Raw genomic sequence first — 481,005 nt, 5'->3', positions numbered from 1 at the left:
CCTGCCTCCCTCCCAGGGCTGCTGAGAGGGTGGGAGATGCCTTCTATTGAGAACTCCCCACCCCCATCTCCAACCACTTTGCATTCTGGGGCAGGGGAGTGGGAGCCACTTGTCATTGTTCCTGTACACTGGCTGGCAGGAGGCCCAGGGAGGGGGCTCCCCAATAGAAAATCTGCAGCTGCCTGTCTTTAAGGTAAAATTACCGTAATTACCCCAATTACTAAATCCATCAAGAGCTTTGGACCGGAGGCCTGGAGAACAATTGGGCCCTGATGGATCTGAGGAGTATGAGTCACGGGGGTGGGGGTACAAAGCACTTGGGATGAAGGCGAGTGGGGGCGGCAGCTGATGTTAAACCAGGGGTGGGGATGGGGAAATGCAAAGAGATTATGATTAGCCAAGACCCCACTTTCTTCATTCAGTGAGATTTTTCTTCTCTATTGGAAAGAAAAAAATACCCCAAATTCTGTCTGCCTTTTCCTTTCACAGAAGCCTGCACCCTGGGTGAGTGTCGTGACTCACGCCAGTAATCCCGGCACTTTGGGAAGCCGAGATGGAAGGACGGCTTGAGGCCAGGAGTTTGAGACCACCCTGGGCAACAGAGGGAGACCCCGCCTCTACAAGAAATTTAAAAATCAGCCAGGCATGGTGGTGCATACCTGTAGTCCCAGCTACGCCGGAGGCTGAGGTGGGGGGATCACTAGAGCCCAGGAGTTCAAAGCTGCAGTGAGCTATGATCGCACCACTGCACTCCAGCCTGGGTGACAGAACAGGACTCTGTCTCTAAAAAAAACCACAAAAACAAAAGAACCTTATACTCTGCGGCCACCTGACTTAGACCCGCTTTGACCTCTTAGGAGAGCTAAAATTTAAAGAGTTGAGAGCAATGGCTAGCATCTCCTGGGTCTCAGCATGGACCAGGAACTGTGGGAAGAGCTTTTCAGCCTTCCTCCCTTTCAACCCCATGAAGTGGGTTTCCTCCTGCTTCACAGACCTGGGTGCCCACATTTCCTCTTGGCCTGGGTTCTAAGCAAACCAGCCCCTGGGCCTGGTTGGCTTCTGTACTCCTCACCATGCTTGGTAAAGGAAGTGAAGGACAAGGCTGGCAGATTAGGTGGGTTACTGGGAAAAGCACCTTTCAGGACATGTCCCCTCTTTTCATTTCTATTAGAACTTCACTACATTCAAAGAGTAGTTAAAACATTCAGATTCTTCCTCTCAGTCGATCTGGATTTGTAGCCTAAGGAAATAATCTCTAATTGTGGAAAGGCTATATCATGAAGCTAATTCTTTCAGCATTGTTTATGCTGGCTGCACAATTTAAGAGAAGATCCAGGCTGCTGACGCCTCTGTACTCCATTGCCAGGAGGAGTTATGTCTGCACGACCCCAGGCATAGAAGAAAGAGATCCCCTTGGCTGAAGTAGACTTAGACCAGAATTGGAAGGCAGATCTGGGTTTCCACAGAAGACATTGGGACCAAAGCCCCCGCAAATTATAAAATTTAAGTATGACCTGGCTTGTCCTTGGTGCCTGTATCTCCAAGGTGACTTTGCAGGGCTTGTAGGTGTTGCTCCAGGATTTAGGATGTCAGGGTCCAGGCCAAATAGCTTCCTAACTCATCATAACTAATATGGTTAACATGGAAAATTGTGAAACAATTTAATGTCAAAACATTAAGGGCCAGCGTGGTGGCTCATGCCTGTAATCCTAGCACTTTGGGAGGCTAGCAGGGAGAATGGCTTGAGCTCAGGAGTTTGAGACCAGCCTGGGCAACATAGTGAGACCTCATCTCATCCAAAAATCAAAAAGTTAGTCTGGCATGGTGGTGTGCACTCAGGAGGTAGAAGGAGGATCACTTGAATCCATGAGTTTGAGGATACAGTGAACTATAATTGTGCCACTGCACTTCAGCCTGGGTGACAGAACAAAACCCTACCTCAAAAAAGAAAAGAAAAGAAAAGACTAGAAAAGAAAAGAAAAGAAAAGAAACGAAACTAAACATAGGGAGACTGGCTGATTAGATGAAGTTTTGTGCAGGCTTTTAAAATAATGAGTAAAAAGATTCTTTGAAATCTAGGAAATTACAATAGAATGTTTATTGTCACGCTGGTTTTTTGTTTTTTGTTTTTTGAGACAGAGTCTTGCTCTGTTGCCCAGGCTGGAGTACAGTGGAGTCTAGAGAAGGGCAGCAGAGCCCTTGACCATCACCCAGGCTGGTGCCAATCCTCAGGGGCTGAGCCACTGCCTCTAGAAGGCCTGGGCTCAGGGAATGCCTCTGAGTCAGAAACACTGTGGGACAATATTCCCTGACGTTTTCCCAGCAAAGGGCCCTAAGGGAAGAGGAAAGTGCAGGTGAGCTTGGAGCAAACATGAACTCTACCCATTGGCTCATTCAATTATTTATTCATCCATTCAAAACACTATTCTTGCTATAATCCTAAACAAATTAACCCAGGAACAGAAGACCAAATACCGCATGTTCTCACTTATAAGTGGGAGCTAAGCGTTGAGCACACATGGACATAAATATGGGAACAGTAGACACTGCAGCCTACTATGGGGGAGGGGGAGGGTAGGTTAAAAACTACGTATTGGGTACTATGCTCACTACCAGGGTGACAGGATCCATACTCCAAACCTCAGCATCACATAATACTCCCGTATAACAAACCTTCACATGTACTCCCTGAATGTATCTGAAATTAAAGTTGAAGGCTGGATGCCGTGGCTCATGCCTATAATCTCAGCACTTTGGGAGGCCGAGGTGAGAGGATTGCTTGAACCCAGGAGTTTGAGACCAGCCTGGGCAACAGGACGAGACCCTGTCTCTACTAAAAATAAAAAATAAAAAATAATTAGCCAGGCGTGGCAGCATGTGCCAGTAGTCCCAGCTGCTTGGGAAGCTGATGTGGGAGGATCACTTGAGCCAGGAGGTTGAGGCTGCAGTGAGCTATGATCGCGCTACTGCACTCCGGCCTGGGCTATAGAGCAAGACCTTGCCTCAAAAATTAATTAATTAACTAATTAAAATACGAGTTGACATTTAAAATCAAATGTTCTCATGGTGTCCTCTGTCTACAGCCCTGTGATGGGACCTGGGGATACTACCATGAACCAGACAGAAATAGCTGCCCTTCAGAGCTTCCAAGGCAGCCACACAAGTTGCTCTTTTGTGAAATTTTATGATTTCCTCTCAAATATTCACATGAATTTTACATTTTATTTCGTAATGTAGCCGTGCTTGTTTTTGTAATTTTAAAATGATGTTTTCACAACAATATGAATGGACTTAATGCCACTACTGGATTGCACAGTCGAAAGGGCTAAAACAGCAAATGTTATGATATGTATATATATGTGTATATATGTAGGTATTTTAGACGGAGTTTCGCTCTTGTTGCCCAGGCTGGAGTTCAATGGTGTGATCTCGGCTCACCGCAACCTGCGCTTCCCGGGTTCAAGCGATTCTCCTGCCTCAGCCTCCGAGTAGCTGGGATTACAGGCAGGTGCCACCATGCCCGGCTAATTTTGTATTTTCAGTAGAGACGGAATTTCGCCATGTTGGTCAGGCTGGTCTCGAACTCCCAACCTCAGGTGATCCGTCTGCCTGGGCCTCTCAAAGTGCTGAGTTACAGGCATGAGCCACTGTGCCTGGCTAGTATGTATATTTTTATTGTGGTAAAATAGACATACAAAAATCTTACAATTTTAACCATTTTCAAGTGCACAATTAGTGGCATTAAGTCCATTCACATTGTTGTGCAACCGTGACCACCTCCAAAACTTTTTCATCTTCCCAAACAGAAATTCTGTACCCATTAAACACGAATTCTGCATCCCTCCCTACACCCACCCCGGGAGCCATCATTGTACTTTGTTTCTCTATTTTTATTTTTTATTTTTTTGAGTCAGGGTCTTGCTCCATTGCCCAAGCTGGAGTGCAGTGGTGCAGTCTCGGCTCACTGCAACCTCTGCCTCCCGGGTTGAAGCAATTCTCCTGCCTCAGCCTCCCGAGTAGCTGGAATTACAGGCGTGTGCCACCACATCCGGCTAATTTTCTGTATTTTTAGTATGGCTACCATTCATTCATTCCACAAATATTGGCTGGGTATCTGCCATGTGCCAGGAACTCTACTAGATGATATGAAGATGAACAAAACTGGACAGAACCCCTGCCTTCATGCCCTTCCTGCCCATAGGGGAGGCAGGCATTGATCATGGCATCTCTGTCCTGTGGTACTAAAGGTCCAGCAGCCCATGCTGGGAGGCAGCATTTCAATCAGCAGTGGGGATGCTGCTTGGTGGGCTGGCCCAGATCCCAGTGTCCCATCACTTTTCTGAGCCTCAGTTTTCTCGTCTGTGAAATGGGAGTGATCACTCTCCCCATCCAACCTCTTGGTGTGGCAGGATGAGGTTCTCTGTTCCTCACACCCTCTTCTTTCCTCCCTCCTCTGTGAGATCAGCAAAGGCAAATTCTCATCCCCGTTTTGCAGATGAGTAGACTGAGGATCAGGGAGGCAGGGCAGAGCATTTACCAGAATCTTTCCCAGGATGGTCCCTGTCCCTCACTAAGTCACTGGATCTGCTCTCCCCAGCCTGGGGGCACTGCCACCCCTCCAGCTGGGCTCCTACCGAGTGCCAGCCAATGTGTCCTGGTGTCTGAGGGTAAAGACTAGAGGCCTGGCAGGACCCTCCCAGGGTACCTCCTTTTTACCTGTGTCCTCCCACCAGGCAGGGCTCCCTGGGCTCCAGCAGGGGCAGGCAGGACCCCCCCAGGGCACTTTACTTCCCCAGCCTTCAAATGAGTTCCCTGCCCATGTTGTTTTCTGTCCAGTTGGAGCACAGATCCCACAGTCACACAGACTGGGGCTTAGTTCTTATCTGATCTGTGGGACCTTAGCTGGGGGTCTCTAAGTCTCATTGTCCTCATCTATAAAACCACTCCTTCTGGTGGATAAGGAAACTGTGCTCACCTGGTGGGACACTGCTGCATTCACCAACTCAGGCTGCCATAACAAAACACCATAGCCTGAGTGGCTTATGCAACAGAAATGCATTTCCTCCCAGTTGTGGAGGCTGGAAGTCCAAGGTCAAGGTGCCGGCAGGGCTGGTTTCTCCTGAGACCTCTCACCTGGGCTTGCAGATGTGTCTTCACATGGCTTTTTCTCTGTGTGCGTGCATTCCTGGCATCATCCTCCTCTTCTTATAAGGAAACCCATCCCATGAACCAGGGCCCAGACCTTATGATGTTCCTTTTACCTAATTACCTCCTTAAAGGCCCTATCTCTAAATGTACTCACCTTGGGGGTTAGGGCTTCAACCTACAAATTCTGAGGGGTTGAGGAAGACACAATTCAGTCCATAACTACTCAGCAATTAAAAGGAACAAGCCACTGATGAGCAAGAGAAGCCAGACATGAAATGTAGACATGTATGATTCCATTTATATGAAATGCTGGAAAATTCAGAACGAATCTGTAGTGACAGAAAGCACAGCTGTGGTTGCCTGGGGCTGGGGGAGGGGAGAATTCTTGGGACAACCCGTGGGAGCACTGACTCCAAAGGGTTCCAAGGGGGCTTTCTGGGGTTGATGAAAATGTTGCCTCTTGATTGTGGTGACGGTTGCACGGAAATATACATTTGTCGAAACTCATTGAACTGGATGCCGAAAATGAGTGTGTAAATTGTATGCATGTAAACCATACCTTGCTAAAATAAAATTTAAAACCCTACCTCAAAGGGTTAAAAAATAAGACTCAAGTTAGATAGTTGTTAGGAGTAAATGAGTTAATGCCTGCAAAGTGCTTAGCTTGGAGCCCGGCATGGTGTAAGTGTGCAAGTAAATGGTAACCATGGTAACCTGAAAACAAGACTTTTGCCCAGTAAGTGGGGCAAGAAAGAAATAAACACAGAAGGCAAGGGGTGGGGAGCGATGCTTCTCCCACGCCCACAGCAGACAGGCAGGGGCTGTGATCTCAGCCTCCTGGAGTCATCAGGTCAGTCTTCCGGCCCAGGCGAGGATTCCTATAATGCCTGTCAGAATCTTTTGGGCCCTGGGGGCAGCCAACTGCAACTTAGCCCCGTTCAGCCCTGATCCTGTTTTTTTTTTTTTCATTCATTCATTCACTGACCATGCACATTGGACTACCTAGCACAACAAAAGACAATAATAGCTGCTTCTGTTTACTGAATGATCTTATGTGCTCAGTGCTTGACATTTTAGGCTGAACCAAATGAAAGAGCTGAGATTCCACCAGTTTTTACCCACAAAATGCCAGTTTACTGTGGTTCAACCTGATACATGATCTCCTTCATCATTATGACAAATCTGTAGAGTAGATATGATTATTCCCATTTTGTGGCTGAGAAGATGGAAGTTCACAGAGATGAAGTGCCTGGCCCAAGGTCACACAGCTGTGAGTGGCTGAATTTGAACACAGGTCTGACTCTGAATCCCATATGTTACATGTTCCTTGCCCTTAAGGAGTACCAGTCTAGTGTAGGGATGAATACATTCAATATGGCCCCCTGGGTCTCGCCCACTCACCCCCTGAATCCTCCCAACAGGCTGCCCTCAGCTTTTCAGACCCTGGACATGAGTGTCCTTGGTCTTCCAATGATGCCAAAGTCCTGCCGCCCTGCAAACAGCTCCCCTGCCCACCAGGACATCTTGCCTTCTCTGGACCTGCTTCTCCCCGGACTTCGGGGGTTGCGTGGTCAGTGCTGGCTGGTCCCTGGTGAAGCTGTACTTGTGTGTCTCCGTTGCCCGAGGAGTTGGCCTCATTCTGTCCATCTTGTGCTCACTCCAAGCCCACCCCTTCTTCAAGACTCCCTCTGAGTTCAGGTTTGTCTTTAATTCACAGCTCATTAGTAGATCAAAGAAGACAGAGACACCCTGAGTCTAAGGGACCCTCAGGCAGCCCCATCCTCACACTGTAACAAGGTGCCCCCTTGGCAGGAGACAAGGGGATCCCCCCGGCTCCTCTTTGTGAAGCAAGGAGAAGGGGCTGGGACCTAGCTCCAGGCTCCCCCGTTTATAACAGGGCCAGAGGTTCAGCTGGCAGGGCTGAGGCAGAGGCACTGGAAAGCCGTCAGCCCCTCCTCCAGAGCCTGAGCAGGACAAGGACAGTTAATTCCACTGGTGTTATCAGCTGGGCACAGGCTCTGGTTGCATAGCAACCCAGATTGCTCTCTGCCTCTAGTGTTCCAAAAAAAAAAAAAAAAAAGCATTTTCTCCAACTCCGTGAAATGGAAATGGGCCTGGGGCAGCCCAGGCTCCCTGCCCCCAAGTGTGGCTCATTTGTAGGAAGCCCCAACACATGCTCTGCTGTGGGATCCCCACTCTTAAGGCCTTCATCCCCCTCTTGCCTCACCCATGCCAGGCTGGGGGTAGGAATTCACCCACCACCCTACTGCTGCAATGTGAAGCTGGGTCAGAAGTGAAGTCTCAGTTTGTCCAAGGGGATGCTGGACAGGCCTGGGATCTGGGTGACAAGGCATGAACTGGGGGAGCCCAGCCAGTTCTGGCAATGCAGTTTACTTATTCATTCATTAAGAAATATTTATTGGGCAACTACTGGGTCCCATACCCGTAAACTTCCCAGACTCGGTGAGTTAAAGATGGCTGCCAACTATTTGCCACTCCTTCCATGAAGAAGTGGAATCCATTTCCCTTCCTCTTAAATTGGGGCTGGCTCTGTGGCTGGTCTGGCCAGTGGAATGTGACAGTAGTGACACTGTATAACTCTGAGACTGAGCCCTAAGAAGTTAGCAGATTCTACCTTTGTGGCTTGAAATGCTCCTTCTTGGAACCCTATCACCATGATGTGAGGAAGCCCAAGCAGCCACGTGGAGCGGCCCTCTTTAAGTCTGTATCATTTACCAGTTGCATGAGTAAAGCCATATAATACCATGTGAAGCAGAAGAATCCTCCAGCTGAACCCTGACCAGGTCCTTGACCCACAGAATCATGAGCAAATAAAACTATTCTCCCTTTGAGCTAGTAAGCTTTGAAGTAGCTTGTTATGAAATAATAGATAACCAAAACACCAGGAGAGCTCAGCTTTTCATTCATAGATTCTCAAATACCAACACACATGGTTTAAGTACCTGATGTATGCTAGGCCCTGTGCCCAGCTCCAAAGCAAAATACCACTCACGCTGGGGAGCTGGAGGCATCAGGAGATGGCACATAGGCAGACAGCAGAACCAAGAGCCCAGGGATAAGAGCAGACAATTAAATAGAAACCATCCACAATTAAAGGAGTCACAAAAGAAGGTGGGGAAGGCAATTTTCGTTGCTGCTCAGACCACACAGTGTTGAATTCAAGTATCAACTCTGCATATTTGGAAATAGGTGCCTGGGCCACATGGGAGGGATTCTGAGGTGAAGTCTGGGCTCCAGGGTGATGGATTCATGGTGTCTACAGTGGCTGGGGAGAGGAGAATGCAGGTACCTGTCTCATGCCTGTGCTTCTTGAGCACATGCTGTCTCCTGGCCTCTGCGACTAACTCTTCTGCACCTACTTAGACAAGGAGAGAGGCTGGAAAACAGGTTGTTCAGGCAGGCTTCGTGGGGGCTGGAGCAGAGAGGACCCCAGGCATGCATTCATACTTTTCAAACTGGAGTTACAGACCTCCTTATAAACCAGCAGGACAGCTTCAGAGGGTTAGTTTTTAGTTTAGTTTAGTTTTGTTTTAAAATGTCTTCTAGTCAATTTAGTTCAAAATTCCATCGTCTTGTTCTGTATTCTTGGGTCAGACTTTCACCTGGCTCTTTTTTTTTTTTTTTTTTTTTGAGATGGAGTTTTGCTCTTGTCGCTCAGGCTGGAGTGCAATGGTGTGGTCTCAGCTCACTGCAACCTCCGCCTTCTGGGTTCAAGTGATTCTCCTGCCTCAGCCTACCAAGTAGCTGGAATTATAGGCACTCACCACCATGCCCAGCTAATTTTTGTATTTTTAGTAGAGACGGGGTTTCATCATGTTGGCCAGGCTTGTCTCGAACTCTTGATCTCAGGTGATCCGCCCACCTCGGCCTCCCAAAGTGCTGGGATTACAGGCATGAGCCACGGCACCCGGCCTCTTTTTAATACTGATGTCTGGGCTCTACCCACCCACCCCCTTCATGCTTGGGAGTCACTGTTTTACAGCTCCTCAGGTGATTCTAACATGCAGCCAGAGTTGAGAAAATAGCCGCCTAACCCTTGGAGACACACAGCTGATAAAAGGAAAGTCTTGGTTCTCAAGAAACATCTAGGTTTGGGGTGGGGAGTCGGGGGTAAGTAGGAGGCAGTTGTGTGCTGATAAATGTTTCTGTGTTCCAGGGAAAAGAGGCTTGATTTTTAGCATTTGCTGATTTTTGTGATATAGATACTTTCACTATGGCCGATTTCAAGCCACCAGCATGATGTAACTGAATGCTGGGTTGGGATGAGAGGCACAATGGGCACACCACATACTAGAGGCAGGCACATCCATAGCTCATGACAACTCTGGGTGAGAAGGGCTCTAGTTACTTTGCACTGGACCAGCATCAGACCAGCAGCCTTGGCACCACACGGGCGCTGGTGAGAGAGGCAGAAGCTCAGGTTCACCCCAAATCAACTGAATCAGCATTTGTGCTTTAACTGGATCTCCAGGCGATTCATGAGCACATTCAAGTTTGAGAAACTCTGCTCCAATAAATGAATCTGTAAAAACCTTTTCTGGGGCCCGGCATGGCATGGTGGCTCACGTCTGTAATTCCAGCACTCTGGGAGGCCAAGGTGGGAGGATCACATGAGGCCAAGAGTTGAAGACCAGCCTGGGCAACAACATACTGAGACACTTGTATCTACAATAAAATAAAATAAAAATTAGCTGGGCATGGTGGTGAGTGCCTATAGTCCCAGCTACTCAGGAGGCTAAGGTGGGAGGATCCCTTGAGCCCAGGAGTTTGAGGCTGTGACGATCAATGATTGTGGCAGTGTACCCCAGTGTGGGCAACAGAGTGAGACCCTGTAGAAAGAAAGAAAGAAAGAAAGAAAGAAAGAAAGAAAGAAAGAAAGAGAAAGAAAGAAAGAAAGAAAGAAAGAAAGAAGAGAAAGGAAGGAAGGAAGGAAGGAAGGAAGGAAGGAAGGAAGGAAGGAAGGAGAAGGAAAGAAAAAGCAAGCAAGCAGATGGAAATAACCATATCTAGAAGGGTCAGAGAAGCCTTCCCAGGAAGAGTGGCATAAGAATTGGGTTTCAAAGGATGAGTAGGAGTTTTCCATACAGATAAGAGGTAAGAATGGGGAAAGGAATTGTTGAGAGGGATGAGTATGGACAAAGGTATAGAGTGGGGAAAAGGTGGTGTGGAGAGGGCATGGGGTGCAGTGGGAGGAGATGAGGCTAGAGAAGTGGGTTCCCAAAGTGTCACCTGACCAGCAGCATCTGCGTGCTGGAAACTCTTGTGAAATGCAAATTATGAGGCTCCCCTCCTAAATCTACTGAATCAGAAATTCTGGGGGTGGGACTAGAATCTGTATTTTTTCATTTTTTATTTTTATTTTTTGAGACGGAGTCTCACTCTGTCGCCCAGGCTGGAGTGCAGTGGTGCAATCTCAGCTCACTGCAACCTCTGCCTCCCAGGTTCAAGCGATTCTCCTGCCTGAGCCACCTGAGTAGCTGGCACTACAGGAGAGTGCCACCATGTCCAGCTAATGTTTGTATTTTTAGTAGAGACGGGGTTTCACCATGTTGGCCAGGATGGTCTCGAACTCCTAACCTCAACTGAGTCCTGATTTCTGAGAGACAGACAACGGCATATGTGTGACTGACCAGTGGGCTCTGCTGAGCACCGATGGGTTTGCTGATGGGACAGTTATGGAGAAGAAATCTCCTGAAAGCCTCCTCCACCTTGAACTCATACTCACTAGCGACCTTGGCTGAAATGTCACTTCCTCTGTAAAGCCCTCTCCCTGCCAGCCACTCGCCATCACTGTGACTCCACTGCCTCCTCAGCCCTCCCCATTACCTCTCAAGCTGTTCTCTAATGGCTTAGCTGTCCTTCCAGCACAAGGCCAGGACCTTGTACATCTTGGCATGACATCCCCAGCACACTGCCCCACGTTACCCCCATTCCAGCAGCTCACTCTTGATTGAGCACTTACTGTGTGTGAGCACCATGCCATGGGCTTTCCCGGAGCTGTGTCATTTAAACCTGAGAACTGCCCCTATGAAATGGGTACTAGGTTGTCAACCCCATTTTACAGATGAGGAGACCAAGGCACAGGAAATAAAATACACTGCTCAAAGCCACATGGCTGGTGAGCCACAGGCAGCCTGCCTCCAATAGACAAACACATTTTGTTGTTGTTATTGTTGTTTTTGTGCTTGTTGCAGGAAGGGAGGGAAAGGGGAAGGGAAAAGTGGGATTTCCTGAGCATCTTTATCACCCATGAGGTCCACAGTGCCCTCCCAGACTCCTGGCTATTCTCCCTTCACTCTGAGGGACACTGTGGAAGGACCTGGAAGAGCTGAGCCTTGTCCAGGACCAGTGGCTGCTTTATTTAGGGCACAATGAGCCAGTGTCTCTGCTGTGACTCAGCCACGGCCCAGGGGTCTCCAGGGAGAGGGGACTGTCTGCAGGCCCTGGCTAGCAACTCTCTGCTAACAGCACCTTTCAGCTCCCCCTCTCTCAGCTGCTGTGGCCATTAGCGCTGAAATTAGCATCGCAATTGCCTTTTAACTATTCTTAGCTGTGAAAGAGACCAGGCTGCCCCGCCTCTCTCTCCCTGCCTAGAGAGCAGCGTTGGCTTCCCTTCCTGGATCTAAGGACCATCCCCTGTCCACACTCCCGAGCCTCAGTTTCTTCAACCTCCAAGTGAGGGTGATAATCCAAGCTTCGAAGGCTTATTGTGATGCATATAAAATGCTTGTCATAGTTCCTAGCACACTGTGAGCAATGATGCCAGTTGTGTTTGGAGACCCAGGAGTGCAAGGATATGTATGCAAGTCCACGCCATAGCCAGCGTTAGTGCTCAGGTCCTCTTGACTCTGAGCTTAGGGCTCTTCCTGTCCCACCATGTCAATCCTTAAAATGTGCCTTTCCCTGCCAACAATGGCTTGTTTGTAGGCTGGGCAATCACGCTTGTAATCCCAGCATTTTGGGAGGCCAAAGGGGAAGAATCACTTGAGGCCAGGAGTTGGAGGCCAGCCTGGGCAATGTATCGAGATCTCATCTCTACAAAAAATTTTAAAAATTAGATGGGCGTAGTGGAGTGCTCCTATGGTCCCAGCTACTCAGGAGGCTAAGGTGGGAAGATCACTTGAGCCTGGGAGGTAGAGGTTGCAGTGAGCCAAGGTCACACCTCTGTACTCTAGGCTGGACAGCAGAGTGAGATCCTGTCTCAAAACAAAACAAAACAAAAAACACAATCATATGAGATGACAGTAAACAAGACCTCGCCTAAAAACATTCAGCTTTGTCATCATAATTAGAAGATTTTTACTATAAAATAATCAGGCCTCAGTGAAGAGAGGGGACTTAACCCAAAGGAGTTGCAACCACTGGGTCATCTAGTTTGCCTCTTAAAAATGTGAACACTAACTTTTGGTATGCAGCAAAAGGTTGAAGGGACTGATGATGAAGCCCAGCTGCCTGGTTCCAGTCCAGTTCTGCCACTCCCCCCAGGGTGACCTTAGGCCAATTACTTAACCTCTCTGTGCTTTGGCTTCCTATTCTGCAAAATGAGGATAATAATGCCTTTCCGGCAAGTGTGTTCTGAGGTATGAATCAGTCAATGTACCTGAAGCACCTGGCACAGCAGTAAGACACAGTGAGAATCAGGTGAGTGTTTGCTCTTGTTACTCATTAGGCGTCTTTACTTACTTGCTTGTGTGGCTTCCAAACTGCAATTTGGGGAGGGGGTTCTGCAATCATCAGCAGTAAATTGTTTTTAGGCCAGTCACCGTCACATGGACCATGCTTTCTTACCCTTGGTTTCGACTTGAATCCCAGTCAGGCCAGGAGGGGAGAGCCCCAGGCTGACCCCGTTTAAGGTGCAAAAACTGAGGCTTGAGAAAGTTAAGTGACTTTTCCAAGATACACAGATTATAAAAAGAGGAGCCTGGCCTTGAATTCAGTCAAGTCTCCAATGCTGGGCACCAAGTAGCAGGCCCCTCAGCCGGCCCTGCATCTTCTTGGGCCTCCCCATAACCCCTGTCAGCAATCCTGATTTAATGCAAACACCATATCCTTCCCTCCAGGCGGAGGCATATCTGGCAGTGCTTAAAAGCACAAATAAGCTGAGATTGATATGAGGATGAATTGAACTAACATTTATACGACCAGTACAGGGCGTGGCACATGATGAGTGCTAAGTTAGTAATATTTATGATGATGATGACTATTACTATTATTATTTTGAGACAGGGTCTCACTGTTGCCCAAGCTAGAGTGGAGTGGTGCAATTAAGGCTCACTGCAGCCTCCACCTTCAGGGCTCAGGCGATCCTCCCTCCTAAGCTTCCTGGGTAGCTTAGACTACAGGCACGTGCCACCACGCCCAGCTAATTTATTTATTTATTTTGTAGAGAAGAGGTCTCACTGTGCTGCCCAGGCTGCTCTCAAGCTCCTGGGCTCAAGCGATCCTCCTGCCTCGGCCTCCCAAAGTGTTGGGATTACAGATGTGAGTCACTGCACCTGGCCTATTATTATTTAGCTCAGAAAAATCAACCCTAATGACCTCAGCAGATACACCACTTTCAGGCTTTGATTTTAGGTTCCCTACACAATTTAGGGCTGTGTCCTGCTTTAAATATGTAAATGCTGCTGTGAGAAACACATGCTCGGGAGGGAGAAGGGGTGGGCTCCGAACCTAAGACTTGCCAGGAACTCAGATGGGGACTTGGGAAAGCTGTAAAGAAGAGGTCCCTGATCTTATGAAGTTTATGGAAAACTACCTAATTACAAAATTACTTCACGCCTTGAAAAAGAACGGAATGAACAGGACGCTATTATACAGAATAACGGAGGGGTGGGGCTCCACTTCTGATCAGAGGGTTAGGGAGGACCTCTTGGAGGCGGTGATAGTTAAGCTGACACCTGAAGGAGCCAGTCATGCAAAGAGTGGGTCGACAGCTTTCCAAGGCAGAGGGAATCAGGAAAGCGATGGGCTTGTCTGAGGAACAGAAAAGACAACGAACGTGTGAGTCACACTAAGGGGTGCCGTGGTGCGGCATGAGGCTGGAGCCTGATCACTCCGGGTCTTATTGGCCACGGTGAGGAGTCAGGGTTTCATGCGCCCCTGCAGTCAGAAAGGATGGCCCAACCCCAGTGCCCTAAGTCCGGAAACATTCAAAGCTGCACCCAGGGTAGCGGGATCCCGGGCCTCTGGGGGCCGAGAGGGGCGTTAAGTTCAGGGCTTCAGGGTGCAGCCCTGGGGCCCGTACCCCCAGCCTCCAGCACACAGCTGGCAGCGCTCGCCCCTTCTCCGCGCGGGCCCTCAGCTCAGCTCCCTCTTCGCTCCCTGTGCCCCCGCGAGCGGGAGGGAGGGGATGCTAGGACGCCCTGTCGGCGTCATCGCCGCTTTCCGCCATTGTTTAGTCGTGGTGCTCTCATTTTCTCTGAGTCAACAATTTTCTGCTCGGCTCCGCGCCGACCGGCGAACGCGGGGCTTTTCCTCGCCCGCCTGATGACAGCAGAGCGGCGCCGAGCAGCGGGCCCGGAAGGAAGCTCCGGGCGCCTGCCGGGTCCCAGGCGTCCGCTGCCGCCCACCCACACCAGACCCCGCCCCCGCGCGGCAAGCCCCGCCCATCCACGCCAAGCCCCGCCCCCACACCCGGACCCACACAGCAGGCCGTCCCCACCCCGCCCCCAGAGCTCCGGGGCGCCCCGCCCGCTGGCCGCACAGGCGCAGTGAGCACGGCGACCGCCGGTGGTTGGGTGTCTCCGCGGGCCGAACCGGCTGCTCGCCCAGCTGCGGATCATTACCGCCCTTTTGTTCTCCGTCGCGCGCTCGCCCCCCGCTAGGAATGCAAACTGTAGGCGCCGCCAGTCCCCCTTTCCTGTTTCCCTGGGTGGGGGTGGGAAGGGAGTTTTAAATTGAATTGTGCTCAGTCAGACTCCCAGCCCAGTCTTCCCGGCGCCATCCGTTCCTTCATCCACTGCGGACACCCATATCTAAGGTTCGGGCAGGATTTCCGGGGCACCCTCAAACCCAGCCCGTGGGATCCGGGAAGGCCTCCTGGAGGAGAGTCCACGAGGCCCGGAGCCGAGGATGGGGTTGGGGTTAGGTCTTGGAGGGCTTCGAATTTCCGGCAAAGGGTCTGGGATGGTTCTTGAGGACAGCAGGGATTTGTAGGGAGGCTGGTGATGGAGGTGGGCAGAGGTCTTGGTCACATTTGTGTTCTACAAAGGTCCCTTTGGCTTTTGGGAGGCGGAGACTGAGACTGGAGTCCAGAGGACCAGGGAGGACGAGGTTACTGCCGTGGTCCAGGTGGGAGAAAATGTCGGTGAGGTCTTGGGGGACAGAACGCAAAAGAAGATTAGGGAGTAAAATTTACAGAACCAGTAGCTAGTTAAGTTTAGGGGTGAGGGAGAAAATGAGGGCACCCGTAAGATTCTGACTTCTGTGACCGTATGGGCGGGGGGACGTCTCTCTGAGAAACTGGGAAGGAATGAGGGTTGCTGGGCTGAGCAGATGAGGGAGACCTCGTTCTCCCACCCCCTCCCTAACCTTGTACTTTCCACACTTACGTAAGTAGGCCGTCGTTTCACACAGGCCTCTTTTCAGCGTCGCCTCCCCGAGAGGCCTTTGCTGACCACCTTTTGTAAGACCCTCCCCATCCTCATACCCTACCCACTGTTTCTTCACAGCGCTGACCACCTAAAGTTGTATTTGGATATGTCTGTTGGTTTCTTTTCTGTCTCCCCCACAAAACTGTGAGCTCCTTGAGGACAGGGGCTTTGCTCGGTTCTTTGCAGTATTTCCAGGACCTGGGACACTATTGCCTAGTCTCTGCGGAAAGAATGCATGAATGAATGAATGAGGCAGTGCAGGATCCAGGCCTTGCTGGTTCATCACTGCATTCTGAGCTGAGCACTAAATAGCAATTTGCTCAATAAATGCATGAATGGATGGATAGTTGCTTGACAGCCTAGTAGATAAAATCTAGGCCGGATGTAGTGGCTCACGCCTATAATCCCAGCACTTTGGGAGGCCGAGGTGGGTGGATCACTTGAGGCCAGGTGTTCAAGACCAGCCTGGCCAACATGGTGAAACCCCGTCTCTACTAAAAATACAAAAATTAGCCAGGCGTGGTGGCGTGCACCTTTAGTCCCAGCTACTTGGGAGGCTGAGGCAGGAGAATCACCTGAACCCCAGAGTCAGAGGTTACAGCGAACTGAGATCACACCACTGCACTCCAGCCTGGGTGACAGAGTGAGACTCCATCTCAAAACGAAACAGCCTCGTAGATAAAACTTAGAGTCAGAATGTGAGGAGCAGTACGTGAGATACCAACAGGATAATGGATTAATAATAGCCCATGTTTATTGAGTGCCTCCTTCACACCAGGGCTGTGTTGCCTGCTGCAGATGGGTTATCTCAGTTAGTCCTCATGTCAACCCTATGAAGTAAGGATTCTTGGTGGCTCCATTTACATACATGAGGAAAATGAGGCCCAGAGAGTTTGAATGATATGCCCAAATTCACACAGCTAGTAAACGGCAGGGCCAGGATCTGAACCTAAGTTGGTTGCACTATTACCAAGTCACAGCACAGTACATGGATGCTATGGCTTGGTGGAAAGGGTCAAAAGCATCCTCACACCCAGCCCAAGGCTCCTCCTAACTTAGATGATTTCTTCTCAAAGAGTCAGAGGCTCCATGTTGCCCCAGCCAGGCCCAGAACAGCAGCAGAGGTCTGGCTGAGTAGACAGATGCTGATACTAAGTCCACCTGGTCAGTCCTTGACTGTGGGACCAGCACTTCACTTCATGTGTGTGTTACAACATTCGATCTTCACAGCAAACTTGGTGAGGCCCTCGCTGTAATCATTCCCATTTTCCAGATGGAGAAACTGGGGCATAGTGAGATAAACCAGCTTACCTAGGGCCACACTGCTATTGTGTGGGACAGCTGGTGTCCAAACCCAGGCAGGCTGATTCCAGATCCCACCTCTGTGCTTAGCTGACAACAGCAGGAGGCTGGATGTGGCCAGGCCAGCTCAGGCTGGCCTTTCTCTGTGCCAGGTGGTGGCTGCCAGGCATGGCTGGAACAGTGTTTACCCTGTGGCCATCCTGCCTCTGCCCATTGAGAGGGCAGCCCTCTCAATCATCATAAACCGAGGCTAAACCGAGATAGTAAATCCCCATCCTCCATCCCCTGCCACTGGACATCCTGTATTCAATCACCCACATATTCATTTCTTCTAATCTTTCTCTCTTGACTGTGATAAAGTCATTTTTATAGTGCTGAGAACGTGCAATTCATTTGAATTAAGTCTGCTGGAGTAGATCAGTTTGTGTGGGAGAATCAGGGTTATAAAAGAAGGCATATTTCAATGGTTCTTTTAACTGATTATGCTCTAGGAACTTATTGTAAAAATCTCATTTGGGGTGTAGGGGGTGTATGTGTGTGTGTGTGAGAGAGAGAGAATTGCACACCCACTTCTAGAACCCTGGGGTGCTCAGGAAGGCCACCTAGAAGCCTCCCTATAGGAAGGGTCTGGGCCTCCCTTAGAGAAATGATGAAGGGAACTCTGCTATTATCTCCATCAGGTGGTGGCTGCCCAGCCTCTGGGGAATGGGGCAGATAATTCACTCTCATGTAGGATGGCCCTAAAAGACTTGGGTGCAGCTGAAGATGATCAGCTCATGCCCAACAGAGTGCAATGGCAAAGAAAAGTGGACTGATTTGAATGCCTCCAGCCTCCCCATCTGGGAGGAGAGGGTAGGCAGACATTGCCAATCTGAGGGTTATTATGCAGTTACTGTCTGCCTTTCCTGGGAGCTCTTTGAAGATAGTCCTGTTCATCACTGTCTGCCCAGTGCCTGACCCTTTGGAGGCCCTCAGTAAACATTTGGTGAATGAAAGGATGGAGAGAGTGAGGAGAGCTGGCCATCAACACCAGCTCTCTACCTGGGCCAATAGAGAAGTTGCCCCTAGGAAGGGTAGACCCAGCAAAGGTCCAGGGCATCAGGGTTTCCAGACCCAGCAGGGGCCCCTGTGCTCATGCTTGACATTCAAGCCTCAGAAGCAACTGTCTTCTAGGGACTATGTAAGTTTGGACAATGGGCATTTCAGCAGTGGCCAGTGGAAATGGAAGAAAAGAGGATTCTCCCCACATGACCTGCTCTGGATAAACCCTTGTGACGTTTCTTCCACTGGCAGGGGTAGGGGTGTGGTAAAGAAGCTTCATTAGGACAAATTAATTTCCTTCTTGGCCAGGTGGATGGGGATTTAAAACTGATCACATTTGATTCAAAGAAATAAGTGATGGGATGATTCTGGCTCCTAAAATTATGGGGTTAATTCAACTTATTTCAGGAATGTTAAATGGGGTTGTACAAGTGCCCCTGGTCCTAGGAGAACCTCTTTTAAGTTCCTCCACCAGTCAAGATAACTACTTTGTTAGAAGAGCTAGAATCTACAAGAGGCCAGGTCTGCTAGGGCCTCTCAACTGATGGTACAACAGACAACCTGTGGCTGAAGGGAGAGACGTTCTAAAACAGCCAGCCTAGGCCAGAGCTGTCATGTCGAAGGACAGCATGTCACTAGTTCCCCCAGGACCCTCTGCCTCAGCACCCCTCTCCTCTCCAGTTACCTCCTACTCTCTCCCTCCAGAGAGGAATTGCAGCATGGGGTGATTGATGGCTATCAGGTATGTGATTATGCATGTATGTCCAAACCCACCTATGTGGGCATGCTCTGTGCATTTGTATGTTTGCACTCTGTATATGAGAATATGTGTGTACATGAACTTGCATGCTCTGTTAGGGATGCGCTTGTGTGTGTGTGCACATAGAGTCTAGGTTCTGTTTACATGTGTGCATGTGTCTCTGTGCATGTATGGACTATCACATATAGTCACACTGTATGTGTGACTGTGTGACCACAGGACACAGGGCACTTTGATGGTAGAGGGAACTCCCCCACCACTTCCCCTGCACCCAGAGCAAGAGGGCTTGTGTGTTGGCAATGGACTGGCCTTTAGGAAAGGTCTACCCACTGAGGGGCCTAGGTAGACCTAGTCACAGCCTCGCATTAGCTGCTTCCCTGCCTCAGAATTCTCCTGAGTGATCAAGCCACAGAGAAGCAAGTGGCTCCCATAGCAGGAAGAAACAGTGACAATCTCAGGTACCCTGTCTGAAGGGACAATGTGGTCCTGGCCTGTGGTTGTTCAGGCTTCTAGTGTGTAGATGGGCTGGTAACTTCCAAGCCATCCACCACTTTTCTCTCTTCCACCAATGCAGGGGTAACGTCCATCAGGCAAGGTGCTGGCAGTTTTCATCCTGGCTCTAAGTCCTTAGGAAATTCATGTCACCTCTCTGAGACTTACTTTTCTCATGAGATAGAAAACCTCACAAGATTGTTGAGAATTACATAAAAATTAAATCCTGTGTAAAATGAGAAAATACCTTCTGACTAGCCACTTCCTGAGGGCATGGGCATGTCAACTTATCTCCATGTCCTTGTGCTTTGTCTGGGATCTGGTATATGGCAAGCTCCCATCTCATATTTCTATAAACAATTTTGAAATATGGAGGCCCTTGCAGCTTCCCAACATAAATTCATTCACTCATTTATTAATTCAGTACACTTTTATGGAGCATCTACTATATATTTGACACTATTTGGGGTATTGGGAATAGAGTTGTCAATAAAAGGGCTTACTTTCTAGTACACATTAGCATACTAAAGGCTCTGAGAAGTCCAGCAGTATCAGGTTTCTGATAAACTTTGTTTAACCCAATAGTCTCTGTGTTTATTTAATTATGGAATTCTCTACACCTCTTTCAACCCTTTTTTTGCTAATATGCAAATTTAATCCTGTTCCGTTCCTCATTACCTGTTACACTCCCAACTCTAAGCCCCTTCAGAAGGGCTATGGAATATAATAATTAAAACAACTACTCTGGAGCCAGACACCTGTGTGTGTGATCCTGGGTAAGCCTCAATTTATTCATATGTAAAATGGTGATAATGGCTAGGATTAAGTGAGATAATGTTGCATCTCCAATGCTCAGCATTGTGCCTGGTATGTAGTATAATTCATTTAAATAACACCTATCACTCCAGGTCTCCTCAACACCTATGAGATAAGGCCAATTGTCCTACATGATACCCAATGCCCTAATTGGCTCCCCAGAGTTATCTGAAATTATTCTCCTCCAACTCTGTCTTATGAGCTGGTCATTCGGAACCACTTGCCAGTTCCCATGGCTCTCAAACAGCTGCCTGTTGTTTCATACTTTGCTCTCATGTTGCTTCCTCTTCTTAAAATTTTCTGCTCAGTCTTTCCTACCTGGAGAACATACATTCATCTCCCAGAGTCATCCCCTAATCACCTCTTGCATTAAACACGTACTCACTGCCTGATCCTTCAGCCCCAACTGATCCACCAGCCAACTGTATTTTCATGAGTTATCCAGGCAAGAATAGTAGAGGAATCACCCAGTTCATCTACAGAATCATGAGAAAATAATATGTCATTATTGTTTTAAGCCTTTAAGTTTTGGAGGTAGTTTGTTATGCAGCAATAGACAACTAATGCAAGCTCCTTGAGGCCAATAATGACTAACTTCATCTCGCCCCTTGTCATTCAGAGGAGTACATGGGGACCCCTAGGACCATTGGTGAAGCCAGGAGAGAGTGACTGCCCTTGGTTATCTCCATTACAGACTAGAGTGGGGATAAATGAGGGACCTCCACTAAAACATCAGTGGAAGGACCCTAGGAAGAATGAACTGTCTGAGAACCGACCGACAGATCCTCAGCGGACACTGTGAGCTGTCCAGGGTCCTGAGTCTTCTCTTCTAGGGCCCTGAACACAGTGCCATGCTCTGATCTGCCCACTCCTGTGCCAGGGTCACCCTACTCAAGACCCGCCCTAGTGACTGTTATGCTGACATCTAAGAGAACCAGCCTTATAGTGGGAATAGAGGATTTGACATCTGCTCAAATGGAATTGAAGTTGATTCTTACACCTTCACCCTTCCTTCTCCCTTCCACCCTCCCTCTCAGGAACGATTTGACCATTATAATAAAAATCCAGCTTTATGTAAATACCCTATCCTCCAAGTAATAAATGCCATTAGCTGAGCCTGACTGAGCAATCGCATGCTTTTAAACATCCATTTGAAGATCTTTGAAAGCTCTCTCGAGGCTCTTGCTCATAATTCACTAAGTGGGAGTTGGTAATAACTGTGTTAAATGGCCAGGCCCTGCAATTCGCAGGAGGTGTGTCTGTTTGTGTGTTGGTGGTGGTAGTGGCAGGGGGTGCTGGAAAGAGGATGCCCTTCCTTCCATGCTGATCGGTTACTTATTTTTAAGAGTCCCACTGGGGGCTCACAGTCCTTTGATGAGCTACTAATGAAAGAGCCAGATCTAACAATTAATTTCCCCAGAGTTATTATGTATTGTTTTGGCAACACTTCTCTGAAAAGCCTTAATACTCACCTGGCTTCCTGATGGTTGAGGAGAACCATGGGTTGAGAAGAGAAATTAGTTTTACCTGTTTATTCAGCAATCATGAATTGAGCACCTGTGTGTGCCTGGCACAGCACTGGAGCAAGATACACCCTGCCTTCAGAGAGTCCCCAGTCTGGTGGGGGGCAAGATAGGGAAGGGAGCAGGCAATAACAATACAGTCTAATACCTATGATAGAGGGGCCAATGTAGAGGGCTGTGGGAGCCAGGGGTGGCACATAGCCAAGATTGAAGGAATCAGGGAAGGCTACAAGAGGAAGAGTCCTTAATGATGACCTAGAGCTAACAAGATAAATAAAAAATAGGGAAAGGAAATACTGTGGGAAGAAGGACCAGCATCTTCAAAGACTCTTAGAAGAGAAAGAGCATCCATAAAATTCTGGTGAGATAGTGTAGTACTGAGAACTTTGTCACTGCTGGTGGGAGTGTAAATTTATATAGCCATTTGGGTAAACAGTTGGACACTATCTAGTAAATTTGGAGGTATGCAAGCCCTGTAACCCAGGAATTCCATTTATGTCTAGAGATACTTCTGTATGTATACAACATTAGGAGATATATACATAATAACCAGAGCAGCATGATCTGTAATGACTGGAAACAACCAAAAACCTATCAAAGGCAGAATGAGTAATTGTGGTGTAATCATACAACAGAATACTATACGGTAGTGAAAATGAATGAACCACAGTACACTTCACAACATGGATAATTTTTATATTGACACAAATACATACAACATGACTTCATTTATATTAAATTCAAAGCGGACAAAGCTGAAATATTGTCCTGGGATATTTACTAAGGTGGTAGATATATAAAAGAAAGCAACAAAATGGTTGACCACAGTGTTTTATTTCAGGGGGAGGAAGGGGCATGATTGGGGTGGATCACATAGGGAGTCTCAGGCAACATGTATGTCTTGATTTGAGTGGTACTCACATAGATGTTTAGAATTTTTAAACAAATTGTGCACATTTATATCTTTTATATGTTTCTGAGCTTGTGATATATTTCAATATTTTTGTTAAAAGAGGCGAAAAAGCGTCATTGTAGCCTGAGTCACTGGGTCCTTCTCTGAACATAACTGTGAGAAGCCTGGCACACCAATGGGAGGGCTGAGGGTGTCTCTCGGGGACCCTCTGGTGCCAGCATCCTTCTTGGCTGTGTTTCTGTGTGGTGAATAGGCAACTCCACAATGGCAATACCAAGGGCCACATAGGACCTGAAGTCTTTTGGATGCTTCTTAGATTATCTCCATGAGATATGGCGTGGCTTTGTCATCCAGAAAATCACCAGATGGCTAAATAGTAAAAAAGAACTTTATGGGTAATATCAGTTTGTAAGCTGGGAAGAGAAAGTCTCCAGCATGGATTAAAGCTGCTCTCTCTTTGAAGAGAGAAAGGACAGGTTGGATTTTCTGCCTCACAGCATCCATGTTACACAATAGAGTCATACGTAGTCAGCAGGTTTAGGGGAAAAGGTATATACATTCATGAGGGGAGCTGAGCACATACATGCACACTAGGTAAATACATATGTAACATGCATCCCATCTTCACTTTGGGGTGGGGTTTTAGCATTAAAATGAGGTAGAATTTGGCCCTTTACATCAAAAGGTGAACTATAGGACAGAAAGACAGTTTGCACACAGCCTCTATAAGCTAGCTGAAAATGGCTTAAGGTCTGCAATTGCTTATGAGAAAATAATGCAAAGTCAGTCCTCTGTCTAGTCAGAGCCATAGTGGTCTGGGTTGTAAATAAGAGCTAGGAGGGGTCTGATAGCTCCTATTGTTAGGGAGCTGAGAGCTATAGGAATTTAGAAATGTGCCAGGCCAGTCAGGACCTGAACCCTTAACCAATAGGTAACTTTGTTTCCTTAACCTTTGAGTTCATCTTAGTTGATAAAGGGGCATCTATTTTGGCCTCTCAGATCTCTCCTTAGTCCCAGAGAACCCCACATGGGCCTGGGTGTGAGTTTCACAGGGTAAAATGGAGTCAGGTGATGCTCTGGGAGAACCTGAGGAGAGAGAGAGGGCATTGCTTTGTCTTTCCACTTGCAAGTCCCCAGGATGGGTTAGGATTGTGAGGTGCTATCTGGCCCCAAAATCCAACTTCAGGGGCCAGGGTCTCTCCTAGATGGACTCTGCAGTGGGCACACTAGAATGAATGTTGCCATGAGGATCTTGCCTGGTTCCAGGTGACTCTGAATCTTTAACATAAATGGACCTTGATCCCAATCTGGGGAAGAAGATGGGTGTTCCCAGGTTGCAGCAGCTGGGAAGGATCTCAGTGGTCCCTTGTATCCAGCCCTTAGGACATTTTGGCTTTTGATTAGCTCTCAAGTCAACTTTATAATTGTTCATTTATAAGAGTAATATATTCTTTCAGAACAATTATACAATATGGAAATGAATATGGAAAGTATTATGGTTTCCCTTGTAATCTCATGTTGCAAACAAAAAAACAAACAAAATAAACAAACAAAGAACAATATTAAGGCTGAGCTTGGTGGCTCATTCCTGTAATCCTAGTACTTTGGGAGGCCGAGGTGGGAGGACTGCCTGAGCCCAGGAGTTTAATTAAGGCCAGCCTGGGCAACGTAGAGAGACCTTGTCTCTAAGAAAAATAGAAAAATTAGCCAGATGTGGTGGCGTGCACCTGCCATCCCAGCTACTGGGAGGCTGATGTGGGAGGATCATTTAAGCCCAGGAGGTTGAGGCTGTGGTAAGCCATCACACACAAAAAATAAATAAAAATAAGAAAAAAGAAATCAGTATTAATAGTCTGGTATATTTTCTTCCACACATTATTGCCAAGCTCATACACATATATACAAACACAGTCAGGAGCTTTCTTCTTTTTTGTTTCAAAAAATGGGATCATACTATGCTCATTACTCTGTGATTTGACATTTCACATTATAATAGATCATGGATATCATTCAAGATCAGCCCTCCCAGATCTAATAGACTTTTTAAAATAGATGTATAATATTCCCCAGTTTGGATGTAGCAGAATTTACTCAACCTGTCCCCTGTTGATAGACTTTTAAGTAATTTCCATTTTTTGCCACTACAAATAATGTTCAGTAAACATCCATTGCTTATATCTACATGTCCTAATGCATTTCTTTGTGTAGGATAAATCCCCAAAGCTAAACTGCGAGTGAAAGAATGCACTTTTCTATTTTAATAAGTCCTGACAGATTACTTTCTCAAGATGTTGTAGTCTTTCACACTTCCACCAATGACATAGGACATTTTCATTTCTCTACACCCTACACTGGCTGCTATCAACTCACAAGGTTCTCTTCCCTCAATATGATGAGCAAATGAGCAAAGCATAAAAACAGCAGAAATAAAAACAACACCAAAAAAGGTTATTTTATTCTAATTTGCACTTATCTGATTACTATTAAGGTTGGTTATCTTCTCAAATGTGTGTTCATTGTTTGTATTTTCTTCTCCAAGAAATGCTTATTCATATCACTTATCCATCTTTATATCAGACGGTTTCTTTTTTTATTACTGATTTGCTGAAGATCTTTGCATATTAAGTGATTAAATGTATCTCTTGCATGATCCTTCATTTATAAAGATAGAAAATGATAAATGATAACAGAGGGGAAGTGAATTGTCCAAGGATATGAGAATGCAAGTGTCAGTGCTAGAGAGGGTCATGCAAGTGTCAGTGCTAGAGAGGGTCATGCCTCTAGATTCCCTGCCCAGGGTTTAATCCCTGGCCCACTCCATAGCTCAGACCCTTGTGGACAACTTTCTGGGAATTACCAGAACACATTTTCTCAGAGTACGAGCTAAAGACTTCCTTCATCAGAATTATCTGGTGCTTCATTAAAATTCAGATTCTGGGACCGCATCCCAAACCTATTTATTGAGTCAGAATCTCTAGAAGTGGGGCCAAGGAATCTAGATTTTAAGAGAGCTTTTTAGGTTGTTCTTGTATCCACCAAAATTAGAGAACAATTACCCCAGAAACTCAAAGTCCTTGCAGAGGCACTGAGTGGGAAGAGAGGGGTAGGAAAGCTAATGGGAACGTTGTGTAGCAACTCCCACCACCACCACCACCATCACCACCAGCTGAAGAAAGAGCCCTCAAGGTTGAAGCATCAAAACGGAGCTATCACTGGGGACCTTTTGGCCTAATTCTGCCCTTAAGCCACAATCAAGCCTTTGTGGCAATAGGGGTGAATCTAATATATCACTTTCTTGTCAGTATAAAGGTGTAAATGTCAATTTCTCCTCCTTTTTGTGAAGATTTGACAAAGCACTTAGAGCGACACCCATTTTAATCAACAAAGCAGCCAGAAAGATCACAGGGCATCAAGTGTGCCATATCCTATCTGAGCTTTGGGTGGATTTGAAAATTGCACTTTTAATTAAAATTGGCATTTCCGCAGCTCAGATTGGAGCTGGCCGTTTTGCTAGGGAATTGCAAACTGCGAGGCAAACAATCTGAGAGGGAGGTTTAAGAACACGAAGAAGAAGGCTTGTGTATGAACAGGAGGCGCTTGTTTAAATAATGAAGCGGAGAAAAGATAATGTAAAAATGCCTTTGTCTATGTTTAGTTAGGTTTCCTCAGAGACCCGGGTAATTGCGGCTGAGCTGTCCGAGGTGCTGACGGCTGGGCGAGAGGAGCGATTGAATGTATGCACAACGCCCAGAGGTAAATGCCTGGTCCACAGTTCTCAGCCCAATCAAGTTTGCCCTGCTTTATGGGTTTCTTCTTAGCCAATGACAAACAAACTTCCAGGCAGGTGATTAGTAACTTTTGTGGATTGAACGAATGAATGATTACTGACCACCTACTATGTATAGTGTATGGTGCTCTGAAAAATGGGAAAAATGTCAACCAGAATTATTGGATCATTTTCTTGTGATGTTGCAGTCAACCTCACAATTGATCTTGTTGTGAGATTTCAGGATTTTGTGAACCAGAAAAATTGTAAGTCATCAAGGACAATGCCAAGTGAAGACATTTAAGAGTAACAACTATCACCTGTTCTCTCCAATGCTTGATAAAAACAAAGGGCATTTTAAAACGTAATAAGTAGGAAAGCCATAATCTCAGAATAAGAAACAGTTATTTAGAATGGTTTTATAAAAACTTCCTTGTTTGCCCTTTTTTTCTAATTTCATTGAGAAACACAGGAAACATCACCATGCGTTGTCATCAGCTTCAAAACTGGCGTTTGGGAGTCACTGATCTGGATCCTCAGGAAAGAAATAGAATCTCTCAAAAACATGTTAATCAGAGGCCCTCTGACTTCTGGCTGCACATCTGATCTCCAGAGTTAGCCTGTTTTACAGTTTTATTAGAAAGTTCTTTCCATAGTTACAGTGCCTTAAATATGTGTGGGAGAGGGTCTGGGGGGTAGGTGGAAGGAATAAAATTGACACTTGTTGAGAACGCACTGTGTGCAAAAACTTAAACTGTCTTAAGATGCTACACTTACTTTATCACACATAATCTGGTTTTTACCCTCATTTGTTAGATAGGCATCACTAATAACCCAATTTAAGGATGGGAAAGTTGTTACACATAAGAATTTAATTTATAATAAAAGAACTTTCAAAGATCAACTTAGAAGGGAACAATTTGTCAATAACGGCGTAAAGATAATTGAAGAGAAAAAATTATTTTGACCTTCACACCAGAGCAGTCATTAAATACATTCCAACTGAATTAAATGCCTAGGTGTAAATAATATAAACATATATTTTTGTGCTTCTTTTTTTTCTTTGTTTCTTCTAAAAAAAAGGGATACATTTGCAGAACGTGCAGATTGGTTACATAGGTACACATGTGCCATGATGGTTTGCTGCACCTACTGACCTGTCCTCTAAGTTCCCTCCCCTCACCCCCTACCACCCAACAGGCCCTGGTGTTTGTTGTTCCCCTCTCTGTGTTCATGTGTTCTCAATGTTCAACTTCCACTTATGAGTGAGAACATGCAGTGTTTGGTTTTCTGTTCCTGTGTTAGTTTGCTGAGGATGATGGCTTCCAGCTTCATCCACGTCCCTACAAAGTATATGATCTCATTCCTTTTTATGGCTGCAGTAAAATATTTTTTAAACATAGATAAAACCCAGAAAACATAAATTTGGGTAGTCATCAGATCTCATAAGGTAAAAGGGCTTTTCAAAGCTTAGCAACAACTGAAAAAAAAAAAAGGAACAATGAACAATGTTAATTGCTGAGATGAAAGGATTCTATTAGACTTAAATCTCCTTTTGTAAAAGTTGATATTTTATAAAAATGAACATTTCAAATTAAAACAGTGAAATCCATAGTGGTTACTTCTGGGGTGGAGAAGTTAAATAGGAACCTTATGGGGAAAATGTTCTCTATTTCCATCTGGGTGAAAATTAATTGAACTAGATATATATTTGAAATAAGCACACTTCACTGTATACTTATACCTTGATTAAAAAGTAAAAACAGAAAACAAAGTGAAAACCATTCTAAATGCAATATCTCTGTTTTGAACTACCAAGGGGAAGGATATCAGTTTCCCAGGGCAGTAAAACCTCTTGAAACCCTTGTGTATTGTGTGAATACAGTCCACTGATTTAACCCTAGTCCACATGAAAAAGATTTGAAGATTCTAGTTGACCACAAACTCTAGAATGTCAATCATGCAACTCAGTTAGTATCAAGAGAGCACACAACCCAAGGTTTTATTGGTAAAGGCATAGTGCTCCCAACAAAGGAAGTAAGAGACACCTAGCTTAGGACCATTTCTCTGACAGACTGGCTAATTTTTGAATAAATTAATGAAACTGATTGTCTTTCAAGACAATATGTAAGGACAGAGGCAATACAGCCTAGACTTTGGAGTAATATTGGCCTGGATTTCAATTCCAGATCTGCCAACTACATGTTGTGAGACCTTAAGAAAATAATGTCATTTCTATGGGCTCAGTCTCCTCGTCTGTAAAATGGGGATAATAATAATATAATCACTGAAAGGCTGTTGTAAGGACTAAATGAGGTACTATATATAAAACTCTTGGTGTAGCGCTTGACATATTCTAACTCTCCCACTTCAGTGACAGTTTTTACTAGAGGTATTAACAATGAGTTTCAGCGTGGTACCTTCCTTGTATGTCATCTCCATGTGATTCCTAAGGAAGTTTGTTTTCTGGGAAGCTGGGGAAGTTGTGCAATCTTTGCTAAGAAAGCCAAGTTGCCTCCTGCCACCCACATCTCACCACTGCCCTAGAGATACCCCAGATCTCTTGTGGTCTTGTTTCCCAGTGTGAACTGCTACAATCAGTGGCCAAGGCTGCAAGCCAGGCAGGGAAGGGGACTGTGCAGGAGACAGAAGATGAAGAAATCGGGAATCCGGCACAGCAGCGACAGGAGCTCATTGACTCCTTCTCCCCAAGGGCCAGCTCAGGCAGCTGGAGAGGTCTGTCATTAACTCTCTTTATTATCTACATTTTCTGCCTCACTGGCTCATCTGAGGCTGCAAATGGGACTCACTCCTTGCACGAACCTTGCTTCATTGGCTTCTGGAACTGGGAGGAACTGAATCACGGAAAACATTTATCAACTTGGGGGTTAAATGTGGGAGATAGGGAACTGGGTGTGCTCATAATATGGAGTTTGTCCTTGGAACTTATCCTAAAAGGATCATGGTAGTTTCTACCCTACCATGGCTTCTTCTGAACCCAGAGTCTCCTACCACTGCCATTAGAAGGATCAGCCTTTTCCTTTCTAGCCAGATTCATATAGCTCACCTCTTGCATTTTAAGAAATGTGTCTATATGGTATTCTCCTACAAGAACAGGAGCAGTGTGGCATGGGCTTATAGATAGTGATGTGCTGCTTACAAGTCATGAGACCTTAGACTCTCTGAGCTTCAGTCTCTTTCTCTGTAAAATGGGGATGATTACATGAGCCTTGAAGTGCTGGGTAAGGATTAATAATATCATCCTTCTTTATTAAGCATTTACCAGACTGTAAGTGCTTGAACATGAGCTATCTAAATCCAATTATCAGAATAATGAGGTAAATACTGTTATCATTCCCATTCTGCGGATGAGGAAGCTGAAACACAGGTTAAATAACTTTCCCAAGATAACACATCTCTCTCCCAGCCTTCCTGCAGGCAACTCATCTACTCCCATGACTTACAAGATCATCCATAGACAACAGCTCCTATGCTTATTTTTCCAGTCCTATTCTCTCTTCGGAGGCCCAGTCTACTTCACTTGTCAACTTGGAGGTTTAATAGATCTCTCAAACCTATTTCTCCCAAGCAGATGAAGACACGGAAGCAACTTGCTCAAGGTCAAACAACTAGAGTCATCAAGTCCGAATTTGAACCTGGGTCTCAATTTATCTGCAAAGGTTACACTCCTGAGCACATTCTGTCTCTCTATGAGTTGGTACTCTCTTCAAAATACCCCTGTCAGTCAGACATAGTGGTGCATGCCTGTATTCCCAGTTATTTAAGGGGCTGAAGCAGGAGAATCTCTTGGGCCCAGGAATTCAAGGTTGCAGCAAGCTATGATTGTGCCCGTGAATAGGCATTGCACTCTAGCCTGAGCAACATAGCAAGATGCCATCTTTATTTTTATTTTAAAAATAAAAATAAATTTAAAAATAAAGAAATAAAAGAAGACCCCTTTCCATTCTCTAGCTCATACCCTAAGTCATATCTACCGGACTGCTCACTAAACCATGCCAACTGCTGTCTCCCCCAAGCTAAAGAGGACCTGAGCACCAGCCTCAGTATGTGCCGAGAAAGAAGCTATCCATAAGCACAGAGGGAAGCCCCAAAGAGGGATCATCAGAGAAAGTCATGGGGAAGAAGAGCTGTGAAGCCATCTTATCTCCTTCCATCAAAAGCCCCTGTTCTGGCTGGGCGTGGTGGCTCATGCCTGTAATCCTAGCACTTTGGGAGGCTGAGGCAGGCAGATCACGAGGTCAGGAGATCAAGACCATCCTGGCTAACACGGTGAAACCCTGCTAACACGGTGAAACCCTGGCTCTACTAAAAATACAAAAAAGTAGCCAGGTGTGGTGGCACGTGCCTGTCATCCCAGCTACTCGGGAGGCTGAGGCAGGAGAATTGCTTGAACCTGGGAGACAGAGGTTGCGGTCAGCTGAGATCACGCCACTGGACTCCAGCCTAGGTGACAGAGCGAGACTCCATTTAAAAAAAAAAAAAAGCCCCTGTTCTGTAGCTCAGGAATTATGTCCTTGAGGGTTTAAATGTGTGTGTGTTGGGGGGCGGGAGAAGGGTGCCTTAGGGAGGATCTCTGAGTTTCCCCCAAAGAGTTACAGTGTATGGCAACTCTCATTTATCAAGGCTGTGTAAGCCTTCCTCCATCTGCCAATCATCTACCTTCTTCCCATCCAGTGTTAATCTCCCTGGTAGCACATGCTCTGTCATCTCCTTGTACACTGAGTGTTATCTTCAGTGTGGAACACAGGCTCAGGCACTCAGATCAGGCTATGCTACAAAGTGATGAAGCCCTTCTTATTTCCAAAGAAAAATATAGATGGAGAAAACTCATCCTTAATTAGTAACATGCGGCAAGTATCTGCCCTGTGTGACCACATGGGGCCTCCATGAGTTCCCTGTATGGTCTAGAGAGGAAAGGGAATTTTCCCAAGGTCATTAAAAGTTGACAGCAAAGCTGGAGCTTGACTTTGGGGGCTTTCTGATTATTCTCTTTACCTCAGATCAGCCAAACACACAAGGAGCTTTCCTGAGATAACCTTGCATGTGACAATCTCAGAGGTCCATATTCAAGCATTCAAGTCTTGCCTCCTCCTCAGGAATCAGCCACAGTATGACTATGGGCAGCAAGTCAGACCTCAGGTCTTCCCCAAATATCCCCTTTTCTGCCTCATGGAAGCAAACCATGCCCTAGCTGGAAAATCCAAAAAAGTGTTTTAAGCTAAAAAATGAAACCCAGGACTCTCCTTTTGCAAACATAGGGGCATGTAAACCAGTAAGTTTAAGAAGCCAACTCGTGCTAAAAATTCAAAAAGATACTGGATACTCAAGGTGAAAGGAGAAGATCAGAAAGGAGTGAAATGGAAGGAAAGTTAAGCTGGGATCTACTTCCTCCCAAGGTTACAGGCATTGCTATCAGCTGGCAGTGCAACTTCAGGCTAGTTATTACACCTCATTCATACTCTGTTTCCTCATTTGTAATATGGGGGATCTGATAGCAACTATGTCATAAGGGTGGTGGGTGGGCTAAATGAGTTGAGTTCTGGCACATAAGTAACTTAGCATGGAGCACAACAAATGCTTACTTTGTGTTTGTTGTCATTTCTTCCAAGTTCCTTCTTTGGTCTCTATTGGTGTGGAGTATCTCATTGCTTTTTTTTTTTTTTTTTTTTTCACAGATTTTCATTCTGTCACTCAGGCTGGATTGCAGTGGCTCAATCATAGCTCACTGCAGCCTTGAATTTCTGGGCTCAAGAGATCCTCCTTCCTCAGCCTGCCAAGTATCTAAGACCACAGGTATGCACCACTATGCCCAGCTAAGTTTAAAAATTTTTAAATTTATTTTTATGTAATTTTATGTATTGTGTAGACAGGGTCTTGCCCTGTCACCCTAGGCTGGAGTGCAGTGGCAGGATCTTGGCTCACTGCAGCCTCAATCTCCCAGGCTCAAGTGATCCTCCTGCCTCAGCTCCCCAGTAGCTGAGACTACAGGCATGCACTACCATGCCCCGCTAATTTTTGTACTTTTTGTAGGGATGGGGTTTTTGTCATGTTGCCCAGGCTGGTCTCATCTGCCTGAACTCAAGCACTCCTTCTGCCTCAGCCTCTCAAAATGCTGGGATTACCCTTGTGAGCCATCATGCCTGACCACATATCCTTCTTTATCTAAGGTCAGAAGAACCTTTAATCTCAATTAACCTTCCTTGGTCAAATAGTCTTTTCTTCAACCACTGGCCAAGCTGAAAGTAGAGACTAAAAAATACCACACCATTATTTGGCCTGCAAAGAAACTCTCCCTCCCCTACCATCACCATTTCCTCTGCTTTTCCTTTTGCCTCTTCCCCCTTTCCCTCCCTTTCTCCTCCCTCCCTCACCTTCTCCTTTCCTCCTGTCTTCCCTGCTTTCTTTCGCTTAATGAAAGGCCTCACAGGACGCTGTCCGTGGTGCTGACTTGTTTTTCTCTCTTGTTTCGAACTTTGTATGCAAATGAAAAGACCACACAGCTATTGAATGTTGAAGCTGGGGACATTCCCCAAGCTAATCTCTGTGCCTGTGGTGTGGCCAGGGTTCTGGCCATTATCTCTGGCCACGGTGCTCCAGAGATGATGATGCTGACCTGGACCAGAGGTGCCAGCCTGGGCACTGCCAGTCCCCGCAGCCATTGACTAGAGCCCCAGGGCACAGGCAGCTGGCAATTTATCTGGGTGCCCCAGGGACTGCTATTGGCAAAGTGATGGCCCCACAGAGACCAAATGTGAAGCTAAAGCAGGATATACAGGCCGGAGATAAGGCCAAGAACAGATTCCCTTTAGCGCTCAAATGCTGTTTGTCAGAAATCGACAGCCCCACGGCCCTGGCCGGTGACAGGCACAGGGTGATAACAATGCCATATGATCAGCATCATTGGAGGACAGGCTGTCACTGGCTCCCAGAGATAACGAAACAATGGGCGACCCCTCCGCCTAGGGAAAGGCTTGCATGGAGCCCCCAGGGCAAAGCAGCAAGATCTAAAGTGTGTCTCTGACCCCTGGCACCTCACCAGCACCCCCTCCTCCCAGCAGGCCCCCAGAGCTCCTTCCTGTCACCCAGGGACCCCTCACCTCCATTGTGCACCCACTATTCTGACCCCTGTTCTCTGGAGTTAATCATGTTATCTCTAGAGCACAGGTGTTAGTGGATGATAACAGACAAGCAGTTCCCTCCCCAGCTCCCTGTGCCACAGATGCTGCTAAGGGAGTGGAGTGGGAGAGCAGAGCTTTCTCCAGGTGGTTTATGCAGGCCACGGACTCAGCACTAACAGCCTCTCTCCAGCACTGGACTCTTGAGAAATCAAAAGGTTGGGTGTGGAGGGGCTCCCACATTTTCTGGTGTCTTCCCATTCCACGCCACTGGAGCAAAGCTGTTGACCTTACACTTGGGGACATATTTTGGGATGGGTTCCACTGCCCTGGCTTGGCTATATCCCTTCCCCCACTGCTACACACCCTTTCCCTACCATAGCCCCAATAGCCATGAAATGGGGACTCAGCACACCTAGGTCCTAGTTCTTTCCCTGGCCCCAGCTTGATGAATGATTTAGGGATCATAGTCAAGTCACTTCACTCCCTGGCCTCAGTTTCTTCAACTGTAAGTTGGGGCTACTCATCTATAACTATCAGATCTGCCAGGTGGTATGAAGTTCCAGTGAGACAAATATATGTGAGGAGTCGGTGGTGGGAGATCTGAGATTTACCCCCCACTAACCAGGCCCACTGAGTACAGTGTGGAGCACTGCTGGGTCTCAGCTTGGAGGTCTGCTCTGCCTGACTCCCCAGGTGGCAAGATCATCCCCCTGTTCCCCTCCTCTTCTATGCCTAGGCTGTGATTTCTCATGGGCTCACCTCTCATACCCTCCTGTTTTCTTTCTCTCATGTCTCTCTCAACTGGTTCTTGTTCTTGCCTTTCTTTCTGATCTTTTACGTATATCTGCAAACCTCACTCTGCTTCCTCATTTGTTGCTGATGCAGAAAGAATGCAAGGATTATTTATTTAGCTTATATCTTGGCACCATTATGGATGACTTTGATGTTGCTTTGGACAACCATCCAGCACCCTGGCTTCATAGGTTTTTTTGACCCTCTCAACTCCAATGACCTCCACCCTCTTACCCCTTCAGTTCATGCCTGCGGACACATTCTAGACTTTGTCATCACCCACAACTTACCCGTCTCGAAAATATTAAACTTTCTGGTGACAGCTCCTGTGTTCTTCCTTTTCTAATTCCACTCTGCCTTCTCTTTATTATCACTAGGATCTCTAGTTCTTTCTGTCTCCATTTCCTACCAAAATGCTTGCCCTTTGCTTGGTCTGTTTCTTTTCTAACTGGCCAAGATCCCCTGACTCATCATGTCAAATATGTCCCTGCCCATGTGTCCTTTGTCCCTCTGCTGCCCTCATTTATTTACTTCTTTCATTCACTCATTCATTCATTCATCCAATACATTTTTAGGGCTGGTCAAGGGGATGGGTGGTACTTATACAATGTATTTTTTTTTTTGAGACAGAGTTGCTGTATCACCCAGGCTAGAATGCAGTGATGCGATCATGGCTCACTGCAGCCTCGACCTCCTGAGCTCAAGCTATCCTCCCACCTCAGCCTCCTGAGTAGCTGGGACTGTAGGCATGCACCACCATGTCCAGCTAATTAAAAAAAATTCTTTTGGTAGAGACAGGGTCTCACTGTGTTGCCCAGGCTAATCTCAAACTCCTAGCCTCAAGTGATCCTCCCACCTCAGCCTCCCAAAGTGCTGGGATTACAGGCATGAGCCATTGTGCCCAGCCCCAGCACATTTTTTATTGTGCATCTACTATGTGTCAGGCACAGTGCTAGGATCTAGAGAGCCTATGGTAAGCAAAATAGATAATAGTTCTCCCCTTGAACTCTAGAATTCAATCCAATTGAATTCACTCTTGGCTATTATATTTCGGGTGCTGATGGTTCCCTATGAATTTTTGGTTTCTAACATTCTCTGGACCCTCATTGTTACTGTCCAATCTTTTATTTTTTTATTTGTTTGTTTTTGTTTTTTGCTGTCCAGTCTTTTAAATGGGTGCTACATTGGGTCAGTAGTTCTAGACATTTTAGTGTCCTGACACATTTACAATCCCCCCTTTATTTTTGAGACAGGGTCTTGCTTTGTTGTGATCCTCTCACCTCGGGGCCTCCCAGAGTGCTGGGATTACAGACATGAGCTACTGTACCTGGCCTACAAATCTTACTGAAGTTACAGGCCTCTCTCCAGAAGAGTGCCCTTGCATATACATTCCACTGACAATTTTAGAAGTCCATGTACTCCATAAGCCCAGTCAAGAGCCTGTAGATTAGACAAACTCTGCAAACATATTCAACTTTTTGGCCTAAGAATTACTCATCTTATCTTGCCTTCAACCCATACACCAACATTTTTCACATCAGGGGCACAGAGGGTAAGGGGCAGAGTTCGGGAGCTCAATTGTGGAAACAGAGATATGAATGAAGATGAGGCAGGTCTTGTTCATTCTCTCTAAGGTGTATAATAGCATTAAAAATTTTTTCTTCCTTAGTCACTTCCCAAGAGTGTTGAATTGGAAAATGTGGGTGTATTATCTTCTGCTGGGCAAAAACAAAAACAAAAACAAAAAACAAAAGAAAAAACACTCAAAACCTAGTGGCTTAAAACAACAATAAATATTTATTACCTCTCACAGTTTCTGTAAGTTGAGAGTTCAGGAGTGGCTTAGCTGTATGGTTCTGCTTTGGGTCTCTCATAAGTTTGCAGTCAAGATGTCAGCTGTCTTCTGAAGGCCTGCCTGGGACTGAGGGTCTGCTTCGAAGGTGGCTTACTCACTTGGATAGCAAATTGGTTCTGGATGTTGTCAAAAGGCCTCAATCCCTCCTCACATGGATTTCACTCTAGGGCACCTGAGTGTCCTCACAACATGGTGACTGGCTTCCCTCAAAGCAAGCGATCCAAGAGAGAGCAAAGTAGAAACTGCAATATCATTTATGAGATAGCTTTGGGAGTCACATCTTATTATTTCTACAATGTCTCATAAGCTTTTTTTTTTTCTTCTTAAGCGGCAGGATATTGCTCTGTTGCCCCTACTGGACAGCAGTGGCTCCATCATAGTTCATTGTAACCTCAAGCTCCTGGCCTCAAGTGATCCTCCTGTCTCAGCCTTCTTAGTAGCTGGGACTACAGGTGCACACCACCATGCCTGGATAATTTTTTCTTTCTTTCTTTTTTATTGTTGGTAGAGATGGGGGTCTTGCTATGTTGCATAGGTGGGTCTTGAACTCCTGGCCTCAAGCAATCCTCTTGCCTCAGCCTCCCAAAGTGCAGGGATTACAGGCATGAGTCACTGTACTCAGCCATATCCTGTTGCTTACACAGGTCAGTCCTGGTCAGTGTGAAAGGGGACTACCCAGAGGCATAGATACCAGGAGAGGAGAATCACTGGGGCCACCTTGGACACCAGCTATAACTATGGGAGATATTCCCAGTGGGGAAACCGTGATGTTTGTGTATAAGTTGTTCATAAGTTGAGACTTTCTCAGTCATCTCTGCCTATGCTTTTGAGGGCATCTATTAGTCTTCAATTGTTCATTTTACTTTGCATTCCAACACACGAGGTTAGCTAGCAAAGCATATTTTTCTTCTGTTACAAGTGCAGGTGTGTAAGTTATCACTACATTGGGAGTAATGAAAACAGCCACCCTTTATGTAGCAGTTACTAAGTGCCAGGCACTCTCATAAGCACTTTATATGTATATTAATTCATTTAGCCATTAAAGAACCCTATGAGGTAGAAGTTATTCTTGCCCCCATTTTACAGATGAGAAAATGGAGGCACACAAACGCAAAGTAACTTCTGCAATGCCCCACAGCTAGCAAGTACCAAAGGAGGGATTGAACCATAGCAGTCTAGAGAGTCTGTGCTCTTAATCACCACTCTTGACCACCAGCAGAAGGGGTTGTAGATGGTGTGGAATGTAGACGTACCCAAGTTCTCCTGGGGGCATTCAGAGAGAGTCAGTGACTGAGAGCCGGAGAGTGTCGACATCAAGGGCAGAGCATGGGAAGGAGATGAGAAGAGGCAAACTAAGAGGTAGGAAGAGAAGCAAGAGATGGGTGTGTGCTGGAAGTCAGATGTGAGAGGAGCAAATGTGGGCAAGAGTGAGCGGCCCAGGCCACAGAGTCGGTGAGCAGAATGAGGATGACATCGGAGGTCCTGGATGAAGCAGTTTGGTGGAGTGACGTGTGGCAGCCAGATTAAAGTGGGTTGGAAGTGGATGGGAGGTGAGGCGGCAGGTGGACCACTCTTGGGACAGCCCAGCTGTGAACGATGGGGGAGGCATGGGGCAAGTAGAGGGAGAGAGAAAGGGCTCCCCCGCCAGCAGGAGATGGGGATCCAGGACAGATCCCAGCCTGAACCCAGGCCTCTCACCTAGGCCAAGCCCAGCAGAATCTGCTGGGCAGAGGCTTATTCTTCCCAGAAGGAAGCTCCCATCACAGTAAGTGCCAAATGAGGCCTGAAGACACAAATATTTGTTCGGCTTCTGCCCTTCTTATTCAAATAGGGCATTCTCTTTGGGGATGGAGGTTGGCTGCTGCAGCGAAGAAGTGAGAAGTCAGTGAGGGTGGGAGGGTGTAAAGGAGGCGCAAGTGCTCTGGGGGCCACTAATGAATTCCCCAGGCTCCCGAGCTAGTGGAATCCATTAGCTCATGAAAGCAGCTAAATAATACCCCGGCTGCTTTATGAGACATCTGTTCAAATAAAGCCAACCTTTCTCCTCAAGATCCGACTTCATCCCACTCCCTGGTGCCCATCCTGCTCTGTCTGACTGCGGCTGAATCAGGGGTTGTATGATACTGCCTCTCTGCACCCCCGCTACAAGACTGTGTGTTATTGTGTGAAGGTGTGTGGTTATGCCATGACCATATATTACTCTGGAGCTATCCTCTGTGTGGGTTTCTTTTTGCCAGTATGTAGGAGTCCACTCATCGACTGAATTACTCTGTGTTTGTGTGTGTGTACACATATGTGTTTGTGACACTGTCTCGCTGTGCAGCTGTATTATGTGGTTTGTGACTGTGTTACCCTAACGCTACATGTCTGGGACCATGTGTTGCTCTAAGAGTTTCTTTCTGTGCTGTGACCATTTGTGCCTGTGTGTTATCGTGATATAGCACATTACTGTATGTAATTTGGTGGTCCACTGTGAGACGCCGCCTCTGTGTGTGTGTGTGTGTGTGTGTGTGTGTGTGTTCATGTGCACATGTTACCAGGGGGGTCCTTGTTTTTAGAGCTCCCAAGATGGTGGTGGGCTGCTTCCAAGATGGCGGCAAGCCTCCTGTTCTCTGACCTGGGGTTCTTGGCCTCCCGGATTCCAAGGAATGGAATCTTGGGCCATGCGGTGAATGTTATAGCTCTGTTAGAAGCTCTGGGTCACGGAAGAGAACCGTGGAACCCAGCGACTAGTGTTCAGCTCGATTAGGACGAACCCGGGCACTTAGCCATGCAGGAACAATGGCGAGCCTCTAGCCCGATCAGGAGCTCTGTTTTCCCTCTGTTAAATCTTGCAACTGCACACTCGTTCTGGTCCGTGTTTGTTACGGCTCAAGCTGAGCTTTTGCTCTCCATCCACCACTGCTGTTTGCCGCCCTCGCAGACCCGCCGCTGACTTCCACCCCTCTGGATCAGGCAGGGTGTCCGCTGTAGTTCTGTCCGCTGCACTTCACAGTCACCTTCCCCAGCTAGGCTTAGGAATTCTCAGCCCACCTAAGAAATCCAGCTAGTCCTGTCTCTCACACACACGCTGTAAATTTATCAGTGACTTCACACGTGGCTATATTACGCTGTCTGGTGTACAAAGGTACACGTAAATGATGTGCCTGTGTGTTATTCTGCAAATTGGGTATTGTGCTACACACAGTGAAGTCATGGGACACTGTGTTTTAGTGGGACACTTTGTTGTGACTGCTTGTGTGCACAGAAGGACCTAAATCTCTGACTTCCCCTCCCAGTGGACCAGGACCACTCTGAGGAGCACCTGGACAGATGCGGCGAATGTGAATGATGGTAGGTGGGATGGGCACCACTTCTCAACTGATGGATAAAGGTCTAAGCCTTAAATCTCAGAAAGGATCAGTCCAGGGCAGAGGCAACACCCAAGAGGCAGCCAGTCCAGTAGCTGGGCAAAAGAAGGAGCCTAGGCTGGGCGCGGTGGCTCACGCCTGTAATCCTAGCACTTTGGGAGGCCGAGGCGGGTAGATCACGAGGTCAGGCGTTCGAGATCAGCCTGGCCAACATAGTGAAACCCCATCTCTACTAAAAACACAAAAAATTAGCTGGGCGTGGTGGTGGGTGCCTGTAATCCCAGCTACTCAGGAGGCTGAGGCAGGAGAATTGCTTGAACCTGGGAGGCGGAGGTTGCAGTGAGCCGAAATGGCGCCACTGCACTCCAGCCTAGGTGACAGTGCGAGACTCTGTCTCAAAAAAAAAAAAAAAAAAGAAGGAGAAGGAGAAAGAGAAGGAGAAGAAGCCTTCAGGGAAGCAAGGTGGTCAGCTGGTGGCATCCAAGCCCAAGGAGGCAGGTGTACAGGTGGGGGCAAGGGCAGAACCTGGGGATTCCAGAACCTGCAAATCCCTGCTGTGGCCATGATGCAGGGGGGTTAGACTAGCAACATCCACATGCATCACATGCAGCACTGGGGAATTTTATCTAAATGGACCATAACCAAAGATTCTGATTTACTAGGGCTGGAGCAGAGTCCTGGGGTTTACGTTTATACCAAGATTCCTGGCTAGTCAGGGGACCTCACCTTAAGAAACACTGGATCCCAGGATCCACAAGGAAAAGGTGAGAAACATGAGGCACAATAAGAATCTAGAGGGGGAAAGAAAGAAAACAAGAGAGGAAAAAAAGGAGAAAGGGAAGAGGAGATGGAGAAAGTGATGTAGCGGGCATCATTGGTGCCCTGCCCGTATCTCCTGAGCACTGGTCACTCTAGTTTGCACCCTGAGTCCTATGGGTTCTTCACTTGAGGACTCTTGGATTCTCTCTCTCTCCCCATCCCCCCACTGGAATCATCTGCAAAATCAGCTATTAGCATTCACATTCTTGTCTCAGTGTTGGCTTTTTGGGAATCTTAACCTAAGACAGGCGAGGGAAGAAATCCAAAAACTCCTTAGCCTGAAGCCTCCAGCTGACCAGCAGGAGCAACAACAAGGGTGTGGGGTGGGGCTGCCAGGCTGCTCCTCCCATTGGCTGTTTGAGCTTCTTCCCCACTTTGGGAGGTTGCAGCTACTTACTCAGGTGATGGCTCTCTCAATAGACCTGCTTCCTCTCTGGTCTTTTGGATGCCTGATCATTTTAATTGATTGTCAGAAGTCTCCACTTCCAAAGCATTGTTCTTGAGGCCACAGGCTGTTGCCGCCATGCCTGGCAGCCAGCAGTTCCACTCAAAGGCCCCTTAGCCCCGGCTGGGGGAGGTAACAGCTGGCCTGGGCAGGATCTGCCGAAACCCCTGCCCGGCAACTCCAGTTCTGGAGGCCTCATTCCAGTGCCATCTGGATGGAATTCCTCTGCTCAGACTGTGTTTGGAGCAATGTCTGCATGGTCAGATGTTGCTGCTCTTTGATAAACCCAGCCTGTCTCCCTTGGGCAGCCCCACCATCTGCTTTGGCTATGTCCTGCAGGAATGTACTGCATGAATAAAGACCCCTCTGTGGTGGGACCCAGCTGCCCGAAGGTCAGCTCCTGTGAATAGAGAGCCTGGGCTTTGTTCGCGGGTCAGTTTGATGACAGCCTCTGACAAGTGCCCAGCACTTCCCAGTGTATAAAGCACCATTCCAGCCTTTCCCCCAGTGCTGGAAGGTGGGGATTTTGGGTCTGACCCATGGGTCCATGGATCTTCACTAGAATAGCAAATGAATTTCATTTCTAATGGCGACCCGATGATGGGTGGCTCCCCAGGGCCCCACAGTGAGGATTCTGAAGCTGTCTGGACCTAAAAGAAAAGATTGTGAAGTGACTTGACGCAATGTCCTGGAGCCTGGAGTGGGGAATGGTAGCAGACTGCTGATGCCCTCAGCCACCTGCAAGTTCTTCTCAGGCCTGAGTGGACAGTCCCAGGGACTGCTGGCAGCTGCCCATCTTGGATCCTCACTTCACCCTTCTCAGCCTGAGGTCTTCCTCTGGTGCCATGAGAGCTAGTGCAGTCCACTCACAGGGCAACCTGGAAGTGCCAGAGATTTAACAACCCCCCAGGTTGAGGGCAACCTCAACCTATGAGGGATGGTGGGTCAGTGGATAAAGGATCCAGGTTCTCTGCCCCTTGCTGGGCCAATTCTGAGGCACATTCTACACGATTGCTCAGAGTCTCCAATGTGATTGAGCCCCAGTTGCCCACAGCAGTGACTCGCTCATTAGTGCACCTTGACTGGCTATATTCCCCCTCCCCTGCCCGGTCTCCCTTTCCTACTCCCTCACCATTCTTTCTGCAGTCACCTCAGAAACAAATCACCTCCACTCAAGTCCTGGCTTTGCGGGGAACCCAAACTAGAGCAAGAGTGATGGCGAATATGTCCACCTCCCACCCCATAGTGGGCAGTGACAGTATTTAGTAGCATTGACCTTTTGCCAGCATTAGGAACTGAGGTTGGGAAACAGGGAAATGAGGCCAATGGGTCGGGACCATGGCCTTTGTTTTTTTGTTGTTGTTGCTTGTTTGTTTGTTTGAGATGGAGTCTCGCTCTGTCACCCAGGCTGGAGTGCAGTGGTGGATCTTGGCTCACTGAAACCTCTGCCTCCTGGGTTAAGTGATTATCCTGCCTCAGCCTCCCGAGTAGCTGGAATTACAGGCACCTGCAACCACACCTGGCTAATCTTTGTATTTTTAGTAGAGATGGGGTTTCACCATGTTGGTCAGGCTGGTCTCAAACTTCTGGCCTCAAGTGATCCGCCCACCCCGGCCTCCCAAAGTGCTGGGATTATAGGCGTGAGCCACCATACTGGGACAGGGCCATAGCCTTTGAAAGACCCCGTCTGCTGGGTCTGGTGGACACCCACATCGGTAGCATCAGGAATGTGCTGAGTAGTACAGAGCAGAGGGCCGTGGAGAAGGATGCATGTGCCTCCATATGGAGAGGCCAGGGGAGGCTTTCTGAAGGGGATCACGTGGGCTGAGACTCACTTTGGATGGGAATCAGTCCTTGGCCTTTGTGTCCGTGAAGTGTCAGCTCTTCTTCCAGGAGGGCTGTCATCACCTCCTACTTCCTGGACTGGGTGGCTTTCCCCTTGCATTGGCTGGTACAGCACCTGAACCTCTCTTTTGTGGCACCTCATAGCCAAGGGGCTATTTGTTGGATTATTTGACCAAATGTCTAGCTCCCTGACTAGATTACAAGCTTCCTGTGGGCAGGGACTAGGCCTGGTTTTATTGACTTGTCAGTTCCCAACACCAAGTGCACCTCCTTCCTGTGTCCCCTCTGTCATTGCTCTAGCCCCAACTTCATTGCCTGTCATTTGGATAATTGTACTAGTCTCCTCACTGGTTTCCTTGCCGCTAAAAGCCACCCTGAAGGGACTGCTGTGTCAGTCCTGCTTTCCTAACCCCTAGCAGCTATGGTCAGTCCCCCTCCTCTGTGCAGAAGGGCCAATTCTGACCCAGATCAAAAGGGCTGGGTACTCCGCTTCCACTCACGGGACCAGAATGTAAGAAATGGGATTATTTCAACTGCATGAATTATTCCCAGACACCCCGTAAGTCCTGACACCTTCATCACCCACTGAGCCACAGCCTTGCCGAGTAGTGTCCCAGTGTACAAGTTGGGAAGCTGAGTCAGAGCTGCCTCCTTTTGAGTTTCCTTCTCCTTGGATTTCTCCTCCTCCAGGAAGCTGTGTTAGATGCCTCCTTGGCTGCACCAAGAAGGTGGTATTTGAGTAAAAACTGAAGGGGTGAGGGAGTGAGCCATGTGGATGCTGGAGGAGAGGGTTCTAGGCAGGGAGATAGTCAGTGCCAATTCCTGAAGCAGGAAGAGAGCCAGAATGACAAGTAGCAGCAAGCTGGGTATGAAAAGAAAGATAAGAGATGAGGTCATAGTAGGGGAGGCAGATCCCACAAGGCCTGTTGGGCCACCCTGAAGGTCTTTGGCCATTGCTTTGAATGAGATGGGAGCCACTGAAGGTCTTTCAGCAGGGGAGGCCAGGATCTGACCTATGTTATAACAGCCTCACTCCAGATTCTGTGTTGTGTGGAGATGGCAGGAGGGGCTGGGGCAAAAGCAGGGAGTCCAGACGGGAGACATTGGCCAGAATTCAGCTAAGAGATGCTAGTGTTAGTAACATGATGGGGGTGATAATGACATGAACTGACCAAACTCTAGATCACAGATTCATGGAGTAGGAAAGGCTGACTTTCCCAATTTGTCCTCCAGGCCCCTCTTTTCCTGGGGGCAGTCTCCCTTTGGCCCGATGCCCTGGCCCACCCTATATGGTGGGTTGATGACACTGTCACTCCTGTAAGCCCTGCTCCTGTCCTCACTCCACCACCCTGCTGCAGGCCCTGGAGGAGACTTCTGGGACACTGAGCCCCTGCCCATCAGGCCCTTCCAGATCTGAAGTGTCTGGCCCTGCAGCAGCCCAGCTCCCAAATTCTCACCCCTCCTCTTCTTCAACCCTAGCTGCCTGACCTCCTTATGGACAGGAGGCCCTGCTCCCCTCTCTGGCCTGCCCCAGGCTCCAGCCACATCAAAAGGCTTGCAGCTGCAGTTGCCCAAATGCACCAGGTCTTTCCCATCTCTGGACCTTGCTAGAATGCCCCTCCTTCACCCTTTTTATCTAAACAACTCCTTCTATTTCCTCAAGACTCAACCCAAGTGTCATCCCTTCCAAGAACTCTTCTGAGGCCCCTTCAAACTAGGACATCCCTTTCCCCTATTCTCTTGGCCATAACACTTTCTCTGGGGGACTATATCTCCCTCACATAACTCTACACCTAACTACCTAAAGTGAGCCCACCTCCATGAACTTGCTGCAGTCAGTGGCTCCCTATGCCTGATGTTTAGAACACTATGCGACTTTATCTTACCTTCCAGCTCTATCTTCCACACATGCTTTCTGCCTTCTCCAGCTCCTGCCACACTTGACATCCCCCATTCCTTCGCCATGAGTTTTCCCCTTTCAGTGGATGAGAAGTGGCTCAGAATGTTCCCAGTGACACATTAGCATGTGCCCTATGCAGAGGAGCGAGAGGGACTTTCAGATGCCTGGGGGATGAGAACTGAGGCACATGCCTGGGAGTGAGATGAGGCTGCAGTGCCCTCGAGCTCCTAGTCAGACAGGCTTGGGGTTGAAACTCGGTGGTGCCACCTACTAGCTATGTGACCTTGGGCAAGCCATTTCAACTCTGTGAGCCTTGGTTTTCTCCTTTGTTTTGTTGTTGTTTTGTTTTGTTTTGTTTTTGTTTTGAGGCAGAATCTCACTCTGTCACCCAGGCTGGAGTGCAGTGGCATGACCTCAGCTCACTGCAACCTCCGCCTGCTGGGTTCAAGCGATTCTCCTGCTTCAGCCTCCCTAGTAGCTGGGATTACAGGCACACACCACTGCGCCCAACTAATTTTTGTATTTTTAGTAGAGATGGGGGTCTTACCATGTTGGTCAGACTGGTCTCGAACTCCTGACCTCAAATGATCCACCCACTTCAGCCTCCCAAAGTGCTGGGATTACAGGAGTGAGCCACCACACCCGGCCAGTTTTCTCCTTTGTAAAATGGAATATGAATACCTGCATGGCAGGGGTGTCATGAGAGTCCAGTGAAATAATGAACACAAAACGGTGAGCACGTGACTGACATTTCATGAAAGCATCACCAAATTGCCATAATCATTGTCATGAAACAGATCAATCAGAAAACCTCTGCCATTTTTCTAACCATAGCAGTGACAGAGGAATGTACTTTTTGCTCAGAGATGACAGTGCCTGGCTTGTCAGGATAATTCAGGATCCTCCAAGACCCAGCTCTGGGTGGTTCATGACTAGTCAGTTGCAGTTTGACAATTTTGTGTTGAGGACCTGAGTCATAGAGCTCCAGGGCTGATGAGACTGTTGTTCTCTGTGGCCCAAGACAGGGCCATGGGAGACCCTGGCCTTAGGGTTGCAGAGGAAAAGCCTCCAACTTCAGGCTTTCTCTCAGGTGTCCTCATCAGAGCAATTCTCAGTGGCAGAATTTTCAGGACATCAGCCTTGTCCAGAATGCAAGTTCCAAGGTGATGGAGGATGTGAGTCCAGGCATCCCTCAACCAGCAATGGCAGAGCAGATGGGGGTGCCACACAGGCAAGGGGGCTCAACTGCAGACCTCTGGGGCCAGATATATCCCATTGTCCCCTTTGAGCTCCCTGCCAGTTCTGCTCAGGACCTCTCCAGGTCTTAAGTACGTAGCAGCTTCTTGGGGTCCTTTAATTCCCCTCTCAAGTCCAGGCCAATCTTCCAACTTTTGGTGCAGGAAAGACTCTGTAAGCTCTGGTTTTGATTGGGTAAATTTACACCTGTATCCTATAGGTCCTTGTAAGTCTCTAGTTTGAGATTCCGTATTTGCTTCCAACACCAGAGGTGTCAATTAACCCTGAGCATTCATCTCCAACCCAGGAGGAGTGAAGACAGCATGACCAGTTCATGGCGCTCTGTCCTCCTGTGTCCAGGGGAGACGTCACTAAGTAATCATGATATTCCCTCCCACTAAGGATACACTTATCATCAGAATCCAAGGCTCCTGCAAGCCACTGCCAAATGATTGGGAGCCCTATTTGCATTTGAGCAAATGTTTTTGGGCCCAGATGATAGCAATGATGATGGTAATGGTGGTGACACTAATGATGGTGACAGTGATGATGATCCTATTTGCAGATGAACTTTGTGGTTTGAGGCTTGCAAAGTCCTGCCAGCTATATGCCTCCACAACTCATTCCTACAACTGTCAAAGACAGGTAATTGTATTATTCAGTATTCAGGCCTCTTTAGGTTTTAAGTAACAGAGTATTTTTTATCTCAATCATGTCTACACATGGGTCACCTCTCAGGGTCGGGTGGGGGAGGGGGCAGATGATTCTCCAAAATAATGAATTCTAGGGGTACAAAGAGCACAAATCCACAAGAGTATAATTGCCCCCACCTCACCATTTTATAGAAGAGAAAAGTGGTTGTTCAGAGATGCCAGGTGCCCTGCCCAAAGTCACATAGCCAGTGAGTGGAAAAGCCAGGACTAACACCCAGGGTTCTGAAGCTTTGAGTTCAGGATGCTTTTCTCATCCCTAGCACTGCTTCTCAGAGGCTAAAGCAAAGTGACCCTCACTACCTCCAAGACAGCCCCCGCGGCAGAGCGTTCTGAGGGGGTCTTTAGTAACGCTGGTGAGGACCTCATTGTGGACAGATGGGGCTCCTACTGCTGCCAGTTCCGTCCCAAACTGGCCTGGGTACAGATTCAGAGGGGACAGTGGGGGCAGGGCAAGCAGGGACTCTCCTATCCCAGTCATCAGCCGGCCCAGGCCCAGGCGCAAGCTGTCCTGCGTCCTCCCAGCTAGGCGACAGCAGGAGTCCAAATAGGCAATTAATTACGGCCTGGCAGCTGCTGGCTCTCCTCCTCCCTTGCTCAGCCGAGTGTGTAATGGAAATGGAACCAAAACAGACTCCCCTGCCCAGAGGGACCCTGGCATGCCCAACAGAGGATGAGCTCCAGGGAAGCAAGGAAGGTGCCTGAGACGCAGAGGTGAGTTTATTAACACAATGAGCTTCCCTGACCCCTTCTCCCTCAACTTTCCCTGCCTTTTGGCTGCAAAAGCAGTCTTTACAGACAGGACTGTGATCCCAAGTGATCCCTCCCTGGTGGCCTGAGTATAGTGGTACTATTGGTATTAATCTTATAGTATTAATAACAGTGAAGTAGTCAGTGTCCTACATACTGTACAGGCATTACCTCTTTTTTTTTTTTGAAATGGAGTCTTGCTCTGTTGCCCGGGCTGGAGTGCAGTGGCGTGATCTTGGCTCACTGCAACCTCCACATCCCAGGTTCAAGCGATTTTCCTGCCTCAGCCTCCTGAGTAGCTGGGATTATAGGCGCACACCACCATGCCTGGCTAATTTTTGTATTTTTAGTACACACGGGGTTTTGCCATATTGGCCAAGCTGGTCTTGAACTCCTGACTTCGTGATCCCCCCGCCTTGGCCTTTCAAAGTGCTGAGATTACAGGCGTGAGCCACCACGCCCGGCCGGCATTATCTCTTCAAATCCTCAAATCAGGCTTTGATGTACTTTTTATGCCTATGTTACCAATGAGAAAGGCGGAGACACAGAGAGGTGGAATGGGCCCTAAGGGGGTGATGTAATGTAGTGGTCAGAGCACAGGCTCTGGAACCAGACAGAACCATTTAGGTCACTTACTAGCCATTTGGCCTAGGCAAGTTACTTAACTTCCCTGTGACTCAGTTTCCTCCTCTGCAAAGTGGTGCTGACGGTCGTATCTACCTTGTAAGGTCACTAGGACAGTGTTTGATGTGAAGCCCGATCCATGGTAGCTCTGTGGCTTCAGAGGGTAGGTGCTGTTATCCTTGTTCTACTATTTTACATTAAAATAGTAAATGATTCATTGCATAAAGTACACCCTATGCACATGACAAACATCACAAGTGACTAAGAAACTTTTCATCCACAAAATTTCAGGCCCATTCTGAATCCTCTCACTCTGGCTTCTGCATGCCTCGCCAGGCAGCAAGCTCAGCTGGGCATCATCTTCTGTTCTTTGTGTTAAGGATGTAATGGGAGTTTTTGTTTGTTCCTGGAAGAGCCATGGACATTCTGATGATGAATATTCTTTTATAAAACTTAGACACACTTCCCTGCAAGAGATCCTTAGGTGTTCCCCAACCTAGTTCCAAAAAATCACCGCCCCTAGGGCCGGGTGGGGTGGCTCACCCCTGTAATCCCAGCACTTTGAGAGGCTGAGGCGGGTGAGAAACCAGGAGTTTGAGACCAGCCTGACCAACATGCTGAAATCCTGCCTCTACTAAAAATATAAAAATTAGCTGGGTGTGGTGGTAGGCACCTGTAATCCCAGCTACTCGGGAGACTGAAGCAAGAGAATTGCTTGAACCTGGGAGGTGGAAGTTGCCAGTGAGCTGAGATCGTGCCACTGCACTCCAGCCTGGGTGACAGAGTAAGACTCTGTCTCTAAATAAATAAATAAGTAAAATAAATAAAATAAAATAAAATAAAAATCACTGCCCCAGACCGGGGGAAATTGATCCTCCCTAGACATCCAGATGGGCAGGCTGGCCAGTGTGTGGCCAAAGGGAAGAAAAAATCCAACTGAGACTAATGGCATCGAAAAGGCAAGGTACAGACCTAAAATGAGTCAGGAACTGCCCCCTCACTCATTCATGCCCCCTGTCTCCCCACAGCCTCTGAGCCCTAGGGAAGGGGGAGCTGGGTTAATTTATTTCTGTAGCCCCAGCACCTGGCAAGGGGCCCAGCACAAAGCAGGAGATTGGTGAACGCTGAATAAAGGAACCAGCAAATGAATGAATGAATGAATGAATGGCATTGCTATTTGGGGAAAGATATAGAGTATAAAGCTAAAGAGAAAAGAAGAAAGGAGAAATACAGTGCTCTCCATTCCCAGCTCCTTACAAATGCTGTATAATCTCTACATTCTGCTGTGAAAGACCTAGAAAGACATATTGCTAAGTGAAAAGAAGAGCTAAGTACACAACAGGTGTAGAAACCTTTATCTTTGTGTTAAAAAAGAGAACAATAAGAATATACATGTGTATTTGCTTATATATTAATAGTTGTACCTGTGGTATAGGCGGATGAGAGGCTACTTAAGAAACCAGTCACTGGCCTGTAATCCCAGCACTTTGGGAGGCTGAGGTGGGTGGACCACCTGAGGTCAGGAGTTCAAGACCAGCCTGGCCAACATGATGAAACCCCATCTCTACTAAAAATAGAAAAAATTAGCCAGGCATGGTGGCATGCAGCTGTAATCTCAGCTAGTCGGGAGGCTGAGGCAGGAGAATCCTTGAACCCAGGAGACGCAGGTTGCAGTGAGCCAAGATCATGCCCTGCACTCCAGCCTGGGTGACAAGAGTGAAACTCTGTCTCAACAATAACAACAACAACAACAACAAAAACCAGTCACTGTGGTTAGGGACAATCAGAACATGGGTGGATGGGAAAAAGGAGTTACAGGGAGACTTTACCCTATATGCACTTTACATATTTTGTAAATTTCTAAATCATGTGAAGTTAAAAAATAAGAAAAGGAAAACAAAATAATAGAAAATTTCTGCTCCAAGAAAATGTTCAGTAAGATCCACCTGGCTTAATGGCTGGGAGGGAAGGAAGCGTGCAGTGAATACCTAGTTACAGCCCATCTTCTCAAGGAGTCAGTATAATTAAGGGCTTGGAGTTCTCCAAACTATTGATCTTGGGCCAGAAAACATTAGATGAATTCCCAGGGGTCTTGAGCTTTCCGAAGTTGTTTCTCTAAATTCCACATCTCTCTTGTTGATAGCCGGTAGCCTCTGCACGCTCCCACGATGGCTGAGGGATACAGTTGGTGTGGGCTACTGGGACTAGAGACATTAGGAAAGACCTCATAGAGGGGCTGGAGACCACCCTTGGGTGGAAGGGGAAGAGAAGCCCAAAGGCCTGGATACGAAAGGCAAAGGAGGCAACAACAACAATGACAACAAACAAAAAAAAGAAAAAGAAAAAGCAATATTGTCCCTGCTTTCTCCTTGTCACCTCTCTCCAAGACCCACCTCCTGAGAAATATCACAATATCCAATATCTTGTAGAGAGACTTCTATAAGCCATGACATTGGGGTAGGAGTAATCACTCTGACATCAGGATTACATTTGTAATTGACAAATGCGGGCTGGGTGCGGTGGCTCACGCCTGTATTCCCAGCACTTTGGGAGGCCAAGGCTGGCGGATCACTTGAGGTCAGGAGTTCGAGACCAGCCTGGCCAACATGGTGAAACCCCGTCTCTACTAAAAAACTAAAAAAAAAAAAAAAAAAAAAATTAGCTGGGCATAGTGGTGCTTGCCTATAATCCCAGCTACTTGGGAGGCCGAGGCAGGAGAATCACTTGAACCCGGGAAGTGGAGGTGGCAGTGAGCCCAGATAATGCCACTGCACTCCAGCCTGGGTGACAGAGCGAGACTCCATCTCAAAAATAGATAAATAAACAAACAAATAAATAAAGACAAATGCGGAAATAGCACAGATGCTGTCAGGGAGCACTGGACACTGAGAGCCCCAGCACAATGGGCTGGGAGGACCGGGGTAAGGGCAAGTCTACAGAACTGCACCTAGGGTCAGAGTTGATTCTGGAACCAAAGGAAGGAGCCAGCAGCTGGATGTGGCTGGCCCAACTCTGAGGAGCTGTCCAGGCACAAGAATCTCTCCTTGTCTTTTGGATCTAGACTCGGAGATCCCACAGTAGGAGGCCTGTGTCCTGTAGAGGGACATCCTCTATAGGAAGTCTTTGGTGAGCACATTCATTTGGCTTTTACACCTGAAAGGCCTCCTAACCCTTTGATGACCTTCTTGTTGATAGACAAAGCAGCCCAGGCTGTGAGTCCCCAAGAAGAAAACCCCAGCCCTGGTCTGCAGCTGCAAAGATCAAGGGCAGAGGGGGGTCTCCAGCAGGCTGTACAAAGCTCAAATAACTTTGAGCACTGCCCTGGAGCCTGGTGACAGGCTGGTCCAGGCCATGGCCTCCTGTGCCATCAAATGCCCTTTTCTTAACAAGGTTTGCTCATGCTAGGAACAGACACTTTTCTTTGGCCTGACCTCTCTCAGGGGCTCCTGCTTTGTATACCCACCTGCGAGTACCACCATCCTTTTAGGCTGAATATGGTCAATGTTGATAATAATAAGTATACCAACAGCAATAACAATATTATCAAAGCTGCCATTTACTGTGTTTTCTAAAAGGCACAGGACTTTACCTACATTATCTCATTTAATCCTCACAACAACCCTATGAGGAATGTACTATTATTGACCCGTTTTAGAGATTGAGAAAAGGGCACAGAGAGGTAAAATAACTTCTCCTGGGTCTCACAGCCAGCAGAGGTCGTGCTGGGATTCAAATCAAAGCAGTCTGACCCTAGGATGGGTTCCATTAACGGCGACGTGACACCAAGCTCTTGTTGGCTTTCTTCCCCAGTCAGCCTTTCCTCCCAAACTCCCTGCATCAGATGTGGCTTCTCTGGGATCCCTGTCATTGGCTGTGGAACCTCAGAATCACCTCTGATAAGTAGTTTGGCTTTGGTGACAGACAGCTATGGGTTTGAGTCTTGACTCTGGCTCTTGTTACTGTGTGGCCTGGAGGAAGGTGATCCTGCTCTCTGTTTCTTGGTCTCCAGGTGTGTGAAATGATCTGGCAATATCTTCTGGGCTTCTGTCATTGCCTGTCCAGTGCCTGTCCTTACTCTGAGAACTCTCTTCCCATCCCCATCCACAGGGCCATCGTTGGATTACCACAGTCTTATATGACATTGACACTGACATTGACTCTGACTGTAAGACTGTGGCAACCCAGCGATTGCACGGCTTTTTGTTTTTGTTTTTGAGATGGAGTCTCACTCTATTGCCCAGGCTGGAGTGCAGTGGTGGGTGCGATCTCAGCTCACTGCAACCTCCATCCCCTAGGTTCAAGCAATTCTCCTGCCTCAGCCTTCTGAGTAGCTGAGATTACAGGCATGTGCCAGCATACCCGGTGAATTTTTTGTGTTTTTAGTAGAGATGGGGTTTCACCATATTGGCCAGGCTGGTCTCGAACTCCTGACCTCAGGTGATCTGTCCACCTCAGCCTCCCAAAGTGCTGGGATTACAGGTGTGAGCCACTGCGACCAGCCAATGATTCCATATTTATTGGAGTTGGTGGGGGGTGGGGTGCAGTGCTTGATTTGAGCTGGCCAAAGTCCTTTCCCAGGACTTTTCAAGCCAAGCTTATGACAAACAGCTAGTTCCACTCCAGCGGTAATAACTATGAGATGGGAGGCTTGGGGATGGTTAGCGTCATGTTTACTTCAATATGGAAGAAGTTCACAGCAGAAGAAACGATGACATGCTGAGAGCACAGAAATGAGAAGAGAGGGGTCTCTGGTGCTGGCTGTCCTGAGTCCATGCTCCTGAGGTCTGCCCCTCCCATAATTACCTGAGACCACAGCATTCTTCCAGTAATGCCCTGTTGGACGTGAGCTAGTGGCTGAGGTTGAGAATACATGAGGGGCACTTAGCACATTAAATGGAAAAAGTAAGTCCTCAACAAGGGGTAACTATTATGACTATTTTTTTTTTTGAGGCAGAGTCTCTCTCTGTTGCCCAGGCTAGAGTGCAGTGGTGCTATCTCAGCTCACTGCAACCTCCACCTCCCGGGTTCAAGCGATTCTCCTGTCTCGCCCTCCCATGTAGCTGGGACTATAGGCGCCCACCACCATGCCCAACTAATTTTGTATTTTTAGTGGAGACAGGGTTTCGCCATGTTGGCCAGGCTAGTCTCAAGCTCCTGACCTCAGGTGATCCACCCACCTCGGCCTCCCAAAGTGCTGGGATTACAGGCATGAGCCACCATGCCTGGCCTATGATGACTATTATTAAGACAGCACATGCCTGGGCAACATGGCGAGACACCCACCTCTACAAAAAATGTTTTAAAAATTAGCCAGGTGTGGTGGTGGACGCCTGTGGTCTCAGCTACTTGAGAGGTTGAGGTGAGAGGATCGCTTGAGCCCAGGAGGTTGAAGCTGCAGTGAGCTGTGATTGTGCCACTGCACTCCAGCCTAGGTGACAGAGCGAGACCCTGTCTCAAAAGAACAGAAGAGCACAGACTCAGCTCAAATTCACACCTTTGGAAGCAGTCGATGGAAGGAGAGAAGGTTAAATTCTATTTTCTGTATACACCACTGTGAGCTGTGGGGAGTCCAGGAAGCCTCCTTGGGAGGAGCTTGAGAGGAGGGTGGAAGACATCTTGGCAGGGGCTGGAATGAGGAGACAGGTCTTGCTGAAGCAAAGAGCTGGACAGTTTGAAGACTCAGCCCCACCTCCCCTGGTCAAGGCTCTTAGAGGCATCTCTATCTCTTCCTCGCTGTCAGCAGTGGTTTGTCCACAGGCCTGTGGATAGCCTCCTTTATAGAAGCCTCTTGCTGAGCACCAGGATAGAAGGATGAGAAAGACGTCGGCCACACCCGCATGGATGTGCAACATGCCAGGGCAAAGCACAGAGGGTGGCAGGAAGACTTAGGAGGGGCATACCCAAAACTTGGGGAATCAAAGAGGGCTTTCTAGAGGGAATGAATCTAAGCAGTGACCTAGGAATGAATGATGATACTAGCTAATATCCATGAAGGATAGATTGCGTGTGAGGTGTTTTAGATGTGTTATCACCTTGAATGTAATCCTCTCCGCCACCTTGAGAGGGAGGACTGATTATGCCCACTGAGCAGATTAGGTAACTGAGGCTCTGCTAGGTGAAGTGTTTCCTGGTCACACAGCTACAAAGCGGTGGAGCTTGGACTTGAGTTCAGCTCCGTCTGCTTTAAAGTGTGTTCTGGGGCCGGGCACGGTGGCTCACGCCTGTAATCCCAGCACTTTGGGAGGCCGAGGCAGGCAGATCACGAGGTCAGGAGATCGAGACCATCCTGGCTAACATGGTGAAACCCCGTCTCTACTAAAAATACAAAAAAATTAGCCGGGTGTGGTGGCAGGCGCCTGTAGTCCCAGCTACTTGGGAGGCTGAGGCAGGAGAATGGCGTGAACCCGGGAGCAGTGAGCTGAGATGGTGCCACTGCACTCCAGCCTGGGTGACAGAGCAAGACTCTGTCTCAAAATAAATAAATAAATAAATAAATAAATACGTAAATAAAGCGTGTTCTGAACCACAGAAATGAGAGTAAATGAGAGTCAGGATGGGAAGCAGATCAACCTCTTCAGCTGGAACTAAGGAGATCCAGTTGAGTTGCTGGATAGGAGGCTGCTGAAGCAGGCAGGGGCTGGGACACAGCAGGCCTTGCAGGCTGGGGGTGGGGGGAGTTTGTGCTTCATCTTGGGGGCAGCTGGTTGATGGAAAAGGCCAGGGCTGGCTCTAGAACTCTGCAAGGTAAGCATCCTGCCCACAGATGCAGACTGAAATCCTAGTGCACGAGCCTGTGGCCCATCTGCCCTGGGTGACAGGCTGCCTCCTGTGACTCACCTGCCTGTTGCAGCCCCCCTCTTGGCCAGGCACTGGAGAGAAGGAGCCCAAGGACTCAGGCCCTCTTCATCTGGAGCAAGGAGCGAGCTGGGGATTCTCAGCCAATCACCAAGCTGTCCCTAAATGAGCCATAATCACCCCTGATTGCTCCTTTGTCGGGCTGGCTCTCAGAGCCACTTCCTCTGAGGCTGTGGGGAGGGGCCCTTCAGACCAACGTGCACTGCTGGTTTCCTATTTTAGAATAAACACGTGTGGTGGGGGGCTGGGCACCTCCTGAGCTCTCAGAGATCCAAAAGGCAGGCACAGATGAATGTGGGGGTGAACAGAACCAGTCCCCACGGTGGGCAGGAGTTTACACCTGGTGAGCCACTTCTCTGGCCCTTGGGGCCAGATCATATCCCTATTTGATGAATGAATAACAGGCTCAGAGAGGGGTTAGTGTATTCGATCACAGAGTTCAGACAATGGAGCCAAGGGACGTTTCATTCATTCATTCATTCATTCACTCACCAAATATGTATTGAGCACCTGCTATGTGTCAGGCACTGTGCTAGGTGTTTAATACAAACCCAGACCTTTTCAGATCATGACAACAATAACAATAGCCAGAGTTTATTGAGCACTTACTAAGTGCCAGGTGCTTCACTACCTACATTCCACATGATGTTTCATCAATCCTCCCACCAGCACTGTGAAGTGGAGTGAGGCAGGCATGCCGATGGGGCAGGAAGGGTTTCTCTGTCTCCATCGCAAAGGTTGGCATATGCCAAAGGTGACTCACAAATAGTGGCATTTGAAGGAGACAGGAACTGAAGAGCTGAGGGGATGAAAGAAAGGGTCCAAAGAGGAGGGGTGGCCTCAAGGTGGTGACCACATGGTGACTACAGGGGATCAGATCAAAGAACTCACCCTGCAGAGGGCGGGAAGCCCAGGGAGCTGATTAGGTACAGCCACAGATTGCACCGTATTGACAGATCCTACTTAATGTGAGTAAAACCCTTCTCTACACCTTCCTTTGAAAGCTGCGTGCAGCTCCCAGCTCTGACCAGTTTAACAATGAATGACCCACCCCTTCTTCCCCCTGCTGGGGCACAGTTCTAGGGTGATCATTTTTATCCCCATTTAATAGATGAGTAAACTGAAGCAGAGAGGCCGTGAGTCACCTGCCGAGGGTCACTCAACCAGCAATGGCAGAGTTGACTCCAGAGCTGAACCCTGAAGCAACGTCCGCCTCAGGCTGGTCCTGGACCCAGTGGTCACGAGTCTAGCCTGGGGACCCCTCAGTACTTGGCAGGCAGTGGATAAAACAACCTCAGCCCCTCACTAAGCAACAGCAAGCCCCTCCCCCTCCTGCATCTCACCCTCCCCACGGCCCAGCTCCTCTCAGAGCTATTAACCAGGTCACGCTGGCTTGTCCCAGTCCAATAGTTCCCTTAATTGCCTTTTTATAGCACGTCGTACAACTGTTCATTACGCTGTCATATTTCCCCTCGAAGGCAGCAGTGGGGGAGCCAAACTGAGGACGGGGACCCATCCAGGTGGCAGGGGCTGTGTGTAGGGCACCAATGTGTGAAGCTTATTTTCTACTTGGTCAGAATGAATTAAATGCGTGCTTCTCACGCGTGAGTAATACAGGAACCACGTTTAAAGGGGAAAGAAGTCACAGCCCCCCCGTCAACAATTGACAAATTATCTTTATTACAATTTTATGAAAATATGTACAGACAGAAAGGTAGCTCTACACAATTGGAAAAGCAGAGACAATATACCAATGCAACAAAAATAAAGCCTCAATATCAGACATTTCAAAAAAATACCAATAATTTAACGTGATGGATAGTGTGTGGCTGAAATGAAATCGCACTTGCACAGTGAATATGGTTCAGCATTTAGCCCCCCTCTGTTCTTTTGTCATAAGGCCCATGACAATTAAAGCAGTATTTGGTCATCCAGGAGACCTAGAATCTGCTGGTAGGTTTTTTAGATATAAAATAATATAATATAAAATTGGCCAGGCGCGGTGGCTCACGCCTGTAATTCCAGCACTTTGGGAGGCTGAGGCGGGTGGATCACTGCAGGTCAGGAGTTTGAGACCAGCCTGGCCAATGTGGTGAAACCCCGTCTGTACTAAAAATACAAAAATTAGCTGAGTATGGCAGTGGGTGCCTGCAATCCCAACTACTCAGGAGGCTGAGGCAGGAGAATCGCTTGAACCCAGAAAGTGGAGGTTACAGTGAGCCAAGATTACGCCACTGCACTCCAGCCTGGGCAACAGAGTGACTCCGTCTCAAAAAAATAAATAAATATAAAATAATATAATGTAAAATTAACCAATTCTGAGAGAAAGCTCTCACAGCCTACGTTGAGAAACAATAAATGTGTCCCAGGAGCCTCTTTTTTGAGACGTAGTCTTGCTCTGTTGCCCAAGCTGGAGTGCAGTGGCACAATCTCGGCTCACTGCAAAGTCCATCTCCTGGGTTCAAGTGATTCTTATCCCTCAGCCTCCTGAGTGGCTGGGACCACAGGCACACACCACCAATTTTTGTATTTTTAGTAGAGACGGGCTTTTGCCATGTTGGCCAGGCTGGTCTCGAACTCCTAACCTCAGGTGATCCGCCTGCCTTGGCCTCCCAAAGAGCTGGAATTATAGGTGTGACCCACTGCACCAGACCAAGCCTTTATCAGCTGTGCAGATCTAAGCCATCCTGTGGGGAAGAGCCGTGTGTTCTTGGGGCTGGAAAGCCAGGACACAGGGCCCAGACCACTGAGGCCAGATCTCACCCAGACTTTAATGAAATCCACAAGGTCTTCTGAGAGCACCTACTATGTACCTGGCCCTATGCCTCCCACCTCCCTGTCCCAGGAGTTGCCTCAGTAGTCGAGAGGGAGACAGGGGTGCCCCAGAATAGATGTATATACCAGTCAGTGTGGGGAGAATGCCTGGGAACTGACACAAAGAGATGTTTGGCCACGGGGAGCCAGATCTGGATTGCAGTCCTTCCCTGGAGCCCAGAGACCCAAGCCCTGCCCTGCAGACTCACCTAGAGTGCTGAGGTTATAAGGACAGCTCTGATCCTGGGTTCGACTCCTGAATCCGCCGCTACCTAGCTGTGAGACCATGGGCAAGTCACTTAACCCCTTTGCATTCCAGGGTCCTCACCTATAAACTAAACATAAAACCAACCCATGCTCATGGAGATAGTGTGAGGCTCGTCCACGCTGTTGTGACACAGGGAAAGGAAGCAGTTAGCTTAGAACCCAGCAGAGAATAAGCATTTGGTAAATATTAGTGTTGATATCTTTCCCGATTCCAGCTCTCAACAGAATTTGAAGAGAATAAAAATGTCTAGATTGGGCTTTTAGGCTGGAGGCCATGGACTCACCACGGGTGGGCTTAGGGATATGAAACGTTGTGCAATATTGTGTGTGTGTTTCTAGAAGGATCTGCAGCCTCACCAGATGTCCACGGGGGCTGTGACCTAGAAAAATCTTTGGTCGCTGAGCTAGGTCAGGGCTGGCAGAAGCACTCAGTCTTAGCTCAGGCTGCCATGATAAAGTGACAAAGCCTGAGTGGCTGAAGCAACAGAAACACATTTTCTAACAGTTCTGGAGGCTGGAAGTCCCAGATCACGGTCCAGCAGGATTGGTTTCTGGGGAGGGCTCACTTCCTGGCTTGTAGACAGCTGCCTTCTCCCTGTATCCTCACATGGCAGAGAGAGAGAACGAGAGTAAAAGAGACAGAGAGAGAGAGAAGACAAGAGAAAGGACACTCTAGTGTCTCTTCTTATAAGGACACTGATCCTATCAGATTGGCATCCCACCATTTTTACCTCATTTAACTTTAATCACTTCTATAGAGGCATCTCCAAATACAGTCACATTGAGGGGGAGGGCTTCAACATATGGATTTGGGGGTCATAATTCAGTCCATAGCACTCAGTGAGACAGATTATTCTGATCTGGGTGGAGGCAGGTTTTGACCATCAAAGGCTGACCCTTGAGGCTTCTACCTAAAGCAAGGACCACCTGCAGCTCGCCTGGCCCAGGTGATCATCACTCCTCCCAACTGTCCTCTTCCCTGCTTATGCCCATCCAATTATCCATTTCCCCAAGTCCATTCCTGCAGGCCCTGCCTGCAGCCCCCTAAGATGACAGTGGGCTAGTCTCAGGATTGTGAGAATTTAAGGAAACAATCCTGAGAGTGTACTTTCAGCAGTGCCTGGCACACAGAGAGCACTCAGTAAAGGCGAGCTCTGCACCTGGAGAGTGTAGGTCAGACACACAGGCCGTTTGCACTGCTAGAGCCCAAGATCCCTGTCCCAGGGTTTGCTGGAATCAGAGCCCCCAATACAGCTGTCTCTCCCAGTTATAACCAGTGACCCACAGATTCCTAGAGACCTAGAATCTGCTGGTAGGTGCTGAGTGTTCTTGCAAGGAATCCTTGAATCTGGGTGTGCACCCCAAGGCTTAGATGAACAAAAATCACATCTCACACACCTATGTAGGGCTGACTTTCAATTACATAAAAGATGATGTGAGCATAAAAGACAAATCCATTCAGAAGAGCTACAGTATTCATAATTCAGAGCTGGATTCTGGCTGTTGTGTGTTTCTTGGGAGGGGGGAAATGGCTTTGTAACATTGACTTAATTCATCTCCATGAATAAGCCTCTACTGTGTGCTGGGGACACAGTGGCAAATACGGATGACATGCCTGTGCTTCCCAGCATAGCTGAAGCTATGTTCTCAGGAAAGGGCAGGAACCATTGGTCTAACCCACCAAGTCAGGTCCAGGGCCCTCCTTCAGTTCCAGGCAGCTTCTGGTTTTAAAGGCTGCTGAGGGCAAGACCTGGGTCCTCATGTCTCCTGCTCTCTGACCCCTTCTCAGAGCTGTCAGCCCAGAAAGCATGAACCTTGAACCCCAGAAGTCATGAAATGCAGCCTCCCTTACCCTGAGGCAGGACTTCTCTAGACATTGTCTCTGATAGGACATCCAACCTCTGCCTGGACACCTCTGGAGATGGGATGCTCACTATGTGTGCAAGGAAAACTGCTACTACATACAGAGTCATGAATGTATTTTAATATGTCTTACCCTGAGTTCACAGGGGCAGCACCTACATGGTCAATGGCCCCACCTGATTTGTCCCATTGAAGGGAGAAGAATCAGGGTCTTTGTTCCATGCGTGGGCTCCCACCTGGCTCCTCAGCCTTGCTGCCCCTCTCCTCCCTTGTGCCCAGGGACACAGCATCAGGAAATTGGGTTTGATTTGGGGAAAGGTGAACATGGCTCCCTCCAGCTATAGGAAAACCTCACCAATGTCCCAGCCCCAGGATACTTGGGGGTGGGAGTGGTTTATGAAGCCAGTGCCTGTCCCCTCAGCAGGAAAAGACTTGCAAGGCAGACTTTGCTCTGGAAAAGGAGGGCTCTGAGCTACAGCGGAGGGGGAGGGGGCTATCTGTGATCATTCAGCCCCGAAATGATGCTCATGATGTTGGCTTTCCAGGCCATTAATTCAAGGGCTCCATGCCTCCCCTTCCCCCATGGTGCTGTCTGCTCTGGGAGATAAGCCTAGTTCTATTTAACCCTATTTATTCCCCTAAAGTGACTCCCATCTCTGTTAGCCAGGCATTTAACCCCCTGGGTACTGAAGGCATCAAAGGCAGAGAGATTGAGCTCATGTGTCAGGAGGGGTTGCGTGCATTTCACCTGGGCCCTGGCTTCAGGGAATCTGATCCAGGTCGTTCCTAATCCAAACTCCTCATCCAGAAGTCCTTGCTTCACAAGGCTTGGTGGAAGTCCTGAGAGAAGGTAGGAACCTGTGTGGCCCTGGCAGGAGAGACCCTCTGACACCCCCAGGTTGGGTAGTGACAGCTCCTGCTCTCTCCCCACATACCCTCCCAGTCCCTAGTTTCTTAGTCACAAGATCTGGGTTCTGGCATCAGCAACAGAGGAAGGCTGTGGCATCTCTGCCTCTTTTGTGTCCCACTGGCTGGTGGCTGCGTCCAGCAAGCCCTGCTTCCATCTCCATCTCCCTGCTTGGTCCTTTTTATGTCTCCCCTGCCCCTTTCTGCCCTTTGTTCTCTCCTCTTTTCTCCTTCAGTGATCACACAAGAGTAGTCCTGAACTACTGGTCTCAGTGTGACTGCGTGTGTGTGATTTCTTGTGTCTGGGGGCTTGTCAGTGTGTGTGTGTGTTTACCTCTTCTTGCACTGCTGTGTGTCTCAGCCTGTTATCCTGGTGCCTCTGCCCATGCAGAGGGACCCACCAGTGTCTGTCCTGATTTCTTTGTGTGGTAGGCAGTCTTGGTACAAATCTTGCATGTGTCTGTCTGTGTGCTGGCCTGTTCATGACCTGTGTGTTGCTCTGTCAATGTACTAGAATGCTCTGTTCAATCTACTAGAATCTCTGTGTTGTCCTCATGTTTTTGTACATCTATCCATTGGTTTGTCATACTCTGTGTGAATGTATGTGTGTGTTGTGCTTCAACTCAGGGGACCAGCCTACTGCAAAATCCTCTCCTAGGGGACCCCTCTAGAGGAGCTATTTGGGAGAATTTGGAGGTTGATGGCTTTGCCAGGGCAGAGCCCAGCTCACTACCAGCAAGGGAAGTCATCCTGTTGGTCTCCTGGGCTCTTCCCTCTCCCTGCTCCTGACCTCCATCCCCTTCTCTCCAGGTCAGCTTGGGACTGTGAGGAGCAGGGACAGAGAGCTTCAAAGACAGAAGAGCGTACATTCCAACTCCCTCAACCCCCAGATCCAATCGCAGGCTTTTTCTTGTGCACTCCCATTTCCACCCCCCGCCCCACAATGAGAAATGGCTGTTGAGTATAGTAACTACAACAATCACAAAATAATTGCTATCATGTATTGGGCATGCAGCACCTGTTAAGCATTTCATATACAAGATCTCGTTGAATTTTCTCAATAATTCTATGAGGCTGTTATTCTTATTTTCACATTTTAGAGATGAGGAAATGGAAGCTAGGAGAAGTCAAGGAAATAGTCAATGTCATAGAATTAGTATGTGATGGGGTAGAATTATTCAATAAACTGTGGGTTGTTTGAGAGCTTGCCACACCTGCCTTCAGCCTGGGAAGAGGCATTTATTACTAACAGCAGGAAAGGAGGGAAATATGGGAGTTCCTTTCCCAACTGCTGGCATCTAATTATAGCCAGGGGGACTAGAATCTGATTTTGAATTTCATCTCTTTGGACAATGAGGTGGTCAAATACCAAATGACAACCAGGGAGAAAGGATTTAAGGACAAGACGAGGTAGTGCAGGGCAAGGCATACTGGAAAGAGCCTTAGGATTCCTGGGGGTTCTAGCCTGGCTTTAACTTGGATTCTCTGTGACCTTGGGCAGGACACTTCCTTGCTCAGGCCTGAGTTTGCTTGTCTGTAAAACTAGGATAAATGTGAGGTTCTGTTGGGATGTTTGGGGGAGGTTTAAACATTGCAGAAAGGAAAATTGGACTCAGGGCTTTCTAAGGTCCCTCCTAGACCCAAATTGGAGTGGGTAGTATAGGAAGAGACTATGCTTGTGTCATCTTGACAATCCCTGGAATAGCCAGAACAGAATCACATGCACAGGAAGGGCTGTGAAAAGGTTCACTGAATGAAGGAATAAATGACCCCATCTCTCACTGATGAAAAAACATCACAGCCCACTTTAGACTCACTTGTCAGAGAAGGCTTCAGTGGCCATCCTAAGGTCTGGGTATAATGGTGTGGAGGAGGCACTGGGGAATCCTACAAAGACCCAGCCTCTGCCCAGATCATCTCATGTGGGCCAAAGAATTTCACCAGAAACAGAAGGGGAGAGGATGGCAATTAGGATGTGGAGATCTTTGTCTATAGGAATCTGTAGGGAAAATTCTGTCTCTCTTTCCCGTATCTGAGAATTGGGGTGGGCCGAGGGTCTCTGCATAGGGCAAACTTCGGATGGGGGATCGCTTCTGTTTAGAAGCCTCCTTGGAGGAGAGGATCTCTGTGTTTGGAGGAAGAATCTCTTTCCTGTCTTTGTTCTGGGTCCTGTCATGACTTGGAGTGTCTGTATTTGGAGGATGGTTCTATGGAGGGGTCTTTTTTTGTTTTGTTTTTTTGTTTTGCCTTGTTTTGTTTTGTTTTTTTGGTTTTAGTAGCTGGAGGCTAAGAAGAGGATTTCTGTCTTGGTTTCCACCACGCAGGAGCTAGGGGCTTTCCAGAGCTTCTGGGGAAATTAAGGGGGTACCTGGGGAAAGGTTAGGAGCATCTCTGTCCAATGTGGTGGAGGTTCCCTATCTGGAGAGAAGCCTCCTCCGGGAGACCGGGAGGTGCTTGGGCTGGGAGGAGGTGGCAGGAGGCGGGAGGGTGTAGAGAGGGAAGCCTGTCTTGTCCTGGCAGCTCCAACTCTCTGGCCAAAGCCCTCGGGCCGCCCTACTTGTGCGCTGACGTGAGCTAATCTAGAAATACTGCAGAGAAGAGTGGACTGGGGTTCCCAGGGAGAAAGGGCCTCGGGAGAAGGGAGATGGGGAGCTGCTTCCTTTTTTGTTTCCTTCGGTTTTTCCGTCCGCCCCCGCCCCCACTTCCAGTCACAGCCGCTACTTCTCCATTCAGGCTGGGACTGCCAGGTGGAGCCCTGAGGTTTACTGCTCAGGAGGAGTCCGGCCAGGACCTCAGCTGGGGACTTACGCTGGGACCCATTCAGAGCAGCGGACCCTCACGGAGACTACTACAAAGGGACTCACACAGGCACGAACGCAGACAACCCCATTCGGGAACACATACGCAATCCAACACACTAGCTCTGGCACACACACTCGAATGCGCACAAAACCACTCAGACACAGAACACACGCGGTTACCAAACCTCATTCTCAGAGGCCACACTGATCCAACCTCAAGCAGAGTCTGATACAGCATCGGTCTTTGTCTCTGGGTCTCTCCCTTATTCGCGCTTACACACCCGTACCCCAATCAACACAAACAGCCCAGGCTCTCACCGCCTGGAGGCGGCCGTCGGAGCAGGGCCCCAGCGCACCGCGAGCCTCTGCTTCCTCGGCCTTGCAGCGCCGCGAGCCCTTCTTTCCTCCGCGCCTGGCCCCGTCTGCACCCCTCTCGGCGTGGGCATTCGCAGACCCGCTAGGAGGCTGCCGAGAGGTGTCCTCATAGAGTCCTGCCTTCTTCCAGACCCCCCAAACGAAAAGAAAGAGAAAAGCCAACCTTTCGCCTCCATTCTGCACGCATTTGGAGAGCGGCTGGTGGCAAGCGATCCGCACAATCGCTTCCCTCGCGGCGTCCCTGGACGGGCGGAGAGAACCCGGGTGACTGAGCCTGAGGCTGAGCTTCCTTGGGAGCGTTCCATGCCAGCCACTTCTACCTTCAAGAGGGACTCGCGGCCGGGTTTACGCGCGAAGGATGGGTGCCAGGGAAACAGACTGACTTCTGGACGACCCGCTCCGCGAGAGACTGACAACTCAGTCCTGCGGGCTTTCGGGGCGCCCAGACCAGTCCTTAGCCAGAGGATCTGGGGCTGCACAGCTCCCGGACTCTGGAGGGGGTGGTCCAGGGGCGGGAGACTGCGAGCATCAGCCCACGCCGGCCCCCTCCCACCCTGCGGCGGCGAGGTGGGAAGGGCCAGGATGCGAGCTTAGCACCTCCCCTAGAAATGCAGCACTTCGCCCCCCCACCTCCCCTGCCCTCGGCGCTCCCTCTTTCACGCGCTCCCTCCCTCCTCCTTCCCAAGGGCGCCCTTCTTCTGCCTCCAGCTCACGTCTGAATCCCTCGGCGCCCCCTTTCTCTTCTCCTAGCCCCTTCCTCACGTCCCCTGCCTCCGGGTATTTCCTCTCTCCAGCCCCCCACCCCCGCACCGCCTGATTCCGAGGGGCGGGAGCGCATTGGGCCGCGCACGGGTGGGGGCGCCGCGCCAGCTTCGCGTAGCTGCTCTGACGCCGCTGCCGCCGCCGCCGCCACCGCCGCCGCCGCCCTCCGCAGCCCAGCCCGCGCCCCGCGGCAGCTCCGCAGTGCACTAGCCACCACCGCCGCCGCCGCCGCTCCGCCAGACCTGCTGCCAGCTTGCCCGGTCCAGCCCTGAGAGAGCCTCGAACGCCAGCTGCGAGGGTCATGAGCCAGAGAGCCCCGGGGCGCCGCGCGGAGAGCAAGCGGAGATAGCGACTTTGCGCCCCCCAGACCTCTCCGTCTTGCATCGCGTTCCCCGCATCCTCGGGTCCTTCTGTCCTTTCCGCTGTCCCTACCGCCGCCATGGCCACCTTGCTCCGCAGCAAGCTGTCCAACGTGGCCACGTCCGTGTCCAACAAGTCCCAGGCCAAGATGAGCGGCATGTTCGCCAGGATGGGTTTTCAGGCGGCCACGGATGAGGAGGCGGTGGGCTTCGCGCATTGCGACGACCTCGACTTTGAGCACCGCCAGGGCCTGCAGATGGACATCCTGAAAGCCGAGGGAGAGCCCTGCGGGGACGAGGGCGCTGAAGCGCCCGTCGAGGGAGACATCCATTATCAGCGAGGCAGCGGAGCTCCTCTGCCGCCCTCGGGCTCCAAGGACCAGGTGGGAGGTGGTGGCGAGTTCGGGGGCCACGACAAGCCCAAAATCACGGCGTGGGAGGCAGGCTGGAACGTGACCAACGCCATCCAGGTGAGCGCGGGATTCCCAGTTCTGCCTGCCCTCCCCCTGCCCAGCTCAGCGTGCCGGGCTCTGCCACCGACAGTCACCCGGTGATCTCGGCCTCGAGACCCCCTCCTGTACCCAGGAATCTCCCTTTCTCCATCCCTCCCAGCCCTGCGCGGGGACCTACGCCCCCAGGCGGTGTCTCCCGCCCTAACCCACGCTCCCTCCCACGGCACCAGCTGCAAGACCGCTAGGCTGAGGTTCGGTCTGAGACACCTGTCCGGAGACACTGCAAAAGTGAAGGAAATGGGGGGAGGGAGCGGAGAGGGATGAGAAAGAAAGAAAATCAGGATTGGAGGGCACGGTTTGGTCTTGGACTCTGGAAGGGATTCACAGCTGCATTTTTGGGAGGAAAGAAGAAGGGGAAATCGCTGAGGTCGGAGTCTCCTCCCCCCGCACACAGGCATAGACACGCACACGTACATAGGCAGGCACACCACATGCCCACAGCCCCCCTTCCCACGAACAAACGCGCAGGCACAGGCGCACACGACATGCATCTATATATAGACCACAGTACTATCCCCAAATGCACCTGCGTACACCCCTACATCTCCACACACAAAAGCATATACCTGCACATACCAAACACACGAATACTCGTTTGCACATATGCACACACACATGCACAGACGCATGCAGACAGGAACCAGCCTGCTCCCTCAGGTGCGGCCCTATTGGAGACATACAGGTATACACACACGAACGCACACACGTGCTCCCACACAAGCACATTTAGTCCGCAATAATCCGGCATTACCTGTGCACAGACTGGCCCCTCTCGCCCGAAATCCCGGCTGCACCGCAAAGAGGCGGCCATCTCCTCCCCGTGTGACCCTGGCAAAGCCCTCTCCAGAGGCTAAGAATGGCCCCTGCTCTCTAGGCCCTCTCCCCTTATTCCCAACCCCCCACTCCCCACCAGGCGGCGCAGGACTCCTCCATAGGGAGCAGGTTTGGAGTCTTGGCAACCACCTCTGAGCTAGCAGGGGCTGGCAGGCCGCGGATTTCTGGGCCGAAGGAGACTTCAGCTCTAGGCACCCCCGGACCCTTACAGCTTGGCCCCGCGGCGTCCCTGGAGCGCACTATCACTGGGGCCACGGAAGGCAGGTTTTCTGGGAGCAGAGGCCTCCCAGGGGTTGCTCCATGTCTCGGGGTCAGCAGGACTCCACCGGGCCCTGCACACCAGATGGCCCGACTCAAGGGGCTTTCCTCTCCGGGGCCCGGCGAGAGGGCCTTGCTGGATCACGAACCCGGGGCTGCTCCCACCTTCGCTGTGCCCCCACGACTTCCCGGGGCATCTTTCAAGGCTCCGTTTGATAGGCCTCAAGGGAGGCCAGGGCAGGAGGCTGGAGGCTCGTAGGCCTCCGGGACCCTGGATTTCGTTAGCTCTTAGTCCCCATGTGGATTCTAAACCCTATAGCCCTGTCCGCCCGACCCTGAAGCTTCTGGTTCTAGACTCTTTTCGGTTTGGCTTTCTAGCCTCCCTGGCGCCTTCCCGCCAAGCTCCTCCTCCTGCTTGCCTCCGCATCCTCCACTTAGTCCCCTTACTTAGGTCTCGCCCTCGCCTCATTCTAACTCCAGCCTTGTCCTAAGACTCTCAATTTCCAGCCCTGCTTCCTCCTCCCCCCTGAGCGTCTTCACATTGTCTCTGTTCTTGCCTCCCAGGGGCTTTGCCCCACCTTCAGCCCCTCTCCCTCTCTACCCTATCTCCTTTTCGCCCCACAACTGCCGCCTTTAACGTTTCCTCCTCTGGTTTGAGCCCGAGACGCCCAAGTTTCCCTCTTTAGCTCCCGTGCCCCATTCCAGCCCCACCACAAATCCCGTGCCCACTCTTTCCAGTGGCCCAGGCCCAGCTCGCTACCTTTCTTAGCGCCCCTTTTCGACCACTCTCCCTCCTGTCCCTTCTCATCTCCTCCCCCAACTCCTCATTCTGGTCCTTTCCCCAGGAACCATCCCGAAGTATCTCCCTTCCCTCCTGTGGCTTCTCCCTATTATCAGCCCTCTCCCATCCTAGCCCTCTCGCTATCTCCAGCCATTAGCGCACCTTTCCTTCTCAGATCCGTCCATACATCCCTCCCTCTCCATCTCTGGCTCGACACCCGGGCTCACTATTAGCTCCCTCCCCTACATCCACCCCGCAGCCTGCTCTTAACCTCTTCTCCCCGGCGGCTCAGACCCAATTCTCAGTGTTCTTAGCGCCCCCTTCGGGCCACAGCGTTAAGCCACGCCCCCCGGGCCCCCTCATCTGTTGCCAAGTTCGCTGAGCGTCCGCGTCTGGTTGCCTCTCCGCCCCACAGGGCATGTTCGTGCTGGGCCTACCCTACGCCATCCTGCACGGCGGCTACCTGGGGTTGTTTCTCATCATCTTCGCCGCTGTTGTGTGCTGCTACACCGGCAAGATCCTCATCGCGTGCCTGTACGAGGAGAATGAAGACGGCGAGGTGGTGCGCGTGCGGGACTCTTACGTGGCCATAGCTAACGCCTGCTGCGCCCCGCGCTTCCCAACGCTGGGCGGCCGAGTGGTGAACGTAGCGCAGATCATCGAGCTGGTGATGACATGCATCCTTTACGTGGTGGTGAGTGGCAACCTCATGTACAACAGCTTCCCGGGGCTGCCCGTGTCGCAGAAGTCCTGGTCCATTATCGCCACGGCCGTGCTGCTGCCTTGCGCCTTCCTTAAGAACCTCAAGGCCGTGTCCAAGTTCAGTCTGCTGTGCACTCTGGCCCACTTCGTCATCAATATCCTGGTTATAGCCTACTGTCTATCGCGGGCGCGCGACTGGGCCTGGGAGAAGGTCAAGTTCTACATCGACGTCAAGAAGTTCCCCATCTCCATTGGCATCATCGTGTTCAGCTACACGTCGCAGATCTTCCTGCCTTCGCTGGAGGGCAATATGCAGCAGCCCAGCGAGTTCCACTGCATGATGAACTGGACGCACATCGCAGCCTGCGTGCTCAAGGGCCTCTTCGCGCTCGTCGCCTACCTCACCTGGGCCGACGAGACCAAGGAGGTCATCACGGATAACCTGCCCGGCTCCATCCGCGCCGTGGTCAACATCTTTCTGGTGGCCAAGGCGCTGTTGTCCTATCCTCTGCCATTCTTTGCCGCTGTCGAGGTGCTGGAGAAGTCGCTCTTCCAGGAGGGCAGCCGCGCCTTTTTCCCGGCCTGCTACGGCGGCGACGGGCGCCTGAAGTCCTGGGGGTTGACGCTGCGCTGCGCGCTCGTCGTCTTCACGCTGCTCATGGCCATTTATGTGCCGCACTTCGCGCTGCTCATGGGCCTCACAGGCAGCCTCACGGGCGCCGGCCTCTGTTTCTTGCTGCCCAGCCTCTTTCACCTGCGTCTGCTCTGGCGCAAGCTGCTGTGGCACCAAGTCTTCTTCGACGTCGCCATCTTCGTCATCGGCGGCATCTGCAGCGTGTCCGGCTTCGTGCACTCCCTCGAGGGCCTCATCGAGGCCTACCGAACCAACGCGGAGGACTAGGGCGCAAGGGCGAGCCCCCGCCACGCGTCTGCGCTCTCTCCCTTCTCCCCTCACCCCGCCCCCATCAGCCCAGTGCGCCCTGCCGCCGCGCTTGGGAAGCCAAGCTTTAAACATCTCTGGTTCCTAGTTTCTGATTATTCGGGGATGGGGGAGGGGTGGGAGGGGATAGGGATTCACGATCCATCGCGTCTGCGTTTCTGTTGTCCTTTCTTTTCCACAACACCCTGGTTTTGGGGGGAGGCGGGGTGCATTTGCGGGCAGGCTTCTCTGTCCTTCCAAGTGGGGCCCCGACACTTTGGTTCCAGTCATCGAGGGGGTTGGGAAGGGAGGGAGAGGGGGCGCAGCTCGCAGGCGTGGCAACTTGACCTTGGGGGGACATTTCACATCCATCCAGTGCTCGGAATCTACAGCGTCCAGCCATTTCCAGCAAGAGCGCTTCCCATTCCGGAGACGTTTCAACTCTGCAGCGGGAAAGGCTGACTGGGAAATCCATTTTGGGTGGGCGATTTCCTTCAACGAAGCCGGGAGGCGAGAAGCCGCAGCGGGGCCAGCTTGCCTGCCGGTTTTCAGGAATCTAAACTCTCATCTTGTGCAATTTATCAGGTGTGGAACTGTTCTACTGTACGTGTGGTGTGCTCGTGGTGAATAAGATGAAATGTATATCAGAAAAAAATCTATCTCTAATTTAGAGTGCGGTACATAATTATATCCGCAAATAAAGAAGAGACAAAGGCTTGCGCGGCCCGGTGTCGGGTTTGTGTGTTCGTACCAGCCGGGATCCCCTGGCGCTGGGAGGCGTGGGAACTGGCTCCCGCCGGCTGAAACCGGAGATGGTGAGCAGCTGAGGTTAAAGGGTTCCGGGGAGGGCTCTAGGGAGCACAAAGATTAGTTGGCGGCGAGGAGGCTCCTCAGGTGTGAGGAGGAAGCTGAAGACCGAGAGTGCTGTAGCGGCCCCCTCAGCTGCCAGGTCGAGGTTTGTTCGAATCTCTCCCTCGGGGGCGGGTCCATCTGAGAATTTGGTGGAAGCTCTCAACTTCCAACCTCAAAACAGAGAGGGACAGGGGGAGCTTTTATGTACCAGAGCTTTATAAATTTGTTCAACAAATATTTATAAACAGCCAGTCAGGGCTGGGGCAGTGTTGGAAACCTGGAGAAAGAAACTCAGCCTTGCCCTCCTGGAGCTTACAGTCTAGTGAGGTGGAGACAGGCAATAAACAAGGACAGGCAGGAATCCATACCGTGACTTCAGATTGTGAAGAGGGCTATAAAGGAAGTCAGAAGTGGGCTGGGCCTTTCACCAGGTCCCCAGAGCCACGAGCCAATCTGGCCTGGCAGGAGGCATCTCCCACCCAGGAGAACCCTGCCCTGCAATCCAAGGTGGGGTTTGCACAGCCACAGCAAAGAGATCTGACTCTAGAATCAACAGCCTCAAGCTGTAGGGTCCCAGTCTACCCCTATCTTGCGCAGCCTGTCTGATAAAGTGTTTGCCTGAATTACCCGAAAGATCTAGTCTTTTTTGTGCTGATCCCACTCCAGGCGCAGCACCTGTACTGCCTCCAGAAGGGCCAGTCCAGGGACTGTTGGGAAAGGTCAGAGTCAGACTTTCTGGGTGGGAGCCGGGAGTGCAAGTCGGCTGGGTGGATTCTGGGGTCCGCTCTCACCACGGAGGCAGAGGCTTCGTTAGGAATGACGTCTCCAGGTGCGAATGGTGCACGGGAAAGAAGCCAGGGAGAATGCCTAAGTAGGGTGTGTGTTGCTCCCCGCCCGCTTGTAAGGGGCGTGTGAGAGGCTAGTTGATATGCGTGTGGGGTGGGGCAGGCTGCATCGTGTGTTGTGAGAACCTTGGTAAGTGTGTGTGCGTGTGTGCAGAGCATCCGGGTGGGCGTGCTCCCTAAAGCGCCTGCGACAGAGATGACCTCGCATCACCCTGGTTCTGCGGCCACAGAACTGGAGTGGGAAGGGAGGAGGGATAGGACCCGGTGTCTTCAGCCACCACTGTGGCTCTAATGCTTTAAACGGGCCATCTGAGAGGTCCGCTACCTTCGGCCTAATTCCCCGGTGTCACTATTGTCGCGCGTTCAGGATCCGGGACTGGCTGAAGGGTCCTCAGTTTCTCGTCTTCCCATGACCACTGACGTCTCCCAGGCCTGGGGCGGAGGGGTGGGGTGGGGAGCTGATTGTTCATCCCCCGCCCCAACTCCCAAGGCTTCTCAGCGAGTCCACGGACCCTGGGGTGCGCTCCGAGACAGTGTGTCGCCTTCAGAAAAATCCTGGACTTCTATGGTGGAAGGGAATGTGGGAGCGTCACGCTGCACCATCTCTGTCCTTCCCGTCTTTAAAAGGTCGAAGGAGAAACTAGGCAGGCTCCGGATAGCGGCGCCAACTCTGCGGGCTCGCCTGGATCCGCTCCACTGATCCTGGCTCCAGGTTTTGTGCTCAGCTTGCAGCGTCTCTTGTCCTAGGGGGCGAATGCTGAGGGTAGCCGGGGAGGGAGAACCAGCACCCTAGATGCGCAGGAGTAACCCGAAACCCTGGTCGGTAGGACACCGATCTCCGGACTCGCATCCAGGCTACTGAGAGAAATGAGGAGGAGGAGTGGATGGGACCCGTCTCTGCACCTCTCATCTCCCCAACCCGTCTACCCCCACCTCCACCATCACTAAAGCGGAAAGGTAGACGTTGAAAGGAAGAAGTCCCAGCTTCTCTCGCAGTGGGCTCGCTGTGCAAGTCCAAGAGAGCAGATAGTTCTTCGAAGGCTCATTCTGGGATCGGACTGAGAAGGAGAGGAGGAATCCGCGTCAGCACCACAGGGCTCCCATCAGTTCTTATGGGGCACCCTAGCTAGACTTGCTGCAGACCCTGTAAGCTGTCCCCACCTGGGTCCGCAGCATAAGTGTGTAGGTGTACCTGGCCCCTTGCCTTGGGGCCAGGACCTGGAACCACCAAGACCCACGTGCGCCGGAGGAACCCAGGTTCGCGATCGCAGGGTCTCAAGACCGCCCTGCCTCCCCCTGGAGCAGTGAGAGCGCAAACTGCCAGCCCGCAAGGAGGGTTCTCCACCCTAGTCCTAAATGCTTCTTGTCTCCCCCTACCCCACCTCCTGCTTAGTTGATAAGTATTGCTTCTTTCTAGTGCTTTATTTCAGGTCCTCAACATTACAAGTTTTTAGTCATTTTTCCCCAAACATGGATGGATGCTTATTATTGAACATGTTTTGTTATATGACACGGTCTTATCCCAGGGACTGAGTGTTCCTCACTTAAAGACCTGGTAGGGAGGGAGCCAAACAGGCTCCATGGGGGCCATCCAGGAAGTGGAGAGGATCCAAGCCTTGCTATTCTAGAGGGGACTTCAGGGACAAGAGCCAGAGAGAGGCTTTTGTCAAGGAGGGGACAGGCCCCTAGGTGGGCTCCATCCTCGCCATGAATGAGGGTGTGGTGGGGAACTCAGTCCTGGACAGCCAAGGATTCATGCGTTGCACTTGTTTGACCTCAGAGAGCCAGCCTTGGGTGTCCTTCTCATAGCTCTTTCGTTTTTTCCTTTTCAAGATTATGAAGAATTTCTAATGTATAGAAAAGGTGAAAGAATTCCACACTGAACATACATACGCCCACACCCACTGCCGCCTAGACTGGATGATTAACAGTTTACAACACTGTATCTACCCCATACCTATCCATCTATCCATCCAACAGTCTACCTTTAAAAAAAAAAAAAACAACATTCAAAAGTTGCAGACATCAGTATATTTCCCTCCCAAATAATTATTATCATTTTTGAGACAGGGTCTCGGTCTGTCATCCAGGCTGGAGTGCAGTGGTGAGAACACAGCTCACTGCAGCCTTGACCTCCTGGGCTCAAGTGATCCTCCCACCTCAGCCCCCTGAGCAACTGGCACCACAGGCAAGACATGCGCTACCATTTTCAGCTAATTTTTAAATTTTTTGTAGAGACAGAGTCTTATCATGTTCCCCAGGCTGGTCTCAAACTCTGGGCTCAAGCAATCCCCCTGCCTTAGCCTCCCAAGGTGCTGGGATTATAGGCATGAACCCCTGTGCCCAGCCACCCCTCCCAAATTTTTAAGCGTTCAGGACAAGTAACAGTGACATTCAGATAGCACAGCATCAGCACAGCACTAATCTGAGCCACACTGGAGACCAAGGCAAAAAAAGCAACACCCATCCTTTCTTTACCTCAGCTATTGTTATTTTGCTCACATTATTTTGAACATTATGGTTCACTTTTGCATTAATTTTGATTTTTTGAAAATATTGCATTAAGATATTATTTATATTGCTTTCTGGATTTTTTGCACCCTCTTAAATTTTGCTACCAAAGGAAATGCCTCACTTGCCTCATGCTAATCCTGGTCCTGGATGTGAGGCCAGGCCTGGGAGATGAGCTCTGCCCCCCCGGAGATTTGGATTGAGTTCTTTCAAGAGTCTGACTATAGCTGGTTCCACAGTGATGCTTTGGGCACCATCTCTGCCAGTTGTGGAGTCCAGGAAGGCACAGTGAGGGCAGAGCCTCTGGCCAGGGACACCCAGCAGCATGGTCCAGCAGAGCCACACAGCGGGTGGAGTGGAGGGAGCTTTATGATTCCAGAAGCTTCCAGCAACCCTCTTGGGGCTGGGATGGAAACGGGGTGAAAAGACTGAGGATGCTATAGAGGGGTTGGTGCTGTCTAGAAGGGAAGGAGGTGCAGCTAGAAGGGAGAGCACAATTAAAGGAATTATTAGTGTGATTCAGTTCCTGTTTCAAGGTCTGGTAGTCAAACAAGATGTATTTATCAAATATTTGTTAAGCACCCACTCTAGGCCACACACTAGGCTAAGGTCTAATGTGTGGGAATGCAACAGGAAACAAGACAGACATGGCCTCTCTGGTAGTTGTCAGTGCCCACCCTATGTTCCCTAGATGCGCCTAAGTTTACCTGAAGCTGTGGAACATGAACCACTGCCAGTGCCTCCATCTCTCCTCATCTCCCTGAGGGCTTTCTAGGCTACCTTGGGAGCGTGACTTGGAATCATCGGGGAGCTAACAGCCCATAGTGCTCAATCAATTGGCAATAAATGCCTGTCTTCTATCCTGTGATGGCATCATTTTAGGTCTATTCCACAAGGTATCTTGGAGGGTCCCTAACAGGATTGAACCTCAGGTGTCCACAAGCTCATCAAAGCAATCTTTATTTGGCCTTTCCCCCTCCTTTTCTTCCTTTCCCTACTTTCAAGGTTCACCTCTCACATAAATTGACTGCATCTGAATCTTTGTCTTAGGGTCTACTTTTAGGGAAAGCTAAACGAAGCTCCTGTATTCCCAGTGCTTCTAATGTTTTAGTGGTCCCCAAATTTCTTTCTATAGGCGGGTGCCAGTCTGGGTGAATCAGAATCAAATGGGGAGCTTTCTAGAGATTCCTGCTCCCCATAAAACCCCTAGATTCAGATTCAGAAAGACCTTTCCCCTCCTCCTCTTCTTCCTCCTCAACCCCCTCCTCCTCTTCTTCCTCCTTCTTTCAAGTTCCCGATGTGCCACTGGCTTGGGACCACTAATATTGAGAAGGTTTGGCCAATTGGAGGGTGGGTGGATGGATGGATGAATAGATGGATGGATTAGTAAATGCTTTGAGGTCAAGGGTTGGATGGTTGAGCCAATGAATAGACGAATCAGTGAGTGAAGGAAAAAATGGATTATAGATGAATGGTGGATCAATAAACGGTCCACGGATGAAAGGAAGGAAAGAAGGAAACATAAATAGGTCCATAGCAATAATCTTTAAATATAGTAAACTCCACAAGGGCAGAGATATTCTCTGTTTGGCACCCTACTGCATCTCCACTATTTAACACAGACATGATATACAGAATGTTCTTAATAAATTGTGTTCAATAAATAAATAAACGGATTAATGTATTTTCAAAAAACTATCAACACATTAACAGTACTAAAGTCACAGAAAGTATGAGGTCAACCAGGAGAGTGGATGAACATTTAAAAAGCACTGGGCCAGACTTCGGATAACAGTAATATTTAAAGGTCAGGCAGGCCAGGTGTGGAGGCTCATGCCTGTAATCCCAGCACTTTGGGAGGCCAAGGAGAGCGGATCACCTGAAGTCATGAGTTTGAGACCAGCCTGGCCAACATGGTGTAACCCCATCTCTACTAAAACTACAAAAATTAGCCGAGCATGGTGGCATGCACCTGTAGTCCCAGCTACTTGGGAGGCTGAGGCAGGAGAATCGCTTGAACCCAGGAGGCGGAGGTTGCAGTGAGCCGAGATTGCACCACTGCATTCCAGCCTAGGGGACAAGAGCGAGACTATGTCTAAAAAAAAAAAAAAGTCAAGCAAATGAAGAGGAGGAGGAAAAGAATGAGAAGTCAAGATTGATAAAACATAGTCTGACAGGGAGGGGAAGAATATAAAGAGAATGATATCCTGGAATTGAGGAAGGACAGGTTGCAAGATGGAGAAAATGATAATTTATTTTCTTTCTCTGGACACACATCATCTTGATTTGGGGCAGGCATGGAGATGTGACGATATAGTTTGGATGTTTGTTCCCTCTAAACCTCATGTTGAAATGTGATTCCCAATGTTGGAGGTGGGGCCTGGTGAGAGGTGATTGGATCATGGGGAAGGATCCCTCATGAATGGTTTAGCACCATCCCCTTAGCGATAAGTGAGTTCTCGCTTTGAGTTCACGTGAGATCTGACTGTTTTGTTTAAAAGAGCATGGCACCCCACCGCCCCCCCCCACCCCGTCCCTCACTCTTGCTCTCACCATGTGATGTACTTGCTCCCGCCTCGCCTTCTGCCATGATTGAAAGCTTCCTGAGGCCCCATCAGAAGTGGATGCTGGCACTGTGCTTCCTGTACAGCCTGAAGAACTGTAAGCCAATTAAATCGCTTTTCTTTATAAATTACCCAGCCTCAGGTATTCTTTTATAGTAACGCAAATAGACTAATACATGTGGGTACTCTTTGTTTCCAAATTTTGGAGTAGAAGAAACACACCTAGAAGCTTCTCAAAGAAGAGTGAGATCAGACTTGGAAACAATTCTCACTGAGCCTTTATTCTGAAGAGCTGTTCAAAGTGGGAGAGTTGATGAATACAAGTAAGTAAGGCAGACCAAGAGAAGCTGAAGAGAGAGGAAGCTGACGAACAAAGATGAGGACTTAAAGGAGGCTGCCTTCGGTTAGATTCCCCCAGCAACAGACCTTGACACTAGAGACATATTTGACTGAAGTAGTTCACATGGGAAGTGATACCACGAAGTCCAGTAGCCCAGTGGAGAAGTGAGATGGGGAAGGAAAGGAAGAATGTCAATTCAGAAAACCTTATGGGCAGGGAAGCACCTGTCAATAATGGGAGCTTAATCCATCAGAGATGTCTGGGAGGTGAGAGTTTGCCACCAACAGCCTCTCATTGAAATAACTATCAAAGGATAGACTTCAGGAAGAAAGAAACTCAACCCACAAGGAAGGACTATGTAGGAAGCAAATCTGTGCCCGAGCAAGTACTGCCCATAGAAAACAATATTAACAACAATCAATTCTTGGGATCTAAGGTGGAACTAAAATTTTGGTAAATAACCTCTAAGACGGGAGGGAATGATTGAAGTCTTATCTTCTATGGCTTTCTAATTCAAATACAGGGAGAAATACCAATTAACTTTAGGCTTAATGATAAGCAAGATTGTTACTCATACACCACCACCATCACAACCATCAATGACAAGAACGACAACAAATGGACGGAGAATGTGTAACTTCCAACCTAGTAGAAGGAAAAGAGCAAATAAAGAAAACTTGCACGGGGCTGGGTGCAGTGGCTCATGCCTATAATCCCAGCACTTTGGGAGGCTGAGGTGGGCGGATCATGAGGTCAGGAGTTCGAGACCAGCTTGGCCAACATGGTGAAACCGCGTCTCTACTAAAAATACAAAAATTAGCTGGGTGTGGGGCGTGGTGGCTTACGCTTGTAATCCTAGCACTTTGGGAGGCCGAGGTGGGCGGATCACGAGGTCATGAGATCGAGACCATCCTGGCTAACACAGTGAAACCCCGTCTCTACTAAAAATACAAAAAATTAGCCGAGCATGGTGGTGAGCGCCTGTAGTCCCAGCTACTCGGGAGGCTGAGGCAGGAGAATGACGTGAACGTGGGAGGTGGAGCTTGCATCACGCCACTGCACTCTAGCCTGGGTGACAGAGTGAGACTCCGTCTCAAAAAAAAAAAAAAAAAAAAAAAAAAAAAAAGCCGGGTGTGGTGGCGCTTGCCGGTTGTTCCAGCTGCTTGGGAGGCCGAGGCAGAAGAATCGCTTGAACCTGGGAGGCAGAGGCTGCAGTGAGCCGAGATCGTGCCACTGCACTCCAGTCTGGGTGACAGAGTGATACTCTGTCTCAAAAAAGAGAGGAAGGAAGGAAGGAAGGAAGAAAGAAAGAAAGAAAGAGAGAGAGAGAAAGAGGAAGGAAGGAATGAAGGAAGGAAGGAAGGAAGGGAGAGAGAAAGAGAAAGAGAGAGAGAAAGAGAGAAAGAAAGAAAAGAGAAAGAAAGAGAGAGAGAGAGAAAAAGAAAGAAAGAAAGAAAGAGAAAGAAAGAAAGAAAGAAAAATGTGATCAATGTAGAAGTCAGGGAAAAAGAAATGAAAGAAAAGGAAAAGAAAGAAAAGGAGCAAAATAAAGGCCCTTCCAGTCAATACAGGGTAGTAAAAATAAATGATTCAGTAATAAAGATAAGTGGACTAAACTAGCCAGTCAGAAGACAATGATTCTCAGATTGAAATTTGAAAGTCCATCTATACACTATTTGCAAGGTATGCATCTAAAACAAAAGATGGAGAAAGATTAAAATAAAAAGATGGAAACATTTGCCAGGCTAATACTAATCAAAAGAAAGCTGCCGGCCGGGCACAGTGGCTCACGCCTGTAATCCCAGCACTTTGGGAGGCTGAGGTGGGCGGATCACCTAAGCTCGGGAGTTCGAGACCAGCCTGACCAACATAGAGAAAACCCATCTCTACTGAAAATACAAAGTTAGCAGGGCGTGGTGGCGCATGCCTGTAATCCCAGCTACTCAGGAGGCTGAGGCCAAAGAATCGCTTGAACCCGGGAGGTGGAGGTTGCAGTGAGCCGAGATTGCACCATTGCACTCCAGCCTGGGCAACAAGAGTGAAACTCCATCTCAAAACAAACAAACAAACAAAGGACAAAATATGCCAGGATGATTATTCTAAACTTGGTGTTTTTAATAACACAGATTCCAAATATAGAATGTAGAGAAATGGACTAATTTACAAACATAGTAGGAGAGTTTACTTATTTTTTATTAAAAACAGTTTTTTTGAGATAGTGTCTCACTCTGTTGCCCAGGGTGGAATGCAGTGGTGTGATCATAGCTCATTGCAACCTCAAATTCCTGGACTCAAGTGATCCTCCTGCCTCAGTCTCCTGAGGCTAGGACTGCAGGTGTGCACTGCCGTGCCTGGCTAATTTTTTTATTCTTATTTTTGTGGAAATGAGGTCTCACTATGTTGCTCAGGCTGGTCTTAAACTCCTGGCCTCAGGCGATCCTTGCACCTCAACCTCCCAAAGTATGGGATTACAGGTGTGAGCCACCACGCCCAACCAAGGAGAGTTTAACATACTTTCTCTGATATTCAAATTAAATTGCCTTTTTTTCCCCTTTTGTTTGCTTTTGTTTAATATGTCTTTGCCCATACTTCAATTTTTTAATTTTTATTTTTATTATTTTTTTTTATTTTTGAGACATAGTCTCGCCCTGTCACCCAAGCTGGAGTGCAGTGGCACAATCTCAGCTCACTGCAGCCTCCACCTCCCAGATTCAAGCTATTCTCCTGCCTCAGCCTCCCAAGTAGCTGGGATTACAGGCATGTGCCAAAACACCCAGCTAATTTTTGTACTTTAATAGAGATGGGGTTTCACCATGTTGGCCAGGCTGATTTTGAACTCCTGACCTCAGGTGATCCTATCTTCGATTCCCAAAGTGCTGGGATTACAGCCACTGTACCTGGCCATACTTCAATTTTTTAAGTTTTATTTTTTGCATTACATATACACATAATTTAAAGAATCAATGAATTCTACAAGTTAACACAAACAGCACTCTGTAGCCCCTTCCTCCAATTTCTCTTTCCCCAGAGGCAACTACTTTCAATTCTTACACTTGATCCTTTTATTTTTTTTTTTTTTTGAGACTGAGTTTCACTCTTGTTGCCCAGGCTGGAGTCCAATGGCGAGATCTTGACTCATCGCAACCTCTACTTCCCGGGTTTAAGCGGTTCTCCTGCCTCAGCCTCCCGAGTAGCTGGGATTACAGGCATGTGCCACCACGCCCGGCTAATTTTGTATTTTTAGTAGAGACGGGATTCTCCATGTTGGTCAGGCTGGTCTTGGACTCCTGGCCTCAGATGATCCACCTGCCTTGGCCTCCCAAAGCGCTGGGATTACAGACGTGAGCCACTGCACCCGGCACTTGATCCTTTTAATATTTATCTCCACATCTCCAAATAACATGCTGATATTGGGCCAGGTGTGGTGGCTCACGCCTGTAATCTCAGCACTTTGGGAGGCCGAGGCAAGCAGATCACTTGAGGTCAGGAGTTCAATACCAGCCTGGCCAACATGGCGAAACTCCGTCTTTACTAACAGTACAAAAAATTAGCTTGGCGTCGTGGCGGGCACCTGTAGTCCCAGCTACTCAAGAGGCTGAAGCATAAGAATTGCTTGAACCTGGGAGGTGGAGGTTGCAGTGAGCTGAGAGCTCACCACTGTACTCCAACCTTGGCAACAGAACAAGACTCTGTCCTCCCCCACCCTCTGCCCCCACAAAAAAATGCTTTTATTGCAATTTCTTTATTTTTCATTTTGGACCTTAATTATTGACTCCCACTCAGGAAGGTGAGGTTTTAGTCCTTTTCCTAATTCTTCTCCAGTCTACATCCCCGCCCCTTCAGTTTCCCAGTATAGTTACATGATCATTTTAGTTAGCTTAGTACTCAAGATTTACATTGTATGATATGTGTACTAATTAGAGCTGGGGCATGTAATAAACTATGATTACACTTTCTTTCCTGTACAACTTTTTTTTGTATAAGAAGTTGCCTTTTTGTTTGTTTCAAATTCCTTTTTTTTTTTTTTTTTTGGAGACAGGATCTCACTTTGTCTCCCAGGGTTGGAGTGCGGTGGCGTGATCGTAGCTCACTATAGCCTCAACCTCCTGGGCTCAAGCGATCCTCCCACCTCAGCTTCCTGTGTAGCTGGGACCATAGGCATGCATACACCACCATGCCCAGCTAATTTTTTGATTTTTTTTTTTTTTTTGAGACAAGCTGTTGCCCAGACTGGAGTGCAGTGGTGAGATCACAGCTCACTACAGTCTTGACTTCCCAGGCTCAAGTGACCCTCCCAGCTCAGCCTCTTGAGTAGGTGGGACCACAGGCACACACCAGCATGCTTAGATTATTTTTTTTTCATAGATGAGGTCTCGCTATGTTGCCCAGCCTAGTCTCAAACTCCTGGGCTCAAGTGATCCTTGGCCTCCAGGTGTGAGCCACTGCTCCCAGCCTCAAATACTTTTTAATAACTGAACCCCAAACTCTCCTCCAATTGTCTAAACACCCCTCAATTGTTTCATTCACACAAAACATGGTATCAGTTTCCCTTTCCTGAAGAAGTCTCTCCCAAAGCAGACCCACTCCAACCTGGCCAGCACCCCATGTGCTTGCAGCACAGCCGTCCTCCTGGGATCCAGCTTTTCAATCACCTCGGGGTTCTCTTACTTCACTTGTATGTTGCAGCTCCTGTCTCCTGTCTCACGTGATTTGTCTTTCTTGGTTTACTCCCTTGTTTTGAAGCAGATCCCACAATAGCTGCTGGAATATAAGGGAGGTTATGGAAGGTACATTTTTGAGGCCTTGAATATCTTTAAATGTCTTTATTCTACCCCAGTTCTTGATTGAGGGTTTGGCTGAATTCTAGTTTGGAAACCATTTTTCTTTAGACTTGAAAGCACTTCCCATTTGTTTTCTAGTTTTCGATGTTGCCAAGGAGAAGTTTGAAATTGATCTTTGTTCTTTTGTACGCAAACATTTTCTTTCTCTTTGGAAACTACTGGATGTTCTCTTTGTTTCCAGGGAATCGAAATTTCATGATGTGTGTTCATGTAGATCTCTTTCCTTTCATTGTGGCTCCTTCCCAACACAGCAACTCAAGTGCTTCAATTCTAGGAAGTTGCCTTGAATTGGGATGGCCCTCCGTAAGTTTTCTGCTCTGTCTTTGGAACTTCTATTATTTGTAGATTAGAACTGCTCCTCTAAATTTCTTATTTTTCTTTCCTCTTTCCCTCTTTCTCTACACACACATACTTTATTGGAGATTTTCTCAACTTTATCTTCCATCTACGAAGTTTTTCATTTCTGCTATCTTGTCCCTCACCCCAAGCCCCCGAAACCTTCTTTTGGTTCTCTTAACCTCCCTGTTCTATAGCAAACTTTTCTTGTTTCATGGATACAATATCTTCTTCTATCTCTTTGAAGATACTGTAGTAATAATGAGTATTTTAAGGTTTCTCTTTTTCACGTAGTCTCTATTGCCTCCTAGTTGATTTTCTTCCCTCTTTGTATGCTTTAACCTCTGGCTTTCATGTTAGAAGCATTCCTCATTTTAAAGGCTGGGGTAGTACAGGCTGATTGGGCTAATAGAGGCTGATTGGAGGTGCAGAGTCCATGGGAGAGTCCTACTGACTGTGAGTTTCATCGTAAAATGATCGCGATGGGCTGTTTGAAGGGAGAACATCCAAGACCAATTCACTTAGAGTTTTCCTCTCAGGTTGGATAAGAATCTCAGGGAAGATTCTTCCATTCTTTTGCTGAAGGGTAAAAACTTGGGTACCTATATAGTATCAAGAACCAAGTAGGGGAAGAGACTGGGATCTTAGCATTCATTATGTATATTGACTTCATCATTTTGTTCTCAGTTGATATCCTTGTTTAGAGACTATTTGTTTTACTCTTTGCAAAGAGTCAAACCTCCAGTCTTTTGGGGGAATTCTGGAGGCAGTTAGAAAGAAGAGCACCCAAAGACTTCGGCAGGCTTCTTCATAAAACAGTTTTAACAAGTTCTCCTTATTTTGGCCATTCCACTTTTACTCTCTTTTCTAGAAGAACCTTGTGCCACTAATTCCTGAGACTTTTGAGCATTGTACAGTGTGAAATAGATTAGCGTTCAGCTTTTCCCAGAGCATCTGGGAAATCAGGTTTTCTTAACTAGATACTACTTGCGTGTATACTTTCCAGTTCTTGAAATCTCTCTCTCCCATTCTCCTATTCTTGTAGGGTTTTGCCTTTTAAAAAAATCCCCTTATTGAGGTGTGAACTGTCAGTCCCCTGCCCCCCCTGCTCCATCTATTTATCCTGAGGGCTTAGAGGAGGACATAGCACTAACTTACCTAACATATTCTCACCAACCAAGGCTCTCATCACCTGTGATAAAGGGAACCCGCCGCATAGTAAGCACCTTATGGGACACTCTGCTCTATTCCCCAGGGAAGGAAGACCAAAGTGACATCTGAGCTGGCCCTTAATGAGGATTCTAGAGGCAAATGATGTAGGGCAGAGCATCTCGGTCTGCATCAACAATACATATGTGCAAAGGTACAGGCTACTAAAAGGCCACAGCATGCCCTATATCTGATGATTCCAACCAGTGGGTTAGTAGGATCTGGGATGAAGTTGGAGACCCTGTGTTAAATCACCTGCCCCCAGTCCTAGTCTGCCACCTGTCTCCTCAGTTACATGGATATCCTTTCTCTTTCCCAGGCAGTTGGCCCAACAAGCCCTGAACCAAGCCCAGCACAAGGCCTTGGTCAGCCATGATGAATTAAGGTTCAACAGCCTAATTTGATACCTGTTCTCATCACATCCTCCCCACCAAGCTGCAGGCAGAATGCATGGCACATGGTTTCCTTGGAACAGTTTTCTGAAAGTTTTACCGTCTGAGTCCTGTCATGAAGGCTCTCTAAGGAACAAGACTAGATACATCATATGATCACCTGTGTGTGTGTGTTACTTAGGACAGGAGCCAACATCGCCATAACTTAAGCCAAATAGAAGGTGTATTTAATGTGGGTTCTGATTCACTACACCTGTGAATGTGCCCTCATTTAGAAATATAGTTGTTGCAGATACATAGTACAGATGTAATCAGTGAAGCTCATACTGAAGTAGGGTGGGGCCCTAATCCAATAAGACTGGTGCTCTTAGAAGAAGGGGAAAAGTGGGCTGGGCAAGGTGGCTCACACCTGTAATCCCAAAACTGTGGGAGGTCGAGGCAGGTGGATCACGAGTCAGGAGTTCGAGACCTGCCTGGCCAATATGGTGAAACCCTATCTTTACTAAAAATGCAAAAAAATAGCTGGGCGTGGTGGCGCATGCTTATAATCCCAGCTACTTGGGAGGCAGAGGTTGCAGTGAGCCAAGATGGTGCCACTGCACTCCAGCCTGGGCAACAGAGCAAGACTCCATCTCAAAAAAAATAAAAATAAAAAAATAAAAAGAAGAGGAAAAGAGACAGATACACCCAACGGAAGCACCACATGATGACGGCAGCAGAGACTGGAGAGGCCAAGCAATGCTGAGGATTGCAGGTGTGTTCGTCACTGAGGATTGCAGGTGTGTTCGTCAGGATTCCCCAGAGAAAGAGAACTAATACTATATATGTATACACACTTACACACATTACATGGAATTGGTTTACTCAGTTACAGAGGTAAGCAAGTTCTAAGATCTGCAGGGTGAGTTGGAAAGCTGGAGGCCCAGGAGAGCCAATGGTTTAGTTCTAGTCTGAGTCTGTATTAGTCCGTTCTCACACTGCTATAAAGAACTTCCTGAGACTGTGTAACTTACAAAGAAAAGAGATTTAATTGGCTCATGGTTCTGCGGGTTATACAAGCTTCACTTCTGGGGTGGCCTCAGGAAACTTACAATCATGGTGGAAGGCAAAGGGGAAGCAAGTACTATCCTCACATGGTGGAGCAGGAGAGAGCAAGCGAAGGGAGAAACAACCAGATCTTGTGAGAACTCTACCACAAGACCAGCCAGGGTCATGGTGCTAAACCATTAGAAACCACCCTACGATCCAATCACCTCCCAGCAGGCCCCACCTCCAGCACTGGGAATTATAATTCAACATGAGATCTCCGTGGGGACACAAAGCCAAACCATATCAGAGTCCAAGTCCGAAGGCCTGAGAACTGGCATTGGTAGTGTAGTGCCAGTCTGAAGGTCAGCAGTCTTGAGACCAAGGAAGAGCCTATGTCTCAGTTCAAGTCTAAAGGCAGGAAAGGCAGGGCGGTGGCTCATGCCTGTAATTCCAGCACTTTGGGAGGCCAAGGCGGGTGGATCACCTGAGATCGGGAGTTCAAGACCAGTCTGACCAACATGGAGAAACCCTGTCTGTACTAAAAATACAAAATTAGCAGGGCATGGTGGCACATGCCTGTAACCCCAGCTACGTGGGAGGCCGAGGCAGGAGAACTGCTTGAACCCGGGAGGTAGAGGTTTCTGTGAGCCGAGATCGTGTCATTGCGCTTCAGCCTGGGCAACAAGACTGAAGCTCTGCCTCAAAAAAAAAAAAAGGAAAAAAGCTGATGTCCCAGTCCAAAGCCATTCAGGCAGGGAGAGTCAGCCTGTTTGTTCTATTGAACTGATTGGATGAGGCCCACCCACATTAGGAAGGGAAATCTGCTTTACTCAGTCTACTGATTGAAATGTTCATCTCATCCTAAAGCACTTCATAGAAAACACCCAGAAAAATGTTTGACCAAATATCTGGGCAGCCAGAAAGGCTGACATAAAACCAATCATCATAGCTGACAGCACCAGGAAGCTAAGAGAAAGCTGTGGAACAAATACTACCCTGGAGCCTTCAAGAAGAGCATGGCCATGCCAACACCTTAATTTTTAGCCTTCTGCCTCCAGAAGTGGAAGAAAATAAATTTCTCTGCTTTCAAGTCATCCTAGTTTGTGGTACTATGTTACAGCAGCTAGGAAAATAATACAGCAGGCTTCTAAAGCATTTTTTTTTTTTTGAGACAGAGTCTTGCTCTGTTGCCCAGGCTGGAGTGCAGTGGCACAATCTCAGCTCACTGCAACCTCCACCTTCCAGGTTCAAGTGATCCTTGTGCCTCAGCCTCCTGAGTAGCTGGGACTAAAGGTGTGTACCACCACGCCCAGCTACTTTTTTTTATTTTTAGTAAAGACAGGCTTTCACCATGTTGGCCAGGCTGGTCTCCAACTCCTGACCTCAAGTGATCTGCCCCTCGGCCTCCTAAAGTGCTGGGATTACAGGTGTGAACTGCTGCACCCAGCCTAATGTATTTTTTTCTAGTCATTTCCATGGGTAAATCATTACAGCCCTAGATTTTGTCTAGTGCTACAGTGTGCAATAGAGTAGCCACTAGCTACATGACTATTTAAATTTAAACTAAAATTAAGGCTGGGTGCAATGGCTCACACCTGTAATCCCAGCATTTTAGGAGGCCGAGGTGGGCAGATCACTTGAGGTCAGGAATTCACAACCAGCCTGGCCAACATGGTGCAACCCTGTCTCTAATGAAAATACAAAAATTATTGGGGTGTGGTGGTGCATGCCTATAATCCCAGCTACTCGGGAGGCTGAGGCAGGAGAATCGCTTGAACCTGGGAGGCAGAGGTTACAGTGAGCCGAGATTGTGCCACTTCACTCCAGCCTGGGTGACAAGAGCGAAACTCCATCAACAAAAAAAGAAAGAAAGAAAGAAAGAAAAATTTAAATTAAGAACATTTTAAAAATTCAGTTCTTCAGTTACACTACTCACATTTCAAGTGCTCAACAGCCACATGTGGTTACTGGCCACTGTGTTAGACACAACAGATACTAGATCATCTCCATCAATTTGCACATTTCCAATATACAAAGTTCTGTTGGACAGCATTGGTCTAGTGTATTAGTCGTTTTTCTCCTGCAATAATACTGCATAGCAACTCCAGAATTTCAGTGGTTTATAAGAATAAACATCTTTCTTGTTCAGAGGTCCATGGGGCAGCTCAACTTTAGGTTGCAGGTTGGCTGGACTTGGCTTCAGACTGCAGTTTAGGTTCAGATCTGCTCCATGTATCTCTTATCCTCTTTGGACTCAGGTATGTTCCCCTCATGACTAAAAGCAGGAGTGCAAGAAGGCAGTCTAAACCAATCATATTCAGTTAACAGTCCATTGGCTAAAGCAAATCACATGACCAAGCCTAATATCAGTGTCTGCAAGGAGAGGCTCTACAAAGTTACAAGGCAAATGGTATGGATGTATCATCCTACTATAAAGGAGTGAAGGAAAAAAAAAGTAAAGGAGTGAAGAACTGGGAATAATAATCCAATCTACCTCATGTGCCAAATCCTTACAAAGATCAGCCTGGGCAACGTGGCAAAACTCTGTCTCTATGTGGTGGTGTGCACTTGTAGTCCCAACTACCAGTGAGGTTGAGGCTGGTCTTGAACTTCTGGGCTCAAGCAGTTCTCCCACCTCAGCCTCCCGAAGTGCTGGGCTTATAGGCATGAGCCACCACACTGGCCATCCCCGTTGGAGTTGATATATTATATATATTATATATTTATAAATATATATATTTATATATAAATATATATTATAAATTTTATATTACCTTGGTTCTCAGCCTCCCGAGTAGCTGGGATTACAGACACCTGCCACCACGCCCAGCTAATTTTTGTATTTTTACTAGAGACAGGGTTTCACCATGTTGGCCAGGCTGGTCTCGAACTCCCGACCTCAGGCGATCCGCCAGCCCCGGCCTCCCAAAGTGCTGGGATTACAGGTGTGAGCCACTGCGCCCAGCCAGTGCTCTTAGACATATACATGATTGAGTGACCAGTGTATGCAGAATTGGTGCCACATGGCTTGACCTGGGTTATCTAATTTCCCACTATAATCCTGGAATGGGTTCTAGAGTCACTCTGTCTTGTCTTACACCTGGCTCAGAGAGAGGAATTCACTTGCCCAAGGTTACACAGCACTTAAATTAGGAGAGTCTGGGTGGGAATGTAGGGAGCTTAATGTTATTGCTGTTTTTCAAAGAATAACAGGAAACTGACTTTCAGAAAGAGGGTGTTAACTGCCCATGGTCACACAGCCGAGAGGCAGCAGAGGCACTATCTGAGTCCAAAGCCTGTGCCCTTGATCCTTACTCTGCATTTTAGGGGCTCTTGCATTTGGGTCAAGGAAGGCCAGAGCAAACAGAGTGGTTCCCCTTGGTGCCAGCCTTAGTCGACTTGACAGATGATGCTACATGAGAGAGGAGTGTGGTTAGGACCCATTTTACAGAGGAGGAAACAAACCCAGGGGGAGAAACCACTTCCTCAAGGTCACACAGCTAAAAAGTATCACAGTCGGGGCTGGGCGCGGTGGCTCACACCTATAATCCCAGCACTTTGGGAGTAAACTAACATTCACTAACTTACTGGTTTCTGTGTTCTGCTGGTCCCTCTTAATTAACTTAACGATGGTTACTTCAGATATCTGAACAATGGATGTGTGTTGAAAGACAACACAACCTGATTTTTGCCACTGGGCTGGCTCCCAATCTGGTTTAGGTGTGTTAACAGGCTGGGCCCGTTGTCTCAAGCCTGTAATCCCAGCACTTTGGGAGGCCGAGGCAGACGGATCACTTGAGCCAAGGAGTTCGAGACCAGCCTGGCCAACGTGGCGCAATCCCGTCTGTATTAAAAATAAAAAAATTAGCTCGGTGTTGTGGAGCATGCCTGTAATCACAGCTACTCAGGACGCTGAGGCAGGTGAATTGCTTGAACCGGGGACGTGGAGGTTGCAGTGAGCCAAGATCACACCACTGCACTCCAGCCTGGGTGACAGAGCCAGACTCCGTCTTAAAAGAAACAAACAACAACAACAACAAACACTGTTAATAGAGGTTCTTGAGATAAGTTAGGAGTTTCATTTCTCGCTTATAATATCTTTTGTAACTAATTTGATTTTATCTCTCAAACTGAAGTGTTATAGACCTGGTAGAGTAGATTCAAGGCAGCTGCTCGATTCTTTTTCTTCTTTCAAAATCGTTATAGCCAGCATGGGCAACATGGTGAAATCCCTTCTCTACTAAAAATATAAAAATTAGCTGCGCGTGGTGGTGCATGCCTGTAATCTCAGTTACTCAGGAGGCTGAGGCAGGAGAATCACTTGAGTCCAGGAAGTCGAGGCTGCAGTGAGCCGAGATCGCCCCACTGCACAAAAAAGGTTGTAGTAAAACAACTGCTCTAATTCTTACCCCCTTAGCTAGTGAAAAGATGGAAATGCGACAGGATAGAGCGTGACGAGTGCTTTTAGGGCTAAAACAGAGTGGGTCACACACAAAGCCTCCTCTCCCACCCGCTCCTGGCCAGAATTTAGTCACATGAGCGCATCTAGATCGCAGCCAGACGGATGGCCACGTGGGAGTGGGAGGTGATACCACTAAAAGAGAGGGAATGCTTGGGGAACAATCAGCAGTCTTTTCTCAGTGTTTGAGAGAACACTGTGTCTTAGTGAGAAGACACAGTCTGTGCGAGTTAGTAAAGTGAACAGAACTGCGTAGTCAGCTCCCTAGTCAAGAAATTGCACAGTCGGCAGAGTTTGAGATTTCTTAACGTAAAGGAAGCGTCAAAAGATAAAGGACACTTCTAGCCAGGACGCAAGGCTGAAGGCGAGACAGCCACGCGGAGGCGGGGCCGCGGGCGGTCGAAGGCGCGCGCCTGGCCGACGGTGCGCGCCCGGCGATGGGGCGTGACCAGGCAGAGAGGCGGGGCTCCACCCAGCGAGGCGCGGCAGCTGGCGGCCAGAAAGCGGCGGGGCCTGGTGGCGACACGCTTTGAGGCGGGGCTTCCAAGCCGGGCGTCCCGGCTAGAGCGAAGGGGCGTGGTCACTCATAGGCTATTGGGGGAGAGGCTAAGAAACGTAGAATTTCGCAGCCAGAATGGGTACGTCTCAGCGATCCTGAAAGCAGCCTTGACAGCCAGAGGCGAGTCAAGTGGAAAGGCTGGTCGGGCTTCGAGAAGGGAGGGGGCAAGGAGGTACTTAAAGGCCTGAGTCGCGCAGCGTGACGTCGGGGGCGCGGTTTCGCTGCGTCTGAGCGGACGCTGCGCCGAGGGGCGGGGCTGGGCGCGCGCTCCAAGATGGCGGCGAACGTGTTCCCGTTCCGCGACGCCCGTGCCGCACCGGACCCGGTGCTGGAGGCCGGCCCGGTGGCACACGGGCCACTGCCGGTACCGCTGGTGCTGGACAACGGGTCGTTCCAAGTCCGCGCTGGCTGGGCGTGTCCCGGGCAGGACCCAGGACCCGAGCCGCGCCTGCAGTTCCGCGCGGTGTGCGCCCGCGGTCGTGGCGGGGCACGGGGCGCGTCGGGCCCGCAGGTAGGGAACGCCCTGGGCAGCCTGGAGCCACTGCGCTGGATGCTGCGCTCGCCCTTCGACCGCAACGTGCCGGTCAACCTGGAGCTTCAGGAGTTGCTGCTGGACTACAGCTTCCAGCACCTGGGTGTCTCCTCACAGGTGAAGGGCGGAGTAGGCTGGGCTGGGCTGGGCTGGGTTTGAGGGGATGGGTGCGGTCTCGTCTCCGCTTACTCTGCTCTCGGAGAGGTAACAGTCACTTCAGTAGCTCCGATTGTCTTTTAGTCGACCAGATGCTAGGCGCTGTGGGTATAGCAGCGAATAAAATGCTGCTCCTTGTTATCTTGGAGCATACCTTTGGGCATATATGCTCGTTTGTTAAGCCCATTTATTAACAAATACGTATTGAGCACTTACTCTGTGTCAAGCACTTTTTAGGCATTTGGAGTACATGTGTGAACACACAAAACTTCCTGTGCTTATGGAGCTATTAATACTATGGAAAGGTATTCTAGTATGAAAAGGCAGACAGTAAACATAGAATTAAAGTGTAGTAGATTCTACGCCGCGATAGGAGAGGAGGGAGTTAAATTTTTTTAAGAAGATGGTCAGGGTAGGACTCGTGAAGGTGATGTTTGAGCAAGGACTTGAAGGAGGTGATTCAGGTAGCAAGCCATGTGAATATCTGAAGGAAAAAGGTCCAGGCAGAGGGAACAGCCAGTGAAAAGGCCCTGAGGCAGGAGTGTGCCCTAATCCAAATTGCAAGGCTGCCTGTGTGAGGGGGAGAGTAGTACCTGAAAGAGGATGTCAGAGAGGTAGTGGAGAGGCAGATCACACACCTTATAGGCTTTTACTGAGTGAAATGGGGAGCCATGGCAGGGTGTTGAGCTGAGGAAGGACCTGATTTATGTTTTAAAAGGATCACTATTACTGCTGTATGGAGAATGAATTGTTGTGGGTCATAGGGTGGAAACAGGGACGAGTTAGGAGGCTGTTGGAATAACTCAGGTGAGGGATGATGGTGGCTTAGATGAGGCAGGTAGCAGGGAATGTCATTAGATGCAGTTGGATTCTGGAAATACTTTGAAGATAGAGCCAACACGATTTGCTGACAGTTTGGATGGGACCTTGACTTAATAACTTAAATTGACTCTACTTTCATATTTTCAAGTAAAGATGAGATGAGAGTTTTATAATCGCCTCTGATCAGGTTTTTGATTAAGAAGCCAAAAGCAAATTCAGTCCTGCAATAAGGATTTTGGGTTCTTTTATGCTTCAAAAAGAGTATTCTGTTACCACTCATCTATTTGCCCTTTCCTTTCAAAGTAGGGCTGTGTTGATCATCCCATAGTTTTTACAGAAGCTGTGTGCAACCCACTGTATTCACGGCAAATGATGTCTGAGCTTCTTTTTGAGTGCTACGGGATTCCCAAGGTTGCCTATGGAATAGACAGCCTCTTCAGCTTCTACCACAATAAGCCAAAGAACTCGATGTGCAGTGGGCTCATCATTTCATCTGGATACCAGTGTACGCATGTTTTACCCATCTTAGAAGGGAGGTGAGTTGCACTTGTGACATTTGAGTGCTATTTTGAGAAGCATTCAGGAAACATTTAGTGCGTGTTTTAAAGGCAGAGTAGAAAGAGCAAGTACTAGCCTGTGAACTGAGCCCTTGGGCTTAGCTTTGAACTACCTCACTGTGTGACTATGGGTAAGTCCCTTTGCCTATATTTCTGTCCTTTGTGACCTTCTGGAGGGAGTTGGGGTGGATGATCTCTTAGTTCCACATCCATAATTCTACAATTTTATAATTCTGACATATGGGGAGATAGCTAACATAGTATCTGCAGGTAGTAGACATTCAGTAGAAATGTTTTGAATAAATTTAATCGAGACCATCTTTGTGTTCTGGAGTTTGTTTTTTATTTTATTTTATTTTATTTTTTTGACAGAGTCTTGCTCTGTTGCCCAGGCTGGAGTGCAGTGGGATCTTGGGTCAGGGCAACCTCCGCCTCCTGGGTTCAATTGATTCTCCTGCCTCAGCCTCCCGAGTAGCTGGGACCACAGGCACCCGCCACCATGCCCGGCTAATTTTTTTTGTATTTTTAGTAGAGACAGGGTTTCACCATGTTGGTCAGGCTAGTCTCAAACTCCTGACCTCAAGTGATCCACCCTCCTTGGCCTCCCAACATGCTGGGATTACAGGGGTGAGCCACCGTGCCCAGCCAATTTCAAGTTATTTAATCACTATTGTTTAGACCTTTCAGGTACAGTACCTGGCACGTAATGGACCCTTACTAAATATTTTCAAGTTGAATAAAAGGCAAGGGTAGTTTATGTCATATTTAAAAATCTGTTCCCACTTTATCGTTGAGCTTTCACTGTCTGATAAGAGCCTAGGCCACCACTGTGTTCTCCTGAGAAGGTTTCTCACGTGGCATAAAGAGACCCACGCTTTACAGCTGAATGCCTGGGTTTGCAGCTCTGCTACTTAACTTCCTCACTTCATTTCCTGATATGTAAAATTGGGAAAAACTGATTTCCCAGGGTTACCCTGAGACTGAAATGAGATAAGGTAGGTAATGGCACTTTGTAAACTGTAAAGCAGACTGAACATATAAGGCAAATACCATTGAATTTCTCATGAAGTTTCTGTGAAAATTTTTGAAGATAAAAGTAATTCTTAGGTGTTACCAAACGCTCCTGATGTATGAAGTTCTCCATGTAAACGGAATATGCAGAAATAAAAAGTAACATATTTTATATTGAGAGAAAATTACCTGAAGGCTGGGAAATTATCAGAGTGAATCATACCATGTTCTATGCTGGCATCTGCTGGTGAGGTATGATACAGCAGTGACATTTTAGTTCCCTACAGTAAGTTCCTAGTGCTCTGCCACTTACTTTCTCACATTAGGAAAATAAAATTACTCTGGTTCTTTTACAGTAAGCCAGGATGCGTGTGGTTGCTTAACGTGTTTGCTTCAGTAGATGTGGAGTGTTAAGGGAGGGCTTCTTAAACTCTGGCCTTCAGTCACCTAGGGAGCTCATTAAAATGCAGATCCCCAGGCCCCACCCTAGAGCAGCTGTGTCCTGGGAATTGGCAGTTTAACATTTCCCCCAGCTCATTCTGGGATACTTGGTCCCAGGACTACAGTTTGAGAAATATATGATGAGACTCATTAAGATCTGACTGGAGTGTGTACCTGTTAGGTGGCTGTGTGACTGTATGGGTGAACTAGGAATGCCTGCCTAGATAAGAGATTATACCAGGGGAACTTTAACGTCCCTTCCAACTGTCAGGTTTTGTGTTTCTCCTGCTGGTCTGTTTCTTCTTTATCTGCCTTAAATTATCTTGTTTCTCCCAAGATGCTCCATATTTCTCTTCTCCAGAAATTTCAGTGCTGTTTTCTACTGCTTGGTTATAGATTAGATGCTAAAAACTGCAAGCGCATCAATCTTGGAGGAAGCCAAGCAGCTGGTTACCTCCAGCGTCTCCTCCAGCTGAAGTACCCTGGGCACCTGGCAGCCATCACCCTCAGCCGCATGGAGGAGATTCTGCATGAGCACAGCTACATTGCTGAGGATTATGTGGAAGGTATCCAAGAGAATGTTTGCCTGCAGCTTTTGGGTGTTGTCTACCTTGTATTCCTTAATAATTGCCAGCATGATTCTTTGCTTGCTCACTTTTTAAGCACCTCCTTCCCCTTTTTGTATTGCCTTTCTTAAACTATTCAGTAAACTGATAACTTACGTTGTATAGGTTCCCTTCACAAATGGTAGCTTTTATAACTTGCTTGTAATACAGAACTTGGAATTGTACAACTTTCAGCTTTTTCCAGATATTAAATACTTTTAAGAGTGAGCAGAACATATCAGACTAAAAGTATCTTAAGTTAGAAAACAATTGAAATTGTTTTATTATACCATTACAATAACATCTATGCTGCAGAAACACCTCTTTTTCTTTTCTTTTTTGAGACGGAGTCTTGCTCTGTCGCCCAGGCTGGAGTGCAGTGGCGCAATCTCTGCTCACTGCAAGCTCCGCCTCCCGGGTTCACGCCATTCTCCTGCCTCAGCCTCTCCGAGTAGCTGGGACTACAGGCGCCCACCACGACGCCCGGCTAATTTTTTGTATTTTTAGTAGAGACGGCGTTTCACCGTGGTCTCGATCTCCTGACCTCGTGATTCGCCCACCTCGGCCTCCCAAAGTGCTGGGATTACAAGCTTGAGCCACCGCGCCTGGCCTCTCTTTTTCTTTTCAAACTTGTCTTGGACTTTTGGTTGTATTTTACTTCAAATTAAAGTATGAGTTTTAGTTACTATTGTCACATGAATGTGATGAAAATATCTTCCTCATGAATTTAAATAGTTCATATAAAACCAAAGGACTACGGACAATGCCACTGTGAATACAACTCTATTCCAAGAATGGATTTGCTTGTTGTCATTGAGGGTACTGACCTCAGCTGACCAATAATGAGCTCCTGAAGGACAAAAACTGCATCTTTTTTTTTTTAATTGTGGTGAAAACCATATAACATAAATTTGCCATTTTAACCATTTTTAAGTATACGTTTCATGTGTGAAGAGCTGTGTTTTAATTAACTTTAGAAAGCATTTATTAAACATTTGTTATTCCTGGGATACAAAGAAGTTGGGGAGACAGATAGGGAAATAAGTAATTGATGAGAACACTCAGTCCGGAGAGTTAGAGGCTTGCCAGAAGACACGGCCGAGGCACACAGCTCTCCGTGCTCCCACTTCTCTGTTCTCCAGGTGCTCTGGTATTGACTCTTTTTTTTAGTTAACTTTTTCTTTTACAATTCTATGATATGATTATAAAGAGAGAGCATGAGGGAATTTTTTGGGATGTTGAACTCTTCCGTATCCTGATTGTGGTGTTGGTTACATATGATTTCTCTTTATAATCATATCCTGTTTTTATCCACAATAAACAGGAACAAACTACTGATACAGTCAACAACTTGAATGAATCTCAAAGGCATGATGTTGAGTAAAAAAAAAAAAAGTTTCAAAAGGTACATACTATTTGATTCCATTTACCTGACATTTTGAGAAGATAAAACCATAGTGATAGAGAAGAAGTGAGGGAAAGATTGCCTGGGCTTGGGATAGAGACAAGCTTTTGGGTGAACTTGTTTTCATTTCTCCAGAGTAAATAGATTGCTGGGTCATGTGCTTGCACGGTATGTCTTTCCGTCCTTCTACCTTTAATCTACCTATATCATTATATTCAAGTGAATTTCTTGGTAGTTGGATGATTTTTAAAAAAAATCTATTCAGTCAGCCTCTATTTAATTGTTAGGCTAAACCATTTATAATTAGTTTAATTATTCACATGCTTGGATTTAGGTTCACCATTTTATTATCTGTTTTTGTTCCTTCTGTTTATTGTTCCTCTGTTTCTCTCTCCTGCCTCCTTTTAGGTTATTCGAGCTTTTTTTTGTTTGTTTTTTTAAAGTATTTTATCTGTTGTGTTTTTTACTCTACCTTTTTACTGTAGTTTTTAGTGGTTGCTTTAGAGATTACAGTAAACACAACTTTTCACAGTCTACTTAGATTCTGTATTTACCACTTCAAGGGGAATGTGGAAATGTTAGCACTGTACAGACTCCTTTATTTTGCCCGGTTTGTCTTAAAGTTGTCTTATTTATTTCATCTGTATACATTCGAAACCCATCAGACAGTGTTGTGATTTTTACTTTCAGTTGTCAAATAGGTTTTAAAGAACTCCTAAGGAGATTAGTCTGTTATGTTTAACCAGATTTTTATCATTTCTGTTGCTCTTCCTTCATTCCTGATGCTCCAAGCTTCCTTCTGGTGTTGTTTCTCACTGAAGAACTTACTTAGCAGTTCTTTTAGAACAGGCCTGCTGGCATTATGTCCAGGTTTGGTAGCTGCTTTTAGTTGATTGAGTGGATTCAGCGATTGGATGGAGCGTATTTTCTCCATCTGAGCTATGTCTGAAATGCTGGTATTGACTTTTTAAAAAAAAACAACAAAAAAAAAATATGGAGTTGGCCGGGCACGGTGGCTCACACCTGTAATCCCAGCACTTTGGGAGGCTGAGGCGACCGGATCACGAGGTCAGGAGATCAAGACCATCCTGGCTAACATGGGGAAACCCTGTCTCTACTAAAAATACAAAAAAATTAGCCAGGCATGGTTGCGGGTGCCTGTAGTCCCAGCTACTCAGGAGGCTGAGGCAGGAGAACGGCGTGAACCCAGGAGGCAGAACTTGCAGTGAGCCGAGATCGCACCACTGCACTCCAGCGTAGGTGACAGAGCGAGCCTCCCGAGTAGCTGGGACTGCAGGTGCCCGCCACCACACCTGGCTAATTTTTTTGTATTTTTAGTAGAGATGGGGTTTCACCGTGTTAGCCAGGATGGTCTCGATCTCCTGACCTCGTGATCCACCCACCTCGGCCCCCCAAAGTGCTGGGATTACAGGCGTGAGCCCCTGCACCCGGCTGGTATTGACTTTTAATTGTTGTGTTAATAGTGTTTCCATTTCATAACTTTCAAAATTGTTTCTTTGAAGAATTACACAAATGGCGGTGTCCTGATTATTATGAGAATAATGTCCACAAGATGCAGCTCCCATTTTCCAGCAAGCTCCTGGGCAGCACTCTGACCTCTGAGGAGAAACAAGAAAGGCGGCAGCAGCAATTGCGGCGGCTGCAGGAGCTCAATGCCCGGCGGCGGGAGGAGAAGCTGCAGCTGGATCAGGAGCGTCTGGACCGACTGCTATACGTGCAGGTAATAGCAGACACAGGGACGGGTGCCCTTCCGTGTTAACAAGATGGTCTCAGAAGATTTTCTTGCATATTTTTCCATTGGCCTTAAGATGCTCTGACTGTTTGTCATCTTTGGGGTCAGGAAGGAGTCCAGGGGGGTCATCAGCTAGAATACAGTGTAGAAGCAGCTGTTTCTGAAAGAGCTGTGGACTCCAGTGTTTATTTTCACCTTATAAACTCCTTTATGTTTTTAAACTTTGTAAGTGTAGCATACATGATGCAAAGTGCACAAATCTTTATGTTTCATCTTGATGGATTTTCAAAGTGAAACTCACCCGTGTATCTGCTGTCAGGTTAAGAAACAGCATTGTCAGTATCCCAGAAGGCTCCTTTCATGTCTCCTCTTAGTAACTTTCCCACCTTCCTCCACATCCCCCCCCCACCAAAAAAAAAAGGGTAACAACCTTTTAGACATCTGTCACCATCATTAGTTTTACTAATCAGTTGTTGCTGGAACTGTGATGCAGTGCTAGCCTAGAGACAGTTAGAGAGGTGGGCAGCTGTGTGAAACTGGAGGGAGCTGGAGGTGTGGCTCTGGACAGAGTAGGCCAGGGGAGCTCTGGAAGCCCTCTCCAGCTGTCGTTTTCTCCGTTTGGCTTTGAAGCTACTTTCCTTCCTGTTTGTGACTGCTCTGTTTTCAGGAACTTCTAGAGGATGGCCAGATGGATCAGTTTCACAAAGCTCTGATAGAGCTGAATATGGACTCCCCAGAAGAGCTGCAGTCCTACATCCAGAAGCTCAGTTTAGCAGTGGAGCAGGCTAAGCAGAAAATCCTCCAAGCGGAAGCCAACCTCGAGGTGGATGTGGTAGACAGCAAGCCAGAGGTAACCGAGGGCCTTGGAAGGAGCAGCCCTTCTTGAGGGGAGGAGTGTCCTGAGAGGCCTGACATCAAAGGGGTTGTGCCCAGAGTCAGGAGGAAAAGAGAGCAGAGGGGACGTGGGTGGTGGCAGAGATGGCACTGACCTTGTATCAACTGAAATTCTGTCAGAAGGGATTTCACCCTGTAGATCCCGGGATCCCTGAGCGCAGAAAGTGCATTTAACATAGGAAGAACATTCACACACCAAACCGGTGGTGCTGTCTTGAACCTAAACCAGCTCCACTGATAGTCATTGGCAGTCATACACTTCCTTTAATTTCCTTCTAGTGTTTTATTAAATATATTGTGGTTGATTGTTCACTTACCTCCTTTCCATCTTGATGTTCCCTAAGGACAGGGATCATGCTTCATACATGATTTATGAATTTTTTACAGCTGTTGGTAGTTATGCTCAATAATACATGTAAAGGTTGCCTTTTATTAGTTGCTAAAGACCCTTATATAAGCTCTTTGATTTTCTCTTTTTCTTATTCTTATGTTTCCTCACCCGTGCACTGTTAATAAGTGTTTTTGAGGCCAGGTGTGCTGCTGGCTCACGCTTGTAATCCCAGCACTTTGGAAGGCCCAGGCGGGCAGATGATCTGAGGTGAGGAGTTCAAGACCAGTGTGGCCCACACGGCGAAACCCTGTCTGTACTAAAAATACAAAATTAGCCTAGTGTGGTGGCACACACCTGTGATCCCACCTACTTGGGAGGCTGAGGCAGGAGAATCACTTGAACCCGGGAGGCAGAGGTTGCAGTGAGCCGAGATCGCTCCATTGCACTCCAGCCTGGGCAACAAGCAAAACTCCATCTCAAAAAATAAATAAATAAATAAATAAGTATTTTTGTTTGTTTGAAACAGGGTCTCACTTTGTTGCCTAGTTAGAATGCAGTTACATGTTCATAGCTCATTGTAACCTCAGACTCCTGGGCTTAAGTGGATCCTCCCACCTCAGCCTCCTAAGAAGCTAGGACTACAGGTGAGCGCCAGCATGCCTAAGTCACTTTTACAATTTTTTTAGAGATGGGGTCTCACCAGGTTGTCCAGGCTGGTCTTGAACTCCTGGCCTCAAGTGAACCTCCCACCTCAGCCTCCCAAAGCACTGGGATGACAGGCTTGAGCCACCGTGCTTGGCTGTTAATAAGTGTCGAAGTAGCCAAAAGAGCTTAGGCCCCAGCATCTTAGTTCCTGTATGGCAAAGGGGCAGCCTGCAGGTCACTCCTCAGTCCAGAAGTCGCTGGTTGAGTCGCCTGCCTTGAGAACTGGAACAAAGAGTTAGTAAATGTACATACTATTCCTGGATCTGTCATCCCTAGAATTCCAAAACAAAGGAACTTATTGCCTTGAGACATGTTTTAGGCAGGATAAACCAGACTAGCCTCTTGTTTTTTTTTTTTCTTTTTAAATCAACTTTCATTAAGCTGTTGATTATCCTTTCAGAAAAAAAACGATACTTTGGAAAACTGCAAGTCAGTGCCATTTGATGCTGGGCGTAGCATGGTGCTTATCAGTGATGTCAGAGTTGCCTTTGGCTCAACAGGAAGCTTACTTTTGCAGTGACGGGCTCCCAGCTGGAGGCTCGCTCATAGTTTATCCTCTCACCGTTGCATTCTCTACGTCTCATTCCCAGGCTGTCGATTATATGAGGACAGTATCTGAGTGTATGCTTTATAGAGCAGATCCTGAGATAGGCTTACTAGATACACCTTACCGTATCACTAAGATCTTGTCATAGAAGGGGCCTTTACCATCTTCTTCCAACACAACATCCCAGATCAGCCTCAGTTGAATCAGTGTGTGCCTTTTCCATTTTGCTTCTCTCGGTTTTTCAGATCTTTATTTGAGATTTGAGTTGTTGTTTACTGAAATCTGGAACCGTGTTGTCTTTGTTATGTATTCATCCATATTTAGTTTTTATCATGCTTGACATGTTAGCAGGACATACTTTTCTTTATACCAGAGCAGTGCCACTCAGCCACATGCAGATGAGGGATTTCAGATTTCAAAAAGGGAAAAAAAAACCAAACAGCTGTGAAGATGTGATTCTTCATCAGTGAGGAAACTAGTTTTTCCTTTTCTTTGTTCATTTGTCTGCATTTGTTACATGCTGTGATTCATCACCCATTCCCCTATTCTTTCGGCAGATACTCAGTAGGTACCTACTTCATTTTATGCTCTGTCACACACATTTAAATCTCCTTGGGTTTAGGGGATTTTGAAATGCTGGACTGCAAAAGATTTTTCTATATGCAATAAATTTGATGATCAGTTGGGCCGGGCACGGTGGCTCACGCCTGTAATCCCAGCACTTTGGGAGGCCGAGGTGGGCAGATCACCGGAGGTCAGGAATTCAAGACCAGCCTGACCAACATGGTGAAACCCTGTCTCTACTGAAAATAGAAAAATTAGCCGGGCGTGGGGGCAGGTGCCTGTAATCCCAGCTACTTGGGAGGCTGAGGCAGGAGAATTGCTTGAACCCAGGAGGCGGAGGTTGCAGTGAGCTGAAATTGTGCCATTGCACTCCAGCCTGGGCAACAGAGCAAGACTCCGTCTCAAAAAAAAAAAAAAAAAAAAGTGGTGATCAGTCGCCAAAGTGTTAATGGTTAGTCAGCATTCAGCATTTTAGGGTAATTCTTAATGATCAGAGTCAATTACAGTCACATATGTGGGATAAACTTGACCATGACAACGGCTAGCCAGTTCTACCTTTCAAAAAGTATTTGTAGATTTTCCAATAATATAATTCATTTAGAATGAATTGAATCAATATATGTGAACCAAAATTCATATTGAAATTCCACTTAAGCAGTAATGGCTGAACTGAATTAATACAGCTGGATTTAACTAATAGTGGTCTCGAAAATCTATTTTTTCTTACAGACCAATCTATTCTGACCTTGCTATTCTGCAGTTATTTCTGTGAGGATGTTGTGAAGGAGCAGGCTTTGTTGCGTTCTAACGAAGTATTTAAACCAGAAGATACTTGTTTTTCATAGCTACAAGCACAGCGTAAGAGGGTAGGAGGGGGAGAACACAGGTTTTAAGCATCATCATTTGTTGGAAAACGCATTGGGCCAAATATAGAAAGTTCTCTGGCTTTACTAGCCAAGATCAGGGTTGGCCTCTGCTTCTTCTTATGCTGCTCAAGGCTGTTTTAGGGAACCATGCTGCATCTTCTGTGGTATGCCTTGGCAAACTGTCATTCCATGCAGTTCCAAAAGAACAGTCATATTAGTGTTTCTGAACGCCACATAAGACATGTGGAGACCCTGGCAAACTCTAGCGAGAGAGAAGCCAGCCGTGGCAGAGAAAACTATTCTCTGTTGGATGCCTGTTCTCTGTGTTGAAATTATCAGCTTTGTTCCTCTCTGCGAGTCATATGAATTGGGATAAGTAAATGTCCTTTTTATAATTTTTGTGAAGCTAAGAAGTTATCTTAAGATAGTATGCTTTGGAATGAAGGTAGGTGGAGGTGAATGTTGATATTTTTTTTTTTGGCAGCTGAAGAAACCTCTTGAAACCCAAAGCTTTACAATCATCTCTATTCCAGGGGAATTTGAGGGTGTATCCCAGGGGCCCACCACTCAGTGACAGGCGCAGTATACCAGGGATGCAGAGGTGATTAAGATACAATGCCTGCCTTCCTGGGTACCTCAAAAACAAAAAACGAGGGCTATAGCACTGTGCTTAGCTGACTGTAATGAAGTGTAGCAGGTATGGTGGTAAATGTGTGTGGGAATACACATTTGGTTTTTTGAGAAAGGACTGGATGTTTCAGCTGGGCCTTGAAAGATTATTTGGGCCGGGCACAGTGACTCACATCTGTAATCCCAACACTGAGAGGCTGAGGAGGGAAGACCACTTGTGCCCAGGGGTTTGAGACCAATTCCTGAGTCACATAGACCCCATCTCTAAAAAAAAATTTTTTTTAATTAGCTGGGCATGCATCTGTAGTCTCAGCTGCTTGAGAGGCTGAGGTGGGAGGATCACTTGAGCTTGGGAGTTTGAGGCTGCAGTGAGCCATGGTTGTGCCACTGCGTTCCAACCTGGGCAACAGAACGAGACCCTGTCTAAAAAAAAAAAAAAAAAAAGGAAGATTATTTGATTTCAGTAGGTAGCAAAAGGAGGAGGGAAGGACATTTTAGGTGGAAAGAACCACATATGCAGGTATATAGAGTGAACAAGAAAGGCTGTGGTGGGTGATGAAGTGGAGATGACTATTAAGTTCTTTACCCATCAGGCTTATGAGCCTGCATATTATCCTTCAGACATTCGGAGCCTTCCAGGGATGTTGAGCAAGGGAATGAGACGATGAGATTTTGTTTTGGGAAACTAACTGGTGGCAGTTAGGATGATGGGTTGAAGGGAGGGGTGAGGCTACAGGTGGGAAAACAAAACAGATGTAGGATCCCAAGATCTCACTGCCATTTACAAGCCAAGGTGACAAGAGTAGCAGTGTTGATGACACAGCATGTGGCATGTGCCGACCCCTTGCTGAGCACCTACATAGGTGTCCTCCTGGTTCGTGTTCACAACTCATTGGGTAGGTACTATCATTATCCCCCTTTTACAAACAGGGAAAGATTTGGAGTGAGGTCACATAGCTAGAAGTAGTGCTGGTCAAATTCAAACATAGGCAGTTCAATTCCAGATTCCACTCTTGTAACCCTTAGGCTGTATTGAAAGGCAGTGGGTAGATGGTAGTGCCTTTGACCATAATTGGCTTCGTTTTGAGCACCTTTTTTTTTTTTTTTCTTTTTTTTTAAGAGATTGGATCTTACTCTGTTGCACAGGCTGGAGTACATGGTGTGATGATGGCTCACTGTAACTTCAAACTCCTGGGCTCAATTGATCCTCCCACCTCAGCCTCCCTAGTAGCTAGGACTACAGGAGTGCACTACCATGCCCAGCTAACTTTTTGCTTTTTAATTTTTTGTAGAGATGGGTCTCGCTGTGTTGCCCAGGCTGTTCTCGAACTTCTGGCCTCAAGTAAGCCTCCCACCTTGCCTTTCAAAGTGCAGGGATTACAGGCATGAGTCACCGTGCCTGGCCCTGAGCTCCTTATCTTTAAAATCGCTGTAGGACATCAGGTGGAGCTTTTCAGGACTCTGCAGGACATCAGGTGGAGTCATGGGAGGACAGAATCAAATGGGGAGGAAGAAAGGAAAAATTCCTGGAGAATGCCACCACTTGAGAGTCAGGTGACAGAAGAAAAGCCAGGACGAAGATTGAGCAAGAGCAGTCAGAGATAAAGGAAGCCAGAAGGGTTGATGGGAGAGTTAAGAGCTTGAACGGTCAGCTTAACCTAGGATGAGAATTATTTTTTGAAACAAGGAAGGCTTGAAAGGATAAGAAAATAGGACGTGAGGGTGATCTGGCTGCGATATCTGTCACCCCATTGATTGCCAGGGTTGATTCGGCTGATCTGGCTGGCTAAGCAGGTGTCTCTTTCTGTCCTCACCACTTCGTGTGTGTTTCTCCCGGAGCTGCATGCTTGGTCGAAGAGGGCGACCATCCCCAATAGAGGAGGACCGGTCTTCCATCAAGAGTATATGAGTAGTTGCGCTCCCCTGCTAGAACCTCCAAACAAGCGCTCAAGGACATGAAAATAGATAAGGAAGTAGAATGAAGAATAAAGAGGGAAGTTCATTTTTTGAGGCAACTAAGATAATCTTTTAAGATTCCCAGGGTTGAGAGTCTGTGGAGAAGGGTGTTGGGAAAGGGCGGGCAGAAGGAAGCTGAGAAGTAACCACAGGATTGCCTAAATAGCTCCTGGGACTTTGTGCACTCCTGCCCCCGTGGAGCATATTTAACTTTTCTATTGCTACAAAAACCATTCCAAACTTAGCAGCATAAAACAACAACCATTTTATTGTGCTCATGGATTTGGTGGGTGAGGAATTGAGAGAGGCTACAGCAGGGATCTCTGCTTCAAGTTGCCTGGAGCCACTGCTGGGAAGAATTAAATAGTTGGGGACTGGAATCAGCTGGAGGGTTTTTCACTTACCTGTCTGGTATCTGGGCTGGGAGGACTCAAGGGCTGGGTTCATGGGGGTCTCGACCCAGGCACCTACATAGGGCCTCTTCTTCCATATGTGCCTTGGGCTCCTCCCAGTGCGGCCACTGGTTTCCAAGAGGGAGCTTCCCAAGAGAGCAGCCAGAGAGTGAATGTTTCAAAAGATAAAAGCATTAGCTGTGTGACCTTTCAGGACCTTACCTCAGAAGTCACATGACATCATTTGCACCATACTTTGTTGGTTGTAGTCCTCATTGTCCCCCACTGAGACTCAAGGGGAGGGAACAAAGACCCTCCACTTCTGTATGGGGAGTGTCAAGGTCACATTACAGAAAAGTGTGTGGGATAGAAGTCACTGTTGTGACCTTCTTTTAAAAATATTATCTGCTCCAGAGCCCAAGTGGAAGGAGTACTGGGAGGCATCCTTTAGACTGCAGGCTTACTGGTTGGGTGTAACAGAAGCAGATAGAGTTGGTGGAGGGATGATGGCAAAAGTGATTGGATTCCAGGCTGGGTAGAGAAGGGCGTGTGAATCCACAGGAAAGGTCATCACTTGGATTGAGGGAGGCCAGGGTGGAGGTTAGGATGAAGATGAAGAATAGGGTAAAAATGTGGGGTGTAGAGAGGAAGGACTCCAGTGGAGCCCAGTGCTTGCTTTCACCTGTTACTTGGGGAATCACAGGTTACAGGTTTTGTCTGTAGTTATTTTAAAGACACAGATGACATCTTTGTCTTCAACCCAGTAATACAACAGAATTATTTAAAGGACCAAATTGAGTGTGTGTTTAAAAGGGAAGAGGGAAGCGTTGTTCATTTCTCACCCAATGCTGCCCTAAGTTCACGTCCCACTTTTACATAGATGGACAAGCGGTTCAGAGTGTACTGTTTCCAGCTCTACCACTGTGACCTTTAATATACCTTTGGTTGCCATTCCGAGCTGGATCAGTGTGACTCCAGAGCCTGACCACCTTCTGTTATGTCACACTGCCTCCTGGTTCCTGGTTCCCCCAGATGACAAACCACCAAATGAAAAAGAACTTTGATGATCAATTTCCATTCCTCTCCTGGAACCCCTTTGGGGTCATTCCTGAAGAGCTGGGTTTGGTGCCAAGCCAGAATAGGCACAGACACTCCCGTGGTAGGGCTCCCTTCTCGTGAGGGGAGCTGAGAGTCTTCCAGATCACAAACTGCAGATGGCAAGGGGAATGTTCCTTTACTCCCTCTCTGCTGTTCCTGCTGGGACAGAGGAGCCTGTCATTGCCTCGGCTGGTCTTGCTGCTGCATGTAAAATCTTTCATTCATCTCTTGTATTACCTACTCTGACTTTAGGCTAGATCGTTTCCATGTTCCTAAAGCCCCAATTGTCTTATCCTCAGCCTCATCATTTATAGAACTCCAGCTTAAGGCAAAACAAAGACTTCAGAACTGAGCAGTTCTGCCTCTTCCCATGTGTCCACTGCCTACTAGTGTGATGTGACCTTGGGCAAGTTACTTCACCTCTCTGAGCCATAGCATCCTCACCCATCAAATACAGTATTGTCTGCAGTGAGGATTGTGCAGATAGCAGGTGTCCCTTCCTTCTGTGTCTGATTCAGTATTAGCAGGGACAGCTTTTGCTTCCTTCCCTGAGAGCAAGGTTCTTTAGATTCGTGTCACCCAACCCATCTTTCCTCCTCAGATTACCTCTATAAACCAGCCACCTCCCTCATGCTGTGCACAAGTCTCACATGAAGAAACATTCGCTTTCCTTTCCAGGGTTTATCCTCAAGCCTGGAAAATCCCCCTCAAATATTGTAGAATCATCTATACTGAACAGAATTTAGAGTACATTGTCACCCATCTTGCATGCCATATTTGCCACATGACTTTTGGTGTGTGAATGTGTGTGGGGTATTGAGGGGTATTGCCTTATTTTAATGCCAGTTTACATTTGCAGTATATATGTGTAGGTTCTAGAGAAGTATATTTAAGTCCTCTGAATTATGTTGGTAATTTACATACTTCATAAATTCCGAGAGTAAGGAGAGACTCAAAATGCATACTCAATGGCGCAGTCTCCTCTCAAGCATACTTGGCTTTGGTTACACTCTGCTTGAACCCTCCCAAGACACTACCTCATAAGACAGTCCATTCTGCAGCAGCTGTCATTGTTACAGCATTCTTCCTTGGGATGCAACTAAATATTTCTACCCGGAACTTCTCTCCATTGAGTCCAAGACAGATGGCTAAAGATGTCTTTCAGAACCACCACCATCCCCAACTTATTTTGTACAGTTTAAAATTAAAAGTGCCCTAACTTCTCTTTTGGAAATGATGCCAGCATGTCTAGACCCCATCCAGGTTCATTGTGGTCATAGAGGAGAACTTGTTCTGCAGGACTCCACAAATAGGAAGCGCTCTGCTACCTTAGGGCCTCTAGTCCCATTCCCAGCCCAACGGGACCTGCTATTAAGGGACTGATTGTTGAGCTCATTAGTGTTGGCACATACATTTATTTATATTTCTGAGGCAGAGTCTTGCTCTTTCACCCAGGCTGGATTATAGTGGCATGATCATGGCTCGCTGTAGCCTCAACCTCCCAGGCTCAAGTGATCCTCCCACCTCAGCTTCCCAAGTAGCTGGGGCTATAGGTGCTCACCACCACACCCAGCTAATGTTTGTATTTTTTGTAGAGACGAGGTTTCACCGTGTTGCCCATGCTGGTCTCAAACTCCTGGGCTCAAGCAGCCCACTTGCCTCTGCCTCCCGAAGTGCAGAGGGATTACAGGCGCGAGCCACCGCTCCCTGGCCAGCAGATGTATTTATTAATTATTAAAAGATTGCTTTAACTTTTCTGGTAGTCTAGCTGCCTTGTAGGATAGCAGCTGTCACACCCTTCTCTTAGAGTTGCGTGTGTGGTGGTGTGACTCATGCAAGCAGCAAGTCTTCCACGGGGCCCAGCCATGAGCTGGCACCATCAGAAGGCTTTGGAGAAGGCGGGGGTTGGTGAGGCTTGTATAAAGTAGGAAAGGTAGGAGATCAAAGCAAAGCCCGTTCCTGGCTTTTTAGTCTTCGTGTTCATGTGTGCTTTTTTAAAAATAGCTTAGAAAAATTTTCATAGTTTTTATGTAAGGTTTTAGAACATTGGGCAAGATCCCAGTTCTTTTTTGTGGCACTAAAATGATAGAACTGAGGCCTGCTGAAGGTACAGATTCTGTTTCATTTTGCTTCTTCTCTTAGACCCCTGATCTGGAGCAGCTGGAGCCGTCTTTGGAAGATGTGGAAAGCATGAATGATTTTGATCCCTTGTTTTCAGAGGAAACACCTGGAGTGGAGAAGCCAGTCACCACTGTCCAGGTTTGACTCCTACAGCCCAGAACATGCTTATTCTTTGAAGGTGTTGACCTAAGTGGCTGGGCTAGTGTGTTTCTTTAGGACTTAAAACTTAACGTTTTTTAGGAAATTGGGTACCAATACTTAAAACATCTGAAATCAGGGATTTTTTTCCCCCGGTGATTGATCGATTGGTTCCAGCACCAAGATCTGTGAATCTGTGAGAAACAGTCCACCCGGCAGAAACATTTGGGAAAGTAATTGGGAACTTGAGATCTGAATACTGGCTTGTAATGGTTTCATTTACATTTAAGCCAATGCCAGTACACATAATCCTCTTTGGAGTCTATGTTTCTGTCATTACAATGCCAACCAGATAAACTGTCCTGAGTCTGAGACCTACCTGGCAGAGAGCTTCCTTGCTGTGCAGGGATGGGGCACTAAGCAAGGCACCGAACAGGAGACTTGTCCTCTAGACTGGGCCTTTTGCTGCTGCTCTCCACAAAGCCTCTCCCTGCAACTCGAGGACCATTTCATGATGGAAACATGTACATGTTTATAATACACAGGTTGGAAGAAGGTAGGAAATTGAATTAGCAGGTCAAGAGAGTTGGGAGAAGCTATATTGGCATTAACAAGGGACAGAAACTATTGGGATAAGAAATGCAGTTTGAGGAAATTAGCAACTGGAATGTTTGTCATTTGGCCTAAAAATATCTTTTAAACCTTGGGTTTTTAAAGCCCGTGTTTAACTTGGCAGCATATCATCAGCTGTTTGTTGGGACAGAAAGAATTCGAGCTCCAGAGATTATTTTCCAGCCATCTCTCATAGGAGAAGAACAGGCTGGGATTGCAGAGACTCTTCAGTACATTCTGGACAGGTGAGACAGTGAATCTGCTTTTCCTTCTATTTTCCTGAACCATTTCCTTGGATTTTGCATTGAATGGTAGATTTGATGGTCAGGCACTTGAAAATGCGTCTCACTCTCTTCTTTTCATTGACTTGCTGTGCTTAGATAGTATTCCCTTAATCTCTTACCACAAGGCCTGGCACCTAACTGGGGCTCTGTAGTTGTTTTCTGAACCTGTAAATGCTGGGTTGACTGAGTAGCTTTAAGAGTGTCTTTTAAGTTTGAACAATCCGATAACGTGTACACTGGTTTCCATGTAAACCTTCACATTATTAAAGACTAGTGATTTTAAATCACCCTAAAAATATTGCAGAGCTAATAAAATTTTTTTCCCCTCCTTGCAGGCATTTTACTTATTTAAGAGTTACATTTCCATAAGAATCCAGATGTTTTACCCATTTATGCGGGCATTTTCTTGCAGTGTGAGTTTGATAATTCAAGTTGGGCGAGTAGAGAATAGAATTTTGTAGGACTCTGGCTGCTGTTGGTTATAACGGCAAGGAAACTTGTACCTAACAAGGAAGAAAAAGCTGCTGCTGCTACTTTGAGTGGCTTTGAGCTTTGTCTTGACAGTGGTTGGAAAGTGATCAAATATGTCTTAGATAAAGCTGTTACTAAAAAAGATAAAAAGAAAGCACAGATCGATAGATGGGCCCTCAAAAGGGAGGCATGGCTTTTGGGGATAATGGAAATGTTTTGTGTCTTGATTGTAGTGATGGTTACTGGAATGTATAAATTAGTTAGACTTTATCAAAATGTATGTAAATTTATCCTCAAATTTATTTTTTTAATGTGTTATAAAAGTATAAAAATTCTAATCATGTTAAGGAAATAAGTTGACCATTCAGATTATGGTTTTGTCTGGCTATTTGGAAACATTGGGCTGGCATTCTGTAGACACAAATGAAAAATGAAAGTTTTGATTTTTTTTTTTTTTTAGCTTTTTGTGTAGATGTTTTTCTGTTTTGTACCGAGAGCTTACATCTCTGCATCCGCATTTCGTTCTGATATTTGAGTTAAGGGACTATATTAGGAGTTGTTTCTTTCCTAGGTACCCAAAGGACGTTCAGGAAATGCTGGTTCAGAACGTTTTCCTCACTGGCGGGAACACAATGTATCCTGGCATGAAAGCCAGAATGGAGAAGGAACTGTTGGAGATGAGACCCTTCCAGTCTTCTTTTCAGGTACTGATTGTTCGAGTAGTCAGTTATTTTAAAAATAGCATTACCTGTTTTATGATTGCAAAAGTAATAATCATGCAGAAATATCCACTGTTAACATTTTTGTGGCTTTTCTTCTGGTCTTAAGTCCATGTTTAATTTTTAAAGCAAAATGGGAATCATGTTTTATATACTGTTTTGTGGTTTCTTTAAATTGGAAGATGAAGACATGGGTAGAATTCTAAGAGTGTGAAAGAGTGTACATCAAGAATAAGTCATTCTACCTAGTCCCGGCCCCTGTAGACAGTGTGGGGCATGGGATACATTGGAGAGAGCATTCCAGACAGAAGGACTAGCATGAGCAAGGGCACAGGGGCCAGAAGCTTGTTGAGGGAGTGAGAAGTGGCTGAGTGTTGCTGGAGCACATGGCTGATAAAGAGGAGAGGAGGTGGGTGAGGTAGAGAGGTCAGCAAAGCCCACACTGTGCAGAGCCTGTGCATCCTGCTAAGAAGCTTGGCCTTGGTCTGCTCTGCTGCATGATGTAGTGTACATTTAGCCGGGCGTCTGTGGGCTTTGGTGCTGACTCCATCATCACTTAGCACATTACTGAATTGTGCTAAGCTTTGGCTGTCTCAGTGGTAGGAAGTGGGTAATTGGTACCTGTTGCTGGGATTCAGTGTACTGGTGCACGTCAAGCGCCCGACAATGGGCCTGCATGTAATAAGCTCTTAGACATGAGCTGTTGTGTTGAGGGTCCCTAAGACCATTCCAGGCAGGATGATTCTCTGTGAGGATTCACAGGATTCAGCATGTAATCGTACTTACAGCTGTGACTTACTATGGCAACTCAGCAGAGGGACAAGGTGCCCGGGGTGAAATCTGGGAGCAACCAGGTGTAAGCGTCCGAGGCCTCTCCCTGTGGAGTCACACAGGACATGATTTCCCCAGCAGTGCCTTGTAAGAGCACATTCAGTGTCGCCAACCAGGGAAGCTTGTAGGAGACGCAGTGCCTGGGGTTTTTATTTGGGGGCTGATCACATAGGCACCCCCTGCTTGGAGCATACCCAAATTCCAGGCTCACAGAAGGGAAGCATGTGTTTGGCATAAACCACATTATTTGTGTGAATGGGCTTATTGAGCCACTCTTATCAGGTGGTGGTAGGAACTCTCCCAAAATCCAAGTTCCCAGATGCCTACCAAGGCCCCACCCTTGTAAGTGTGTCCTTCTAAGGTAACAGTAGGGCCGTCCTGTTAACTCTTTTCTGCACAACTCTTATCTTTAGGCCATAGTGATGAACCATGAAGGAGTCTAAGCAGGGAATGTGATCTGATTTACATTTAGTAATATATATTTGACACTGATGTGCAAAATAAGGTATTAAGAGAAATATTGGAAGCAGACCAGTTAGGAGGCAGCTTTCCAGCCTCTAGGAGGAAGTCCTCACTCCACTCGCCAGGATTTGCAGGGTCTCTTGTGTTCTGACCTTGAGAACTGTCCAGGGTTCTCTCATCATTCCCCCTTCCACCCTGCATGTCAGCCACAGCTAACCACTATTAGTTTTCCAGAGTTTTCCTGCCTCAGGGCCTTTGCACATGCTGGCTCTCTTTGCATAGAATACTCTTTCTAGCTCATCCAGCTCTCTTAGTGGCTGGTTTCCTGGAAATCACTTCCTCCAGGAAGCCTTCCCTGTCTTTCCCTATGTTCCTTACGAGATCCACCTCTCGTAAGGGATGAGACAGCCACTGTCTTGTGAAATGTGTCCCAAGCCCTTGGCACAGTGTCACTTGGTAGCTCTGCAGGAAATACGAAAGCAGTGGCAGAGGGAGAAGAAGAGAGGGAGTTGATGTGAAAGAGGCTAAGGCAGTCAAATTGTCAGAGCTTGATAGTAAGTTGGATCTGGGGAGGGAGGTGGGACCTAAGATAACTCCTAAGTTCTAGGTGGAGCAATTAGTTTGCTGAATAACAGATGCACTGAACGAGGAGCCGTGGGAGGGAGGACAGGCTTAAGGGAGAGGATAGTACGTTCCATTTCCAGAGTGGGTTGAGTTTCTAGTGGACACATGGAAAGGTGGCCACAGCTAGCTGGATGAGTGCTCGGTGGGTAAGGGGGAAAGCAAGAGGGTAGTTTCACACCCTCCCACCTGCCACAAGCATAAATGTGCTCTGGGCACTCTTTGAGAGGGTAGGTGATGTTAAGGATGAACCCCTAAAGAACACTAGCATTTAAGGGCTGTAGGACACCCATAAGTCTAAGAAGGAGGTGGAGGAAGAGGAGTGGGGAGCAGGAGAGAGCAGCAGTGCGGAAGCCAAGGGGTGTCAGTAAGGGGCATGAGTATGGGGCTGGGTCACACTGGCAGTGGCAACTTAGGATGAAGTAGTAGAGAAAAAAATCATAGAGGATTTTCAAGATCTATTTCTTGGTAATTTCCAAAGTCTCCCATGAATTACTCTGTAAGCATTGGTTGTAGGAATGCTGCTACCAGCCAGATCTTTTCCCAGCCCTGCTTTTGCTGTTATGGTCTCACCTGGCCTAGCCTCAGCTCCCCCCTCCCCTCCTGTTTCTGCCCCCTTTCACATTGCTAATGTAATGAGTGTGTCACACTGTCACTAAGCCCTGATGTTCCAATTTTAGATTATGTATTCAGCAGTAGCTCAAACATACCAACCACCTAAGGCCCTCCGTGATCATTAGAAGGAAGAGAACCCCAAGATGTGCAAATTTACAACTTTAAGGTCCTGTTTTTTCTTAAACAGTAAAACATTTTTAAATATTACAAAAATATCAGACAATTTAAACCAAAATGAAAACCAAGAAAACTAGTTTCAACCTCTGCGAGCAATGTTCTTTGTATACTTTCCAGTCGTTTTCATCTCATGTATGGTTTTAACCAAAAAGAGATTGTTGATAGCTTATTTTGTAACCTGTATTTTTTTCACTTTCAAATTATTGTGACAATTTTTTTATATCAATAGGTACATTTCCAGAGCATCCTTTTTATGGCAGTATAGTCTGTTAACCATATGTCTTGCTGCATTTTTTATTAGTAATGATGACAGCTATGCTTTATTGAATACTCTGTACCAGGCAGCATCTACCATGTGCCTTACACTCCTGCACTTAAATCCTCTGAAGCCAGGGGTGGGGCCTCTGGTTATCCTACTGACGAGGTCCTCATTCACAGGCCCCTTGCTCACGTGGCAAGCCCACAGCTGGACTCCTGAGCCTGCACTTTCCCATCTCCATTTGTGCATGCTGATTCCACCGTTATGGCCTCTGCCCTTCACTCCTGAATGTTCTGAAATCACCATTCCAGCCTGGAACTCATGGGATTGGTGGAGTGGGGAGGTGAGAGGGAGGTAGGAAGTGAGGTGGGTAACTCCAGAACACAGGAGGCCCGATGGGAGCTGCAGTGTTACCATAATGATCAGATCAGCCTAGCCGAGGGCCTTCTCAGAGTTGCTGAACCCCAGCCCAGCTCCGATGAGAAGCAGGGGAAACTAAGTGCTGGCAGCCTCACAGAGAACGCCCAGGTCACCCCTCTCTGCTGCCATTTCTCCTGAGGCTCTTTTGCTACCCTGGCTAGAGCTGCCTTGCAGCGGCCCCTGTTCCGCTCTGCTCAGAGTGAAGAGCAGGGCCAGGAAGGCCTTTTCCCCAGGTCACGGGCCAGCCTCCACTTCACCTCTCCCTGACAGCTTGTGGTTGACAGCATCGTGCAGCAGGAGGCTGAGCCACTGGACCCTCTCTGACCCCGAGTGTCAGGTCTTATGTTAGTAAAATGTCTGACAGCCGTCTGTTCTGGAGAGTGGGCATTCCAGTTCAGCTTTGTTTACAGGATGTGAAAGTAGCCCCAAACTGTCTTGGAGTGCACTGGGCCCACCTATGTGTATATTTCTGGGGATAAAATATTGGGGGCTGTAGCTGAGCCAGGTGAACATTCACGCCTGGAGCCCTGGTGGAGGTGTCCTGGTGAATCTTCTTTGTGTTTCAGGTTCAACTTGCCTCGAACCCTGTGCTGGATGCCTGGTACGGTGCTCGTGACTGGGCCTTGAGCCACCTAGATGATAATGAAGTTTGGATCACCAAGAAAGAGTATGAAGAAAAGGGAGGAGAGTACCTCAAGGAGCACTGTGCTTCCAACATCTATGTCCCCATCCGCCTGCCGAAGCAGGCCTCCCGCTCCTCAGATGCCCAGGCATCCAGCAAGGGCTCCGCTGCTGGTGGAGGTGGTGCTGGTGAGCAGGTGTAGCAGAGGCCCTCCAGAGAGACTGCCCTGCACGCCATGCCTTGGGCCACGTTGGCAGTGTGACAGGACTGTGATTGTGCTAGATGTACCTGCCCAAGTCTGCTGGTCACATTTGGCAGCAAAATGGATTTCTCCTGGGGAGAACAAAGTTAAGGGACACTGAGACCTGCCCTTCAGAATTCGGTTCACTTGGGGGCTTCTGTGGTGAAGAGACTAACTGGCCTTCTGATGTCTTTGTTCAACTGTGGCCAGCTGTGGCATCAGCTTCATGTAGCAGTAAATGAAGACAGAGTGGAGGACACAAATGTACAAAATGCACAAGACTGATTTCTTACCACATTTTAGTCTTTTTTGTTTTAAAAAAAATTCTTTAAAATTTATCTTGTCCGTGTAGATACTTTATTCTTCTGGATGTATTCAAAAATTGCATGAATGCCTAGCGAGGGGAGGTCTTTCATGCGTATAAAAAGGTAATGTTTATTGCCGGGCACAGTGGCACATGCCTGTTAAGGCCCAGCTATGTGGGAGGCTAAGGCAGGAGGATCGCTGGAGCTCAGGAGATCGAGGCTATCATGTGCTGTGATCGCACCTGTGAATAACCACTGCACTCCAGCCTGGGCAACATAGGAAGACCTTGTCTCTAAAAAGATACATTTTTCATAAAAGGTAATGTTTATTCAATAAAAGCAGTTGCCTCAGGAACCAGAAATATTTCCCTCCTCCCATTTTTTCCCCTTACAGATAAGGAGAAAAGCCCAGAAAGTTACCAGCATGTGAGGTCACTCTGCAAGCCAGGGACTTGCTTGGTGCCAGAGCCAGTGGCCCAACTTTGTTCATACTTTCTCTGCTGGAAACTTTTCCACCATACAAGGCCTACAAATGTTTTATTTCTGTCCTTCTGAGTTTGTTGGCTTCTTAACTTTTTCAGACTTTTTGGAAGAAAGAAATAGACTGGAGGAGGTTTATCCTATAGCCTGTTCAGTTTTTTCATAACCCCCCATTCCCTGTACCTTCCTAGCTCTGTCTTAAATGGACAGATATCCCCTCACTTTTACAGAGATTGCTTGGTGAGAATTTTAACTGAAAGACAACCAATTGTTGATGCCAGAAGGCCCCTGAGCTAATATTGTCACCGAATTTGTACCTTTAAATCTTAATGGAGCCTCTAGCCCACCCCTCTGATGAGGCCACCTTAGAACCTGTTTGCTCATACAGTTTACTAAGGGTCATCACCTGGATCTCCAGCTCTCAAGGGCTTAGAAACTGCAGACCGGAAGGGAAGGGGCAGTGGTGATGGAGAGAGTGGAAGACTACAGCTGACCCTAGACAAAGGAAAAAGGAAAGGTTATCACAAACCTAAATAGAAAATGCACAGGGGGAAGATACTCCATTGAAAAGAAATGAAATAAGAAAGTAATAGATAAGGAAAAGAGGCAAAGGAAATTAAACTGTAGTTGAAGAAGAAAATTTGACTATATTGAGTTTTGTGGTGGTGATGGTAAAAACAACATGACAAACTTTACCTTCTTAACCATTTTTTTTTTTTTTTGAGACAGCCTCACTCCGTCGCCCAGGCTGGAGTGCAGTGGTGCAATCTCAGCTCACTGCACCCTCCGCCTCTCAGGTTCAAGCAGTTCTCCTGCCTCAGCCTCCCGAGTAGCTGGGACTACAGGTCCGTGCCACCAAGCCCAGCTAATTTTTTGTATTTTTAGTAGAGATGGGGTTTCACTGTGTTAGCCAGGATGGTCTTGATCTCCTGACCTCATGATCCACCCGCCTCGGCCTCCCAAAGTGCTGGGATTGCAGGCATGAGCCACTGCGCCCGGCCCATCTTAACCGTTTTTAAGCGTCCAAAACAGGGGTGTTAACTCTGCACATTGTTGGTCAAAAGATCTGCAGAACTTTTTCATCTTGTAAAACCACACTCAATACCCATCAACTCCCTTCCCCCTGCCTCTGTCCATCCCCAACCCTTTGCAACCACCATTCTACATTGTAAGAGTTTTTCTTTAGATACCTCACATAAGAGAAGCCGTACAGTATTTTTTGTTTTGTACCTGGCCTATTTCACTTAGCATAATGTCCTCAGGCTTCCTCCATGTTGTGGCATGTGTCAGAATTTCCTTCCATTTTAAGGCTGAATAATATTCCATCGTATGGATATACCACATTTTCTTTCTTTACCTTCGATGGACATTTAGGCTGCTTCCATTTCTTGGCTATTGCAGGCAATGCTGCAATGAACATGGGAGTGCAGATATCTCTTCGGGATCCTCATTTCAATCCCTTTGGATATATACCCAGAAGTGGGACTGCTGGATCATATGGTAGTTCTATTTTTAATTTTTTGTGGAACACTCGTACTGTTTTCCATAGCAGCTGCACCATTTTCATTCCTACCATCAGTGCATGAGAGTTCCAGTTCCTCCACATCCTCACCAACTCATTATGCTTTTTTTTCTCTTTTTGGTACTTTCCTCATTTACTATCTTTCGGGTCTTTTTGATAATAACCATTCTAACTGGGATAAGTGACACTTCATTGTGGTTTTGATTTGCATTTCTGTGATGACTAGTGATGTGGAGCATCTCTCTGCTTATTGGCCATTTGCATGTCTTCTTTAGAGAAGTCTCTATTCATGTTATTAGCCCCTTTTTTAATCAGGTTATTTCATTTTTTGTTGAGTATAGGAGTTCTTTATATACTCTGGATATTAACCTCTTATTAGATACATGGTTTGCAAATATTTTCTCCCATTCTGTAGGTTACCTTTTCACTCTTGTTTCCTTTACTGTGCAGAAGTTAAGTTTGATATGGTCTCATTCACCTGCTTTTGCTTTCATTGTCAGTTTTTGGTGTCATATCCAAGAAATCATTGCCAAATTCAATGTTGTGACGCTTTTTCCCTAAGTTTTCTTCTAGGAGTTTTACAGTTTCAGGTCTTATATTTAGGTTTTATCAACTACATTAAATTTTATGTTGAAGAAAAAACAATGGAACAGAATTAATGTTTAAACTGGTAATAAAATTTTCTTCCCCCACAATACAAACCACCCTGAATACAAATACTGTAAGGACACTCTGTGTGCTTGGGAAAGTTGACTCAGAAGTGTCAGATCCTAGTGAAACGATTAGATTTTAAAGATAAAAGAAGTCATCTTGGGCCAGGAGTGGTGGCTCATGCCTGTAATCCCAGCACTTTGGGAGGCTGAGGCAGCGGATCATGAGGTCAAGAGATCAAGGCCATCCTGGCCAACATGGTAAAACCCCGTCTCTACTAAAAATACAAAAATTAGCTGAGTGTGGTGGCACATGCCTATAGTCCCAGCTACTCGGGAGGCTGAGGCAGGAGAATCTCTTGAACCCGGGAGGCGGAGGTTGCAGTGAGCCGACTCCAGCCTGGTGACGGAGCGAGACTCCAACTGAAAAAAAATAAAAACTGACCGTGGTGGTGCATGCCTGTAGTCCCAGCTACTCGGGAGGCTGAAGCGGGAGGATTGCTTGAACCTGGGAGGTCAAGGCTGCAGTGAGCCATGATTGCGCCACTGCACTCCAGCCTGGGTGATAGAGGAGCAAGACCCTGTCTCAAAAAAAAAAAAAAAAAAAAAGAAAAAGAGAAAAAAAAGATGGTCTTTAGCACTAACCTGCAAGTTAGCCCTTTCCAGTACAGGAGAGTAGGGATGGAGGGAGGTCATTTCCTTGATGCTAGTCTCTCAGCTTGGACATTCCTCTGAGGAATGCTTAACAGGATGAGGGAGGGGGCTTCGCCTCTGGCCAGTGCCCAGCTTAAGTAGCCTTTTGGAAAAGTTCCAGAGGACATGGAGTGGGGTGGGGTTCTGCAAGCAGCCATTCCTCAGCCTACACAACCCTCTGGTTCCACAAGAATTGGGAGATGAATTTGGCTGCCTGCACTTCCCAGCCTGCATCAGGTTTTTTAATTTTTATTTATTTTTTTGAGATGGAGTCTCACTCTGTCACCTAGACTGGAGTGCAGTGGTGCGATCTTGGCACACTGCAACCTCTACCTCCTGGGTTCAAGCGATTCTCCTGCCTCAGCCTCCCGAGTAGCTTGGACTACAGGCATGTGCCACCATGCCTGGCTAATTTTTTGTATTTTTAGTAGAGACGGGGTTTCACCATGTTAGCCAGGATGGTCTTGATCTCCTGACCTCGTGATCCACCTGCCTTAGCCTCCCAAAGTGCTGAGATTACAGGCGTGAGCCACCGCGCCCGGCCTGCATCAGGTTTTGATGAGCACGTGGCCGGGAGTAGGGTAGTGCTGTCCAGCCGATCCCCTGCCCGGGCAACCTCCTGTGGATTGCTTGGGATTGAGGTTGATCGTACGCCCCAACCTGGGCAAATTTCCGGAAACCCTTTTGCTTTAGTCATGGGGGCAGGGCTTTACCCACTGATACTCCCCAGCTTGCAATGCTTCAGCAATAATCTGGACTGGGTTTCATCACAGGTGGTGTTAAGTCTCCAAGGCTTTACATTTGGACCATTAATAACCATGCCCTGGTCATCAATAGAAAAGGGCATTCCAAGAGTGTGAACTAGGTCCTTGTATTGATGGTGATTCTGCCAGCTTTGCTACAGGCATTCCTTTAGCCATTCAGAGAAGATACACTGAAATGCTACAGTATACTCTAAGATATGAATAAAATGGACCAGGATATTTTCAAAAGGCCCCAAAGGAGAGGATGACTTGCCCTCATTTTCTTGACAACTTTTCTTACATCTGGGCCTGTGCAATAAGAAAGCTCTTACAAAACTGCTGAGACACACTGGGAAATCCAGGGTATACCGATCACATCCAGCCAGTTCTGGCACTCCTTGGTGTGTGCCAAGCTAGGGGCTATGGGAACGGGGTGAGTGGGTAGATCCTTTGATGCCACTCCACACCTTTCTGGGGGAGCACCAAAATGACAGGAATGCAAAATCTCTGAAGGCTCTTTTCTGAATTCCGAGCTGACTCTGCAGAAGAGCCAAACTTAAGCGGCCCGGGCCGAGCACGGTGGCTCACACCTGTAATCCTAGCACTTTGGGAGGCTGAGGTGGGTGGATCGCCTGAGGTCAGGAGTTCGAGACCAGCCTGGCCAACATGGTGAAACCCCATCTCTACTAAAAAATACAAAAATTAGCCAGGCGTGGTGGCGGGTGCCTGTAATTCCAGCTACTTTGGAGGCTGAGGCAGGAGAATCACTTGAACCCACGGGGGCGGAGGTTGCAGCAAGCTGAGATCACGTTACTTCACTCCAGCTTAGGTATAAGAGTGAAACTCCGTCTTGGGGGGTGGTGGTGGGGGTGGGAAGAAGTCACCCGAGGAGCCTGGTAGGGTGATGAAGGTGAGAGCAGAGGTGTAGCTCAGGGCTGTGCAGCACCTCGGCTTTGGCTCTTTGCAGGCTGTAGAAGCAGAATTGTAAGACTTTGGCTCGTTTCTTTCCATTTCTCGATTTGAGTTCTCAGCCTGCTCTTCTGGCTCCCTGCTGTCTAATGGAATTCCAGAGCTTGACCTTGAGAATGCAGATTCTCCCGATTGACAGTTTCTAGAGAAGGGAATCTCAGAAAGAGACAAAGGAGATGTTCCTTCTTCCCCTGCAAGAGTGGGAAAGCAGACACTCTCCTGAGAGCCTCATAAAGCTGGGGAAAGCATGTTCTGATAAAGCACCCAGGAGATCATTCCTCCTGCCCCCTGCTCCCAGGACAGGCACTTAGGTGAGAATGTGGGACTCATCTAGTTCTGATACCTGCTGCAAATGGGATATGAAACAAAGGAATCTTTTAAGCCACCTGGCTTTCAAAGAAATGTAACTGCATACTGTTTTTTGCTTTTTTTTTTTAAATCTGCTTTTAAATTGGTAACCTTGCTTAATTATATGTTGCCCTGGTAATAACCTTGCAATTGACATCTCTTTTTTAAAAATGAAGGTCTACATTGTCTGTATTGGCCAGAAGAGCTTTGCAAGTTTCTTTGTTCATCTTTCTCCTATGACTATGATTTTCTTCAAACAAAGAGTTTGCGAGGCCTTGCTTCATTTTAAATTAACAATACATACTTTGCATATTTGACTTGAGTGTATGTTATACACTATTATAAAACAAACCAATTTCAATAAAAATAAAAGCACAATCCTTAAAATCAAAGCAAAGTGAAACAAATGAACCTCATTATATATCAAGTTGGTGGTTTACTCACACGGAGAGGACTTATTTTAAGTGACTTTAATTAGGTGACTTTATTTTAAGTGACTTTCCATGGTAGTTAGAAAAAAAGAAACCACAGTAGTTGAATGTATATCTTTAATGGGATATATTCTAAGAACAAAAAATAACTGCACAGTAAGAAATCTTACTTTTTTCAGTGATTATGTTGTTAGTAATGGCATTGGTATGATTATTCTGAAGATATAAATATGTGTGTATATATTCAAATAATGTTAACATTGTTAGCAACCAAGATTTTCAGTATAACAAGATATAAAAATATAAGTTAAAAACTGAAAAATCATATAATCCTAAATTTGAATTGCATGTATCCGTATGAACACATGATGTATTTTCTCTTTACAAATATTAATTAATTAGCCTAGAACAACAAACAGCCATAACAAGGAACATACTCCTAGTGACCACCTTGCGGCTTCTCAGTACCATTTCCCATTCAAAGGAACGAGTGCTCCTTGGAGAAATGGCTGTTTCCAGTTCTGGGGCAGGAAATATATAAAATAGGCCTGGAATATCTTTTTTTTTTTTTTGAGACAGGGTCACCCTCTGTTGCCCAGGCTGGAGTGCTGGAGTGCAGTGGCACAATCATGTCTCACTGCAGTCTCGACTTTCTGGGTTCACGTGATCCCCCTGCCTCAGCATCCTAAGTAGTTGGGACTACAGGTGCGCACCACCAGTCCCAGCTGAGCCTGGAATATCTTGTTGCACCAGAAAGCAAGGAAACTATCCAAGATTCCTTAAGACTTTGGGGATCATATCAAAAGAACTCAAGGTCAAGGTGCGGTGGCTCATGCCTGTAACCCCAGAACAATGGGAGGCTGAGGCAGGAAGATCTCCTGAGGAGAGGAGTTAGAGATCAGCCTGGGCAACGTAACAAGCTGGCCTCATCTCTACAAAAAAAATTTTTTTTTTTAATTAGCCAGGTGTGATGGCTGGCACCTGTGGTTCTGGCTACTCAAGAGGCTGAGGTGGGAGGATTGCTTGAGCCTGGGAGGTCGAGGATGCAGTGGTCCATGATTGCACCACTGCACTCAAGCCTGGGCAACAGACTGAGCCTTGTATCTTAAAAAAACAAACAAATGGCTGGGCACAGTGGCTCACACCTGTAATCCCAGCACTTTGGGAGGCCAAGGCGGGCAAATCACCTGAGGTCAGGAGTTCAAAACCAGTCTGACCAACACAGTGAAACCCTGTCTCTACTAAAAATACAAAAAAATTAGCCAGGCATGGTGGCAGGTGCCTGTAATCCCAACTACTAGGGAGACTGAGGCAGGAGAATCGCTTGAACCTGGGAGGCAGAGGTTGCGGTGAGCCGAGATTACACCACTACACTCTAGTCTAGGTGACAGAGTGAGACTCCATCTCAAAAAAAAACAACAACTAAACAACGACAACAACAATAAAACCCTCAAAATTCAGGAGTCTACTTGAAGGGGCTCCCGCTGGCCCAGGAATGGGACAATTTGAGCATGTGAAAAAATAACAATGAAAGGTTAAAACATTAAAATCTATGAATTCATCATGGTCACCTTTGGAGAATGCTAGGGAACCAGTTCATAATTCTGAAACTAGGAAATAAAGGGCAAAAGCAGGCATTGATCTCACCTTTCTTGTAGAAACTGTATCTTATGGCAACTGAACAGATAATAAGGGAATGTTTTTCTTTGTAGAGGATTTCCAGCTAAATAAATGAAAACAGAATGATGAAATACCTACCACCATTTTCCTTCCTTTCTTCCTTCCTTCCTTCCTTTCTTTTCTTTCTTCTTTTTTTTGAGAAGCAGTCTGGCACTGTCATCCAGGCTGGAATGCAGTGGCATGATCTTGGCTCACTGCAACCTCTGCCTCCCAAATACCACCATTTTCTAGCTCCTAATGAAATAAAGGCAAGAAACAAATCTTCATCAATGACAGCTAAAAACCACTTGGTGAAAAGTTGATGGAAGGCTGGGCACAGTGTCTCATGCCTATAATCCCAGCACTTTAGGAGGCCGAGGCAGGTGGATCTACCTGAGGTCAGGAGTTCGTGAACAGCCTGCCAACATGGTGAAACTCCATCTATGAAAATACAAAAATTAGCTAGGCGTGGTGGCACACCCCAGTAGTCCCAGCTACTTGGGAGGCTGAGGCAGGAGAATCACTTGGAGGTTGCAGTGAGCTGAGATCGTACCACTGCACTCCAGCCTGGGTGACGGAGAGAGTTGGTCTCAAACAACAAAAAAAAAAAGAAGGAAAGAAAAAGAGTTGATGGACATCTTTATAATGGATGGATATTATATGCCTCCTGGTGTGATACAATACGACATACTGAACATCATCCATGAAGAATTCTTAGGAAAAAATTTGAACCTGAATGTGGTCAAGCCACTAAGTTTAACTGCCATGTTACTAGAAATTCTGGGGACAGAGAAACATATTATGAATTAGCATCCCAACAGGAAGCAGATGGGATACTCAGGTTAGGAGAATGAGACGTGAAGGCAGGGTGTAAAGATGGTGCAGCATCCTGGGAAGGTCCGCAGAGAAGCCTTTACGATAAGAAAGGAGAGGCTACCCAAATTTGGAAGGAGAAAGAGTTGTATAGAACAGTTGTGTTGAGAGGGACACAGCTTCAGTCAAGAAGCACAGCCAAACCAAGGTAGCCTTGCCAGGAGGGAGACAGGGAAATACACGCCCCAACTGCATTCTCCTCCCTCCTTCCCACACCTGCCAGGGCTCCCTATTGGCCAAACCCATCTGAAGCCAGAGGGCAAGAGAGCACAGCTGATGTAATTCACACATGGCAACTTCCAAGGGCAAATTCGAAGGTCAGAGTGGAGAAGGGTAGTTGCTAAATGGGACAAACGAGCACAGTCTGTCACAAACATGATAACACCACAGGGCTGCAAACAGCAAAATCCAGAATGCAGAAAACTCTCCAGGACAAATAGCATTTTCCCCCCACCAAACAAATTGCAAAGGGGGAAAAAGAGAGGGAGAACATATAAATTAAAAGAAAATTTAGGCCGGTGCAGTGGCTCACGCCTGTAATCCCAACACTTTGGGAGGCCAAAGTGGGCGGATCGCTTGAGGTCAGAAGTTTGAGACCAACCTGGCCAACATGGGGAAACCCTGTCTCTACCAAAACATACAAAAAAAAAAAAAAATTAGCCAAGCGTGATGATGCACACCTGTAGTCCCAGCTACTCAGGAGGCTCAGATGGGAGGATCGCTTGAACCTGGAAGGCAAAGGTTGCAGTGAGGCAAGATCACACCACTGCACTCCAGCCTGGGTGACAGAGCAAGACTGAAAGAAAGAAAAGAAAGAAAGAAAGAAAGAAAGAAAGAAAGAAAGAAAGAAAGAAAAAAGAAAGAAAGAAAGAAAGAAAGAAAGAAAGAAAGAAAGAAAGAAAGAAAGAAAGAAAGAAAAGAAAAGAAAGAAAGAAAGAAGAGAGAAAGAAAAAGAAAGGAAGGAAGGAGAGAGAGAGAGAGAAAGAGAAAAGAAAGAAAGAAAGGAATGAAGAAAGAAAGAAAGAAAAAGGAAGGAAGGAAAGAAAAAAATTTAAAAGCATAACACAAATATAAAGTGTGGACCTTGTTTGGTTCCTAATTCTAATAAGCCATGTTTGATAAAAGAAACTTCTGAGAAAATCTGGGAAATGTGGATATTTAATAATATGAAAGAATTATTGATAGTTTTTAAAGATGTGGTTGTGATTTTTGTAGTTTTATGGAGGGAGAGAGAGAGTGAGTGAGCTTGTCTTATAGAGATGCATACTGAAATGTTGGCAGCTGAAGTCATATTTGGGATTTGCTCCAAAACAGGCAAAGGCCTATAGATAAAACAAGAGTGAGTGACCGTGTGTTGATTGTCACTGGATATGGGGGAATAGGTACACAGGGGCTGGTTATACTTCTCTGTTTTTGTGTGTGTTTAAAATTTTCCATTAAAAAAATTAAAAAGTTGAGCCAGGCACAGTGATTCACGCCTATAATCCCAGCACTTTGGGAGGCTGAGGTGGGGGGATCCCTTGAGCCCAGGAGTTTGAGACTAGCCTGGGCAATGTAGCAAGACCCCTGTCGCTACAAAAGCAAAAAAAATTAGTGAGGCATGGTGACCCCAGCTACTCCGGAAGCTGGGGTGGGAAGATCACTTGAGCCTAGGAGATCCAGGCTGCAGTGTGCAGTGATTGTGCCACTGCCCTTTGGCCTGGGCTACAGTGAGACTGCCTCAAAAAAGAAGATAAAAAGTAATGACACTCCTGTCTAGCCTTGTTTTGTTTATCATATAGCAATATTTCTTGGATGTCACTCAGTAGCAGTGCATAGTGAGCTGCTGCTTAAAAAAAAAAAAGAAACAAAAAACAAAACAAAAAAAAGAAACAGGGGTCTCACTCACTATTGTTTCACAGGATTGTCTCAAACTCCCGGGCTCAAGTGATCCTCTCACCTCGGCCTCCAGAGTAGCTGGGATTACAAGTGGGGAAGCTTCTTCCTTGTCTCTTTATAATGTATGTCTGTATAAATTATGTGTGTCACAAACGTGATAACGCCATGGACATGCAATCAGCATATCCATGACATATAAATTTTACTCAAATGGTAGCATACTACGGCTTAACAATGTGTCTTGAAGATCACTCCATGTCAATACAAACCAAGCTTCTGCTTTTTTCCTTTATCTTAATATTATTTTTCATGGATAATGCATTCATGAGATTCTGAAAATCTACTCTCCAACCTTGGCTTTTTTTTTTTTTTTTTGGAGACAGAGTCTTGCTCTGTCACCTAGGCTGGAGTGCAGTGGCACAATCTTGGCTCACTGCAACCTTCACTTCCCAGGTTCAAGCGATTCTCCTGTCTCAGCCTCCTGAGTAGCTGGGATTACAGGTGCCCACTACCATGCCCAGCTAATTTCTGTATTTTTTTTTTAGTAGAGATGGGGTTTCACCGTGTTGGCCAGGCTGGTCTCGATCTCTTGACCTCAAGTGATCCACCTGCCTCAGCCTCCCAAAGGGCTGGGTTTTCAGACGTGAACCACTGCGCCCGGACTCCTTGGCTCTTTTAAGAAACTGATAGAATTGCAAACATTTTCCCAGGATGGTATTTGTCTTTTAACTTTGTTGGGGTGTTTTTCCACTCAGATTCTTTTCGTGGACTTAAATGAATCTTTCAAATCTTTTAAAATTGCTTTTGGGTTTTATGTCATACTTTAAAAGTCCTCACTCACTTTGAGACAACGAAAAAAAATCCTACGTTTTCTTTTCATATATGTGGTTTTTAAAAAATCTTTTTTGGGCTGGGCACGGTGGCTCATGCCTGTAATCCCAGCACTTTGGGAGGCCAAGGCAGACAGATCCCTTGAGGTGAGGAGTTTGAGACCAGCCTGGTCAATGTGGTGAAACCTCGTCTCTATTAAAAATACAAAAATTAGCCAGGTGTGCTGGCTCAGGCCTGTAGTCCCAGCTATTTGAGAGGCTGAGGCAGAAGAATCGCTTGAACCCAGGAGGTGGAGGTTGCAGTGAGCCAAGATCGTGCTGCTGCACTCCAGCCTGGGCGACAGAGCAAGATTCCGTCTCAAAAAAAAAAAAAATCCTTTTTGGTAATATATACACACATATAATGATATAAAACATAAATGTACACCCAAACAACTGTGGCTAAATGAACACCTGCATGACCACCATCCGCTGTGGTCAAGAAATAGAATACTGCTATCACTCTAGAAGCCTCCAGTGTGATCCACCTTCCCTCATCAAAATCCATTCCTTCCTCCTTAGAAGAGACCATTGTACTAATGTCAATGGTATTCTATTTCATGTTCCTTATCATGTTGCTACCTCATTATGCATCCCTAAACATTATTCTGTTGTTGTTGTTTTGAGACAGAGTCTTACTCTGTCACCCAGGCTGGAGTGCAGTGGCATAATCATGAGTTTGAGGCTCACTGCAGCCTCAAACTCCTGGACTCAAGTGATCCTCCTACCTTAGCCTCCTGAGTGGCCAGGGCTCCTGAGTGGCCAGGGCTGCAGGCACGTGCCATCATGCCCAGCTAATTATTTTATTTTTTGTAGAGACAGGGGCCTCCTTTTGTTACCTAGGTTGGTCTCGAACTCTTGGGCTCAAGCAACCCTCCTGTCTTGGCCTCCCAAAGCTCTGGGATTATAGGCATGAGCCACTGAACCTAGCCCCTAAACATTGTTGTTTGTTTGTTTGTTTTTGAGACAGAGTCTCACTCTGTTGCTCAGACTGGAGTGCAGTGATGTGATCTCTGCAACCTCTGCCTCTCGGATTCAAGTGATTCTCCTGTCTCAGTCTCCCGAGGAGCTGGGACTACATGGGCATGCCACCATGCGCGGCTAATTTTTGTGGGTTTTTTTCGTGTGTGTGTGCAGATAGGGTTTCACCATGTTGGCCAGGCTGGTCTAGAACTCCTGACCTCAGATGATCCACCCACCTCGGCCTCCCAAAGTGCTGGGATTAGAGGTGTGAGCCACTGCACCCGGCCAACATTGTTTTCAAGATCCATTCATATTGTGTGTAGCTGTGGTTCATTTTCACTGCTTTGTAGTATTTTATTGTATGCATGTACCATAATTTATCCAGTTGGAATTTATCCTGGCATAGGTTTGCAGTAAGTCTCCAGCTGAATTTCTTTTCAGACGACTAGCCAGCTGCACCAACAATATTTAGTGAGTAATCCGTCTTTTCTCCACTAATGTAAATGCCACTTTTATTATTTATTAAATGACCTTAAATGTTGTGGTCTACTTCCAGACTTGCTCTTCTGCTCCATTCATCTTTCTATGTCTGAATTTGCAATGAACGGTTGATTATTGTCACTTTATAATATACTTTAAGATCTGGCAGAGTTTGTCTCCCACGTTTCTTCTTTTTTTTTCAGACCTTTTCTTGATTTCCCTGCATGATCTTTGGAATCGGCTTGTCAAGATCCAAAATAATCCTGTTGGTATGTTTGTTTGCATCCCATTAAAATTATAGATGAAAAGATAGAAAGATGGTATCTTTTCTTTAATTGACTCCTCTAGCCAAAAATGGGTATGACTTTTTCCGTTATTCAAGTCTCATGGCACATTAATAGCCTTTGAAAGTTTTAGTCATATAGTTCCTGTACATTCCTTGTGAAGTAACTCATTCATTTAAACATTTGAATAGTATTCTATTATGTTTCATTCCATGGTTTATTTAATCATTCTATCTTTGAATGACATTTGAATAAATCTGTTTCCAAATTTATTCTGTTACAAATAGCACTGCAAAGAGTATCCCTGCAAAAATATGTATTTGGAAATGATGTTACTATAAATGAAGTTGATGGACCAAAGGATTTTAAAAATATAAAATAACAAGATAATAAAGGTCATGCTAGTATAAAAATAAACAAGAAAGTAAAGAACAGTGTGCTATCGGTCGAGTGTGGTGGCTCACACCTGTAATCCCAGCACTTTGGGAGGCTGAGGCGGGTGGATCGCTTGAGGCCAGGAGTTTGAGACCAGCCTGGCCAACATGGCGAAACCCTATCTGTACTAAAAACACAAAAAGTTAGCCAGGCATGGTGGCACACGCCTGTAATCCCAGCTACTCGGGAGGCTGAGGCACGAGAATCGCTTGAACCCGAGATGTGGAGATTGCAGTGAGGTAAGATCGCGTCACTGCACTCCAGCCTGGGCGACAGAGCAAGACTGGTATATAAAATTATATAAAATATATAAAATATATATATACATATATATGTATATATATAGTGTGTGTGTGCTATCATGCAAAAAATAAAAATGAGGATAAACAAAATATACCAAAATAAAGGTAAAATATGTAATATCCTTGTACTAAGTAGAGGATCATAGCAGGAAAGTAAAATGATTATTATAGTACTATTACTATTACACTGGTCTTGACTGCAAAATCATTTCCTGCCTGTTCCCAGGCTGGAGGTCAGAAATGGCAAAGCTGCCACCATTAACTCTGTTGAGGTTCTGCTTCAGGGCTGTTTTTCACTGAGGTAGACACCTGGCAAGCCTCCATTACAGGCCCATAGCCAGGCAAGGGAATGGAAGCTGCCTGAGGGCTCCAGCTGCTCACTGAGTTAACACGTGGGAGGTGGACCACAGCAACTATGTGGGGAAACCCTGTCTGCACGGTGAATCCCAGCAGAATCTAGCAGAGCCAAGAGCTGAGTAACACAGAGCCCCAAGGACATCATGTGAGACCGTGGATCCAGCCTCACCTGAGGATGTTTCAGAGTAGAGTTCTCTAAGGCACAAGCTACGAGTGAGCATGGCTGTAACAGGCCCAAGGGGGCACCAGAACTGGGGAGAGGGGCTTGGTGCCTCACATATTGACTGCTTTGGGAACGGCAGGAGTGCTCAAGCGGTGGACACCGGCAGCAGCAGCGAGGCCCCTGTAGAAGCCTAAGAAGGGCACTGGAGCAGAAGGGGACACACAGCAGGGGATTGGTTATCTATTGCTGCATAACACCCACTCCAAAACTTAGCTGCTTAAAGCAACAACTGTTGAATTTGCTCAGGATTCTGTGGCTCAGCAATTCGTGCTGGGCTCAGCTCGGCAGTTCTTCTGCTGGTCATGCCAGAGTCACTCACATGTCTATAGTCATACGGAACTTAACTGGGGCCGGTGGTCTAAGGTGGCCTCACTCACATGTCTGGGGCATCAGTTGGGATTCCTGGAACAGGTTGAGTGGCTGGATCATTCTGTGCCTGTAGCCTCTCATCCTTAAGGAGTCTACTCCGACTTTATTCACAAGGTGGCAGTGTTCCTAGAGAACCAGGCCCTGTGTATACATGTGTCCCAAGCTCCTGCCTGCCTCATGTTTGCTGATGGCCCACTGGCCAGCGCAAGTCACATGGACAAGACCCAAGTCAGTGTCTAGGGGGCTACGCATAGGCGTGGATGTCAGGAAATGTGGTCCATTGGACTCTATTAATGTCATGACGTTGCCATGTAATATACAATGCATGCTTGGCCCTCAGCCTATTTCTAAGCTCGGGTGAGACCTTCCCTGGGACAGTCCAAGCTAAGCAAGTGAGCCTGGCAGCTGAGACGTGAGACTAGAGCTGGTGCAACCTGCATTAATGAGGGGATTGGTGCTTTGATAGGATTAAACCGGGGGCTAGCATAGCACAGAGGAGGGGGCCTAACCAATGCCAGGGCTTTCAGAGGCCTGGTGGCTAGAGGTGACAAATACAGACTCTCAAGCCAGGCAGACCTGGGTTCAAGTCTTCACTCTGCCATTTCCTTGTTCTGTCGTCCTGGGCTAGTAACTCCCCTACTCTGACTGTCAGTTTCTTCATCTGTGAAATGGACCTTACAGGGTTGCTGTGAGAATTAAAGGAGCTCAAAAAGAGCTTAGCCTGACACAAGGCAGTAGTCTATAAATGGTGGTGCTAGTGATCAATGTGACAAGAGTGGTGGTAAACATCATGGTCCCTGAGATTGGTGACAGGAGGTAGGGTCATGGATGTTCTGGATGAGCAGAGAGCTCTGGATAGGTGACTAGGAGTGGCCTGTTAGAGGAGGGCAGGGAAGGGCATCCCAGGCAGAGAGAGCGGTGCATCCAAAGGCATGGAGGTAGGACTGAGAATGATGTGCATGACCAACTGCGACACCATCGGTGTGTGCGATGTGCCTCAAGACGGGTGCCATGGCAGACTGCATTTTCCCAAGACAGATATCGCCTATATCACATGATCGTCTGACAATGTGGCTGTTAGGAGCAGAATCATGGTCCCACAAATACATACATTGAAGTCCAGTACCTCAGAATGTGACTGCATTTGGAGATAGGGCCTTAAAAGAGGTGATTGTCTGGGTGCGGTGGCTCACACCTGTAATCCCAGCACTTTGGGAGGCTGAGGAAGGCAGATTGCCTGAGCTCAGGAGTTCGAGACCAGCCTGGGCAACACAGTGAAACCCCGTCTCCACTAAAATACAAAAGAAATTAGCCAGGCATGGTGGCGTGTGCCTGTAGTCTCAGCTACTCAGGAGGCTGAGGCAGGAGAATCGCTTGAACCCAGGAGGCAGAGGTTGCAGTGAGCTGAGATCATGCCACTGCACTCTAGCCTGGACAACAGAGCAAGACTCCGTCTCTACAAAAAAAAGAAAAAAAAAAAGGGAGGTGATTAAGTTAAAATGAAGGCATTAGGGTGGGGCTGTAATCCAATATGACTGTGTTCTTATAAGAAGAAAAGGAGACACCAGGGATGTGCCACGCAGAGGAAGAACCATGTGAGGACACAGTGAGAAGACAGCCATCTGCAAGCCCAGGAGGGGGTCCTTAGGAGAAACCCAACTCTGCTCACATCCGATCTTGGATTTCTTGCCTCTACAACTCTGAGGAATAAATTTCTGTTGCTTAAGTCACCCTGACTGTGGTCCTTTGCTATGGCAGCCTTAGCAAACGAATACATTGACTTTGACATCCCTCCCATCAAAGGGTGTGCTATTTCTCCTCTCGTTGAAACTCACACTTGAGCCCAGCCACCATGCTATGAGGAAGCCAGAGCTAGCCCAGCAGCCATGCTGTGCCTGAGCTAGCCCAGCTGCCATGTTTCTCTTGAGCTAGCCTAGCAACCATACTAGGAAGCCGAAGCTGGCCCAGCCGCCATGCTGTGAGGAAGCCCAGGCTAGCCCATGCTGTGAGGAAGGCTGAGCTAGCCTACACAGAGAGACCACACAGCGAGACCCTTGGTAGGGGTTGCAGCTGACAGTCATCATCAATACCCAGACAGGTGAATGAAGACACCTCCGGATGATTCTAGCTCCCAGCTATTGAGTCAACGCCCCACGCCCCCACCCCCAGCTGGTGAGTCGCCCCCAGCCAACAAGTATTTCCACCTGAGGCCCGGGACATGTGGAACAGACAAGCTATCCCTGCTTCACCTTTTCCAAATTTCAGACCCACAGAATTCATGAGCGTAATGAAATGGTTGTTTTACCCCTCTAAGTTTTGGAGTAGTTGGATACAAAGCAATAGCAACTCCCAAGGGCTCTTCTAGATAGAGCAGCTACCCACAGCCTGGTTCTGTCTTTGACATAACAGCATAGATCGCCCCTCTCCCGAGCGCTCCCCAACTTTGAGAGCGATAGCTGATACTGCCACCTGGTGGCCACTAGAAACTATGCAAGACCCGCTGTTCTGTCCCTTTCTTCTTCCTTAAGAGTTTATTCACATTCATTCATTCATTCCACATTCACAATCCCTGATGGTGGTGGATCAAGTGTAGTTTTAAAAAGCATATTCTAACATTACTTTTTTTATATGCTTTCATCTTTCGTCATGAAATTTCATTTACAAGTCTACAATCCCTTACACTCTTCCAAAATCCAAAATTCTCTGCAAACTGAAAGGGTTTGCATCAGTTTATAAAAGCTTACTCAGTAGCTAAATCTAATCTGAACTGGCTTAAGGCTATTTATAGTCTTTCATTAACATTTCACAGTAGGATTTTTATTTATTTATTTATTTATTTTTATTTTTATTTTTTTTGACAGAGTCTCGCTCTGTTGCTCAGGCCGGAGTGCAACGGCACGATTTCGGCTCACTGCAACCTCCACCTCCCGGGTTCAAGTGATTCTCCTGCCTCAGCCTCCCCAGTAGCTGGGATTACAGGCAACTGCCACCACACCCAGCTAATTTTTGTATTTTTAGTAAAGACTGGGTTTCACCATGTTGGCCAGGCTGGTCTCAAACTCCTGACCTCAGGTGATATGCCCGCCTCGGCCTCCCAAAGTGCTGGGATTACAGGTGTGAGCCACCATGCCCAGCCCACAGTAGAAATAATAATATTTGATTTGGGGGTGCTGCTCTAGACCCCTCTGAGGATATCGTAAAATAGCAGTAGTTCTCAAAGTGTGGTTCTGAGACCAGCTGCATCGGCATCAACTGGGAAATGGAAATGGAAATTCTCAGGCCCCACTTCAGACCTACAGAATGAGTGTGGCCCAGCCCTCTGTGCTTTAACAAGCCCTCTTGGAGATTCTGACTCACTCTCACGTATGAGAATCACTGATATAGACTCTATGCACCCACCACATTGCATTTATAAAATTCAAAAAATTCTGAAATTCCTAAGCACATGTAGTCCCATGCTTTATGAAAAAGGATTGCTTTCAGACCTGTATTTTGGAATGTCAAGTAATATTAAGGGAAGCCATGAGATTTTCATGTCTAAAAAGGGGGGACGGGGACAGGCGCGGGGGCTCACGCCTGTATTCCCAGCACTTTGGGAGGCCAAGGCAGGTGGCTCACCTGAGGTCAAGACCAGCCTGACCAGCATGGAGCAACCACATCTCTACTAAAAATACAAAATTAGCCAGCCATGGTGGTGCATGCCTGTAATCCCAGGTACTCAGGAGGCTGAGGCAGGAGAATCGCTTGAACCCAGGAGGAGGAGATTGCAGTGAGCCGAGATTGGGCCATTGCACTCCAGCCTGGGCAACAAGAGCAAAACTCTGTCTCAAAAAGAAAGAGGGGGGCAGTGGGGAAGGAGTTCCTTGTAGGAATGGAGAAAGGGTGTGATTAATAACAATAAAAGCTAACTTTTGTTGAGTTATTTATAACCCACCAGACACTGCACCAAGTGCCTACATTTATCTAGTCCACATAATGCACCTAGGAGATAGTTACTTTTATCATACCCATTTTATGAATGGGGAAACTGAGGCAAGTGGTGTGAGCACCTACCAAAGCCTGAAGAGGGTCAGCAGTAGAAGCTGTGGCCTTCAGTAGAGGGACACAGCCAACTCACATGGCCTCACTTCTGCCCTCTTATCTCCTACAAGAAGCCAGAAGACAAGGGAATTCCTATGGTGTCATCCACAGCAGTGCAGAGCAAGATGAAGGATGCTACTCAGGCCTCCAAATTTCCCTCCAAAACGGCCGCACCAGTGTTTGGTTCCTCCCACCCCAATGGGTTCCACTTACACAGTCTTAGGGCTGTAGGGCTGGTGAAGATAGCCAGCCTATCATTTATTATGCCTCTAGTGCATATCTGGGTATCACAAATGGATGCTATTGTGGTTTTAAAATATAAAAGTATCGGCCAGGCCCAGTGGCTCATGTCTGTAATCCCAGCACTTTGGGAGGCTGAGACGGGTGGATCACCTGAGGTTGGGAGTTCGAGACCAGCCTGGCCAACATGGTGAAACCCCGTCTTTACTAAAAATACAAAAAAAATTAGCTGGGCATGGTGGTGGGTGCCTGTAATCGCAGCTACTCAGGAGGCTGAAGCAAGGGAATCACTTGAACCCGGGAGGCGAAGGTTGCAGTGAGCCGATATTGTGCCCTTGCACTCCAGCCTGGGCAACAAGAGTGAAACTCCATCTCAAAAGTAAATAAATAAATAAATAAATACCACACTGTAAGTGTTCATTTGCAGCTTGCATTTTTTCCCAACTCATTTTGTTTTTCAGATTTATCTATGTTGACACAGGCAGCTTTATTTCTGTTCATTTTCTCTGTTGTTTAGAATTCTGCGATATTAAAGCTCTCCTGAATCCATTTATCCATTCCCCCATTGGTAGGCATTTAGGATGTTGCTAGCCTTTTGCAGATAAAGGCCTAATGAATATCTTTGGACATGTCTTCTACACAGGTGGGAGGTTTTCTCCTAGCTGGATATTCCTAAATGTGGAGCTGCTGTATTACTGGATGTGAGTACCCAACTTTCCCAAATAATGCCCAAATTTCCCTCCAAAACGATTGCACGAGGGTTTGGTTCTTCCCATCCCATGGGGTTCCACTTGCACAGTCTTAGCCCACCGCAGTATTGAGAGACTATTTTATTTATATTTATTTTGCCTTTCTGATGGATGTGACCTTTATCTCCTAGCTGTTTTATTTACATTTCCCTGATAATTCACAAATAGAGCACCTCTTCAACCCATCTGTTGTGTGGGGATAACCATTTTGCCTTTCCACTTCAGGCTTTGCCCATATACAGTTGACCCTTAGGCAACACGGGTTTGAACTGCGCAGGTTCACTTAAACACAGTTTTTTTTTTTTTTTTTTTTTTCAGTAAATACAGTAGGCTGCCCACATGATGGGTTCTGCATCTGCAACCCAATGTGGATGGAAGATACCATATTTGCTGGAATCCTGCAGGACTTCCAAAATTTTATGCACTGATTTGGGGAACCAGAGTCTCTGTAGATACCGAGGGATGACGTATCTTCCAAGACCTGCCCTCTCTTATTCCAGGCAGTAACACATGAAAAGCGCTTCGGCTTTCAGGCTGCCCCCTGGGCCGTGGGTGTTACAGGCTCAATTTTGCCACTCAGGCCTGAGGAACAATTTTGTTTGCTGTCGCTGGCATCTGTCCTTCCCCAGAGGCAAAGAGTGACAATTGCTAGATGGGTGAGAGCTGAGGGCAACCACAGTAGCAGTGCAGCAAAACAAACACGGAAGGGAAGGAAACCTAACCCCCATTTGTAATTTCCAAAATTTTATCTTGCTGCATTTTCAAGCTGTTTATTAAAGCCCTGATGTATGCCAGGAGTATATTTCTCTACCCTCCAAACACTTCCACCAGCCTCCTAAAGCAGGGTCATTTCATCCCTACAACAAATTCTTGCTGCCAGGCACAGCGGCACACACCTGTAATCCCAGCACTTTGGGAGGCCCAAGCAGGAAGGCTTGGGGCTGAGTTAGAAGTCAGCCTGGGCAACATAGTGAGATCCCATCTCTATAAAAAAAATTTGTTTTAATTAGCCAGGTGGCTGGGGGTGCTGGCTCACGCCTGTAATCACAGAACTTTGGGAGGCCGAGGCTGGAAGATCACTTGAGCCCAGGAGTTCAAGACCACCTTGGCCAACATGACAAAACCCCATCTCTACTAAAAATACAAAAATTGGCTGGGCATGGTGGTGCACACCTAATAGTCCCAGCTACTTGGGAGGCTGAAGCGTGAGAATTGCTTGAACCTGGGAGGTGGAGATTGCAGTGAGCTGAGATCATGCCATTGCATGCCAGCCTGGGCAACAGAGCAAGACTGTGCCTTAAAAAAAAAAATTGCCAGGTGTGGTGATGGCACCTGTAGTCCCAGCTACTTGGGAGGCTGAGGCAGGAAGGTCACTGGAGCCCAGGAGTTCAAGGCTGCGGTGAACTATGATGCTATCGTGGCACCATTGCACTCCAGCCCAGATAACAGAGTGAGACCCTATCTCTAAAAAGTAAAATAAAATAAATAAAAATGTCCTTGCTCTTCCTATATGCCAGGCTATGTTAGGCACTGGGAATCCGTGTTAAGCAAAAAGGCCTGGCGTCTTATCAGAGTGCAGGGTGGCACTCAGTGGATCAATGTCCTGGGGCTCCCGTAAGAAAATACAGCAGACTTGGCGGCTCAAACAATCTCCTTACAATTCTGGGGGTTAGGAGTCTGAGATCAAGGTGTCAGCAGTACTGCCTTCTTTTTTCTCTCTCCTGGGCTTGTAGGTGCTGTCTTCCTCCTGTGTCTTCACAGTGTCTTTTATCTGCCTCCAAATCTCCTCTAATAAAGACATTGGTCCTACTTGATTAGGGTCTACCCGTATGAACTCATTTGACCTTAGTCACCTTCTTTTATTCTTTTTTTTTTCTTTTTTTTTCTGAGACGGAATCTCTCTCTGTCGCCCAGACTGAAGTGCAGTGGCACGATCTTGGCTCACTGCAATCTCCACCTCCCAGGTTCAAGTGATTCTCCTGCCTCAGATTCCCGAATAGCTGGGATTACCGGAACCTGCCACCATGCCTGGCTAATTTTTGCATTTTTTAGTAGAGATGGGGTTTTGCCATGTTGGCCAAGTTGGTCTTGAACTCCTGACCTCAAGTGATCCGCCTGCCTCAGCCTCCCAAAGTGCTGGGAATACAGGTGTGAGCCACCACACCCAGCTCCTTAGTCATCTTTTGAAAGACCCTATCTCTGTATGCAGTCTCATGCAGAAATACTGGTGGTTAGGACTTCAACACAGGAATTTGGGAGTGGTGGGACTCAGTTCAGCCCATAACACTGTCTAATGGGAGAAGCAGGATTAATATTCAATGCCACAATGATGTACAAAATGACAACTGTGGTCCCTGGGGTTATGAGAGCTACTACCAGGGGGTTTGGCTGAGTGGATTCTAGGAAACCTTCCCTGAGAAAGTGATGGTTGAGCTGAGACCTGAAAGAGATTGGGGGCTAAGCAGAGGGAGGGAACAGCAGGCCAGGTGGAGGGATAAGATGTGCTGCAGGGCTGGCAATACCCCAGTAGGCACATGAAGACCAAAGGCAGTAAGCGGCACAGGTTGCTCGGGGGGGGACTTCTGGGCACAATGTTAAGAGATGGTGGCAACTTGCCCCAGGTAGAAATCACCTGAGCACTCTAAACAATACAGATCCCAGGCCTCATCCAGGTCTGCTGAATCAGAATCTCCAAGGGGAAGAGCCCAAGAATCTGCATTCCCTCCCAATTTTTCTTATTTTGAAAAATATCAAATTCAGAGAAATGGAAAGAAAAGTACAAGGAACACTTGAACCCCCTTCACCTAGGCTCACCAGTTGTTAACATTTTGGCTCATTTTTACTTTCTCTCTCTCCCTCCCTCACCCTCTCCTCACCAAGCATCTCCTAAAAATAGGGACCTAGGCCAGGTAGGGTGACTCACACCTATCATCTGAACACTTTGGGAGGCCAATGCAGGAGGATCGCTTGAGCCCAGGAGTTCAAGACTAGCCTGGGCAACATAGGGAGACCCTGTCTGTATAAAATTTTTTTTAAATTAGCCAGTTGTGGGCCGGGCATAGTGGCTCATGCTTGTAATCCCAGCACTTTGGGAGACCGAGGCGGACGGATCACAAGGTCAGGAGATCAAGACCATTCTGGCTATCACGATGAAACCCTGTCTTTACTAAAAATACAAAAAATGAGCCGGGCATGGTGGCACGCGCCTGTAGTCCCAGCTACTTCAGAGGCTGAGGCAGGAGAATCACTTGAACCTGGGAGGCGGAGGTTGCAGTGAGCCGAGATTGCCCCACTGCCCTCCAGCCTGGGCAACAAGGCAAGACTCTGTCTCAAAAAAAAAAAAAAAAAATTGGCTCCCAGGTACTTGGGAAGCTGAGGTGGGAGGATTGCTTGAGTCCGGGAGGTTGAGGCTGCAGGGAGTTGTGATAGCACCACTGCCCTCCAGTCTGGGTGACAGTGAGACCCTGTCTCAAAAAACAAACAAGAAAAAAGGACCTTTTCATCCATAACCACAACCACAACACCGTTGTCATATTTAAGAAGAGTAACGTCAATCCAGTAATGTCATCTAATGTACAGATAATATTTAAATTCCCTGTGGTTTACAACATTTCTTTCATAGCTATTTACTTGTTCAGTCCAAAAGCCAATCAAGGTGCACACATTATGCACTTTTTATTGTGTCCCTTTAATCTCTTTCAATCTGGAATAAGTCCCTGCCACTATAAAAAATGATATTAACTTTTAAAAAGAGAGTCTAGGCTTTTAGAATGCCCCACATTCTAGATTTGTCTTAATTTTCCTCATGATTAAAATCAGGTTAAGTATTTTTGGCGAGAATATGACATAGAAGATGTTGAGTACATCTTATTGCATCACAGTGGGGGCGAACAATGTCAGATTGTCCCACTGTGGTGATGCTGTGTGATCTCGCATTTAAGGCAGAGACCACTGGAGCTGTCTGTTGTAAAAGTACCTTTTCCCCTTATAACTAGTAAATGATCTGCGGCATGATGTTTTGAAGAGTGTGACTATTCTGTTACCCAATACCTTTTTTCTCAATGGCTATAACAGCTGTTCGTGGCTATTGTTCCCTCAATTATTATATTGGTGATTGCAAAAAGGAATCTGCATTTTTCTTTCTTTCTTTCTTTTGAGATAGAATCTCGCTCTGTTGCCCAGGCTGGAGTGCAATGGTGCAACCTCAGCTCACTGTAACGTCCACCTCCCAGGTTCAAGCAATTCTCCTGCCTCAGCCTCCCAAGTAGCTGGGATTACAGGCATGTGTCACTATGCCTGGCTACTTTTTGTATTTTTTGTAGAGATGGAGTTTTGTCATGTTGGCCAGGCTGGTCTCAAACTCCTGACCTAAGGTGATCCACCCATCTCGACCTCCCAAACTGCTGAGATTACAGGTGTGAGCCACCATGCCCGGCTGGAATCTGCATTTTTAATAAGTGCCTCAGGTGACTTTTCTTTGCCTGGAATTTTGGAAACCCCGTTTAAGTCAACATAAGGAATATAGGAGAATGAGGCATTGCTACCAAGGCAGCTGAAGGCATTAGCTAAGGCATATTGTTCATTAGAATCTGTTAAAATGCATATTCTGAGGCCCCTACGCCAAAGAATGAGAAAGGGGTGCAAAGGACAGGCCCAGGAAGGAGGATTTTAATACTATCTCTCCCCCACCATCCTGCCATCATGGATATGGTTTGTTTGTTGCCACCAAAATTCATGTTAAAATTTGACCCTCAGAATGAAGGTTTGGGGAGGTGGCACCTAGTGGGGGGTGTTTGAGTAATACAGGCCAATCTCTCAGGAATAACTTGGTGCTGTTCTCCCAGTAGTGAGTGAGTTCTGGCTCTGGAGAGACTGGATTGGTTGTTGCAGGAATGGATTATTTCTCATAAGAGTGGGTTGTTATAAAGCCAGCACAGTCCTCAGGTTTCCCCTTTTTGCACATGTCTGCTTCCCTTTTGACCTTCTCCCTTCTCTACCATGTTGCAATAGAGGAAAACCCTTGCCAGAAGCCTGGGCCGTGCCCTTGAACTTCTCAGCCTGCAGAACCGTGAGCTAAATAAACCTCTTTTCTGTATAAATTACCCAGTCTCAGGTACTCTCTTACAGCCACAGAAAATGGACTAAACCCCCTCTCCCATTCCCTACCCACTTTGTGGTCACCAAAACTTGTGAAACACTGACTTAGGTGGTGATTCTTAATCCTGGCTAAGTTAAGTGAAGTTGCATTTTCAACATGCCTCGGGAGTTCTTTTGATCTGTACGTTATGTTTAAAAATAAACCTCCAGAAATTCTGATTCAAAGGGTCTGGGGTAGAACCCAGCCATCAGAAAAATTTAAAACCTCTTAGTGATTCCAAAGTACCACCAAGACTGAGAGCCACTGCACAAGATTCTCCATAAATTGAATATAAAAATGAAAGCCAGCTGGGCACGGTGGCTCACACCTATAATCCCAGCACTTTGGGAGGCCGAGGCAGGTGGATCACGAGGTCAGGAGATCAAGACCATCCTGGCTAACACTGTGAAACTCCTTCTCTACTAAAAATACAAAAAATTAGCTGGGCGTGGTGGCAGGCACCTGTAGTCCCAGCTACTCGGGAGGCTGAGGCAGGAGAATTGCTTGAACCCAGGAGGTGGAGGTTGCAGTGAGCAGAGATCGCGCCACTGCACTCCAGCCTGGGCGACAGAGCAAGAGTCTTTCTCAAAAAAAAAAAAAAAAAAAAAAATGAAAACCAGTCTGTCCCACTCTTAGTTACCCCTATCCTCACAGCATCACAGGTCGAGCTCACCACTAGCCCTAAATGCCTGGGGCTCCTTCCACCTACTTATGGGGTTCCTACTGCATGCAAACAGCTCTTGGGGAGCTTACAAAAGAGGTAAAACAAAAGTCACTTCCCACAAAAGCATGAGGACGTGGGAAAAAACCACACATACAAACACTTATAAGTATTGTACAATCAGAATTGTACAGACCAGGAAACCGACATTCAGAAGAGGAAATGACCGCCCAGCGAGTTCATTCCAGAGCCAGAACTCTTACCTGGGATGCCTTTCTCCTTCTTGGCTCATTTTTACTTGAACCCAAGTTGAACCCTCTCTGCACTTCCTGCTCTTCTGTTGGTTGGGCCTGGCCTGAAGCTATCATCTTCATCATCAGGAGTAGCAGCATGGGGACAAGGGTGGCCTATCAAGGCTTATTCTGGGTCTAGCATTAGACTAAGTATCTTTTGAATGTATGAATGAATGAATGAATGAATGTAGCCAGCCTAGCACCTGCCCACAGGCTGACATTGAGAACCACAAGTTCAGGCCAGGTGCAGTGGCTCATGCCTGTAATTCCAGCAAGATTGTTTGAGCTCAGGAGTTTAATACCAGCCTGGGCAACATAGCAAGAGCTCATCTGTACTAAAAGTAAAAATAATTGAGTGAAACTCCATCTCAAAAAAAAAAAAAAAAAATTAGCTGGGCGTGGTGGCATGTGACTGTAGTCCCAGCTACCCGGGAGGCTGAGATGGGAGGATCACTTGAGTGCCAGAGGCTGCAGCGAGCTATGCTCATGCCATTGCACTCCAGCCTGGGTGACAGAGTGAGATTCTGTCTCAGAAAAAAACAAAAACAAAAACCTTTGTTCAGGCTGGGCATGATGGCTCACGCTTATAATCCCAGCACTTTGGGCAGACCTCTTGAGGCCAGGAGCTTGAGACCAGCCTGGCCAACACTGAGAAACCCCGTCTCCATTAAAAATACAAAAATTAGTCGGGCATGATGGTGGGTACCTGTAATACAAGCTACTCAAGAGGCTGAGGCAGGAGAATCCCTTGAACCCAGGAGGCAGAGGTTGCAGTGAGCCAAGATCGCACCACTGCACTCCAGCCTGGGTGAGAGAGTGAGACTCTGTCTCAAAAAACAAACAAACAAAAAACCTTGGTTCAGATAACCTCTAGAATGAATCCCTTTAAACGCTAGAATTAGTTCATTTTTCACAAACTCAGGAATCTCTAGACCTTGCCTCATAGCAACTATATAATTCACCCAAATTCTACCTTCTGTATAATTTTTTTTTTTTTTGACAGAGTCTCGCTCTGTCACCCAGGCTGGAGTACAGTGGCGCAATCTCTGCTCACTGCAAGCTCCGCCTCCCAGGTTCACACCATTCCCCTGCCTCAGCCTCACGACTAGCTGAGACTACAGGCACCCACCACCATGCCCAGCTAATTTTTTGTATTTTTAGTAGAGACGGGGTTTCACCGTGTTAGCCAGGATGGTCTTGATCTCCTGACCTCATGATCTGCCTGCCTCAGCCTCCTAAAGTGCTGGTATTACAGGTGTGAGCCACCGCGCCCAGCCTACCTCCTGTATAATTTCTATGTAACTATGAATTTACTTAGTTGCAGTTGACCGGTTGACCTAAAGTTATGTTGACATTTAAGTCTATATTTTTAAACATCAATGTTTAGATTTTGTATGTTGAGCCCATTTATTTATTTGGCGGCCCTCAAACATTTTCCCATAGCCTCGCAGAATATTCAGTGGCCCTGGACTGTCCCTTAATGTCTTACTACAGATGGTACCACAGATGACCTCCAAAATAAAGGAAGAGACTTTCCTGCCTGTGGACAGGAGAGAGAGGTGTGGAGGATGACGGCATAGTTTAACTTTTTTTTTGGAAAAACTTTATTGAGATATAATCCACATGCCATACAATTCACTGGCTTAAAGTATATAATTCAGTGGTTTTTAATATATCCATAGTTGTGTGATCATCACCACAGTCAATTTTAAGATTTTTTATCACCCCCAAAAGAAAAACTGGTACTCTTTTCAGTCACCCCCCATTTGCCTCCAATAACCCCCTCCCAGCTCTAGACAATCACCAATCTGATTTCTGTCTCTATAGATCGGCCTATTCTGGACATTTCATACAAATACAATCATATAATATGTGTATGGCCTTGGAACTGGCTCCTTTCACTCAGCACAAGGTTTTCAAGGTTCATTCACGTTGTGGCATGTGCTTCATTCATTTTGATTGCCAAGTAACAGTGGATTGTACCGTGTTTTATTTATCCATTATCATTTGATGGATATTTGGGTTGTTTCCACTTTTTAGCTGTTATGAATAATGCTACTATGAACATTTGTGTACAAGTTTTAGTGTATGTATGCTTTTATTTCTCCTGAGTATATACCTAGGAGTAGAATTGCTGGGCCATCTGGTAACTCTATGTTTTAAATTTTGAGGAAATGTCATACTGGTTTTCAAAGCAGCGGCACCATTTTACATTTCCACCAGCAACGTATGAAGGATCCAATTTCTCCACATCCTTACCAATGCTGGTTATTGCCTGTCTTTTGTATTATAACCATCTTAGTGGGTATGAAGTGGTATCTCATTGTGGCTTTGTATTTCCTTGATGGCTAATGATGTTGAGCATCTTGGCCATGTGTATATCTCTCTTCTTTGAAGAAATGTCTATCCAGATCCCTTGGCCATTTTTTTGTTTTGTTTCGTTTTGAGATTGGGTCTCACTCTGTCGCCCAGGCTGGAGTGCAGTGGGGTGATCTTGGTTCACCGCAACCTCTGCCTCCCAGGCTCAATCCTCCCACCTCAGCCTCCCCAGTAGCTGGGACTACAGGCCCATGCCATCATGCCCAGCTAACTTTTTGTATTTTTAGTAGAGACAGGGTTTTGCCATGTTGCCCAGGCTCCTTGCCCATTTTTTATTGAGTTATTTGTCTTTTTATTACAGAGTTGTAAGAGTTCCTTATATATTCTAGATATAAGTCCCTTACCAGGAATATGATTTGCAAATATTTCCTCCCATTCTGTGGGATATTGTATTAATTTGCCAAGGCTGCCATAACATAATACTACAGACTTTGTGGCTTAAACAACAGAAATTGGCCGGGCCCAGTGGCTCACACCTGTAATCCCAGCACTTTGGGAGGCCAAGGTGGGTGGATCACTTGAGGTCAGGAGTTTGAGACCAGTCTGGCCAACATGGTGAATCCCTTACTCTACTAAAAATACAAAAATTAGCCGAGCGTGGGGGAACGCACCTGTAATCCCAGCTTCTCAGGAGCCTGAGGCAGGAGAATTGCTTGAACCTGGGAGGCGGAGGTTGCAGTAAGCCAAGATCGTGCCACTGCACTCCAGCCTGGGCAGCAGAGTGAAACTCCATGTCAAACAAACAAACAAACAAACCCCCAGAAATTTACTCCTCACAATTCTGAAGGCTACAATTCTGAGATCAAGGTGTTGGCAGGTCTGGTCCCCCAGCCCTGAGTCCTCTCTCCTTGGCTTGTAGTTAACCTTCTTCTCCCTGTGCCTTCCGCTGGTCTTTCCTCTGTGTGGCGCATCTGTAGTGTCTCTTCTTATGAGGACACCAGTCATTGGATGAGGGCTCCATCCAAGGGCCTCAGTTTAAGTTGATCACCTCTTTAAAGATCTTATCTCCATCCACAGTTACATTCTGAGGTTCTGGGACTGTAACCAGTACAGTTCAGCATATGAATGGGGGAGGGGCACACAATTCAGCTTATAACAGTTATTTTTTCTTTTTGTTCTTTTTATGTGTAATTTTTTTTTTTTTTTAGAGACAAGGTCTTGCTCTGTCACCCAGGCTGGAGTATAGTAGCACCATCATAGCTCACTGCAGCCTTGAACTCCTAGGCATAAGCAATCCTCTTAAATAGCTAGGACTACAGTCATGAACCACTACATCTGCCTAATTTTAAAAGAATTTGTAGAGACAGAGTCTCACTATGTTACCCTGGCTGGTCTTGAGCTCCTGGCCTCAAGTGATCCTCCTATCTCCGCCTCCCAAAATGCTGGGATTATAGGTGTGAGCCACCAGGCCTAGCCCCATCTTTTCACTTTCTTGATGATACCCCTGAAAGCACAAAAGTTTTTAATTTATCTATTTTTTTTCTTCTGTTGCTTGTGCTATAGGTATCAAATCTAAGCAACCACTGTTTAATCCGAAGTCATGAAGATTTAGGCTTATGTTTTCTTCAGAGAGTTTTATAGTTTTAGCTCTTACATTTAGATCTACATGTTGCATAGAGTATGAAGCAGGGATTCAAATTCATTCTTTTGCATGTGGGTATCCAGTTGTCCCAGCACCATTTTTTGAAAACACTATTGTTTCCCCATTAAATTGTCTTGGCACTCTTGTTGAAAATCAATTGGCAGTAAGTGTAAGGACTTCTGCTTGGACTCTCAGTTTTATTCCATTGGTCTGTATGCCCGTCCTTATACCCGTACCACCCTGCCTTGATGACTGAAGTTTCCTAGTAAGTTTTGAAATCAGGACATGGGAGTCCTCCAACTTATTCTGAATTTACTTTAACCTTTGATACCAAACACTGTGTGAGAGGTGAATGAACAGCACGACATTGGAGTTGGGAGCCCCTCCCTCCAAAGGCCTCATTTTAGGAACACAGGCCCCAAATGCCACACAAGCCTTGGAGAGATGGGTTCCCATCCTCTCAGCCCACGGCTCTTCATTATCAATCAATGGAAACATTCTTCGGAAAACAATGATTCCCTTGGGTTATTTTAAACATGGCTTTAAGTCTTCCCCACCTGCTCTACTGTCTAATTGCTTTTCCTGAAACAGTGTCATTCACAACTGGATTATTAATGAACTGAGAGGGATCCAGGGAGCCAATGAAGGGGGCTCGCAGAGTTCCTGGAGAGGGCCTGGGGGCCTGGAACAAGTTCATCCCACAGATTTTCTCTCCCCCAAGAAAGATGACTGAGCAAACAGAAAATCACTAAACTCAGGTGATGCTGGTGGCCTCAAAAGAACATTGCTAGTGAAAAAAGAAGGATTTGGGAGAGTTCCTCAAACATGACAGCTGAGAATTAAATTGACTGGGTACCATCCCCAAACTCCCCAAACTTAAACTCCAAATTTCCCCAGCTGGCTGGCCCTGGGGTGCCTAGGGCTCTCATCTGTAGGCCGGGAAAGCTCAGGAAACAAGGCCTTTGTGGAGAAGAGAAACCTATTGTTCTAAGGCCAGGGTTCAGCAAATGTGGATTCCAGAGAATGTTTGGGGAGGTTTTCTCCGCTTTGTTTATGAACTTTCTCTTCTCTTCCTGGGGTGGTGATGGTGGGGGGTGACTCTCAGCAACTTAAATAGTTAAACCCATTGTGTTGTAAAGAAAGGCTGGTGCACAGAGTGCAAAGGCCTTCAGCCCCAGAAAGAGGCTTGAATGAGGTGACAGAAGCCACCGGGTATGTTTTGCTTTTTATTTTTAGCGTTAAATCTCAGGGAAGCAGCCCCTATCTTCATCCTGCACACCTCAAAGGGAGTCAGACGTCAGCAGAGGTACGACCACTTCCTTCCTCCAGCGCTTCACCTCCCTTCTTTGCAGAAAGAGGAAATGATGCGAGTCCACGCTGCAGGCCACAGCCCTCATGTCTCGGCCCCGGCAGCTGGGGGACCTGGCCCCACAGATCTGTCCCCAGTGCAAGGCCAGGGCCGGCCCCTGGACCTCCTGGGAAGCCTTCAGACTCAGGCCGAGCAGGCCTTCAAGCTAGGAACCCTGAGTTCCTGGCCCTGGCATTCATTGTGTGTGACCTTGAGCAGGTTACCACTCCTCTCTGGGCTTCAGGATTCCCGTCTGTCAAATGGGAGCAGGGATACCGTTCTTGGCTTCCCTCTTTCCAAGGTCGGGGTAGGGGTTAGGAAAACTATTTTGGAGGAGGGGGCAACGTTAGGAAAACTATTCCGAAGCCTGGCCGCGTCCCAACCGGTTTCAACTTCCTGCAGCTCAGAAGAGGGGTCCCTACCCGAGAGCGCCGGGACCCTGTCCCGCGCTGCCTCCCAAGCCGGATGGGGTTGAGTGCGCCCACCCCAGTCCCAGGAGCTCTGGCCCCGCCTTGGGGGAGGAGCCGAGAGGCGGCGCGGAGGCTCGCGGCCGAGCAGAGCCAGCTCTGTCGCCGCTGGAGCAGCTGCGGCTCGGGGACCCACAGACACAGCCGGGGTCGGGAGCCGCCCGGGGCAGGGTTCGGGAGAGCGGGTGAGTTCCCCGGCGGCGCCACCACCCTCCTTGCGCTCTGCGGCTTCGCGGGGCGGGGGATGAGAATGGGGCGGGGAGGTGGTCCCAGCCTGCGATCACCTAGCTGGGGGCCGGGGCGCTTTGGCCAAGGGACGATAGCTTGAGATAAATGGGAGTGTGGGGACTCTGGAAAGGCGGGTACCGCGAGCGCTAGGTCCGGGAGTCGGGCTGGAATGGGGGCGTTCTCCCCGGCCTCGCAATTCCTTGACGAGGCCAGGGGAGGGGGCGCATTGGCAGGTTGTTGGCTGAGGCCGTAGTGGCCCGATCTTGGGGCGGGGAGGTGGGGTCCTCGGTCGGCTCTGGACTCATGGGCCGCCGTCCGCTGGGGGTGCAATGCCGGGCGGCCGGAGCCACAGCGGACACCAAACAACCCCCCCGCGCCCACTCTCCTGGCCGGGCATGGAGGTGCCGCCCCCTCGCGTGGCGGGGCTTGGTCCAGGCGGGCAGCGGCAGGGCGCAGAGAGCGCTCCTGCCTGGGCGGGAAAGGTCCCCAAGGCAGGCGCCTCCACCTGCAGACCCGCCCCGCCTCAGGATCCGGCTGACAGCACCAGCCAGCCCCGGGGAGACCCTGCGCGTGGTAGTTCCCCGGGAGGGGCGCGCCCGGCCTCTCCCAGGGCCCCGTGCGCCGGCGTCTGGGTCCCCCGCGCCAGGAGCGCTCCCCTCTGGGCGACTCCCGCTCATCGATTCCGGCCCAGAGGAGCGCCCCCGGGAGCCGAGGATGGGCGGAGACGTGTAGCCGCCCCGGAGAGGTCGCCCAGAGGGGTCTCCCCAAGGTCACCCGGAGTGCCCAGGCTGAGCTGCCCAGACCGCCCCGGGTGGAGAGCCGGGAGGGGCAGGCGCTCGCTGCCCTCCTCCTTCCCCCATGAAGACTCCCTTCCTCCGCTCCCCCACCCCGGCCCGGCCTCCAGCTTCACTGGAGATGATGATGCAGCTCTCAGCCCTTGGCGGATAATTCAGCCTGGGAGAGCTTTGAATCTGGCCCTCGCGAGACCCCAGGGCTGCGCCGCTGCCGCGCGCCAGGCCTAGGTCTCGGTACTCCCGAGCACCTCAGGAGCAGAGGGAGAGGGATGTGGCTTCATCAACGCTTCTAGGAACCGAAAACCGAGCTGCCTGCGCGCCCATGTGATTGCATTTCACATAAAGGGCCCCTGTTCTCACTGTCAGAAGCTCCCCCCAGCTCTCCGCGGCTCTGGACACCAGGTGCTGCCTCTGAATCACCCTCTGTGGAGGACCCGGGGCCCGGAGGTACCAGGCGCCCTTTCCCTCAGGGCTCTCCCCGAAAAGAGCCTGCCGATGGCGGCCCCAGTCCGCAGGGGTACTTCCCTGTGTACCCTGCCATTTCCTGCGGCTGGTGAAGCACCGGAGAAAAACCCTCCATCTGGGAGGCCTCCTCCAAGTCTGGTAATAAAGCTTCTTAGCTCAGCTGGTGACTAGCTGTCTACTCGTGGGCAAGGTACTTGGCTTCTGGAGTCTCAACTGCCTCTAAGAAACGGGGCTAACAGCCGCCAGGCTGTGGGGAGACGAGGGAGAGGCTGGGTGCAGCAGAGCGGGAGGATGAACACTCCTTGGCCAATACTGGCCGCCCTCGGGATTGGCTTTGAGTGGGGCGTGTCTCTCTTAGACAGGTGCAGAAGTGGAGCCCTGGTGGGTGGTTCTGCAGGGGCTGGGGGAGTTTCCACATCTTCCTCCGCCAGCTCTGTCATAAAAAGCCAGCTTGCAGGAGGCCGGTGGGGGCCAGCAAATCTTTCCAGCCAGCTGCCTGCTCACAGGGCCCTTCCCACACAGATCTCCCATGCCCTTCTCTCCCACCTGTCACCCAAATCCCATCTTCCTGGCTGAGTCCCCAGGATGCTAGGGGCAAGGTGTCAACCAGGCCACCCTGGACCATCAACTCTGTACCTACTTGTCTATTGGGGTCTACCTAACAGTGTCCCCCTGTCCTGGAACCTTCCTGGCTCCAGCTCTTCCCAGCCTCTGGAATGTCTTCTTTCCCCTCTTTTGGTCTCCTACCACTGTGACACTCATTAGTGGCACTGTGGTTCATGTGTCAAGGGCCCCGTGCCATCTGTGTTCTCCAGATCATCCATGGCCTAGAAAGACATGGTAGGCAAGGCCCTGTGCCCACTCAGACTTTGCTCTCTCTGGTAATTGACGGTGGAGCGGAGGTTAAATTCTAATCTAGCTGTTAAGTCATTTCAGGAGCTTGAGCCACAGGGCTAAGAGGATGCTGACGTAGGGAGGTGGTTTTTCCTTAAAGCCAGAACCTTTCTCCTTTCTGCAGAGCCTATTTGAGCCCTTTGGAAACTAGGCCTATGTGTGATGGCCTCACAGAATCCTCACATCCCCATGAAGTAGGCATTACTGATTCCCATTTTGCAGATAGGAAAACGGGCTCAGCTCCTCTCAAAATCAGCTCCATGCCCCAAGTGGAGCAACAGAGGCTGCAGCCAACTTGGTTTAGGAGAAGGCAGAAGGCACATACCTGAATTCGGGTGCTGTGCTTGGACTCTCGGGACCCCATCCCCCCAACCTTTCCCTCCCCTCTCCCAACCTAGCCACCACCCCTCCTGCACCCAGGACACTTGTCACATTTGTTGACCAGTAGGTCCCAACTGGCACTCTTCCAGCAGAGACCAGGAAAACCTTCACTGTCCTGAGTGCATCTTAGCAACTGGGCTTCAAGGAGGGCTTGGACAAGCCTGCCTCTTACAGAAAGCTACGAGTATGAAGAGTGAGGGAGCCAGAGAGGTCTAATTTTAATCAGGGATCTATACCTAAAAGCTCTGTGACCCTGTATACATGACTTAATATCTCTGAGTCTGGTTTTCTCATTTGTAAAATAGGTATCACAGTAATGCCTACTTTGTGGGATTGTAAGGATTCCATGAGACCATTAACACATAGAAAGTGCTCAGTACTAGCGTGGGGTGTAGTGGCTCACACCTGTAATCTCAGCATTTTGGAAGGCCAAGGCGGGAGGATCACGAGACGTCAGGAGTTCAAGACCAGCTGGCCAACATGGTGAAACCCTGTCTCTACTAAAAATACAACAATTAGCGCAGCATGGTGGCGCATGCCTGTAGTTCTAGCTACTTGGGAGGCTGAGGCAGGAGAATTGCTTGAACCCGGGAGGAGGAGGTTGCAATGAGCCGAGATCACATGACTGCACTCCAGCCTGGGTGACACAGCGAGACTCCATCTCAAAAAAAAAAAAAGGAAAAAAAAATGAAAGTGCTCAGTACAGCATCTGGTGTGGGTAGGAATGCAGGAAATGATCATTGTCACCATCACTACTATTTCCTCCTTCGTGTTGGGCTCTCAAAGGTCCCACCTCCTCCAGTGCCAGGGTGGGGAGTGAGTTAGACCCTGTCTCTTCTGCCTGTAGCCATCAGGACAGGGAAAGCCTCTCAGCCTGTCTCCTGGGGCGGGGGTGGGGGCTCACTCCTGGGAACTTGAGTCTAGCACCAGCTTTACCCCGGGGAGTCTGTGAGCAGCCACTTAGCCTTTCTCAGCTGACTGCCATTTTCCAGGATTCATTGATTCATTCAAAAGATGTTTATTCCATCCTAGCCCCCATGCTTAGCAAGGGATTTCAAGATGAATGAGGCAGCTCTCACAGTTCTCCCTCTATGGGGAGAGGCAGGCCTGGAGACAGATAATGAGGACACTGTGGGATAAAGGCTGCAACAGCAAGGAGAGAGAGTGAAGAGCAGATCCACATGGCTCAGGCTGACCCAGGTCTGAATCCTGAAGCTGCCACCTTGTAGCTGGGTGAGGATGGACAGAGGCCTTACCTCTCAAGCAGATAAGCCACCTCCCTAAGATGATGTGAGGAGAGAAGTGAGACACTGTGGGTAAAGAACCTAGCTTGAACCAGGTGCGGTGGCTCACGCCTGTAATCCCAGCACTTTGGGAGGCAGAGGTGGGCAGACTGATCGACTCCAGGAGTTCGAGACTAGCCTGGGCAATATGGCAAAACCCCATCTCTACAAAAAGTACAAAAAATTAGCCAGGCATGGTGGTGTGCACCTGTAGTCCCAGCTACTTGGGAGGCTGAGGTGGGAGAATCACCTGAACCGGGGAAGTGGAGGTTGCTGTGAGCCATGATTACATGCGCCTCTGCACTCTAGCCTGGGCAACAGAGTAAGACCTTGTCTCGAAAAAAAAAACAAAAAACCACACAAAAAAACCAAAACCAAAAACCTTAAAAACCTAGCTTGGGCTTTCTAGATATTAATAAGTGCTCACAGATGTTCGTTGCTATTATTAGTCTATTATTGCCAATAACAGGTGGGCAAAAGTTGCTGTGGGAGCATGTTGAGCCCTTCAGTGACAGTTTTCCAGGTGGTAGGGCAGCCCTAGCCAGGAGAACAGCATGTGCAGAGGCACCGAGGCTTAAAAGTGCTGGATGTTTTTGGAGAGCAGTGGGAGGAGTCGCTGACGGAGCAGAGTCATCAGAAAGTTTGATGGAGGCAGAAGCAAGGCCAGGGAGGTAGCAGAGGCCATCCTCCTGGGAGTCCCGAAGGATTAAACACTCACTGACCCGAGGCAGTCCCTCTGCACCTTCCTTGGAGGGTGGTTCTATAGTGAGGGTTGTCCAAGAAACTTCAGGATTAACTTCTGCATGGGAGGAAGGGCTGGTCTCTGCCCAACTGTCCATACATTCACCATCCTTCCCTCTTCGTTCCACCCAGGAAGCACGAAGAAGAAAAGGTCCACTCCCTCTTCCTGAGATGCTTTTCCCACGTCTGCACTTGTTTCTCTCTTCCTGGGACTCAGTTTCTTATCTGAGAGAAGAGGGTAGAAGTGGAGGAAGCGTCATGACCTGACTCACTTATTGATCATGATATAGCACCAAGTGCATTTCTGGATGCTGGTCACTGTCAAAGGTCTTTATTTGCATCGCCATTGAATTCTCATACCAATCTGTTTAAATGAATGCACTTATCCCCCACTGCACAGAGGGAGAAACTGAGGCACAGAGGGTGAGACAATTTGCTAAAGGGCATGCAGCTTGTAAGTGACAGGAACTCACGTCTTGGGGGGTATCTCAAAGTTGCCATGTGCTATCCTGCACCACCTTCTTCACACACTTTGTAAATCTAAGGCTGACTGCAGAATATCTGGCCTCTTTTGCTTCGTGTACCTTTGGGTGCTGGGCAGTAGGCATTTTGGAGATGGGTCACAGTGAGGTGTGCTCTGGGTATGTACCCCGACTTTGGGGAAATTCCTGGGTGCAGGCGCTTTGCAGGGAGGTGTTCTTGGATGTCTCAGAATCTAGAATGGCATTCCTTTGCCCATAGATGTGCCTTGATGCAGGCAATGTGCAGCTTGATTGATGTGGCAGATGGTGGCTGAGCCCCACGGTGGCCCCAAGAAGGAATGAATCTTTTAGGATGGCTGGTCAGAGCATCACATGACCACAGACCCTCCCTGTTTCAGAGGACATCCAAACACAGGCTTACATTTCCTTTTACATGGGGGCAAAGTTTGGGGCCAGGGTTCAAATCCTGGCTCTGCCTTCCACTGGCTTTGGGGCCTAGGGAAATTTTTTCACTTCCTTGAACCTTACTTTCTTCATCTGGAAATAAAGATGAAGAAATAAGTTGCTATTTTTAGCATCTCCAATAAGTTGCTAAATAGTGACTAACAAACAATTCTGAATTGTCATAAGGATTTGTAATCATATGTAAAATGCTTGACTTCCAAGCTGTAGATAATATTGATATAATATCCAGCAGATTTTTCTCTGCAGTACTTATCATAATTGTGATTATATGGTTAAATGTGAGCATTACTCTTTTAGTCTTCTGTTTCATCCACTAGACCTGTGGTTCTCAACTTGGGGCAGTTTGACCCTCCCCAGGGGATATTTGGCAATGTCTAAAGACATTTTTGGTTGTTACAGCTTTGCAGGGGATAGTGGGGGAGAGGAGTTACTGACATCCAGTGAGTAGATACCGGGGATGCTGCTAAATATCCTATGGTGCACAGCACAGCACCCCCACAACAAAAAATTATCTGATCCCAAATATCAATAGTGCTGAGGTTAAGAAAGACTACAGTGGACTATGAGCCCCATAAGGTGAGTGACCATGTCCAATTCATTCAGCTGTGTGTCTCCAGTTGGCCAGCATGATCAGCATGATGTCCAGCACACAGGAGACAATCAATACGCATTAAAGGAATGAATGAGGACTTGGAAGGCCTTATGTCCCCTGGAGTCCCAGGGGTTTAGCTTGTGGAACATTTTGAATAGGCAGAAGAGATTTAGATGAACTTGAATGATGAACAGCCAATTAGTAACTCAGGCCAAAGACATTCAGACCGAGCTCTCTGTTTTCCTTTCCAGGCAGGTGCTTGGGGGCCCAGATTATCTGAATTGTTCCTGCCATCACCAACTGCATTTTACTCATGTAGATACACGACCCGTCTTTATCTGGAAAGTAGGCTGGGGCAGAGGACCATAGGTGCTGTCAGCTGGGCCCTTGGGATTTGCCAAGCTGGGGCACAGCTGCTTGTCAGCTTCCTGTTTTGTCCCTTTCTAGTGGAATGAAGGAAACCCACTGAATGGCTATTTTCCACTGACATTTACAGCAATGTGATAGGCCTTGGATTAATGAGGTCAAGCTGCAGTGTGAAATCTGCCTGATAACTTGAAGCTTGGCCAACAGGAAGACATTGCTTGTTTTCTTTGGACTGTTTGATGTCCCTGGATGGCTTTAGGCAGGAAAGCAGGGGTCTCAATTCTGTACAAAAGAGGAGGGTGTTTTACGTCCTGGAATTATAGAGGCCAGAGGTGTCTCTTTTTCAATTTATTGGGAAGGTTTATTTTAATGTGGACTTAAAAATACATAACTTATTAAAGTGAAGGTTCACCTGGAGCCTTAGGCTGGCTGCTAAGTGTGAGTCTGGGCTGTTGGAGGGACTGTGCTGTTTTTCTGGGTCTCTGTAGGAGTTTGAAGGAGAAGACTGGCCCCAAAGGGTGTTTGAACAGGTTAGATGTGCCCATTGGCTAGAACTTACTTGGATAGGGAGAAGGGGTCTAGGGTGTATCCACAAACTTGCATATGGATCCCCTTTGGTTTCCTGCTAAAATGCAGAAACTGACTCAGTAGGGCTGGGTATGGAGTTTTCTGCATTTCTACCAAGCTCCCAGGGGGTGTCAAGCTGCCAGTGTGTGAACTGCGCTTTGAGGAGCAAGCGTATGGGAGACCCCAAGTCTACAAGTGAGGGTTCCCTGGTGCAAACCACTTAAGCACAAAAACAAATGCAGCCTGTTGTGCCTGTTCACACAGCCATCTGCTGTGCTGGCTGGCTTGCGGAGTCACAGATGTTCACTGTGCCCCTTCTCTGTGTGCCCAGGCCTGGGACCAGATTTGACAAAGAGGATGCTTGGTCTCAAGGAGCAACTCAGACAGCCAGAATGTCAGCTAGAATGATGAGCTTTGAGTACTTCCAAAAACATGTATCCAGGTACATGCTGTTACTGGGTCATCTGGTCACCTGGGATTTGTGAGAAGTACAGGTGCCTGGGCCCTAGTCCAGTCCACCTGTGTTAGAATCGGCCAAGGTAGGGCCCTGAAAGTCTGTATTTTTTCAAAGTGTGCCAGGTGATTCTGATTCAGTCAGACTGATGGAAGGTGGGAGGAATAACTGCCAGTACATGTAGGTTAATTGCTTAGCAGGACCTATGTAAGGTTGTAGAGTTGTGTATTGCTGATGGGCACAGTGGCACTCAGCTAAAGGAGAGGCTGAAATCTAGCCTGTGATCCACTTGCCAAGCTCTGCACCCTGCAGGGCTGCATCTGCTTAGAGGGAAGGGCACCTTTTTCTTAATATTCATCATAATCACTTGGTACTTATTATGAGCCAGGTGCTATCTATTTAACTCCTTTAGTCCTCCTAACAACTCTAAGAGGTGACATTATTATTATTATTATTATTATTATTATTATTATTATTATTATTATTTTGAGACAGAGTCTCACTCTGTCATCCAGGCCGGAGGGCAGTGGTGCCATCTCGGCTCACTGCAACTTCTGCTTCCCGGGTTCAAGCGATTCTCCTGCCTCAGACTCCTGAGTAGCTGAGATTACAGGTGCCTGCCACCACTCCTGGCTACCTTTTGTATTTTTAGTAGAGAAGGGGTTTCACCATGTTGGCCAGGCTGGTCTCGAACTCCTGACCTCAAGTGATCCACCCGGCTCGGCCTCCCAAGGTGTTGGGATTACAGGCACGAGCCACTGTGTCTGGCCAGGGGTGACTTTATTGCTACTGTGATTTTACTGTTCGGGAAAGTGAAGCAGAGAGATTCAATGACTTACTCAAGGTCACACAGCCAGTAAATGGAAAAGTCAGGATTCCAATTCAGGACATCCGGCTTCAAAGTCCTTGCACTGAATCATTACACTCTCTGGCCCTTTCTTTGCGTAAAAATGCTGTCTTCTCTTCATGGTGCTGGCCCTACTCTGAGGGAGTGCCTTTTTTCTTGTCCTTCCTTCAGAGGGGGGAAGGCTAGCAATGACCTTGGCTGGCTTTAGAGTCAGATATGGGTTTGATTCCTACCTCCAGCACCTATTGCAACCTTGAGTAAGTTACATGCGTATATTTGCTGAGCCACAATTTCCCCATATGTAAAACAGGAATAATAATAGTATAACATAAATTGATATGATTAGGCATTTAGCCTCTGCTTGGCAGGTAGGAGGTACCTGATACATGCCAACTATTCTTATGGTGTTATTATCATTAGAGTTAGTCCCTAGGAGTATTCAGGGGCTAGGGAAAGAGGTGAGCAGAGCACTGTGTCATTATGTCCCCAGGAGCTGGGTCATTCGTTTTGCTCACTAGGTTACTTATGGCCATTACTTACCTGGGCATCCCTAGTCTCTGCTTCTTGGCCCCAGAGTCTGTGCCAGCCTGGAGAGTTCTCAGAATGTCTTAGTTCAGACTGTCAGTCAGAACTGGCTTTATTTCCTCACATCCAAGAACAAGTAAAATGTACAAATTTTGACACTTAATATTCTCTTTAGAGCTCTTGACTCTTTCTGGTGACTTTCTCTGTCTCCTGTTTTCTTTCTGGAACTATTGCTGTCATTGGCTATCCCGTGGACTGGATAGAGAGGAACTGTTGCCTTATAAACATTGCCTATTACCTTATAAAAATATAAGGAAGATTTTCACCAAAATGTCATTCATTTTTTTTCTTTTATATATAAACTTAAGATTTTGTTTTCCTATGGCTGTATGTCATGCTTTTTAATTATACAGAGTATATAAGTGTATCATAAGTAAACTTTCCCCATCTTCCCAGCCACTCATCCCTTTTCCCCGGAATAAATCTATGAATGTTTTATGTATTTTTCCATAAATTTCATATGCATATATAAACCCATATTCATTTACATGTTTATCCATTTTTCTTTTTAACACAACTATACAAAACTCTTCTGAGATCTTCTTTTTCAGCTAATTTATCTGAGCACATGCCAACACACAGATATATCTGGATCTTTAAGGCTATCTGATAGTCCAGTGATAAAAATGTACCATCATTTATTTTCTAGTTTCTTGATGATGGCTAAGATAGTTTCCAGTTTTTTTCCTCCTACAAATGTATAATGTTGCAACATCCTTGTTTGAACAGTGTATATATTTTTGTATACGCTATATACTGATGATTTTATTCATAAGGAAAATTCCTGGCAGTTTCAACTATGATAGACATTGCTAACCTGTTCTCCAAAGAGGCTGAACCAATTTCTGTTTCCTCAACAGTGTATGACTGTTTTCCCCATCTATTCTCCAGCACTGAGGATTAAGTAACTTTCATTTTTGTCAGTCTGATAGATATAAAACAGAACATTTCTGCATCAGGTTCTACAGTAATTTTTAGATTTTATGACCCTTTGGATTATGCCTACTTAATGATGATCAAATATTCAGAAACTACATTGTACCTGGCCTTATGCTTGGAATTGGATACAAAATTAAATGAAACCAGCTTTTGCCTTCAGGTTGATCCCATCTCCTGGAGTTGGCAGACACATGAACAAATAAAATGAGAGCAAAACAGTATGGTTCACATTGTGCTAGAGAAATGCATAAGCTTAGCTAACTTTTGTTTGATAAACTCTATATTCATTAATATCACAAATTATTTCATAAAATACCGTATGCACTATGTCCCAGGATGTGAGGAGGCTTGAAATTCTCAAAAGAAAACAACTTGATTAGAAGCAAAAAGAAAAAAAATAATAATGGAGCTTATCCTTAGTGGGGGCAGCAGAAGAAGTGGGAAGTTAGGAAGGGGTGAGTAATTTTAAAATAGTCTCTTTGGTAGTTTCCATGTTTACAAATAGGGTTTGTTTGAGGGAGCCTGTGGGGAAGCCCAGCTGAGTTTGCAGCTGGCACTGATTACCTATCACTCAAACCCGGGCAGATCTGTATATTCGTCCAGACAGAGTGGGAGCAAGGAAACAGGAGGCTGGCTTTAAAAATCAGCAAGCTTGAAGCTCATAGAGGTTGGATGTGGGTGGCATAAATAGGCTGTTTACCACAGGGATTACAAGCAGGTGTGCTCTGAACAGACCTGTGGTACAGTGGATCCATAGAATGGTTTTCAATCAATGAGTGAACATCAAACATCTGTCTATGTCTTGTAAAGGGGCCTCCTCAAAAACAATAGGTCCATGTAGAAAGGGGTATGATCATCTGGTCGACCCACCTGGGGGGAACCAAGCCTTAGCTATATACATTTTCTTTGGGCCCACCTGTCCTAGATAGCTCTTCATTCACTTGAGACATATTAAAAGCAACACAACACAAGGAGCAGTTGAGAAAATCAACTGAATCAGCGCTGTGGAATGAACCTAACCATCGTTTTACAACAAATCCCCTCAGCAGGGATATATAGAGCCAATTGCAAAGCATGCAGAGTGGAAAAGAGACTGTGAAGACCAGCACAATCTTAGTCCACCCTCTTACAGGAGGCAAAGGGCAGGGGCCAGGCAAGGTATGTCCTGGTTCTGGTCCCAGGGCCCACCCTCCTCCCCCATTAGCCAAATCTGTTTTGCCCAGTTTGATGTTACAGCTCTTGTTCTAAGTCAAAGGACCACTCTCTTATGGCAGAACAGAAATTCTTCGTGAATTTTCAGTCTCTTGGCCAGCCCGCTGTCCGCCCTCTCCCACGTATTGAATACCTACTATGTGCTGGGTGGTGTTATCATGGGATGTAAAGGTGAACAATACATATCCCTTGTCTTCTGAGAGCATCCAGAACAACTGAAGAGGCAGATCTGAAACCAGCAATTACCACAGTGCTGAGTGCCACAGAAGAGATGCGGTCAAATGCTTTGGGACTAGAGAGGGGAACGAAGCCCATTTGGCACAGGAGAGATAAAGAACAATTCAGAGGCAATATTAAAACATTGAGGCTGGGTGCGGTGGCTCACAGCTACAATCCCAGCACTTTGGGAGGCCAAGGCGGGTGGATCACCTTAGGTCAGGAGTTCAAGACCGGCCTAGCCAACGTGGTGAAACGCTTTCTCTACTAAAAATACAAAAAAATTAGCCAGGCATGGTTGTGTGTGCCTCTAATCCCAGTTACTTAGGAGGCTGAGGCAAGAGAATCACTTGAACCTGGGAGCCGTAAGCTTTAGTGAGCCGAGATCGCACCACTGCACTCCAGCCTGGGCGACGAGATCGAAACTCCATCTCAAAAAAAAAAAAAAAAAAAAAAAAGAAAAAAAAGACATTGAGACAATATTTCCTAAATGGGACAAGGCAAGTGCTGAGCACAGTGCCTGGAAAGCCCTTACGAGATGATAGCTATTGTCATTTTAGCACTTGAGCTACCTCTCAAAGAACAACAGGAGTTTGCCAGGTGGAGAGAAAGAAGGGTACTGCCACTCATAAAACAGCGTGTGTGGGTCGTGCGTAGTGGCTCAGGCCTGTAATCCCAGCACTTTGGGAGGCCGAGGCAGGCGGATCAACAGGTCAGGAGATCGAGACCATCCTGGCTAACACGGTGAAACCCCGTCTCCACTAAAAATACAAAAAATGAGCCGGGCCTGGTGGCGGGCACCTGTACTCCCAGCTGCTCCGGAGGCTGAGGCAGGAGAAAGGCGTGAACCTGGGAGGTGGAGCCTGCAGTGAGCCGAGGTTGTGCCACTGCACTCCAGCCTGGGTGACAGAGCGAGACTCTGTCTCAAAAACAAAACAAAACAAAACAAAACAAAACAAAACAAAACCAGCGTGTGTGAAAGTGAGGAGGTGAGTTGTGGTGTAGTGAAAATTGCATGGGCTTTGTAGCAGATACATCTTGGTTCAAATCTTAGCCCTGCCACTTCCTAGTTGTGACTTTGGGCATGTCAAGAGGAGCCTCCTTTTACTAACGTATCCAGTGGGGGTAATGACGCCTGTTTCTAAGACTCATTGCGGGGATTAAAGTCAATTTATGCATAGTACCTGGCACACAGTAGAGTCTCAGCAAATGGTGAGTACCACTGGGGAGGAGTGAATCATCAGTCCTGTTCGGTGCAGCTGGAAAATTGGGTATTTAGTGAGTTGGGGGTGGGGAGGGAAGTTAGGCTGGCCAGAGAGAAAGCTAAAATGTCAAGGTCCAGATATTGGACGGTTTAGGCTGAGAGCTTAAAACTGGACAGCATAGGCAGTGGGAGCCATCAGATGCTTCCCTCCAAGGGAAATACAGGATCAAACTTGGTTTAAGAGTGAAAACTCCACCAGCGTTGTGGATGGCGGGTTGGAAGGTAAGCGGTGGAGGCAAGGAAACCACTTTGCGAACTGCTGCATTCAATATTCTTGTCTTGTCAACTCACAGCTCAGATTAGCATAGCAAAGGCTCAGTTAACTCCTGCAGTCAAGTGCTGTCTGGACAGGCAGTTTAGGGCAGTAGTCGAGTGTGTAGGCTTCACTGATTGTCCTCTGTTTTGTTTTTTTTTTTCTTGAGACAAGATCTCACTCTGTTGCCCAGGCTAGAGTGCAGTGATCTGTGATCATGCAGTGGTGCAATCACAGTTCACTGCAGCCTCAACCTCCTGGGCTTAGGCGATCCTCCCACCTCAGCCTCCTGAGTTGCTGGGACTACAGGTGGGAGCCACCACACCCAGCTAATTTTTTAATGTTTTGAGATGAAGTCTCACTGTGTTGTCCAGGCTACTCTCAACCTCCTGGGCTCAAGCCATCCTTCCGTCTTGGCCTCCCAAAATCCCTGGGATTCAGGCATGAACCACTGTACCTGACCCCTTGTAATTCTTGAAAGAAAAAGGAAAAAATAAAAAAGAGCATGGGCTTCAGTGTCAAAGCCAATCTGGATTTGAATCCCACCCCCATTGCTTACTGGACATTGGGCAATTACTTAACCCTACCGAGCTTAGTTTGCCCTTCTATAAAACAGGGATTAATAGTACCTTTCTCATAGGCTTGCTGTGAAGATTACATGAGATAATATGAGTAGCTAAAACACATAGCTTAGCTCTAGGAATGCAGTGAGTGTTCAATACAAGTTGATAATTGTAATGAAACATATTACTAGCTGGGCATGATGGTAGCTATAATCCCAGCTGCTTAGGAGGCTGAGGCAGGAGGATTGTTTGAATCCAGGAGTTTGAGACCAGCCCAGGGAGCATACTGAGACCCTAACTCAAAAAAGATAAACTAAAAAATAAATATATTACGTATATGACTATAGAAGACTTTTTTCATGTAACTCCTATTAATATCCTCTGGCGCTACTAGTGTTCTACCAAAAACATCCTGCTTTTAGACTTCCTGGAGAAGCAGCAGCACTTTCTGCTCCAAGAAATAGTAAGGAGAGTTGCCAGGTTCTGACACAGTGGTTCTTGGGTGCACATGAGACCCACCTGGGGAGCTTTTAAAAATGTCAATTTCTGGCTGCATTCCAGACCGATTAAACTAGAATCTGTTGAGGTGGGACCCAGACAGCAGTATTTTTAAAAAAAAATTGTGATGATTTCTTAAGGAAAAACAAATACACAAAAGTACACAAATCTTAAATGAATCAATTTATCACAAACTGAACCTGTCTATTTAACCCATATCCTGCTTGGAGTGCTACCAGCACTCCGGAAGCCCCCTCTCCAACCCCGTATGTCCCTTTCCAGTCACTCCCTACACCCTGAAACTGCATAGATTAGTTTTGCCTGTTGTTGAATTTTACATAAATGCAATCATATAGTATGCATTTTTGTGTGTTTGGGTTATTTTGGTTAACATTGTTTGCGAGAGTCATCCATATTGTTGAGTGTAATTGTATATTGTTCATTCTCATTGCTGTACAATGTTCCATTGTGTGAACAAACCATATTTTTTCTCCAAACTACTGTTGGGGGCATTTTGGGTTGTTTATACTTTGTGTCTATTAGAAATAGTGCAATTAACATTCTTGTGAATGCCTTTTAGCGAATATATACAGAAATTGCTGGCCGGGCGCAGTGGCTCATGCCTGTAATCCCAGCACTTTGGGAGGCCAAGGCAAGCAGATCACCTCAGGTCAGGAGTTCAAGACTAGCCTGACCAACATGGAGAAACCCCTTCTCTACTAAAAATACAAAATTAGCCGGGCATGGTGGCACATGCCTGTAATCCCAGCTACTCAGGAGGCTGAGGCAGGAGAATTGCTTGAACCAGGGAGGCGGAGGTTGCAGTGAGCCGAGATTGTGCCATTGCACTCCATCGTGGGCAACAAGAGCGAAACTTAATCTAAAAAAAAAAAACAAATTTCTGTTGGGTGTATTCCTAGGAATTCAATTGCAGGATTATAGGACATGCCTGTGTTTAATTTTACAAGACATTGCTGAACAGTTTTAAAAAGTGGTTGTACCAATTTATATTCCCACTCAGTGTGTAAGAATTTTTGCCGACAGTTGGCATTTTCTGTCTTAAAAAAAAAAAATTGAGCCAGGCGCGGTGGCTCATGCCTGTAATCCCAGCACTTCGGGAGGCCGAGGCTGGTGGATCATGAGGTCAGGAGATCGAGACCATCCTGGCTAACACAGTGAAACCTCATCTCTACTAAAAAATATATATATATATATATATATATATATAAATTAGCTAGGCGTGGTGGCAGGCACCTGTAGTCCCAGCTACTCAGGAGGCTGAGGCAGGAGAATGGCATGAACCCGGGAGGCAGAGCTTACAGTGAGCTGAGATCACGCCACTGCACTCCAGCCTGGGCGACAGAGAAAGACTCTGTCTCAAAAAAAAAAAAAAAAAAAATTGGCCATTCTGATAGATTTGTAGTGGTCTTTCTCTGTGATCTTCATGTATATTCCCAGCATCTCCAAGTGATTCCAATGCCAAGTTTGAGAACGTCTTTCCTAACAGATTTTGCAAAAGCAGAGTAGAACTGGAGAAAGAGAAGTTGTAGTGGTGAGTGCCTCCCCATGGATTCCCTGTGGTGTCCCAGAGTTTTTGGTAGAACTGACCTGGCTATCAGCCAGTGGAGGGACGATGTTCACATGTGTCAAACCTGACAGCCTGCCTCTCATTCCTATGTGCTTTATTTGGAGCAAATGGCTCCACCAGGAGTGATCTGGAAGCTAAGGGGGAAGCACTATGAAGCTCTGGAAAGATGCCACAGCAGGACTTTAATCTCTTTTTATAATTTAAGACCTGAATGAGAAGGGAAGATATGAGAAGTGACTAGTGGGCTATATAGACATTGTCAGAGAAGAAGATCTGGTCTTTGTGACATATTTTTGTGCCCCAAAGGCTGCCTAGACCCTGGCACTTGGAAGATGCTAAAAAATGGTCATTGAAATAAATATATTAGAACTTTGTAACTGTCCCTAGTGAGAGACACCACTCAAATAGGTGCAGAGGAAGGTACTGTTGGGAATTTAGTGGAATTGATGCTTTGGGTTCTTTTCTTTGTAATTTCTATGTTGCTGCTCAGATTTCCTATCTGTTCTTTTATTACAAGCATAATTTCCTTTACATTCTTGAGCAAAGGTATAACTGCTTTAACAATCTTTATTATTTCCAACACCTGGGTCACCTTGAGATTGGTCTCCATTGATTGCCTTTTCTCTTGAGTTTGAGTCACATTTTCCTGTTTGTTTTTAATTTGCCTAGTAATTTTGGATTACAACCTAAATGTTGTGAATGAGACCTGAAGAGACTCTGAATTCTATTCCTCAGAAATATATATATATTTTAATATATATAATATATAATATATATAAAATATAATATATAAATAATGTATATAATATATAATATACATAAATAATATATTATATTTACATTATATAACATATATTATTTATAATATAAGTATAATTATATATATATATTTTTTAATCAGGCAATTAACTTGACCAAACTCAAACTCAGTCTTTCTTGGGTGGACAACATCTGAAATCTTTGCTCAATTCATTTAGCTTTAGTTGAACTACTTGAAGTCTGCCCTGTATGTACATCATTCAGTGAGATTTGGGCACTGTTTATACTCAGAATTTGGGGCTACTGTTCTGTGATTCTTTTCTGGGACATTTCTCCTTATTTTCCAGCTGTGGTTACTTGAACTCTGCCTTTAAACTCCTCAAATAGTAAGAGAGTGGTTTTCTGTCCAAGTTTTAGCTAGTAAGTACGGCATTGACTGCGCGCTTCCTGCAAATAAAAAGCCATAAAAACATGAAAGTCATCTAGTGCCATTTCTTTCTTTCAGGTGTTGCCTCCTCTCCAGTTTCTACTTGCTTGTAGCTGAACACATTTAGTGCCTTCCAATCTTTTTTTGTTTTTTTTTTTTTGTTGTTGTTGTTGTTGTTTTCTGTCTAGAGTTCGTAATAGTTTTGTGTGGGAAGTTTGGTCCAGAAAGAGCTACTTTGCCCTTACTAGAAGCAGGACCTCTCTGATCAGTAGCTTTTTTCATTTAGGGATCGTTAGAGCCACCCTACTTTATTGCCTACCTCATATAGATGGCAATAAATATTTGTTTATTGGCTAAATAAATAGGATTTAAATTAAAAATGGAAGTGAATTTTCAGAGAAAATTGCCAGAAGAAAACCCTGAAACTAGTAGTTACTCATTGTTGGCATCAAGTATGAAACAGAGTGTTCAGGAATTTGCTGAGTAGAAGGATGGGTGTGGTAGTAGAGCTCCAGACATTTGAGTGTAGACCAAAGCAGTTAACAAAGTGAACATGAGATTTTAACATGAGGAGATAAATTCAACTGTGTTAGCAACACCACTTTTGTGGGGTGAAACTATGGCTTATAGAGAAGTCACATGTTCAAAGGAAATACAACCGGTGAGAGGGAAGCGGAGGTATGCTTGGAGTTCTGTATACCCAAGAGGAGGGAATCAAAGTGGAGGAACTTTGGCTGGAGATCAAAGAGGGGAGGAACAGAAGTAATGCTCTAAAGGCAGAATACTACAGCCTGCTTCTCTGCATGGTGACCTGGAAGGTCATAGATCCAGTATTGAGACTTCAAAACCTGCCTATTGGATGGAAACTTCACTTACCAAAATGTAGAGCATCTGGAAACTTTCTGTTTTATTGTACTAACAGTTTCATCTCTCAGAAAGGAGAGGAGAGAGGCCAGTTGCTGTTATGAATCTGGTTTGGGAGTTACCAGGTGAAGTGAAAGTGCTCACTGAGGCCAGGCATGGTGGCTCACACCTGTAATCCCAGCACTTTGGGAGGCCAAGGCCAGCGGATCACTTGAGGTCAGGAGTTCGAGACCAGCCTGGCCAACATGGTAAAACCCTGTCTCTGCTAAAAATACAAAAATTAGCCAGGTGGAATGGCACTTGCCTGTAGTCCCAGCCACTCAGGAGGGTGAGGCAGGAGAATCACTTGAACCTGGGAGGCTGAGGTTGCAGTGAGCCGAGATAGCGCCACTGCACTCCAGCCTGGGTGACAGAGACTTTGTCTCAAAAAAAAAAAAGAACAAAACAAACCCCAAAAACACACAAAAATGCTCACTGAAAAAAGGAGCACCCATAGGGGGTTAAGCCTACAGGGGTTTGGAAGGCAGATTTTATGAAATTTAGGATGAGATATATTTCCTACCCAAGCCTCCAAAAGTGATGACAGTTCCAACAGTAAGGGAAGTTATTACTTTAATCAGTTATCCTTACTCGGCATAGATTTCATTTATTTTCCTTCAAGGACTCCTCTTATAGTCATGCCTCCGTGGCTTATCTTTCCTGTCTGACATTTTTTTTTTTATTTTTAAGGAGAGAGGATATTAAAAATACTTAACTAATGGCATAGAGACTGACCAATCAAAACAGATGCCAGACTAATCAGAAGAGATGCCAACCACACACAACTGGAACATCAGCCCTAGTTACGAGTTCCCTAACCTCTCTGAGTCCCAGTTTTCTCCTCTCTGAAATGGGAGCAATACCTACATTGCAGAGTTGGTGCAGTGATTCCCAGAAAGGTTACATGCAAAGAACTTGGCAGGTGGAAGGTGTGCTGGATACAGAAGCTGCCATGATTACCTGGCATTCTTTGTTTCTAGGTTCATTTCATGTATCCAGTTTATCAGTTCTGCAATGTTAGCCTTTAGTTTCATTAAGCATATGTTTTACTCCACACTGGCTTCAGCAAGTATTTGTTCTATTACCAGTTGGTCTCTCTGGTTTTTTGGCCAAAATGTCCCCATCTCCCTGATCATGAATACTGTGGATTTTCTGAAATCTTCTTGAAATTCATGAGAAAGATCTGTTAAAGCACTTATGGTTCCTTTAGAGATTTTCCCAGTTCCTTCTTCTCCTTCTGCTTTTTATGGGTGTAGGCTTTGGAGTTAGGCAGACCTGGGTTCGAATGTCAGTTCCATCCCGCACTGGCTATGCACTTAATTGGAATCTGCTCTCTGTGTTGCCCTCTGTCTTCCTCTTCTCATTCTTTTGTCCCCCAGGGTAGGACTTTTTCCTTCAAGTTCAATTCTATGCTTTTAATCATCCCTGTTTCCTTGGAATTATTCTCTGAGCTTCAGTGAACAAACTATATGAAAAGTTTTTAAAAATTCCCATCCCAGGCTAGGCATGGTGGCTCACGTCTGTAATCCCAGCACTTTGGGAGGCAAAGATGGATGGAATCACTGGAAGTCAGGAGTTCAAGACCAGCCTGGCCAACATGGTGAAACCCTGTCTCTGCTACAAATACAAAAATTAGCTGGGAGGCCTGAAGCAGGAGAATCACTTGAACCCAGGAGGCGGAGGTTGTAGTGAGCCAAGATCATACTAACACACTCCAGCCTGGGCAGCACAGCGAGACTCTGTATCCAAAAAAAAAATTCTATCCCAACTACTTCCTAACTGGCTAAGAATATCCCTGGCTAAAGGAGAGGAGATAGCTTGTTAGGGATATTTGAGGTTTCTGAAATGGAGAGAGTGGTTTTATAAGGCAGCAAATTATGTTCCCCTTCCTCTCTTATGCTGGTAATGGTGTGGAGCCCAAGATGCTTGGAATGGACAAGACAGTGATCCCCAGACCTGGATGAGGAAGGGTGTCAGTGGCAACAGTGCCTTGGTCCTTTTCCATCCTGAATGGACCCTATCCAATTACCAACAGCATGCTGTCTCCCCACATTCCAGGGCCAGCCTTGGGAGGGGGAAGTAGGAACTAGAAAAAAACTGTAAAAGAGCCGCAAGTACTTTAGAAGATCTTCCTGGTAAAATGCAAGAAGATATCAGAAAATCCATTGTATTAGTGATCAGGGAGATAAGGGGACATTTTGGTTAACAAACAAGATAGACAAATTTGTAATAGAACAAGTAGTTGCTAACGTCCAGATGGAGTAAAACAGGGGCTGCCCTCCTTTGCTTGAGTTCCTAGAGTCTGGATCTAGTCACCTTAACGGGGTGGAGTACAGTTCTTCCTTTGTCCCCTAGGGTGGGTTATTGGAAAAATTCCTACGTGAACCTGAGATTTTCTTGATGCTTATCTACCACGGATGCCACGGTGAGTTGTTGCTGTTGTTTGGATGATATTCTGGGATTTGAGGGGCCTTTCCACTCATATCTGATAACTTTCTAGATCCTTGGCCTCCCAAAGTGCTGGGATTACAGGCATAAACTACCATGCCCAGCCAAGGATTTTAATCCGTGGACACAAAGGCAACTATTGGATGCCAAGCTCTTAGGCAGCATGATGTAGAACAGAATTGCGTACTCAGTGTGCATGCAGCCACTTCCCACCTCTTCAGCCGTGGCAGGCTTTGCTAATTGATCACAACATACATTTTCCCTGTTATTACACATGGCTTCGTAATCCGTCTCCTCACAGTGCACCAAGTAGCCACCACCAACCTAAGTGGTGGCACAAGAGAGGAAAGTTTGATCATGAGTGTCGTGCTGGGAGAGAAAGGCAGGGATTAGAGGCCACCCCCAGCCTACCCGATGTGAAGGGCCATCCCCAGTTTAATAACTGTGTAACCCAGGAGTGTGTTCCGTAGCCACAGGTAGCCTCCTTTGGAAAATGATCCCCTCAGCTGCAAAGGGAGTTTTTATCTCCCTGTGAAGGGAGGGGGTGGACCACACTCCCTCAAGCCTGGAGAAACTGTTTGTAATTTGACTCCCGTTTCCCCAAGCTTAGCTATTACATAAGCTTCTTCAGAAGACAGGCTGTTTGGTTTAGCACTGTGACTGTGACTGACTAATGTGTTTGTAGACATCATGTCAGCTTTGTGTGTGCCCCTGTCCTTGGCACCCTTGTTCCTGTCCCCTACGGCCTTCACCACACTGCTGTACTTACCTACAAGTGTGTGGGCTTCCCCGGGTTCAAGTTCTTGCAGGGAAGCTCAGCATGGAAGACAGGTGTGTTCATGGGTATTCCTTTACCTGTTTGAGCTGTGGCCTCCTTTGAAGTTTTCTTGGAGCTGAGCCTGAGAGAGCAGCTTCACCCTGACAGGCAGAACCAATCCAAATCATCAATCAGTATCTGCTTAAAATGGGCCTTGCAAGTTGTGTAGCCTGGTGGTTACCAAATGCTGGGTGCAGATATGCATGATAGAGTGCTTAGTCCCAATACGATGCCATCCCCTGCAGGCCAGGATTGGGGCTCATGGGCCTTCACGGGGCCAGTCCCATCTACCACCCACCATAGACCTCTAAAGGCCATGGAATTCCTGGTAGTGGGGACTCCAGCATCATGCCATGGCTGGACTTTGTTGAATTATCACTGTTAGACAGTTTATCCTCATGCCAGACTGATCCTAGCTGTTCTTTTTAAAAAATTATTCATGTATTTATTTTTTAAATGATTTATTTTTATTTTTTATTTTTATTTTTTAGAGACAGGGTCTTGTTCTGTCACCCAGGCTGGAATGGAGTGGTGTCATCATAGCTCACTGCAGCCTCGAACCCCTGGGCTCAAGTGATCCTCCCACCTCAGCCTCCCAAGTAGCTGGGACTAGAGGCACATACCACCACACCTGGCTAATTTTAATTTATTTGTGTAGAGAGAGGGTCTTGCTATGTTGCCCAGGCTGTGAATCCCACTTCTTCATATTACCATGCCTGAGCCTCACTCTGCCCTCCAGAAGCCTGGAACAAAGCCGATCCTTTCTTGTTGCCTTTTGTTAACACCTGGTCCTCTGCTCCCAATATGGCCCAGCCAGCTCAGACAGAGGTCAGCAGGTCTGTTATTGTTCCACTGCTGGACATGATGACATGATTCTTTTCCTGGGAAAGCTCAAGATGCATGAGTTGTCTCATCACTCTTTGTTCTTGTTGAATGTGTGGTTTTTGAATCCTGCCTCCTCTACCTTCAGCCTCCCCAGTACACACAAAGTCCTGCTAAATGGGGTTATGGTCAATGGGCTTCAGGGGACAGTGACAAGTCAGAGATCTGAATGAAGGAGCACAGCTGGGAGAATTGGAGTTACGGAGCCGACCTGTGGGGATCTGAGTTTCACGACTGATTTAAAACCAGGAGATCTGTCTATGATGACAATGCCCAAAGTCTAGAAGGTTCATCCTAGCAGGAGTAAGACAGTCAGTCCACAAAAATCCCATGGGAATGAGATTAGGGGAGTGATTTCTAATTCAGGTATTTGGAGCTCCAAGGGCCCCAGAAGCCTCTTTGCTCATGAGTTAAAGCATCTTTATGCTGGAAAAAAAAATGATGCTATTATTCAAAGAAATGTGTTGTGGGAGGGTGGGGGTGTACATCCTTTAGGAGAGAAAGTAGGTCCCGAGTGAGATCCCAGGAGTAGGAAAGCCAGCACTGTTTGTTTTGTTTTCTTCTTTCCCTCGTGCTCAATGGTACAGGAAACACAAGGAGAAAAGGACCCATCGCCTTCCTCCAGGCTACTGCCAATATTGTGTAGAGAAGAATAGCTGAAGAACATGAAAACAAATCTTCACACTTCCTTTTAACAGTGTGAACTTTGAAACACTTTCTGACTCATATTTTAAAATCTCTTAAATTTGAATTCACCTTCCTTCGTGTTGTTTTTCTCGAGGCACTAGGCTCGAGTCCAAAAATGTGTCAACGAACTGCTCCCCCAGAATTAAGCAGTCACAAAGCCTGGGCCCCCTTCTCCCAGCTGAGTGGGCAGGGAAACCTGGCTTTGACCTTCCTACCCTTCCTCAAAGCTGGGCCTCACCTTAGGCCTGAAGAGCCAAGAAATAACCGTTGTAAGGGGAAGAGGAGTCCTGAGACCCCTTAGTTAAAGGACCCTGTTTCCCTCTGGTGAAGTCCTGAGACCCCTTAGTTAAAGGACCCTGTTTCCCTCTGGTGACCGCCAAGCACTGGCTTCATCCAAAAGCCAGCTTCCTGCAGGGATGGCGGCAAGATGGCTTCCAGGAGCAACTGTGTGTTGTGCTTCCAGTTCGCAGCTTGTGAAAAGAGAGAGCTTCTGATTGGGCCAACTCAGGACACATGCCTAGCCCCAGCCACTCACTGCGGCTGGGCTCAGGCCGATGCTGACAGGCTCTGGCCCATCAGGACCCAGCACTGAGTAATAATGTGGGAATACACAGATCACCACCAAACCAGTGCCTCTGTAGTTTTCCCAGAGGTATATTTATTCCCCCAAATAACACTCTTGTAATAGTCTTCTTTCTTTTTTGAAGGTGGGGAGTATGAGGAGTTCTGTAGTACATCCTGCCCACTCCCCTGCCATACTTTGGGTGATGCTATTATTCAAAGAAGTGTGTTGTGGGATGGCGGGGGTGTACCCTGCCATACTTTCTTGCCTTTCCCTTAAAGGGTCAGCCCTCTGGAGCTGAGTCTCTGCTTCCCCAGATATGCACTGACTCTGTCTCTCCCTTTGGGGTCAACAAGAGGAATGAAGTTCAGACTTCGTCAGACAACAGGGGCTGAGTTAAGGCTCTGGGGGAAGAGGTGAACACACCTCAGTGGCCTGTTCCTGCTTCCCCAAGGGTCAAGTGCCTTGGTCTCAGACTTCCTTCTGGCCACAATCAAACTATTTTGGTTCATCCACCCAGATGTTAGAAAAATTAAGTACCCTGCCCTATTTCCCCTTGCTTCTGATTTCTCTTCTCATATCACACATACTTCCTGGATGACCTCACCCGACCTGGCCTCCACAGATCCCTCCCACTGATATCTTGCCAGTCCTGGACACTCTGTTGACTTGTGGGCCCATGTATCCCATTCTCTGCAGGATGTTCCGTCTGGATTTTCCAATGCTGGGCTTGCTATGTCTCCATGGAGCTGGTTTTCCTCCAAATGAGGTCTTCCTTGGGGATCCCCTTTAAGTCTTGATGATAACCATTGCTTTCCCACATCCTGGCAGTTTGTGCTGTGTTCCCATCACCCTCTAGGGCTTCCTCTGGAAGCGTGGATAGGTGAGCCCAGTCTGCAGCCCACTGGAGCCATGGCTGCTGTGGGCTGCCCCAGCACCCAGGCCAGTGCCCTGTCTTGGGGCCACCCTGCTGCTGTGTTTGCAGCACCATGGCAGTTCTTTAATTAGACCAAGCAGGGTTTTCTCAGACGGGGGTGGGAGGAGGTGTGTGGGTCTATTGGGGGAAACTAGGTCACCTGAAAACCAGTAATCAAGAGGGAGCTGTCCTCGAGCCCCAGCTCCAAGGAACCCAGAGGGGCGAGGTGGGAGGGGCTGGCGGGGAGGGCCAAATCAGAGAAAATGTGCCTCTGGCCCCTTTTACTGGCCCTTGGGAGATATTGTTCTCACCTTTCTCCAGGGGGGCTGGGTAACTGCCCTTAATTCCTTTGCTGGGAGTAGGGAGGACACTGCAGTGGTTCCTTCTGTCTGCCTGGGGCCTGCCACCCTGGGGCCCATGGAGGGAGCACTGTGCTGTGAGTCAGGCCCCAGGTTTAGTTACTGCTCAGCCTCTGTATCCTTGGAGCATGTCACCCACTCTCATGTGTCTGTGCCATCCATCCACTGCACAGGAACTGTGTCTGCCTTTACCGTGCTGCCTCTCTAGCCCTGAGCACAGGCTTGGCATGTGGTAGATGCCCCCTAAATATTTGTCAAACAAAATAATGAGTTTATATGAGTGCTTCTCTTGTAAGATTATTGCCACGAAGATCAATGGCAAGACGGGTTTCCCAAATGTCAGTCACTTATAAGTTTTGCCAACACTAAACGCCATTGTCATTAAATTTTTCTTTACTATCAACTTGCTATTTCCAACTGAAATAGATTTGTTTAAAAAGGAAATTTTATATCACAACCATAAACAAACAGTAACTGTGAAAACAAATCCACAGGAAACAAAACAATGTTATTACATTCTATCCTAGATACAGTGGCTTGCCCAGGCCAGGAGCTGAGGCCTGCTTTCTCTGTGTTTACAAGGAGGATTGGCATAGTTATAAAGATGTTAAGGGTCTGTTAGCATCGGACTGACACTTTTCTCTGGAGAAAGTCTGAAAGATTAAAAGAGAAGTGAAAAGCGTATATACCCTTCTCTCTGTGTGGGTCCATGCTATGTCAAGACTTGTTCCTGTACTTTTGAAAATTTCCTTGGAATGGATTCTCCTTCCACACTTAGGGAAGCACTTGGCTGAGATGATGGCTGGGGAAGTTCTTTGAAAGGGATAAAGTGCTGTAACAGCGTAAGTGATTGGTACCATTACTCTTATCTTTACTTTTAGCATGTTTTTGGTACCTTCCACTCAGAGGTGATAAGTCATAATAATGAAGAAATGAGTAACTGTGTACAGGATCTTAGGGCTGAAAGACATCTCACAGAATACTTAGGCCAATCTGACACGGGTGGAAATTTTATCCTCCAGTGAGTGATGAGGAACTTGCCACTTCCTGAGACAGCCATTGACCACAAGCACCTTTGTCAAATTGCTTGTTGGACAGCTCTGGAGGCCGGCATCTGTTCTTGGGGTGCACACAACTGCTTCCTTGTACTTCCTTGTCCCTCCAAATGAGGTCTTCCTTGGGGATCCCCTTTAAGTGTTGATGATAACCATTGCTCTCCCAGGTCCTGGCATTTGGGCTGTGTTCCCATCATCCTCTGGGGCTTTCTCTGGAAGTGTGGACAGGTGAGCCCAGGTCTCACGAGGAGGCCAGTCTGCAGCCCATTGGAGCCTGGCTGCCGTGGGATGCCCCAGCACCCAGGCTAGTGCCCTGTCTTGGGGCCGCCTAGCTGCTGTGTTCACCCTGCTGTGTGTTGGGGAGACTCACAGGCCCTCTTTCCTTTCTTGTGCAGATTGGAGCTCTGGTTATTTGGAAACTGCTGTCTCATTCTGCCTAAGACAGAGCTTGCAAACTCAAATGACATTGGAGCTGGCAAGTGATGTCAGTTAGTGAGGGCAGTCAGGCGGGAGTAATGGGGAGCATTGGGGACTATGGTAATGGAGAGGGTATGTGCCCTATCTAAAGGGGACAGCCCGACTCTACACCAGTTGATGGTGATGCCGTGTGAGCCCACTGTGGCCCCATACCAAGATGTTCTAAGAAAAGCTGAACCCCTGATGTTGGATATAAAATCTCCAAGTTGTAAATGTCAGAAGTGAATTAAAATATTTTAAAACATGGTGTGGACTTCGACCAAACAAACCAACAAACACGACGTGGATCACAGGAGGCTTTCTGGTTAGGCCTGGCCCACAGCCACAAGTGGCTCATCACTGCCAGCAAGACTTCTCTGGGCAGCCACGTCCTCTTCGGGCCATGTTTGTGCATGTTGGTTTCCAGAGTTCCCTCCATTGTGGTCAGCCACTCTGTACACCTTTGAACGCTGCCTAACTCCCTCTCAGCTGTGTCTGCTCCTTTCAACTGGTGAAATCCTACTTCTGCCCTGAGATTCAAATCCGTTGTCTTGTATTCTGGAAAGCCTTCCTTGAGAACCCCGGGTGGACTGGCTCTTCCATTATCTAGCTGTGGTTTGTTATGTAAATGACTTAATCACTCTGTGCCTTAGTTTTCTCATCTGGAAAATAGGCATGATAGTACCTAGTACGACTATTTTATTAGGTTACTGGGATAATTAAATGGATTTATAAGATAAATTGACAGACAGAAGGCAGAGCTGGTCTACATCCATCTCTGAATCAGGGCTCGTCACAGAGCAGGACTTCATTAAATGTTTACTCACTCGAGGAAGTGGAGTGAAATAAACTTGTGGTCTGCTAGCTCTCAGACAGGTCTGACTATAATAATGATATTGTGTGGTTGTGAATTGAACTCTTTTGAACTCCTTGCTTCTAAAAAAGTGACCAAAACATCTATCTAAGTGGCTAAAATAGAAAGCAGTGACAATCCCAAATGCTGGCAGGGAACTGGATCACTCATACATTGCTGGAGGGCATGAAACCAGCACAGCCATTCTGGAGAACAGTTGGGCAGTTTTCTTTTAAAAGTAAACATGGCGCCAGTCTCTGGGCTCACGCCTGTAATCCTAGCACTTTGGGAGGCCGAGGTGGGCAGATTACCTGAGGTCAGGGGTTTGAGACCAGCCTGGCCAACTCCGTCTCTACAAAAATACAAAAATTAGCTGGGCATGATGGTGGGTACCTGTAATCTCAGCTACTTGGGAGGCTGAGGCGGGAGAATTGCTTGAACTTGGGAGGCAGAGGTTGCAGTGAGCCGAGATCACGCCATTGCACTCCAGTCTGGGTGACAGAGCGAGATCTCGAAAAAAAAAAAGTAAACGTGCAATTACCATGTGCCTTATCACTTGTACTCTTGGGGATTTGCTCCTGAGAAACAAAAACTTATGTTTACACAATCTGTAGATGAATGGAACAGCCTTAAACTGGAAACAATGCAGATGTTTCTCAATAGGTAAATGGTTAAACAAATTTGGGCCATCCATAAAATGGAATACTCCCCAGCAACAAGAAGAAATGCACTATTGATGCATGCAGCAATGTAGATGAATCTCAAAGGAATGATGCTGGGTGAAAAAAGCCAATCCTCAAAGGTTACCTGCTATCTGATTCTATTTATATAACATCTTTTGAAATGACAAAATTCTAGAGATGGGGAACAGATTAGTAATTGCCAAGGCAGGGACAGGAGTGGGTTGGAGGGGGAGCTTAGAGAAGGAGATAGGTGTGGTTATGAACTGAGGTGGTAGATACATTGTTACAATTGCAAAAAACAAAACACATCCAAATAAGTATATGGAAAACTAGGGAAATCGGCATAAGATTGGTGGGTTGTATCACTGTCAGGTTTCTGGCTGTGATATTGTATAGTAGTTTTCAAGATGCTACCACTGGGATAAACTGGGTGAAATGTACACAGGTTCTCTCTGTACTATTTGTTATGCTCCCTGTGAATCTACAATGATCTAAAATAAAAAGTTTAATTACTTGAAAGTGCATTGCAAGTGTATTCAAAACAGAAATCAAAACAAAACAAACAAAAGGCAACCAAAACCAGCTACCTTGTCTCCCGTTGAGCCTTGCCATTGGCTTATTTATGCTGGAGGTCACACCCACTCAGACCCTGGAACTTTTGCCCTTTGGGCATTGCCAAGCCAACCCCTTCCCCATTCTGCCTGTTTACTCTCCGGTCTCTGAGCTGGGAGAGACATGAAGAATGACCTGGATCTGACCCAACCTGAGCACCTGAGGATTTAGCCTGAACCCTGCTCTTCAGCTTCCGTAGAAAGGGCTTTTGGAGGGGTGGGTGATGCGGGCAACCCAGGAGATTAACAACGCTTCCTGAAACCAACCAGGGGCTAACCCAATACTCTTTGAGACAGTGGGCCACATCACACAGATGTAGACTCCTGCCATTCTTTCCTGTTACCCAACAACCCCAAACCAGCCTTGCCTGCTGGTTCACAGACATGCTGCATTTACATCTCCCTACCATTCCTCCTCCAAGCTTGTGTCTCATTGCTTAAGTGTCTTAACGTTTTGGGCCAGCTCTTTTTAAAAAAATTATTTTAATTTTTTTGTAGAGATAAGGGTCTCACTATGTTCCCCAGGCTGGTCTGGAACTCCTGGCCTCAAGCTATCTTCCCACCCTGGACTCCCAAAATGTTGAGATTGCAGGCATTGAGCCAGTGCATCCAGCCCCAGCTCTTTTTATTCCTTGCACCTGTAACTTCTGGGAGGTGGATAGGACACTTTGTAGGTGGAGGAACAAGCTTAGAGGATCAAGTGATTGTCCTAAGACCCTTTCCCTCTGTGTCTGAAAGTTCATAGAGTCTGTGCTGAAGACCAGCTGGCTTTAGACTCTGAAATTTTGTTGACCTCATGTTATTTGAGACTCATGAGAGCAAGAGATGTAATTTTTTTAAAAGGTCATTCAAAGAGAGAAACTTTGAGATTTTCTATGTCCCAGTAGTTCAGCAGTTTTCAAACTTTTTTGTCTTAGGATTTCTTTAGTTCCCTAAATTGAGCATCCCAAAGAGCTTTTGTTTATGTGGATTATATCTGTCAATATTTATCATAATATAAATGAATATTGAGAAATTTTTAAGAATGGCATTAATTCCTTTAAAATAAAACCATAAACCCATGATATATTATAACAATATAATAATCTATAACATTTTTATTAGACTGCTATAAAAGCATAACATATAATATATAACATTTTGATGAAAAATAGCTATTTTTCAAAACAAAAAAAATTTAGCAAGAAAAGTGATGTTTAAAAATTTTGCAAAATTCTTTGTGTTGAGCTTAGCGGCTGGATTCTTGTATCTACTTCTGCATTTAGTCTGCTGCAATATCACTTTTCATATAGCTTTGGGAACCACTGTATACTCATAAGATAATGAGTGGAAAAGGTTAGTAACATCTTAGTATAGTTGCGAAAATAGTTTTGACCTATGGACTTCTCGAAATGGTTTCAGGGGTTCCCTATGGGGTTCCCAGACCACACTTTGAGAAGCACTGCAATAGTATATTGTTTCTTCTGTTCTCTTTCTGGTCCTGTCCATCCCATCTCCAGAACAACTTGCATCCCATAGTGATCAGAACAAAAGAGGCTTGGGCAGAAGTGTCAGATACTCATAATTCTGAGGCCTTGGACGTTTGTATAGTCTCCAGATTTTTGGGGGTCTGCAACCCCCATCATGTCCTGACCCTCCCTGCACCCCTTCTGGTTCCAGCACCCAGATACCCAAATCCTTAAAGTAGGGTGACTCTATACAAGAAAACTAAAATGGCATGGTTCCTGTTAAATGGCTGTGGCTAGAGAGGCAGTCAACCAAGCTATCTAATAGAGCTCTCTGCAGTGATGGAAATATTCTTTATTTGCATTGTCCAGTATGAAGCATGTGGCGATTGTGCACTTGAAATGTGGATAGTGCAACCAAGGAATTAAATTATTTTACTTTATTCTAATTAATTTAAATTTAAATAGCCACAGGTGGCTACTGGCTGCTGCATTAGACAGCACAGCCAGACCTTGCTGATACTTACAGGGCCACTGTAAGGATTTGCACTTCTCTCGAGGAGCAATGGAAGGAAAACCTCAAAAGCGTTTTGAACACGGGGCGTTGGGGAACATATCAGATCTGAGTTGTGGAGTCTGACACATGTGTTCATCTGTGTCTCCCTCCCTGCCACAGGCCACACCATGAGGCCCCAGCCCCACCAGAGGCCCCGCGCTGCCCTGGCCCCCGGTGCACCGTGCTAGCCCCCAGCCAGGGCGTTGGGGAGGGCGGTGGCCATGGCCAGCCACGTGGACCTGCTGACAGAGCTGCAGCTGCTGGAGAAGGTGCCCACGCTGGAGCGGCTGCGGGCCGCCCAGAAGCGCCGGGCCCAGCAGCTGAAGAAATGGGCACAGTACGAGCAGGACTTGCAGCACCGCAAGCGAAAGCATGAGCGGAAGCGCAGCACGGGCGGCCGCCGCAAGAAAGTGTCTTTCGAGGCCAGCGTGGCCCTGCTGGAGGCCTCGCTGAGGAACGACGCCGAGGAAGGTAGGCCCCTCTGTGCCTTGGCGGCCACGCAGCTGTCTTGGCCTCTGATCAGGGTTTGGAATCCACGTTCTGTGCAGTAGACGTGTGGGCAAGGCAGGTCTGCAGACCCACTTCCAAGTTCCAGCAGCCCCATTCCTCTTAGGAGGTGGACGTTCCTAGGAACTTCGAATTTATCTTAGACTTCTTTTTTTTTCCAAAGACAGGGTCTCGCTCTGTCTCCCAGGCTGGAGTATAGTGGCGCGATCTCAGCTCGCTGCAACCTCTGTCACCAGGCTCAAGTGATCCTTCCACCTCAGCTTCCCTAGTAGCTGGGATCACAGGTGTACTGCCACCATACCCAGCTAATTAAAACAAAAAAAATTTGTAGAGATGGGGGTCTCATTTTGTTGCCCTGGCTGGCTCGAATTCCTGAGCTCAAGTGATCTGCCCACCATTGGTCTCCCAAAGTGCTGGGATTACAGGCATGAGCCGCAGCGCCAGGCCTAGACTTTTTGTTTAAACATCTTCATTCATTTGTTTTTATTTATTTATTTATTTAGACATAGGGTCTTACTGTGTTGCCCAGGCTGGTCTCAAACTCCCAGCTTAAAGGGATCCTCATGCCTCAGCCTCCCAAGTAGCTAGGATTATAGGCAGGCCACCTTGCCCAGCTGTATTTTTTTGGGAACAAGGATTCCAGCCTTTGGCTAAGGAATACCATAATAACTTTCTTTCCCTCCCACAAATATTTACAGACAACCACAAATATTTACAGACAACTTCTTTTGCATTACTTTCCTAGATATAGTGGTGAACAAGTTGGATCTGGTTTCTCCCCACCAAAAGCTCAATACTCACAGGATCTTGCATTTCATAAAGCTCTCCTCTGTGCCAGACCCCATGCCTGGCACCCTCTGAATGCTGTTCCGTGTATTCCGTGTATGTAGCCTTTGCTGCAGTCATAAATGGTGTAGAGGGATGGACTCTGAAGTGAGACTGCCTGAATCTAAAACTGACTTTCTCAGTTCCCTACGTGAGCATGACAAGTAGACAAGTCTCTTCCACTCTCTATACTTCGTTTACACCTCTGTAAAATGGGGCTAATAAGAAAATCCACTTTAAGGGCTTGCTGTGAACATTAAGTTAGAAAATCCCTGTGAAGTTCCTAAACATGGTCCCTTATGCTGAGGAAGTGATTATTACTGTTTTATTTTATTATATTAGTATATTTTATTTACATTATCAGAGGATGTCCATAAAGTCTGAAAACAGATATAGACAATGCTGTCTAGGACATTTTCACTCTGTAAAGTGAATAAGTAAATAAATGTAAACAAACTTGTATACACATTCATATAATCTATGTTTCCAGATTTTTTTCTTTTCTTTTTTTTTTTCTTTTTGAGATGGAGTCTCGCTCTGTTGCCCAGGCTGGGCAGAATGCAGTGGTGTGATCTTGGCTCACTGCAAACTCTGCCTCCCAGGTTCCAGCAATTCTTCTGCCTTAGCCTCCCAAGTATCTGGGATTACAGGCGTACACCTCCATGCCCTGGCTATTTTTTTAAATTTTTAGTAGAGATGGGATTTCGCCATGTTGGCCAACCTGGTCTTGAACTCTTGACCTCAGGTGATTCACCTGCCTCGGCCTCCCAAAATGCTGGGATTACAGGCATGAGTCACTGCGCCTGGCCTATGTTTCCAGATTTTATGGATACCTTGTACTGGTCATATTTAATTTAATTATATTATTTTTGTGTCTCATGAGCTAGATATCATGATCTGTACTGTGTACAGTGCTTTAAGAGCCATGTATGATAACACCCATTTTACAGATGGGGGAACTGAAACTCAGAGAGGTTCAGAACCTTGACCAAGGTGGCAGAGCGGGATCAGAACCACCGGCATCCGACTCTTGTCACTGCCCTCATGGCCTTATAGGTTTGCTTCCCGTTGTCGGAATGAATGGAGGATCCATGATTTAACCACAGCCCCCTTCCCTGGGCTTGTTCAGAGGCGGTCTCGCCTGCTCATTGTGAGCCAAGGTCTGTGCACCTGCCTGTTCCCCTTGGCACCTCTGGCCCATCCCTGTATAATAAGCCTTCCTGGCTGTCCCTGGAGAGGCCGAGCCATGCTTCCTGGGTCCCTGCACACACCTTCCAGCCAATGAAAGAGCAGAGAGGTGTGGCACTTCTGGCCCAAGAGGGTGCTGGGTTTTAGTCACCTTGCTCTTCAGGTTCTAGAACCCTCTGAGAAGTGTAATTCCACTTCCACCTGGCTGCAGAGGGCTCTAGGAAATGAGCCTAGAGGCATCCCTGGAACCACTCTGCTGGGAGCTGCTCCGCTGAGAGCCCGGGGTGAGCAGCCCGGGTGAGAAAAGAGGTGGAATCTCGGGCTTGGGGACATGGCCCGGAGGCTCCTTCCCACGTGCAGTTTGCCGAGTGACGCGGCAGCCCCATCCCCACGCAGTGGGTGGCTTGTCATGATGTCTAATTTTTGTTGGGGGCGGAAGTTCATCAGCTCTTCTCTCACCCCTCGTTATTGACTGCCTTCTTCCCTGACAAAGTCCCATTGCCCCTCCCTGAGGGGCTCTGTGCATGGGCTGCAGGCTTCAGACCATCCTCCCAGCCCCCTGCCCAGCCCCTACCGCTTGCTGATGTCTTGTTTCCTGGTTAGAAGGAGCACTGGGCTGGGTGTGGAGGGATCAGTGCCCCGCAGCCCTGCCTGTGACTTTGAGCAGCTTGTTTCACCTCTGTGGGTCCAGTTTTTTTGTTTTATTTTGTTTTGTTTTTGAGATGAAGTCTCGCTCTGTCGCCCAGGCTGGAGTGCAGTGGTGCAATCTCGGCTCACGGCAACCTCTGCCTCCCGGGTTCAAGCGATTCTCCTGCCTCAGCCTCTCGAGTAGCTGAGACTACAGGCACGCACCACCACACCCAGCTAATTTTTGTATTTTTAGTAGAGTTGGGGTTTCGCCATGTTGGCCAGGCTGGTCTCAAACTCCTGACCTCAAAGTGATCCGCCCACCTCGGCCTCCCAAAGTGCTGGGATTACAGGCGTGAGCCACCACATTCAGTTTTTTAATCTGTAAAATCAGGTTTTGAAAGCTTGCCCTCAAGAGGGTGTGGCAAGACTTAGACAAGGTCCTGGCTCTGACAGTTCTTTGAAAGGTTACCCTGAGACCTGTACCAGCATGGTGATAACACACTTTATTTTGTTTTGTTTTTTACAGACTTTAATGTTTTTCAGAACCTAAACATGCACAAATACATTCTTCTTGTAAAAATCAATCAACATAGAAGTGTACAAAGTAAAGACTCCTTTCTGTCCCTCCCTTCCTCCCTCTCTCCTTCCTCCCCTCCTTTGCTTCTTTTTGTCCATCCATCACTACTGTTGTTAGTTTGATGTTTCTTTTCCAGGTATTTTTTTCATTTGCCTATGAATTTGTGGACTTAAGAGAAATATAGAGCCAGGTTTCTTTTTTAAAAAGTTTTTGCATAAGTGATGGTATCCTGGATACATTATTCTGCAATTTTCTTTTTTTTCCCATCCAACGGTGTATCTTGGAGACGTTTTCATGCCAGAACATGTACAGTACAGATCTGTGCCATTATTTTTATCTGCTGTGTAGTATTCCATAGTATGGATTACCAGAATTTTTGAACTAGCTCCTTACTGATGCAGGTTTTTCCAGTAGCTTTGCTTTTGCCACAGTGAATGTTTTATTTCCATGTGCAAATGTTTATCGAGGACAGATGTGGTGAAACGAAGGAGATGGATCTGAAGGTATTAAATTTGAATGAGAAAAGTGCTAGACCCCATGGGCTGGTACCGCTGTCTCTATGGAGCAGCCAAGTGAGGGGAAGGGGCCAGAACACTGTGCTCTGTGGCAGGTTCTGGGATTGGTTTTGGGGTCCACAGGTGCCTGGGTTTGGATGAGGGGTGTGAGGCTGCCATCAGTCAGCCCTTGACCTCACTGGGCTATGCTCAGCTTCCTGACAGCACTACAGAGCCTGCTGCTTCCAGCAGGCTGGGAACGGCTGCTTCTTGCTGGTGGAGCTGGTGTTTGGGAGGCTGCCGGGGTGTTAGCTCACAGTGGCGTGGGAGCGTGGGGTGGCAGCTCCCCCGCTCCCCTGAGCTCACAGCAGCCTCTGAGTCAACCTCCCCCACCTGCCTAGGGAATGTGAGTTGTTTCTAGAGAAAGGCAGGCTGGGAACTCACTGAGTTTCATCCTCTGGTCCCATATTGCCTTTAGGCTAGTGTCCTTGTCCTTGGACCTGCCTGAGCCCCATGCTCAGTGCTCTCACTGCCATCACCCTCTGCCCCAGGCAACGCCAGCTCCACCGAGATCCTCCCATATTCCCTGCATTATCTTACCTCCACACCTTTGTATATGCAATTCCCTCTGTCTAGGACACTCTTCCTGTGACTAACTCCTGTAACCCTCAGCTTTGAGTCTGGCGTGACCTCTGGGGAGCCATCTGTGAGCCTTTTCTGCACTCCCGCCCCTTCACTGGTTAAAGTAGCAACTCAATACGTAGCTGATGTTTACTGAGAGACAGTGTAGTGTCATGGCTAGGAGCACAGACCCTGCAGTTTGTCCTCCAGGATTCAAATCCCAGCTGTACCGTTTACTAGCTGTGCATCCTTGGGAAAGTTACTTTACTTCTCAGTGCCTCCATCTCTCCATCGGTAAAAATGAGGATGATGATGTACCTGCTTCGTAAAGTTGTTAGGGGGGTTAAATTTAGTTGATAAATGTTGAAGTGGTATGGTAAGAGCTATATAAGTGATATAAATTGTTGTTATTCTACACTATTATTCTACATTTACGTAATCTATTATTACAACATATTCTGATTGTCATCATTGTTATTATTTATCAGGTACTTTGTACCAGGCAGCTTGCCTTATGTGTGTTATCTCGGTTAATCTTCACAGCAACTCTCTGGGGTTAGAGAGTCAAACCCCATTTTAAAAAAATAGCTTGGGGTTCAGTTTGCATATTATAAAATTTGCCCACTTTAAGTGTACTATTCAATGATTTTCAGTAAATTTACAGAATCATGCATCCATCAGCCACAATCCAGTTGTAAAACATTGCCATCGCTGGATGGGGTGGCTCACACCTGTTATCCCAGCACTTTGGGAGGCCAAGGTAGAGGATCGCTTATGCCCAGGAGTTCTAGACTGGCCTGGAGAGCCTGTCTGTACTGAAAAAAAAAAAAAAAGAAGCCAGGCGTGGTGGCACTTGCCAGTGGTCCCAGCTACTTGGAAGGCTTAGGCAGGAGGATCGCTTGAATCTGGGAGGTTAAAGCTGCAGTGAGCCATGATTGAACCACTGCACTCTAGCCTGGGTGACAGAGCAAGACCCCATCTCAAAAACAAACAGAAAGCATTCTTATCATCCCAAAAAGAAGCATCATGCCCATTTTCAGTGACTCCCGGTTCCCAGACCCAGGCAACTATAATCTACTTTCTGTCTGTATAGATTTGCCTTTTCTGGACATATTATTTACATGGAATCATACAGTATATGATCTTTGTGATTGGCTTCTTTCATTCAGAATACTGCTTTCAAGGTTCATCCTTGGTGTGACATCATATATCAGGGCTTCATTCCTTTTCATTGCCCTGTAGTATTCCATTGTATAGATATGCCACCTTTTGTTTATCCATTCACCAATAGGTGAACATTTGGATTATTTCTATTTTGGGGTAGGATGAAGAATGCTGGTAAGCAAATTTGGGTACAAGCCTTTGTGTGGATATATGTTTTCATTTCTCTTGGGTCGTCACCTAGGAATAGAATTGCTGGGTAATATGGTAAATTATGTTTAACTTTTTAAGAAACTGCTGTGCTGTCTTGGAAAATGGCTTCACTGTGTGAATTCTCATCCCCCATTTTACAGATGAGAAATTTGAGGCTCAGAGAGACTAAGTCACCTGCCAAGGTCTCAGGTTTTAAGTGTCAGACTCAATCCCAGGATTCAAACCCAGATCAGTTTCTCCGAAGCCCATGTATTTAACCACCAGGCAGTCCTGTACTTCCTGCTTTTGTTTTCACTAGAAAACTAGAGAACTCTCAGTTGCTGTTCTGATCTGTGTTTGTTTTGGCCTTAGGCATCCTGGTGTTTCTGCTGGCATCTTGGGCCCTTTGATTTGGGGGCCCCAAGATAAACTCTTTAGCCCCAGATATAACTTCCTTCTAGGGCCACAATAGCCCAGCCTCCCTTGAAACCATCGAATGTATGTTAAGTTGTTAGAGACTTCTGTTTTTCTCTCAGAATGTGTAGGGTTTTCTTTATGGAAATTCTCATTCAAAAAATGTTTGAGTGATTCTTCTGTACTCTAAATTTAACTCTTATTAAATTTAATGATTTTTCTCACTGTAAAGGTTTTCAAACTCTTTTTTAAGCAGTGGAAACTTTTCTTTAAATGAGATATTATGCAGAAACCCAATATGTAAAACAAAGGAAGGAGCTGTTCTGACTGGGGTCAGGTGGGTGGGGTGCTCAGTCATCCCTGCCACCTGCAACCCCCTCCCCCACCCCCAGGCACAGTGCTGGACACCTGGGCCCTGCCGCCCCCGTCTTAAACCATTGGCTCATCTACAGGAACTAGCTCAAACTTTCACTTTTGGTGATTTTGAAAAGGGAAGTTTCTTTTCTTCTAATTATTAAAAAAAAAACCTGTTATTGTTATAGAAACTTTTAGAAGTACAGAAAAAAAGAAGCATTAAGAAGAAGATAAAATCACCCATATACCCCCTGAACAGCAACAACCATTGACAATATTTTGGTATTGTTGTGTCAGGAAGCATCCTGGGAGGAAACAAATGGTGATTTTATATGGGGTGATTTGTGGAAAGTTTGATAAAGGGGCAATTTGTAAAGGGTCTAGGGAAGTGGTCCTCAAACTTTTTGGTCTCAGAGGCCCTTTCTATTCTTAAAACCTGAGAACTTCTAAAAGCTTTGGTTTAATTGGGTTCTATCTACCCATATTTACTGTATTTGAAATTTAAATGGAGGTATTAAATATTTATTCATTCATTAAGTCAGAATGATAAACACATTATCTGTTGACTATCTGCTTCTGCATAGCAGATGAGCTCAAAATTTGCAGCTTGAAACAATAAACATTTACTGCCTCACACAATTTCTGTGGCTCAGGGATCCAGAGCAGTTCAACTGGGCGGTTCTAGTTCAGGATATCTCATAAGGTTGCAGTCACTTCAGGATTTACCTGGGGCTGGAGAATCCACTTCCAAGATGGCTCACTGGCATGGCTCTTGGCAGGAGGCCTCAGTTCCCTGCCATGTGACCCTCTCTATAGGACAGCTCGAGTGTTCTCTCAGCATGACAGGTGGCTTTTTTCAGAGTGAGTGATCCAAGAGATAGAGGAATCTACAACGCCTTTATGACCTCATGTTGGAAATCATGTACCATCACTTCTACCATCTTCTATTCATGAGAAATGACTCACTAGGTCCAGCCCACACTCAAAGGGTGGGGAATTAAGCTTCATCTTTTGAAGAGAGAATTTGTGGACATGTTTTAAAACCACCACATGTTAACATAAATATTTTTATGAAAAATTATATTTTTCAAAAAAAAAAGCAATGAGGAGAGTAGCCTTGTTTTGTATTTTTGCAAATCTTTTTAAGATCTGGCTTAATGGAAGACAGTTGGAGTATCTTATCTGCTTCTGCCTTCAATCTGTTGTGATATGTTATTTTGGTTGAAGTAAATAAAGAAAATCTTATGTAGTTGGAAAAGGGAGGAAATATTTTAATTGCTTTTTCAGATATTGTGGATATTCTTTGATACTACATCTAAACTCAACAAGTAGTAGTTTCTTAAAGGTTAGTTGCAGTGCGGAATCTGAAGCCATATCAATTTACATCAAAATCCATTGGTCTGTCTTGCATCTTGAATGGTTCTTTTACCCATGTGTACTTTTTTTTAAATGTCATATATTGGATCTGTTAGAAAATATTGGTTCACTGAGTTATACAGAGCTTCCAAATGTTGACACATTGCTTTATACAATATAAGAAAATGTATAGTTTCAATAACAATCTTGCCATACAATTATTCAAGTACTGGGAAACTGTAAGTTCGTGGTAGCTATAAAAGTTTTCTAAAATTTGGATTTTTGCTTAAAAGTTCAAATTCTATCATTGGTAACAAATGCTGTCAGTTGTGAGGAGATCCATTTGCCCTTTTTAGGAAAAAAACACTGCCTGTTAAATACTCAAGTCTGAATAACCATTGTTTGCTAGACATACTTTTTTTTTTAAATTATAATTTAGGTTTTAGGGTACATGTACACAATGTGCGGGTTTGTTACATATGTATCCATGTGCCATGTTGGTTTGCTGCACCCATTAACTTGTCATTTAGCATTAGGTATATCTCCTAATGCTGTCCCTCCCCCCTGCCCCCACCCCACAACAGCCCCCAGAGTGTGATGTTCCCCTTCCTGTGTCCATGAGTTCTCATTGTTCAATTCCACCTATGAGTGAAACATGCGGTGTTTGGTTTTTTGTCCTTGTGATAGTTTACTGAGAATGATGTTTTCCAGTTTCATCCATGTCCCTACAAAGGACATGAACTCATCATTTTTTATGGCTGCATAGTATTCCATGGTGTATATGTGCCACATTTTCTTAATCCAGTCTATTGTTGTTGGACATTTGGGTTGGTTCCAAGTCTTTGCTATTGTGAATAGTGCCGCAATAAACATACGTGTGCATGTGTCTTTATAGCAGCATGATTTATAGTCCTTTGGGTATATACCCAGTAATGGGATGGCTGGGCCAAATGGTATCAAAAAGTGGGCGAAGGACATGAACAGACACTTCTCAAAAGAAGACATTTATGCAGCAAAAAAACACATGAAAAAATGCTCATCATCACTGGCCATCAGAGAAATGCAAATCAAAGCCACAGTGAGATACCATCTCACATCAGTTAGAATGGCCATCATTAAAAAGTCAGGAAGCAACAGGTGCTGGAGAGGACGTGGAGAAATAGGAACACTTTTACACTGTTGGTGGGACTGTAAACTAGTTCAACCATTGTGGAAGTCAGTGTGGCGATTCCTCAGGGATCTAGAACTAGACATCCTTTAAGTAAAACTAGTGCTCCATGAGAGAAGAAGCTAGCTTAGCACACAGCTTAAAAAATGGCTCAAGTAATGCAGCTGGAGACAATGATTATTCTTTTGCTGAACTTCCCATTTTGTCACGTGGAATATTAAAAGGACATGAACTTAAGGATTAAGGTTTCATAAACTTAATACATTTTACTGCTTTATCAAGGATATTTTTGAGGGAAACTGGTATTGATTTTTTTTCTTTTGATTGCACATACAAAACAATGAAGATGGTGATTGCTAGTACAGCTTGGTGCCACTAAGTTAATCTGTTAAAACAACAGTAGTTTTACCTACCATTGCTTTTACAACATCAGTGCAAATGTCAACACAGTGGAAAATGCAAGTAATTTCTTAGTGTTACTATGAAAATTGTTTTGATCTCTTAATACCCTGAAAGAGCCTAGGGACCACTTTCAGAACCACTGGTTTATGGGGGTCAACAAGGAATGGGGCAATAACCTGGGATAGCAAAAGTTGGGAGATCTTACCCACCCCACCCCACTCCCTGGGCCTGAAGGAGACAAGGAAATGGAACCTACTGGAACCTAAGGAAGGTACCTTACGGAGAGGGCTGCCTAAAGGAGCGGTGGCTGCCACTCCATGCCCCTGCCATTCTGGTGCTTTCGGTGACAAACCTAACCAGAAAGCGGAATGCAAGGAAGCCTTTGATGCAGTGCAAGTCAACTGGCTTCCTCAGGCACGGAGAGGGGAAGATCTGGAGGGACAGATGGGGCGGAGAGTGAGCCCAGCTGTCTTCAACCCTTCTGATCTACACACAAACAAGGAGTGAGTTTGTGCACATTTAAAAAACAACTTTTAGGGCCAAATGTGGTGGCTCATGCCTGTAATCCCAGAGCTTTGGGAGGCTGAGGTGGGAGGATGGCTTGAGCCCAGGAGTTCAAGACTGCAATGAGCTGTGATGGTGCCACTACACTCCAGCCTAAGTGACAGAGGAAGACTGTGTCCCTAAAAAATAAACAAACAAATAAATAAAAATATAAAAGTAAAAACAACTTTTACCCTAACATTCACTTGTGAATTCAGCAAAATTAGTCATCTGCTAGAGCTGTGGTGTCAGGGAGAGCCTGTCTGAGGAGGTGATTTGGGCTCAGACCTGAATGTGGAGGAGTCTGGAGGAAATGTACAAAGGATGTGTGATGGGAACAGGGTTGGCGTGTTTGAAGACAGGAGAAAGATGGGAGGTGGAAGAGTAGGGGGAGGAGGTGGTTGGGGGAGAGCATACTGACCTTAGAAGACTAGAGTAGGAACTGAACAGTTGATTTCGATGAAAAGCCACTGGTGGTTTTGAAAGGGGAATCATATGATGAGACATAGATTTTGAATTAGGGATGGATTTTCCTGGTTGCTGAGTGCACAACGGGCTGTAGGAATCTATTTTCACAGGGCCATGAGGGGAGCAGGGAGGCTCATGAGAAGCCCTCACAGTAGCGTAGGTGAGAGCCTATGGTGGTCACTGGGCGATGCAGAAATCAGGAGGTGGAGCCCACAGGGCTTCTGTGTCAAGTGATGGAGGAGGGACTCAGTGATGACTTTTGGGTTTTTGGCTTGAACACCTAGGTGGATGACAGTGCCACATTTTGAGACTGGGAAGATCGGAGTAGGAGGGAGGAGGGGATTTGGAGAGAATTGAGTTCTATAGGTCTGTCCAAGTTGACACGTCCTTTTAACATCCACATGGAGATCTTGAAGAGGCAGATGAATATGTGAGTCTGGAGCTCAGGGGAGATATCAGGGATGGTTATAATACTTGGGAAGTCATCAGCATGATACAAGTGCAGTATTTTCAAAAATGCAGGACTGTAGGAGGTCATCTAGGAAGCAAGCGTAGTTGGAGCAGAGAAGGGATCGCAGAGAAGGGATCACTAGAGAAAGCTCTGGGACACCTCAATAGCTGCATGTTGACCCAAAAAGAAGAGAACAAAGGAGACCAGAATCATCTACTCAGAAGGTACAAAGAAAACGAGGAATAGTGTGGCTTCTCAGAAGCCTGGAAGAAAGGACTGTCAGCTCAGTCAAATGCTGTTGAGGGGTTGAATATTTTGTCTTATCTTTATATACTCTTTGGAAAAAGAGATTTCTAACGATGACCTCATATATCCTGTCATGGATGTTCCATAATTTATGCAACTACTCCCTTATTATTGCATTTTGAGGCCATTCCCAATTTTTGCTACTATAAATTATGCCATGGTGAATATCAATGTATGAAAGTATTTGGTTGGCCAGGCGCAGTGGCTCATGCCTGTAAATCCTAGCACTTTGAGAGGCCAAGGCAGGAGGATCACTTGAGCCCAGGAGTCCAAGACCAGCCTAGGCAACATAGTGAGACCCTATATCTACACAAAATTTAAAAAATTATCCAGGTGTGGTGACGTGTACCTGTGGTCTTAGCAACTTGCGGGGTGGAGGTGGGAGGAACTCTTGAGCCCAGGAGGTCAAGGTTGCAGTAAGCTGTGATTGTGCCACTGCACTCCAGCCCAGGTAACAGATTGAGACCCTGTCTCCAAAAAACTAAATAAATAAAATAAAAATAAAAAGTATTTGGCCATAGCTTTGATTATTTACTAGATAGATTCCTAGATGTTCATTGGCTTTGAGGTCTCGATATAAACCACTCATTTGACTACCAGAGAGGTTGTATCAGCTGTGTGTATCCATCCCTACTGTCTCCCCACCTCATCACTACCTGCCACATCAATGCTGGATGATGACATTGAAAACACACCTTTGCTGATATATTTGATATATGGAAAATAGTCCTGTTGTCTTAATTTGCATAAAATCGAGACAGTTAAGGTTGAATACCTATTCATAAGCTTACTGGTCATCTCTCTCCTTCTTTGAGTTGTCTAGTTTGTTTGTCTTTTTTTTGTTGTTGTTTTGAGATGGGGTCTCACTCTGTCCCCAGGCTGGAGTGCAGTGGCACAATCTTGGCTCACTGCAACCTCCGCCTCCTGGATTCAAGCGATTCTCCTGTCTCAGCCTCCCTAGTAGCTAAGATTACAGGTACCCACCACCACACCTGGATAATTTTTGTATTTTTAGTAGAGATGGGGTTTCACCATGTTGGCCAGGCTGGTCTCAAACTCCTGACCTCAGGTGATCTGCCTGCCTCTGCCTCCCAAAGTGCTGGGATTACAGGCATGAGCCACTGCACCCGGACTATTTGTCCATTTTTTCTACTAGTGTGCTTCTTACTGGTTTCAATGATTGTGTACGTTTATGTTTGTGTGTGTGAGAGGAGACAGGGAGAATGCAAGAAAGGGGGAGAATGACATTGGAGGGAGAGATGCCAACTCTTTGTTGTCATGTATGGTTCGTATATTTTCTGCAGTGTGTGTATGTGTTTGCTTTAACGTTTTGTTTATAGTAATTTTTATGCCTTGGAGTTCTTATTTTTTATATTGTCAAACCTAATGATACTTTATTTCTTTTTTTAAAATCATTTTATTTTTTGTTTTTATCCCTTTAAAGCAGGGACCAGAAAACTATGGCCCGAAGTCCAAATATTCCCACTCTCTGTTTTTGTAAATAAAGTTTTATTGGAACACAGCCATGCCCATTCATTTACATATTATCTGTGGCTGCTTTCACATTACAATGGCAGAGTTGAGTTGTAACAGCAACCATGTAGCCTGCAAAGATTAAAATATTTACTTTCTGGCCCTTTACGGAAATACTTTATGGGCTCTTGCACTAAAATGTTTCCTCATCTAGTGATGTATATTAAACCTATGTTTTCTTCTAGGGCTTTTTGGCCTTATTTAAATAAATAGGTAGTATTTCTGGACTTCATTTTAGTATAGAGTACTAAATGAAAATCTGTCTATATTTTGTGTCCAAAGCATCATCAATTGTCCCAACATCCCTTCCTTCCCTATGAGTTTGTGAGGCCACCCTCATCTGTAATGAAGGGTAACTCTTCAACCTGTCTATTCTGTTCCAGCAACCTATTTTGGTACCAGTTACATACCGCTTTCATCCTTGTAGGTTTACATTGTGGCTTAATATGTGATAAAACAAGTTTTTCCTCAGATTACTCTTCTTTTTCAAAATGTTCCTGGTTATTTTCAGCTGTTCACATAGTATTTAGGACTGTTTGGTCAAGTTTTCCCTCCAAACCTCAAAAATAGATTTCTCCAAAGCTTTGCAGGGACATGGATGGAGCTGGAGGCCATTGTCCTTAGCAAACTAACACAAGGACAGAAAACCAAATACAGCATGTTCTCACTTATAAGTGGGAGCTAAATGATGAAAACACATGGACACATAGAAGGGAACAACACATACTGGGTCCCTATTGGAGGGTGGATTGTGGGAGGAGGGAGGAGATCAGGAAAAATAACTAATGGGTACTAGGCTTAATACCTGGGGGATGAAATAATCTGTACAACAAACTCCCATGACACAAGTTTACCTATGTAACACACCTGCACTTGTACTCCTGAACTTAAAAGTTTTTTAAAAATTAAAATAATTAATTTGGACCAAAGTGATACGTTTATCATACTGAGTTTTTCTAAGCAGGCAAATGGCACATGTCTCTGTTAAACATATATTCTTTCTTGTCCTTTAGGAAAGCTGTAGGGTTTTTTGTTTGTTTGTTTTTGTTGTTGTTGTTGTTGTTTTCATATAAGTCCTGTTTAACGTCTTAAAAGGAGGGCTTTGGGTTTTGTACATTAACGTTATACCAAGCGAATTTACTGAATTCACCTTAGTCTCAGTTTTTCAGTGAGTTATCTTCGGGGTTTCTATTTAGAAAAGAACATTATTTGCAGATGATAAGGTTGTCTGATCATTCCAGTGTTTCAGTGAGCCTGGAGATCTGAGTCCTATCCAGATTCTATCGTCTCTCCTCTTCTCTCCAGGCTAACTACTTCTGTTCCTTTTCATATTCTTTTATGACATGTGGCTTTGAGATTTGTGAACAGGCTCTACTCTGTCTACGTTCTTCCCAAAGTCTGATCTGGCTCACTCTAGAGTGAATGGAACTGTCACTTTCCTCGTTCTGGTTGGTTTTGCCTGTTAGTATGACTTAAGTTTCCATTAGCTTTTTGGGTAGCTGCTGTTGACTCATATTGAATTTATAAGAAAACAAAACCCCCAAGTCAATTTCCCATTAATGAAGCTACATTTTCCCCATCCTGATTTAAAACAAAAAACAAAACAAAACAAAAAAACAAAAAACTGTTTGTTGAAGCACAATCATCAGACACAAAAGGGTAAAACTGGTTGTATTTTCATGTGCTGAGCATACCCATGTAACTAATCAGCACTCAGATCATGAAACAGAACGTTACCAGTACCCCAAAAGTCTTCCTGGACACACAGTTGATTTTTAACATTGAGGTCAAGCTCTACATATATCTTGTTGAGTTTTGAGCCCAATTATCTACCTGTTCAGATAATTTTGGATTCCTGAATGATACGTTAGGACTTTTGTGTCACCAGTGACAAAACTCAAGCTAACAAGGTTAACAAAACAGTGTTCATGTAGTGGAGAGTTCAAAGATAGCACAGCTTCAGGCACATGTGGATGCACGAGACTACCAAGAAATGTCTCTGAGAAGACGACTATCAGCAGCTTGAAATATATATCCTAAATCCTTTTGGCAACCTCAATAAGAATAATTTCTTGTCCCAGAAGTGTCCCAGGCTCAACAAGTCCCAGAATGGAACCTCATTGGCTATGAGGTCAATTCCTGAGTCAGTTGTAATGGCTAGATAAGGGAAGCAACGCTGTGATTGGTCTGATTGGAGCCATATGCCCACTCCTGGAGTCTGCTTCTCCCAAACACATGGACTGACGCTTGGTATTATGTTGTACCTATCCACTCCTCCAGAAATACTGGGATGCTGTTTCCAGAAGGAGGGAGAATGGATGCTGGTCAGGCCATAATTAAATATATTCACCTCAAATGAAATATTCACCAGCAGTTTCTACTCCATATCATTCATAATTGCAATAAGGATTTGCCTTCTAGACCAGAATTGTGCAATAGAATTTTTTTCTGATGATTGAAATGTGCTGTCCAATACAACAGCTGCTAAATTTTTGATTGTATTTAGTTAGAAATAATGTAATTAGTCAACTGTGGCTAAGCTAGAGGCTGCTGACTTAGAAGCACAGTCATAGGCCATTATCCAAATCCCTGATAAAAATGTTGAATAGGGCCCAGCGTGGTGCTCACGCCTGTTAATCCCAGCACTTTGGGAGGCCGAGGTGGGCGGATCACCTGAGGTCAGGAGTTCGAGACCAGCCTGGCCAACATGGTGAAACCCTGTCTCTACTAAAAAATACAAAAAATAACCAGGTGTGGTGGTGGGCACCTGTAGTCCCAGGTACTCGGGAGGCTGAGGCAGGAGAATTGCTTGAACACGGGAGGTGGAGGTTGCAGTGAGCCGAGATCATGCCACTACACTCCAGCCTGGGCAAAAGTACAAGACTCCATCTCAAAAAAAAAAAAAATTTGTGGAATAGGTCATGGGCCACACCCCTGGAGACCTTTTCCAGATTAATGTACCAAAGTCAACTATTACCCACTGGGAATAATTGTGCAACTGAAATGAACTTAACTACATTGTTATTTGCAGTTGGTATGTGGGAACAGTAGCAGGAGTCTCTACAATTAAAAAAAAAAGAGCTGGCTGGGCGTAGTGGCTCATGCCTGTAATTCCAGCACTTTGGGAGGCCAAGGTGGGCAGATCACCAGAGGTCAGGAGTTCGAGACCAGCCTGGCCAACATGGCGAAATCTAGTCTCTACTAAAAATACAAAAATTAGCTGGGCATGGTGGCGCATGCCTATAATCCCAGCTACTCAGGAGGCTGAGGCAGGAGAATTGCTTGAATACAGGAGGCGGAGGTTGCAGTGAGTTGAGATTGCACCACTGCACTCCAGCCTGGGTGACAGAGTGAGACTCCGTCTCAAAAAAAAAAAAAAAATCCATCTTTTCCTACAAAACTTGGAAGATGATTTCTCTCTGAGGGTTAAATTACAAGAAAATGTGATGGATCAGAGTAGCGATTCATGCACAGATATTTATGGAACATAGTCTGGACATCATCAGGCTGGTATTGGTGGTTCAGTAGTGAACAGAACAAAATGGGCCAGGCCACCTTAGAGCTCAGAGTCTAGCAAAGTCATTGTGAAGAGAGCATAGTATTAACATGCTTAACAATGGATGGTGTTATTATAAAGAAGGCCTTGCCGGGCATGGTGGCTCACACCTGTAATCCCAGCACTTTGGGAGGCCAAGACAGGAGGATCACTTGAGGCCAAGAGTTTGAGACCAGCCTGGGCAACATAGTGAGACTGTATCTCTACTAAAAACAAAAACAAAAGCCAGGCATGGTGGTGTGGGCCTGTAGTCCTAGCTGCTTGGGAGGCTGAGGCTGGAGAATTGCTTAAGCCCACGTGGGCAAGGCTGCAGTAAGTCACCATTGTGCCACTGCACTCCAGCCTGGGTGACAGAGCAAGGCCCTGTATCTCGGGTGGGGGGGGAGGGGGGAAGCCCTTGTCAAGAACAGATGCCAGAAAAAGGGGGCTAGGAGATCATTTATGAACAATTTTATTTAAATATCATTCAGGGAAGAGGACACTGTGTGCAACAACTTTGATGATTACCATTCCATTGCTAAGGACATCTGATTATGGAAAAAGGGGACTTCAACCCATCTTGGTGATCTTGGTGTAAGCATTAAACATGATGATTATGTACTTCCTTACAACCTTCTGATTATAATTTGGCATCCCAGCCAGGTCTGCCTACAAGCACAGAATGAGTTGACTGTGCTTAACTGAATTTCAGACATGCAAGGCAATTATTCTCCTGTGATTGTGGCATTGTGTTTTAATGCAGCAGCCTCATAAACTTGGATAGTATGAGACTGCTCTTGGGAGAAGAAACTGCTGTTGGTAGGCTGGTCAACCATGGTCGGTCACCAAGGTGATACCATCCTAGGGATCTTGGGGATATTTAACCAGTTGGAACTCCCTTGGAACCTCCCCCAAATCAAACCACAATGACACTCAACAAGCATTTCCCCAGGGTGTTAATAAGGAGATATATGAGAGGCTTGTCAAGTGCTCAATGGAGTCTAGACATTTTCTATCTTTGAAATTTCTCAGTCTAGTGAACCCATTGAGAAGATAGATGAGGCATTGCTGGCATGATTGATTCTTGCTTGGCTTCTAGGGACCACTGTTACCTTTTTTTTTTTGTGGGGGGGGGGGGTAGCATGGGGGGATAGAGTCTCGCTCTGTTGCCCAGGCTGGAGTGCAGTGGCATGATCTCGGCTCACTGCAACCTCCGCCTCCCAGTTTCAAGTGATTTTCCTGTCTCAGTCTCCTGAGTAGCTGGGATTACAGGTGCCAACCACCATGCCCAGCTAATTTTTGTAGTTTTAGTGGAGACAGGGTTTCACCATGTTGGCCAGGCTGGTCTCAAACTCCTGCCCTCAGTTGATCCCTTCCCCTCAGTCTCCCAAAGTGCTGGAATTACAGGCATGAATCATCGCACCTGGCCCCACTGTTTCCTTTCTAATGGAGTGAGAAAATGGTCAGTATTTCTGTCAACGAAACTCATGAGGCTCTTTGTACGCACGGACTTCAGGCCCTTCTCTCAACAACTGCCAAAGCTGGAGCATCACGTGGAGGAATACTGGGGTTTGAAAAACAGGAATGTTTCAGAATCTTCTCAGAGTATTACATTTTCCAAAATGTCCATCCCGTATTTGTACCAACAAACAGAGCTGGTCCCACTGCCCTCATCCTTTGTCTACCATGTTAGGCTGAGGAAGTTGCATGCAGAGCAGAGGTGAAGACTAAGAAAGAAGATACAAGAAACCTGCTGAGTAGGGGAGAGGGAAATGGTACCTCTGCCAGTTATGCTGGAAAAGCTAAATGAAACCCAAATCTTGATGGAGGTGTTAGGGTTTTCAGTCTTTCAAGAGAAGCTCAAGACACAGGCTTTTTGGCTTAAGGACCCCAAATTTCCTGGGCACCACAAAACTAGTAGTGGCAGTCCTCCAGGTGAATCAATGTCAAGAGCTAGACTGTAATCACTTGCCTTTTGTTGCATTACAAACCACTCTTGAAACACTTAGTGGATTGAAACAACAACTTCTTATTTCTCAATGATTCTTTGGCTTGACTGGGCACTCTTTCTGCTGGTCTTCCCTGGGCACTTCTTCTGCTGGTTCTGCCTGGGCTCACTCATGAGGCTACAGGTAGCTGCTGGGTCAGCCAGTGGCTGGGGCTCAGCTGGGATGACCTGGCCTCTCTCTGCATGTGGTCCTTTATCCAGCATGATGGTCTCAGGGTTCCAAGCAGGTAAGCTCCAATGCACAAGTATTTATCCAGCCTTTGCCTGCATCGTGCTTGCTCATGTCTCATTGGCTAAAATGGATCACATGGCCAAACTCAGAGTCAGTGTGGGAAGAGTCTGTCAAGCGCTTGGGTACTGAAAGGCATGATTCATTGGGGGCCATTGTTATAATCTACCACACATTCTAGACTTTGCTTTGCTTTAGATCCGAATTCTAGCAACTTGATGTGATAACCCTGGGCACGTCATGTTGCTCGAACACTGTAATTGGCTATTGATGTCCCTGGAATGTCTGAGATGTATGGGGTGGACCAAACACTGCCTCTCTCTGGGAACCCCAGACTTTGGGTTGAGAATGCCTAGTGTTTAGTTGGCATTGACTCTAAAACCATGTGGCATTCAGAATTCAGCACTGGGCAATGGCGCATATGCTGATTTAATTTTATTAGCCTATTAGTTGCATAGACACAACAGTGATTTATGTGATTTTATAATATTATGTTGAACCTTCAGTAATTGGGGTTAACAATTGTAACAGAAACAGGAGTCGAAACAGGAGTAGAAAAATAATCATCAGCCAGATGGAAGAAATTATTAGTTCACAAATGCAGTGTGCTCAGTAATAAAATCTTTCAAAATGTGGATGACATAGGTGCACTAGAATATAAAGAGGCCTTCAGTGGAAAGCTTGGGAAGCTCTGCAGAGATGCAGTGGACCTTGAAGGCTAAGAATATGGAGTCAGACAAAACTAAATTTTAATCTCTATTTTGTGACCTTGGGCAAGTTACATAACCTCTTTTGGACTCAGATTCCTCATCTGTAAAGTGGAGAGAATGATGCAGGGAAGGGAGGGGAGTGGGTTACCGTGAAGATTCATAGAAATCAAGGATGGACAGTGGACATGGTCGGTGTAGCTGTTACCACCATCTGCCAGTAGCCTCAGTTACAATAAGCCAGAGGCAAGATTACCATCTCTTCCTTTCTCTTTCTAATTCTTCTGCTCCCCACATTGCCATAACTACTCCCATTTTCTCTATCTCTGTTTACTCAATGGTGGCCTTCTATCAGTCAGTCACGTAAGAGTATTCTTATTGCGGTCACTTACACTTTAGTATGAGTGAGTCGGCACTTTTTTGCAGCAATTTTCACTGGAAGCCAGTGGGAAGTGAAAGGCTTTGGCCACTCCACATAATATATGACTTAAAGCCTGCTTGCAATAGAGAGCCCTTGCAGAGTCTCTAAAAGAAAAGGACCTGCTCCCTGAAGAACTTCTGAGACCATAGACCTCATGGTGCCCGGCTTTTCCTGGTTCCCATTTGTCACCTCTAAGGATGGCCATGAATATCTGTTTTGGTTGACTTGAGCCATTTGAATGTCTAAAACCCATCTTAATAACAAAAGCTCTTTGGAGGGACCTTAATTAACTTCTTTAAATTGCTTTCTCTAACCTTTTGGAATTAATGCAATCTGTTCCCTTGTTATTAAAACAAAAAAACAAAAAACAAAAAAACTCTAGGATACTTCGCAAAACTTCTCCCAAGTTACTTGGCACCTAACATTTTGTCAAGGAGACATGGTGGCCAACCTTCCCCTGAATGGGCTCAGTTTCTATATAGTCATTCCTTCCGGCTCATGACTTTCTTCTCCATTTGCTGCCCACGGACGCTGAAAATAACTTGTTTTCTGGCAAGCTTGGGATGAGATTCCTTATGATTTAATCAGATCCATAATGAAGCTCTCCCAGCTTTCAGGAGAAAACATCCTGAACTGCAGGGCTGGTTAAGGGCAGGGCCCTGGTGAAGAGGAGGAGCCCCCTGCCTGAGCAGCACACTTGGAGCCAGGAGAGCTGCAACAGGGCCATGCCACCCACCCAGTGGGGTGCCCCCATTATGGCTGAGACTCCTGGCAGTGCTCCAAGGTGTGTACCATGTGAGCTGTGCCTTCCCACTCCCTGCAGCCCAGACTAAAGGCCTCAAAGATAATAGGCAGGACATCCCATCTGTAAATACCAGCTGCTTGGTCCAGGAAGAGACAGTTTCCTACACACATATATATATATATATATATATAGAGAGAGAGAGAGAGAGAGAGAGAGAGAGAGGAGGAGGAGGAGGAGGAGGAGGAGGAGGAGAAGGAGGAGGAGGAGGAGAGAGACCAGGACAGACTTGCCCTGGCTGAAACCAGGATTCCCTTGATAGTTCCAAACTGATGTTAAATTAGAGGATAACTCCAGATACGGTAACAAGCTGGGGGTGGCAAAGTAGCTGGGTAATGAGGGAGCATCTGAGTAGGTGACAGAGAATTGGATAATGAAGAAGCAGGTAAGGTGATGGGAAGTAGCTGGGGCGAGAGGGAGTAGCCAGGCAATAAGGCAAAGTAGCTGGAGAATGGGAGAGTAACTTGATGATGAAGGCCAGGCACAAAGTGGGAGTTACTGCAGTGGGGCAACAGAAGACAGCCCCAGACCTGGGGTAGAGGCTACCCTGACCTGTTCCAGTTGCCTTCATTTTGCCACTTCCTTAGGTCTTGCTGCTGAGAGGTAAACTCAGCCTAAGTCTGTACCAGTTAGCTGGAATCTGGGCTGTTGTAAACTCTTGTGGTGAAGCTCCCTGGGAGTGAGGCTGAGGTTGTAGCAGTAGCAGGTAGGTGCGGTGAGTCTATTTCCTTGAGGGAGGGGCTCTCTCTTATCTCATCCTCTCAAAAGATGGGTGAGGTTTCCTGCCAGAGGTCCTGGCACAACTCACACCTGAGCCCCCAGTTTCCCCATCATCACCTTCATCCTTCTCTCAACCAGATTTTTATTGGATAACTTAAGCACCAGGCATTGTGCTAAAAATCTCTCTATGCATCAACTCATTGCATCCTCTCAACAACTCTATAAAATAGGAACCATTAGTAACCCCATCTTACAGGTGGATAAACTGAGCCTTAAAAAGTCTAACAACTTGCCCACATAAGAGGCGTAGCCAGGGCTGTCTGACTTCAGAATCTGTCCTCTAAGCCTTATGCCACAGTCATGGTTACTTCTACATGGAGCATTTCTCCTTCAAAAGCTCACCCCTACCCACTCACTATTTAAGAGCACTTAACAAGGTCTGGTTTGGGAGTGAAAGCTCAGGTAGGGTGTCCTGGTTGGGCAAGGAGCCTGAGAAACAATTCAAATGCTCATGGTCCCCACCTACGGTGGGCACGGCCACCCGGCTGCCCTTTTCCAAACCCATTGCCCGTGAGGCCTGTTGGATAAAGTCACAGTTTAGAATCAGTCTTCCCCAGGGTGCACCCACCACTGGCAATCAGACCTCATTTGCACTGAGACATTTATAGTCCACAGTGAATTTCCATTATCTATATAGAATGAGACAAAGAAACAGAAGGCTCCTGGCTTTAGGAAGTTTCTTCTTCTCTCTTCTGTCTGACAGCCATCCTTTCCAGCATGTCTTGGGACAGATGCCATGTCAAGGATCATCTAGGTACTTGGAAAATATTGTATAATTCCAGGCTTTATAATTTTTTAAGTAAAAAATTATGTTTGGATCCTGAAGAGCCTAACTATATTCCTTATTTAATGAAAGCAATGCAATCGCATTGTCATTGATGACGTGGTCCCTCATTTAATAAGCTGCTGGCTCCAAGATAAGCCATCCATTCCAGGAGGTTCTTGATTGGTAAAATTGTTTTGCACTAAAAGGAGCTTAAGGTTAAGCACTAATTAATGGAAGGGGGTTGGATTTTATATAGATAGATCAGTAGGTAGGTTTCAGGACATGTCAAATACACCATCTTTGTCTCTGCAGCTGAAAATATATATTTAAAGCCCACACAACTCCATAGATTTCTTAAAGCTCCATTTTTGGCAAGTATATTCCAGTCCTGGTGTGCTCTGGTTAATAAGCAGCTTCTGACTCAGGGCAGTCAGTGACTGATGGTTGCATTGACCCAAGTATCTCTCAGGACACAACTGATGTGGTCGAAATCCCCCAGGTAGTTTGAGCCCACCAGTCTTTCTTGGTGGACATGGCTTGAGAACCTCAGTTGGGCACTAGGACACTACCTTATCTCAGGCGGCCAGAAAAAAATATTATAGACTGGGTGGCATAAATAATAGAAACATATTTCCTTACAGTTCTGGAAGCCAGAAATCCAAGATCAAGGTGCCAGAATGGCTGGTTTCTCATGAGGGCTCTCTTCCTGGCTTTCCACCTTCTCTCTGTTTCCTCACCTGGTGGTGGTTTGGGGGAAAAGAGACTCTCTGGTGTCTCTTTTAAGGACACTAATCCCATCATGGGGGCCCCACCATCATGACATCATCTAAAACTATCTCCCAAAAGTCCCATCTCCAAATTCCATCGTACTGGGGCTAGGGCTTCGATGTATGAATTTGCGGGGAACACAGTGTAGTCTATAGCAGGCACTTTCTGTGGCTGGGCAAGACAGCTGGCTTCTCTGATGTCCCTGGGGTTCTCTGTGATGCTAGAGAAACTGATGGGGGATTCTCTGGAAGGCTTGGGGTGGACACAAAGGCCTCAAAAAGCTAGAAGCCCATTCCCACGGCCTGGCTGCATTGAAGGAAAGTTTACTGCTGATTGGAAGAGCTATGGGGTATTCAGATCCTGCCAGAACACAGGACATACCATTTTGTAGGGGAGAGCCCTAGTCTTTGAAAACTTCCTGGTGGAAAGGAAAGGAAAGGAGGCAGAGGAAAGGACCAAACCTGATTTATTGGGTAAATATTAATAAATGAATGTACCTAGTGGCTGCCATGCTCTTCTGGCGATGAGATTGGAGGAAGGGGATATGATTCAGACCCTTAAACTCTGGAGAGAGCAGTGAGCTTGTTTACCAAATCCCTGATGCTACCCAGAGAGGTGCCCAGGAACTGGAAGCAAGTAGGGATGTAGAAGGAACCTGTATTATTAGGGAGGTATCCTGGTTCTCTATTGTCACATAGAAAAACTATTCTAAAATTTAGCTGCTTAAATTACCTTACATGGGTCAGGGGTTCAGATGGAGCACAAAGGGGAAAATTTGTCTCCGCTCCACAATGTCCAGAGCCTCAGCTAGGATGACTGAAACAGTCATCCTGTAGTCCCAGGGCCTCCCCACATAGCCTCTCTACCTTGGTGGCCTTGGCAGAGTCAGACTTCTTAGATGATGGCTCAGAGCTCCAAGAGCAAATGTTCCAGCATCCAGGAAGCCGCCAGTTTCTTGAGACCTTGGAACAGCTACCAAGCCGACCCCGACTTAAGTGGAAGGGACAAAGACCCCACCTTCTGATGGCAGGAGTTTGATGGTCACAACTGGGGCTGTCTTTAAACTGCCACGGGAGGCTACCTGCTACAGCATTTTGAAGTTTATCTCTTGCTCATGTGACAGCCCAGCACGGGTATTCATGCTTACTTCAGCCTGTGGGTGGGGAATAGGGAGTGACTGCTAGTTTGGGTTCCTTTTTTTTTGGTGGTGAGGGGGGAGTGTATGAAATGTTCTGAAATTAACTGTGGTGATGGTTGCAACTCTGTGCAACCATCCCTCTTAGGCAGCTCTCTTCAACACAGTGACCCTATACCCAGGCTCCTTCCATCCTATGGCTCTGCCCACTAGATCAGAGCTGTCCAATAGAAAAAGAATTCAAGCCACATGTAACTTTATTTATTTATTTAGAGCCAGGTTCTTACTCTGTTGCCCAGGCTAGGGTGCAGTGGCAAAATCATGGCTCATTGCAGCCTCAGACTCCTGGCCTCAAGCTGTCTTCCCACCTCAGCCTCCCAAGTAGCTAGGACTACAGGCACATGCCATCATACCTGGCTGATTTTTAAATTTTTTGTAGAGACAGGGTCTTGATATGTTGCCCAGGCTGGTTTGAACTCCTGGCCTCAAGCAGTCCTATCACCTCAGCCTCCCAAGGTGTTGGGATTATAGGCATGAGCCACTGTGCCTGGCTAGTAATTCTTAAATGCACTAGTAGCTACATTTTTAAAAGGTAAAAAGATAAACAGGTGAAATTAATTTTAATAATATATTTTACTTAATCCAATATATCCAAAATATCGTTTCAACATGCAATCAATATAAAACTTATTAATGAGAGATTTTACATTCTGATTTTTTTCATATTTTTTACATTTATTTATTTATTTATTTAGAGATGGAGTTTCACTCCTGTCACCCAGGCTTGAGTGCAATGATGTGATCTTGGCTCACTGCAACCTCCACCCTCCGGGTTCAAGTGACTCTCCTGCCTCAGTCTCCCAAGTAGCTGCGATTATAGGCATGTGCCACCATGCCCGGCTAACTTTGTATTTTTAGTAGAGATGGGGTTTCACCATGTTGGTCAGGCTGGTCTCAAACTTCTGACCTCCGGTGATCCTCCCGCGAGGCCGAGTGCTGGGATTACAGGTGTGAGCCACTGTGCCTGGCCTTTTTGTATGTTTTTGAAATCTGAAATTGATGCATCATATGTTGATTCAGATTAGCCACATTTCAAGTGTCGTGGCCACACGTGGCTTGTAGTCACCCTACGGGGTAGTATAGCCCTGGATCCTCAGAGTCCCCTCACTCAGGTTGGAGGTGGGGATTGCAGGGGAGGGATCTGCAGGCCAGATCTGGAAGTGGCAAGTTCTGCCCGCATTCCACTGACCAGAACCCAGACGGTGGTCGCACCTTTGCAAGGGAGACTGGAACAGCATCTAGCTTTGTGCCCAGGAGGATAAGGAAGCAAGGTCTAGCAAACACACTCAGCAGAGTCTCTCCCAGCAGCCAGCAATTTTCTGTGCATCTACTATGAGCTAGTCAGCCTGGTTGGCAGGCTGTACCTAGGTTTTGAGTAAGGTGGAAGAAGTTTTGCTTTATATACTGGTTTCCTTTAGCTCATAGTTCATACTCGTTAAAGTGGCTTCCAGGGGTCTTCCATGCTAACTTGTTTCCCAGTGCTCCCAGGGGCCCCCTGCAGGTCCCATTTGCACACTGTTACTCATGCTCTTCCTCCCACTGGGAGTATCTGTGTTCTCCTCCAGTCCTGTGCCCATCTTCCCTGATTCTCCCCGTTCCCTGGGTCCTCTTCAGTCTCTTACGCTCCCCTTTTATGCCCTGCACTATGTACAGACATACAGGCAGCATGAGTGGAGAAACATGCAGTTCAGAAGCAGTGGGCCTGGATTCCAGCCCCAGTTCTATGACACACCTGCTGTGTGACCCTGAGGAAAGTCACTCAACCTCTCTGAGTCTTATCTGTCCCCTCTGTAAAACGGGAATAACCAGAGCTACCTGGTGGGATGTTGGCCCCTGCCTGTCCCAGTGCTGCACAGCTGCAGGCCAAAGCCCAACTTGGTATTTGAGCTGGTTCTGACCTGGGCAGGCCCTAGAAGAGGGCGAAACTCCTTCCCACTGAGGGAGGTAGATTTGATCTTGCGATGAGATGTCCTTGTCTATGAGATGCCTGGGATAGCCAAGACTCCTGGGTCCCTTCAAAGTGATGGCTCCACCTGGAGGGCTAGGCTCTGCCTCAGAGTCACCATCCAGCTTTTGAAACATTTTTCTAGAAGAATCTCAGCATGGTTATGATAGGACCCTGACCTGTCAGTTTTCACCCTGGGATGGGACATCTTCTTACCCCCACCCTTCAGCCAGCCTGCATCAATCTCCTGTTGCCACTTGAGAATCTGGATGGTGGCCCCTGGCCTGCTGCAGTCCTTCTTCTTTTTTGTTTTTTTTTTTTGAGACGGAGTCTTGCTCTGTCGCCCAGACTAGAGTGCAGTGGTGCAATCTTGGCTCACTGCAACCTCTGCCTCCCGGGTTCAAGCGATTCTCTTGCCTCAGCCTCCCAAGTAGCTGGGATTACAGGAGCCTGCCACCGTGCCCGGCTAATTTTTGTATTTTTAGTAGAGACGGGGTTTCACCATCTTGGCCAGGCTCGTCTCAAACTCCTCACCTTGTGATCCACCTACCTCGGCCTTCCAAAGTGCTAGGATTACAGGCGTGAGCCACCGTGCCTGGCCTACAGCTCTTCTTTTGCTTCTGGTCTCTTACTGGACTCTTGGGAGGCTGACACTAGCCCTGACCAAGCCCAGTCTCCTTGGAGGAGAGGCCCAAGTCCAGCCCACAGCTGTGTAGGGACCCCCAGCCTTGTTGCCTCCCATGCCTGGCTTCTTGCCCTCTCTCTAGGGGCAGGGCATGCTAGGCTGGCTTCCTGAAGCACCCAGAAAAGTTATGAGGAGGGGACAGTTAATGCCAGGTGACCAGTGACCCTGAGCCAGTTCTCATTGCTATGTTCAGAAGAGACAAAGGCAATGTTAGCATAGTGAATGTTGAACTGGGCTGGGTGCCATGAAAATGATATAAGGCAGAAACTATAAGGCGGAGGATACTATTATACACCCATTTTACGGAAGAGGAAACTGAGGTGCAGAGAGGTTCAGAGACTCGCTCAGGTCTCACAGCTCCAAGTGCTCAAGTTGAATTTTGACTCGATGTCAAATGAATGCCCCCGACACAACCCTACCACCTAAAAACTAAAAGGGAGATATGAAAGCAAATGTAAGGAGAATATAGCTAGTAGCTAGAGGTAAAGTGAAGAGTCCCAAAGACTCAGAAATAAAATCACTGTCTGACCCTTTGTCCAGAAAATTCCTGATGTAATGGATGGGTCTCATCATCCCAAGAAATCCAGAGTCAGAGTCAGGAATAAGCAGGTCCTTGAGGAAATGAGGAATGGGATGAAGAAGAATGTTCAGGAGGGAGAGCATGGCCACAAGGGTGACTGTGGCCTGCCCTAGGGTGGGGAGTGCAAAAGCAAGATCTTGGAGCTCTTGGCGATTCCTTCCCTGCTCTCCTGCCCACCCCAGATTCCATCAGTTATGGCCTTTGGAGGCTGTCTGATCTCTGCCCTGCTTCCTGGCTCACCCAGCCACTGCTTGTCACCAGTTCAGCTTCCTGGGTGTTCTGACGTTCGAAAGAGGGTGTGTGGATGGTGGATGAGAACATCGTGGTCTATAGGAAGGAGTGGGCTTCGGGGTCAGTAGATGCAATGGTCCCCCTACTTAGTTCCCTGGTGCTTGGAGACCATCGTGGTGCTGGGTCATGAAGCCGAGAGAACATTTGTGGGCTCTCCCAGCCCAGAACTGAAGCTTCTGAACCATGGTGACTCTAGGAAGCCCACCATCCAGGAGTCAGCCTGCCTCCCTGGATGCAAGCTGCCTCTGGTGCTTACAAACCACAGCACAAACCACAAAAAATGTGGAAATGGGGACGTTCCCAGAAGGCAACTTCCTGGGGCTCAGATAACCCTGGTCTGACCGCAGAGACCTGATGCACCTCGTACTTCCCCTCCCGTCTGTGAAGCATGAACTTGGCTGGTTTCATGCTGCTGTGGCTCAAAGATCCCTGCTGACAGGTTTAACTCCCTGCATGACTGAGCTCCTGCAGAGCCCAGGACCGCTCCACTAGGCTGAAGTGAGGGATAATGGAAATGAAAACTTTCCACGTTTCCATGTCTGTCTCCCCATAGCCTGAGCCCACACCATCTGCCTCCTTTTACTCTGGCATGGATGATGGGAAGGACCAGGCTCTTTCCAGGTTCCTGTTCTGGCTCCTCTGTACAGCAGCTGTGTGACCCTGGGCCAGTAGCTTTGCCTATCTGCACCCCAGGTTTTTCATCTGGACAGTGACGGTCACAGTAACAGCCACCTCAAGGGAATTGTGAGAATTAAATGACCTGTGGATGTCATCCTAGAACAGTGACTTGTATATAGTAGGTGCTCAATAGAGGTTAATTCCCATCTTTTCTGCTGGGGGACCCAGATGAGATGAAAGTTTTCTGTTTAATGAAAACGTGCACAAAAGCCCAGCAGCACTATTCCTAGATATAGTCCCCCAAGAGAAATGACATGTGTCTACATAAACACTTGTCTACAAATGTTCATAGCCACGTTTCTCACAATCACTCCAAAGTGGAAACAACCCAAATGTCCATCAACTGATGAGGGGATACATGGAATGCGGTCTAGCCATACAATGGAATATCATTCTGCCATAAAAAGAAATGAAGGACTGACACATGCTATGCCATGAATGAACTTTGAAAACACTGTGTTAAGTGAAAGAAGCCAGACACAGAAGTCCACGTGTTCTAGAACTCCACTGGTATGAAATGTCCAGAATAGACAAATCTATGGAGACAGAAAGTAGATTAAGAGTTACCTACAGCTTGGGGTGTGGTGGGGAATGAGGAGTGACTGCTAATGGGTATGGGGTTTCTTTCTGGGGTGTTCAGATGTTCTAAAACTGATTGTGGTGATGATTGTACAATTTTGAATATAATTTAAAAAAACTGAAATGTACATTTTTAATAGGCGAATTGTGTGGCATATGAATTATGTCTCAATAAAGCTATTTAAAAATGAAAAGTCAGGGAGAGGAAGAGAAACTTACTAGCACTTGCTAGTGCCACTGACTTAAATTGCTTCCTAAATATTCACCCATTTCATTCTCACAACAACCTTTTGGGAGGTCCTTTTATCACCCCATTTTTGCAGTTGTGGAAATAGAAGCACAGAAAAGGTGAAGTAACATGGCCAGTCACACAGCTAGTTAGCAGACCTGGAATTTGAACTCAAGCAGTGGTGGTTTAGGACTGAACCACCACCATAAGCTGCCCCTCACTGCAACCAGAGGTCAGACTGCGTGTGTAACAGAGGGAGTCACAGGACCTCATTCACCCAGAAAGATCACTGGAGTCCCCCACCTCTCACAAAGGGATCTGCCAGGACTTGGGTGCAGAGGGTGTGGGGCCTAGGTACCAGCAGAGAGTCAGGCTCTGAGAGGCAGACAAGAAGTGGGTGTTTCTGGGTGACACTATGGGACTAACACGTCTCTGACCCAGTTTGAGAGTGCCTGGCCCTCCTGGAGCTGGAGCTGCAGAAATCGATTTGCAGACTGCCAGTTTCCACTTAATTAGCGTGGCCTCCTTCTGGCTGGGAAAACACCATTAAATGGGCTGGGTTGGCCTGGAATCATGCCGGTGGCCTCGGCCCTGGTTCTCTGGGGCTATCTGTCTCTTGGGCTCTGTCCCCTTAGCCAGGCTGGAATTCAGAATGGCCCGAGTTTCTGGTTTGGAGTATGAGGCAAATTCTACCTATGTCCAAGTCCAAGTGTGAGACGATCCTGGGGCCCAGGTTGAGGGCACTGGAAGAAGTAGAGGCTTCACTCTTCATACTCTGCCTCCTTGGGCCCCTTGGTCCGTGTCCTGGCACACAGACCTCTGAGTTGCACAGGGCACCTACCCTGTGCCATGTACACTGCTGCATTCTTTTTTTTTTCTTTTTTTTTTAAGACAGAGTCTCACCCTGTCGCCCAGGCTGGAGTGCAGTGGCGTGATCTCAGCTCACTGCAAGCTCTGCCTCCTGGGTTCACGCCATTCTCCTGCCTCAGCCTCCCGAGTAGCTGGGACTACAGGTGCCCGCCACCACGCCCAGCTAATTTTTTTGTATTTTTAGTAGAAATGGGGTATCACCATGTTAGCCAGGTTGGTCTCGATCTCCTGACCTTGTGATCCACCTGCCTCGGCCTCCCAAAGTGCTGGGATTATAGGCATGAGCCACCTCACCTGGCCTGCTGCATTCTTTAGATGCGTCGCCTGGTACACCTTTCGCTCACATCCTGCACAGGTGTGCTCCACTTCACAGATGAGGAGACTGAGGTGCAGAGGGGTTGTCACTCACTGAATGTTCCCACGGCAGTAGGTGGCAGGGCCGGATTCCTACCTCCGGGTCTCCTGCTTCTGGTGTAATCCCAGCTGCCCCTGCAGAGCCTGCCTCTGTTTTGAGGGCACCACCTATCACCTGGGCTTTAAAAACTCGAAAAGTGGCGAGGGGCGGTGCCTCACGCCTGTAATCCCAGCACTTTGAGAGGCCGAATTGGGCAGATCACAAGGTTACGAGTTCGAGACCAGCCTGGCCAACATGGTGAAACCCCGCCTCTACTAAAAATACAAAAATTAGCCAGGCGTGGTGGCGGGTGCCAGTAATCCCAGCTACTCAGGAGGCTGGGGCAGGAGAATTGCTTGAACCCCGGAGGGAGAGTTTGCAGTAAGGTGAGATCGTGCCACTGCACTCCAGCCTGGGCGACAGAGTAAGACTCTGTCTCGGAGAAAAAAAAAATAATAAATAAATAAATAAATAAATAAATAATAAAAATTCGAGAGGTTTGATTTCTGCTTCTGGTTTCAGAGGGAGGATAATCACTTAGGCAATGGGCCCCCAGGGAACAGAATAGCTCCTAAATCTGGGGTGTGCTGTCCTCTGTGGGCTGAGTGTCTGTGCAGCGGGAAGAAGGGGCACCTCTGGGTTCTATCCCAGACTTGCTGCATGACCTTCAGCTACTGACTTGATTTCTCTGAGTCTCTTTCCCTCATCTGTAGAACGGGGCACAGTAACAGCCTCCTTTGCAATGTGGATGACACAGAATGCCCTGGAAGGTGCGTTGACATGTGGTCAGCGTCCCGTAGCAGCTGCCTGTTATCTCGCCAGCACTCTTGTGGTTAGCCCTTCAGAAACGAACCCAAAGAAGGCCTGCTTGCTTTTTCTCACACCGTGGATGTCTGGGGTGTGAGGCAAGGCACGTCTTTTTCCCCTGGAGGGGATACAGCCCACCATGCAGGAGATGGCCTGGGATGGAGGGTGGGCCTCCTGGGCCTGGAGCTCAGCCTCTGTCTGGTGATGTCAGGAATCAGGCACGCACTGTGGAGCAGAGCCACCCTGCAGTGTGCAAAGTACTGGTGTTTTCTTTTAAATTGAGGTAAAATTCACAAAACACAAAATTAACCATTTAAAAGTGTACAATTTAGTGGCATTTAGGTACCCTCACAAAGCTGTATAGTCATGACCTCCGCTTAGTTTCAGAACATTTTCATTGTCCCAAAAGGAAACCCTGGACTCATTAGCAGTTACTCCCCAGTTTCCTCTTCCCCCTAGCCCCTGGCAACCGCTAATCTACTTTCTGTCTCTATGGATTTATCTGTTCTGGATATTTCATATAATACGTGACTTTTCGTGTCTGGCTTCTTTCACTTGGCATAATGTTTTTCGGGTTCATCCACGTTGTAGCATGTGTCAGTACATTATTCCTTTTACGTCTGGATCATATTACATTGTGTGGATAGACCCCCCGCTCCCCGCGCCAACCACACATACCCAGGCTGGAGACACCCTAAGGTCCACCTTTGCAGTGATGTCCCCAAAGGGCACTGTGGTCTTGGCTCCTTGATCTCACCAGCCATTCATGTCCAAACATCAGCCTGGTGCTGATGGAGACAAGGTGGGGAGTGACTCTGGGGGATGGGGATAGTTAAAGATCCACCAGGGACAGATGAGCTTCCTGTGTGGTCCAACTCAGGAGTCACCAGGGTGCATGGTTCAGACTCTGGGATCTGGAGCGAGACCATCTAGGCTCAGATCGTAGCTCTGTTGCCTATTGGGTGAACTTGGGCAAACCATTCAATCTGTCTGTGCCTCAGTTTTTCTTTTGGTTAAATAGAATAACAATACATACCTACTTAAAAGGGTTGTACCAGAGCTAAATGAAGCCTTGCTTTAGCACAGTGCCTGGCACAGAGGAAAGTTTCCAAAATATGTTAGTTGTCCAAAATGTGTTAGCATTTCCAAAATGTGTTAGCTTTCAGCTCTTGTGATTCCTTGATTCTCTTTTTTTTCCCCCCGAGATGGAGTCTTGCTCTGTTGCCTAGGCTGGAGTGCCATGGCGTGAACTTGGCTCACTGCAACCTCCGCCTCCTGGGTTCAAGCAATTCTCCTACCTCAGCCTCCCGAGTAGCTGGGATTACAGGTGCCTGCCACCACACCCGGCTAATTTTTGTATTTTTAGTAGAGACGGGGTTTCACCATGTTGGCCAGGCTGGCCTCGAACTCCCGACCTCGGGTGATCCGCCCATCTCGGCCTCCCAAAGTGCCAGGATTACAGGTGTGAGCCACCACACCTGGCCGTGATTCTTTGATGCTATCAGTTGGTGTTTCCCCTTAAAATTGCAGTCCTGTGACTGTGCTGAGGCCTTGCCTGGGCACTATGCACCCTCACAGCATGGGTTGCCTTTTCTTACTGCTCCTCCCCTGGGCTGTTTTCCATCTATTTCAGGGCTTTCTTGTTACTGTGCATCATTATGAGCTCCACAGAGCAAAGGCTCACTCTGGTTTGCTCAGCACAGTGTACATGCCGGGCACAGTCCATCTGAACAACTGCATGCCCACACCACTCCTGCGTTTCATCTCAGGACCCCATAGCCCACCCCAGTGAGGTAAGCTCATGCCTTTTTACTTTGAGATAATTATAGATTTACATGCAGTTAAAAAAATACGAAGAGATCCCTTCTATTCTACACCCAGTTTACCCAAATGGTAACTTTTTTTTTTTTGGAGACAGGATCTCACTCTGTCACCCAGGCTGGAGTGCAGTGGCGTGATCTCAGCTCACTGCAACCTCTGTCCTCTGGGTTCAAGTGATTCTTCTGCCTCAGCCTCCTGAGTAGCTGGGATTACAGGCACATGCCACCTCGCCCGGCTGGTTTTTGTTTTTAGTAGAGACGGGGTTTCCCTATGTTGGTCAGGCTGGTCTTGAACTCCTAGCCTCAAGTGATCCTCCCACCTCGGCCTCCCAAATGGTAACATTTTGCAAAACTAATATGTGTTATCACAACCAGTAAATTGACATTGATAAGGTTCACCAATTCGATCCAGATTTTGCCCGTTTTATATGCATTCATTTGTGTATGTATGTGTGTATTTGGCTCTGTGACATCTTTGATGGCAGAAGCAGATTTGTGTGACCAGCACTGCAGTCAAGAGGCAGAATTATGAAATACTGGTTACATAATAAAATTATAATATTTTGGACATATGGATTAGGTAAAATATATCATTAAAATATCACCTGTTTTTATGTTTTAAATGTTGCTAACAAAACATTTCAAATCACATATGTGGCCTATGTTATATTTCTCTAGGACAGTGCCATCAGTCCAAAAAGTTCCCTTGTGTCCCCTCCCAGTCAATCCCCTACGCTCTTCCAGGCAGCTATTGTTCTGATGGTTTTTTTCCCCACTAAAGGCTATTTTTTTTCTTTTTGTCTTTTTTTTGAGGTGATATGCACATAAAAAATTAGCCATTTTATTTTTATTTATTTATTTATTTTTGAGACAGTCTTGACGTGTCACCCAGGCTGAATGCGGTGGCATGATCTTGGCTCACTGCAACCTCCACCTCCTGGGTTCAAGTGATTCTCGTGCCTCAGCTTCCCGAGTAGCTGGAATTACAGGCGTGCACCACCATGCCCAGCCAATTTTTGTATTTTTAGTAGAGCTGGAATTTCACCATGTTGGCCAAACTGGTCTCGAACTCCTGACCTCAGGTGATCCACCCACCTCAGCCTCCCAAAGTTTTGGGATTACAGGCGTGAGCCGCCGCACCTGGCCTATTTTTAACTTTTTGGAGAACTGCCAAACTGTTTTCCACAGTAGCTACACACCATTTTATATCCTCACTAGCAGCGTACAAGGGTTCCAGTTTCTCCACACCCTTATCAACACTTGTTATTATCTGTTTTTAAAGAAATTATAGTCATCTTAGTGGGTGTGAAGTATATTGTTAGTTTGCTTTTTCTGGAAAGTCACACAAGTGGAGTCACATAGTATGGACTCTGTGTGAGCCTTCATTTGCTCAACTTATATGCGAAGATTTTTTAGATATGTGGTTTGAGGGCCTGGAAAGTCATGTGCTGGTCTATGGAATATATTAAAGGGGAAGATGGGATTCCTTAAGGCAAAAGTGGCAGTTCACTAACCCCCTCCCCTGCAAATCCCTGCCCCACCCCCATCCCGCTGCCACATAGAGATAGACCTGTCTGCCTGCCTTCACTGCAGAGCAAAAATTTTATGTTATTTATTTATTTATTTATTTATTTATTTATTTATTTATTTATTTATTTTTTAAGACAGGGTCTCTCTCTGTCACCCAAGCTGGAGCACAGTGACATGATCCCAGCTCACTGCAACCGCCACCTCCTGGGTTCAAGCAATTCTCCTTCCTCAGTCTCCTGAGTAGCTGGGATTACAGGCACCCACCAACATACCTGGCTAATTTTTGTATTTTTAGTAGAGACAGGGTCTTACCATGTTGGCCAGGCTGGTCTTGAATTCCTGACCTCAAGTGATCCATCCGCTTTGGCCTCCCAAAGTGCTGGGATTACAGGTGTGAGCAACCGTGCCCGGCCTGCAGAGCAAAAATTTATTGAGCACCTGTGGTGTGCCAGGACTCATTTGTAAGTAAACAGAAAAGGTCCCTGTCCTTGTAGGGTTTATGATCTATAGGGGGAAACTACAAGTCCACAAGCACATAACCTACCATTTAAAAGTCTGACTAAATGCTATGAAGGAATAAGCAAGGTGCTTTGATAGGGAACAGAGGGACAGTGTGTGTATAGGAAGGCCAATCAGGTGAGTACCTCTGAGGAGGTGACACTTAGGAGACCCGAAGGATGGGAACTGAGCCAGCCATGCAGAAGGATAGGGAAGGCTGGGCTAGAGGAGAGTGTTCTAGGCAGAACAAAATAGTACGAGCAAGGGCCCTGGGGCAGGGAAAGCCTCTGGTGGTTCAGTCCAAAGTTAGGAAGGTGTGAAACAGTGGGAAGGGAAGGGACAGGGATGCTCCTGCTGGCTGATGGCCCATAGTGTAGGGGCCATGACTTTGTCTTAGCTGCAAGCAGGACCGGAGACATGAAGGGCCAGGCTCTGGGCCAATTTCCTTGCTGCATTCTCAGCTCCAAGAGGCAGCTCAGCGGGGATATTGTGGCTCATTCTAGTGTCTTGCAGCCTCTCAAACTGGAGGGCTGGAGGGTTGGGACGTGGTTAGTGGCAGCTGTGACAGAGACCACCAGGAAACAGGCATGTAATTCCTGCAGTGATTCGCACCCAGTCCCCAGTTTACCGCAGTCCTGCAGTGATTCACACCTGGGCCCCAGTTTACTGCAGCTGCACCCTTAAACAGGGCTCGGATGCCTGCATCTCCCTGACCCGTGTGTACCCTCATCATCCCAGGACCTTGGGGGTGTGGGTGGGGCAGCACATAGCTCAGCCTGGTGCCCTCCTCTCACTGGAAAGCTTGACCCTAATGCCTCAAGCTCAAGCCCACGCCCTGGCCAGCCTCCTGGAGCTTTGAGAACAAGGTGTCCTGTACACGGAGTCCTGGCCCCGGTACCTGAGCGCACATGAACCCTGTATGCAAGAAGAAAACTGACCCCAGCCCCATGTTACATAAGAACATCTTTGGAATTTGGCTCCTTTTGAAATGAAATGGGAAACCTGCACTCAAAACAAGCAGGTATGGGGAATTCAGTAGGAGGCAAATGCCCCCAGGGTCACCTCTGGGCCAGTGTGCATTCTGAGGATTGGTTTATTCATTCAGCAAACATTGTGGACACCTGCTTTGTGCCAAGCTTCATGGGGGGGGATACAAGAACATATGTTCAATCAATGTCTGTGGGAAGAAGGAGAGAGGAGGGGGATGAAAGGGAAGGATTGAGAAGGAGGAGTGTAGGGAGGTAGAGAGTAAGGAAGAGAGGAAGGAAAGAAGGAAGGAGGGAAGGAAGGAAGGAAGGGAGGGAAGGAAGGAAGGAAGGAAGGAGAGAAGGAAAGAAAGGGGAGGGAGGGAGGGAGGGAAGGAAGGAAGGAAGGAAGGAGGGAAGGAAAGAAAGGGGAGGGAGGGAGGGAGGGAGGGAAAGCCTCCCTACTCGGTAGGCTGAAGCAGGAGGATCACTTGGGTCTGGGAGATCTGGGCTGCAGTGCGCTATGCCGATCGGGTGTCCGCACTAAGTTTGGCATGAATATGATGACCTCCCGGGAGCGGAGGACCGCCAGGGTGCCTAAGGAGGGGTGAAGTGGCCCAGGTCGGAAAGAAAGGGGAAGGAAGGGAGGGAGGGAGGGAAGATAAATGGGCAGAAATGCCCTCACAGAGCTCATCGTCATGTGACTATGGGTGCAGCTGTGCCCATGGTAATGTAACTAAGTATTTACAATCTAGCTCAGCTCTGATCAATGGAAAAATAATGTAAGCCACGTATGTAATTTTAAATGTTCTAATAGTTCCGGTAAAGCAGGCAAGAAACAGGTGAAATTAATTTGAATAATTATTTAACTCAACATCATTTCAATATGTATTTAGTATAAAAATATTAATGGGTATGTTACATATCTTTTTCACACTAAATCTTCAAAGTCACCCCCAGCACGTCTCAATCTGGATTATGCACATTTCAAGTGCTCCCCAGCCCTGGACACCGTGGAGGGTGGCAGGCACTCTGACTGAGGTGCACAGAGCCTGCCGAGGGCACTTAACTCGGGGTCAAGGAAGACTTCACCGGGTGGTGCCTTCAGTCATTTAATCATTTGCTCATTTACTGTTCAGCTAATGTTTATTGAATGCCTCCTGCACTGGGTGTGACGCCTGGGCAGAGACTGCTTGGAGGAAGGAGGGAAGGGCATTCCAGACTAGGGAAGCAGATTGCAAGCTCTGAGAGGGCAGATTGGTATCTGTCTGGTTCGCTGCTGTAGCCCTGCACCTGGTGCAGAGTTGGTGCCTGGCGAGTATTTGCGGAGCGGGAAAGGAGGGAGAGAGGAGTTGGGCACTTCTAGAGCGCAGGAGGCAGAGGAGACTGGTTAGAGAGGAAGCTGCAGACACCGTTCTCAAACTTGACGGTGCACTGGAATCACTGGCAGGGTTTGTTAAAGCATAGATTGTTAGACACCCCCCCTCCCGCAGGGTTCCTGATCCAGTAGGGCTGGGGTAGGGCCACAGGATTTGCATTGCCAGCAGATTCCCAGGTGCTGCTGCTGCTGCTCGTCCAGGGATCACTGAGAACCACTGAGCTAGACCACGAACCCTGTGAAGGCAGAGAAGAGCCAGGAGAGGTTTCTGAGCAGGAGAGAGGGGCGCACTTAGGTTTGTGATTTACAAAACTGTGGGTGTGGGGCACGGTGGCGCATGCCTGTACTCCCAGCTACTCGGTAGGCTGAAGCAGGAGGATCACTTGGGTCTGGGAGATCTGGGCTGTAGTGCGCTATGCCGATCGGGTGTCTGCACTAAGTTTGGCATGAATACGGTGACCTCCCGGGAGCAGAGGACCACCAGGGTGCCTAAGGAGGGGTGAAGTGGCCCAGGTCGGAAACAGAGCAGGTCAAAACTCCCCTGCTGATCAGAAAACTGTGCATGGCTGCTGAGGACAGGGGTTTCCACCTCCGTCCCACCTCTCCTGCCAGGGCAGTGGCACCCTTAGCTCAGGAGGGTGCGTCAGGACCCAGTTCCATCCTCACACAGTGGGGAAGCCTGGGCTGTGCTCCCAGAACAAGAAACAGACCCGGGTGATGAGTGACAAATGTGGACGGTTTTCTGCACTGTGGGCGGAAATAGAAACCCTTAGTCAGCTGTGGGGTTCAGCGAAGAATTTCCCTGGTTAACGGAAACTTGACTGGCTGTGGGTGAGGGGGTGGTTGGGTTCTGAGGCGTCTGGGAGGCCTGGGCTCTTCGGTCCTCGTGGTGCCCAGCTCATCGTGATGCCTTCAGGTTTGAGACCACTTCCTCCTGTTGAGCCTCTTCTCTGGGGGCACTTATTATGTATCCTGCATAACAAATCACCCCAAAAGGTGGTAAGTGAAAGTAACAACAGATGTCTGTGTTCTCACAGTTTCTGTGAGTCAGGAACCCGGGGTCGCTGAGTGGTTTGGGCTCAGGGTCTCTCAGGAGGCTGTCGTCAATATGTGGGCCAAGGCCTGACTGGGTTAGGGGATCTGATTCTAAGATGGCGCCCACACGCTGTTGGCAGGAGGCCTCACTCCCTCACTGGTGGTCTTTTCACAGGACTGCTAAGTCTTCACACTATGACAGCTGGCTTTCCCAGAACAGGTGATCCAAGGGGCAAGATGGAAGCTGAAACAGCTTTTTTTTTTTTTTTGAGATGGAGTCTCACTTTGTTGCCCAGGCTGGCGTGATCTCAGCTCACTGCAGCCTCCGCCTCCTGGGTTCAAGCGATTCTCCTACCTCAGCCTCCCAGGTAGCTGGGATTACAGGCATGTGCCACCACACTCGGCTAATTTTTGTATTTTTAGTAGACACGGGGTTTCACCATGTTGGCCAGGATGGTCTCGAACTCCTGACCTCAGGTCATCTGCCCGCCTCAGCCTCCCAAAGTGCTGGGATTACAGGCGTGAACCACCGTGCCTGGCCAGCTGAAACATCTTTTATGACCCAGACTCACAAGGCACACTCCATCCTATTGGTGACATGTTAGCCCTGTTTACTGGGGGAGGGAACTGGACAAGAACGTGAATCCTAGGAGGCTGGGGTACTTGGGTGGCATCTTGGAGACTGACCACAATGCCCAAACTGTCCTTTGGCCTTATCTTGTAGTCAGTCCACAGATCTCCAAAGATAACTCTATATGGTGCTGCTATTTGTTGTCTTGGAGCTTGAAGACTGGGCCCCACATTCCTAAGGGGTGCCTGCTGGGGCCAGGAGGTGGGGTAGGGGAGAGCCAGCTAGTAGCTAAACACCTTACTCATTCCAGACACTGTGGTCAGCACTTTATAATCTAATTCTCAGACAACCTTATGAGATTATAGTCACCATTCTACAGATGAGGAAACTGAGGCTCAGACAGAGGAGATGGCACATCTGAGATCAAACCACTGGGAAATGGTGGGGTCTGAATTCTGAACCACTACACCTGTGTTTTCATACCAGGTGCAATGCTTAGGTAGACTGCATGTTCCCCAACAGTGTGCTTTGATGGCTTCTCTCCAGGGTGGAAGTGGTTGGAGCAAAGGTCAGACTGGCCCTTTCATACCTTGGGCTCAGAGCCTGGCACTAGGCATGCTGGCAGAAGAGGAAACAGGAAGGCTTTGGGCTGCCTGCAGATCCCCAACTCTTAAAACCTGGGGCCAAGTTTGGCTCTTTCGTACATTCTCATGGTGGAGCAAGCATGGGTCAAGTGTGGGGGCATTGGAGCCTCTTACCAGCTGAGTAGATTGGGGCAAGTTAATTAAACTCACTGTGCCTCAGTATCCCCAATTGTAAAATAGGAGCTCATTAGAGCCTGCCTCACATTTGCCTTGGGCTGTTGTAAGCGTTAAATGAGATCATTTCCTACACGTGCTAGACTCAGGGCTGGGCACACAGCAAGTGCTCAGTAAACGTGAACTCTTCTTATCACTGGCTTGTTAGATGCTGATATGCATCTGCTGTCTGTTCGCACATCTGGCTGAGCTGTGAGGATACGAGGGTTGAAGACCATGGCATTTTTGTCTATTGCTGGGAGCATCAGCAAATGATCCATCCTGCAGGTCCCAGAGCTCAGGACATTTTCAGCAAATGGCTCCCAAGTCCCATACATCACTCTACCTACATTCTGTCCTGGTCCTCTCTGAGCCAGGAACAGAGGGTTCCAGAAGCCCTGAAAAACTTGCAGCTTGCTCCCCTCCGGGCCCAGCCAGCTCCTCTCTAGCTGTTCCTGTCTGATAAGAGAGTGGATTTTTCCATTTCCTGCAGCAGAAATGCTCCTGTTTCCTCTCTGCCCACCCAGCTGCCCTGGTTTCTGCTGCTGCACGGGCAGAAGATGGGTATCTGGAAGTCGCAGGAGATTGTGCAGCATGCACGGAGGGTAGCAGGACAGGGCCCCCCGGGCAGGTGGGGCTGCAAGGCAGTCAGCATACCTTGCAGGAGCCAGACTTCTCTGTTCTGTTATGACATGGGAACCGAGTCTGTATCAGAAATGACAAAATCAAACACCCGCAAACAAAACCCTCCAGCCAAGCAAACAGGAAGCAGGGTCTGGATAAAAATACCATCCTTTTTGCAGCTGCAGCCTCCACCATGCAGGTTTCAGAAGGTCACGCTCTTGACAGGAAATGTGGCTGCTTTCAGAGGGAAGAAGTGGCTGAGTTGGGGCCGGGGGTAGAGCCAGAAGCAACAGCAGGCTCTTGGGGGAGGTTCGTGCACCCTTCACTTCTTGATAGGTGAAGGAACTGGGCCCGATCTGTCTGTTCCCTTCCTGGCCACAATCCCAGGGTTCACCTTGGACTTATATTTGTTTCTTCCTCTCCTACCAGGGACCAGGAGACTTTTATTGTGAGGGTGAAATGAGACTGTGGTTTTGAACTTTTTTTTTTTTGAGATGGAATTTCGCTCTTGTTGCCCAGGCTGGAGTGCAATGATGCGATCTTAACTCACTGTAACTCCGCCTCCCGGGTTTGGGCTATTCTCCTGTTTCAGCCTCCTGAGTAGCTGAGATTACAGGTGCCTACCACCATGCCCGGCTGATTTTTTGTATTTTTAGTAGAGACAGGTTTCACCATGTTGGCCAGGCTGGTCTCGAACTCCTGACGTCAGGTGATCTGCCCACCTTGGCCTCCCAAAGTGCTGGGATTATAAGCATAAGCCACCGCGCCCAGCCATTGAACATATTTTGTTAGCTGAAAAGCACTACCCTGGGGATCAGCGAAGTTTTTCTGCAAAGGGCTAGATAAGAAATATTTTCGGCTGTGTGGCCATATGGTCTCTGTCTAACTCCTCAGCTGTGCTGCTGGAGCCTCAAAACAGCCATAGGCAATGCATAACAAGGGAGCATGTGTTCCAATTAGTTTTTGGACACTGATATGCCACTTTCATATAATGTTCATGTATTGCCAAATATTACTCTTCTTTGATTTTTTTCAACCATAAAAAAAATAGAAGCCATTCTTAGCTTGCAAGCAGCATAAAATAAAGCAGATTTGGTTTGTAGACCGCAGTGTGCCAACCCCTGCACTCTCCAAACAAAATGGTTTGTATTATTGTTGCTATTTAACTTCCTACTCAATACAGGAATCCCAGCTTTAGCACTTCCTTCATGGGGTCAGCCAGGTTGAGACTTTGTTTCTGCGCTAGCTACTTTGAGCAGAAATACAGTTCTTACCACTTGGCTATTATTCTTTGGAAGGTTTTTGTTTTTTAGTGAAATTGAGAGGTTCTGATTATAAAGGTAGTACATATGGATTTTAAAATGCTTGGGAAATACTGGCAAACATAAAATAAAAATCCCTGATAAATCATAGCTACTGTATTTTTTTTTCCAATGAAAAGGGTGTGGATGTATGGAATACATTTTTTTCTTTCCAGTTGAGATTCCATTGAATGTAAAGTTTTGACTCCTTGTTTTTCCATTCTATGTTACATATCAAGCATTTTCCCATGTCATTAGAAATTCCTCAAAGATACCAGCTGCAGAATATTCCATTATATGGATGTTTCATCATTTACTAAATCAACCTCCAATTGTTTAGGCATTTGGGTTGCTTCCAGGATTTCTCACTTATGAACGACATGCATATAAACAATGCTGCTGTGAACATTCTTGTTCGTAAATCTTTGTCTGCCCTCTGATCTTTTCTTTAGGGAGTATTTGTGCTGAAAATTCCTAGGAAAACTGTGCTTCTGACTTATAACTTCTATACTAACCTTTTTTTTTTTTTTTTTGAGTTGGAGTCTTGCTCTTGTTGCCCACTCTGGAGTGCAATGGTGCGACCTTGGCCCACTGCAACCTCCACCTCCCAGGTTCAAGCAATTCTCTGCCTCAGCCTCCTAAGTAGCTGGGATCACAGGCGCCCACCACCACACCTGGCTATTTTTTTTGTATTTTTAGTAGAGATGGGGTTTCACCATGTTGGCCAGGCTGGTCTCGAAATCCTGACCTCAGGTGATCCATCCGCCTCAGGCTCCCAAAGTGCTGGGATTACAGGCGTGAGCCACTGCACCCAGCCTATACTAACCATTTTTGCTTTACTGAATTTGACTTTGCTGATTATGCAATTCATAAGGTTTCCTCACTGATAATGACTTCATTCTCCCCTCCTGCACCACTAGCCCCAGGCAACCACTGATCTGCTTTCTGTTTATAATTTCATTTTGAAGTATCTCATTTTTGATCAGCCTAAAGTTGATTACCTCCTTATTTGCTCAGAATTCCATTCTTCATAATAGTAACGCTGCCACCTCCACTTTCTTTGTGTTTGTGTTTGCCTGTTTTATATTTGAACGTTCCTTTATTTTTAGTCTCCCTGTTATTTTGTTTGGAATATATCTCTTGTAAGCAGCACACAGTTGATTTTTTTTTTTGGCAACCAAATCATTGCTGCTTTATGGGAAGGATACATTATTCAATTTATTCATCTGGTACATGTTTGGATGTCAGTCATCTTGCTTCGTGATTTGTGGCATTTGTTTCTTTATTATTTCTTTCATTTTGTGACTTTAACGAATACTATGTTGATTTGCATTTATCTTTTCCATTGATAATATGGAAGATACAAGTAGTGACTTTCTCATGTGGTTACCTTTAAAATTTTCAGAAATCTTGTTTTATTTCCCCAGGCAGACACTTGTTCATGTCCTATGTAATACAGGGCTGAGGCAGAGTAGCATCTTTAGGAAAGACCAAAATTGAAAGCCAAGGCAGAGACAGGGGAGGTAGTTTTGGGACAGCAGAACAGGACGAGGGAAATCAGAGGGAAGCTTCAAAGTGGACAGGTGTGAGCTGAAGGAACTTCCCCCTTCATACACAGCTTGTTGCCTTTTCCTAAACATTGATAGGAATGAATTTTATTCTTGGCTATATTTGAGTGAGGGTCCCTTGTAATTAGTCGTGCCTGAAATACCAGTTATGTATGGAATCAACCAGACTAGAATATGAGTCTCAGCGCTTACTAGCTAAATAATCTTGGGCAAATCATATAAGTTCTCTGTCAAATGGTCTAATAATAGCACCTAAGTCACGTGGTTGTTGTGGGGATTGAGGCATCCCAGGGATCTGGGATAATACATATAACATCCTGGTACAGTGCCTTATACTCAGAAAATAGTCAATGAATGTTAGATGCTATTCTGATGGCTGTGAAGCTATTACAGTGTCATATGCATGTATCTCCTACCTGCAGGGCTGGAAATATTTTTATCTATTACTTGCCTGGAGATAGAAAGTAATTGGACTATTTTTAAAAATTCAGGATTGATAGCTGGAAGGAGAAGTGAGGTGAGAGAGATGGGTTTTGGAAGAGCAAGTCAGAAAGAGGCATTCAGGGCATCTGGGGAGAGGGGAATTGGGATAAGAGCAGATACCTTGGAGAGCTCCCGGGCGGCCAGTGCGTGTTTAGGCAGGCCGGGCTCTGTGGAGTGGAAGGGAGATCAGGTCCCTAGGTCTGCAGTGAAGCTGTAAGGAGAGGTGCCGGGAGAATTCTGGAGGTAGAATCAGTACAGAACAGGGGCCTGGTGCAGTGGGGCTCTGATGTATTTATGAATAGAATGGGGAAGTTCCAAGATCTTGTTCCTGGATAAGGGGGACCCTTGCCTTCAGTCTCTGAGATTAAGCACTGTGAGGGGTAAGAGAAGGGGAAGGAAGGGAGAAGAAGAGAGAGGGAAGGGTCCAAGGCACACAGTCTTTGCAGCTTTGGTGGAGAAACCTTACAGGCCCATATCATCTTCACGGTAGCTGAGTTAAATGCAGTTCTCCCTCCCTTTGAGGAAATCGAATACACAAATGTCCCCTCACACATTAGGAAGTGATTCCCCACCTCACCCCAACCTCCATGTCTCAGAAAGACTATAAATATTGAAAAAGATTAACTGCAGGCCTACTTTGTACATCAGTTTTCTGGGTATCTTTAGTTTTTTATTCTTAGAATTTAAAAAAATATTTTTAATTTGTTCATTCAGTCAACAAATAGTTGTTGAGTGCTTTCTCTAGGAGCTGCATGCCCCACATAAGACAGACACGAGTTGCCTGCATAGAGCTTATATCCTAAAGGGTGTGCTGTCACTTTTCCTGCATACACCCAATGCCAGATGTAAGTTACATGTGCAGAGGCATCTGGGTAGCTGATGTGAATCTCTGTCAACCCCTTCTGTCTAGCAGAGACATATGTCCTGGGCACAGAGGTTCTAGAAGGGAGGAGGTTTATAGCTACGTGTCTGGGGTCCCCTTGGCCATCTTGTCCTGGTGATGCTAAGGGTATCAGAGATGCTAGGAGAGGAACTGGTCTCTTTTTTCAAGCCAAAGGGTGAAGATTCTCTCTGACAAGGAAAAGTCTGTGGCCCAGCCTTGGAATGCTCTTGTCCAAAGGAAGAAGCATAGAGTAGCTCAAGAACAGATGTTCTGGCTGGTTCTGAGGCTTGGGTAGAGGCCAGGTAAGCTCCATTCATTTCTGTGGTCATCTGAAATTGACTGGGGGCCTGAACTACATCACAGGAGCAGCACAGTAGCCAAAAGATGGTCCTACTCACCCTATCCCTCCAGAACTTTAGTGTCGTAAAGACACAGACAAATCCATACATAACTACAAAATAGTGTTAAGTCTTTTTGGAGTTTGGGAGGCACAGCAATCATATGAGAAGGGTGCCTGGCCCAGCCTGGGAGACCTGCAAGAGGCTTTGCAGAGGAAATGACATTGAAGCTGGGACTTGGAATCTAAGTAAGAATTAACCAGGTGAAGGGAAGACAGAGAAAGACAGGCAGGGCTGGGCTTGGTGGCTTACGCCAGTAATCCCAGACCTTTGGGAGGCTAAGGCAGGAGGATCACTTGAGCTCAGGAGTTCGAGACCAGCCTGGACAACATGGCAAAACACCATCTCTACAAAAATGCAGAAAAAATTAGCTGGGCATGGTGGTGCACACCTGTACTCCCAGCTACTTAGGAGACTGAGGTGAGAGGATTGCTTGAGCCCTGGGGGTTGAGGCTGCAGTGAGCTTGATCACACCACTGTACTCCAGCCTGGGTGACAGAGCGACCTTGTCTGAAAAAAAAAAAAAAAATACTATTCCATTGTATGGAATTTTGTTTATCCATACATTAGTTGATGGAAATTTGAGTATTACTTTAGAGATATCGCGACTAATGCTATAAAAACATTCATATGCAAAGTTTTGTGTGGACATATATGTTCCTTCCTCTTAAATATATACCTAGGAGTAGAATTGCTGGGTGGGGTGGTAATGCTGTTTAACTTTTTAAGGACCTGTCAGTCTGTTTTCCACAGTGCTGTGCCATCTTACATTCCCACCAGCAGGGCCCGAGGGCTCTGACTTCCGCGCGTCTTCACACGGTTGTCCAACCCCTCCTCTTCTTGAATGGGCCAAGAGTGATACTTTCTATCTGGGGAAGAGCAAGGGGCTGGCGTCTGGGGCCTGAGGCTTGGTCCTGGGGATGTGACTTTGAGGGAAGCCCGTGTCTTTCTGGTCCACCAGGGTGAGTAATCACCCAGGATCCCGGGGGAGCTGCCTGGCAGAGGGGCGGGCTGCACCAGCCACTGCAGAAACCACCATGCGACTTGACTGAGTCTCCGCCCTCAGCTCCAGGCAGCCGGGCTTCCCTGGGAGCAGCTATTTCTGGCTATTTCTGCTCCAGGGAGGAGCAGTGGTGGGTGGAAAGGTTTCGATTGCTCAGTGGGGTGATTTTTGGAAGCGCAGTGCCTTGGGGGCACAGGACAGCTTTGACTTGGGAGGAGAGCAGAGGGGCTGCTCTGAGAGTGCTGGCCCTTTGGCCTTATCAGAGCAGAGGGCTGGGCTCACAGCAGTCCTGACAGCACCTTGAAGAGGGGGAAATAAGTCAGTGCGGACTGGGCTGTTCATGCAGGAGGTGCAACCCAGTGGGCAGGATGTGGCGACATGAGGCAGGCCACCAGGGTTCTTGGAAGCAGGGGCAGGCTGGGGTCTACCTACAATGGAGATGCAGCAGGAAGACCGACAGAGGTGGCGCCGGATCTCAGGCTCAGTGTTCACTTCTGTGCCTCAGTGACTTCATTTGCAAATATAGTAACCACAAAGGCTGCAGTAATGCCTGTTGGCAACTGTCTTCTCTATCACATGATGTTCTGGAACACTGACCTTTATTGGCAATGGTCTTGACCTTTCTCTTAGCTTTTTGCCATCCCTGTGGGCTCTCTTCATGATAACATCTGCGTCCATCCTTTTCCTCTCTCCGCTGTATATGTTTCCTTCCCTGGGTCCTTGTTTGCTACCATTTTAGCAAAGTGGTTAAGGGTTCACTCTTTGGAGCTGGCTGGGCCTGGGTGAAAATCCCAGCTCTACCATTCCCAGCCAGGTGTCTTTGGGCAAATCATTTCATGTATTCAAACCCGAGCCTCAGTTTTCCCATCTGTAAACTGGAGCAATAATCGCAGGGAGTTATTTAATAACAGCAGGTTACTTATCCTCGTAACTGGATTATTAGGACTAATTGACCTGATGGATATGAAGGGCTTAACACAATGCCTGGCACACAGTTAGTGCTGGGCTGTAGAAAGAGCAAGGGCATAGGGCAGAGAGAATGAGGAGTGGGGTCCTGGACAGAGGGACATGCTGAGTCCCCTGTATCCAGCCTACGGAGGGGACAGTGTTGGATGGGGCTGAAGGACTCCTGTGGTCAGCCTCCAGGTCTGGCGGTGTTGATGAGGGAGGCTCAAGGAAGAATGTCTGTTCACTCATTTTTTTAAAAAGTTTGTTGTTGTTGTTGTTTTTAAGAGACAGTATTCTGCCCTGTCATCCAGGCTGGAGTGCAGTGGTACAATCACAGCTCACTGCAGCCTCGAACTCCTGGCCTTAAGTGATCCTACGGCCTCAGCCTCCCAAAGCATTGGGATTACAGGTGTGAGCCACTACATCTGGCCTCACTCGATTTTGTACAAAAGTCACAATCATTGCTTTTTATTCCTAGTCATACTCCTGCTGTGCCCCATGTCTGTGGGACCACACCGACAGATAGTTTCATGGCCTCAGGAAAAGGTAGCTCCATGGGCAATGAAGTAAGTGCTGCTGTAAAGGACAAAAGCAGAAATGCAGGGTAGCGTGGAGAGAATAGATGGGGAAGTTCAATGGAGATTGGGGCAATCAGGGAAGGCCTCCCAGAGGAGGTGACATTTTGGCTAAAATCTGAAGGATGAAGAAGAGTTTGCTGGCCCAAGAGTGGGAAGAAAGAGGGCTCCGGGCATAGGAAATAGTGTGTGTAAAGGCCTGGAGGATCGGAGCTCGGTTTTTGTTTTGGTTTGCTTTGTTTTGCTTTGCTTTGTTTTGTTTTGTTGTGTTTTGTTTTGTTTTGTTTTGTTTTGTTTTAGGAAATGAGAGGCCAGTGTGGCTGAACCAGTGAGGGATTCAGGGAGGGATTTCCAGGTGAGGCAGGTGTGGAGCAGGCAGGGACTAGATCATGCAATGCCTTGGAGGCAGTGGGAGGATGAGGCCTCATTGCTGGGCACTGGGCAGGAAAGGAAGGAAGACAGATAGGAGGGCAGGCCTTGTGAGTGAACCTGACACTGCGACTCACATGGCCAGGTGGCAGCAGCTCAGCCCCAGGGCACCCCCCAGGGAGATGCAGATTGCCCAAGGTCCACTTCCACTGGGCAGACGCCTCTGCCTGGCTGTCCCATTTCCCCAGAGGAGGAGCAGGAGCCACGCCTATGGTCGCATATCGCTAACCATCTCGAGGTCAGGAAGACGCTCTGTGAGACGGAGTGGGTCAGATGCCAAAGAAAACACAAGCTTGTCAGCGGTGATGTCTCCCTGCAAAGGCAGCCGCCACCAGCTTCCTGCCGAGATGGGCCGGCTCAGCCTCACTTGCTGCAGCTGGAGATGGAGAGGACCAGATGGCCCTGTTTGGCCCAGATTCCAGCCAGATTGCCAGGGAGGTGTGGGCGGAGCGGCGGGGTCGGCGCCAGGAGCAGGGATACGTGAGTGAGGAGGGCGGGAGCCACCTCTTTGCCATCTCAGTAGGGTCCTGCCTGTGTAGGGGGTGGCGGGGCACCCACTGTGGCCTTACAGTGGTCCATGAACCAGCATATGCTCAGAGCTCCTTGGAGGGAGACTGCCTCTGTCTTTTACCACCAGCTCTAAAGCTCTTGAGAGGTGCAAGATGTTGATGGTTGTATTCCCAGCACCCAGCACAGGACGGGACACAAGCAAGAGCTCACTGGTTGATTTTTGTTTTATTTTTAAAATAAATGCTAACAGTAGCCGGGGCCTTGTCTTCCCTAACCCCACAGCAATGCCATGAGGGAGCACTGTTGTGATCCCCATTTTGCAGATGAGGACGTGGAAGCAGAGAAGGGGAATAACTTGCCTAGAGCCGCAGCTAAGCAAATGCATGAGAATAAATGGGTCACTCTGACAAACTGATGGCAGAGCCTAGGACTTAGGGCTTTGTGGGCAGGAAGCTGCCCTGAGTGTGGGCAACTGAGAGAAGGTGTGGACACTCCTGGCCGAAGGGAAGAAGCATGTCTTTCTCGTCTTTGTGCTCCCTGAGCTCCAGGCAACACCTTAGACCCAAGCCAGCTTCCTCCACTGTTCCAGGTGCTCCAGAGAGCAAGAGATGAGCCGGGAGAGGTAGGGAGACAGGACCCCTGGGCATGGCTGAGCAGGCTGCACACTGCGTAATTCCAGGGCACTCTATTCACACAGACTATGATGAGAACAGTGCAAGGTACTGTTATGCAAGCGTATTTGCATATTGCCTTGGAATTATGCAAGGCAGTAGCTCTGTAGGCGGAACCACACCATACAGGACTTTGAAGACCAGGGGTCTGCAAACCTTTTCTGCAAAGGGCCAGATAGTAAATATCATAGGCCACGTGAGCCATACAGTCTCTGTTGTACCTACTCAAATCTGCTGTTGTAGGGTGAAAGCAGTCATAGGTGATATGTAAATGAATGAGTGTGGATGTGTTCCAATAAAACTTTATTTACAGAAACAGGCTGCCTGCCAGATTTGGCCCACAGGCCATAGTTTGCCAATCCCAATGAAGGTCATGGAAGGATTTTGAACTTCATCCCAAGGGCACTGTAGGGGCTGGACATGGTTGTGCGTGCGTCTGGAGTCTCAACTACTCAGAAGGCTGAGGTGGGAGGATTGCTTGAGTGTAAGAGTTTGAGGCCAGCCTGGGCAACATAGTGAGGCCCTGTCTCTTAAAAAAAGAAGGCGGCGGCCAGGCACAGTGGCTCACACCTGTAATCCCAGGACTTTGGGAGGCCGAGGCGGGCAGATCATGAGGTCAGGAGATTGAGACTATCCTGGCTAACACGGTGAAACCCCATCTCTACTAAAAATACAAAAAATTAGCTGAGCGTGGTGGCACGTGCCTGTAGTCCCAGGTACTTGGGAGGCTGAGGTAGGAGAGCTGAGATCGCACCACTGCACTACAGCCTGGGCAACAGAGCGAGACTCTGTCTCAAAAAAAAAAAAAAGAAGAAGAAGAAGAAGAAGAAAGAAAGCTGAGCATGGTGGCTCATGCCTTAAATCCCAGCACTTTGAGAGGCTGAGATGGGAGGATTGCTTGAGGCCAGGAGTTTGAGACCAGCCTGTTCAACATAGTGAGACCCCCATCTCTATATTAAAAAAATAATAATAATAAAAGAGGAAGAAGAAGAAAAGAGCAAAATGAAGCCATTAGAAGGTTTTAAGCAGAGAGTCAGGGGAGGCAGGTTTACATTTTAAATGGCCCTGAAAGAGGTAATCCCTCAGCAGGGCAACACCATTTCTTCTGTCCCATTTGTGGATCCTTGAACTCTTCTGTCTTCAAGAAGAGGCTTAGCCTGGGATTGCAGGGCCTCTGATACATAGACAGTTCCAGAAGCAAAGGTCACTGCTATCTATTTCCCATTACCAAATCAGCTGTCAGCGCAGGTCTCAACATGGCAGAAATCCAGAAATGCTGGTTCCCATTCCTGGCCTTAGGGCAGAGTAGAATGGTCCACTGGCCACCAGCCTGGGCTTTGAAATCAGAGAGGCCTGGTGCCAAATCCCTGCTCCTTAATTTGGCCACGTGTGACTAAGCTACACCTTCCTGGCCCTCTGTCTCTTCTTCTGCGTAAGAGGAATAATTATAGATGTGAACTCATAAAATAAAGTGGTTCTGAATTGACCGAGGTGCAAATGAAAGGCTTAGTAAGAAAACATTATTTTTATTTATTTATATATATTTTTTGAGACAGAGTCTTGCTCCGTCGCCCAGGCTGGAGTGCAATGGTGCAGTCTCGGCTCACTGCAACCTCTGCCTCCTAAATTCAAGTGATTCTCCTGCCTTAGCCTCCTGAGTAGCTAGGATTACAGGCGCGTGTGCCACCACGCCCAGCTAATTTTTGTATTTTTAGTAGAGACAGGGTTTCGCCATGTTGGCCAGGCTGGTCTTGAACTCCTGATCCCAAGTGATCCACATGCCTTGGCATCCCAAAGTGCTGGAATTACAGGCATGAGCCACCGTGCCTGGCCGAAAACATTATTAATACAATAATCATTTTCTTACTGAACTCTAGAGGCAGGGAGCCTGGTTGTGCACTGGGTGGCGAGGAATTTGCTCCTGTGAGTAGGTGCAGAGCCAGGCCTTGGGCTCCTAGGTACATTGGAAGTAGCACTGCTGAGGCAGCCTTGGCTCATGAGTACTAAGGGCTTCCTAGAGATGGGAATGATTTGTCCCACCTCTTGGGCTGAAAATAACTGCCCAACATCGGGGTAATTACATGACTTGGATTCCTGCACCGCACGGAGAACACCCCAATAATTACTGTGCACAAACACTGCTTTTGGCAGCTGATGCTTATTTTCTGCCTCAAAGAGTATCTCCTGGACAGGAGGCTTATTCTGCTACCCACCCCATGGGATTTGAACCCCTAGCTAATGTGAGCAGAACCATCCAGAAACCCATCCTAGTCAGGGACATTGGCCACTGCTTCTCTCCCAAAGGCCATCTGTAATGCCCAGGGCACCCCCACTCACCCGTGTGCAGGTTGGGCCTTGGTGATCAGTGGCTTTGCCATAATCTCCTACATGGTCCTGAGGCTAACACTGGGCACTGGGTCTATAGGAGACTCCTGCAAGCAGAGAACTGCCTGCTACAGACATGAGTCTTCTGGAGTCAGCCCTTGAGGGTGATCTGCTTTGCTCAGAGGTGGACAGGCTTTGTCTTTGGACTGAATTAGAGGGCTGCCAATTGGGTCAAGGTCCTAGAGGAGTTCTTGAGGACTCACTGTGTACCAGGCTTTAGGGATAGAGCCATAAGTACCAGGTCATGGTTCTGCCCTCGTAGGGCTTAGTGTCCAATAGGCAGATACACTCAAAGCCCATAGTTAGTTATATAATTGTAGTTGTGACAAGGCTGTAAATAAGATGTATAGGAGCTATGGGTATATATACCAGGAGCCTGGGGAGTTTCAGCTGAGACCTAAAGGATGAGGAGTGGGGCAAAGGTGTGTGTGTGTATGTTAATGTTAGAGGGAGATGCGTGGATGATGGTGGTTGGATGGATGAATGGATGCTGGTAGATGGATGAATGGATGCTGGTGGATGGATGGATGAATGATTGAGTCTTCCAGGCAATGGGAACAGACTATGCAAAATCTCAGAGGCCACAAGAAGTGGTGTGACTCTGTAACTGACAAAAGACTATTGTGGAAAGTGTTTGGAGTTTAAGAAATGAGAGTGGAGAGGTTAGCAGGTAGGATGATTGTGCACAGCTGAGCAAGTTGTGTACTGGACAGCTCCAGAAGACGCCAGTCTTATAAACCATGATGTGGATGGTGCCCCCTAGAATTGTGCAAGCTGGAGGCCTGCAGACAGGGCTCACATCATGCAAGAACTTGTATGCCATAGCAAGAGTTTTGGACTTTATTCCCAGAGCAGTGGGGAGCCATGGAAGGATTTTAACAATTTGTGATAGAGCTAATTTTCATTTATAATGCCCCAAAGCAGCACTGTCCAATAGAACTTTCCAGGAAGATGAAAATGGTCTATGGCTACACTTTCCATTATGGTAGCCACCAACCACTTGAAACTGAGCACAGCATGCCTGAGAAACTAAATTTTGAATGTTAATTCGTTCAGGCAGCCATAATAGCCAGATGTAGCTAGTGGCACCATGTTGGTCAGGACAGCGCCAAAGGATCTGACCTTACTGGCCAAGGTCCTGTCATGCTTAACCCATACTGGCTATGCATACTGGGCAGGTCTACTGGAGATGCCACCTCTTGCTGGGTGGTGACCTCAATCTCCCCTTCACGCAGGGCCTCGGTTCACATGGAGGCCTAGGGTGCAACTGGGACTGTGGTTTGGGAGCTGGGCCTCATGAGGATGGAGCTGAGGGGCTGTACCCCCACCCCATCCACTGCTCCTGAGCCCTTGAGGACTCCTCCCTTGCCTACCAGCTTCTTTTTCCCCTGGCACCCCCTGAAGTTGCTGACTGGGTTTTTTGTCCTGCAGAAGGGATAGTCTTCTCTTCACCCTGCCCAGCTCACTTCTAATTTGTTTCCCCACAGCAGAAATCAACGAGGAAACCACCTCAGCCCTGCCCTATGGCATGAACCATAGTGTGGAGATAGTGTCCACGGTGGGGATTAGGGGGTGTGGACTTTGGCTTCTGTTTCACAGGGAGCCAGACTTGGCTGGGGGTGGGAGGAGGCTCAGAGGGCTCAGGGCCAGCCTATGTATCCTATCTGCAGTGCCTGGGCCACCACGCCTGGCTTCATCAGCACGATGGCACGAGGGCCACCCACACAAGCCAGCTTGTGTATTCAAGTTCGTCCACTTGCCCCACAAACAGCCACCCTCTGTTCACCCCTCTGGCCTAGAGGTCCGCTTGCCCAGTAACTGCACAGTCTACCTTTGGGAAGCTGGATCCAGGGAAGATCCTGTTGAGGCCCTGCAAGCAGGCTCGGAGCCATTTGGACAGGGACAGTAGAGGTGTGGCCTGGAAGGGGAGCCAGGGGCTTGGGTGGACTCATTCCACTGGCCCCCTGGACCCCTCATCCACGGGGAGAGGCAAAGCTGGAGGGCCTGAGATCACCCTGCTAAAGCCAGAGCTGGGGTCTCAGTTGCCAAGCCTGGGAAGGGGCCTGCCGGGCTGCTAGGAGAGCTCCTCTCTTCTCTGCCTTTGCACTTGGGTTCAGGGGAGAATTAGGGCCTGAATGGGGCAGAGGAGGAGGGAGGAGGGTCACAGTGATAAGGGGAGGGGGCTTATCCTAAGCAAGAAGGATTCCAGGCTGTCAATGCTGTTCACTCTGGCCTCCCTGCCCACCCAGAATCCCTGAAAACACCCACCCACACACACACACACACACACACACACACACCCCTAGACAAAATTCTAGGGATTGGAGATGGTTAAAACCTCTGCTACCCTCCTTCCCCAGGGCTCAGTAGGGCCAAAGAAGGGGCATTTGACACCCATAGGTGAGCCATCACCTGCTGTGGGGACCCACAGTTTTAATAAAAATCATCACAGCTGCCAGAGCAGGAGTTCACCTTCAAACCACATGCTGGCCACTGTGCTGAGCCCCTGGCATGGCTCATCTCGATGACCACTCACACTGCCACTGTGAGGAGGATGAACATCATCCCCATTTTGCAGATGAGAAAACTAAGGCACAGAGAAAGGAGTGTCTTGACCAAGGTTGCACAGCCAATGAGAATGGTGCCCAAATTTGAACCTCCAGAGTGTATGCTTTCAGTGACTAGAATGTGCACCCTCTGGACAACAAATGTAAATTGCTTAGCTCAGTGCCTGGCATACAGGAAGTGCTGAATAATTGTTAGTTCTTGTTATTGTTATCCATAATAAGATAGGCAGTGGCATCCACCTTTTGGAAATTCTGGGCCTCAGTTGTCTCATCTGTAAAATGGGGAGGTGTTACTACATTCTTCATAGGCCTGGGGGAGAGTGGGTCTTACCTGGGCCCCTGCATGCCTGCACACCGAGTGTGCAATGGGAAGCTCACTCCTGTACCCTCCTATTGCAGTACGCTACTTCCTGAAGAATAAGGTCAGCCCTGATTTGTGCAATGAGGATGGACTCACAGCCCTACACCAGGTAAGGCCGGGCTCACTGGGGCTCCCGGGCTCCCTGCCCCTCACCTGGACAGGTACCCTGTTTCTCGGCACTTTCCTGCTCAGAACCCACAGGGAGGAGGGAATGAGGGAGGGAGGAGGAGCTGCAGCTGGCCTGTCTGAAAGGCTCTTGTCTACTTTGGAGACACGCGTGTCTGTTACTGCCATCCCACAGAGCCCCATGTGCCCCCGCAGACGCGCCTGCACATGCAGGCTCTAAGGACAGGGAGCCTTTGTTCACTGCATCCCTCCTGCCCATGGAAGCAAGTGTGTTTGGAGCTTGTGTACGAAGCACATTCACACTTATCAGGACATCCCATCCACCCTGGCAACAGAGGCAGTTGGCGGGACTTATGTGACCTGCCTAAGGTCACATGGTCTTGATTTATGGTCTTGAGCCATGTGCTATCATGACATGTCCTTTCCAAGGCAGAGCGATGGGTCCAGCCCTCCCTGCTGGGGATGGCTTCTCTGGCTGTCACCTTTCACGTGGATGCCGCTACAGCCTCGTAACTGGTCCCCAGCATTCAGTCTGGCTCTGCCATAATTCTCTGTCCACGCAGCAGCCATGGGGATGCTGAAGACAAAAATCTCTTCGTGTTACTCAGAGTTCTCTGGTGTCTTCCCATAATCTGGGGGATAAAGAACAAACTACGCCACAGTGCACAAGGCCCCACGAGGCTGGGCTCGTGCCCAGTCTTCTAAGCCTCCTGGCTCTCTGGGCTCCAGCCACCCAACTTCTCAGATCCTTGTATCCAATGGGCTCCTCCCCACCACACTTCCCACAGCACTTGGTGCTTTCACCCATTAGCTGCCGTCCACAGCAAGAGCCTGGGAGCTGTGCTGTGATAGACATACCCTTTGTCTTCTGAAGGCCCTCTTCCTTTTTAATTAGTCATTTTAGCCATTGATGTCATCACTTGATGTTGACTTCTGCGCTACTCAGACGCTGAGCTGCCGAAGGGCACAGCCCATGCCTCTTGCTTATGAGTGTGTCCTAGCATCTTTCCCCATGCTGGCATACAGTAGGTGCTCAATATGTGCATGCTGAATTAATGCATGAACACACCAAAGCCTCCCTGTGCCCGAGTTTCTAAGCAGATGGACTTGAGTGAGAGGCCAGGCAACCAGAACCCTGGGCTGGTGAGGGCCTCTCCACCTCTGTACAAGGGCAGGGGTGGGATGGACAGAGACTGGCCACGCCCTGCCCATAAGCCCCAGGGGCAGATCCCTGTGTGTCCTCTTGGCCTCTCTCTCACAGGGCCTCAGGCATCTCTCAGGCAGCTGCCTCAGTACCCCTACTCCATCTGCCCTTGGAAACTCCCAGACTCCCAGCTCCATGAACTCTAGAGGGCCTGGGACTCCACTAGGGAGCGGAGAGTGGGCGGCTGCTGTAGCTTGCCCTGAAATGGAGACCCAAATGCCAATTCCCAAGGCTGGGCAGCACCCACCAGCCATGGGCATGAGGATCAAATGTGTGGGCTACCTCCTACTGCGTGCCAGAAAGGTGAGGATGTTAGGACTGAGAGTCAGACTTGTGGCCCGGAGCTGTCACCCACTAGCTGTGTGACTGTGGGGAAGTTACTTAAGCTCTCTGTGCCTCAGTTTGCTCATCTCTAAAAGAGGAATAACAAGTACCCATCTCATTGGGTGGTTGTGAGGATTAAATGAACACATGTAAAACTCCTTCAAGTAGCACTCTATACTGGATAAATATTATTATTATCTATTAAAAGTTATTATTATTAAAATGTATCATGTGACCACTTCCCTGCAAATTACTTCAGTTATATATTTCATTTTGATCCTTACAACAAACTTCAGAAATATTATCATCCCCAGGCCAGGTGTGGTGGCTCACGCCTGTAATCCCAGCACTTTGGGAGGCCAAGGCAGGCGGATCACCTGAGGTCAGGAATTCAAGACCAGCCTGGCCAACATGGCAAAACCCTGTCTTTACTAAAAATACAAAAATTAGCTGGAATTTGGTGGTGAGTGTCTGTAATCCCAGCTACTAGGGAGGCTGAGGTAGGGAGATTTGCTTGAACCCGGGAGACAGAAGTTGTAGTGAGCCGAGATCATGCCACTGCCCTCCAGCCTGGGTGACAGAGTGAGACTCTGTCTCAAAAAGAAAAGAAAAGAAAAGAAAAGAAATATTATCATCCCTATTTTATGACTCAGGAAACTGAGGCAGCCTATTCAATAGAACTTTCTACAATGATGGTGGTAATGTTCTGTGTTTCTGCAGTGCACAGTACAATAGCCACCAGCCACACGCGGATCTACAGCACTCGAAATGTGGCTGATGTGACTGAGGAAATGGATTTTGAATTTTATTTAATTTTACTGGATTTAAAGAAACAGTGGCTGTCGTATTACACCGTGCAGCTTGGGGAGGTGAAATCTCCTTGTCCAAGGTCAAGCAGTGATTGAGTGTTGAAGTCAGGATTTGAAACAAGGCAGTCTTCACTGCTCTGTGGACATCACAGCCGCAATTCTCTGAGCCCCAGGTCCCCCATCGCGTTGCCATCCCTGCTGCAATTAACTCTCAAGTGGCGCCCTTTTTTTTAGCTTGGGGTTCCCGCCACCTCACATAGTGCCTCAACTTCTTCCTTGTTGGTCACATTGCTTTCTCAGGACCAGTTTCTCCTGTGGGTTCCTGGGCGCCTGGGGATGCATGGTCAGGGAGGCGGGAACTCGCCAGGCTCCGAGTTTAGCTGCATGAGGCTCATGGCTGACCAGCTGAAACCCACACCCCACCCCAACCACCACATGTGCCTTGGGCCCCATGTTGCCTCCCTTTCAGGGAGACATCCACCCTCATCAGCCTGTGGGCTTCCATTTATTTTTTCAACAAATACCTATTGTGTACCCACTCCATGCCAGGTATCTTCTAGGGACAGGGCCCCAGAAGTAAGTTAGGCAGAGTCCCTACTCTCAGAGTTCAGAGTGTGCTGTGGCCACAGGCACATAAATAATAATAGAGGTAGTGCAGTGTGGTCAGCCCTCGCATGGAGATAGGCAGGGGCTCAGTGGCAGCTTAAAGCTGGGAACCGATGACTTGCCTCAAAGGGGAACTGAGAAAGGCTTCTAAGAGGAAGGGATATCTGAGCTGGGTCTTGAAGGATGAGTAGGAGCTTGCCAGCTAGAAAAGAATAAGGCAGAACATTCAAATCCAAGGGAATAGCATGTGCAAAGCCTTGAGAAAGGGGCTCAGCATTTCAAATTTGGAGTCTGGAGGGTTCTGTGTGGCACAATTAGAGAGCAGGGAGCCTCAGGGAGAGGTGCAGGTGGTGAGACTGAGAGGGTTGAGAACAGGGCCTTTGGAGTCAGACTGCTTGGATTTCAATTCATCTCTTACTCCATGTGGCCTTGTACCACCAGGCCTCCTTGAGCCAGTTTCCCCATCCATAAAAGGGGCCATTTCCCCGTCTGTAAAAAGAGCAATCCTCATAGGCTTGTTTTGAAGATTAAATGAGGCAATGCATGGCCAAAGCTTAGCAAGCTGCTTGACTCTTGTAAGTCCTCAAAAAGCATTAGACGTTGTTATTGACAATGTGATGTGACATGTTATTACTGTTGTTGCCGGGGCTGTTGTTATTGTTATCACTGTTATTGTCACTGTTGCTCCAGTGCAACAAAGGAGATGGGGGCACATTAAGAAGAGCTTCCCATGCCTGGCAAAGGAGTGTGGATTTTCTTCTCTTGGCAACAGGGAGCCCTCAGAGGTTTGTAAACGGAGAGCAACATGATTACGTTAATGAAGAAGCTCTCTCTGGTCGAGGGTGTTAGGAAGGGGAATGACAGGGAGGTAGGGAAAGATGACGAAACTTCATCCAGGGCAGAGGGTGGGGACAGCGATTTAGGAGATGTGCAATTCATACCTGGTGATAGATTGAAGCTGGGAAGGGAGGAAGTGGGAGGAGGCGGGAGGAGGCGGTTGACTGCCAGGTGCCATTTCCCACCTCGGCCACTGCAGAGGAGGAGGCCCGCCCACTCCACCAGTTACCACCCACTCCATGTGCGCCTCTGCACCCAGCCCCTCACGCAGCCCTTACTCAGGCCGGCTCTCCCAGGTGTAGACTGGTCCAGCCCCTGGACATCTGTCTCACAAGACTCTGCCATCTGGGCACACAGTCCCCTCCCCCTTCAACCAGAGGCTTCCACTCCACCCCCTATGTTTCCTGCGGTCTCTAGGGGTTGGATTTCTGGCCCTCCTGCCCCTGACCCCGGGGGCTCCTCAGCGGCATCTCCCAGTGAAGGCCTGGAGATGCCCACCTTCCACCGCAGCCTCGCTTCGTTGCCTTTGGCGCCCTCTGCCGGCCGCGCCGTGCTGCTGCGTGGTTCTCCCGCCCACCTGAGGCAGCACCTACCCGCCACAGGGTCACATCTTTCCCTGCCTGTCCAGAGAGATGTCCTCAGACCTAGCCACCGTCCCCCCGCACCCCCGCCCCGCAAAGACCGGCTGGCGCAGAAAGAACCTGGGTCTCTGGCGCCATCTGTGCAAACGGCTGCTCCTTTCCCACATGTCCTGGCGCTGAGCCCTGGCTTCCCTGGGGATAGGGGTGGGGCTGTGGTGCCGCCCCATCCCACGCCTACACCCACGCCCACACCCACCTGGGGCCGTGGGCTTCCACAGCTGCCCCTGCTCCTTCTGTTGGCATCTGGACTCTTCTCTCTATCCCTGTGGTCGTTTCTGGAGGCCAGGCCACCATCATCTCTTAACTGGGTGGCTTCAACACAGCTCCTCACTGTCGCCTCCCAACGTGCACACATGTGCGTGGGCGTGCACGCGCACACACACCATCTGTTCTCCACGTGCAATCAGAGGAGCAGTTGTTTTTAAAAGCAAGTCTGATCATGCTCCCTTTCTTAGCGTAACTCAGTGTCTCCCACTGCACTGAGGACCAAGCCCCAAGCCCTTATCTGGATGCGCAGGGCTGAGCCTGTGAGCCCTGCTGTGTCCCCTGCTGGCTTTCGCAGAGGTCACCTCTAGGGAAGAGTTTCATCCTGCAGTCTGTAAAGTGGCTCCCTGTCTTTCTCCTCTCTCTCGGCCTCTCCCATCCTGATGCCTAGCTTGACACCCCTCTGTCTCCTTGGGATCTTTTCCTCCCTGTCCCTGGAGCCTGGGGGCCACCTGTGTTGGAGCCTGTGTTCTCTCTAGGAGGCTGCAGGCTGCTGGCCCTTCCCCCTTACTGGGGCTGCCCCACGTGCAATCACTGCAGCATACAGGCAGGAACACAACCATGGCTGTCTCCTCACAGGGACTATCAGGACCCCTAGAACGCTCACGTGGAGCTGGATTATTTCAGGGGGAGTCTTGGTTACTTGAAGGCTTCCCTAAGATCTGAGCTACCTGGTCAGAGGTTCCTAGGTCAGAGGTTTCAAGTTATGATCTTGAAACCACTTTGGAGGCCACTGCCAGGAAAGGGGACACCCTCCCAACACACATACCCCTGCCTCAACCCAAGCAATCCTGCTTGAATTTACTGGTCATCTAAGTGAGAGTTCTCCATACAACTTTCTTTGGAGAAAGCCTTCTGGGATTAAAAAATAAGTTTTAAAACCTCATTCAAAATTTTGTCCCTTTTCACTGATACTTGCAAAGCACTTTATAGCTGACAGAGTGTTTTTTACCTGTATATTTTTATCTTATATATTATTAACTTCATTTTTACTCACAAGGAGACGGAGGCCCAGAGAGGTTAAGTGACTTGCTCAAGGTCAAGGGCAATGATTACAGTGTGAACGTCATGGAGCTGGATTCAAACTTAGGCCTTCCACAGTCTTCCTCGTGGCCTCTTGGGGGGAACCTGGCGTGTCCTGACCAGGGCCCAGGGCCCAGTGCCCTGCCTGGAGCTGACTCTGCCTGTGTGTCTCTCCCAGTGCTGCATCGACAACTTTGAGGAAATTGTGAAGCTGCTCCTCTCCCATGGTGCCAATGTGAACGCCAAGGACAACGAGCTGTGGACACCTCTCCATGCTGCAGCCACCTGCGGCCACATCAACCTGGTGAAGATCCTCGTTCAGTAGTACGTGCCCCTCCCTGCCCCAGAGCAGCCTCCCTCCACCTCTTGTCTTTTTCTAACTTCCTTCTTTCTCCCCTCCCTTCCTCCCTTCCTTCTTTCTCCCCTCCCTTCCTCCCTCCCTTCTTTCTCCCTTCCCCTCCTCCCTTCCTTCTTTCTTCCCTCTCTCCCTCCTTCCTTCTTTCTTCCCTCCCTTCCTCCCTTCCTTCTTTCTTCCCTCCCTTCCCCCTTTCCTTCTTTCTTCCCTCCTTCTCTCCCTCCCTTTCTTTTCCCTACCTGCCTCCCTCCCTCTCTCCCTCCCTTCCTTTCTTCTTTCTTCCCTTCCTCCTTCCCTCCTTTTCTGCTTTTCTTCCTTCCTCTCTCTTCTCTTTTTTTCTCTCTCTCTGTCACTCTTTCTCAGTCTCTCTTGGTGCTTGTCACTTTCTTTCTCCCCACATCCTCTCTTCATCTCTCTCTCTCTCTCTGCTTCTACCTCTCACCCTCTCCTCCCCTCAGTTCCCCTTTACTCTCCCCATCTCTGTGTGCCTGTTCTTTTCTTCTTGTATCTCTATCTCTCCTTCACTCTTGGTCTCTCTGTATTTTCCAGTCTCTTTTTATTTTCTCTCTTCTCCTTTCATTCTCCCTTTCCCCCCAATTTTTTGTAGTGATAAAACACATATAACATAAAATACCATCTTACCCATTTTAAGTGTGCAGGTTAGTGGTATTAAGTACATTCATATTGTTGTGCAGCCATCACCACTCTCCATCTTCAGAATGACTTTCGTCTCGCAAAACTGAAACTCTGTACCCATTAAACAGTAATTCCCATTCCCTGCCCACCCCTGGCTCCTGGCGACCACCATTCTACTTTCTGTCTCTATGAATTTGACTACTGTAAGCACTTTATAGAAGTGGATTCGGAAAGGCCAGGCACAGTGGCTCATGCCTGTAATCTCAGCACTTTGGGAGGCTGAGGCAGGCGGATCACCTGAGGTCGGGAGTTTGAGACCAGCCTGACCAACATGGTGAAGTCCCATCTCTACTAAAAATACAAAATTAGCTGGGCGTGGTGGCGCATGCCTGTAATCCCAGCTACTTGGGAGGCTGAGGCAGGAGAATCTCTTGAACCCAGGAGGCGGAGTTTGCGATGAGCTGAGATCATGCCATTGCACTCCAGCCTGGGCAACAAGAGCAAAACTCCACCTCAAATAAATAAATAAATAAATAAATAAATAAATAAATGAAAAGTGGATTCAGCTCGGTGTGGTGGCTCACGCCTGTAATCCCAGCTACTCAGGAGGTGGAGGCAGGAGAATCACTTGAACTCGGGAGACTGAGGTTGCAGTGAGCTGAGATTGTACCACTGCAATCCAGCCTGGGCGACAGAGCAAGACACCATCTTAAAAAAAGAAGAAGTGGATTCATACAGTATTTGTCTTTTTTTGATTGGCATATTTCACTTAGCATAATGTCCTCAATGTTCATCTATGTTGTAGTATGTGTCAGAGTTTCCTTCCTTTTTAAGGCTGTATGTACTCCATTGTATGTCTACACCACATTTCACTTATGCATCCATTCGTTGATGGACACTTGGGTTGCCTCCATGTTTTAGCTATTGTGAATCATGCTGTGATGAACATGGGTGTACAAGTATCTCTTGAAATCCTGCTTCCAATTCCTTTTGTTATACACCCAGAAGTGGAATTGCTGGATTGTATGGTAATGCTATTTTAAATTTTTTAGGAGCTGCTGTACTGTTTTCCACAACATTTTACATTCCCACCAACAGTACACAAGGGTTCTAGTTTCTCCACATCCTCACCAACACTTGTTATTTTCTGATTTTTCTTTTTTGTTAGTAGCCATACTAGTAGGTATGAGGTGGTCTCTCACTGTGGTTTTGATTTGCATTTTTCTAGTGATGAGTGATGTTGAGCATCTTTTCATGTGCCCGTTGTCCATCTGTATATCTTCTTTGGAGAAATGTCTATTCAAGTCCTTTGTCCGTGTTTGAACTGGGTTGGGTTTTTGTCATTGAATTTTAGGATTTCTCTATGTATTCTGGAGATGAATCCCTTATCAGATAGATGTACTATTTTCTCCCATTCTATAGGTTGTCTTTGAAATCACTGCCAAATCCACTGTCATGGAGGTTTTGTTCTATGTTTTCTCCTAAGAGTTTTATAGTTTTAGGTCTTTCATTTAGGTCATGGATCCAATTTGAATTAAATTTTATATATGGTCTTGGGTAAGGATCTAACTTCATTCTTTTGCATGCAGATATCCAATTTTCCTACACTATCTGTTGGAAAGATGATTGGTCTTTTCTCCATTGAATGGCCTTGGTACCCTGTCTAAAATCATTTAACTGTATATATGAGGGTTTGTTTCTGGACTCTATTCTATTGGTCTATATATTTGTCTTTATGCCAGTCCCACACTGTTTTGATGCTAGAGTTTTGGAGTTCGTTTTGAAATCAGGAAGTGTGAATCCACCAGCTTTGTTCTTCTTTTTCAGGGTTGTGTTGGCTATTCAGGTTCCTTGAGATTTCCTATGAATTTTAGAATAAGCTATTCTGGTCTGCAAAAAACATCATTGGAGATTACAGGTGGCTGACACCTGTAATCCTAGCACTTTGGGAGGCCAAGGTGGGTGGACCACTTGAGGTCAGGAGTTTGAGGCCAGCCTGGCCAACATAGTGAAACCCTATCTCTACTAAAAATACAAAAACTAGCTGGGTGTGGTGGTGCATGTCTGTAATCCCAGCTACTCAGGAGGCTGAGGCAGGAGAATTCCTTGAACCTGGGAGGCGGAGGTTGCAGTGAGCTGAGTTCGAGCCACTGCACACCAGCCTGGGTGATGGAGCAAGACCTTGTCTCAAAGCAACAACAACAAAAAAAATCATTGTGATTCTTAAAAGTAATGGCAAAAACCACAATTACTTTTGCACCAAACTAAATAATAATTGGTATCACCCAGAGCTGGGCACTGGGCACACAAGGATGCAGAAGTCCTGGGGAGCCAGGAAGAAAGCCAGAGGTTTTAAGTACCAGAGCTGAGACAGAGCCAGACCAGGGGGCTGATCATCTGAGGGCAGGGAGTCAGAGAGAGTGGCCCAGGGCAGGTAACATTTTGCACTGGTCTTGGCAGAGCAGCAGGAGCTCATCGTTGGCTCCTGGGGGGATGGATATGACAGTACTGCTGCCCCAGATCAGAGAGCTAGATGAACTTGCTCTGGGGTGTATGAGAGCTCAGAGAAGTCACAGTGGAGGGCTGTTAGGCCAAAGGACTGGATGGTGGCCCATGCCTACATCTCTAATGGAAACCTGAGTATGGCTAATTGTGCTAGGAGCATCAGGTGGCCACAGCCTGATCAGTGATGGTGCCAAGAGGACAAGGAAAGTGGTGCCAGCCTGGGTCAGTGGGTCCCAAAGCTGATCGGTATTACAATCACCTGGGGCATGGGTTTAAAACACAGATTCCCATGCCCTATCCCAAGGACTCTTTCAGGAGGGCTGGAGTGAAGCCCACCCAAGATGCTGCATTTTATTCCCATGGTCCCCAGGTAATTCTGCCACAGGGCATCCAGGGCCATTCTTAGGAACCACTGGCCCAAAGGGCAAATTCTTCCAGGGAGTCCCAAGTCTCCGTTCTTCTACCTATGTCCTATCAGCCTTTTGAGTAGGGACTTGGAGGAGGTGGAATATAACTGAGGGTGTTTCTGCATATGGGCAAAAAATGAAATAGAACATGGAGAAGTAAAAAGAACTAATATGAGGGACCTGGGTTTGAGTCTGGACTCTACTGTATCCAAGCTGTGTGACCTTAGACAAGTGACCGAACCTGTCTGAGTCTTTAAAAAAAAAAAAAAAAACTTGCTGTAGTCTTGCTCTATCACCCAGGCTGGAATGCAGTGGCGTGATCTTGGCTCACTGCAACCTCCGCCTCCCGGTTTCAAGCAATTCTCATGCCTCAGCCTCCCAAATAGCTGGGATTATAGGCTCCCACACCACGCCCCGCTAATTTTTGTATTTTTAGTAGAGACAGCGTTTCTATGTCGGCTAGGCTGGTCTCGAACTCCTGACCTCAGGTGATCCGCCCACCTCAGCCTCCCAAAATGCTGGGATTACAGGCTTGAGTCACTGTGCCCGGTCATATCTGAGTCTTTGTTTCCCCTTGCGTGAGATGGGGCCAACAGTATTAACCTGAGCTATTATGAGGGTTAAATAAAAGGATGCCTGCAAAAGGGGCTTAGATCAGGCTTGGCTCTAAGCAAGTGCCTGGTAAGTAGTGCTGCTGCCATTAATGTGATTTTTGTTATTGTCACCAGGAGGACTTTTATATCTGTCTCTAAGTCCCTGCCTGCTGGTTCAACTGCGTGAAAGGCTTAGGGAGTTCTCCTGGGATAGCTGTCCTGGGACTTTGGTCTCTTCCCACCTGGGACCCTGGGATCCTGAAGCTGTCGTGCTCTTGGGCTGTGTGTCAGGCAGATCCAAGCATCATCTTGCTGGGGTACACCTTGGTGGGGTTTTGAGTGCCGGGTTGTACAGTAGGATTGCAGGTGAGAGGCCAGAGGGCAGAGGCAGCTAGACCAACCCCAGCCACACCTACTTGGCCCTCACCCTGCCTCTTTCTCTGCAGTGGGGCCGACTTGCTTGCTGTCAACTCGGATGGGAACATGCCATATGACCTCTGCGAGGATGAACCCACCCTGGATGTCATCGAGACCTGCATGGCATACCAGGGTAAGGGAGGGCAGCCTGCTATGAAGTGAGCACAGCACAGAGTTGTGGAGAGCGTCCCTTAAATCAATGCAGGCAAACAGATTAGCTACGCATGGGCCTGCCTCGTGCGCCGCGCTTGATGAATAGGATGGGTCCTCATTCGTATCCTTATCTGTGTGATTATCAAGAGCAGGACATGAGAGGGCCCTGGAAAACGTGCTGCGCAGAAGGGAGGTATTGATCTCATTCGTGTCACCCACACATGCGGGTGGCCGCAGCTGGCCTTGTCTTGTCTTCATCAGCTGTGACAATTTGATTCAATAAACGTTCACCATAAAGATATATTCCTACGTGGGACAATAATAAAGTCAAGAACACTGGAGAGTGCCTGCTCTGTGCCAGGCACCACGCTGGCTGCCAGGGGCCCAGATAAACAAGATGTGGGCTGTTCTCAACTCACAAATGAGGTTCAGAGAGGAAATAAATGCAGCAATGAGAGACCTTCGTGCCCCCAGCACCCCCACAGAGAGGCCTCTGAAGCGCCACCTCCTTGGAAATATGTCACATCCCCAGATCTTCAGCTGCAGCTGCAGTCCTGCCCCAGCCCTGCCCTTGTGTACCCCACAGAGCTGCAGTAACCGTGATTGAATCTCCTGTTCCTTGCACCCAGCTCTTCCTATTCATCTCCTGCAGAGGTTCTTAACCATTTTTGTGCCAATCTGGTGACTCTATGGACCCCTTCTCAGAATAATGTTTTTATTTTTTTGACATGGAGTCTTGCTGTGTCCCCCAGGCTAGAGTGCAATGGCACAATCTTGGCTCACTGCAACCTCTGCCTCCCAGGTTCAAGTGATTCTCCTGCCTCGGCCTCCCAAGTAGCTGGGATTACAGGCATGCACCATCATGCCCAGCTAATTCTTGTATTTTTAGTAGAGACAGGGTTTCACCATGTTGGCCAGGCTGGTCTCAAACTCCTGACCTCAGGTGATCCGCCTGCCTCAGCCTCCCAAAGTGCTGGGATTACAGGTGTGAGCCCCAGCGCCCAGCCAGAATAATGTTTTTAAATGCAGCTATAAAATTACAGGATTATAAAGGAAGCCAATTGTATTAAAGCTTAACTACCAAAACATTTTTCAATGTTAGTTAGAAACTTCATTAATTTATTAAACAATAAGATAACAGGATATGAAAATAGCTATACTATCTGTTGGTGACAAAGTCACAGGCACTGCTAACACTATTATGGGTTTTGCTTACATTCTAATGGTAGGGAATGCTCAATTCCGTTTAAAGCTTAGTCAAAAGAAACGTGTGATTTTATTTCCTCCTTTTGTAGACCTCTCCTGAATTTGATCGAAGAGTGCTTGGTCTAATGGATCTTTTTATGGAGCATGTCATCCTCTCCTTAAATACTATTTGTAGCTGTCAGTAACACACTTTTAAGACAGGAATGGGATTCGGGCTATGCAATGTCTCTCTGGGCCCCCTACCTCAATTGACTCAGCTCTCTGCTTGAAAGTAATATATTCATTCATTCAGTCCTTCTGCAACTAAAATTGATTGAGCATTGTGCCAGGTGCTACAGACACAACCATGGTTAAGATGAAGGAAACTAACAGAGACCCTGGTCAGATAGGGTGGTCGGCGGAGGCCAGCTTGGGAGATGATCCAGTCCAGGACCTAAAGAACGAGGCAGAGGCAGCCATCTGAGCAGTTGGAGGTGTGTAGGTGGATGGTAGGGACTTTCAGGTAGGAGAACAGCATATGCAAAGTGACCGACATGAATCCAGTGCCTAATGGGTGCCAGGCAGGAATGCCCTTGCTCTGTGGGCCAATGCATGGTGTCTCATCAGGCCTGAGGACAATGATCTATGGGCATGTCTGCATGCCCCCTTGACTGGCGTACCCTAGGGAACAAGAGTCATGCTTCCCTCATCTGCCTTCCCCTCCCCTCTGGGGTCGTAGGCCTGAGGGTGCTAAATAAATCCCCTCTTTCCCACTGCAGGCATCACCCAAGAGAAAATCAATGAGATGCGGGCAGCTCCTGAGCAGCAGATGATTGCGGACATCCACTGCATGATCGCAGCGGGCCAGGACCTGGACTGGATAGATGCCCAGGGTGCCACACTGGTGAGGAGATGGGCCAGTACCAAAACCAAGACCAGCTAGGTCAAAAGTGGGCCAGCACCTGGTGGGGACCAACCCTGTACCCTTGGGTCCTGTGACCTTGGACCTCCTCAAGAATCCTTTTGGGCCAGGATTGCCCCTGGATAGGGAGGGTTATCAGAGCAGGGCTCAGCCTCTTTGAGAACCTGGCCTCTCTCTGGGCTGGGCTTGGTGGCTCACACCTCTAGTCCCAGCTACTTGGGAGGCTGAGGTGGGAGGATCACTTGAGCCCGGGAGTTTGAGTTTGAGCTGTGATTGCACCAATGCACTCTAGCCTGGGTGACAGAAAGACTTTGTCTTTAATAAACAAACAAACAAAAAAGAATCCAGCCACTCTCAAGTGGGGCTTGGAGTTAGGAGCCTGGGTGGGAGGCCTGGCTCCCACCTGTTCACCAACTGCTCTGTCTCCAAGATCTTCCTTCACCCCAGGCTTCAGGTGTCCATCTTGAGCTCCTTATTTCCCTCTCCTCTAATGATGTCCTCCATTAAGGACTGGTGTCACCATTCACACACTCACCCATGCTTTCTTGCTTTCCACTGTCCATTCTGCTGCCTTAGTGTCACCTCTCCCACCCTAGCACCCCACTGCCTTGCCTCATCAGCTCCCCTGATATTACTGCAACAGCCTCTCCTTTGGGTTCCCTGACTTCAGAGTCTGCCCACCACTCCCAGTCATCCATTCATCCATTGGTCCATCCAACCATCCATCCGTCCATCCGTCTGTCCATCCGTCCATCCGTCCATCCATCCGTCCAGTCAACACACAGTTATGAGCACCTCCTCTGTGCCACATACTTTACTAGACCCTGGAGATAGAGAACAATGGGACCTTCTTTTCTCTCAAATCCGCCTGGTTAATTCCACTCACCCTTGCAGCTCAAGTGTCAGTGACTTAGGAAAACCTCCCTGGCCACTCCTATAGGCTCTCAGAGCACACTGCAGCCTAATATTGGGGAGGTCTGCTTCTGCAGCCTGTAAATCAAAATTCAGAGCATGGCTATGGCAGATTGGGGGGCAGGTGCCCTGTCCCTGGCTGAGGTTCCATGCTGGTCATAAACACTCAGCAGTCTCGGGATCTCAAGCTCGTTAGGTAGGGCTCAGCAGTACCAGATATCCTCACTGCCCCTCAGGCCTGACCTGGCAGCCCAGGTGTGATAAGGGGGCTTCTCCCACCTGCTTCCTGAGCTTTCCCATCTGTTTTGTGGCCATTTCTATTACTTGGGTCCCTGCTTGGATCACCTGCTCAGCCTAGCACTCAAGAATGGGGTCAGGTAGGAAGACTGACTATTTCTGTCTGAAGTCAAGGCCAGGCTGCACTAGGGCATTACCCACCCTCATTGCAGCTCCACTGGGGCTGTCACTGGGTCCTCTAGACACAGAAATCTTGTCTTCCTGGGCTGGGGCTGGCCTCAGGGTGGCACCACCTCCATGGGCCGGGCATATACTAGGTCTCAGGTCTTCCCAGTAAACCGGAGATCATAGTGTCTTCCTCACAGTGTTGCTGGGAGCATTAAATGAGATTCTGTGTGAAAGTGCTTAGCACAGTCTTTAAATTCTCAATAGATGTTAGCAATGACCATTATTTTTACTAACAATGCCACTATTCCACTCATACCTTTTCATTTCCAGCCAAGTAGTGAGGTTTGTAATGTCGGACTGGCCAGCAGGTGTCATTCTCTACAACTGGCAAGCATCAGACATTTATAAATCAGATAATTATACTAATTTTCACATCATACCCTTGCTTTTTCAAGTTGGAAAAAAAAAACAAAAACAAAAAAACAGAGCTTCCAGCAACCTTCTCCCAGGATGAGGTAGCATCTGACCATCAGGGCTGTGTTCAGAAGGATCACTTCCTGAGGCCCTGCCTTCTTTGTCTCACTGACTCTCCGGCCCCAAGACCTCAGGCCCCCTGAGGTTCTCTGGCTTCCTCCCAACTAGTCTTCTGCTGGCTGCCTTGGACTTTCACTTCTATCTCTCATCTTGGCTGGAAAGTTGATATCTTTTTGCCTTATTTCTTTCTCTCTCCTTCATTCATTCTCATGGACATCACTTAGGGCTCTCTAAGAATGTGAATCCCTTACTGAGTGTTCATTATGGGCTAAGCTATTGCTGTATTTTGGGGGCAAATTGAACAAGCATGACGACTGAGGTCTGCGAGGCAATGGCCATGACTGAAGGCCTTGAATGGGATCACAGTCCCTTATTGGATGTATTATCTATTGCTGCATAACAAACTACCCCACAATGTAGCGTCTTAAAACAATAATAAGTATTTATTGTCTCACATGGTTTCTTTGGGTCAGAGAGTTAGGAACAGCTTAACTGGGTGGCTCTGGCTTGGTGGCTGTCATGATATTGCAACCAAGATGTTGCAAAATTGTTGAGACTACTGGGGCTGCAGTCTCATCTGAAGGCTTGACTGGTACTGGAGGATCCACTTCCAAGGCAGCTCACTCACATGGCTGGTAAGTTAGTGCTGGCTGTTGGCAGGAAGCCTCAGTTTCTCACCTCCTTAGGACCTCTCCTTGAGGCTTCTTGAGGGTCCTCACAACATAGTGTCTGCCTCCTTCTAGAATAATTGATCCAAGACAACATAAAGTAGAAGCAGCAATGCCTTTTATGCCCTAGCCTCAGAAATCACACATTGCCACTTCACAATATCCTATTTGTTAGAAGTGAGTCACTCAGTGTGGCCCACATTCAAGGTGGTAACAGTCGGGCTTCATCTTTTAAAGGAAGATGTGTCAAATAATTTGTGGACATATTTAAAAATCACCATATTGAACCTCAGAGACCCCTCCTTCAGGGCTCAGTGCACAGTAGGGGCTCAGTAAATGCTGTTGCTTTAACCACATGGATGCTAAGACCAACCACAAGGGAGAAGAATTCAGCTCTCTACCTTTCCTTCTAGGTCCGTATTTCAGACTTAATAATCCTCTGCAATGTGACTGGTATTTCCGTCTCATTCTATTCCATTCTACTGGCCCCAAGGATGCTGTGGGACTTGGGTGAAGGTGAGAGCTAGCCTACCTTCAATGTGGGGCTGATCCCCTGGGGAATGCTCACTTCTTTCCTCTCCTCCAGCTGCACATAGCTGGAGCCAATGGATACCTGCGGGCAGCTGAGCTCCTCCTGGACCATGGAGTGCGTGTGGATGTGAAGGACTGGGATGGCTGGGAGCCCCTGCATGCAGCTGCCTTCTGGGGACAGGTAGTTCTCACCCACAGGGCTGTGGGGGAGGCCGGCACAGGGCTAACCTGCTGACACCAAGTTTTTTGGGCTGGCAATTGGTTTCAAAGAACATAAGACTTTAAGGCTTAAGGTGTTAACTATAGCTCATATGTGAGATATGAAAAGGCCTAGGGAGTTTGCAAAAAACATTGGACAAGACAAGTTGTTTTGTTGTTGTTGTTGTTGTTGTTGTTGTTTTTGAGACGGAGTCTTGCTCTGTCACCCAGGCTGGAGTACAGTGGTGCAACCTCATCTCACTGCAACCTCCATCTCCTGGATTCAAGCAATTCTCCTGCCTCAGCCTCCTGAGTAGCTGGGATTACAGGCATGTGCCACCATGCCCAGCTAATTTTTTGTATTTTTAGTAGAGATGGTGTTTCACCATGTTGGCCAGGCTGGTCTCAAACTCCTGACCTCAGGTGATCTGCCCGCCTCAGCCTCCCAAAGTGCTGGGATGCCACCATGCCCGGCTGACAAATTGTATTCTAATAGGATGGTAAGCAAATTTGCCAAATAAGAAAATTACCAGCATTTTTGCTCCCAGTAGTTTCTCCATTTGTTTCCAGATACAAAACTCTGATTGTCACTTACACCTAGTCCCTCCTTAGATATATGCCAGCTCTAGAGTTACAGCCAACTCTTTCTTCTCCTTCTTCTTGGTGTGGCCCAGGCATGTGGAGGAGATGCTGAGCTCATTGCCTCTGTCTGGATTCCCCCCATGGATCTAGTGTGCAGGCCTTCCCTGGAAATCAACTTTGTCCCACCATTCTTTGGGTCACATCCTAAGAGGCCTTGGGCACTCTCTCTACCTCCTAGGCTTTCTGAGCTGTGGGCAGGGGGACACATGAGCTTCTTCCTGTGTTTCAGATGCAGATGGCAGAGCTATTGGTGTCCCATGGAGCTAGTCTCAGTGCAAGGACATCCATGGATGAGATGCCAATAGGTAAGTCCAGCACAGCAGCTGGTGTGCACAAATAGGTAGTTATCAATGTTTTGATGGGTAGAGGGAGAAATAGATAAATATATGGTTGTATAGATTGATGGATTGGTGTGTAGATAGATAGATGGATTAATTAATGGATGGTAGATGAATGGACAGATGAATGGATAGATGGATAAATGGATGAATGGATGGATGAGAGGGGTAGATGGGTAGATATTATGAAGTCTGGTTGAATGGATGGGTGGGTGGGTGGATGGATGAATGGATAGATAGAAGAATAAGTGGATGAGTGGGTAAAGGATGAATCTATGAATAGATGGCTCAGTCAGCAATAGGTAGATAGATGGATGAAGGAGTTAGGTAGAATAGATGGGAGTATGTAGCTTTCTTAGCATCTTTGCATAATTTATTGCTTGGGCTATGTGGGGTACCTTCTTGTTTCCCTCACTACTTCTCATATCAGTGAAGACTTGAGGACTCTTCTTGGAAACTATCAAAGAGGAACATGAATCCCTTGGTCATAGCTGGGAACCTTAGGAATTGTGACTGTGCCCAGAACCTGGGTTTCCCATTCTTATAATCCTCTAAGGTTTGGGTTGCAGCCCAGGAACTTTGGCTGGCATTGTTTTCTTCCCTCGCTGCATGCCCCAAAAGATGCTTGGAGTTTTCAGTGGGTTGGGGTGGCAGCTCCTCTGGTCTGGAGCACCCTCTTGCGCCACAGGTCCTGGCCCCGTCCCCCACAACAGACTCCTCTGCCCCTTCAGACCTGTGCGAGGAGGAAGAGTTCAAGGTCCTGCTGCTGGAGCTAAAACACAAGCATGATGTGATCATGAAGTCACAGCTGAGGCACAAGTCATCCTTGAGCCGGAGGACATCCAGCGCAGGCAGCCGTGGGTGAGTCCGGGGCAGGGCAGCCAGGGGTCCCTGTGCGTGCTCCTGCCTGTGGCGCCTGGGTGCAGCCTCCAGCACCCACTTTGTCCTCTCAGGAAGGTGGTGCGGCGAGCCAGCCTGTCGGACAGGACCAACCTGTATAGGAAGGAGTATGAGGGAGAGGCCATCCTGTGGCAGCAGCGGAGTGCAGCCGAGGATCAGCGGACCTCCACCTACAACGGGGACATCAGGGAGACCAGGACAGACCAAGAGAATAAGGACCCTGTGAGTGGCCTCACGCCCTGCCCTAGTGTCAGTCACTGCAATGGGAGGAGAACAGGGTCCAGCCTGGCCTTGCCTTCAACTGAGAGCCTTCAGAGGGAAGTAGCCAGGCACTGCCCTTAAACTAGCATATCCAGTCTGATGGTGATGGCTACTGTAGTTAAACCAGCAGATTCAGTCTGATGGTGGTGGCTGCTGTAGCTAAGGAGGTGATCAGGGAGCGTGTTAGAGACTGAGCTGGGTGCTTTGGCACACAGGTGGGTCTCCTAATTGACAGGGGGTGTGTGTCCGCTATGCGCCTAGCTGTGCTCCAGCACACCTAGCAGTGGACTTCCTAGAAAAGAGCTTCAGTAGGGCAGTCACCCAGGAGCTGATGGTGCTACAACTTCTTTTTCAGGAAATATAACAAGATATTGAGAATTGTGTTTATCAGAACATGCTTTTTGAAAAATGGAGTAGAATCCTATTAGGACCTCTGAGAAGCCTGCTCCTGTAGCAGCCAATGGTCCTTTAAGCTTTAAGCTGCTTTCCTTAGGGGACACACATTCATTTCTGATGGCTGCTTTAAGAAATTATCACAAACTGGATGGCTTAACATGGTGGAAATTTATTCTCTCTCAGTTCTGAAGGCCAGAAGTCTAAAATCGAGGTGACACCAGCATTGGTTCCCTCTGGGGGCTCTCAAGGGGATTCTGTTCCATGCCTCTGCGAGCTTCTGGTGGCTCAGGCGTTCTTTGGCTCTTGCTAGCAACGATTCTAGTCTCTGCTTCTATCTCCACATGACCTTTTTCTATGTGTGTGTGTGTGTTTTCTTTTTGTATTTTTATTTTATTGGATTTTTTTTGAGACAGGGTCTTGCTCTGTCACTCAGGCTGGAGTGCAGTGGCATGATTATAGATCACTGAAGACTCCAGCTCATGGGCTTAAGCTATCCTCCCACCTCAGCCTCTCAAGTAGCTGGGACTATAGGTGGGGGCCATCACGACTGGCTAATTTTTAAATTTCTTGTAGAGATGAGGTCTTGCTGTGTTGCCCAGGCTGGACTCAAACTTAGCCTCAAGCAATCCTCCCACCTTGGCTTCCCAAAGTACTGAGATTACAGGTTCGAGCCACCATACCTAGCCTGTTTTTTCCTCTTATAAGGACACCAGTCATTGGATTGGAGCCCATGCCAATCCAGTATGACCTAATCTTAATTTAATTTATTACACCTGCAAATACCTATTTCCAGATAAAGTCACATTCAGAGATTCCAGGTAGACATGAATTTTTGAGGGACACTACTTGACCCAGAACCAACATACTCACTCAGCATGGCTGCTTTCTTGCTGAGTGGAGTGAACAAGTTTGGGGCTGGAGTGGAATTGCTGAGAACAAGGGAGAAGCTAACTATACTGGAGGTGGTCTGCCATTTTCGTTCTTCCACCACACGATGAACAGATCAAAACATGCCTAGAGAGTTTAGCCTTGGTGGGATGAAATTGATTAACTACTGAGCATGCCCATGTGTCTCAGAGGGACCCTGCTTCCCAGCATGAACAGTGAGGTCACCTACTGCCTGTCTCACCAGGAGGCGTGAAGGTGCCTGCCCAAGGGGAGGCCACATCAAAGCCACCAGCTGGTGATGGAGAGGGCATGTAGGGAAGCTTTGTTCTGCCTGGCCCCTTAGTCTGAGGATTGGTGAGAAAAGAGATGTAGATCAATATCAAATCACATTTCAGATGTCTCCCAGTTGTGCTTTATTTATTTTTCCTTTGTGATTGTGGTATAACTTAAGTATGGTAAAGCAGACAAATCTTTTTTTATTCTTTTACTTTTTTGTGATATGGAGCCTCACTCCATTACCCAGGCTGGAGTGCAGTGGTGTGATTTCAGCTCACTGCAACCTCTGCTCCCAGGTTCAAGCAATCCTCTCACCTCAGCCTCCTGAGTAGTTGGGATTACTAGTGCCCGCCATGACACCTGGTGGATTTTTGTGTTTTTAGTACAGATGGGGTTTCACCATGTTGGCCAGGCTGGTGTTGAAGTTGTGACCTCAAGCAATCCTTACCCACTTGGACCTCCCAAAGTGCTGGGCTTACAGGTGTGAGCCACCATGCCTGGCCAAGTAGACAAATCTTAAATGAGATTTTCAACAACCTTTTACAAATGTACACACTTAGATGAATTCATAGAGCCTTTTCATCATCCATGTTCTCTCTCCGTCCTTTCCCCCACTCCAAATGTAGTCACTATTTAACTTTGAGTTCTAAAGATTAATTTTGTATATGCATATGAATGACCCTGTTGTTTCTTTTGTGTCTGGCTTTTTTTACATCTGTGAGAGTCACCCACGTTGTGGCATATAGCAGTAGTTCTTTTTTTTTTTTTTTTTTGAGACAGGAGTTCACTCTGTTGCCTGGGCTGGAGTGCAGTGGTGTGATCCTAGCTCACTGCAGCCTTGACTTCTTGGGATCAAGCGATCCTTCCACCTCAGCCCCTTGGGTAGCTGGGACTATAGGCATGCACCACCATGCCTGGCTAATTAAAAATAATTTTTTTTGGTCAGGTGCCGTGGCTCATGCCTGTAATCCCAGCACTTTGGGAGGCCGAGGTGGGTGGATCACGAGGTCAAGAGATCGAGACCATCCTAGCCACATGGTGAAACCCCATCTCTACTAAAAATACAAAAATTAGCTGGGCGTGGTGGCGCACGCCTGTAGTCCCAGCTACTCAGGAGGCTGAGGCAGGAGAATCACTTGAACCCGGGAGGTAGAGTTTGCAGTGAGCCAAGATAGAGCCACTGCACTCCAGCCTGGGGACAGAGAAAGACTCTGTCTCAAAACAAAACAAAACAAAATTTTTTAGAGATGGGATCTTGCTATGTTGCCCAGGCTGGAGTGCATTGGCACGATCTTGGCTCGCTGCAACCTCCACCTCCCAGATTCATGCCATTCTCCTGCCTCAGCCTCCCTAGAAGCTGGGACTATAGGTGCCTGCCATCACACCCAGCTAATTTTTTGTATTTTCAGTAGAGACAGGGTTTCACCGTGTTAGCCAGATGGTCTCGATCTCCTGACCTTGTGATCCACCCGCCTCAGTCTCCCAAAGTGCTGGGATTACAGACGTGAGCCACCACGCCCGGCTGCCTCATTCTTTTTTATTGCTTTCTAGAATTCAATTGTTTGAATATTAAAATTTACATATCCATGCTCCTTTTTTTTTTTTAATTGAGACAGAGCGTTGCTTTGTCACCCAAGCTAGAGTGCAGTGGCATGCTCTTGGCTCACTACAACCTCTGCCTCCCAGGTTCAAGCGATTCTCCTACCTCAGCCTCCTGAGTAGCTGGGATTACAGGTGCGTGCCACCATGCCCGGCTAATTTTTGTATTTTTAGTAGAGACGGGGTTTCACCATATTGGCCAGGCTGGTCTTGAATTCCTGACCTCAAACAATCCACCCTCCTCGGCCTCCCAAAGTGTTGGTATTACAGGGATGAGCCACTGCTCCTGGCCTCCATTCTCCTTTTGGTGGACATTTGGGTTTCTTGTTTCTGGCTCCTGTGAATAAATCTGCTATAAACATTTTTGTACATGTCTTTTGGTGGACATAAGCACTATTTTGTGTTGGGAATATACCCAGGAAAGCAGTGGGAGTCACGGGTAGGCATATGTTTAGCTTTAGTGGATACTACCAAGCAGTTTTCCAAGGTGCCTTGTACCTGTCTGCTTTCCCATGGCAGAGTGTTTCTTGCCAACCCTTGGTATAGTCAGTCTTTTTTTTTTTTTTGATACAGAGTTTCACTCTTGTTGCCCAGTCTGGAGTGCAATGGCGCCATCTCGGCTCACTGCAATCTCCGCCTCCCGTGTTCAAGTGATTCTCCTGTCTCAGCCTCCCGAGTAGCTGAGATTACAGGCACCTGCCACCATGCCCAGCTAATTTTTGTGTTTTAGTAGAGATGGGGTTTCACCATGTTAAGGTGGGAATTCTCAAAGCATGGTCCCTGGACCGGCAACATCAGCATCACCTGGGAACTTGTTAGAAATGCAGACTTTGGCTGGGCACTGTGGCTCACAAATCCTGTAATCCCAAAACTGAGGGAGGCTGAGGTGGGAGGATCTCCTGTGCCTAGGAGTTACTGGATAACATGGCAAGACCCTATCTCTACCCCCCACCAAAAAAAAAAAACAAAACAATTAGCTGGGTGTGGTGGTGTGTACCTGTAGTCTTAGGTCTTGTGAGGCTGAGGCAGGAGGATTGCTTGAGTCAAGGAATTCGAGGCTGCAGTGAGCTATGATAGCACCACTGAACTCCAGCCTGGGTGACAGAATGAGGCCTGGTCTCTAAAAAATAAATAAATAAATAAATAAATAAATAAATAAATAAATAAATAAATGTAGATTCTCAGGACCCACCCCAGATGTGGCGATACTGCTGCACACAAGAATTTCAGAACCACTTATTTGAGGAATAATTTGTTCAGCCTGACCCCCAAATCACATTTCTTCCAAGGCTGTGCCCTGTTAGCCTTCAAGGCTGACTTTGGTTCACTGTTTTTTGTTTTTGTTTTTGTTTTTTTCCTCTGAAACAAGGTCTCACTCTGTTGCCCATGCTGGACTGGAGTGCAGTGGTGCAATCTTGGTTCACTATAGCCTCTGCCTCCCAGATTCAGGCAATTCTCCCACCTCAGCCTCCTGATTAGCTGGGACTACAGGCACCCGCCACCACGCCCGGCTAATTTTTGTGTTTTTTGGTAGAGATGGGGTTTCCCCATGTTGGCCAGGCTGGTCTCAAACTCCTGACCTTAAGTGATCCGCCTGCCTTCGCCTCCCGGAGTGCTGGGATTACGGGCATGAGCCACCGTGCCCCATGTTTTTTAATCTGATGTTTAAGTAGCAGTACAGACAGACTAAATGAGAATCTCAGGAGTTGGGACCTCGGCATTGTATATATTTGTCATTGGTGTTTTTTTTTTTTTTTTAGATGGAGTCTTGCTCTGTCGCCAGGCTGGAGTGCAGTGGCTCAATCTTGGCTCACTGCAACCTCTGCCTCCCAGGTTCAAGCGATTCTCCTGCCTTAGCCTCCTGAGTAGCTGGAACTACAGGTGCACGCCACCATGCCTAGCTAATTTTTGTATTTTTAGTAGAGACGGGGTTTCACCATGCTGTCCAGGATGGTCTTGATCCCTTGACCTCGTGATCCACCCGCCTCGACCTCCCGAAGTGCTGGGATTACAGGCATGAGCCACTGTGCCCGGCCATGTCGTTGTGTTTTAAAGCTAAAGAGAAATGGTTTTTGAAGTGATTGCAGCAGTAAGTAGAATGCTTCGACCACAGAATTGGCAAGATCTCGGAGGTCAGGGAGAAAGGAGTTTGTTTCCTAGGGAGGAAGACAGAGGCTGCAAGGACTGAGGGTTGGGAGTGGGACGAGCAGGTGGTGTAATTGGACAGTTGACCAGGAATGTGTGTCCCGTGGTCAGCCCATTTCCAGAAGGGTCTTCAGGAGAGTTTTTCTGCATTGCAGTGCTTGTTTACCCTCAGGGTGAGTCAAAGTCCAGGACCCTGTAGGGAGGGGAGCAGCTTAACTAAAATTTGGTTAAATCATTTACCGCTGGACGTGGCGGCTCATGCCTGTAGTCTCAGCACTTTGAGAGGCCCAGGCAGGTGGATCATCTGAGGTCAGGAGTTCGAGACCAGCCTGGCCAACATGGTGAAACCCTGTTGCTACCTAAAATAGCCAGGTGTGGTGGCAGGTGCCTGTAATGCCAGCTACTTGGGAGGCTGAGGCAGGAGAATCACTTGAACCTGGGAGGCAGAGGTTGCAGTGAGCCAAGATTGCACCACTGCACTCCAGCCTGGGCAACAGAGTGAGACTCTATCTCAAAAAAAAAAAAAAATCATTTAGCAAGCCTTAATTTCAGTTGATAAATTGACAGTTTAGCTAATCATTTCAGAGAAAAAGAATGAGAATTTGGGGGACTGTGTTTGGGTTGTCCTAGGAAAAGGAGGGATCATCTGAGCGTTCTGGAAATCCTATGGGGAAGGGTGATTCTGTGCAGTCAGCCATTCCCCAGAACACAAAAGGTGGGGGTTTTGTTTAACCTTCCTGTTTTCCAGTACCTCAGTTCAACATTGCCAAGATGATGGCGCCTACCGCAAAGGGTGTTCTAGGGTCAATTGTGTTCTTATTTATATAGAACTCAGCCCATAACTTGTACCTTATTAAGCATTAGGCAGATAAATACATTTAGAAGTTCCCTGCATCATGAGAAAACCTCTTTCATCTAACCCGCATGCTTGAGGCTGGAGTTAATTCCTCTTCCTTCAATGCTCTGATTTCTGACACTGGAGGTGGATATAGGTGGGTTTTGTTTTGTTTTGTTTTGTTTTGTTGAGACAGGGTCTTATTCTGTCACTCAGGTTAGACTGCAGTGGTGCAAACATGGCTCACTGCAGCCTCACCCTCCTGGGCTCAAGTGATCCTCCTGCCCAGCCTCCCACGTAGCTGAGCCACAGGCATGCACCACCATGCCCAGCTAATTTTTAAATATTTTTGTAGTGATGAGGTCTCACTATGTTGCCCAGGCTGGTCTCCAACTCTTAGGCTGAAGCCATCCTCCCACCTCAGCCTACCAAAGTGCTGGGATTACAGGCATGAGCCACTGCACCCAGCAGGGATTTTTTTCTTTTTAAACTAATAGATTTTTTTTTCGAGCAGTTTTAGAACTCTAGAAAAATGAGTGGAAAGTACAGATATTTCCCATATACACCCCCCTCCACCCTGGTTTCCCCTGTTATTAACAACTCGCATTAGTGTGGTACATATGTTATCACTGATGAGCCAATATTGATACATTATTATGAACTAAAGCCCATGGTTTACATCGGGTTTGCTCTTTGTGTTGTAACTCCTATGGGTTTTGACAAATGCATAATGTCATGTGTCCGTCATGATAGTGTCACACAGAATGCTCTCGCCACTTGGTTTAGGTGGTTATATTAGACGGTTGAGATTGTGAACAACTGGTAAAAGAGACCAGGGCTGTCCCACTAAACAGCCCTGGTATTCTACTTACGCTTCCTCCCCAAACTCTAGCAATCACTGATCTTCTACTGTTTTCATAGTCTTGCTTTTCCGAAATGTTATATACTTGGAATTATATAATATGTGATGCTTTCAGATTGGTGTTCTATATGGTTTTTTTTGAGACGGAGTCTCACTCTGTTGCCCAGGCTGGAGTGCAGTTGTGCAATCTCGGTTCACTGCAACCTCTGCCTCCTGGTTCAAACAATTATCCTGCCTCAGCCTCCTGAGTAGTTGCGATTAGAGGCATGCGTCACCGCGCCTGTCTAATTTTTGTGTTTTTCTTTTAGTAGAGACAAGGTTTCACCATGTTGGCCAGGCAGGTCTCGAACTCCTGACCTCAAGTGATCTGTCCACCTCAGCCTCCCAAAGTGCTGGGATTATAAGCGTGAGTCACCACGCTCGGCCTGTACATATGTTTTTTTAACTGTCTAGATGATGCCAATGTGCATCCAAGATGGGATCAGTGTCTCAGATCTTTGCCACTCTAAACATCAGCAGGAAATTCTTAGAAGTACCGAATTGCAGGCCCCAACCCAGACCTATTGAATCAGAATATGGATTTTAACAATATCCCTAGGGCAACTCACATACACATTAAAGTTTGAGAAGCACTGACTAGGACCACCAAGAAATGGTCTCTCCATGACATGGCATCAGTCTGCCTGCATAGTTCAGAAGGAGCCATTAAAAACAAAAAAAGGTTGGACTTGGTGGCTCATGCCTGTAATCCCAGGGCTTTGGGAAGCTGAGGTGGGAGGATCACTTGAGACCAGGAGTTCAAGACCAGCCTGTGCAACATAGTGAGGCCCTGACTCTAAAAGGAGAAAGCGAAGAAATACACACTCATAAATGGAAACTTACTATGGAAAGTGTTCTTTGCCTTATCACATGTTACCATATATACATAACATATATGTTAGATGTATGTATGTTATATATATATGTTAGAAAACTAGATTATAAACTAGATTGTATATATATACATATCTTGGACATCTTTCCTTGCCAGCTCGTGGAGACTTCCTTCATTCTTTTTACCAGCTACAGAGCATGCCAGTAGAAGTACTGGCCACAATTTCCTGCTTGCCCAGTGATGACTTTCAGGCTTTGCACTAATGAGAGAGAAAATCTGTGAAATGGGCTTGCTGGTGCAAAGTATACAATCCTTTCTAAAAATTTTTATCATTATTATTGTTTCTATTTTTTACTGAAGAGCTGGGGAGAGAAGAAAGGAAAAAAAGAAAAAAATATCACTGAAGGATGATGCAAAACTGTCCACCAAAGAGACTGTAGCAATTTACATTCTCACTTATTTCCCCATATCCCTGCCAACACCGAGTAATAACACACTTTAAACGTATTTGTCAATGTGATATCTAAAAGTGGTATTTTGTTGTTTTAATTTTTATATTATTAACGATTAGTGAGGAGGAATATTATTCCAATGCCATGTATATCTATATATTTTGCTGTGGGCTGCATATTAGTATCCTCTGCCTACTATTTTTATTAGGTAGGTAGGCCTTTAAAAATTGACTTTTGGCTGGGCTCGGTGGCTCATGCCTGCAATCTCAGCACTTTGGGAAGCTGAGGAGTGTGGATCACTTGAGGCCAGGAATTCAAGATCAGCCTGGCCAGCATGGTGAAACCCCATCTCTACAAAAATACAAAAATTAGCTGGGTGTGGTGGTGCGTGCCTGTAATCCCAGCTACTCGGGAGGCTGAGGCAGGAGAATTGTTTGAACCCGGGAGGCAGAGGCTGCGGTGAGCGGAGAGTGCGCCACTGCACTCCAGCCTGAGAGACAGAGCAAGACTCCGTCTCAAAAAAAAAAAGGACTTTTAAGAGCTCTTTATACTTTTAGAAAATTAGTCTCTTTTCTGTCATATATGTTGAAAATATTTTCCTAGTTTCTTCATGTGTCTTTTGACCTTGTTTCCTGTTCATGGTGAGTTTTTGCTGTGCTTTAAATGTTGTTGCATGTATCTTTTTTTTAGTTTATAGTTTTTAGGAAGCAGCTACTTTTCAAACTCTTGTTATCCAAGGATTATTAGGTGTACAGGATCCCTGGGTAAGAATCTTTGTGAGATATGCTTCAAATACAGAGGAAGGATTACAAGTGACTGAAAAACCCAACTCAAATGGACTAACACACAAGGAATTTATTGGCTTGTGCAACTGAAAAGTCTGGGCCTGGAAGGATCCTGGGCTTCAAATGTGTCATTGGGATGCAGTCTCTGTTAGCCTTTCTTCATGCCAACTTCACTTGCAAGCAGACCTTTCAACATAATATCTCCCCAGCCCTCAGCTTACTTCATTCTTACTACCCACAGTTCCTACAGAAACTTCTCTTTCCCAATTGTTCTAGCAAAAATCCCAGGGTCGCTTCACTGAGGCAATTTCAGTTAAGAACTCACCCCTGGGCCAATCCCTGTAGTGAAATATGTTGACTGGCTAGGCCTTGGGTCATGATCCGGGCCCTGGAGCAAGGCCAGGGATCAGTCAACTCTACGAAAATTCATAGATTGGGGGTTCCCCAAAGGAAAAACCTGGCCCAAATACCCAGGGAGAGAAAACAGATAGAGGAAAAGTCCAAAGAATAATACCCTCAGCAGAGAGACAGGTGGATAGTAGGTTCAGATCTTCCAGCCAGCTGGTAATGTTGTCCCTCTCACTCGCAGAACCCCAGGCTGGAGAAGCCCGTGCTACTCTCCGAATTTCCTACCAAGATCCCACGAGGTGAACTGGACATGCCTGTTGAGAACGGCCTCCGGGCTCCGGTCAGTGCCTACCAGTATGCACTGGCTAACGGGGATGTCTGGAAGGTGCATGAGGTGCCCGACTACAGCATGGCCTATGGCAACCCTGGCGTGGCCGACGCCACCCCGCCCTGGAGCAGCTACAAGGAACAGAGTCCTCAGACGCTTCTGGAGCTGAAGCGGCAGCGGGCTGCAGCCAAGCTGCTCAGCCACCCCTTCCTTAGCACCCACCTGGGCAGCAGCATGGCCAGGACGGGCGAGAGTAGCAGTGAAGGCAAGGCCCCCTTGATCGGAGGCAGAACTTCACCATACAGCAGCAATGGGACCTCGGTATATTACACGGTCACCAGCGGAGATCCCCCACTCTTAAAGTTCAAGGCCCCCATAGAGGAGATGGAGGAGAAGGTGCATGGCTGTTGCCGTATCTCCTAGTCTCCGTGTGATGGAGGAGGGAGATGCCTGGGGAGGGGCTCCTGGAATCCAGGCCAGCCCAACAGCCTTGGCTGGGGAGGTGTCAGAGGGCAGCTGGGGAGAGGTGGGCTCTGCTTTTCAGAGGAACTCAGACCCCAGCCCTCACCTGGCTGCCCATAGCATCCCATGTCCCACGTCCCGTGGTTCTGCTTCCTGCTGCATCGTCTGCCATCTGACACAAGGCCTGTCGTGGCCTCCTGGCTCACTCTGCTGTCTGATCTTGGGAGGGTGGGCTTGAGATCCCAGCTCTATTCTTGGTATAAAGGCTTCTCCGGATCAGTACATGCATGTCACATTAACACACACACACATATACACGCACACACAAGCTCAATCATTGTGTGTAGGAATGACATACCTGGGCTCAGGGGAAGCAAGGGGGCTTAGAATTTGTGGGGTATTCCCAAAAGGATGGAAGTTAAGACTCAGAGTCTCATTACCACTGCCATCATGGCTTTAGCAGGGGAGGGGACCTGCTAAGCTGAGACCCATAGTCCTGCTCAGAGTCATCCCAAGGTCTGAGCCACCAGCCACACCTGACAGGGGCGAGAAGTCCTCGCTGTGTTCAGAGGGAGCCAGGAATCTACATGGGTAGATGAGATAGACACAGACTTGCTCCCCACAGCCTTGTTGAGAGCCATACTTCTGCCCATGCCGGGAGCCAGCTGTGTGACTTTCCAGGGGTGGAGGGGGAAAACCAGGCAATTTCATTCCTGGAATCAACCAAATCATGTTTTCCTCTTGGATGGAAGTGTCAAAGGCAGAAGGGTGTGGGAGGGGGACAAGGCCAGTATTTACAAAAGTGTATCTGATTTAAAAAATTCCTTTAGTCTGTAAAACTCCTAGAGGGAGGGAGGTAACTGAATTCACTTCTTTTTGTGGATCGTATCACGGTCACTGGGTTTTACTGGCTGGTGCTGGGAAAATGAAGCTAAGGGAGGAGCTTCCATTGGAATGCTTTTCCAGGGAGAGAGGCCAGTTAATTAAAAAAAAAAAACAAAAAACAGTCGCTAGTTAACAGCGACAGAGCCCAGCACCCTGGGGTCTTTGTAAATATCCAGACTGTTTCAGCCCAGCCCATCTCAGCCAGCCCTCCTCAGACTGAGCTGTCAGAGCACGCAATTAGGGGCCAGCCTGCCTCCACCTCCCACCCCCATCCACCCCCATCAGTCATGTGTGCGGAGTCAGTGCTCAGGATCCTGGGCCCAGCTTTTGCCTTTTTGGAGATCCTTGGTGAGACAGATTTGCCAGTCAGCCCTTTTGAGTTCCTGCCTCGCCCAGTGGCTCCCAGCCTGCACTTGCAGGAGTGGTGATGCCCCAAGTCTGCAAATCCAGGGTGCACGTGGTCAATATCCCATCCTGCATTCAGGAGAGCCATGGTAGGGCTGGAGTTAGGCCTTGCCCAGCTCTGCAGTTTCATAGTCCCAGCTTTCCTGGTGCTGGGGAGGGAGGACTGTGAATGGCTGTTCTCCCCTCACTGCTGATTCTCCCAGGACCCCCTTTGGAGTTGCCCATTGGCATGGGCACTGCCCACAGGCTCAGCCAGAACCTTTTGGTGTAACCGACAAGCTGCAGGTTGTCCCCTGCTCTGTGCGCCTTTTATTTGTCCTTAAACTACCTCCTTAGAGCTCTGAAGGGGTCTCTTAGTTCCAGATTTGAATTTGGGGAACAGATCTGGGTTCTTTTTAACCCTCTTCTTTCTCAGTCTATGAGAAAATTTCCCTGAGGGGCACCTGGGCTAGGGGCTTGGGGCTGGAAGACCATCCCCGCCTTGTGCCACAACTTTAGTCGTGGGATCTGCTCTTTGTCATTCTCAGCCCCCTACTGTGGCCCCCATGGCCCCATAACCCAGAGAGGGAGCTGGACTTCAGGGAGCCTGAGTGATGCTTTCCCAGGAGCAGGGCAGCTGGCTGGACCAGAAAGTAGAGGGCCCATGGGAGTGACTGTGCCCTCCGTGGCTGCTGGAAGGGGAGAGGTTCTCGGCATCAGGCCACCTCCACCCCAATGCCAGGACAGATGTATTCTAGAGTAGGGGTGGAGGCGGCCCAGGAGGCTGAAGACAGGTGCATAGATGCTTCCCATGACCCTGCCATTTGGGGTGGGCTCTTCAACATCTCAGGCTGTGGCTGGAACAGGACAGGATGATCTAAAACACACATACCATTGGCTGTAAAACAGTATGAGCCCAGACTGATGCTGAAATCCCTCGTGAGCTGACCTTAGCTACAAGGTAGGGAGTTCTGAGGGAAGCTGCGTGCTCCTCAGGAGAGAGCTGTGCAGGTTTTCCGATCTTTTTGCTCAGGGGCCAAACACTGAAGGCACGTACTGCCCAACCCACTGAGCGCCTGAGGCCATTCCCTCCTTTTCCGCATGCCTCCTGCCTCCTGGGCTATTCCTCTGCACCCAGAAGGCTGGGAATCCCAGCTGATTCCCTGACAGGAGCCGACTTCACACACAGGTGACTCTCAAGCATTGGCTCATGTTTTCAGCCAGGGATAAACCATCCCCTCTCGGGGCTTTAAGTCCCTGGGGAGCTTTCCCTGTAGGTCTCCTGGGTGTTGAGAGACAAGTTGGAGACCAACCTCCAATGAATGAGCCGCGGTCATTCATTAATTCACTCACGTAATTTACTGAGTAGCTGCAACAGGCCAGCCTCTATGTTAGGTTCTGCGGATAAAGGAGGAATAAGACAGAGTCAGGAGAACTGTTCTTTGTGGTTTCCGCCCCTTGGGGACCACAGGCATCAGCAGTCCCATTCAAGTCACCTGACACAAAATGTCTGCATCTTGGTCCAGCGACCCTTTGCTTTTCAGCTCCTAGAATCCTTACAGTCTGAATTCCTTTAGCTGGGAACAGCTGTCATGGCCACCCCTGGATAACATTTGCCACCAAGTATAGATGCTGGATCTTGGGTTCCAGGCAGGCATCATCCAGGTGCATCTGGAACTTTCAGTGATAGCTGCCTTCAGCCAGCATCTTTGGGGGACTCTATAATAGCAGCTTGAGATCAGTGTCTAGAAGACTGTTCTGCAATTTGCTGCCAAATGCATCTCAGGTTTTTAAAGTCATTGTTTCTTGCTCATGGTGGCTCATTTATTACATAGTCCCCTCACCCCACTAATGGATAATGGGAGGAAAAGTTGCTGCTTCCTTCAGCATCAAAGCCTTTCCTTGGGAATCTGCCTCCCTCCATGGCAGGGGTGGATTCGGGAGCTGGGAGTAACCAGGCAAAGTCAACCAGATGCCTAGCTCCTGCTGAGACCCAGGTCCTGTGGCAGCTCCTCATTAGATTAAAGGAGACCACTTCCAAAGCAGGTGCTGCGTGGCTAACCATCATATGCCCCAAACAATTGAAAGTTGGCGGTTATCACCAGACTGTGAGTTTCTGGCAAGTAGCTTAGGGAAGCCAAATAAACTCTAGGCTCAGGGCTACTGAAGACTTCAGGATAGAATTCTCCATCAAATATACAGCATAAATAAAACTGCTCTGCACTGTTTGATCCATTTCCAAGGAGCTTAGAAAGGTTAACAAGGGTGTGTCCCCTGTCCTGCCCCACTGGTTTGCTGGCTTTGTGATAACATGAGACCATTGTGGTTGTTGGTGTCGAATACCTTCCCATCCTGAGCTCTCTCACCTACCTGCTCTCTCTCCTAGAGCAGGATACTGGGGTACTTTCAAGAAGGGTGCTCCTTTTAAGATGCCCAGAAAGGCTGTATTTAACTCTTGCTATTTGTAACTTGGGGATGGTCTCCCCTGCCCCAGGGCACATAAGAGCAAAGGGTCCAATGGTCAGTGGATGACTCTGCAAAAGTGACCCCCTGTGCCAGAAGCTATAGCCCTCTCCCCGACAGGTCTCTCTTGTTGGCCAGAGGGGCTGCTTCCCATGGGCATTGCAAGTGCCACTGTGCGGGGCCTGGCTCTGCACACCCAGGAAAAGTCTGCAGACCCCCAGCCCTCCGCAATAATTCACCAGACCAGAAGCCACTGATGTACAGAGAACACTTAAAAAAATGTATTTTATGTGAAAAAAAGTTAAAACTCTGTATACTGTATCAGCAGCTTTGTGTAAAAATGGCAATCAAGAGAGTCTAATATATTTAAAACTTTTTTAAAAAAAAATCTTCGCGGATCTTTGATATCGTATTGAGGTAACTTCCAGGTAGCCCCTTGCCACGCAGCACCGGTGGGCCTCGGGTCCAAAACCGTGGCTCAGCCACATCCCAAAGGGGGCACATGTCCCTGGAGTTGCTTCCAGCTGCCAAGGCCTGTGACGGAATTCGCTGTTAAGAGTTTTTAATTAAAATTATTAAATTCCTTTTAATAACACCTGCTAGTGTGAGTGATTATTGCTGTGAGCTCACTTGAACAGTGCTGACTTGAATTCACAAAGAGGAGGTTCCTAGAATAGAGGGTGGGTGAGGGCTCCTAGTCTCTTCCCCCTTACCCCACCGCTTTCCCATAGAGGGCTTCCCCATGAGGACCCTGAAATAGAGAGAGCTCTAGGGGCTCAGACCTGGAGCAGATGTCTCCTCAGACTAGGAGATGGTGAAAACCGATGAATTCAAGAAAAGGTGGGTGGTTGGGAACGACCTTCATTCTGTCGAATAAGCTCTTTGAAATTAACATGAGGCCCTGTAGTAGCATATATTTATTCCATACATTTTCAAAGTTTTTCCTGATATTTATTTATCTTTTTTTTTTTTTTTTTTTTAAAGACGGAGCCTCACTCTTTCACCCAGGCTGGAGTGCAGTGGCGCGATCTCAGCTCACTGCAACTTCTGTCTCCCGGGTTCCAGCAATTCTGCCTCAGCCTCCCGAGTAGCTGAGATTACAGGCACTCGCCATGATATCCAGCTAATTTTTTGTATTTTTAGTCGAGACAGAGTTTCACCATGTTGGCCAGGCTGATCTCCAACTCCTGACCTCAAGTGATCCTCCCGCCTCGAGCTCCCAAAGTGCTGGGATTATAGGCGTGAGCCACCGCGCCTGGCCTCTCATGACATTTATATGTAACAAGGGTGCCCCTTTCCTCTGTCCCATTCTTGGAGTGAACTGACGTGTCCTGTCCTCTTCCCCCTGCCCCATTCCACTCTTTCCCCTTGTGTGCTTATTGTGGGGAAGTACAATACTATAAAGTACTTCACCTTATGACAGCAATACAGCAGCTAAGGCCCCGGCCATTCTCATTTTTTACCTCAAGCGTTAGAGGCACAGAGAAGCTATGTGGTTGCACAGCCTCAGACCACAGTCCTTGGTCCTTGTCCCACACAGAACTTTGTTGGTGTTTTTCTTGAAAGAGGATGAAAAGGGTGTCGGATCACAACGTCAGTGGTTCGAGACCAGCCTGGCCAACGTGGTGAAACCCCCATCCTACTAAAGATGCAGAAAATTAGCCAGGCGTGGTGGCATGAGCCTGTAATCCCAGCTACTCAGGAGGCTGAGGCAGGAGAATCATTTGAACCCGGGAGGTGGAGGTTGCAGTGAGCTGAGATCATGCCATTGCACTCCAGCCTGGGCGACAGGAGAAGACTCTGTCTCAAAAAAAAAAAAAGAAGGTGCTCTCTTGTAGCCTCCCGGGTCCTGGATACCAGAGCAGGGACACATGGAAGGCTCCACACTTATTCTTGAGAAACTTCACAAAGGGATGGGGATGGGGAGAGGAGGGGAAGAGAGGGAGAGGCGTCCGAACAGCAGCAGGCATTCATCCATTTAAAAAGGTTGTTGGCTGCTAAATAATAATAATGGTAACATCTCACATTTATGACCCACTTTTCATTTACATAAAAAGGATGAGGACTGAAAATTGACTGTTGGATTTAGCTCTGTGGAACTCATGATGAACCTGACAAGAGGTTTTGGTAAAGCAGTGGGGGTTTTAGCCTGATTGAAGAGGGCTGGAAGGGAACTGGAGACAGCAGGTATAGACAACTGGTGTAAGGGTTTCTTTTTCTTTTCTTTTTTTTTTTTTTTTGAGACAGAGTCTTACTCTGTCACCCAGGCTGGAGTGCAGTGGTGTGATCATAGTTCACTACAGCCTCAAACTCCTGGGCTTAAGTGATCTCTTGCCTCAGCCTTCCTAGTGGCTGGGACCACCATGAGCACTGCCATGCACTAAAAGTCAGGTGCACCACCATGCCCAGTTAACTTTTGTATTTTTTTGTAGAGACATGGTCTCACTATGTTGCCCAGGCTGGTCTCAAACTCCTGGGCTCAAGTGATCCTCTTCCCTTGGCCTCCCACAGTGCTGGGATTACAGGTGCAAGTCACCATGGCCAGCCACATCTGAGATTTTATGCTGCAAAAGTAAGAAGACAGATGGGGAGCTTTAGAGGAATGTAGGGTCAAGAGAGGGTTGTTTTAAGATGAAAAATATTTCAGCATGCTTGTAGGCTGATAGAAATGAATCAGTAAAGAGGGAAGCTGATGTTCCAGGAGAAAGAAGAAGATTGCTAGAGCGATGCTGGTGAGTAGTAGAGAGGCTGGAAGTGCCCAGGCAGAGGGGTTGGTGTTGGATGGGCACAGGCGCAGTTCATAAATGCCCAGTATATGGGCAGAGATGCAGACAGGAAGATAGACTAGATGGGTGCACGTGGACGTTCCCTTCTCACTGCTTCTGTGTTCTCGGTGACATAGGAGGCAAGCTGTCAGAGAGGAAAAGGTAGAGAGAATGAGGGAAATGTGGCCTACCAGGCAGTTTTTTTGTTTTTGTTTTGTTTTGTTTTGTTTTTAGATGGAGTTTCGGTCTTGTCGCCCAGGCTGGAGTGCGGTGGTGCCATCTTGACTCACTGCAACCTCCCCTCCCGTGTTCAAGTGATTCTCCTGCCTCAGCCTCCCGAGTATCTGGGGTTACACCAAGTAACCAGGGTCTGGTTATTAGACACCCGGCTAATTTTTGTATTTTTAGTAGAGACGGGGTTTCACTGTGTTGGTCAGGCTGATCTCAAACGCCTGATCTCAGGTGATCCGCCCTCCTCGGCCTCCTAAAGTGCTGGGATTACAGGCATGAGCCACTGCTCCCGGCCTCCTAGCATGCAGTCTTACGGATTATGAATTTAAAACATGACCAGTCAGTAAGCATGGTTATGCCCTTTTTGTTTTTTCTCCAGCCCTGTAGTGCTGCCGGGGTGCAGGTGGAAAGTAGGGTATAACCAGGGTTTGTTGGGGTTTTACAAGGCAAAAACCTATGAAATGAGAGAAGACTACCGGAGGGTGTAATCAAAGGAGTAGTCCTAATATGATGAGCCGGTATTTTTTGAATGAATGAATACATGGTTAAAGGCAGGTGATAAAGGCGATATCCTTGGCCATGCCAAAGCTCTGAGCGCCTAGGAGCAGCGTGGCCAGAGTCTCTGGGAGTCTGGCACCTGCCTCTCCTCATTGCCTAGGCCTGACTGTCACCGGCCTTGTAGGGCCGCGCCGTGGGGCGGCCGGCAGGGGGCGCGCTGGGATGGCCAGGAGCTCGGCCCTCCCTGCTCTGTCCCTGCTCTGCTGCCCGCCTCGCCCCTGCAAGTTTAAATTCAGTTTAGCAATCCCAGCATCGCCTCCAATAACGCATCAGGGGGCGGAGCCGTAGCGGCTTGCGCCCCGCCTCGCTCCACTATTGGAAGGAAAGCAGCCAATGGGAGAGCCGAGGCGGGGAGGTGCGGCCAATGGCGCGGGCCCGTTTGATTCAAAGGTTGCTTATAAAGTAGGCCCGCACGCTGGTTCTTGTCCGAGGGCTGTCGAGTCCGAGCGCCGCTATGCCTCTGGTGTCCGAGGGCCTGGACGAGCTGCCTGCCGCCTGCCTGTCGCCATGCGGGCCGCCCAACCCGACCGAGCTGTTCAGCGAGTCACGGCGCCTGGCTCTGGAGGAGCTGGTGGCGGGCGGCCCCGAAGCCTTCACGGCCTTCCTGCAACGCGAGCGCCTGGCTCGTTTCCTGAACCCCGATGAGGTGCACGCCATCCTGCGCGCGGCGGAGAGGCCGGGAGAGGAGGGCGCGGCGGCGGCGGCCGAGGACTCGTTCGGCTCCTCGCACGACTGCTCGTCGGGCACCTACTTCCCCGAGCAGTCGGACCTGGAGCCGCCGCTGCTGGAGCTTGGCTGGCCCTCCTTCTACCAGGGCGCCTACCGCGGCGCCACGCGCGTCGAGACGCACTTCCAGCCCCGCGGCGCGGGCGAAGGCGGCCCCTACGGCTGCAAGGACGCTCTGCGCCAGCAGCTCCGCTCGGCGCGAGAGGTGAGCGGCCCTCCAGGGCCCTGAGTCGCCCGGGAGACCCCCTTCAAGAATGGGATATTGCGGCCTGCTGGGAGTACGGGCCGGGGCCACTACCTCCTCTGCGCCCTACCGGAAGCGCGGGCTAGGTGGTCCCAGGGTCCCTGACTCACACCCCACTCTGAGTGTCTCCCCCGGATCCCCCGGGCCGCTCCTCGTGGCAGGGGATAGTGGGAAAGCCTCGGTTCCCAAGGATGCGAATTGTGCCCGGGTTCCATCTCCTAACGTTCATATCCCTGAAGGAAGGACCTGAAGTACTCTGAGTTCCAAATTTCAGTTAAAATCAAACTTGGAAAATTGCCGATTTCCCTGGCTGTCAGCCAACGCTAGATTCCACTTTCAGGAGCTTCTTAGGAGACTCATTACCAAAGAACTTACGTAGGGAAAGTTCCAGAAAGATGGTCTCCAGAGACAACTACGGGGCATTAGGAATCAATTATTATCGCTAATTACTTTCACGCATCTTATGTTGTAAAAAGCAGATAAACACAAGAGTGGCAAAGTGAGAGCTCTGCCGCTTTTTCTTTCTTGTCTTTTTTTTTTTTTGAGACAGATTTTCTCTCTTTTGCCCAGAATGAAGTGGCGGGATCTCAGTTCACTGCAACCTCCTTCTCCCGGGTTCAAGTGACTCTCCTGCCTCAGTCTCCCAAGTAGCTGGGATTACCGGTGCCCGCCACCACGCCCGGCTAATTTTTGTGTTTTTAGTAGAGATGGGGTTTCGCCATGTTGGCCAAGCTGGTCTCGAACTCCTAACCTCAGGTGATCCACCCGCCTCGGCCTCCCAGAGTGTTAGGATTACAGGCGTGAGCCACCGCGCCCGGCCCCCTGCCGCTTTTTCTACTGCCAGAGACGGGAGGGGAAACTGGGGCAAGGGGTTTGTTTTCCATAGGCTGGGTCTGTGCCAGATTGCAGTGGTCTCCTAAAATGCAGATACATTTGCATTAGATCGGCCTCCGTATTCATAGTGGGTTTTGGTCCTACTGTCTGACTTAGTATGGCATGGTCATGTGTGCAATGGAGGTCTTGTCTGCTTGCCAGCCTCGATGAAGCTGCAGGAGGGTGCTGGGGATCAAGGAGGAAGAAGGCAGCCTGCAGGTGGGTGTCACACATAGAGTGTCGTGGCAGACACCTTGGTTTGGAGCCATGGTCAGGTTGCTTGCTGACTGGCAGTGCCCAGCTCCCTGGCTATCTGCCTGTGCCAGGGACATGGCAGATAAAGCCCCAGCCATGGTAAGACTTGTTAGGGCTGGTACCTGAGTGTGTCTGACTGTGGGTGAAGATACCAGTGCACTGTCAGGTTGACATGTCCAAGCCCCAACTCTCACCAATGTTCTTAATGTTCTTTCCCTGACTGGTGGGGTTGCAGTGGTAGTGGATACAGTGACCTAGTGCCTTGCCTTTGAGGGAGTGGTTGTGGGCTGCAGCTAGGCTCTTACCAGCCCTGAGGTGCTTTGGGTGGGCTGAGGGTTTTTGGATGCAGCAGACATTTTCCTTGTGGGTTCAGTGAGAAGATTAAAAAGATGGAAAAGGCAGACTTGTGTAGGTATGCATTCCCAAAGCTCACCTCCAGTAGAACTTGAGCACTTGGAACCTGAAAAATGTAAAGAACTGGTCTGTATAGTGAGAGCTGTGGATTGTTCTAGTCTTTTGCCCAGCCCCAAATTTTAGTGATAGCAAAAGGGCACTGGAACCAGAGGCCAGAGGGAAACTATTAAACTCACGTGCTAGCGTGAGGAGAGGGGATGGAGCCGGGAGCTCAGACTCTCCCTCATCCCACGGGCATTTTGTAACACTGACATTTCCAGATAGAACCTGCTGCCCTAGTCTAGTTACCCACAGTTCCCTCTGAGATGCTGTATTTGGAACCTGGGCAGTTTTAACTGAGAAAGGTGGTACATTACCTTTAAATCCAATGAGTATTGGCTGGGCACAGTGGCTCAAGCCTGTAATCCCAGCACTTTGGGAGGCTGAGGCAGGCAGATCATGAGGTCAGGAGTTCGAGACCAGCCTGGCCAACATGGTGAAACCCTGTCTCTACTAAAAATACAAAAATTAGCTGGACATGGTGGTGCGCGCCTGTAATCCCAGCTACTTGGGAGGCTGAGGCAGGAGAATCACTTGAACCTGGGAGGTGGAGGTTGTAGTGAGCTGAGATCACGCCACTGGACTCCAGCTCTGGGCGACAGAGCAAGACTCCGTCTCGGAAAAAAAAAAAAAAATCCGATGAGTATTTTCAGTGTGTGTGATAGATGCCAAATTATTTGCTTACTCATTGCCTGCTGTGTTTCAGACTCTACCATGGCTGGGGCCACAGGGGAAGGCATCATCCTTGCCAACACTTGAGTGTGGACAGTGTGTGATGGGAAGCAGTGAGGAGTTTGCTGCAGGTACTGCAGAAAGGGCTAAAGAAAGAAAGTCTCCGGAGTGGCAGTGACCTCAGAGCTGGGTGGGGCTTGCCAGACCTAGGGTATGGGGGCTGGCCTGCAAGTGTTTAAGGACCTGGAATGTTTGGGGGCAGCCAAATTCCCCACAGTGGGTTAGTGGTAGGAGAGGAAGCTGAGGTAAGGGATGCTGAAATGAATTGGGTTTGAGACAGTGCTGAATTTGAGGTGCCAGAGCCTGTCTCTTTTGTTTAAAAAAAAAAAAAAAAGCCAGGACATGGTATCATGCGCCTGTAGTCCCAGCTACTCAGGAGGCTGAGGCAGGAGGATCGGTTGAGCCCAGGAGTTCGAGGCTGTAGTACACTATGACCACGCTGAGAATGGCTACTGCACTCCAGCCTGGGCAACATGGGGAGACCCTGTCTATTTGCCAGGCGCTGTTCTAAGTAATCCCAAGGAAGGTGCGATTATCATCTTCATTTTACAGCTGATAGAACTGAGGCATGGAGAAGTTAAGTGGCCCCGAAGTCATGCAGCTAGAGAATGAAGGAGCCTGTACTCAAATTGAGGCACAGAGTTTCTGAACCACTGTTAACCACCACACTCCCTGTGGAGGGTTCAGGAGCCTGTGCTTGGGTAGGGAGAGGTGACAGCAGATCTGGTGGCTGGCTAAGTGCTACCACTGTTTAAGGGCGTGCATTGTGGACAAGGGAGTGGCTGTGTCACCTTGACCACATCCTTTGAAATCTAGTACCTGTGACAGCAAGGACCATGAAGGTGTAGGTCTCAGGCTGCTTTCAGGATGAAATGAGAAGCTGTTCTGCATCCGTGTTCTGATGGCAAAGGTACCTAATGGTGATATGATTGAGCACTTTGAATGGGTCAGTTTCTGTGCTAAACCCTTGACCTGAATTACCTCATTTAACCCTCCCAACACCCCTGGGAGGAGGCTACAATTAAGAAAAGACCAGGCACAGAGAAGTTAAGTAACTTGCCCAAGATCACACAGTTAGCATGGGACAGAGCTGGGCTCAAGCCCAAGTCTGTCTAGTTCCAGCTCTGAAGCTCACGTGTTTTTTTTTTTTTCTGTTGTTATTATTACTGTTTTTAAGACAGTCTTGCTCTGTCACCCACACTGGAGTGCAGTGGCATGATCTCAGCTCACTGTAACCTCCACCTCCTGGATTCAAGTGACTCTCCTGACTCAGCCTCCCGAGTAGTTGGGATTGCAGGAGCACACCACCATGCCTAGCTAATTTTTGTAGGGTTTTTTGTTTTTTTTTTTGAGACAGAGTTGCTCTTGTTGCCCAGGCTGGAGTGCAGTGGCACAGTCAGCTCTCAGTAACCTCTGCCTCCCAGGTTCAAGCGATTCTCCTACCTCAGCCTCCCAAGTAGCTGGGATTACAGGCACCCGCCACTAATTTTTGTATTTTTAGTAGAGATGGGGTTTCGCCATTTTGGCCAGGATGGTCTTGATCTCCTGACCTCATGATCTGCCTGCCTCAGCCTCCCAAAGTGCTGAGATTACAGGCGTGAGCCACTGCGCCCGGCCAATTTTTGTGTTTTTAGTAGAGATGGTGTTTCACCATGTTGCCCGGGCTGGTGTTGAACTCCTGGGCTCAAGTGATTCACCTGCCTTGGCCTCCCAAAGTGCTGGGATTACAGGCGTGAGCCACTGTGCCTGGCCACTGAAGCCCACACTCCTAATCCCTACTGTATACAGCCTCCCTGCCATGAGGAAGGATTGGAGCTTTGGTAGTTTTCAACAGGCTGAAGGTTTGTAACAGTTGAAGATTGGAACTTTTTAATTTCCATGTTGCGTATTCTATAAACAGGAAAATGACGATGACTAGACTTGTCCTTTTCAGGAAGAAAACGAGGTGGTCAGTTTTTAGAGCAGGAGGCATTAATGCTGACAGACAACCTCCTCAACCCATCAAGTGGGAAAGGTGGTTGATGATGCCAGGAGAACATAGGTCTCTGGGTTTAGGTTTTGTAAACTAGAGTGTGTTTTCCTCTCCCTGGGAAAGATAGAGCCAGATAGATATTTCTGGTACCTGGAGCAGAGGGATCTGTGAGAATCTTTTGGTGGGTGAATGAAGGAACTTTGAATGCCACATGAAGGGTCCCACTTAACCACAGAGGTTGGGGCCAGGCTGCAGTAGAGCAGGGTCGGACCTCAGTGTTTGCTCCATGCAGCTTTATTTGCCTTCACTGAGGTGGTCTGAGGACCACCCTGCATCTTCAGGAATGTCTCTGGAAGGAGCCAGGATATGAGGCTCCTTGACCAGAGTATAGGCACAGGAAGCCAGGGTTACTTGGTAAATGGCAGGGCCTAATCCTGGCTTTGCAGCCTGAATGGCTGGTTCTGGGATAGGTTTTATCCAGCAGCTCTCTGACCACACAGAATCACTCAGTGTGTCTGATACATAAAAGATGCTCAGTAAATACTGCAGGGGCCTATTATGTGCACCTTTGCTCATTCAGCTACATGCTTTGAGGATAAATAAAGGGCAGGGGGAAGGGAGTGGTAGATAGGAAGAAAAGTAGTTCAGGTGATTCTGTCTGCCTTTCCACTCAGCAAGTATTTGTCCCTGGGTGGCTGTGCTTGGGGCTTGTGAATCTGCCAGCCCCTTCCTTGACTCTGTTTCTATATAGCTTTCAAAGTGTGGGCATTCTGCCACACTGAATGAGGTACAGTGTTTAAAAACAAATGGTTTGGCCATGCGCGGTGGCTCATGCCTGTAATCCCAGTGTTTTGGGAGGTCAAGGCTAGAGGATTCCTTGAGGCCAGGAGTTTGAGACCAGCCTGAGAAACATAGCGAGATCCCGTCCCTACAAAAAGTTAAAAAATTAGCCGGGTGTGGTGGCATGTGCCTGTAGTTCCAGCTACTCAGGAGGCTGAGGCAGGAGGATTACTTGAGCCCAGGAGTTGGAGGCTGTAGTAAGCTATGATCATTCCACTGCACTCCAACTTGGGTGATAGGGCAAGACCCTGTTTCTAAAAAATAAATAAAAACACAATTATGTATAGCATGGCTTGAATACAAGCTGGCTGCTTACCAGGTGCTCAGGCGAGCTTCACCAAAATTGGAGGAAATACTGTTTTGAACCTTTTGAGAACCCATATGTTTGCTTCCTAAGGAAGTTTTTGGATAATCTTGAACTATACAGGATATTTTCCCTACCTACTTGCTCTAGATCCACTCCTCCACCACTGTATCTGTTGATGACTCATTCAGCTTTTTGCCTCTGTTGCTGTATGAACTGGGATTTGGCTGGGCTGTGGCCCCCTGCCTGGAAGGGCTACATAGCCTCATTTTGGCAATGTGCTTATGAATTGGCTGTCTGGCTATTCCTGGTTTGTTGAATGGGAGTTCAGAGGCAAAGCTGGTACCACCAGGAGGTTCCAATTCCTCAGAGTCACCTTTCTTACCAGTGCCTATTCCCTATGCTCTTTTGTTCCAAAGAGGCCACTTTTGCTATGACCTCACCCTCGGGCATCCTCTTGATAGCCTGAGCGTTAGTAGTGGGGATCATTGTGGTCCCAGAGAGCCCTGCCAGGAGGAGTAGCAGCTAAGGAATCTGTTGGGGGCTGCTGGCATTTACTTGGATGTATCTGAATTAAGGCTTTCCTGTTCTTGCACAACTTTCCTCTGCATTACAGTAGAGCCTGTGTGGTGTAATCAGTTTCTGTTCCAAATGCTCATGTCAGCCCCAAGCAGGGCTTCTCACCCTCAGCACTGTTGACCTTTTGGGTTGGATAATTCTTTGTCCTGAGGGGCTGTCTTGTGCATTGTAGGATGTTGAGTAGCATCCATGGCCCCCATTCACTCGATGCCAATAGCATCCCTCACCCCAGGTAGTCATGATATTCAGTGTCTCCAGAGGGGGAAATAGTGAGTTACTGATGAATGGGCACAGGGTTTCTGTTTGGGGCTATGAAAAAGTTTTAGAAACAGATAGTAGTGATGGTTGTGAATGTAATTATTGCCACTGAATTGTACACTTAAAAATTATTAAGATGGCAAACTTATCTATTTTACCACGATAAAAAATGTCTCCAGACATTGCTAAATGCCCTCTGGAGGCAAAATCGCCCCCAGTTGTGAACCACTGGCCTAGAAGTTCTCATTAGTGCATCATTATGGGACGTTACCCACTGGACTGAAGTGTTGCTACTGTTTATCCCTTCCTTTTGATTTCATGAGTCAGGTTAAGGATTTTAGAATTTAGCCATTTCTTTTTAAAAATATTGTGGTAAAAAAATACACAGCAAAATTTACCATTTTAACCATTTGTTAAGTGTACAGTTGAGTGGCATTAAATACGTTCACACTGTTGTGCAGCTGTCACTAGCAGACATCTCCAGAGCTGTTTCAGCTTCCCAAAGTGAAACTCTGTACCCATTAAACACTAGCTCCTCATACCCTCCTTTCCTGGCCCCCTGGCAACCACCATTCTACTTTCTGTCTGCCATTTCTTTTTTTTTTTTTTTTTTTTTTTTTTGAGAGTCTCTCTCTGTCGCCAGGCTGGAGTGCAGTGGCACGATCTCGGCTCACTGCAACTTCTGCCTCCGGGGTTCAAGCGATTCCCCTGCCTCAGCCTCCTGAGTAGCTGGGACTACAGGTGCCCGCTACCACGCCCGGCTAATTTTTTGTATTTTAGTAGAAACAGGGTTTCACCGTGTCGGCCAGCATGGTCTCTAGCTCCTGACCTTGTGATATGCCCTCCTCAGCCTTCCAAAGTGCTGAAATTACAGGCGTGAGCTACCGTGCCTGGCCTCTGTCTGCCATTTCTCTATTCTTTTCCCTTAGTGTCTAGCAGACAGTAAGGAAGCTGCAAGATTCTTCTCTGACTTCTTTATGGATAGAGGGTACGTTATTTCAGGAAAAAAGAAAGCAAAACCCAAAAATGTAGTGGGTATATTGGCTTAAAAAAATATTGAACCCTGTCTCTACTAAAAATACAAAATTAGCTGGGTGTGGTGGCACATGCCTGTAATCCCGGCTACTTGGGAGGCCGAGGCAGGAGAATAGCTTGAACCTGGGAGGTGGAGGTTGCGATGAGCCGAGATCGTGCCATTGCATTCCAGCCTGGGCAACAAGAATGAAACTCCATCTCAAAAAAAAAAAAAAAAAAAAATTCTTGATGCAAATGATATAACCTCTGGAAGGGAATTTGGCAATATCTAGCAAAATTTCAGTTATATTTACCCATTGATCTAGCACTTCCACTTCTCCATATCTTGATACACTGGCAAAAATATGAATACTTGTAGACAATAGGCCATGCGTTGCAACACTAATTATAATAGCAAAACACAGGAAAGAGTTCAGGTGTTCATCAGTAGAGGATGGTTCATCATTGTGAATAAACCGATTCGTCTCTGCAGTGGAATATCCTGTAGCTCTAAGAAGGAATGAGGACTAGCTCTGATATGCGGTATCTAGAATGGTACTGACCAATGTGGTAGCCATATGAGGCTATTAAAATTTATATGGATTAAAATTAAATAAAGATTCAGTTCTGTCATCTTGGAAGGTTCTGTTCGGCCACGCTAGTCTAGAACAATGTGTAGTATTCCATGCTACCTTTTACCTATAGGGGGATATAAACACATATACATAGGTATATACGTAATACACTTATTTATATAAAACAAATATGTTTATATACACCTATGTATACTTGTTTATATTGCAAAAAATGGAAGAATAAACAAAAAACAATTGGAAATATTATCTCAATGGGGAGGAAGGGACAAGGATGGAAACTAAGTATCTTTGAAAGTACCTTGTTTTGTAAATTGGATTTTGAAACTAGGCAAATGTTTTACATACTTATAAAATAAAAACAATTCAAAATGATAAGCCCTCCTCCCCCTACCCCCTAACTTCTTGGTGCTTTTCTCTCCCCTTTGAAAAGCCCACCTGCTTGTGTACTTCATGCTGGAATAGTACAGAATATACTGAATAGTGGTCAGTCCCTCCAGAGGTCAGTGAAAACTTTGCTCCCGCCACCCTCTGGTGGCCCTGCCAGCACTTTGATCTGATACTTAAATTGTTTTATTTGTTTGCTTGTTTGTTTGAGACAAGGTCTCATTCTGTTGCCCAGGCTAGAGTGCAGTGGTGCAATCATGACTCACTGCAGCCTCGACCTCCCAGGCTCAAGTAATCCTCCTGCCTCAGACTCCCAAGTAACTGGGACTTAAAGGCACATGCCACCACGCCCAGATAATTAAAAAATTTTTTTGTGGAGACAGGACTCAACTGTGTTGCCCAGAGTGGTCTCAAACTCCTGGCCTCAAGTGATCCTCCCACCTCAGCCTCCTAAAATGTTGGGATTACAGATGTGAGCCACTGTGCCTGGCCTAAATTGTTAATTTGATAATAGCCTCTGAAACGGAGGGAAAACAGTACGCACAAGCAAGCTTAGGTTTCACTGTGGGAATTTACATTCTTTTTTGTTTTTAAACCCCAAAGATGTCAAGATAGTTAAAGATTTTTGACAAAATCCCAAGGAGATTATTTCTGTTCTATTAAAACATGTAATACATGGAGAGAAAATACATCTTTTGCTTTGTCCCGAGAGAGTAAGGAGAGGAAGTGAAGGATCAATGGAGGCCATGTGGTCAGCTGGGGGAATGCAGTGGCCAGGATGTTATTGACCGCAGCACAGGCTGACATTGAATGTGTGCAGATCTTTGGTGGAATTCCAAGCATGTTGCACACCTGACCTCACTTTATGACTGTGGGAGGGAAGGGAGGGAAACTGAGGTGCAGTGAGAAGGGGTGATCGGTACGAACTTCCTGCTTCACACAGAGGAAGAAGAGCTGGAATGAGAACTGGAATGACTGGCCCTGAGGGGCCTCTTGGGGCTGCACATGTGCCTGGTCAGAGCCCAGACCTGCCCATTGAGTGTGTATGAATCACTGACTTCGCAGAGCTGGAAGGGTTCCTTGTTTTAAGGACACCGAGACTCAGATGGAATAGCTTGTCCAGGGATAGTGACAGAATTGGGACTAAGAATATGAGTAGCTGCCATTTAAGGGCTTTCCATATGCCAGGAACTGCCAGCAAACACTATGAGATAGGTAGTGTCAATCATCCGTGGTGAGCTTGAGCCCATGCACTTCATGGGCTACGCCACTGATCCTTTAGTGTTCGTTCTAAGCTTCCAATCATGTGAAAAACTGCCCATTAAACTTGTTTGGAATGGTATAAAATACTGAGCATAGTACTTTTTTTAGATGGCTCCGGAGTCACACAGACCTGTGTTGAAATTCTAGCCCTTGTACTTGCTTAAGTTTGTCACCTTGAACAAGTTACCTAACCTCTCCAAGCTTTGGCTTTCTCATCTATAAATTGGGGATGACAGGTAATGGGGTTTTGAAATCTCTAGATAGCACTTTTGAGCTTTTGTGCAAGAAGGCAAGCAGAGAAGAGTTCAGTTCACGTGGCAAGTAACATAAACAGGGTCTGTGACCTTCCCAGAGACCGAGAAGGCCATCATGATGTCTACTGTTCAACTACATAAGTTCCCAAGTCCCTTGGTACAAATCAGGAGGGGACAGGTAGAAGGACTGAGAGAGGTAGGCTTGTGATTTGTCACCTGAGATGATGATGTGGGAGTGGACACAGGTGCAGCTGCTCCAGATATGGCTGGAGAAATGCAGCAACAGTGGGGTGCTGGTCAGCAGGCCGGCCATTATGCCCCTGACCAGCTGGATGCGTCCTCCTCATGTCTCCTGTTGTAACTGACTTGCACTGAGTTGCAAATTGCAAATGGGTGTTGACCCTGGAAGGGACTCTTGAAAGTCACCACTCTCAGGACTTTCTAGTCCTTAGAGAGTGGGTGGGCTCCACGCAGCACAGACTGGGAGAGTGCCATGACTGTAGGCACTTGATGTGCAAGGGCTGCCTGCCTTCCAGACACGCCTTTGTCCTTCGCACATTATTGCCTCCAGGAGTGGAAGCAGTGGCCAAATACACATCAGGTGTATTTCTGGACCCACAGGCTGCAGCATGAGCACCGGACACCTAGGAGATGCATCCTGGCTTGGAAAGCAGGACTCGGCCGGTTAGTGGATGAGTCCAGGTCATTGCTCAGCTCAGTGAAGAGACTGTCCCTTCAGTCTAGCCCCAGGTCTACTTCAGCTATGCAGGGATTGGTTGCATGAGGGCTGGACACAGAGGAATAGGGGGATGGGGATGGGGATTTGAAGGAAGACTTCCCTACTGATTGCTTCTACAGTAGGACTGTGGACTTTTCCTCTGTAAAAGACAAGTACTTCTGGCTGGGCACAGTGGCTCATGCCTGTAATCTCTGCACTTTGGGAGGCCAAGGTGGGTGGATCACTTAAGCTCAGAAGTTGGAGACCATCCTGGGCAACATGGTGAGATTCTATGTCTACAAAAATTAGCCAGGTGTGGTGGCATGTGCCTGTAGTCCCAGCTGCTTGGAAGGCTGAGGTGGGAGGATTGCTTGTGCTTCAGAGGCGGAGGTTACAGTGAGCCGAGATCACACCACTGCATTCCAGCCTGGGTGACAGGGTGAAACTTTATCTCCAAAAACAAAAAAATAGACGAATATTTTTAAGAGTCCTGCTTTAGTAAGAAAGGAGGGGATGCTGGGTGTAGGGGGAGTCAGGGGAAGAAAAAAACCTCCATCAACTCTACACACCCTGAGGGTGTTAAGGACTAGTGTTCAAATCCAGCACGCAGGAAAGGGTGAGGCTTTGAAACCAAACAATGGAACAAATAGCAAATTTGGTATTTACTCACTATATAACAAAGGTGTTGCACAATTGTTTTGTTAAGTGGTGAATCAAAATTCAGCTTGGCCGTGCCTTGTGCTGTGGGTCCCCAGGCCCATGCCGCTGCCTCCAGCAGGTCTCTAATCCAGCAGCTGAGCTGGGTTTTTCTGGTCTCTGTTCCAGTAGCACTGAGGGAACATGTCCATTGGCCCGTCACACTCTGTTACCCCTGGCTTGTCTCCTGTCTCATTAGACTGCGTTCTTGAGGACAGGGATTGACACTAGATCCTCAGTGCTCAACACCTGCCTGCCTCGATTGGGTCCACAATGAAGATTTGAAAGAAGAGTGGGAAATCAGAGAGGCAAGCAGGTGTGTGTGTTTTCCTCTTTAGCTTTCTCCTGTGAGCTTTACTCTCATTCGTACACCTGCATATTCCAAACCTCTTTCTGAAGGTTTTATTGCCACCTCAAAATCCGTTTCGAAGCTCACCCCTCACTCTTCTTGTCTTGTGTTTCCTGTTTCCTTGTGTCTGAATATCCCTCTCCCTGTCATCCTCAGCCCATGTCGCCCACAGCTCGACTCTCCCATGGCCTCCTTCCCTCTTCTGCAACCCTCATTCCTTCTGCCGTGTTACTGATTTTTCTTCATTTGGTCTCTAGTCCTCCTAAACATTTATTGAAGTTGCTTAACCTAAAGAATATCCACGTGACTGCCGTGTTGCAGGTCCTGTGTTGGAGGAGGTGGGGCCAGATCTCTGACCTATACCAATCTCTTCTAGCATCAGTCTCTTCCATCCTGTTGGATTCTTCACTTTGAACTCATTACTCTTATACAGGCAATGTGGGGAAGTTTGAAACTGATTCCTTGGTTGGCATTCAGGGCCTTCTGTGATCTTGCTCATTCATCCATCTTTTCCAGTCATGTCCCGTGGCTCCCTTTCATGCATGCTGTACGTTCCAGCCAGACTGGTACATACCCCGTCATTCCCTACTTCTTCCTCTGTCATCATGTGGCTTCCTGCGAGAATGCCTTCTCCTCCCTTCACTTCTCCCATGCCCTTGTCCAAATTTTGTCCTTGTGATTCAGCTCAAATGCCATCTCTTCCAGGAAGCCTTCCCTGCTCTTATCTGGTAAGCATTTGAGTACCTATAGTGCCCATGGTCCACCACGGGAGGAGACACCTTGTTTTTGTTTTGTTTTGTTTTGTTTTTTGAGATGGAGTCTTGCTCTGTTGCCCAGGCTGGAGTGCAGTGGTGCGATCTCGGCTCACTGCAAACTTTACCTCCCGGGTTCAAGTGATTCTTGTACCTTAGCCTTCCTAGTAGCTGGGATGACAGGTGCACGCCACCACACTCATCTAATTTTTTGTATTTTTAGTAGAGACGGGGTTTTACCATGTTGTCCAGGCTGCTCTCAAACTCCTGACCTCAGGTAATCCGCCCGCCTCGGCCTCCCAAAGCACTGGGATTACAGGCATGAGCCACCATGCCCGGCCCCCTTAGTTTAATTGCTTAGGCTGTATATATCATTTTGCCTCTCTGCATCCTGTGTCCTCTCCTTGAGGTAAGTTGGGTCTATGTCAAATTCCTCATAGCCATCTTTCTGCCTAGTGCAGTGTGCAGCCCACAGCGGGCTCTGAGGAGGTGCTGGCTGCATAATAGCACCTGTTTCCTGCCTTGCCCTCCCTGTGCTAAGCCCTTTCCGTGCTTTGTTTCACTTAATCCTCACAGCAGCCCTTTGACCCAGATGCTATTAATTGTATCTTCCTGAGGAGGAAACTGAGGCTCAGAGAGATTAAGCCACTTGCCCAGGGTCACACAGCTGGTAGGTGGTAGAGCTGGGTTCTATGCGCAGACCTTTTGCATTTAATTCCTGCTGTATGACCTGAAATGAGTGGGATGAATAGGACTGTCAAAATAGGATGTGTAAAGCCAGTGGAGGATGTAAACTTCAGAGGATGCCACAAATTCAGAAAGAACGCTTCTCATTTTTTAAATCACTGTTTTCAGTGGGTTTCAGCCATGCCCTTTACCAAGAATAGCCCACAGCTTAGAGCATCATTAAAAGGGGTGGGGAGGGAAAGGCAGCAGGAGAGCAACTGGTCTTCTTGACCCCCTCACAGCAATGACTTCCCAGGAACTGGTGTTTCAGGGTCTCACATCCTAGTAGACCAGGCCCTGGAGTGTTGGAGAAAGACAGCCAAATTGCCTTTTTGTCTCTTCATTCCTTCTTTAATCCCCCAAATCCTTAAGGAGTAATGACTGTCATATACTGTCCTGAGTCCTCTGGGACCACAGAAATGAATCAATCCCATTCAAGAGCCTTTGCTGCAGTAGGAGTGAAACCCATAAATGAATAATCCTAACTTTCAGAAAAAGAGTTAATGTGATTCTGAGAGACAGGCTTTTACTGTTGAAATGGGGAGGAAGGAGAAACCCTTATAGCTCCAGACTACAGAAGAGCCCCCACGCCTTGGCTTCCTTAGTTAACACCCCCGACTTCTGACTCAGTTTGTCAGGACCTGTTTCTAAGCCTGGATGTTTGGACACCCCCACTGCCCTGCCAGGAGTTTGCTGAGGACCTTGGTTTTAAGCCTGCAAAGGGTGTGATTAGAGGCATTGTGGCCGGAACAGCCTGTCTTTAAAAGAACGAGGAAAGCTAGGCGGTGTCTCCCTGTGTTGAACTGTCTGGACGGCTCCAGCTCTGGACTGGTAAAGTGAATAAATGAGCAGACACTAAGGGATCCTTTGTACCTTGCACTTTATGTAACATAGTCATTTAGTTCTCGATACAACCCTATTTTGCAGCTAAGGAAACATACATTTGAAACAGCTGTAATTTGCCCAAGAATGGTGGCTAAAAGGTAGCTTTTAACTGTAGTCTGGCGCTACGTGTGGAAAATCACTTGGGAGGCATGAACGGAGCCACATTGTTGGAGAGAAGAAAGGCCTGTTCTGAGCTTAAAGGCAGAATCCTTAGGAAATATTTCCCTGTTCTTTGCTGTGGGCTTGCACTGTGGACAGATACCAAAGAACTGCAGAGAGAACCTTTTACCAAGGAGAGGCCGGTGCAGTGGAAGCCATTTGGTTAGAACCTGCCCAATAGACAGCTGGTCAGGCCTGGCTGGTGGAAAGAACAGAATGTTAACAAATGTGGTATGCAGTGTTAGGGAGGCAGAAGATGGGAGAATCCATGGGTCTGCTTCGATTGCTTTCAAGTCATGAGTTGGTGGTGAATGGGACAGGCCTTAAAAAAGTCAGAGATTATGATTCAAAACCAGACAATAATTTAAAAAATAGATTTTGAGAATGCTACCCCTCAGAAGGGCCCTCAGAGATAATCTGAGGTTTTATTTACTTGTTTAACGGACAGCAAACTGAAGCCTGGTGGGGAAAGCAACAAGCCAACAGTGTGTTACCCACAGAACCAGACAGCTTGCTGATCTGAACTAAGCCTGTAAGACAGGGGTTTAGTGGAGGAACAGAAGGTGAGTGGAGCAGGTTCATAAGAGAGCAAGGCAGTGGATTGATCTGTATTTTTGAGAAACCTGCCAGCATGGAGTTGGGAGTGTTAGCTAGGCCAAGTCAAGATTTGTAGGATACGGGGCCCAAGTGTCTTTGGAGATGCCAAAGAATCCATGGTGAGGGGGGCACCAATACTGCAGAAGCAGGAGGGAAGGATAACTGTTGGATAGGGATCGTTTCCCAGTTCTGAGTGGAGTCCAGAGTCCAGACAGCATGCTGTAAGGTGGTGTCCTATAAGCTGATTATGTGCTCTTCCCTGTTTCACCTGTAGGTGATTGCAGTGGTAATGGACGTGTTCACAGACATCGACATCTTCAGAGACCTGCAAGAAATATGCAGGAAACAGGGAGTTGCTGTGTATATCCTTCTGGACCAGGCTCTCCTCTCTCAATTTTTGGATATGTGCATGGATCTGAAAGTTCATCCTGAACAAGAAAAGGTTTGTGGTACACTATATCCAGTTTCACCATAGTCGACGAATATGACCAAGCATCCATGATCTACAAGGTGGCTGGTGGCGGTATCCCTGTTTACAAGGAAGGGACTGAGGCTATGAGCAAAGTCATTTGCCTGGTCTTACAGAAAATGAACAGTACCTGTGACCTGGCAATTCTCCTAGGTGTTTACCCAAGAGAAATGAAAATATAGGCCCCCAAAAAATTTGTGTATGAGTTTTATAGAAGCATTATGCATAAAGTCAAAGAGTGGAAACAATCCAATGCCCATCAACTGATAAGTGGATAAATGATATGTTGTCTATTCATACAATAGCATACTATTCAACCATAAAAAGGAATGAAGTGCTGATACATGCTACAGCATGGATGAACCTGCAAACGTGCTAAGTGAAGGAAACCAGTCACAAAAGACCACATATGATATGATTCCATTAAGTCAGAATAGGGAAATCTATAGACACATTGATTAGTGGTTGCCTAGGGCTGGGGAGTTGGGGGAAGGATGGGATTATTGCTAAAGGGTACTTTATTTTAGCACTTTCTTTTTAAACTGATGAGAATGTCCTAAAATTGACTAACGGTGATGATGGTTGCATATATCTATGGATATACTAAAAACTACAGAATTTGTGCTAATTGTATGATCTGTGAATTAGATCTCAACTAAGCTCTTTAAAAGAAATGTTAGGATTCAAGACCTTGGCCTCTCCCCTGTACTGTCCTGCCTCTTAATAGAGCCTGGACCAGCTCCCTTGTTGAAGGCCTGAAGGCCATCCTGGAAGTTGCTGCTTTTGACAGTAGCTCCAGGAGGCTGCCCTTTTAATCACGGCAACCAGTATTTGTTGAGCTCCCACTCTGTCTTTGGCACTGCTCCATGCTTTTTTTTTTTTTTTCCTGAGATAGAGTCTCACTCTGTCGCCCAGGCTGGAGTGCAGTGGCCCAATCTAGGCTCACTGCAACATCCCTCTCCCAGGTTCAAGCGATTACCCTGCCTCAGCCTCCCAGTTAGCTGGGATTACAGGTGCGCACCACCACACCTGGCTAATTTTTGTATTTTTAGTAGAGATGGGGTTTTGCCATGTTGTCCAGGCTGGTCTTGAACTCCTACCTCAGGTGATCTGCCTGCCTCGGCCTCCCAAAGTGCTGGGATTACAGGCATGAGGCCCCACGCCCAGCCTGCTCTGTGCTTTTAACAAATGTTATGTAACTGAATCCTCACAGCAGCCCCTATCAGGTAAGTGGCACCTGTGTTTTAGACCAGGAAATAGTGATACAGAGAACACAAGTGTCCACCACTGCAAAGTAGTGGGCCTAGGGTCTGCCTCCTCGTATGTCTGCCTCCAGCCCCAGTGTCTGTAATCACTATCACGTACTGCTGCTGTTCATTTCTCATTATTGTAAAATTAGATTTTATGTCTATTTCTCTGATTCTGAAAATAAGTGTTTCAGTGGAAGCCTATACAACATAGCTAGCTTGGTCACTTTCATGGAAAGAAGCAAGAAAAAGTGTCATATTTATTACAGAATTTGGTTTTTTTTTGTTGTTCTGTTTTTTTGAGATGGAATTTCGCTCTTGTTGCCCAGGCTGGAGTGCAGTGGCACGATCTCAGCTCACTGCAACCTCTGCCTCCCAGGTTCAAGAGATCCTTCTGCCTCAGCCTCCTGAATAGCTGGGATTACAGGTGCCTGCCACCACACCCAACTAATTTTTTGTATTTTTAATAGAGACAGGGTTTCGCCAGGTTGGTCAGGCTGGTCTCAAACTCCTGACCTCAAGTGATCCACCCACCTCGGCCTCCCAAATTGCTGGGATTACAGGCATGAGCCACCATATCCAGCCCAGAATTTGTTTTTTAAAAATTAAGCAACCCGTAGCTTCTCAGCCTTTTGGCTAAGATCAAGTGTAAAAATTAAGCAACTTAACCTGTGAACTTCAGAACTTTATTTGTTCATCACCTATCTGAGTATCTATTATGCACCGGGTACTAGATATAAAGCAGTCAGCAAAACGAATTTAGTCTTTGGTACTGTAAGTTACTGCCTAAGAGACTCTAACTTACCACCTTATTATTACCAACCAATTTGGTTTACAGAATTCAGATTCTCCCACAGACTTCTTGTTGGTTGCCTCATGATAAAGACAGGATTGGGGTTTCTAGACCAATTGAGATGAGACAGCCATGTAACCCAACAGGTGGTTAGAAAATGAGGCCAGGTGGACCCAAGGAAGATACACTTTGGCATGGAAAAGAGCATTATCAGCTAGCCAGATGAAGAAATTGAAGGTATCAGTGTTTAATTTCAAGGCACTCTTTCTATAATTAAGGCTGTGCGTTAGCAGAGAAATCACAGAATTGTTCTGGCCACAACTTTGATCAAGTGATTTTCTCTGATTTATCTACCAGACAGAAATCTATGAGCGGGCACCGGTTCAGTTGCCTACTATTGGTTGTTGCCTTCATAGGTGTCCAGATCTTCTGTAGAGGGGTTTAAGAAGGCCTAGTTCTCTGGCCTCCCAAGTTTTTGTAATTTTACCTCCTTCCTGGGGAAGCACTGTCTTCCCTGGTTGCTTGTGTCTCCTGTGCCTGTCTGTGCTAGTGAATTTGTGCCCTTGCTGTATGGGGGCTGATTTTCCCATGCTCTGCCTCTGTAGCAGGTTCAGAATGTTGGGTTGTGCTGTCTGTAGGAATTTGGTCACACATTGATGTGCAGGCACTCACAAGCGCTTTGGCCACAATCACAGAGGCATGTACAACATTCAGATGTGTGTCAAAGGGAAAGATACACAAAACCACGCCTAATCTGCCCATAATGGTATTTTTTATGCTTATTATATGTTGATCCTTTAAGACTTGGCTCAGGGGTCATCACCTCCTCCAGGAAGCTTTCCTCCCACCAAGTCCATGTGTACCTCTATGACATTCCCTAGTCTTTTTTTTTTAATTTTTATTTTGAAATACTTTAAGATTTATAAAGAAGTTACAAAAATAATATAAGAAATTCCTGAATACTCTTCGTCCAAGTTCTCCACATGTTAACATCTTACAAACCTCAGTACAAATAACAAAATCAGGAAATAAACTTGATATCAATACAATCTAATTTACAGACGTATACATTTCCCGGTCGTTCCACTAATGCCCTTTTTCTGGTCCAGGATCCAATCCAGTCCAGGATCACACCTTACATTTAGTTGTCAAGTCTCCTTCATGTCATTTAATCTGGAACTGTTTCTCCATCTTTCTTTCTCTTTTAGGGTCTTGACCTGCCCCCCCCCCCCTTTTTTTTTTTTAAAGAGATGAGGTCTCGCTGTGTTGCCTAGGCTGGTCTTGAACTTCTGGACTCAACTGATCTTCTTGCATCAACCAGCCTCCCAAGTAGCTGGAACGACAGACATTTGCCACTGTGCCCAGCTGGATCTTGACACCTTTAAAGAATACTAGCCAGCTGGGTGCAGTGGCTCACGCCTGTAATCCCAGCACTTTGGGAGGCTGAGGTGGGCGGATCACCTGAGGTCAGGAGTTCAAGACCAGCTTGGCCAACATGGCGAAACCCCGTCTCTACTAAAAATACAAAACAATTAACCGGGCATGATGACAGGCGCCTGTAGTCCCAGCTTCTTGGTAGGCTGAGGCAGGAGAATTGCTTGAACCTGGGAGATGGAGGTTGCAGTGAGCCGAGATTGTGCTACTGCACTCCAGCCTGGGCAACAGAGTGAGACTCTACCTCAAAAAAAAAAAAAAAAAAAAAAAAACTAGCTAATTTTTTGTAGAATTTGGGTTTGTCTGATGTTTAATCAAAGTTAAATTTACGCATTTGATAAGAAGACCACAGAAGTGACATTATGTCTTTCCATAGTTTTGTGTTTTATTTTTAGCTTATTTTGAATATTGATAGATTAACAGAAGTTGCAAAGATTGTACAGAAAAGTTTCATGTACCCTTCACCCAGTTTCCCCAAATGTTACATCTTATGTAACTTATGGTACAATGTCAAAACCTGGAAATTGACATTGGTACAATGTGTGTATACAGCTTTGTGCCATGTTATCATCATGCATGCATATCCAGACAGAAGTTTCCATCACCACAAAGATCTCCCTCCTCCTGCTCCTTTATATAGTCACATCACTCCCCTCTCTTTAACCCCTAGCAACCACTAATTTGTTCTCTATTTCTATAATTTTGTCATTTACAGTCTATTTTGTACATGGAATTATACAGTATGTGACCTTTCAAGATTGGCTTTTTTTCCCTCATCACAGTGCTTTTGAAATCCATCCAAGTTGTGCATGTATCAACAGTTTGCTCCTTTTCATTGCTGAGTATTGTATGGTATCTTATACCATTCAGCCACTGAAGGACATTTGGATATTTCCAGTTTTTGTCTATTATGAATAAAGTTGCTGTGAACATGTGTGGAGGTTTTGTGTGGATATAGGTTTTCATTTCTCTGAATGCTGTTATGTGTTACTGTAGTTTCTAAATCAATTAGTTTTCTCACTCTTATTCTAGTCCTTGAAGGTAAGGAGCATGCCTTACATCTCTGTTGTCTCAGGGCTTGGCACATAGTAGGGGCTCTCTATGTTGTTTATGGAATCAATGAGTCAAACAAAAGTCTTACACGTTTAATTTAAATGTGTAAAATTTCTAACGATATAGAGCCACTGGTCTGCTCCAGAGAATGCAGATTGTTGTAGTATTTTGTATGCCATTATTTATACATTTATGTGTGTCATTTTACAGGAATAATTATGCATACATGTGCAGTATATTGCCCCAGCATACCACCACCAGTGTACGTTTTTGGTAATTATGTATTTGTAGGAGATGTGACATTGCTTGTAAGCCACATGTGATATGAGTGTTTCTGCCTCAGCAGGCCTGTACTAGAGAAGGCCTGTCCTGTGTTCCTATTCTCCATACCCATTATGGTGTTGAGGGTGAGTGAGGATGGACTGTTACTCTAATGTGATGCCATTAAACAAACAAGTTGGAGGAAGATCAGCTTAGCTTCTTTCAGACTATGTTAAAATGTTTTTTATTACTAGCGTGTTTTCTTTGATGATTTTATCCCACACATTTTGCTTCAGAATCATTTCTTGGATTCTGTTGTTTAGTATCCCAAAAAGGTTGAGTGTTCTTTTAGAACACATACACACATGAACTAAGGGTCTCAAAAGTAAATGTAAGAAAAGAACAGATGAGAAGATGGACCAAATGTAGAAGTAACATCACTTGAGGCTTGAGAACTGTCTGGCTAGCGTACCGTGTGTACTGTCACTAAATGGTAACCCTAAGCCATGCATCTGCCAATAATTATATCTGGGAATTGTAAACTAAGCCTTTTTGTCCTAACCATTTGCTCACCGGACGAGTATTGCTGAATTGTTCGTTTATATTTCTCCCACTTCCTGCCAACAGTTGATGACAGTTCGGACTATCACAGGAAATATCTACTATGCAAGGTCAGGAACTAAGATTATTGGGAAGGTTCATGAAAAGTTCACGTTGATTGATGGCATCCGCGTGGCAACAGGCTCCTACAGGTAAGTTTCTAACCCGTCCAAGGCTTATTAATCTAAACTCTTCAGAAAAAGCATGTCATGTAAAGGTAAAAGCCTTTTCCTCTCAATGAGAGCCTGTATGGCCATGCATTCTGATATGCGTGCATCTGTGTATAGGAGCTGTTAGAGGCAGTTTGGGTGGGGGTCACTTCCCCTGTCCTGTAGTCCATAGATTAAAATGCAGAAGTTGAACTTGTATTGAGACAACACAGTCAGCAAGTCCTAGATTTCAAGCCTTGGCCCAGGTCTGTAGGGGACGAATTGGGGGTTAACAGCAACACACAATCTGGAATCCTGGTTCCTTAGGGATCTGGACCCAGCTTGCCCTGCTCACTCGAAGGTAGGGGCAGTTGCAGGCATCTCCATTAGTGTTGAAGGCAGAGCTAGAGCTGTCAGCTTTAGACTCAAATCCTCCGTGTTGCTTCAAGCCTTGTAATTTAGCGCTTTAGTCTAGAAAATACTGATTATGTTTCTGACCCACCTTTGAAGTCTCACATTGGCAATGGCATCTTAAGGTAGAGAGCAAGGAGGTTGAAGAGAGTGTGGGGATAATGAGTGGTTTACATGAATCTCTAGAATTTGTGCCATTTTTACGTATGTGGCTCCAACGGTTGTATGTTTTGCCGCCTCTGCAGTAGATTGTCTAATGGTTTGCATGAGGTGTGTCTGTAGAATTTTAAAAAGAAAACCCCATTTTTGAAGAAATACACAACCCTGAGTGATAATTACGTGTCAGCCCTGGGTAAAGGTAGAAATGTGAAGGCTTGTGGAAGATGAGGCAGTAAGATCAAGAAAATCTTGACACCTTTCTTTGTAAACAATACCCTCATTGCTCAGAACAAAATTTGAACTTTCTTCACCAAAGAGGCTATGGGAAAAAACAAATTGAACTCTTTTTCTTGGAATTTCCTTTTGTAAGAAGTTTATTAAAAAAATTTGTTTTTAACCCAACCAAGTAGGATTTATCTATATTAACCAAACTTAGCTGCAAATGGATTTTTGCTGTTCTAAAATATAAAAACTACTCTCTCCAAATGAAATTGATGACGATGATAGCTTCCATTTGTTGAGGACGTTTTATAATCTTGGTGTTGGATAGGTGCTTTATTTACATTATCTCATTGAAGGCTTTCTTTTTTTTTTTTTTTTTTTTTGAGATGGAATCTTGCTCTGTTGCTCAGGCTGGAGTGCAGTGGCGCCATCTTAGCTCATTGCAACCTCTGCCTCTCAGGTGCAAGCTATTCCTGTGCCTCAGCCTCCCGAGTAGCTGGGACTACAGGCATGCCACCATGACTAGCTAATTTTTGTATTTTTAGTAGAGATAGTGCTTCGCCATGTTGGCCAGGATGGTCTCAGACTCCTGACCTCAGGTGATCTGCTGGCCTTGGCCTCCCAAAGTGCTGGGGTTACAGGTATGAGCCACTGCGCCCAGCCCGGCCTCATTGAAGGCTTTCAGAAGAATCTTCCTTCTCAGGCTTTGAAGGCAGTTTTCAGGGGGACTTTGCATTAGCCATATCTTGGTTACGGGAGACAGAGTTGACGGTGTTTTATGATCTCTATTTGAAACCTACTTCTGGTACAAATAGCACCATTAGTGGGGTGATGGCAAGTGTCAGCTAACTCTCAAACATACTGACTCGAAGAACCCGGAAGGAAGCGTAGTTGGTTTTCAGTTCGTCTTGACGTAGGAGCCACACACTGATCAGAACACTATCTCCTGGTTCTGATGTTTTCGAGTTGACTTTTGTTCTTAGGCAGGCTCTCCCTTTGAAGTCAACGATCCTGGCTTTCTTTATTTTTTGTCTTTGAGACGGAGTCTCGCCCAGGCTGGAGTGCAGTGGGCGATCTCAGCTCACTGCAAGTTCCGCCTCCTGGGTTCACGCCGTTCTCCTGCCTCAGCCTCCTGAGTAGCTGGGACTACAGGCGCCTGCCACCAGGCCTGTCTAATTTTTTTTTGTATTTTTAGTAGAGACGGGGTTTCACTATGTTAGCCAGGATGGTCTCGATCTCCTGACCTTGTGATCCACCCGCCTTGGCCTCCCAAAGCGCTAGGATGATAGGTGTGAGCCCAGCCAGATCCTGGCTTTCTTATATGGCCTTTAGTAGCTGTCTCCCACAGGGTGAAACTCTTTCACTCAGAATTACTATCAGTCCCTTCTGTCAGAATCCATTTGACAAAGAAAAATGAAATTACTTGGCTCTGGTGGGATCACATGCCCACCCTGAATGAATCCCTGCATCCAAGGGAATAGGTTACTCTGGCCAGTGTGGACCACATGCCTGCCCCTATTGTGGTTGGAGAGAGTGTGATAATGAAAGCTTTCTGGGGTACAGGTGCGTGTGAGTTCTGCTAGCAGAGGAGGGGGGTGGGGAAGGGACACTAGACAGGCAAGGGCACATGGCCACTAATCAGCTCTTACATGTTTTGAGCCATGGTGTTTTGTGAAAATGGCAGCACAGCCCCATGACTGTGGGTCCTCCACTGTTAGTGAGGAAGACTACTTCAGCAGCCACAAGGACAAGCTTGAGGGCAGGAAGGCCTCTGATGTTGCCAAACAGTAGCAAGGAGCAGGGCATTAGCAATTCATAGGACCTAGGGTCTGATCTGGAGTCCAGCAGTAGCTCCCCACTGTGATAATCCCTTTATCTGGTTTCCTTGCCTTTAAAATGGGGGTGCTGGCCTAAATAGTTTTCTTACCTTTAAAATGGGGATGCTGGCCTAAATACTTAGAAGCCCTATTTTTTATTTTTAATTAATTAATTTTTTGAGATGGAGTCTTGCCCAGTCATGGAATGTGCAGTGGTGCGACCTCGGCTCACCGCAACCTCTGCCTCCCGGGTTCAAACAATCCTCCCACCTCAGCCTCCCGAGTAGCTAGGATTACAGGCATGCACCACCACGCCTGGCTAATTTTTTATGTGTTTTTACTGGAGACAGGGTTTCACCATGTTGGCCAGGTTGGTCTCGAACTCGTGACCTCAAAGGATCTGCCTACTTCGTCCTCTCAAAGTGCTGGGATTACAGTCGTGAGCCACCGTACCCGGCCCCCTTTCTAGTTTTTGAAAACTCTGAGGCAAGGACCAGGTGAGGTGGCTCATGCCTGTAATCCTAGCACTTTGGAAGGCTGAGGTGGGAGGACTGCTTGAGCCCAGGAGTTCAAGACCAGCCTGAGCAACATAGCAAGACCCCATCTCAAAACAAACAAAAAAACCCTCTGAGGCTGAGTATTTAGTGTGTTTGTTAAACAGGTGGCCTTTTTACTTTTATGGTAACACACATATATGTTATATATGTGTTAAGGCTAGTTAAATACATGCAAATGGTAGGTATGATATCAACAAAGTTGTGACCCTTATGTGGTAAGATACCTGTGCTATATTATTCAGATGGACAGTGAGTAAACCAAAATTGCTCATCCTTACCAGCTGCTGTTTGTTTCTTTTTAATCCTTAAGTTTTACATGGACGGATGGCAAATTAAACAGCAGTAACTTGGTAATTCTGTCTGGCCAAGTGGTTGAACACTTTGATCTGGAGTTCCGAATCCTGTATGCCCAGTCCAAGCCCATCAGCCCCAAACTCCTGTCTCACTTCCAGAGCAGCAACAAGTTTGATCACCTCACCAACCGAAAACCACAGTCCAGGGAGCTCACCCTAGGCAACCTGCTGCGGATGCGGCTGGCTAGGCTGTCAAGTACTCCCAGGAAGGCGGACCTGGACCCAGAGATGCCCGCAGAGGGCAAGGCAGAGCGCAAGCCCCATGACTGTGAGTCCTCCACTGTTAGTGAGGAAGACTACTTCAGCAGCCACAGGGACGAGCTCCAGAGCAGAAAGGCCATTGACGCTGCCACTCAAACAGAGCCAGGAGAGGAGATGCCAGGGCTGAGTGTGAGTGAGGTGGGAACACAAACCAGCATCACCACAGCATGTGCTGGGACCCAGACTGCAGTCATCACCAGGATAGCAAGCTCTCAAACCATGATTTGGTCCAGGTCGACCACTACTCAGACTGATATGGATGAGAACATTCTCTTTCCTCGAGGAACTCAATCTACGGAGGGGTCACCAGTCTCAAAAATGTCTGTATCGAGATCTTCCAGTTTGAAGTCTTCCTCCTCTGTGTCTTCCCAAGGCTCTGTGGCAAGCTCCACTGGTTCTCCTGCTTCCATCAGAACCACTGACTTCCACAATCCTGGCTATCCCAAGTACCTGGGCACCCCCCACCTGGAACTGTACTTGAGTGACTCACTTAGAAACTTGAACAAAGAGCGGCAATTCCACTTCGCTGGTATCAGGTCCCGGCTCAACCACATGCTGGCTATGCTGTCAAGGAGAACATTCTTTACTGAAAACCACCTTGGCCTTCATTCTGGCAATTTCAGCAGAGTTAATTTGCTTGCTATTAGAGATGCAGCACTTTATCCTTCCTATCAGTAACTGCTCCGTGTTCAGACTCCTGGTTTCTTCCAGGCTTACAGTGGACATCATCAGCTTCCTGCTTTAAAAAATATCTTATGTCCGTAATTGCCTTTCTTTTACCTGATTTTGTCACCTTTATTGTCTTTGAATTCTATAGGCTGCATATTATTTTAGATGCTTTGTTTTGTTTTTGTCATGTATATACCAGGTATTGGTTTTATGGTTTAAACACTATGGATACAGGGGTTTTTTTGCACAATTTTAATAGTCATGCACTACATAATGATGTTTTGGTCAATGACACACCATGTATATGATGGCAGTCCCATAAGATTATAATACCATATTTTTACCCTAACTTTTCTATGTTTAGATACAAATACCATTATGTTACAGTTGCCTACAGTGTTCGGTGCAGTAACAGGATGTACAGGTTTGTAGCCCAGGAGCAACAGGCTATACCATATCGTCTAGGTGTGTAGTAAGTTATACCATCTAGGGTTCTGTAAGTACACTCTGTGCTGTTTGCACAAGGAGGAAGTCGCCTAACAACACATTTCACAGAATGTATCCCTATCATTGGGCAACACGTGACTGTATTAATCTCCTCTTAAGGAGAATACTTAGGTGTTCTAATTCAGGTGAGAGATGAAATATGTTTTGTATTTTTCTTAGGTTGTATGCTCTTCTGTTTTAAAGGTTTGAATCACCAGCATTTTTGTGATCAAAATCCTATTTAGAAAAAATAACACTACTTTCTGTTTATCTCTTTAGAATATCTGTGTTCTTAGCATTAAATAAATATAAACTTGTGCTTCTGTACTTTTTCCCCCCCTCTCTGACACTTTTATCTTTAAATCTGGGAGTATGTCACAAATAAATGCACCTAATAGATATAGGTGTATAGATATCTATATCTGAAGGTTTCTTAAATAGTGTCAGAGTGAGGAAGAAGTAGATGATCCAAACTATAGAAGAGAAAATAGATCCACTTAACCTTCCTCAGCATCATGAATATTGATGTTACTCTATAGTTTGAGTGAGGAAACTTGAGGAAACTGGCCAGAAATAGCAGGCCTTTGCATATGCTCTGCCTTTTCTCTTTTCAAAGAAGAAGCCTGAGCTATTTCAGTAGGTCCTTGGTACTCTGGTACCCTGCTTGTCTACCAAAGGAGGCATTAGTGTATGTTCCTATATTCACTCCCAATATTAACTCCGGTGGCCCCATGGGCCTCATTTCATCAGCTGGGTATATTGACAGTGATTTAGCAATCTAATATCCTAGAATAGGGGCAAAAGAGGACACTGACAATTATCCCAGTTTCCTGGTCCAGTGTCAGGCAATGTAACTAGTTACTACACCCTTCTAATCAGGATTGGTATGGCTGTGGAATCCTGTTTTTGTCTCATTCTCATGGACAGAAAAAAGGGAAGAGAGTTAAATGATGGCTTCCTCCCTCTCCTGACTTAGTTACAGCAAAAAAGATCTACGACAGGGGAAGGTGTCTGCCACATAAAATGCTGATGCACTTGTATCAAGAGTGTCCCTACACTCACGCATGTGCCAGGACTTCCTTATGATGGTCAGGTTATTTGCTGGGTTAGTGCTGTAATCTGTGGCTGTAAAGCAAATGTAAGGAAATTGATCCATGTCTGCTTAGAAACAACTCTGAGCTAAGCCTCGAGTAAACATATTGTTATTTGAAATCATCTTACAGACTTAGGTCACTTCGTATGTGCCATCTTTGATCTTCGCAGCAATGTAGCAGAGAGCTATGCAGGTTAGATAGCTGTTATTTCCAATTTTCAGATGAAACTGAGGCACTGATTAAGTAGCACATTCAAGATGACATGGCTTGTCAATGGTGACGCAAGAATTTAAACACAGGTTTCTAGATTCTAAGTGCAGTACTCTGTTATACGACTGTTTCTCTACGTGGAGTATGGAGGCAGGAGAGAGTGTACCTTGAGAAATGGCAGTTACTGCAATGGTGAATGGAAAACTAAAACAGCCTCATTAACAAATGTTAAGTACAGGCCAGGCACGGTGGCTCATGCCCGTAATCCCAGCACTTTGGGAGGCCAAGGTGGGCGGATCACCCGAGGTTGGGACTTCAAGACCACCCTCAACATGGAGAAACGCTGTCTCTACTAAAAATACAAAATTAGCCTGGCGTGGTGGTGCATGCCCGTAATCCCAGCTACTTGGGAGGCTGAGGCAGGAGAATTGCTTGAACTTGGGAGGCGGAGGTTGCGGTGAGCCGAGATCATGCTATTGCACTCCAGCCTGGGCAACAAGAGCCAAACTCTGTCTCAAAAAAAAAAAAAAAAAAAAAAAAAAGTACAACAACAAAAAAGTCAGTACAAAGTCCTAATCTGTGATAATTCTTTTTGTTTGTTTTTGAAACAGTCTTGTTCTATTGCTCAGGCTGGAGTGCAGTGGCACAATAATCACTGACTTTTTTTGTAAAGGCAGGGTCTCACTATGGTGCCTAGGCTGCTCTTAAACTCCTGGGCTCAAGTGATCCTCTTGCCTCAACCCCTCAAAGTGCTGGGATTACAGGCATGAGCTACTGCATTCAGCCTGTGATAATGTATTTTAATTTAGTTTGAAATTTTAACTCAATGTTCTATGGAACTGTTAATAGGATGACATAACAAAGGTTCTGTGTTTAGTGTGAGAAACTGGGCCAAAGAAATGTAAACAAGGTTTTTTAATGCAGTACTACTGAGAGCTCTGAAGTAATGATCACAGTGAATTTCTCAGAGCAGGGCAGGTATATGGCTTACCACAAACTACCTACCACAGAGTGCTCTTTTTGTGGAGCAGGACTCAAAACCATTATTCTCTGAAAGTGTGGCCAACAATTAGAAATAAGAGCAAGAGATACATGGAGTACTAAGAAAATGACCCAGTCTCTCAAAGTAAGCAAAGTCTTACTTTTCTGGAGTCAAGTCCAGAAAGTATCATTTATAGGGCAGAGTTTTTCAAAGTGAGATCTGAGGACCACCTGCATCAGTCTTGGGGTGCTTGGGTTTAAAATGCTGATTACTGGTTCCACTCCCAGGGGAGGGGGGAGTGAGTGTGGCAGCCTATTTAGTTCAAAAATATTTGCTATCCCTCCCTGGGAGAAAATTATATTCCTCTGTCTACTGTCAGATTTGGCCATCGCAGACTTAGCTGTAAATATTTCAGCATATATATCTAAAAGATAACTGTTTTAGAAAACATAATCATGGCCAGGCACGGTGGCTCACGCCTGTAATCCCAGCACTTTGGGAGGCCGAGGCAGGTGGATCCCGAGGTCAGGAGTTCAAGACCAGCCTGGGCAACATAGTGAAACCCCGTCTCTACTAAAAATACAAAAATTAGCCGGGCATGGTGGCGGGCGCCTGTAGTCCCAGCTACTCGGGAGGCTGAGGCAGGAGAATGGTGTGAACCTACCTGGGAGGTGGAGGTTGTGGTGAACCAAGATTGTACCACTGCACTCCAGTCTGGGTGACAGAGTGAGACTCTTTTCAAAACAACAACAAAAAAGAAAACCACTTTACCACTGTCACACCTAAACAACGTTGATAAAAACTTATCAAATAAATATTCAAATAAATATTCAGTGTTTAAATTCAGTTGCCTAATTTTTTTCCCCCTGATGGTTTGTTTGAATTAGAGGTTGACCCATGCAGGGTTGACATTCTCCTATTAAAGGAATCAACTGAAGAGGTGGCCAGCCACCCCACCTCTGTAGGCAGTTGGGCTGGGGAGTATCTGTCGTTTACTAACGGGACTTAAAGTGACTAACAAGAAAAGTAGGGAACAAGGTCGTGTAAATGAAAAGTTACATGAAGGAAACCCAAGGGTGAGGGATAAAAAGTGGAGTCTGGAATGAGGCTTGAAGAGCACGCCATGACATACACACCTACTTCATGAGGCCACACGTTTAAGCTTTCCAATAGTGAATACAGAGAAACCTGGTCAGATACACCATTCGCAATGTCCTTAAGATTAAAGTAAATCCAGATACAGAAAGGACAATTATTCCCCATGGTGGCATGTGCCTGTAGTCCTAGGTACTTGGAGGGCTGAGGCGGGAGGATGGCTTGAGCCAGGAAGGAGGAGGCTGTAGTAAGCTGTGATTGCACCACTGCCCTCCAGCCTGGGTGATAGAGTGAGACCCTATCTCAAAAACAACAAAATTATTCCAGGCACCAAGATAATAATTTCTTTCAAGGATCTTTTTATAAAAATGATACTCATAAAAATGACATTCTGGTAATCACATTCTGATAATAAACAATGACAGATACTCTGGGGCATGCCTGGACCCTGAACTCTGCAGGGGCAGTTGTCTGAAGCAATAAATGAGGTGAATGTATTCAGGTGTATTCTGTGAGCGTGGAATACATACCTTATGTTGAATATGTTTAGATCAACATTGTTAGGCTAAGTTTACACACACACGCCTAGATGTATGCCCCAGTTTGCCTGGTAGAGTTCCAGTTGATGCCTCTTATCCGCAAGTCCCATCTGGTTAACACCTCCTTTTATTCTCAAAAGCGTCCCAGTTTGAACTATAAAGTATATAGTCATCCTATATAGAAAGCACCTCGCAGACCTAAAGAGGCCATCCCCAATTCACCCAACTTCATTGAATTGTGTGTCCCTCAGGCCAAAGAAACAGAGGCTCCTCTGGCTGCCGAATCCTTTCCAGTGGATCTTTCCACAACTCTGTACCCAAATCTTTGAAGCTGCATCAGCACTTTTGCTTATGCTAGTAACTGTGTGAACATGATCATTTGTGTGCAAACCAGACAGGTTTACATATGTTACAACAAGTTGTGGAAGACTGCACCTTAGAATCTCGGGAAAATCATGATATAATGCAATTTAGTAAAGCAATTCTGCAAAGGACCACCACTTTTCAGTCTGGGGGATGGCTGCCTCTCGTTAAGCTTGATGATGGCAACCAAAGGGCAGTTAGTGTTTTTCTTAGGAAGCTAACAGTTGTAGCAGGTGGATACATGATGGTTGTAATGGACATCTATTATTTTTGCTTCATTCATTCAATCATTCATCCTCTGGTAATCTCACCCTCAGATTTCCCTCTGATGAGGGAATGTTCCCAGCTCTCAGTCTATGTGTTTCTGCTGAAGCTGTCCTAACCTGACCCTGGATGTGGAACGTGGGACCAAGGCCTAAGTCAATTAGTACATTAGATTCCCTGGTTTAGTGATTGATTTAGGGATGGATACATGGCCTGTCAGGAATACTTTGCCAAGGAATTTTGGACAGAGGTTTAATGCTTAAGAGGATGTGGTGGCTAAAACTGGCATGGCCACTTCATTACCACATTATGCCTGAATCAGCAGAAGGTGGATCAATATGATCAGAAAGAATCCTGGTTATGTGATATGTATCCTGATGTCGCTGTGTCTCAAGTCAGAACTACTCTTGGACTTTTCATTTTATTTTTATTTAATTTTTTTTTTTTGGAGACAGAGTTTTACTCTTGTCACCCAGGCTGGAGAGCAATGGTGTGATCTCAGCTTACTGCAACTTCTGACTCCCAGGTTCAAGCGATTCTCCAGCCTCAGCCTCCCGAGTAGCTGGGATTACAGGTGTGCACCACCACGCCTGGCTAATTTTTTTGGTGTTAATTAGTAGAGATGGGCTTTCACCATGTTGGCCAGGATGGTCTCGAACTCCTGACCTCAGGTGATCCACCCGCCTCAGCCTCCCAAAGTGCTGGGATTATAGGTGTGAGCCACTGTGCCCGGCCAGACTTTTTAGTTTATATGAGCCATTTCTGCTTAAGAGAGGTTGGGTTGGGTTTTCTATCACTTATATCCATAAAAGTCTTAACTGGTACAAAAATGAAAACCCTAAATTCTATGCCTTCCTGAACATGGTCAATAGGTTTAGTCTGGAAATTCAAAGCAAAAAATACCCTTTATCATAGGCACAGAAAAACTTCCATATTGTAACACGGTTTTGAGGAACATTATCTTTCTGGAAAGCTTATCATTTGGAAGTTGCAAAATACACCTTTATGTGACAAAATGATTTTACTTTTATGGAATTGTTGGCAATGAACTAAATAAATTCTGGATGCCATCTCAAGAAATATCAGTCTTAATTTCAGAGCAGTTATTTTAGCCCATTCTTTCTGAAAATAGTTAATTAGGAAGACTAAGAATCTGTTGAGACCATTCCTAGTTTGTGGAAATAAAACCACAACATCGGCTGGGCGTGGTGGCTCACGCCTGTAATCCTAGCACTTTGGAAGGCCGAGGCGGGTGGATCACGAGGTCAGGAGATCGAGACCATCCTGGCTAAGACGGTGAAACCCCGTCTCTACTAAAAATACAAAAAATTCTCCGGGCGTGGTGGCACACACCTGTAGTCCCAGCTACTTGGGAGGCTGAGGCAGGAGAATCACTTGAGACCAGTGGGTGGAGGTTGCAGTGAGATGAGATCTTGCCACTGCATGCCAGCCTGGGCGACAGAGCAAGACTCCATCTAAAAAAGAAAAAAGATTATGATCCAATAATACATGCATGGCCAATTTACTGTCTCTTCACAAACAGGAAGGTTTCATTATATGAGTAATAGATAAAATAAGAGAAGTTATTTTATTTATTTTTTTCTATTTTCTGAGATGGAGTTTCACTCTGTCCCCCAGGCTGGAGTGCAGCAGTGGATCTCTGCTCATTGCAACCTCTGCCTTCCGGGTTCAAGAGATTCTCCTGCCTCACCTTCCCAAGTGGCTGGGATTACAGGTGACTACCACCACACCCGGCTAATTTTTTTGTATTTTTAGTAGAGACAGAATTTCACCATGTTGGCCAGGCTGGTCTCGGACTCTTACCTCAGTTGATCTGCCTGCCTCGGTCTCCCAAAGTGCTGGGATTACAGGTGTGAGCCACTGTGCCAGGCCATGAAATAATCTTAAAAGTGGCATTTATTTCATTTTGCCTTATATTCATGTATAAACCTTGGTTTCCATATTTGGGCTGTTAGTAAAATAAGACAAAAATAAAACAAGGAAAAATCAATGTCATGAAGAACTAAAACTAAGCCTAAAGCATGATGTTCATCTATACATTACTCAATAGGCACTGTTACTGGGCTACGAATGTGAATGTGACATGGTCCTTGTCCTCAGTAAGTTCCCTGTGTAATAGTGGCAGCAGGTAAACTACAGGTCCTCAGTAAGTTCCCTGTGTAATAGTGGCAGCAGGTAAACTACAGGCAACTAAACTACAGGTCACTTTTCTCACAAAAGTGAGAATACAGGTTCCTAGACTACAAGGAGGAATGTTTAAGTTGGATAGGTAATTTAGAGCTGGCCCTTTAAGGGATAAAGATAATTTAAAGGATGGATGGAGAATTCTAGGCCGAGGGATTAACAGATATTGAGTCCCTACATTAATTACTATTAAAAATAAATCAAAGGAGATTGTTACATGAACCTATACAGGTAAATTCAGATTTTTTCCCCCTGGTGGATTTGCTCTGTTTGAGTTGAGGTAAGGAGCTAACATTTATTCAGTGCCTGCTATGTTTTGCACTGTTAGGTACTTTACATGTTATCTCATTTAATACCTCTTTAAACCTCATTTTACAACTAAAATTAAATGACAGCTAGGAGCTAGGAAATGGCAAAGTTAGGATTCCAAGTCTGGACTGGTTGTCCACAAAAGCCCCCGCTCTTGCCATAATGATGCCACTTCTTTCCAAGAATTCAGAATTTTCTTCACAGCTTTAAAAATGCATAGATTCTGAAGCCTCTCACTTCCTTCCAATTAGTTGCCTACCTAGAAAGTTCTTTTCCTCCACTTGAGCTCATCACCCCTTCTTAGCGCTCCTTTGGATTACTGTAATTTTTTTCTTTGACCTCACCTTTCCTCTGATGGATTAGTGTAATCTTTCCCAAATTTGTTAATCCTAAGAATTCAGGAGCTTCTTAAAATGCAGGTTCCCAGGCCATGCTCCAGGACATGGATTCAGAATTGGATGGAGGCCTAGAATCTGTGTTTTTAACAAGCATTTGACTCAAAGGTATCAAATTGGAGGAAGCACTGAGTTAGTGGACTACCTTAATTGATCTATCCATTTTCAGTCTCTTCTGCCAACTCATTCGCTCCACCCCACCCCCAGTCCGTTTTTCCGTTTTGCCCTCAAGGTCCCTGGAGACTTCCATATCATTTCACATTGTTTTATTTGGGGCACTGTGCCACAGTACCTAGGCCCACAGCAGGCGCGCAATATTTACTGAAAAATCCAACCCACGAGGTAGTTCCTATTATTATCCTTCAATTTGAAATTGAAAATAAAATAGAAGTCGCCAAGTTGGGGTAGCTTGTAACATTAGTATTTCGTATTTAATCCAGAAAGCACTGCTTCAACGCCCACTGCGTGCAAGGTTCCACTCTCGGGCCAGCAGTCCTTTCCCAAAGCCAGTTGTTCCTAAGTGTGCGGCCGCCATCCATGACACGCCACGCTCCTAAAAAGTCACCTGGAGCATCTACCCTCCACGCTCAAGAGGCAGGCGGAGGAGCGCGCCCTTTTCTCCAAAATGGCTGAGCAGGGTCACGTGGGCTCGGGGGCGGGGCCGATGAGCTCGCCGAGCCGGGAAGTGGGTCACGTGGTTCAAACGGGGGCGGTAGCTATGGGGACGTGGCCGTCACACGAAGCGATCCGTCTGGGCAGCGGCTTTTCGGGGGCCACGCCCCCCGGGCCCTGGGGGCCTAGCGCGCGACGGTGGGGTGGAGCTAGCCTCGTGACCTTTTACCCCAGCATGGCTGCCCCCGCGGGACTGGTGAAGTTCTGGCGACCCGGTAAGGCCCTTGGTGGAACGCTGGGCAGATGCGGCGGCCTGACTTCGGTCTTGGCGCCGCAGCCGGCGCCCTGGGGCCAGCAGACCTGCTCGCAAGCCTGACCTCGGCGAGCTGCGCGCTGCCGCCTTTGTGCGGGGGACTCTGGCTCAGGCTCTCCAGTTGTCCCGAGGGATTTGGGGGTGCTCCCTTAGCGTGAGCAGAACCTGTGTGACCTTGTTAAAGTGGTCCAGCCTCCTCGGGCCTCGTATTCCTCGTTACTGATGGTTGCCCTGCCCACCCCGCGAGATGGGGAATCCTAAAGCTCCCCCTCGTGTCTCGTTACCGCCCTGGGGTTGCGTTGTGGCCCGGCAGACAATGCTGCTAGCTGCTCGAGGCTTGCAAGCCCAAGTTATGGAGTCAGACTGTCCGGGTTCGAATTTTCGTCTCTGCCTTGTAGTAGGGCGACCTTGGGCGAGTCAGTTAACGCCTCTGAGCCGTGACCTCTTTACCTGTAAAGTGGGCAGAACAATAACTTCTATCCTGTGGGCTTAAATGACAAGCACAACGTGTTGTCAGACTTAGAATAAATGCCCAAAAAAAGGGAAAGTGTGTTATTTTCTTTCAGGATAATTGTTGTCCACTCCGAATGTCTACTAGAAAGGAGAAAAGTCCTTCATATTGGCTGCCAGCTACTTCCTCTCTTACAGACTAACACGAATCACAATCACAAAATGCTTTACTTGTTTTGTCTTGATATTTACTCATTAATCAGGTTTTTATTGAATGTGTATATGCCAGACCATACTAGATGGCATTACTTCCTCTCTGCAATCAGTTTCTTGTAAAAAACAAAAGTCTTTAAATTACAGCTACCAGCTTGATTTTTTTCCACCACTTGCACCCCTGCAGGTCTGGATGTGCAAAGTATATTGCAGCAAAAATGAAATGACACCAAGAATGTAATATAAGCAAAGCTTTTAATTTTTCAGTGGTTCCCTGAAATTCTGACCATGCATATAAGTGATGTGACAGATAAACGCAAGCAAGAGATGTGTTTAATGCTTTTTAAAAATTTGTAGTTTGTCACTTGACAGTTTTATGATTCAGCATTTCAAGTCATCAGCCAATTATCCATCCTGAGTTTTATTTGCATCCAAAACTAGGAACTTACTAAGTAATGAATACTTTTAATTTATTCACGCTTTTAGTAACAGGTGAAAGTGTTAGGTATAATAAAGAGCTGAATGAATTGTTTGAAATCAGACCAGGGTACTATTTTGGTTAAAGAACATGGAATTACTCTAAGAGTTCTTTTTTTTTTTTTTTTTTTTTTTTTTTTTTGAGACGGAGTCTCGCTCTGTCGCCCAGGCTGGAGTGCAGTGGCACAATCTCGGCTCACTGCAAGCTCCGCCTCCCGGGGTTCACGCCATTCTCCTGCCTCAGCCTCTCCGAGTAGCTGGGACTACAGGCGCCCGCCACCACGCCCGGCTAATTTTTCTTTTGTATTTTTAGTAGAGACGGAGTTTCACCGTGGTCTCGATCTCCTGACCTCATGATCCGCCCGCCTCGGCCTCCCAAAGTGCTGGGATTACAAGCGTGAGCCACCGCGCCCGGCCTACTCTAAGAGTTCTATTTCATTATTTAGTTCATCCATTGAGGGTACACTTATTGAAAACCTAATCCTGTGTTCGGGAGACAAATACAGATGCTCAGGGCTCTGCCCTCAAGTTACGGTCTCTCTCTTAATTGAATATAAAGTTAGATGTCCTCTAGAAGAGATTTTACAATGAGGCGGAGTAAGGTGGTATGAAAGAAGATGAGCTCTAGAGTCAGATTGCAGTGCCCGTCATGTCTACCACTTAACTAAGTTGATGACTTGATAGTCACTTAAATTCTCAAAGTCTCAGTTACTCCATCTGTAAATTGGGTATAATACCTACCCAAAGTATTGTTGTGAGGATTAAATGAGAATAACACACAAAAGGATCTTGGCACTAGATAGGTTACTATTATAATTATATGGAAGTATGGAAGAGGGAGGGAAAGTTGAATGTATGGGTAAGAAATACTTCATTAAGGTGGTATTTTTGGAGTGAACATTAAAGGATGAATAAGGTTTTGTTTCATAGAGAAATGGAACTCGAAGCAAAGGGTGCAGCATGAACAGAAGCAGAATGGGATTTATGCCTTTAGATGTCCAGAAAGCCAAAATAACAGAGCAGTGTGATGGTGTTAAGTGCTAGGGTATATTTTGGGGTGTGACAGGAGATGAAGCTAGAAAAGTAGGTAAGGGCCTCATTGTGAAAGGTCTTCATGACAAGTTAAAAAATTTAGACTTCACTGTTTTTTTGTTTGCTTTTTTATTTTATTTTATTTTTTTTTTTGAGACAGAGTCTGGCTCAGCCGCCGAGGCTGGAGTGCAGTGGTGTAATCTCGGCTCACGGGAACCTCCACCTCCCGGGTTCAAGTGATTCTCCTGCCTCAGCCTACTGAGTAGCTGGGACTACAGGTGTGTGCCACCACACCTAGCTAATTTTTGTATTTTTAGTAGAGATGGAGTTTCACCATGTTGGCCAGGATGATCTTGATCTCGTGATCTGCCCACCTCGGCCTCCCAAAGTGTTGGGATTACAGGCGTGAGCCATCGGACCTGGCCTGACTTCACTGTTTTTAAGCAGGGACAAATCAGGTTTACTTTAGAAAGATAACACTGGCAGTGGAGTAGAGAGTGGATGGAGGAGGAAATTAGAGAAGGTACTACTGAAATCCAGGAGGGATGTTAAAAACCTTAATTCTGACCTGGGAGCTTAGAGGAGGGGCCTGTTGGAGAGACATTTTAGAGGAAGATGTGGGAGAAGATGAAGTCAGTAATAACTCAGATTTCTGGGCTGGGTGACTGTCTAGGTTAGTGATTCTCTAATTTTGCTTTATAGTTGAATCACTTGGGAAGCTATGAAAAGTCCTGATGTCCAGCTGCACCCCACACCAATAAATTAGAACTTTGGAGGGCTAGGAGCCAGACATCAGTGTTTTTTAAAGTCTCTAAGGAATTCCAGCATGCATCAAAATTTGGGAACCACTGGTCTGGGTAAATTGTGTTGTCATTAGTTGACATGGGAATAGCTTTAGTACACAGCTATTGGGCCCTTGCTTTGTGTTAGTCACTTTCATTTACACATCTTATTAAACAGTCACAGTATCTCTGTGATGGCAATAATACTCTTCTTTTAGTGAGGAAATTCAAGATATGAAGTAGGCTGTGGGAAATGCAAGGTGAAAGTCAGGGAAGCTGATATAAGGCTAGACAGTCGAATCATGAACATCCCCTGTAGGCCTGAGCCTGTGACTACAGAGGTCTTTCAGACAGTCTAAGTGAGTGAAGTTGCTTACTGGAGGTAATAGGGAGTGGTGGGGACTGTGGCAGAGTGTGCGTACACTGGATAGATATGTACAGTGGAGATCTACAGTAGAGCTTACATATGCTTTCCAAAATAGGGAGCTGTACTCAGGTCCACCTAATTGTTATCATATGGGTTCAGAGTTGCCCAATTTGTTTTTTTAAGAAGCCTGATATCCAGATCTGAATGGGAAAATTTTATGTGTTGTTTTAAATGAACGATTTAAAACATTTTAACAATAGCATGTCCGGGTACCTTAACATACCCATTTGTGGTGTCTACCTTAGGAGTGTGACTTAAGAGCCTTGTGTGACCTGCGTGAGAGTTTTCTACAAAAATCTTTTACTTAATTTGCAAGTACACGTGGATCAGAAGGGCCTGCCCATTTTTGTTTGCTCATTTGATAAATATTTCATGATTGTTGACCATGTGCATGACGAAAACTTTACAATAGCTTTTAAGCTTTTTTTGACTTGACCCACAGTAAGATATAGCACACATACACAACTGAAAAAAAAGTTCATAAACAGTATTGCTTTCTGGAATGTGCTCTGATGCTTTCTATTCTATTTCATTATTTAAAAAGTGCTGGTATGACATACTACATTGATTTCATAACCACTAATGGGTCATCAGTCAAATTTTTAAAAACCAAGTTAAAGGGAATGAGGAATTTAGGGATATCAGCCTTGTTAAGATAGGGAAATGAAGATGTTCATAGTTTGCAAAAGTTATAAAGTTGTTACTCCCTTAAGCATAGAGCGTACTCTCAAGGAAAAATCAATCATAGGCAGCCACAGAGGGGTGTTTATAGAGGGAAAGCAGCCCTGATGTTCTGGTTTGGTTGAAGGAAGTCTTTTATGCGGAGAAGGTATACTGTTTATCAACTGACATAGCTGTTCTTATAAAAGAGCCCAGCTGGGCTTGGTGGCTCATGCCTGTAATCCTAGCACTTTGGGAGGCCGAAGTGGGTGGATCACCTGAGGTCAGGAGTTCGAGACCAGCCTGGCTAACATAGTGTGACCCTGTCTCTACTAAAAATACAAAATCAGCTGGGCGCGGTGGTGCGCGCCTGTAATCCCAGCTACTCGGGATACCCAGGCAGGAGAATCGCTTGAACCCGGAAGGTGGATGTTGCAGTGAGCCGGCATCTCGCCACTGCACTCCAGCCTGAGCGACAGAGACTCCATCTCCAAAAAAAAAAAAAAGCTCATAACAGAAGAGATAGATTGGGGCTGTAGGTTAGAGACAAGGGAGGAATGCGGTAGTACAAAAGACGCGTTAAAATATTCCAGAGAGGAGGCCGGGCGCGGTGGCTCAAGCCTGTAATCCCAGCACTTTGGGAGGCCGAGGCGGGCGGATCACGAGGTCAGGAGATCGAGACCGACCTGGCTAACACAGTGAAACCCCGTCTCTACTAAAAATACAAAAAATCAGCCAGGCGTGTTGGCGGGCACCTGTAGTCCCAGCTACTCGGGAGGCTAAGGCAGGAGAATGGCGTGAACCCGGGAGGCGGAGCTTGCAGTGAGCCGAGATCGCGCCACTGCACTCCAGCCTGGGGGACAGAGCGAGACTCTGTCTCAAAAAAAAAAAAGAAAAAAAAAATATTCCAGAGAGGATATGAAGGTTCAAAACATGGTTTGAAAAGGCAGGAATTCAGGACAAAAACACAGCAGAAGAGGATAAGGTATTCTTTGTAATTGTTTACTTGGGTAACAATTACAAGGAATTATTAAGATGTAGTGACAAGAAGGGAAGAAAAGAAAGAAAGCCAGTCTCTTTGAGGACAGGCATTGTTCCAGGTCCTGTTCCATCTTTTATCTTGTTGAAAGGAAGGTCAACATTTTGGCAAAAGCAACATAACAGTGCCCCACTTACCTGATTTTTGGCCATGTTGAACCTCTGAAACACAACTGTGTTCTTGGAAGTAAATGGAAAAGGGTCAGAATCTAAAGCAGTGATTCTAAACTTAGCTCTAGGGGGTCTATGGACCCCCAGAATTTTATATTCTGGTAAATTCTGGTGGGTTTTTTAGGAGAGGGAGTTCATGGCCTTTATCAGATTGTGGAAGCAATCTGAGAACCCTAAAAAGTGTAAAAGTAAGTCACTGAGCTGAATATTCTTGTTACAAAGCTCCTGTGCTTTCACATAGCATCACAGATTCTGAGTTCAGAAGACCTAGGAGATGATGGTTATTGGTTATTGTCACTGTAGTGCCCCAGCAGGAGGCTGTATAGCATGTGTTTGATCTAGGGAGGATTTTTATTCGTTTACAAGGCAGCATACTCCAGTGCTGAACGGTGTGACCCTTTGGAAATATCTTCCTTACATTGAGTTGAATTCTGAACCCTGTGTCATTTACTTATTACTCCTAGTTCTGTCCTGGGGTTACAGCAGCAAATCAGCATGAAAAGTTATGGAAGCTGATCACAAAATTTAAAGTTATGTTTCTCCTGAGTTTTTTTTCTGTTTGAGCTAAAAATGTATGGAACCTTCAACAGGTTTTCATGATGGGATATGGCTTCCCTATTCTTCACCATCATGAGCACCAGTTTGTCATTGTTCTTAGCAAGAAGCCGGGGTGAAGATCTCTTGTTTAATCTGCCCAGCATGGCGGTTTCTGAGAATTGCATTTCCCATCTATCCACTCTCGATTCCATGGTTCCAATGGGGACTGTCATTTACCTCATCCCATTCCACTGGCCATGGTTGATTGTATTGGGGTGGGGATTGGACCTAAGCTGGGAGAAGTCAGTCCCTGTCTGTCCAGTATAAAAGAGCCTCCCCCACCTCCCATTACAACACATACCTGGGACTCCCAGTCACCCTTACGGTGTCTTTATTTCTCTCCATAGCACTTATGACCACTTCATGCACAAAGTTACTTTCCACTGAGAGGAGGAATTAAAGCAAGTGAGCTCCGTGAGGTTAGGACTGGCATCTGTATTGTTCACTGCAGTGTTTCTAGTGCTTAGAGCAGTGCGTGGCATGGAGTGGGCCCTCGGTCCATCCTTGCTGGTCCTTGCTGTGTGAATGATGAATGATTGATAGAGGAGTTGTAAGCGTGAACCCTGGCACTGCCGGCAGCCATGTTTCCAGCTCCTGTACAGTAGCCAACCTAAGGGGCTGGAAGGAACCTGAAGAGTTGCCAAGATGAGAGAAGGAGAAAGCCATGGCTGCTTTGAGTGCCCAGTTTCTGTCATCTCTGAGCCTTACTGCCATCCTACAGTAACAGGATTCATCCTTTCACCTCAGCTAATTCCCATTGGGTTTCTTTCACTTCTGTTAAGAATTCAGTAATAACATTGATATGGAGGCCAGAAGAAAAGACACTGTGCTCTGTAATACACAGTTCTGAGTGGCCAGTTTGGAGCCCAGTGGGACTGCCATCTCATTTCTTTTTTCTTTTTTTTTTTTTTTTTGGAGACAGAGTCTTGCTCTGTCGCCCAGGCCGGAGTGCAGGGGCACGATCTTGGCTCACTGCAACCCCTGTCTCCTGGATTCAAGCAATTCTGCCTCAGCCTCCCAAGTAGCTGGGACTACAGACACACACCACCACGCATGCCCGGCTAATTTTTTGTATTTTAGTACAGGTGGGGTTTCACCTTTTGCCCAGACTGGTCTCGAACCCCTGAGCTCACGCAATCCGCCCTCCTCGGCCTCCCAAAGTGCTGGGATTACGGGCGTGAGCCACTGTACCTAACCCTATCTTGTTTGTTTTTGACACTGCGGTGAAGCTTTTAGGGAAGATTTTTAGTTCCTCGTGGGCACTTTTCTGGATTCTTTCCTAAAGTTAAAGTTGAATACCTTTGAGTAGTTTGAGATAAAAAAAGTATTGCTTCTCTTGTATATCTTCATCTTTGAAAGTTCGTAACCTTAACACCTTTTTCTGTTCATTGTATCAGAGAATCTGAAAAAAACATTTCTGCCGCAGGTACAGAGGGGCCAGGTGTAAGCATCTCTGAAGAGAGACAAAGTCTGGCTGAAAACTCTGGGACAACGGTTGTTTACAACCCTTATGCTGCCCTTTCCATTGAGCAGCAGAGGCAGAAGCTGCCGGTATTCAAGGTACGTCAAATAATCATGTTCAACCTGTGGGCTTGAATCGTGTGTCTGCATTAGCTTTATGCTCAGCACTGAAGAGAATGTTGTCCTCTTTCTAGAACACAGTGAACTCAGAGAAACCCTTATCGTAAGGGATGACTTTTCATACTGTGTATTTTTTAGTTAACGTTATAAATCTTGAAAGTCCTTAAGATTTTTTCAGTTGTATCGTACATACTGGAAAACTGGAAGAATTAGAATGACTTTTGTTTTCCCCTTTATTCCTTTCAGTTATGGACAATTTCAGACATAGAGAAAAGTAGAGAAAATAGCAGTTAATTCCTATATAACAGATTACCAACATATGGCCAATTTTTGCTTTATTTTTAAAGTCACTCCTTTAAACAAGTTTAATTGGGAATATGAGGTTGTTTCTGCTGAAGACATCAGTTAATACTCTGACTTCCTCTGAGACAGTGACAGGATTTTGTTATGGTTGCTACTTACCAAGTGCACATCCAGACATTTGGTTTTATTAGCGCTCACGAAATAGATGCGTGCTCAGCTACAAGAGACCAAAGTGCAAACTAGAATTCATTCAGAACCGTTCATTTATGGCTAGCGATAGTTCTCCAGTACAGATGGACACAGTTGATACATACACTTTCTCCCTGTTGGCACATCCACATGGGAAGCCAAATTGTAATCAGGAAGTACAGAGCCAAGACAGGTTACAGAAATGTCATACAGCCCCTGATGAGGGGTGAATTCTTCCTGCTCCACAGCATGCCCCTGGAATGACCCGAGTAGGTGTGGCCACCAGGACCTGTGTCTCTTTCCTTCTCCTGGACGGTGCTGGGTGAAAGTTGCCATGTTCTATCTATCTGTCTGTCTGTCTGTCTGTCTGTCTGTCTGTCTGTCTATCTATCTATCCATCAGACAGGGTCTTCCTATGTTGTTCAGGCTGGTCACGAACCCCTGGGCTCAAGCAGTTCTCCTGCCTCGGCCTCCCAAAGTGCTGGGATTACAGGTGTGAGCAGCCAAAAGGTGCCAAGTTCTTATACTCATGGAGTTCTTTTGTCTAGACTATCCTGATAATTCCTCTTCTATTAATATGTTCTTTCTCCAAATAGATAGGCAACAACAGCCTTCTTAATTTAGCCAGATTGCCTTACTTGGAGTTTTATGTGGCTCCCAATATTCTAGTCACAAGTGAACTGACTGTCTCTGGGTTTCTTCCTCAAGTGACTAACACATTCACTATGTATGAATGTTAGCAAGTTTGACTCTCAGAAGATGAGATGGTAGGTTTACTATTGCTTTCTCACCACTGAGGGACAGTTTGAGCTGTGATGAAGTGTCCGGACTCTGGAGCTAGACTGCAGGGTTCAAACCCAAGCTTCACCATTTGTGTGCTGTGTGTCCTCACTTCTCCATTCTGAGCTTCTTTTCCTTATCTGTGATGTGGGACTGACTACAGGAGCACCTACCTCAGAGGACTGTTATGAGGACCAGATGAGATCATTCATGCAGAGCATTTAGCAAGATACCTGACATGTAGTAAATGCTCAAGTACAAGGAAATTACTGTTTACTCAAGTATTTAAATTTTGGCCTTTTCTTGACTATTCTTTGTCTCCCAACTGTACTTATAAGATAACATAAATGAAACAGCAAATGAAAAAAAAAAAAAGAAAAACAACAAGAAGTTGAGAAATGTTTATGAAATTAAAATGGTAAGAAGAAGGGTATAAATTACTGATATAAAGCAAAGCAGAGTTTAAGTACAGTTGAGATCTTATAAGATGTTAAAGATAAATTGAGACAAAAAGGAAAACAAATTACCTCTACACCATCCTTTTTTCCTTTCAAACAAAAAGTAAAAGTAGCTTTAAAAACAGAAATTGGAGGCCGGGTGTGGTGGCTTACACCTGTAATCCTATAGGCTTTGGGAGACTGAGGCGGGCGGATCACTTGAGACAAGGAGTTCGAGACCAACCTGGCAAACATAGTGAAACCCCATCTCTACTAAAAATATTAAAAATTAGCAGGGCCTGGTGGCACATGTTTGTAATCCCAGCTACTTGGGAGGCTGAGGCAGGAGAACTCTTGAACCCAGGAGGTGGAGGTTGCAGTGAGCCAAGATTGCGCCACTGCACTCCTGCCTGGGCAACAGAGCGAGACTCCATCTCAAAAAACAAAACAAAACAAAACAAAACAATGTTGGAACTAAAGCAGCAACAGATTGTTAAAGATCACTGCCTCTTCCCCAGCACCATTATGAGGCCACCTGTTCCCTTGTCTGCCTTCTTTAGGCTGCTGTATAGACAAAAGTGACTCCATCTTGGATGCAAGTCTGCCATGTTCACTTCTGATTAGACCCAGTCTTATAAATGCCTCCTGATTTCTGCTTTGTATATTGTCCTTAGTGTAAGAACATGTCAACCTCTCTGGGGGCAGCACTATTGACAGCTTCTTGTTTTGTTTCGTTTTTCCCCAAAAATAGTCTACACTTAAACAAGTAGATACGTGTTTGCCCTTAAAAAAATGCAGTTACTGGTGTATTATTCACACTGTTCTGTATCTTAGTTCCTTTTCTTAACATATCTTATAGATCATTCCATATCAGTACAAACAGATATTTCCTCTTAATAACTACAAATTATTCTGTTATTGGAATATTTTATAACTGATTTAACCAAATTTTGTTGATCAACATTTAGGCTGTTTGAATTTTTGGCTATTATAAACAACTCTGCAATGAGTATGCTTGTATTTATGTCTTTGTACACATATAGTATGTAGTAGTATGTCTATAATTTCTTGTTTTTTTGTTTTTTTTTTTTTTTTTGTTTTGAGACAGAGTCTCACCCTGTTGCTCAGGCTGAAGTGCAGTGGAGTTGCTCAGGCTCAACTGAAGTTGCTCAGACTGAAGTGCAGTTGCTCAGGCTCAACTGCAGTCTCGCCTCACTGCAGCCTCCCCCCGCCCTGGGTTCAGGCAATTCTGCTGCCTTAGCGTCCCGAGTAGCTAGTATTACAGGCACTTTCCACTGCTCCCAGCTAATTTTTGTATTTTTAGTAGAGACGGGGTTTCACCATGTTGGCCAGGCTGGTCTTGAACTCCTGACCTCATGATCCACCCCCGCCTTGGCCTCCCAAAGTGCTGGGATTACAGGTGTGAGTCACCCCGCCCAGCCTATAATTTCTTATAAGTGAAAATCGTAAAGGGCGTATGCATTATGTATTTTGATAAGTGTTACACTTTATTGCAGTTGTATTCGCTCATACTGAGAGGAAGAGTACCTGAGGGTTAGAAATACATTTTGGTAGTTCTATTTAAAATTTACTTTCCTTTGAAAACACCAACCTGTAACCACACTTTGGAGGCCGAGGCGGCGGATCACGAGGTCAGAGATCGAGACCATCCTGGCTAAACGGTGAAACCCTCTCTGTGAACCGGGGGGGGGGGCTTTGAGGGAGGCGAGGATGCCGCAGGGTTCCTCAGCCGGGGGGAAAAAAAAAGCCTCCCAAAAAAAAAAAAAAAAAAAAAAAAAAAGAAAACAGCTCATTTCACAATGTTTAAATATCGTTGTTTAGGTCTTTTGAGACAATATATGGCTATTTGCAAGGCGTGTTTTTCTTTTTCAGCTTAGGAATCATATTTTATACTTGATAGAAAATTATCAGACAGTGGTGATTGTTGGTGAAACGGGATGTGGGAAGAGCACACAGATTCCTCAGGTGAGTACGTATTTAATACGTGTCTTTACACTTCGATTTGGCTGGAAGAATTTTGTAACCTGAGAACTCTCTTTACTATCATTTACATTTTTAAGGTCTCCTTTCAGGAAATGTTCACTTCAACTAGATATTTCTTATTAAACTTTTAGGGCTGTAATTTCTTTGGTGAGTGCTGAAGTAACAGTTTGTCTTCGATTTATTATAATTCCAAAATAGTAATGGAATAGCTATCCTCTGAAAGTTACAATGGAGATTTATTCAAAGATGTGAAATACAGAGTTTTTATTCTTAAATAGTTACAGTTGAAGAGGTGGGGTAAAATGAATTTTGCTGTAGTTGTAAATAAAAATTGGCTGTTATAGAATTATGCAGTGCTACGGAAGAACCCTTTCTTACTAGGAGAAATCCTATGTGATGTGGATAGGAGTAGAAAGAAGGATCAAGAAAGGCCTTGTAAAGGAATTGGCATTTGAAATTGACCTTGAATTATCTGTGGGAGCTGACTGAGAAGATATTCCAAGCCAGTGAATATTGTGGTTAGAGATACTGGGGTGGAGAAGTGTAGGGTGAGTTCAGAGTGTGTCTTAAGAACCTTAACTTGAAGAGTGAAGACTGACCGAGCATGAGAGACCTTGCAGGTTCTTATTTCCTTTTTTAATGTTAATTTTCTTGAGGTATGAAATGTATGTAGGAAAGTACCTATATCATACTTGTACACCTTGATACATTTCTGCAAATGGAATACATCTGTGTTACTAGCACCCAGATCAAGAAACAGAACATTACCAAAACCTCAAGAACTCTTCTTCTGTGTTCTGTTCTGGTCTCTAACTGCCCTCTCTGCTTACCCCTACAATCATGAACACAAGGGTAGCTCTTATTCTGGCTACTGACCTTATAAATTAGTTTTGCCTATTTTTGGAATTTTATAAAGGAATAATATAGCTTCTTTTGTCCAACATTATGTGTGAATCTTCCTTGCTGTTGAATTTGTTGCAGTTCATTCTCATTGCTGTATAGCAGGGTTCAGCAATTCACAGCTAGTGGGCCAGATGCAGCTCACTGCCTGTTTTGTAGAGAAATCTTTGCTGGCACACAGCCACACCTACTTGTTGATATATTGCCAGTGGCTCCTTTCAGGCTACCACACAGGGCTGAACAGTTTTGACAGAGACCCTACGATCCTCAAAACCTAAAAATGTACCATCTGGCCCTTTACAGAAATGTAAAATGTAATGCTAACCCCTGCTAGTTAGTATTCCACTATATGAGTATTCTGTGGTTTGTTTATTTTTCCTATTGTTACTGACAATTGAGTCATTCCCAGTTTTCAGTTATGGATAGTGCTGCTGTGAACATTCATGTGCTTGTCTTTGGTGAACATATGTGCACATTCTCCTGCTGGGCTCTACCTAGGAGTAGCATTGCTGGATCCTGTGTTCAACTTTAGTAAATAATGTCTAAGATATTCAAAGTGGTTGTGTCCTTGTAGGGTTTGCAAGCAAGTAAACAACATGACAAGCTGAGCTTTAGATAAATGATTATATTGAGATATAAGGTGACTTACAAACTGGAGGAGGCAGGCCATATAAAGCTATTGCAGTGGTCTGGAGAAGGATGGTGTAACGGGGTCCTCGACCAAGAGGTGATAATGGGATAATCTGGTGAGGATAGGAAGGAGAACAATTTACAATTTTAGCATTAGGGTCTGTAGACATTAGAAACTTAGGTTGGTGCTTTTGCACCCATCTAATAGATGGATATTTGTGATGACAAAGGGGAAGGGACAAAGGTGCACTCTGATCACGACTTGCTGCCTTGGCAAACAGTGCTAGTATTAAATGTGATAGAAAAGTAAAGATTGTTTTCTGAGGGGAAATTAATGTGTTTGCTTTTAAACAGATTTATTTTTTCCTATATTATTGATGGCCTTTGATGACATTATTAGCAGGAAGATTGGAATGGGAATCTGAAGCTTGGCAGAGGTCAGACGTAGAAGGTGTGGACATAGGGATTGAACATCCTAATGCATGCAGGAAGGAGATGGAACAGAAATAACTGAGAAGAGGATTAAGGACAAAGTCTGTAGAGCATCAACATTTAGGAGTCAGGAGCAGAAAGGAGATAGAATGGCAGGCAGGGAAATGACAGAGGAACCAGGAGACTGTTCATGGTTAGAGAAAGCAAAGACAGAGTGAGGTTTCTGGAGAGGTGGGTAGGTGGCAGTTTCAGCCAACAGAGCGGCCGGGGAGCAGGAGAACTGGTTCAGTCCTGGGTTGTTCATCTTGGAGATAGCACTTCCAGTGGTAGGGTTTTAGGGTTAAGGGTGTCTAAGGGGAAGATGATAAAAATCCCTTTGCATTTTTGAATATGTTAACGATATATTTTTGACTATTTGGTCCAGACTTGTGGTCATGCCAGGATCTGTGTAGGTCTTTTTTTTTGTCTGCTCCCCAACTCCATTCTGAATAATGGGTTTATTAATAGGTTGGGAACCAGATATAGGTATTTTTTTAAAGTTTCCCAGTAGACAGCTAGGGAAAGGTAGACAGACCTAGTAAAGGTAGATGACCTAGTAAAGGACAATTTGAAATGCATACAGCAGAGGAAATGGTGGCCTGGAGGAAAAAGATAACCATATATGCAGATGGAATTGAGAGCCCAGTAAGTTACCCATTTCTTACAGGAAGAAACAGGAGAAAGGTTAAATTACTGTGTGATTGTCAGTTAGAGAGTAATATAACAAGTAATAACAGTAATAAGTGCTACATAAAGTGATTTTACACATGTTGATCTGTTTAATCCTCAGTGACCCTATGAAGCAAACACCATTATTATCTTCATTTTATAGGTGAGGGCACTGTAGAGAGTAGTGAGGTTATGGAATATAGAACAGAGGTAAAAGGCCACATGATGTTCCAGAATTGTTTGGGAATTAGTCTGTGACGTTATGTAGTCAGCTTAGGATAAACTATGTTCTGGTAACAAAGAACCTGAAAATCTCAGTGGCTTAAAAACACAAAGGTTTATTTCTTGCTCATACTATGTGGTTATCTTGGGTTGGCTTTGAGATTCTATGACATCATCATTGGGCCTTAGGCTGATGGTACTGCTCTTATGAGGCACTTGTTGATCTTGTGGTAGATGGCAGAATCATGAGCTAGCTCTTAAAACTTCTGACCAAAAGTGGCCCTTCTGCTCACATTTCATTGGTCAAAGCAAGTTATCTGGCCAGGCCTGATAGCAACGGGGTGCCAGTGTATATAATCCTCCCATAGGGATGGGTGGCAGGTATTTGGAACAGTGATAAATATATCACAGTGATTTGGCCATTTACTCCTGCAAGGCTTAGCTGCCAGGGAACAAGAGAGGGCCTGCTGTGTTACTAAGTCCAGGGAAAGCTGGCGGGAAGGAGAAAGAGCAGAGGCTGAGGATCTAGGCTGGGTAATGTGGGCAAACAAAGGTAGTTTTTTTTTCTTTTAATTTTAAGATTTGAATATTTTTAATATTTTTGAACATTAATAGGTTCACATGATTTAAAATTCAAAAGGCACAAAGGGACATAAAAAGATTTCCTTCTGCCCTGTCTTCCTGGTACTCATTTCCTTTGTGCAGTTATGATCAATATTATGAGTTTCTTGGTAGAAATGTTTTCATGCATTTACAGAGAAGTAAGTGTGTGTGTGTGTGTGTGTGTGTGTGTGTGTGTGTATGCATGCACATATATGCCCTATTTTAAACATGAAACATCTATACATGTTTTAGTATGCCTTGACTTTTTTTTTTACTTATTCTTTCATTTTTAAAAAAAGCTGTTTTGAATTGACACAATAACTGCATATTTATGGGATTTAGTGTAATGTTTTGATATATGTAATTGTTGTATAATGATCAAATCAGGGTCATTAGCATATCCATCACCTCAAACATTTATCATTTCTTTGTGGTGAGAACCTTCAAAATCTCCCTTAGCTATTTTGAAGTCTATGGCACATTGTTGTTAACTATAGTCACTCTGCTGTGCAGTAGAACACCAGAACTTATTCCTCCTATATAACTATAACTCTGTGCTTGTTGACCAACCTCTTATTCTCCCTACTCCGTTACCCTCTTCCCTCTGCAGCCCCTAGTATCCACTGTTCTATTCTCTACTTTTGTAAGATCAACTTTTTTAGATTCCACATGTGAGTGAGCTCATGCAGTGTTTGTCCTTCTGTGCTTAGCTTATTTCACTTAACATCATGTCCTCTAGGTTCATCTGTGTTGGTGCAAATGACAGGATTTCATTCTTTTTTATGACTGAATAGTATTCTATTGTGTATATATATCACATTTTAAAAACCAGTTCATCTGTTGATGGACACCTAGGCTGATTCCATGTCTCGGCTGTTGTGAATAGTGATGGGAGTGCAGATGTCTCTTTGATGTTCTGGTTTCCTTTCCTGGGAATAAATACCCAGTAGTGGGATTGCTGCATCATATGGTAGTTCTGTTTTTAATTTTTTGAGAAACCTCGATATTGTCGTCCATAGTGGCTGTACTAGTTTACATTGTCACCAACAGTGTGCAAGAGTTCCCTTTTTTCCACATTCTTGTCAAAATTTGCTGTCGTTCATCTTTTTGATAGTAGCCATTCTAACTGGGGTGAGGTGGTATCTCATTGTGGTTTTGATTTGCATTTTCCTGATGATTAGTGATGTTGAGCATTATTTGTATATATGAAATAATACACCGTTTGTGCATCTTCTTTCGAGAAATGTCTGTTCAGGTCTTTTGCCCATCTTTTTTTTTAACTTTATTAAAATACTGAGTTTTATTTCACATTTATTTCACATATTTTTATCTTCCCACCATTTCCATGTCTGACCACCACTACTATTATGTCCTATCATAACTTTCCATACATACCTAAAACCAAGCAAAGGGTGGAGTTCCATCTTTAAAAATGAAACAGACATTTTGGACAACGCAGTCTTGGCAATGGAACCTGGACAACATTTATCAAACACGGTAGGGAAAGTTCTCACTCTGCATTATAAAAAGGACAGCCAGATATCAACTGTCGCAGAAAAGAAATAAGATGGAAAATTTTAAACATATTGTTTAAACTATTTTCTTAAAGAGACTTCCTCCACTACCAGAGATCTTGAATAGCCTCCTGGTCAGTCATCCGGAAGCAATTCTTCACATAATTGATGAACTCGGCTTCTGCTTTGAGAAGAGAACCACCTTTTTCTATACTTGCTTGCATTTTTGCTTTAGTGTTTTCTGCAGAACTTTTGATATTTTAGGAATTTTTTTCCTGTTTTTTGAAGGATTCTTGTCCTTTTGATCTTGGTGTTGATGGTATTGAGTCTTTTCCATTCTGATTTGACTTTTGTGCATTTTTTGGCTGGAGTATCTTGTATAGCTTTCTTTACTGGGGCTTCTTCTTCAGTTTCCTCATCATCAAAATCATCATCAGCAGCAGCAGCAGCAGCAAGTTTTACTTTTTTCTCTGCAACCTTGCTACCACCTCCGGGGCAGATCACCTTCCAGATATACTTAAGAGTTTCACATCTTCTTCCTCTTCATCTTCTGACTCTGCATCTTCCTCTACAGCTACTAAGTGCAGTCCACTAATATGCACTGGCCCTGAGCCACACTTCAACTGTAAGACCACCGGTGGTATTATTTCAAAGCCCCTAAGGGAAATCATTGGCTGTACAGACATTTTCAAAGTTGCCAGTGTTACTTTAATTGGACTGCCTTCGTAATTCATTGCCTCTGCTTCAACAATGTGCAATTCATCCTTTGCACCAGCCCCTGAGCTGACCGTTCTTAAAGATAACTGGTGCTCATTTTCATCATTATCCACCTTAAAATGATGATCTTTGATGGCTTTTAATTCACAACCAAAAAGATAGTTCTGGGGCCTCAGAGGGCTCACGTCCATGTCCATCGAATCTTCCATGGAGTGGTGGCGCGTACTTAGGTGGGAGAGAAGGCGGATGGAGATAAACGACCCCTGCTCCAGAGAACAGCCGTGCAGGGCGGAATCACACCCTTTTGCTCATTTTAAATTGGATTTTTAGTTTTTTGCTATTGAATTGTTTGAGCACCTTATATAGTCTAGATATTAACCCTTTATCAGATAATAGTTTGCATTTATTTTCTCCCATTCTGTAGGTTTTCTCTTCACGCTGTTGTTTTCTTTGCTGTACGGAAGCTTCTTAGTTTGATGCAATCCCGTTTGTCTATTTTTGCTTTTTGTTGCCTGTGTTTTTGAGGTCATATCCAAAAAATCGTTGCCCAGACCAGTGTCATGAAGTGTTTCCCTTCTCTTTTGTTCTGGTAGTTTCATAACTTTGGTCCTTTCATTTAAGTCTTTTATCCATTTTGATTTGATTTTTATATGTGGTGAGAGTTAGGGAACTGGTTTCATTTTTCTGCATGTGATTATCCAGTTTTCCCAGCACCGTTTATTAAATAGATTGTCCTTTTCCTAAGATGTGTTCTTGGTGCTTTTGTTGAAAATCACTTGACTTTAAATGTGTGGATTTATTTCTGGATTTTCTATTCTGTTCCATTGGTCTATGTGTCTGTTTTTATGTGAGGACCATGCTGTTTTGTTTATAGCTTTGTAGTGTTTTTTGAAGTCAGGTAATGCCTTCACACTTGGTCTTTTTTTTCACATAATGTATTACTGGTTTTTTTTCCAGTTCCATAGATGCTAGTATGTGAACATAATTTACCAATCCCCAATTGATAGACATTTAGGTTGTTTACAGTTTTGTATTATCACAATGATGCAGTGGAGTCAGTTTGCACATAAATCGTTTTGCACACATATAGATATTTTTATAGAATAAATAAAATACGTGTGGGGTTGCTGGCTCAAAACACGTGCATTTGAATTGAATTTTAAGGAATTGCATTTTATTATAAACAGTTTTTAAAAACAGGAAATACATTTACATGGTACAAAATTCAAAAAGAACAAAGGAATAAATGGTGAAAAGTTAATCTCCTAAGCTTTGCCGTTGAAAATGACTAGATCATTGTAATAGATTGTATTATTGGTCCAAATATCTGCTACCCCTCCTATGGAGTATTCCCTTTTCTCCTAGCCACTCAGTTCCCCATCCCTGAGACAGTCACTGTTTCCAACTTATTGTGAAGCTAAATTTGGGCTGTGACCTAGGAAAATTGGAATGGCTGAGGAACTAAAGGTTACAGCAAGGATACGGAGCAGGTTTTTCTTTCTTGTTAGATTTGTATAGTACCTTTCCTTGGGAAAAAGCAACATGCAAAAGCACTAGATACTTAATAATTTTGAAATTCTACAAACTATATGTAGAACCTAGATGATTTTTTTTTTGCTAGAGTTCTGTAAATAAAAAAAAGGGCTGTGAACACAAGCTCTTCTTAAGTACAGTTTTTATTAGTACTGTTATTGGTGGAGTTCTTCCTAATTCTGTCCTTTAGCCAGAAGCCCAGATTTGGTGATCCTTAAAAAGAGTGGAGAACTCAGATGGACTTCAGCTATGTTTTAGTGATCTCCCTCCGTGACTCTCCACTGCCTCTTGACATCAGCACTACACCTGCTTTTTCAGTAGCTTTAAATTTCCACCTCTCAGCAATCATAAGCATGCCGTAGAAGTCTGAATCACACAGGGTATTGAGGTGACTAGCTTTATGGACAGGCTTATTTTTATGGAAATTATTTTTCTTTCACTTAACACTACTGCTAAGAGATTGGCTATGTGTGTTTGAAGTTGGATAATAGGTTGTGTTCTGTTTATGTGTCATGACTTTGGCTTGCTGAGCTGTAAGTCCAGGACACAGATTTTTATTTGTTTCCTTGGACAAATTATGTAGCCTCTTTGTTTGCTCATCTGTGTATTGTTGATGATGATGTTACCTTCCTTATAGAATTTGTTTTGAGGATTAAATGGGTTAATGCATATAAGGCACTCAGCACAGTTCCTGGCACTTAGTAAGGTACTCATTGACTCTTAGCTATTATTCTTATAGTTCTGTTTTTTTTGTATTTGTGTTGATTGGGGTGGTTGGTAGTATTTTGTGTATGTATTTAATACAAGATAAACTTTATAGTTTTTATAGCAAAAACTCTACATTATCTTCAACCCTTTGTTTCTTACAGTCATTTTCTAAACTTTATTTTTAACTACTTTTAGACTAATAGAAAAATTGCAAAAAACAATACAGAATTCCCTTATACTCTTCACTACTAGTGCAGAGATCGAAAGCAGGACATTAACATTGGTACAATAATAGTAATTAGACTATAGGTCTTATTTAAATCTCATCAGTTTTCCTACTAAGGTTCTTTTTTAGTTCTAGGATCCTACATTGCATTTAGTTGATTTAGTTGTTATTTCTCCCTAATCTTTTCTAGGTTGTGCAAATTCCTCAGTATGTCTTCATCTTTCATGAACTTGACACTTTAAAAGAATAATGGGATTTACTTTGTAGAATGTTCCTCAGTTTGGGTTTATGTCATGTTTTCTCATGATTAGAAGGAGCTTATGTATTTTTGGCAAGAATACTACAGAAATGATATTCTATCCTTAGTGCATCATTTCAAGGGTTCATAATGTTGATATGTCTTGTCACTGGTAATAGCAACTTTGGTCACTTGGTTAAGGTTCCAGCTTTTGCCTATGAAGGTACTCTCTTTCCGTTTTTAGTTGATATGTATCTTGGGGGACATATTTTCACACTGTGAATAGTCTGCTTTTCTTCAAACTCTCACCTACTAAGTTTAGCATCCCCCTCAGTGGATCTTGTCTGTAGCAGTGATGATTTTCTTTTCTTCTCTTTCCCTCTATCTTTATTAAATGTAATTTTCTGTAAGGAAGAACTGTGCTTTCTTCCTCGCTTATTTCTTAGATTATTTGCATATATCAATCTGGATTCATAACTTATTTTTTTCTATGTGTTAAAGCCCAATACTGTCATTATTTATTGTGTTGCTCAAATTGTTTCATCTTTGAACATTAGGAGCTCCTTCATTTTGGCTCCTGTTTTCTTTCTAAAAGCTTTCATTTTTTTGACCACTTCCTTACTTTCTAGTACTACAAGATGTTTCAGGATTGTCTTATATTTTTCCTACACAAGCCCTGGTTTCTTTTATTGGAGAATGATGTTTAGAAATCATGATCTGGGGCCGGGCGTGGTGGCTCACACCTGTAATCCCAGCACTTTGGGAGGCCAAGGTGGGTGGATCACCTGAGGTCAGGAGTTTGAGACCAGCCTGGCCAACATGGTAAAACCTGGTCTCTACTAAAAATACAAAAAATTAGCCGGGCATGGTGTTGCATACCTGTAATCCCAGCTACTAGGGAGGCTGAGGCAGGAGAATTGCTTAAACCCAGGAGGCGGAGGTTGCAGTGAGCCGAGATCGTGCCATTGCACTCCAGCCTGGGCAACAGAGCAAGACTCTGTCTCAAAAAAAAAAAAAAGAAATCATGATCTGGATGCTAGAGTGCTCATTGCTACTGAGATGTCATTGCTGAGTCTCAGTGAGCAGACTTAGGAAATATATGTATGAATATTAAGCCATACATTATAAAAACATCTATCCATCTGTATCTGTCTGTTCATCTATATCTTAAACACCATGAGTTTATGCAAATGCTTCTGATTCCAATCTAATACCATAGGGCTCTTTTGAGCCTTTCTTTATTTATAACTTCTCTGCAACAATGAGAAGCTTAGTCCTCATTATCTACAGTGTATTTGTGGATTCATTAAAATAGTTTCAGAATTGCTAACTCATAATCTTGTTTGGATATTTACTAACTAGATTACAGCATTTATGTACAGTTCTTTCTGTCTTTAGCCTTACAACATCCAGTCAAGATATATTTTTCCATCATTGCTTAGGTAAGTTCTTTTCTTCTCCACCCCCTGCAGTGTGGTTTTGTTTTCATTTGTGGTATAGAAAGGGTCATCTGTTAGTGTTTATATTTCCTTTAGGTTTTCCTCCACATCCTGGTTGGTTTTATTTGTCTTTTGGGTATTTAAAAAGTATGTGAAACATGCATGGCTATGATTCTCAGAGTCAGAGCTACACAAAAAGATCTATTGAGAGAATTGACGTGCCCTCTTTATCCCTGTTCCCCTGCCTCCATTTCCCCTTCTTTCTACACCTTTCCCACCCATTCCCTGTAGACAACCATTTCTTAGTATCTATATTATCCTTCCTTTATTTCTTTTGAACACATGAGCAGGTACATGCAATAACTTTTAAAAAATCTTTTTTCTATTGTAGAAGTAATATATGTTCATTGTAAAACTATTAGATGTTAGAAAAACATGTAACTGATAACCACTGTTATCCATATTGGATTTTAAGTGCATATAATCAAGTAAATACATAGATATTAAATAAGTACATAACTCAGATAAATACACTTAATCAAATTTGTTTTTTTTTTTTTTGAGACAGAGTCTCTCTCTGTCACCCAGGCTGGAATGCAGTGGCACGATCTTGGCTCACTGCAACCTCCACCTCCCAGGTTCAGGCGATTCTCCTGCCTCAGCCTCCTGAGTAGCCACGATTACAGGCATGTGCCACCACACCCACCTACGTTTTTATATTTTTGGTAGAGATGGGGTTTCACCATGTTGGCCAGGCTGGTCTTGAACTTTTGACTTCAAGTGATCTGCCTGCCTCGGCCTCCCAAAGTGCTGGGATTACAGGCATGAGCCGCCGCGCTTGTTCAATCAAATTTTATATATGTGTACTAATATAATCTAATGGTGTATAGTCATATATATAAAATCCAGTTTTATTTAATATGGCTGAAATGTGTTGTGTGGTTGATATTTATATTGAGCCATCTCTATATGTGCTTAAAAATTCTTTGTTCTACAGATTAGCACTGTTTTGAGTGGCCTGTGGATAATATTTTGTTCCCTGAGGCATCTGTAGTACATGGTGATTTTCCAGGACTGGAGTGTCAGAATGCTGGAATTGTGCCTTAGTTCTTCGGCTGATCAGCTTTGATGTGAATTTAAGTAAATTACCTAACATTACCAAGCCTCAGATCCTCCATCTGTAAAATAATTCCCAAAGTTCTGCTGGGACAAGAGCTGTACTTTTTCCTTTCTTAGTGATTTTAACACAATACGGGAGCATCTTGGGGGAGATTGTTCTGGAAAAGTGGTGTCATATGTATACTTAGATGTGATTTTGTTTGTAGTACCTTGCAGAAGCTGGCTGGACAGCTGAAGGAAGAGTGGTAGGAGTGACCCAGCCTCGAAGAGTGGCTGCTGTTACAGTGAGTTTCTTTTTGTATTGGAAAGATTCTGTCTGTGTTGTCTACATTTGTGATTTATTTACATTTCCTAAAGGCTTTAAATAAATAGAAGTTGCTCCTTAAGAATTTAGGTCTTCAGTTTTTATGTTTTTTTTATTTTTATTTTTTTCCTGAGACAGAGTCTCACTCTGTTGCCCAGGCTAGAGTGCAATGGAGCGATCTCAACTCACTGCAACCTCCGCCTCCTGGGTTCAAGCAATTCTCCTGCCTCAGCCTCCCAAGTAGCTGGGATTACAGGCATGTGTCATCACGCCTGGCTAATTTTTTTTGTATTTTTAGTAGAGACAGGGTTTCACCATGTTGACCAGGCTGTTCTCAAACTCCTGACCTTGTGATCTGCCCGCCTCAGCCTCCCAAAGTGCTGGGATTACAGGCATGAGCCACTGTGCCTGGCCAGGTCTTCTGTTTTAAAGGAATTATGATTTGAATATTTTTGTTAAATTGATCCTGCACATTATGAACGTTTTAAACAATAAAGTGCTGAGGAAATTAAAAAACAAAATATTTTTTAAACCCCAAATTTCACCATCCAACATAAACAATGTGAACATTTGTGAACATCATTCCAAGCTTCTCCTAAAGATGAAGATGAATGGTTGACTGGCTGGATAGAAATAATTTTATAAAAATGAGATCATATTTAATATTTATTTTTTATTGATTTTAACAAAATAGGAAACTTTAGTGAAATAGGAGTAGCGACTGTACTGTGGATAAATGTTCACCACAAGATAATTTATTAAAGCTTGAAAAGTAAGAAAAAAGAGTACAAAAAACTTCAGGATGTTACCTATATTTCAAATTACACCTTATAGTTTCCCGTTATGAAAGAAGAGGAAATTAGCACATGTATTCTTCTTTCCACCTTCCCTTTCTCCATTTGTCATAGATACAGTCCTGTCATTTTCATTTCAAGATTTATAACGTACATGTTCTTAATCATAATTCTCACAGGTGTTTAACCTTAATTCTAGCTTAAATGGATTCAGTACTCATCATTAGTTATTTTCTATGGTTTTTCCAACCTTGAATTGCTTGTTTTGCTTTTATTTCTTGTATTGGCTGAATTTTATCATTCAGCTTTTTTTTTTTTTTTTTTTTTTTTTTAGTATGCTTGAGAATGTTCAGTTGTGGGTTTTGTTGATATAAAATTCTTGATTCACACTGTCCCTGCGAACTGCAGACTTTGCTCACTGCCTTTTGGCATTGAGGATCACTGTGTAGAAGTCTGAGCCACCATAAGTTTTTTGTTGATAGTATGTTTAAATTCTTTTGTTGTTTTTAAATTAGCTCTGAGAGATTGGGTGTGGCGGCTAATGCCTGTATTCCCAGCACATTGGGAGGCCGAGGCAAGAGGATTGCTTGAGCCTGGGAGTTTGAGAACATAGCAAGACCCTGTCTCTACAAAACAATTTTTTGGGCAACATAGCAAGACCCTGTCTCTACAAAACAATTTTTAAAAAAATTAGCTGGGCATGCTGGCACCTGCCTGTGGTCCCAGCTACTTGGGAGGCTGAGCCAGGAGGATCTCTTGAGCCGAGGAGTTTTAAGGTTGCAGTGAGTTATGATCGTGTCATTGTACTCCAACCTTTACCCTATCTCCAAAAAAAAAAAAAGCTTAAAGAAAAGGAAGTAGGGCCTTTAGTTTGTGGCCTTTACCTGGACAAAAAATTAATTCTATTTCCCCAAGTAATTTTTGTTCTGTACTGAGTTTTAATTATTGTGTGGTCGTTTTGCCCAAAGTTCATTTTCTAATGGTGTTCAATTAAGAAGTTACACAGTTTTACAAGTTGTGTGTGTGTGTTGTGTTTTTGTATGAAAATGGGGCTAACAGTTTGGAAACCAAGTCCAAATGCTGCTGGAGTTAATCTTCTTTGTCACTAAAAGATGACTCAGTTACCTAAAATTAGAGCAATTTTTCCTGTTTGTGGTTTGGAATCCCAGCTCTTAATCAGTTTGCATTTTAGTTCCAAATTTGTAGCCATAGATAACTTCCATGAAACCACAGCTTTCTCTTGAAAGAGCATGTAATATTAATAGAGCTGTCAAGTTTGAAATGCTACATCTCAGAAAGTACTTTATGTGCAGACTAAAATCTGCAAACAATCTCAGAGCCTAAAAACAGATTGCATAAGCTGTTGCTTGATCTCTGTGAGAGGCAATTAGTAGTGAGTATGCTTGTTGAACTCATGTGGTCTGACTTTGACTTCAACACCAGGTAGGTCCTCCCTGACCTGTGATTCAGAATAAGCTCTAACACCTGTCTTATTTCAGTTTCCTCATTTGTAAATAAAACAGTGTCTTGTCTACCTCATGGGCTGTGTGTCTATTTAATGAGATACAAATTTGTGAAAGCTTAGAGCAGAGCACTTGCCAGTAGTAGATGCTCAGTGACTTTTTTTTTTTTTTTTTGGTCTTTTACCTCCCTTTCCTTTTGGTCTGTCAAAAAGATAGTATTTGTCCAGTCTAGTTGATGAGGTTATTGGGAGCAAAACTAAAGTGATAGAGATAAAACTCTATTAAAAAGCCAATAGAATATAACCTTGTGTGATTATAAATAATAAAAATTTAAAAATAGAGTTTGAAAATAAAAATGCATACTTTTTATAGCAAATGTATTCAAATAGTGAAGGAGTAAGAATAAACAGGTTTGGCTTTTACCTTATAGACCCATAAAATGATTATATTTTTACAGAGATTTGTTAATTTATGCTCATTTTTTTAATTTAAAATTTTTGTGGGTACATCATAGGTGTATATATTTATGTATGCTCATTCTTATAAGCCTATTTTCTCCATAAGTTCCTAGTATCTCTATGCACACATTCTCTACCTGTACCATATTCTGAGATTTATAATATAACGACATGTAGGGTTGAAATTGGAACAGTAACAATAACAAATCTGTCCTGGTGAAATGCAGGTCATTGGGAAATACAACTACCAGAGGTAGAGCAGTGTAGGATAACTTTCTGGTTTCATAAGATGTTTTGAAAGCCCACATGATACAGACCAGCTGCCGGATGATTGGTTTGGTTTTGGCCTCCCCAATCTGTAATTTCAAGTCACCAGGCAGAGCTGCTTCTGATCCTCATCTGCTCTTCAGTGTCTTAAACACTGATGGGCAGGAAATGCCTGGGTGTGCCTAGCTCAGAAGCTGAGTGCAGGGAGCCTCTGCCCTCCTGAGCCTGGGGCTGTGGGGGTGGAAAGGCTGGAGCAGTAAGCTCTGCCTCAGGACACCTCCTGTGCCAGCCATGTTCTAAAGTCAGCACTTGGAAACTGCCTGGGTGCTGGGGAGGTTGTCTCACCTGTGAAAGAGGGAGACTGAACTCCTTCCTTCTGTGGGGATTGGTGTGCTGGGCCCTGGGAAATCTCTATTAATATTGTTTCTCTTTGGTTCTTTTCATTTAGGTAGTTTTTGTGGTGATGAATACTAAACTTTCTTTTCTTTCTTTCTTTTTTTTTTGACACAGCCTCTTTGTCACCCAGGCTGGAGTGTAGTGGTGTGACCTCGGCTTATTGCAACCTCCACCTCCCTGGGTTCAAGTGATTCTTCTACCTCAGCCTCCTGCGAGTAGCTGGGATTACAGGCGCATGCCACCATGCCTAACTAACTTTTTGTATTTTTAGTAGAGATGGGGTTTCACCATGTTGGCCAGGCTGGTCTTGAACTTGTGACCTCAGGTGATTTGCCTCCCAAAGTGCTGGGATTATAGGTGTGAACCACCGTGTCCGGTCCTATTTTCTTTTAAATTAAACTAAATGATATTCATTATTGCTCTTCCACTTTTATGCTTGTTCATTCTTTTAAATATTTTCTATTAATAAGTTAACTTTTGAATAGCCTTCTTGGGGGAATGCAGAGATCTTGCTGTTGGATTCATCTTTCTCTTTTCTGCGTTCACTTTTTATTTGTTATGTTTTGATGGGTGAAATTTTGTCTATAGTTTATGGTCTTCATAATGTATTACATATTTTGTCTTTCACTTTATTATGCTACCTTGGATTTTTTATTAATCTTCTCATCCACTCATCTGCCCCCTTTATTTTAAACCTGAGTTCTTGTCTGTATTTCCCCTCTCAGTGGCTTTGGCAGCTGGGACACAGTTGTGAACTGTTTCGGGTTTCTCATTCTTGAAACTTACCTTTTTGCCTTCAATGAGAAAATGAAACTGGCCCAGCATTGAATATGGTAATTCCTGTTCTGCATTCATGGTCCAGAGGGATGGGTTTTCTTTTCAAGCGTGGAGATGAAAAGTTGTCCCTGGTTGGTGTGCCCTTTGTTTAGGAACAGAGTGAATCTTGTCATTTCTTTTACTTTCCTTTTTGCTTTGGCCACCAAATTTAGAGCTGAATTTGTGGCTCAACTTGAATAATTTTGGCATATCTATGTTTAACATTTTCCCATTGGCTTTGATCTTTTGAAATTTTTTCTGTAATTTTTTTGGATCTTGATCTGTAACATTTTTATGTGATTTTATTTTTCATTGTGTATGTTCTTATAATTTGCCCCAAGACCATTATAGAATGAAGTGAGATATATAAGTTAATAATTGGCTGGGTGCGGTGGCTCACGCCTGTAATCCCCATACTTTGAGAGGCTGAGGCAGGCAAATTGCTTGAGGTCAGGAGTTCGAGACCAGCCTGGCCAACATGGCAAAACCCCATCTCCACTAAAAATACAAAAATTAGCTGGGCCTGGTGGCGCTTGCCTGTAATCCCAGCTACTTAGGAGGTTGAGGCAGGAGGATTGCTTGAACCTGGGAGGTGGAGGTTGCAGTGAGCCGAGATTGTGCCACTGCCCTCCGGCCTGGGTGACAGAGTGAGACTCCATCTCAATAATAATAATAATAATAAAAATTGCAAAAGTTATTATGCTTGTTCTCTAATAACTTGTCTCTTTTCATTTTTCATTGTGTTCACATACTATTTAAAATATAAATGACCTTTAGATTTTCCATAGTATGTGAGCTGTGCAGTAATTTCTATGTCTCTATTTTCAGCATGATCTTTCTTCCCAAAGGTTGCAGGGAGAGTAGCTGAAGAAAGGGGTGCAGTGCTGGGCCACGAGGTGGGCTACTGCATCCGCTTTGATGACTGCACCGACCAGCTGGCCACGAGAATTAAGGTAAAGTGCTCAAGCTGCTTTTCCTAGTGGAAATAAGGAAGAAGATTGTTTTGGGAGAATTAAAAACACGTAGTCCTTGCTGCTGTACAGGACATTGACACCATGGCAGAAAGTGAAGAAAAGTAACCTGACATTCAGAGACTTTAGTCAGCTGGGAGACACAGAGCTCTTTTTTTTTTTTTTTTTTTTTTGGAGACGGAGTCTCGTTCTGTCACCCAGGCTGGAGTGCAGTGGCACGATCTCTGCTCACTGCAAGCTCTGCCTCCTCCTGGGTTCACGCCATTCTCCTTCCTCAGCCTCCCGAGTAGCTGGGACTACAGGCGACCGCCACGACACCCGGCTAATTTTTTTTTTGTATTTTTAGTAGAGATGGGGTTTCACTGTGTTAGCCAGGATGGTCTCGATCTCCTGACCTCGTGATCCACCTGCCTTGGCCTCCCAAAGCGCCGGGATTACAGGCGTGAGCCACTGCACCCGGCCAACACAAAGCTCTTTCAAAGAGTCCTGCAGTCTTAGCTCAGAAAGGAGCTTGGAAGTAAGGTTTAGTCCTTGGTTCCAAAGATGAAGAGGTTAAGGGCTTGGAAGGTTGAATGACTTGCCTGATATTATATGCCAATCAGTGATAGGACCAAGACTCAAAGCTGTCTTTTCTTATGTGTATTTTATTGTGTTTTCACTGACTCAAATAGCTATCGAAATATAGAAACAAGCCTGTAAAAGACTTAAAAATAGAGTAGTATAAGTTGATGAAGTGTAGAATTCATGAATGTTGTTTCACTAATTAGTACTTTTCCATTTTCATATGAAAATGGATTTTATATGTGTGTTCTTTGGCCTTGTTGCTAATATTAAAATAATTAGTATCAATAGTAATCAGTGTATAATCAACTCAACAGGGTGTGTACTACCTACCACCATGCTAGAATCAAAGTCTAATCAGACAGTGCAATAAAACGGTGAATGAAAATAATCTGATGAAATGAAAATTGATTATTAGAATCTCAGTTACCTCTTAATTTGCAACAGAGGAAAATTAAAAATCAGATGAGCTGAATGACCAATGTAGTGATTTGTAAAAATATGGACCTTATTTTCCAGATTGCCATATTTTGTTATATTCATTTTGCTAGGTGAAGGGAATATTTTTCTGTACCATCAAATATATTTGAACTAGCTAATTTTCAGTGGTTTGCATAACCATAAAAACCTTTGAGCCATCCATAAAAACCTTTTGTATTCCATTTGGTCACAATTTCAAGGTGCTCAGTTCTCGACTGGTGATTTGTCATTGGTGGCAAGTTCTCACTTTTACTCTTACATATGTATGTGGTAGCTAGTACCGGGTCCAAGAAAAATATGATAGCAATGCATCCTGCTCTTAAAACAAAAAAAGTAAAAAACACTAAGATACAGCGTGCAAGGGAGATGGTTTAACCTGAAAACAAATTCAGTACGTTAAGAAGGCTGTTACTTATGTGTCTGAAGCATTTTATAAAGATTCATTAATCTGAAATAATATTAGCTGACTTTTCTTAAACACTACTCTGTCCTAGGTGCTATGCTAAAGGCTTTACATGTACAGTCAGTCCTCTGCATCCTGCGGGTTCTGCATCCGTGCATTCAACCAACCTTGAATTGCTAATATTACAAAATAAAAATAAAAAATAATGTAAAATTTAAAAAATACAGTATAACAACTATTTACATAACATTTACATTGTTTTAGACATTCTAAATAATCTAGAGATGATTTAAAGTATATGGGAGGGTATGCATAGGTTACATGCAAATACTATGCCATTTTATATAATGGACTTGAACATCTGCAGATTTTGGTGTGGGTTGGGGGGTTTCTAGAACCAACCCCACAAGGATACCAAGGAACTACTATACTGTCTTATTTATTTTTCACATTAATTTGGTGAGGTAAATACTTTGATTACCTCATTTTACAAATGAGCAATCAGGGACAGAGGAGATAAGTAACTTGTCCAAGGTTCGCACAGCTTAATAAGAGTTAGAGCCAGGATCTGAACTCCCAGCAGTCTGACAACATAGACCATGTGCTTAACCATGATCCTGTCTAGATTCTGTAAAATAATATTAATTGAAGTTTAAGTTAATAACCTCAAGAACTGCAATCTATAGTCTTTGGGACATTTGAAGAGCAATTGTCTTAGACTTAGGGTGTTTCTTTGGGCAGATACCAGTTGGTCTTCACTGCCTCTTTATCGATAGTGCTGGTGGTGCAAGCCCAGAGGAAATTGGGCTTAGCTGATGTTCCCATAATAAATGCAAATGAAATTCTGCTCAAAGATTTGCAACTCCAGCTGAGGACCCTGTGTTTAAAGCCTTTTGTGAACAATTACATTGCTTGATAATGAAAATATGGGGGCATTTTCTCACAGTCCTTTGTGGGAATTTACTTGTACACATTGCTGGCAAAGAGGTTGCACTTGAACTTAAAAAAATCATTAATATATAATGTAAGTGAATTATTTCTAAAGCTTTGTGTTTTTATTTTTTAGTTTCTTACTGATGGAATGCTGGTCAGGGAAATGATGGTTGATCCATTGTTAACAAAATATAGGTAAATGTGTTTTTCTTATGATAGCTTTCCTAGTTTCCAAAGTCCCCAGGTAGACAGAGAAGCAGGTGCGTTAGTAGCTGGGATTCACATCTGTGTTCAGCTGTCCCAAAGCTTTTCTCTTGACTTTGGCTGTTGGGACCCTTGGTGTTTTTCTCAGAATTTAAATAGTATGGCCCTTTATAGACACTCAGAAATGAGCACATTAAAATTCCTGTCATTACTTAGTCTGGTGACATGTCCTTTTTATTTTGCCTTATCACACTCCAGTATTGATGGTGACTGCAGAGAACCAACTGGCCTGTGTTAAATGTAATATACGGAGTCCAAATAATTTTTTTTCACTTTCCCCCTCCTTGTATATCTGTCTGTCACTCACAGCATTAAAGCTGTCCTACCCAGGCTCTGGTATTCTCGAGGAGGGTGTCACATTTGACCCCATGGCCCACGTGTGTCACAACTGTAGTCAGCTACCTCTTTGACTGTTGTTTTAGCTTAACAGTCTTCAGCTGGTTGGGCTTTGTTCTGATTTTTATGTGTTCTGTGGGGTTATACGTTATGTTTTCATTTAAAATCAGATATTCTGTTGGAATTCAGTGTGGATGGTAAAATGCTTAAAGATAACAATAGTACACTTTTTAAAATTCAGATATGTTAATGTCACCATTTTTATTAACCTAAGAATTGCCTCATTGTCAAAGAAGAGTGACTTAGGTTTACTTTTGATGCAAAGTGATTGTATGAGGACTAAATACCCAGAAGCTCTTTGATGGTCAAGATGAGATGATGTGTGGCTTTTTTAGAGGTTTACTGAGAGCTTCTCTTTGATTCTTAGTGTCATCATGCTGGATGAAGCCCACGAGAGGACCTTGTACACTGACATTGCCATTGGCTTGCTAAAAAAGGTATGACTTCACTGCCAGCTTTTTATTGTGTGTGTTTATTTTATTGCCTAATTACAAAAGCAATTGTAGCAACTTGGAAAATACAACAAAATACCAAGGAAGAAAATTAAAATCATCCATAATCCTACCCATTCAGAGGATATCAGTGGTAGAATGTTGCTATATTTTCTTCTCTTTTCTGTGTGTGTGTGTGTGTGTGTGTGTGTGTACTTGGATCTGTTTTGGCATACTAGGGATTGATTGAATTATATATACTAATTTGTATCTTGCATATTTCCCTTAACATTACATTAGGATCATTTTTCTGTGTCATTTAAATATTCTCTGAAGATATTATTTTTAATGGCTATTTAATCACATCTCTATCATAAAGTATTTAACTTCCCCTACTGTTAGCAATTGATATGGCTTGCAGATTTTAAATATTATAAATACTGTTGCAGCAAGCACCCTTGTAATTGAATCTGCTGCATTTCTGTTTATTTTCTTTAACTGTTTATTATTAAGGTTTCAGACATATCCTAAAGAAGTATATAATGACCCCCAAGTACCCTTCGTCTGGCTTCGACAATGACAACTCACAGCCAATCTTGTTTCAATCTTAACCTGCACTCTCTCCTCCCTTCCCATATTTTCTGATTGTTTTCTTTGGACAGATTCCCAATTAGAGTCTAGAAAGAAGTGATAGAACAGGGTGATTAAGAGCATAGGCATTGAGTCAGACTACCTGGGTTCAAATTCTGGCTTTGCTGAGTTTACTTATCTCTAAAATGGGAAAAATAGTAGTCTCTATATCTGTTCTGGTATACTTTCCTTTATGGTAGCCACTAGCCACCTGTAGCTATTGAGATAAAAATTAATTAAAATAGAAGAAAGAAAAAAAATTCAGGTTCTCAGTCACGTTGGCAATTTTTCTTTTCTTCTCTCTTTTTTTTTCTTTTTTTGAGATGGAGTTTTGCCCTTGTTGCCGAGGCGGGAGTACAATGGCGTGATCTTGGCTCACCGCAACCTCTGCCTCCCAGGTTCAAGCGATTCTTCTGCCTCAGCCTTTCCGAGTAGCTGGGATTACAGGCATTTGCCACCATGCCTGGCTAATTTTGTATTTTTAGTAGAGATGGGGTTCAGTTCCTCCATGTTGGTCAGGCTGGTCTTGAACCCCCAACCTCAGGTGATCCACCTGCCTTGGCCTCCCAAAGTGTTGGGATTACAGGCGTGAGCCACTGCGCCCAGCCACATTGGCTATTTTTCTTTTCTTTTTTTTTTTTCCCACATTGGCTATTTTTCAAGGGCTCTAGGCCTTAGTGGCTTATGCATTGGACAGTACAAATAAGGAAAGTTTTCATCATTGCAGAGAGTTCTGTTAGACGTAGGTGCTGTATATTGTGATTTGTTATGAAGCTTAAGTAAGATAGCAAAAAACTTTTAGGTTGGTGCCTGGCATAGGGTCACAGCTAGACTGTGAGGTTCTTTTGTGCAAATTAGAAAAAGACGTCCCCTCTGGGAGGATGTCTAGAGCTAGGTAGGAGGCAGGTAGGCTGGATTGCTGAAGCCCCTAGCCCCCTCAGCCAGGCATCTTTGCACAGTGGGTACAGTGTGTACCTGTATGCAGGGCCTCTGGGCTAGCACATAAGTTAGTCTGTATTAGCTGTTATTATTTTCATTGTTATTTTATTCCATTGCCAAAGATTTAGACTTTTTGATACTTTGAGGGAATTATTGTACCATGTTATTACCTTTTTCAGGAACAGTATAATAAGAGGGCCAATTTCACTGAATCTTTGCCAACACTGAGTATTAGCCTTAAAAAACTAAATCCTTGCCAATGGGATAGATGGGGAAAAAATCTCATTGTTAATATATATCTTGGCTGTAGCTCATTTGGTCACTTCTCCAATGCCTGTTGATTATGTTTCTTTGAGTAACTGTTAGTATCTTTTATCTCTTTTTTTTGCCATATTTCTGTCTTGGTGTTATCATTTATTGTTTGTTTGCTTTTGATATACTTTTTCATACATAGATCCAAACTGTCTTGAGACCCAGGTGTCAGGAAAAAAATGGTTTTATTCTCAGTAAATTCAAATTTGTGTCTTAAAGCTTCTTTATAGTTTTTATAATTTAAAGAAATTTACTTTGGAAAATTGCATACATTTACAAAATTGGAAATAATAGTGTAATGACCCCCCCCTTTATTGACAATTATTAATTTGTAGTACTTTCATCTGTAAGCTCCCCTACCTCCTCCTCAGGCAAAAAAAAAAAAAAGACACTGAATTTTTGAAATACATTTCAGATATCAAATGATCTCATCCATAAGTATTGCACTATTATCATTATTTCCTAATGTCTTCTTTTTTAGATTCAGAAAAAGCGAGGGGATCTTCGACTGATCGTGGCTTCAGCCACTCTGGATGCAGACGTAAGAGCCTTGCCTCCCCTTTCCTCCTCTCCTCACAAACACTTTTGTCCTATATATCCTTGGGAAGTTACCTCTAGCAAGAGCTTGTCTTTGGCAGAATGCCCTATCTTCTTTATGGGACCATCTGATGTCCTAGATTTCATATAATCAGAGGATACTCCTTTTCAGCTTGTGAAATTAGACTGTAATTAATTGAGCTCATAATTACCTACCTGTCTTGTTTATCTACATGCTATCTTTCTCCCCACTTAGGCAGCTTCTTTTTGTTTTTTCAGTATGAGCCTGTATTTCTTGAATTTGTTTATTTATGACTATACTGTATATATTTAGATTTTTCTGTGCAATTGAAGTTTCTCCTGGGCTGGGCACGGTGGCTCACACCTGTAATCCCAGCACTTTGGGAGGCTGAGGTGGGTGGATCACTTGAGGTCAGGAGTTTGAGGCCAGCCTGTCCAACATGGTAAAACACCATCTCTACTAAAAATACAAAATTAGCTGGGCGTGGTGGTGCATGCCTATAATCCCAGCTACTTGAGAGGCTGAGGCAGGAGAATCACTTGAACCTGGGAGGCAGAGGTTGCAGTGAGCCAAGATCGCTCCATTTTACTCCAGCTTGGGCAACGAGCGAAACTTCATCTCAAAAAAAAAAAAAAGTTTCTCCTGTATATATAATAATTTCCATGTTAAAGTTTTCTGTGGCTAGGTTTACATTATTTTTCTCTCTTGTTGACCGATAGTTTAAACAGCAGCTCAACTCAACAAATAGTTTTGACCACTTACTATATTTACATGCAGAAATAGATGTTTGGAGTTCAGCGTGTTCAAAGTACTGAGGCAGCTAAGGAGGGAGCCCTTAACTCCAGCCAGCTGGGGGGTGCCCAGAAACTTTCGTAGAGGTGGTGACCTACCAGCTGTGCTTGAAAGATGGACAGCCGTTTTCCAGATGGATGAAGGTGGGGAAGGGCATCCTAAATATAAGTGAAATCACAGGGACATGATCGTGAGTTCACGGAGCTTCGAGTCTTATCTTAACCTGCCAGGCCCTCATGGGTGAATTACCCTCGAACTCCCTCTCTGACTTTATCTTCTTCCACTTTCTCCAGTGCTCCCTACATTTCAGCCTCACTGGTCTCCTTGCTGTTCCTCAAAACAACCCAGGCATGCTTCTGCTCTGGAGGAACCCTCTTTTTAGAAGGCTGTTCCTTCCCCGGACAGCCTAAGGTTCTCTCCTAATTTCATTCCAGTTTTGAGCATTTAGTATCTCCTTAGAGAGGCACTCTGTAAAGCAGTACCGCAATTGCTCTTTATTCCCTTATTCTGATTTTTTTTTTATGTTTCTCACTTGTCTATCACTACTTAACATTATATGCATTGTTTATTTTGTGTCTCCTATCACTAAAATATAAGCTCCATGAAGATCAGGACTTTGTCTTATTTTATCTCTTCCACCTGAAACAATGTCTAGTACAGAGTAGGCACTTGGGTTGAATGAATTTTGACTGAATGGGAAGCAATGGAAGATTAAAATGGGGAGGTTGGGGTCAGATGACGGAAAGCCTTACGGGCTCAGCCAGAGAGGATGAACTCCATCCTGTATCTGGTTGGGAGCCATGGGAACATGTGAGAGAGGGTAGTGACTTCATCATGTTTGGGCTCTATAAAGATCATTCTGAGTGCTGTGTATAGGAGACAAGAGTACATATGGAGTCTCTAGTAAGGAGGCCAGTTCTGAAATCCAGGTGAGATGTGGTCCCTGGCCCCTGGCTCCTAGTCTCCCTGTGGCTTCTGGGATACGCAACAGCTTGGAGAGAGAAAGCTCACCATGGCGAAGGTAAATGCCCAGTGTGTCCTGAGACTGGTTTCTCAGACTTTTCCACAGGCTATAGGAGTCTGTTGTTTTAGGTCTGCCCATGGTAACTTTTGGGTTAAAGCTCCTCTGTTGCCCTGTTTAATTGTCATCTCCCTCACCCATGGTATCTGCTGGCATGCTATTTTGTGGACTATGGCTGACTTCACCTCCAGTTAGCTCCTCTGTGGCCACATTACACAGAACATCTCTATCTCTTTTTCACCCTCCCCTTAAAAATTATTAAGTGAAGAATTATTCCAGTTTTTATTATGTTGAAAACTATAATGTCCAAGTCTTTTCTTAGATTCATTTTATTTATTTATTTATTTATTTTTCTGAGACCAAGTCTCACTCTCTTGCCCAGGCTGGAGTACAGTGGTGTGATCTCAGCTCACTGCAACCTCTGCCTCCCAGGTTCAAGTGATTCTTGTGCCTCAGCCTCCCAAGTAGCTGGGACTACAGGCATGAGCCACCATGCCTGGTTAATTTTTGTATTTTTAGTAGAGATGGGGTTTCATCATGTTGGCCAGGCTAGTCTCGAACTCCGGACCTCAGGTGATCCTCCTGCCTTGGACTCCCAAAGTTCTGGATTTACAGGCATGAACCACCAGGCCTGGCCAGATTCATTGTTAATTAATACTTACTAATTGTTCACAATTGCCTTTTATTGTCTTGGTGTGACACAGAGATGAAAAAAATAGCTTCTTTCAGTTCTGTCTATGGTAGTTGATATAGATGACTTTCTGGAAGCAACTTTGTAAGCGAGAAGGCAGCATGTAGGAACTTTGTCATGCCTTGCTCTGCTGTGGTACGGGACGTGCTGGACCTTTGGTGAGCTGGGCCATTCCTTCTTATCCTGTCCTCACTGCTCAGCCAGTACCTCCTATGTGAGGGGAACGGTGGTTTCTAAGTGCCTGTGAATGGGGGATCTGTGTGTGTGAGTCATCTCTGTGTGGGTTGTGGGTCTGTGTGTGAGGGGCCTACGTGAGGTATGGGATGTGAGTTTGTATGTGAGTGAAAGAAAGAAAGAGGGTATAAGTGGGCGAAAGAGGGCAAAAATGAGGAGGACTATGTGGGAGTGGCAGTGGGGTTGGGTGTGGCTTAGGAAACATTTTGATCTAGTGGCGCAGGGAAGTCCAGAACTCATCCCCTTTCCCCCCAGCGGTTGGGTCTGTGGGTGACAGACTAATTTCAAACCTCCTAGAGCTAGGGCTGCTGATAGGCCACCTGCTGTGGTTTCTCTCAGGGACTGGGGTGGCCCAGCCTGCAGACAAAGACAGCAGTGGCTGCAGCTGGGAAGCAGAGACCTGCAGAGCATGATGGGGCTGATCAAATAGCTGCTTTGGTTGCTTTAGCTGCTTTCTTAATGTAAGCCCAATTAAACGAACAATTATATAACATGACTGGATATAATTATGAAGTATTTATTGATCCTGTATCACATGATGATATCGCTTTTCTTTTATTTGCGTCCAACTACATGGCAGAATATATGGTTGCTGGTAGCTCCCATAGTTTTTTTGTCCTAAGTCCAGCTACTTGAAGAGAGACTAATTTCTCTTTCCAGGTTCTTAGAGAAGGAACTTAGGATCAGCTGGGGTCAGGTCCCCACCCTGGACCAGTCTACATGAGCCAAGGGCTGTTGGCCAATCATGGGCGTTTTGGGTAGACATGGCTGCTTGGCGGCCACTCCAGTGGGTTAGGGAGGAGCAGCTACCAGGGAAAGAGCCTGTGGTGAGCTAGAGGACAACCCTGCAGATGGCCACGTCATTTACATTCCATTTCATAGACTGTCCCCTGCCTTTATGTGATGTATGCTTCTTAACGTGTCTATATGTCAATGTGACTCCACCTCTTTCAAACCTGACTGAAACTCTTCTTTTCTGGGTGTGTTGAACTCATTTTACTCTTCTTGTTCCTTGATTCTGCCTCAAGATTCTTGCATTGTTGGTACTATATTTATTTACTTTTTTATGTATTTTGTATTTCCAAATAAAGATACAAGATAAAGATCTTAAAGGTCTTGTGCCTTCTCAGTAAATGCTGAGTCTTAATTCTTCTTGTTTTAAGACGGAGTTTCACTCTTGTTGCCCAGGCTGGGGTGCAATGGCGTGATCTCGGCTCACTGCAACCTCCGCCTCCCAGGTTCAAACGATTCTCCTGCCTCAGCCTTCCTAGTAGCTGGGATTACAGGTGCCCGCCACCATGCCCAGCCAATTTTTTTGTATTTTTAGTAGAGATGGGGTTTCACTATGTTGGCCAGGCTGGTTTTGAACTCCTGACCTCAGGCGATCCACCCGCCTTGGCCTCCCAAAGTGCCACTGCATGAGCCACCACATCCGGCAGAGTCTTAATTCTTGAAAGAGTAACTCCCTATCTTTACTTTTCAGTACCACATATTCCTTAACGGTAAGGTTTAGGCATCTACTCTAATAAAATTGTCAAGGCATCATCTTCTTCCTTGTTCTGCTTGCTTTTTTGGTAACATTCACCCCTGTCCAAGCCCTTTGGTAAAATCTTCCTCCTCCTCCTTCTATAGCTCCTGGAGCCCTGCTGACTCCCCTCTCCCACCTCCTTGTTGGCTTCCTCTTGGGTCCCTTCTCTGTCTGCTCTTCCTCCTCAAGGCTGCACACCCCTGTGGCCCCTGGTTCAACTGAGCCTTTGTGCTTGTGGCAGTGTTGACTGTGTGCCTGCACACCAGCCTTAGCTGTCTGGCAGCTGGCTAGCCACAGACATCCTAAACTCATAAACTTGTGACTCTCGGATTCTCCATCTCAGTCTCTTTCTCGTGATCATAGTCTTTCAGGCCAAGATCTCCATTGCCTTAAGAAGTTTTTATCCCCGGTTGAGTAAGAAGTCACTCCAGCCTTCTTTCCAGTGTGCACGTGTGTGCACATTCACTCACTGATTGCCAGTTCCCACCAGTTGTATCTCTGGAATGCTTTGCCCAGGTTCACACGTTGTCTCCCCTGCACTATTGTGATAGCTTCATTAATTAGTTTGTTTGCCTGGAATCTCTTATTTCCTCTGCCCTCCTCCAAAATGGCCACTGGAGTCTGGGATCCAGCTCACAGGTCTGATAATATCATGCCCATCCTCACCCTTGTCTTGCCCATCGAATAAAGTGCCAGTGCAGCTGAGCACTTGGGTCCCTTCAGAGTTATGGCTGACATCACTTATTGAGTGCCATTCTAGGCTAGACGTGTGCCACAACTATCCCACATACTTTATTTGAACCTCACAGCAACCTTGCAGGGTGGATAGCAGTTTGTCCATTTTGCAGATGAGAGGGCTGACTCAGAGATGAGGGAGGCCTGCCCTAGACGTTGCCTCTGTCCTCCCTTAGGGACCCCTTTACATTTTAGTCCACACTGTGCTATTGTCCTGGGAAGGGATGTCTCCCCCTTCCCAGCCAGTAATAATCCTCCTTAGCCTTTACAGTGCAGGCAAGGGATACTGCTTTCTCCATGAACTCTCCCTGAAAGCTGGTAGTTCTTAACTTTTCATTATATCAGACTATAATCTGCAGCTCTTTCCTGGTCACAGGGTCGGTCTGCCTCAGAGTTTATTTTATGATCAGCTCTTTGCACGTCTGCCTTCTTTGTACTGTTTACTCTTTTGGGGCATGGGGTGTCTGTTCCCACTTGTTTGTGTGTTACTTCTAGTGTACCTGTGCTGTGCATGTCATAGGGATGCAGGAAGGCCGAAGCAACTTGAAGGGAATTTACCCAAAAGAAAGTGAACAGGGGTACTGTGTGGAATTCTGCATAGCAAAACATAGTTTTGTTGGCATGAGGCACTTTTATGTCTGTGCTTATTCTTCTCAGTTTTGAGGTTAATGTATAACATCCCTGTATTTTGTAGTTAAATCCAGTTTACTCTTTTAAAAGTACCCCTCAAAGCTCCTTCACTTAGCGTTTGTTTGATGCCGTTCATTAGCACAGCTCCTGGGCTCCTGGGTTTCCTGGAGCAGGATGGGCATGTTTTGTAAAGGTACATAGGGAAATAAAGACAAGCTTTGTAGTTATGTAGCCAGGCCTCGGGGAAATGAGTAGAGGTGGGGAATGGAAAGGGCACCCAGATTCAAATAATGGAGCACTCCACCCGATGGGATATCCATGCCCCCTCAGCAGTGGGCACCAGCTGCTTCCCATCTGGTGCTCACTTGCCTGCCTGCATGGTCACTTAGCTATTCTCAGTCTCAGCTTCTCTTTGTACCTTAGGGTCACATTCCCCAAGGGAAGATCTTTGGTGGTGTTTCCTTCCCCCATCATTGGCCGGAGCCCTCAAGACAGGTCTCCTTGTGGGCTGCAAGTGGTGGTCAAATACCATTAAATAGGATGTGGCCACCTGTTTGGGAGAAACTGCCAAGAGACATTTCTCCCAACAGGGTACTGCACGAGTGTTGGGGAAGTACACGATTGATGGCCTACCCCATACAAAGCCTCGCACTCACTACTGTAGGGCATGTAAAGATGGAGAAGACACTATCCCTGCCATCAAGTGGCCTAAAACCAGTTACAATGGGGCCGGAAACACACCTACTGTTCATAGAAGGAAAAGTTTCCTATTGAATGATCATATCTATGTTTTCCAGATAGAGTTACCCACCAACCTGATCCAACCTGTACTGAACTTGAATGACACGTTTGACCTAATTTTTGCTTAAATGAAATACAGAGCATGAGAATAATATAAATAATACTACAGCTACATGTTAACTCAGATGCTATATTGAATGCAGTTTTGAAATCTAACCTTTATTATTTTTATTAAAACTTCAGTAAAGACTGTCATTGAAATGTGATTCCCCACAATTACAGTTAGAAAAATGTGAATTTAAAAAATGTATTTTGCAACCCATAATCTGTATTGCACATATATAATCTTGCTACTCACCTGTCTTTGGCAAGTTTTATATTACTTTTTCTTTCCATGAATCGCTATGAACCTTTTTTTTTTGAGAAATGAAGAATTAATTTTTTTCTTTTTAGAAATTCCGGGATTTCTTTAATCAAAATGAAACCAGTGATCCAGCAAGGGATACATGTGTGATCCTTACAGTGGAAGGACGAACATTTCCGGTGGATATCTTTTATCTGCAAAGGTTTGATGATGCTTGAATTCTTGATGATGGTGTTTAGAAAACTCGGCCTCTGATGTAGAATGTCAGAACTGCATTTGCTCACAACTCTAAAGGATGGGGAGGAGCATGTTTTGTGTCCCTTGTCATTGGTCTAGAATGTTCTTACCCTGCTCCGGATCACTGCTGAATTTAGTTTAAACTCTTCACACTGACATGCAAGTTTCTGTAAATCTGTGGCCAGTAGCTCAGCCAGAGAGAGCAAAAGTGGTGAAAGGTTTTGGGGAGGGAAGCTTGATAGTTTTCAGAACTGGAGTTTACAAGGCTGCCTGTCAGCAGGGGCAGTATTGGTGATTTGAATCATTTGGCTCTCAGTTCTCTACATCCCTAGCGAGAAGGCCCAGTTGGCACTTTTAGGAGTAGCCTACTTGGACAAGGAATTGGCCATCCTAATTCCTGTACTAGTCACTGGCAGACAAAGACCAGGAGCCTGTTCCAGTGGCTGATAAATCCAGAGTCGTGGACTTGATTTCTGAATCGTTTTGTTGGAGAGCTCATCCATCAGGGCCATCCAGCCGTCTCATAGATGCTGCTATTGGTTAGGAGGGAAAATGGGCTGGGAAGAGCGTGGGCTTCAGCACTGGGACCACAGCTCCTGATTTTCATTGGTCCAATATCTTTGCATACTAAAGATAGCACGTCTATTTGTATGGGTATATCATTTTATTTCTTTGCAAATAAAGCTAAAAATAATAGTTGACATATAATTATGGATTATTCTTGAATATTAGATTTGAAAAAAATGAATATTTATTTATCCATGTACTAATTACCTACCGGGCAGGCCCAAACTCACTTTGATGAGCTTTGCTGCCAGATTATTAGGGTAATTGATCGGTAATTAACGAGCATATTCTAGTGATGAATTCATCCCATTTGTCTTTTCAGTCCTGTTCCAGATTATATCAAATCAACTGTGGAAACTGTGGTGAAAATTCACCAGACAGAGGGAGACGGAGACATTTTAGCATTTCTTACTGGCCAGGTAATGCCATTGTACTTCTCTGATGAACAGACATGTTAAGACAGCACCAAAATTAGTACAGAGCCTTGTTACTTTACTCAGCCATTTATTTCATGTTTTGTTGTATTTTGTGGTTCCACAATTGTGTAAAAAATTGATTTGATGTCATTCATCTACCATCTAGGTTGTCAGGGAGTCATTAGCCCCTGCCTGTTCTGTCTGCAGAGGGTTAAATGTTTTTTAAATGTGTTAGCTGATTCCAAAATAAACTAGGTAGCTGAGTGAGGGCTATTTTGTTTGCCAGAATTGGATACTACATTAGGTCCATGGTCCTGCACACATGTTGCTGCTGGGTACCTCTTTTGCCAGTGACACCTTTACAGCTCATCCTGGAGGTGATAAGTGGCCATGTTACTGGTAAAACAACTGAACAGGCCCAAGTGCTCGCTGACAGTGGCAGCACTATTCAGACCTGCCCTCCAACTGTAATCTTTCCCACTGCCAAACACTTTCCATGGTTAAGTAATCTTCTTTGGAGAAAGCTTATAGTGACTTTATATGCTACAACTTTTCCATATGCATGAGATGCTTGTTTGACACCATATATGTGTGCTGGGTAAAATAGTCATTGTTTTTATTTAGTGGGAACTCTTCCATTCATTGCAGATCATATCGATTTTTTAGTAACTAATAGTGTAGTTGCAAAATTTCACCCATTGTCATCATTGTTTATTAGCATTTAATTAAATACCATCCCAGAGTGGAACATGACAGCACTGAAATTCTTGAATCTGACCAAAATTAAAGTCCAGATCCCAACTTTTATTTTCTTTCAGTATGATAAAATAGCATGCTTTTAATTGATTTTGGTTTCTTTGGTTCCTGGTTCAACGTCTTTAGGAAGAGGTAGAAACTGTTGTGTCAATGCTCATCGAGCAGGCTCGAGCACTAGCTCGCACTGGGATGAAGAGACACCTCCGAGTTCTCCCCATGTATGCAGGACTGCCTTCCTTTGAGCAAATGAAAGTGTTTGAAAGGGTGTCACGCAATGTCAGAAAGGTGAGACTATCCTGATGACCAAGGGTGTTGGCAGCCGTCTATAATCATAATGATGCTCCTTTACTTGTTTTGAAACTTGCTAAACACAAAGCAGACTTCTAGGTCCATATTTCTGTGTAGTAGATCTAAAAGCACACAATAAATAATACATTGTGAAGATTTCTTTTTTTTTTTTTTGAGACGGAATCTCACTCTGTTGCCCAGGCTGGAGTGCAGTGGCGCAATCTCAGCTCACTGCAAGCTCCACCTCCCGGGTTCACGCCATTCTCCTGCCTCAGCCTCCTGAGTAGCTGGGACGACAGGTGCCTGCCACCACACCCGGCTAATTTTTTTTGTATTTTTAGTAGAGACGGGATTTCACTAAGTTAGCCAGGATGGTCTCGATCTCCTGACCTTGTGATCCGCCCACGTTGGCCTCCCAAAGTGCTGGGATACAAGCGTGAGTCACCGCGCCCGGCCTATTGTGAAGATTCTAAACCCAACCCACTGAATGATCACTTTGACAGTAGTTATCAGATCAGGTGACTTCTCTCTTCTTCTCTTTTGCCTTCCTAATATTTCCCATGACACATGCTTACTTTGGCGTATGGGATTGTTTGGGGGGATTGAGGTCAGTCAGGAGCAATAGAAGAGTTGGTACACATGGTTTCTAAATAATTTGTTTTAAGTATCAGCTTGCCTATTTTAAAGGGCCAAGTTTAAATCAATTAATTCAAGATGTGGCTTAAAAATGTTTAGCCTTGACGTGAGAGTGAGGAAGGGTGTGGTGAAAAGCATTGGTTTGAAGGAGCCGGCAGGCAGCCAGTCTGCCTGCTGTTCATGACTCTGCCTTTTCCTTTCATTAGATGAGGACTGCACAGAACCAGCCCGAGGACAGCTTTTACTGTAGTAGCTATTTATCAACAGATGGCAGAGAATAGAGCAGGTGAGGGATGGTCTGAGGATCCACTCCCAATTTCAGACCACCTGGAAGAGGGTGCTCAGCCTCTTGACCATTGGGATGGAGCAACTTGAGTCTGCCCCGTCAAACATTATTGCAGCCAGCCAATCAGGAGACCTGGATTCTGCCCCTGAGCTACTATGTGCCTTGAGACAACTGACTTAACCTCAAATCTGAGTTTTTGCAGCTGTAAAGCATAAATAATAATAACTTTCAGATAGGTAGTTTTATAGCATAATATCTTAATCCCAACTACATAAAAATATTCGGAAGATTATTTTATAAAATGATCATTTATAAAATAATTTTTATAAAATGATTTATAAAATGTAAAGTGCCTGAAAAAAGTTCTAACTGCTATATGTATGTGTCCCCTGCTACTTAAACCCTCCAAGGGCAGCTCCCAATGTACTGGGAATAAAATTCAAATACCTCATTGTGGCCCAGAGACCACATATGATTGCATATCTGCCTCCCTCTGCAACCTCATCTTGTACATCTTGTAATTTTGGCTGCACTGGCTGTTTCTCCTTCCTTTGAACTGTTTCTTCTTCTTGGATCTCTATAGGATTGGCTGCTTCTTGTTACTGAGGTCTCTGCTCAAAATCTTTCACAGAGGCTCTGCCTGGCCAACAAATGTAAAGTAGCATTCCCTATTATTATAATTATATAATATACATGTTACATACTACATCATATCATATTGCCTCGTTGTATTAATATTTTCTTTGTAGTATTTGTTGTACTCTGAAATTATCTTCTTGTTTATGTTCAGCATGTCTTCACCCCAAACACTCAAACTAGAATGTAAGCTCTGGCAGAGCAGGGGCCTTGTCTGTCTCGTTTATTCTACATCCCAGCACCTTGAACGGTGCTTGGCAAAGTGCACACCCTCAGAAAGTAATCATGATATGAATGAATAAATGACTATACCTGCGCAAGATGGAGGGTGATTTACTTTGGTTATGCCAAAGGGAAAAACTAACAAATGCTAGGCTTTGATCACTTTATATATTAATTGTATATAGTCCCTTCAGTAGCTCTAGGGGAGGTGGTAAATCTTATTATGTAGATGAGGAAACAGGTTCAGGAGGTTGAGTAACTTGTCCAGGGTCACATGATTAGGGAGAATTCAAACCCAGGGCACCCCCTGACTTGGAAACTCACAGTCTTTCTAGTATATTAAGCTGCCTCTCACAGATTCTGCAATGTTGGAAATGTTAAATCTTTTAGGATTTTTATGAGTTTATTAAAAGCAAAAGGAATAAAATGAGTTTTATTCTTCTTTCTGTGGGGAACTTAGGTGATAGTGGCCACCAATGTGGCAGAAACCTCTATCACAATCAGTGGCGTTGTGTATGTGATCGACTGTGGCTTTGTGAAACTCCGAGCTTACAATCCCAGGACAGCTATTGAATGCTTGGTGGTGGTGCCAGTCTCCCAGGCATCAGCTAACCAGCGAGCAGGACGTGGTGGTCGTAGTCGCTCGGGAAAATGTTATCGCCTTTATACAGGTTAGTGTGGCTTTCCCTAAGGGTTTTCGACTTTCTTGTAGTCAGCCTGGGCATCAGAGTGTAGCAAATGTTTACTCCTAATGGTAGAACTTAGCATAAAATACAGGCCTTCCTCACAAGGCCCTGCGTAATCAGATCCCCACTGCCTTCCTCACTCTAAATATGGTGTTTCTTTGTTACTAGTCCCCATTGGCCAAAGCTGGCCTGTGAGTGACTGTTTATTTGCTATCCTGTTCTAACCTAACATCTGGGCACAGGCCTGTGTAGCCAGCCATTTGCCCCTAGGTTGTGGGCTGTGTGTCCTGGAGCCTGTCTTTCTTGCCTTTCTTTCTTGACTTAATGTGCTGTTTTTGTATTCCAAGATCCCTGAGTCTTGCGGCGCCTCACATTGGGTTGCCCTTTTACTTCTGGTTCAGAGCATCTTTGCCAAGTGAAAATGGAAGGTCTGTCCGGAGACTCATTCATAGAAAACAAACAGTTGGTGGACTCCTGCTCTGTGCTGTGCATCATGCTAGGCTCTGAGGGAACGGAAGGCAATTTTAATACTGTCTCAGCCTTTCTGGAGCTTTCTGTCGAGCTTGAAGACAGCCTTACCTGTAGACAGTGATGGACCCAGAGCTGCTCTTTCTCTCTCTGCACTTCTCTTTTGTGGGGAATGCTGCTGAGATTTTTCCCAGTTGTCCAGACTCAATTTCCAAGTCATTGTTAATTCTATTCTCTATCCAGTATCCATCTGCATTCACTTAACCAGGCCCAGGGTTTTTTGTTTTGTTTTGTTTCTTCTGGTGTGGCTACCCGTGAAGAAGGTCCAGGGGTTTTAGCTCTGCCATTTGTCTCTTCTTTTCCTTTCAGGTTATTATTGTCCATGTTCAGTCTTTGATGTTGATCTTTCTTTTAGCAGATGTTTGCAGAGCACCTGCTGTATGCTGGCCACAGTGCTAGAGCTTGGAGATCGGGGGCTAGTAACCATGGTCTGTGGCCACAGTGGCTGACAGTCTGGTGGTGGAGGTAGACCTCAAAACAGATCAGCATATTATGGTATGATAGGGAGCCATAAAGAATTGGGAGCCTTGGAAGCAGAGAGCAGAGGCTTTTCCTTGGGCTGTTTTCTCTGCCCAGCAGATCTTCCTTATCTTTCAAATCCTCTCTCAGATGGCAGTTCCCTCATGAAGCTACCTTAGATGCCTTCTCCTAGAAGCTGGTGTTATCCTTCTGGGGATTTGGGGAGCGCTTCACAACGAGGATGTTGTTTGAGCCTGATCTTATTGGCAGTACAGTCCTTATCTAGGCGAAGAGGTAATTGGGGAGATTCAATTTCAGCGCACCAGGCAGAGGGAATGGAATGTACAAGTACTTGTAGGGAAGGAAGTGGGTTTGGAACATTCACAGAAGGGAAGGAATAGGCAGAACCCAGGGCCCGAAGACCAAGGGCAACCACTGAAGATGCTAAGAAGGAATGACTAGAGTGGAAAAGGGAGAGCCAGGACTGAAAGGGATTCTGACATGCAGAGAAGGTTTCAAGACATTTTTCTCTTCAAAAACTATTTATTGAGGTGAAATTTACATAACACAACATTAACCACGTTAAAGTGAACAATTTATTATATTCACAAGGTTGTGTGACCACCACCTCCATCTAATTTCAGAACATTTCAGCCACTCCAGAATAAAATCCCTTATGCATTAAGCAGTTTCTCCCCATTCTTTCTGGCTGCCAGTCCCTGGAAATCACCAACCTGTGTTCTTCTCAATGGATTTCTCTCTTTTGGATATTTCATATAAAGAGTCACACAATATGTGACCTTTTGTGTCTGGCTTCTTTTAGCATAATGGTTTTGAGGTTTATCTACATTGTAGCATGTACTTCATTCCTTTTTATTAGTGACTAATATTCTGTTGTATAGATAAACCACACTTTGTTTATTCATTTATTAGTTGTGGCCATTTGGGCTGTTTTTGCCTTTTGGCTGTTGTGAATAGTGCTGGTATGAACCTGCATGTACATGTACTTGAGTAGGTGTTTTTAATTCGTTTGGCTATTACAGGGTTACATGTAATTTTGTTTAACTTTTAAGGAGCTCAAGTTACTTTTAAAGAGGCCAGCATTATCTCATGCGCCAAGAAATCATGGACTAAAGATAGGCAGGTGGATTTGGGTGAAAAGTCACTGAATCCCTTTGCATGAGCAGTTTAGTGGAAGTGGGGTTGGGAAGGGCCCCTGACTATAATGAGTGCATTGGTGTCCAGCCTCTAGGCTTCCACAGGAGCCTCCAGAAGGTATTGCTTTGAACAGGGTACCACCTGCTCAGACCCTCCTCAGTTTCTCAGACCATCCAGGATTTTTCCTCAGCTTATCTTCTCCTACTAACCACTACACATTGCTTCTCAGCTGAACTACTACACGACATGCTCTCTGCATGAGAAACGCTTAGCTACCTTTTCCTTGAGCTGTTTCCTCTTTGCCCAACAGATCCTTCTTGTCCTTCAAATCCTCCCTCAAATGGCAACATGCACTTCCCTGGAGGTCTTCTTCCAGCCACCCTGCTTCCTCCTTCCCTGAGCCTCCATTTCTCTGGGAGGACCACTCCTTGGGACTTTTCCTATTTCTCCTTGAGGGTCAACTGTTTCTGGTCCAGGTCCCAGGTCCCTGCATATCACTGAAGCTTTTCAAGGGGATTGCCTGTGACTCCTACAGCTTCTGGCCCCATGCCTCATACACTTGAGTCCTCAGGAAAGCTTGCGTGTCATTGACCTTTTAGGAAACATCCACTTCCTGTGAGCTTTTCAGCAGGGTGGTCCTCTTACATGGTAACTTTGTTTCTCCTTTGGTTAGTAGTGTGCTTGGAAAATGGGGTTATCCTATCAAGAAGCTGTACACCAAATGCTCTTGAAACTAAAGGAAGTATCTCATTTGGAACTTCCTGCTGTTTGCCGTCATCCAGAACCTTCCAGTTGGACCCAATTTGTATCAATTAGTCCACAGAATATTGGTTGTCTATTTTCTCAAAGAAAACCTTTTTGAAGTTCTTTGGGGATAGTAGTATTTCTTCATGGCACTTTTTTTTTTCCCCTTTAGTTAACTAAAGCTTTATGATCTAAATGGAAGTTGGGTCACCCTTGTATTGTTTAAGAAGGGTGTACATCAGTTAAAATGTTGACTGATGTGGGAGGTTTTGGTGGGTGGAGCATTCTCTATATAATCCTTAAGCTTTCTGAATATACATGAAAATGAGTTAATCTCTTCCTCTTTTTTCCCCACCCTTCCTGCCTAGCTTTTATAAAAAGGCCTTCTTCCATAGTCTCTTCTCCTTCCCCCTCCCTTTCTGCCCTTCCTGTCTTGGGATCTCTGTGTCTTAGGATGCTTTTTCCTGTGTAAGGTCACCTTTTCTTCCTGGTAGGGCATGTAAACATTCATTTCTTGGTCTGGGGCAGCATTGGATTCTGGGAATGATATTGTGTACCTGGCTCGTTGATTTAAAAACTTTGATTTGGACAATTTTTGCTCTTTATAAGATTTGGTCATTTGTTGTATTTTGGTGATTTATCTTGAAATTGTTCTTTGCTTGTATGTGAAGCTGTTGCTTCCTTGACTTATTCCAAACAGAGATGGTGGCAACTGGGAACTGATAGTGATTCAGCAAGTACTTGTTGGTTTGATGTAATGTTTTGCTGACAAAAAACATTAAAAAACAGAATTTTAGATGAAGTTTTATAAAGGTGTATTCAAATATATTTATCTAAGGCATTTAAAAAATAGAATGGTCTTTCCTAAGTATAAAAATAACTTTATATCATGGTATCATGTGCATCTGCTTCTAGAATCCTAGAGCCCCTTGTTCAAGATACAGAAGAAAATTTGTCCCTTGGCATAGTGATTGCAGTTGATTGTGACATTTGGTCCCAAACCGTTCTGATTTCTTATCCTCAGAGGAAGCCTTTGACAAGTTGCCTCAGTCTACGGTTCCTGAGATGCAGCGTAGTAATTTGGCACCTGTCATCCTGCAGCTGAAAGCACTAGGAATTGACAATGTCCTCAGGTTCCACTTCATGTCGGTAAGTCCTGCCTGCTGTCTGGGGCCATAGGGAGGCTAGGGAGCTCACAGGGGGATGTCAGGACAGTGTTGTAGGGCATGCCATCTTTCTTTTTTTTCCCTACTCAGGTCATGTGTTGTGTGTCTGCTTTGCAACCAGGCCCTGTGCAGGACGTAGGGGAAAACAGCCAGACAAGGTAGCCTCAATTCCTGTTCTTACGTAGTTCCTGTTCTTGTCTGCTGGGGAATAGAGACAAATAAGTGGGTAATTATAGAGCAGTGTGCCCAGGGCTCTGAGAGACAAAGGAAGGGCCTCCAGCTTAGTCAGTCACCTCCCAGGTGAAACCTGAAACCCAAATAGGATCTCACCAGTTAGGAGGGGTGGAGAGTTCCAGGACAGCTAGTCTTTGTACAGGCCTAGATGCAGGAGTACCATGATTGGGGGATCCTGGAGGGTTTAGATAGAGCTGCAGGAAGACCGTTGTGCCTGATTGCTTCCCGAGATGATTTCTAGGAGTGGAATGACTGGGTCAAAGGGCCATAGTCCTGTTTAGGGTCGTGTTACATGGCCAGATTGCTTTACCAATGTCAACTCTAGCAGTGCATGAATGCCCACCTTGTGGTACTTCCATTGTGCCATGTTATCTTCTTTAGTTTTGCTGATTTGATCGGCCAGAGAGAGAGAGGAAATCGCCTTTATTATAATTATTTTTAAATTTCTCATAAGGTAGATTTTTATAAAAACATTTATTAGTCAGTTTGTATTTATTCTGAATTGTTAAGCTATTTGTTAGAATTTGTGTCTGTTAGTGATTTTCGAGTCCTTTAAGTATTAAATACATTAATTTTTATAATATTTCTTACAAATATTTTCTATTTATATTTTACTTTTTTTTTTTTAATGTGTGGACATTCTAAACATATTCACAGTAATCTGTTTTTGCCTTTATGATTTATTTGGCTATTCTTTTTTTCTTTCTTTATTTTCTGAGATAGTCTCACTCTGTAGCCCAGGCTGGAGTGCAGTGGTGCCATCTTGGCTCACTGCAACCTCTGCCTCCCAGGCTCAAGTGATTCTTGTGCTTTAGCCTCCTGAGTAGCTGGGGTTACAGGTGTGTGCCACCACGCCTGGCTAATTTTTTATATTTTTAGTAGAGACAGGGTTTTGCCTTGTTGCCCAGGCTGGTCTCAAACTCCTGAGCAGGTCAGGTGATCCACCCATCTGGGCCTCCCGAAGTGCTAGGATTATAGGCGTGAGCCACCACCCCCGGCCTCTTTGGTTATTCTTGCTCTTATGAAGTACTTCTTATATTTGGGTCAGTTAATACCCTTATTCACTCATATTTTCTTCTAGAATTTTTATGATTTGAGAACTTTGTTTTTTCCCAACTGTATATGATATGACAAGTCTGGAAAGTCTGGATTCTTGGATAGTAAAGTCCCTAATGTCATATGTGATGGTAAACTAGGTGAATGAAAGAATAGAACATACAAATATCAACTCCCCCAAAGAAAATTGTGTACTTACCTCACCATAAGTATAGGGAAAATGGACCCTTTGATTATTGGTGTAGAGTAGAAGATATTATAAAGAAAAGATAAATAGGCTGAGCGTGGTGGCTTATGCCTGTAATCCCAGCACTTTGGGAGGCCGAGGCAAGTGGATCACCTGAGGTCTGTAGTTCAAGACCAGCCTGGCCAACATGGTGAAACCCCATCTCTACTAAAAATACAAAAATTAGTCAGGCATGGTGGCATGCGCCTGTAGTCCCAGCTACTTGGGAGGCTTGAGGCAGGAGAAACACTTGAACCAGGAGGTGGAGGTTGCAGTGAGCCGATATGGCCCCACCGCACCCCAGGGGGGGAAAGGGGGAGAGACTTTTTTTAAAAAAAAAAAAAAAAAAAAAAAGAGAGAGAGAGAAAAGATAAACAGTATGTGCTGATTTAAAAGCTTATGAAAAGCCCCACATGTAAAATTAAAGAAAAACATACAGTGACAGAAATGACAGGTCAGTATCTCAAAAAATACGAAGTTTTTATATGTACATCATTCACAGTAATTATTCACTAAATAAAGCTAAAGGAAAAAAACAGCACAAATTCAAATTTCAACTATCATTAGGACATGTTGAGCTTCTCTAGGCGAGAGGTGACTGCACGTTGATATAGCTATAAAGGATGACTTTACACTAATTTTTTTTTGTTTTTTTGAGACAGAGTCTCACTCTGTCACCCAGGCTGGAGTGCAGTTGTGCGATCTCAGCTCACTGCAACCTCCGCCTCTTGGGTTCAAGTGATTCTCGTGTCTCAGCCTTCCAAGTAGCTGGGACTACAGGGAAGAGCCACCATGCTCAGTTAATTTTTTGTATTTTTAGTAGAGATGGGGTTTTGCCATGTTGGCCAGGATGGTCTTGAACGTCTGACCTCAGGTGATCTGCCCACCTTGGCCTCCCAAAGTGCTGGGATTACAGGTGTGAGCCACCGTGCGCAGTTGACTTTTATACTATACTCAAGTATAAAGAAAAATGGTGAAATCCAAAACTGCCACAATTTGGGAAAGTAAATTCCTCCCATGCTATACCGTTTCTGTCCCCATGGAGGACTTTCTGACAACATTTAATGAGCCGTAGAAATGCCTGCTATTTCTTATAAAAATTTCTCCTGAAAAAATAAGTCAGAAGAAGAAAAAAAGCTTACATATATGATAATGCTTATAGCATTTATATTACATTTAAAAATATAAATAATGAAAATTATCGTAAAACTTTTGGACAGTTGAAAAATGGAAAAAAAATACAAATTTATCTTCACATATTTCCTTCTGGTTATTATCCCCTGAAATTGTGGTTTTTATGATTGAAATTACGGAGTACATATAATTTTGTATATTTAGCAGTGTTATTTACAATGGTGAAAAACTGGAAACAATTTAATTGCCCAGCAATAAGAAAATTGACTTTTTTATGGACTGTGATTGTCATAGAGTATTATGCAGCCATCCCAAGTAGTTACTGTGAAGTTTGTATGGGTACAAGAAACAATGAAAACAGAAAAACATGTAGTGAGAAGACCACACTAAAACTATACATAAACAGTAATTCCAGATATGTTAAAACAGTGTTTCTGTATTATCCCAAATCAGTTGAGGTCATAGAGAAATACTAGTGAATGTGATTAGATGAAAATAATATGGATAAGATTTTTGTGGAGAGGGGGATAAGTTTTTTTTGTTAATTGACTGGAAATTGGGCCAGGAATTGAGTCAGAGATGACCTTGTTAGTTTTTTCTGTAATTGTTAAAAGCCTAGTTCAGAGATTGCTATTCCTGTTACCTCATCCACTCTCAGTATAAAAGATCCCAGAGGGTTTAAGCTCCTTCATTTAGGTGTTGCCCATTTTGCCTCTTTGTAGAGAAAGATGTTGTAAGCACCAAGGAAGGGCTAGTGGATCATTTACATGATTTGCCCAATGGTGATTTGTTGAATCCTCTCTGTGTAATGAATCCAATAGGTTTAGTTCCTGCCCTCGTAAGTGTGTTCACCTGTGTGTACAGCCACTACAACGTTTAAAAAGTTTAACTTTGGTCTTTGGCAAACAAAGTAGAGAAGGGAGACTGGGAAAAACGAGGCCTGAGTTCAGCTTTGCCACCAACTGCCTATATGACCTTGTTCAGATGTCTTTTCCTTATTGCAGTTCAGTTTCCTCATCTGTAAAACCGAGCTAAAACAATGTGATGATTAAAATACATTTGTTATGTGAATGCATTTAGAAAAAAATGCTATTTGAATTTAGAAAAAATGCATTTAGAAAACGTGCTATGCAGTTTAAAAATGTACTATAATTTTATTACCTGGGTTATTAGAAACCACATAATTTAGAGAGAAAAAATATGATGCCTGGCTCTTAGGTGCTCAGTCAAGATTTGTAGAAGGAAAGGAGGTAAAGATCTGGAAAATCAGACTGAGGCTCACTACATCAGCTTTGCTTATGAACTTTAGGTTCTCTAGAACTATTATTTTTTGAAATTCAGATTCAACATATGTTGCAGTTTCCAAACAGGGATTAAAAAGACAAATTCAGCATATGTTATTTACCCACCACGGGGCCTGGAGTGGGTCTATGGGGGATGCAAACATAAATCATCCCCGAGCCCTGAGTGCTGCAGTGTCCTGGGGCCCCAGTGTGGTAGAAGGTTGAGTCTGTGAAGTAAAAATTAGAAATGTCTCAGGAGGGTTTAAGGAAAATGAAGAGGTAGTTTAAGATAGGGACCTATCACATCTGATGGAGGGGAGGATGAGGCAGCGCTTCAAAGGGAAATGTTTCATCACGCTGAGCCTTAAAGGCCAAGCAGTACAAGGGTGCTTAGAAGGACAGGAAGGACATTTCAAGAGGTGCCAACAGCAGGAACAGAAACATGGAGGCTGGGAAGAATGGGGCATGTTAGAGGGGAAAATGGATTTGAAAAGGAAATAGCCACATTTTAATGTTTGTTGCCCAAATAAATTGATTTAGGATGATTTTTTTGTTTTTTTCCAGCCCCCTCCAGCACAGTCGATGGTTCAAGCCTTGGAGTTACTGTATGCTCTGGGAGGTATGCCAGTTTCTCTCATCATTCTCTCTTATTATTATGTGTTCTCTTTTGCGATATTAGTGAGGTCGTATTCACTTTAGGGCTGTTAGTATCTTCAGGAATGGGATTGGTTCTCCCCATATATATAATCCCCTTAATGATACTTTATTGAAATAGGAAGTTGGGACCATAATTAGACACATGAAAGCTAATTATGACAGCCAGTATATAAAACATGCCAGTTCATCAGAAGCTATTAGTAAGAATCACCAGGGCTACACTCCTAAGAGACGTCTAGAGATCAGCAGTTCCCTACCAGGACGTCAGATCTTACCTCCCCAGACCTTTTTTCTCCACCCAACAACCACATCCTTAAAAATCGTGGCTCAGTATTCTTTCCCTAAATCCTCTTCATTTCATTCCTGGAGTTGCTTGTGGAGAATTGGGGACATTATCAGCTTCTAACACCATGTTACGGGGGAACTTCTATTCAGTTGTCGACTGAAGATGTTATTAGGTTGGTGCAAAAATAATTGTGGTTTTTGCCATTGAAAGTAATGGCAAAACCTGCAGTTGCTTTTGTCCCAACCTTAATAGCATTTATCTTGACACAGAGAAAATCATAGTCTGAATTCACCTCTTCGGGGAGTACTGTCTCTTCTGTGACTGGTACCACAAATGAATATAATTTCCAATTTTGAATTAAGTTTTAGTGGAGATTTTGCTTTTTGAGATTTGAGTGTTACTTTTTTTTAAAATAGCTGTATTGAAGTATAGTTTATATACTATACAATTCACTCATTTACAGTGTACAAATTCAGAGGCTTTTAGCATATTTTCAGGGTTGTGCAACCATCACCACAGTCTAATTGTAGAGCATATTCATCACCCAAAAAAGAAATCTTTACCCATTAGCGCCAAACTTCTCATTCTCTTTCCCCCTAGTCCCCCAACCCAAGGCAACCACTCTCTGGTTCAATCTCTATAGAGACTTTTTATCTCTATAGGTGTGCCTTTTCTGGACATTTCATGTAAATGGAATTGTATAATATGTGGTCTTTTGTGATTGGCTTCTGTCTCAGTCTGTCTGCTGTTGCTATAACAGAATGCCGGAGGCTGGGTAATTTCTAAATCATTTATTTGGCTCACGATTCAGGTGGCTGAAAGCTCCAAGATTAGGCAGCTGTATTTGAGGAGGGCCTCAGCCTGCTTCCACTCAAGGCAGGAAGCAAAAGGAGAATGGGCGGGTGCAGAGATCACATGGCAATAGAGGAAGCCAGAAAGAGAAACAGAGGAAGCCAGGCTCTTTTAAGAACCTGCTGTCATGGGAACTAATCCATTACTCACCCTCGGTAAGGGCATTAATCTGTTCATGAGGGATCACTCTCATGACCCATACACCTCACACTAGGTCCCGTCTCCCAACACTGTCACATTGGGGATCAAACTGCAACATGAGATTTGGTGGGGACAAACTACATCCAAACCATAGCAGCTTCTTTCGTTTAGTATGATGTTTCACAGGTTCCTTCATGTTGTAGCATATATTCGTACCTTATCCCTTTTTATCGCTGAATAGTATTCTGTTGTATGGATATACCACATATTTTTATCCATTCATTAGTTGGTGGACATTTGGGTTGTTTCCACTTTTTGGCTAATATAAATAATGCTGCTATAAATATTAGCATATAAATATGGTTTTGGTGGACATTCCCACCAGCAATGTATCAGAGTTCCAGTTTTTCCACATTGTTGCCAATGCTTGTAATTGTCTGTCTTTTGTGTTATAGCCATCCTAGTGGGTGTGAAATGGTATCTCTTGGTTTTGATTTGCATTTCCCTGATGAGTCATGATGTTGAGCACCTTTTCATGTGCTTGCTGCCCATTTGTAAATCTTCTTTGGAGAAAAGTCTGTTCAAATCCTTTGCCCATTTTTATTTGTGCTATAGTCTTTTTTTTTTTTTTTTTTTTTAAATTGAGTTGAAGTTCTTTATATATTCTGGGCACGTATTCTTATCAGATATGTGGTTTGTAAATATTTCTCCCATTTTTATGTTTTGGCTTTTTACTTACATGTACTTACTTTTTACTTATTAGTATTGTTTGCAGTACAAAAATTTTAAGTTTTTGTGTGGTTCCGTTTATCTGATTTTTCTTTCATTACGTGTGCCCTTGGTGTCATGTCTAAGAAACTTGCCTAACCTGTAGTCATTAAGATATTCTCCTAGGTTTTATAGTTTTGGCCCTTACATTAGGTCTGATCCATTTTAAGTTACTTTTTTGGTGTGGAGTGAGGTAGGGGTCCATCTGCATTCATTATGTTGATTTTACTTCTCTGTGAATAGCCAGTTACTGATTTAAAAGATCTCCAGTGATTTAAAAGACCTTCAGCTGGATTTGTGTAAGATCAGCCTGGAGTGAATGTGTGTCGGAGAAGGTTTCCACCCCCTCTTCTCAAGCATGTAATAGGAACTCGAAAGCACATTTCCTGGGCTGATCTGTAGTGAGGATGAGAGAATGTTGACAGCATAGGAGTTTTTATTTGGGCTGGTTTTTCTCCAGTCAAACAGAATGAAATTTAAAATATTTCCTGCTTTTTCAATACCCTAAATGAGCTGGAAAAGGTAGAGGGACCTCCCCCCCCCCCCAGCTTCATTTGATTTCAAGCTGAATTACCACCTTTAAAGAGATGTCTTACTGAGCTCTGCCTTACTCAGAGATCTTGCAGCATTTAAGTAGTAAAACAGTAGTCTATATCTTGGGAATCCAATACTTGGATATTGGCAAGTGGTAGAGGGCAAGAAGGGCAGCTGGGGAGTTGAAAGAGTCAGCCCAGTTCAGCAAAATGCTCAGGAGGCAGTTGCGTGAACAGGGCTGGTGTTGGCACCAGAGGGATCTGGGTTAGTGTTTGGATTCCAAGTTGCTGGCCTTGTAGTTGCTCCTCGTTGTTCTCATTGCTGCTAATAAAGAGATAACTCAAGACTGGGTAATTTATGAAGGAAAGGTTTAATGGACTCAGTTCCACATGGCTGGGGAGGCCTCACAGTCATGGAAGAGCAAAGGCATGTCTTACATGGCAGCAGGCAAGAGAACTTGTGCAGGGAAACTCCCATTTATAAAGCCATCAGATCTTGTGAGACTTATTCATTATCACGAGAACAGTATGGGGGGGACTGCCTCTGTGATTCAGTTATCTCCACCTGGCCCCACCCTTGACATGTTTACAATTCAAGGGGAGATTTGGGTGGGGACACAGCCAAACCATATCACTCATTTAGTATGAGAAGGGCACAGGACACGGGATGCCATCGATGCCATGTTGGCACATCTTTGGCCTGTCCGGTCCTGGAGGTGGAAGAAAGTCCAGACAGTGAGGGGGCAAGGGAGATGGCAGAGAACCAGGAGAATGGGGGGCCAGGAGCTGGCGAAGAGTAGTTCCAAGAAGCAGCGGCCAACAGAGCCGAGTGCTGCTGAGGCCATCAGGAAGATGCCTTGCGTTTGGTGCTACCCGGTTGTTAGGTTCTTGGGAAGAGTGGTCTCTTGGGAGTAGTGGGAACAGGTGAGGCTGCTGTGGATTGGGGAGAGGGTACAAGCAGGAGAAGGCTGCAGGGGCATTTCCTTATAATTAAGTTCTTGAATAGAAGTCTTTAGAAGTATCAGTTTTTAAAAATTGGGTATTCAAGAGCTCAGTGGAGATCTTTTCTTCTTTTAATGTAATGGCACTCTAGTGTCAAATGGAGTTTGGTAGTGCATGAATCATCTTTTGGATACTTTCTTCTTTTTAGCATACATTCTCTTTTATTCTCTCAACAACTGTATGCCTTCCAACACAATGGTGCCTGCCTTCTGATTTCTTTTGTTGTTCTTACGGCAGGTCTGGACAAAGACTGTCACCTGACTGAACCACTTGGCATGAGAATTGCAGAGTTTCCTTTGAATCCCATGTTTGCCAAAATGCTGCTTGAATCAGGTGGGTAGAGCCTGATAGCTTGAATTGATTTTATTTTGACTGTCAGAGGTATTGTTTGCCTGAATTCTGAGCACCCTGGGGAAGAGGTTACAATATGGTAAAAAAGCATATATATATATCTGTAACATAACATTTATTGTTTTAACCATTTTAAGTGTGTAGTTCTGTGATACAAAGTATGTTCACATTGTTGTGCAACCATCAGCACCATCCATTTCTAGAACTTTTTCCATCTTTTCCATTGAAACTCCATATTTAGTAAACACAAATTCCCTATTCTCTCCTCTGCCCAGCCCCTGGCAACCACCACTACTTTCTGTCTCTATGAATTTGACTGCTCTAGAACCCTCAGAAGTGCAATCACACAGTATTTGTCCTTTGTGACTCTCTTGTTTCTGTTAGCATAATGTCTTCCAGGTTCATCCATGTTGTAGTATGTCTTAAAATTTTCTTCATTTTTAAGGCGGAATAGTATTTTACTGTATATCTATACCATGTTTTGTTTATTTATCTGTTGACATTTCGGTTGCTTCTAACTTTTGGCTATTGTGAATAATGCTGCTATGAACATGGATACACAAATATCATTTTGAGTCCCTGCTTTTACGCTTTTTGGGTATATAGCCAGAAGTGGAATTACTAAATCATGATAATTCTTTAATTTTTAAAAATTTATTTTTAATTGACAATAATTGTATATATTTATGAGATACAGTGTGATGTTTTAATCTATGTACACATTGTAGATTCAGTCAAGCAAATTAACATATTCACCAACTCACCAACTTATCATTTTTTCGTGCTAAGAATTTGTGCTAAGAATGTTAAAATTCTATTCTTTTAGCAATTTTGAAATATACAATACATTATTATTAAGTGTGGTCACCATGCAGTGCAATAGATCACTAAAACCTATTCCTCCAGTCTAACTGAAACTTTGTGCCCTTTGATCAACACCTCCTCTTTCTCCATTCACCCCCTGACCCAGGGCATCTCCCAGCCTCTGGTAACCACCTTTCTACTCTCTGTATCTATGAGATTGACTTCTTTAGATTCCATATATGAGTGAGATCATATGGTGTTTGTCTTTCTGTGCCTGCCTTATTTCACTTGGCATAATGTCCTCCAGTTCCATTTATGCTTGTCGTGAATGACAGTGTTCTCTTCTTTTTTAAGGCTGCATGTTATTTCATTGTGTGTGTACATATTTATGTATACCACATTTTCTTTATTCATTCATCCAATGAATGGACACTTGGATTGCTTCCAAATTTTGGCTGTTATAAATAATGCTGAAATGAATATGGGAATGCAGATATCTCCTTGAAATATCAGTTTCACTTCCTTTGGATATATACCTAGAAGTGCGATTGTTAGAGCATATAAGTCCATTTTTAGCTTTTTTGAGGTAGTGCCCTACTATTTTCCATTAATGGGTGTACCATTTTGCATTTCTGCCAGCAGTATACAAGGGTTCCAATTTCTTTGACTTCTTCAGATTTTTGTGAGGACATGGGTTCTAGGTTAAAACAACTGGAATTCTTCTCATAATTAGAAATCAAACTAGAAAGTATAATTTTTTTTTACCTCTGGGAAAGATAATTTAATTTTTTCTTGCTTTTGTCTAACTTTTATGTCAACTGGCAATTTATGAAGATGTACTTTAGACCCACTATGGGGAAAGCTAACTAATTATGTTTTGAAACAACCATTTGTTCTCAGCCTTCCATTTAGAAACAGGATTCTTTTTTTTCTTTTTGAGACAGTGTCTCACTCTCGCCCAGGCTGGAGTGAGTGCAGTGGCGCAATCTCAGCTCACTACAACCTCTGCCTCCTGGGTTCAGTTCAAGCGATTCTCGTGCCTCAGCCTCCTGAGTAGCTGGGATTACAAGCATGTGCCACCATGCCCAGCTAATTTTGTATTTTTAGTAGAGACGGCGTTTCACCATGTTGGCCAGGCTGGTTTTGAACTCCTGACCTCAGGTCATCTGCCTGCCTCGGCCTCCCAAAGGGCTGGGATTACAGGTGTGAGCTACCGCACCCAGCCAAGAAACAGGATTCTAAGTGTGAACTGGGGAAGTGCATCATTCATGAGGTGGGAGGCGGTGGGGAGATGGGACGAGCAGTGCAGTGTGCTCTGCCTTGTGCCCTGGAGTGGTGATTGCTGGCGACTCTGTTTCCAGGTGCTCCAGCAGCCCCCAGCGTGCTTTGCTGCTCTAGTTGTGCCTTGGGCTTCCCAGCTGAGGTGAACCCTTTTGAGAAGGAAGCCACTTCATAGAAGGGGTCAGGAGCAGAGAAACAGCAGAAGGGGCACAAGCCGCTCATTCCCTGTCCCCTTCCCCTCTCTGACTTCCTGCCAGGATTCCAGATGTTCCCACAGGAGGGTAGGGAACAGGTGTGGAGCTGACCTGCCCTTAGTGGTGGGGCCAGTCTTGACCTTGGCTGATAGTCAGAGTCCCTCGTGTTTCAGCTGCAGAGGGCAGTAACAGCTCCTTTTTTTGGAGTCCTTCAAGGCTACTATTCATCTGGGTTACATGTGGGACTTCACATTTGGCTGAGTGAAATATTTATATATTATAAACTTTATTATTTTTTTTTTTTAATTTTTCTGAGAGAGGTTCTTGCTCTGTCACCCTGGCTGGAGTGCAGTGGTGTGAACTTGGCTCACTGCAGCCTTGACCTCCTGGCTTTAAGCAATCCTACTGAGTAGCTGGACCACAGGCACATACCACCATGCCTGGCTAATTGTTTAATTTTTTGTAGAGATGGGGTTTGCCATGTTGCCCAGGCTTATATACTATAAACTTTAAAAATTAAGCTCTAGAAAAAATATGATCTTAGTCTTCAGCATGGTGCAAGGAAAGTATCAGAAAATGTCTTTCACTTCTTGTCGACACATTATATGGTTGAAACCAAACATGCTTTTTGTTTTGCAGGAAACTTCGGCTGTTCTCAGGAAATTCTAAGCATCGCTGCCATGATGCAGATCCAGAATATCTTTGTGGTCCCCCCAAACCAGAAGTCTCAGGCAGTAAGTCAGCTCTGTCCCCAGGCTGTCTGTACCAGTCTCTTTTGCTTTGAGCTTTCCTTGTCAAAACTGTACTCAGGAACTGCTGAAGACAGAGCTGTACAAATGTGATCTGCTCATGTTTTGAGTGTTTATTGTGTCCTTGATGTTGTGTCAGGTGTTTTGCATTCATCATTCCACTTTATCTTCATCATAAGCCTGGGAAGTAGATATTATTATCATAATTAATTAATTTATTAATTTATTTATTTATTGAGAGGGAGTCTCACTCTGTTGCTCAGCTTGGAGTGCAGTGGTGTGATCTCAGCTCACTGCAGCTGCACTCTGCCTCCCAGGTTCAAGCAATTCTCCTGCCTCCCATATAGCTAGGATTACAGGCGTGCTCCACCACGCCGGGCTAATTTTTGTATTTTTGGTAGAGATGGGGTTTCACCATATTGGCCAGGCCGGTCTCGAACTCCTGACCTCAGGTGATCCGCCCGCCTTGACCTCCCAAAGTGCTGGTATTACAAGCGTGAGCCACCGTGCCTGGCCTATTACCATGTTTTGAAGATGGAGGCACAGAGAGGTTAGATAACTCATTCACAATTGCACAGCCAGAATTATTGGCTCTGGATTCACAGTCCAGAGCCCCACACCTTAACCATTGAACTACCAACTTCTAGTTTCTGTCAGGGAAATTGTCATTCAGACTGCTCTGCCAGAAACCTTGGTGGGCACATTAGTGACATAAGAAGTCAGGTGCCAGGGTATAGCAGGCTGATTCTGGGCACCACATGGTATCATGGTGGTGTTGCAGGTGGGCCATTATAAGCTAGAGAGATCCAATCCCCACCTAAGGTGCAGGCATCAGCAATGACTAATTGAGTGAACACTGGAAAGACGGAAGAAAAAGTTTTGATACTGAAGAGATAGATACTCAGAAGTAAGGTGTGCTGATAGAGGTAGGTCAGAGATGAGTTCAAAGTCGGTTCCTGTTTGAAAGTCAGAGAATTAGCAGCCTTATGCATGGAGGGGCTGAATTTGTATGTGTAATGAGGAGGAGAGAGCCTTTCTTAGGGGTTGTTGGGATCCTCCTTGTCAGTTGTATAACTATAGATTACAAAGCTTTTCTGCCTCTATGCCCGGATGCTTATATCTGTTTTCGTTTAGTTTTGTTTTTAATTAACCTGGAGGAGGAGAGAGACAAGAACACTAACATTTAATCAAATTTCTTTGCCAGATACCTTATAGTAAATTATCTTAATCCACAGCAGTCTTGATAGGTTTAGTTTCCTGATTTTAGAGATAAGGAAATCAAGGCTGAGAGAGGTTAAGTAACCAAGCTGAGTTCTTTCAAGATATGGCAGAGCTAGAATGCTGCAAACTAGGTCTTTCTGAATCCATAACCCACACGCTATTCACCATGCAATATTACTTCCCAGTGCAAAAGGCTAGCAGGAGTCAGTTTCTTTCTTTCTTTCTTTTTTCTTCTCTTTTTTTTTTTTTTTTTTTTTTTTGAGACATGGTCTCGCCCTGTTGCCATGGTTGCAGTGCAGTGGTGCAAACATGGCTCCGGGGCTCAAGCGATCCTCCCACCTCAGCCTAGTAGCTGGGACTTGGAGGCACACACCACCATGCCCTGCTGATTTTTTTTTTTTTAGTTTTTGTAGACATGGGGTTTACCTATTTTGCCGAGGCTGGTCTTGAACTTCTGGGCTCAAGCAATCCTCCCACTTTAACCTCCCCAAATGCTGGGATTACAGGGGTGAGCCACCACACCCAGCCAAGAGTCAAATTCTGAATGTTTCTTTATTCTTTCCAGATTCGAGTGCACCGTAAATTTGCTGTGGAGGAGGGCGACCACCTCACTATGCTCAACGTATATGAAGCATTTATCAAAGTAAGCACAACTACTGCTTGAAGTGCAGCCTCAACACACCACCCTTTGAAGGTGATCTAGGAGGGCGGATCCCAGACGTTCAGTTTGTAAAGGAATGGCCAAGAGAGCCCTTGATTTTCCTATTAGATTTATTGCCAGTACTTCTAACTGGTGAGTCGGGCTTTCTGCCTGAGTTTGTGGTGAGGTATTGCTGAGAAGAACACGGCAATCATTCATTGCTTTCCCTTGCTTGGAGATATGGTACACTAGTGGCAGGCCAGTGGCCCAGCCTCATGTCATCTCATATCCACTGTGTAGTAGACAGAAAGGCAACATTTGAATAGGAAGTTCTGTTACATTTTCTGCCAGGTGAATGAGGCTGAGAGCAACCTGTATTCCTGGGTTGAATCTTCAAAGCTGTCCCAGCTGCCATGAGGAGACATTTAGTTGAGATCTGTGCATATTCACATATCCCACCCATATTTAGCTATAAGTGATGTTAATTTTTTATTGTTAATATTCTTTAAAACTAAGCAAATACAGCTTAAAGTTCTCATGAAAAATTGTTAATAAAGGTGATGAAAATGATGAAAAAAGAAACCTTACATAAAAGAAAGGGTATAATATTTCAGATTTTTAATATTCATTTCTTAAATACTCTTTTAGAAGTGAAGAAATACTAAATTTTTGTTTACCAGTGATTTGAGGAAGATTATTCAGTTGGTGAAAAGTTTTCAGAAAAAAGAAATTCACCTGTTTTTGAGACTTATGGCTTAAATCAGTTAAAATTCATTTGTACAGGCACAATGTATCATCTGCAGTCTGAAGCTTTCTCTACTGGTAGAAAGTGGGTATAGGTCTACATTGTATTATTTTATGGTTGCCTTCTTGGAATATCTTCTATTAATTACATTTTCTTTTTTAAAGCACTTTAACTTACAATATAATTTCAGAGGTACATTTCCACAGCAATAATTTAAGACATAATGATCATACTTATGAATGGAGAAAAAATTAAATACTATTGATAGAAAAATCATGCTTTGGGAACAAATAATAGTAATTTGTAAATTATTTCTACATTGGCAAGTGTCATATTGTTGGCTTCTAGTATAATAAAGTGATACATTCAAGCATGCCAAAGAAGAAAAGTTGATTTACAAAGAACCACATGGAGAAGTGGTTCTTTCTGATAGTTCACATCTCATGAAGGTATTTAAGATTGAAACCGTCTCTGCGTGTCATTAAGTTCTCATTTGCCCTTTAGTGTAAAGAGTGAGGTTGCAGAGCAGTCAGATGTGTGCAAGGTTGTTAACATCTGTTTTGAGAGATGGGGCCAGTTCCCATCTTTAGATCTTATGCCATTGAACAGCACGTGGGGGAAGAGAGAAGAATGATCTTTACAACATAGCCTTAGTCGAGAACATGTCTGTTTTCTAACTCCCTCTCTCTGGGTTGTTCTGTAGCACAATAAGAACTCTCAATGGTGTCAGGAACATTTCCTGAATTACAAGGGTCTTGTCAGAGCTGCGACTGTAAGAGAACAATTGAAAAAGCTTCTTGTCAAGTTTCAAGTGGCCAAGAAGTCTAGTGAAGGTGAGAAGAAACTGTCCCAGCTGGTGACTTCCCTTGCTTCATTCTGTTGAGTTGTCTTCCTAAAGTTCTCATGCTGGGCTGGTGCGAGGCAGCGTGGCGTGCTCTGTACCAACACTGGGTTTTATATTTTGAGTTGCCTGCATCTATGAAAAGCTGAAGGTCAAGTTGCATGTTTTTTCCAAAGAGGTCCATTTTTCTTTCTGATGGGCATTCTTACTAAAGGAATTTCATATCCCAGGACAATACTTAAGAATCACTAACAGTCACATCAGTGCACATCATGTCATTGATTTTCCCATGTAGGCTTTGCAAGAAAAATTACTTTTTGGTCAGTGATATTAGTAGCTATTACATAAAAATTAAATTTTATTTTCAAAGACAAGTATTATTAAAGCAAGTGCTGGGTATTTAGCCTAGGTAGTCGCTAAGGGTAAGACAGAAAAGTTCTATGTAAGACATAGTCTGTGGCCTCTAGCAGTGACAGTGACTACTATTAATCAGGGACACAGTAGGTTACACCGTGGCAGGGGTTCTCCAAATATTCTCTTGCTCAATCTCACACTCTGTGAGGTGTCGGTAATATTGTCCTCATTTTACAATTAGTTATAAGATCCTAGGGAGAAGTTAGATTAAATTCAGGACAACGCAACTAGTAAGGAGGAGAGCCAGATCTGTATGTGGCTCAGAAGTCTATGCTTTTAAGGAAGTGACACACCCGCCTCAGCAGTCAGCCTGAAAGCCTACTGTGTGCCAGGTACTCAGCCACATCCTCAGCACCATTAGTACTTGGTAACATTTCGTGAGTGCTTATAAGTGGCTAGACAGTGCTCTGAGTGTTCCATGTGTTTATTAATTTAATGCTCACAACAATGCTGTGAAATGTGTGCTCTTTTCCTCACCTTATAGTTGAGAAAAGCATGGCTTAGAGGTAAAACGTAACTTGCTGAAGTCACACAGTGAGGGTATGGTGGAGTCAGAACTTGAGCCCAGGCGGTTCCATTTCAGTCTTCTTTTGTCTTTATACTAAGAGGAAGTAAACAATGACGGAGTCTTGGCTTCTACTCTAAGGGAACAGTGCAATGAAGGGAGAGATTCATATGGATAGACAAAGTACTGAGATTATCAGTCCTCTTAGAAGTTAAGGTAGTAGATACTTTAGTAATCATAGAAGACATGCTGGCAAATGTGGAAGGAATGCCGGGAAGAAGGAATCCAGAGAGGGCTGGCTTGGGAAGTCTTGCGGCTTCCTTGAGGTGTGGTGGGAGTCCGGTCAAGCTTTGGGGTCTGGTTGAATTAGAAAATGGTGGCAAAGAGCACTCTAGGGAAGGAGGACTGGAGACAAGTGCTTGGAGTGAGGAGTATGTGAGACGCTCAGAGAATATTTGATGGGTGAATACACTCACGAGAGAGGGAAGAGTTGAAACCTGGGCCGTTGAGCCATGTTGGAGTCATTGATAGAAACAGGACACTTACAAGGAGCACCCAGTTGGAGAGCAGCTGGTCAAACGCCTGTCACCCAGCAGGTAGATGACAGCCGTACTTCAGCAATTGGTGTTCTTCACCTGTGTTTCATTATCAGACCCCTGCCCAGGAGAAAAGTTAAATTCTACCCAGCCTGAGAAATTAAATACTAAGGAATAAGATTTTGTAGGGTAGGATTGAGCTTCGGAGGGCCACAGGCCATTGTGGTGTCTAAGATACTCCCCTACCCTTGCCTCCAAGAACCAGTTTCCACCCCTTTGGAAGTGATATCACCCCTGTTTAGAGTGCATGTTTTACATGGAAATTTCTTATGGACAATAGGAGAGAAGAGACTGGATATTGGATTAGATTATATTTAGACATGTAGATTTGAGATTTATCAGCTTAGTGCTTAGGAACAATACAGAAAATCATGGAGACTAAATAAATTACATGTATATTTAAAACATCTAAGTGTTAAAAAATAGAAAGCAATTAGGGAAAGATACTTTCAGCAGTCATGAGATAAATAATAAAGATTAAAAACTTTATTATAGAATGATTTTATTTAATATATTTAGGAAAAAACAGTTTTCAGGTTGATAAATGGGCTAAGGATTAGAACAAAAAATTCACAAAAGAAGAAATATGCCGATAGTAATCAAATAAATGTAATATAAAAGAAGGTAACCCTTTTTGCCAAAACATTGCTAGTAAGAATGCAGTGAAACTGCCATTTTTATGTATTGTTGATGGCTTTGGAAATAGTACCACCTTTAGGGAACTTACTTACCAACATGCTATATTCCACTGGATCTAAGATACCATCATGTGTAAGAAACATTGTTATTTTATGTATCACCAAGGAAAAAAAAATGCTGCCAGTTATAATTGTAAAATGCTATCCTAATTTCAGTGAATTAAAGTTAGAAAAAGAGTGAGTCTTAAAATGATGAGATGTGGTATGTCATTAACCATAAAAATAACATTAGCCTCTTGCACAACAATTTGGAATGTATCCTATGGACATCATCTAATAGTGGGGAAGCTTTATTCATGGAAGATGTTAGCTGTAGCGATAGAAACACCAAATAAAATGGAACATTTGAAAAATTTGAAGAATTACTTCAATTTTCAAACACTAGCTCATAACCACAGAAGTAACATTGTATAGTATTTCCAGTTTGTGTTTTATAGAAAGAGCATCATTGCCATATGACACTCTTTTACAAAGGAGTTCTGAGGTCACTGAACAGCCTGCAGAGCAGCACTCTTAGGTTCTGGTGCCCAGCCATGGTCCAGTCATCTGTGGCTTAGGGGAGGTTGGAGAGGTCCCAGGTTCAAGGAGCAGACCAGCATTGTTCTCAGCAGGAGTTGTGGGGAGTGGGACCTCCTTAGATGGTGCTGGGGCAGGCATCCAGCATCGGGAAGGGTAGGGCTGGAGCCACTTCAGGAGAGGGTTTCAAGGTGGCTTGAAGCAGCCTGGGGTGGTGCTGGGAGTGGATCCTGTGTGTTAGAGCACACGGAGCATAGGGCAGGCAAGGGTTTCACCCGCCTCTCTGTTGGCCGCCTATGTAGGTGACCCGGATCCGGTTCTGAGGTGCATTGTCTCCGGCTTCTTCGCCAATGCAGCGAGGTTTCATTCTACTGGAGCTTACAGGTAACACGATACTTGGTGAAGTCATTTGTTAAAGGAACAATCTTACAAATGACCCAAACCCCACAGAAAGCTGTGCAGAGATAGTAATTGCATAATTATTTGTAATTTCTACCATGTCTCCTTCCAAAACTGAGTTGAGGTTAGCGACATAGCTTTAAGCAAAATATCTTGACTTTCTAAAAATGATTCTCACATATTCAGCTCATCTATATGTTGTGTGGTTTAGAAGGATGACAATTAAACATCTTGAGGCTGGTAATATTTCAATTCTAATGATAGAATAATATGACCTGAAGAAACCATTAAAAATAATGTTTCTCAGAGAAGTTATTTTACATTTGGCTAGTTTATTATGTCTTTAGAGATCTGCAGGACTGAAGTCCCCTCCCACCCTGGTATAGCGTGGCCACGTCTGGTGTCTTTGGAGGTAGCCAGGTGTTTCTCATGTGCTGGATGTGCCTCCTGCTACATAACCTGATTCTTCCAGTTCCATTTTCTAGGCATAGGAAACCACTCATTGATGCCTTCCTAATGGTCTTTAGTATATTCAAATACAGTGAAAATGAAAACTAAGCATAGCTTAGGCATATTGTAACCTGTCAGCATCATGATTCTCCAAACTAATCATTCCAGTGCTTTGAATTGTTACTTTTACTCTGTCTTTTCTGTCTTTGGCTCATTTTAGTTTCATAACCTCACTGTAGCCTGTTAAAAGTGTAGCTATCATCATTTTCTGTTCTTTAATAAGAGAACACTCTAAAGAATTTCTCCCCAGCTCTTCTATGTATTATTTTGTCATAAATTTTTTTTCCCTGAGAAGATATTACTGCCCTGTTATCTTGAGGTCAGCCAAGATATCCTGTGTCCTGGGCTCCTGTTAATGAGTCCAGAGTTGCACTGAGCCTTTTTAAATTTTGGCAGCCAGATCTGCTCCATCTAGTATCCTAGTAGCCAACTATTGGAACTGCAGGATAGCACTTTACATTGATCTCTAGTATGTTCTCTTTGTTACTCCAGGCATGTTGTAGCTTGTCAGTATCGTGATTCATTTGCCCATTGTATGAGCTCACCTCCCCACCCTGAGTTGTCTGTATTTGAGGCAACTCATCCATGTGGAGGCGACCCCCGCAGTGGCCTGAGATCTTCCCTAAGGAGTGCTGCCAGCTTGTCATCTTGATTGCTCCCACTCTCCTGGAGAGTTAGCAATTTTGACTAGTGTTTGGAAAATTCTTTTATCAGTGTCCTCAGCAACAATGTGGGCTACTTAAGAGGTTCCAGGCTAGTCATTCCTTTGAGACAACATTTAGTGTTGATCAGCTCACCACCACCTGGTAGGACAGCCCAGGACCCCAGGACACTGGCTTTATTACAACGCTGACGAGAGTGCTCCGTCACAGCACTTGAAGCACTTCCGCCAAGAAACAGATCATTATATTGAGTTGGAATTGGAAGTACTATTTCAGAGAAATTAATAGTCCAGTATTGAGCTTTCTTTTTTTTTTTTTTTTTGAGATGGAGTTTCGCTCTTGTTGCCCATGCTAGAGTGCAATGGGGTGATCTTGGCTCATCGCAACCTTTGCCTCCCGGGTTCAAGCGATTCTCCTGCTTCAGCCTCCCGAGTAGCTGGGATTACAGGCATGTGCCATCACACCCAGCTAATTTTGTATTTTTAGTAGAGACAGGGTTTCTCCATGTTGGCCAGGCTGGTCTTGAACTCCTGACCTCAAGTGATCTGCCCGCATTGGCCTCCCAAACTGCTGGGATTATGGGCATGAGCCACCACGCCTGGCCGTGAGCTTTCTTTTTTCATTAACATTACGTCCCCCTATAGTCATTATCTTTGGTATTTAACTTTGCTTTTTAGATTATAGAAGAAATCACGTGTATTATTTCCATTCCAAAGGAAATTGTTTTGAAAGAGCACCTGCAGAAGATACACATAAACATAGGCAGAGGATTTTATTCCTAAATGTTTTTTCTGAGTGTCCACATGTTGCTTTTCTCCTCTTCGCTTTTTCCACGTGATTTATTCTTGACTTCTGGGGTGGCAGCCAGGAGAGAGATCAAGAAAGGTTGCGAGAGAAGGTGGAGATAATTGTTTTGCTTGTGACAAGTTCAGTCTGCATGCTTTTTTGGTAATATTAAAAATATCTGTGGGAAAATCTTGCCATAAGTATTTAAAATGTGCTTCAGACAAAATTCTTCTATGTTCCAAGGACCATCCGTGATGACCATGAGCTGCACATACACCCTGCATCAGTCCTCTATGCAGAGAAGCCGCCTCGCTGGTAAGCGCGTCCTGCTGCTTAGCCTGTGCCAGCTTTGAGCAGGGCCATGTTCTTGTTTTTCTCCTGTACGTGTTTCTTGACATTGCCTCTAGAATTTCTGTTCTGGGCTGGGCGTGGTGGCTCACGCCTGTAATCCCAGCACTTTGGGAGGCCAATGCAGGCAGGTCACCTGAGGTCAGGAGTTCAAGACCAGCCTGGCCAACATGGTGAAACCTCGTCTCTACTAAAAATACAAAAATTAGCCAGGTGTGATGGGTGCGTCTGTAATCTGAGCTACTTGGGAGGCTGAGGCAGGAGAATCGCTTGAACCTGGGAGGCAGAGGTTGCAGTGAGCTGAGATCACACCACTGCACTCTAGCCTGGGTGAGAGAGTGAGACTCCATGTCAAAAAAAAAAAAAAAAAAAGAGAATTTCTGCTCTGGCAAAGAGCTTCTTAAGCAAACAATGTTTGTCTACTCACTCATCCACTCAGCAAACGTTCATTTTCACCCATTGACTGGATGCTTAGCCCTGCACGAGGCACAGCTATGCAGAGATGAATTGGGATCCCAGCTCACGGTTCTTTTTTTTTTTTTTTTTTTTTTTGAGACAGAATTTCACTCTGTCACCCAAGCTGGAGTGCAGTGGCACTATCTTGGCTCACTGCAACCTCTGCCTCCCAGGTCCAAGTGATTCTCCTGCCTCAGCCACCTGAGTAGCTGAGACTATAGATGTGTGCAATCATGCCTGGCTAATTTTTGTATTTTTAGTAGAGATGGGGTTTTACTGTGTTGGCCAGGCTGGTCTCCAACTCCTGACCTCAGGTGATCCACCCACCTCCGCCTCCCAAAGCTCTGGGATTACAGGATGAGCCACTTTACCTGGCCCTAGCCCACAGTTTTGACATAGAGACAGACACAGACTCAACTACCTTAGGGGAAGGGCTTTACTAGCGGCATGGATAAAGTGCTGGGCTCGGCACATCATGTGCCAGTGAGAGTCAGGGCAGGCTTCATGGAGGAGATAACGTTCATTCTGAACCTGGAAACGAGTGTTCAGGCAGAAAGGACCCGGAGGGCATTCCAGGTAGAGAAGTAGCAGGGGCAGAGCCATGGAACATAAAGGAACCTCATGTGTTTGGGAAATGGGGAATCATTGGTATGGGTGGCCCATGCAACGGTGCTGCTCTGTAACACTGCCTGGGAAGAAGGAGGTAAGCACAGAAGTCTAGAATAGGCCTTTAGACATCTTTATAGCATTTCAATGGTTAAGTTTATGTTTGTCCAATTTAATAATAAAAATTGGGGGCTTATATTTTTCTTGTTTATAATTTCATTTTTCTAGAATTCATTTATATTGTATTTTACCAATAAAAAGTACTGATTAAAAGTACTCATTAACCATGGATTGGATTTTGTTTTTTTTTGAGACAGTGTCTCACTCTGTTTTTCTGAGGCAGTGTCTCAATCTGTTGCCCAGTGGTATGATCTTGGCTCACTTCAACCTCCGCCTCCGGGGTTCAAGTGATTCTCCTGCCTCAGCCTCCCGAGGAGCTGGGATTACAGGTGCATGCCACCACGCCCAGCTAATTTTTGTATTTTTAGTAGAGACGTGGTTTCGCCATGTTGGCCAGGGTGGTCTCAAACTCTTGACCTCAGGTGATCCGCCCACCTCAGCCTCCCAGAGTGCTGGGATTACAGGCGTGAGCCCGTATCTGACCGTGCCCGGCCCAGATTGGAAATTTTAAAGACAACAACTTTTCCTTCTCCAGTTGGAAGATGGAGAAGCCCTGGGAAAAAGGGTGGGGTGTGTGTGAAGAGAGGGAGAGAAGATAGCGGTAGATTTGAAGGCAAGAAGGTCTGTGGTCAAACACTTTGTACCCTAGAATTGCGGCTTTCAAAGTGTGGTCTCCAGCCCAGCATCAGTATCACCTGGAAACTTGTATGAAATGCAGCTTCTCAGGCCATGCCAAGTCCCATTCAATCAGAAACTGGACTAGAGCCTAGGACTCCATTTTAACAAGCCCTCCAGATGTTTCTGTTGGGCAGTAAAGTTTGACTTCTATTTCCCTAGACCAAGGAATCAGATTTATCCTGTAGCCAGTGCAGACCTAGAAGTTTCTTAGGTTGAAAGCACCTTGGTCAGTTCTGGGTTTAGAAATGTTACCCAGTGACCACACTAATGTGGTCAGGATATGCACACTCATGTGTGCAGGATAATTTGAAGAGTGCCCGCGCCTGTCATCTCAGCACTTTTGAGAGGCTGAGGCTAGAGGATTGCTTGAGGTCAGGAGTTCAATACCAGCCTGGGTACCATAGCCAGACCTCAACTCTCAAAAAAAAAAAAATTAGCCAGGCATGGTGGCACATGGCTATAGTACTAGCTACTCAGGAGACTGAGACAAGAGGATCGCTTGAGCCCAGGAGGTTGAGGCTTCAGTGAGCCATGATTGTACCACTGCACTCCAGCTTGGGTGACAGAGCGAGACCCTGCCTTTAAAAAAAAATTATTTTTTAAATCAAGAGAGATGCAAAACCTCAGTTTTAGATCCTTTTTTTGCTGACTTTTGGGTGGTTAAATTTGGGAGTTGCTTAGAAGAGAAAGGCTTTTCTTTTTCTTGCTTCATTCCTAAGGAGCTCTGAAGGGCAAAGAAAGGTTGGGGAAATAGAGCCAGCCTGAGGCCGCGCCATACCATTCAGGTAGCAAAGAAAGTGCCCCCCTGCATCACGGCCTCTTTGCAGGGGGGCCCTCCTTTTTCCCTTCATCAGCTGAGATTCACTTACTGGTTTTTGAGGGGTGGGGAACCGCAGTGTGGCTGGCTGGTATGTTTATAGTAACGCGGGAAGCCCTGAATCAGCACTTCGGATGTTTCAGAAACTAATATCTACTCATATGCACACCTAAAATCAGGGGACTGGATGTTATGCTCTTCGCTCTTTGGTTGTCTATTACCTGAGCCTCAGAAACATTTTTCCCTTAAATAAAGGTATAATTTATTTACAGTGCAAGATGAGTTTTGACAAATGTGTATACCCATGTAACCCGGACCCACATAAGTTATACAATATTGTTATCATTTCAGAAAATGCTTTTGTGTCTCTTTACAGTCTGTTCCCAGCCTCTTTCAGAATCAGGCAAGTCTTTGTCTCTATTTCTGCATTTTCTAATAAAGTCATTAGGCTCAGTTCAGAGTTCTGTAAATGCAGATCAAGGATCCAGAAAGGTCCTTCGTGGATAACTGAGATGTCCCAGAAGTCATTTAGAACTTAAGAGTATTATCTGAAAAATGGACACACCATTATCCAGCACCTAGGTCTTGAGGCTGTGGTGAGCAACATAAATGCATATGTTTAGCACAGTGTCTGGCACATAGAGTAGAACCTGTTAAAGGTTAAAGGAAACAGCATGTCTAACTATGGTTCCTGACTGTCATCACAAGAGGGGGAAATTAGCTCATGTTTCTTTCTCATTTCAGGGTTATCTATAATGAAGTTATACAAACTTCCAAGTATTACATGAGAGATGTGACTGCCATTGAATCGGCCTGGCTGTTGGAGCTGGCTCCACACTTCTATCAACAAGGAACGGTAGGAATGAACTGAGCCTGTGCCCCAGCCACCTGTTCGCAGCCTCTCCATATTTTTAAATATACTTTTTTTCTCCAATTTAATGCCCTATGTGTGTTCCCCCTAGTGGTGCATAGGGTGGAAAGGCCATTACCATATCCCCAAAACACTCTGGGAAAGCACTCTAGCTTTTAAATCATAGTGAAGTGCAATTAAAAATAAATCCCCCTAACGTCATAAGAAAAAAAAAAAGGTATCACTTTCTTTCTCCTTTTGCTCTTCCAAACTATTTTTTTTTTTTTTTTTGAGACACAATCTCGCTCTGTTGCCCAGGCTGGAGTGCAATGGCGCGATCATGGCTCACTGCAAGCTCCGTTTCCCGGATTCAAGCAATTCTCCTGCCTTAGCCCCCATGTAGCTGGGATCACAGGTGTGTGCCACCACATCTGGCTCATTTTTTTTCTTTTTCTTTTTTGAGGCAGAGTTTCATTCTTGTTGCCCAGGTTGGAGTGCAATGGCGCGATCTTGGCTCACTGCAACCTCCGCCTCCTGGGTTCAAGCAATTCTCCTGCCTCAGCCTCCCGAGTAGCTGGGATTACAGGCATGTGCCACCACGCCCGGCTAATTTTGTATTTTTTTAGTAGAGACGGGGTTTCTCCATGTTGGTCAGGCTGGTCTCAAACTCCCGACCTCAACTGATCCACCCGCCTCAGCCTCCCAAAGTGCTGAGATTATAGGCTTGAGCCACCACGCCCGGCCTTTTTTTGTATTTTTAATAGAGACAACAGTTTCACCATGTTGGCCAGGCTGGTTTCAAACTCCTGGCCTCAAGTGATCCACCCACCTCAGCCTCCCAGAGTGCTGGGATTACAGGTATGAGCCAGCAGGCCTGGCCTGAGCTAATTAAAAAAATTTTTTTTAGGGATGGGGTTTCACTATGTTGCCCAGACTAGTCTCGAATACGTGGGCTCAAGTGGTCCTCCTGCCTTGGTCTCCCAAATTGCTGGGATTACAGATGTGAGCCACCATGCCCACCAGTTCGTTTTTTATTTTTATTTATTTATTTTTGAGACAGAGTCTTGTTCTGTCATCCTGGCTGGAATGCAGTGGCATAGTCTCAGCTCACTGCAGCCTCCGCTTCCCAGGTTCAAGTGATTCTCTTGCCTCAGCCTCTCTAACAGCTGGGATTACAGGCGCGCGCCACCATGCCCGGCTAATTTTTGTATTTTTAGTAGAGACAGGGTTTTGCCATATTGGCCAGGCTGGTCTTGAACTCCTGACCTCTGGTGATCCGCCTGCCTTGGTCTCCCAAAGTGCTGGGATTACAGGTTTGAGCCACCACGCCCAGCTCCTTTTTTAAAAGGGTTACAGCTCTGTGCTGTTTGTTGCCTGGAAATACTTGCTTTACATATTTTGCCCAAGTTTACTGTTGTTTACAGCAGAAGGGAAAGCTGAAACGTTTTTCTCCATTAGGGCCAGAATTGGACTACACAGTGTTTCCAAAGCGATACTTGAATTGATTGCCACATTTAAAAATTGGGAGATTTCATATTAAACATGAATTTCTGGTTTCTCTTGAAAGACATGTTTAGTCTGGCAACACTAGGCTTGAGTTCCTACGTGGTGGCACCACAGGGGCTTAGGGGTGGCTGCCTGCTGTCAGTGACATCGCCAGGTGCCATAGTCCCACGTCACTTGCTTACTTGCCTGCTCCACTCTTGGAGACATTTGAATTTGTGACCCTGTAAATGGAAGAATCTCCTCATCTCTCCCGCTCCAGCAAAGTCAAGGGAAATTGCCCTCTCAAAATTTTATAATATTTAATTTTTATCTAATCAAACAAAAACCATTTCACACCTTTGTAGTTCTTCACACATCCCAATTCAGATATTTCAGCTAGAAAGCAGATCAGCCTGCAGGGACTGATAAAAATGCAGAGTGTGTTGTCTTTGCTGAATTAGGTTGATAAGAATAAACCTGGTGAAAGAAAGGCTTTTCCTTCAAAACCTCTCAGGTGGAAAGCAGCAGACTTCAGGAGTCAAGAGAAGGGATCAGAAAGGTAGAGGTTGAAAGAGGAATAGTGCAGTGGTCAGAATGCCTGTTAAAGTAAGAAGATGCAGACAGCCAGAGAAGGATAAGCCTGAAATTGTCTTGGATTCATTTAGACTCTTGGAAACAGAATTAGCCCAGAAGCTGAGTCATTTTCCTTTCTCAGCTCAAAATTCCAGTTTCTTTAGGTCAAACCCACAAAGTTAAAGAGCAAATAGCTTCAGAAGTTTGAAGAAAATGACAAGCCCAAATTTTGGTCTCTTCTCTCCAAATGGCTTTTTTATTTTTAAGCCCATCACCTCCACTGTCATCGGAGTATTTTTAGAGAGGCTGGGACAGACCTTTAGAAAATCACCTAGTGCGGCCGAGCACAGTGGCTCACACCTGTAATCCCAGCACTTTGGGAGGCTGAGGTGGGTGGATCACATGAGGACAGGAGTTCGAGACCAGCCTGGCCAACATGGTGAAACCCCGTCTCTACTAAAAATACAAAAATTAGCTAGGCATGGTGGCATGTGCCTGTAATCCCAGCTACTTGGGAGGCTGAGGCAGGAGAATCACTTGAACCCAGGAGGTGGAGGCTGCAGTGAGCTGAGATCACGCCACTGCACTCCAGCCTAGGCGACAGAGCAAGACTGTCCCCCCACCAAAAAAAAAATCACCTAATACAACAACCTCATTGTATAACGATGGTCCCCAAACCACAGAGAAACTTGTGTTGTTTCTTAACTGTATAGTCCAAGGGCACTTCTATTATTAATGTGTCCAAAGCAGATTGATTTCTCAAAGAACCTCCAGATCTGCAGGGGTTGCCCATGTATGGTAGATGTTCCTTTATTGAACACAGTGCAGCACCTCGCAGCCATCCACAGCCCACAGATCATTCACGGCTGTGTTCCTGGCACCTTTGGAGACTTTCCATCACTGCTGTTTTTCGGAATGTTGCTCTCACCCTGTGTGGAGGCCTGAAATGGTTCAGAGTCAGCTTTGTTTATATTCAACATTTTTCCCAGAAACAAGCACCAAAAATGGCCCCACAGGCACAATGGCGTCATCTCCCATCCCCAAGCTAAGGCCGTGGATATCTAACATTAGCTGTAGGGGTTATATCAGGTGACGTGTAGAGAGAGGAGAATTCAGAGAAATTCAGCAAGACCTACAGCTAGACAGGGGAAGAACGGGGTGACCTATTCAGAGATTTGCCTTCTGGCTTTTAAATTATTTTTCCTTATTCTCAGAGATATGTTCATTATTAGGGAAAACCCTTTTAGCGTGGCCCTTGCAAGAGCCTGTCGTGGTCCTCCCTCAGGTGTAAGCAGATGGAAAGTCTCAGTTCTTGTAGCTCTTTTAGACCTGGCTCCTGTTCGCTCTGTTGTCTCTCACATCATACCTGGTGGTGCGCTGTGTCTTCGTTCACGCCCTCCATTTTTTCAGGGCTTGCAGTTCTCTGTGGGGGCGATGCAGCTTGATGTTGTGAGGCCATGTGGCTGTGCTAAGAAGTGGGCACACCAGCTCCGGAGCAGTCGGGGTGGGCATTCTCATGTGAGGCTCTCACCGTGTGTTAGTTGGCACGGCTCCGGGATCTCTTGGTTATTGATGATTAGTAATGGGCTGTCGGGTATATCCCAGTTGATGAGTGGAGGGAGGTCTTTCATTAAAAGCCTATATTTACACACTCTGCCTCAAAGCCATATTTAAGGATTTCTGCCACTTTTGGCTTTGCTTTAGAGTGTAAAAAATACTTCATTTTTCAATCCTATTATCTGATGCCTATGATTATAATATTGTGCTTCATGTTATTCATAATGGTAGAAAGTGACATTTCTGGGGAAAAAAAAAGTGTCACTAGGAGGTGTCCTTTCTGTCTTCCCAGCAAGCTTGTACCCTCCATGTGGGCAGAGGCCGTGTCTTTATCTCCATCCTTGAGCATGGGTACCTGGCGTGTTGAGATGCTTGGTAAATTGACTTCCTTGTTCCTAAAGAGAGGATACTTTTTCTTGACTATTGTCAGGAACTTCCTGGAGATTTGAGGTCACTTCCAGACTGAGCCCAGTCTCCTGAGCACAGTTGTCTGGCTGCGGCGCTGTCCTCTAAGCTGGGGCAGAGGGAGAGCCGTGTCTCAAAAAAAACCTTTCCTTGACAGCTTCCGCAGAGCCCTGTATAACCAGCTTCAGCTGCTGTGGCTTGGGCCTCGGGTTGCTGGCAGCTGAATTAAGATCGGCTTCTTCATTGGCTTACTTGGGCTTTTTCCTTCCAGGCTATTTCATGAACAGCCCAGCATTTACTTGGGAAGGTGTGGACCAGATGGAAGATTTGATATGGTCATTCATATGGGGATTATGTTGCAGTCTAGTTTCTTTGTCTAATCAACCCCAACTGTAGTGTCTTCTCTTCTGTTGCAGCACCTGTCTCTGAAAGCCAAAAGGGCCAAGGTCCAGGACCAGTGAGGGGAGCCCCACAGCTGCGGCTGCAGTGACTGCTGGTGTCCTCTCCTCCATGCTGCTGCCCCTGGCCCCAGGTGGGGTGAGCTGGCACCAGCTCCTGTGGAATGTTTGGTTGCTCTGAAGGGGGCTGCGGCCTGTTCATTAGTCCTTTCTTCCCGCTGCCCACAGCATTTGCATCCTTGCTGGGATCCTGGAGGACTTTGTGCATGGGCAGGCATCCTTCTGTGCTGCAGCGGGCAGAGTGGGAGTTGGCTCACTCAGCACGCTCACTAACCCAGCATGCCACTTCCAGCAGGCACGCAGTCCTGGCCCAGCTCTATGGGAAACAAGGAGGAAAGTTAGCCACTGAAGGCCGAAACACCATGTGGGGTGGACAGAGGGTTTGCTGGGCTGGCTTTGCTTTCCCTGCTGGGGCCACAGCTGTGTTAACCAATGAGGTCCGCTGCCAGGTGTGAACAAGCGTGTCTCTACGAAGGAACGAAACATTGGGGATCTCTGCCGAAACCACCAAGGGGCGTGTCTGATGGGCACAGGGGCTCCCAAACCCAGTGGTTTCTGTCTGTCCTCAGCCCTTGTCCCTGTTTATCTGCAGCCAGGAGACTTGCAAGGGATTGGTGATTGACAGAGAGGACTCCTGCGCTGTTTTGTGTTAGCCGAGGATTTGTTTCACAAGTGGGCTTAGCATCTTCTCAGAGTGCAGTGCCAGGTCCTGGTGCCACGCTAGCTGAGCACTCAGGAGAGTTCATCAGCTCGGATCCCGCAGGGCCTCCTCTTTAGCAGGAATTCACAACAGTTTGGATGCCCTAAACTTCTGTAGCTCAGGAGCATCACTGGTGTATTTGTTTTTTGTTTGTTTGCTTGGGTTCTTGCAAGAGTGCGCGGGGGCAGTTCTTCCAGCAGGCACTGGTTTTGTTGCCCCAGGGCTGCTTTGCTGTGATGATGATTGCATTTCAACACATGCCAGATGCAGATTTTTTCCCCCTTACTGTTTCAATGACCTTTATTTTAAAAACACATAGCTTGAAAATTTATTTTTGTACTGATATTAGTTTGGATGTGCCACTTTTGGCACCAAACGTGTATGTCATTTTTATTTCCATTTTATAAACATGTAAATAATAGTGATAACTTGTTAATAATAGTAAACCTTTCTACCTAAAGTAAATGTCTTCCCTCCCGCACCTGGTTCTCATGGTCTGTATGTTAAGATGTTCTAATGAATCGTTCGGAGTGAGGGCCTGACATGAGCTAAGAAACTTAATGCTGTGGCATACAGCAGCTTTAGGACCTCAGGGACACAGGAAGCCCCCTAAAGCAAGATGATGTGACTGAATGACCTCAAGACCTGATTAGAGTAAACTGTGGGATGTTTAAAAGAAGTCCCAAAGAGGTGCTAATTCTTGCCAGTTTCCAATTGGGATCTTCCTGTAGAGAGGTCAGAAACATTATTTTTCGAGTTTGGCTTTAGGACTGGGGCTGATCCTAAAAAGCTTATGTGGCGGTGGAAGGGGAAAGGTACAGGGTTCACACCCTCAGGTTGGAGACCAGAGTCCACTGGGAGCCCAGACAATCTGGAGGGAGCACCCAGAGGCAAGCCTGTCCCTGCACGCTGCCTCTACCCCTGGGTGCCTGATCCTGAGCACATGCCTCCGCTCTGTCCCTCCACCTCTCAGAAGACAGCCCTCCCCAGGGGACACCTCCCAGTGTTGTGTCCTGTGTTATGTCACAGTCTGTGATGGGTGGGACAGGTCCTTGCTGTCCGAAGCAACTGCAAAATCCTGGGCCCATGAGGAGGCCCCTTTACAGTAGGGGTGGTTAAGGCTGGGACCACACAACTCACCAGGGAGTGGGGCCCGGCCTGGGTGAGAGAGACGAGAGCTTTTGACTTTGTCTGTTGCAGGTCTGTGTCCCTGTTCCCATCGTCAGCCCACAGATGTGACAGCAGGGCCTAGTACCTCACAGACTGTCCCCCAGTACTTCCACAGAATTAGTCCCCTCGGGCTACACACAGGTCTTCAGATACTGCTAGTGAAATTCCCTACAGCATTGCTGTGTCTTCCCTTTGGAGCAAGTGAGAGGGCAGAGAGAAGTTGGCGCTGGAAAGCCTGGAGGTGGTGGTGCCCTGTAGGCCCAGAGATGGCAGCTTTCTGTGTTGGTGGCTTGCAGAGACCCTGCCAGTTCTCTGCCATAGCTGGCTTCCCCGGGGGTTGGACGTTGTCATCACAGGGAGCCCCTGTTCAGCCAGTGCGCCGCTCAATCCAGCCAGCAAGCGTTGAGCCCTCAGGCCATGTGCACGGCACAAGGATGAGGTGGAGACACTTGACAGCAAGTAACCAGATGAGTGGACCAGGATGGAGCTGGGCGCGTGAGGACAGGGTGGCAGGAGATGGCAGAGGTCCAGTAGGGGTTGTTAAGGCCAGGGCTGTATCCACAGAGACTTCCCCACGACAAGATGCTTTCCTGGTAAAAGGACAGACTGCTCTCATGTTCTTCCCTGGCCATTCCCGCACTGCTGAGCATTTCACGTGGGCCGTGAACTTGGAGAGCTGCCTAGTGCCCCAGCTCCATGCTCCCATCTCCACTGTTTTGTCCTGGTGTCAGCACAGCCTGCTACCAGTGCTGCTCCAGCTTCATGGGCTGGGCCCTGCCATTCAGTCCTGGGTTGTCCCCAGCACCCCAGCCCTGCCCTCAGCTCTGTTTTCCAGAGCCCAGGGCTGACAGTGTGGCTGACATATCTCCTAGCCTGAGCAAGAATGTCTGCTGCTGACCAGACGGAGGGTTGGGGGGCTGGGGGAGGGAGGTGCAGGCCAAGGGGCCTAAATCTGGAAAACCACGAGACTCCGTCCTGGAGCCACAAGACTGGATGTCTGGCAGTGAGGCCTGGGAAGCTGTAAGTTGTGAAAGCCCCATCTCGGGTGGTTCTGATGAAGTGGTGGGCTTGGGAATCCTGGGGACAGGAGTTGAAGATGTAAAGACATGCAGCCTAATGGACAGATAGCCCCCAGCGGGGAGATCAGAGCTTCGAGATCAGAGTGTCAGGTCTGAGTGAAAGCTGATAAATTGTTTCTTCACAAGTGTGCTTAGACCCCAGCCCAATCCCCCTTACGTGTTTCCCCAGAACACAGATCTGCGGGGTTGGGATTCTTCCCCAGGCAGGTTGTGGCAGCAGGCATCAATGTCAGCTCACTATGAATTTTCCTGAGTCCTGCAAAAATGAGGAATGTGTAGTAATGAGCATTTTATAAAGCTTAAGTTTATTCTCTATAAAAGACCATCCTTTAGTGTTTTTTATTTTTTATTTTTTGAGTCAGAGTCTTGCTCTGTCACCCAGGCTAGAGTGCAATGGCATGATCTCGGCTCACTGCAACCTACGCTTCCCGGGTTCAAGCGATTCTCCTGCCTCAGTCTCCCGAGTAGCTGGAATTACAGGCACCTGCCACCACACCCAGCTAATTTTTGTGTTTTTAGTGGAGACAGGGTTTCATTGTGTTGGCCAGGCTGGTCTCGAACTCCTGACCTCAAGTGATCTGCCCACCTTGGCCTCCCAAAGTGCTGGGATTACAGGCATGAGCCACAGTGCCTGGCCATCCTTTAGTCTTTTCTTGGTGCCAAGATGCTTTTAGGAAACAATGCTGATAGTAGATGGTGGTTTTATTTTTTAATGTTTTCTTTGGAAAAATAAAATGTCAACAGTCGTTCATCTGTCACCCAATTAAAAACCAATTCAAAATGATGAAACAAAAACTGATTGATGTAATCCTCAAGTCTGGGAACTACTGGGTTGTGGCTGAGTGGGCCGGGCAGGGCATCTGGCAGCATCAGCACCAAGATCATCGTTCTGGGAAGTGGATCTGAACTGCCAAGCACACACCTGGGTTTCAAGTGAACTTTGGTGCCGCTGGGGGACATTTTTGTCCCCTGGAAGAATTCGAGTTGGCAAGTCTCAGCCCCATATCCCTTCTTCACCTCAAGATAAGATCAGATATTTTCCACTCTCCAATGATTCATCTGAATTTTCTCCTCAGCCTTCTAATTTGTGATGAAACAGGATGATGGAACTCTGGATTTCTCGTCAGTTTGATCTGTTTTTTTTTTTTTTTTTTTTTCTTTTTTTCTGAGTCATTGGAACTGGAAATAGCCAATCAAATAATTGCATCAACAGCTGGCTACTGTGGATGACCAGGTGGAATTTGCGTGGCAGGCGGTCTGGAGAGGGCTTGTCCCTGAGTCCTCACAGTCATTGCTCCCTCCAGCAAGCAAGGATGACACGCTGACGTCTCTGGTGAATCCTGGCGGTGTTCCCTTTTGCACTCTTGGGTGGCATTGGACTTGCTGGAACAGGGCGTTTCCTTGCCTGCTTAAGCGCGGACAAAGGGATTCCCAGCGCAGCGTTCCCCCAGGCCCTCTGGCACACATGGCCACCACTCCCACTTGTGGGTTCTCCTGAAGGCAATGAGCAGCCTAGGGAGGCTGGGAGGTTCACAAGGGAGGGGTGGGGCAGGTACAGGATTTAATACCCCAGGATCTCCATAGCCAGGTGAACGACCAGCACAGGGTGTGGGTACAGGATTTAATACCCCAGGATCTCTGTAGCCAGGTGAACACCCAGCACAGGCTACTGCCCATGGCTTCTTGACCATGGCCTCATCAGTGGCTCCAAGTATGAACGTCCTAGCCAGGCTCTTTGCTGGCCTCAGCCTGATGGGCGGACCCATATAGGACCCAAAGGTCGCCTGAGTTCCTTCCTGCGTCCCCACCACTGCCATCAGCCTCTACATCGCCCCGGACCCCAGGAGAGCAGGAGCTGGCTGATGAGGCCTTACCAGCTCCCCCTCAGGCTGTTTATTTTAGCCTCGTTCTCTTGGTTGCTTTTCTTCCCTGCATTTTAGGCTTGTCCTGTTTTCAAGTGCGGTCTTCAGTTTGCTTGGTGTCTGCTGTCCCTGTGTTTTCCCTTTGCTGTTCTTTGTTTTTTTTGTTTTTCCTCATGGGTATGCCTCGCCCCTTTAATCTCCACCTCTCTGACCTCTGCGTTATTTTCCTTTTTACCATGAAGTTTTAAAAAGAATGCAGTTGTGTTTATTTTTAATGCTCTTCAAAAATATTTTTTCCTCGACGTTTATGTTAACGTCTTGGTCTTTTTTGTACTCTGCTTGTTTGTTTAACTTTTATTTTGGACATTCAGGTACAAAAAGTCTCATTTAGTTTTGTTGTTACGGTTCTATAAATATTTTCTTCTGTGGTCTTCTTTTGTTTCTTCTTGTTTTGTTTTGATACAAAGTCTCGCTCTGTCACCCAGGCTGGAGTGCAGTGGTGCAATATGGGCTCACTGCCGCCTCAGCCTCCTGGGCTCAATTGATCCTCCCATCTCAGCCTCCCTGGTAGCTGGGACCACAGGCGTGCGCCACCATGCCTGGCTAATTTTTGTATTTTTGTAAAGATGGGATTTCTTGATGTTGCACAGGCTGGTCTCAAACTACTGACTGAGCCCTAGTGATCCACCCACCTCGGCCTCCCAAAGTGCTGGGATTACAGGTGTGAGCCACTATGGCCTTTTCTGTGATTTTCATCTTCCACTTTAGTGTATTAGTTTAAAACTCAACAGTGACTTCCCATTTTATTTTACTTCCTTTGCCCCCCTTTTGTTCATTTCTTTTTTTTTTTTTTTTTTTTGAGACGGAGTCTCTCTCTATTGCCCAGGCTGGAGTGCAGTGGCGGGATCTCGGCCCACTGCAAGCTGCGCCTCCCGAGTTCACGCCATTCTCTTGCCTCAGCCTACTGAGTAGCTGGGACTACAGGCGCCCGCCACCGTGCCTGGCTAATTTTTTGTATTTTTTAATAGGAACGGGGTTTCACCGTGGTCTTGATCTCCTGACCTCCTGATCCGCCCACCTTGGCCTCCCAAAGTGCTGGGATTACAGGCATGAGCCACCGAGCCCGGCCTCTTCATTTCTTATTACGCTTAATTTGCTTTAGTGGTTGGCAAAAGGCCTACCTGTAGGTGTGGGAGCTGGGGGAAGGTATTTCAAACAAAGGATTAAATGTCAAGAATGTACAAGGAGCTCCTATAAATCACCAGTGAAAAGACAACCCCAGCAGAAAAAATGGGCAAAGGGAATGGAAGGCAGTGTATAGCGGCAGACCCAAAACTCCACCAAACCACCGAAGAGATATTCAAAGTTAGTCATCAGAAAAACACAAGCTAAAGCAACAATTAGACATCACTCTGCACCCATGAGATTAGCAACACACTGGAAAGGTGGCAGATGGAGATGCGGCAGCCTCTGCACAGCTGGTACAGCAGTCCTGGAGAGCCACCTAGGACTAGTCATCCAATAAAGTGTGTTTCTGCCCCACAGCCCAGAAACTCTGCTTCTGGGGGTGTGGTCGCAACAAAATTCTCACCAAGGTCCTTAGGAGACACATGTAAGGATGCTTACTGGTGTGATGGATGGGGTGGGGACTAATGTCCATCCCTGGGAGGTGTGCAGGGACAATGTATTGGATGACACTGTGGATCAGTACAGAGCAGGTTCTTAGAACACAGACCTGAGAAATAGCTGAGTGGAAGAATTAAGAAACTGCTGTAATCCCAGCACTTTGGGAGGCTGAGGTGGGCAGATCACAAGGTCAAGAGATTGAGACCATCCTGGCCAACATGGTGAAACCCCGTCTCTACTAAAAATACAAAAATTAGCTGGGCATGGTGGTGCGCACCTGTAGTCACAGCTACTTGGGAGGCGGAGGCAGGAGAATCACTTGAACCCGGGAGGCTGTGGTTGCAGTGAGCCGAGATCGTGCCACTGCACTCCAGCCTGGCAACAGAGCGAGAGTCCGTCTCAAAAAAAAAAAAAAAAAGGAACTGATTTGATAGTTCTGTTCACAGAGACTAAAACTACATGCACACAAAAGCAATACAATTGCAAAAATATGTACAAACAAGATGTGCATTGGAAGTGTTGCCTGTGGGGGGTGGGAGTAGGACACAAGGATTGGCAATAAAAGAAAATGTAAAATGAAATAAGATGGAGAGAAGGAGCCTCAAATGTTCATCTGCAAGAGATGTGGATTTTAGGACACATAGCCCTTCTTGTCTAAGGTTTTAGACCTGCTCACCAGTGGCCCCGGGAGGCAGGAGGTTGTGGAGTTGGCTTCAGGAGCCTGCCTCCCACCTCCAAGCTCATATCCTGGCAGGAACCACTTCTACCCTGGATGGAGTGAGTCGGCCAACAGCATGAGACATTTTGATGCTTTTTTTTCCCTATCACAGCGCATTTTTACTCAGATACATGATCTCCTTGGGACGCCCTTTTAACTCATGTTTATTCTACATGCCCCATGGTACAGTCAATGTTCACCGGCAATCTGAAAGCCAGCAACAGCCGCAGAGCTTGTCTAATCACCAAGGATTCAAAGGCATGCAGCCCCGCAGCCCCTTTCAGTAGAGGCGAAGGAACTCACTGGAAAAGCCCTCCCCAGTTTATGATTAAATAGGCTACTAAAATGGAGGGTAGCTTATGGGATTTATCTGGGCAGAACGCCTTCATACTTCCAAGGCAGGAACCAGTAGGACAGACCGTGTCATTTAAGTCCTTCCTGCTGATCAGTATCCTTAGGATGGAATTTATGCCCTCAGCCCCCAGGGACTCTTGTTCCCTCCACTTCGGCACTTGGCACTGTGCTTCTGAGCCTTTGGCCTTCAGGAGGCGAAAGAGAACTGGATACTACAAGACTTTGAAGATCCTTTGATGAGCTTTTGCCATCTGAGGAGCATGTAGACTTTAGCTGTGTTTGCTACACCCAGATGTGGCTCCCTCCTCTCTCTTGGGCTTGCTGATCATTTAGAACCAGTTTAATTAGCACTGCGTGTCTGGTTTTCCAAAGATTGCTTGGTAGGAGGCAGAAATCTGGGCCAGGTTAGTGAGGCAGCATGCAAACTGGAAGAGACCACCAGGGAACTTGTTCAATGTAAGTCTTACTCCAAACTTCCCATTGCTTGGAGAAGGGTGTTCTAAATCACCCTCGGTCTTCCTGACTTCAGTTGCAGACTCAGAAGGAGGGCAGATTCTGGGGCGATTTCCTGACCCAGTGGTGATGGGGTCATGGGAACTCAGCTTCTAGGGAGACAGGGTAGGTTTCCTGTCCCCAGATTAATAAACCAAGGTCACTTCTCCTGAACTGTGATGATGCTTGGCCCTGTTCTTAGTGGGCATAGATGGAGTTAAATTTTTTTTTTTTTTAGAGGCGAGGTCTCACTATGTTACCCAAGCTGGTCTCAAACTCCTGGACTCAAGCAATCTTCCCACCTCAGCCTCCCAAAGTGCTGGGATTACAGGCGTGAGAGTTAAATTTTCACATGGGATTTTTGCCAATTGATTAGTCTGTTGCCCCAGTCAGGATTAGGATAAAAGGGCTTTGCATCCCCACAGCCTCTCTTGATTTATCTCCTTGTGCGTGCACAGATGGAATTCGGACACGCTTTGGGTATGCGAATAACCCTTACAGGCCACAGGACCCAGATTAGTGACACCACAACTGGGCATCACCTGAGTAGGGAGGACAGGAGCACTGAGCTCCAAGTCAGAAGACCCGAATTAAAAAACGACCACCTTTAATGAGGTATAATTCACATATAATAAATGCACTCATTTAATTGGATAGTCAATACGTTTTGACAAATCAAAACACAACAGTGACCACCAAAATCAAATATAGAACATTTTCACCCAAAAAGTTTCTCATGATCTTTTGTAGTCAATGACCACCCCGACTTTGCCCCCAGCCTCAGGCATCACTATTCTGCTTTCTGTCACTATGGGCTAACTTTGCCTTTTCTAGAATTTCATACACATGGGATCATTTAGGATATACTCTTTTGGGTCTGGCGGAGACCTGGTTTAATCCCCACACCCAAAATTAGATAACTTTGTGACCCTTGGCAAGACATAATTTTGTCTTCAACTCAGTTTCCTTACCAGTGCAATGGGGTAATAATAACTTAAAACCAGCAAGCCTGCCTGCCTGCCTGCCTGCCTGCCCGCCCGCCCGCCCGCCCGCCCGCCTCCTTCCCTCCCTCCCTCCCTCCCTGCCTGCCTGCCTCCCTTCCTTCTTCCTTCCTACCTTCCTTCCCTCTCCCTCCCTCCCTCCCTCCTGTCCTTCCATGTGCACAGGTGCCACAGTGAGCTCCATTGTAAAATTCCAGAAAGAAGCTGGGTCAGGGGTTGCTCAGGAAACGGGAGCCTCTGCTCCCTCCACGTGTGTCACAGAGGGCACCCGCTGCCCCTCCCTCCGTGCCCATCCCAGCCTCCCTGGTGCTGTGGTGTGCAGGTCCCCGCATCTCCTTCAAGGTGGACTCCTTTTATTTAAATAAGGGAGATAGGAAGTCACCCCTGGAAAGAACCAGATGCGGTGACGAGGGCCCCACCCTCAAGATGGGCAGAGACCAGAGGTGACCAGGACCTAAGCAGAGGGGAGGACCATGTCAGGGGGTGGGGGTGCACAGAAGACCGGAGTGGGGCCCGCCTGGCCCTGGGGCTCGGGACACTGGAGTTTTCAGGGGGACCAGTGAGTGGAAGGCCTGTGGAGCTGCTGGCCACCAGGTGAGTGTTGGCATCAGGACACACACACTGCTCAGAACAATCTGATGGACACCTTTGTGCCCTTCACAACACAACTCACTGACACTGGACACACCCACAAGCACTTGCAGATCAGAGACCACTGCACACACAGCACAGTCCCTGCTTCCCTGGAGCTCACGTGCTAAAACATGACCCACATCCAGGCTGCAGCCCATCCTTAGCCAGGGATGTGGAAGGTCCCGAGTCTGGTCCTGTTAAGTCCTGAGTCCTCCAGACTGGCCCTGCCAAACTGCCTAGCATCTGACGCAGCAGCGCAGCGCTATGCTGCCCTCTGCTGGCCACATGGAGGCAGTGAGTCCCACACTGCTGTCCACTCCTGGCAAAGGGCTCAGGGGAAGTGGACCGTGTTTCTGGTCCTTTGCTTCTGACAACCTGGCAGAGCAGATATGAAAGGGCAGAGGCACTATAAGAACACTTCTCCCAGTGCCTTGATCTCCTTGTTATTCCCTGTGTGTCCCCCACTTCCCCTCCCTTCCCTATAAGTGTCTGGATTTAAGAAATGACAGTTGAGGCAAATCATGTTGCTTTTTCGGCCATCTCCTGCGGTGTCCCCTTTCCATGGCCTCATCCTCTCATGGCCCCCAGCTGTTGCAACTGGTTCAGGGAGGTCTGTCTTGGCCATCTTTCATCCAGTGGGGATGGAGAGACCACTGCCATTTCTGGAGGGAGCACCTGAGTTTGGAGGTGAAACATAGGCGATACCTTATCCAGGTGACACTTTCCCTAGGCCACAAAACCATAGTTTCTAGATGGAGCTGGGCATGGTGGCTCATGCCTATAATCCTAGCACTTTGGAAGGCTGAGGCTAGAGGATGGCTTGAGGCCAGGAGTTTGAGACCAGCCTGGGCAACATGGGCTCTGTCTATACAAAAAAAAATTTTAAAAATTAGCCAGGTGTGGTATGTGTGCCTCCAGCCCTAGCTACTCATGAGGTTGAGGCGGGAAGGTCACTTGAGCCCAGGAGTTTGAGGCTGCAGTGAGCTGTGATCAGTTGTACCACTGCATGTCAGCCTGGTCAACACAGTGAGACCTTGTCTTTAAAAAAAAAATAGATGGACTGGTGCCGTGCCTTTTTTTTTTTCCCACAGATTCTTTGACATGCCTCCCATGCAGAGGTGGGGTCTGTGTCCCTCTCATGAATCTGGCCAGGTTGGTGGTGGTTTTGACCCAGGGTTGTGTGAAGTGATGTGGTGTGACTTCTGAGGCTGGGTCACGAAAGGCCATGCAGCTCCTGCCTGGCTTGCTGGAACACTGCCACCCGAGCAAGCCAGCTACCTGATACCAGGATGCTGGAGAGGCCACTCATGGGCTCTGGTCCGTGGTGCTATCTCAGAAGTGGGTCCTCTGGCCCAGCTCTTCCAGGGCCCAGCCTTCTGGATCACTGTCAGCTGAGGCCCAGACATGCAGGAGCATAGACAAGCCATCCCTCCTGTGCCCTGTCCCAATTCCTGACCTGGCTTCTGGAGCTTGGTTTGGAGACGGAGCCCACCTTGACAATACTGTTTCCCTGGGAGAATGGGCCCCCTCCTGGCTGGCTTGCAGGAGCTCTGGGAGCCTCCTTCCCCTGTGACTCCTAGGGGCTTGGTGGCTCTGAGCTGGGCAGCTCCACATTCTCTCAATTTCATTCTGTCTGATCCATGTTAGTTTTATTTACTTTTTATGTGTTTTTTATTTTTCTGACATAGAATCTCGATCTGTTGCCCAGGCTGGAGTGCAGTGGGGATCATGGCTCACTGTAACCTTCAACTCCTGGGCCCAAGGGATCGTCCAGCCTCTGCCTCCCAGAATCCATGTTCGTTTTAATATGAAAGCAACGTTTTATGCCACAACCAGGAGCCCTGAAGGGTTTTCACGTGGATGAGCCACACGCCGGGATTTGGAATTGCGGGAAGTGTCCAGCGAGTAGGGTAGGAGGAATGTTGGGGGTGGGACTGGACTAGAAGGGAGGCTGGGACGTCGTCGAGAACGAGATTGCAGGGACGCTGCGGTGGGAGAAGTCCAATTCCCACACTGTTCGTCCTCCGCAAGGAGTGACTGAGGCTCAAAAAGCCACAGCCTTGTCCAAAACGGATGCAGCGGGCGCAGGCAGGGTCCACACCCCGAAGCTTGCCGATGCCCTCGGCGGCGGCCCGTCCTGCAGAGCCGCGTTCCCTGCGCCCAGCAAGGTCGGACCCCCACCGGGATTCCCGGAACCGGGTGTCCCGCGCGTCCCCAGCGCAGGCCGAGACGGCGAGACCTCCGGGTCAGCGTTGCACACGGCGGCCGGCAGGCGGCGCTGGAGCCCCGCGTTTGCGCAGCCAGGATGCCCTTGCGCTGCTCCGGGTCCTGCGAGCGCCCAGGGAGGGGGTGAGTGCGGGGAGGGGTCAGACCCGTGTCTTGCCCGGTGCGAGCTCACCGCCTGCCCACCGGGCACGCCCACAGCAGCTCGGTCCCGGCCTGAGCGCCTCGGAGTGAAAAGAGCCCCCGCACCGCTCGTGACGGTGTCCCTTTCTCTGTCCACGTTGCAAGAAGCTGTACTGTACTCACCAAGTCATTAAATCTTGACCACTTCACCAAGGAAGGCATGAACCTCTCCATTTTACAGGCCCAGTTCAAAAAGCAATGACAAAAATCAAATAACACCAGCAAACCTTTATGGAGTTCTAATTATTGACCTGGCCTGCCAGAGTCCTTCAGAGTGGAGTTGGGGTGGGTGCGGCAGAGGGGTCAAAAGCCAGCCCGCAGGAGGGGGCCACCCGCACAGCCCCCTCTCCACCATCAGGGCTCTTGCAGACCCGAGGGCCTGCCAGGAGGAGCAGATGCGTCATGGTAAATCTGAGGGGCCATTGGGATGCCCAGACTGTCCCAGGTCACCCAATTTCTGCATTTTTGTTCATTGCAGACATTCCTCCTGCAGGCTTAAGTGGCCAGAGTGCCTGGGGAGCGGCTCGGGGAACAGGAGGCTGGGCACCTACCAAGCAGCCTTGCCCAAGGGCATGGTGCTTGCAGCTACAGCTTGATCCCAGAGCTGTGCCCATCTGTGCTAGGATCATGAGGCCACAGTCACGGCCAAGAGTTCTCAAGGCCTGGCCCCATCTCATTCCAGGTGCTGGTCCGTTGGAGACCAACCAGTGAGCAGCACCCGGTCTGGAAGCAGGCCTGGCACAATGCAATGTGGCGTGGTGGTGAAGGGCTTGGCCTGTGGAATGGCAGTGCCTGGGTTCAAGTCCTGCTGCCACCACTCACCAACTGTGTGACCTTGGCGTGACCCTTAGCCTCCTGCCTCAGTTTCCTCATCTGTACGATAAAGAGAATAATAGAGTACAGCTCTGTGTAAAGCATATTATTTTTGTTTGTTTTATGATGCTTTGACATCTTGGAGTCTGACGAACCCGGGGAGGGACTGCCCCTAGGAAGGCTGGCTGATCCTTAGAGTGAACAACTTGCCGGCAAGTTTGCCTTTTTTTTTTTTTTTTTTGATGGAGTCTTGGTCTGTCGCCCAGGCTGGAATGCAATGGCGCAATCTTGGCTTACTGCAACTTCCACCTCCCGGGTTCAAGTGATTCTCCTGCCTCAGCCTCCCAAGTAGCTAGGATTACAAGCACCCGCCATCCTGCCCAGCTAATTTTTGTATTTTTAGTGGAGACGAGGTTTCACCATGTTGGCCGGGCTGGTCTTGAACTCCTGGCCTCAGGTGGTCCGCCTATCTTGGCCTCCCAAAGTGCTGAGATTATAGACGTGAGCCACCGTGCCTGGCCTACAAGCTTGCCTTTCATATACACACCAACCTGTCCAAAGCCCGTATCCCCAAACATCCCCTTTATAAAACTCTCAAACACCAGGCCAATATTCCCCCTGCCCTAAATCACTCCAGGGCCGCATACCAGATAATTAGGAATGACCACTACAACCTGGACTGTAAACGAAGATGATTAAAACTAGCCAATCTTAAACCTCGAATCTTGCCTCACCTGTTCCTTCCCCACAAAAGCCACAATAAAGGCTTTTGTCCGTGCTTTTCCCTTGTTCATTCTGCCTCCTGACCCAACCTGGCACTTCCCCAGGTGGCCCTGAATGTTGTCCCCTCCTCTTGGGAACTGTAAGTAATACAATCTTCCTTTCAGGCAGTTGACTCTGTGTCTGTCGTCCTCCCATACCTGATTACAACAAAATCATCCCATGTACATTTTTAAACAACTGTCTAAGACTGTTGCAGGGCTCAAATGACTTAACTTTTCTAAAGTGCTTACAACGATGCCTGACACATGGTAAGGCTAATCGAGGAGTAGCTATTGTTACATCTCCTCCTCCAGCCTCTTCCTTCTTTGCACCAGCTGCCTCCCTCTGAGCCATTTTGAGGGAGGTGTATCTCGAGGTGCAGCCAATCCCAGCTGCTAGGGCCAAGATCAGCCAGGTGCTCCTTTCCCTTGGCCATGGTTTTGAACACTCCAAGCTGACAGTGAGTGCCAAGTAGGGGGACTGCTAGGAGCCGGCAGGGGGGATCTCACCTTTGTGCCACCTATGTCCCTAATCAGGGGCAACCTCCCCAAATCTGCACCCCCAAATCCCCTCCCCAGCTTGACTGGAGAAATCACTGTAACTCCCAATGATAGTAACTCCAAATCATAGCAATAATAATTTACTGAGTGCTTACAGTGAGCCAGGCATGGTGCTAGCATTTTGTACTAGCAGTTCTCAAACTTTTTGGCTTCAGGAACCCTTTACACCCTAAGAATGATCAAGGCTCTCAAAGCTCTTGTTCATGTGGGTTGTATCTATCACTAATTACCATTTTAGGAGTCAAAACAAATTTTAATAATATTTCTTTATAATTTATTTAAAATAGCAATAATAAACACACTACATGTGAGCATAAATAATATATTCCTATGAAAAATAACTATATTTCACAACACACAAAATTTAAGGAGAAGGAAGTGTGGCTTTGTTTTATATTTTTGCAGATCTCTATAATGTCAGCCTTAATAGAAGACAGTTCGATTTTTATATCTGCTTCTGCAAGTTTTTGAGATACCACATGTCATGTATCCCCTGTAATATTCCACTGGGAGTTTTAAAAAGCTTTCTCTGAGAGCAAAAAACCCCCACAAATAACATCTTAGTATTATTGTCAACATTATTCTGACTTTTATGGACCATCTGAAAGGGTCTCAGAGACCCCAGAGGTGCCCATAATACACTGTGGAAACTGCTGCCTGATATACATGATGGGTAGCTTCCAATATTGCCCCAGTTTTACATATGAGGAAACTGAGGCACAAGGAGATAAAGTGACTTGTCCAAGGTCATGCAGCCGGGCATCAAAGCCAGCTGGGGAGTCACTGGGAAAAGACCTTGATTTTGGTGTCCTGGGTCCCAGCACTGAGCCCTGAAAGAGAGGGTCGGAACTGGGCACAGACAAAGCTGGAAGGGCAGGTTGGGCCATGAGTGGGGGAGCCGGGTGTGCAGTGAGGGGCGGGGGTGGGAGGGGCCCGGGGGATCAGTTAGTCACCAAGTGGTCCCGGTGACAGGGCTGGAGATGGCAGCTGGCGTCGGCTGTAGCCTCGGGCTGGAAAATCAATAGGTGATCAGCGGTCCAGGGGCAAGCTGTTCATCAGGTGCGGCAGAGGGGCGGGGGCAGGGGCGGGGGGGCCGGGAGGAAACAGCACTGACCCCCGGCAGGATTGATCAAACAGCCAGACACCCAAGGCCAAACTCACTAATAAAGTGAGACGTTCAGCTCAGCCCGGCGGCTGCTGCTGAAGGTCTTAAAAAAACCGCTTACTGGGGAGTTCTTGATAAACTGTCTTTGTTTCTTGAGGCAAGTGGGAGGGAGGACAGACTGTGGGGAGGCCTGGCTCGGCTCCTGTTTGGCCTGGGACTCATGGTTTGCCCCAGGTCTGGACCACAGAACCCTGGTGCTTGTATGGCAGGTGTGCTTGCACTACAGCACATGCCATTTACACAGGGCATGTGCACACACATATGTGCACACTATGTCGCACACATTCAAATGTGCCTGCACATGTCTTTGCACGCCCGTGCACATGCTACAACCTACGTTTGCTTATGGCATGTGTGCACACATATGCATGTGCTACAGCACACATGTGTACAAATATGCCTTGCATGTGTGCATATACATGTGTGCACCGCATCACATGGCATTTACACATGCATATGCTACGGCACATATGTGGGCACAAATGTGCCTCGCATGTGTGCGTATACGTGCATGTGCCGCAGCACACAGAATCGGCCTTTGAGGGGTGAGTGTGTGTGCTTGGGGGTTAAACTCTTTCTCCACTGTTTCACTGATATCACCACTTTCTCTGCCTATAGTCCCAAAGGTGCCACGTTTGTAATGACAGTCATGATTATTATGGGGTGGGGAGATGGACAGAAAAGTAGGGACTGGAAAACTGTATCTAAACAGCTAAGCTGTACAACAGAGAGAGGCAGGTGTGAACAGGAAGAAGGAGGGGGAGGAAAAGTGAAGGGCCAGCATGGTAAGGGCTAAAGAGCGTTTCACCTGGGAGTTGAGGGAGAGAAAATGGCAGGATTCAGGGGTGGCTGAGTAGCTGTTGGGGGAGAAAATTAAAGAATAAAGCATATGCAAATATAATTTTTATTTTTACTGATTTATTTTTTTTTGAGATGGAGTCTCATTCTGTTCCCCAGGCTGGAGTGCAGTGGCGTGATCTCAGCTCACTGCAACCTCCACCTTCTGGGTTCAAGCAGTTCTCCCATCTCAGCCTCCAGGGTAGCTGGGACTACAGTCTCATGCCGCCACGCCCGGCTAATTTTTATATTTTTAGTAGAGACAGGGTTTCACCATATTGCTCAGGCTGGTCTCGAACTCCTGACCTCAGATGATCCACCCACCTCGGCCTCCCAAAGTGCTGGAATTACAGGCATGAGCCATCGTGCCCGGCTGCAAATAGAATTTTAAGAACTATGTTGGGTAATGACATCCTTTGACATTCTTTCAGGAATCCAAGTAAAAAAGAGTAGAATCTTTCCCGGTCACTTTCTGATTGTTGGACTGTGTTTTGTTAAATGTGCTACCATATTAGACTGGGCTTGTGCATACACTGAATTTATTTTGATTTAATAATTACATCACTCACATTGAGAATGAAATTTTATTGGAATGCTTTTGCAGATGAGAGGTTTTATTAAGAGCTTTTCCATGTGTCATATACTAACTCGAAGGTATGGATACTACTTTTAGTTCCATTTTTTGGATGAATTCATTGGAGCTCAGAGGCTTAATCACTTGCTTAAGTCAGGTAGCTTATAGGAGGTGGAAATGGCATTTGAACTCAGCCCTCTGACTCCAGAGCCCAGGCTGCCTTGGCCATTATTCCAGAGTACAGTGGGGAAGCTGGGGGGTCAGACAGGTAGACCAATGGAGGAACATTTGCCATCCCTGTATCTTGCCCCAAGATAGGTGAGTAGAGCCCTGAGGAGAGGGGCAGAGCATTTGGCTTGCACACCATTCAGACCCTTCACCCACCAGCAGTTACAGCCCATCTAGCCCCAAGATCCCTCCCCCAAGATCCCCTGGCTGGGCATCATCTTCTCTCTTGATTGCTGAAGGGCGCATGGATGCATTGGAAGGGGCTGGGAGGATATACCGGGCTCTGACTTTAGAATGTGTAGACCTTAAACCCCCAAAGCCTTTTTTGGTTTTATAAAAGCACAGAACAGAGTCATTGGGAATGATCAAGGATCGAAACCATGGGAGAAATATAAAACTATGTTTTCTTAAAATGTGGTCATTGAACCACCTGCATCGGAATCACTGGAGATATATAAAAATGGAGATTCCTGGGTCCCTCCCAGATCTACTGAACCAGAATCTCTGAGTCTAGTGGCCAAGGGATCTGCATTTAAAAAAATGTCTTGAGTAATTCTTCTGCACATTCTAATCTGATCCTTTGTATTTGCTGTTCCCTCCACCTGGCATGCTCTCCCTGTAGATCTCTCTTTGGCTCCCACTTTCACTCCTTTAGATCTCTGTTCAAATATCCTTTCCTCAGAGGGGTCTTTCCTGCTATGTTACCTAAGATAATACTCCTTGCATTCTCAATACTCTTGCTGTGCTTTATTATGTTATTATTTTTAGCTGCATGGATGCTAACTATATATAAACAAATAATATATAGTGTACAATATAGATAACAATACATGATAAAGCCGTTTAATCCATATCAGCCTTAGCAGTGTGCTTATTTGCACATTTTGGTCTGCTCCCTGAGAGGCAAAGCTCTCAGAGGGCAGGGCTGGCCCGCCTTGCTCAGGGTTGCACCCTCAGTGAACTGTATTGGGTCTAGGAGAGGTTGATATGGGGGAGGGGATAATGCATGCAAAGTGCCCAAGGCTTAGTGGGTGCTCAACCTAATGACTGTATCCTAAGCATGGTGTATACTGTGAAAACAAAAAGCCATAAGCTTCCTTGTTCTGGTAGTAATTCCCTACCCCTCCACCCTAAGGACCAATGAAACTGTTATGAGAGTGACCAAGAAGAAACGTCTTCTCTTGTCCTCTTCGATGTCTGAATTCTGCATCCAGCACATTATCTTCGGTGTCTCCCCCATTTACTTCCCTCGCCTTCTTCCTTAAGGAATATCAGCAATAATAATCCCAGCGACTGGCCAGGCACAGTGGCTCATGCCTGTCATCCCCGCACTTTGGGAATCTGAGGCAGGAGGATCACTTGAGCTCAGAAGTTTGAAGCTGCAGTGAGCTATGATTGCGTTGCTGTGCTCCAGCCTGGATGACAGAGCGAGACCCTGTCTCAACAAAAAACAAAAAAACTCAGAAACTATAGGTACTGGTAGACATGCTAATTTCACATCTTAAGTAGACTCCTTAACTCTTTCTGTTGCACTGGCTCTCAGTCAATTTTGGGGAAATCTCTCTGGGAGGGGAACTCTCAGATCCAAGGCTGGCAAAAGACCAATTGAGTTCCTCTTCTGGAGGACTGGGCGACACAGACACTCAGGTCACTGTGTTTGCCCTGAAGGTGGACGGCAGATGGGCTCCAAAGATGCTGGGGTACAGATCCCCTCTGCCATTGGTGAGAGGCTGAGGAGGTCTGGCCCTGGTGGAGCCCCCAGGCTGGGACCTTTGGACCTGAACAGCTTCATTTGTGTACCCAGTGAACCTTAAGGATTTTATCACATTCTCTGTGTGCCATAATGTGAAGAAGATTGGGAAGCATTGGTGTAGGTGCAGGGGTGGAGGCAGTTACGTTGGGTCATGAGGCCATCTGTGCTTTGTTTGCTGGTCTTGAACCAGCGTCTGTTTGTGAGTATGAGCTTGTCTGGGCCTCTGTTTCTTCAATCAGTAGCACCGTAACCAGGACACTGCAGCAGATATAGCCCAGGAAGGGGCCAAGGGTCTTGAAAGGGCAGAGGCAGTGCGCTGGGGACGATACAGGGAGTCCGAACTGGGAAGGGCCTTGCTAAGAAGGATCTGAAGCCTAAGGTGAGACAGGAGATTATTCGAGAGCTTGGAGCATTGATATATGAGTTGGGTATGGTTGTCCCCATGTTTCAGACAAGGAAACCAAGGCTCAGAGCAGCGGAAAACCTCACCACAGTCAACGGCAGAACTAAGTGGGCCTGAGTGCTTTCTTTTCTTAATGCTGCCCCTTGTAGCTCAAGGAAATTTGATGAAGAGTGTTTTGAAACTTCAGCTGGCTCTTGACAAGTGTTTGTGTGACATTTTGGTGGGAGAGATGGAGATATGTCTGCTGGTATTTGGGACAATTGGGTACGTCGCATCAGTACCAATGGGAATAGAGCAGCCTTGACATTTCACCATCTGAGGAATGGCAGGAGGACTGAGACCATTCTGTCGGAAGAATAAAAAACTTAGGGGGTGCGTTGAGTTGAATGATTTGCCCCAAAAGATATGTCCACTGAGAACTTGTGAATGTAGCCTTTTTTTTTTTGAAAAAGGAATGGCCAAGCACAGTGGCTCAAACCTGTAATCCCAGCACTTTGGGAGGCCAAGGCAGGCGGATATCCTGAGGTCAGGAGTTTGAGACTAGCCTGGCCAACATGGTGAAACCCCATCTCTACTAAAAATACAAAAATTAGCCAGGCTTAGTGGTACACACTTGTAATCCCAGCTACTTGGGAGGCTGAGGCAGGAGAATTGCTTGAACCTGGGAGGTGGAGGTTGCAGTGAGCTGAGATTGTGCCACTGCACTCCAGCCTGGGCGGCAGGGTGAAACTCCGTCTCAAAAAAAAAAAAAAAAAGAAAAAGAAAAAAAGAGAAAAGGAGTTCTTGCAGATGCAATTAAACTAAGGATCTTGAGATCATTTGGGATTATCTGGGTGAGCCCTAAATGCAGAAGAGGAAAAGACATAGACAGAGGAGAAGCTGCTGTGGAGACAGAGGCAGAGACTGGAGAGGTGCAGCTGCAAGCCGGGAATGCCAAAGATGGCGGGCGGCTGCAGGAGCTCAGAGACAGGCATGGGACAGGTTCTCTCTCGGACCCTCCAGGAGGAACCAACCCTGCCAACACCTCTATTTCGGACTGCCCTCCTTCTCAGAACTGTGTGAGAAGGAGAAATGTCTGTTGTTTGACACCACCAAGTTTGTGGCCATTTGGTCTAGCAGCCCTGGGGAACTCATACTGGGGGGGTAGGATGCTGTGCTCGAAGAAACGAGGGTTGTCATGTGGAAGAGGGTCCCTACTCACTCTGTGTCCTGGAGGAATGTGAGCTTTCCTCTGAGCTTCTAGGTCCTTAGGAAAAGGGCTCCGTACAGTCAGGGGGTTCAGGGATGGAGTGGGCTGCGCTGGGGAGGTGTGAGCACCCCATTACTGATATGCCACCAGGGAGTTTCAACTGGCATCTGTTGTGTAGTTGAACTTGACCATTTGTGAGGCCCCCTCCAGCCCTGAGATTCTATGCACTGGTGCAAAGAAAGAGGTACATGTTTAGAGAGGTGACAGAGGACCTAGAGCTAAAGTCCAGGATGCTGCCCAGGGGCCTGAGAGATGGTGACAATGGTTGGTGGGGATATGGGTCTGTTGGAGAGGAGGAGGAAGAGGAAGAGAGCCTGACTGCCAGGCAGGCAGGGGTATCTTTGGGGCTCTGGGGGCCCCAGCCTCTGGGTTCTGCCCTCAGTGAGCTTTGCGGGCCACCCTACCACACCCCCTCCCCGCTTTCTTCTGATAGGGTCGTTTCCATTTGGATATTGCCTTGAACATGATGTTCACAATCCCCAAAGGGAACAACATCCCTCAATAAGCCATACTATTTTCCCAGCCAAGAACTTGCTGTTCCAAATTCATTAAAATTGCTGTGATATTCTCTTCCCATTTCTGTGCCAAGAGACGTTGTGGACAGAATTCATAATACCATGGAGTGGTGGATGTAACCGATTGTGCAGTCAGAAAGAAGTGGACTTATTTTATTTTATTTTTAATAAAAGCGTACCTTTCAGGTTGGCAACAAATGCGGGTGTGGGTGTGGGGAAATGGCACACTGATGTGTTTATTAAGGGAACACAAATTGGTCCAACCCCAATGGATATCAACTTGGAAATGACGTAAAATGCAAAACGTGCATGGTGGTTTTGAGTTTTTTAGTCTCTAAAATTCAGGTGGGCGGCCGGGTGTGATGGCTCATGCCTGTAATCCCAGCACTTTGGGGGCCGAGGTGGGCGGATCACCTGAAGTTAAGAACTTGAAAACCAGCCCGACCAAGATGAACCCACCTTTTCTCTAAAAAAAAAAAAAAAAAAAAAATTAGCTGGATATGGTGACACAGGTTGTAGTCCCAGCTGCTCAGGAGGCTGAGGCAGGAGAATCGCTTCAGCCCGAGAGTTGGAGGTTGCAGTGAGCCAAGATGGCACCACTGCACTCCAGGCTGGGTGACACAGCAAGACTCTGTCTCAAAAAAAAAAAAAAAAAAAGTGTGAAATTCAGGTGGGCAAGATATGTCAGTTTCAGTTACTCTGTGACTGAATTTGGTTTTTGTCTCAATACCTCCCTCACCCTCCCTAATATACATACCTTTCCACCGGAAGGTAGAAAATTAATTCTAGTTAATTCAAGGTAAACTCGCCATTTGAGGGAGTCTTCAGCCAATTAAGACCTCTTTTCTTCCTTTCCTTCCTGGGGGATCTTTGCTTTACCTTAGTAAAGAACCTTTCCTTGCTTCCTGGGGGGTGGGGCACTGTATTTGGGGGTGCTTATGTAGTGAGTCCTTGCTAGGCTGTGACCCCTCACTGCAACAGTGGTGCTGGTGAAGGTGTCTGTGGACCAGGGCTGAGTTATCTGTGCCATTTGCTCCTTACTGTGCAGAACTGAGAGCCTTTCCGGTATGGGTCCCAGCTCACTTTTCTGATCTTCTCAGGTGCACACACTCATTCAGCTCTTCCTCCGTGCTACTTTGGAGCTGTGAACATATAGGGGAGTGGCCTGCGGCTGTGTATCTCCCCCACCATCTCTGCTAGCATGGCTGAAGATTGCAGATGGGAGGTGGGGCCCAGGTCACCTCTACTTTCAGATCTCCAAGCTCATTCAAGGCACCATCTCCCCCATCCCATACTCAGCACCTACCTGAGCAGCATATCAACCCACATGGCCCTTCTCTGGAGACCTTCATCAGCTCCTTCTCCCCACTCTGTTCTCGACCTCCTCCCTCCAGCTGAGAATGTTTCCCTTGTTTTGATTCCCTTTTTGCAGGAAGAAAAGCTCACTCAACAAGCACTCTTCTGCATTTTACCTCTCGAACCTCAAAGCCAGGAACATCCCCACTTTCCTCGTCTATGCTGCTCCACATCGCTCCTTCTGCCAGGTGGGTACCTAAATTGGAGTGAGTTCTGGGAGAAAAAAACCAGTGGGGGCCGGGCACGGTGGTTCACACCTTTAATCCCAGCACTTTGGGAGACTGAGGCCGGTGGATCACCTGAGGTCAGGAGTTTGAGACCAACCTGGCCAATATGGTGAAACCCCATCTCTACTAAAATACAAAAATTAGCCAGGCATGGTGGTGCGCACCTGTAATCCCAGCTACTCAGGGGGCGGAGGCAGGAGAATCGCTTGAACCTGGAGGCGGAGGTTGCAGTGAACCGAGATTGTGCCACTGCACTCCAGCCTCGGCGACAAGAGTGAAACTCCGTCTTAAAACCAACCAAACAAACAAAAAAACCAAAAAACAATGGGGCTCATACAACACTTGTCCTTTTGTGTTCTCCTTATATGAAATATATAGACCAGGCAAATTCATGGAGACAGAGAGTGGAATAGAGGTTACCAAGGCTGCAGGGAGGGGGAAATGGAGGGTTATTGCTTAACAGGTACAGGGTTTTGTTTGGGGTGACGTAAAAAGTCTTGGAGATGGGTAATGGTGATGGTTGTGCAGCAGCAAGCATGTATTTAATGTCTCTGAATGAACTATACATTTCATAGTTAAAACGACCAGTGTTATGTTATATATACATTAGCATAATAAAAATAGTAAAAAATAAATAAATGCCAGCAACAGAGCAGAAAATAAAAATCCCACATCACATCAGCCAATACTTGACAACAGCTTTCTGACTTTGCCCCGTTGTTCCATTTAGGGGTCTTGAGTCTGTGGAAACCCTGGCCGAGGTGTACCCAGCTCGAGTGCAGGGGGGTGCGTAGCAGCAGCCTGGCATGTCACCGTGAGACAAGGGAGACAACCTGAGTATCCATCAATGGGGGACCAAGTGAATAGATGATGGTGGAGCCACACAATGCCATGCTGTGCAGTGGGATGAACAATGCGCCCTGCTCCGTGTATGTGCTGACGTGGAAGATGCCCACGATGTATTGTGCAGGGAGCAGAATAATGTGTGTGGTAGCATCTTGTTTGTGTAAAAAGGCCTATATATGGAATGGGTATGAATTCACTGGACATTTGAGGTAAAGGAAATGCGACCTCCCTCTCGGCTCCCTCCCTTTTTTCTCTTTACCAGATAAGGATTTATATTTGCTTTCCTTACTTCTTTTTCCTCTTTCCACAGCTGTGATTTTCTAGTCTACGTGTCTACTGTGCCTGATAGTTATTTTCATCTTTTTTTTTTGGAGGGGGCCTGATTCTCTCTGTGTTGCCCAGGCTGGAGTGCAGTGGCATGATCTCTGTTCACTGCAACCTCCGCCTCCTGGGTTCAAGCGATTCTCCTGCCTCAGCCTCCCAAGTAGCTGGGATTACAGATGGCTGCCACCATACCCAGCTAATTTTTGTATTTTTAGTAGAGACGAGGCTTCACCAAGTTGGTCAGGCTGGTCTTGAACTCCTGACCTCAGGAGATCCACCCACCTCAGCCTCCCAAAGCCCTGAGATTACAGGCATGAGCCACTGCACCCAGCCTTCATCTATTTTTAACATGTAAAACATTTTGAGAGATAACTAATATACAGAAAAGTGCATAAAACAGAGATGTCTAGTTCAAACTTACAAAGTAAACACCCACGTATCTACCACCCAGGCCTAGACATTGAACAGTGCTAAGCCCCCTCGTGTGCCCTCCCCAATTAACTCCCTCAAGAGGTAACTGTTCTTCATTTATAGTAACAATCATTGCTTTTAAAAACTCATTTTATTACGCCTGTAATCCCAGCACTTTGGGAGGCCGAGGCGGGCGGATCATGAGGTCAGGAGATCGAGACCATCCTTACTAACACGGTGAAACCCCGTCTCCACTAAAAAATACAAAAATTAGCCAGGCGTGGTGGCAGGAGCCTGTAGTCCCAGCTACTCGGGAGGCTGAGGCGGGAGAATGGCGTGAACCTGGGAGGCGGAGCTTGCAGTGAACTGAGATCGCGCCACTGCATTTCAGCCTGGGCAACAGAACGAGACTCCATCTCAAAAAAAAAAAAAAAAAATCGTTTTATTTTGAATAATTTTAGATTGATAGAAGAGTTGCAAAAATAAAACAGAGAATTTCTGTATGCCCTTTGTATACTCACATACCCTTCACTCGCCTTCCCCTAATGGAAACATCTTACATAACCACAGCATGTTTATCAAAACTCAGAGATTGACACTGGTCTGACACTATTTACCGAACTACAGACTTTATGGATGTCGCCAGTTTTCCTATGAATATTCTCTTTCTTGTTCCGGGATCCACTCCAGGATCCCATATTGGATTTAGTTATCATTTCTCCTTAGTATCTTCCATCCATGACTCTTTCTTAGTCTCTTCTTGTGTTTTCATGACTTTGGCACTTATAAAGAGTGCTTGTCAGAAATTTAAGTAGAAAAGTAAGAAAAGCCAGGTAGAATCCTTGCTTTTCTTTGTAATTTTCCTCTCCTAAGTATGTATCCCTGAACAACATAGTTAGGTTTGGACTGTTTTGAATTTTATCTAAGTGAACTAATACACGCATATTCTTTTGTGCCTTACCTTTTTCATTTAACATTATGTTTTTGGGGGAGCCATTCATGTTTTTGTGTGCAGCTGAAGTTCATTTTTCTTGCTGAATATTATTCCGTTGTATGGCTATAATAATAATAATGCAATGGCTATAATTCTGGGTTGTTTCTAGGTTTTGGCTATTGCAAACAATGCTGGCTGAAGCATTCTTTCTTTTTATTTTACTTTAAGTTCTGGGATACATGTGCTGAACGTGCAGGTTTGTTACATAGGTATACATGTGCCGTGGTGGTTTGCTGCACCTACCAAACTGTCATCTAGGTTTTAAGCCCCGCATGCATTAGGTATTTGTCCTAAGCATTCTTTTTTTTGAGACAGGGTCTCACTCTGTCACCCAGGCTGGAGTGCAGTGGCCCCATCTTGGCTCACTGTAACCCCTGCCTCCCGGGTTCAAGCGATTCTCTTAGTTCAGCCTCATGAGTAGGTGGAACTACAGGTGGGTGTCAACATGACTGGCTAATTTTTTTGTTTTGTTTTGTTTTTTAGTAGAGATGGGGTTTCACCATGTTGGCCAGGCTGGTCTCAAACTCCTGACCTCAAGTGATCCGCCTGCCTTGGCCTCCCAAAGTGCTGAGATTATAGGTGTGCGCCACTGCGCCCGGCCGATGGCTGAAGCATTCTTATTACATATCTCCTGAAATAGTTGGGCCCACATTGCTCTAGGAGAGGAAACCAGGAGATAAATATCCAGGAGAGGAAACTTTGGCTAAAGAATTTCCATGTCTTCAGCTGGGCTAGATACTGCCAGACTTTCTTCCAAAGTGGTTGTACCAATTTACAGCCCCACCTGCAGCATCAAGTTCTCAGTGTGCCCTATCATTATTTTTTTCCCTAGTCCTCAGTAACAGACATCATTATTTTTTGAAATCAAAATGAATCAGTCAAGATTCTGGCAGGAAAAAGATGTACACAAAATGCTTATAACAATGCTAGGGTTCTATTTAAGATAATATAATGAAGAGATTATTTATACAAGGGTGGCCAGGATGAAAGGAACCAATAAGAAATGCTGAGACACCCAGGCACTAGGGCAGCAGGAAGCTGTTGCTGCCTCTGGGGCTGAAGGGACAGGAGGGAGAAGAGGGGAAAGTGGAGGTCCCTGCCTGTGCTGTAAGCACACATCAGTGTTTCTCAACCTGTCTTTCTTTCCTTCCTTCCTCTTTCTTTCTTTCTTTTTCTTTTATTTTTCTTTCGTTCTTTCCCTCTTTCTCTCTCTCTTTCTTCTTTCTTTTTTTCCTTTCTTTCCTTCCTTTCTTGCTTCCTTCCTTCCTTCTTTTTTCTTTTCTTTCTTTCGTTCGTTCTCTTTCTTTCGTTCTTTCTCTCTTTCTTCTTTCTTTCCTTTCCTTCCTTCCTTCCTTCCTTCCTTCCTTCCTTCCTTCCTTCCTTCCTTCTTTCTTTTCTTTTCTTTCTTTCTTTCTTTCTTTCTTTCTTTCTTTCTTTCTTTCTTTCTTTCTTTCTTTCTCTTTCTCTCTTCTCTCTTTTTTGAGACGGAGTCTCACTCTGCAGTGAAGTTGCGCGATCTTGGCTCACTGCAGCCTCTGCCTTCCAGGTTCAAGCGATTCTTGTGCCTCATCTCCAGAGTAGCTGGGATTACAGGCACCCACCACCACATCTGGCTAATTTTTGTATTTTTAGTACAGATGGGGTTTCACCATGTTGGCTAGACTGGTCTTGAACTCCTAACCTCTAGTGATCCACCCACTTCAGTCTCCCAAAGTGCTGGGATTACAGGTGTGAGCCACCATGCCCGGCCTCAACCTGTTTTTCACCATGACACCCTGTTGCAGGTTGAATTGTGTCACCATCCAACATATGTTCAAGTCCATTATCTGTGAATGGGACCTTATTTGGAAATAGGGTCTTTGCAGATGTAATCAAGTTAAGATGAAATCTGTCTTAGCTCAGGCTGCTAGAGCAAAGTATCATAGACTGGTCTCGAACTCCTGACCTCAAGTGATCCTCCCGCCTCGGCTTCCCAAAGTGCTAGGATTACAGGCATGAGCCACCATGCCTGGCCCTGTGCTGTGGCTCTTTGGAGGGTCACAAATTATTGCAATATGTAAGGTTATGACTCCCCAGGAACCAGTGGTCACCCTCTTGGGGGCGTGACTGCTCTTGTTGAGGCTGCAGGAGCCAGAGGGAAGAGCCAAACTGAGGGGAGGCAGAGAAGGGACCAGAGAACAGACCCCCTTCCCTGTCTTTCTTTCCACCCACCCCTGGGTGGCCTCCCGCTGGCTGGACTCAGCCAGGAGCCAAGGCTGAGGGGGTTCAGGGGTGCTGTCTTCTGAGATCAGCCCCGGGGAGCAGAGCAGGGCTAAGAGGGGCAGAGAATGGGTGCAGGTTGGGGTGCCCATGAAGAACGACTCAGTACACAGCCCCAGCTGCTCCCAGCGTCTGCCAGTCCTTCTGGGGGCTGTCCTTCCTCTGCTAGAAAACTAGGAGACCCCCCCAAGGCCAACATGGCCCAGCAAAATGGGAGGAGAGGCTGATTTTCCATCCAGATGGCCTCTCCAGGTGATCCTGAACCACATGACCTATCTGAAGCTGGGCAGCTGCACTTCCTCTATGCCCAGCCAGGACGAGGGGCTCTTCATGAGGCTCTGTTGTTGTGGCAGTCAATACAGGCCTCCCCCAGCACCCCACAGCCCTCCTGGCTGCCATGGAGGAGTGCAGTTCAGCATCCCTGGCTTGCAGCTCCCCCACCTCCCCACCTGGCCCCCCACCCCCTCCTCTTTAACAAGCCTTGGAACCCTTCCCCTCCCAGACTCTTCAGGTCTATTGCCTCAGGGAATCGAGGTTTCTATAAAGAAAAGCATAAAACAAGATGAACATCAGCATCTTAGGGATGATCACAGACAGCAGAGTGTGGGAGATGAGTTTGGGTTCTGGGCCAGGTTGCCTGGGTTTGGATCCTGGATTTGCTACTCACTGGCTATGGAACCCTGGGTAAGTTACCTAACCTCCCTGTGCCTCAGCTCTCTGTCTGAAAAGTGGGGATATGACAATATCTATCTTACAGAGTTATTCTGAGCATTAAATGAGCTAATGGATAGAAAGTGCTTAGAACAGTGCCTGACATATAGTAAGTGCTATGTAAGAGTTAGCTCTATTATTACTTTGCTAGGTGTGTCTCTATTTTGAATGTGCTATAGAAAGTTCTAGAGCTGGCTGGCCAGGCATGGTGGCTGATGCCTGTAATCCCAGCACTTTGGGAGGCCGAGGCAGGTGGATCACCTGAAGTCAGGAGTTCGAGACCAGCCTGGCCAACATGGTAAAACACTATCTCCACTAAAAATAGAAAAAATTAGCTGGGCGTGGTCGTGTGTGCCTATGGTTCCAGCCACTCGGGAGGCTGAGGCAGGAGAATCACCTGGACTTGGGAGGTGGAGGTTGCAGTGAGCCAAGATCACGCCATTGCACTCCAGCCTGGAGTGCCAAGAGCGGAACTCTGTATCGGGGCGGGGGAAAAAAAAAGAAAGTTCTAGAGATGGCTAATGGTGCCACCTCACGGGAGTAGAGCTGGGCCTACAGGAGAAAAACTTTCACTTTTTAAAAATACTTACTTTATATTATTGAAAAAAAATTTTTTTTTGAGACAGAGCCTTGCTCTGTTGGAGTGCAGTCTCAGACTGGAGTGCAGTGGGGGAATCGTAGCTCACTGCAACTCCAAACGTCTAGGCTCAAGCAGTCTTCCTGCCTCAGCCTCCCACACAGCTGGGACTATAGATATGAGCCACCTATAGACATGAGCCATCCCACCACACTCAGCTAATTTTTATTGAGTTATTTTTGGTAGAGACAGGGTCTTGCTATCTTTCCCAGGCTGGTCTTGAACTCTTGGTCTCAAGTGATCCTCCCACCTTGGCCTCCCAAAGCTCTGGAATTACAATCATGAGCCACAGTGTCTGGCCTTATTTAAAATTTTTAAAACAAGCACTTGTAATAGTATTTAGGAATAACATATTTGCTCTAGAAATTTTAACTTTTTTTTTTTTTTTTGAGATGGAGTCTCACTCTGTTTCTCAGGCTGGAGTGCAGTGGCGAGATTTCCACTTACTGCAACCTCTGCCTCTTAGGTTCAAGCGATTCTCCTGCCTCAGCCTCCCAAGTAGCTGGGATTACAGGCACCTGCCACCACACCTGGTTGATTTTTGTATTTTTAGTAGAGACGGGGTTTCACTGTGTTGGTCAGGCTGGTCTTGAACTCCTGACCTCAGGTGATCTGCCCATCTTGGCCTCCCAAAGTGCTGGGATTACAGGCGTGAGCCACTGTGCCCAGCCTCAGAAATTTTAACTTTTTAAAGTAAAATATAAGTTTTTGCAAAAATATGATAAGCTTTGCACCTTTTAGTGTGGAATATAAGACATGACAGATTGTCGTCAGTCTCCCTTCCACTGCATGTGAGCTTCCAGAGCAAAATTTATGGGTGTTCCCGGGATTGGGGTTGGACTTGCCTAATTCCCTAGATTGGGGGTTCCTTAAACTTCTCCTGCTGGACATGGAGGAGGGGCTGAGCCTTGGGCTGCATTCTCTGCACCCACCTCTAGTGGGCCTCCAAGGACCACCCGCCGCCCAGCACCTGCCCTGGTTGCCAGGGAAACGGCCCTTTATTAAGTGGAGCCATCCCCAACTCAGCCCAGTGATTTGTCCTTGTCTAATTATTATTACTCTTTGCATTTTCCTTTTGGGTGAGTGATGGGGGAGGGTCGGGGGGTGGGAGGGTGCAGGAGCAGAGGAGCAGTGATTTGTGGGGCTGGCAGCTTATCTTTGAGAGGAGGACATTTATCTTTTTGGAAGCAGAAAACCGCCCAATGGAGATGAATTCGACAGTTCCCGAGTGGTTCTGTTTGTGGATTCACACACTGATCCGGAGTTACCGACCTGGAATTGCATGTGCACGTGGGTTTGGGGTGTGGGAATGTGTGCATGTAGCAAGCAGACCTCTCAGAGTGGCTTTGTCCAGAGCCACAATCCTGTGAGTGTGTCTGTGGTTATTGTGTGCTCACTGTGTACAGCTCCTAAAATGGTATGTGCACACATCTGCATGTGTCTGAATGTGTGTGCCCACTTTGACTAGACTAGGCAACCTAGGTGTGCCTGCTTGCATGCACTCATATGATAACACGTGGCTGTGTGTGCACATTGTAGACAAAGCAAGGAAAAGCTGGGTGGGTACACATTGAATATGTAGCTATCAAATGTGTTTGTCTTCATGCGGCTCTGACTGTAGGGCCTGAGCACATGTGTAGGCAACTTCTGAGCAGGCCTGCATGTGAACATTGTACACATTGTTATGAGAACCAAAAAATAGACTGTAAAATCAGGGTGCTGACCTAAGCCAGAGACACCTGAGATGAAGGCATAGGGTTTGGATAGTGTGGAAGATATGCACACTGCACATTTTAGTAGCTGGAGTAGATTGCAAAAATGTCCCCACTCATTTGTCCCTGCGGGAATCCTTGCCCTTTCAATGTGACTTTGCAGTTCCTCCTAATAGAAGATAAAGTTTATTCCCCTACCCTCTTGACCTGGACTGGACTTGAAACTTGCTTTGGGCAATAGAATGAAGTGGAAGGGACAATGAGTCCATTCTGAGCCTAGGCCTCAAGACAGCTTGAACTGTGCCCAGCTGCACATGAACAAGGCTGAGCTAGGCTGCTGGAGGATGAGGGACCATTAGAGACTAGGGGGAGAACAGCCCAGTTATCCTGGCTGCAGTCATCCTCCACCATCTTACAGCCAACTGACTTGCAAATACATGAGAGAGTCCAGCCAAGACCAGTAGAGCTGCCCTTCCAAACTTTAGCTGACCACAGACACATGCGTGAGCCCTGCTGACTCACAGACCTGTGAGCAATTACAGTTGTTTTTAAGTCTCGTGAGTATTGGGGTGATTTGTTATGCAGCATTATTGTTGCAGTGCCTAACTCATTACTCACTAAATACTCAGCATACACACAGATGATGTACACACACAGCAAAAGCATATACCACAGACATACACATAGGATTGATGGCTCTGTGTACTAAAAGTATTAGTTAGTTATCTGTTGCTGTTACAAATTACTCCAAAATTTAGAAGCTTAACACACAAACATTTATTATCTCATAGTTTCTGTGGCTCAGGATTCAGGGCATGGCGTAGCTGAATGTCTTTGGCTCAAGGTCTTTCATGAGGTTACTGTCATATTATTGGGGCTGCAGTATCATCTGAAGACTCAACTGAGGGAGTATCCACTTCCATTTTCACTCACAGGTTGTTGTCAGGATTCTGTTCCTTGATGGTGATTGGTTGTGGGGGGTCTCCCTCAATTCCTTGCCATGTGGGATTTTCCACATGGCAAGCTTACAACATTGCAGAGTGAGACAGAGTGAGAGAGAGAGAGAGAGAGAGAAGCAATGGTCTTTTTGTAACCTTATTGCAGGAGTGACATCCCATTATTTTTGCCATATTTGTTAGAAAAAGTCACGAGATCCAGCCCACACTCAAGGAGAAAGGAGAGGGGATTACATGAAGTGTGAAAGGAGTGGGTGGATCACTGGGGACCATCTCAGAGGCTGCCTACCACACAGGGTGTACACATAAATAGGCTCACATTCAGCTGGACTAGCTGTACAAGATCAGCCTTTTTTTCATGGCTTTTGCTCAGCCAAAGAATTTGAGTGTCAGAGAAAGTGGGTTTTGCAGGTTCTAAAGACCCAGGTGTTCTATTCTCTTGGTCCTGTCATTGGAGCTAAGGCTATTTTGCCTAGAAAGGAATCTCTCTCTGCTGTGGGATGGGGGAGGAACACTTCACTCCAGACCTTCCAACCAGGATTCCAGATTCACATCCTGAAGCTTGAGGAGGGACAGGAATCCTCAGGTTCTCAGAGAGGAGGAGCCTTTACTTAGGGTGTGGCTGGAGGTGGAGATGCCTGAGACCCTCTAGAGGGGCAGATGCTGAGAGCTTTCTCCTTTTTGGGCATCTGACCTGGCGAAATATGGTCTCCCTGTGGGATCTGATTTTCCTTCCAAGCCCTTTCTCCTCTGTGGTCTCAGGGCTGGGCTGTCTATGAACATTGCAGACCCAGCCTACACATCCCCGAGATGGGCAAGCCCAACCTCTTCCTCCTTAGAGCTCACCTGCCCTTTCCACTCCCTTCCCAACCTGCAATTTCAGGTCCTTTTGTCCCCTCCCCACACCCAGAGCCGGATGTTGATGACCTGGGACCCTGTACACTGCAGCAGCACTGGGCAATGCGCAGCTGTGTGTGTGTGCGCACGTGTGTGTGTGTGTGTGAGGGTGGTGGGACTGAGGTGGGGGGGTGGGTTTCAGTCCCCATATGAAGCCTGCTGCAGATCAAAATAGGCAGATGAAGTCAGGAGTGGTGGCTCACGCCTGTAATCCCAGCACTTAGGGAGGCACAGGCAGGAAGATCACTTGAGCCCAGTAGTTCGAGACCTGGCTGTGCAACACAGCAAGATCCCGTTTTTGTCAAAAAAAAAAAAAGGGCAGATGTCCTGCCCTGTGAACCAGCCTCATGTTGAAACCTTCTGTTAGGAGAGTGGAGGGCAATGTGTCCTCCCAGAGTCTGTGTGGGGCTCCAGCCCAAAGCAGTTTGACTCCCTCCTCCTGCTGGGAGCCACTGCCCTGCAGGTATTCACTCCTCTCCCTGCTTAGAACTGCTCACTGCACTGCCCAGGGGGCCAGACTGTCCACCCCCAGGACAAACTTGGGCCAAGGGTGAAGTCAGGTTTCTCAGCTCAGAGCTCTTGAACTGGAGAGTTTTTGAGCCCCTTGTGTAGGGTCCCAGTCCCTCTGCTTTGAATAAACTTGTGCATGAGGGTCTTGACATGGTCCAGGGAGGGATGATGGAGTTTGGACTAGGGGGAGGCGGTGGGGATGGAGAGAAGTGTGGGTGGGTTTAAGAGACATTTAAGCAGTCAGGCTGATGAAGCTCAGAGGATGTACATACGGCGGCTGGGTGAGGAGATGGTGCAGGAGGGAGGGGGATGAGGAAGAATGACACACAGCATGTTTTCTGTAAAGTTCACTGGGGATAATGAGTGCCTCTGGCATTTGAGTAACAAATACAGCAGCTTTAGTCTCCTGTCCGGGGTTGGCTCTGAGGCACTAATGATACCTAATGATACCTGCATGTAGAACTTCCAGAAGGGCAGGTAGAAACTCAGCTACAAGAGGTCGCTTTCTGGGAAAAGAGGCAGAGTGTGTTCTCTGAAGGCTGTGTTTCCTTAGGAAGTTGGATGTTGGGCATCCTGAGACTCTGCGAGGACAGTCCATGTTCCACCCCTCCCCTCCAAGCCCCTACCCACTCAAGGTCATCCCTCAGGACTGGTTCCTCCCTGCCTTTTCTCCTTACCCCTACCCTTTGCTTCAATCCAGCCCTGTTTCTGCTTTTGTTCTCTGAGCTCTGGACTCTGTATTTGTAAGGACTTTATTGACTTGTGTAATGAGACACTTAGAGATACATCCGTCTTCAGGAAGCGCTGGATCCAGGAGATTGGCCAGTGGTGTCAGGAGTCAGCTGTGCTTTATCTTTCAATGCTCCTTTCCTTTTCGAGTTCTTTGAAAAGTTTTTTATGAATTTTTTTTTTTTTTTGACACGAAGTCTCACTCTGTCACCCACGCTGGAGTGCAGTCATGCGATCATAGCTCACTGAGGCCTCCAACTCCTGGGTTTAAGGGATCCTCTCACCTCAGCCTACCAAGTCTATAGGATTACAGACTGAGCCACTGCTCCTGGCTCTGTGTTCTTGAGTCTTAGTCTACACAGCTGCTGCAACCCTAGACTTTCATGCTGAACAACCTCAGAGCAAAGAAGACCTTTATTTTCAGGACAGTTCCAGCAACAGCCTCAGGACTGACTCGCTGGTATGAACCAGTCACTGGCCCAGCAGGTTGTGGCAATTTGCCTGGCTGGGCATGTATGTGTGCTCACCCTGAGGGTTGGCCCTGCCCAGCTCAAACCACACAGCCTGAACTTGGGAGAGGGGTGGTCCTCGGAATGAAATTGGGGTACTAAAAGCAGAGCAAAGATGAATGGAGACCAGGCAGAGAGGACCCATGGAGACTGACCTCAGACCCTACCTTGTCTCTGTCTCCTTCCTGGCATCTTTTACTTCCAGTATTGGGAACTCACTCACTCATCCAGCCCCAGGTTTGGCTCTGACACTTTGCTTTGGTCACCTGGGGTAGGAAATTTTGCTCTGGCCTCACCAAACCTTGTTCTTTTCCTAACCACTGAAGAAGAAGCAGTGTATAAGGGTCCTCCGGAGAAGTAGGACCAATAGGATGTATGTATACACGTGGAAACAGATTGATTCTAGGGGCGTGACTCCTGTGATGTTGGGGGCTGACAAGTCCCAAGGTCTGCAGGGTGAGTTGGCAAGCCGGAGATCCCAGGTTGCTGGTGCTGGAGCTCCTGCCTGAATGCTGAGAGACACCCAGGAAGAACTGATGTTTCCATTCTAGGAAGAGGGCAGGAAAATAGGTTAATGTCCCAGTTGGAAAGAGGTTAGATGGGAGGAAAGATTCACTTTTACAGCGGGGAGGGTCAGCCTTTTTTCTTCTATTCAGCCCTTCCACTGATTAGTGAGGCCCACCCATATTATATGTGGTGGGGGACAGTCTACTTAACTCAGTCTGTCCATTTAAATGTTAATCTCATCCCCAAACACCCTCACAGACACACCCAGAATAATGTTTGAACAAGTATCTGGGCACTCCATGGCCCACTCAAGTTGGCACATAAAATTAACCATCACAGGCACCAAGCAGGTCATCTCTGACCCTCTCTAAGGCCAGGTCAGAGAGTTGGTCAGAGGACTGGGCTGAGTTGGAACTCTGACAGGTCATCCTCTCTGTGCCCCGAATGACCTTTTTGCCTACCTTGGAGCAGGTTGTGTATTTCATCTGCCTGTACCTCATTCCAAAATACTATCTTCCTTGGTTACTATCAGGGCAGGGGACCCAGGCAAGGTCTGTTGCCAAGTTCCTTCCATAGGCTCCAACTCCGTCAGGGCGCGGTCCACTCTATTATCTCCACCCTGTCCTGTGCCCCAGGAAGGCTGACTCCTGGGGGCTGGGGCTTCTGGGCTCCAGGCAGGGTGGGTCCTAGGAGCCCCCTTGGGATCGGAGAAATGGGGGAGAGCTGCCAGGGGTTGGTTCCCCTGCTCCTGCCACAGCTGTGTCCCTCTTCCCTGGAAGCGGCCCTCCCTGCGGCTCCCCCGGCACAGGCTAAATGACGCTGCCCTTCCTCCTCTCACCCTCAGGTACAGGGACGTGGCTGCTCCTGCTGGTCCTGGTTCCAGGGGCTCCCCTTCCCTGTTGGGGCCCTTGACCCTGCCCACACCTCTGACAGTCCCCTCATTTTATCTCTGCAGAATCCCAGCAGGCTGTGTTGAGAGCAGCGTTCCTGTGGGAGCCACCTAAGGGGAGGGGGGGCCAGCCCAGCCCTGAGAGGCTGTGTTGGGGGGACTGTCCTCCCCTGTGGGCACTACCAAGTCTATCTAAGGCTTTGTGTCCAGAGATGGCTCAGAGCAGCCAACAGGGTTATCCTAAGTGAATCCTACCGTCCATCATTGGTATGATGAATTTGGGCAGTTAACTGAGCCTGGGTCACTTTCTTTCATCGCCTCTCATTTGTTGTGTGACCCATAGCAAGTCAAGTCAAGTGAGCTTTCTAAGCCTCAATTGCCTCATCTGTAAAATGGGTATACTAAGACCTCCCCCCAAGGCCACTCTCCATGGCTTATTTCATCCTGCACAGTGGACTTTGTCTTTGGGGAGAATTAAGTTTGGCCCCAATTTCATTCATTCATTCATTTGGTCATACATTCAGGAACTGCCCCCTGGACTTCACAGCATGCCAGAGGCTGGGTTTGACCCTTACCCTTCAGGTCAGAAGCAACTTCTCTCCCTTCTCTCCCTTCCTCCTTCATAAAGGTTTTTTTTTAAAAAAACTGACTTTATTGAGGTATAATTTACATAAAATTTGTATATTTTAAGTTTATAGATCAACCACTTTGACAAATGTATACATCTGTGTAATCTGCATCCCAACCAAAACATAGACCATTTCCATGACTCTGGAAAGTTCCCTGGAGTTTTGTTGCAGTCACCTCCCACCCACCCCCCTCACCATCAAGCCACCTCTGATCCAGTTTCCATCACTGTCTCTCAGTTGAAATTTTCATTTCTTTCATTTTGCCTATTGTGCTCGTTCCCTTTCCCTTCCTTCCCTTCCCTTTCTTTTTTTCTTTTTCTTTTTTTTTTTTGAGATGGGGTATTGCTCTGTTGCCCAGGCTGGAGGGTAGTGGTGTGATCGCAGCTTGCTGCAGCCTTGACCTCCCAGACTCAAGCAATCCTCCCACGTCAGCTTCCAGAGTAACAGGACTACAGGTGTGCACTGCTACTGGCTAATTTCTAAATTTTTTGTAAAGATGGGGTGGGTCTTGCTATGTTGCCCAGGCTGGTCTCGAACTCCTGGGCTCAGGTGAGCCTCCCACCTCAGTCTCCCAAGGTGCTGGGATTATAGGTGTGAGCCACCACACCCAGCCGTGTTTTACACAAGGAGAGCACATGTCTCCTTGGTAAAACAATATTCATTTTCCTATAACCTATCTTCTTCAACCATTGCCAATAATGGCCAGACAAAATACATGAACACAAACACAGACGCGTGCACATACGTGTACCTACGTACACACACAACCTTCTCACATACGCACATTCACACTCACACACATACATGCATTACACAAACTTACATATATGCATACAAATATATTATAGGTTAAGGAAACTTTTTCAAGGCTCAAAAAGATCTAGGCCATGGTGAGACAGAACACAGTTGTGTTTTTACTGAAACCCCTCGTGATAGTGCACACATGAACACACATGCACACAAGCCCCAAACCCGAGAATCATTTGCCAACACCTCCTGCTCCCCTGTCAGAGTCAGCGCAAGAGGAGAAAAATCGGAATTCTTTCCCTGTCTCAAAAGTAAAAGGGACAAATTAGTTTCTTGTCAGTGCACTGCAATAAATACATTGTCATTTTTATCCCCCAGTGAATCATAGTCTCCATTTCTCGCGTAACTATTATACAGTCTGCTGGCACTATATCATTTTTTGGTAATTTTATTTTCACCAATTGTTTTATGAAATTTTTGAGTTTTATGGACACTAAAACAAATCTAGCCTGCGAGTGTTATAGCCCTTTAAATCATCGGCAGGAAATCTCAAGGTTCCTCCAGACTGTGGTGGAAGGAGGCTTTAGGGAAGAAAGATCGCCCCTAGCTTATAAACTGAGCAAAAACCCAGAGATAAGTTTGTAAAAGGGACATAGATCATGGCGGGTGAAAACTGGGGTGTAAAACATCTCCCTGCTCAGCTCCTATAAGAATAAAAATGGACTTTTATTTAGCAGAAACACTAAAGTAGTTGGGGGGAAGGAACACATGGTCCTATCTCCTCTTTCTTAGCCACAAGAGCCTGTATTTCCCTGTGGGTCAGCGTGAGTCTAACTCCAGCAGCTCACAGCCAGGAGGGTAACCAGGTTAGGGACCATCTCAGGGAAGCCGAGAATCCCCGTGATGTTGGCACAAAACATAACCCTCTGTGAATGTCAAGGTCACATCTCTGATGTCAGTGGAAAAAGGGATAAAACTGACTCTAAAGCACATGGGAAAAGAAAAAACAACAATCCAGTCCAACAAGAGGAGAAGAGCTAAACTGATATGAAAGAAGGTTTGCCTTACCAGGTATTAAAATGCATTATAAAGCTACAATAATAAAAGCCGCATGTTACTGGCATACGACTAGACAGACAAATCAATGGAATGAAATAGATAGTCCTAACTAAAACTCAGTCCATGAAAAATGAAAGGTCACATATCAATAGAAGACGGATGGATTATTCAGTAAATGCTATCTGTAAATCTGGTTATTTGGAAAACAGTCAGTTTAGATATGTATCTCATTCAAGAGTCCAAAAAAATAAAAACTAGATGGGTGAAACATTTGAAACTAAAAAATTAAACAATAAAATTCTGGAAGAAAGTATTAAAAAAGTATTTGATTTCCAGATGAGGAGGCCTTTATCCATGTCTTTGGGTAGAACCGCTAAGAAAAAAGACCAACAGATTTAGCTTACAATATGTTTACATGCCTGCATTTCAAGACATATCCCCCACCTAGAGGCCAAAAGAGGCTGGGCATGATGGCTCATGCTTGTAATCTTGGCACTTTGGGAGGCCAAGGCAGGAGGATTGCTTGAGCCCAGGAGTCTAATATCAGCCTGGGCAATGTGGCAAAATTCTGTCTCTATAAAAAATAATAAGAAAAAATTAGCCGGACATGGTGGCATAAGCTTGTGGTTCTAGCTGGGAGGGTAAGGTAGGAGGATCGCTTGAACCTAGGAGATTGAGGCTGCAGTGGGCTGTGTTTGCACCACTGCACTCCATCCTGGGCAACAGAGCGAGACCCTGTTGCAAAAAAAAAAAAAAATGCTGAAAGACAAGCTGACCAAATCTTTCTGACATACATGACGGCAAAAGGTAAATCTCTTGATAAAGAAAATCACTAGGACTTAATGGAATGGGCAGAGGATACAACGCTACAATTCATTGAAGAAAAAACAAGTATCTCCTAAGCATAGGAAAACATTTCCCACCATACTAGCTGTGATGGTTCATTTTATATGTCAACTTGTGCCCAGACATGTGGCCAAACATTATTCTGGGTGTGTCTGCTTCTGGAAGAGATTGACATTTGAATTTGGGTAGACGAAGTAAAGCAGGTTCCCCTTCCTCATGAGGGTAGGTCTCATCCAATCAGTTGAAGGCTTGAATAGAACAAAAAGGCTGGCCCTCCTGTGAGTAGAGGAACTCCTCCTGCCTGACTATCTTCAAGCTGGGACATCAGGTTTTTTTCCCCTGGGTTTGGACCCAAATGGAAACATTGGCTCTTCCTGGGTCTCAAGCCTGCTGGCATTTGGACTACAACAACACCATTGGCTGTCCCGAGTATCTAGCTTGCCCAACTGCAGATTTTGGAACTTAGCTTCTACAATCGCATGTGCCAGTTCCCTCTACTGAATCTCTTTGCATATCAATATCATCTCTATCTATCCATCTCTCCTCTTGGTTCTGTTTCTTTGGAGAACTGTGACTAATGCGCTGGGCATCAAGGATATACAAATTAAAATCCCACTCATATGCTAGTTTTTCTCATGCCTCTTGAGTTTTTGAGAATTCTCTGGGATTCTCCTGATCAGAATCTAGAAAAAGCTTATCCAATGTGTGGCCTGTGGGCTGCATGCAGCCCAAGACAGCTTTAAATGCGGCTCAATGAAAATTCATAAACTTTCTTAAAACATTACGAGATTTTTTTTGCTCTCTCTCTCTCTCTCTATATATATATATATATATTAGCTCATCAGCTATTGTTAGTATTAGTGTATTTATGTGTGGCTTAAGACAGTTCTTTTTTTTTTTGAGATGGAGTCTCACTTTGTCACCCAGGCCGGAATGCAATGGCTCAATCTCAGCTCACTGCAACCTCCACCTCCCGGGTTCAAGCGATTCTCCTGCCTCAGCCTCCCGAGTAGCTGGGATTACAGATGCGCACCATCATGCCTGGCTGATTTTTTAGTTTTTTCTTTTTTTAGTAGAGACAGGGTTTCACCATGTTGGCCAGGCTGGTCTTGAACTCCTGACCTCGGGTGATCTGCCCGCCTCAGTCTCCCAAAGTGCTGGGATTACAGCCGTGAGCCACTGCTCAGCCTCAAGACAGTTCTTATTCTTCCAATGTGGCCCAGGAAAGCCAAAAGATTGGCTGTCCCTGATCTGGACATTCTTAAGTGTCTCCCAACTTAAAAAATGATCTCTATTCCCACAGCTGTGTTGAATCATTAGCTCCTCTTGTCCCTCTCACAGCCCACTTTCTTTAAACTGCTCTCAAGACCTGCCTCTTCCTCTCTTGCCATCCAGCCGTCAAACCCTTCCACGTGGCTTCCCACCTGTCTCTCCCACGGAACCTCATGTCTGGGTCCTCATCAGGGTCTGCCTGTCCACCACTCCAGGGGTGCCGTTTGCAGGACTTCGATGGGGGTGATGCCCTGCCGTGCAGTACAGCTGCCCTGCTGCAGATAGATCCCTGGGAGCTTGCAGCCCTTTCCTTATCAGAGCTTTCAGGTACATTTGACCCGAGGCTGGTAGAGGTGAGGTTTACGGGAGGAGAAGAGAAGAGAGCCTTCCACAGAGTTTTAAACCTGCATTTCTGCCCCACTCTTTGGAAGTAAATGAGTACATGCTATTTCCTTGCTATCTCAGGTAGGAAAAACAAGCTCGGGAGAGTCATCCTTTTCACTTCTATTTAACTTTGTGTTTAAAAACGTAACACGGACTCTGTTAACCCTGAAAATCTGAACAAGTCTTACCAGTTCTTTCTACCCACCCACCTTAGCTTGCCTTTCTATTTTTTTTTTTTTGTGATGGGGTCTCGTTCTGTTGCCCAGGATGGAGTGCAGTGATGCTATCATAGCTCACTGCAGCTTCAAACTCCTGGGCTCAAATGGTCCTCCTGCCTCAGCCTCCTGAGTAGCTAGGACTACAGACATGTGCCTTCATATCCGGCTAATTTTTCTTATTTTTTGTAGAGATGGGGTCTCACTATGTTTGCTCAGGCTGGTCTTGAACTCCTAGCTTCAAATGATCCTCTTGCCTCGGTCTCCTAAAGTGAATTTGCCTTATTGTTAATGTGCAAATCGTAGCATCTGGCACATAGGAAAAGGTATAGGACCTGTCATTTGAACCCAGGTGTCCTGGCTTCACAATTTGTCATTTATGTCCTGGATGCTGGTTGCCTCTAGCCTGTTCTCCCCCCCGCAGCCAAGAGAACATTCTAAGACTAAAAGTCCAACACTCTCCCAGTATAATAGAAGCCTTCTGTTGAACCCACTAGCGAGTTAAGAAAACGCCACACTTTGAGACGAATTCAGAGTCCTTTATTAAGCCGGCGGCCAAAGAGACGGCTAATGCCCAAAATTCTCTCGGCCACGAGGAAGGGGCTCGATTAACTTTTATACCTAGGTTTAGGAAGGGGAGGAGGACTGAAATGTAGTAATTCTACAGAAGTAAAAACATGCAAGAATCAAAAGAATCAAAATGGTTACAGAGTGATAAACAACTTAAAAGACAAATGGTTACAAGAAGAGCAACGGTATCAGGTGCAAGGTTCTAAATCTTTCATTATAATTAGATATAGGGTTTATGCCAGACAGGAACTCAAGGTTTTATGTTGTTATCTCTTGGAGAAAATTCCTGGGGAACTTCATACATTGTTGGTGTTGGTACCTTATCAGTTAATTGGGCTCCTTTGAAATGCTGAGGATCTGTTTACCCAGGCCAACTCCTCACGAAAGGGGGTTGGGTGAGGAGCCCTAGTGTCTTGTAAATTAAGGGGTCAATTGGAGTTTGTCTGGCTTTCCTAGCTAGAGAGGGTCTTATTTACATGAGAAGCAAGGCTAGATGATTTAAAGAGACAAGCAGGCCAAAATTCAAAATAATGAGTTGAAGTAAAAACCAGGTTAGGCATTTCACTTCAAAGGCTTCTATTTGCATATACAATAAAAGTCTTGCCTGGTCCCCGCCTGTCTCTCCAGCCTTTCTTTCCCACCTGTTCCTTGGATCACTTTGGTTTAACCACAGTGACCTCATTTATGTTTCTTTTTTTTTTTTGAGACGGAGTCTCGCTCTGTCGCCCAGGCTGGAGTGCAGTGGCGCGATCTCGGCTCACTGCAAGCTCCGCCTCCCGGGTTCACGCCATTCTCCTGCCTCAGCCTCCCAAGTAGCTGGGACTACAGGCGCCCGCTACCACGCCCGGCTAATTTTTTTTTTTTTTGTATTTTTAGTAGAGATGGGCTTTCACCGTGTTAGCCAGGATGGTCTCGATCTCCTGACCTTGTGATCCGCCCGCCTAGGCTTCCCAAAGTGCTGGGATTACAGGCGTGAGCCACCGCGCCCGTCCTCATTTATGTTTCTAGAACACTTAGCACTTGCTCATGTCAGCACCTTCAGCTGAGCCGTGCCTTCTGCCCTGTCAGCTCCTCCCTGCTGGGTTTCCTGTGGCTGGTTCCTGCTGTTCCTTCTCCTGGTTAGGCTTCAGATTAACCCGCACCTCATCAGAGAGGCCATCCCTGGCCACAGTTTAAGGAGCCAGTGAGTGCCCCTTTTATTAGTTATCCCAGTTGATATGGTCTGGCTGTGTCCCTATCCAAAATCTCATCTTGAATTATAATCCCCACAATCCTCACGTGTCAAGGGTGGGACCAGGTGGAGGCAATTGAATCACCGGGGCAGTTCCCCCATGCTGTTCTCGCGATAGTGAATGAGTATCACGAGATCTGTTGGTTTTATAAATGTCCGCCATTTTCCCTGTTGCACTCGCTTCATCCTGCTGCCTTGTGAGGAAGGTGCCTGCTTCTTCTTTGCCTTCCGCCATTATTGTAAGTTTCCTGAGGCCTCCCCAGCAGTGCAGAACTGTGAGTCAATTAGACCTCCTTCCGTTATAAATTACCCGGTCTCGGGTATTTCTTCATAGCAGTGTGAGAACGGACTAATACACCAGTCTTTTGTTGGTTTCCTTTTCAGCGCTTTTCATAGCTTGCAGTTTTCTTATTTTACTTATTTTATTCTGAGACAGAGTCTCCCTCTGTCACCCAGGCTGGAGTGCAGTGGCATGACTTCGGCTCACTGCAGCCTCCATCTCCCAGGTTCAAGCAATTTTCCTGCCTCGGATTCCCAAGTAGCTGGGGTTACAGGCATGAGCCATCACGTTGGCTAATTTCTGTATTTGTAGTAGAGATCTGGTTGCACTATGTTAGCTAGGCTGGTCTTGAACTCCTGGCCTCAAATGATGCACGCACCTTGGCCTCCCAAAGTGCTGGAATTACAGGCGTGAGTCACTATGCCTGACCAACTTGCAATGTTTAAAAGTTGATTTGTCTGCTTGCTTTGGCTCTTGTCCATTAGAAGCTAAGCTCCAAGAGGACAGGAGCTCCCTGCCCTGAGTGTTGTGGTGTGCCCAGCCCCAAGCACAACGCTTGGGACATAGAAGACACTTAGAATGGAGAACTATCCGCCAAATTCTCCCCTCTGTCCCACTGAACAAACAGCACTGTTTCCCAGAGAGGTGGAAGGATAACAAGTGCTAACTTATCTGGCCGAGGCTGGTAGCAGCTGTAGATTTGTGAAGAAGGGGGCAGCTTGTTTACATTCGCTTATTTATTTATTGAGACTGAGTCTCACTCTGTTGCCCAGGCTTGAGTGTAGTGGCGTGATCTCGGCTCACTGCAACCTCTGCCTCCCAGCTCAAGCGATTCTAGTGCCTCAGCCTCCCAAGTAGCCAGGACTACAGGTGTGAGCCACCACACCTGGCTAAGTTTTGTATTTTTAGTAGAGATGGGGTTTCACTGTGTTGGACAGGCTGGTCTCAAACTCCTGACCACAGGTGATCCAACTGCCTCGGCCTCCCAAAGTGATGAGATTACAGGTGTGAACCACTGCACCTGGCTGACATTAGCTTATTGTTGGTTCTAGATTGATGCTTCACGAACTCTAACATGCACAGGCAATCACTTGGGATCTTGTTAAAATACAGATTCTGATGCGGTAGGTCTGGAATATGGCTTAGATTTGGCATTTCTAACCAGCACTCAGGTGATGCTGATAGTGTTGGCTGCTTTAGGGGGTCACATGTGTAAAGAAGCAAGGGCCTGGTTCTCAAATTTGGCTGCATACTGGAATTACCTGGGACCTTTACCTAGAAATTTTGATGTAATTGGTCTAGATTATGGCCTGGTCATTGTTTTTATTTTTTAAGGTGCGCATTAGTGCAGCCAAGTTTGAGGACCCCTGCTCTGGACAGTGTTTTACTTTATACATAATTGTGATCAAATAAAGACATTTGACTTGTCAGAATTCTTTTCATGAAGAGCGTTGCATTTTTATGCCAAAGGACATTTCCTTGACAAGCTTGCCTGAGTCACAGCAGGGCCTGAAAATGGGAAGAACTCTTCTGCAAAGACAAGGCAGAGATAGGGCTCTGCCTGCCTTAGGGAGAAGAGGGAAGGTGGAAACAGGGCCACAAGCTGGTGGGTAACAGAAATGGAGGAAGGCCTCCTGCTCCTTCCCCTTAAATCTTCAGAAAGTTAAATAGTGAAATGCTTGAAAATAATGGAATTTATTTTAAAGGATGCCGGTGAAAGCAGTAGCGGTTCCTAGGCATACTTGCAGATTCTAATTGCTTTTAAGGTCTTATAAAAATTCCAAATTAGCTCAAAATCCCCAGGCCCCAGAACTTTCTGAAGCTCACCTGCAGATTACAACATGCAGGCGTGTTTGGGAACCCCTGGGTTCAGATGATGAGCCTCCTGCAACCCAGGCAGATGAATGCAGGGTGCAAAGGCAGAGAGAAGCCAGTGTGAGGCATTGCAGGAATTCCCCAAATGCAGAGAATGTTCTGGACTCTGAGCTTATGAAATCAGGGTTCGAATTCAAGTGGAGCCAGAACTCCAAGCCAGGAGGGTCCCAGCCAACAACCGCTAAGGAGGCACTTGGTTTGAGAGAACGGCTTCATTAAGCCTGTTTCCTTCTCTGTTAAATGGGAATAGTAACACCTGTGACTAAGAAATGTTTTGAGGAACAAAGAAGATGTGGATAGATTTGCTTTGTTATGTGCTGTATAGAGAGGCAGCTCCACATAGCTCTTTGAACGTGGTTTGCTACTTTACAGGGCACAGCTTTTGATAGAAAGGGATAATGGAGAATAATTTGTGAATCTGGGGTGGGAAGTATCCACCAGTACAGGAAAGAGAGGCACTGGCTGAATCGCCACCTTGTGGTGGAAACTTGAGTTGCAGGAGTGGGAGCTAGAGGCTTAAATTGAGTAGACTTAAATTGTACCAAGCCTAGCAGGGTTTCTCACCCTCTGCACTATTGACATTTTGGGCAAAATAATTCTTTGTTGGGCGATGTTTTGTGCATGGTAGGATATTTAGCCGCATTCATAGCCTTTTCCCACTAGCAGCACCCCTCCCCTGCGGCTGTGACAACCAAAAATGTCCCCAGACGTTGCCAAATATCCCTTCCCAGGGGCAAAATTCCTCCTGGTTGAAAACCAGGGTGCTATAGAAAACATCAAACAACAATAATAATATCTTTTAGCAGTTTTTGAGTGCTTAATATTTCTAGTGCTTTGCCTAACATGCTAACCACTTTACATCTATTGATTTCTTTGATGCTCACATCTCCCTATCTCCAATTTGAGGAAGCTGGCCGGGCACGGTGGCTCGTGCCTGTAATCCCAGCACTCTGGGAGGCCGAGGCGGGTGGATCACCTGAGGTCAGGAGTTTGAGAGCCTGGCCAACATGGTGAAACCTCGTCTCCACTAAAAATACAAAAATTAGCTGGGTGTGGTGGTGCATGCCTGGAATCCCAGCTACTGGCTGAGGCTGAGGCCGGAGAATCGCTTGAGCCCGTGAAGTGGAGGTTGCAGTGAGACCAGATTGCGCCGCTGCACTCCAGCCTTGGTGGCAGAGTGAGATTCTGTCTCAAAACAAACAAAAACAAAAAACTGAAGTCTGGAGAGGTCACAGTTTCCTGGGATCACATTCCCTCGCTTAGAGAAATTGATTGAGCTTAGTCTGGAGTAGAGGGTATCTGGAGACCAAAATCTATATTAGTTTCCTAACGTTGTAAAAAAAAAATCACGATAAACTTAGTAGCTTAGAACAACGCCAGTGTATTATCTTACAGTTCTGGAGGTCAGAATTCCAAAGTGGGTCTTATGGGCTAAAATCAGGGTGTCATAGGGCTGTGTTCCTTCTGGAGGCTCTAGAGAAGAATCTGTTTCCTTCTTTATTTTAGTGTCTAGAGCCTTCCTTTGCCCATGCCCCTCCATCCATCTTCAAAGCACATCATTCCAACCTCTGCTTCCGCAGTCATGTCTTCAGACCTATGTGGGCTGCGTGTCTGAGGGAGGCAGCCCCTTCCTGGAGCCCTGGAGAGCCTTGCTGAGAAGAATTCGAGGATCTTGCAGGAGGCAGATATTAGCTGATACTGAGAAGAGATTTCTAAAAAGCATCCTTGCCCAGGGCTAGGCTGGGTTGTGTAGGGATTTGACCATGGGAGGGAGTAGCTGAGATGGATGAAGGTGGAGGTCCCTGGAGATGGGGAGGTAGGGGATGCCTGACAGTGGCCAAAGTCTTCAGTGTGTGAAGGGATGTGGCCAGGAGGTCAGAGGCTGGGAGAGACAAGGAGAGAAGGGTGGTAGATGGGGCCAGCTGCATGGGTGTGCTGCCAGGGCAGTCCCACAGGCTTGGAAGGGCCCCGTGCTTCATGGTTGCTCTCTTGAAATTCTTCATGATTTTATATTTGAATTCGTGTTACAACGGAGAGTGTGTGCCTCTGCCTCTCATTGCCTCCCCAGGGCAGGCACCCATACCCTTACCCCCTGCCACTTGGTCCTGGTCTGATGCACACTTTTTTTTTCTATTGACCGAATGATGCACACTTTAAAACTGGGTAATTGAGAGCAGGTTAATGAAGGGGCCATTTACACTCATGTAGGCAGAGGGAGGGAGTCACAAGGGATGGGGCGGTGTCCCGAGCTCGCAGCTGTAGGGAGCCTTTACCATCTCCAGGCAAAGAGGCAAGGGGCTGGTGGTTACCAGCACTCAGAGCGGGAGTCGTATGGAGAGAGCTCCTTGGGTAGAGGGACACAGGCAACCCATGGTCACCCACAGGGACCCTGCAGAGCAGGAGCCAGATGATGAGTCCTCAGACTCATCTTCCCTCCCTCAGGTCTCCTGCCAGTGCTGCCTAGTTCAACCAGGAGCCAGAGGTCATCCTCTCCGGTCACCTAGCAGTAGGAGGAGGCTCTTGAGTGGACCTGGAGGAGCCAGGGGGCTACTAGTGGGGGTGGAAGATTCACAAGAGAGGTTGGGGGGATGTGCCCAGTTTAGGCCTGGCCTGGTGATTTGAGGCGCATGGAGGAGTCTGGCAAGAGCTGGAGTCAGGATGGGAGGGCCTTCAGCATTTTGGTCAGGTCCCCACCAGCCTTGCACACCCAGGTTGGAGCAGACCCAGATGTGGAGGGGGGCTTGGGAGCCTTTGCAAGTCTGTTCTATGAAACTCACTTTCCATTTTGCCCTGGAGGAGCAGCCTCTGGCTGGGAAAGGCTTACCCTGACCCCAACCACCCGCTGCCTCCTTCTCCCAGTCAGAGCTTTCGCCCCAGCCCCAACCCCGGGGGGGTGGGTAGTTTTGTCTTTCCCTTGGCCCCCAGCTGGCCTGGCCAGCAACAGCTCTGTCTCCTGCTGTCAGGACCGCCAGAATGTGACAAGTGGCAGATGGGCCTCTGATCAATGGACCCCGTTCCCAAGCAAGGACAGTGGGGCTGGGGGCAGGATGGGGAGCGGCCGCTAATGGATGGGCCTGAGAGCAGTGATGGATGGGCAGGAAGAAGCTGTCATTTGTCTTGGAAGTGAGTGACTCCAGGGAGGAGGAGAAGGGAGGGTGGCTGTCGGGCTCCAGGGTGGAGAGAAAGCAACTGGAGCCAGAGCCCAGCAGGGCTGTGGGGATGGGGCCTGAGGGTACCCTGGATGGGATGGGATTGGGAGAAAGGTTTTTCCTACCTACCTTTAACTAGAGCTCTTCAGTCCTAGCCAAGAGGGTCCTGACATGTTGAGTGGAAGATCCAGGGGCATCCTGTAAAAATGGAAACCAGATCATGCTCTCACCTGGGTCTCATTCAGGGTGAAGTCCTGTCCTTGCATGATTCTCCTTGAAGACCCTCCACGGTCTTCTTCACCTTCTCCTTTTCCTCCCTGACCTCACCTCCCATTACCCTCCTCGCTCTTGCCTCTCAAGACAATTTACTTTCTTGTTCTTAAAGGTCTCTAGGCCTTTGCCCCAGCTGTCCCCTCTACCTGGAATGCTCTTTCCCTGGATATCTGCACTGCACAGTATTTATTTTTTGAGACAGAATCTCACTGTGTCACCCAGGCTGGAGTGCAGTGGAGCAATCTTGGCTCACTGCAACATCTGCCTCCTGGGTTTAAGCGATTCTCATGCCTCAGCCTCCTGAGTAGCTTGGATTACAGGTGTGGGCCATCACACCCGGCTAATTTTTGTATTTTTAATAGAGATGGGGTTTCACCGTGCTGGCCAGGCTAGTCTTGAACTCCTGGCCTCAACTGATCCACCCACCTCGGCCTCCCAAAGTGCTGGGATTACAGTTGTGGGCCACTAGGCTTGGGAGGATATCTGCACAGTATTCTTATGTCCTGAAGGTCAGGTGTCAGGGCAGCCTTCCCTGGGCACTCCTTATAAACAGCAGTGTCTCCCTGCCCCATGACCCTGTCTCCATCTGGTATACACTATCACTCCATCTCTGCCTTGTTATTTTAAAATTGATTTTGTACCAGCCACCATCTGAAATGTCATTTATTTACTGTCTAAGGTCTGTCTCTTCCACTAGATTGTAGATTCCATGAGGACAGGGCATTGTCTCTTCTCTTTGCTGCTCTATTTCCAGGGCTTAGAATAGCACTCAGATGGGCTCAACAAATGCTTGTTGCATGCATGAATGAAAGGGTCCTAACTCCAGTTTTGATGCTTTCTGGCTTTGTGAGTTTGAACCATCTCCTGAACCTCAGCGTCCTCATTTGCAAAAGGAGGGTGACTGTCCTTCCCAGAGCCCCTGTGAGGATTATGCAAGACAATGGACATCAGCCAATGCCCATATTTTAGAGAAGTCTAGAAGGCCTGGGACTTGTTGAGGTTGGAAAAGAAAACTGCCTCATATCTCCAGTCACCTAGCCAGTAACAAATTCTCAAAGTAAGATAAGACCTGGGTCTAAGGATAAAATTAAGGATGTTGCTGTAAGACCCCTTGTTAAACCCTCTAAAAGACTTTTAAGGTGGTACTAGCAGACCCTTTAGCTAGACAATGTGGTTTCTAAGAATCTTAAGGGTCCAACAGGAGGGAAGAAGAGAAAAGCCTGTTTCAACTGAAATGAACCTCAGATGCATAGACAGCCCGTAACATTTTCAAGATATCTGTATCAGTGAAAACACTGTAAGTGTGTACAAAAAGTGACTGCAACTTTTCAAAATAAAAACAGGCCTCTGAGTCTCCCATTTTCTAAGAGCAGGAAGCAGGCTGAAAAAACTATTTAGCTATAAATATCAGCCATTTCTTATGCAAACAGAAGGATGGTTAGGAGAGGAGAACCAAGAGTCTAGAGAGGAAAGTTAAGAGCCATGGAGAACAATGGACTAGGGAATCACTCCAAGGAAGCAGAATTGGACCCTAATCAAGGGCTATTCCCTGCCCCTGGAAGCAGAGGGAATTGACAACCTGTGCTTTGCTGGATTTTGATATTTCTATGAACCAGGGACCACTAAGTACCTCTGGTCCCTCCCCTTTTTTTCTGGGAATGCCTATTGCGAATATATTATCCCTTTTTCATCTTTATTTTATTTATGTTTGAGACAGGGTCTCTGTTGCCAAGGCTGGAGTGCAGTGGTGCAATCTCAGTTCACTGTAAGCTCTGCCTCCTGGGTTACAGTGGTTCTTGTGTCTCAGCCTCCTCAGTAGCTGAGATTACAGGTGGGCATCACCACGCCCAGCTAATTTTTGTGTTTTCAGTAGAGTTTTCTCCATATTGGCCAGACTGGTCTTGAACTCCTGGCCTCAAGTGATCCACCCACCTTGGCCTTCCAAAGTGCTGGGATTATAGGCATGAGCCACACTGCATCCGGCCCTCTTTTTCATCTTTATATGTTGAGTATGGGGATGAGTAGTAGGAGCTGCACCTTATGAAGCCCATCTGTATCTGTCCCTGATGCAGAAGTGCTATCAACTGAATTGTGTCTCCTCCCAAAGTCATAGGTTGAAGCTGTAACCCTCAATGTGACTGTATTTGGAGTTAGGCTTTTTAGGAGGTAGTTGAGGTTAATAAGGTCATAGTAGTGGGGTCTTAATAGTATTGGTTGCCTTATAAGAGGAAGAGAGAAATCTCTCCCTTGCTTCATGCACATGAACCAAGGAGGGCCATGTGAGGACACAGCAAGAAGGTGGTTGTCTGCAAGCCAGGAAATGAGCCCTCACCAGAAGCTGACCATGCTGGCACCTGGATCTTGGACTGCAAGCTCCAGAACTGTGAGAAAATAAATTTCTGTTGTTTAAGCCCCCCAGTCTATGGTATTTTGTTATGGCAGCCTGAGCTAAGGCAAGAACTCAAGGTTCTGAACATGAAGCTATAATGGCATGAGACATTTTGTGGGAGGAGAGAATAAGCATATTTTGAATGTGGAAGAAATGAAAGTAATTGTAGCAGGGAGTGGACTAAAATAAGCTTAAAATCATGGCCACAGTATTTTTTAGTCCCTTCCATTAAAAAATAGTCTACTTTCCTAAGCTGCCTCATGATCTGCATTGACATGTGGAATGTGGTGGAAGTGATATCAGTAAGCTCTAGAGTGTGGCAAAATGCTAAAAACAACCCAAATGGCCATCATCGGGGGCTGGCTAAATAAACAATGGTGCATCTATATCTGGAATGCCTCAGCACTAAAACAATGCCTCAGAGCATTAAAAACAATGAAGCGGATCTATTTCTATCAAGATGGTAGTATCTCCAAGACATATGGTCAAGTTACGAAAACAAGTTGCTGAATGATAACTTGAAGTAAGATACCATTTATGTCAAAATATAAGTTCATGAAAAGATACCATATATAGTTATCCCTCGGTATCCACAGGGGATTGGCTCCAGGATACCCCTTGGATTCTAAAATCAATGGATGCTGAAGTCTGATATAAAATGGCATAGTATTTGCATACAACATATGAACATCCTTTTGTATACTTTTTTTTTTTTTTTTTTGAGACAGTCTTGGTCTGTCGCCCAGGCTGGAGTGCAGTGGTGCAATCTCGGCCCACTGCGTCTTCTGCCTCCTGGATTCAAGTGATTCTCCTGCCTCAGCCTCCTGAGTAGCCGGGACTACAGACGTGCGCTGTCATGCCCGGTTAATTTTTGTATTTTTAGTAGAGACTGGGGTTTCACCATGTTGCCCAGGCTGGTCTTGAACTCCTGACCTCAGGTGATCTGCCTGCCTTGGCCTCCCAAGGTGCTGGGATTACAGGCGTGAGCTACCATGCCCAGCCCTTTTGTATACTTTTAATAATTTCTAGGTTACTTATAATACCTAATACAATGCAAATGCGATATAAATAATTGTTATACTATTTATAATTTTTATTATTTATATTTATACTATTTATATTATTTTTGCATTGTTAGTTTGTATTTTTTCTGAATTTATTCAATCAGTGGCTGGTCGAATTCATGGGTGTGGAGCCCAAAGATATGGAAGGCTGACTGTATTTTCCTGTACATAGTGTGTGTGTTTTTGTGTTTGTGCCTGCACACATACACTCGTGTGTGTGTAAGATCATTAGAATAAAATAATAAGTTCTACTCAATAACCCCTTCCAGAATCTGGCCTGGGGTTGACATTATTCTCCCTGGCCCTTGGTTAGTGGAAACCACAGCTTCTTCTCGTCTGAGGGTGCTTCCCTTGAGTCTAGGGTGATTCCTTTATGGTCCTGGGTGCTGTCATTGGTCTTTCCTGCCACCATGGCTGCCAGTTCCCTCTCCTTACTGTCCCTTTGCCCTCTGCAGCTGGAAGATCTTTCTTGTTGATCCAGATGGCACAGGTGCTCCCAAGCTGTGGTGTGCGTGGGTCCCTGCTATCCATCATTGGCAAGACTTCAGCAGAAGCCTAGGCCTCCATTCCTTATGAGCTTCTTGCCATTGTGTCACTAAAATGTCACATTTTCTAGTCCTGAGCCATTCTTGTGAGGAGGCAGTGCAATGCAGAGGGGAGCAGAATAATAGGATTGGCCCTTTTTATGGCCCTACAGCTAGTTGTACAACCTCAGGCCAGCCACTTAATACTCCCCAGCAAATCTTGCTTTTTATGAAATGGGGACAGGAGTGTCTTGCTCCTAGGGCTGCTTGAGGAGCAAACGTGATAATGCAGGTAAAGTGCCCCATGCAATGGCAGGCGCGCTGCGGGTGCTTGCAAAAGGATCTTCCCTTTCTGCCCCTAATTCCAGTGTGGCTGTAAATACCTTCATAGCTGTGTGGCTTTGGGCAAGTCACTTAACCTTTCTGAGCCATACCTGACAAGTCCACTGTGAACAGTTGCCCAGGTTGTGGACTGCACAGCTCTAGATGACACCATTCACACTGTAGTCTATGAGAACAGACTGTTTAGGTGCCCTGTAGGGACATGCATTTTGCATCCTATGTCATAAGAGGACTTCTAAGCAGTACTGGCTAGAATGCCGTGGGGACAGGGAGAACCTTTGTCACCTTAGAACAGGGTCCCTGGGCTCCTGCTGGGAAGAAAGATCGGAAAGGGACAGCCCACAGCAGGCCATTGAGTCTACTGGGAAGAATGAGATGGGAGTTATGGGCCCTGTCTCTCCTAGCCAGCTTTTCTGGGTCTCTTTACCATGATGCCTATTCAGAAACACCTAGTGGTCTCACCCTCTTCTCCCCATACATGAGGCTGAGGTCCCTGCACACCCAACCCTGGAACTTGGAGCTGGAGCTCACCCTCCCTGCAGGGATGCCGGCTTTCAGGGCCCTGCCTCCAGTCCAGTACTGTGAGTAGCTTCTCTGTCCACTCTCCTGGATGGCTTCTTCTGGGGACAGCTTGGGGGCCTAACTTGCCCATTTCCCAGAATCCTTCCTGCAACCAACTTGAGAGTTAAGGTAGCCCAGGGTTGTTAAAGGTTAATGTCTGCCCAGCCATTTATCTGCTTTGAATGGACTTATCCCTAAGAGTGTGCCTCTTTAAAATGCAGGAGAGTCTTGGAGCCACCAAACTGTCTCATTGCCCAGTGTCCTCCCCCACCCACCCCCCTGTATAAATCCCCGGTCCCCCTCCCCTTCCTTGGTCAGGAACCGATTTCAGCCCACAATGGAGATGGTTTATTACAGCTCACTTCCTGCTGTGAGTAAATAAGTTTGTCTCCTTTAAATTCCCTGGGCAATTAGGAGAATGAAAGACTGAGCTTTGGATTAGCATTTATTTCCTCCAAACGTTTATATGAGGCCATTTTCCCACTGACAAATTGTGGGGCAAATTGTTCTCGAGAAAGTCTGTCTGCGGCAAAGGTGCTATGATTAAACGGCCGGTGTAAATTTGGGGCCATAAATCCTTTCCCTGAGTTAATGGGATTTATTCACAGCAACTGCCATTACAGGCGCAAAGAAATAATAATAAATGAGGTTGATTTTGCACCTGTTTCAGGGTAATTAATATGCACACTAAAGGGAAAAGAGGTTGTTTTTACAAACTGCCTCACTTGTGGCTCAAGATTTGGAGTCCTTCTGGGGTCTTCAGGTCAATGGCCAGCCTCTTTCAGGACAGAGAGCTGGAAGCAGTTGGGAAGGGGCTTGAGGCAGGGAGGGGGTGGTCTGGGGTGTGACCTGAGGCTCTTGCATTGCAGTTAACGGAACCTCCTCACGCTGGCTTGAGTAATGGGGGTTTGATATGAGGACAAGGGGGTGAGTAAGACATTCATGAAACTCAAGTGTGGTAATGTTATACTGAATACATTGGTTGCAAGTGACAGAAACCCAAGACAACTGAACTCCCAGGACTGAAGGAAATGTTCCAGGAACCCCGGGCCCCAGGGATTGGAATGGAGACTTGGGACCACCAAGTCTGTCTCTCTTGTTCTCTTTCCTCTCTTTCTCTCTCATCTCTGTTTCTCTTTGTTCCTCCAGAGCTGACACCAAAGTTCTCCTAGATGGAAGGTCAAAGTGTAAAACCCTCTTACATTCTCCAGTCTCCCCCGCATGGGATAAAGGGGGTGGTGGTTATTCCTGAGGCACCCTGGAGGGGCCCAGCCCTTCCAGACCCTACTTCAAGCTCATCCTGGCCAGAAGGCCACCTCCTCCTCTCAAGGAAGCCATTCATCTTGCACCATCCCCCCTACTGGCACCACTGCCTGACATTTTGTCCCTATGCCCAGGTGACCTGTCTTCTGGTCACAGAGCTTGTCCAGCTCTCCAGCCCTAGTGTTGCAGCCCAGGATCCCTCCCCAGCCCTGGTCAGACCGCTCCCTGGGAACCCTGACCCTATGATTCCAGCTACTGCCTGCAGTATTGTTGCCAATGGATTCCCTCTGAATCCTGGGATCTGAGCCACACCCAGGTGGGGCCTCCTTGGAGGGGCATTTGGACACTGGACTTCTGATTCGAAGCAAGATCTGATTGCCTCTGCCTGTTTTGGTTCTGTCTGGTCCCGTTCTCCTCTCCATTCCCTAGGGAGGGCCTGGGCAGTTGAGGTCCTAGGGGGCTTCTCTCTAGACTCTCATAGGACAGCAGCTGGAGCAATCTGTCCAAACTCAAATTCAATTGCCCCGTTTTCCTGAGAGGCAGTGGAAGTACAGTGATTATGAGCTTGGGCCCTGGAGCTCGAATGCCTGGCTTTGAATCCCAGCTCACTGCTTCCTCGCTGTCTGATCCTGGCCAAGTCCTTTCACCTCTTGGAGCCTTGGTTTCCTCTTCCTCTATGAAATGAAGATGACAGCAGTGCCCAGCTTACCTGTTTTTTAAAGTGTAAGTGAGATGGATTTTAGGCCTATGCCTTGGAAGAAGGAGAAGGGAACGGTGAAGGAGCAGAAGTGGGGAGTGTCTCTGAACCTTGAAGCCTTACAAGAAAGACAGGATAACTGGGTAACTTGGATTCAGCCCCTGCTTCTAGAAGCTCCTTAGGAAGTCTGGAGAGTGGCTGATCCATCCTGGGGCAGCTAGAGAAGGATTCATGGAAGAGAGGACATAGAAGATGGGGTGTTGTGGGTGAATAGGAGTTCTTTAGGTAGAGCCAGAGAGAAAGGACATTATTCCTGGCAGAGAACAGCTCATGCAAAGTAGTAGAGAAAGAGCTTACTATGTGTTCAGGGAATGACTTGGAGTCAGTGAGAGACCCTAGAGGGATGTGGTAGTTCAAATATGACAGAAGTATCTAATTAGATCTTTTCCTTAAATCAATTAAATCACACTAACCCCTATCCACCATCCATTGAATTAGCAGGAAATTCAGTTTCAGTCACTACCAAGGCCCTGACCCTTCTGGGGTCCCAAATCTAGGTGCATCTGGCAAATCTTCTCATCTGTTCTCCATGCAGCTGCCACGGCTGCCATCCTGCTTATCTGAGCCCACAGAGGTTCCTGAAGCCCATGACCCTCTCCCACGAGGCCCAACATCTGTGTCCAGGCAGGACATGCCAGGGCCTGGGGTCTTGCTCAGTGCATGGTATGGCTGCCTCTTGGGTGTCTGGGGAGGATAATGAGTTGTGATGAGTCCTCCCTCCTGTCTTGTCTGTGTAGCCTGGGAATAATTCCTCCTTTTTGGCCTAGGCCCTCTTTTCCTGACCCTCTGGGTCTGGGTCACCCCTCCAAGTCTTCTCGGTGGCTCTGAGCTTACTATAAAAGCTAGGAAGAAAATGGGCAAATGCTATTTTTTGTTCTACAAGATCCCAAGGGCAAGGGCATTCAAAAGACTCTGGGTACCAGTTCAAAATGCGGAGAAAGAATAAAAAAAGAGGGAACATGCACAAAAATCAATCTCTAAAAAATTGGCTGGGCATGGTGGCTCATGCCTGTAATCCCAGCACTTTGGGAGGCTGAGGCAGATGGATCATCTGAGGTCAGGAGTTTGAGACCAGCCAGGCTAACATGGCGAAACCTTGTCTCTACTAAAAATACAAAAACTAGCTGGGTGTGGTGGTGGGCACCTGTAAACTCAGCTACTGGGGAGGCTGAAGCAGGAGAATTGCTTGAACCTGGGAGGCGGAGGCTGCAGTGAGCAGAGATTGTACCACTGTACTGCAGCCTGGGTGACACAGTGAGACTCTGTCTCAAAAAAAAAAAAAAAAAAAAAAAAAAAAAAAAATTATGCTGCCATGGCATGATGCAGGAGGATGAGTGCTGTTGTCTGAATGCTGGCATTCCCCTAAATTCATATGTTGAACCCTAATCCCCAATGTAATGGTATGAGGAGATGAGGCCTTTGGGAGGTGCTTAGGTCGTGAGGGTTGAGCCCTCATGAATGGGATTAGTGCTTTTATAAAAGAAGTCCCAGAGAGCTGTCTTGCCCCTTTTACCACGTGAGGACACAGTGAGAAGATGCCACCTAAGGGCCCCATTTCCTGGCTCATGCCTGACTCCAAATCTGCCAGTGCCTTGATTTGTACTCCCTAGCCTCCACAACTGGGAAATGAATTTCTGTTGTTTATAAGCCACCCAGTCTGTGGGATGTTGTTATAGCAGCCCAAATGGACTACAACAGGGGATGTAGCAGCTGAGCAGGGCATGATAGCTGAAGCCTCAATCTGTAGGGATTTAAAAGTCAGGCTATCTACCAGTGAGGACTTGACCCAGGTAAGGGAACCATGTGGTCAGATATGGGGCTTAGAGGTGGAGCTGAAGAAGATTCTGGAAGGATCATTTTAGTGGCTTCGGGATATTATAGTCTCTGAGACTCTTGATCTTTGGGGCAAAGACAAAGCCAGGTGTTAAGGTCAAAGCTCTTGAAGCTAAATCCTAAATCCCTCTATCTTCCTCTTGGGATTATGCTGGGAGAATGCTAGAATAATAGAGATACCCAGAGGCTACTTTTGCCATTCTGTATCTGCAATGTGTGTTGATGTCTCAAATCTCCTGTATTAGTTTGCCAGGGCTGTTCTAATCAAGTACAAGAGCCTGGGTGGCTGACCAGAGAAATGTATTTGTCTCACGTTTCTGGAGTCCAAAATCAAGGTGTCAGCAGGGTTGGTTCCTTCCATCTGTTGAGTTCCAGGCCTCTCTGCTTGGCTTGTAGATGGCCGTCCTCCCCCTGTGTCTCTTCACCTAGGCTTTCCTCTGTGCATGTCTGTGTCTGTGTTTCTTCCTCTTAGAAGGACACCAGTCATATTGGATTAGAGCCTGCAGCAATGACCTCATTTTAGCATGGTGACCTCTGTGAATATTTTTTTCTTTTCTTATTGTTTCTTTCTTTTTTTTTTTTTTTTGAGACAGAGTCTTGCTCTGTCGATCAGGCTGGAGTGCAATGGTGTGATCTCTGCTCACTGACGCAACCACCTCCCAGGTTTGAGTGATTCTCCTGCCTCAGACCCCTGAGTAGCTGGGATTACAGGTGTGCACCACCACACCTGGCTACTTTTTTTTTTTATTTTTTTATTTTTAGTAGAGACGGGGTTTTACCATGTTGGCCAGGCTGATCTCCAACTACTGACCTCAGGTGATCTGCCCACCTCAGCCTCCTAAAGTGCTGGGATTACAGGCATGAGCCCCACTGTGCCTGACAATTTATTTTATTTTATTTTTTTTTGAGAAGGGTTTCTGTTGCCCAGGCTGAGTACAGTGGTGCTATCATGGCTCACTGCAGCCTTGGCCTCCTGGGCTCAAGTGATCCCCCTGCCTCACTCTCCCGAGTAGCTGGGACTAAAGGCATGCACCACCACTGCCAGTCAATTTTTGATTTTTTGTAGAGACGAGGTCTCGCTATGTTACCCGGGCTGGTCTCAAACTCCTGGATGCAAGCAATCCTCCTGCCTTGGCCTCCCAAAGTGCTGAGATTACAGGCGTGAGCCACCGAGTTCGGCCTCAACTTCTGTAAAGATTTTCTTTCTAAATAAGATCACATTCTGAGGTACTGGAGGTTAGGACTTCAACCTATGAATTTTGGGGGATGCCATTCAACTCATAGGACCTTCAAACAACCCTACAAAAGGCAGAAGTGATGACTGTTTTATAAATGAGGTATTCCAGGTTGAGAGAGGTCAGGCAACTTGCTCAGGGTTTCAAAGCCAGCGAGGAATAGATGGGACTTAAACTCTGGTCTGCTGAGCTGTGCTGCAGCTGGGTGGGTCCCAGGGCCCCTGTGGAGACAGAGAGCTGGATTCCTGCTGAAGCTGGACCCTGCTTGTCCCCTCCCCTGGGTTTTTCCCAGGGCAGGCTTCCTAGCCTGCTGGAAGAAGGCAGGGAGGGGAGAGGAGGGATGTCATTCTGAGCATCACTTGGCCAGGCCTTTTGTCTCTGTTCATTGCCTGAAATGTGCTTGCATCTTATTACCCAAGCTAGGTAGATTTTTGCTTGGCTGAGCTGAGATCAAAAAGTAATTTTTCTTTTTGCAACAGCCAATTAGAAATTCATTTATTTTCACATTATGGACATTTGGCAAAAATTTCTTTGGCAATTTAGCTCCATTTATATAGTTTGCATAAAGGGAGACAGTGAGGCTAGGAGAAAAAAAAAGGCAAGGCCCCAGGCAAAAATTAAATGCAGAATCATGTATTAGAAATGAGATGTATTTACTATTGTTTTTGAAAATTAATGGTGCATTTTTAGCTTTTATAATGTAATTTAATGATGCAATTCATCTAATAAAAAAGAACACATTTTAACAGTCATACAGACCTACTGGGGCACAGGGCGGAACACCTTTTCCATGGAAAGGGTTTGGAATGAAATGCTCGGGGCCTTTCTCTTTCTCTGTAAGGCAAAAAAGGAAAAATGGTCTGTCGGTCTGTCTGTGTCTGTCTCTCTCTCTCTCTGTGTGTGTGTGTGTGTGTGTGTGTGTTGCCATTTGGAGTATGAGTGGGAGTCTAATAAAAAGGACATTTATCTTTTGCCATATTGGTGTTTGTGCTGTGTTATAGAAACAGCCTTTGATTCTGGGATGTTAGAGGGTGTTGGCTGCCCCAGCCTACTAAGCCCTAGATGCAAAGACCCTGGTGGGTGAGGAGGAGAAAATGGCCTTGGAGCTGTGTTGAGGTTGGTCCCCCCTGGACTCTGAGGGGGTGTGGGCAGACTGGGCATCCCTCCAGAGGAGTCAGCCACACTTGCTGGATTTGGAGCCCTGTGGGCCTCCTGGGTCCAACGCATCTCTCACTTTCATGTCCGAGGGCCTGATTTTCACTTGCCATTGCTCCCAATTTTGAATTAAGGCAAGAACGTCCCTCTTTTCACAAAGAGGATGACTGGAAGAGAAACGAAGGCAGAGAGGGAGGAGGGAGGGGAGGCAGGCAGGCCGGCCCTGACCTAGCTCCTAGGGTGAGTCGGGCACAGTGGCCACTGCTTTGTTGCGCTCCCACCCTGCCACTAGAATGTCAGCTCTTGAGGATGGAGTACATTTCCTGTCTTGTTCATACCGATCCCCAGCCCCACAGTATACCATATATAGTCATTAGATGCTTTTTGACTGCAGAGTGACTGATAAACCGTGGGTTAAATACATTATGTAAGTGTCCACTTAACTCTCACTCCAATCCGGTGAGAAGGTGGGTACCACGACTACCTTGTTTAATAGGAGGGGACACATTGGCTCAGAGAGGTTAGGGAACTTTCTCAAGTTCACTCATCTGTTAAGTGGCAGGGCTGAGACCTAACCCATGACTATCTCGCGCCCAAGTACTTGCTCCTAACCACACCAGTGTATGCAGTGAATGAATGAATGAATGTTAAGTATGAATGACAGGAGGGCTGGCCTTTCTTAAGGTTACCAAACCAAGGGGCTGGGATTTGAATTCAAATTTTTTTTTTTTTTTAAATTTTTTTTTTATTATACTTCAGGGTTTTAGGGTACATGTGCACAATGTGCAGGTTTGTTACATATGTATCCATGTGCCATGTTGATTTCCTGCACCCATTAACTCGTCATTTAGCATTAGATGTATCTCCTAATGCTGTCCCTCCCCCCTCCCCCCACCCCACAACAGTCCCCGGAGTGTGATGTTCCCCTTCCTGTGTCCATGAGTTCTCATTGTTCAATTCCCACCTATGAGTGAGAACATGCGGTGTTTGGTTTTTTGTCCTTGTGATAGTTTACTGAGAATGATGTTTTCCAGTTTCATCCATGTCCCTACAAAGGACACGAACTCATCATTTTTTATGGCTGCATAGTATTCCATGGTGTATATGTGCCACATTTTCTTAATCCAGTCTATCGTTCTTGGACATTTGGGTTGGTTCCAACTCTTTGCTATTGTGAATAGTGCTGCAATAAACATACGTGTGCATGTGTCTTTATAGCAGCATGATTTATAGTCCTTTGGGTATATACCCAGTAATGGGATGGCTGGGTCAAATGGTATTTCTAGTTCGAGATCCCTGAGGAATCGCCACACTGACTTCCACAATGGTTGAACTAGTTTACAGTCCCACCAACAGTGTAAAAGTGTTCCTATTTCTCCACATCCTCTCCAGCACCTGTTGTTTCCTGCTTTTTTAATGATGGCCATTCTAACTGGTGTGAGATGGTATCTCACTGTGGTTTTGATTTGCATTTCTCTGATGGCCAGTGATGATGAGCATTTCTTCATGTGTTTTTTGGCTGCATAAATGTCTTCTTTTGAGAAGTGTCTGTTCATGTCCTCTGCCCACTTTTGGATGGGGTTGTTTGTTTTTTTCTTGTAAATTTGTTTGAGTTCATTGTAGATTCTGGATATTAGCCCTTTGTCAGATGAGTAGGTTGCAAAAATGTTCTCCCATTCTGTAGGTTGCCTGTTTACTTTGATGATAGTTTCTTTTGCTGTGCAGAAGCTCTTTAGTTTAATGAGATCCCATTTGTCGATTTTGGCTTTTGTTGCCATTGCTTTTGGTGTTTTAGACATGAAGTCCTTGCCCACGCCTATGTCCTGAATGGTATTGCCTAGGTTTTCTTGTAGGATTTTAATGGTTTTAGGTCTAACATATAAGTCTTTAATCCATCTTGAATTAATTTTTGTATAAGATGTAAGGAAGGGATCCAGTTGCAGCTTTCTACATATGGCTAGCCAGTTTTCCCAGCACCATTTATTAAATAGGGAATCCTTTCCCCATTTCTTGGTAAAGAAGAAAAGAGAGAAGAATCAAATAGATGCAATAAAAAACGAAAAAGGGGATATCACCACCGATCCCACAGAAATACAATCTACCATCAGAGAATACTACAAACACCTCTATGCAAATAAACTAGAAAATCTAGAAGAAATGGATAAATTCCTCGACAAATACACCCTCCCAAGACTAAACCAGGAAGAAGTTGAATCTCTGAATAGACCAATAACAGGTTCTGAAATTGTGGCAATAATCAATAGCTTACCAACCAAAAAGAGTCCAGGACCTGATGGATTCACAGCTGAATTCTACCAGAGGTACAAGGAGGAACTGGTACCATTCCTTCTGAAACTATTCCAGTCAATAGAAAAAGAGGGAATCCTCCCTAACACATTTTATGAAGCCAGCATCGTCCTGATACCAAAACCTGGCAGAGACATAACCAAAAAAGAGAATTTCAGACCAATATCCTTGATGAACATTGATGCAAAAATCCTCAATAAAATACTGGCAAACCGAATCCAGCAGCACATCAAAAAGCTTATCCACCATGATCAAGTGGGCTTCATCCCTGGGATGCAAGGCTGGTTCAACATACGCAAATCAATAAATGTAATCCAGCATATAAACAGAACCAAAGACAAAAACCACATGATTATCTCAATAGATGCAGAAAAGGCCTTTGACAAAATTCAACAACCCTTCATGCTAAAAACTCTCAATAAATTAGGTATTGATGGGACGTATCTCAAAATAATAAGAGCTATCTACGACAAACCCACAGCCAATATCATACTGAATGGGCAAAAACTGGAAGCATTCCCTCTGAAAACTGGCACAAGACAGGGATGCCCTCTCTCACCGCTCCTTTTCAACATAGTGCTGGAAGTTCTGGCCAGAGCAATCAGGCAGGAGAAGGAAATAAAGGGTATTCAATTAGGAAAAGAGGAATTAAAATTGTCCCTGTTTGCAGATGACATGATTGTATATCTAGAAAACCCCATTGTCTCAGCCCAAAATCTCCTTAAGCTGATTAGCAACTTCAGCAAAGTCTCAGGATACAAAATTAATGTACAAAAATCACAAGCATTCTTGTACACCAATAACAGACAAACAGAGAGCCAAATCATGAGTGAACTCCCATTCACAATTGCTTCAAAGAGAATAAAATACCTAGGAATCCAACTTACAAGGGATGTGAAGGACCTCTTCAAGGAGAACTACAAACCACTGCTCAATGAAATCAAAGAGGATACAAACAAATGGAAGAACATTCCATGCTCATGGGTTGGAAGAATCAATATCGTGAAAATGGCCATACTGCCCAAGGTAATTTATAGATTCAATGCCATCCCCATCAAGCTACCAATGACTTTCTTCACAGAATTGGAAAAAACGACTTTAAAGTTCATATGGAACCAAAAAAGAGCCCGCATTGCCAAGTCAATCCTAAGCCAAAAGAACAAAGCTGGAGGCATCACGCTACCTGACTTTAAACTATACTACAAGGCTACAGTAACCAAAACAGCATGGTACTGGTACCACAACAGAGACATAGATCAATGGAACAGAACAGAGCCCTCAGAAATGATGCCGCATAGCTACAACTATCTGATCTTTGACAAACCTGACAAAAACATGAATTCAAATTTTTTGATTCCAAGTTAAGAACTTCTTTCTGGGCTGGGCACAGTGGCTCACACCTGTAATCTCAGCACTTTGGGAGGCTGAGGCAGGCGGATCACTTGAGCCCAGGAGTTTGAGACCAGCCTGGGCAACATGGCAAAACCCTGTCTCTACCCAAAATACAAAAATTAGCCAGGCATAGTGGCAGGTGCCTGTAATTCTAGCTACTTGGAAGGCTGAGGAGGGAGCATCAGTTGAGCCCAGGAGGTTGAGGCTGTAGTGTGGAGGATTGTGCCATTGCACATCAGCCTGGGCAACAGGAGCAAGACTTATCTTTAAAAAAAAAAAAAAAAAAAAAAAAAAAAAACTTTTGGCCACCCAATCTACCCTCAGCAGGAGGGAGGAAGCTGTGGATAGGAAAAGGAGTTTGGCAGGAGTTGAAGGTTACAGTGAGCTTTGATCCTGCCACTGTACTCTAGCCTCGGTGACAGATTGAGACCCTGTCTGTTAAAAAATAAGGGGGTTTGGGGCAGGGGGGAGATGAGGGCCATTAGTGTGGGAGGCCAGGGGACATATAGGCCTACGGGTCTTCCAGGCATGGCGATCCCTGAGGGAGGTGACCAGGGATAGGGTATATAGTTATCCCAGGGGTCAAAGGAAATGCCCAAACCATTTGTATTCATTTGTTCAGCGACTATTTACTGAACATCTATCATATGCCTAGGACTCACCTGACCTTTTGCAGCCTGAATTTCCTCACTTGTAAAACAAGGTGAATCCTTCAAAGTATTTCTCAACAAGGTACACTGTTGGTGTTTTGAATGGGACAATCTTATTCCTCAGTCTGAATGGCACTTCCCCACCCTCCCACACATGTGGTGTTCTCTGATCATGGGGAGATTCCTAAATGCTCCCAGATACCCTCCTCGCATGGAAACAGAGGCTTTGTAGGGCTGCTGGGAGGACTCAACGGGACAAGCTGCAGGAAGGCACAGTGAACAGCCTGGTGCACAGGAGGCTTGTCATGCTTCCTTTGCCATCTCCCTTTCCCTTGCCTCTCTCCCTTTCTCCTTCCTCCAGCCCCACAAATCTGCTCTGAGCATCATTTTGAGCCATTGACCCTGCTGCTACCCAGCCAGGCTGTCAGTCAGCTCCCTCCTCCTGCCTCCACCTCCCTCTGCTCCCCTGTCCTCGCAGACCTGCGCCTGGCTGCAGTCCCTGCACGTGGGCTCAGCAGCTGTGGACATTCTGCCACCCCAGCCACCGGCCCCAGCACGACCCAGGCCCTGCCCTGTCACTGAACCTTGGCGGGAGGGTCAGTTATTTCCTTTTTAGGAGGAGAGCTCTGCCCTTTGGGTGCCTGCCCTGGTGCTGTACCAGCCTCGGATCTGGGTTTTTTGCATTTTGGAGCTGCCTAGAGAAGTTGCCAAGCAGGCATGGTAAATAGGCCTCTGAGTGTTTGGAGTCTAGAACTGCACTGTCCGATCTGGTAGCCACTAACTGTATGTGGGTCCCGAGCACTTGCAATGCGAATTGGGGTGTGCTGTAGTGTAAAACATACACAGAATTTAGAGGCTCTAGTGCCCTTGGGGTGCAAGCAGCTGAGTGTCACACCTCTTTATTTTCTTGGATTTGATTCGGAGTGGCTGGCCACTAGATTGGCCCAATATCAGTTATATAGGATGATCCCTTCCCCTGTTTGAGCCATGTAAATCCATAAACTCGGATATATCCTCACCAGACTCCCAGAGTTGGGATTCTGATTGCCAGCTCTGCAACACCAGAGCCTCCCCACTTCCAAGGAGCAGAGAGGGCTTTAAAAGGGAACATGCACACCCCCTCCATCTTCCTAGGCCCCCAAGACTTCTAGGGAAACCCTTTCCATCCCCTGATGCCCAGCTGAAGAGCCAGGGATGGGGATCGAGGGCTTCTTCCGTGGAATCTCAAGAGCACTTGACAGACCCTGTGTGTTTCGTTCCAGACTTCTTGCCCACTGCCCTTGGCCTGAGCCCCTGGATGGCTGCACACTGCCTGATGCACTTTTGTGCCTCCAAGGGCCAGGCACAAGTCTTACACCCAGTGGTGTGGTTCAAAGTGATTTGAGGTTGTCAGTTCTGCAGAGGCATTTTTGCAAAGGCCCTGCATGGAGGTGCCAGGTATGAAACTGATTTAAGTCACATCCTGGAGCCCCCAAGTAGGTAAGAGCTGGTGGCAGAAGTTTCCATTTCTTAGTACAGGGCTTCTGCCTCTGACACACATGCTGAGGGACACCTATGTAATGGTTCAAGGGAATCTTGCACCCACTGGGCTCTGTGCTGAATGCTTTATACACATGTGCTCACATTATCTTCTCAACAACTCTACTTGGTAAGGTTACAGTGATCCTCACTTTGCAGATGAGAAATTGAGCTCCAGAGCGGTTAAAAAAAAAAAAAAACTGGCTGAAGTCACACAGCTGGCAAGAGGCAAAACTAGTATTGGTCCTCAAGCTATGTGACCCTAGAACCACAATATAGCAATTCTGCTTCTCACAGGCACACATGTACAGACCCAAAGACACATGGAAATACAGACACATAGGTATACATAGATGAACATGCATAAAAAATGCAGAGATCCATATACATATGTGGACAGACATATAGGGACATACCCACATTCCCATGGCTACTCAGATATAAAAATACACCTATGCATGTACCCACATTCATACCTCCATGTATACTACACACATACCTATGCATACACCTCATATACAGATATACACATGGCTTCTCTGACATAAAGGTATACACACATGCACATACTACACATATTTGCACTTGGACATGACCACAAATATGCAGAGTTGAAAGTCCCCCCTCCTACCACACACACAAACATATAGTGAGACTTGTATACCCAGATACTTAACTCCTGCAGAAACACACACACATACACACAATCTTGACACACTTCTAAGAACGCCTGCCCCCAGGTATACAGAACAGCCCCTCCCCCAGTATACACAGGCACTCACTCAAGTCCAATGATCCAATTTAAACTGAAAAGAGAAAACCAAGTTGAAAATTAGAGGGGAAAAAAAAAGTCCTTCAGAAAGTATAAAGCTAATAGGCTGCAAGTGGTGAGCCTGCTGCCTTCACGATATCAATAACTCAGTATTGGGTTTCCAAAAAGACATCACATAATTTTTCAATGAGAAATCCATGAGCCCTGGAGATGCTGTTATGGTGTGAATTACAATGCACACACTTGTCAGCCGTCCCCGTCAGCACTTTCTCGGATGCCTTAACGGGCAGGAAGTGCTGTGGCTGCAGCAGGGATGGTTATTGTTGTTATTATTTCTTCCTTTTGGAGCCTCAAATTGAGAACCCGGGAAGCCATCAGGTCCCTTCCTCCTCCCTCCCCTCCTCCAATTGTACCCAAATCAAGAAGTTTTCCTGCTTGATATATTCTTTAGTGTATTCTTCAGCTCTCAGCCTCCCCTCCCCTGTCCTGGAGCCCTAATTCTGGGAGAGACTGACTCCTGGGTCTTAGGAAGCAGGGTCAGGATATGTGGGTGGGGGCCACCCTGTCTATGGAGCTCGGGCTTAAGACTTCCTTGAGTGTTGTGGAAATGGTAAAAACTGTGCTTTTCCAGTTCTGTCACTTGGGCCCAGGGACTTTTATTGAGCAGAATCAGCCTATTGGGCATTGCTTTCTCCTGAGGTTGCCTTCGGGGCAGGACTTCGGTTCAGTAAGAAGAGCAGGGGTCCATGGGAGGGATGTCAGGAATGATATGGACAGAGGGCATAGGACATCTTTCCTGAGCATATTTAGGGGGAATTTGGGTGGCCAAGGGAAAGGATCTGAGCAGACCACCCAGGAGTAGGAAAAGGGGGCTTGGGCACTAGAGGTGGGGTTGGGGTGGATTGTGGGAATTTTTATTCAGCTCAACTCTCCTGGGGGTTTCCCATTCACTATGAAAAGAAGATCTTGTCACTCCTGGATTGTGCTGTGCTGTGGTTATTTGCTTGTTGCCTTCAGGCCTGGGATGGGCTGGGACTGATCAGTTGACCCTCTGGCTTCTTGCCAGAGTTTTTAGCAGGAGACACAGCATCCTGTACCCTCCCTCTCTTCCTCCCCTACTGAGATTTGATGCACCCCTCACCAGGGGAAGGTGAACTGATCCTGCCTGCTAAGCTGCTCAGTACATAATTACATACCTATCACGGCATGGGGCTTTTCGGTGTAATTATCCCAGCCCCGATCTCCAGGGTGGGTATGCGGGATGGAGGCAGGGAAGAAGTGCTGAGCCCTTGCCTGTGGGAAGGAAGAGGAGGGTGATGTCAGGAGGCAGCAAGGCCCTGAGGAGGAGGGATGGGGGGGTCACCTGCTGGGTGAGCTGGCCTGGGGTTCCCTGGGAGCTTGGGCCCTTCATGAACAGTTTGAGGCACAGAGACCTCAGGTCTGGACTGCTTCCACCACTGACTCCTTGTCTGGCTTGAAGTCTACATTCAAATATGTTGTTTCCTTTCCCTGAGCATCCCAAGCAGATATTAGCCCTGCATCTGAAGCTCCCAAGTTCCCTCCATATCTTGGTGACACTCAAGTACCATACTCTGAAATGGCGGGGTGGGATGGGGGGCATCAAAAAACACTAGAACTTTGATTTCCAGTTTTCTACATTCCATAGGCAAGTAAAATAAAACAAATGAAATACCCAGAGGAGATACCCTTATGTAAAGAGCAGGCCATGTCTTTTCTAAGTGATGATGTATAAAACAGCTATCTTCTTTTATTATTACTATTTCACAAAAGAAAGAATAGTTTAATAGTAAAAACTGGGAGAAAGATATGGTCTCAGAATTAAGCTTCTCCCAAGAAAGGAGAGGGAGCAATGGTGCACAAATGTGAATATCATCTATATTATGGAGAAGATGTTAGAGCAAAAGAGAAATTGCTAAATTATTCAACACAGAAATATGAAATGCCCCTAAATAAAATGTATAGATTGGAGGAAGAAATTTTCAGTGTGTGCAGAAACGATGAGGATGATGGAGGTGATGATGGCAAGGACGATGATGATGAAGATGGGGTGGTGATGATGAAGGTGGACATGGTGACGATGATGATGGAAATGGTGGTGGTAATTATGGCGATGAAGGTGGTGGTGGCTATGGTGATGATGGTGCTGGAGATGGCAATGGCGATGGTGATGGTGCTGATGGTGATGATAATGGAGATGGTGATGGTGTTAATGATGGTGCTGGAGATGACAATGACAATGGTGATGGTGATGATGTCTGACCTTTGTTGAGCTCCTACTGGGTAATAGGTACTGCATGGATTATCTCATTTAAGACTTAACCCCATGTATTATATTCCTGAAGCTGCCACAACCAATTACCACAAACTAGGTGAAGTAAGACAACAGCAATTTATTCTCTTACAGTTCTGGAGGCCAGAAGTCTGAAATCAAGTCTGGGCTGCACTCACTCTGGAGGTTGTAGGGAAGAATGCTTCCTTGCCTCTTCAGCTTCTGGTGGCTGCCAACATTCCTTGGCTTCCTTGGCTTGTGGCCACATCAGTTTCAGTCTCCTTTTTCACACTGCCTTCTCCTTTGTGTGTGTCCTCTTCTGACTCATATAAGGACACTTGTCTCTGGATTTAGAGCATATTCAAGGAGTCTGTGGTGATCTCATCTCAATATCCTTAGCTTAGTTTCATCTGCCAAGATCTTTTTTCCAAAAATAAGATAATATTCACAGGTTCCAGGGATTTGGACATGGGCATATCTTTTTTTTTTTTGGGTCACTGTTCAACCCACTGTATCCCATTTTATAGGCAAGAAAGCTGGATATCAGATTCTTTAAACTAGGTAAAAGTTGTACAGTGATCAAATGGCAAAGAATCTGAATCTGACTCTAGAGCCTTGGGACTTTATCCTTATGGAGACAGGGTAAAGAAGAGAGGCTGTGTGGAACATTCACCTCCCATCTGTGTGTGGGGGAGAGGAGCTGCTTCAAGGCCATGTCAAGCTCTTCAAGGCCATGTGATGTAGGAGGGCTGGATTTGGTCTCAGGTAACAGGCTTCAAGGTTTAGAGCCAGCAGATCACAAGCAGAGGAGGTGGGGGTTCTGGGGAGGGTAGTTAGGGCAGATCCATGATTTGGGGGACTTCTTGGGGAGCAGAATTACAGAGTCTATCATGTCACCAAGCCCAGATGAGAGATGGCTTAGAGGAGAGGGAGATTATAGAAATAGAGATGGAAAGTGGGGAAGGGATAAAAATGAGTCAATTTGGTCTAAAAGCAGTGGACAAAGAATCCATAATGTATGAGGAAGTAAGTAGATATCTACCCATGTGTCATTTATAAATTCTTTCTATAACAGAGCACCTACCTGGATCACATGAAAGGATGCTAAAATTGACAGAAACAGATAAAGAGGCATTTTTTGGGGGCAAAGAACAGCAATATTCATTTGCTCTGTGGGACATTGCTCACATTTACCCACAGTAGCTTCCTGTGAATACTTACCTGTCTCCTCTGTCTGAGATCTGATGGGGGCAGGGTGGGCAGAGTCAACTTAGACATGTTGAAAGCAGTCCAGGCATCTTCCCTCTGGGGCTGGAAACCTCAGCTTGAGAAGGAAAGGAGAGGGCTGGGTTTATAACATCTTGGGATGGTTCAAGAAGGAGCTCACGCTTCCTGTCTTATGCCCAGGGCAGGTGTGATCTCTTCTGGGTGTCTCTCTAGAGACTCAATTCAGTCTTTGGAGAAATAAGATGTTGTCAGTGCCATGGGGCATATGTGCCTTGTCCGTGAGGCATGGGCACCTTGTCCATGGGACACAGGCACCCTGTCCGTGGGGCATAGGAGCCCTGTCCATGGGACACAGGCATCCTATCCGTGGGGCATAGGAGCCCTGTCCGTGGGACACAGGCACCCTGTCCGTGGGGTATAGGAGCCCTGTCCGTGGGACACAGGCACCCTGTCAGTGGGGCATAGGAGCCCTGTCCGTGGGGCAGAGGAGCTCTATCTGTGGGACACAGGCACCCTGTCCGTGGGGCATAGTGACCTTGTCCATGGGGTGATGCTGTATTCTCCTTGTCTTCAAGGATTCTGACGCCTACCACGACACTCTGCAGACTTTCGTTTCAGCTGAAACGTCTCCACCTTTATGTGTTGGTTTTCACATAAGAGTTTGTTTAAGACAAGAGATGAACAAAGTTTGCAGAATACAGCATGATAATGATCTGTCTGGGAATACTTATTTTTCCTGCCTGATCCCAGGCAGACCTAGGGCCTGTCCAGTGTGGTCACATATAGTTACAAAGACCATGCCCTAATAGCCCCTGGGGTTCCCCTTCACATGGCAGCAATGTGAACTGCACCGCCAAGAGATGTGAAGTATGCTGGTCCTGGATCTGCCTCTAGCTTTGACTGTGCACCCCAGGGCCCCCGGGCTTGGTGCTCCCTCCAGTGGCGGGGTAGTTGGGGTCTGTAAGCTGTCAGTCCTGTGATGCCATCAGGAGCTCCAAAACTGGGAACAAGAGTTGGGAAGCCTGCATCCCTGGTCTGACTTGAGCATTCATGAGTTCATGCCTGTAATAAATAATTACTGAGTGCCTTACTCTGTGCTGGCATTGTGCTTATCACAAGAAGAAAAGATCCCTCCCTCCTGAAGGAGCATCTAGTCTACTGGGAGAAACAGACTATGAGGAAGAACATGAATAAATGTGTGATTAAGATTTGTGACCAGTGCTATGAAGAAAACAGAGTGCTGACATAGAGACAAGGGGTGGGGGTGACAACTGAGACAGGGGCATGAGGGAAGGCCTCTCTAGAAGGTGACCTTTGAGCTGAGATCTGAGGAACAAGGTGATTGCCATGAGAAGAGTGTTCTCTTAGGTAAGAGTGTCCTAAGCAGAAGGAACAGTGAGTGCCAAGGCCCTGGGACAGAAGGAGGCATTGCATGTCCAAGGAGCCACAGGAAGCCCATTGTGGTGGGAGGGTCATGGGTAGGAGGGCCTGAAGCTTCAGAAGACATCCAGATGAGGCTGCAGTCAGGTGGATGCAGGCATCCAGATGAACCCTCATGCTCTGTCTCTGAAACCCTACCAGTGGAACCGAGTGTGAGGAGTTAGGGGTTAGCAGAGTGTTAGAGGGAGCCTGGAGGGGAGGGCTCTTAACATTTCCAGGGAATTACCAAATGTCTCCCACTGAGCTGAGAAGATTCTGGGCCCAGTCTCAAAGTATATTCCAGAAAGGAAGCTACCTTAACATTAGTTAAGGTAATTCGATTTGCTGTAACAGAACCCCCCCAGATCTCAGTCACTTAATATCCTAGAAGTCTAATTCTCACATTAAGTCCACTTGGGTGTTTGGCAGGTGACTTTCCCTGTGGTGATGCAGGGACCCAGGCACCCCTCATCTTCTAGCTCTGCCATCTCTTAGGATCTTAGAGTCCTTCTCTTACATCTGGCAAGCAGTGAAAACAGCATGTAGAGCTTTGCACAGGAGGTTTTTGTGGACTGGGTTTAGATGTGTCTATGACCTGCATTTGGGTGGGGCCAAGTAATCCAGTTACGGAATTACTGGGAAACAGAATCTACATGGATGCCCTCCAGGTAGAGGAATTGGGTACTGGTGAACACACAGTCATCTCTGCCCCAGGCTTCTCTTTGAGTGACAGCAACAGTATGGACCAGAGGCTTTGTGCTGTGGCTTCACATTCAAGTCACTAGGGCAGCTGCCAGCATCCTATCCCAACTGATTAAATCAGATTCCCTGGGAATGGGGCCTGGGCATCTGTATTGTTGAAAGCACTCCAGGGCATTGCAGCACACAACTGAGGTTCAGGACTACCCTGAATGGTGGAGAGAGGAGCTTCTGGGACAGCAGTCACAGCTGGGCCCATCCTTCTTCCTGCTCAATAATCATCATTATGCCTTATTATCTTCTTACCAGGTGACAGGCTAGCGTGGCAGGAAGGAAGACAAAAGAAGTTATTTACAAATAAAATGGTCAGTCTTCCGCATTCTAGGGGAGGGGCTGCTTTCATCTCCAATGTGGGAGGCTCTTTGGCTGTGGGCAACAACTTTAATGGCTCCTCATGGTTGAGACAGGTGAACCTTACCTTGGCAGGTCTAGATGGTGAGAGCAGGAGAAATAGATAACTCCGTGGTTCAGCTTGGGTAGAATTATGAGATTCCCAGGAAATAATGTGAGAAAGAGAAGGTAAGGGTTCCGTGTTAAAAGAGTAGAAGGAGGCCGGGCACGGTGGCTCACGCTTGTAATCCCAGCACTTTGGGAGGCCGAGGCGGGCGGATCACGAGGTCAGGAGATTGAGACCACGGTGAAACCCCGTCTCTACTAAAAATACAAAAAATTAGCCGGGCGTGGTGGCGGGCGCCTGTAGTCCCAGCTACTTGGAGAGGCTGAGGCAGGAGAATGGCATGAACCTGGGAGGTGGAGCTTGCAGTGAGCCGAGACTGCGCCACTGCACTCCAGCCTGGGTGACAGAGCGAGACTCTGTCTCAAAAAAAAAAAAAAAAGAGTAGAAGGAAGATGTCAGAGAGTGGGTCGGGGGTAGGGAGAGAGAGAGTGCGAGAGAGAGACAGATTGAGTCTATGGTAAGCAGTCATGGCTCATGGAAAGAGAGGACAATGAGAAATTCCCTATGGCAGGAATGACCAGTATACTCCTAGGAAGCATCATGTCCGGCATTAAATTTGAAGTTGTCTTTGTTCTATAATTGTTTTCCTACCCATAAACGTTTAATAAGTCTCCTATATACAATAGCGTTGTATTAATGAAGTCTGGAAGGAAGAAGTGTGCAAGTTAGAGTTCTTATTTAGCTTCAGGCAGGGAAAAATGGAAAAATGGATTCTGACTAAGCAACGGAATTTATTATCAGGTAAGCCAGTGACACTGACACAGGGACTCATACAAGTCACCCTTCAACCACTGGGTGGATGTGGCTGGCCTTTAGATAACCTCTTACTCGGTCTCTTCAAAACATCTCTTTCCTTCCATCCTTCTGATATGATGCACAAGAGCAGATGAGGGCAGGGATGGCAAACGTGAGCCCTTCTACTTCATCCTTGGCAGACATCACCAACTGATCTCTGTGTAAGTTCTTATGGAACCTGGGGCAGCTCCCTGGACCCTTTATATTTCCTATTCCGGGCAGTCATTACTAATAGATCACAGATGATATGTGAAATACAATTTACTTCTGTTCCAGGGTCCATATGACACCTCTTTCAAGGCAATGTGTGTGCAATTTAAATGACACTATCTGTCTCTCAGCCCAAAGCAGCTGAGGATTCCATGTCCCAGGGACAAAGAGTTACCCATCCTGGGGGCCTACTGCTACTGATCTTACAGAAGCTCAAAGGCTGCCATTCATTCTTGGGATACTAGTCTTGGGGCAGAGGGGGAAGACAACTTGCTTGGGTGTTACAACCTCCTGACCCCAGCTTCCTTTGGGATGTGGCACCCCAAGCCTGCCTCTCCTGACTCCCAGTCTGTGGGTTCTGCTCTGCTCTGATTTCATGATGCATTCTGACCTCATGGGATCTAAAAACAATTATTTCCTAGCTTTGTGCCTACCCCTTACTTCCAATTAGGCCCAGGGTGGCAGAGAGTCATGGGGCTGCCAGTTTTGGCCAGGCTGGACTAGGGAGGGGATCAGCTACCCCTAAAGGAAAAGCTCTTCCAGCCAGGAATTCCCTTTCTCTTCCTAATGTGAGATAATTGGTTTCCTTTTTAACTAGTTCCTCCGCAGCCTTCGTAATTACTGCCAAACCCTCGTCCCTCGACTTTGGCAATTCCCGCCAATGGACTTTTCCAGAGGGAAAGAGAAAAAGGCAAGAAGACTCAGAATGAGGGTCTGGGCTGGATTTACCTCCTGAGTCATCCCCTATTCTCTGTGTGACCTTGGGCACGTTACTCACTTCTCTGAATTCTCCTCCCTAAGTAACAGCTTCCTGCTGGAATTTTGAGAGGATGAGGTGATTTAAATGCTTAGCTCAGTAGCGCATGGCATGACTAAACACTCAATGGGTGAATACTGGTATTGTTTCTTGTTACCTTTGTGCTTGGTGGTTTGGGCTGGGGTGTGAGGGTCAGGCTTTGGGGTGCTGGCTGGGGACTTGTGCCTTCTCTTTTTCTTCCCCCAGAGCTGCTGGAACTAAGCTCTCCCTCATCTCTTCAAGGAAGATGTGACACCAAGTGTGTTTTAGCAGAAACAAGACCCATATAAATGATCCACTGAGGGGCCAGCAGGCTAATACGATGTTCTGAAAAGGGGCATTTTATTTTGTCAAATTGCTCTGGGGCTGCTGAACTTTGGTGGCTGTTTCTTGGCAGTGTTTCTGGACATCTTGTTTGCAGGTGATGAGAGGAAGGGCTGCCCTGACATCTTGTCCAGGTGAGGGGGCTGGAGGCATCCTTCCTATGCGTTCCAGCCAGTGCCCTGCCTGTAGTTGGGGAGACATTTTTTCACCCGGTTCAATGTGCGGGAGGAGGAGGGTAAGGTGGGGCATGGGTAGAGAGGCCAGTGGGAGGAGTCCCCCAACAGAGTCCTCTGTTAGAACAACCCAGAAGTCCCCCTCCCCAGCTCGGGGAGTCTCCAGGGCCCGTTCCCACACCAGCAGCCCCCTCCCCAGCTGGGGGAGCCTCCAGGGTCTGTTCCCACCCCAGCAGCGTCTAGGCTCGCTTCCTGTCTCCCCATTTTCTGAAAAGCTGTGTGTCAGCACAGGAGTGGCAGGTGTGTTAACTCCCGGAGCCTGCGCCTGTGCCCCAGCATGGGAAGAAAAATGCCGACTCGGAGAGAATCAGAGTCAGGTGCTGGCACTAGCCTTGGGGGCAGGAGAGAGTTGGTCGAAAGGAAGTGTTGGGAGAAGGTCAGGTGGCTGGTACTGAGGCACCCACGCCTGCTTCCTCTGCCAGGGAGACAGACACCCCCGCCCCCCGGCCCCAAGGTAACTGTGAGAAGTAGGGCACTGTCTCCCTCCCTCCCTCTTTCCCTTTTTTTCCTTCCTTCCTTCCCTCCCATTTTTCCCCCTCCCTATTTCCATCCCTTTTTTCCTTTCTCTCCCTCCCTCCCTTCCTTCCTTCCCCCTTTCTCTCCCTCTCTTCCTTTCTTCCCTTTTGCCCTCTGTCCTTTTTCCCTTCGGTCCTTCCTTTTTTGTTCATTTCTGCACTCCCCCTCCTACCCTTCATTTCCTTCTCTCCTCTTCCTTTCCCTCTCTCCTATTCCCTCCCTCCCTCCTTTCCCCCTCTTCCTTCTCTCCCACCTCCCTTCCTTCCTCTTTTCCTCATTTGCATCCCTGCTTCTCCTGTGCTCTCTCTCCTGTCCTCCCTCCTCTTTTCTTGTCTCTTTCCTCTTTCCCTTCTTCCTCTCTCTCCTTCCTTCCTTCCTGCTCCCACCATGCCACTCAGTGCTCCAAGCTGGACACAGCTGCAGGGAAATAGCCTCAGCCCTGGCCCCCAGGAGCTTCCATCTAGTGGGAGCCAGGCAGGTGGACAGGTGATGACCCTGCCATGTGATCCACATGCTAATGAAGATCTGGGCTGGTCTCCCAGGAGCTTTGCTGGGTCTGGAGGGGTAGAGAAAGCCCTCACAGAGCAGGAGACCTCTGGCCTGGGTCTCATAGTTTCTCTGGCTGAGTCAAAAGAAAGGAGCATTGTAGGCAGAGGGAAGAGCTTGCACAAAGTAGGGGGACATGGTCAATGAATTCTCATGCAAATTTGGAATGGACAAGCCTAGACTTGAGCCACTGTCAGTACTACCTCTGCCCAGTCATTTCAGCCTCTGAGCTTCTCATCTGTAAAATGGGGTATGTTAGTACTCATGACGCCCTGGGATGTTTGGGGAACAGAATTAGCTCTTGCATATGAAAATATCTAGCACTATGTGTCTTATCACATTTTACCCTCATGTCAACCCGGGGGCCCGGGTACAATTATATCTTAATTTTACAGGTCTGGAAATGGTGGCTCAGAGAAGTTGAGCAGCCTGTCCAAGTTCACACAGCCAGGTAGATTGAAGACACAAATGTAGGCAGCCTGATTCCCAAGCCTGAGTGTTTAATAACAATCTCCCCAAAGTCAGCACATACACTTGGAATAAAACTAACACATCAGCTGCCTGCTCTGTAAAATGAGGTTGCACAAACCTGGCGGGATGACAGGGATAACTCTCCAGAGCTGGAGGGGCCGTGGGGGATGCACTTTTGAACTTTATGGCTTCTCAGGGTCCCACCAATTGTACTCTCTTAGCCTGTGCCCGGTTGGTGCAGGAAAAGGAGGATGGGCAGTGGAGCAGGAGGAAGAAGGGGGAGGAAGAGTGAGGGAGGAGGGTGCATTGGAGGGAGCAGGTGCATTGGAGGGAGCAGGAAGAGGAGGAGGGGGAGGATAGGGAGGAGAGAAAGGGGAGGAAGAAGGGGAGGAGGAAGGGGGGATGGGAGGGAGAGGAGGGGGAGGAGGAGTGGGAGGATAGAAAACGGGAGGAGGGGAAAGGGAGGAGGGAAAGGGGAGGAGGAGGAGGGGCAGGGGGAGGAAGAGGGGAAGGAGGGGAAGGGAAGGAGGAGGAGGAACTCTCTGACCCTACTCCTGAATCTGATTCTGTCCCTCTTTTCCGGTTCCCTGCACCGAGGTGTTGGAAATCCAGCTTTCCAGTGGAGGCTGCCTGGGGTTCCGTCCTTGTAGCTGTGCTTTTTCTGTTCCCGCGGGACTTTTCTTCCCTTGACCCCCTTTCATTCAGGAGCTCTTGGTCTTGTCTGAACAGCTTTCGTCTAAGAAGCCTCACAGACTGCCCTGGGCACCCTTTCCTTCTCCTTGCTCTGGCCTATGCTGTCAGTCTCTCTTCTCTGCCTTCCCTCTCTTCCCATCCTTCCAAGAGGGTGAACCGTGGGACTTCTGAGGTCTAAAGAAGGGTCCTGGATAGGGACTTTAGGAGCCCAGACCGGATGGTCACTGGAGAGGGACCCTTTTGTCATTATGTAGACTGGCCACACGATGGCGCCCTGGGACCATCAAGCGCCTGCCCAGTCTCTTCAATGGGCCTCTGGTCGCCCTGGTGATTATTCCTTCCCTTAAATGTTCCACACGCGCCTCTTCCTTGTCTCTGTAGCTGGGCAGCCAACTTCTGGGTTTCCTGCTCACCCTGGGTAGAGAGAGCCCAGTCACTGGGGTTGTGTTAGAGAGGAGTGGAGTGGGGAGAAGAGCAGGAGGGGAGCAGAAAGAGAAGTGAGGGGCTTGCCAGGGTAATAGTGGCTGAGCAGCTGTAGAAAGGGACTTTGTGGAGTTACTGATGGGCTCAGCCACCGGGAGCTGGGCTCTGGGGAATCTTTAGGAATGAGAAACAGAGCCTGGATGTCCATTCCAGGGCCCCAAACACAAGGCTCACCTCCTGGAAGCATGAGGACTGGAGGTGACATAGAAAAGGCTGGCTTGAACTTCCAGGTACCTGAGAAGGAGCAAGAGCTCAGAGTTCCAGCTGGAGGTGGCCCTGACTGCAGACTTGGCTATGGCCAGCTGTGGCCCTTCTCGGACACGGCTTGGAGCTGATGGAGCTGCTGTTTGGGACAGCAGGATGTGACTTGACTCGAGTACTGAAAAACAAGGCTGGCTTTTATGAAAACAAACAAACAAACAAACAAAAAAAACACAAAAACTCAGGTGACCAGAGTTTCACACATGCTCAAAAAGCAGGGGCAAGTTAGGATTATAATAATATAACAATAATAATGACAGTAGCAAATAACCATCTTTTTGAGGATTTATGGAACATGTCAGACACTGCCTTTTTTTTTTTACATGAGTTGTTTTGTTTTCATGGATTACCCCATAGGGGAGATAATAGAAGGGGATTTATAATGACAGTCAAACCTGAAAAGGAGACACTTTGTTTTAGCACAGCAAGACCCAGGGTACCTGCAGGCTGGAGTGTGGCTTTCTCATGGCCTCCAGGTGATTGCAGGGATGGAGAGAGAAACTCGTCCATTTCACTTACAGGGTACACAGGGACCTGCCATCACAACCTTTTTCATTTCCAACCATTTTCTTCCTGTTGGAAGGAATATTCCTCAGCTGAAGTTGGATCTGATTTAATAAGGCAATAACCAGATAAATGCATTTCAATTGATTATTAAGCATTTGTTTATTAGGGCTCAGTAGCTCTGACCCAAATAGCTGCTAAGCAGTCATTAAACATCAAAGAAGATGTTTCTGTTTATGTATTTTGTTTATTTACCATCATGAACAAACATGATTGCATCAATTAAATGTCAATTGGGGGTCTGTGGTTTGAATTAGATTATACACATAGTGTCAAATCATTTTTGTCTCTCTGAGATATAATCTATTTTTGTTTTAGTATCTAAAAGGATTCCATCTAAGTGTTAGAAGCTGTGGCCGGCAGGAGTTACCAGGTGGCTTCCGAGCACTTCTAAAGCTGATGTTCCTTTTTTTGGAGTTTGCAGCCTGGAGCCCTGTGACAGCCTGGAACCCTGATCCATTCCTCATTGATCATTCATGGAGGGGCCATTTCTCTGCGATTCTTTGCTTTTTTGGGCATTAATTTTCTATAAAACAAAACAACACAACAATAACTCTAACCTCCATCATAAAACCCTTAGATATTTATCTCCAGGGCAGCTAAACTGAGTTGTGGAAATGAAATTAAGTTCTCCATTAATGTTGCTTCAATTAAGCAGCATTGAAATCAGGAATGATGTGCTTGAAAGAATGTTTGATTTTCCTAGTCACAGTCTAGAAGCATTGAAATAACATATCTTAATATATCTTTATTCAAAAAAATTGGATAATTTTCTAATTATATGAGACAACTATGTGTATTTATAAAATCACATATAAACCTGAGCTTAATTTTTTTAAATTGATAAAATTATATATATCATGTACAACATGATATGTATACATTGTGGAATGGTGAAGTTGAGTTAGCATCCTGGCTTTTTAAGTCAGAGGAGAAGGGACCCGCAGGAGGACTCTGGCTGAATTGGGCCCCATCACACCCAGAATGGAACCCCCCTAGTCCCCAGAATTTGTCCTCCTGTTGTACTCAGTGCGTTGGTGGAAGCAGAACTCCCCATGGGAACAGGGAGACCTAGATTTTCTGGGGTGGGAGGGGAAGGTAAAGGTGCAACAAATTGAGATTTCTCCCTGCCCTAACTCCCAACCCAGCCCAGAAAAGAACTTTGAGTGAGGCCAGCAGTGGGGAGGCTGAGCTCAGGCAGCCTCGGGGGTCAGTCCTGCAGGGTGGCATGCGGGGTGAGGGTTCGGCAGAAGGGTAAGCTGGGATCTGGCTCTAGCCACGTGGGGGCTGGGATGGATGCCATGAGGCTCCGATACCCCTCTCCTTCCAGCTTGTTCTTTCTGGGCAGGGGCAGCTCTCCAGATCCCAGTCAGGGTTTATTCAGGAATAAAGGAGAGAAAGAAAGGTGAGAGTGAAGAGGAGAGTCCGGGTGAGTGAGGGAACAGCTTGAAGAGGCCAGTCATTTGCATATTAAAGAGCCTCTCGGCTGGACGTGGTGGCTCACGCCTGTAATCCCAACACTTTGGGAGGCTGAGGTGGGTGGATCACGAGGTCAGGAGATGGAGACCATCCTGGCCAACATGGTGAAACCCCATCTCTACTAAAAATACAAAAATTAGCTGGGTGTAGTGGCACACACCTGCAATCCCAGCTACTCGGGAGGCTGAGGCAGGAGAATTGCTTGAACCCAGGAGGCGGAGATTGTAGTGAACTGTGATCAAGCCACTGCACTCCAGCCTGGGCAACGGAGCGAGACTCCATCTCATTTAAAAAAAAAAAAAAAAAGGTACTTCAAGTTCTCTAACACTTCTAGCCCAGAAGTTTAGAAGTTTGAAGTTTCAAACTTTCTTTTAAAGCAATGGAACTGTTTTATCAAGTGACATCTTATTTGAGTGAAAGTATAGCATATATGAAGTTTAAACACAGGTGAAGTGGTCAGTGCAGGGTGCCTCTCACTTGCCCCCTAAGCACTCCCTGCCATGGTACCCAGAGGCGTCTCTGCAGAAATCCTCTTTCTTTATAGACATGCTTTGAAAACCACTGCATTAGTACACTGGACAGCCCTGTCCTTAAAAGCTAGTCGCCAGCCCAGCATGGACAACAGAAGAATCCCTGGGAATGAGACCTTCTCAAAGTCCCAGGCCCACCTGTGAACATTCAGATTTCCTAGATCTGGATTTCACCCAAGAATGTACTTTTAACGAGAGCCCCAAATGATTCTAACCCAGTAGGCTAGGCAGGAACTAGGGTGAGGCCAGTGAGTGCTTAGACCTGCACTTACATGGCCTTGAGAGTGAAGCCTCCTGAAATTTTGTACTGTAGGCCCCTCACTGGCCTTACTCTGGTTCTGGCCCAGGCACTAACCATGTGAAAACCAACGCCCAGCTACACTCGGGTTTGGCTGCATACAGAAGTGCTCAGATGGGGCTTGAAAGAATGAATGAAAGCCATAGAGATCTGCCTCCTGGTTTCCCATGGGACAGACAGCAAAGAAAACAGGTTGTAGGCAATATTCATAGTCATTTTTATTACTGCTATTATTATGAATTTATTTTTTGCTGCTTATAAGGTACAAGACACAGTGGGAAACAATTTATAGACATTCTCATCTTTTACCCTTGCATCAGCCATGTAATAGTTCAATTTGTAAATGGGGAAACAGAAGCTTTGAAAGGTGAAGGTCTCGTCCAAATTCACACTGCTAGTTATGATGCCTAATATTCTCCATGGCTTGAGGTCTTTACCTTTCTGCTGTACTGAGGATAGGTATACGGCCCTTCCTCAGCATGGGGGATGATGTTTCTAAATGACCCTCACTCTAATATAATAGCATCCATTATGGACTGTAGTCACTGTGTATGGTTTGCCCAGCAAGCATCCTCATCTGCTTCTCTGAAGCAAATCTCACTCCCACCCTGGCCACAGGGTCACCTGATCCAGGTCTGGCCAATCAGAATCCTCCATTGCCCTAGACCGTGATTAGTCTGGGAGTAGACACTGGGACCCAAGTCAGACCAATCAGATGCCTCTCCAGGATTTCCAGTTAGGAGCTGGAGAAGCTGACTTGCCTCTGGGGTCACTGATCTGGAAGGAGGTGAGGGGTTGCTCACAGCCAGAGCTCTAGGAGAGAATAAAGAAGAGGAACCTGGTGACCCAGTCTTGTTGGCAGGTCCTTCTTCAGTTCTATGAGGTGCCTGAGCATGTATCGCTCTCAGCTATGGCAGAAAATAGTTTTCATTTTTTACTTTAGGCTAGTTTGAGTTAGTTTTCTGTCACTTGCAACCAAAGAATCCTGATGAATTCAGTATCCAACATTAACATCACAGTCCCTCTACTCTGAGCCCTGTCTGAACCACCCGCCATCCTGCTGGCATTTCCCAGTGGTGTTTGTGCCTCCTTTCTCCTCCCCTGCAGTTCATGCCTTTTCACAGATTGGCTGAGGATTCTCCGAATACTGTTCAATCCCAGAAAGTTCCCAATGCCACCTGAATGCATTTATCTTTTAAAAATTATGGTAGAATACACACACAAAATTTATCATCTTAACCACTTTTAAGTATATTTCAGTGGTATGAAGTTTATTCATACTGTTATGCAAATCATCACCAAATCATCCATCTCCAAAACTCTTTTCATCTTACAAAACTAAAGCTCTGTATCCATTAAACAATAACTCCCATCCGTTGCCTACCCTCCTCTCTCCAGCCCCTGGTTACTACCATTCTAGTTTCTATCTGTGTAAATTTGACTATTCTAAGCAACTCATGTAAATGGAATCATAATATTTGTCCTTTTGTTACTGGCTTATCTCACTTAGCATAATGTCCCCAAGGTTCGTCCATGTTGTAACATGTATCAGAATTTCCTTCTTTTTTAACGCTAAATAATGTCCCATTGTATGTATATACCACATTTTGTTTATCCATTGATAAACACTTGGATTGCTTCTATGTGATAGCTATTGTCAATAATGCTGCAGTGAACATGGGGGTGCAGATACCTCTTTGGCATACTGATTGAAATTACTTTGGCTGTATATCCAGAAATGGGATTGCTAGATCATGTGGTAATTCTAGTTTTAATTTTTTGAGGAACTGCCATACTGTTTTTCACAGTGACTATGCCATTTTACATATTTTACATTCCTGCCAACAGTGTATGAGGGTTCTAATTTCTCCACATCCTCACTAACGCTTTTTTTTTTTTTTTTTTTTTTTGCTAGTAGACATCCTGATGGGTGTGAGGTAGTCCTAATGCATTCTTAGTAATGACAGTTGTATCAGTTTTGCTCCATAAAAACTGCTTTAAAATCAGGGGCTTAAAACAACCACTGTTTACTCAGCTCATGATTCTCTTGAGTTGGGAATATGGACTGAGCTCAGCTGAGTGGCTCTTCTGGTCTTGGCCAGACTTACCCATGTGTCTAGGGCAAGCTTTGTGTTGACTTGTCTAGGAAGACTTCAGCTGGGATGACTCATTGATACTTCATGCCATCTCTCACTAGAAAGCCAGGCTTGCTCACATGAAGGCTGGGCAGAGTTCCAAGAGAACAAACTAAAGCATGCAGTAGAAGTGGCACAATATTACTTCCTCTGAATTCCACTGGGCAAAGCAAATCACCAGGCCAGCCCAGATTTAAAGTGTGGGGAAATCTCTGTCTCTTGATAGGAGGGTCTGCAAAGGCAAATTGCAAAGGGATGTGGATGTGAGAAGTGAATAATTACAACCTTTTTTTTTTTTTTTTTTTTTTGCAAAATCTAGCATAACAACTTTTCAACAAGCCTTCATGTCAGACAGAAGGAATTTGCATTTGAGATTTGCTCCAATGGGCTCACCCAATTCATGAGTTTCAAAGGCTCTGGTTCACACCTGCAAAACTAGACTATGCTAGGAATTGTGGAATCAAGGCTAATGCCTGATAATTTCAAATGAGAATTTTTTCCTTCTAAAATCAGTGGATATTTCTGAATAAATTGTTCTTTCAGTCATGAATCATGGAGGCAAGAGCTTCAATTCTCCATTCATTTGCCATAAGCAGTTGACTCAAGGATAGCTCTGACTGTCTAGCCCTGTCTGTTAATGAGAGCCATTATACAATTAACTTTTCCATCACCTTTAGAAGATGCCAAGCCAGACTCCCTCCTCAAAGCCCACAGTGAACAGGGGAGCCTCCACGGAGCTCCATAGCCTGCTTAGATGTTCAGAAAGTAAAAACCAACTGAAAGTGAAAGACTTCTAAAGCTCAGAGCTTTCCCAGTAACTGGACTAATGGAGAGTACAGCCAGATCCAAATGGTTGGAACTGTTGCCAGGGAAGTAAAGGGAGGTAGGTACCTCCAAGCATTTTATTAACTTGGTAAATCAGTCCCTGGAAGCTCACTGGGAAGGTTTGGAGCAAGTTTCCTACTTCATTATTTTAGTCACTGCTACTGTAATGCTGCATAACAAAGCACCCCAAAGTCAGTGGTAAACAACAACAAGCATTTATTTTTCTTTCTTATGGGTCTGTGGGTTGGCTGGGGTTCAGGGGATTTTGGCTGGGCCAGGCTGGACTCCAGGGAGGATGTGGGATTCAGATCTGTTCCACAGAGCTTTGTTCTCCTTGGAGCAGTGGCTCTCCAGAGCATGAGCTTCCCATGGAGAATAGGAGGAGCTCAGAGGGCAAGTAAACCATCTGTGCCCACATGAGGCTTCTGCCTGGTCGTGGCTACTATCGTCCTATCAGCCAGTGTGAGTCACATGGCCAAGCAAAACATCCATGGGGTAGAGACATAAGCTTCTCTCCCAGTGGGTGGGCACTGCAAGTTACATGGCAAAAGTTGAGACGTATAATCTTAGTATGGTGGAGTAAGAATTGAGATTGAAAACAGAATCTACCATATTTACCCAGAGAGGGTTGGAGGTTGAGGTATTGGGGTTAAACCTATGTTGTGTGCAAGTGAAGTTTTTTAGTTATCTAGGAATGTCTGATAGATGGCTGGGCTGAATCAGCAGGGGCTATTGAAAGGAGGAACTGAGGGTTCTTAGGAGAGTGAGCTCCTTTGTGGTAATAGAGAGCTGGGCCAAGGAGCTTATCCAAGTAACACAATCCCAGTCCTTGAAGAGAGGGGGCATTTCTGAGTATTCCATGATGGAAGTCTCTGTTTTTTTTTTCCCTGTATGACCCCTATCCCCACCATTGACTCATGACTGGTCCCTGGGGAGAGTTGATTATTCCAATAAAACATTGCGAGATACTGGGGCCTAAGCACCATTGCTATGAGTCCCTTCTGGGGGAATTAAACACGAAGAGGAAGAGGGGTTTTTTCCCCCACATCACAATTCTTCACCTTGGGGCTTTGAACCCCTGTGGCCCTAGACATCTGCAATGACTGTGGCTGGCCGCGGGTAGGAGGTGGCAGAAGCAGCGTCCAAGAGAAGCAATTGTACCAGGGGAAGCAATATTGGTGCCCACTTATCAGGAATGGCAGGGATCTGGACAGGTAGGGAGAGGCAAGATTGAGGAACAGGGAAGGGTGTCCTGCTTGGAGATGTGGCCTGTACCCTGGGCACACTCCAGGCTCAGCACACTCTCTAGCACATGCAGTGGTCCCAGCCATACTCGGGCTAAGGCATAATGCTTAGGCAGCCCTTCTATACTTCGGGAATGTGATGGGTTCATTTATTCCTATCAGGCCATGACAGGGTTTGCAAACAACCTTTTTAACATTGTTCCTTTGTTCATTAAGTATCAAGTACCTTCTCTGTGCTAGATACTATGTAAGGGATGGTTGAATAGGAAACATTTTCTGCTTTGAGAAGCCCTTCCTCTTAGTGCAGAGTTTGGTAAACTATTGCCTGTGGGCCAAATATGACCCACCATCTGTTTTTGTAAATAAAGTTTTATTGGAATGCAGCCATGCTCATTTGTTTACATATTGTCTATAGCTATTTTAACACTATGATGGCAGCACTGAGTAGTTGTAACGGAGACTCTGGCCCGTACTGCCTAAACTGTTTACTATTGGCTTGTTGTAGAAAAAGTTTGCCAGTCTGTTGTCTAGTGGAAAAGAGAAACATAAACAGATGAACAGATAAATAGGCAATGACAATGTAGTGTGACAATACTGTGACAGAAGTAAGTGCTTGGCTTTGGTGGGAGGTGGGATCAGGGAAGGCTTCCTGGAGTAGGCAATGTCTATTCCAAGACCTAAATAGTGAGTTCAGGAATTTTGGCAAAGGTGTGAGGAGAGATCGCCAACAGAGGAAAGCATGAACAGAGGCCAGAGGTAAGAGAGAACATGGGGTTTTGGGTGGTGGGAGCTGAGAGAAGAGGCTGGCAAGATAGTGCTGGTAGCATGTTGGGCATCTTGTCACCATTCAGGAAGGTGGCATCCTTCAGCGGTGGGCTGTGCTTGGCACTATGCTATTGATATGAATGTGTTCTCAATTCTTTCTAGGACTGGATTTTAATGTTTCTACTTTACAGATGTGAAATGAACATGGCAATAAAGGAGCTGGAATTTCTGGAGGCAGGGATTTTCTGGATGGACGATTCACGTGTGTTTGCCACATCCTGTGAGTGCTGGGATGGGCTGTGGTTAGAATGGTGGGAGTGTAGCCTGGCCTTGCCTCATTAGCTCGTGGTCCCTGTGCTATGCATTTCAAGGCTTGTTCCAGTCCCAGAGTGTCCTGTGCCCACACTCAGCCTCCTACTGGGGCCCCCACCTAAGACAGGGCTCCTGGAGTTGTGGGTTGAGCTCCACGTCTGGTTCTTCCTCCTTTTCCCATCAAACCTGTGCCTTTTGCTCTCGGGCTCCAACAGGACCTGCAAATCCACACTTGGGGCAAAGCTCCATGACTCAGGGCAGCTACCCTTTAATGCTTAGTGTGAGGTGCAAGCATCATCCTGCCCCTTCTTGTGCTCAGAGCAGACTTGCTTAAGGGATGACCAAACCTTCCCATTGAATCCAGACACAGCCTCAGAATCCTGCTCAACACAGCCCTCCGCTGATCACCCAGCATACTTCCCATCCTTTCCTTAACCCAGAGGGAAAGCTTGAGCTCACGCAGTACTTTCTGCACAAACCTAGTCACTGCTCCCAGGCAGCCAGCCTTTTTGTCAACTCTGATTTTGACCTGGGATTCAACACAATTCAACAAATGTTCACTGAGAATCCACTAAGAGTCAAGGAGCAGAGATGAATAAACATGGTCTTGATGCCCTAAGGAGCTCACATTCTGATGAGAGACGTTATTGACTTGAGCGACCACTGAAGTGGCAGCCTTTCTCTGCTTTTTCTCAGGGTTGCGCTGACCACGTGCCCTGCAGAACTGGACTCGGGCTTCCCCATCTGAGATGTGGCTATGCCTGGGTGGGGCTGCGTGGCTAGGACTTCTGCATCTCAGACCAGAGGGCAGAAGATGCAGATGAGTAGGGGGAGAGGACCCCACTGGAATGGCAGCAACTCAAAGTAAAGGATGAGGGCAGGTTTGCACCAGGTTAGGATCAATGAACAGTGAGCCTGGCCTGAGCAGTGGGTACAGCACTAGGGTTTCTGGAATCTTCAGATAAGCTGGTACACTTTGGAGCTCTGGCCACCCATTCTCTCCAGGCCCAGTGGGGGAAAGAGCTGACAAGCACAAAGCTACAGTATCAGGACCTCAGCTTCCAAAGCAGAAACAGAGCAAGAAGGAAACTGAGGCAGGGGAGTAGCCAGCCCGACTCTGCAGCACGATCGGGCACACATGCATCAGGAGTCGTGCAGATCACCAGGCTTAGGAAGACAGCAGCTCTAGGAGGCTTGAGGGCTGATTTTTCTGATCTACTCCACCCTGACCAGCACTGGTTTAGGGATGCTGGAGAGTGGGTTCTCCCCATGTTAGGACTCACTGTGAGAGCTGCTTATGACTTTGCCAGGTTTTTTTCTTTAGCCACTGAGACATCTCTCCACCCCAGGATCTGGCAATCACATCAATTCCAAAAGGGGCACCTAAAGCCTTCAACTATTTGCCTTTCTATGGAGATTTCCAGAATCTACTCAGTTGATGCCATAAATAGGTAGAGAAGGGAGTGTGTGTGTGTCTGTCTCAGTCTATGAACACACACACACACACACGCGCGCGCACGCGCGGAGTCAGACCTACTTCATCAGAATCAGTTTGCAAACTTCATTTCCTTAGGATGAAGAGAAAAGAAAATTATTATTAACATATCAATGGCACCTCCATGCTGAGAACAAGATTACCCTCAGCACACACAAGCACCCAGGGAGGCTCAGACACTGTATTTTAAATGTGCTCTGTCTCCGCATCTCTGTCTCCCCCACCCCACCCCCACTCCCTTCCTATTTTTTTTTTTTTTGTTCCTCTAAGCTTGTTTCTCTTGAAATTTCCACCTTGTGGTTGTGTACTGCTGACTTCACATTTGCTGTGGTGTGAACTCCACATCTGTGAATGGATGACAGGAAAGATTAATAGCCCTGCTCTCTTCTCCTTGACTGTGGGCCCAGCTAATGAATAAATAAATAAATAAATAAGCAGAGCTCCAATCCCCTAAATAGAGACCCAGAGCCAGGGAGAAAACAGCATTTCGCTGAATCCATTCTTTAAGGAAAAACCCGACCTCTAATGATCTCTGATTTACATAGTCGGCAGTTTTTCACTAAACATTTTACAAAGACACAAAAGTTTGGGGTGGAGGGATCGCCCCATGTTCTTTCCAGATGGAGGCAGGGGTCCCCCTGAGAAGCCCACAGGCCAAACAGGGCTGGTGCAGAGTGTGGGCTGGCTATGGAGGTGAGCCGGTTTCCCACTCAGGCCGCCTTAGGCCTGGGATCATTGAGTTGAGCGATGATGAAGAGGGTGGCAAAGGGACCCCTCAGGGGTCCCGGTAGTTGGTCCCCACACTTACCAGGTGGGAGGAAGGTGTGAGCTCACCAGGCAGCTCAGAAAGCCTATGAGTGTAAGGGGAGGGAGGCAGGGAGATAATTCATTTCCTCCTGCTTCCTTCATGCCTCCAGTTCTGGTGAAAGAGAAGCTCAGATATGCGCAGACAGAGCTTCTCAAACTTGAATGTGCCCTAATGACCTGGAGATCTGGTTGGAATGCAGATTCTGATCAGTGGTTATAGGGTGGAGCTGAGATTGGCCAATTCCGATAAGCCTGTAGGCGCTGCTGCTGCTGCTGCTCCAGGGGTCACATTTAGAGTAGCAAGATGTTGCAGAGGCAGCAGCAAGTCAGGTTCTGCCCCCTCCTCTGTGGCCTTTGTCTGAGGCTTCACAACAGTCATCCCTTTCCTGCCAGCCCCAGAACTTGGCTGTTACCTGGTTTTCCAACCTCAGCTGACTCTATGGGTCTAATATCCCAAGGTACCTCAGCCAAATGCAGCACACACATCCTCTCTGGACCAGGCTTGGAGAATTTGGCTTTCCCTTGGCTGTGTTTGTAAAGTATGGTTGTCCCCACCTGGTCTCTGCATCTTTAACAAAGTCCATCGTTGGATATGAAGATGCTGTGCCTGAGTGACCTGGTTGAGGGGCAGGTGGGCTCAGTGGCAGCAAAGACATCTGTAGGCTCTGATTGGGCTGAGCAGGGGCTGGGGGTCAAAGGCAGTGGATGCTGGAGGGGCAGTGAGGGGCTTCCCTGCACAGCCAGGAGTTTGAGGGGCCTGAAGGCACACACACCAGCCATCAATCTTAACCTGCTCACTTCTAGTATCCATCAGCTCACTTCACTCCTTTTGATGATGCAGAGATGAGACTAGTCCAGCAGAAACCAGGACAGGAAGCCCCACAATGCCAGCCATGCCGCTCCATTATGATCCCCCTGGCTCAGCGTTCAGGTGGACAGTCTCAGGTGTGGTCACATGGGGATGAAGGGAGCAGACAAGTTAGGGAGCCAAGCTGACCCAAGCCCTGACATTCTGTTCTTCCTCATCATTAGCCAGGTTGTCAGACTCATCCTGGCCCTCAAATTCCAGCCGTGAGTCAGCCTATGAAAGCCCCAAGGCAAGTTTATGATTCACCTGAGTGTAGCTCATCTTTTTCCTCTCTGGATAATCCTCAGATGACCCCCACCCAACCAGGGGGAGCTGCCTTTATCATCCCATGGGCAGGATTAGCCCTGCACATCCGACCACCGTTTATTTGTCGAACCTCTATTTGCTCACCTGTGAAACGGATGAAACGGGGACCCCAATACCTTCTTCACGTAGTGGGGAAGGTAGAGGAGCCAACCCTCAAAAGCATCCAGGTCAGGGTCTTAGCCCACTGTAAACATCCCCCAACCCTGGTAGCAATCATGCCTTTGCATTGCCTCCTCTTTCCGGCTGTCTTCTAGCTCATCACTTCCAGGTGTGCTTCATGAAACACATCTCATGAGGTATTCACACAGAAAAATCTGTAACACAAAATTGGGAAAATTGCATAATATTCCTTCCTTGAAGAGTTTACTTGATTCTGCTTGACTCAAACTTGTTTGGCCATAGAACCTTTTTCTTGGGCATAACATTTATTAATAACTGGGGTGTCAGGAGATGTGAACCAGCTGACATGCTGCTTCTCCAAAGCCTTAACCCAGAAGGTGTGGCTGGTGGCATCTGGGTAGATCTGGCCAGCTGGGGAAGCTGGGTTTTGTGGATGCAGGTTTTCCCCACTCTAGTCCTAAGCTGCAGGCATCTTTCTCCCATGCCTATCTCTTGAGTATTCTGACACGCTGACTCCCCGGGGCTTTAGTTCCCAGCACCTGGGCAGATTAGGCTGTTCCTTGCGGAGAAAGGTGAGAATTTAAACTTGGAGCCACCCAGATGAGCTCAACCAGAGCCCGTTGCTTTGTACAACTCAGGGGTTGATGCAATGTCACAGCCCAACCCGGGCCATGCCTACTGAGACTGATGTTTGTGGCCTGCCCATAGGCCCTTAGCATTTATTGTTGCAGGAGGTGCACGCTGGCATTCCATTGTAAGCATTTGTGACTCTGCCAGAGATATTTTTCTCTGTTTCTGGGGAATGCTGGATGTGCAGACAATTAATGCCCCTGGGAGGAGCCCTCACCCACTACCCGATGGGGTGTATTAGTTTCCTGTGGCTGCTATAACAAAATATCACAGACCTGATGGCTTAAAACAACAAAAATTTAATTCTCTCACAGTCTACAGGACAGAAATCCAAAATCAATATCACTGGGCAGAAAGCAAGATATTAGAAGGACCATGCTCCACCTGGAGGCTCTAGGGGAAAGTCTGATCCTTGCCTCTTCTAGCTTCTGGTGGCTGCTGGCATTCCTTGACTCATGGCCACATCACTCCAATCTCTGCCTCCGTGGTCATGTTGCCTTCTCCCTTCTGTTTGTGTCAAATTTTGCTCTGCTTCCCTCTTATAAGGATACTTGTGATTGCATTTAGGGTCTACCTGGATAATTCAGGAAAATTTTCACGTCTCAAAGTCCTTAATTACATCTGCAAAATCCTTTTTTTTTTTTTTTTTGGCCATATAAGGTCACATTCACAGGTTCTAGGGATCAGAATGTGATATCACTGGAGGCCATTGTCCAGCCTGATATGTAAAAGGTTGGAGGATAAATACTCCAATTTCCTTGCCTCTTGGGGAAGGTAACACCGAAAGCTGTTCTACACTCTCCTCTCTCCTAAAATTCCTCAGATTTAGCCTCAGTTGTCCATGGCAACAAACTACTCAGCAACACACTCTGTTGGTTTTCTTCCCTCCCTGTCTCACTTCTCCACTCTTCTAACCGTTGATTCCTGGGATTGCCTCTAAATAAACTACTTGGCCTTGAATCCTCCTCTCAGGGTCTGCTTCTGGGGAATGAGCCTAAGAAACCCATCTGTCACCAACCATGCACAGCAAAGGCGATCACTTTAATCAATTACCCTTTGGATTCAAAAAGTCTGGGTGGATGTGCCCTCTAGACACAATGTTTGCAGTTGTGAATGAGGTAGCTGGGCCAGCAACCCCCAGACCACAGTGTTGTAAACACCTCTCAAAGAAGATTTAATCCAGCAGAGGGATGTCTTCCCATCTGTGTCTATCTTGACATCCACAGTGAAGCAGAAATCTTGATGGGACGTGAAGAACACCACAGTCACCATAGTCTTTTTTGATTCAGAGATTTGACCTTCTCCAGACTTTGGAGAAAGAGAAGCCCTGGTTAAGCCAAATAGCTTACAGGGGCTGCTAAACCTGATGGCTGCTTAGCAGAAAAAAATATCACACGGTTGAAGGACATAGAACTGAATGAATGTCCAGAGGTGCTGTCCAGGAGCCCGGGACTAGAGTCAAAAACCTTAGAAGTCTACCTCATGTTCTGTTGTACTGCAGCTGAGCTGGCACTCAAACCATAAGTTGCTATCCTTCCCACTCTTCCCTCCCCTTTCCAAAGGCAGAGGAGCCTCACTCTGGGGTCACAGCCACCACAGGCCCATGGAAAGTACTTCCAGACTACTGGAATAGTCCCTTAAGGCCCAAGGGCTCTTCAGTCAGCTTGTGATGAATGCTGCCTGGCCTGGGACTTGCCCTTCAGGGCAGTGGACTCCCCTCTTGTCCAGGGCAGGTCCAGAAATGCCATTCAAGAGCCAAGTCTTGGAATCAGGGACCCCAACAGCCTGCTTGGTGCTCTACCCACCCTGTGGCTGAGCTGGTACCTGAAGTGCAAGAAAAGTCCCCTCCCTTTACTTTTCCCTCTGCTTTTCTCAAGCAGGAGTTAACGCTCGATAGCCACCACAGCTGGCAATGTGCTGAGTCTCATCTGAAGCCAGCAAGTCTTGGATTCCAACCCAAGGCCCTCAATATAGTACCTGGGTATTGCTGCTGGCTATTCAGGGCCAAAGGGCTCTTCAGCTGGTAGTTATTGAATCCTCCCAGGACTGGGTTCTTCCCTTCAAGGCAGTGGGTTCCCATATGGCCCTGGGTATGTCTAGACATGTTGTCTGGGAGCTAGGGCCTGGAAAGGGGGCCTCATTGACTCTGATAGGTGTCCTATCCTGCTATGGCTGAGCTGGTATCCAAGATGCAAGACGAAGTCCTCCCCACTTTTCCCTCTCCTCTCCTCAAGTGGAAGGAAGGGTGTCTTTTGGATCCACAAGCTCTGTAGCCTGGGGTTAGGGGAGGAGTGATGCCAGTACTCCCTCGACCACCCTGGCTAGTGTCTCAGTAGGTCATATGCTCCCCCAGTCCACTGGCTCTGGGCCCAGTTAAGCACTAGGACTCACCTAAGAGTTGTAGTCCTTGTGGCCTAGACTGCCCTTCCAATTTAGGGCCCCAGAGCACTTTAGCCTGCAGTGGCGAGGCTTGTGGAAACTCAAGTTGGGATCACTGGGATTGGCAATACCTTTCTGGCTAGGGCTGGTTTAGATGCTCCCTCTGTGGGTGGGGTCAGCTGAGTTTGGATCCATTTTGCTTTCTGCTATAATAGGGCAGCACTGAATTCAATGTCTCACAATTGCTGTGATCTCCCTCTCCCCAGTGCACAGTGAGACTGTCCATACCACACGGTTACTGCTGGTGGATGGGGAAGGGGTGGCATCAGTGATTTAAAACTTCCTACCTCTTTAGGGCCTTCATCAGCAATGTGAAATTCAAACCAGGTACTGAGTGCTCACTTAGTGTTTGGTTCGTATGAAGGTGCTTTTTTTGTGTGTGTGTGTATATAGTTGTTAAATTGGTGTCCTTTTGGGGTGGGAGAAGACAATCGGTGGAGTCTTCTATTCCACCATCTTGCTCTTGTCTATTTTTGTTTTTGTTATTGTTTGTTTATTTGTTAGGCTGTCGCAATCTTGGGTCAAGCCTCATTTCTTTTCCCTGGGCCTGTTGTCTTTGTGACTCTAGGCTCTCTTCTCTTCTGAACTTCTATCATAGATCTGGCCGTGACAGGGCACTCACGAAAGTCCTTTAAGTGATCCTCACTCTTCAGGACAAAGTTCTGATTCGCCGTGAGACTTACGTTGATCTGTCCTGGCCTACCCCTCTGCCTCTCCATGCTCAACTTTCCACCTATGTGTTCCCCTAACCTTCGAAGTTCTCTGCACCAGCTGCCATGCTCAAACACAATACCTGTTTATGACTATGTGTTTTTAAACGTGTCATTTCCTTTTCTTAGAATAAATGGCCTTACGGACTGAGAAACTTTCATTTGCTTGCCAAGGCCCACATTGGCCGTTATCTACCCTTCCCTGTTGCTCTCGTTGCAGTTTGTATATATCCTAGGAATACACTTTGGACAGAAATTATCCGTGGATTCCAGATGTCTGGCCCCTCCTGGTCCTTTGAGTTCTGGATAAGCTCGGCTGGTGCTCCCATTTTATATCTAAAATTTACCCCAAACCCTCCCAAATTCTTTGCCTCTTCTTCCAGGTGTTATATTTTCAGTGACTCCTCCACCTTGGGCCTACTGCCCTCAGAATTTAAGTCTTGATTAAGACTGGAAAACTCAGTCTTTTCTTTGAGGTCCATGAACAATACCACATCTTCCAAGCATTTATGAGTGCACTGAGTGTAGTAGAACTCAAGTGAAGATGTATTTTGGGGATGAGAGGTTAGCACCACAGGGAAATATTCTCTTCTCAAATAGCCTCCAATCCACTCTACCATCAGGGCTTCACTCAATGTCACTGGGCACCATTTTTTCTAGCTTTTTGTCTTCTTCCATCTCACTGTTTTCCCTCTTTAAACCTCCCTGCCCCCTCTTCTCAGTAACAAATATTCCCCTCCTTGTCATATGCAGAGTTTACTTGTTTTCCTTTGTTGACTCCTTGCCTCAGTGGCTTATTGAGGCATTTCTATCAAGACAGTCTGCCTCTACTCCCAGGGGTATTCTGGTACTAGCTATTAAGAGGTACTCACCTCTGTTACTCTTGGGTGCTTGTCTATCATCACTAAGGGCCTGGGAAGCCCTGGAGGATAGAGAAGATGGAGAGAACTAGCTTCATTCTTGTGGGAATAGGTGTAAGGATGAAATGCAATCTTTTCCTCCTCCTTCTTCTTATTAGATATTGTTACTTTTCACTCATCTTCATATTGACTGGGTTGATCACACTTGCTACTATGTAGACCCAGCTGTTACTGAGGCTGGATGTTCCTCTGGCTTTTGTGGCCTTGCTCACTGACAACTTACCCTCAAGAAGGGGATCAGAGAGCCAAGATGACATGTGTTTGGGATAAGAAAGCTGGACATGACATCTCTGGCTATGCAGGATTTGGAAAGATCCTGTCAACATAGGCACTGCCAGGAGCTGTTTTGTCTTGTCCTCACTCAGCCCATACATGACAATCTCCCTTGCTCCCCTCCTTTGCCTGACAGCTCTGAGCTCCATCTCAGTGCCACACTTTTCTTGTGATCTTCCTCTCCAGCACCTCTGCCCTGGGTCAGGCATTAATATCTCTTGGAAGTGGGTAACACTTTTATTCCCATTTTAGAGATAGAGAAACTGAGGCCTAGAGATGTTGGGGAAGAGCTGAGACAAACCCAGGCAGTTTAGCTCTGCATTCTCTTCATAAAAGGTAAGACAGGGTGTAATAAAATGGACTGGGCCTTTGGCCCCGAGGAAGGAAGAGTTGTTCACATTTGACCACCGGGGCCAAATATGTCTGAGTAGAGGAAAACCCCAGGTGTTGTGGTGGTTACTGCCACAGGTGAGTCAGTTACAGAGCTGTATTTGGACCCAATTCTCTCCACTCCTTGTCCTATACTCTTTCTAATACACCAACCTGGTTTGCTTTTTATTAGGCCATCCCTGGATAAAGTGGAGGGACTTGCCTGGGGTCCCAAGATTTTGCTGTGTGAGGTGAGGTTAGAGTAGAGACCTCCTGCATCCTGGTCTAAAACTCTTTCCACCACATTGAGCTGCTTCTGCCCAAGGCTGCGCCCATCTCTTTGCCTGATTTTCGTTCTCTGCTTCTGCCTCCCCTATAAGGGCGCTGCAAAGACTCACCAAGACCTTTCCAATCCAGTTGCCATGACTGTTAGTGTTATGCACCTACAGACTTTGTAATCCAGGTTGCAGAGAAGTCAGTGTTTGTCTAACTTTTGGGCTGAAGAGGACACTGAGGGCTTGTCTGGGGCATGGGGCTGATTGGTCCTATCCAATCATTGCCTACTTGTCCTTTGCCCCATCTCACAAATATGTTAGCAAGTGATAGGTCAGGCTGTTATCTGATTATGTTTGTTAAGACCCAGACAATGATTTCTGTTTCCTTCTCTACCTTCACACACACACACACACACACACACACACACACACACACTCACTCACTCACTCACTTCTAGGCACCAAAGGGCTGTAGGCTTTGGGGGCAGACCCATGCTTTAGTTCTGGGCCTTCCAATATGATCTGGGATTTTGGAGGGTGGGTGACAGGGAGGCTGAGCTGTCACTTTGAATTGCAAAGCCTCTATTCATAATGCATAAAGAGGCCCCCGCAAGTGACCATAGCCTCCTGTCGTCCTGCAGCTCAGGGAAATTAGACAGCTTCAGAGTCCCTTATGAAAATGCAATGTATTACCGCTGCTTTTCACTAGTAAATTATGCATTCGAGATTGACAAATTCCAAGATGCCGCCTTTATTAGGAACTCAGTGCTGGGTGGGTGGACAGTGCTGGCTGCCAAGCTTGTGACAGAATGTTTAATAACTTTTTCTGACTGTGCTTCCCGGAGGTGGTGTTTATAATAAGTATTTCCCCTCCTCTCATTTTATCAAAACACTGATGCTGAGCTTATTGCTCTATTTATGCATTTGGAACCTCTTCCTGGGTCAAAGAGCAGCACCATTTGAAATGACAAAGGCAACAACAGAGATCATTTTTTTAATCAATCTGTCTCACATGCCTGTGACCTTGGTTTAAAGATCCATCCATTTGGAAGAGTCAGCTGCTTCCTGAACTTCAGGCCTTGAGGCAGGAGACAGCGTGTGCCATCTCCTGCCATTCTGTTGGCAAGTAGAGACCTGTGATGGTACCCAGAATTCAAAAGTCATCTTCCCTAGGGAGAGGCAAGGGAGGCTTATGGAGAACCTCTTAAAGATACTGTGAGCATTCTACTCGTTAGTTAGGGAAAGACGGCGGGTGTTGCTCCAACTCTGGCTTTTGTGCCAGGTAGGAGTTGGTCCTGAGGCCGCCCATCTGACCATACTGGACCTGTTTTAAGGTTTTTCTCTAATAAAATTTTAGATTTGGCAATCTGTGCTCCTGCAGGGGATGCTATGTCCAAATGTCCCAGGATTTGTTTTTTTCTGTCTTTCCTGAGACATTCCCTGCCCAGCTACCCAAGGAATCCTTCAAATGAACAAATCTGACTATATCTTCTATGGTCAGATTAAAATCTTCCATGGCTCCCTATTGCTTATGGGACAAAATCAAAATTCCTGAATCTGATCTAAAAGGTGTTTGATGATCTTGACCTGCTGACTTTGCCAGCCTTCTTGTCAGACTCTCATGTCATGTTCCGCCTAGACTATGAGATTGCAATTTCATACTGTAATCTGGCTCTGTTTTTTTATAATTTACATATATTTCCTCTGCCTGGAATGCCTTCTACTTGTCTGTCCAGCAAATTCTCACTCATCTTTTTTTTTTTTGAGACCGAGTCTCGCTCTGTCGCCCAGGCTGGAGTGCGGTGGTGCGATCTCGGCTCACTGCAAGCTCCGCCTCCCAGGTTCACGCCATTCTCCTGCCTCAGCCTCTCCGAGTAGCTGGGACTACAGGCACCCGCCACCACGCCCGGCTAATTTTTTGTATCTTTAGTAGAGACGGAGTTTCACTGTGGTCTCGATCTCCTGACCTCGTGATCCGCCCGCCTCGGCCTCCCAAAGTGCTGGGATTACAAGCGTGAGCCACCGCGCCCGGCCAATTCTCACTCATCTTTTAAGGCCCAGCTTCAGTGCTGCCCCCTATCATAAGTCTTCCTTGATTTCCCTGGCAGAATTAAGTCCCTCTTATCCCCATCTACCCATTGTGTTTGTACATACATTCATTATAGCAATAATCATATTAGATTTCAATGATTGGCTTGTCTTTCTCCACACTTTATTTTTAATAGAACACCTAGGTTTTAGTTAATGCTAAACAAACATTTGTTGGTTGTCTGTGTGGCATCTTGGGTTGCCTGACAGACTCTTGGCCAAATCTGTTCGTGCATCCAACACATATGTACTGAACAACTTTTGCAGACCAGGCACTGCTGGGCCTGACGTTCTGGTTCCATTACTAACATGTTAGCAGTGTCACTTTGAGTAAGTTACTTAACCTCTCTCTGCCTCAGTTTTCTCGTCTGTAAAGTGGGAATAATGCTTAGCACTTAATTTTTGGCAAGCTAGTGAGAATTAAATGGGATGATGCCTGTCCAGTGTATGAGGGATAGCCTCTATTAGCCCAGGGCTGGCACACTGGAAGCACATAATAAATGCTAGCTGCAATAATAATAATAATAATAATAGTAATAATAATAGTGCTATTATTATATTATAGGCTTATATAGGATCGATTTATAATAATATAAATATAATTATTATTCATGTTACTTGCTCTCCTTGAATTGACTGGGCCTCCAACTTTCCCTGGCTACCTTGCCCTACACTTGGCAGATGGGACGTGGATCATTTTAATTAGGTTTTATTGGGCTGTTATATGGGTCATAATTGAGGCCATTATTCATTTTCATGGGGCTGCTGACACAGCCTCGATTTAGACATGATGCTATCTTGACGAGACAAGTCCCCATCTCAAAGGATCCCTATATGAGGGGCTGGAGCTGCCACAGGAAAAGAGTCCTTCTGAGGCCCCAAACATAGATTCTGAAGAGACTAATGCCAGGAGTGTTCATCAGAGAAGAGGAGATTTGTGGGCGACAGTGGCACCCTTCTGCCTGGTTGTTGGGGCCACCCCTGGGGAGTGGGGCATTCATCCACTTGGCTGCGTGTTCCACTCTCACCCCAGGATCTCCAGTGCTCTGGACAGTGTCTGGCACTGAGCAGACACTGGGAAAATGTTTGCTGAGTGAAAGCCACACTTGCAGGTGCTCAGGAAGGTGAAAGCAGTGAGTATGGCCCAGCACACAGGCCTGGGGCAGCCTCATGGGCTCCAGCTCCTGATCGTGTGCTGTGGACTGTCCCTTGGTTCAGAGCCATGGGATGCGCTCGTGTGGCCCCAGGCAGGGGCTCATTGAGGGATTGGTATTGGGGAAAAGTCAGTGTAGGACCATAGCTGGGCCTTTCCTGTGAGCCTCAACTGTCTGGATCAGTGTGTTCTTAGGCTTGGCCTAGATGGGTTATTGTTCAGGAAAGCTTAACTCACCTCCCTGTGCAGAGTGGTGGAGTCATATTTCCCTGCCCCATTGATGTTGGTCTTGCCTATGTGTTTGCTCATGTGACAGTGAAACATTAGTAGACTTCAAACAAGAAGCTGTGAACACACTTGTGCTATCTGGCTCATGCCCTCCTGCATGCACACTGGCGACCTGCTGTCATGATAAGCGTATCCGAATTAGTCCCAGCATGACCATGCATGAAACAGACCTGAACCTTGTTTGTGGTCTGAAGCCAATTCCAGCCAACTTTCAGCTGGAGGCAAAGCCAATCCCTTGACCTCAGCCTAGATGAGCTGAGCCCAGTCCGCCTACAGACCCAGGAGCATGAGAACCAGCACTTGTGGGAAGTCATTGAGTTTTGGCATGCCTGTTGTGCAGCATTAGTGTAGCAGTAGCTGACCAATACAGAGCCCCAGAGCAGCTCCAGTGGAATGTGTTTCATATATTGAGTTTCTGTATAAGCGTGTTTGAAATAAGAAGAATTTGATTGTTGAAAACAGATCGAAAGCCTTTACAACAGTGGTTTTCAACTGGAGGCAATTTTGTTCTCCAGTGGACATTTGGCAATGTCTGGAGACACTTTTGGTTGTCACAACTGGGTGGGGGTCGGTGGGAGGGATGGTACGATAGTGGCATCTAATGGTAGAGGCCAGGGATGCTGCTAAACATCAGAATGTACCAGACAATCCCCCGGAGTAAAGAATTATCTGGCTTAAAATGTCAGCAGTGCTGAGGTTGAGAAACCCTGATCTAAAATCTAAGATCATTTGAATCTTTACCACAAAACATCTACCCTCCCTCCTTCTCTCTCTGTCTCCCTTTCTTCTTTCATTCTTTCCTCCTCTCTTTTCTTTTTTTTTCCCCTCCCTCCTCCTCTTTCTTTCCTACCTCCTCCCTTCTAAACAAGATAGATATATGGCCAGGCCCTCAGGGAATTTATCTTGAGAGGGACATCTCAGACAATATAGACATAAACCAGTGAAGTAATGATGACAAATGCTATGCAGGATGCGGTAAGGAAGAATTACAGGGGGGACCACCCTTGGATGGGGTGATCAGGGAAGGCCTCTCTGAGCGGCTGACAGATGTGAGGGTCCAGAAGGAGAAGGAGGAATCAGCCTTGGAAGAACCAACAGAAAAATGTTCCTGGCTTTGGGAACAGCAAATGCAGAGACATCGAGATGAGTGTGAACTTGGTGTGTTCAGGAAGCAGAGGAAGCCCCTGTCTGGTGCAAGAAAGGTGAGGGCCAACCCTGCCCTGCCTGGCATGGGGCTGGAGTTTGCTGAGCAATTGATATAATCCATGTCAGCTCTGTGGAATTCCCAGAAATTCCTGTAGACTCCAGAGTCTTGGGGGCTCAAGAAGATTCAAACTTTAAGCTAGGAAATCACCTCAGTGCCATGTTCAGTCTATTTCTTACAGGCACAGGGCTGGAAATGGATTGGCATTCAAAGTAATGGAATGGAATGTTTTTATTTGAACATCAAAGTCCTTGGTGGATTCAAATGTGCTGCGAATGTGGAGCATGACTTCACCGTGACACGTGCACCTGCTCAGCTGCATTGAGATACAGGGCCCTGCAAAATGGCTTGTTTTCTCCTAACTTCCACCCTGGTCCCTTCAATACAGGCTCCACAGGAAAGTCAGGACACAAAGGAATCATTGCACTCTACTCTGCTCTGAGGATTAAATCCACACTTCTATTTTTTTTTTTTTTTTTTTTTTGAGACAGAGTCTTGCTCTGTTGTCCAGGCTGGAGTGCAGTGGCGCGATCTTGGCTCACTGCAATCTCTGCCTTCTGGGTTCAAGCAATTCTCCTGCCTCAGCCTCCTGAGTAGCTGGGATTACAGGCACCCACCACCACACTCAGCTAATTTTCGTATTTTTTAGTAGAGACGGGGTTTCACCGTGTTGGTCAAGCTGGTCTTGAATCCGACCTCGTGATCTACTCGCCTCGGCCTCCCAAAGTGTTGGGATTATAGGCATGAGCCAGAAATCCACACTTCTTGATAAGGCCTACAAGGCCCCCCATGGTTTGATCTTTGCCCAGCCCTCCCACCTGTCTCATCCTATCCCACTTGCTTTGGGGACCTCAGGGATGTGCCCATACCTTTCCTGCATCACAAGGATCTTCTTGTGGAACAGACTTCTCATAGCCCTCAACAGGAACCAGCTTAGACTCTGGGCTTCAGGACTGTGAGAATACAAATTTCCATTGTTGAGACCACCCGGTCTGTGGAATTTTGCTAGGGCAGCCCTAGGGCATTAATACACACAGGGTGGAAGTGATGAATTTGTCTTGAGGGGTTGTGGAAGGAGGTATTTGGGTGGGAAGTGGGCTGGGGCTGGGGCTGGGGTAGGTGACTGAGGGTGAGGCACTTACACTAACTCCTGTTTTGGCCCTGGGTGAGGCTGTGATGGAAGCTGTGGTTGGTGCTGGCCTGGGCCTTTCCGTGTGTGTGTGTGTGTGTGTGTGTGTGTGTGTGTGTGTGTGTGTTGGGATGCAGGGTGTGGCAGGCAGGAAAGAGAGCCTGAGCCAGAGGCATAATGAGGACATGGAGAAGCCGAGCCGTGGAGCCAGCAGGACCTTTTCTCCTGGAAGAGAAAAATGAAACGGCTGGTTGGCTGTGAGTTGATCAGCTGAGTCCTTGTCCCTAATTACCACCCAGACCGAGCCTCTGGGCAGCATCAGCCTGGCCCATCTGCAGCTTCTAAGATGGTCAGGATCCAAGCCAGGTGCCGGTGTGTGTGCTGGTCCTCATGGCCAGTGAGCAGCGAGGGGACTTTAATTAAAGAACTAATTACTCTGACTCTCCACAGGAACATCCGCAGCCCCTCACCCAGTCTGGAGCAGGACTCTCTCTAATCTGGGCTTTCAGAGCAATGCCTGAGTGTGTGTTTGTGTGTGTGTGTATGTCCAGGATGTGTGCATGCACTTGGACATGTGCTTTGTGTGCCCTGTGCATGTATGTGCACATGTATTGGTGAGTGACCATGTATATACCTTGCATTTCTATTTGTGCATCTCTATGTGTGCAGGTGGGAACATGTGCACGTGTGTCATCATGGTCATGTGTATGTATGTGGGCAAGGGGGTAAATACACATATGTGCCCAAATAGTTTGGGGGTGTGCAAGTTCTTACGATTTTTTTCCTTTCCTATAATTGAAGCTTCAGCGACTCTATGGGTTGCATATATATGTGCCCCTGGTTATTCTGCAACTGTGAGTGTGTGCAGTGTGTGTGACCATAGCTCTATAAACAGGGCTCCAGCCCCAGGTGACATCTGTGTTTGCACTGGGCTTTTGGAAGCTCTTCCCAAAGGAGGGGAGAATGCGGAGACTTCAGGGAGCAGGTGAAGGAAGGCTGGTCTGTGAGGTGGGTGGTTTGCAGTGAGGGATTCAGCTCTGCCCTGACACCCTGCTTAGTCATGCTGGACCAAGGTGGGAGGTTGTTCTAGACAGACTGTCCAGGGATTGAGTGGGAGGTTTGGCTCTGGGCAGGGGTGAATAGTTCCAGGCGGACAGAGTAAGTCTTCCAAGCTGAACACTGTGCTTCCCGCTGTGAGCTCCGGTCTCCTTGACAACACAGAGTCAGGGCTGGACCCTGGGGAAAGGGATGTGCATCTCCGTGTGCGTACTGGGAGGGGAACTCCGGGACGCTCTCCTGGTGGGAACTCAGATTGTTTTACGAAAGGGTTTGGAGTGTGGGGAGAAGAAAATTAAAAAGGTCTCTTTCAACTGCAAAACAAAATTCATAAGTTTTAAACTTCAGATAAGTTCAGGGTCTGAGCCTGGTTTGCTGTCAGAGGTAGCATGATCTGTTTGAATCCCTGAAGCATGAACACAAGAGATTTGGAGGAGGCTCAGAGTGGACATAAAGAGATTGGAGGGGCTGGGGCAGGCCCCTGAGGACCATGGGAAATGATGGGTGACCCCTTCACGACTAAGGAGAGGAGATGGGCTAGTGTGCCTGGATCTGGGCTGGATCCTTATGGAGCATGAATGTAGGGACAGAGCTCTCTGGACAGTGGGCAGGAGTGGGGAAGTTGGCACATGGAAAATGTTGACCGGCTCAATCTTGTGTCCTTCCTTCTCTCTCTCCCATTATTTAGATTATTTCCCAAGGAATCTGAAGCTTCCCCTCCATGCCCCACTGGCAACCAAGGGTGCAGTGCCAAAAAAAACCAGCTATTTCCCCAGAAGTCCTGGGTCAAGTATTTCCTTGCAAGCTCATTAAATCACCTTTTGCTTTGATTGTTCAACTGGTAGTGTTGGGACCTGTGAATGGCATACAGCTCATAGCTCCAAGTGCTCCTGGAGCCACCTGTCCCTGCCAGCTCCTTTGGGGCTGAGAGGCAGGTGACACGCCATAGGCCTTGCTGTTTAGAGGACTGAAGGATCCTTGACCAAAATAACCTCTTAAGTTGTCCTAACCTGCTAGAGAAATGCTTCTGGTTAGACAGAGCAATTGTTGAAACACTGGCCTACATTTTCTACTCTTTAAGAGATACCTTCCGTGAATTAATTAACTTATTAATAGGAGGAGTAATAATAAAGACCAAAATAATATTCAGGGCCACCAGTAGCCCAGGTGGCAGCTCTGAGATTTAGAACAAGGCACCATCTCAAGGCAAATAGGTGATAACAACATGTCCCCTTTGATGGCCATTGAGAATGAGGCACTCCTTACTCTGAACTGAGGCAGCCGCACTGAGGAGGCTGGTGAGGAAGAAGAGCTCAGGCTGGACTCCAGCTGCACTTGGCTTCCCCTTGGCTAGGTGCCTTGGTACAAGGGTCAACCTACGCAGCCGTGCATGACAACCCTGGGTGATACTGTGTGCAGGCACTATGCTAAGAGTGGGACATGGATTATCTTATTCTACCCCCACAACAGCCGCACAACCTGGGAAACAACCCCATGTTGCAGAGACGGGACCTGAGGCTTCGGGAGGTTCTACATGCTGTTGGGGGCCACACAGTTTTTAAGTGCAGCATTTGAACCTAGGTAGTCTGTCTCAGAGTCCAAGCTCTTAGCCACAAAGTTAAAGGTAGGGCATGGGTTAAAAGTTAAAGGTAGGGTAAGAGGATGGGGGTACATAATTTCCCAGGGGGCTCCAGGTTGGTGGGTAGACAGAAGGATGAGAGCCCAGTGGACTCTGCCAGTGTCCTGCCCATGCATCCTCTCCCAATTCTGCTTCCTGCTAATGGAATCTTACTCTCTGTTCAACTGAGGCTTTCCCTTGGATTGCATGCAGGGCAGACCATAAGTGCTGAAGGTTGATGCCCCCAGCCAATGAAGACAGGAATTGTCCTTTATTGGGACAGCTCTGAGGCATGTTCTACCCCATTTCCTAGTGGTTTCCAGTGGATTGAAGCCCAGTTGCCAG

At 46.4% G+C, this 481,005-nt stretch overlaps 5 protein-coding genes and 1 pseudogene across 7 annotated transcripts; 5 read left to right on the top strand and 1 right to left on the bottom strand.

Annotated features, from left to right (window-relative positions):
• The first annotated feature begins 64,411 nt into the window (after window positions 1-64,411).
• On the top strand, window positions 64,412-69,723 carry SLC32A1 (solute carrier family 32 member 1). The gene is made up of 2 exons (XM_032142586.2): window positions 64,412-65,311; window positions 67,642-69,723. Exons 1-2 carry the CDS (start codon window positions 64,922-64,924, stop codon window positions 68,827-68,829), a joined length of 1,578 nt encoding a protein of 525 aa, XP_031998477.1. The 5' UTR covers window positions 64,412-64,921; the 3' UTR covers window positions 68,830-69,723.
• A 19,302-nt stretch (window positions 69,724-89,025) lies between these two features.
• ACTR5 (actin related protein 5) lies at window positions 89,026-112,978 on the top strand. Its single transcript, XM_032142526.2, has 9 exons — window positions 89,026-89,433; window positions 90,601-90,830; window positions 92,700-92,869; window positions 95,837-96,054; window positions 96,734-96,916; window positions 106,192-106,308; window positions 107,026-107,165; window positions 108,247-108,379; window positions 112,346-112,978. Exons 1-9 carry the CDS (start codon window positions 89,059-89,061, stop codon window positions 112,601-112,603), a joined length of 1,824 nt encoding a protein of 607 aa, XP_031998417.1. The 5' UTR covers window positions 89,026-89,058; the 3' UTR covers window positions 112,604-112,978.
• A 31,513-nt stretch (window positions 112,979-144,491) lies between these two features.
• PPP1R16B (protein phosphatase 1 regulatory subunit 16B) lies at window positions 144,492-262,239 on the top strand. The gene is made up of 11 exons (XM_032143344.2): window positions 144,492-144,596; window positions 174,628-174,978; window positions 229,305-229,375; window positions 235,279-235,424; window positions 240,043-240,146; window positions 242,131-242,255; window positions 245,379-245,504; window positions 246,393-246,468; window positions 247,233-247,362; window positions 247,455-247,623; window positions 257,364-262,239. The coding sequence occupies exons 2-11, from the start codon at window positions 174,729-174,731 to the stop codon at window positions 257,871-257,873; spliced, it is 1,707 nt and encodes a 568-aa protein (XP_031999235.1). The 5' UTR covers window positions 144,492-144,596; window positions 174,628-174,728; the 3' UTR covers window positions 257,874-262,239.
• Window positions 262,240-265,616: 3,377 nt separating this feature from the next.
• Window positions 265,617-292,653, top strand: FAM83D (family with sequence similarity 83 member D). The gene is made up of 4 exons (XM_032142646.2): window positions 265,617-266,129; window positions 281,102-281,269; window positions 286,712-286,836; window positions 290,310-292,653. The coding sequence occupies exons 1-4, from the start codon at window positions 265,653-265,655 to the stop codon at window positions 291,289-291,291; spliced, it is 1,752 nt and encodes a 583-aa protein (XP_031998537.1). The 5' UTR covers window positions 265,617-265,652; the 3' UTR covers window positions 291,292-292,653.
• A 7,394-nt stretch (window positions 292,654-300,047) lies between these two features.
• On the top strand, window positions 300,048-401,800 carry DHX35 (DEAH-box helicase 35). 3 transcript variants are annotated; one of them, XM_032142364.2, is made up of 23 exons: window positions 300,052-300,111; window positions 307,423-307,556; window positions 311,180-311,272; window positions 322,486-322,563; window positions 327,626-327,730; window positions 330,259-330,320; window positions 331,153-331,222; window positions 333,579-333,638; window positions 340,482-340,594; window positions 341,519-341,615; window positions 342,495-342,653; window positions 344,897-345,107; window positions 349,036-349,160; window positions 353,675-353,729; window positions 357,587-357,682; window positions 360,619-360,713; window positions 362,515-362,592; window positions 364,038-364,167; window positions 367,207-367,288; window positions 369,505-369,576; window positions 373,031-373,142; window positions 399,947-400,058; window positions 400,828-401,800. In XM_032142364.2, the coding sequence occupies exons 1-23, from the start codon at window positions 300,072-300,074 to the stop codon at window positions 400,932-400,934; spliced, it is 2,286 nt and encodes a 761-aa protein (XP_031998255.1). In that variant the 5' UTR covers window positions 300,052-300,071; the 3' UTR covers window positions 400,935-401,800. The 3 variants fall into 3 exon arrangements, with proteins under 3 accessions (XP_031998256.1, XP_031998255.1, XP_058288995.1); XM_032142365.1 differs by lacking the exons at window positions 399,947-400,058; window positions 400,828-401,800 and adding an exon at window positions 377,573-378,792 and having other exon boundaries at window positions 300,048-300,111; XM_058433012.1 differs by lacking the exons at window positions 300,052-300,111; window positions 307,423-307,556; window positions 311,180-311,272 and adding an exon at window positions 321,103-321,163.
• Window positions 316,407-317,225, bottom strand: LOC116460995 (nucleophosmin-like; annotated as a pseudogene).
• Window positions 401,801-481,005: the final 79,205 nt, after the last annotated feature.

Source organism: Hylobates moloch, unplaced genomic scaffold, assembly GCF_009828535.3.
Source record: "Hylobates moloch isolate HMO894 unplaced genomic scaffold, HMol_V3 SCAFFOLD_21, whole genome shotgun sequence".
Taxonomy (NCBI): Eukaryota; Metazoa; Chordata; class Mammalia; order Primates; family Hylobatidae; genus Hylobates; species Hylobates moloch.
Note: the sequence above shows the minus strand (reverse complement) of the source record. Positions and strands in the feature narration are given on the sequence as shown.

Coding starts and splice junctions, on each gene's coding strand:
- SLC32A1 (XM_032142586.2), top strand. CDS start 64,922: ATGGCCACCTTGCTCCGCAGCAAGCTGTCCAACGTGGCCACGTCCGTG. Junction 65,312..67,641: donor ACGTGACCAACGCCATCCAG/GTGAGCGCGGGA, acceptor TCCGCCCCACAG/GGCATGTTCGTGCTGGGCCT.
- ACTR5 (XM_032142526.2), top strand. CDS start 89,059: ATGGCGGCGAACGTGTTCCCGTTCCGCGACGCCCGTGCCGCACCGGAC. Junction 96,917..106,191: donor TGGTAGACAGCAAGCCAGAG/GTAACCGAGGGC, acceptor TTCTTCTCTTAG/ACCCCTGATCTGGAGCAGCT. Junction 106,309..107,025: donor AGCCAGTCACCACTGTCCAG/GTTTGACTCCTA, acceptor GGGTTTTTAAAG/CCCGTGTTTAACTTGGCAGC.
- PPP1R16B (XM_032143344.2), top strand. CDS start 174,729: ATGGCCAGCCACGTGGACCTGCTGACAGAGCTGCAGCTGCTGGAGAAG. Junction 229,376..235,278: donor GACTCACAGCCCTACACCAG/GTAAGGCCGGGC, acceptor TGTCTCTCCCAG/TGCTGCATCGACAACTTTGA. Junction 246,469..247,232: donor CATGGATGAGATGCCAATAG/GTAAGTCCAGCA, acceptor CTGCCCCTTCAG/ACCTGTGCGAGGAGGAAGAG.
- FAM83D (XM_032142646.2), top strand. CDS start 265,653: ATGCCTCTGGTGTCCGAGGGCCTGGACGAGCTGCCTGCCGCCTGCCTG. Junction 281,270..286,711: donor TTCATCCTGAACAAGAAAAG/GTTTGTGGTACA, acceptor TCCTGCCAACAG/TTGATGACAGTTCGGACTAT. Junction 286,837..290,309: donor GTGGCAACAGGCTCCTACAG/GTAAGTTTCTAA, acceptor TTAATCCTTAAG/TTTTACATGGACGGATGGCA.
- DHX35 (XM_032142364.2), top strand. CDS start 300,072: ATGGCTGCCCCCGCGGGACTGGTGAAGTTCTGGCGACCCG. Junction 341,616..342,494: donor TAGCATTTCTTACTGGCCAG/GTAATGCCATTG, acceptor CAACGTCTTTAG/GAAGAGGTAGAAACTGTTGT. Junction 373,143..399,946: donor ACTTCTATCAACAAGGAACG/GTAGGAATGAAC, acceptor CCCTTTTTGCAG/GAAGAAAAGCTCACTCAACA.